At 43.1% G+C, this 542,654-nt stretch overlaps 3 protein-coding genes across 7 annotated transcripts; 2 read left to right on the forward strand and 1 right to left on the reverse strand.

The window, feature by feature from the left end:
• Window positions 1–14,857: 14,857 nt before the first annotated feature.
• On the reverse strand, window positions 14,858–354,110 carry LOC132823623 (transcription initiation factor TFIID subunit 4-like). Of its 4 annotated transcripts, none has more exons than XM_060837554.1 (16): window positions 352,678–354,110; window positions 330,081–330,235; window positions 306,081–306,212; window positions 298,765–298,971; window positions 298,602–298,646; window positions 295,887–296,009; window positions 290,987–291,076; window positions 284,065–284,316; window positions 281,799–281,892; window positions 269,336–269,444; window positions 258,535–258,704; window positions 234,931–235,061; window positions 187,925–188,050; window positions 182,400–182,456; window positions 115,972–116,088; window positions 14,858–15,068 (listed from the first exon to the last, which is right to left on the reverse strand). In XM_060837554.1, the coding sequence occupies exons 1-16, from the start codon at window positions 354,104–354,106 to the stop codon at window positions 14,901–14,903; spliced, it is 3,405 nt and encodes a 1,134-aa protein (XP_060693537.1). In that variant the 5' UTR covers window positions 354,107–354,110; the 3' UTR covers window positions 14,858–14,900. The 4 variants fall into 4 exon arrangements, with proteins under 4 accessions (XP_060693537.1, XP_060693536.1, XP_060693535.1 ...); XM_060837553.1 differs by having other exon boundaries at window positions 115,951–116,088; XM_060837552.1 differs by having other exon boundaries at window positions 115,939–116,088.
• Window positions 354,111–388,732: 34,622 nt separating this feature from the next.
• On the forward strand, window positions 388,733–482,983 carry LOC132823852 (protein LSM14 homolog A-like). Of its 2 annotated transcripts, none has more exons than XM_060837916.1 (10): window positions 388,733–389,019; window positions 441,128–441,291; window positions 447,012–447,144; window positions 457,324–457,446; window positions 459,374–459,541; window positions 460,891–460,971; window positions 465,288–465,458; window positions 473,687–473,864; window positions 474,482–474,728; window positions 476,341–482,983. In XM_060837916.1, exons 1-10 carry the CDS (start codon window positions 388,899–388,901, stop codon window positions 476,362–476,364), a joined length of 1,410 nt encoding a protein of 469 aa, XP_060693899.1. In that variant the 5' UTR covers window positions 388,733–388,898; the 3' UTR covers window positions 476,365–482,983. The 2 variants fall into 2 exon arrangements, with proteins under 2 accessions (XP_060693899.1, XP_060693900.1); XM_060837917.1 differs by having other exon boundaries at window positions 474,497–474,728.
• A 10,732-nt stretch (window positions 482,984–493,715) lies between these two features.
• LOC132823853 (protein SSXT-like) lies at window positions 493,716–533,138 on the forward strand. The gene is made up of 9 exons (XM_060837919.1): window positions 493,716–493,879; window positions 497,231–497,307; window positions 507,745–507,829; window positions 509,801–509,918; window positions 513,930–514,142; window positions 523,617–523,718; window positions 525,136–525,252; window positions 527,566–527,693; window positions 531,039–533,138. The coding sequence occupies exons 1-9, from the start codon at window positions 493,811–493,813 to the stop codon at window positions 531,063–531,065; spliced, it is 936 nt and encodes a 311-aa protein (XP_060693902.1). The 5' UTR covers window positions 493,716–493,810; the 3' UTR covers window positions 531,066–533,138.
• Window positions 533,139–542,654: the final 9,516 nt, after the last annotated feature.

A 542,654-nucleotide genomic window follows, 5' to 3' on the forward strand; every position in this document is an offset into this window, starting at 1 on the left:
TCCCATAGGATCCTAGGGTAAATGCCATCAGGCCCAGGAGACCTATCTATTTTCATCCTCTCCAATATTCCCAGAACCTCTTCCCTGCATATTTCCAGGCCATCCATTCTAAAGTTTGCCATCATAATTTATTTTCTCAGTGTTTATTATCTTTCTTGTTGTCCTTTACTAGATTCTGAATTTATCCCAGTCTTCAGGGTGATCACTGAATGCCCTCCTTAACTTCCTTGGTTAGCAATGGTCGGTTTATCCCTCTCTTGGAATCTTTCCTCCTTACTGGGATGTATTTTTGTTAGAATCATGAATTACCTCCTTAACCATCTGCCACTGTTTCCTGACTGTGCTTCCTGTTAAACTATCTGCCCAATTCATGTTAGCTAACTCTATCCCCATTTCATTGTAACCCCTTAAGAAACTAAGACCTATAAACAAAGAGGCGGGACATACCACCCGCACTTCACCAGAGACTATCACTGATGATGTTACCTCATCATGATGACGAAACCTCTGAAAATAAACCTTCCAGCTCAGTGAGCTAACTTACTTATTTATCATCAACCTGAGCTACAAATCTTCTAAAAAAAATTGTAACCCCCTTTATTTAAGTTAAACACACTCATTTCTGACCCAAATTACTCACTCTCGAATTAAATATTAAATTCTTTCATATTATGATCCTTACTTCCTGTGGGATCTTTTACTCAGAGGTCACTGACTAAACCTGCCTCATTACCCATTACCTGATCCAAGATAACCTGATTCCTGTTTGGTCACATGACATATTGTTCCAGGAAACGATCCTTAATACACTCTATTAATTTGCTATACTAGGTATCGTTTCCAATTTGATTAACCCAATCAACATGAAGGTTAAAGTCACCCATAATTATTACTCTATTGTTTTTACATGCTCCTCTTATCTGATGCTCGATAGCCTTTGCCCCACGGGTTACTGCCTGAGGATCTGTAAACTCCTTTCCCTCACTGATTTTTATTTCCATTAAGCTGACTCAACACTATCCAAGCCTCGATCGACTCTCATGACTGTCCTTATCCCATTTCTTATTAACAGCACTGTCCCACCTCCTTTTCCATCCCTCCTGTCTTTCCAAAAGGCCAACTATCCTTAAGTGTAAAGTTCCCCGTTTCGATCTCCTTGTAATCATGTCTCAATAATGGCTCCTAGGTCGTATCAATTTACCTCAGTTTGCTGTGTCTGTTTGTCTACCTTATTTCAAATGCTTTGTGCATTCAGATACAAAACTTTTTGGCTTACTTTCTGCCATTTTTAACCACCCTAACTTTTCTTTAAACTGTGGCTCTATTTGTCTCTGATCCTCGATGAACCTACCTCCTGGTTTTGCTTTTTAATGCTCTTCCTTTTACTGCCTTGTTTCTCTTTCCCCTTGTCACTCTGATTTAGTTCCCAAACCCCTGCCATTCTCGTTTAAACGTTAGTAAAAACTGCCCCTCGGACATCAGCCCTGGCCCTGGCCCTGGTCCTGGCCCTGGCCCTGGTCCTGGCCCTGGCCCTGGCAAGGTGTAGCCTGTTCAGTTTATTCTGGTCCTACCTCCTCCAAGGAATCTGAAACCCTTCCCTTCACACCACCTCTTCAGCCCCATGTTCACCTGGTATGTCCTGTTATTCCTGCTCTAACGAGGACAAGGGACTGGCAGTAATCCTGAGATCACTATATTCAAAGTCCTACTTTTCAACTTCCTCCTTAACTCTTTATGTTCTGCTTTTAGGACTCATCCCTTTTTTGAATTTATGTCATTGCTAACACTGGGTACCATGACCATGGGCTGGTCAGCCTCTCCCTCCAGAACATCTCTTAGCTGCTCTGAGACGTTCTTGACCCGAGCACCAAGGAGGTAACATGTCATTCTGGAGTCTTGTTTGTGGCCAGAAAAACGCCTGTCTATTGCCTTTACAATTAAATCTCCAATAACTATTGCATTTCCACACCTTTTCTTCCTCTCCTGTGGTACAGTACATGTGGCTGCTCCTATTCCCCGAGAGGTCATCCCCCCCCTCCCCCCCCAGCAATATCCAGAGCCCAACAAGTCCACACTGACCCTCTGAAGAGGCAACCCACCCAGACCCATTCCCCTAACACTATGGGCAATTTAGCATGGCCAATTCATATTTTTGGCTGTGGGAGGAAACTGGAGCACCCGGAGGAAACCCGCACAGACACAGGGAGAATGTGCAAACTCCACACAGAGTGTTGCCTGAGGTGGGAATTGAACCTGGGTCCCTGGCGCTGGGAGGCAGAAATGCTAACCACTGTGCCGTCCACTTACCCTTTTTTATATTCAGTCTTTAAAGGGCTCTTAAAATCAAATAATATTGATTCTTCCCCTGACCTCACCCACCATAAACCACAAAAAGAGACTTCCAAAAATATAATCTCCCGAACCTCTGAGTGTCCATATCCTCCTTTAATTTGCTCTTCAAAACCTACTTCCTGACCAGGATTCTAGTCATTTGTTTTAAAAACTCGCTGTGTGACTTGATGTCAAATTTTTAGTCATTTCCATGAAGTGCTTTGGGGTGTTTTGCGACATTAAAGTTGCTATATGAATGCAAGTTCTCTGGTTCAACAAAATGACATCCATGATTTTACAAGCTATCCATCACAATCAATCAGCAACTGACTGAAAATGCTCTCAATTGGCACGGCCATAAACAAATCAAATACTCTGTGTATATAAAGCACAACATTTAGGAACATAGGAGCAGGATTAGAGCTATCAGCCTCTTGAACTTGCTCTGCCATTCTAGATTACAGCTATACTCCATCACCAAATTCCTACACTAATCCCATTACTGTTGATGTCATTGGTAAATCTATCAATGACTGTCTTCAACTCCCTGAAAGACCTAACTTCCAAAGGTCTCTGGGGTGGAAGATTCCGAAGATTGACCACCTTCTGATTGAAGACATTTCTCTGAAGTCTTTTCTTCTGAAATTCTGAAATCTTTTGATTTGACCCGACAGCTGGAGGAAACATCTTTTCTGAAACTACACTGTCCACCCTTTCAGGAATTCTAAACCACATTCAACCAAGCAGCCCGAGCAATACCAGCACCAATAGGAAGCAGGGGGCCAACTCTCCACTGATTGGAGTCATATCGGACACATGGGAAGATGGTTGTAGTTGTTGGAAGTCAGTCATCTCAGCTCTAGGACATCTCTGCAGGAGTTCCTCAGAGTATTGTCTTAGACCCAACCATCTTCAGCTGCTTCATCAATGACCTTCCCTCCATCAGAAGGTCAGAAGTGGGGATGTTCACTGATGACTGCACAATGTTCAGCACCATTCCCAACTCCTCAGATCCTGAAACAGTCCATGTTCAAATACAGCAAGACGTGGACAATATCCAGGCTTGGGCTGACAGCACCAAGTAATATTCATGCCACAGAAGAGCCCAACAATGACCATCTCCACCAAGAAGGAATCTAACCATCACTTCCTTCCCATTCAAAGGCACTATCATCACTGAATTCCCCACTATCAGCATCCTGGGTTACCATTGACCTGAAAGTGAACTGGACTCCCCACATAAACACAGTGACTTTAAGAGCAGGTCAGAGGCTAGGAATCCAGCAGTGAGTAACTCCCTTCCCCATTCCCCAAAACCAGACCACCATCTACAAGGCACAAGTCAGGAGTGTGGTGGAACACTCCCCACTTGCCTGGATGGGTGCAGCTCCAACAACACTCAAGAAGCTTGACACCATCCAGGACAAAGCAGCTCATTTGATTGGCATCACATCCACAAACATCCACTCCCTCTACCACCAATACTCAGTAACAGCAATTAGATTAGATTACTTACAGTGTGGAAACAGACCCTTCGGCCTAACAAGTCCACACCGACCCGCCGAAGCACAACCCACCCATACCCCTACCTTTACCCCTTCACCTAACACTATGGGCAATTTAGCATGGCCACTTCACCTAACCTGCACATTTTTGGATTGTGGGAGGAAACCGGAGCACCCGGAGGAAACCCACACAGACACGGGGAGAATGTGCAAACTCCACACAGACAGTCGCCTGAGTCAGGAATTGAACCCGAGTCTCTGGTGCTATGAGACAGCAGTGCTAACCACTGTGCCACTGTGCCGCCCACACTGTGTGGGCGCCAAGTGTGTACTATCTACAAAATACACTTCAGGAATTCACCAAAGATCCTCAGACAGCATCATCCAAACCCACAACCACTTCCATCTCAAATGACAAAGGCAGCAGGTACATGAGAACACCACCCCCTGCAAGTTCCCCTCCAAGCCACTCATCACCCTGACTTGGAAATATATCGCCATTCCTTCAGTGTCGCTGAGTCAGAATCCAGGAATCCCCTCCCTGAGGAGATTGTGGGTCTACCTACAGCACATAGACTGCAGCGGTTCAAGAAGGCAGCTCACTCCCACCTTCTCAAGGGCATTTATGGATGGGCAATAAACCTGGCCCAGCCAGTAAAACCTAAGTATATCCCTCCCCCAGAGCCATCAGTAAAAATGAATAAATATACCTTTCTATGAGATTGTCTCATTCTCTGCAACTCCAGAGAATCCAAACCCAGTTTCTTCAATTTCTGTTCAAAGGACCGGTATGAATATGATAAACCTCCACCATACTCCCTTGATGGGGTAAACTCTCCTGTTTAATTTAAAACCAGCAACACAGAAAAGATTTATCCCGTGCGGTAATCTGTGAACATTAGAAAGGCCAAGAACTGTTTAAAGTAAAAATTAACAACTTTATTTCTTAAAGTATTACAGAGAATAATTAACTAACAACTATTTACAACTCCTTCCTCTCACTTATCTTTTACCTTCCCCTTCGACAATGCACCCATTGATCGAAATGACTGTATTCAATTCTTTCAAACTCAACATAAGTCTGACCTGGTTCCCTCTCTGTGTTTCTGAACCGCTGTCTATATGCTTCTAGTACCAACTCATAAGCATTTAAAATAGCCTGTTTGACCACTTCATAATCTCTTGACCCCTCATCTGACAGCACAGCAAATACCTCACTAGCTCTGCCGACCAGTTTAGTCTGAATTAGCATTACCCATAAACCCTCAGACCACTCCATCTGCCGAGCCAATTTTTCAAATGAAATAAAGAAGGTTTCAACATCTTTCCCTTCAAAATGTGGCAGGGCTTTGACATATTTGTATATATCTTTTAATCTCCATCCTGTTAACTTGACTTTGCTTACTAAGTTGCAACCTCTCAAGTTCAAATTCTCTCTCCTTTTGCTCAGCTGAAAACCTTCTCTCTCTTCCTTTTTCCTCCCTCTCTTTCTCTCTATTTGCTCAGCTAAGAACCTTATCTCTCTCTCTTACTGATCGATAAAGGTACCTTTAAGAGAGCTATTTTTCAGGCAGTCTTTACATGCTGCTGGCCTGGCAGTTCTCCTCCCAACTGTTCAATTTTCTCTGGTCTTATACATCCAAAGCATCAGATTGTGTGTCATTGGCTTTTAAGATTGTCAATATACTAAATTCAAACTTGATTGGAATTTGTTTTTTTTGATATAATTTAAACTGATTGGCTTAATTCAAATCTGTTTTGTCTCCAGGCGACCAGCGACATTAAACTGTTCGACCAAAAGGTTACATTATATCTTTTTTTCAGAACACGTGGTGCTGTGAGGTAGATCTGTTGCTTTTAACTCTCTTAAAGGTACAGTACACCCAGATCTTCATAACAGTTGGTCAGACAGCTGGTTAGCGATGCAGAGTAATATGCTTCAATTCCTGCAGCGGCTGTAGATCCTATCTTCTCAAACACTCAGGTTAAACCACCACCAGTCATGTCTTTCTCTAATGACAAAGCAACCCAATGGTCTGGTACAGGTATGGTGACTACTTTTTAACTCCTTCTCTGGAAAGTACACCCTTCCTTAAGTAAAGGGAGCAGAACTGCGCACAATACTCCAGGTGTGATCTATATAACTGAAATGTAACTTCTTTACTTCTGTACTTTTGATACAGAAGACAAGCCTGTTTGCTCACTGAACTGCTTCTTGCACCTGCAAGCTGGCTTTCTATGACCAATAAACAAAGGCATTGAAACCAATGTCAATCTAATTCATTGTGATTTTGATTAGGGGACACCTCTGATCTGCCACGTTAAAGTTCACCTTTTCTCATTGAATAATTTCTCTGTGTCTGGGTGCAATTCTTTATTCTAAAAGGCTAGTGGAATCTTGGCTTGTATCTGAAAGAGGGTGCAGTACAACACAAAGGAAATGGAAAGACTTTGGAAAAGGTGAACAAAAATGAAAAGCTCATGTGACTGGGAGGAGGGCCTGTCTGTGGTATAGGTCAAATCCCAATAATTTATACTCACTGCATTTTCCGGTTTTCAAGAATGCTATTTTTCCATAATCATCATTTCTTTTACATTCTCAGTTTTTTGTCTGTAAGTTCAGTAATCAAGACTACTGATCCCACAGCATTTAATTTTTTCTTGAAAACCCTAGAAATATCTGATGAGGTTTGTTTCTTATAATCCTAGATTTTAATTGAAAGGTTCAGGGACGACTTCATAATCATCGAGCACAACGAGGAAGGTTACCTCAGACCACAACGGGATCTTGGTCAGATGGGCCATTGGAATGAGGAGTGGCAGATGAAGTTTAATTTAGATAAATGTGAGGTGCTGCACTTTGGAAAAGCAAATCTTAGCAGGACTTACACACTTAATGGTAAGGTCCTAGGGAGTGCTGCTGAACAAAGAGACCTGGGAGTATAGGTTCATAGCTCCTTGAAAGTGGAGTTGCAGGTAGATAGGATAGTGAAGAAGAAGTTTGGTATGATTTCCTTTATTGGTCAGAGTACTGAGTATAGGAGTTGGGAGGTCATGTTGCGGCTGAACAGGACATTGGTTAGGCCACTGTTAGAATATTGTATGCAATTCTGGTCTCCTTCCTATCAGAAGGGATATTGTGAAACTTGAAAAGGTTCAGAAAAGATTTACAAGGATGTTGCCAGGGCTGGAGGATTTGAGCTATAGGGAGAGGCTGAATAGGCTGGGGCTGTTTTTCCGTGAGTCTGAGGGGTGACCTTATAGAGGTTTATAAAATCATGAGGGGCATGAATAGGATAAATAGGCAAAATCTATTCCCTGGTCTGGGGGAGTCCAGAACTAGAGGGCATAGGTTTAGGGTGAGGGGGGAAAAATTTAACAGGGTCCTAACGGGCAACTTTTTCACGCAGACGGTGGTGTGTGATTGGAATGAGCTGCCAGAGGAAGTGGTGGAGGCTGGTACAATTACAGCATTTAAAAGCCATCTGGATGGGTTTATGTAGAGGAAGGGTTTAGAGGGATAGGATTCCTGATGAAGGGCTTTTGCCCAAAACATCGATTTTGCTGCTCCTTGGATGCTGCCTGAACTGCTTGTGCTCTTCCAGCACCACTAATCCAGTATCTGGTTGGCATGGACGAGTTGGACCGAAGGGTCTGTTTCTGTGCTGTACATCACTATGACTCTATTGATTTTGTTTTAAACAGTTCATAGTCTGCAGATTGTTTTTCTGACAAACTGGCATGCACATTCATAGCTCGACCTTCTAAAACACTTTGTAACATTAAGGTCCAAACATCTTTTGGTTATTTCATCTGCCCAGCTACATTTTCAAATAAAGTGACATATCTTTTGATTCCTTCTTTCGCATATTTTGGTATTAGCCAGAGATTTTTACTTAATTAGAATCATTCACCAAGGCAATACCTCTTCTCTAGTTCTTTCTCTCGGCAAGTCACGTTGTTTAACGTACCTCCTTGCAGTTCAAACTTTTAAAAATGACTTCTCATTAATCTCTCCTTTTCTCTCTACTCTCTTTCCAAGTCAGTTATTTATTTCCAATTATTTTTTCTTTCCTTTTCCTCCCTTTTCATTCTTTTTCCTATTCTTTTCATTTCTCATTCTCTCCATATCATTTCTGATTTTAGCCGTCACATCTCAATGTCAGGTTTCCATCCTTCTAATAGTAAATAACTTTAACCATTTCATTGTTACAAGAGCTTGCTTTTATTTCTATCTTCAATTTAACTCAGTTTAGACTTGAAAAGTTCAAATAATCCATCATTGTCATTTACTTCTAAAAAAACTCTAGTAACATTCAAAACCATTTTGAAAATTCAATCTGTATAGTGACCTTCAACTCAGCAGTCCTGTCATGCCCAGAAACTACACATCCTTTTCCTAAAAGATCCCTCTTAATTTCAATGAATTCAAAGTCCCAGACAAGAGCACACACTTGACATTATAGCAATTTACAGCATTTATGACAAATCAGATCCCAGAATGAAACTGGGCTGGATGGATCAAATGCTTTTGTTTTTGTTTAGTTAGTTAACATGTTGTTGGTCACAGACATATTCATGTGAGGCTGCAAACTTTCTTCTACAAAAGAAGAAATATAAAAACATAGCAAGCTTTATCAATGTTGAAAACAGCATGGTCTAAAAATCATGCAGCAAAACAAAGTTTCAACACATTTCCCAACACTATCTGTTACAGAGACACAGGGCCATCTTTAGATTCCACCTCACTGATTCCTGATGCTGTGGACTGTAAAGACAATTCAATGCACCCTTTCCAAATCTATCAACACAAACCCTTCCACAAATCTGCGAACCCAAACCTTTGTAATTCTAATAACCTGCAGATTTTCAAACCAATGTCTCTAGGTTTAGACATCTCACAAAGTAAGCCTTCTGCTAACTCCTCCTAGGAAAGAACTAAAAAAAGGTTTTGAAATTCAATATTGGGGCCTTCTAAACTGAACGGAAAAAACTTGTCTCTAAACTGAACTAAAAGCTTGCTCATCTTGGATTGTTCTGAATTGAAACCAATGCTAATGGCTTTATGTTTACCCCACTTGCTGTAAACACTATTAACACACAGGGGTTTGCAGCCACCTGCTCTCTGACACAGATTGAATTAGATAACTGCTTCAGAAAGATCTCGGACACTTTTTAAAGAAACCCTTTCCCAAGAGGAACCCATTTGGCACTATTCTGAAATCTAAACTCCAAAAATGACATTGTTATGGATATGTATTATATGACTTATAGAAAATCAAAATAATAGATTCCCTCAAGACAGGCAACATCTTCTTGGCAGCTACACCATCAAATCCTGTCAGAATTTTATGTTTCCATAAGATGACCTCACCTACACACTAATACGTATAGGTCCAATCAGTGACGATAGACAATAACACCTCCTCCAAGACAATGCTCAACCCTGGCACCCTGCACCCTTGTGTACTCAGCCCCTTCCTGTACTCCCTGTACACTCATGACTGTTTGGCAACTTTCATCTGAACTCCATCTACAAGTTCGCTGACAACACCACCACTGTAGGCTGGATATCAAACAATGATGTGACAGAATACAGGAAAGAGATAGAGTGTTTGGGTGGCATGGGATAAAGATAACAATTTCTCCCTCAATGTCAGCAAAAAACTAAAGAGCTGATCATCGACTTCAGGAAGCAAGGAAGAGGGCACTACCCTGTCCACATCAATAGAGCTGAGGTGGAGATGGTTGGGAGCATCACGGTCCTAAGAGTGATGATCACCAACAATCTGTCCTTGACCATCCATGTTGATACAACACCTTTACTTCCTCAGGAGGCTAAGGAAATTTGACAAATCCGTAACAATTTTTATAGCTGCACTATAGAAAGCATTCTATCTGGGTGCATTATGGTTTGGTACAGCAACTGCTCGGCAGAAAGAAACTACAAAAGGTTGTGAACACAGCCCAGACCATCACGGAAGCCAACCTTCCATCCATTGACTCCATCTATACTTCTCAATACCTTGGAAAGGCAGCCAACATAATCCTCCCATCCCAGTTACAAACTCTTCCATCAGGCAGAAGATACAAAAGCGTAATCACACGTTCAAGAACAGCTTCTTTCCTGCTTTTATTAGATTGCTGAATAGATCTGTCAGATTTCAAATCTAAAGTTGATCTTGCCTTTTGTACATCTTCTTTGCAGCTGTAACTTTGTACTCCTTGCTCTGTCCAATCACTTGTATGATATGATCTGCCTGTACTGCACACAAAACAAAACCTTTCACTGTACCTTGGTACATGTGACAATAGGAGAAAGTGAGGACTGCAGATGCTGGAGATCAGAGCTGAAAATGTGTTGCTGGAAAAGCGCAGCAGGTCAGGCAGCATCCAAGGAGCAGGAGAGTCGATGTTTTGGGCGTGAGCCCTTCTTCAGGAATGTCGACATGTGACAGTAATAAACCCTATCAAAGTAATTCAGCCTGTTCAACCTTCCTTCATAAGACAACTCATTTTTCATATGAGGAATTAACCTAACAAACTTTCATTAGCTCCGAGTATATCCCTCCTTCGGTAAGGAGACCAACACAATACAAAGTATACTAGGTGTCTTCTTATCAATAGTTTAGATCAGAGTGGTGCTGGAAAAGCACAGCAGGTCAGGCAGCATCCAAGGAGCAGGAAAATCGACATTTCGGACAAGAGCCCTTCTTCAGGATGAAGGGCTTTTGCCCGAAACATCGATTTTCCTGCTCCTCAGATGCTGCCTGACCTGCTGTGCTTTTCCAGCACCACTCCGATCTAAACTCTGGTTTCCAGCATCTGCAAGTCCTCACTTTTGCCTAGTCTTTTTCTCAGTAGCCCGCACAGTTGCAGAAAGACCTCCCTACTTTATACTTCTTGTTCCTTGCTTTAAAGGTTCATTATGTAAGAGCCACTTGAAGAAAAAGCTATTTAAATTTGACAATAGCACAAGACATATCACAAGGGGTGAAGTTTAGAAAAATATTGTTCTTCTCCCACAGGAAGGATTATGGTCAGGGAGGGGAGTAGGTCAATGATGATGAGACTGATTGATGTTTGGATGGGGGATTGAACATTGAAGAAACATTGACAATGCTGTTTGTTTCCTTTGTCCTACAGGAAAGAAATCATATGACACAGGTGGTGGCCATTCGGCCCATTGTACTTTTAGCAAACCTATCTAATTGGGTGTACTTCTCTGCATGACACCTGTAAATATGGAGGGTAGAATGAGATTTTATAAAACCAGTCTTTCAGCGCGAGTAAGAGAAAGAAATACACATGCAATGTTTAATAAACCTGTTTTATTTCTTTACAAAATAAGTACAAACTTTGCAAGTATGCTTTTGCACATGGACTGCACAGTGTTATCGTATGTACAGGGTCCAATACCAAAATAACAGAATTCTAATTAACACAAAAGTCTTTGTAAACACTATGTACAAATGACTGACTTTTTAAAACCAGCTCTTCTGTTTCCTACATGATTGTTTTGCTTGCTCATTTGAGTAAACACCTTAAATAATATTTTGTCTAGAATGCAGATGAAGTGCAAATATACCTGCTCGTTCTTTGAGAACCGTAAAAAATTACTAAAACTATTTCAAACTGACTTACAAATTGTTTTATTTGTGCTTTTTTCCTCCCTCCACATTTGCCAATATTTCACACAGTTAAAAACGTAATGGGTCAGAGTGCTCGAGTGCAGTTATACAACTCCGGGTAGGGGAAGTGGTTGAGATAAATTCCGCTAGCCTGATAGAGGTTACCGTGTACTCCAAACAGAGTTTAGAGCAATACAGAAAGGGACACCATTGATTGAAAGACCTTGCTCTCTCTCACTCTCTGGTTCCAGTGAAGCGTTTGCAGACACACACACACACACTATGCAAATCTAACAAAATGGCAGCATTCTTCACCTTTATGTGAAACACAGGCCTGAAGTTTTGAAAACTCACATCCATTCTGCTCACCAGCTGTGAAAGTAGTAATACTGGGGAAGGGGAGAAGAAATTAATGCTGGCAATTAAAGTAGTGAATTAATACTGGGGGAAATGGGCAAACTGAAATCAGTACTGGGGAAACTGATACTGGGAAAGGAGGATTTATTAACAGGGAAAGGAATTAACACTGCAGATCGGGAAATTAATACTGGTAAAATATATTAATATTTGGGAAAAAGGAAACTAGTGCAGGGAGAAGAGGGCATTAATACCAGGAAAAGGAGGAGAAAGCCATAATAATGAAAGAATAATAGGAAAGAAAATTAATTAATATTAGGGGAAAAAAGGGGAACCAATAGCAAGGAGGAAGTCTTAATTAGTTCTGGGAAGGAGGGGTTTGAATTAATTTTGGGTTAACTGCTGAGTGATTACTCATGAAGAATTAAGATGGGGGTTGGGTGAGTTTGGACTGAGGTGAAAACTAACTATTGCCTTTATCTGTTGCTAATTTCCTTCTGAAGATTTGATTTGGCATAATCACATTCCCAGACAGATGTCCTCTCAGGGCCAACAGTGAAATCCTCTGAGCTCAGATGATCGGGTGCAGGAACAGCAAAATCTGCCCAGAGAGTGCAGACAGGAGGCTCAGAGATCCCCCTGGAGGGGCATTAGTCAAGCAGAATTTCAAACTGTGGGCATCAGGCCTGCATATGCTATCTGCCCAGGAATCAGCAAATAATTATCACTAGTCCAAAACGAATGCAAAGACATCTAATTTAACTCTGACAGCTGGAATAGAAATCTAGCTAAGAATGAGTAACTCTGTGCACACTGGGATTGACACCTGGAGCTTCTAGTGCAGGATGGCAATGGTACAGGGCAGGCACGATCAGCTGTATGACTTCTTCCTGTGCAGTAACTTTTCCATAGTTTTCAAACTGGGATCTGCAGATTCCAATGGTCTGCAGAAATATTTCAGTGGATCAACAATTTAATGACTAATTGGGTTGGGCTTCTAATAGACATGTTTTATTGCAGAGATACAGGGAAATCTGACAATAACATGCCACAGCACAATTCATCTCAAACAGGACTAACTGTATCACAGTTCATAATTGCATTTGTGGAAGAAGTCTCAGTTGCCCTTTCATCATGGGAATGGTACAGATTGTAATGAGTTTTGGAGTAGACAATGGGCAAGTCAAGTGAAAATGACCATGTGCAGGTGTCTATATGATTGCTATGGGCCTGGAGTGGACAACATAGAGTGTCTCACCTCAGACTGCAGTGTGCATCGAGCCGTGCTGATATTAGGGATTAGAGTGGTGCTGGAAAAGCACAGCAGTTCAGGCAGCATCTGAGGAGCAGGAAAATCAGGGAGAGAGAGGAGGAAAACTTCTTCAAGTCAGGCATCCTTGCAAGAGGATTCGCAGTAGGGTTAAAATCAACGAGATAAAAACAATGACTGCAGATGCTGGAAACCTCTCTCTCCCCGATTTTCCTGCTCCTCGGATGCTGACTGAACTGCTGTGCTTTTCCAGCACCACTCTAATCCAGAATCTGGTTTCCAGCATCTGCAGTCATTGTTTTTACCGTGCTGATATTAGCAAGGAGATAGAGACGCAGCAGCTCATCAATGATGGTGTGTGTGTGTGTGTGTGTGTGTGTGTGTGTGTGTGTGTGTGTGTGTGTGTGTGTGTGTGTGTGTGTGTGTGTGTGTGTGTGTGTTTCAGGGTGAGAGCGTGTGTGGGTGTGTGGGTGAGAGTGTGTCAGGGTGAGAGCACGTGTGGGTGTGTGGGTGTATGTTTGATGAGAAGTTGGAGAATGCAGACATTTCACTGCGAATAAAACTTGCTTTTTAAGCAGAACTCACTGCTGAAGATGTTATAATTAGAATTAACAAGGTTTTAAAAGGTACATCATCTTTACACATAGCACTTCCATATGATACAGGGGTGTCTTTATCCATGATTGTTGAGCCACTTCAGGAAAACTGTTCAGGAACCATTGTTGTATGTTGGCAATGTCTTTAATCAATCACTCACTGACATCACCTTTAACTCAATTGCATCAGCTGTCAACCTGGCAGCAACATTTTTGAGAGAGAGAGAGAAAGGCAACTGGATCACTAATGTACTCCATTATTGTAGTAATTCCCCACTCACCTTAATTTAAATTCAGGAAAACTTTTACAATTAGTTTAAACTAAATGATCCCACACACTGATTAGTACAAACAAAAAAAACACTGATGAGACCAGCAACGCCCACTTTAATCTCTCCATAAGGAACTTTTGTTGGACAATATGTCCTCACAGTTAAAATCTCTCCAGCAATTTCACCAGGTCCTTGTGTGCAACCATTTAATTTTAGGTTTGCAAAGAAAATTTAAATAAAGTTATAAAATGAAAACAATATATATTTCCCTTAAACATATAGTTTTCAATACTGCTAAAGGCTTTTGAATGCAGGAGCAGCTATTGAGACTAACTCCTGAAATGGGTTATAACATAATAATACCTAAGGAAAAGACAAGCTAAAGCACTGGAACAAGACACTACAATAGACGGTTGCATAATTGCAGCCTCCTCTTTTCCCGCTAAAAACACGGACATGCAGATGGTTGGTGGGGAGGTGGAAAGAGACAAAATAGAAGTTTAAAAACTGCTACAACAGGTACAGTCTGTGAGTAACTGGAGAGGAAGAGGTCAGTTAACAGTTTGGTCAGGGGTCCTTTCACTTTTCTGGCACAAACTCAGAAGGTGTATTCCTGTCTCAGGTACTGACAGACCTGCAGTGTGTGGGTTGCAGCATTTGTCATTATGGATTTACTAGAATTCACAGTTTTTGTTTTAAATCTCCACTGACAAATAGACAAAAAAAAACTATGTGGGGATTTGCAAAGAAATTAAATACTGGATGCAAACACTCGGCTAGAGGTATCTAAAGGTTATCAGAAGATGAGGTCTGAGGCAACAGTAAACAAGTGTAAATACAAAATGATTTGTTTGAGGAAAAGGCACAAGGCGGCGATCACTGAATACTGATGGCCTGTTCATGTAGGTCTGAGGGACTGGCTCCTTGTCCCTCACTGTCTACTTCAGCAGTGCTCGGTACAGTACTAGTGAGTGCCTGGTGTCTCGTTCCTGTTCCATGTAGAAGATGAAGTCCCTGAGGTTTACCCGAGTTACCCTCTGTCGTGTGTACTGGCGAGACAAAGCTGATCTGGCTCCTGCCTGGGGGCCTGCTGTAGGACCTGCACCCTGCAAGAACAAGAAACATAGGTCACAGTGGGAACCAAAGACAAGCTTCCTGGTTAATCATCGCTTTGTAGTCATTCTATTATGCCTGTGTCTGGTATCCTTGCCCTGGGACCAGTAAACCTCTGGCGAGCTGCCCAAGTTACATTCATGATGCATGATACAAGAGTGTTAGTGGGCTCTTCAACAATAAAGCTGAAAATGTGTTGCTGGAAAAGCGCAGCAGGTCAGGCAGCATCCAAAGAGCAGGAAAATCAACGTTTCGGGCATGAGCCGTTCTTCAGGAATGAGGAACAATAAAGCCAGCATATTTGAATCCAGTTCTAAACACACCCAATATAATCTGGTGGGGGTTACTGAATATTGATCTGGAGCACAAATCACACCGATACCTCTCTAACCTCCTTCCTGGAATGCAAACATGAACAATCTTATCTTTAGAACTAAATTTTTTGATTAAGGAAAGCTTTTTTTAGAAAATGTTAAAAAAGATCAGTCTCAGTAATGTCACAAAATGGATGCAAAACTGTCGATCTAAGCTTCTATTGGATAGCTGATATAGTATGTTACCACCTGTGAAAATGTTAGGGCAGCTTTAGTTCTGGGAATTCTGGGATGATGCTTGCTGTAGGTCAAGTCAGTCAAGAGAATATTAACAGCCATTTAGCCAAGGCCAAGGGTCGAACAATTGTCATGGAGATTATGGGGCAAAGCACCCTGCGCTGAGTTCAGCAAATGTGGTGCAAGATCTCACTCACCCTTTACTTCCTCATCTCTGTTAGCCACGTTCCAGTCTAGCAGCAAAGACTCTGTCTTTAATACCTGGTGCTGCGATACCAGCTCTGAGCTTCTCTTTCGATGGCAATATTAATTATAAGTGGAGTTCAAATCTCACAAAATCTCGTTGAGGAAATGCGCCTTACAATTTGAAGTCAGCATCATCAACAAAAATTCCAAGGAGAAGAGTTGAAAGGCACAAAACTAACTGGACTACAAATACCTTTAACAGGAACCAGCTCTGGACCCCTGCCTGAATTATCCTATCTCAGACTCCAGCTTCTCACAGTGTTATTGATTTTTCATCCTACCCAAAGTAGGAAAACTCTTAATTGTACACTGCTAAGAAGGTATTAGCTTTGTCACAGTGCTCACACTTACATTACAAAGATATTGGTTGAAATTGCCTACCAAAGCCCTGGGGACAAAAGCCAGGCTGATACTCCATTGCTGAGGGAGTGCTGCACTGTTAGCAGATGCCATCTGCTGAATGAAACATTAAAATGAGGCCTGATCTGAACTGGATGGTTACACGGTTTTCCAGTGGCATTGTTCGAAGAACAGGAGGCTCCTCGTGTTTCGGCCGGCATTTAACCTTCAAATGATTACTGTTTGTCAGAACTGGCTGTGTGTGCATTGGTTGTTGTGTTCTCTATATTACAATAATCGCATTTCATAAATATTGCAGTAGCTCCAAGTACTTTGAAATGATTTAAACACAAGTTTTTTTCTTCTTTTTCAAGCAATCACAAAACTTTAGACACCATCTTTTGAGGACTATGAGAAGTAGGAAGGTCATTTAGATTTGTTCTAAAACAAAGGTAAATTTATACACATTAAAGGAACACAGAAACAAAAGGTGGTTAAAACGCTAATGAAAAGGTCTTTGAAGTAATTACCCCAAATATTGCAATTCTCTGATTTGTTAGATTGACGAGGTCATGGATGGAACATCAAACCATTGTGTTATGAGGGTTCTCAGCCCAGATACAAAGTGAGAGGTAAAAAAAACAGAGGCAGTTTTATTTCCCCAAGAGAAAGCTACAGGAGAGGGGCGTCAGCAGACTCAAGGTTAAGATACACATTGGTAGTTAGATGCTATTTTGCTTAATTGAAGTAAGCTGACCCAGTGAAGTGTAGAACACTATACAAAGAAAAATGTTTGAATGAAGAAACCATAATTATTATTCTTGTGCTTGCTTGCTTAGTTAAATGAAACAGCTGCAAGATTCAATGTTGATCTCATTAAACCAAATGCTTTCTTCAAATATTGCTCTAAAAAAAACGATGAATACATGAACACGTGTGGAAGACAACATCTCGTTCACTGATGAACAGGGCCAAAATGCTACATACACAGCTGAACCAGGTTATGTGGCCCCAACTGATCTCTGTCAGTGACCACCCATGCTCTTCTAACTCTGACTCTGGGGTATGTCATGGGTTGTTGAATATTCACTCGATGGGTCAGACTGATACAGGAAGGACCAGAACCTCTGCACTTGAGATATCCAAGGTAAGAAAAAACACGAGGCGGGAATAAATGGTGCCTTTACAATGTCAACCAGATTTTTAAAAAAATGCTTGGGGAATAGGAGAGAAAATGGGGATTCTCATTGTTGGGGGTGGGCTGTTTATGTAAGGAGGGGGCTTTCAGACAGAAATGCAGAAAAAATCCCCCAACATGAGGAAAAAGACATTCTCTCAGTTTAACGACTGCAAACCAGAATGTATTCAGCTCTTCAGTAGCCTCAACAACTGACAGAAGAAACGATCCAAAACTATATAGATTGTTTTTGTTTACTCAAATAAATCCCAAGTTATCAGTACATACTTGTTTTTCCTATGGTCTGCAAATCACATATGGAAAACTACACCTTTAATAAAGTAACTGCACCTTAAGGAACTCAAACAGAGGCCAACATTGTCTGTAGCCATAGTAACAAATTAGTGAGCAGCACACAGCAAGGGAAAAAAATACAAGAACAAAGCCTTCAGGTAATGTACCACACAGCTACCCACACTTCAGGCTCTGGTGTCTCATCTCAATTTCCATCTCTCTCCCTGTTTGGATTTTCTTTCTCCCCCAAATAGGTTTATGCATGTGTGTGTGTACGTGCGTATGTATTTTTCAGCTACATTCAGGGATATGCATCCTATTCTGCTGTCAGGACTGCTTATATTAAACAAAGCCAGCCTTGTTTGTGGGCTGTTTGCCTCCAGGCATCCTCCTCCAGCCAAGAGGGAGGAACAGCTTGGTGCTGGCCTTGGCTGCAGCTGCTGTTCCTTATCCTGTGATCAGATGCCAGGAAGCGATCAGGCAAGGGCGTGTCAAATGACGGTGGTTTTGCAAAACAATTTTGTTTTGCCCAGGGTGGAACCACCTTACATCTTCCTTATGCTCTCAGCTACCAACTATGTAGGATAAGTACACCAGCAGAAAGACAAGTGGGCTAGAGTGCAGTTCCCAAGCCAGCATTCCTCATCCATAGAGTTCCTGGGATGCAGGATTTCTGCACAGCAAAAGAAATACCATTTGGGAAGAAGGAAGAAAAGTATATGACATTTTACTGGTTGGGTCAGCATTTATTGCTCCTCCGAATTACCCTGGAGAAGATGGTGGTGAGTTAGCTCCTTGAACCACTGCAGTCTTTGGAGTGTGGATACATGCATAAGACATAGGAGCAGAATTAGGCCATTTGGCCCATCGAGTCTGCTTTAGCAATTTTCTCATAGGATCCCTACAGTGCAGAAGAAGGCCATTCGGCCCATTGTGACTGCACAGCTCCTCAAAGAGCACCCCATCCAAACCCAGTCCCCCCACCCCGCAACACCTAACCTGCACATCTTTGGACTTCAATCCCATTGTCCTGCATGAACCCTGTAACCTCTGATCCCTACAATGCTGTGAGGGAGGGAGCTCCAGGATGGTAACCCAATAACAGAAATGGAACTGAAATATATTTCCACGTCAGGATGCTGAATGGTTTGGAGGGGAACTTGCAGGGGCTGGTGTTCCCATGAATCTGCTGCTCTTGTCCTTCTGGGTGGAAGTGGTAACAGATTCGGATGGTGCTGTTGAAGGGGCTTGTTGAGTTACTGCTGCCGCTGTGCATTCGCAACAGAGGGAGTGAATGCTGAAGGTGTTGGAGAGGGTATCAATTAGGGACTGGTGTGTTTGATGTGTCAAGCTCCTTGGGTGTTGTTGGAGCTGCACTCATCCAGGCAAGGGGGGAGTATTCCATCACACTCCTGACTTGTGCCTTGTAGATGGTGGACAGGCTTTGGGGAGTCAGGAGGGGAGTTACTTGCTGCTGTATTCCCAGCCTCTGACCTGCTCCTGTAGCCACTGCATTTATGTGGCTCATCCAGTTCAGTTTCTGGTCAAAGGGAACCCCCAGGCTGCTATTATTAGAATAAGGATTACATCATTGGGAGAAACAGCCCTTTAGATTATTTAAGGAAGTATCAGGTAATACTGAAGGAAATAATCTGTGTATTATAAAGAGTAGTAGGCCTGTGTAAATGCTAGAGAATAGCACCCCCTGTACACAGGATAGGGAACAGCAGAATCTGGATATAAAGTATAGTAGTTATCAGCAAAAACTTGTATTTCTAAGAGATATTTTAACATAATAAAATATCCCCAGTCATTTTTGTAGGATCATGAGAAAATAAAGTATCATACTGAATCACGTAAAGAAATATAAGGTCAGATGAGGTAGACTAAGGAATGTGTTGAAGGAGGAAGGCGAGGTGGAGAGGGCAGGGAAATGGTGGAACAATTAAAATCAGGGTGTTCGAAGGGCCAGATTGAGAGGTGCATGGCTAAATTGGAGGGTTGTGGGATTGGAGGAGATTACAGAGACAGCAAACGTATATCAGAGATTGACAGGCTTCTTGATACATTCACTTATGAGGATAGCCGAGAAAAATAGTATTGAAGTGAATGATCAGACAGGATCTAGAATGGCAAAGCTGGCTTCGGGAGTTGACTGGCTGATTCCTATGATACCAACCAACTGCAACAGGACATAGACACACTGTTGGAATTAACTGATAAGTATCAGATAGAATATAAATTAACTGTGAAGAAAAGTATTTTGGCAAAAAGGATAGGAAGGGATAATTGTTCTGACACGTGTAGAGAAAATGGTTAGTTTTATGAGCCCAGCTGATGTTATTATCAAAAAATGTCAGATCCCAGATGTAAACCTGGCTTGACAAATCATATTTTGAATTGTTTTGGATTTAACAAAGTAGTGAGTGTGGTGCTGGAAAAGCACAGCAGGTCAGGCAGCATCTGAGAAGCAGGAGAATCGATGTTTCAGGCATCAGCCCTTCATCCTGATATTTTGTGGGGTGATTTTGTACTTGCAGGGTTACATTGTACTTTGCTCAAAAACTGCATACATTCATGTAGAACTCTGAGCTCAAAAACTGTATGAATTTATATAAAACTCCGTTATCTCACTTTTTAGATTAGAATCAATCTAAACATCATGGCATAGACAAGAAACACAGGGGGCCAACACCTTCAACATATTGTCTAGCTATCACCATTGTTACAGCTAACCTGAGAATGCAACTGTTTTTAAAAAAGGTTTTGTGATTTACACACGAAAGAAGTGAAACCATCACTGTATTCTAACAGATGAAAGGCTTAACAGACAATCAATTTTTCAATGTATAATTTCAGTTACATCACACTGTAGATTTTTGCTATAAATTCTGTGTTACGACCAAGCCCTCCATTATCACCTGATGAAGGAGCATCGCTCCGAAAGCTAATGTGCTTCCAATTAAACCTGTTGGACTATAACCTGGTGTTGTGTGATTTTTAACTTTGTACACCCCAGTCCAACACCGGCATCTCCAAATCAAGAATTTTACCATTAGCCCAGTACTCTGTATTCCTGTTACTTCTTCCAAAGTGAACTACCTCACACTTTTCTGCATTAAACTCCATTTGCCACTTCTCAGCCCAGCTCTGCATCTTATCTATGTCCCTCTGTAAGCCACAACATCCTTCGGCACTATCTACAACTCTGCCTACCACAGTATCATCTGTAAATGTACTAAACCATCATTCTACACCCACCTCCAGATCATTCATAAAAATGACAAACAGCAGTTTGCGGTACACCACTGGTAACTGAGCTCCAGGATGAGCATTTCCCATCAACCACCACCTTGTCTTCTTTCAGCTAGCCAATTTCTGCTCCAAAGCGTGAAACCACCTTCAATCCTGAAACATCTTATTTTGTGCAATAGCTTATCATGTGGAACCTTATCAAACACCTTACTGAAGTCCATATACACCACATCAACCACTTTACCTTCATCCACCTGTTTTGTCACCTTCTCAAAGGACTCAATAAGATTAGTGAGGCATGACCAACCTTCACAAAACCATGTTGACTATCCCTAATCAAATTATTCCTTTCCAGATGATTATAAATCCCTTCTCTTACACCTTTTCCAACACCTTACCCACAACTAAAGTAAAGCTCACTGACCTATAATTACCAGCGTTGTCTAGACTCTCCTCCTTTAACAAGGGAACAACATTTGCTCTCCTCCAGTCTTCTGACACTATTCCTATCAACAATGATGACTTAAAGATCGAAGCCAAAGGCTCTGCAATCTCCTCCCTGGCTTCCCAGAGAATCCGAGGATAAATCCCATCTGTTTTCAGATCTTCCAAAATTGCTAAAACCTCCTCTTTGTCAACCTCAATCCCATCTAATCTAGAAATCTGTATCTCTCTATTCTCACGAACATTGTCCTTTTCCAATGTGAATACTGAGGAAAAGTATTCATTAAGCGCTTCCCCATGTCCTCCGATTCCACATACAACTTTCCACTACTGTCTTTGTTTGGCCCTAATCTTACTCTAGTCATTCTTATATTCCTGATATACCTATAGAAGGCCCAAAGGTTTCCCTTGATCCTATTCATTGTCCCCTCCTGGCTCTTCTTAGCCCCCTCTTTAGACCTTTTCTTGCTAACTTATAACTCTCAAGGCCCCTAACTGAGCCTTCACTCCTCATCCTCACATGAGCCTTCCTCTTCCTCTTGACAACAGCTTCAATTCCTTGAGTAAACCATGGCTCCCTCTCTCAACAACTACCCCTCTGCCTGATAGGTTTATATTTATCAAGGACTCGCAGTAGCTGTTCCTTGAATAAGCCCCACATTTCAATTGTGCCCATCTCCTGCAGTTTCCTTCCCCATCCTAAGCATCCTAAATCTTGCCTAATCGCATCATAATTGCCTTATGGAAATAGTTAAACCTATTTCCCTGAAGTATATACCTAACCCTGCCCATTGTGATTGTAAACATAACAAAATTATGGGCCCTATCACCAAAGTGCTCACCTACCTCCAAATCTAACACCTGGTCAGGTTCATTCCCCAGTATCAAATCCAATGTGACCTCGCCCGTTGTTGGCCTGTCTACATACTGCGTCAGAAAACCCTCCTGCACACATTGAACAAAAACTGATCCATCTAAACTACTTGAACTATAGTATCCCCAGTCAATACTGGGGAAGTTAAAGTCCCCTATAACAACCACCCTGTCACTCTTGCTCCTACTGAGGATCATCTTTACTATCCTTTCCTCTACATCCCTGGAACAATTCGGGGGCCTATAGAAAACTCCCAACAGGGTGCCCTCTCCTTTCCTGTTTCTAACCTCAGCCCATACTACCTCAGTGGATGAGTCCTCACATGTTCTCTCAGCTGCTGTAATACTACCCTTGATTAACAATGCCTGTCCTCTTTGCTACCATCTTTGTTCTTGCTGAAACATCTAAAGCCCAGAATCTGCAACACAAATTCCAAGGTTAAATAATAAAGATATAATCCCATTAATCCCAAAGCATTCCTTTATAAATCGAAACAAAACAAAGCAGGATAAGTGTTGCTGTGCTGGTAGTGTTACTGCTCGACCAATGTTCTAGGGATATGGTGAAACTTGGACTGAACAAAGAGCTGGACCCAATGGTAACCATGTCAATTGTTGCTGAGTCACTGATGCCCCTCAGACAGGGAAAACTAACATCCTTATCTGGTCTGCCCTACATAGACCCATAGTAATGTGGTTGACTCTTAATGCCATAATTTAAAGTTGTGGGCTAAGTGTTGGCAAGTGGGAATAGTTTAGATCTAGAGTAGTTTACTCAGTGCAAACTCCATGAGCTGAAATGCCTCTTTTGTGCTGTCTTTATTATGTAAACAGCTTTTGGATAGTACTGAAAACATTATCCAAACCATACCCACGTCAAAATACCTTATCTACCATCTCAGAAGTTTGAAGTCACTTGTGATTTTAAGCTTTCGACTGGGACTGCAAATAGCTTCTTCTGGAGCTATAATACACCTGCTTGATGTAGTCATTTAAGTAACCTCTTCAGGGTTTTGTCCCAACACTTCTGGTGTGGATCTAATATTAAGTCTTCACTCTAAGCCAAACTAGGTCACTATATATACTTCCCTTCTCAGGAACACTGGTCTACACAGACACCCTATTCTAAAGACTTCACAGGACTACCCACTCAAGGTAAAAACTGAAATCTGGAAGTCTCTCTCTACTCGAAGGGTGTTTATACTTAAGAAATTTCAAGCTTCAGAAAACTCTAATAAATCTAGAGGCCCCATTAATTAACTGGATGAGTTGCAAAACAATCTGAAATAATCAAAAGTCCACTGGGGTGGTGCACACAAACCCATTCACTCCAAAACCAAACAAAAGCTGTTTTAAAATAAATCACCAAAGGCTACAGAAATAGATAAACTGTATTATTAACTTTAGACATTTAAAACCCTTCAGTTATAAATTCAAAAACCATAAAGCCAAACACACAATAAATAACATTAAAACAAATATATACAAATCACACAGTTTACACCACACTCCATCCCCCCAATAAGAATGGAAATGCATGTTAGAGGCATTTTTAATATTTATCAAGTCATCTCACCAGTAATTCTATGACATACAACTCTAATACATTTTTACATTAATTATACACTGATTCACACAGCAATCACTTTTACATGTCACAAAATCTCTGGCATGTATGCTGTTGACAAAAGTTAAAAATCACATAACACCAGATTATAGTCCAACAGGTTTAATTGGAAGCACACTAGCTTTCAGAGCAACGCTGCTTCATCAGGTGATAGTGGAGGGCTCGATCGTAACACAGAATTAAAGCAAACATTTGCAGTGTGATGTAACTGAAATTATACATTGAAAAATTGATTGTCTGTTAAGCCTTTCATCTGTTAGAATACAGTGATAGTTTCACTTCTTTCATGTGTAAATCACAAAACACATTTTAAAGTTGCATTCTCGGGTTAGCTACTAACAATGGTGATAGCTAGACAATATGTTGAAGGTGTTAGCCCCCTGTGTTCTCTGTCTATGACCTGATGTTTAGATTGATTCTAATCTAATAAATGAGATAAGTGTTTTACATAAATTCCTGCAGTTTTTGAGCTCAGAGTTCTACATGAATGTATACAGTTTTTGAGCAAATTGCAATGTAGCAAACTGCCCGGTTCTCAGGATAACTCCATACAACCCTGTCACGGTGGACGCTGCAAGACCTGTCAGACTGTGGACATAAATACCACTATTACGCGTGGGAACACCTCCCACCTTGTACATGGCAGGTACTCATGTGACTCAGCCAACGTTGTCTATCTTATACGTTGCAGGCAAGGATGCCCGGAGGCATGGTACATTGGGGAAACCGAGCAAAGGCTACGGCAACAGATGAATGGGCACCGCACAACAATCAACAGACAGGAGGGCTCCCTCCCAGTTGGGGAACACTTCAGTGGTCCAGGACATTCAGCCTCGGACCTTCGGGTGACCATCCTCCAAGGTGGACTTCGGGACAGGCAGCAGAGGAAGGTGGCCGAGCAGAGGCTGATAGCTAAGTTCGGTACCCATAGGGAGGGCCTCAACCAGGACTTTGGGTTCATGTCACATTAAAGGTGACCACCATTGCACTACACACACACAGAGATACTCCTACATACAGACCCGCACAGATACCCACACACAGCCTTATAGACACACACACTCCCACGCTCACACATGCACCCCCTCGCAGACTTAAGGCACTCTGCACCCACTACACACACACACACACACACTTTCTCACACTCACAAAACCCCACCCCAGACATACACACACACAGACAGACAAAGACCCACATGCACACATATATTTTGTGGGGTGAATTTGTATTGCAGAGTTACATTGCAATTTGCTCAAAAACTGTATACATTCAATAACTGCAGGAATTTACGTAAAACTCTGTTATCTCACTTATTAGATTGGAATCAATCTAAACATCAGGTCATAGACAGAGAACACAGGGGGCTAACACCTCCAACATATTGTCTCGCTATCACCATTGTTAGCAGCTAACCCGAGAATGCAACTTTAAAAAGAAGGGTTTTGTGATTTACACATGAAAGAAGTGAAACTATCACTGTATTCTAACAGATGAAAGGCTTAACAGACAATCAATTTTTCAATGTATAATTTCAGTTACATCACACTGCAAATTTTTGCTATAAATTCTGTGTTAGGATTGAGCCCTCCACTATCACCTGATGAAGCAGCGTTGCTCCGAAAGCTAGTGTGCTTCCAATTAAACCTGTTGGACTATAACCTGGTGTTGTGTGATTTTTAACTTTGTACACCCCAGTCCAATACCAGCATCTCCAAAAGTTGATAAAAGTGTTTGTGATGACATTGTCTTTACCAAATCCATGAAGAATTGCTGAATTATAAGGTTGAAGAATTATCTCCATGGAGATAATTGTAAGTTTTTGTCTCAAATTATTTTCAAAAAAGCAAACAATTATGAACCATATAAATACTTGTTCCATCTACATTACTGGTGATTTCAAAATGGTGCAGAGTCAGCACTAGGCTCAATGTCTCTTTCTCAATGGTTGAGTACTTTTGTTGATATGCAGTTTCATTGAAAAATAACTGGCAGTCAACCAATCCTCATCTTGTTATCTTCCAATAAAACCCACCCCACACCGATGTTGTTGACATCAACAGCTAGTTTGAGAGGTTTTGCATAATTTGGCACAGATAAAGCTAATAGTATGCTGGCCTTCAAAACAAGAGGAATTGAGTGTAGGAGTGAAGAGGTCCTTCTGCAGCTGTACAGGGCCCTGGTGAGACCGCACCTGGAGTACTGTGTGCAGTTTTGGTTTCCAAATTTGAGGAAGGAAATTGTTGCTATTGAGGGAGTGCAGCGTAGGTTCACGAGATTAATTCCTGGAAATGGTGGGTCTATCATATGTTGATAGATTGGAATGACTGGGCTTGTATACACTTGAGTTTAGAAGGCTGAGAGGGGATCTGATTGAGACGTACAAGATTATTAAAGGATTAGACAGTCTGGCAGCAGGAAACATGTTTCCACTGATGGGTGAGTCCCAAACCAGAGGACACAGCTTAAAAATAAGGGGTAGGCCATTTAGGACAGAGATGAGGAGAAACTTCTTCACCCAGAGAGTGGTGGCTGTGTGGAATGCTCTGCCCCAGAGGGCAGTGGAGGCCAAGTCTCTGGATATTTTCATGAAAGAGATGGATAGAGCTTTTAAAAATAGTGGAATCAAGATTATAGAGATAAGGCAGGAACAGGATACTGATTGTGGATGATCAGCCATGATCATAATGAATGGTGGTGCTGGCCCGAAGGGCCGAATGGCCTACTCCTGCACCTATTGCCAATTGTAAATGTGCCATTATCATCAGCTTTAAAATTTTCAAAGGCAATTTCACATCCTTCAGTCCATTCAAATTTTCTGCTTTTTTAAAATTTCTTATGAATGCAATGATAGTGCTAAGTTTCAGAACAAAGTTGCAATCGAATCCACTCATGGCAATATAATATAAAACTTCAAGTTTTATCTTGGACACAATGGCCTGAGTAAGAAAAACATCTTGAATACAGAGCTGGAGTAGTGCTGACTGTATAATCACTGTGGATTGTCATAAAAAAACCCATTTGGTCCACTAATGTCTTCTAAGGAGAGACTCTGCCATCATTATCTGATCTGGCTACAGGTGACTCCAGGCCCAGAGCAGACTCTTGACTGTCCTCTGGGCAATTGGGAATAGACAATAAATGCTGGTGTAACCAGTGATGGCTACATCCCATGAATAAATGGTGTTTGCAGGTGTCCTCATCAAATATATAACTAAATTAGCTTTCTGTAGTCAATCCAAAGAGGTTAGTCAAATGCTGTAAATGGTCTTCTCAGGTTTGACTATCACCAACCAAGCTGTCAATGTAAACAGTCTCACTGGGGCGTCGGAGGCTGGGGCTCACCTTATAGAGGCTTCTAAAATCAGGAGGGGCATAGGTAGGGTACATAGACGGGGTCTTTTCCCTGGGGTGAGGCAGTCCAGAACTAGAGAGCATAGGTTTAAGGTGAGAGGGGAAAGATATAAAAGAGACCTACTTTCACACAGAGGGTGGTGTGTGTATGGAATGAGCTGCCAGGGGAAGTGGTGGAGGTTGGTACAATTACAACATTTAAAAGGCATCTGGATGGGTATTTGAATAGAAAGGGTTTAGAGGGATATGGGCCAAGTGCTGGCTAATGGAACTAGCTTAGGTTAGGAGATCTGGTTTGCATGGACGAGGTGGACTGAAAGGTCTGTTTCCATGCTGTACATCTCTATGACTCTATGATTAGTTTATTGCATAAGTGTTGAAATGTTGCTGGTATGTTTTCCATTCCAAACAGCATGACTTTGCACTGATAAAGTTAATCTAGTATTATAAAAACCAAGATTTCTCTAGCTCTCTTGATTAAAGAAACTCACCAATACCTCTTTAGCAATCAACTTTTATTACAAATCAAGTGTGTCCCATTTGTTCGACCCAATTCTCCAGTCTCAGTATAAGATATATTCCCACTTTCACTACCTCATTGACCTTAAAAAAATCAACACAAAATCTTTGTGACCCATCTAGTTTTGGCATCATCACAATCAGCAAGCTCCAGTTACTTTGATACTGTTCAAAAATTCATTGTCCATCATGAACTTAATCTCTTCCTGAACTCATGTAAACTGAGTCTGTAAAGGTGTTGCTTCACATTTCTCAAATCACCATCATCACCAGCAAAACTGTTTCTCCTGGCCCATTCCCACAATTTCATTTATAATTCTGTATTAGCATTCAGGCATTGACAGTTTTCTGGAAGATTTATCTTTTAAGCACCTCTGTATTTTCCAATTTGATTACTGAAAGTTAACTTTTGAAATTTCCAGTTCGGATTAATTCTCCCACAGTCCTAAGTACAGTGAAAAGTTATGTTTTGCGTGCAGTCGATGATGGTATATCATACCATACGAAGTGCAGAGGTAATAGAACAGAACGAAGAATACAATGTTACGGCTGCAGAGAAGGTTCACAGAGATGGGGATCAACATTAACGTTTGACAGACTTATTCAGAAGTCTATTTCTCTTCCTAATTTCTTCACTACTGTAAATACACGTTTCTCGCAACTATCATCCCTACTGTAATATCTTTTAAAACATGTTAACATGACATAATTGTTGACACACTCGTTATCCAGAGTACTCACTACATAAATCACATCATTGGGGTTCTTCTTAATTTGATAAAGTCTAGTGAGCCTTCCTTTAATGGTTTCCCTGAATCAGTAATAACTGTGTCTACTGCAACAACATTTGAACTTTGGCTTTTCTGTCTGCTCTAGCTTTTATTGTTTGTTAAGTTTTTTTTCAATTTTTGTTAACTAAAGTTTCTCTCTGAAATTTGACACATAGACTGGAAGCAATCGTTCTAAGCTTTGGTTTATTAACTTCTCTTTAATTAATTTAATTGGACCTCTTGCCTCATGCCCAGATATTCCATCAAAAGGACTAAACGCGATGCACTCATTAGGAGTGTCCCTAATGGCAAATGTTACAATGGCCCTTATCCTAATCATTAGGACATTTTTGGCAATAAGCCCTAATCATAGCCTTCAAAGTTTGATACCACTTTACCAATGCAACTTGAGTTTGTGGGTGATACGCATAAAAATGTAAATTGTTTAATTCCCAAACTAGACATAATTTCTTTAAATATTTGCAACATATAATTTGAGCCTTGATCCGATTTTATGTCTTTGGGTAATTCATACCATGTAAAAGATTGAGCTAATGTTCTCATCACCACTTTTGCAGTAATTTTCCCTGAAGATACCACTTCAGTAAATCTAATGGAAAAATCCATAATCATTAAAAGATACCGGTTCTCTTTCCTGGTTTTAGGTAGGAGTATCATATAATCTATTCAGATCTGCTAAATGATTTTGCAAAAGTTTGTATTGAAATTAAAAGTGCAGCTTTACTGAAAGGTTGGGATTTCTCCACTATCTGACATGTAAGGCATGGAGTCACATATTGGTCACATCAGGCCTATTTCCTTCCTCTATGGACATCACTGACTCAGATGGGCTTTTACAACAATTAACAATGGTTATCATGAGAGTATTATTTTTTAAAATTCCATACTTTAGTGAATTAATTAAAATTCTATTCAAAGCCATGTTCTGAGAGTATCAGCCTGGGCTCTGGAATACCAGTCCAATGACACTACAAGCACACCACTCCCCATCTGTGTTAGAGTCCTCATGTTTATCACCAGGCTTTACATTTCTTCTTTACAGTTTAAAAAATTTGGTCATGAGTACTGCTGGGTGGCTCAATATTTTCTTTGCCCATTCTTAATTGCCCTTGAGAAGTGGTAGTGAGTTGCATTACCGAATTGCTGCAGCACCTGTAGGGAAGGTACAATTCTGAACACCGTTGTCATGTGTGGACTTTGATTGTGTGCACAGTGGCAGGAAACATTATAAGGAACATAGGGAAGCAGTTCTGGAATTTTGACCTAGTGAGAGTGATGGAATGGTACAATTCCAAGTTAGTGGTGAGTGGCTTGGAGGGGTTCTTGCAGGGGATGGTGTTACCATGTATCTGCTGCCATTGTCCGGTTTCTAAATGGTAGAAGTCATGAGTTTTAAAGGTGCCATTGAAAAACCTTTGGTGATTTATTGCGATACCATATATGAGCTATGCTCTGACTGGGATGTATGAAAAGCAAGCTTGTGCAGTATTGCTCTGAAAGCTATCAACATTTTTCAAGAAAAACAGTTAGGGAAAGTGAGACAATAGAAACCAGGAGGCAGTCTTCTGAATTAATATATTTGATGGTCCTGTTATAAATCCAAAATCTCAAGCTCAGGTACTCATCTAAACTGCACCCACACCCACAGCAGCTAACCAGGATGACAAGCTGCACAGCTCCTGCTCATGTCTGACAAGTCATACAAGCAGGGACCACAGCCCAAGTGTGGCCACTCTCAGTCCCCTTCTCCAAACAGGGAGGAGGGTCAAAGATTACCTAGACAAACCAGGAAGGTCTCAGTTACCATCTATCATGACTTGCATTCTTGAGGAGATACTGGATTGGAGAAGCTGTCGTCTTTCAGATGGAAATTCCTGTTCTTGCCAGTATTTCAGGACTCTGTTACACAGATTGTGGGACTAGTGATCCTTGCTGATATCTCAGCTGACAATCCTTCTCCAAACATCAAATACAGTTTAACTAGACCTTCATCTTGTTGTTGTGCAGGAGGTAATGTTTGGACCTTTAAATGGTGAGCTTGAAGCTTGACTGAAAACTCATCTAACCAAAGTGAGAAAATGGTTAAAAGAGAATCAGGGAAGATACAGAGAATCTATTTGCTTTGATTGCTAAATCAAAGCAAAGTAACAATAATCTTAAAATTAGACATAGGTAATTCAAAGTTGCTGGCTGAAGAGGTTATTCCACGCAAAGAACAGCGGAAATTTGGAATTCTGCACTCAAAATGTTGTGGATGCTGAGGGAAAATGGAGCTTTCGGGACTGTGATTAATCAATACTTATTGGTTAGAGGGCAACAAAACATAGCAATGTCTAGGAAGTGGAGCTGAGGTACAGCTCGGGCCATGATGTAATTCAATGTCAAGGTAGGTGTGACAGATGATTGGCCTTCTCTTGTGAATAGATTTCTGAGGAAATTTGGAGTAAATTCAATCTGTTAAAAGGGGCTGGATCTCTATTTGTCGAGAAGTGGGATCAAGTGTTCAAGATATTAATAGCATTGTATTATTTTTTGAGGAGTGGCAGTGAATTGACAAGTTGAATATGGGGTGTGGAGCAGGAGATGTAATAACCTAAAGAACTCTCGCTGGAATACTTAGAACAGTCTTGTAGTCACTGAAGACTTTAAACAGAGAAGGAGTTGCCTTCACTTCAAAATGGTTCATTTTTTTGTTAAATGGTTTCAGAGTTTTGAAATATGTCATAGAGCATTAAACAAGCTTAAGACATTCTTCAGACCTGTTTTGAAACATTAGTGCATCAGGAATATGTTGCACCAGTGAGAGAACCAAGCCAACCTTCCCCATGGTAGTAAATACAAAGATCACCACAAAGTTGGAGCAATGGTCAAATTTACAATAAAAAAATCACCATTGCCTTAAGATAAATACCACGGCAGCAAAGCACATGCTGCCAATAGGGCATCAGAGCCCAGTGATCCTGCCTCCCCTGGTATATATGCAACCAGCAGTCATTATTTTCCACTCCTTAAGTGTTAAGACCTGGCTGAACATGAACCTGATGGACAGCAAGAATCTAAATGTATTCTGCTCTGGGGAACTAATCCTTACCTCAGGTCCGTGCAGAATGAGTTGAGCTTATGAAGGATAACAGTTGGAGCTCTTACATTTGGAATCAGTACCCCTGTGGGGTACTGTGGGAGAGGGAAAAGAGTTCCTGTTCTTATTACCTGTGTGTGAGTCTGCACATGTGTGTGTACGTTTTGGACATTCGTACACTGCATCATTTATATGGTGTAAAGGCTTGCATGCATTTGCATCTAATAAATGGGTGTCAAGAATATAATATTGTATATATGTGTGAGCTTTGTATTCATTTATGGAATTTGGCAGCACTATTAGTGCAATTAGTGCCCAGACCTAATTGCCCTAAAAGCTGATGATGGGATGCCTTCTTGAACTGCTGCAGTCTGTGTGGTGTAGGTAGACCTACAGTAATGTCAAAGAGGAAGTTCCAGGATTCTGAACCAGCAACTGTGAAAGAACTTTAATATATTTCCAAGATAGGATGATGTTTAACTTGAAGAGACAGTTACAAGTGGTGGTATTCCCATGTAGCTATTTCCTTTGACTTCTAAGTGGGAAATGTCATTGGTTTGGAAGGTGTTGTCTAAGGAGCCTCAGTGAGTTACCACAATGCATCTTGTACATGGCTCACAACGCTGCCATCTTGAGTTAGCGATAAGGGAATGAAGAAACATCAAGCAGTGCACTTTCATAGCTAACTGACTGCGAAATTGCAAACCTCTCTAGAGGTTGGTCAATAAAATTATAAACAGTGCAGTTTCACAGCTGAATAAGAATTGAAAGAACTGTGGATTCCATAAATCAGAAACAAAAACAGAAGTCGCTGGAAGAGCTCAGCAGGTCTGGCAGCATCTGTAAAGAGAAATCAAAGTTAAGGTTTCAGGTCCAGTGACTTTTCCTGAGAACTGAAATGTTCACTCTGATTTCTCTTCACACATGCTGCCAGACCTGCTGAGCTTTTCCAGCAACTTCTGTTTTAGTTTCACAGCTGACCTTGGAGACCTAATGTCAGAATTACACACTGCAGCTGGGATTGATGATTTCAGAGGGTGGTGCACGTATGGAACGAGCTGCCAGAGGAAGTGGAGGGAGCTGGTACAATTACATTTAAAAGGTATCTGGATAGGTATATGAATTGGAAGTGTTTAGAGGGCCAAATGTTGACAAACAGGACTACATCAGTTTACGATATCTGCTCAGTGTGGACACGTTGGACCGAAGAGTCTGCTTCTATAATGTATAACACTACGATTTAAAGGGGCAATCAAGTGGCTGTTTATTCTGGATGGTGTCACACTTCTTGAATGTTGTTGGAGCTGCACCCATCTCGCCAAGTGGGGAGTATTCCAGCACTCTCCTGACTTGTGCCTAGATGGTGGGACAGGCTTTAAGGATAAGGGTGAGTTACTCAACACTCAACACTCATTTTCTGGCCATCTCTGCAGCCACAGAAATTGTCTGGTCTGGTTAAGTCTCTAGTTACGAGTAAACCTTAGTTGACGTGGGGGATCTGACGTTCAGTATACCATTGAATAACAAGGAAAGATGGCTGGATTCTCTTTGTTAGAGACGGATTGCCTGGCAATTATATGATGCAAATGTGACATTCCTCTTAGCCTAATGCTTAAGTTTTGCTCTGGTCTTGTTGCATGCAGGCCCTGACTGCGTCAGCATCTGAGCAGTATCAAGGAGGCACGCTTTTTGTAATGTGTAGCAATTATTCCTATGCTTGTGCCATACTTTCATACTTTATTTCATTAATGTCTATAACTGTTATCATTTAAAATTAACTGTTTCATTTGCATCATCTTTAAAATTTGGTCCATTCGAGAAACCAAATAGCTATCTCTTGACTTGCTCATGTCCATTTTTGGAGATAGTGACTGGGGGTAAGGGGGCTCTAATGGACAGGAAGTTGACATTTAATCATCTCAGACAGAGCCAGGTGCCTCAATCCCAAGCTGTTGCCACTGCTTAGGGAGTCAGTTAAAGTGGACAGTGTCAGCTAATTTAAGAGGGAATGGATGGCTTTTTGGTGAAGGATATGGGCTGTGTTTTTGTCCTCTGAGATTGGCAGATGTATAGTGCAATCATTTCCTGCTCCATATATTCCTGTGTTTCTACAAGGTAACAACATGCAAGATAGAAGTACAACTGGATAAATACATTAAGGTCTGAGGAAGGTCTCCGGACCTGAAACATTAACTTTGATTTCTCTTCACAGATCTGCCAGACCTGCTGAGCTTTTCCAGCAACCTCTGTTTTTTTGTTTCTGAATAGATACAACCTCTTCTGAACATGTTTCTGGTACGCTTCCAGTTGGTGGGAAACTGTCTAAGCACCAGTATAACAAGTGTCCCACAGCCAGCAGCAGTGAGCTGGAACATCTGCTGTAGCTAAAACCCAGAAGTTTCACAAATATAGTGTGTTGCATTTGTCATACTGGAAGATGTTAAAATATTGTTTCCATTTAGTTTACATTAAAATATTTTACTCGACAATTACTATTCATTCATGTATTTATTTTGTGCTTCTACACATTTATTTTCCTTCCTCTATCTTGTTTGAAGGCCCTCTCCCTTCACAACACTAACATGTCTTCCTCCCTGGTCCAAAGGAACAGAAGACAATCTACTCCCAGGCCACAGTTTACAATGCCCTCTAGTGACTCTACACTAATTGTGTCCAAATCTTGGAAGGATATCCATGTCTGGAAAGATTTACACGAGATATTCCACAGTGGTATCAGGAATGATGACGATTCACTTATCTGGAGAAAATAGGGAAGTAGGGATTCTTCACCCAGGATCTACTTGGGTGTAATGCAATAGTTAAAGTGAACAAAAGTATATTGGAGGTCTTTAAGCACTCCTACCTCTTTGACCAGGTTTTTAGCAACCCATCCTCATAGGTTCTTATTTGACTCCTTGTCAAATATCTTATAGCTTTTCTGTGGAAGTTTTACTCCATTAAAGGTGTTTTATAAATACTATATTTTTATTGACTTTTAGATGGACAGATTATAAAATTTGAAGCAGTCACCGAGGGATATAGATTCCCTGGTGGTGGCTTCAAACAACAGCTTCAATCATTTTGATGCTCAGTGAGAGAAAAGTCTGGTTCATCTTTTCAATGTCCGACAGAAGGATTTGTCAACGCTGAAGTGACTGGCGGAACTGATGGAATGTTAGAGCCAGATGTTGTCAGTAATGCATTAACTACGTGTAATGAAGTCCCCAAGGCTGATCTTTAGGAAACTCCAAGGATGAGTACTGCAGCACCCTGATATCTACTCAGTAGTTCACTGCTAGTTTACTGAACTAATAACTCAGAAATCACGAGTTCAAATTCTACCATCACAATTTCAGGATTAGAATTCATTTGACAAAAAATATGCAAAATTAGAAGCTGTTTCTAGTAAAAGTGATCATGAAGCTGTCAGATTAGTCATAAAATCTTAACTGGTTTATTCATGTCTCTTTGTGAAAGCAGCCAACAATAGACAATAGACAATAGGTGCAGGAGTAGGCCATTCTGCCCTTCGAGCCTGCACCACCATTCATTATGATCATGGCTGATCATCCTCAATCAGTATCCTGTTCCTGCCTTATCCCCATAATCCTTGATTCCACTATCCTTAAGAGCTCTATCCAACTCTTTCTTGAAAGTATCCAGTGACTGGGCCTCCACAGCCTTCTGGGTAGAGCATTCCACACAGCCACCACTCTCTGGGTGAAGAGGTTTCTCCTCATCTCTGCTCTAAATGGTCTACCCCTTATTTCTAAACTGTGTCCTCTGGTTCGGGACTCACCCATCAGCTGAAACATGTTTCCTGCCTCCAGAGTGTCCAATCCTTTAATAATCTTATAAGTCACAATCAGATCCCCTCTCAGTCTTCTAAACTCAAGGGTATACAAGCCCAATCGCTCCAATCTTTCAGCATAAGATAGTCCCACCATTCCGGGAATTGACCTCGTGAACCTACGCTGCACTCCCTCAATAGCCACTCATCCACTGATTTAATCAATAAGCACATCAACCTGGACCCAATATACCGGCCACTGCAGCGGACAGCTGGAACTGACAACCGGAAGCGGCAGGTACAAACCACTACAAATGCCGGAGGAAACATCACAGAAGCGCTTCACAGGAGGCTCCCAAGCACTGAGGATGTCACCTAGACAGGAGACGAAACGTCTGCAACACAAATTCCCAGCTCGGCAAACAGAATCACAACAGCAAATAAATATAAACAAAAGTAAATCGACTAACAGATTTGGTCACATAGTTTCAAAGTATTAGTAATTAATTACACCCGGAGATTTTTGAGACATTTGTGAAGTTATTCCTTTGGAAGGGAGAACAGGGTATTATTTAAATGGACATAAACTGCAGAAAGCTGCAGCATAATGGGATTTGGGAGGATTTGTGCATGAAACATAGAAAGCTGGCACACAGAGGGTGTAGCAGGTAATCTGGAAGACTAATGAATGTTAGCCCTTATTTCAAGAGCCCTCAATAACAGTCATTGAGTCAAAGAGTAATACAGCATGGAAACAGGCCCTTCAGCCCAAACTGGTCCATGCTGACCATGCTGCTCACTCAGCTCGCTCCAATTGCCCGTATTTGCTTGTTGATTAAATCTGTGGATGAGTGCCATGCCTCTAGGAATTCCCTGGCTGTTCTCTGTTTGGCTTGTCCTATAATAGTAGTGTTGTCCCAGTCGAACTCATGTTGCTTGTCATCTGCGTGTGTGGCTACTAAGGATATCTGGTCGTGTCGTTTCGTGGCTAGTTGGTGTTCATGGATACGGATCGTTAGCTGTCTTCCAGTTTGTCCTATGTAGTGTTTTGTGCAGTCCTTGCATGGGAGTTTGTACACTACGTTAGCTTTGCTCATGCTGGGTATCAGGTCCTTTGTCCTGGTGAGTTGTTGTCTGAGAGTGGCTGTTGGTTTGTGTGCTGTTATGAGTCCTAGTGGTCGTAGTAGTCTGGCTGTCAGTTCAGAAATGTTCTCTAAACCCTTCCCATCCATGTACCTATCCAAATATTTTTAAAATGCTGCTATTGTACTGCCTCAACTACTTTCTCTGGAAGCCCTTCCATACAGGCACTACTCTCTGTGCGAAGAAATTGCCCCTCAGGTCCTTCCTAAATCTTTCCCCTGTCAACCTAAATCTATGCCCTCTCATTTTCAATTCCCCATCCCTGGGAAAAAGACTGTATGCATTCATCCTGTCTATGCCCCTCATGATTTTATACATCTTTATAAGGTCACCCCTCATTCTCCTATGTTTCAAGGAATAGAGTCCTATCCTGGCCAACCTCTCCCTATAACTCTGGCCTACTAGTCCTGGCAACATCCTCGTAAATTTTCTTTGCCCTTTTTCCAGTTTAACTATATCTTTTGTATAACAGGGTGACCTAAACTGTACCCAATAATCCAAGTGCGGCCTCACCAACGACTTACACACCTGTAACATAACATCCCAACTGCTTCGACTGATGAAGGCCAGCATATTAAATGCCTTCTTCACCATCCTGTCGACCTGTCACACTGCTTTCAAAGAATTATGTACTTGTTCTCCTAGATCCCTCAATTCCACAACACTCCTCAGGACTTTATCATTACTGTACAAATCCTAGGAAGAAAGTGAGGACTGCAGATGCTGGAGATCAGAGTCGAGAGTGTGGTGCTGGAAAAGCACAGCAAATCAGGCAGCATCTGAGGAGCAGGAGAATCGATGTTTCAGGCATAAGCCCTTCATCAGCAATCCCAAAATGCCGATTCTCCTGCTCCTCGGATGCTGTCTGACCTGCTGTGCTCTTCCAGCAACACACTCACGTCTGTACAAGTCCTACCTTGGTTTGACTTTCCAAAGTGCAACACTGACCTGTAAGTGTAGAACTTTCAGAGTAGGGAGGTCTCACAATAATGCTCCAAGGTGCTGGGGAGGCCACATCTGGAGCACTGTGAGCAGTTTTGGTCTCTTATTTAAGGAAAGATTAGATTAGATTAGATTACTTACAGTGTAGAAAAGATATCACTTCATTGGAGGCGGTTCAGAGAAGGTTCACTAAAACGATCTCTGGTATAGAGGGATTGTCTTATGAGCAAAAGTTAAACAGGTTGGGATTCCACTCATTGGAATTTAGATGAATGAGAGGTGATCTTATTGAAATGTACAGGATTCTTAAAGGGCCTGATAGGGTAAATGCTGAGAGGACCAGTTTTAGCTTAAAGGGGCACCGACTTAAGATTAAGATAAGGAGGAATTTCGTCTCTCATAAGGTTGAAAGTCTTTGGAACTCCTTGTCACAGAGAGCTGAGGGGTCAGAGTCTTGCTGTATACCTATGGCTGAGATAGCTAGATTCTTGACCTGGAGCGTTGCTCCGAAAGCTAGTGCTTCCAATTAAACCTGTTGGACTATAACCTGGTGTTGTGTGATTTTTAGCTAGATTCTTGACCAGTTGGGAAATCAAAGGTTATGGGGAAAGGGCAGGAATGTGGATGTGATAACTGTTAGATCAGCCATGATCCTTTTGAGTGATCGAACAGACTCATGGGGTCAAAAGGCCTAACCTTTTTCCTATTTCTTGTGGTCTTATTATGGTCTTAAACCAGACAAATCAATATATAAATACATAATTTTCCAGTTCCCTTCAGCTCTAAAGAAGTCTTGGACTGAAAACATTGCTCTATTTCTCTCTCCATAGATGCTGCCAGAACTACTGAGTTTCTCCCATATGCTCTGTTTTTATTTCAGATCTCCAGTATCCCCAGTATTTTGCTATTACATAATTGCCTTTCTTTGCCGGCTGCAGTTGGAGCTACTGTTTTGTCTGTTGGGACAAGCTTTCTCTAAAATCCAAAGTAAACCTCAGGCCTCAGTACTTTTGAAAAGCTTGGGGAACAATCGATAATGGGAACCAACTTCCCAACTGAAAGGGTCAAGAGTTCTCAGAGTTCAAGAGCTCTGTTGCACTAACTAGTTACAAAAACTTTAGCCAGTGATAACTGCACAGTTCTCTTGCTGAGGGCTATGGATACGAGCATATACAAATACTTATATAACCTCTAACAAAGAAAAATTGCCCTAACACAGTTTATACATGTAATTATGAAACAGACTAGGATAAACCTCATGTATGAAGGGACAGAATTCCTTGAGAGCACACGCCAGCAAGTGTAGGTCTGGAAAAGAAACCAGAGAAAGAAATGCCAGTGATAGAACATGGAATATAGAACAGTACAGTACAGGAAAGGGCCCTTTGGCCCATGATGTTATGCCGAACATGATGCCAAATTAAACCAATCCCTTCTGCCTGCCCTTGGTCCATATTCCTTCCTTCCTTGTATATTCATGTGCTTTATCTACAAGTCCCTTAAATGCTTTGATTGTATCTGCCTCCACCACCACCCCCTGCAGTGCGTTCCACACTCATCACTCTCTGTGTAAAAAACTTATCCCTCACAGCCCCATTGAATTTTCCCCCTCTCACCTTAAACGCACGCCCCCTGGTATCAGACACTTCAACTCTGGGAAAAACATTCTGTTAACTCTATCTATGTATCTCATAATTTTATAATTTGGAGATGCCGGTGTTGGACTGGGGTATACCAAGTTAAAATTCACACCAGGTTATAGTGTACAACCAGGTAAAAACAATGACAGCAGATGCTGGAAACCAGAGGGTAGATTAGAGTGGTGCTGGAAGAGCACAGCAGGTCAGGCAGCATCCAAGGAGCAGGAAAATCGATGTTTCGGGCAAAAGCCCTTAATCGGGAATAAAGGCAGTGAGCCTGAAGGGTGGAGAGATAAGCTAGAGGAGGGTGGGGGTGGGGAGAAAGTAGCATAGAGTACAATAGGTGAGTGTGGGAGGGGATGAAGGTGATAGGTCAGAGGGGAGGGTGGAGTGGATAGGTGGAAAAGAAGATAGACAGGTAGGACAAGTCATGGGGACAGTGCTGAGCTGGAAGGTTGGAGCTGGGGTGAGGTGGGGGAAGGGGAAATGAGGAAACTGCTGAAGTCCACATTGATGCCCTGGGGTTGAAGTGTTCTGAGGAGGAAGATGAGGCGTTCTTCCTCCAGGCGTCTGGTGGTGAGGGAGCGGCGGTGAAGGAGGCCCAGGACCTCCATGTCCTCAGCAGAGTGGGAGGGGGAGTTGAAATGTTGGGCCACAGGGTGGTGTGGTTGATTGGTGCAGGTGTCCCAGAGATTTTCCCTAAAGCGCTCTGCTCGGAGGCGTCCAGTCCCCCCAATGTAGAGGAGACCGCATCGGGAGCAACGGAACCAATAAATGATATTGGTGGATGTGCAGGTAAAGGCTCCTTTAGGGCCTTGGATGGAGGTGAGGGAGGAGGTGTGGGCACAGGTTTTACAATTCCTGCAGTGGCAGGGGAAGGTGCCAGGATGGGAGGGTGGGTTGTAGCGGGGCGTGGACCTGACCAGGTAGTCACGGAGGGAACGGTCTTTGCGGAAGGCGGAAAGGGGTTGGGAGGGAAACATATCCCTGGTGGTGGGGTCCGTTTGGAGGTGGCGGAAATGTTGGTGGATGATTTGGTTTATGCGAAGGTTGGTAGGGTGGAAGGTGAGCACCAGGGGCGTTCTGTCCTTGTTACGGTTGGAGGGATGGGGTCTGAAGGCGGAGGTGCGGGATGTGGACAAGATGCGTGGAGGGCATCTTTAACCATGTGGGAAGGGAAATTGCGGTCTCTAAAGAAGGAGGCCATCTGGTATGTTCTGTAGTGGAACTGGTCCTCCTGGGAGCAGATACGTCGGAGACGGAGGAATTGGGAATACAGGATGGCATTTTCTCAGGAGGTGGGAAGAGTTGTAATCCAGGTAGCTGTGGGAGTTGGTGGGTTTGTAAAAAATGTAGGTGTCAAGTCGGTCGTCATTAATGGAGATGGAGAGGTCCAAGAAGGGGAGGGAGGTGTCAGAGGTGGTCCAGGTAAATTTAAGGTCAGGGTGGAATGTGTTGGTGAAGTTGATGAATTGCTCAACCTCCTCGCGGGAGCACGAGGTGGCGCCAATGCAGTCATCAATGTAGCGGAGGAAGAGGTGGGGAGTGGTGCCGGTGTCATTACGGAAGATGGACTGTTCTATGTAGCCAACAAAGAGACAGGCATAGCTGGGGCCCATACAGGTGCCCGTGGCTACCCCTTTGGTCTGGAGGAAGTGGGAGGATTCGAAGGAGAAATTGTTTAGGGTGAGGACCAGTTCGGCCAGACGAATGAGTGTGTCAGTGGAAGGGTACTGTTGGGGATGTCGGGAGAGGAAGAAACGGAGGGCTTGGAGGCCATTGTCATGGCGGATGGAGGTGTAGAGGGATTGGATATCCATGGTGAAAATGAGGCGTTGGGGGCCGGGGAAACGGAAGTCTGAGAGAAGGTGGAGGGCGTGGGTGGTGTCTCGAACGTATGTGGGGAGTTCCTGGACTAGGGGGGATAGGACAGTGTCGGGGTAGGTAGAAATGAGTTCAGTGGGGCAGGAGCATGCTGAGACAATGGGTCGGCCAGGGTGGTCAGGTTTGTGGAACTTGGTGGTAGAACCGGGCAGTGCGGGGTTCCCGGACTATGAGGTTGAAAACTGCAGGTGGGAGATCTCCTGAGGTGATGAGGTTCTGTATGGTCTGGAAGATGATGGTTTGGTGATGGGGGGGTGGGGTCATGGTCGAGCGGACGGTAGTAAAAGGCGTCCTCGAGTTGGCGTTTGGGTTCAGCGGTGTAGAGGTCAGTGCGCCAGACTACCACTGTGCCCCCTTTATCAGCTGGCTTAATGGTGAGGTCGGGATTGATGGTGAAGTCAGGATTGGAGCAGAGGGATTGGAGTGCTGCGCATTGTGAGGGTGAGAGGTTGGAGTGGGGGATGGGGGTAGACAGGTTGAGGCAATGAATGTCCCGGCAGCAGTTGGAAATGAAGAGGTCGAGAGCGGGTAATAGGTCAGCGCGGGGTGTCCAGGGGATGCAGTGTGTTGGAGGTGGGCGAAGGGGTCCTCGGAAGGTGGGCGGGAATCCTGATTGTGAAAGTAAGCTCGGAGGCGGAGGCGATGGAAGAATTGTTCGATGTCACGGCGTGTATTAAATTCATTGATGTGTGGACGGAGGGGGATGAAGGTGAGTCCTTTGCTGAGGACTGATCGTTCATCCTCAGTGAGGGGGAGGTCAGGGGGAAAAATCGGCAGGGCTGGGAGCTGGGATCTGGTGTGGGTGTGGAGCTGGGAGTGGGGGCGGAGCCGGTAACTGGAGTGGGTGTGATGGTGGGCGGAATGGGGGTGAAGTCATGAGCAGGGGTAGTGTGCCCCTCAGGGTTCTGGGGGGTGGGGATAGTGACAGTGGGGTCTGTGGGGGGCGTGTCAGCAGAATGCAGGTGAGTGGCATTGGTGTGGTGGCAAACATGGCAGACAACCACCTGATGAGGGAGCGGCGCTCTGAAAGCTAGTGTACTTCCAATTAAACCTGTTGGACCATAACCTGGTGTTGCATAATTTTATAGACTTCTATCAAGTCTCCCCTCAGTCTCCACCCTCGAGAGAAAAAACCTGAGTTTTTCTAGCCTCTTCTTATAGCTCATACCCTCTAATCCAGGCAGCATCCTGGTAAACCTCTTCTGTACCGTCTCCAAAGCCAACACATCCTTCTTGTAATCTGGCAATCAGAAGTGAATGCATTACTTTAAGCGTGGCCTAACCAAAGTCTTAGAAAACTGCAACATGATATCCTGACTCTTGTACTCAATTCCCTGACCACTAAAGGCAAGCGTGCCATATGCCTTCTTTACCATCCTATCTGCTTGTGTGGCCTCTTTCAGGGAGCTATGGACTTGAATCCTAAGATCCCTCTGTACATCAATGCTACTTAAAGTCCTGGATTGAATGTATACTTTTCCGTAACATTTGATCTCCCAAAGTGCAGCACTTCACACGTACCCGGATTAAACTTCACCTACCATTTCTCCACTCATATCTGCAACTGATCTACATCCTGCTGTATCCTTTGAAAACCTTTTACACTATCCACAACTCCACCAATCTTTGTACTATCCGCAAATTTACTAACCCATCCATCGAATTTTCATCCAAGTTATTTATATATATCACAAACAGCAGAGGTCCCAGTATGGATCCCTATGGAACACCACCAGTCACAGACATCCAGCCAAAAATACACCCTTCCACCACTACCCTCTTTTAGGGACAAGCCAATTCTGAATCCATGTGACCAAGTCACCATGGATCCCATGCATCTTAATTTTCTGGATGAGCCTATCATGACAGACCTTGGCAAAGCCTAACTAAAATACATGTACATGACATCCACCACTCTACCTTCATCGAACACGTCTTCGAAAAATTCAGTCAAGTTATAAGACATAACCTGACCTGCACAAAGTCATGCTGACTATCACTAATTAGGCCATGCTTTTCCAAATAGGTGTAAGTCCTTTCTCTAAGAATTCTCTCCAATATCTTCTCAACCACTGATATGAGACTCATTGGTCTACAATTTCCTGGATTATTCCTATTTCTCTTCTTGAACACAGGAACGACATTAGCTACTCGCCAGTCCCTCTTGAACTCTTCAGTGGCTAGTGAGGACACAAAAGTTTGAGGTCCCAGCAATCTCCTCTCTTGCTTTTCTCAATAACCTGGGGTAGGTACCACCAGGGACTTATCCACCTTAATGCTCTTCAAGAGATCCAACATCACTTCTTTCTTGATCTCAAAATGCCCTAGCATATTAGCAAGCTCCGCACTAATCTCAGTATCCTCCATATCCTTTTCCTTGGTGAATACCAATGCAATCATTTAGGATCTCACCCACATCCCTGTCTTCAAGCACAAGTTCCCTCCTTGATCTTTCTCCCTAGTTATCCTCTTGTTTTTAATGAATCTATAGAATGCCTTGGATTCTCTTTAACCCGACTTGCCAAGGTCATTTCATAGCCCCTTCCTGTTCTCCTAATTCCCTGCTTGAGTACTTTCCTGCTTTCTTCTTATTTCATTCTGATCTCCAAGGAAGGACCAATTCCACCTTCCAAGAACACCTGCCAAATGTGTGCTGGGAGATGTGGCTCTAGGATTGGGCTCATTAACCACACAAGGACCCACTAAAGTCCTGACCAGTGACACGGAATTTCCTAGGTGGACAATCATACACGTTCGCGTTCAATTAACTAGTCCGACAATGACAGATCAAACAGAGTTTAAAGCAAACCACAGAAAGGACTGTTGGTTAAATCTGGTCAAAGAGTAGGTTTTAAAGAGAACATTAAAAGGAGGAGAAATTTTATAACAGAGCATCGTGACAGCTGAAGGCATGGCTATCATTGTTAAAGTGATTTAAGTCAGCATGAGAAAGAGGCCAGAAAGAGAGAAATATAGGCCTTCAGGGGTCCTAAAGTTAGGGAGGACAACAACCATGCAGTGGGGGTGAAACAAAGATAAGAAATTTGAACTTGAGACATTGTCAGACCAGAAGCCAATGTTGATAAACATTGTTATCAAACCAGCTGATGAAGGTGGTACTGTTAGTCTGGCACGCTGATCTTTAGCCTGTGGACCCTCAACACCAGCTCTCAGACACTTCTTCCTGGACCATCAAGCCATTGTTGCCAGGACTGTCACTGACCTCATTACCTCCAGAGATCTTCTGCCCACTGCTTCCAACCGAGTAGTCTCCCAATCCCCAACAGCCCGCTTCTACCTCCTTCCCAAAATTCACAAACCGGACTGCCCCGGTAGGCCCACAGTATCAGCCTGTTCCTGCCCCACTGAGCTCATTTCCTCCTATCTTGACTTCATCCTCTCTCCATTTGTCCAGATCCTGCACACCTTCATGTCCGATTCTTCTGATGCTCTCCATAACTGTATCCTGTTCACCAAGGATGTCCAATCCCTCTATACCTTCACGCCCACCAGGACAGACTGAAAGCTCTCGGCTTCCTCCTTGACCAGAGGCCTGAACATTCCCCATCCACTGTCTTCTCTGCCTGGCTGAACGTGTTCTCTCACTGAACAATTTCTCCTTTGATTCATCTCACTTCTGCCAAGTCAAAGGAGTGGCTATGGGCACCTGTCTGGGTCCCAGATATGCCTGCCTCTTTATGGGGTATGTGGAATGATCATCAGACCCTCCCACAATTCTTTCTTTGGTACTTTGATGACTGCTTTCGTGCCATTTCACACTCCCGCCTGGACCTCGAAAACTTCATTCATTTTGCGTCCAATTTCCACCTTTATAATTTTCACCTTGTCCATGTCCAATATTTTCCTTCCTTTCTTTGACATCTCTATCTCCATTTTGGGGAATAAACTGTCTGCTGCCATCGACTACAGAGCCACTGTCTCCCATAGCGACCCTCAGTACAGCTCGTCACACCCCACGTCATGCAAGGACTCCATCCCATTCTACCAGTTCCTTCACCTACATTACATCTGTTTGGATGATGTCACTGCTGACATGGCTTGCTTCTTCCATGACCATGGTTTCCCACCCACTGTGGTTGACAGGGCCTCAACCGCATCTGACCTATCAGTCGTGCTTCCACCCTTGCCCCTTTCCATCACTCACAACAGCATGATCGGGTCCCCCTTGGTCTTCTTATCTCATTAACACCTTGGTACAAACATGATTTCAAGAATAAAAGGATGACTAGGGTAGGTATCGGTCCAGTCAAGGATAGTAGTGGGAAGTTGTGTGTGGAGGCGGAGGAGATTGGAGAGACATTAAATCAGTACTTTTCATCAGTATTCACTCAGGAACAGGACACTGTTGCTGATGTGAATATGGAATCACAAATAATTAGAATGGATGCCCTGGAAATATGCAGGGAAGAGGTTTTGGGAATATTGGAAAGGATGAATATAGATAAGTCTCCTGGGCCTGCTAGGGAGGAGATAGCAGAGCCATTGGCCTGGATTTTTATGTCGTCGTTGTCAACGGGAATAGTACCAGAGGACTGGAGGATAGCGAATGTGGTCCCATTGTTCAAGAAAGGGAGTAGGGATAGCCCTAGTAACTATAGGCCAGTGAGTCTGACTTCAGTGGTGGGCAAAGTCTTAGAGAGAATGGTAAGGGATAAGATTTATGAACATCTGGGTAGGAATAACGTGATCAGGGATAGCCAGCATGGTTTTGTGAAGGGCAGGTCGTGCCTCACAAACCTTATTGAGTTCTTTGAGAAGGTGACCAAGGAAGTGGATGAGGGTAAAGCAGTAGATGTTGTGTATATGGATTTTAGTAAGGCGTTCGATAAGGTTCCCCATGGTAGGCTAATGCTAAAACTTCGGAGGTATGGCATTGAGGATACATTAGAGGTTTGGATTAGGAATTGGCTGGCTGGAAGGAGACAGAGGGTAGTAGTTGATGGATTATGTTCATCTTGGAGCGCAGTTACTAGCGGTGTACCACAAGGATCTGTTTTGGGACCATTGCTTTTTGTTATCTTTATAAATGATCTAGAGGAAGGACTTGAAAGCTGGGTAAGCAAGTTTGCGGATGACACAAAAGTCGGTGGAGTTGTGGATAGTGAGGAAGGAAGTGGTAGGTTACAGCGGGATATAGATAAGTTGCAGAGCTGGGCGGAAATGTGGCAAATGGAATTCAATGTAGCTAAGTGCGAAGTCGTTCACTTTGGTAGGAATAACAAGATGATGGATTACTGGGCTAATGGTAGGCTACTTGGTAGTGTGGATGAGCAGAGGGATCTTGGTGTCCATGTACACAGATCTCTGAAAGTTGCCACCCAGGTAAATAGTGCTGTGAGGAAGGCATATGGTGTACTGGGCTTTATTGGCAGAGGAATTGAGTTCCGGAGTCCTGAGGTCATGTTGCAGTTGTATAAGACTCTGGTGAGGCCTCATCTGGAGTATTGTGTGCAGTTTTGGTCGCCATACTATAGGAAGGATGTGGAAGCTTTAGAACGAGTGCAGAGGAGGTTTACCAGGATGTTGCCTGGAATGGTAGGAAAATCTTATGAGGAAAGGCTGAGGCACTTGGGGCTGTTCTCATTGGAGAAGAGAAGGTTTAGGGGAGATCTGATAGAAGTGTATAAGATGATTAGGGGTTTAGATAGGGTAGATACTAAGAACCTTTTACCGCTAATGGAGTCAGGTGTTACTAGGGGACATAGCTTTAAATTAAGGGGTGGTAGGTATAGGACAGATGTTAGGGGTAGATTCTTCACACAGCGGGTTGTGAGTTCATGGAATGCCCTGCCCGTATCAGTGGTGAACTCTCCTTCTTTATGGTCATTTAAGCGGGCATTGGATAGGCATTTGGAAGTTATTGGGCTAGTATAGGTTAGGTAGGATTCGGTCGGCGCAACATCGAGGGCCGAAGGGCCTGTACTGCGCTGTATCCTTCTATGTTCTATGTTCTATGTTCTATGATTAAAAGAGCTGAACTCCAGAGGTGAGGTGATAGCAACTGTTCTTGACATGAAGGCCACATTTGACTGAGTCTGGCATCAAGAAGCCTAAGAAAATCTGAAGTTCGTAGCAATTGGGAAAATCTCTGTTGGTTGGAATCATACCCACACAAACAGAAAATGGTTATGGTTGCGAAAGATTAATCATTTTAGTCCAAGGACATTGCTGCACAAATTCCTTAGGTAGACAAGCAGGTGGCTGGGAGAACACAGCAAGCTAGGCAGCATCAGGAGGTGGAGAAGTCAACGTTTCGGGTGTAGCCCTTCTTCAGGACTGGGGGTGGGTGTAAGGAGAGCTAAGATAGAAAGGGCGGGGGGTGGGGGGCTTGAGGTAGGGATAGGTAAACACAAGTAGAAAGTCCGACCTGGTTGCTCAATGGGAGGAATGAATCTGGTTGGTAGCTGGAAGGGAAGGTTGGATCAGAATTCCTTAGGGTAGTGCCCTCAGCCCAACCATCTTCAGGTGCTCCATCAATGTTCTTCCCTCCCTATTGAGGTGAGATGTAGGATGTTCCCTGATGATTACACAGTGTTGACAATACCTCAGACAGTGAAGCATTGCATGTCCACATGCAGCAGACCCTCAATAACATCACGGCTTGGGCTAATAAATGTGAAGTTTATACCAGCACCGCACAAAAGCCTAGGCAATGATCATCTCCAACAAGAGAGAATCTAACCATTGCATCTTGACATTCAATGGTATTATCATTGCTGAATTATTAACATCTTTGGTGTTACCATTGACAAGAAACTGAGCTAGACTAGCCATATGACTAGGGAATTGGGAATTCTGTAGCAAGTAATCTATCACCCATTTCCCCAAGGCCTATCCACATCTACAAGGCACAAATCAAGAAAGTTACAAAATATTCCCCACTTGCCTGAATGAGTTGGGAACAAGAGTCTAGATTAGAGTGGTGCTGGAAAAGCACAGCAGTTCAGGTAGCATCCAAGGAGCAGTAAAATCAACATTCCGGGCAAAAGCCCTTCATCAGGCTTTTGCCTGAAACGTGGATTTTACTGCTCCCCGGATGCTGCCTGAACTGCTGTGCTTTTCCAGCACCACTCTAATCTAGACTCTGGTTTCCAGTATCTACAGTCATTGTTTTTACCTGAGTTGGGAACAAGTCTGGATACACAACCAGGATAAAACAGCCTGCTTGATTGGCACCCCATCCACAATCTTGTGCTACCTATGGGCAGCAGCAGCAGTGTGCGTCAATTACAAGGTGCAGTATTGCAACTCACACACACTCCTTCAACAGCATCTTCCAAACCCACAACCTCTGTTAGTGATGTATGGAAATGCCTCCTTGCTGCACACATCATATAAACTTGGAATTACATTGCTGTTTCTTCACTGTCACGCAGTCAAAATCTTGGAACTCCTTTCCCAATGGAAGATAGCTCATCACAAGCTCTTCTGGCCAATTAGAGACAACTAGGGCACTAAATGCTGGCCTTGCCTGTAATGCTCGAATCAGAGAACAAATAAAAAAAGGCTAATAGGGAACAAAGGGGAATGGAGGTACCTATGGCGGGCGGCACGGTGGCATAGTGGGCGGCACGGTGGCACAGTGGTTAGCACTGCTGCCTCACAGCGCCTGTAGATCCGGGTTCAATTCTCGACTCAGGCGACTGACTGTGTGGAGTTTGCACGTTCTCCCCGTGTCTGCGTGGGTTTCCTCCGGGTGCTCCGGTTTCCTCCCACAGTCCAAAGATGTGCGGGTCAGGTGAATCGGCCATGCTAAATTGCCCATAGTGTTAGGTAAGGGGTCAATGTAGGGGTATGGGTGGGTTGCGCTTCGGCGGGTCGGTGTGGACTTGTTGGGCCGAAGGGCCTGTTTCCACACTGTAAGTCTAATCTAATCTATCCTGGGATGCCTGTATACTGCATTATATCAAAGCCACTGCTGATGTCTAAACTGGCTTCAAAATGCCTCAAGTTGAAATCTGGCACTTCACCAAGAAGTTTGCAAGCCCAGGATCTGTATACACAGGACTCACACCACACAGCTGATTACAAGCAAGAAGAATATTGGGTTAGTATTTGCATTAATATTGAAATAAAATAACACAGGAAATTACCATGACAGTGACCCAAAATCAACCTTTACAACCTGAAGTTTTTGTGAAACTAGAGTGCTTTTAACAAGCTCCACCCTGATCACAGCATAGCCTCTGGGTAACAAGTTAGAACGAGGCGGCTGCCACAGTCGGCACCCTGGAACAGAATATCAAGCATAAGAGGAGTAAAGTCAGCAGCCTAAGTCCAAAGTGCTAGAGTAGAGGCAGAATATCAGGATAAGGCATATAAACAGAGACAATATTATAATGCTGAGTCTGACAGTGAAGGTAATGGGTATAAGAGAGACAATGTTATAACAGTGAACATGATAGTGAGATATTGAGCATAACAGAAAAAGTACTAAAAACAGAGATCCTGCAAATGGAGATGGGTCTAAAGCACAAACAGAGCTCTAGCTGACAGCCTGCTAATGAACGCTGGGTATGTGGTAACAGAAACAATTCTGTGACATGGTAATGAGTGTTGATTTTAAGGAATTGTGTGCAAGCTGGATAAAAATGCAACTCAAGCACTGCAAGGACAGATAAACAGGCTGCGATCCACCCTGGGGTGACGAGGGGGAAGCCAGGATCATGAGCCAGATTTAGCAGGCAAGTGGTTGCACCAGCCTCCCATAACTTTAGCCCCTTCTTGTCTTCAAATACCTCAGCACTTCAGGATGACCTTTACCAACTGACTGTGTGGGGGAGGGGAAAATTAGCTTGGGGACAAAATCAGCCTTTTCAAAGAGCTTTAATTTTCCAACTAATCAAATGAACTGCCTTCACCCTACCTAAAACATATACAATCCCGGCTCCAATTTAATTTGAGTTCTCGGGAAAGAAATTCATTTTCTTATTTTGTTTGTGTGTTTTTTGAAACAGAATGAAAAGGGATCATTACATCTCTTGGAGGTTTTAGGTTAAACTTCAGTTGGACAATTCCTCTCTTTAGTTACCCTCTTTCTCATTTCCACCCACCCAGTTTCCACTGCCCTATTTTATACAGTTTCAGATTAAACTTTGAGATACCAAAGAGTTAACAGAAATCAAGTGGGGATGCTGGGGGCCGCAATGCTGCAGAACACAGCAGTGTTCGTGCGAAGGCAACTCATTTCCCGAAACACTGCAGACATACTGCCCCAGGCAATCCAAAACCTTTAGAGACTAAAATGGCTTGCAGGAGTTCGAAGTAATAAGGTGTTTTTTTCCCCTGCTTTTCTCCTGCCGAAAGAAGGAAGGCTTGTATAGCTGGAGATTTGCAGTGCAAGAAACCCCAGATATTATGTGGTTTATTTTAAGCTGCATTTGAGCTGTTTTGTTTTAAATGGAGCTTTGTGTGTTTATTAAGCGAAATTCTGTAATAGTATGATATCCTGATTGTTCTGGCATCAGTTTTAGTGGAAATTAACTTGTTTCGCAAGATTAACTCTCTCCCCTTAATGAGAAGTCTTGTAAAAGAGAGATGTTGTGAAATTCTCATCTGCTTCTAACAAACATTCAGAATAATAGGTACCTAGGAGGGAAGTCTGAGGTCATGAACACCAGCAAAGTATTCAGTTGCTGATTAATACTTTGCAAAATATCCTCTTCCCCCTGCAGCCACAAACTGCCTCTTAGCTATCTGCTAGTGCAATTTACATGGAAACAGACCTGATTTTTTTTAAGTGTTTGATCAGTTGCAATTGCATTCTGCATGTTCTGCAAGTGAGTTGTTGCACTGTGTGATGGGTTATGTCATAGGCTACATAACTAATCAAACTACTGTTTACATTTGTGATAAATATAATGATTCAACAACTGAGCTCTGTCAGTCTAAGGCAATCAGGAACACTTGCCTTTCAGTTAGAAGGGTGTGCATTCAAGTCTGAGATTTCAGGATATATAAGAACATAATAATTAGGAGCAGGAGGAGGCCATTCAGCCCTTTGAGCCTGCTCTACCATGCAATACGATCATGGCTGACTTCATCTCAGCCTTAATTCCACTTTCCTGCCCACTCCCCATAATCCTTTAACCCATTACTAATCCAAAATTTGTCTATCTCCTCCTTAAATTTAATCAATGTCCCAGCATCCATCATAATCTGGGTGGTGAATTTCACAGATTCAAATCATTTCTCCTCAACTCTATTTTAAATTTGCTAACCCTCATCCTAAAACTATGACTGTCATTCTAAATTACCCCACATAAGGAAACATCCTCTCTGTGTCCATTTTGCCAATTCCCTTTGGCCGCTTATTTACCTCAATTAGATCTCTTATTCATATTAACTCTATTAGCCTCATCTGCTCAATTTCTCCTCAAAAGACAAGTCCCTGATCTCTGGAATAAATCTAGAGAATCTCTCCTGAACTGCCTCCATTTCAAAAACATCCTTCCTCAATAAGAGCACCAACACTGTACACAGTACTCTAAGTGTGGTCTCATGAATGCCTTGTACAGTTGCAGCAACACTTCCCTACTTGATACACAATTCCTTGAGCATAAATGTCAAAATTACGTTTGCTTTGTTTATGACCTGTTGGACCCGTACATTAGTTTTCTGTGATTCATACATGAAGACACCCAGATCCGTCTGAACCAAAGCTCTCTGAAGTTTCCCTCCGTTTTGATAATAGGCTGCCTTTCTATTCTTCAGACCAAAATGGATAACCTCACATTCATCTGCATTAAACTACATCTACCAAGTGTTGGCCCATTCACCTCACCTGACCATATCCCTAATTATTATATTCATTCCATCCCTTTCCCTAGTAGCTGAGGCTGAACTCAACTATTTGTGACATTGGTGCCATACCTGACCCTGAGATGATCTTTCAACTCCGTACTTACACCATCGTTGAGGGTCTACTTCCTTTTCTTTATAATTGCACAACATTGTCCTGCCTGAGCCAATCTGCAGCTGAAACTCACCCAGGGCTTTGTTACTTCTGGACTTGACTATTTAAACACAACCCTGACTGGTCTCCCATGGTCAATTCCCTGTAAAAGTGAACTTCAGCAGCCTATGTCCCAACTAGTGCAGTCCCATCAAATCTCACCTTTGCACTCACCAACACTTTGAGGCCACACCTTGATAGGAAAATGATCTTGTTTTCCAACTGCTCAACTGCTGTGTCACTCCCTACCTCTGAACTGTTTTGTGTCTCTCCAGCCCTTCATGATATCTGCATGCCTTGGTTCTTCATGCCTCTTTTTAATCACTACAACGTTGGTGATTTGCCATGTCTTTATTTGCCTATGCCTGAAACTCTGGAATTTCCTGCATCTCTAGTTCTCTCTCCTCCTTCAAACACTTCTTGAAACCGGCTCCATTACTAAAAACAACTGACCATCAGCCTTAACACCTCCTTATGTGGCTAAGTGTCAAACTTTATTTAATAGGGCTCTACTGAAGCTCCTTGGGACATTAATATCATGGTGATGGAGAATCATGTAGGGGACTGGATAGTGGTTTAGAAGAAGCAAGGGAAGGGTGTAGGGAGGAATCTTATATTTACGAAGTAGCTTGCTGCAATTTCAAAAAACAGGAAGAACTTCTTTGGTGTGCAGTGACCATGATTATGGAGGTCAATAGTTAGTTATGATATAGTTGATAGAGAATGCTGGAGAAACTCAGAAAATCAGACAGTATCTGCTGAAAGAGAAACAGAGATAACGTTTGGAGTCCAGTATGATTTCTTCGGAACTTTCAGTGCAAAAGTCAAGGACAAAGCATTTGCAATCATTCCCAGTCAAAATGCCAAAGCGATGATTTACTTTGGCCTTGCTGAGGTTTGTGGTATCACTGGTGCTCATCTTTGCCCAATGTGACATCAAATATGGATATAGTATAGACAATATGCTCTGACAACATCCTGGCTGTGGCCCAGGATAAGCTAAATGCAGCCAAAGTCTACCTATATAGCTACAACACTGGCATCACAATGATTTGATTTGATTTATTGCTGTCACATGTACCTAAGTACAGTGAAATGTTTTGTTTTGCAAGCAGTACAGGCAGATCATAGCAAACAAAGACATATAGATCAGAGGATGCTTACACTGTCCAAACATGTTCTGACAACAAAGTAGCCAGAAATCCAATCAACTAATTATCACCCCACAGATCTACTCTTAATCATAAGAAAGGAATGGAAGGTGTTGTTGATAGTGCAATCAAATGGCCTGTAATTAGTCAAGAGTAACCTGTTCATCACTGCAGTCTGGGTTCCACCAAGGGCAACTGACTCATTACTATCTCATTACAGCCTTGGTGCAATTTTTTCTTATTCCTTCATGGAATGTTGGCATTATTGGCTGGACCAGCATTTACTGCTCATCCTAATCTCCCTTGAGAAATTCGTTACGAATTTACTTCCTGAACTAGTGCAGTCCATGCACAGTGCTGGGAGGGTGGGAGTTCCAGGATTTTGACTCCACGATGATGAGAGAGGATCAATATATTTCAAAGGTAGGATGTTATGTAGCTTATGTTATGTGGAGGGCGGCACGGTGGCACAGTGGTGTGGGTGGCACGGTGGCACAGTGGTGGGCGGCACGGTGGCACAGTGGTTAGCACTGCTGCCTCACAGCGCCTGAGACCCATGTTCAATTCCCGACTCAGGCGACTGACTGTGTGGAGTTTGCACGTTCTCCCCGTGTCTGCGTGGGTTTCCTCCGGGTGCTCCGGTTTCCTCCCACAGTCACAAAGATGTGCGGGTCAGGTGAATTGGCCATGCTAAATTGCCCATAGTGTTAGGTAAGGGGTAAATGTAGGGGTATGGGTGGGTTGCGCTTCGGCGGGTCGGTGTGGACTTGTTGGGCCGAAGGGCCTGTTTCCACACTGTAAGTAATCTAATCTAATCTTAGGAGAGAAATTTCAGGTGAAGGTGTTCCTATTGATGTGCTGTCTTGGACTTTTTAGATGGTAGAGGTTACAGAGGTTTGAAAGGTGTTGCTGAAGGAATGTGGTCAAAAAAGTTGAATTCAAAGCAGTATTGGTGCAATATCATGAAGTGCCATCAGGAGTTGAGGAGCACGGGTTGGAACCATATCGATTCCAAACGAAGAAGGTTCTGACTGCTGACGGTCAGCACCAAGACATTGCCAATTGAATTCCTCAGGTAAGTGCCTTAGCAACAATCACCCAATCATCTTCAGTTCCTTCAAAGACTTTTTCCCCAACAAAATGACAGCAGTGGGGTCATCAGCTGATAACCATACTGTTCAGTACCATTCACAACTCCTCAGATGTTAAAGCAGTTAGCGTCAATATGTAGAAAGACATATATGTTATTCAGGCTTTGTAAGTGGCAAGTAACATTTGCGCCACTCAAATGCCAAGCAATGATCACCTCCAACAAGAGACAATCTAAGGGTCAGTCCTTGTCATTCAACACTTTACCTGAAATGGATCTGTGGTGAGAAAAGGATATCAGAAGCTGGAAATTCTGTGATAAATAATTCGCCTTATAACTCCCCAAAGCCTGTCCACTGCCCATCTTCAACAAGACACAAAACAGCAATGTGATGGAACGCTCTCCAACATCTTCAAACCCTTGATCTCCATCATATAGAAAAGCAAAGGCAGCAGATATATGAGAACACAACCACACGAAACCCACCGACTCCCACAGCTACCTGGACTACACCTCCTCTCATCCTGCCTCCTGTAAAAGTGCTATCCCTTATTCCCAAATCCTCCAACTCCGCTGCATCTGCTCCCAGGATGATCAATTCCACCACAGAACACACCAAATGGCCTCCTTCTTCAAAGACCACAATTTCCCCTCCCATGTGGTTGATGATGCCCTCCAGCACATATCATCCACTTCCCGCACCTCCGCCCTCAACCCCTACTTCTCCAACTGTAAAAAGGACAGAACGCCTGCCCCCCGGTCCTCACCTTCCACCCCACCAACCTTCGTATACATCGCGCCACCCTCCGCCATTTCCACCACCTACAAAACAGAGATACATTTCCCTCCCCTATCTGCTTTCCATAAAGACAATTCCATCCATAACTCTCTTGTCTGCTCCATGGCCCCCACCAACCCATCATGCCCTTCCGGCACCTTCCCCTGCCACACAGGAATTGCAAAACCTATGCCTACATCTCCCCCCCTCACCTCCGTCCACGGCCCCAAAGGAGCTTTCTACATCCATCAGAGTTTTACCTGCACTTGCACACGTGTCATTTACTATATCTGTTGTTCCTGGTGCAGTATCCTTTACACTGGGGACACAGGATACCTACTTCCAGAGTGCTTCAGAGAACATCTCTGGGACACGTGCACCAACCAATCCCACCGCCCCGTGGCCAAACACTTCAACTCCCTCTCCCACTCCACCAAGGACATGCAGGCCCTCGGCCTCCCCCATCACCACTCCCTTACCACCCGACACCTGGAGGAAGAACGCCTCCTCTGCTGCCTTGGGACCCACCATCCACATGGGATCAATCTGGACTTCACCAGTTTCCTTACTTTCCCCTCCTCCCACCTTATTTCAGATCCAACCTTCCAACTCAGCACTGCACTCATGAACTGCCTTACTTGTCCACCTTCCTTCCCACCTTTATCTGACCTATCACCATTACCCCCACCTCCATCTACATATTATACTCTCAGCTACCTTGGCCCCAGCCCCACCTGTCTCCCATTTATCTCTCAACCCCCTCGGGTCACAAGCCCCACTCCTAATGAAAGCTCTTGCCCGACACGTCGATTCTCCTGCTCTTCGGATGCTGCCTGACCTGCTGTGCTTTTCCAGCGCCACACTCTCAATTTTGACCTCCAGCACCTGCAATCCTCACTTTCTCCCACATGAAAGCCACCCCCTCCCCAAAAAGCCACACACTGTCCTGACTGGAAAGTATATTACTGTATACAGAGGGAATAGGTTTAGGGTGAGAGGGGAAAGATATAAAAGAGACCTATGAGGCAATTTTTTCACACGGAGGGTGGTACGTGTAAGGAATGAGCTGCCAAAGGAAGTGGTAGAGGCTGGTACAATTGCAACATTTAAGAGGCATTTGGACGGGTATATGAATAGGAAGGGTTTGGAGGGATATGGGCCGGGTGCTGGCAGGTGGGACTAGATTGGGTTGGGATATCTGGTCGGCATGGACAGGTTGGACTGAAGGGTCTGTTTCCATGCTGTACATCTCTATGACTCTATAATTGCATAGCTTGACTCAGGACATGTCCTGAACAGAGGGACTCTAGGTCACTTGCAGCAAAACTCCAAAACAAAGCCAAGCCTCAGCAAAATGGTTAAAAGTTTCTTCAGGATCTGGGCTGAACAGCCAGTGTGGTTGTTGCCAGTGTGAAGTCCTAATTAAATACCCGGAAGTTTTTCAGGAAGGTCGAGGGACTATCGCAGGGGTCGAGGCCACCTTGCATGTCGACCAGGAAGCAATCGCATGATTCTGTAAGGCACACCCAGTGCCATTTGCCTTACGGGCAAAAGTAGAGGCAGGAATCAGGAGGCTGGAAAACAAAGGAATCATTAAACCAGTCTAGAGTGTGGAATGGGCAGCACCGGTCATACCCATTGTGAAGCCCGGCGGGTCGATTTGCCTTGTGGGGATTTTAAACAAATGGTAAACTGCTTTCTACAGCTGATTAATACCCAAAACAAAACGACCAGTTCTCCCTCATATCAATTGAAAATGACAATGAAGGACAACAATTCAACTGGGATAACATTACCATACTGGGACAGGCCAAACAAAGACAAGCTCAAGAATCCCTGGAGGCCTGGTATTCATTCATTGGTTCCATTAACAAACATGTTGAAATAGACCCCATCTACAGACTACTTCTGTACAAAACCAGAAGTAGAACCACCAAACACAACAGACAGAACCATCTGAATTCAGGGCCGATCACAATGACAGTGTTTCATCCGGTGGCTACACAGCACTGAAACTGTCACCCAGGAGGAGATGAAACGTGGGCAAGAAAATCAACCAGCTCAGTGAACTGACGAACAACGTCCGCCACAACCCGAGCTACGGATCTTCACTAAAATCAAACACTAAGTGTGTATAACTACAAGCTGAAACACTATCTGGGAGGCCAAGTAGTGAACGTGGACACATTGAGCCAACTTCAGTTGGCAGATACACCTCCGGTCGTACCACCACTGGAAGAGTCCATAATGGTTTTAGATTTTCTGGACACACTTCCAGGCACGGCTGACAATAACAGACTTTGAATGCAGAATGATCCAGTCCTGGCAAAACTGAAACAGCTGATGGTGATGGGGAAGCCAAAGGGCCATCACAACCAGAATTGAAATCTTTTAGACCCAGAGAGACCAGATCACTGTAGAGGACGTCATATTGTTATAGGGAGCAAGAATGATTGTCCTGAGTAAAGGTCGCTGCCAGACCCTGGCTGAACCCCACCAGGGTCATCCAGGGGTTTCCAAAATGAAGGTGGTGGTGAGAAGTTATGTCTGGTGGCCGGGATTGGATGAAGACATTGCTGCATTGGTGGGGCAGTGCCTGGAGTACCATCAGCAGCTCCCCCACGTTCACAGGAACAGTCAGGTAAACCCTGGACTGGGTCACACGTTGGTAAAAACAATGACTGAAGATGCTGGAAACCAGATCCTGGATCAGTGGTGTTGGAAGAGCACAGCAGTTCAGGCAGCATCCAAAGGGCAGCAAAATCGACGTTTCAGGCAAAAGCCCTTCATCAGGAATAACATTGGCCATGCAGATTCGTTCATGGGCTCAGTGTTTGGAGTTCATTCGTCAAACACAGGGCCGATGAATAGAAAATCTGCATCTTTTGCAATACATGGACTTCTGGAAGTGTTGGTCACAGATAACAGGTATTATCTGTCAGCAGAGAATCTGAGTCCTAAGGTCAAATGATATTTGAGATATCTGGCGTGGCAGAAAGAGAGTCAAAACGTTGAAGGCAGGCTTAAAGAAGCAGCCTAGAGCTTCACTAGATATCAAAGTGTCCCAGTTCCTATTGGATTATAGGACCACCACTCCTGCAACTACAGGGATCGTTCCAGCTGAGTTCACTCATGGGGAGAAGTCTCCACAACAGGTTAAATCCAATCTTCCCAGACCTTGGGGGTGGGGGGGATGAAATGGAATCAGGAATGACAATGTCAGACTCCACTAACTAAGAGAGACACTTTACTTCAGGGAATGAAGTCTGGTGTAGGAATCAGGGGAATGGCCCTGCATGGGCAAGAAGCATGGTTGATGTGAGGTCAGGTTCAGGTCCAGTGACGTATGATACTGAAAATGTGTTGCTGGTAAAGTGCAGCAGGTCAGGCAGCATTCAAGGTACAGGAAATTCGACGTTTCGGGCATAAGCCCTTCTTCTTATGCTGTCTGACCTGCTGCGCTTTTCCAGCAACACATTTTCAGCTCTGATCTCCAGCATCTGCAGACCTCACTTTCTCCCAGTGACGTGTGATGTTCAGGTAGATGCAATGGTCCTGAACAATGACACGGACAATATGAAAGGTGCAAACTCGCAAACAGTGTGGAAGCAAAACATGTCTGGCTCCTCGACAACCTTTCTGATTGTTCCAATATCTGTAGGCTTTCCCTCTCCATCAAGTGTTGAAGATTCCAAGGTGGACACGGTGAATGTCACTGCCTTGATACCTTTGCCGCCTGAAGAAGGGGATGAATTTCTTCGAAGACACTCCAGGTGCAAGAGGTGAGCTACTGTGTGTTACACACCACCTGTATCTGAGGCAGAGTTGGAGGAACCTGACCCAGTGCTACAAAAAAAAGAACTGGCCTATGTCCTTAGACTCAGAGGGGGAAGGATGTAGTGATTGTAATGAGGTCAGCCAGGTAGACCTCATAAAATATGAGTTCCCTAATTGTGGCTGTTAATCTGATCCAATCAGGGAGCCCTGGCTGACGCATAAGAACAGGGGTATCACACAGCATTGCCCTTTGATGTGAAGGGCATTGCTTGTCACAGGCCACCCGGGTGTTTTCCTATCTTCCTGGTGGTGGAAATTAAATAAGATTTGTGCACTTTGTGTCTCTCACTGTGTCTCACAACTACACACACACACCATGGGTGCTAGGGAAAAAATAAGCACTACCGCAGTTCGGTGGTAGTGTTGGGGTAAAGAAAAAAAATAAAATGTTGAGTCTCCCTTTGATGTGAAGGGCACTACTTGTCACAGGCCACTCGGGTGTTTTCCTATTGGAAGAAAAAAAAGAAAAAAAAACTAGGGATTGAGCAGTGTCAAAAAAAAACAAAAAAGAACAGGAGTATCAGACATCCTGTTCACTCTGAGAGCTGACTCAGAGGGAGCTGGGTCTGTGTCAAGAACTCTCGATGTGTAAGTAAAAGGCGACTTAGTGATGGGATACTGGCTTCTGTGGAGTCATTTCACTGACACTACATGGACTGCAACTGTAAAAGGAGCAGTGCATTCCAGTTAGCTTCTCAATTAGAGATAGACAACAAACAAATTCTTGTTGGTAATGTTCACAGGCCATGAATGAATAAACAAAAAGAGAGAATTTTAGCTATGAGGAATGATTCAGTAGGCTGCAGTCCGACTCTATGGAACAAAGGAGGTTTACAGAAAATTAGTTTGCGATCTACAAAAGAAGGTCCGACATCCCTTATCACATACTCAGGGACACAGACTCACAGGAATGAATTGTAATTTTTAAATATCAGATGAGTTGAGTACTGTAATCCTTCAATGATGTTATCAAGCGATCTCGGTGGAAAAATCTGGAGCAGGACAACAAAACTTCTCGTGATGTTTTATAAATCTGGCTCTAAATCATTTTGAGACAGAAGGGATAAAGTCAGTCTCCTGGGTGACCAAGTTGTGTAATGTGCTGGAATATTATTCTGGCAGATATCTGTGGGTTTTGGGCGCCACTCCAATTATGACAGATGGGTTTATGGTGTGCTCATCATTGCTCCCTCACTGAAGGCTGTTCAGGGTCACAAAACAAACAAAGTTAGGCTACTCCAACCCAAATCCCACTGGATACAGGTTCACAAGCTCAAACAGCATCAACACTCGAGGAGCAAGAACAGGAATTGAACATATGGTCTTTAGAGTCTGTTCTGATATTTTTCATGATCATAGCTGACCGTGTGCAGATATGATGGACCAAATAGCCTCTTTCTGTTCTGTAACAATTCTGATTCTGCAATCTTTGATTTTAACTCTATTTTCCTGTCAATTTCCAATTTCCTATCATTCCTTAAGATGCCAAAAATCTGTCTACCCCAACCTTAAATGTATTCAATGATGGTGCATTGAAAATGATTGGGATAGAGAATTCCACAGATTTACAACCCTCTGAATGAAGCAACTTCTCCTCATCTCAGTCCTAAATTATCATTTATCCCGTGAATGTGCCCTCACATTTTAGATTTCTGAGCCACTGGAAACATCTCTCCACATCTAATCTATCAGCCCCTTCAGAATCTCATTTGTCTCACGGGGGTCACATCTCACTCTTGGGGTGACAAGGAACATTCATGCTGCACACATGACAAGTGGTTACCATCTCCAACAAGAGAGAATCAACCCATCACCCTTGATCTTCAAAGACAGTACCTCACTGTCAACATCCTCAGGGTTACCACTGACAAAACTTAACTGCACTAGCCACATAAATGCTGTGGCTACATGAGCAGGTCAATGGCTAGGAATCCTGGACTCCCTGTCATGAGTGTTTGATGGGGATAGTTTAAAGACAGCTTTAATCTGTATCTAATCGCTATGCTGTTGCTGGATGTAGAATGTTTGATGGGGACAGAGTGAAGGTATCTTTATTCTACATCCTGAGCTATCCCTTCCTTGAGTTTGTTGACAAGCCAATACAGAAGAAGCTTAATTCTGCACCTGACTGTGCTGTACAAGACAATGCATGATGAGGAATTAATGTGTGGAACGTGAATTGCTTTATTCTTCAGCAATAACATGCCACCTTGACATCTTCAAAAGTTATTTTAAAAAAAAATACAACTTACTGAAAACAAAGGGTTAGGTGAACAATGGAATGGAGATACAGACTGTGGTTTTATGCTGTTATTTTTTATTTTCAAGAGAACAGAAGATGTTTTATCTTTAAATAATTTATGATATACTTGAGTGACAGTCCTGAAGTCAGAGTCCTGACTTAGAACAACTGCCATTCTGAACTAGAATTGACTGTTTTATGTGATTTCTCCCCAGTATCAGTTCCATCTGTCTCACTCTCATGCAGAGAGAAAAGACCCTACATGGCCCTAGTCCATGACACTATTGTTTAGAATGGAAGACTTGCCTTAAGCACCATTCATGGCTACAAGGCATCTCTAAGAGTACACAGAAAGCTCTCATAAACAGTAACATGAAATAGCCAGCTAATCTAAAAGGGATCTAAGGGGCAACTTTTTCACATAGAGGGTAGTACATGTATGGAATGACCTGCCAGAGGAAGTGGTGGAGGCTGGTACAATTATAGCATTTAAAAGGCATCTGGATGGGCACATGTATATGAAGGGTTTAGAGAGATATAGGCAAAGTGCTGGCAAATGGGGCTAGATTAGATTAGGATATCTGGTCAGCATGGACGAGTTGGGCCGAAGGGTCTGTTTCCGTGCTGTAAATCTCTATGACTCTAAGTGATTTACATTGGCCAGGTTACCCTTGTTCTTCAAAACTGTGCCAAGCTCTCTTTTACACCTGCCTGAGGGTTGCAGGTAGGATCTTCATTTTATTAACTTCTCCACAAGACACACTTCCTCAATGCACTGGAGTACCAGCCTCAAAGTTATGCGCTTGAATCCTAGAGTGGAACCTGTAACCAGTACCTTCTGACTCAGGCAAGTAAACTACCAACTGAGCCACAACCAGCACATCAAGAAGGTTTGGTTGTACAATGCTATATACTATTGCACTCAAAATTGGGAGAACATGAGTTCAAATCCGACTGAGATCTGGAAAATGAATTGTTTAGAAATCAGTCGGTGAAAACTGTTACCAGTAAAATTGGCCACAAAGTATTAGATCATTATATCTGGGAATGTGACTGGATCATTAATTTTCTTTTACTCACTCACGGGTTGTAGGGAATGGTAGCTGGTGAGCATTTTTACCTTGTTGAATTGCTGCAGTCCATGTACTGTAGATTCACTCATGTCATTAGGAAAGGATTTCCAGGAAATCAGTGACACTGAAAGAAGGGTGAAATATTTCCAAGTCAGGAAGGTGAGTGGTTTGGAGGGGAACTTGCTGGTGGTGGTGTTCCCATGTATCTGCTGCCCTTGTCTTTCAGGCTGCAGGTTTGAAATGTGGGAGCATTGGTTGCCAAAGATGTTCATGTCATGGATGGTACACACTGTTCCCACTGTGCATCAGTAGTGAAAAGAGTGACTGTCAAAGGTATTGGATATGGTGCTAATCATCTGGCCTGTTTTGCCTGGATGGTGTTGAGCTTCTTGAGTGTTGTTGGAGCTGCACCTATCCAGGCAAGTGGAGAGTATTCCATCACACTGCTGACTTGTGCCTTGGTGGGCAGGCTTTGGGAAGTCAGAAGGCGAGTTACTCACCAGAGTTCTCAGTCTCTGACTTCGTCTTGCTGCCACAGTACTTAGATGGTTAGTCCTGTTCAGCTATTGATGAATGGTGACTGTGCACCCACTACCTGCCAGAAAGGTGATAGTAGGGAATTCAGCAATGGGGTTGCCATTTAATGTCAAGGTGTGATAGTTAGATTCTCTCTTGATGGAAATGGTGATTGCCTGACAGTGGTAGGCCACAAATTTTACTTGTCACTTATCAGCCCAAATCTGGATGCTGTCCAGTTCTTGTTACCTTTGGAAATGGGCTGCTTTAGTATCTGAGAAGTCAAAAATGGTGATGAACATTGTGTAATCATTAATGAACATCTTACCTGACCTTATTGTAGATGGAAGAAGGAGTAAGGATGGTTGAGTCTAGGACATTAACCTAAGGAACTCCTTGGGTAGAGAAGTCCTGGAGCTGAGATGACTGACCTCCAACATTCCTGAAGAAGGGCTTATGCCCGAAATGTTGATTCTCCTGTTCCTTGGATGCTGCCTGACTTGCTGCGCTTTTCCAGCAACACATTTTCAGCTCTGATCTCCAGCATCTGCAGACCTCACTTTCTCCTCGAAGATTTTGACCTCCAACAGCCACAACCATCTTCCTTTGGGCTAGGTTTGCACACTTGGACAGAAACAACTTATTGAAACAGTCATTGAAGTGCATTTTGGTTGCATGAGACGTCTAAAAGGATCCTTCCAGTCAGCGTTTTTAACAAATCATTCTTGGCGTTACGAAACGCTGTCCAAGACTTAGGTGGCTGATCCCTAGACAACTAGCATAGCATATAGAGCAGCATGGAAGTCATAAAGGTGAGTGCAAATGCAGTGTTGGAGAGTGGTGTGCTCAAAGCAGACTGATGTGTGGCCCACTTGCAGTTTAGGAATGTAAAAGGCTCCAATCCTCTTGGAGAAAGGTCTAAACAGACCCTTCCTCTAATTCTTGTGCCGTTTGGCTACAGGAGATACTCTGTGCCATAGTTCTTAAGGGCAGCCTAGCATGTCACACTGGCAAAGCTGCTAAATCTGTGATGGGTTTTGTGTTGTGTTCTGGTTGCATGGCTTAGCTGTGATTTGGCCACATGTTTCATCTCCTTTTTAATATTCATACTAAAATGGGTCAAAAGATAACAGATAAATGTCTAATTGCATTTATTGCGATCAGAATGAAAATGGAAAATTCAGGAATTACACAGCAGGGCTGTCAGCATCTGACAGAAACAACAGGGGTTAATGGCTGTGATGGTACCTTAAATATTAATAACTTTATCTTTGAATAAAGAAGAGATTTGATAGAGTGATACAACACAGCAACACAAAAGGAAAAAACAACATGCCTTCAGCATGGATTAAGAAATACTGCCACTAGCAAAGAAACTTAATAAAAGCTCCAGGAAACTCAACCTTTTCATGTGTCTCCACTCTTCATGACCCTTTAGGATCACAGTTGCCAAGTTCAAAGAATTGTGAGAGTCACTTTATTCATACTTCTGTTCTAACTCCCTTACTTCTTGCTGAGGGGCAATTCAGAGGGCAGCCTGTGGTGCCCTTCTCAGGAGCCATTATATTTATATAGTGAGGCTTGCTCTGTAACTCTGAAGAATATTGTGACCTTGTTCTGCTAGTTGTCATCTGACAGCTCGACATTCTCACGGTTCGCAGCAGAGGTCACCAGATCAGAAGTGGTGACAGCATCTCATGTTTCTCTTCCAGCCATTGCTCTGTCTGTACTGTCTCAGGATCGAAAGGTTGCAGATTCAAGTCTCAATCCAGTGTCATTCCCAGTGCAGGCAAAGCTGCACTTTCAGAGATACCATCTTTCAGATAAGACGTTAAACTGAGTCCTCTCAGATGAATGCAAATGCCTACATGGCACAAGAGGCACTAAGGTATTCCCAGTATTTATGTCCAATACTTATCCTTCAATCAGCATCACTAAATAAAACCTGGTCTAGTCAGTTTTACCTTATTGGTTGTGGAACTATGTGTGTGCAAACTGTGACAATCAGTCTTTGCTCAGATTTTTCAGTTTTACATTCAGCCAGTGGGATGCAGTTTCCCTCCATTACACCAACTTACTTCAAAAATACTGATGTGGGTTGGTACATCCAGTGGTTACATGAGACATTGGACAGTACTGAATTTTCAAATGCCTGCAGACCTGGCACTTCAAGCATGTACTACTGCAGGTAAAACAAGTGATAACAGGGGTGCTTTTCAGGAATGCAAAAACAGACAGGCACATCCATACTCTTCTTCAGTTTCCAAAAATAAGGATAAACTTGAAATTACAGTCATTGGAATCAGAGAGTCATACTTCACTTCAACTGATTCGTGCCAACCATGCTCCCAAACTAAACCAGTCCCACTTGCTTGCGTTTGGCCCATTTCCCTCCAAACCTTTCGTACCCATGTACTTATCCAAAAGTCTTTTAAATTTTGTAACCATACCCGCATCTGCCACTTCCTCTGGAAGTTCATTCCATATATGAACCACTGTCTACATAAAAAAGTTGCCCCTCATGTCCTTTTTAAATCTTTCTCCTCTCATCTTAAAAAAAAAGCTTCTAGTTTTGAACTCCCCTATCCTAGGAAAAGACCCTTGCTATTCACCTGATCTATGTCCCTCATGGATTTTATAAACCTCTATAAGGTCACCCCTCAACCTCCTATGCTCCAGTGAAAAAAGTTCCACCCTATCCAGTGTATCTTTATAACTCAAACCCTCCATTCCTGGCAACATCCTGGTAAATCTTTTCTTAATCCTCTCCAATTTAATAATATCCCTTCTATAGCAGGGCGACCAGAACTGTACACGTTAGTCTAGAAGAAGCCTCACCAAAGTCCCATATAACCTCAACATGACATCCCTACTTCTACACTCAAACATCTGAGCAATGAAGGCATGGCAGCCAAACTGAACACAGCAAACTCCCACAATTATTTCTGATATAAATGAATAATGCATCATTCCACACAATGTTGGTGGAAAGATAAACATTAGCAGGGCATCCGAGGGAACACCCCTGCTAATCTTTAAAATAATACTATACGATCTTTTAAACTCACTTTAGAGTTGCAAACAAAGCCTTAGGTTAACATCTTTTTTGAAAATTTAGACAGACACACGAACAGGTAGGTAATCAAGGGACATGGACCATCTGCAGGCAGGTGGGACTAGTTTGGAATGCATCATGGTCAGCACTGACATACTGGGCTAATGGGCCTGTCTCTGTGTTGTACTGTTCTATGAAAGACAGCTCCTCCAACAAGGCAAAACTCTCTCAGTACTTCTGGATAATTTAAGATGGAGGACAGGAAAAAGTTGTAGCTGTAAGGACTACTCTTTTTTTTGAGGTATTTTAGGTGTTGGAGCTGATTTCCTCAAATTCCAGGAGCAGTAATTACCTTTTTATAAGCTGTTGTGTTGTTTTGGAACTTTGGGGAAAAAAAGATCAAAACAACAACACTTTAAAAAGGAGGAAGAGACAAAGGCAGGGACCACATGGTCAGTAAGAGAGAGAAGGAAACCTACATTGTGATCCTGACACAGCACTGAATCTGCACAGCTACTGCCTTTGCTGTTTGGGTTCAAGTATCTCTGGACATTGGAGTGCATCTAAGAAAAATTAACAAAGCGAAATTCACAGCTAACCTTGGAGGAACCTGTGTGGGAGTGATCACAGTACAGGAGCAGATAAATGCATAGTTTTTAAGTGTAACCTTGCAGTCTTTTTTTAACAGTGAATAGAATGGGTTCTTTTTGGTTATATGTTATATTAAGATCTGTCTCTTGATTAAAATTTAAAAATATAAAACATAGATAATAAATTAACCTGGAGCAGTGTTTTTTCTGTAGATTGTTAAGGTGCCAAGGTGGCCTTTAGTACAGTTATGTGCTCTTCCTGTCAAATGTAGGAGATTAGGGAGCGTTTTCATGTTTTGATGATCATGTCTGCAGTAAGTGTGTTCAGTTATTAATCCAATCAGATTGCATGGATTGGTTGGAGTGGCAGTTAGAGGCAATGAGGAATTACAGGACCTAGGGGGTGTTATAGGAAGGGAGAAAAGCTGCAGATACAGTCAGATAGATGGGTTACCACCAGGAAAGGTAGGAGGGAGAGGCACGTAGTGCAGGAGTCTCCTGTGGTTATTCCATCTCAAACAAGTATGCTGTTTGGAAAATGTCAGGGTGATGGGCTCTCAGGGGAATGTAGCATGAACAGCCAAGTTTCTGGTACTGAGACTAGCTCAAATGTAATGAGAGGTATACCAGGTTCCAAGCGATCGATTGTGATAGGGCACAGAGATATGATTCTATGGCCAGCAGTGAGACATCAGAATGGTGTATTGCCTCCCTGATGCCAGGATCAAGGATATCTCAGAAAGAGTGCAGAATATTCTCAAAGGGGAGAGGGACAGGAGGAGGATGGTGTCCACATTGGAGCTAACGACATAGGAAGGGAAGAGGATGAGATTCTGAAGGGAGAATATAGGAAGTTAGGCAGGAATTTAAAAAGGAGGTCCTCAAGGGTAGTAATATCTGGATTACTCCCAGTGCCACAAGGTAGTGAGGGTAGGAATAGGAGGATAGAGCAGATTATTGCATGGCTGAGGAGCTGGTACAGGGGAGAAGGGTTCACATTTTTGGAATCTCTTCTGCGGAGAAGTGACCTGTATAAGAAGGATGGATTGCACCTGAATTGGAAAAGGACTAATATCCTGGCAGGGAGATCTGCTGGAGCTGTTTGGGAGGATTGAAACTAGTAAGGTGGGGGGGGGGGGGGGGGGCAGGAAGATAGTGAGAAAAGAGATCAGTCTGATACTGGTACAGTTAAGCAAAACAGCAACTCCTGATGAAGGGCTTATGCCCGAAACGTCGAATTTCCTATTCCTTGGATGCTGCCTGACCTGCTGTGCTTTAACCAGCAACACATTTTCAGCAACTCAAACAGTCAAACCAAAGAATGAGGTAAATTAAATTGCATTTATTTCAATGCAAGAGGTCTAACAGGGAAGGCAGGTGAACTCAGGGCATGGCTAGGATCATGGGACTTGGATATCACAGCAATTACACGGATGGACAGGACTGGCAGTCTAATGTTCCAGGACACAAATGCTATAGGAAGGATAGAAAGGGAGGCAAAAGAGGAGGGGTGTTTTTATAACATTACGGCTGTACACAGGGATGATATTCCTGGGAATACATCCAAGAATGTTATCTGGATGGAACTGAGAAATAAGAAAGGGACGATTACCTTATTGGGATTCCACTACAGAACCTCCCCACCCCACCCCTGCCCCTACCCCCAATAGTCAGCTGAAAATTGAGAAACTAATTTCTAAGACCTCAGTTATCTATAAGAATAATAGGGTAGTTATGGCAGGGAATTTAACTTTCCAAACATTGACTGGGAAGGCCATAGTATTAAGAGTTTAGATGGAGAGGAATTTGTTAAGTGTGCACAAGCAAACTTTCTGATTCAGTATGTGGATGTACCTACTAGAGATGGTGCAAACCTTGACCTACTCTGGGGTGGCACAGTGGCTCAGTGGTTAGTACTGCTGCCTTACAGCACCAAGGTCCCAGGTTTGATTCCAGCCTTGGGCGACTGTCTGTATGCAGTTTGCACATTGTCCCCGTATCTGCATGGGTTTCCTCCCACAGTCCAAAGATGTGCAGGGCAGGTGAACTGGCCATGCTAAATTGCCCATAGCGTTAGGTACATTAGTCAGAGAGTAATGGGTCTGGGTGGGTTACTCTTCAGAGGGTCAGTGTGGACTTGTTGGGCTGAAGGGCCTGTTTCCACACTGTAGAGAATCTAATCTAAAATAAGGCAGGGCAGGTGACTAAGTGTCAATGGGGAGCACTTTGGGGCCAGCGACCACATTCTGTTAGCTTTAAAATAGTGATGGAAAAGGATAGGCTAGATCTAAAAGTTAAATTTCTAAATTGGAGGAAGGCCAATTTTGACAGTATCAGGCAAGAACTTTCAAAAATTAATTGGTGCAGATGTTCGCAGGTATAAGGAGAGCTGGAAAATGGGAAGCCTTTAAAAATGAGATAACAAGAGTCCAGAGACGGTATGTTCCTGTTAGGGTGAAACGCAAGGCTGATAGGTGTAGGGAATCCTGCATGACCTGAGAAATGGAGATTTTGGTTAAGATAAAGAGGAAGCATATGTCAGAGATAGACAGCAGAGATTGAGTGAATCGTTAGAAGGGTAAATAGGCAGGAGGAATATACTTAAAAGGGAAATCAGGAGGGCAAAAAGGGGCATGAGACTGCTTTGGTAAATAGAGTTAAGGAGAATCCAAAGAGATTTTATAAATACATTAAGGACAAAAGGGTAACTCCGGAGAGAGTAGGACCTCTCAAAGATCAGCAAGGCAGCCTATGTATAGAACCACAGGAAATGGAGATACTAAATGAGTATTTTGCATCAGTGTTTACTGTGGAGAACGACATGGAAGATGCAGCATGTTGGGAAATAGATGATGACATCTTGACAAATGTCCCTATTACAGAGGAGAAAGTGCTGGCCTTCCTCCAATTTAGAAATTTAACTTTTAGATCTGGCCTATCCTTTTCCATCACTATTTTGAAGCTAATAGAATGTGGTCACTGGCCCCAAAGTGCTCCCCCATTGACACTTAGTCACCTGCCCTGCCTAAAAATGCATAAATTCCCAAGGCCTGATTAGGTGTACACCAGAACTCTGTAGGAAGCTAGGGAAGTGATTGCTGAGTCCATTGCTGAGATATTTGTATGATCGGTAGCCGCAGGTGAGGTGTTGGAAGACTGGAGGTTGGCTAATGTGGTGCCACTATTTAAGAAAGGTGGTAAGGAAAAGCCAGGGACTGTAGGCGGTGAGCCTGATATCGGTGGTGGGCAAGTTGTTGGAGGCAATCCTGAACAACATGCATTTGGAAAGGCAAGGACTGAATAGGGATAGTTAGCATGGCTTTGTGCATGGGAGGTCATGTCTCACCAACTTGATTGGCTTTTTGAAAAAGCAACAAAGAGGATTGATGAGGCCAGAGCAGTGGAGATACTCCAAATGGACTTCAGTAAGGTGTTTGACAAGGTTCCTCACAGTAGACTGATTAGCAAGGTTAGATCACATGGAATATAGGGAGAACTAGCCATTTGGATACAGAATTGGCTCAAAGGTAGAAGACACAGGGTGGTGGTGGAGGGTTGTTTTACAGACTGGAGGCCTGTGACCAGTGGAGTGCCACAAGGATTGGTGCTGGGTCCACTGCTTTTCATCATTTATATAAATGATTTGGATGTGAGTATAAGAGGTATAGTTAGTAAGTTTGCAGATGACGCCAAAATTGGAGGTGTTGTGGACAGTGAAGAATGTTACCTCAGAGTACAACAGGATCTTGATCAGATGGGCCAATGGGCTGAGGATTGGCAGATGGAGTTTAATTTAGATAAATATGAGGTGCTGCCTTGCGGAAAGGCAATTCAGTGCAGGACTTAGTGTTACTAAATAAAAAGACCTTGGAGTGCAGGTTCACAGTTCCTTGAAAATGGAATCTTAGCTAGATAGGATTGTGAAGAAGGCGTTTGGTATGCTTTCTCGGCCAGAGCACTGAGTACAGGAGTTGGTAGGTCATGTTGCGATTGTATAGGGCATTGGCTAGGCCACTTTTGGAATACTGCATGCAATTCTGGTCTCCTTCCTATCAGAAGGATGTTGTGAAACTTGAAAGGGTTCAGAAAAGATTTGCAAGGATGTGACCAGGGTTAGAGGATTTGAGCTATAAGGAGAATAGGCTGGGGCTGTTTTCCCTGGAGTGTCGGAGGCTGAGGGGTAACTTTATCGAGGTTTATAAAATCATGAAAGACATGGATAGGGTAAACAGACAATATATTTTCCCTGGGGTGTGGGAGTCCGGAACTAGAGGGCAAAGGTTTAGGGACAGAGAGGAAAATTTCAAAAGGGGCAACATTTTCACTCAAAAGGGTGATGTGTATATAGAATGAGTTGCCAGAGAAAGTGGTGGAGGCTGGTACAATTACAACATTTAAAAGGCACCTGGATGGGTGCATGAATAGGAAGGAATATGGGCCAAGTGCTGGCAAATGAGACTAGATTAATTTAGACTATCTGGTCAGCATGGATAAGTTGGACCACAGGGTCTGATTCCGGGCTGTACAGCTCTATGACTCTACTGCACTGGAATTGTTAGTCTAAATCAGGGGTGGGCAATTAATTCTTCCAAGGGGCCACATGAGAAACTTGAATTGTGTGGAGGGCCGAACCAACAATAAGTTGAACATAATTCTGCTCAGTATTAATTTTCTCCTGTTGTAAAAAGTACTAAATTATATAGTTTTGCACTGAAACTTATAATCAAAAGAATAAGGATATTCTGTTGCATAAAAGATATGAAATTGTGGAGTAGGTCAAAAAAGAATAAATAAGCAGTAAAATCAATAATTTCAGTATTTCATTTTATTTTTAACAGGTTAATCTCACAAACCAATAATGAACAGTTATTTCATTATTGTTCAGTATTACAAACAACAAACAACTCTATACAAAAAGCAATAAGTGCTTTTGATGTTTTTCAGTTCATTTGACTTGTTTAGTGAGAAAAGTCCAGTCTGTTTTGGGTTTGAACAAGTGCACTGAAATCTGGTTGAATGTCTGAGGTGGATATGCGAAGGACAGCTGAGATGGTGATCATCAGTGATAGAGGATCAGGATTTGGATTTGTTGAACATCATCACTGTTCGCATATATAGGTAGATCCAAAAAGGACTAGAATCTTCTGAGCATGCCTCCTCATGTGTGGAAAGTTCTCCTCTTTGAGGGAAAAGTAAAAATCAAGCAGTGAGACTGACCTAAAGTACTCTGCCAGAAGTGTGTCAGACTGCAGGTCAATGAGTTCAAGCTGAACATCGCTAGGTGCATTCTCCACATGTAAATGTAAATGGGGAAAAAATCATGTGCATTTCATTCTCAACTGTTTTAAAGTCTTGAAATTGTCTTGAAAATTCACCATGCAGTGCTTCTAACATAGATGAGTACCTGTGGAGGTGATCAGCTGAAGGTGCGGCTTCCTTCAGTGTTGGCAAGTGGGTGAGAATGTTGTCCTCCATTTGGCTTGAGAGAAGCTGCAACTTTCTCATAAAAGCCTTCACCAAGTTGTACATTTCATGCACAAAAAGGCCCTTGCACTACAGTTTCACATTTAGTTCATTCATAAGTGCAGTCACATCAACAGCAAAACCAAGGTCTGCAATCCAGTCTGCATCTGCGAGCTGTGGAATGCCATTCCCTTTCTTCACACAGAAATCTTGAATCTCTTCTCTCAGGTCCCATACACCTTGCAGCATCTTGCCCAGGCTGAGCCACCTGACAGCTGTGTGGTAGCCTATGTCACGATGTTCATTCTCATTTTCCTCCAAAAGTGCAACAAACTGCCTGTGATTCAAAGCTCTTGCCCTGATGAAGTTAACTATTTTAGTTACAACATCAACCACATGGTTAATTTTTAACATGACTTACACAACACTTCCTGATGTATAATACAAGGCAAAAATACCAATTTCTGTTCAGGGTCAATTTCTGTCACTTTATTCTGCATTCTCTTTAAGAGTCCAACATTTTTTCCCGTTAGATTTGGACAATCATCCGTTGTCACATCCGCCAGTTTGTCCCATTTTAGTCCCAACGTGTTCAAATATGCATTTACCTCCGGGAACAAATCATTACCAGTTGTTGTTCCTTTCATTGACTGCATGGCTGCCAGCTCCTCCGTGATTTTAAAGACCATAGTTATCCCACGTATGAAGATGAGTAGCTGGGCTGTGTCACATACGTCGCAGCTCTCATCCAAAGCCAAGGGAAAAAAGTCAAAGTTGACCGCTCTGTGCTGCAGCTGAAGCTCCAGATTTCTCGCCATGTCCCCAATCCTTCTCATTACAGTGCATTGGGAGAGGGGCACATTCTCAAATGCCTCCTTTTTCTCCGGGCATATTAGTTCTGCAGAGTCCAACAAGCACTCCTTAATAAACTCTCCATCAGAAAACAGTTTACTGTTTCTGGCGATTTTGTGGGATATGACATGACTTGTCTTGGCGTGAGCTGACATTTTGAGGGCTAGCCAACAAGCATTATGTTTAGCTGTTCACGCATGCACACATGCACATACACGCGCATGTGCGTCCATACGTAAATAGAAAAAGCATGCTTTTCAAAACAAAAGCAACACAGTTGTATTGCACGCATGGCGTAAATACTTTTTCCTTTATGCTCTAATTTCAGATTGACCTCATGCGGGCCGGACAGGAACGACCAAAGGGCCGGATATGGCCCACAGGCCGTAAAATGCCCAGATCTGGTCTAGATCATGGGCTCAAGTCTATGAAGCGCAATTCAAACTATGAATCTTCTGACTCAGAGACAGAATATCATCATTGTGCAAAGGCTGACACTCCATCTGGTGATAAACAAGTAGTAAATATGGGTTAAAGACTTAATTCCTACTTGACTGATTCCAATCTTTAAACAGATTCAACACACTCCTCCCTCTCTGCAATATATCAGCTACTTTCCTTACTGTGTAGCTATCAGCTTCTCTTTCAAAGTCGTCAATAGCACTGATCTCCACTTCGGACAACTTTTTCACGGAATTAATAATCTCTGTAGTGAGGAGTTAAATCAGATCCTTTTCTCCACTTTTCCGTCGACTCAGTGCCCTATTGTAATTGTGTAATTAATTCAACTAAACTTATGGTTAATTTTACCTCCACCCCTTCTGTTGCTCCAATGTAGCAATCAACAAAAATCTGTGCTAGAGTTTTGGGTGCAAACTGCCTGTACATGTTGATTTCCTTCTCTGGGTACTGGGATAAGTGCATTATTCTCAAAGCTGCTTTACACAAGAAGATAAGAACTCGGAGCAGGAGTAGACCATCTGTCCTTCGAGCCTGCTCCACCATTTGAATAAGATCATGGCTGATCTAATCATAAACTCAGCTCCACTAACGCGCCCTCTCACCATAATTGTTAATTCCTTTACTGTGCAAAAATTATCTTAGCTTTAAAAATATTCACTGAGGAAGCCTCAACTACTTCACTGGGCAGGGAATTCCACACATTCACAACCCTCTAGGTGAAGAAATTCCTTCTCAATTCAGTCCTAAATCTGCTCCCCCTAATTTTGATGCTATGCCCTCTTGTCCTAGTTTCACCTGCCAGTGGAAACATCCTCTGTACTTCTACCTTATCTATTCCCTTCATAATTTTATATGTTTCTATAAGATCCCCCCTATTTTTCTGAATTCCAATGAGTATAGTCCCAGTCTACTCAGCCTCTCCTCATAAACCAACCCTCTCAACACCAGAATCAACCCAGTGACCCTCCTCTGCACCCCCTCCAATGCCAGTGCATCCTTTCTCAAGTAAGGACACCAAAACTGTACACAGTACTGCAGGTGCAGCCTCACCAGCATTCTATATAGCTGCAACATAACTTCCCTGCTTTTAAACTCAATCCTTTTAGCAATAGATGACAAAATTCCTTTTGCTTTTCTAATTACCTGTTGCACATGCAGTCCAGCCCTCTGTGATTTATGCACAAGGACATCCAGGTCTCTCTGCATAGCAGCATGCTGCAATTTCTTACCATTCAAATTATCATCCTTTTAACTGTTATTCCTATTGAAATGGATGACCTTACATTTATTAATTTTATCACACATGCCTCACCATTCTCTGTGAAGGGAACAGTTTACTGCCTTCTTGAATTGCATGTAGAATGGAATGATAGGGCTGAAATGACATTGTGAAGTTGGAAATCCAGGATATTGACCCAGTGATGATGATAGATATCCAAATCAGAGTGGGGTGTAACAGGTAGTTTTCAGCGGTAAAGGCTGTGGGGATGGGAGTCAAGGCACACAGAAATTTGTGGCTTATGGTGGTAACGAATTCCTCAAAGACACAGACCACTGTAAGAAAACGTAAAATTTAGATTTGGGGTGAAGTTAAGGGATACATGTTTGCCATGTTGGCACTGATTGAAGTCTGAACAAATACTGTGCTGAATGATTATTCCACCCCAATTCTATAGGGAAAGTCGACCAAGCTGGTGATTATTTCTGATATGCAGGAACATGTTTGAGTGTCATACAGATGTTTAACCTCATTATCTAAGCTACCACAAGTACCATGAGCCAGCAGGTTACTGGGGGGAAGACAATTCCAGATTTACTCTTACCCATGACTCTCAGATACTTCTTTCAATGGCCCCACCACTGAATACCAAGTAATTGTTTCCAGGACTGTCACACATCCATCGCCTCTGGAGATTTCCCCATACTCCAACAGCTTCTAACCTTATTGTTTCCCTAATCCCAAACCTCTTTCCCAAAATCAACCATCAGTTCATTCCTGGTAAATACATAGTCTCAGCCTGTTCTTGCCTAATGAACATATTTCTTCCTACTTTGACTATTTTCTTTCCTTTGTCTAGTCTTTTCCCATTTAAGCCTGTGATTATTAAAATGGCCTTTATCATTTCTACAGTTTCCAGCTTCCAGCTCTCTCTTTATGGATATAGAATCTCTCAACACCTCCATGCCTTTTCATGTCTGAAGGCTTTCCACTCCTTCCTTCAGTCACAAAGCCATTCCAACTTCACCCCCAACTGTCTTTACAAATAACATTAAAAACCACGCAATATAATTTGCATATATGAGGGAATTTTCCTGTTATCCAAATACTGCCCAAAATCAATACCACTAAAAATAGACTAATATCCACTCTGTATATTTAATCTTGCTTTGTGTAAATTGTTCACATATTTCACAACATATAAGTCACTTCACTTAAAAGTTAATTTTGTAACATAGATTGAAACAATAGTTAGGACAAAATGTAACTTTTTTACACTTTTAGATTCCTCCCACTATAATATTCAGATCAAGCCCTGCATTAATTCTATTAATACTATTTTTAAAAAAATTACCAAGAAAAAAAATCAAAAACAAAAGACACTAACCATTAAAATGAAGGAAACAGTTCCCCCAAAACTACTATGAGGATGCCTTGATGCCACTGCGTAGGATAATCATGTTTTGGTAAAACCAGGAATTGCTTTGTCTCTTTCTCAGTCCTCAACTAGCTCTACTCAGACCTTAGTAGGACACAAACTGTCCTTCAGATCAAAATGGTTAGCTGTTCCCTTCCTATTCATAAAGGGGAAACTCGGTTACTGTTAACCATCTGCACCTCCACCCTAAATATATGAAACAGGGCAAGCCTGAGATCACGTTTTTACATTGTAGGAAGCATGCAGCACTATATACTAATACTGCAATTGCAAAATACATGCAGGTTCACCAACAGAGCAACAGAATTATTTTCTTTGCTTTTGTTATGGGGGAGGGGGTCAGAGAGGGCTTCTGTGGGTGGGAAAGAGAAAAGAGAAATAATTTTGATGCAGACATATGGCCATTAAATAAATTTCTCAAAAGGAGAGACAGAAATAAAAGTGTTAGGGAACGAGGATACAGATCCATCAGAGTTGACGCTTTATTGGTGAACTGGCCATTCCTCAAACAGTGACCAATTATAAGTGGCAGCATCTGCCCAAAGTAAGGCCTTTAGGAAAGACAGAAGGGCAGGTTAGGCATATTTCACATTCATCAGACACAACAATTAAATAGACTAGCATTCCCTGAAAGACTAAGACACAGCTTGCTATTTTTTGACGCATGTCTTGAGTAAAAATCTATTGATCTCAAAGAATGTCCCTTGGCAATTATGAAATATTAAATCCAAGTCACACACTTTTTAAAAAAATGCAGTTTAATTTTTTTATATATTCATTGCATTTTTCATTTGATCAATTTTTAGCAAGTAGGCAATATATTCTGAAAAGCAATGTTTTTTTGAAAAAAGATAACCATTATTTAGGGCCACTGTCATAACATTAATTATTTTAAAAGTGGCATGGTTTTAATCAAAGCATCTTCGACAGATCTTTGTTTGACAAACACCTAAATACGTTTTGAAATACAAAAGACTCGTATTCAGACAGGGTTGCAATACATCTCAGAAACATCCCAAAATCTTTAATGTATAATGAATTACTTTAAGTTGCAGTCAATAATATGTAGATAAATGTCTGAGCCACACGACACATAGTTGGAACCCACATTGTAGCAACAATGAGGTGATTAGGAAATCTGTTGCCTGTGACTCTGACTGAAGAAGAAATTGTTGGCTAGGAGCTTAGGTAAATATTTAAATCTTGAACTATCAGAACAGCCCTTGATTACAAGTTTGTCTGACATAGAATAAAATGCTCAGATGTGCAGCACTCCCTCAGTGCTGCTCTTACATATCAGCACTCAGATTTCTTGATGAGGACTTGAACTTTCTGATTCAGATATGAGAGTTCTACCAAACAAGCCCAGATGGCACAACTGGTTCAAGACACATTGTGGTCCCTATCAAACTAACCCTTCAGCCCACCAAGCCTGCACTGGCACATGATGCCTTTCCAATGAAAAACTTCTTGCCTCTACACTATCTGTATCCCTCTATTCCTCGCTTATTCATGTACCTGTCAAGATGCCTCTTAAACACTGATATTGTATCTACCTCTACAACCTCCTCTGGCAGCACATTCCAAGCACTTAACAGCTTCTGTGTAAAATACCTTTAAATTTATACCCTTTTACCTTAAACTTATGCCCCCTAGTAATTGACATATCTACCTTGAGAAAATGGCTCTGAGCATCCATTCTATCAATGCCCATCAATTTAGGTAGGTAAGGAGACTTTTCTTGAATGTGGTGAGATATTGTGTTCTCTAGTGCAATCTTCTCAAGATCTACAACCTTCAGGACTCAGTATTCCTCCAATGCCAGCCTCATGTGCATCCTCATGTTTCACCACAAAGCCCTCAGCTAGCAAGGCTGCAATTTCTGGAAATGCACTGTTAACCCAACTGACCTTCTCTTTACAGCATCTCTTTAAAATCTGTTGCTTTGATGAAACTTTTTGTCACGTTTTTAATCATTCATAGGATGAGGGTGTCACTGACTGGGCCAGCAGTTATTTTCCCATCCCTAGTTTCCCTTGAGTGCGTAGGAAATGACAGGAGGAGTAGGCCATTCAGCCTCTCAGACGTGCCCTATCATTCCATAAGATCATTGAGGATGTTTGTCCATAGCATCTTTTTCATAGCCTTTCACTCCTTGATACTTCAAAAATCCATCTGCCTCCTCGTTAAATACTTTCAGTAATCTAGTCTCCACATCTCTCTGCGGTAGGGAATTCCAAGCATTCATGAATCTTTGAGAGTTGAAATGTCATTGTAATTCAGTTTTAAATCAATGTACCCTCATTTTATAACAATGTGAAACAACTTCTCAACATCTACTCCATCAAGGTCCCTCAGAATCTGCGTCTCAATAACATCACCCCTCATTCTTCTAAACTGTAATGAATAAAGGCCTAACCTATTTAGCTATTCTTGGTAAGTTGACCCCTTCATCCCAGAAATCAGCCTCACAAGTCTCTTTTGAATTGCCTTCAATTCCAGTATATCCTTTCCTAAACACAGTGACAAAACCTCTACACAGTACTCAGGTAGGGCTTCACCAACACCATATACAGTGCAAACAAGATTTCTCTACAGTTAAATTCCAAGCACCAAGCAATGAAAACTAAAATTCTATTTGCTTTTTTAATAACTTACTGCACCTGCAGGTTAACATTTTGTTTTTCATACAAGAACAGCCCGATCCCTTAGTGCTGCAGTTTTTTGCAGACTTTTTCTCATTTAAATAATAAGCCAGTTTTTTTCATTCCTCCTATGAAAGTGCACGTTCTCTTACTTTCCTACATTAAACTCCATCTGCCGTGCTTTTGCCCACTCATTCAACCTCTCTCTATCCCCTTGTAGATTCCTTATATCCTCATTACAACATGCCCTCCCATCTATTTTTGTATCATCATCAAATTTGGATACATTACACTTTGACCCTACTCCAAGACATGAATGGTAGCTGACAGCAAATTGAGAAAATGGTGGTAAGCTGTCTTATTGAAATGCTGCAGTTCACGTGTTGTAGGTAGACTCACAATGTAGTTATGGAGGAAGTTCTAAGATTTTAACCCAGTGACACAGACTAATGCACCAAACAACTATGGACAATTTAGCATAGCCAATTCACCTAACCTGCACATCTTTGTGACGGTGGGGAGGAAACCAGAGCACCCAGAGAAAACCCACACAGATACAGGGAGAACGTGCGAACTCCATACAGTCACCCAAGGCTGGAATTGAACCTGGGACCCTGGTGCTGTGAGGCAGCAGTGCTAACCACTGAGCCACTGTACCACCCCTATATATTTCCAAGTCAGGATGCTAAGTGGTTTGGAGGGGAACTTGCATGCAGGTGATGGTGATGCTCCCATGTATCCTTCTAGATTATCAAGAATGGACTGAAGGGGAGATAGTTGGTTGGATTGGATTTGTCCTGCTTTTGAGCACAGGATATATCTGGGGCAATTTTCCAAATTGTCGGGTAGATGCCAGTGTTGTAGCTGTACTGGAACAGTACAATTGGCCAGTGCAATGGTACATTCTGGAGCACACGTCTTCATTACTATTGCCAGAATGTTGTCAGGCTCCATAGCCTTTACAGATTTCAATGCCTCCAGGCATTTATTAACATCAAACGGAGTGAACTGAAGCTGAGACTGGTTTGTGTGACGCTGGGGATCTTTGGAAAATGCCAAGATGGATCAGCCATTTGGCATTTCTGGTTGATGATTGTTGTGAATGCTTCAGCCGTATCTTTGAACTGATATACTGGGCTCCCCCATCCTTGAGAATGGGAATATTTGTGGATCCTCCTTCTCCTCATTTGTCAACCATTCACAACTGTGGCAGGACTGCAGAACTTCAGTCTGATCTGTTGCTTGTTGAATTGCTTAGCCCTGTTGATACAGTTTGGCATACAAGTTTTATAGCTTCACCGGGTTGACACCATATTCTGCGATTTGCCTGCAATTGCTCCTGGCATGCCCTCCTGCACTCTTCATTGAATCAGAATTGATCTCTAATTTGTTGGAGATCGTAATGGTGGAGTGAGGGATATGCCATGAGGTCACTGATTGTGTTATGATACAATGTTGTTGCTGCTGATAGTCTACAGTGACTCATGGGTACGCAATCTGGAGAGTGGTTCATGGGTACCTAATCTGGAGTTGTTAAGTCTATTCCAAACCTGTTCCATTTAGCACAATGATACTGCCAGACAACACCATGGAGGGTGTTCTCAGTGAGAGACAAGATGTTGTCTCCACATGGACTAGATGTCACTCTTACTGATATTGCCGTGGATAGTAGCAGTTGCATAGACAGATTGTTAACGATGAGTTAAGTATTTTTCTCCCTCTTGTTGGTTCCCTCACTGTCTATTGTAGACCCAGTCTTGCAGCTATATCCTTTAGGACCCAACCAGCTTGATCAATAGTGCAGCTGCCAAGCCATTCTTGCTGATAGATTTTGAAGACCCCTACATGGAGTACAATCTCTTACTTGGCACCATCACCTCCTCAAGTGGTGTTTGACACAGAGGAGCACTGACACATCAGGTGAGGTGGAGTGATACATAATAATTAGTCTTCCAAAACAGCCTTTTAATTGGATTGTATTACTGCAGTGCCCTATCATGGTTCAATCGTGCTGATTTTAAAGACTCAGTCAGACACTTGGTGGTCTTCTTGCCACAAGCAAGCTGTATCTTTGTGTAGCAGTTCCCTCAGTATAGTATTTTCTTGACAAAATTAGGGATATAAAGGGCCAAAAGGTTGAAAGAACCTGGGCACTTCCCTCTGTCTTTCCAGCCCTGGAGAGCTGGCGTTGCTCTGACATGTTCCATTTTATCTGAGTCTGTGTATATTCCTGTGGGGGAAAACATTGATCCAAGATGTCGGTGTGCCCAACTTCAACTTGAAAACCTCTTACTATTAAACAAACAGACTTCACGATGAGCAACCAGCATCAGCAAATGGAAGTTTCTCTCTTTTCTTTATTATTCATTCATGGGGCATGGGTGTCACTCGGTAGGTCAGAATTTATTGCCCATCTCTAACTCACATGGAGAAGGCAGTGGCCTGTCTGGTTAATGTAACTTCATCAGCTACACATATACTGCCTGGCATTTTCTGTTATCCTACCTATTTATTGTTGAAATATATTTTGGCTAATTGTCTGAATAGAATCCCTGAACAGCATCCTCAATGCTATGAATTGCTGAGGCTCTTTGGCTAAATGGACAGACCAATACTGCTGATTTGTGCTGAGTTTACTTGACACAAGCAACGTAAAGTTCAGATCCTCAAAGGTCAGGATTTAATATGGATATCATTCAGAAATTAAATTCAACCAGCTTGGGTCAAAGCAAATGGACCCAAGACCACCAGACCATAGGAAGTTGGAACAGGAGCAGGCTGTTCAGCCCCTCAAGCCTGTTCTACCATTCAATGAGAAACTGTGATGCCAAGGCATACAAGGTTATGGATTAAAGAGTGTGGTGCTGGAAAAGCACAGCCGGTCAGGCAGCATCCGCGGAGCAGGGGAATTGCTGTTTCGAGCGTAATCCCTTCATCAGAAAGGCTTTGGGCCATACAAGGTTATGGGCCAAGTGTTAGAAAATGGGATTAGAACACTTGTGCTTGTTTTTGATCAGTGCAGACTTGATGGGCCAAAGAGCCTTTCTCTGTGCTGTGAATCTCTCAGACTCTCTTCCATAGTTTTATTTATTCATTCATCTATGTCAATTGTCACAGTAATTTACATGGTTCACAGGAAGGAATATTTGACTCCAAACCCACAGGAGTGCAGTTGAATCTTAACTGCCTTCGGGGCAATTAGGATGGTCTACCTGGCAATGCCCATATCCTATGAGTTTGTTTTAAAATTTCCCTTGGAAAAGTAATGTTGAGCCAAGCTCTTGAACAGCTGCAGTTCATGTAGTGTAGTTGCAGCCACACAGCTGTAAAAGAGAGTTCCAGGATTTTACCCAGTGATAATAAAGGAATGGCGATATGGCCCTAAGTTAAGATAGTGTAAGATTTTGAAGGGAGCATTACAGTCATGGTCTTCCTTTGTGCACATTACCTTCATTTTTCAAAGTGCTGGAGGTTGCAGGTTGAGAAAGGTCTGGGGCGTTAATGCATCTTGGAGATGGAGCTCACTGTACACGGGTGGTGGAAGGAATGATTGTTGAAGGTGCTAGCTGGTTGCTAAGTAAGTGGGTTTCTGTGCTGGATGTTGAGCTTCTTGAACTTTGTTGAAGCTGCATTCATTCAGGGAAATGGTGAGCACTCCATTATACCCCTGACCAGTGCCCTGTGAATGGTGGACATGTTTTCAGCAGATGAGAAAATTCTCAACATCTGACCTATTCTTGTCATCACAATATTTATGTGATTGGTCCAATTAGGTCTCTGGTCAATGGCACTTCACAGGATATTGACTGCAGGACACTTGAGAATGGTTGAATATTGAGGGAAAGTATTTAACGTCTTGCTGGTTGGAGATGGACAATTTCCTGACACTTGTGTGGCAGAAAAGATTCTTATCAGCCCAAGCCTGAGTGCTGTTCAGATCTTACTGTATGTGAACTGTTTAATAGTGTGAGGAGTGGAATCAGTGATTATCCCTATTTCTGATAGTATTTTGGAAAGACGATCACTGAGGAAATAGCTGAAGCTGACTGGTCTTTCAGAAAATGTAAGTTCAAATCCTTCCATGGAAATTTGAGAACTGAGTTCCGTTTCAAAACATATGGAAGTAAAATTCTATTATTAGTACAGGGTGACTGCCATATCTGCGGAATCGTTTCCCACAGCGCAAACATATTATGGGGAACATTCCTGAATATGGACCAGGGAGCTGCCGGGGAGGTAAATTTCCCATTGAAATGAATGGGTTCACTCACATCCGTGGTTTGCGGGCTTCCGGGGTAGGTCTTGGAACGTATCCTCTGTGGGTACAGTGGGGGTGGGGGACTACTGTAACTTCTTTTAAGTACAGTAACTGTCAAGCTGGTTGATTGTCATAAAAACCCAACCAGTTCACTAACACTTTTGGGGAAAGAAGCTTGCTATCCTTACCTAATGTGGTCTACATATGACTCCAGTCGCAAACCAATGTGGTTGGCACTTAACTGCCCTCTGAGTTTTTTGAATGTTTATTTATTTTGTGGGACATTGGCATTGCTGCCTGGGCCCAGCATTTATTGTCCATACCGAGTTGCCCCTTGAGAAGGTGGGGGTGAGCTGCCTTCTTGAACCGCTGCAGTCTGTGTGCTGTGGGTAGACCCACAATGCCATTAGGGAGTGAATTCCATGATTTTGACCCAGTCATAGTAAAGGAACGGTGATATATTTCTAAGTCTGGATGGTGAGTGGCTTGGAGGGAATGTGTGGGTGGTGGTGTTTCCATAGATCTGCTGCCCTTGTCCTTCTAGATGGAAGTGGTTTTGTTTGGAAGGAGCTGTCTGAGGATCTTTCGTGAATTTCTGCAGCGCATCTCATAGATAGAACTGCTGCTACTGAACGTCAGTGGTGGAAGGAGTGGATGATTGTGAATATGGTGCCAATCAAGCGGACTGCTTTGTCCTAGATGGTGTCAAGCATCTTAAGTGTTGTTGGAGCCGCACTCATCCAGGCTAGTGGGGAGTATTCCATCACATTCCTGACTTGTGCCTTGTAGATGGTGGACAGACTTTGGGGAGTCAGGTGGTGAGTTCCTCGCTGCAGTATACCTAGCTTCTGTCCTGCTCTTGTAGTCAACTGTGTTAATGTGGTGAGTCCAGTTGAGTTTGTGGTCAAGGTAATCCCAAGGATATTAATAATGGGGATGCAGTGATGGTAACGCCATTGAACGCCAATGGCCGGTGTTAGATTGTCTCTTATTGATGATGGTCATAGCCTGGCATTTGTGCAGCGTGAATGTTACTTGCCACTTGTCAGCTCAAGCCTGGATATTGTCCAGATCTTGTTGCATTTGAACATGGACTGCTTCAGTATCTGAGGAGTTATGAATAATGCTGAACATTGTACAACCCTCAGTGAACATCTCCACTTCTGACCTCCTGATGTAGATGAAGCAGCTGAAGGTGATTCAGCCTCGGACACTATCCTGAGGAGCTCCTGCAGAGATGTCCTGGAGCTGAGATGGCTGACCTCCAACAACTACAACTATCTTCCTATTTGACAAGGATGACTCCAACCACTGTAGAGTTTGTCCCCTGATATCCAATGATTCCAGTTTTGCCAGGGCTCCTTGATGGCACACATGGTCAAATGCTGCCTTAATGTCAAGGGCTGTTCCTCTCCCCTCCCCTCTGGAATTCAGCTCCTTTGTCCATGTTTGAACCCAAGACTGTAATGAGGTCAGGAGGTGAGTGGCCCTGGCGGAACCCAAATTTGGTTATCACTGAGCAGGTTATTGTTGAGCAGGTGCTGCTTAATAGCACTGTTACTGACACCTTCTATCATTTTACTGATGATCAAGAGTAGAATGATTGGGCAGTAATTAGCTGGGGTGGATTTGTCCTGCCTTTTATATACAGGACATACTACCCTCAGAATAACTAGGGACTGACAACAAAACTCAAACTTTCCAGAGACAGACGCGTCCTGATGATAAATTTAAATTAAAATGAGGAAGGCAATCAGGTCAATAATGAATGTGGCGGCTGTTTTAATGTAACATCATGACCCACCTTTAGTCGAGAAAGCCTGGGTTCAAGTCCCACCTGCACAAGACATGTTTCTGAACAGGTTGATATATATAAATTAAATAACCCATGTGTGCATTAGGTCTAGACACTGAATCATTCGCTATGACTCTACAACTGTGGTTGTTCGATTTGCACATTTCTCCAGCAATAGTCTGTCCATAAACTGGGAATATCACCCACTGCTTCAAAATTTTTATTCTCTTTTTACCTCTGTACTGCTCAAACAACATCTGATGAAATTAGCCAGGAGTCAATCATCATTTTTTTTCTAGATCAGAATTACTTTAGAACTTTACAATCATAAAGATATTGAACCAAAAGACTTGGTCGTATCTCAAACAGGAAATGCTTTCTGAAATAGTCACAAATGTGAGGTTGAAAGTGGTTGTGGTCATGCTTTAGCTACTTCTCAGAAGATCCTTGACCCCCTACCCCCAGGCCTGTGTGCCAGACAGTCAATACACTTCACATAAATAATCCAGGCAGCAAAACGTAAAATGTATGGAAAATGCAAAATACGTAAAATAATTACAAAATAAAACATAAAAGAGTCACATCCAGAGACCTCTGGATGCCAATCATGGCACATGTAAATCTTATTATGTTAAATTTCTAAAGTATCAATTCATTTATTAAATGGTAAATAACTGGATTTAGGTCTAAAATCAAAATACTGATTCAATCAGTACCATTGACTGAGTTGGAAATTCTACTTTGACTCAAGACATTCCCCACAATTTTTCATTTTGGGTCTAAATCGACTGAATGTTTGTGCTGTTTTCGATACCCCTCTCCTCTACTCTGTCTCCTGACTTGCTTTATCTATCTAAATCCACTACTTAGGCGACCAATCAGCTCCTGTGGGTCCTATGACTTATTGAATACTGGTTTGGAACTGTGCATTGCAGGGTAGGTAGTAGGGATAGGCATAACCTTCATCGAGAGTGTGGTGCTGAAAAAGCACAGCAGGTCAGGCAGTATCCAAGATGCAGGAGAATCAGTTTCAGGCATAAGCCCATCATCAGGAATGAGGTTTATGGGCTGAGGAGAAGCTGAGAGATAAATGAGAGGGTGGGTGGGATTGGGGTGAAGGTAGCTAAGAATGCCATAGGCAGATGAAACTGGGGGAGGAGGTGATAGGTTGGAGAAGAGGGTGGTGTGGATAGATGAGAAAGGTGATGGACAGGTCAGGAGGCTTGGGACTGGGATAATGTGAGGGGAGGAGAAATTAGGAAACTAGCGAAATCCACATTGATCCCGTTTGGTTGCAGGGTCCCAAGGTGGATATGAGGCGTTCTTCCCCTAGGTGTTGGGTGGTAAGGGTTTTTGGTTGAGGAGGCCCAGGATCTGTATGTCCTTGGTGGAGTGGGAGGGGGAGTTGAAGTGTTCAGCCACGGGGCGGTGGGGTTGGTGGGTGCAGGTGTCTAAGAGATATTCTCTGAAACGATCACAGGTGGGCATCCTGTCTCCCCGATGTAGAGGAGACCACACCAGGTGCAACGGATACAGTAGATGACATTGGGGGAGGTACAGGTAAATTTCTGTCAGATGTGGAAGGGCCCCTTGGGGCCTTGGACGGAGGTGAGGAGAGTGGTGAGGGCATAGGTTTTACACTTCCTGCGGTGGCAGGGAAAGGTACCAAGAATGGGGTGTGGGCTGTTGGGGGGCGTGGATCTGACAAGGGAGCCACGGAGGGAATGGTCTCTCTGGAAAGCTGTTAGGGTGGGGAGGGAAAAGCATATCTGGTGGTGGGGTCTGTTTGTAGGTGGTGGAAGTGGCGAGAATGATGCGATGTATGCAGATGTTTGTGGAGTGGAAGGTGAGGATTGGTGGGGGGGGTTCAGTCCTTGTTGTGTTGAGAGGGTGGGGTTCAAGGGCAGAGGTGCAGGAAGTGGAGGAGATGTGCCGGAGCGTTCGTCCGCTGCATCAATGACTGCATTGGCGCTACCTTGTGCTCCCCCGAGGTGTTTGAACAGTTCATCAACTTCACTAACCTCTTTCACACTAACCTCAAATTCACCTGGACCATCTCGGCCATGTCCTCCCATTCCTGGACCTCACCATCTCCATCTCCGGTGACCAACTAACTACGAACATCTCTACAAACCTACCGACTCCAACAGCTACCTGGAATACACCTCCTTCACCCTATCTCCTGTAAAACCACCATCCCTTATTCCTAAGACCTCCACCTCCACTGCATCTCTTCCCAGGATGACAATTCCACCTTAGAAAATCCCAGATGGCGTCCTTCTTCCAAGGTTGCAATTTACCTTCTCACATGGTTGACGGTGCCCTCCAGCGCATCTCTTCCACTTCCCGCACCTCCGCCTTTGAACCCCTGCCCTCCCAAAGCACCCAGGACAGAACCCCCTCCGGTCCTCGCCTTCCACTCCACCAACCTCTGCATACATTGCATCATCCTCCACCACTTCCACCACCTACAAACAGACCCCACCACCAGATATATTTTTCCTTCCCCACTCTATCAGCTTTCCAGAGAGATCATTCCCTTCATGTTTTCTTCGTCAGATCCACATCCCACCCCCCCCCCCCCTCAATCCTGGTCAATATTTATCTCTTTCACTAAGCATGCAAAACAGATTATTTGCACATTATTATTATTTGTGGAACCTTGTGCACCGGTTTTCTGCTGTGTTTCCTACAACAGGGACTACAGATGATAAGTAATTCATAGGTTGTGAAGTGTTTTCAGGTGTGAAGCTGTGAAAAGCACGGGATAAAATAGAATTTTTCGGTGCTTGTCCCTATTGTTTCTGTTACGTTTATCAATGTTTTTGTTTGAAAGTTTAATGAAACCTCAGGTGCAGATGGATTTATTCATTTCATCTTCTAAACATCCATAAAATTCCGTAGCAGCCACATAAAGAACATTATGGAACATGACACCCCTTACCCAACTAAACGCTTTGTAACCTAGAACATCTGGGCTAAAAATAAATGGATTAGAATTTCCAATTAAGAGATATTGGTTAATGAAAACAGGGTAGTGAAACAAATTGATAGCTCTACCAAAGAGTGCGCACTGGATCAAGGGGCCAAACGGCCTCCTTCTTTCTGCATTGTTCCATAATTCTCTTATTCCCAGCCATGTCAACATGATATGTAGATGGTATTCACACCAGGCCAGCAGGTTGCTTTTCCTTCAAATTGCTGAAAATTGCTGATTGGAAAAGTTTTAAAGTAAAAAATGTAATCTTTTAAAATGTATTTTCTTCTCCCTTTCAGAAAGTGCTTCTTCTCTTTAAGTCAAGTCTTCAGGAATCAGAAACATGTGGGTATTGTTCCAACAGGGTGTCCTTCAATGTACATTATACAATGGAGCCAATGCACTAGCACTTTCTGAAAGGGTCCCTTGGTAACAATCAGGAGCAACAACTCTGGCTGCATTTCCCCTCCCAAACTGCAAGGTGCAGGGATAGAGCAAAGATGCTTTCCATTTTGCAGTCTCAAACTGAGAGTAGTTAACCCAACAGAACCCAGGGACAAAATCCAGAACCTTAAGGACTGTATGGCTCAAACCACAACGGGCACTTATTTAGGAATCAGGAATGCTCCTAAAACAGAGAAGTTAAACAATGTGCCTTTCATTACCAGAGGCTCTGTAGACAGTAAACTATTTTTTGAAACACGGTCACTCTAACCAAACTCAGCAGCTAAGTTGTGCAGAAACATTCAACAAATGCCAATAAGATGAGTATCCTTTATTTGATGCCAGGTAGATCTTTGATTCAATGCCCCATCTGAAAAATAGATCCTCCAACAATTCCACACTCTGTCAGTGGTAAATGAGATGTGCTTAGTTCCTGGAGTAGGTTTTAATGAGAATTAAAACCACAAGATTCCAAGTCAGAGTGTAACACAGTTGAATTTTACAGATGTGTGCAGTTTAGAACGTGCAAAAATCTTTATCCTAGTATAGCATTTCCAGTGTCAATGGAAAACCATTAAATGCACAAAAAACAAAGATTCATAAACTTGGATCAAATGCAATTTGCTCTTATACAACTGAAGGACAATGTGTAGTTTTCCTGCCTCTGAGCTGGGAAATTCAGGGTTCAGTCTTACCCAAGGACCTAAGGGCTAAGCAGGTTATGTATCAATCTATAAAATCCTTCCAACCCAGCTGGTAAGGAGGCAAAGATTCTTGATTAGCCATGTAATGGAAAGGAAATTGGTGTCCTCACTATTACTATTCACAGCTCCAGGCTACAACATGCACTTATGAGGAGAGGCAATGGAGTAGTGGTAAAGTCATTAGACTAGCAAATCCAGAACCTATTAGAGCATAGAGCCGTACAGCACAGTACAGGCCCTTCGGCCCACAATGTTGTGCTGAGCATTTATCTTAATCTAAGATTACCCTAACCTACACACCCCTCAATTTACTGCCGTCCATGGGCTTGTCCAGCAGTTGCTCAAATGTCCCTATGTCCCTGACTCTACTCCCACCACTGGCAGTGTATTCCACACACCCAGCACTCTCTGGGTAAAAAAACCTACCTCTGACATCTCCCATAAACCTTCCTCCAATCATTTTAAAATTATGACCCCTACTGACAGCCATTTCTGCCCTGGGGAAAAGTCTCTGGCTATCTACCCTATCTTTGCGTCTCATTACTATGTACACCTCGATCAAGTCACCTCCCTTCTTCCTCCTCTCCAGTGTGAAAAGCCCTAACTCACTCAACCTCTCTTCATAAGACAAGTCCTCCAATCCAGCCAGCATCCTGGTAAATCCCCTCTGCACCCTCTCTAAGGCATCTACATCCTTCCTATAATGAGGTGGCCAGAACCGGACACAATATTTCAAGTGTGGTCTAGCCAGGGTTTTATAGAGCTGCAGCATAACCTCGCAACTCTTAAACTCAATCTCCCAGTTAATGAAAGCCAAAACACCATACGCCTTCTAAACAACCCTAACAACCTGAGTGGCAACTTCGAGGGATCGATGTATGTGGACCCCAAGATCTGGCTGTTCCTCCACACTGCCCAATACTGATCCAAAGCTGGATATAGAAGACAGTAATGACAAACATCTTGTCAAAGGAATGGGTTTTAAGAAAAGCCTTAAATGAAGAGAAAGATATGGAGGGCGGACTCAAGGTGAATTATGGTATATCTGCCAATCATCCAGATCCCAGAAAAGCATCACGAGTTCACAGAGTGTATTGAGGACTCTTTCAAAGTGACCAGGAAACTGGCTATTTTGGACCTGGTAATGTGTAATTAGTTAGGCGTAATTAATGATTCCATGGTAAATGATCCTCTCGGGAAAAGTGAACATCACATGCTGGAATTTTGCACCAGGTTTTACCATGCCCTGTAATTATATCATATTCCAAGAATCCTGTCTTTAATCCTGTATTCAGCATTCAGATTTGACCTTTCAGAATGAATCACCGCATTTATCCTGGTTGAACTCCATCTGCCACTTCTCAGCCCAGCTCTGCATCCAGTCTATGTCTAGTTGTAGCCCTTGACACTATGTACAACACCACTGACCTTTGTGTTATCAGCAAACTTATTAACCAAACCTTCCATTTCTGCATCCAAGTAATTTACAAAAACTAGAAGGAGCAGAGACCCAAGAACAGATCCCTGTGGGACACCACTGGTCACTGCCCTCAGGACGAATACTTTCCATCCACTACCACTCATTATCTTTCTTTGGCCAGACAATTCTGTATCCAGACAGCCAAATTTCCCTGGGAGAAAGTTAGGACAGCTGGAGATCAGAGCTGGAGGGTGTGGTGCTGGAAAAGCACAGCCAGTCAGGTAGCATCCGAGAAGTAGGAGAATCGACATTTCAAGCATAAGCTCTTCATCAAGAATGAGGGGGTGGCCCAAGGGGGCTGACAGATAAATGGGAAGGGGGTGGGGCTGGAGGGGGAAGGAATATTTGTGAGGCATGACCTGCCCCTCACAAAGTCATGCTGATTATCTCTACTCAAACTATGTTTTTCAAAATAGTCATAAATCCTTACTCGCAGAATCCTTTCCAGTACCTTGCTTACCACAGATGTAAGACTGACTGGTCTGTAATTCCCAGGGATTTCCCTAATCCCTTTCCTGAACAGAGGAACAACATTTGCCTCCCTCCAATCAGCCGGTACTACTCAGGTGGAGAGTGAGCATGCAAAGATCATCACCAGAGGTGCAGCAATCTCATTCCTCGTTTCCAATTGTAACCTTGGACATATCTGGTCCAACCCTGGGGACTTATCTATCGTGATGCTTCCCAGAATTTCCAGCACATCCATTCTTTTAACATCAATCTGTTCAAGCCTATTAACCTGGTCCACAGTGTTCTCACTATCAACAAGGTCCCTCTCGCTAGTGAATACTGAAGCATTACCAGATTATGGTAGGCCTTCCCTACCTCTTCAGACACTGGGCACAAGTTCCCTCCATTATCCCTGATTGGCCTTACCTTCTCTCTTATTCCTCATGTACGTGTAGAATGCCTTTGGGTTTTCCATAATCCTTGCTGCCAAGGCTTTTTCGTGCCCCCCTCCTCGCTCTCCTCAGAGTTCTTTCCTTCCCAGATAACCTTTTGTTCTGGCTAATGTTCTGGGCATGTGGGCTCAAATCCCATCAGGTGGTGAAATGTGAATTTTAATAATATAAAATGGAAAATCAAAAGCTAATCTAATAGTGACCACATAACAATAGTTAGTTGTCATAAAAACCCACCAACGCCACTAATGTCCTTTAGGGAAAGAAATCCCCTCACCTGGTTAGACCTGCATGTGACTCCATACCCACAGCAATGTGGGTGACTCTTAATTGCCCTCTGGACAATTATGGACAGGCAACAAATGTGGCTGAGCCAGTGATGCCAACAGACCATTAACAAATTTTAGAAAATGTTGTTACAGCAACTCAGACATTTTGGGAGGCCAGTTGGCTGGACAGCTGATGTCAGTCAGACTGTTACCAACAGCATGGGGTTTGATCTCTTTGGGGTAGATTTAGGACCTTGTGCTATCCCCGATGACAGTCCCAACAATTAGGGTATTGGACTTGTCTTTGGGCAGAAAATTAACAAGATGATTTAAGGGCAGCTAGAATCCCTTCTTAAAATTGTGTCTCTCACAAAGATATAGCAGCAATTGCAGGTTTATTAAAAGCTTTATTTGCCTGTTGCTAAATTATTGCAAAGACAAGATTTTTAAAAAACTGCATGCAAAGAAGGGGAAATCTCATTCTTTCAAACTAATTGTGTTTTTGCTCCGAATAACTAGTGTACTTCCTGTATGTCTGGTTAGGGACCATTCCTGTGAATTCCCAGACAAGAATGGAAAAAGAAAAAGCACGACCAGTGCAAAGAGGTAAAGAAAAGGAATGGGTTTCGTTCAGTTCATTAGCTGAGATTACAAGTTTAACTTACAAAACCAGGGGTCAAGAATTCTCATTAACAAGGAGGCTGTGCACAGCTGCAGGGTCTGGATCAAGAGGAGACCCAATCTTGCGGCTAACTATATATTTCAAACCTGTCTTTGATGTTCTTACCCACCCCCTCCCATCCCCCACCCTTTCTTTTCTTTTGGCAAAAGAGTTGATTTTAATTGTAGCTACATGCTGCACTAGACTTCTGCCTGAAAGCCAGCCTCCACATCTGCAGTGTGAGAGGCTCCAGTGATATTGGGTGCAGTCCATAGCCCTAGGCACATTTTAATGGCTCCCCTTTCCATTCAAGCCTCAGATTGCTTGCCATGTGACTCCCTGTTCAGTTTAGCTGCAGGAAAGGACATTTTTCTCACTATTCAGACGATCCAGACTCTTTAACAAGGTAAGCTGCAAGACAAGGAGTGGGAGCTGTCGCTGTTTCAAAAATCACTCTTCGTTATCAATTAATCCTGACCCTTTGATTCATAACACTTGAGATAATTTACCATATATAGTCAAAACTGCATTTATACAGGGAGTCAGCTTCTTACTCATATATCAGTACTTCACATGTGACATCAATAATTTGCATTTATCTAGTGACTTGAATATAGAAATAAATCCTGATAGTTTTTCAGAAGCACGGTCAGGCAAAAGTGAATACTGATCCAAAGCTGGATATAGAAGACAGTAATGACAAACATCTTGTCAAAGGAATGGGTTTTAAGAAAAGCCTTAAATAAAGAAAAAGATATGGAGGGCGGACTCTAGGTGGATTATGGTATATCTGCCAATCATCCAGATCCCAGAAAGGCATCATGAGTTCACAGAGTGTATTGAGGACTCTTTCAAAGTGACCAGGAAACTGGCTATTTTGGACCTGGTAATGTGTAATTAGTTAGGCGTAATTAATGATCCCATGGTAAATGATCCTCTCGGAAAAAGTGAACATCACATGCTGGAATTTTGCACCAGGTTTTACCATGCCCTGTAATAATATATTCCAAAATTTCAAGAAATGGATTGTATCCTCTATCAGCTTGTTGAAAGTGATTGGAAAAGTAAATACCGTTCCCTTTCAAGATTTTGCTGGAAAATCAGGTGAGTTTCTGTGATTTCTGCACAAACGATTATCTCGTGGCTGAACATGCTGAAAAGTGACTGTGCTTGCGACATCCTCCCTTGAATAGAGACACTGGAGGCAAATCCACTTGCAGAATTAACGGCCCCATTATCTGTGCAAAGTATTTACTGAACCTCAAAATCAACAGCCCCATCAAAGAGTCTGCAAGTTTGACTCTCAACAAAGAGGGTTGCAGAGAAACCAGGTGTGAACAGCCACCATTGTCTCCACTGTGTCGGTGTTTTTTGAAGATTTTAGAGATTTTCATATATTTTATGATACATCTCTTGGAATAGGTCTGACTTGACTAAGGACTCCTCTCAAATGTATGGACACTACCACTGTGCCACAAGAGCCCCTAATAAACCCCATTCTGGAGCAATGACTTTCAACTTGGAATCATGTGTTTGTTTACTCAGAGGGGTAAAAACATATTTTCATTGTATGAACTGTGTGTTAACTTGTTCTGCATATTTGTAGAGTATGTTTTGCTTTATAATAAAACTATTATTTTGTGTTTGAGGAAACTTGGTTAATAGAACACTTCAGTCTAAGCCTAAAATAGAGAAAGCAAATGATTGGCCATAAAGGGGGCTTGGTAAAACAATTAAATTAATGTTGTGACCAGCAGAGTAGTAGCACTAAAAGGAGACAGTGCATTCCTCCAATCTTGGTCAACAACCTCATTTGGAAACACAGACACTTCCAATTTCCATTCATCGAAAGAATCACGACCCAGGCCCAAAACATATGCATCTTAAAGAACTGAAATTTGGACATGACTTTTAATTCTAGATTTTCTGCTGATAACCTAAGTGCATGTTTTGTTTTTAGAATTCTTATTTACTTTTGTGTCTTGGGCATCCGAGTGCAAGAGGGATTGAGCGTGTTCCACTGTATTTCTAAATCGAGGTGTTGTGTGAATAAACTTCTTCTAATTTAGACTTAATCCTGTTTATGTTTATTACTGAAAATCACAACGCTCAAAAACTTTAAAACAGTCTCTCCAAAAGCAAATCTGGCTTCAGCCAAAGGGGATGTGAGGAGAAAAAGAGAACCTTGGCCTCCCATCTCTCCTTCTCCATCTGTAACAGACACAGGGTATGAAACTTGAGTTTGAAACTGGTGCCTTACACTTAAATAAAGGCAATTATAAAGGCATGAAGACAGGATTGGCTATGGTAAACTGAGATGAAAGTTAAAAGGTAAGCAAGTAAATCAGCCTTGGCAGGCATTTAAGGTGACAGTTCATAACTCTCAACAATGATCTAGGCCATTGAAAAAGAAAGTCTGTCTATGAGAAGGATGAATAACCCATCACCAACTAAGTAAGTTAAAAATGAAGGAAAAAGCACACAATGCTGCGAAGATTAGCATTAGGCCAGAAAAGAACATGTTAGAACCATCAAAGGATAAAAAACAGAAACTATCAAAAAACGTAAGCATATATTACAAGACTGTAAGAGCAACCCTGCATTTAGAAAGCAGGAGAGAAGCTAAAGTAAATACTGGTCTCTAGAAGGAAGAGGTTAAGAAATTAACAATCAAATGCCTAAGACTTTTAAGTATTTTGTGTCTGTCTTCACAACAAAAGACAAATAAAAATAAACCATATTTAAGAAAGTAAGGTGACAGAAAGGGGGCAAACTAAAAGCTAGTTAGTCTAACATTTGTTATTGCAAGGATGCTAGAATTCAAGAAAGTAGGAGCTGGACCTTTAGAAAACCATAACACAAGGCAGCAGAGAAATCATAGCTTTATGAAAAGAAAATTGTATTGACAAATTTAGTAGAGTTCTTCGAGGATGTAACATGGAGATGGATAAAGGGGAACCAGTAGATGCAATCTGTATGAATTTCAAATAAGATGCCACGTGACAGGTTGCTGAACAAGACATAAGCTCATGGTATTCATTTATTAGCTGGACAGAGGGTTTGCTAACGAACAGGAAACAGATCCAGGTAAATGGATAGCTTTCAGGTAGGCAGCTATAACTAGCAGGGTCCCATAGGAATCAATGTCAGGTTGTTAAGTGTTCACATGTCTATATTAATAGGTTAAATGAAGGGACTGAGTACTGTAGGAGAAAGTGAGGATTGCAGATGCTGGAGATCAGAGTCAAAAAGTGTGGGGCTGGGAAAACATAGCCGGTCAGGCAGCATCCAAGGAGCAGGAGAATCAAGGTTTTGGGCAGAAGCCCTTCATCAGGAATGAGGCTTGTGGGTCGGGGGGGATGAGATAAATGGGAGGGGGGTGGGGCTGGGGGTAGGTAGCTGGGAATGTGATAGGTAGATGGAGGTGTGGGGCTGGGAAAACACAGCCGGTCAGGCAGCATCTGAGGAGCAGGACAGTTGATGTTTCGAGCATAACCTCAATGAAGAGCTAATGAAGGACTCGCCCAAAATGTCAATTCGCCTGCTCCTCGGATGCTGCCTGACTGGCCGGGCTTTTCCAGCACTACACTTTTGGACTGGGTACTGTAGGCAAGTTTGCTCAAGATACAAAAGCAACTAGAAAAGCAAGACGCGAGGAAGACACAAAGTTTGCAAGGGATTACAGTGAGTAGGTTAAAATCTGGCAAATGGTTGTATAATGTTGTATAATTCATATAAATGATTTGGATACGAATATAGACGGTATGGTTAGTAAGTTTGCAGATGACACCAAAATAGGTCCAATGGACAGTGAATAAGATTATCTCAGAGTACAACAGGACCTTGATCAGATGGTCCAATTGGTCAAAGATGGGAAGATGGAGTTTAATTTATATAAATGTGAGTTGTTGCATTTTGGTAAGACAAAACAGGGCAGGACTTATACAGATAATGGTAGGGTCCTGGAGAGTTTTGCAGAACAAAGAGGTGAAGATCCATAGTTCCATGGAAGTGGAGTCGCAGGTAGACAGGATGATGAAGAAGATGTTTGGTACACTTGCCTTCAATGGTCAGAACATGAAGTATAGGAGTTGGGACTCGTGCTGCAGCTGTACAGGACACTGGTGAGGCCACCTTCAGAATATTACATTTGATTCTGGTTGCCCTTCTGTAGGAAGGATGTTGTTAAACTTGAGAGGATGCAGAAAAGATGTACAATGATGTTCCTGGGTTAGAGGGTTTGAGCTATAGTGAGAGGCTGAAAAGGCTGGGGCTTTTTCCCCTGGAATGCTGGAGGCTGACCTTTGAAGTTTATAAAATGATGTGGGTCATGGATAGGGCAAATAGCCACGGTCTTTTTCCTAGGACGGTGGAGGCCAGGTATAGAGGACAAAGCTTTAAGGCGAGAGGGGTAAGATTTAAAAAAGACATAAGGGGTTGGTGTGTGTATGAAATGACCTGCTAAAAGTGATGGAGGAAGGTACAATTACAACTTTTAAAAGGCATCTGGATGGACATATGAATAGAAAGGTGGAGGGATATGGACCATATGCTGGTGAATGGGACGAGATCAGACTAGGAAATCTGGTCGGCATGCATGAGTTGGACCAAAGGGTCTGTTTCCATGCTGTATGACTCGATGTGGGAAAATATGAGGTTGTTCACTTTAGTAAGACAAATAGAAAAGCAGAAAATTCTTAAATGGATAAACACAGTAGAATGCTGAGGTTTAGAGGAATCTGGAAATCCCTGTACTGGAACACATGTTGGTAAATGGAGTTCCTGGATGCAGTCGGAGAGGTCACGGGGTCTCCAGCGAGCAGTGGAGCCTGTCGGGATATGAGTATACAGTTTAAATTTCTTTTAGTTCTGTTTTTTCTTCAGTTCCTGGACGCAGTCGGAGAGGTCATAAGGTCACATATTTGGGCAGTTGCTTTACTCGAAACACTACTCAGATAGTGTCTCCCACCCATCCTCCTCCTTTAATCAAAAAAAAAGTTCTGTGCATTGGTTGGTAAGGTGACAAGTGTTTTCTTTTGCGATTCTTTTTCCGGCAGTCTATTTGGGAACTTGGAATAGCGGAAATGGAGGTCAGGGCAGTTGAATGTTTCCCCTGCAGTACCTGAGAGGTAAGGGTCACCTCTAGTGATCCTGCTGACTTCACCTGTGGGAAGTGCACCAACTCCAGCTGCTCGAGAACCACGTTAGGGAACTGGAGCTGAAACAGGATGAACTTCGAATCATTCAGGAGGGGGCTATTGAAAGGAGTTACAAGGAGGTAGTTACTCCACAGCCATGTGAAGGTAGATGGGTTACTGTCAGAGGTAGGAAAGGGAACCAGCAGGCAGTGCAGGGATCTCCTGTGGGAGAAAACAAGTATAGAGTTTTGGATACTGTTGGGGGGACGACTTACTGGGGCACATAGGTTTCTGACGCAGTGTCTGTCCCTGTTGTTCAGAGGAAAAGGGGGAAGAGGAGCAGAGCTTTAGTCATTGGGGACTCCATAATTAGGGGGACAGATAGGAGGATTTGTGGGAACAAGAGGGACTCACGATTGGTGTGTTGCCTCCCAAGTATCAGGGTTCGTGATGTCTCTGATTGTGTTCTGGGATCCTTGAGGGGGTGGGGGAGCAGCACCAAGTCGTGGTGCACATAGGTACCAATGACATAGGTAGGAAGAAAGGTAGGGATCAAAGGCAGAAATTCAGGGAGCTGGGTGAAAGCTTAGAATGAGAACAAACAGAGTTATTATCTCTGGTTTGTTGCCCGTGCCACATGGTAGTGAAGCAAGGAACAGGGAGAGAGTGGAGCGGAACACGTGGTTGCAGGGATGGATTCTTGGATATTTGGAGCTCTTTCTGGGGAAGGTGGGACCTCTACAAACAGGATGGTCTTCATCTGAACCACAGAGGTACCAATATAATGGGGTGGGGGTGGAATTTGGTAATGCTCTTCAGGGAGGTTTAACCTAAATGCAGCATGTTGAACAATGAGAGAAAGTTTTACAGTTGAACAGCGCAATGGATAAAGCAGTCAGCATCAACAATCAAGTAGAGGGTGTATGTAGACTACAGTGAAGGAATTTCTTCTCTCAGACGGTGGTGAATTTGTGGAATCTCTTATTGCAACGGTTGGACAGATTTTTAATCAGGGAGGCAATCAAAGGTTCAGGGGAAAGGGCAGGAAAGTGGAGTTGAGGATTATCAGATCAGCCATGATCTCACTGAATGGCGGAGTAGACTTGATGGGCTATATGTTCTGCTTCTGTTCTTGTGTCTTGCGAGGTTCTTATATCATTAGAAGGTCACTGAGGCAGGGAACAAGGACCAGAGTCAGCTATATCTTGCTCTTTTTCGCAAAATGTTTACTTTGATCAACTCCACCGTCAGAAAAAAATAGTGCAGTTTGGAATGTCATCAAACTAGGTCTTGGGCTAAAATTACAATCACATAAGCCAAGGAACTTTACGGACTCTAGTTTTTAACAGAAGAAAATTGATTCACAAATATTCACAATGCTGATTTTCAGCCCTTTACAAGAATTAAGATTTCACTCCTTGTTTACGTGTACATATGGAGTCATGGAGATATCAGCACGGAAGCAGACCCTTCCGTCCAACCTGTCCATGCCAACCAGACATCCCAACCCAATCTAGTCCCACCTGCCAGCACCTGGCCCATAACCCTCCAAACCCTTCCTATTCATATACCCATCCAGGTGCCTTTTAAATGTGGAAATTGTACCAGCTTCCACCACTTCCTTTGGCAGCTCATTCCGTACACGTACCACCCTCTGTGTGAAAACATTGCCCCTGAGGTCCTATTACATTTTTATACCTTTCCCCTCTCACCCTAAACCTATGCCCTCTAGTTCTGGACTCCCCCACCCCAGGGAAAAGACCTTGTCTATTTACTCTATCCATGCTCCTCATGATTTTATAAACCTTGAAAAGGTCACCCCTCAGCCTCCAATGCTCCAGGGAAAACAGCCCTATCCTATTCAACTTCTCCCTATAGCTCAAATCCTCCAACCCTGGCAATATCCTTGTAAATCTTTTCTGAACCCTTTCAAGTTTCACAACATCTTTCCGATAGGAAGGAGACCAGAATTGCACGCACTATTCCAACAATGGCCTAACAAGAGTCCTGTACAGCCGCAACATGACCTCCCAACTCCTGTACTCAATATTCTGACCAATGAAGAAAAGCATACTAAATGCCTTCTTCACTATCCTATCTACCTGCAACTCCGCTTTCAAGGAGCTATGAACCTATACTCCAAGGTCTCTTTGTTCAGCAACACTCCCTAGGACGTTACCATTAAGTGTATAATTCTTTCTAAGATTTGCTTTGCCAAACTGCAGCACCTCGCATTTATCTAAATTAAACTCCATCTGCCAGTTCTCAGCCCATTGGCCCATCTGGTCCAGATCCTGTTGTAATCTGAGGTAACCTTCTTCGCTGTCCATTACAGCTCCAATTTTGGTGTCATCTGCAAACTTACTAACTATAACTCTTATGCTCACATCCAAATCATTTATATAAATGACGAAAAATAGTGGACCCAGCACCGATCCTCCACTGGTCATAGGACTCCACTACCACCCTCTGTCTTCGAGCCAGTTCTGTACCCAAATGATTAGTTCTGCCTGTATTCTATGAGTTCTAACCTTGCTAATCAGTCTCCCATGGGGAACCTTGTCAAAAGCCTCACTGAAGTCCTCTGCCCTCATCAATCCTCTTTGTTACTTTTTCAAAAAATTCAGTCAAGTTTGTGAGACATAATTTCCCACATCAAAGCCATGTTGACTATCCCTAATCAGTTCTTGCCTTTCCAAATACATGTACATCCTGTCTCTCAGGATTCCCTCCAACAACTTGCCCACCGCCGATGTCAGGCTCACTGGTCTATAGTTCCCTGGCTTGTCTTTACCGCCCTTCGTAAACAGTGGCACCACATTAGCCACCCTCCAGTCTTCCGGCACTTCATCTGTGACTATCGATGAGACAAATATCTCAGCAAGGGGCCCAGCAATCACTTTCCTAGCTTCCCACAGAGTTCTAGGATACACCTGATCAGGTCCTGGGGATTTATCCACTTTTATGTGTTTCAAAACATGTATGTTCCTCTCTGTAAGTTGGACATTTTTCAAGATATCACCATCTATTTCCCTACATTCTATATCTTCCATTTTTCTTTTCCACAGTAAACATTGATGCAAAATACTTGCTTAATATCTCCCCCATCGCCTGTGGCTCCACAAAAGACCGCACTGCTGACCTTTGAGGGGCCCTTTTCTCTCCTTAGTTATCCTTTTGTTCTTAATGTATTTGTAAAAACCCTTTGGATTCTCCATAACCCTATTTGTCAAAGTTATCTTGTATCCCCATTTTGCCCTCCTGATTTCCCTTTTAAGTATACTCATACTGCCTTTATATGCTTCTAAGGATTCACTCGATCTATCCTGTCTATACCTGACATATGCTTCTTCTTAGTCTTAACCAAAATCTCCATTTCTCTGGTCATCCAACATTCCCTGTACCTACCAGCCTTTCCTTTCACCCTAACAGGAATATACTTTCGCTGGACTCTCGTTATCTCAATCCTGAAGGCTTCTCATTTTGCAGCCATCCCTTAACCCGCGAACATCTGCCTCCAATCAGCTTTTGAAAGTTCTTGCCTAATACCGTCAAAATTAGCCTTTCTCCAATTTAGAACTTCAACTTTTAGATCCAGTCTATCCTTTCCCATCACTATTTTAAATCTAATAGAATTTTGGTCGCTGGCCCCAAAGTGCTCCCCCACTGACACCTCAGTCACCTGCCCGGCCTCATTTCCCAAGAGTAGGTCAAGTTTTGCACCTTCTCCAGTAGGTACATCCACATACTGAATCAGAAAGTTTTCTAGTACACACTTAACAAATTCCTCTCCATCTAAACCCTTAACACTGTGGCAGTCCTAGTCTATGTTTGGAAAGTTAAAATCCCCTACCATAACCACCCTATTATTCTTACAGATAGCTGAGATCTCAATACAAATGTGTTTCTCAATTTCTCTCTGACTATTAGGGGGTCTATAATAATCCCAATATGGTGATCATTCCTTTCTGGTTTCTCAGTTCCACCCAAATAACTTCCCTGGATGTATTTCCGGGGAATTTCTTCCCTCAGTACAATTGTCCTTTATCAAAAACGCCACTCCCCCTCCTCTATTGCCTCCCTTTCTGTCCTTCCTGTAACATTTGTATCCTGAAACATAAAGCTGTCAGTCCTGCCCATCCCTGAGCCACATTACACATTAGAGATTTGTCAACTTGAAGAGCATGGAACTGTTATGGTTGTATCACTAAGCCTCAAAACCTAGGTGACACAGTCATGAACAGGAAGGAGATGGCCACCTATATGACCACACTTCGCAACCCTCTGAGTAATTTCTACTTATGTTGGAACGAGGTGTCATTCCTGTACTTTAAAATTGTGCCCCCTGGTTTTAGACTCAACCATTTTATCTGTCTATTCCTTTAAATGTTTTGTAGATTTCAATAACATCACCTCTCGTTTTTTGAAACTCTACAGAACACAGGCCAGTTTGTCCAATCTCTCTTCATACGAAGGTCCTGGGAATAAGTATGATGAACCTTCACTGCATTCCCTTCACTGCAGTAATATCTATGCTCATAGTGGGATGAAGCCCTTAAATGAACAGTGATTGTCCCTAAGGATCTCAGTTGGCACACTCAGTGCCACCTCACCATTGGTACAAGTACATCAGGGACAAGTAGGCTGCAGGCAGGTTGCCCACTGGGTTTAACAATATCCTGAACTCTCAAGCATGTCAATAAATCCCAGCCACAGAACCATTACAGCACAAGAGAAGCCAATTCTAATGAAATGAACCAGAAGCTAGCCCAAATACTCTGGAAGATAGATTCATATAAAACATAAATTAGATAGCTTCCAAGGGGATTTAACTACATCGTAGCTTTGACACAATCTCAGAGGTAACAGTGGTGCAGAAAAGCATAGCTTCTGCAATGACCGCAGGAACTAAAATTAAAGTTAAAAAGGTACTTTAAAAAACAAGCAAATGATAAATGTAGCACCAGTTATAGAAACATAATCAAGCAATTATAGAGACAAAGTAGAACAGAGAAGAAAGACTTAAGGGAACTGTAAAAAAGACAGACAGGGAGCAAGATTTTAGTTTAGTTAAAGGGACAAAGAAATTAAATCTTATTGAGGATACACAAATCTTTGCTAGTGGGAGGACAAGTTGATGAAACAGCAATAAAAATAATTCAGGATTCTCGACTTTATAAAAGGACATGTACAGTACAAAAGCAAAGAGGCAATTGCTAAACCCATATAAATCATAAGTCAGGGCACAACACTGTGTCTGGTTACAGGTCCTCAATTTTTAGGAAGGTCCCCAAACAGATCCACAAGGATCAGAAAATAACTGTGTATAATACAGATCATTCACTCACTCACTTTAAATCGCTCATCCAAGAGAAAACCTTCAGTTTACAAATTATTTTTAAATGATTCAGAATTTTCACCTTCATTAGCCTTTGAAACTGAAAATTCAGAATCAAAAAGTGTGGCATTGGAAAAGCACAGTAGGTCAGGCAGCATCTGAGGAGCAGGAAAGTTGATGTTTCAGGCATAAGCTCTTCATCAGGAATGGTGGGGGGGGAGTTGCGCAGAGAGATAAATAGGGGGATGTGAGTGCAGCTGGGGGGAAGGTAGCTGGGAAGGTCATAGGTAGATACATTTGGTGATGGTGATAGGCCAGAGGGGAGGGTAGAGTGGATAGGTGGGAAGGAAGGTGGACAGGTAGGACAGACAAGAGGGCGGTGCTGAGTGGAGGGTTGGATCTGGGATAAAGTGGGGGGGAGGGGAAATGAGGAAACTGGTGAAATCGATTTCGACGCCATGTGGTTGGAGTGTCCCAAGGAAGAAATTTGAGGTGTTCTTCCTCCAGACGTCAGGTGGGTTTGATTTGGCAGTGTAGGAGCCCCAGGACTTGCATGTCCTTGGAGGAGTGGGAGTGGGAGTGGGAGTTGAAGTGGTTGGCTACAGGGCGGGTGGGGTTGGTTGGTACCTGTGAACCAGAGATGTTCCCTGAAACATTCCAACCTGTCTTCCCAATGTAGAGGAGATCACATTGAGAGCAATGGACAAAGTAGGTGAGGTGTTTGGATGTGCAGGAACATCTCTGCTGGTTGTGGAAGGATCCTTTGGGGTCTTGGACAGAGGTGAGGAGGGAAGTATGGGTGCAGGTTTTACACCTCTTGGGGCAGCAAGGGAAGGTGGAGGGTGAGTTGGTGGGGAATGTGGACCTAACAAGGTCCAGGAAGGAAGGGAGGTGTCCAAGATGGTCCAGGTAAACTTGAGGTCAGGGTGGAAGGTGTTTATGAAGTAGATGAACTGTTCAACCTCTACGTGGGAGCATGATGTGGTGCTGACACAGTCATCAATATAGCGGAGGAAAATATAACTGATAATTCATCCAAGTATAGATAATCCTTTGATATCACTCATAAATATACATTTCATGAAGTGGAATTTGTGTTCCTTTGCCCTAGTCTTACAATGCAGCTTATAATTTTTCAAAGTGACTCTTTTATTTTCATGATTGCTTCCTCCTCGAATAGATCACTGTTAGCTCATTTGCTTCCAGATCAAAAACAGAGAATTGCTGAATGATTAAAGCACAGGAGCCAGCCAATTGGTCCAACATGTATGTGTCATCTTATGAAGAAACACCTTCAATCTCAGTCCCCTGCTTTTTGCCCACAACCTTGCATATTTTTTCCCTTCAGATAATTATCCAATTCCCTTCTAAATGAATGTCTCTCCATCACACTCTCAGGCAGTGCATGGCAGATCCAAACCGCTGCATTTCTTATGCTGCGGGCACACCCAAATCTCTGACAGAAGGAATTCCAGGATTTTGACCCAGCGACAGTGAAGGTATGGTGATATGTTTTTCTAAGTCAGGATGGTGACAGGCTTGGAGGGCAATTTGCAGGTGGTAGTGTTCCTGCTGCCCTTGTCCTTCTAGATGGGAGTGGTCATAGGTTTGGAAGTTTCTGTACCTTCTCACTGTATAAAGGTTTTCCTCATGTTGCCACTGCTTCTTTTGCCAATGGTCTTAGATCAGTGTCCTCAGGACCACGTCTTTATACTAATGGAATGTTTGTCCCAAATCAACTCTGCCCAGATCCCACGTAACTTGTTATGTATGTATAATCTCCACCTAATCTTCCCTCCTCCAAGGGGAACAGCTCCAGCTTTTCCTAATCCATCACTGTAACGGAAACTCATCATTCCTGGAACAATTCTTTTAAACTTTTTTTTAACCTACTCAGAGTCTTTCACACTCTTCTTCAACGTGGTATCCAGCATTGGACATAAGACTGCAGTTGAGGCCAAAGCAGTGTCTATGAAGGTTTGTCATAACTTTCTTGCTGTTCAACTTTAAGACCACAAAACTACAAGATATAGGAGCAGGATTAGGCCATTTGACCCATTGAGTCTGGGCTGATATGTTTCTCAACTCCATTCTCCTGTCTTTTTCCCATAACCCTTGATTCCCTTACTAATTAAGAACCTATCTCCCTCTGTCTTAAATACTCAATGATTTGCCCTCCACAGCCTTCTGCGACAAGGAGTTCCACTGAATCACCACCCTCCTTATCTCAATTCTAAAGGATTGTCCCTTCACTCTGACCTTGTACCCTCAGGTCCTAGATTCTCCTATTAATGTAAACTTCTTCTCCAGGTCTTCTCTATCACTCCAAGTTCCTGATTAGAAAACTTAGAATCCAGACCTTTAACTGCTTTCTTAGCTGTCCAGGTCCATCAACGGCACCAACTGGACTCATTTTAAAAAGCTCCCATCTCTTCTTGTGATGCAAACTCCTGACATCAGTAAACAGCCCAGAGGTCTGTCATATGGAGCCCTGTGCCTTATTGCCCTGAACCAGGATTCACCAAAGTCTAATGAATGTTCTGTAAAGTGTAGATACAATCTGCCCTGAATTGTATTTTAATGTTTGGTTTGTATCATTCAATATTTCATTGGAATTACTGATTGATACTGAGCATTAATTCAGCAAAGGACTACTTGAAGGAGATAACAGAACGTGATGAGTGGGGAAAGTCCAAAGCATGTTGCATACATGGATTTTGGAATGTTTTTGAGAAAGTACCACATGGAAAAGTTTAAGAGACATGGAATTAATAGCAAAATAACAAATTAAGTTCACAACTAGTTTGAAGGAGTTAAGATCAGTTTCTGGAAGTAGGTAGTGTGTTTCATAGAGTTTTGTCTGAGGACACTTGTATTCCTGGTGTCTATCAATGATGTGGATATGGATTATGGTAGTGGTATTGAAGTCTGAAGAGGACACCAAAATAGGAGAGTATAGTTAATTAACTAGATCTCAGGAAGTTACAAACAACTAGGTGGAATGGGCTAAAAAGTGGCAGAAAAATTCAATCTAAGTAGTACATGGCATATTTCAATGAGGAACTAAAAGCAGTAACTGTAGTCTGAATGTGTGCAGACGGGATGGAGAGATTTAGGCCAACAGGTTCAAATGAGACTAAAGTCAGTTTCTCAGGTTGAAAAGGCTAGAAAAAAATTAATGTATGTTTAGGTTTCATCAGCACATGGATGGAAACAAAAGCCAGCTTTAATGAGGAGATTATAATGTCTTTGCAGTACAGTGCACAGTTATAGCAACAAAAAATATAGGTAGGATATTGAAGTTTTAAATGGAGTAAAGTCAACCCATACTGACTTGCATTCTGCCTGATATGAGCCAGTACAACTATGAATGAAGACTTTTTTTTGTCGGAGACACACTTCACAGGGTGGTAGATTAGATATGTTGACTATAACTAGTATCAAAATTCCAGCCTCTTCTTTTATAAATCTCAGCGCTTAAGATTACAATTGACTAATCCAAGTAGACATTTCTATATTTCTTGATTGCAGAAAATGATAGTCCAAAATTCTTAGTTCATTACATTCATAAAAATCAAATGAAGTGATAATCTATGGTTTCACTGCTGAAGATCACACTGCAGGGCGACTGCTGTATCTGCGGAGTCAGTTTCCGCAGTTTCAGTTACCCGCGGTTTGCTGATGCCCGAACATATTACAGGGAACGTTCCAGAACCAGGGACCAGGCAGCTGCCGGGAAGTACATTTCCACTGAAATGAATGGGTTCGCTCCTATCCGCGGTTTCGGGTTTCCACGGTGGGTCTTGGAAAGTATCCCTTGCGGGGACGGGAGATTGCTGTATATTTAAGCCAAGTGTCCAGCAGTGTGATCACATGTCAAAGGGCTTGTTGCCTGTTGGTACACCTTTCACTGGGTGTACATTAACTTCATTGTAGAAATGAAAACTTATTGCCCAAACTGACTCCACTGCAGTCTCATGCAGACCCTCGTGGGCAAGGGCCAACAGTAGAAAACTGTCCTTGCTTGGCACAAAGTCGCACTCTTATTGTGTGGAGCTGTGAGCATAAAAATAAGGACATGACACATTTGTGTTACGGGTTAGTAGCAGTGGGCTTATCTTAGCCATGTTGCTGAGGATGAATCAAGAGAGTTGTACTTCACAGCCTAATTGTGCAGCACGGAAACTGGGCATCTATATATACCCTTACACAGCTTTGAAGATCTCAATTAAGTAGCAAGAGGAAAAACAGGAAGAAGTCTGAGTAAAGTAGAAAATGTAGGAAACATGTAACATATACAAATATGTAACATTTAGTGGAAATTAATTTTTCAGAGTGTTCAGTTTTATTATTTATTTTAAATCAAACAACACTAAGATTTTTATGTTATTTTGCAAATTCATGAAGTATTTCAGTTAGCTATGATGCATTCAAATTTAACCACTTGAACATCATTTTTATATAGAACATTTTTGGCAAGATGATACTCATGATGGATCATCTGATGACATGTGACATACACACTATCATCATGGTCACTAATGTATGGTAACAAAATGTAATCACATCTTTATTATAAAATGATGTGAGAATGCGACTCATATTTTAGGTTCAAACTATCTGGTTGTGTCAACATTTCAGTAGGAGTGATAAATTAATGATTTTTAGTCTGTGGTCACATGTGGGTCAGACCAGATCAGGATGACAGATTTCCTTCCTTAAAGAACAGTAGTGACCCAGATGGATTTTTTAAACAATCAACAACAGTTTCATGCCATATCACTTGCCCTTCACTCCTCCCTAGAACATCTTGACACTAAGAACAACTACATAAGAATCCTACTCATTGACTGCAGTTCAACCTTCAACACTCTTATTCCCTCGAGACTGATTACTAAATTTAGTGATCTCAGACTAAGCCCCACTCTCTGCAACTGGATCCTTAGTTTCCTGACCCACATGCCATACTCAGCGAAGATTGGGGACAATATTTCATCCTCACTAACATTCAACACTAGAGCCTCCCAGGAGTACATACTCAGCCTTCTACTGTACTCACTACTTCCTCACAAATTAGAAATATGGAAAGATTCTTGGGGAGGTACTCCAAGTCTTAGGTTGTATACAGGCATGAAAATCACAAAATCACCTTGTCTTTTGAGATGGTAGAGGCTGAGGGTTTCAGAGTCATAGAATCATAGAGCATGGAAACAGACTCTTCAGTCCAATGCATCCGCACCAACTGTACATCCCAATTTGACCTAGTCCCATTTGCCAGCGTTTGGCCCATATCTCTCTAAAACTTTCCTAATTATATACTCATCCAGATGCCTTTTAAATGTTGTAATTGTATCAGCCTCCACCATTTCCTCTGGCAACTCATTCCATACATGCACCACCTTCTGTGTGAAAAAGTTGCCCCTTACGTCTCTTTTAAATCTTTCCCCTCTCACCTTAAACCTATGTCCTCCAGCACCACCACCGTAAGAGAAAGACCTATTCGCCCTATCCATGTTCCTCATGATTTTATAAACCTCAAAGGTCACCCCTGAGCCTCTAACATTCCAGGGAAAACAGCCCCAGCCTATTCAGCCTCTCCCAATAGCTCAAACCCTCCAACCCTGGCAGCATTATTGTACATCTTTTCTGCATCCTCTCAAGTTTAACAACAACTTTCCTATAAAAAGGTGACTACAACTGTATGCAGTATTCTCAAAGTGTCCTAAACAATGTCCTGTACAGCCACAATATGAAGTCCCAACTTTTATACTCCATGTTCTGAACAATAAAGGCAAGTGTGCCAAATATCTTCACCACTCTCTCTACCTGCAACTCAACTTTCATGGAACTATGCACCTCCAACCCTAGGACTCTTTGTTCTGCAACACTCCCCAGGGTCCTACCATTAACTGTACAGGTCCTGCCTTGGTTTGCCTTACCAAAATCCATCATCTCACATTTATCTAAATTATATTCCATCTGTTGCTCCTTGGCCCATTCGCCATCTGATCAAAGTCCCTTTGTAGTCTGAGATAATTTCCACTACACCTCCAATTTTAGTGTAATCTGCAAACTTACTAACCGTACCTTCTATATTCACATCTAAATCATTTATATAAATGACGAAAAACAATGGACCCAGCACTGATCCTTGTGGAACACTGCTGATCACCTATTCTTTAACAGAACCCTATAGATGGTACACACTGCAACCATGTTCAGCCATCAATTAGAGGATGTGAATGTTGAAGGTTTTAGATGGGGTGCCAATCAAGCGGACTATTTTATCCCTCATTCTGTCTTTGGAGAGTCAGGAGACAAGTCCCCAGATTCACCCGGCTTTCGGTCTCGAGTCCATTTGCCAGTCAATTTGTACGCAAGTCAAAGCACAATGCAGGACAAAATAAAATAGCCAATCATAAATATGGGAAAAGTTTTTATGTCAGATTGTTAAAATTACAGCCATATATGGGATTATATTCATAAGCCGGATGTTCCTAAACTGGGGACTCCCGGTACAAGGTTACTGTGTGAAACCCCATCTCAGGTGTCAGGTTTAGTTTTCATCTCCTTGTTTAAGAAGTCGTGCAAATGTATTGGAGATTGTTCGGAGAAGGGTTACCCGGAATGCAAGGGCTGTCTTGTGATCAAGGATAGACATACTGGGCTGCTCATTTTGACTGGAGTTTAGAACAACAGGTGGTGGTTTGTTTGAAGGTATTAAGATTCTGAATAGTCTTGGCAAGGTCAATGTGGGAATGATGTCTACTTTTGTGATTGACTCCAGAACTAAGGGGCATGGTTTTAAAATTAGATGTTCAAAGTTTGGGAGAAGATTTGTAGCTCGGGTGCTCGTTGTTGTGGTTCTGTTCGCCGAGCTGGGAGTTTTTGTCGCAAACGTTTCGTCCCCTTTCTAGGTGACTTCACAGGAGGCTCCCAAGCACTGAGGATGTCACCTAGAAAGGGGACGAAACATTTGCAACAAAAACTCCCAGCTCGGCGAACAGAACCACAACAAATTAGGGGTGTTCTTTTAGAATAGAGAGATTTTTTTTCACTCTCAGAGTACAATGCAACTTTGGAGCTCTCTGGAGGAGATGGGATCATTGAATATTTTCAAGGCAGATAGAAGTAAGGGAATCAAAGGTTATCAGGAGTAGATGGGAATGAATTCAAAGCATAAACTGATCAGCCAAAATCTTAGTGAATGGCAGAGCAGGCTCAAGCAGCTGAAGGTCTTGCTTCAGCTCCCAATTCAGGTGCTGATCTATAGTTGGCCCAATTCAGTTTCTAGTAAATGGTAATTTTCAGGGTGATGGTTGTGGGAATTCAATTACTGTCCAATGTCAAGGAGAGCTGTGAGACTTCATGATACTGCTGATGGTTATTTCATAGTACTTGCATGGCACTGATGTTACTGACACTTACTGTTAAATGCTAATTTTATCCATGCTTTACTGCATGGACTACTTCATTTTCTGAGGAGTTGAAAATGGAACAAAACTCTACAATATTAGTAAACATCCTCACTTCTGGCCTTATATTGGAAGGAATGTCATTGATGAAATATTTCAGGATGGTTGAGTCTTGGAACTCACCCTGCAGAACTGCAGTAGGTGGTGCCCCAGGATTGAAATGATTAACCTCCATTAACACAACCACTTTCAGTTTCATGAGATATAACTCCAGCTAGCAGCGAGCTTACTCCGATTCCTAGCAACTGCAATTTTACACGTATCCTTAATGCTACAATTAGTTAACTGTGCTTGATGTCAAGGAACTTGCTCTCATCTCACCTCAAGTCCACCTTTTTGTCCCTGGTTGGACCAAGGCTGTATTATGGTCTCAGGCCAGATTCCGAAATGAATACTGATAACCTGCTTATCAGCTAAACTCTCCGTTTATTCAATCACCTTGAATTTTTAAATGCTGAAATGAAGCACAAATGCAGAGAGGAAAGGTACCACATGTTCTTCAATATTGAAAAACAAAGCAGATTTCTGTCATGACAAAAAAAAACCCAAAACTTTAAGAAACAAAATATCTTTCCCATCTATCACTACAGCAACCAGTGGCTTGTTCTCACAAGCACATGTAAATAATTACAGCAGCTGGGGAAAAAGAATCACAGTTTAACTGTGCCTTCCCTCCCAACTTAAATGACAATGTTTATTAGAACCAGGACTGCACACACCCAGAAAAATGTGAATACAGTTTTTGTGCTGAGAGCAAATTAGTTTCTCTCATCCCACCGCACTCCCCTTCCCTGCCCCCAAACACCACTCCCTCCATCCCTCCAGGTCCCTGTTCTGAATGCTTCCCATTGCCAGTTGTGTAACTTATACACCTTCAGGAGCTCTATAGGCCTTTGTGTGCCTCTGGATTTAAAATCAAGCTCAGGAGAGACTTGCTGGCCCTGAACAGCTATCAGTTTCAGCCCCTGCAGCAGTATGGGTCACAGGACTAGCTGCAGCATTCAATCACCTTTGTAGTTCAGCCCCCAAATGAAGGATATATCTTATCATCAAAAGGTAGCAATCAATGACTTTAAATTTCAGCTGAGGTCACTCCAGCAGGCCGATGCCACAAAAAAGGTCATTATCCTTTTAAATTAAGCTTGGCACAGATCTGAGAACTGTCTTTGTTTCAGAATAATTTGGAAAGCTAGAGATTTGCTGTCAGTGGGAATGAATCAGCTGTGGGAGCTAATCAAGCTGCCATCATCTTCTCCTCCTGGCTGGTGCCTGGGGCTCATTTCTGAGGAGATGAAAACTGTGACAAGCCCTTCAGTTTGGCTGAAAGCAGGCGAGAGAGTGGAGTCCAGTAACAGCCACAGGCCTCCGAGGTATTCTGTGACTCCTCTATGTAAAAGAAGTCACATTCAGTTTGCTCTTGAGAAACAAAGCTGACAGCCAGAGGCACAGGCAAGATGTGAAATGATGAAACATAGGGTGAAAATGTAATGAAAAAGGTTGAAATTACATTCCTTTTTTTCCCAGCCTCCTACAAGTAAGGGTTTTCCATCTGGCATAGAATACAGGGCAAAAAATACCAAAATCTCTCATAATCCAGCTTGTGCTCAGCACGAGAGATGTAAAACAGCTTTTATACATGATAAAGTTAAAAATCGTGATGAAGGGCTTATGTCCAAAATATCAAGTCTCCTGCTCCTCAGACGCTGCCTGACTGGCTGTGCTTTTCCAGCCCCACACTCTCAAAAATTAAAAATTGCACAACATCAGGTTATCATCCAACAAGTTCATTTGGAAGCACTAGCTTTCAGAGCGCTGCTCCTTCACCAGGTGGTTGTGGCGAATAAGACCACAAGACACAGGTTTTATAACAAAGGATTACAGTGTCATACAACTGAAATGATATATTGAACAAACCTGGATTGTTGTTAAGTCTTTCATCTTTTAGAATGGGGGTTGCAGGTTTCTGTTCATTAATATGTAAATCCCAGAACTTCTTTTAAGTCTACTTCTTGAGTTAACTTAAGGTTTCATAGCAAAAGGTGACATCTCAGCTCAAGGGCAGCATTGTGGCTCAGTGGTTAGCACTGCTACCTCACAGCACCAGGGACCTGGGTTCAATTCCTGCCTTGGGTGATTGTCTATGTGGAGTTTGCACATTCTCCCTGTATCTGTGTAGGTTTCCTCCCACAATCCAAAGATGTGTAGGTTAGGTGAATTGGTCATGAGTCTGGGTGGGTCACTCTTTGGAGGGTTGGTGTGGACTTGTTGGGCCAAGTCGTCTGTTTCCTTACTGTAGGGAATTGAATCTAAAAAAAAGTGCATTAAAGGTGAACTTAGAGCCTGGCTGTAACCCAATCTTTAGTCAGACTGGTTCTATCTCCAAGTGGGAATTTACAAAATATTACATGGATTGACTGCCTGCAGATTGTGCATTTTTTGAGCAAAATAGAATGTATCGGCAAATATAATTCTGCAAATACAAATTCAACCCATCGACTTATATGTGTGTGTGCATGGGAGAGAGTGAGTATGTGCGTGTGAGTATGAGTGCATGTGAGAGTGTGTGAAAGCTTAGTAAAGTGTGTGTGATGGAGTATAAGCCTGTGAGAGGGTGTGTGGGAGGTGTAAGTGTGTGTTTATGACAGAGAGCATGTCGTGTGTGTGTGTGTGTGTGTGTGTGTGTGTGTGTGTGTGTGTAGGTAGTGTGGTGCGGTCACCTTTAGAATGACATGAACCCAAGGTCCTGGTTGAGGCCATCCTTATTGGTACTGAACTTTGCTTTCAACCTCCGCTCAACCACTTTGCGTTGTTGCCTATCCTGAAGTCCGCCTTGGAGGATGGTCACCTGAAGGTCTGAGGTCCTGATGGTGAAGTGCTCCCTGACTGGGCAGGAACACTCCCATCTGTTGATTATTGTGTACAGTCCATTCATTCATTGTTGCACCATGTCTCAGGGCATCCTTGCCTGTAGCGTATGAGACAATGTTGACCAAGTACCAGCCCCCGTGTACTCGGTGGGGGGTGTCCCCACATGTAATGGTGGTATTCCGTGTCGACATTCTGACACGTCTTGCAGGGTTGACATGACAGGGTTGTATGGTGTTGTCTTGAAAGCCAGGCAGTTCACTGCAAGCAATACTCTGCTTGAGGTTTGGCGGCTGTTCAAAGGCGAGAAGTGGAGGTGTAGGGAAAGTCTTGGCGAGGTGCTTATCCTCATCGATAAGGTGTTGCAGACTGTGAAAAACATGGCGCAGTTTTTAGGCTCCCGGGAAGTACTGGACAATGAAGGGTACCCTATTGGTTGCCCTCGTGTCTGTCTCTTGAGGAGGTCATTACGGTTTCTCGCTGTGGCACGATGGAACTGGTGATCGATGAGTTGAGCATCGTACCCTGTTCTTATGAGGGCATTCTTGAGCACCAAATTCCTTATGGTTTGAACTTCTCACTAATTGGGCCAGACAGTCCCCAAATGGCAATGTGAAGATTCTGAAGTGGCTTATGGGTTGGCAAGATTGGCAACTTCTTTTATATCAGTACATAAGAAATAGGAACAGAATGAACCATACAACCCCTCAAACCTGCTTCACCATTCAATATAATCATGGTTTCTGACTTGGTTGCTGGTAAAATATGAATTCAATTAATAGGAACCTGGATTTAAAACTGGTCTCAGTGTTGGTGACCATGGAATCATTGCTGGCTCTTGTATGTAACCCATTGAGTTCACTAATTTATTTTGTGAAGTAATTCTGTCATCCATTTGGTCTGGTCTACATGTGACTCCATACCCAAAGAAATGTTACTGATCTTAACTGCCATCTGTATGGCAGAGCAAACTATTCAACTGTATCAAACTGCTAAACGAAGTCAGTAATTGATTAAACTAGTCAGCCAGGAACACTTTTCCTAACAGGACCATGGGTGTACTAACACCAAATGGACTGCAGCTGTTCAAGAAGGAGGTTCACTACCACTTTTTCAAAAGCAATTAGATCTGGACAATAAGGCTGGCCAGATGAGGAGGCCACATCCTGTGAATGAAAGAAAAACCTTCTCTTTTCTGGTCCTCATATCTGTTGGTTTTCCCCAGGTAGATAAATCCATATGTCCTTAACTTGCACATTAACCTTTTGTGTGAAACCTTATCACATGCTTTTTGAAAATCCCAGTGTAGTACACTATTTCTGCTCTATCTACCCTTCTAGTTACATCCTGAAAATACTTAAACATGTTTTTCAAACATAATTTTCCTTTTGTAAAAACGTCAATGTGGTTTAATTATATGCTGGATTCCATTGGTGCATTCCCTAGGAAGTTTTAATAATAGACTCTACAAAGACCAATAACAAAAACAGAAATTGCTAGAAAAACCCAGCAGGTCTGCCAGCATCGTACAGAGAAATCAGAGTTAACCTTTCAGGTCCATCGACCCTTTTTCACAACTTGTTTCTGATTTCCAGCATCTGCAGTTCTTTTGGGTTTTATTTCCCCCCACAAAGACCAATGTCACATTAACTGATCTGTAGCCCCCTCATTTCTCTCTTCCTTCTTTCTTAAATAGTAATGTTGCATGTAAGATCTGTTGGGATGTATATCTATACGCCTAGCTCCGTCCTAACAGATCATAAGACTGTAAGAAATAGTGTGCCAAATTCCAAATGGTTGGGATCAATCCAGAATCTTATGAATTTTGTAGGGAAGCAAACAGCATGACCTTCAAGCCATTAGGTGAGAAGACAGAAAGAGAGAAGTCAAGTTTGAAGATTGAGGTTTCTGGAACATGTTGATGAAAGGGTTGTGGAACCTTTACATCTGCCTGAAGTGCTGCACCCATTTAGGTGTTTACATAGATACTGCAGGACTCTGTGTAGGGGCTGACCTAATAACAAACATTGATTCCACTCATACCGTACTTCATTCAACCACAGAAATGGAAACATAGAGATTTCCAATCCCATTGGCAACTTGAAGGTTTCAGAAAATTATAAAAGTTACGTCAAATTTAAATGTGATACCAAAACAATAGTCAACTCTTCAGCAACATCAGAGAAAAAAACACAGATATCATGGCAGCACGACCCTTGGGGGGGAGGGCATCAATATTGACATTGATATTAATAACAAACCACAATCATCTTCTTAAGAACGTGTCAAGATTCAGAATGGTTGCAATAATTTATGATGCTAATTGCAAAGAATGTCAAATCTATGAAAGTTTGCAAAAAAACTACCAATAGATGGAGCTATAGAGTTCAATGCAGCTAAATGTGAGGTGATGCACTTTGGGAAGAATAACAGGAAGGCAGAGTACTGGGTCAATGGAAAGATTCTTGGTAGTGTGGATGTGCAGAGGGGTCTTGGTGTCCATGTACATAGATCTCTGAAAGTTGCCACCCAGGTTGATAGTGCTGTTAAGAAGGCACACAGTGTGTTAGGTTTCAGTTGTAGAGAGATTGAGTTCCGAAGCCGCAATATCATGCTGCAGCTATACAAAATGCTAGAGCGGCCACACTTGGAATATTGTGTACAGTTCTGGTCACCATATTTTGGGAAGGATGTGGAAACATTGGGAAAGGTGCAGTGGAGATTTACCAGGAGGTTGCCTGGTCTGGGGGGAAGGTCTTATGAGGAAAGGCTGAGAGACTTGGGTCTGTTCTCATTGGAAAGAAGGCAGCTAAGAGGGGATTTGATAGAGACATACAAGATGATCAGAGGATTAGATAGGGTAAACAGTGAAAGTCTTTTTCCTAGGATGCTGACGTCAGCTTGTATGAGGGGGCATAACTACAAATTGAGGGGTAATAGATTTAAGACAGACATCAGAGGCAGGTTCTTTACTCAGAGAGTGGTAAGGGCGTGGAATGCCCTGCCTGCTAATGTAGTTAACTCAGCCACATTAGGGAGATTTAAACAATCCTTAGATAAGTATGTGGATGATTTTGGGATAATGTAGGGGTTCAAGCTGAGAATAGTTCACAGGTCGGCGCAACATTGAAGGCCGAATGGCCTGTTCTGCGCTTTATTGTTCTATGTTCTATAAAGCTGTTGCCTATCTGTAAATGGGGTGCGGTGTTTTTTAATGTGAGCTACCTGTCTGGTTACCTCGCCAGCTGCCATTCCCACCTCAGTCGCTTGCAGTCCTGGGGAATCCCGTTTGCGTTTCTTACGTGGGCCGATGGCAGCAAGTGCTGTCAAGTTTGCATCTCGTTGTCTCATCTGTGCCAGCTCCTGCTGCTGCATCTATCGGAGTAAAACACTTCAGGTTAGAAGACGCTCTGTTTTCTCACATTATTATAGACTAAACGCATTGAAGGCTGATCAACAAAAAATAAACGCTGAAGGAGGATTATTTTTAAAAACGTAAAATTTGTCAAGGTTACTGTTCAAAGAGAATTGGGTGTACTTGTTCAAGAAACACTAAACATTAGCATGGAATGAATGAGACAGTTGCATTGTGATGAAGGGGTGAGTAAACTGGGTCTGTATTTTCTGCAGTTTCAAAGGAGAAGAGTTAATCTCATTGGAACATTGAAGGTTATGAAGGACTTTTCAGGACATATGCTAAGATGTTGTCTCTCCTGGCTGGGCAACAAGGGGAAAATATAATAAGGAGGCACGTTTTCAGGTAAAGGGGACAATTATTTTGGACTGAGTTGAGGAAAGATTTCATCTGTTGCAACCAAGGCTGGATGGGTGCACTAGTGCCATTACGCCATGGGTCACAACAAAAAATATAAACACTTGGCCCAGATTCCAATATTCCAATTAAAAACCTTTTCTGTTTGAACAAAATAATCAAACAAAAGTCTTTTTTTTAAATAAACACAATTATTGGTTTGTAAACAAAACAAAATCCATTCAATGAAGATGCAATAATTAACATGCTCTGTCAGTAATACAGATTCTTTACTCAGCGAGTCGTGAGTTCATGGAATGCCCTGCCAGTAACAGTGGTGGACTCTCCCTCTTTATGGGCATTTAAACGGGCATTGGATAAGCATATGGAGGATAGTGGGCTAGTGTAGGTTAGGAGGGCTTGGATCGGCGCAACATCGAGGGCCGAAGGGCCTGTACTGCGCTGTATTTTTCTATGTTCTATGTTCTACAGTTATCCCTCTTTCTACCCCCAAAACACACTCATACAGAGACACACATACTCTCCAGAAAAAGAGAAAAAAAGGACAGATTTCCCTGCAGTGACTGATCAAAGAATTATTTTTCTAGAAAGCCAATGGGTTATTCTGGTTGGCAAGCAGATAAAGCATTCAGCGAACAAAAATCAATCTTACATACCAGCTTACATTTACCTCGTGTCTTTTGACACACAGCCTGCATTTTAATTTACACCAAGGGCCATTCAGTTCTAACCCTGTGTTTATTGACCTATATTAGCTCCCAGTTAAGCAACACGTTGATTTTAGAGCTGTTCTTATGATTTCCAAATTCCACAATTGTCTCACCCTTCCCAATCTCTGTAACTTCCGATATTCCCACAATCTTCTTACATCTCTACCAATTCCAATTCCTGTCTTGAAAACTCTCAATCTTAAGTATTCCATTAACAGTACGTCACAACTCCAGAGTTCTGAAGAAGAGTCACATCAAACTCAAAACATTAACTCGGTTTGTCTCTCCACACATGCTGGCAGACTTGCTGAGTTTCTCCAGCACTATCTGTTTGTTAATTCAGACCTCTGAATTCATAGTATTTTGCTTTCGATATAAATGCAATTATTTGTTGTGAATGTGACAGGCAATTTTGCAGAAATGAAAATGAAGTACACAGAAGGGTTAACCAGTATCTGAAGAGAAATAGTTACTTGAGAATAAGTGTCCGTAGATGGTTGGATATGTAGCAGGCAGGAGGAATTTAGGTGGACTGTTTGAGAGCGTACATCCAAGGCAGCTCACTGTTCTTTTTTTAGATTAGGTTCTGCACATCTTTGAATTGTGGGTTCTGCCACCAAAAAGTTGGAACAGACCAAACAGATGCGTAGAAACCACAAGAAAAGGAAAAGAAGAAAATATAATTGGGTATGTAGTATGGACGGGAGGCTGTGGGGAGACTTGTAAACAAGTACTCTGAGCTCTATGCAACTGTCAGAAGGAAGTCAGGGAAAAAAAAGCACAAAACGAAATGGCTAGGACACAAGCTTGGGTGTAGGATTTATGGATCCGGTGAAGCCAACCAGGAAATTAATGAGAGGATTATATCTTGGAGGGTGAGCAGCATGGTAAGTGTTTTAATAGCAGTAGGGTGAAATAAAGACCACGATGGAAGTGGTCATGAATAACATCCAAAGTCAAGAGGTGTTATAACAGAGAAAATAAAATGAACTCACTCTCACTAGCAGGAAGAGACAGTCTGAAAGTAATTGCCAAAAATCCAGGGGGAGATTTACTTTTAAATAGAGTAAGTTACAATGATCTGGAAACTAATGCCTGACAGGGTGATGGAGACAAAAAAAACCCTGCAGATGCTGGAATCCAAAGTAGACAGGCTGGAGTTTGGAAGAACACAGCAAACCAGGTAGCATCAGGAGGGGGAAAAGTCAACGTTTCGGCTGTAACCCTTCTTCACGACTGGGGGTGGGTTTAGGAGGAGCTGCAGATAAAGGGGGTGGTGGGGACAGGGTGGTGAAGTGGGGATAGGTGAAGGCAGGTAGAGAGTACAACTTGGTTGGTCAGTGGGGGGAATGAATCCTGTTGGTGGCAGGGAGGGGCTGGGAAGGGAGCCGGGGGATGGGAAAGGAAGCTATTTGAAATTGGAGAATTCAATGTTGAGTCATCCAGGCTGTAGGCTGCCCAGTCGGATGAGGTGTTGTTCCTCCAATTTCCACTGAGCATCGCAACCAGGAGTGCAGTGGCTGACCGGTCCTCCCAGTTACTGCCCATTTAAATTTCTCTTCCCACTCTCTTTCCAACATGCCCATCCTTGGCCTCCTCCATTGCCACACCAAACCAAACCGCCCCTCCCCCTCCCTTCCACTCCTCCCAGCCACCAACCGGATTAATTCCTCCCATTTCACCTATCCTCACTTCACCTCTATCTGCATGTCCTCTTAGACCCACCCCCAGTCCTGAAGAAGGGTTACACCCAAAACGTTGACTTTTCCCCCTCCTGTTGCTGCCTGGCTTGCTGTGTTCTTCCAGCCTCCTGCCTGAAAGGGTGATGGAAGCAAACTTAATAGGCACTTCCAAAAATAAAGTGAATAACTACTTGAAAAGGAGAAATTTTGACAACAATGAGAAAATAACAAGGGGAGTAGACAAACTGGATAACTCTATGTGATGGGCTGAATTGCCTTCGGCGCAAACAACTTACTAGGGTAGGGAATATGGACAACTTAAGAATTCAGAAAAAAGAAAACTAAAGAATGCAAGATTCTGGTCAACATTTATTCAGGGTACAGTTATTATGTACTCTGGAGCTGCCTCCCTACATACTGTTCTACCCTGCCACCTGTCTGAAAGCCTGGGTCAGCAAAGGCATTTATCACATTTTCTGTTCAAACAAACACTCCAATACTAGCACAAATGCTTCCATAATATCAGAAAAAGCCCTTCAGCCATTATCTCTAAAATCACAATCATCTTCTTAGCTAGGTCTTGCAATTACATTAGGCAAAAGTGAGGACTGCAGATGCTGGCAACCGGAGTTTAGATTAGAGTGATGCTGGAAAAGCACAGCAGGTCAGGCAGCATCCAAGGAGCAGGAAAATCGATGTTTCGGGCAAAAGCCTTTCATCAGGAATGGAGGCAGGGAGCCTCCATGGTGGAGAGATAAGTTTGGGGGAGGGGAGGGGGATGGTGTGGCTGGGGACAAGGTAGCAAAGAGTACAATAGGTGAATGGGGGTGGGGATGGAGGTGATAGGTCAGAAGAGAGGGTGGAGCAGATAGGTGGGAAAGGAGTTTGGAAGGTAGGACAGGTCATGGGGACAGTGCTGAGCTTGAAGGTTGGAATTGGGGTGAGGTGGGGGGAGGGGAAATGAGGAAACTGGTGAAGTCCACATTGATGCCCTGGGGTTGAAGTGTTCTGAGGCGGAAGATGAAGCGTTCTTCTTCCAGGCATCGGGTGGTGAGGGAGCAGCGGTGGAGCAGGCCCAGGGCCTGCATGTCCTCGGCTGAGTGGGAGGGGGAGGTGAAATGTTGGGCCACGGGGCGGTGTGGTTGATTGGTGCGGGTGTCCCGGCGATGTTCTCTAAAGCTCTCTGTGAGAAGGCGTTCAGTCTCCCCAATGTAGAGGAGGCTGCATCGGGAACAATGGATACAATAAATGATTTTGGTTGATGTGCAGGTGAAACTCTGATGGATGTAAAAGGCTCCTTTGGGGCCTTGGGTGGAGGTGAGGGGAGAGGTGTGAGTGCAGGCTTTGCAATTCCTGTGGTGGCAGGGGAGGGTGCCAGGATTGGAGAGTGGGTTGTTGGGGAGTGTGGACCTGACCAGGTAGTCACGGAGGGAATGGTCTTCCTGGACGAGGGGGGATAGGACAGTATTGAGGTAGGTGGAGATGAGTTTAGTGGGGCAGGAGCAGGCTGAGACAATGGGTTGATCAGGGTGGTCAGGCTTGTGGATCTTGGGAAGGAGGTAGAATCGGGTGGTGCGGGTTCCCGAACTACAAAGTTGGAAGCTGTGGGTGGGAGATCTCCTGAGGTGATGAGGTTCTGTATGGTCTGGGAGATGATGGTTTGGTGATGGGGGGGTGGGGTCATGGTCAGGGGAGGGGCGGTAGGAGGAGGTGTGTACGAGTTGGCGTCTGACTTCAGCGGGGTAGAGGTCAGTTACATTGTTGAATGGGGCTATGCTTTCACATTTACTGGAATCTCAGTTTTTACAAGTTTAGGCCTATTGGCTTCTGGCTGCTCCAAATGCAAATGAAGAACTTTTTTTGTTGAGATTTAGATTACGAGTGTAAATAACTTTCTTATTGCCCTGCAAGCTAGATTGGTTTGGAATAGCAAGCGGCTCACCACTTGTTCCAAATGATGAACACACATTAAAATGAGCTATCACAAGGCATCATTTCCGGAAACCAAAAGGGTAATTTAGTACAATGTCCCACAGAGGGTTTGGTTGTCGGCTGGACAGGGGAACATAATATGGTGGACCTTCTTAAAAACAGGCAACGAGTAACTCTTACTGGTCAGTATGTGAGACATTCCATTACATACTGCCCTCAGTGACCATTTGGAAAAATATGATAAAGTGCAACTTGCTAAGATCAGAGATTAGAGATTTGATTCTTCACATTCCACAACTTCCAAATAGTGTGGAGAGAGCAGAAAGGCAGGCTAAGGAGAGCAGGAGGGTGAGCTAGCTTGATGGGGTGGAGCAGGACAGGAGGGACAAAGGAGGGAGTATAGAGATAGTCTATAATTAGCCTCATTTTTCAAGGCTTGGGAAAGGAGATTAGACTACATAGTGTGTATGCTGCTCAGTATGTTGCTTAGTTCTTATGCACTAACTCACTGCCTCAGACCACACAGTGAGATTGCAGACTTGGCTATGAACTGCCTGCCAGCAACAATTTGGACAGGGAGGGAATAACTAAAACAAAATGATGATTCTAGAACATAGAACATAGAACAGTACAGCACAGAACAGGCCCTTCAGCCCACGATGTTGTGCCGACCATTGATCCTCATGTATGCACCCTCAAATGTCTGTGACCATATGCATGTCCAGCAGTCTCTTAAATGTCCCCAATGACCTCGCCTCCACAACTGCTGCTGGCAACACATTCCATGCTCTCACACTCTCTTTGTAAAGAACCCGCCTCTGACATCCCCTCCATACTTTCCTCCAACCAGCTTAAAACTATGACCCCTCGTGTTAGCCATTTCTGCCCTGGGAAATAGTTTCACCATGTTCCCACCCTGGCAACAATACCAAACAATACCACTCATAACAATATCACTAACAGTACAACATGTGGATTAGGAGATTTCCACTTCCTGCTTTCTTGCACTCCCAGCATTTGCTAATGGGACCAGACACAGTGGTGTATGAAAGGATCACATTCAGAACTGCTGTGCAGACATCATGCAGTGCATCTTCTCTTATCCGCCAGACTAACTGAGTCAGAGTGTCAGTCAGAGCTATGGCCCACTTAGATATTTACATCCAGCTGCTTGCTTTGTAAATGTCACTTGCCTATATTGGAATCTTTGAAAAGAACCAAATCAATCATGACTGCAGCGTGTTTCTTCACAGTCCTTCACTGCAAACTCAAATGGCAATGGATCAGTGTCCTGTTATTACCTTCACTCACAATAACACAGATAATACTGCCAGGTCATAAAGTATACTAATTAACAGCTAAAACTATTACATAAAAATCATGTTCATACTTGGTGATTTGCTTTCTGCAAATCCTGACCAGATTCTGAAGGCCTGGTACAGTCACAGTGCATGAACCTGGTTGAGTGAATGACCCAGCTTTGGTTCTGTACTGTTCTACTCTGAGAACTGGGAATTGCATTAATCATTTAATTAATCACATCACTCCTTACCAAGCTGGAAAAAAATCTCAAAAATTCTGTCCAAGTTTCAGAGATCAATGTCATACATTTTCCTCTCTTCATATTCTTCCATTATGACCCTCTTTTCAGAATCACATATGTCTTTTGACCCCATTTACACTAATAGCCACTACTACAGTATTTTCAGTGTTACTGGTCAGTAAAAGCAAAGAAAGAACATATGGTTTTATATTTGGACATAAACACATTGGAATATCTAGATTAAAGCATGCACTTTGTTATAAGGCCATAAGACATAGGAGTGGAAGTAAGGCCATTCGGCCCATCGAGTCCACTCCGCCATTCAATCATGGCTGATGGGCATTTCAACTCCACTTGCCCGCATTCTCCCCATAGCCCTTATGAATCAGGACAGACCCCCCCCCCGCCCCAAAAACATTTTAAGAAGATTGCCTAGACCCTAACTTTTCTTATTTTAAAGACGACGTGTAGTGGATATTCCAGGTGTGATGCAGCTGGTCAACCCACTTGGCTTTCAGTAAAACAGAATTTATTTAAACACTACAGTTGAGACACAAACAAAAGAAAGTGGAATTTAGAATATCTCAACTCCTGGAAAATTTCACAGACCCATTACAGTAACTTAGCTAATTAACTGTTCCAATATGGTAATATCCCATTTACCCTGGGCAAAAAGGTAAATTCAAACATAGATTCCACAGGCAGGAGGGAACAACTTCCAGAGAGAGATTTCAGAGAATGTCAGAGGAATCCTTTACCAAAGTTTGCAACTCCCCTGAACATCAGCATCTTGTGACTGTTACAGCCAAAACAAACTAGAAACAACTGAACTGGGACAACTGGCCACTCCCCTTCCATTTTTAAACTTGACTCTTCAGCACCTCTGCCTATAGGACCTGTCTTCAAAAAAACCAAGGACAAATAACCTTTTAAAATGGCAGCACTGTCACACCTGTGTGTGAGCCCTGCTTCACACAAGAACAGCATTTACAGAAGGTCAACTAGCATCTCAAGAAAATGTGTCTTGCTCTTCCTGCTGACCTATTAAAATGTTCTCCATCCAATAATTTAATGCCTCCCTTCTTATTTTAGTCTTCCTTTGTATAGGTAAGCAGCCAATCTGTACCTCATTCTCTACCAGTACTACTCCTGGATTAAGCCACCATCAAGGTTTACTCCATTGCTTCAAGGAAAACAATAATTCACCCACTTGGCAATTCCCCTGTGGGGAAAGACAGGACCCTATTCAGGACCATTCACAACTCATCAGGCATAGTAGCTCAGTGGTTAGTACAGCCGCCCCAGAGTGTCAGCGAGCCAGGTTCAATTCAGCCCGAGGTGACTGTTTGGAGTTTGCATGTTCTCCCATAGTCTGTGGTGGTTTCTGCTGGGTGCTGCTGATGTTGCACAAATCCACAGTAGTCATCAACAGACAACACTGAATAATCGGCAATTATCCTGCATTGCAGGGTGCTGGATGCAGGATGGACATTACCAGAACACTCAGGTAGTTTTGAGCTCTTCTTCATAATCATATCACTGTACCTTCAACCTCCACCTGCACATGGGAACAGGGCCTCAGTATCACCTGAGAAACAGCATACCACCTCTGACAACTCAGCACTCCTTCAGTAACTGGAGTTAGCCTGGATTATGTAATCTTCCAGCTTTTAACTCAGAGCTAAGTGTGTTTCTAAATGGAAATCAAAGAAGAAAATCCCAGTTACCCTTAGTATCTGTTTTGAGAGATCATGCAAAGAGGCAGTTTCCAAACTCCATCATTTATGCACCAAATTACAGTGATATAGAATGTGCTATCTCAAAGGGAGATGGACATCGGCTTAATGCCAACTTTCAAAAGGCAATTAGGTAAATGCTTGGAGAGGAAAGCAATTTAAGGCTGTGAAGGAGCAAGGGGAAAGCTGGACTAATTGTAAACAGAGGTAGCAGAGTCATGATGGGCTGATTGACTTCTACTGATAGAATAGGAGCAAGTGAGGACTGCCAATGCTGGAGATCAGAGTCAAAAAGTGCAGTGCTAGAAAAGCATAGCCAATCAGGCAGCATCCGAGGAGCAGGGGAATCGACGTTTTGAGCATAAGATCTTCATCAGGATATTCTACTGACAGAACATTAATCAATGAAATTCAAAATATATTCCATCATGCTTTACAGTATGGTGTTTGTTTGAGAATGGGACTGAGAAGGAACAAGATCTGGTTTATGGAATAGCATATGAAGAAATGGGAGAAAAGATAGTTAGAGCCGATATGTAAACTCAATAAAAATAAAATATTTCAAATTTAACTGTTGATAACAAATACAAACAGGTCAGGGAATTAACTCCCAGTCCACTTCACTCTCTTTCTTTTAAGAACAGCTTGAAATGGTGGTGTTTAGAACCGGCCTTCTCCCATGCCCTTTAAGATGCAGGTATCAATGGTGACTGAGGCTTTCTTCATTTACAAAGGTCAAGGAGCAGTGGCGAGCCTGTGAGCAGTCATTTAAAATTCGATTGATCCCTATTTGTAGTCAGGCCAAACAGCGTAAAAGACATTTCAGCTATGTTGTAATTGCAAAGGCTGCAAGGCAACAGTAAATATAAGTGCACACATCTAAGATGTGTAGATGTTTGCACTTAGATTCCAGGCATCTTCAGTACCGTCATTTTTCTGCTGGTGAAGAGAGACCACAATCAGTAAAGCATCGTAGATGCAAATGGGAGTGGGATAGCTAATAGATGAGCATTGGCAAAGCAAAATAGAATTCCACGTTTGAGTGAAACAAAATTATGATTTGAATTTTTATAAAATGTTTTGCACTGTGGGGAGGGCGACAAGAGGTTCAAATATTGTTATCCAAAACTGAATGCCTTTTCCTTCCCTTTACAGCAACATTATTCACTTCTGAAGGTGTTGGCCCTTGCCTGGACATTCTTCCTCAGTGAGTGGTTTATCCCATTACACAGCACAGTGGGATATTCAGTCCATCAGGTTTGCACTGCTCTGTCAGAGTAATACAGTTAGCCCCCATATTCCTGCGACTTTCTCTCCTTCAAATATTTATCAAATTCCCTTTTGAAAGTTGTGATTGAATCTGCTACATTAACGACCTTATGAGGCAATGAATTCCACATCCCAACAATTGATTGTCAATAAAGGTATTCACATTCACTGTACCTTTTTCTAAATATTTTAAAGCTATGTCCATTGGTATTCAGACATTGGAAAAAATTACTCCATATCGGTATTTACCTTTACAAAAATACCATGTTTTTCACACCTCTCTCAAATTTCCTCTTAACCTTCATTGCTCCAAGGAAATCTACTTCCATTTCTATAGCTTTGGGACTATGTTGAATCATTCAAACTCAACTATGTTGAAGGTGCTACATATATTAAAGAAATTAATTGGTACAGATTTAGATTTAGATTTTATTGACACGTACTCAAGTGCAGGCAGACAAGAGTACAGTAAAAAGTAGATAATGTGGCCACACATGGCACCACCTTAGGTACCAAATGACCTAGATACATAAAAAAGCTGAAGTACAAAGCAGTAAGAGAAACGAGAGGTAAAAATGCTAAGCATTATTTCATAAAATAATTGAAAAATAAAGAAATAGGTTGTAGTTTACATTGAACTCTCACATAGTTTAAACTAGAAAAATAAAAGAATAAGCTAAAAGTTCAGCTGCCAATATCTAGTTTTGGACTCCCTTACCCCTTATTCCACTTATCTCGCTCTCCAGGAGACTTCAGTTGTCTGTTCTTGAAGTTGCGAACACAGATACTGGCATTGCTGCTGTAACTGCCACCTCTCTATTTTCCCCAGACAGGATCTACTCGCATGCCGAGCCGAGACACGGCCATGAACTGCGGAGAGGCTGACCGACACACCGCTGAGAAACCAGCCTGAGAGCCGGAAAGATACCAGGCTTAGGACCCGCCACGAGTTGCTGAGAGAGCAGGCCCAGGACCCACCACAAGCTGTTGGGTGACTGGGCTGAGAGAGGCCCCACTGCCAAGAGACCAGGCCTGGGAATCACTGAGAGACTAAAGGGGGACAAAAGAGAAAGAAACAGAAGGAGTAGAGGTACTTCAGGTGAAGCATCCAACTCCACCGCCATCTTGAACAGAAGTAGAAGACAGGAGAAACTAGGTGTTAGTGAGATATTATATAGATATATGGAAACACTTGAAGGTGACAACTCTGAACATTGAACAGGAGTACAATCCTATAATTATACCTCTTCCATTCTGTTTATTACTAACCAAGATTCCAGACTTTGTAAAACACATACAAAATGATTTAGAGAGATGTGTCCCCATGGGACTACAGCAAAGCTTACCTCAACCTTTAGGGATAAGCGCAATATTTAGGCACTACATATTCCAGTTAACAAATGCTTACTATTGCTTGCAGCACTGGGACGGTCTTTTTTTGGAAGAGAGCACCACATAGCTTGGATACGGGCTACAGTTACTAGAGTAGCCAGTCACTCTGAATACAGTGGGTGGATTAATGCCTAATGGGAGTGAGATGGAAACTCAGCCAGTCATACATGTTAGATGACACAGAAGAGACCTTTTGGCCCATCATGTCTATGCTATCCTATCAACACTAATCTCACCTTCCAGCATTTGGCCCATAGCCTTGAAATATTATGACATTTCAAGTGTTCACCAATGTATTTTTTTAAAGGTTGTGATGTTTCCTAGCTCTACTGCCTTCACAAACAGTGTATCCCAGATTCTCACCACCCTCTGGAGTAAGATTGCTTGAAATCCCTTTTATTCATCCTGCCCTTTGTCTTAAATAATGCCCCCTTGTAACTGACCCTTCAATCACGGGGAACAGCTCCTTCCTATCCATTCTGTCCATGTCCATATTTCCTTCTTTATCATTTATATATTGGAAACAATAAGGGGCACAGCATTGATCCCTGAGGTACACATTGTACACAGGCTTCAGTCACACAAACGGCCTCTGGTACCACCACAAAGGCAATTATGGATCCTATAAGCTTAAGTCGCCATTTTAATAAAAAAAACTTTAACCCTGAATTACATCGAGGAGACAAAACCCATCTACCCGCCCCTCGGAGTTAGATTCAATACTAGAGTTCAGGTGTAAGGAGGTAACATAGACTCATAGAAATGTACAGTGTGGAAAGAGACCCTTCACTCCAGCTTGTCCATGCTGACCTGATATCTTAAATTAATTTAATTCCATTAGCCAGCATTTGATCTATATCCCTCTAAATCCTTCTTATTCATATACCCATCCAAATGCCTTTTAATTATTATAATTGTACCAACCTCCTCCACTTCCTCTGACAGTTCAATCCATACACATACCACCCTCTGTGTGAAAACGTTGCCCCTTACATCTGTTTTAAATCTTTCTCCTCTCGCATTAAACCTATGACCTCTAGTTTTAGACTCCCCTACCCCGGGGAAAAGACCTTGACTATTTACCTTTGCCATGCTTCTTGTGACTTTATAAACTTCTATCGGGTCACCCCTCAGCTTCCAGGGAAATAGACCCAGCCTATTCAGCCCATCCCTATAGCTCAAACCTTCTAACCCAGGCAACATCTTTGTTAATCTTTTGTAAACCCTTTCAGATTTCACAATATCATTTCTATAGCAGAGAGGCCTGAATTGCACTCAGTATTCCAAATGTGGCCTCACCAATATCCTGTGTGGCTGCAATATGACCTCCCAATTCCTATACTCAATGCACCGACCAATAAAGGAAAGCATATTGAACACCTTCTTCACAATCCTGTCTTCCTGTGACTCCCCTTTCAAGGAACTATTAACCTGCACTCCAAGGTCACGTTGTTCAGCAACACTCCCTAGGGCCTTATCATTAAGTGTATAAGTCCTGCTTTGATTTGTCTTTCCAAAGTGCAGGATCTTGCATTTATCTAAATTAAACTCCATCTGCCACTCCTCAACCCATTGGCCCATCTGATCAAGATCCCATTGTACTCTGAGGTAACCTTCTTCGGTATCCACTACACCACCAATTTTGGTGTCATCTGCAAACTGACTAACCATACCTCCTACGTTCACGTCCAAATTATTTATATAACATGCTTACACACTGTAACCCAAACTCTACCCATCAATCAGAAAAAACAAAATGCAAATGACTGACTGTTGTTTATAATATGAATATAAATTATTCACAGAATACTTCTTTCTAGACTTACATGTAGTTCTCCAGCTATTTATTCTACCAGTCTATACATTCCCCCCCAATAACAGGATTTTGTTCACTCCTTTCAAGGAAAAAATCCCATTCCCTCAACTCTTGATAAGTTAGCACTGAAATATTCACTGAAAAGTGACTTTGGCTATCTCTCCTCTATTCATTTGCCCACTGGGATGATAAACCAGAACACAGGGCAAACACACAAAGCAACAAAACTGGGATTTTATTCCAGGAGTTAATACAAACTGCAGGGGAAATGTCTATTTTTAAAATAATCCCTCGTCATTTTATTTTCTATCCTCTCTTAACCACTCATCACTCCCTAGCTAGCAGATAACAAGATGCCAATGGACTCTCTTGATCTTTGAATAGCTTGTGAAGAATTCCAACTCAATCTAATTTTCAACCCTTAGGATAGAGGGTAGGGAACACCGCCTGAGCAATGACTGCATCATTCACAACCCCATGCACAGTTAGAGAGTCATAACTCCCCAACTCAAAATACTGGGCAATCTTTGGTTCTCAGTCAGAAGATTCTGCTGTATTTTAGGGGATTATCACTCAATCCAGACTGACATTCAGTTCTGTAAAGGGCATCTTTCTAATGAGACATTAAACCGAGATCCTGTCAGTCCCTTTCGGGAGAATGTAAAGTTGCACTATTTGAAGAAGTGCCAGGATAAACACTGCTGTGTCCAGAACAATATTTATCCCTCAAACAGCACATAAAACAGGTTTACTCACTACCTCATTACAGTTTGTAACTTGCTTATTTTGTCAGTCTCAAAATCACAATGCAAGAGTGCACAGAACACATCACCCATTATGGAGCCATTGGGAACGAGAAATCAATTACATTCAATAGAAGAAGATTAGATGAAGATTTAAATTTTCACAAGTTCATGAAAGTGAAAATCCTTAATGACAAAGCAATGCAGAAAAACTGAAACAAGCAAATTGCTCCCTACGTAAATGGGGTTGAACCTCAGAGCACAGAAATTAAATTTTAAAATAGAATTAAAGTAATAAATTTAGGGGAACATTATAAAACAAAAAGGAGAAATTGGAAAGGCATGAAAATGTTCAGTATACTCATCACTGTTGGTAGTCCTTCAGTTCAAGGAGGACATCTACACACAGTCATTGGCTTTTGTTGTAGGTCTTTGTGTAATTCACCAGGCTGATTCTCTACAAAGCTGCCTGACCTGCTCCACATTTTATAGACTCTAACTTTCCAGCATCTGCAGGCCTCACTGTCTTCAAGATAGACACTAGTCTTTGTACTCTCATGGAAGTTGTAGTAGGGACATTTCTGATGGAAGATCTTTTGTGCCTCTAACATGTCACTGATACAGAGTCCAGGTTTCACTGCAGCATATGAGAGTGGAACGTCAATTGCTATGTGCACCAGGAGAAAGTGTTTTCCATGCAGATGATATTTAATGCTGATACCTAAGAACAATTGATCTTTGATAAGGTGAACAGATAGATCTTAAACAGTTAAAGGTCTATCACATTTCTTGACCCCAATTCAGATTTTGAAAATATCTGAATGAAAGGTAACTTCCCTTCAAGACAGTTGCAGTCAGATCACCATGAAGCAAATGCTGGATTGTGATTAAGTTTCTTAGGCAGCCAAAACCTTTGGAGTATAATGCACACAGTCTTTGGATTTACTGAGTCAAATGTTTTGGTCACGTTCACGAATGCAATGGAGGGCTGTGCAATTCTTCTCAAAACTTTTCTTGGAGTTGTTTGGCAATAAAGACTATGTTGGAAGTTTCATTGCATTTTTGCTTCCCAATCGTCTGACTGCTTATTGCAGCCCTCCCATGAATGGTGATTCACTCATGGATTCTACTACAGGATACTGGGGGCAAATCTGGAGAGTATCAGGCGCCACATGGATTCCTAGTTAAGGAGTTTTCTAAAACATTGCTTCTAACATCGATGAATAGTCTTGTTATTTTTAAGAAAAATGCCAGTCTGTAATTAAAGGTGTTTTTTTAATCCAATTGACTTGGACTTAAAAGCTTTGCATGTCATGATGGTCAGCGTGTGTCTCAGGCACTCTCTTCCAACCACATGTCCTTTATCTTTCACATTTGTCTTTGTGTTAGCTTTGAGCATTGGAATGCAACCTGATCAACTTATGTCCTTGGGTAGTTCTTCTAACAATGAAGGCTTCTCATTTATTTTCTAGTAGGTCATAGATTTCATTGAATCAATAAAACATGAGATCTTGTGGCACAGTGGTAGCATCCCACCTATGTGCCTGAAGCTCCGAGCTCAAGTCCCAGCTCGTGAATGGATGGTCCTGAAAGGTATATCTTAACACAGCCAAACTGGTTGATTATCAATCAGTAAACCCTTCTAATATGCCCATAACAAGAAATAAGAGTAGGAGAGGTTTTTGGTCAAAGAGAACAATGTTGTAGCTGTAGCACAACAGCCTCCTTACATTAAAATACTCAGCATCTTGCTATGAGCAAGTGTCAACTTCACTCCAAGTAGCCACCACATACATTGAACCAGTCCTGATGATGATGATGATGTGAAAACCTAATGGTCGGGGCACAGGAGTCTTGTACAGCTGATTTTATTCAATTCCACATGATTTCAGTTGGATATAAAAAGCACTTCCAGCTTGGTCACTTGTGTTGGGAATTCCTCAGTTTGGTCAAGCTACTTTGCAGCTCTTCTTCCTTTATTTTTACTCACTCGTGGGATTTGGGTGTCACTGGCTGGGCCAGCTTTTATTGCCCGTCCCTACCTGCCCCTTGAAAAGATGGTGGTGAGCTGCCTTCTTGAACCGCTACAGTCCATGTCCTGTAGGTACACCCACAATGTCATTCAGAAGGGATTTCCAAGATTTTGACCCAGCAACACTGAACACACGGCCATGCACTTCCAAGTCAGGACGGTGAACAGCTTGGAGGGGAACATGTAGGGAGTAGTGTTCTCATGTATTTGCTGCCCTTATCCTTTGAGATGGAAATAGTTGTTTAGTGTGAAAGATGCTGTCTAAGGATCTTTGGTGAGTTTCTGCAGTGCACCTTGTAGATAGTACACACTGCTGCGACTGAGCATCAGGGGTGCAGGGAGGGGATGTTTGTGGATGCGGTGCCAATCAAGTGGACTGCTTTGTTCTGGATAGTGTCAAGTTTCTTGAGTGTTGTTCGAGCTGCGCCCATCCAAGCAAACTAAACATCTTGTAGATGATGGGCAGACTTTTGTGCTTTGATATGTTCTATTGTTAGGTGGATGTCCATCACTGATCAAAAATAGCAACAATCTACTGGACTCAATATCCTAAATTAATTTGAGTGGTTCAGACATTGTCGGTTTGAACAGTGAAAATACCAATGTTTAAGTCCAGGACACTTCTGGTGGCTTTGTACTTGTCCCTCTGACAGAAAAAGATATTTGTCATAATAAGCTCACACCTTGTTTGCAGAGTTCCAAAGAAGAATACTTGGACTTGAAATGTTAACCTCTGTTTCTCCCTCCATAGATGCTGCCAGATCTGCACAGTTACTGTAGCACTTCCTGTTTTTTTGTCAGTTGGAGATGTTATTTGCACTAGCTTTATCAATCCTGTTTTTTCCAATATTTCCATTGTAGATATCGGAGTGAGAGCCAGTCTAGCATTAAAGTATCCCAGAGGATGCATGCGCAGAGTCAGCCATGGTGATGGAGGAGCGTTGTCTCCCTCTGCTCTGGGATTGTTAACAGTTCAGCCGGATGATGAGGCCCTCTGGATCTGGAGATTGGGCCTAGAGGCTTCAGAAACATGATGGGAATCAACCCATCTTTCACCTGCTGATTGGAGGCGGCAGCAGCAGCAGCAGAGGCTACTCCTCCTGTTGATCAGTGATGGCTGCAGCAACAACAAAAGGGTCCCCTCCTTGTTTTTTAAATTCTAGTTTTGTATTTTTCACTTTAAGATGGCACCATGGAATGGCGACTTTGTCCCCTTTTCACTGTACTCCTGCATCCCTGTACTTGAGTACAGTGACAATAAAATCCAATCCCAAACCTAATTCTAAGGATGACTCTTATTTATTTTGGAATAGCAGTGAGGAATTCAACAAGGTCAGCATAGAACATTTTCCTCACATCCTCATCAAGACCAACCATTGAGGGAAATGCATTAATGAGAGGCACATATGTACTTGTGATGGTGGAATATTGGTGATGGCTAAACAGCTGTTCTCTCATTTATATAAGTGGTTAGCCTGGTAGTACATTCAACATCCTACTCCAGTCGGTGAGACCAACTCTGCAGACAACAAGAGTTGTTGTCCTTCTGCTACTGCTCTGTAGAAAGACATGTACAGTGCCACGTTGTGACTTTTCTTGCTGCTGAGAAGAACATCATCTCAGACGTTGCCAGGGCATGAATGTTCATCTTTCCTTCTATTTTTGTTTGTGAATAGAATGGAATTAAGTCATACGAGTCAAAAGAGGTTACAGTACACAGCAGTCAGTCACATCGTACAAACTTTCTGTGCTGCTGCTGTTGGATAGGGATCAGTACTTTAACCTCGGTGTTATAAGTGAAAAGTTTATTTAATTAAAACTTTTGACTAAACAGTACACTGCACGGTGATGAAGCAATGTAGCACGCCCTAGGATCACAGAATCAGCTGCATTCACCACCAAGGGCAACATTCCTGCAAATGATTCACAGCCTCAGACATATGAACAAGGGTTAGCTGTCTCAACTTGGTGCCGAATATAATCAGGCCATGGGCAATATCCAGTGTACTGGGAATCATCAGTTGGTCACAGGGCTGATTGACCAGACTTCAGGGCTCAATACCAAATGAGATCAGCCTCATGTTCAGCAATGTTGCTGGTCACAATGAATTAAGGGAGGCACTGAGAATTTCAAAGCACAACCAAACTATGCAGAAGATCAGAAAGCTGATAGACGTTCTTAAATGTGTCAAAACCTTTGTCCACTTGCTGACATGCCTTTGAAACAAAAAGTTTCCTTCAATTTATTGGGTCTCCTCTTGCACTGAATGATGCAGGCAGAGATAAATACAGGTGCAGATGTTATGGTGAATGAATTATGCCACACAAACACACATGTACAGACTGAATGTCACGTATGAAAAGAAAGCAGACATGTATACATGAGAGAGGACTGAAAATGTGTGACAAAGTGCAAGCTAAACAAGAAACTAATGACATAATGCACAGACACAAGGGTCACAGATCAGCATTGCTGTGAGATTCAAAGGCCATTACTGCTGCCATTACTAGTGGCCCACTAAGGGACTAAGAGAACAGGGGAGCTTATAATGCTCAATTTCTGGGCCTAAAAATATCTACTAAAGTATAGCAATGGTCTCACTCAGAGCATGAGGCTACATGCCATTTCCAGTTAAGTATGTATTAAAGTGAGAGCAGATGCAAAATACTTGAAGAGTAGCAATGGCCTTGTGTACTGAACTTGTCAAGATTTTACTTTTGATTTAAACAATAATTATTTCTTGGTCCACAATGACGGTGACAGCTGGCCTGCACTGACAGCAAATAAAGTGCCAAACCAAACAGGCAAAGCTGTTGCTGAGCAAACTGAATTCTCTAGTTACCAGTTGAAGGCTGAGTTAACACGTCAGAAGTCACACGACACCAGGTTATAGTCCAACAGGTTTATTTCAAATCACAAGCTTTCAGAGCACTGCTCCTTCATCAGGCGAAGTCCTGCACATCATCTGTTAACATGTGTTTACTCATGATATGAACACTACACTCTCAGTCAAGTACTGGGAAAACAGTGTGAAGAGTTTTTGGATATCTTGAATGATATGATGAGGTTTTAAATAAAAACAACTTCTTTCTTTTAATGTTCTCAAAGTTCATGCTCTCAAACATGAACTTATGGGTGGCACAGTGGTTAGCACTGCTGCCTCACAGCGCCTGAGACCCGGGTTCAATTCCCGACTCAGGTGACTGACTGTGTGGAGTTTGCACGTTCTCCCCGTGTCTGCGTGGGTTTCCTCCGGGTGCTCCGGTTTCCTCCCACAGTCACAAAGATGTGTGGGTCAGGTGAATTGGCCATGCTAAATTGCCCGTAGTGTTAGGTAAGGGGTAACGGTAGGGGTATGGGTGGGTTGCGCTTCGGCGGGTCGGTGTGGACTTGTTGGGCCGAAGGGCCTGTTTCCACACTGTAAGTAATCTAATCAATCAAACCATTTGAAATAATGATGTGGAGGTGCCGGTATTGGACTGAGTTGAACAAGGTCAAAAATCACACGACACCAGGTTATAGTCCAATAGGTTTATTTAAAAACACTAGCTTTTAGAGCATTCCCTCCAGCCTCCTTCACCCTCCACAGTCGTGATGAAGGGTTAAGTCCAAAACATTGACATTCTTGCTCCTCAGACACTGCCTGACCTGCTGTGCTTTTTCCAGTGCTACACTTTACCTACTCTGACTTCTCCAGCATCTGCAGTCCTCACTATCTCCTTCGTTCGGCATTAGCCAAATGTTATCAGGCATTGCTGTCTGCTGGGCCACGAGAAAGTAGATTCAGGTGTTTTTTTTATACTGTAAATCTTTCTGCCATTGGTCCTCAGCTGTTACTATGCAGCATGATGACTTTAATTACATTGGGTGGAGTCAGGGAAGGGGTAAGACTGGTGGCTGAAGAGGTCATTGAATCAAAACAGACTTGAGTTGAAATAATCCTCCTCTAGTAGCTTGCCTGTTGCAATGACCTTTGCTCAAGACTGGGAACCAAGAATAGTGAGTTGGTTGAAGAATAACTGTGATGATCTGCGTTGTCACTATCTTTCCAAGGGCAATAAGAATTGGCCTAACCAGCAACACCTAGATCCATGAATGAGTTAAAAAATACTTAAAGCTTAAGATCTTGCATGCATTATTTGGTTGCTGTAACTGTAAATTATTTAATGTGCTATCAGTTACTTTATTTATTGTCATGTGTGTGTCTGATGTGCTTCTGAAATACATAAATGGTGCTAAAGAAATGAAAGCAATTTAAAAGGAAAACAATTTTGTTAAAATATACTTGTAAACATCAGCAGATAATTCACAGCTTCTCTGTTTGTGGGTGCAGTCTCCTTCACTCATGAGTATACGAACACTAACTATGACCGGTGTCGAATCGTACACAAGAGATAGCATGCAGCAAAGAACTGGAAGAGTAGCTGAACCAAATGGTCTTGTTCTCTTTTCTAAATGTGCATGGTAAAGAAATTAAACTGAAGCAACAGCTCCTCAGAACATACCAAAGCATGATCCAGGCATGAAATTACTTTGAAGTGGTGCTGCTGTTTCTTTTGCAGACATGTGCAGCAGCCAATTTACAGAATATGTCACTGAACCAGTAATTGAGAGACTTGAACTAATAACCAGACAATGTATTCAAATTCCAAGTTGGCAGTTTGACAACAGCACGAAAATATCTTGAGCCAAAAAGTGGCCAAATAGTTTTCAGATTGTCATAAAAACCAAACCAGTTCACTAACATTCTTTTGGGAAGGAAACCTGCCATCCTTTGCCAGTTTGGAGCTATAGACCTATGTTTATACCAACTTGGTTGGTCTAACAGGTCACTGAAGTGGCCCATAAGCAGCTCATTTGTATCAAAACAACAACACGTGGTTGAAGTAAAACACCCAGCACTCTCCTCTCAGGCCACGTGATGTGCACAAGACACCTGGTTGAGTGAGCAACGTTTTCTTTAGAATGACAAGCTCACACACACGTGAAGATTACTGACAAAATTAATGAAAATCGTTCAATGCACCAAAAACACTTTAAAAAAATCATTCTGGGTGGGCAATGCCTTGAATTTTGTTATCTGTTCATTGGATGCGGTTGTTGCTGACAGTATTTACTCACCACTGCTATGTAACTGAGTGGCTTGTGAAGACATTGAAGAAGCAGTTAACAGTCATGCTCATTGTTTAGCATAATTTTTGAAGGTATCTATTTACAATACCACCACATTCTCAAGGATAATTAAGGCTGGGAAATATATGCAGGCTGAACTAAAGACATTCATAATGCCTGAGTGATAAAAAAAATGAATCGAGTGTTCTCTTCAGTGCTGTGTTACATATCAGCCTAGAATTTGTGCACCCACTTCCCAAAGAAATGGGTAAATTTTGACACTTAGGAAAGGCCCAAACACATTATGCAGGAATTCAGCAAGATAGATGGAAGGAAATGAGATATGTCAGGTAATACACTTCAAAGTTATGGCTTTTAGGTTTAAAACATAAGCCATATAAGATTAGGCCACATTTGGAGTATTGTGCACAGTTCAAATCCCCACAAGACAGGAAGGATGTGGAGACTTTGGACAGGTTGCAAAAGAGCTTTACTAGGACGTTGCCTGGACTGGAATGGATTAGCTATAAGGTGAAGTTGCACAAGATTAGAATATTTTTGCTAGAGCATCAGAAGCTGAAGGGTAACCTGGAAGTGGGGTATAAAATAGAGGCATGGAGAGAATGGATAGTTGGAGTCTAATATCAGAAATTAGAGGGTGTAGGTTTAAGGTGAGAGGGGTAATGTTTAAGGGAAATGTGCAAAGATGTTTACACGGAGGGTGGTAGGTGTCTGAAATGCGCTGCCAGGAGAGGTGGTAGAAGTAAATTCAATAGCAAAGCTTAAGAGGCATTTAGAACAGACACATGAACAAGTAGAGAAAAGAGAGATTTGGACCAGGTACAGGAAGATGGGATTAGTTTAGAATAGCATCGTGGTCAGCAGAGACATTGTGGTCCTCTTTCTATGCTATACTGTTCTACGTTCTATAACACAAAGGCTTTCTGACTTGAATATAGGGCGGCACTGTGGCTCAGTGGTTAGCACTGCTGCCTCACAGCACCAGGGACCTGGGTTCGATTCCAACCTCTGGTGACTGTCTGTGTGTAATTTGCACATTCTCCCCCTGTCTGTGTGGGTTTCCTCCAAAGATGTGCAGGTGAGGTGAATTGGCCACGCTAAATTACCCATAGTGTTAGGTGCATTAGTCAGGGGAATGAGTCTGGGTGGGTTACCTTTCGCAGGGTCGGCGTGGACTTGTTGGACCGAAGGGCCTGTTTCCACACTATAGGGAATCTAAGCTAATTCCTGGAAAAAGACATGGAGTTTTTTTTTTTGTTTGCTCTTATGAATGTAAAAGCATGCAGAAAATTTGAGAAAGATATAGCCCATGATTTACAAAGCCCCAGGTTACTGGATGATTTGTGCCACATCATCATTAATCTTACAAAAATGGAAGCCACAATTTTTAAGTCAGTTTCAAAAAATTGCTACATTTGTGTATTTCGTACCAATCAAACTGACCACAGCGAGTTAGTGACAGTACTCGACAGAGAGTTAGGGTCAGTACTCGACAGCGAGTTAGTGACAGTACTCGACAGCGAGTTAGTGTCAGTACTCGACAGCGAGTTAGTGACAGTACTCGACAGCGACTTAGTGACAGTACTCGACAGAGAGTTAGTGTCAGTACTCGACAGCGAGTTAGTCTCAGTACTCGACAGCGACTTAGTGACAGTACTCGACAGAGAGTTAGTGTCAGTACTCGACAGCGAGTTAGTGTCAGTACTCGACAGCGAGTTAGTGACAGTACTCGACAGCGAGTTAGTGACAGTACTCGACAGCGAGTTAGTGACAGTACTCGACAGAGAGTTAGTGTCAGTACTCGACAGAGAGTCAGTGTCAGTACTTGACAGAGAGTTAGTGTCAGTACTCGACAGCGAGTTAGTGACAGTACTCGACAGCGAGTTAGTGTCAGTACTCGACAGCGACTTAGTGACAGTACTCGACAGAGAGTTAGTGTCAGTACTCGACAGCGAGTTAGTGACAGTACTCGACAGTGAGTTAGTGACAGTACTCGACAGAGAATTAGTGACAGTACTCGACAGCGAGTTAGTGACAGTACTCGACAGAGAGTTAGTGACAGTACTCGACAGAGAGTCAGTGTCAGTACTTGACAGAGAGTTAGTGTCAGTACTCGACAGCGAGTTAGTGACAGTACTCGACAGCGAGTTAGTGTCAGTACTCGACAGCGAGTTAGTGACAGTACTCGACAGCGAGTTAGTGACAGTACTCGAAAGCGGGTTAGCGACAGTACTCGAAAGCGGGTTAGTGACAGTACTCGACAGCGAGTTAGTGTCAGTACTCGACAGCGAGTTAGTGACAGTACTCGACAGAGAGTCAGTGACAGTACTCGACAGCGAGTTAGTGACAGTACTCGACAGCGAGTTAGTGACAGTACTCGACAGCGAGTTAGTGTCAGTACTCGACAGAGAGTTAGTGTCAGTACTCGAAAGCGAGTTAGTGTCAGTACTCGACAGCGAGTTAGTGTCAGTACTCGACAGCAAGTTAGTGTCAGTACTCGACAGAGAGTTAGTGACAGTACTCGACAGCGAGTTAGTGACAGTACTCGACAGAGAATTAGTGACAGTACTCGACAGCGAGTTAGTGACAGTACTCGACAGAGAGTTAGTGACAGTACTCGACAGAGAGTTAGTGACAGTACTCGACAGAGAGTCAGTGTCAGTACTCGACAGAGAGTCAGTGTCAGTACTCGACAGCGAGTTAGTGACAGTACTCGACAGCGAGTTAGTGTCAGTACTCGAAAGCGAGTTAGTGACAGTACTCGACAGCGAGTTAGTGTCAGTACTCGACAGCGAGTTAGTGACAGTACTCGACAGAGAGTCAGTGACAGTACTCGACAGAGTCAGTGTCAGTACTCGACAGCGAGTTAGTGACAGTACTCGACAGAGAGTCAGTGTCAGTACTCGACAGAGAGTCAGTGTCAGTACTCGACAGCGAGTTAGTGACAGTACTCGACAGCGAGTTAGTGTCAGTACTCGACAGCAAGTTAGTGTCAGTACTCGACAGAGAGTTAGTGACAGTACTCGACAGCGAGTTAGTGACAGTACTCGACAGAGAGTCAGTGACAGTACTCGACAGAGTCAGTGACAGTACTCGACAGAGAGTTAGTGACAGTACTCGACAGAGAGTCAGTGTCAGTACTCGACAGCGAGTTAGTGACAGTACTCGACAGCGAGTTAGTGTCAGTACTCGAAAGCGAGTTAGTGACAGTACTCGACAGCGAGTTAGTGTCAGTACTCGACAGCGAGTTAGTGACAGTACTCGACAGAGAGTCAGTGACAGTACTCGACAGAGTCAGTGTCAGTACTCGACAGCGAGTTAGTGACAGTACTCGACAGAGAGTCAGTGTCAGTACTCGACAGAGAGTCAGTGTCAGTACTCGAAAGCGAGTTAGTGTCAGTACTCGACAGCGAGTTAGTGTCAGTACTCGACAGCAAGTTAGTGTCAGTACTCGACAGAGAGTTAGTGACAGTACTCGACAGCGAGTCAGTGACAGTACTCGACAGAGAGTCAGTGACAGTACTCGACAGAGTCAGTGACAGTACTCGACAGAGAGTTAGTGACAGTACTCGACAGAGAGTCAGTGTCAGTACTCGACAGAGAGTCAGTGTCAGTACTCGACAGCGAGTTAGTGACAGTACTCGACAGCGAGTTAGTGTCAGTACTCGAAAGCGAGTTAGTGACAGTACTCGACAGCGAGTTAGTGTCAGTACTCGACAGCGAGTTAGTGACAGTACTCGACAGAGAGTCAGTGACAGTACTCGACAGAGTCAGTGTCAGTACTCGACAGCGAGTTAGTGACAGTACTCGACAGCGAGTTAGTGTCAGTACTCGACAGAGAGTTAGTGTCAGTACTCGAAAGCGAGTTAGTGTCAGTACTCGACAGCGAGTTAGTGTCAGTACTCGACAGCGAGTTAGTGTCAGTACTCGACAGCGAGTTAGTGACAGTACTCGAAAGCGAGTTAGTGTCAGTACTCGACAGCGAGTTAGTGTCAGTACTCGACAGCGAGTTAGTGTCAGTACTCGACAGCGAGTTAGCGACAGTACTCGACAGAGAGTTAGCGACAGTACTCGACAGCAAGTTAGCGACAGTACTCGACAGAGAGTTAGTGTCAGTACTCGACAGCGAGTTAGTGACAGTACTCGACAGAGAGTCAGTGACAGTACTCAACAGAGAGTCAGTGACAGTACTCGACAGCGAGTCAGTGACAGTACTCGACAGCGAGTTAGTGTCAGTACTCGACAGAGAGTTAGTGTCAGTACTCGAAAGCGAGTTAGTGTCAGTACTCGACAGAGAGTTAGTGACAGTACTCGACAGCGAGTTAGTGTCAGTACTCAACAGAGAGTTAGTGTCAGTACTCGACAGCGAGTTAGTGTCAGTACTCGACAGAGAGTTAGTGTCAGTACTCGACAGCGAGTTAGTGTCAGTACTCGACAGAGAGTTAGTGACAGTACTCGACAGCGAGTTAGTGTCAGTACTCGACAGAGAGTTAGTGTCAGTACTCGAAAGCGAGTTAGTGTCAGTACTCGACAGCTAGTTAGTGTCAGTACTCGACAGCAGAGGGGCTTTTGTGTAAAGAGATTTGTGTTCCTGTGATGCCAGTCAACTTCTCCAGCCCAGAAAGGGTACAACTGAAATAATGCAGTCTCATTTCTGGCAGCAAATTGTTAAAAAAAATCAAAATTTAAATGTAAATTTAATGTAAACATATATTTTCTGGGTCTGTTTTTCTGCTCTTCTCAATTCAAATCCCTTTTCCTCTAGCCATGTTTTGACTTGAATTCATTCTGTTTCCAATCTATCGTCTCTCTATTCCTTTCCCAATCCTTAAATCACATTAGATAATGGATACACTGTTGGCTCTGTTGTTCACTGAGTTCTCAGGTAGTTGGCCATTAGCTCCAGCAATTTGCAGCAGACACATTTTCAGCAATAGGCTGCGAAGAAAAGTCTGACCAATAAGTGCCACACTCAAATGCCATTTGCGGCACAGAAGCACACCTTCAGGACTTTGTCTCCTCATTTCCTGAAGGTGTTAACTTGGGGAGTGACAGGCAATGGTCTCAGTATCTTGCCCAAATATGCACAGCTGACACTAATGTTTTCTAAGTTAACAGAACTGCCAGAGGAATTGCAGGATAGAAATTGGGAGCAGACAGCTGAGCTGTCTTCAGCCTGCAGTGTAGAAAACTATATGACAGTTAATCCTTATAGAAAATAACAGCAAGAGACGGACTTACAGACACCAACACAATCCTAGACTCCCTCATTTTATTGTTCTCTGAACTGCAATAAACCTAGAAAATCTACAATCCTTTAATTCTTTTACCAGACCAGCTATCCAAGTAAATAAAAATTCCACTCGTCCTATGGCAGTAGGTTCAGTAAATTTGATCATTTGTGACTGAAACCAGAGAAACAGTCATGCAAGCTGTCTAGGTGTCATAAACACCCAACCGATTGACTGAGGCCCTGAGGGAAGGAAACCTGTCCCTGTGAAGCTGGGGTCATGCCTAATTTTGGATATCAGTCTAAAGGAACATATTTTAATTAGTCTTGTGGGATATAAGTGTCACTGCAAGGCTAGCATTTGCTTGTCACTAAGTGTCCCTCAGAAGGTGGTGGAGGTGAGCCACCTTCTTGTATTGCTGCTATCCACTGGGGTTTCAGGATTTGGATCCTGCAATGGTAAAGAAATAACAATATATATCCAGGATCATGAGTGGCTTAGTCAAGAACTTGCAGGAGGTACTGCTCCCATCTGTCTGCTGCCTTTATCCTTCAGGTTGTGGGTTTTGACAGGTGCCAGTGAAGAATCCTTGACGAGTTGCTGCATTGTATCTTTCAGATGGCACACACTGCTGCCACTCTGCAATGGTGGTGGAGGATGTGAATGTCTAAAACGTGGTCAATGGGGTGTAGATCAAACAACTGCTTTGTCCTGGACAGTCTCACATTTCAGAGTGTTGTTGGAGCTGCACTTATGCAGACAAGTGGAGAATATTCCACCAGACTTCTGATTGTGCTTTGTAGGTGATTGGCAGGCTTTGAGGAGAGACAAGATGACTTATTTGCCATGGGACTCTCATGCCAGGCCTGTTCTTGTAGTCACAATATATGCAATATGAATTAGGGGCAGTAAGAAGCTATTTGGCCTCTCTCAATGCTCAATCATTTAATGTTATCATGGTTATTCTGATTGTGGCTTCAACTGATCTTTCCTGTTGACATCTGATAACATTCAGCTCTTTTACTAGACAAGAATCTACCTAATTCTGCCTTCAAATTATTCAATAATCCTGTCTTCACCACGAACTGGGAAGAGTTCCAAAAACTCTCAGCTCTCAGACAAAACGTTCCCCTCCTCTCCATCTTAAATGGGAGATCCCTTGTTTCTAAACCGAGTTCCCTAACTCCAGTCTCTCCCAACAGGGTGAAATGTTCTTTCAACATCCAGCTTGTCAATTTCCCTCAGATTACTGTATATTTCAATCAGGTAGGAATACAGAAGCGTACTACACCATTCAACCTGTTGAGCCTAGTCAGTCATCCAATTAAATCATGATTTATTGTACGATATCTCTGTATCCCTGTGTCATTGGTCCCAAGAAATCTTTCAATTTCTGCCTTGAACACTTTCAATGACTAAGCTTCTACACTCCCTGGGATAGAAAACTCCAAAAGGTACCACTCACTGCATGAAGAAATTCCTCCAGATCTCAGCCTTAAATTGCCTGCTTGTTATTCTAAGGCTATGTCCCTGGTTCTATACTCAACACCGTGAGGAAACAAGCTTTCAGTATTCATCATGTCAGGCCCTGTTAGAATTATACACTTTCAATAAGATCACCTCCCCTTCTTCTACACTCCAACGGATACTGTACTAGCTTTTCCAGAAGTCAGATGACACCAGGTAACAGTCACAAGGTTTTGTAGCGCTTCTCCTTCGTGAGGAGAAGTGGTGTCGTGTGACTTCTGACTTTGCCCTTCCCAGTCCAACACCTGCACCTCCACATCATGGCTAGCTTTTTCAACCATTCCTCCTAAAATAACCCTCACAATCCAGGTGCTAGCTAAATGAAATGTCTCTGAACAGCTTCTAACACATCTATATCCTTATTAAATAAGAGTCCAAAACCATGCACAGTAGTCCAGATGTAGTCTTGTCAATATTCTGTGCAGCTGTATCAAAACATCCCTAATTTTATTCCATTCCCCTTGGACTAAATAATAATTTAGGGTGTAGATTTGCTCGCTGAACTGTAGGTTTGATATCCAGACATTTCATTACCTGGCTAGGTAATGAAACATCTGGATATCAAACCTACAGCTCAGCGAGCAAACCTACACCCTAAACCTCAACCTGGGCTACAAACCTTGCATTAAATAACAATAGGAAAAAGTGAGGACTGCAGATGCTGGAGATCAGAACTGAAAATGTGTTGCTGGAAAAGCGCAGCAGGTCAGGCAGCATCCAAGAAGGGCTGAAGAAGGGCTCATGCCCGAAACGTTGATTTTCCTGAAGAAGGGCTCATGCCTGCTATGTCAATTCTCTGTTCCTTGGATGCTGCCTGACCTGCTGCGCTTTTCTAGCAACACGTTTTCAGCTCAGATTAAATAACAATATACAATTTGCCTTCCAAGTTGCTTTACGTACTTTATAAGACACTTGTGGTTCACAGACTATTATAAATCCAGATCTCCCTGTACTACAGAGTTCTGCATTCTATCCTCATTTAAATAATATAAAATAATTTTTTTTTCTATTCTTCCTATCAGAGTTGCTCCAGTTACCAAACTTTGCCCAATTAATTATCCGACAGTGAAATCGCAATCATTCAAATTTGGATAAATTTGTCACCCACTCCTGCCAGCAGAATATGAAATCCAACTGAAGGACCACCATGTTAAGGTGAAGTTGCATCATTAGCCAAACTAACGCAGGCTTGTCATATTAACATGCTAATCAGGACATTGGTTAGGCCACTTTTGGAATATTGTGTGCAATTCTGGTCTCCTTCCTATTGGAAAGATGTTATGAAACGTGAAAGGGCTCAGAAAAGATTTACAAGGATGTTGCCAGGGTTGTAGGGTTTGAGCTATAGGGAGGTGTTGAATAGGGGAGGGCAGTTTTCCCTGGAGCGTCAGTGGCTGAGGGGTGACCTTATAGAGTTTTATAAAATCATAAGGGGCATGGATAGGGTAAATAGGCAAAGTCTTTTCCCTGGGGTCAGGGAGTCCAGAACTAGAGGGCATAGGTTTAGGGCTAGAGGGGAGTGATAAAAAAGGGACCTAAGGAGCAACTTTTTCATACAGAGAGTGGTACGTGTGTGTGGAATGGGCTGCCAGAGGATGTGGTGGAGGCTGGTACAATTGCAACATTTAAAAGGCACCTGGATGGGTATATGAATAGGAAGGGTTTGGAGGGATATGGGCCGGGTGCTGGCAGGTGGGACTAGATTGGGTTGGGATATCTGGTCAGCATGGATGAGTTGGACCGAAGGGTCTATTTCTGTGCTGTACATCTCTATGGCTCTAATCAGTCGGAGTGCAGTCAAGCCACACTCGAATGCAAAATCACAGCAAGCCTGCAAGCCTGCTGTGACAGTTGCAAACAGACATCTTTAACATAGATGAAACAGGACTGTTGAACCATCCTTGACCAAATCACTCTTTAATGTTTAAAGATTGACTGTGTTATTGTAGGAAGCAAAGCAAGGAACTCATCCATAACAGCATGCTAAGCAAAAAAATCTTCCAAAGCTAACTCCCAAGGATTTTCCTTTACTGTACGAGGTCAGGCCATTGTGCGGTGTGAACAATTTTTAAAAAAAGCCATTTTTCATATATGTACTGCAACAGCCTTCATTTTTTTTGACACAGAGTACAATTGGAGGCAAGTGTGGTTACACAGGCACTCAAAACCATGCTTGACATAAATTTGTGGGGATGTCCTAAGGTTTGACTTATTGCGATATCTATATCTATTTATATGTGTTTAAAGGCTCCTTGTAGTCTCTTTACAGCTTGTCTTCCTGTTCTTTGTGGCATCAGCAAATGTACCAGCTACATCTTTGATTTCTTCATCTAAGTAATTGATATAAATTGTAAAATTTATTGTTTGTGCAAAGATTTGTAGCTTGACTGCTGGTTGCCATAATTGTGGGTATGTTTGCAGAGCTGGGAAGTTGATTTGCGGACGTTTTGCCCCTGTCTAAGTGACATCGTTGGTGTTTTAGAGCCTCCTTTGAAGAAGGAGAAAGTGAGGACTGCAGATGCTGGAGATCAGAGTTGAAGAGTGTGCCGAATAGACATTTTGGGCCCCATTCCTGATGAAGGGCTTATGCTTGAAACGTCGATTCTCCTGCCCCTCGGGTACTGCCTGACTCGCTGGGCTTTTCCAGCACCACACTCTTCGACAGCGTCCCGTGAAATACTGCTGTACTGTATCTTCTGAAATTTATCTGGTTCCGTTCCAGCTGCTTCCAGTTGCCAGTTCTGGAAACGAACAACCGGAACTGACAACCGGAAGCAACAGAAATGGAACCAAATATATCCAGAAGACACAGTACAGCAGAGCTTCACAGGAGGCTCCAAAGCACTGAAGGTGTCACCTAGACTGGGGACAGAATGCCTGCAAATCAACTTCCCAGCTCAGCGAACATCCCCATAACTATGTAAAATGTAATGCTCCAGCATTAATCCCTGTGGAAGGAAATTCGACACTTGAGCCATTTAAACATAGTCTATTTCCTGTTAAATTAGCTATCCTTATGTTACTTGTTGGGAATTGCATATATTTGCAGATTTTGAGAATTGGAATATTGTTTGGATATTGAAGGGGTGCAAATTATTTATCATGTGGTTGCTTGGAAACACAAAGTCAAAAGGTTAAAGGAGACTATGGGCTATCTGCTGCTTTTTTAAAAAGTCATTTTGGAAAGTAGTGTCCAACAAGGTTTTTAGAGAAAGAGGTAAGGATGGAACTTATTGCTGTAGTTGCTGAACAAACAGAACTGTACAACCCGAACAGATCTGTAGGAGCATTGCCTAGCAATCGTCTCTGGACTGAGATATTAGATGGCTTCTTACTACACAAGAAAATGGAGTTAGTTGCTGGAGACATTTTGCAAGGACAAGTAGGGCTCTGTCTTTCTCAATCAGTAAGCTTGGAGCTGAATGTATCACTCTATCTATCCCTTTCAGTGAAGTAGGGAAATAAACTTTATAAAGTGGCAGACATCAGGACTCTTAACTGTTTCTCAGCTGAATCTGAAATCTAGTCTTTCGATTTGCCATCATTCTGCTACTGGCAATAACTGGATCTCAACAACAGGTATTCAACGTAACTATAAGAAGTCAACCTTTTTTTGGCCTTCTGAATTAGCCCTTGACCTACAGATGTAATTCCTTTAATTGAAGTTGCCCCCATACATTATAGCACTGCAGAGCCATATCTTTGCCCCATCTGTATATGAACACGTGTGTGCTTAGGATTAAGAGAGATAACCATTAGCTTGGACAGCCACTGAATTGATAACCAGTTTGCCACTTGTTTGAATGGGATTTGATGCAAGTTAGGGGATGGGCCACATTGCAGTGTGTTGGAAAAGTAAAGTGCAAAGGTATAAAAACACAGATAAGGTTTCAACAGCAGATAGGCTGAGCCAAGGGAAGACAGATCATGTCATTGATACGGAAGTGAACAATGAATGCAATGATTTGGAGATGCCGGTATTGGACTGGGCTGTACAAAGCTACAAATCACACAACGCCAGGTTATAGTCTAACAGGTTTAATTGGAAGCACACTGGTTTTCACAGTGTAGCTCCTTCATCAGGTAGTTGTGGAGGACACAATTGTAAGACACAGAATTTATAGCAAAAGTTCACAGAGTGATGTAACTGAAATTATACAGCGAAAAATACCTTAATTGTTTGTTAAGCTGATCAGGTGTACCTGAGAACTCTGTGGGAAGCTAGAGAAGTGATTGCTGGGCCTCTTGCTGAGATATTTGTATCATCGATAGTCACAGGTGAGGTGCTGGAAGACTGGAGGCTGGCAAACGTGGTGCCACTGTTTAAGGAGGGCAGTAAAGACAAGCCAGGGAACTATAGACCAGTGAGCCTGACATCGGCGGTGGGCAAGTTTTTGGAGGGAATCCTGAGGGACAGGATGTACATGTATTTGGAAAGGCAAGGATGGATTTGGGATAGTCAACATGGTTTTGTGCGTGGGAAATTATGTCTCACAAACTTGATTGAGTTTTTTTAAGAAGTAACAAAGAAGATTGATGAGGGCAGAGCAGTAGATGTGATCTATATGGACTTCAGTAAGGCGTTCGACAAGGTTCCCCATGGGAGACTGATTAACAAGGTTAGATCTCATGGAATACAGGGAGAACTAGCCATTTGGATACAGACCTGGCTCAAAGGTAGAAGATAGAGGGTGGTGGTAGAGGTTTTTCAAACTGAACACCAGTGGAGTGCCACAAGGATCGGTGCTGGGCCCTCTACTTTTTGTCATTTATATAAATGATTTGGATGCGAGCATAAGAGGTACAGTTAGTAAGTTTGCAGATGACTCCAAAATTGGAGGTGTAGCGGACAGTAAAGAAGCTTACCTCAGATTACAACAGGATCTGGACCAGATGGGCCAACGGGCTGAGGAGTGGCAGATGGAGCTTAAGTCAGATAAATGCGAGGTGCTGCATTTTGGGAAAGCAAATCTTAGCAGGACTTATACACTTAATGGTAAGGTGCTAGGGAGTGTTGCTGAACAAAGAGACCTTGGAGTGCAGGTTCGTAGCTCCTTGAAAGTGGAGTCGCGGGTAGATAGGATAGTGAAGGAGGCGTTTGGTATGCTTTCCTTTATTGGTCAGAGTATTGAGTACAGGAGTTGGGAGAGTAAAAAGTGAGGTCTGCAGATGCTGGAGATCAGAGCTGAAAATGTGTTGCTGGTTAAAGCACCGCAGGTCAGGCAGCATCCAAGGAACAGGAAATTCGACGTTTCAGGCACAAGCCCTCAATGATTCCTAATGAAGGGCATGTGCCCGAAACGTTGAATTTCCTGTTCCTTGGATGCTGCCTGACCTGCGGTGCTTTAACCAGCAACACATTTTCAGCTACAGGAGTTGGAAGGTCATGTTGCGGCTGAACAGGACATTGGTTAGGCCACTGTTGGAATATTGCGTGCAATTCTGGTCTCCTTCTTATCGGAAAGATGTTGTGAAACTTGAAAGGATTCAGAAAAGATTTACAAGGATGTTGCCAGGGTTGGAGGATTTGAGCTACAGGGAGAGGCTGAACAGGGTGGGGCTGCTTTTCCTGTAGCGTTGGAGGCTGAGGGGTGACCTTATAGAGGTTTACAAAATTATGAGGGGCATGGATAGGATAAATAGACAAAGTCTTTTCCTTGGGATCAGGGAGTTCTGAACTAGAGGGCGTAGGTTTAGGGTGAGAGGGGAAAGATATAAAAGAGACCTAAGGGGCAACCTTTTCACGTAGAGGGTGGTACGTGTATGGAATGAGCTGCCAGAGGAAGTGGTGGAGGTTGGTACAATTGCAACATTTAAGAGGCATTTGGATGTGTACATGAATAGGAAGGGATTGGAGGGATATGGGCCAGGTGCTGGCAGGTGGGACTAGATTGGGTTGGGATATCTGGTTAGCATGGACGGGTTGGACCAAAGGGTCTGTTTCCGTGCTGTCCATCTCTATGACTCTAAGTCTCTCATCTGTTAGAATGACCATGATATTTTCACTTCTTTCATATGTAAATCACAAAATACTTTTTAAAATTACATTCTCAGGTTAACTAAACAATTGGTGTCAGCTCAGATAAGATGTTGAAGGTGTTAGCCCCCTGTGTTCCCTGTCTGTACCATAATGTTTAGACTGATTCTAATCTAAAGACTGAGATAACAGAGTCATACATGGATTCATGCAGTTTTTGAGATAAGCACAATGTAACTCTGCAAGTACAAATTCACCCCACAAACGTATATGTGTGCGTGTTCATGTGTGCGTGTGTGTGCATGCATGTGTACGTGCGTGTGTATGTGCATGCGTGTGCGTGCATGCTTGCTTGTGCGTGCATGTGTGCGTGTGCGTACATGTGTGCATGCATGTGTGCCTGTCGGCACGTGTGCAAGTGTGCCCATATGTGCGTGCGTGTGTGTGTGTGTGTGTGTGTGCGTGCGTGTGTGTCTGGGGTGGGGGTTTGTCCAGTATTTCCCTGGAGCTGAAAAATTACGTCATGTTCTTTGTTACCTGCAACACATCATCAATGAGGATGAGCAGCTCGCCAAGACCTTCCCCACACCTCCACTGCTCGCCTTTAAACAACCGCCAAACCTCAAAAAAATCATTGTTTGCAGCAAACTGCCCAGCTTTCAGGACAACACCATACAACCCTGTCACGGTAGGTGCTGCAAGACGTGTCAAAGTGTGGACATAGTTACCAGCGTTACGTGTGGGGAGACACCTCCCACAACCACCTGATGAAGGACCGGCGCTCCGTAAGCGCGTGCTTCCAATTAAACCTGTTGGATTATAACCTGGCAATGTACGCAATGGGAAGCTGAGTCCAGGCTCAAATAAGTCACCAAGGCTGCAAACAGACTGGGTCAGCTGAGAAGGTGACCATGAAAGATGTCAAAATCAAAGCAGGCCATGCAACATCCGAGTAGCAGGAGAATCAATGTTTCAGACATAAGCCTTTCCTGAACTCTCGACTCTCATCTTCAGCATCTGCAGTCCTCACTTACTCCTAGTAACAGTCATTGCCCAAGAATGAACAAAAAGGCAAGCAGATCACCTGCCTGTTGTTTAGTTAATAGAGTCAGGAGACAGTAGATGAAAAGCCAACCGAGATGGAGCTTTGTCTAAGTGGAATACGGTAATCCTCACCTTCAAATCTATCGCATACAATTTACATCTTTCAAGATGCAAAACTACATATTCACACTCAGAAAGGAAGTTCTCAATGATTTATTCATCTCAAAAAAGAATTGCTAGTTAGATGAGAAGAAATGACTTCACAAGCCGTGTCTTTCTCAGGGCATTAAAGCAAGTCTCTTATTTTTGTACAGCCCCGGGCTCTCTGTGTGCCAGTCCTCTTAATTAACAAGGTGAATCATGCAGCAGACCCCTAATTAGTGAACATGACAACCTAAATGGAAACATGGAGACAGACCTGGCACTGGCACAATACTCACTTGTCGGAGGGGGTGGAGCAGGGCAGAAGTAGAGTTGGGGGGGGGGGCAACAGTAGAGAGAGCAAGTGCAAAGGTGGAAGAGAGAGAGAGAGAGAGAAAGCAAGAGAGTGTGAAGGAGAGAGAGAGAGCGGGGGGAGAGGAGAACAGACCGAGAGGATTGGGAGAAAAAGAGGGCACGTAAGGGTGGGAAAGAATGTGAATGGGCGGGAAAGACAGCATGGGGAGGGAGTGAGAAAGAGACAAAGAGAGAGAGTAGGAGGGAAACAAAGAGTGTGAGTGAGAGACAGACCGCGGAGGGAGAGAGAGAGTACAGGGGTGACAGCGTATAGGACAGAAAGAAAGCAAGAGGGAGGGAACACATGGCAGGGAGAGAAAAAGCCTGGGATAAAGCAGAGAAAGCATGGGAGGGAGAAAAAGAGCGCTGGAGGGACAGAATGAGTGCGGGAAGGTGACAGATTGGTAGAGAGAGAAAGCAGGAGAAAGAGAACACATGAGAGGGAGAGAGAAAGCCTGGGAAAGAGATACAGAGCATTGGAGGGAGAGGAAAAGACAAGGGGTGGGGGAGAGGAGGTGAGGGGTGCATGGGAGGGAGAGAGAGTGAGCTGAAAATGTGTTGCTGGAAAAGCGCAGGAGGTCAGGCAGCATCCAAGGAGCAGGAGAATCGACGTTTCAGGCATGAGCCCTTCTTTAGGAATGAGGAAAGTGTGTCCAGCAGGCTAAGATAAAAAGTAGGGAGGAGGGACTTGGGAGAGGGGCGAAACGTTTCAGAGAACACCTCTGGGACACCCGGACCAACCAAACTACCCCGTGGCTCAACACTTCAACTCCCCCTTCCACTCCACCGAGGACATGCAGGTCCTTGGACTCCTCCATCGCCAGACCAGAGCAATACGACGGCTGGAGGAGGAGCGCCTCATCTTCCGCCTGGGAACCCTCCAACCACTAGGGATGAACTCAGATTTCTCCAGTTTCCTCATTTCCCCTCCCCCCATCTTGTCTCAGTCAAATCCCTTGAACTCAGCACCGCCCTCCTAACCTGCAATCTTCTTCCTGACCTCTCCGCCCCCAACCCCACTCCGGCCTATCACCCTCACCTTCATCTCCTTCTACCTATCGCATTTCCAACACCCCTCTCCCAATTCCCTCCTCTCTACCTTTTATCTTAGCCTGCTGGACACATTTTCCTCATTCCTGAAGAAGGGGTCATGCCCAAAATGTCGATTCTCCTGCTCCTTGGATGCTGCCAGACCTGTTGAGCTTTTCCAGCAACACATTTTCAGCTCTGATCTCCAGCATCTGCAGTCCTCACTTTCTCCAGGGAGAGAGTGTGAGCACAGGAAGAAGGGAGGAATCATAGGAAGGAGGAAGAGTGAGCTGTAAGAAGAGAGGGAAAGCAAGAGACAGAGAGAGAGAGAGAAAAAGCAGGAGGGTAAGACTAAGACAGGAGGAAGGTGAGAACAGAAGGAACAGAGCAGGAGAGAAAGAGATGGACAGCAAGCACAAGAGCAACTGTGTATGAGCAGAAGGGGGAGAGGAAATAGAGCAGAGGGTGCAGAGAGAAGGAACACAGGAGAGGGAAATGGAGGAAGAGAGACAAAATGATGCAGGCTTTTGGAGGGAGAGAAGACAACTTGGAGAGAGGGGTCATTTGTGTGAGAGCCACATCTGTAAGGAAGAGGAAATGGACATCTTAGAGAAAGAGAGGATCTTGTGAAAGAGGGGGACATCTTGGGGGGTGTGACAGAGTCTAAGGAAGAGTGGGATCTGGGAGTTGGGAGGGCATCTGTTGGGGAAGAGGCACATCTGGGGAAAGAAGCTGTCTAGGAGTCAGGGCTGTCTGAGAGAGAGAGAGAGAGAGAGAGAGAGGTTCTATGGAAGAAGGAGGTGTGGGGAGGGAGCGTTGTGGGGTCTATCGGGTGAGGGTGGTCTGGGTAAAGACAGGGCTCTGGGAGACAGACTCTGTGGGAAAGGAGAATGAGCACAGCAGGGAGCAAGTTAAGAGGGGAAACATGAAATGCATTGGTCTCCAGCCTGCAGCAATTTACTGCTTTAATAACTGGGTGTGTTTCCAGCATCAGCTGCAACAGCAGCAGGTCCAGCTGAGCTTTGCTTTCTGCTGAGATTGGCTGGAAATGGATAGCTACTAAAAGCTTCACCTTAGTAATTTGTCACAAATACAATTTACAGAACATGGCCACAGCCCTCCAATTTATAACGATAATGTCACATGACAAGGAATGTTCAGATTTCAACCTGGCAGAAGCTACATTCAGCAGAAATCTCTGGTAGAGGATTCCAAGATCACAGCCCACTGAGGAAAAAGACTTTTCTTCATCTCCAAACTAAGTGGCCTTTGTTTTAAATTGTGCCCTGGCTCTCTCCTTCCCAAACAGTGGAAACACCTTATTTGTACCTACTTTGTATTTTGTAGGCTTCAATGAAATCACCCTTCATTCTTCAAAATTCTAGAGAACATAGGCCCAGTTTTCCCACTCTCTCTTCATGGGACATTCCCACCATCCTGGGAACAAGTCTGGTAAACCTTCATTGTTCTAGCTCCTTAGCAATAATATCTTTCCTGAGATAAGGAGACTAAAATTGCACAGAGTACTCCTGATACAGTCTCACCAATGTTTTATACAATTGAAGTAAGACTTCATTACTCCTATACTGAAAATGTGTTGCTGGAAAAGCGCAGCAGGTCAGGCAGCATCCAAGGAACAGGAGATTCGACATTTCGGGCATAAGCCCTTCTTCATTCCTGAAGAAGGGCTTATGCCTGAAATGTCGAATCTCCTGTTCCTTGGATGCTGCCTGACCTGCTGCGCTTTTCCAGCAACACATTTTCAGCTCTGATCTCCAGCATCTGCAGACCTCATTTTCTCTCCTTCATTACTCTTGTACTCAAGTTCTCTTGCAATAAAGGTTAACATTCCATTAGTCTTCCTAATCTGACCTCAAACTGTGATGATCCTTGAGCCCAGAATGTTCAAGGTTTCAAACAGCTGAGTGATCACTTCAATAGGACACTAAAGAGGGTGCTGCATTGGCTAAGCACTCAAGCTATATATGGCCTAGTTTGGGTAAGGATGATAGGTTACCTTCCCTGAGGGACATGAGTTAACCAGCTGTGTTTTAAAAATAATCCAACAGTTTCATGGTCATCTCCACTCAAACTATCATTTTATTCCTAACATTTAAAAAAAAACTGAATTCAAATGTGTCAACTGCTGTGAATTTGAGCTCTTATTCTGTGCATTATTAGTTCAGCACTCATTAAGTCGGACAGTCTAGTAACATAACTGACAATACGTAATATCGAAGGTCATATCTTGGACTGAGAGGATTGAGTGGGGAGAAAATAAGAGTTTTCTCCATTGAAAGAGAGATCTCAACTTTATACAGGTGAGAGGGGAAAGATACAAAAGAGTCCTAAAGGGCAACTTTTTCATGCAGAGGGTGGTATATGTATGGAATGAGCTGCCAGAGAAAGTGATGGAGGCTGGTACAATTGCAACATTTAAGAGGCATCTGGATAGCTATATGAATAGGAAGGGTTTGCAGGGATATGGGCCAGGGGCTGGCAGGTGGGACTAGATTGGGTTGGCATGGACAAGTTGGACCAAAGGGTCTTTTCCATGCTGTACATCTCTATGACTCTATGATTTTGTTTTTCAAATATACCTTGCATATCCGGCATTATTCTTCGATTGCAGTCAATACTGCATTCATAAAGTGCACACTGACCTGTGTCAGCACAGCCCCACAAATAACCATGAGATGAACGGTGTCCTGCATTACACAGACTGTTGCCTAACCATCAGGCTCACATATGAAGAATAGCCACTTGAATGAATTACTGAATAGAAGCCGTGGCCTGAAGAACTTCAGGTCAGCATGAGCTAAAGCTTCAACAACAAACATAGTGGCACAGTGGTTAGCACTGCTGCCTCACAGCACCAGGGACCCAGGTTCAATTCCAGCCTTGGGCGACTGTCTGTGTGTAGTTTGCACATTATCCAAGTGTCTGCGTGGGTTTCCTCCAGGTGCACTGGGTTCCTCCCACAATCCAAAGATGTACTGGCCATGATAAATTGCCCATGAAGCTAGGTGCATTAGTCAGAGGGAAATGGGTCTGAGTGGGTTACTCTTCAGAGGGTCAGTGTGGACTGGTTGGGCTGAAGGGCCTGTTTCCACACTGCAGGGAATCTAATAAAAAAAAATTTTTAGATATAGCATCTTTAATCAAATGAAATATCCCAAATTGATGACTAGGGGCTGTATTAGGCAAAAAAAAGATACTGAGTCAAACATGATATTAGACTAGATATGTAAAAAGTTTGCCAGAAGTGCATTTTAAGCAATGTCTTAAAAGGAGACAGTCATAGAGGAATAAAAAGGTTTGGAGAAGGGCCTGAAGACCTGGGAAGCTGCAGGCACAGTGCAGATGAGAAAACTGGGGAGATACAAAGGAGGAAAAGATCCTACTCAACATACCATGGACAAAAATCTTGGCAAGATGTCCTGCGCATTCTGAGACAAAGAGGGTTTATACCCGAATATCATCCCTTACAACAAACTCCCTCACAGCTCAACAGAAGAGGCTAGTGCAATATTTCCAATCATTTTGAAAAGTGTGTCTTGGCTTTAGTCACAACCTGTATATAGTTAGGCAAAAAAAATTGTAGGAAAGTGATTTCCATGTAAACTAATTTACAAGGCATGTAACTTTAAGGTGACTATAACTTCGTGCTATGAAATACCAAATCCTCTTAACCTGCTCCAGCTGTTACCTCATTAAATGTGTTACATGATTTTCTTTTAGATAACCTGTGTGCAAATATATTCAGAGAGAAATTATGAATTGTGAGATCACAAGTTAATTTCAACTTCCATGTCTTTAAAATCTTCTCCAAATTACATCATCCTTCTTCTGCCCTCCCCACTTCTAACAGGGCAACCCAGATAACTAAACTGACAGTTCAAAATTTCACAATAATTCCAGGCAACAACACAGACAATCAAACATTAAGAAAACAAATCTCCAACAGACAGAGGAATAAAAGTAACAGTGGTCAAGATATAAAATATAAATGCTACAGGCAGGTCTGAAGATGCGGCTGCCTCAAGATGGTGAGGTTTTGATAATATTCAGTAAATAGGATTTACTATTAAATATTTGAAAGCTATAACTATTGTCCAGTCATTGGAATTCCTTCAACTTGCAACAACATTGAATATGTCGGATGACCCCATCTACCACCATCCTTCCACTGCCCCAACCCCATGCAGTAACTCTCTCATACTGACATTGATAAGACGCCTCTTTTATCTCACACTGTGGTGTGTTCCAAATATTCATCATTCTGACTGCTGTTTCGTTGGTATTCTTTCTGTATCCACTTCTCATCACTTTGATTCATGTTCCAGCTCAAGCCTTGCTGAGTGATTCTGAAGCAATATTCTGAGTGTACCTTTCTTATATAATTTATTATTTTATATACTTCTATGAAGTTCCCATCAACACTTTACCCAAAATCTCTGAATTTACCCCTGAAATCATCGCCTATATTGACGTCTTTTGTTTCAGTCTTCAAAGCTACACACAGGACTCAAAGGCATGTATTCCAATAGCACACGGAATATCCCAGCAGAATTCCTGTTAATTTAACTGTTCTGCCCAATCCAGAATATCACATGCCTCCACAGATCTGAGTACCTGAAACGCCCATTCAGTAGAGAGGATGCTGGCAGGAACACATCACCAGACACAACAATAAGACTGAAAATCACACTAATCTAAATGGAAGGGGTCCTCTATGTGCAAGGCAAAGTTCACCTCTCAGCCAATATCCTCTAACAGATTAGATGGTCAGATCCATTTCACTTACAGTTTGCAGAACCCTTGCTGTGTATAAATTGGTTGCATAGCAATAGTGACATACACCAATTATATTTCATTGACTCTAGGCATGTCCTAGGCACATGAAAGACACCATTTAAATACAAAAACAATGTATTTTCAGCATAGTTATAATTCAATAATTCACCGGCTTTATTAATTGCTATCCCATTCGAATGATGAGGTCTAAGTCTACTATTAGACTTCGAACTTAGAAGCATAATGGATTTAAGTTTGCTCGCTTAGCTGGAAGGTTCGTTTTCAGATGTTTCGTCACCGTACCTGCATGTCCTTGGCAGAGTGGGAGAGGAAGTTGAAATGTTCAGCCACAGGGTGGTGGGGTTGATTGGTGTGGGTGTTCCGGAGATGTTCTCTAAAACGCTTTGCAATTAGGGGCAGCCGGTACTGTGGGGAACCTTATCAAATGCCTTGCTGAATTCCACATACACCACATCCACTGCCTGACCTCTGTCAACCTGTCTCGTTACCTCCTCAAAGAGCTCAACAAGGGTTGTGAGGCATGACCTGCCCTCACAACCCACACTCCCATCCTGGCGCCCTCCCCTGCCACTGTAGGAATTGCAAATCCTGCACCTACACCTCCCCCCTCACCTCCATCCAAGGCCCCAAAGGAGCCTTCCACATCCATCAATGTTTCACCTGCACATCCACCAATATCATTTATTGTATCCGTGTTCCCGATACGGTCTCCTCTACATTGGGCAGACTGGACGCCTCCTAGCAAAACGCTTCAGGGAATATCTCCGGGACACCCGCACCAATCAACCCCACCACCCCGTGGCCCAACATTTCAACTCCCCCTCCCACTCTGTCGAGGACATGCAGGTTCTGGGTCCTCTCCACTGCTGCTCCCTCACCACCTGACGCCTGGAGGAAGAACGCCTCTTCTTCCACCTTGGAATCCTTCAACCCCAGGGCATCAATGTGGACTTCACCAGTTTCCTCATTTCCACTTCCCCCACCTTACCCCAGTTCCAACCTTCCAGCTCAGTACCGTGCTCATGACTTGTCCTACCTGTCAATCTTCCTTCCCATCTATATGCTCCACTATCCTCTCCGATCTGTCACCTTTATGCCTTCCTCCATCCACCTATTATACTCTCAGCTTACCTTCTCCCCAGCCCCACCCTCCTCCCATTTATCTCTCTAACCCTGAGGCTTCCAACCTCAGGCTCCTGCCTGAAACATCGATTTTCCTGTTCCTCAGATGGTGCCTGGTCTGCTGCGCTTTTCCAGCACCACTCTAATCTTGATTCTGGTTTCTAGCATCTGTAGTCCTCACTTTCGCCTCGTGTCATCCTTGCCTCCTCATCCTTAAGTAAGCTTTCTTCTTCCTTTTGACTAGATGCTCCACATCACATGTCACCCAAGGTTCTTTCAACCTACCATTCCTTCCTTGCCTCAGTGGGACAAACCTGCTCAGTACTATCAGCAAGTGCTCCCTAAACAACTTCCATATTTCTGTTGTGCATTTCCCTGAGAACATCTGTTCCCTGTTTAGACACCCCAGTTCCTGCCTAATAGCATTGTAATTCCCCAAAGTTTGTGAGAAGATTTGTAGCTCGGGTGTTCGTTGTTGTGGTTCTGTTCGCCGAGCTGGGAATTTGTGTTGCAGACGTTTTGTCCCCTTTCTAGGTGACATCCTCAGTGCTTCGGAGCCTCCTGTGAAGCGCTTCTGTGATGTTTCCTCCGGCATTTATAATGGTTTGGCAACACAAATTCCCAGCATGGCGAACAGAACCACAACAACGAGCACCCGAGCTACAAATCTTCTCACAAACTTTGAACACCTATGGACGAGAGACGCTAAGACAGGCCAGGAAATGGGAATCCTGTGCCAACCGTCTAAGCTCCACATATGAACAACTCCGGTTCCTGCACGAATGCCGAAAGAATCGAATCCTTCCACCATGTGTCAGATACAAACCACCAGTCAACAATCCACAAGCCAGGGACACAGCCCGACAGAACGGACTCAGGATGATCCAGGTAATGAATACAGACACACACAACAGACTTCACAAATACAGACAAGAAATTGCGCGCCAAAAATCGTTAATTTCAAAAACCACCAATCAGGAATGGACCCAGACCATAGAACAGGCCGTCACCATAGGACAGAACAGGACCACACACCGCATAAAAACGGCACTAAAAGAAAAAATGGCCAAACTAACACACAACGAAAAGGACACCACAACACACACCTGGGTTAGAAACCTCTCCCACAGACACGGAAGGAACAATACTGGCCAAGTGACTCAACTACAACCACAGGGATGCCAAGACAGCAGACTTCCTAGCAGCACTAGAATGCACACGCAGGAACAATGGACTGACAGAAGAGATACAACAAACAGTGAGACAAAGTATCGTACCTCTGATAACAAGGAAAAGACAAACACACAACCTTAACACCAAGGAGAGGGAAGCACTAAAAACACTAAGAAATGATAAGAACCTAATCATACTACCTGCAGACAAAGGCAGAATGACAGTCATCCTGGACAAAGCAGACTACATCCAAAAAGCACAACAACTACTTGCAGATACCAACACCTCTCAAAAAGAGGGAGTTTGACCCTACCCATAGGATAAGCAACACACTGAGGAACTTGCAAAAAAAGGATAGATAACCAGGTTTGACCTACAAAGAATGAAACCTGAAAGCAATAACACCCCCAGATTCTATGGACCACCTAAAGTGCACAAACCAGACATCCCACTCAGACCCATAGTATCACTACCAGGGACACCATCACACAAACTGGCTAAAGAGCTACAGCAGAAACTGAAACACCTGATCAGCGGATCCAGACACTCTATACAGTCAACACAGGAATTCTTGGACATCACCAGAAATATACATATAGACAAGGAAGAAACCATGGTTTCATTCAATATAACGGGACTGTTCACCTCTATCGACAAACCCTAGCCAGAGAAACAATAGTCAACCTGCTGGACATACAGAACAGACAACAAGATGGGGAACCTATCAACAAAGACGGTATACTCAAACTACTGGACCTGTGCCTCACAACACACTTCACATTCAACAACCAAATATATGAACAGATCAACGGCACACCCATGGACTCACCCATCTCTGGACTCATAGCAGAAGCGGTAATGCAAAGACTAGAACAAACAGTCTTATCGCAAATTCAACCCAAACTCTGGGTCAGATATGTGGACGACACCTTTGTAATCATTAAAAACACAGAAATAGAAAACAAACATCAGATCATCAACGCCACACTCACAGGAATCAGATTCACTAGAGAGGAAGAAAAGGACAACCAACTCCCATTCCTAGACGTGATGATACAGAGAACACCGAACGGAGAATTCACCACAAAGGTATACAGGAAAGCCACACACACAGACCAAGTCCTGAACTACGAAAGCAACCATCCCAATACATACAAAAGAAGTTGCATCAAGACACTGTTCAAAAGAGCCACAACACACTGCAGCACACCAGAACTGCAAAAAGAGGAAGAAGAACACCTATACAATGTATTCACCAAAAACGAATACCCCCGCAATTTCATCAATAGATGCCTAAGAGAAAGACAACAGAATGAGGACATGCCACAACCCAAAGGACTAGCCACACTACCATACATCATGAACATTTCTGAACTGAAAGCCAGACTACTGCGACCACTAGGACTCATAACAGCACACAAACCGACTGCCACTCTCAGACAACAACTCACCAGGACAAAAGACCCGATACCCAGCATGAGCAAAACCAACGTAGCGTACAAAATCCCATGCAAGGACTGCACAAAACACTACATAGGACAAAAAGGAAGACAGCTAATGATCCGTATCCATGAACACCAACTAGCCACAAAACGACACGACCAGTTATCCTTAGTAGCCACACACGCAGATGGCAAGCAACATGAGTTCGACTGGGACAACACTACTATTATAAGACAAGCCAAACAGAGAACAGCCAGGGAATTCCTAGAGGCATGGCACTCATTCCCAGATTCTATCAACAAACACATTGACCTGGACCCAATATACTGGTTACTGCAACGGACAGCTGGAACTGACAACCACTATAATTGCCGGAGGAAACATTACAGAAGCACAAAAGGCTCCCAAGCACTGAGGATGTCACCGAGACAGGGGACGAAATGTCTGCAACACAAATTCCCAGCTCGGCGAACAGAACCACAACAATTGTAATTCCCCCTTCCTCAATTAAACACTTTCCCATACTGTTTGCTCCTGTCCCTCTCCATGAGTATAGTAAACGTCAAGGTGTTATGATTACAATCAATGAAATGCACTCTCATGACAGCTGGCATGGTTCGTTGCCAAGCACCAAATCCAATATGGCCTCCCCTCTAGTCGGCCTATCTACATATTGGGTTAGAAACCCTTCCTAGACACACCTGACAAAAACTGCTCCATCCAATCTATTTGAACTAAGGAGGTTCCAATCAATATTAGGAACGTTAAAGTCACCCATGACAACAACCCTGTTCCTTCTCCACGTTTCCAAAATCTGCCTCCCAATCTGATCCTCCGTGAATCTATTCGTAATGGGGGTTTGTAGAAAACTCACAATAAAGTGACTACTCTTTCCTATTTCTGACTTCCACCCATACTGACTCTGTAGACAAACGCTTCTCAACGATCTCCTTTTCTGCAGCTGTGATACTATCCCTGATTAGCAATGCCACTCCTCCACTGCTTTTACCTTACCCCCACCTCACCATTCCTTATGAAATATCTAAACCCTGTGATAGTCAAGTCTCCATAATGACCACAACATCACAGTTCCAAGTACTGATCCATGCTCTGAGTTCCTCACCCTTATTTCTGATACTTCTTGCATTAAAATAGACACATTTCAACCCATTACACTGACTGCACCTTTGCCCTATCCATCGCCTATCCCTCCTCACAGATTCTCTGCATGCTGTTTCTGGCTGTTCACTATCTTCTCCTCAGATCTGTAGTTCCGGTTCCCACATTCCTGCCAATTAAACCCTCCAGAAGAGCTCAATCAAACCTCCCAACCAGGATATCGATGCCTCTCCTGTCCTTCTTATACAGGTCTCACCTTCCCCAGAAAGTACCCAAAGATCCACATATCTGAAGCCCTCCCTCCTCCACCAGCCCTGAAGCCGCATGTTCATCTGCACTCGCTCTCTGTTCCTAGCCTCACTGGGACATGACAACGATAGCAATCCTGAGATTACTACACTGCCCGTCCTGCCTCCAGCTTCCAACCTAACTCCCTATATTCTCTTTTAAGGTCTTCTTCCCTTTCCTTATCTATGTCATTGGTACCAATGTGTTCCACGACATCTGGCTGCTCTCTCTCCCCCTTAAGAACCCTGTAGACTTGATCTGAGACATCTCTGACCCTGGCACCCGGGAGGCAACATGCCATTGGGAGTGTTATTGAGTGAAGGCGTTTTGTTTGTAAGTACCTTATATTGCTGATCAATGGCAATATGGAGCCCCAAGATATTGAGCATGGGGAATATGTTGATTGCAAGGCCATTCAACATCAAGAGTAGGTGATTAGATCTTCCTTTAATGGAGTAGGTCATTGCCTGGTATTTTTGTGACACTAATATTACTTGCTATATAATCAGGCAAATCTGAATGTGTCCAGATCTGAGTGGAATGCAATGGAACAAAATGCTATTTAATTATCAGCAAACAACCTCACTTTTCTGATCTTTTGATGGAGAGCAAATCATTGAGTAGCTGAGAATTGATATGCTAAGGATACTGTCCTGAGTATCTCTTGCAACAGTGTCCTAGAACTAAGATGATTAGCCTGAAAAGCCTACAACCACCTCTGTATTCAATTCTGAGATTCAGTGATGCCATGACCAGACACTGGAGATTTCCCCAGCCCTTCATCCCCTCATATTCATACATTTTGATTTTACCATAGGTTGCTGAACTCACACTTAGTCAAATGCTGCCTTGAAGTCAAGGTTAATCATGTTACCTCAGCTCTGAAATTCTGTTTGATTATTAATGTTTGAAGCAAAACTGTAATGAGGTCTGGAGCAGTGATCATGAACAGTTTGTCTAAAACAGTGATTGAGAGAGGACTGATGGGGTGGTCATTGGCCAGATTGGATTTGTTCTGCTTTTACACATGAAGCACCTCTGAGATATTTAATACAGTATCTGGTAAGTTTTAATACAAATGCAAGCTTTCTTTTTAAACATATATCCAATGCTGATTAAATAACAGCTTTTATTTTCCAAAGGATTCTGTGAGGGAAATAAAATAGTATTTGGACAAACTAATTTTTAAGAAAGCACATACAGACCACTGAAATAGACTTGGAGCTGTTCTTTCTCAGACCATCCTTTAAATGATCTATGTTGATTGTTGTTAACACTGCTAAGTCAATACAAGAATCCTTGGCATGCTTACTGAAGCAGCAGCAATTCAATTCTCTATCCAGTTCACAACCACACCGAAAACAACAAATGCTGGAGATCACATCGGGTCAGGCAGCGTCCACAGAAAGAGAGCAAGCTAATGTTTCAAGTTTAGATGACTTTTCATCAGATGATGAAGATGTCTGATGAAGAGTCATCTACACTCAAAATGTCAGCTTGCTCTCTCTCAGTGTGGATGCTGCCTGACCTGCTGCGATCTTCAGCATTTTTGTTTTCAATTCAGATTCCACCATCTGCAATAATTTGCTCTCATAATCACACAGGACTCTTTACAGGGTGGAGGTGGAAAGGATTTTTTTTTGTGGGATATTCTAGAACTAGGAGTTACTGTTTAAAAATAAAGGATGGTGCATTTAAGACTGAAATCACAGAGAGTCCTGAACTTTTGGAACTCTTCCTGAAAAGACAGCGGAAGCAGAGTCAAAAACAGACATTGCTAAAATTCAGCACATCTGGCATCATCGGCGAAAGGAGAAAGCAGGGTTAACGTTTTGGGTTCAGTGACCTAAGGATGGTTTCTGAAGAAGGGTCACTGAACCAGAAAGATTAACTCTGCTTTCTCCCCACAGATGCTGCTGAGTTTTCTCAGCAATTTGTTTTTTGATTTCCCGCACCATAAGTTCTTTGGCTTTGTTTTGTTTTGTGGAAGCTGAGTGTCTGAAGGAAGAGGTAGACAGGATTTTGTTAAGCAAGGAGGTGAAACGTTTACTAGAGTTAAGTGGAATTGCAGAGTATCTGAATCAGCAATAAACTTACTGAATGGCATGAACGGCTTATGCCCAAAATGTCAACTCTCCTGCTCCTGGGATGCTGCCTGTCCCATTGCTCTTTTTCCAGCACCACACTTTTCAACTTTTGCTGAACGAGCGAGCAAGGTAAAGGGACAGAGTGGCCTACTCCTGCTCTTAACTCGTGTGTTCACAGGGGAGGTGGTAGTGTAATGACTAACAGTAACCACAGGCCAATATTCTGCGAAATAGGATTGAATTCCACCATGGCATATAGCACAACTTGAGTTTTAAAAATTTGCAATAAAGAGCTGACATAATAACAACCATGAAAACAACCATTGTCAATTGTCATAAAAATGTGTCTGCTCATTAATGCCCTTCAGGGAGAGAAATTTGCACTTTGCGTTACTTGGTCTGACCTGCATCTGACTCCAGACCCACAGCAATGTTATTAACTCTTAATTGCCCTCTGGGTAATTAGGAACAGTCAATAAATGCTGGCCCAGCCAGTGACACCCACATTCCATGATCAATTTTTTAAAAACATCACTCAGCTAAGATGATCAGTGTAGGCAAAAATTTTTATATACTTGTGTTGAATCTGTGATGTTTTGACAAATGAAAAATATAATATTTTTTTGAAATTTGGAGCTATGCATTGAGCAAGATTCAGCAGTTCCGGTTGTTGTAGAGTGAATTTTGCGGAAAGACTAATTGGATGGTAAACTGCAATGAAAAAAAATGTCAGACAAATTAAAATCAAAAATTTCAACATAACATATGCTTAAATCCATGACCTTTTTTTCAAACTTGCAGTAAAATGATCAGGCCTCTTACCCAAAAATTAATATGCAACTGTCACAGTCAGTGCTTCTGCTATTTCTTTGAATTTTCATACTGGTGTTTTCTCAACACTAAAAGGCATAATACTCAAATAGGGCTCTGTTCCAAACTCTATGCTCATTTCTGATTGTCAGGATATGAGAGACAGCTTCACACATTAAAGCTTAAGCATGACAGCCACCTGATTCATTCTCAGAAAAGTTCTCGCAAAAGACTGAACAAACCTGAAGTTCTCAAATATGAAACAAATCAACTTAGTAGTGACTGTAAAGATGAGAAGACACAAATATTTGCAATGATTTGAAAATAAACACAATGTGACATGTGACCGGTAGATGACAAATGGGACCGGTTCTCCAGGAGATGCTGGAGATCAGAGTCGAGAGTGTGGTGCTGGAAAAGCACAGCAGATCAAGCAGCATCCGAGGAACAGGAGAATTGATGTTTTGAGTAAATGCTCTTAATCAAAAACGCTAATTCTCCTGCTCCTTGGGTGCTGCCTGACCTGCTGTGCTTTTTCCAGCACCACACTCTCAACTCAATTCTCTAGGTACAGTCTGATTAAGCCTGAAATAGATCAGATTCGTGTTCAGCTGGAGAACCAAAGGTTCTGGAGAAAATGTGGAAAAACACGTACATGAGGAATATTCGATCACCCATGATCCTACTGAATGGTGCAGCAGACTTGAGGAGTTGAATGGTCTACTCCTGTTCCTATTTCTTAAGGTCTTAAGAGACAACAATTGATCAAATCCCTATGTCCATTCCTTCCTCCTTCCATTACTACCAAAAAGCTCTTAATCAAGGCTTTTGTTAATTTGAATTGACTGTTCATTCATACTGAATTGTATGTTTGACCTAAATCCTTTCATTTCCAACAGCTCAAACTGGAAAACCTTAGACGAGTCACTTTTGACGCCCATCACTACCTACTTAGCAATGACACCAATTCAAGAAAGTTCACCAGCTACATGTTTGGGTTGAGGCACACTGACAACATTTACTTGAGCTCTTAACAGAACTTCAGGCTGATCAATTGCTGAGAATACCCGGGGCTCAGTACAGAATATGCTGGAGGATAGATCCTGCAAATTGATGCAGGAAGGCTAGTGATGGGAGATAAGGAAATAGCTGAAGAACTTAATAAATACTTTGCATCAGTCTTCACAGTGGAAGACATGAGTAATATCCCAACAATTAAGGAGAGTCAGGGGGCAGAGTTGAGTATGGTGGCTATTACAAAGGAAAAAGTGCTAGAAAAACTAAAAGGTCTAAAAATTAATATATCTCCTGGCCCCAATAGGCTACATCCTAGAGTTTTGAGGGAGGTGGCTGAGGAAATAGCTTGGCTGTGATATTTCAAATATCACTGGAGTCAGAGAAAGTCCCAGATGATTGGAAAATTGCTGTTGTAATCCCCTTATTCAAGAAAGGATCAAGACAAAAGATGGAAAATTATTTGCCGATTAGCCTAACCTCGGTTGTTGGTAGAACCCGAGAATCTATTGTTAAGGATGAGATTTCTAAATTCTTTGAAGAGGTAACAAGTGGATTTGACCAGTGAAACCCAGTGAATGTTATCTATCTAGACTTCCAAAAGGTATTTGATAAGTGCCTCACGGGACGCTGCTGAGTAAGGTCAGGGCCCAGGGTGTTTGAGGTGAGGTACTGGTATGGATTGAGGATTGGCTGTCTGACAGAAGGCAGAGAGTTGGATAAAAGGTTCTTTTTCAGAATGGCAGCTGGTGACAAGTGCTGTCCCGCAGGGTTCAGTTTTGGGGCTGATTAATGATCTGGATAAGGGGACTGGGGACATTCTGGTGAAGTTTGCCAATGATACAAAGTTAGACGGACAGGCAGGTAGTACTGAGGAGGTGGGGAGGCTGCAGAAAGGTTTGGAGAGTTTAGGAGAGTGGTCCAGCAAATAGCTGATGACATTCAATGTGAGCAAATGCGAGGTCTTGTACTTTGGAAAAAAAAAATACAAGCATGGACTATTTTCTAAACAGCAAGAAAATTCATAAAGCCAAAGTTCAAAGTGATCTGGGAATGCTAGTCCAGGATTCTCTGCAGATTAATTTGCAGGGTGAGTCCGTGATTAAGAAAGCAAATGTAATATGTTGTCATTTATCTCAAGAGGTTTGGAATATAAACGCAGGGATGTGCTTCTGATACTTTATAAAACTCTGGTTAGGCCCATTTAGAATATAGTGTCCAGTTTTGGGCCCCACACCTCAGGAAGGACATACTGGCACTGGAGCGTGTCCAGCAGAGATTCACACGGATGATCCCTGGAATGGTAGGCCGAATATACGATGAATGTCTGAGGGTCCTGACATTGTATTCGTTAAGAGTTTAGAAGGTTGAGGGGAGATCTAATAGAAACTTACATGATAATGCATGGCTTAGAAAGGGTGGATGCTGGGAAGTTGTTTCTGTTAGGCGGGGAGACTAGGACCGCTGGGCACAGCTTTAAAATTAGAGGGGGTCAACTTTGAACAGAAATGAGGAGCTATTTCTCCAGCCAGAGAGTGGTGGGCCTGTGGAATTCATTGCCACGAAGCACAGTGGAGGCCGGAACATTAAATGTCTTCAAGGCAGAGATTAATAAATTCTTGATCTCACAAGGAATTAAGGGCTATAGGGAGAGTGCGGGTAAGTGGAGTTGAAATGCCCATCATCATGATTAAATTGCGACATAGGCTCGATAGGCTAAACGGTCTTATGGTATTAAATCCCTGGAACCTGATCAGGTGTACCCTAGAACTATGTGAGAAGCTAGAGAAGTGGTTTCTGGGTCCCTTGCTGAGATATGTGTATCATTGATAGCCACAGGTGAGATGCCAGAAGCCAGGACATTGGCTTATGTGATGCCACTATTTAAGAAAGGTGGCAAGGAAAAGCCAAGGAAGTACAGACTGGTGAACCTGACATCAGTGATGGGCAAGTTGGAGGGGATCCTGAGGGACAGAATTTAATGTATTTGAATAGTCAACATGGTTTTGTGCATTGGAACTCCTGTTGCACCAGCTTATTTGAGTTTTTTAAGAAATAGATTGATGAAGGCAGAATGGTGGAGATGATCAATATGGACTTCAGTAACGTGTTTGACAAGATTCGTCATGGTAGACTGGTTAGCCTGGTTAGATCATGGAATACAATCAAAAATCACATAACACTATGTTATAGCCCGATAGGTTTATTTGAAACCATATGCTTTCGGAACCTTGCTCCTTCTTCAAGTAGCTAGTCTCCAAAAGCGAGGCTGCAAAAGCTTGCGGTTTCAAATAAACTTGTTGGACTACAATCCAGTATTGTATAATTTTTGACTTTGTTCACCCAGTCCGATACTGGCACCTCCGCATCATAAAATCCAGAGAGAACTAGCCATTTGGATACAGAACTGGCTTGAAGGTAGAAAACAGAGGGTGGAGGTGGGGGGATTGCTTCTCAGATGGAGGCCTATGGCTACTGGAGTGCCACATGGATCAGTGCTGGATCCACTACTTTTCATCATTTATATAAATGATTTGGATGTGAACATAAGAGGTACAGTTAGTAAGTTTGCAGATGACATCAAAATCGGAGGCGTAGTGGACAGCAAAAAAGGTTACCTCAGAGTACAATGGGATAATGATCAGATAGGCCAATAAACCGAGGAGTAGCAGATGAAGTTTATTTTAGAGAAATGTGAGGTGCTACACTATGGAAAGGCAAATTAGGGCAGAATTTATACACTTCATGGTAAGGTCCAGGGGAGTGTTGCTGAACAGAGACCTTGGAGTGCAGGTTCATAATTCCTTGCAGGTAGAGTTGTAAGTAGACAGGATAGTGAAGAAGGCATTTGGTATGCTTCCCTTTATTGGTAAGAGCATTGAATAAAGGAGTTGGGAGGTCATGTTGCAGATATATGGAAGGGTGACCAGAATTGTATGCAATATTCCAAAAGTGGCTGCCAAACACCTTCTTCGTCACTGAATCTACTTGCAACTCCACTTTCAAGGAACTATGCACCTGTACCCCATGGTCCATACAGCTGCAATATGACCTTCCAACTCTTGCAGCTCTACTTTCAATGAACCATGAACCTGCACTCCAAGGTCTCTTTGCTCAGCAACACACCCCAGGGCCCCAACATTACTTGTATAAGTCCTGTCTTGATTTGCCTTTCCAAAATACAGCACCTCATATTCATCTAAATTAAATTCCATCTGCCACTCCTCGGTCCATTGGCCCATCTGATCAAGATCCTGGTATATTCCTAGATATCCTCCTTCGCTGTACACTACACCTCCAATTTTGATGTCATCTGCAAACGAACTAACTGTACTCCTAGGTTCACATCCAAGTCATTGATATAAATGACAAAAAGCAGTGGACCCAGCACCAATCCTTGTGGCGCTCCACTTTGTCCTGCCCTGCTTTGCCGCACCAAAATGCAACATCTCACATTTATCTTATGATATTTGAGGTCATCCTCTCAAAAGCATCTTCCCCTTATTTTTATTCACTCATGGGACAAAGGCATCATTGCCTGGGCCAGTATTTATTGGCCCCCGTCCCTAGTTGCCCCTTGAGAAGGTGGGGGTGAGTTGCCTTCTTGAACCGCTGCAGTCCATGTACTGTATGTAGACCCAGAATGCCCTTAGGGAGGGAATTCCAAGATTCTGACCCAGCCACAGTAAAGGAAAACGATATATTTTCAAATCAGGATGGGGAGCGGCTTGCAGGGCTTGTGATTTTCCCATGTACATTCTTTGTCATTCTAAGCGAAAGTGGTTGTTGGGGTTTGGAAGGTGCTCTCTAAGGATCTTTAATGAATTTCTGCTGTACATCTCATAGATAGTACACACTGCTGCCATTGAGTGCTGCTGGTGGAGGGAGTGAGTGCCTGTGCACGTGGTACAAATCAAGTGGGCTGCTTTGACCTGGATGGTGTCAAGCTTCTTGAGTGTTGTTGGAGCTGCGCCCGTCTAGGCAAGTGAGAAGTATTCTATCACACTCCTAATTTGTGCTTTGTAGATGGTGGACAGGCTTTGGGTGTTATGAGGTGAGTTATTCATCACAAATCTCTGATCTGCTCTCGTAGCCACTGTGTTTATACGGTGAATCCATTTGAGTTCCTGATCAACAGGAATCCCAGGATGTTGACAGTGGGGGATTCACTGAAGGAAACGTCACTGAATGGCATGGGGCAGTGGTTACCCTGTCTCTAGATGGAGATGGTCATTGTCTGATATTTGTGTGACATAAATTTAACTTGCTACTTGTCAGCCCAAACTTGGATACTATCCAGGACTTGCTGCACTTGAAGATAGACTGCTTCAGTGTCTGAGGAGTTACAAATGATGCTGAACGTTGTACAATCATTGGGGAACATCCATAATTCTGACTCTATGATGGAGAGAAGGTCATTGATGAAGCAGCTGAAGATGGCTGGTCCTAGGATACTCCCCTAACATCCAGATGCAGAAATGTCCTGAAGTTGAGATGACTGACTTCTAATACCACAACCATCTTTCTATATTCCACGTATGACGCCAGCCAGAGAGGAGATATGCCCCTGATCCCCATTGACACTAGTTTTGCTAGGGCTCCTTCGTGCCACACTTGGTTGAATATGGCCTTGATGTCAATGGCTGTCTCTCTAACCTCACTTCCGGAACTCAGTTCTTTGGTCCATGTTTGAACCAAGGCTGTAACGAGGTTGGGAGACGAGTGACCGAGGTGAAGCCCAAACTAGGCATCATTGAGCAGGTGCAGCTTGATGGCACTGTTGATGACATCTTCCATCACTGTACTGATAATCAAGAGTAGACTAATGGGGTGATAATTAGCCGGGTTGGATTTGTCCTGCTTTTTATGTACAGGACACATATGCGCAATTTTCCACATCGTTGGGCAGATGCTAACGTTGTAACTGTACTGGAATGGTTTCATGCAGAGACCAGAGAGCAAAGAAAGAGAAAGCACTTCAAAATAAAAACAATTGCTGCTGGGTTACTCCAATAAGGTCATTCTTCTTAAGATGTGATAAATCACTAATGTTCTGATCAGCTATGATTTAAATGAATCATCAATGTGCACAATATGGCTATACAACAGGGGGCTTCACTCCAGCAGGACATACTCCAATTTGATCTATAGACTATATTTTAAAACGTCGTATTGCACTAAAGGCAATATCATTCTATCATGTTGGACGGTGCATTAATAGTTCTTTCACTACAGTACAACAGGAAGGGAAATTTTTCTCACTTTTCATTAAAGGAGAGTTAGAATATCTTCCAGTGTGACACACAGAATTCCTATGGGGTCTGCAGTAGAGCATTTTCTTTGCATTGAATTTCATTTTGGAATTTTCATCCAGTTCTTTTCATTTCACAGATACACACAATACTTTCCTGGAGAGAGAAAGAGAGAGAGAGAGAGAGAGAGAGCAGGCGGGATTGCCTATTGTGGATCTTTCCTAATGTAGATGCATTGTCAGTTGACAGGGAAACCAATGTTTTAGCAACATGGGAGCAGCTCTGAAGTGGGGTACAATGCAGTTTTTTTCTTATATTCATTGATGTATATGGGAATTGTTGGCTGGCCAGCATTTATTGTCCATTCCTACTTGTCCATTCCTACTTGTCCTTGAGAAGGTGGTGAGCTGCTTTCTTGAACCGCTGTACTCCAGTTATTGAAGTTACATCCATAATGCTGTTCGGCAATAAGTTCTAAGAATTTAACCCAATGAAACTGAAAGCAGGGTGATACATGTCCAAGTCAGAATGGCAGTGGCTTGGAGGAGAACTTGCAAGTAGTAACATTCCCATAAATCTGCTGTGCTTGTCCATTTGGCTGGCAGTAATTATGGGTTTGGAAGCTGTCACCAGTGGATTCAATATTAATTGTGTAAAAGATGCTGTAACAGGGGTCTACATCTTCCCCAATGAGATTTAGGGAAAGCTAATGGGGCTAAAGGCAAATAAGTCCCCTGGGTCTAATGGGATTCATCCTAGAATATTTAAACAAGTAGCTCGAGAGAGAGTAGGTGCAATGGGAATAGTCTTCTAAAAATTCTTAGATTTTTGAGAAGTCCCAGAAGACTGGAAAACTGCCAACTTAACGCCTTGATTCAAAATAGGAAGAATACAAAGAAAAAGGTAACTACAGGCCATTTTCCTAATAATAGACCACTGTTATCTGGAAAATGTATAAAGGATGCAATAGTAGAAATTAGATTATACAATAAAATGAAGCATTGTCGGCACAACATCATGAGGAGAAATAACACCTCACGAATTTATTAGAGTTCTTTGAGGAGGTAACAAGCAGGGTAGATATAGGGAACCAGAAGATGTAATATATTTGGATTTCCAAAAGGGATTCAGTAAGGTACTGCACATAAGGCTGCTTAAAATCAATAGTGTTGGGGTAGCATGAATAGTGGATTGGCTAACTAATAGAAAACAGAAAGTTGGGATAAGGGAGGACATTTTTGAGGAAGGTATTCTGTTACTGGAAGAGTGCCACAATTATTTACAATGTACGTTAATGACTTGTATGAGGAAAGGAAATGTACTATTGACAGGTTTATGGATGACACTAAATTAAGTAGGAAGGGATCCAACACTGAGGAGAAAGTGAGGTCTGCAGATGCCGGAGATCAGAGCTGAAAATATGTTGCTGGAAAGGTGCAGCAGGTCAGGCAGTATCCAAGCAGCAGGAGATTTGACGTTTCGGCCATAAGCCCTTCTTCAGTATTCCTGAAGAAGGGCTTATGCCCAAAACGTTGAATCTCTTGATCCTTGGATGCTGCCTGACCTGCTGCGATTTTCCAGCAACACATTTTCAGCAGGGATCCAACACTGCATCGTTATGCAGCCAAACATGAGTTCAACACTTTATACAAAGTGATCAGCCTTGCAGGTGAATGCTGCAGCAAGTGGTGGTCATGGTGAGGGCAGGGTCAGTAATTCTCCTTGATTCACTGTAGTTTGCAGGGTAAAGGTGCTCCCAAACATGCTGTTAGGATGCTTCAGAGTTGTGATGCAACAACAATGAAGGTTTTGCAGTACGTTGCATTGAGACCAACGCTGAATGGCCTGTTCAGTTTGATTAGCTTGCTCAGCTATTTTAGATTGCAGTTTAGAATGCACAACATTGTTATGATCCTGGAATCAAACATATGACTGATGCCCTTTAGGGAACGAAACTGCCAGCCTTACCTGGTCTGGCCTACATGTGACTCCAGACCCATAGCAATGTTGTTGACTCTTAACTTCCCTCTGGGCAATTAGGGATGGGCACTAAATGCTGGCCTAATCAGTGACGCCCTCATCCTGTGACTGAATAAAAAAAGTTCCCTCCCAAAACAACATTCATGAACCAGATTGGATTTTACAACAATGATGGCCACCAAGGCTAGCCTTTTATTTCAGATTTATAAAAGAATTGAATTTAAGTTGCCTAGAGGCTGTGATGAAGTTTGAACTCACATCTTCGGATCACAGGCCCTTGGATTAATAGCTAATGCTAAATTCCTAGTCAGTTTCCATTAGAAGGCAGATTTGAAACCGTGCTGTGTGCATCCAAGGAAGCCCACATCAGACATATCCAGGTACAATTTCTGTTAGGCAGTCATAGCATACATACAGTGTCCTCAGTGCCACCGTTATGGCAAGAGTGGGGGTATAGCTCCAAGAGTCTCTGCTCCTGATGACTGTGGAGTTACCCTGGCCAGAATAGTTTCAGATCTGACAAGGGATGTGAGTCAAGCATCAAACCACAGTATGTAACAGCAAGCTCACCTCAGCTGCATAACATGGCTGAACAAAATAATATGTCGAGAGTGTGGTGCTGGAAAACACAGCAGCTCAGACAGCATTCAAGAAGCAGGAGAATCAATGTTTCAAACATAAGTTCTTCATCAGGAATATTAGCTTTTAGGCACTTTCTCCTGAAAAAAACTAACATGCATACTAATGGAATGTTGGCTTATAGACCTGGTCTCCAAGGGAGATTATACGACTGCTGTACAGAGTTCTGCATGCTCTCAGTTTTGAGCATTTTTGCACGGTGGGTGGCAGCATAAATTCACCAGAATGACAACGGACAAATCACTTGGCTCTTGTTCTTCTCATGACAGAAGACTAGGGGTTGATTTAGACAAGGTTTTTTAGATGATTAAGAGATTTAACCAGGGTGAGCTATAAATGCTATTGCTATAATCAGTTCTGAAGAAGGATCACTGGATTCTGAAACATTAATTCTGTTTTCTTTCTACAGATGCTGCCTGACCTGCTGTTTACCCAGCAATTTCTGATTTACAGCATCCACAGTTCTTCGGGTTTTTTTGTTTAATAAAAGTTATGGTTTTGTCAGTGACACCTAATTGCATAAATATGTAGAGGAAATAGAGTTAGAAGAGACCAGAACAAAGAAAGAATGTTAAAATGTGATGTCAGGAAATAGTTCTTCAGCCAGTTATTTTCTAACACAGAACTGTGGGCGGCACGGTGGCACAGTGGTTAGCACTGCTGTCTCACAGCGCCTGAGACCTGGGTTCAATTCCCGACTCAGGCGACTGACTGTGTGGAGTTTGCACGTTCTCCCCGTGTCTGCGTGGGTTTCCTCCAGGTGTTCCGGTTTCCTCCCACAGTCCAAAGATGTGCAGGTCAGGTGAATTGGCCATGCTAAATTGCCCGTAGTGTTAGGTAGGGGTATGGGTTGGTTGCGCTTCGGCGGGTCGGTGTGGACTTGTTGGGCCGAAGGGCCTGTTTCCACACTGTAAGTAATCTAATCTAAAAAAAAACCCTGCTCAAGCTGCAAGTCAACTAGCATTTAAAAAGTGAGTTACTAGATTGTTCGGCAAGAATATTAAAAATTATGAAAAAGGGATAAATAGAGGTGCATTTCAATCATAACATAACTGAAAGGCAGGCCAAGCGCAAGTGACTGAATGGTCTCCTCCTGTTCTTTCAAACAACCAGTTATAGACTCATGCAACACGGAAACAAACCCTTTGGTCCAACCAGTCCATGCCGACCATAATCCCGAACTAAACTAGTCCCACCTGCGTGCACTTGGCCGAAATCACTCCAAATATTCCTTATTCATTGTAACTGTACCCACATCCACCACTTCCTCTGGAAGTTCATTCCACACACGAACCACTCACTGCGTAAAAAAGTTGCCCCGTGTCTTTTTTACATTTTTCTTCTCTCACCTTAAAAATATGGCTCCTAGTCCTGAAATCCCTCATTCTAGAGAAAAGATACCTATCATTCACTTTATCTAGACCTACCATGATGTTATAAACCTCTGTAAAGTCAACCCTCAATCTCCTACACTCCAGTGAAAAAAGTCTCAGCTTATTCAGTCTATTTTTATAACTCAAAGCCTCCATTCCTACCGACATCCAGGTAAATATTTTTTGAACCCTCTCCAATTTAATAATATCCTTCCTAAAACAGGAAAACCAGAACTGGACACATTACTCCAGAAGAGAACTCACTAATATCCCGTACAACCACAAAATGACAAATCAGCTCCTCTACTCAAAGGTCTAAGCAATGAAGGGAAGCATGCGAAACGCCTTCTGAACCACCCTGTTCATATGTGATGCAAACTTCAAAGAATTATGGACCTGAGTCCCTAGGTCTCTATGTTCTAAAACACTACCCAAGGCCCTACTTTTAATTATATAAGTTCTGCCCTTGTTTGTTTTATTAAAACAGTTGTGCTTGCTAAGGGCCACATTTGAAGAACGATCATTGAAGGCTGCCCAATACTTGTGCAACTGTAAACCCAGAGACAGGCTTGCAAGGCAATGCAGCAAATTAATTTTGAGCCATCACTCAGGAAAGAAAAGACCGTCCTCTTTAATGGGAGTCATGATTTGGAAATGCTACTGTTGGACTTGGGGAGCACAAAGTTAAAAATCACACAACACCAGTCCAAGACCAGGTACTTCCACATAAACCTGTTGGACTATAACCTGGTGTTGTGAGATTTTTAACTTTGTACATCCTCTTTAAGACATTGAAGACTATTGTTCAAACTCTTGAACAAAGTAGAAGTTTCAGACTGAGTCTCAGCACCAACAGCAGCGGTCACTGCAGGAGCCAGCTCTACCACATTTCACTGGTTCCCCAGTTTTTTGTCAAAGAAATGTTTCTCATATCAGGTTGCCTAAAAAAATTTGGAAAATCTTTGTGGATTTTAGTCCCACAATCCCTCTTCAGCTACAACCATCTGTGATAAATTTATTGTGGTCAAGATCATTTTCAGACTAAGTATTACTCAATATTTAGCATGTAACTATGGTAGTTGAATCAATCAGGATTTAAAATGGAATTAACGAACAATTGATACAAGTTTGGAGTGGGAGGGGAGGGATTCAGCTGTCACTGCCCACAGTGGTCCAAACAACATTGCTTGGACTAGAAAGAAGGTTCTGCAGAAAGATTTGCAGCTAAATTAACAAGCAAAACTTCCAAGGTTGGCTGGAGAGCAAAATGCTGTAGAGAGAGCTTTAAACTAAATGGAAGGGAGGGGTTAGGGAATAAAGGCTTACTTATGGTACCATTAAAAGGCAAGTATTTAAATAACAGTGTCTAGGATTGACTGGAAGGGACAGAGTGTTTGAACATCGAAAAATAACAGCAAATCAGGTCAAAAGGGGGAAAAGAAATGGTAAAACGGCAAAATTAAAAGCTCTTTATTTAAATGCACATAGTATTCAGAACTAAATAAATCAATTAAGGACGCAACTAGAAATTAATGAGGATGAACTTATAGCCAAAATGGTGGCAAAATGGTGACAAGAAAATCATAGCTGAGAACTAAATATTCAAGAGCATGTGATTTCTTAAAAGGATGAGCAAGAAGGAAAAGGTGATGGTATCGTGGTTGGGCATGCTCACTGAGATAGGATGTTGATTTGCAGATGTTTCGTTCCCTGTCTAGGTGACACCTTCAGTGCTTTGGAGCCTCTTGTGAAGCTCTGCTGTACTATGTCTTCTGGAATTTATTAGGTTCCGTTTCTGCTGCTTCCAGTTGCCAGTTCCAGTTGTTCATTGTAGTGGCCAGTACATGGGGTCCAGGTTAATGTGCTTGTTGATGGAGTCTGTGGTTGAGTGTCATGCTTCTAGAAATTCTCTGGCTGCCCGATGTTTAGCAAATGGAAGCAGCAGAAACATAGCCAAATAAATTTCAAAAGACACTGTACAGCAGCACTTCACAGGGGGCTCCAAAGCTCTGAAGATGCCACCGAGACAGGGAACAAGACATCTACAAATCAACTTCCCGACTCGGTGAACATAACCATAACCACAACAACCAGCATCTGAGCGACAAATCTTTACACAAACCTGGAACACCTACGGGTGATGGTATAGCACTGTTGGTATGGGATGAAATAAGTACAATTGCAAAGACTGATCTTGGACTGGAAAATGTGGAAAGCATGTGGGTGGAAGAAAGAAAGAAACAGGGAAAAAACACACTGGTGAGAGTTATCTACAGGGTCCCCTACTGTACAGCTTTATAGTGAGACAGAATCAGGAGGCCATGCAAACATGTAAAAAAGAAACCATGCTAACATGAGTGGCTTTAATCTTAAGTTAGACTGGGAAAGTCAAATTGGCAGCGGTAGTCACAAGGAAGAAAATAACCAAGGATCAGGCTATTTTTGATCTGGTCTTGTGTAATGAGACAGGTTTAAGAAATGATTCCAGAGTGAAAGATCCCCCTGGGGAACAATGACCATAAGATCGTAGAATGTAGCATTCAGTATGGGGAAAATCATGAGCTACAACTGTGCAAAACTTAAATAAGGGTAATTATAAAAGAACAAGTGCAGACTTAGTTGGAACTTGGAATGGCTTTTAGCAGCAAAAATGATTGAGAAAGAATGACAGACATTTTAGAAAATACTTCATGAGGCACAACAAGGATAAATCCAATTGGAAAAAGAAGATTCTATGAATGAAATAAGCAAACAGGAATAATACCAGAAGACTGGAGGATAGCGAATGTGGTCCCATTGTTCAAGAAGGGGAGTAGGGACAGCCCGAGTAACTATAGGCCAGTGAGTCTCACTTCTGTTGTGGGCAAAGTCTTAGAGAGAATTGTAAGGGATAAGATTTATGAACATCTGGATAGGAATAATGTGATCAAGGATAGTCAGCATGGTTTTGTGAAGGGCAGGTCGTGCCTCACAAACCTTATTGAGTTCTTTGAGAAGGTGACTAAGGAGGTGGATGAGGGTAAAGCAGTAGATGTGGTGTATATGGATTTTAGCAAGGCGTTCGATAAGGTACCCCATGGTAGGCTAATGCAAAAACTACGGAGGTATGGCATTGAGGGTACATTAGAGGTTTGGATTAGGAATTGGCTGGCTGGAAGGAGACAGAGGGTAGTAGTTGATGGACTAGGTTCATCTTGGAGTGCAGTTACTAGCGGTGTACCACAGGGATCTGCTTTGGGACCGTTGCTGTTTGTCATCTTTATAAATGATCTAGAGGAGGGGCTTGAAAGCTGGGTGAGCAAGTTTGCGGATGACACAAAGGTCGGTGGAGTTGTGGACAGTGAAGAAGGATGTGGCAGGTTACAGTGGGATATAGATAGGTTGCAGAGCTGGGCAGAAAGGTGGCAGATGGAATTCAATGTAGCTAAGTGTGAAGTCATTCACTTTGGTAGGAGTAACAAGAAGATGCATTACTGGGCTAATGGTAGGCTACTTGGTAGTGTGGATGAGCAGAGGGATCTTGGTGTCCATGTACACAGATCTCTGAAAGTTGCCACCCAGGTAAATAGTGCTGTGAGGAAGGCAAATGGTGTACTGAGCTTTATTGGTAGAGGAATTGAGTTCCGGAGTCCTGAGGTCATGTTGCAGTTGTATAAGACTCTGGTGCGGCCTCATCTGGAGTATTGTGTGCAGTTTTGGTCGCCATACTATAGGAAGGATGTGGAGGCATTGGAACGAGTGCAGAGGAGGTTTAACAGGATGTTGCCTGGCATGGTAGGAAGATCGTATGAGGAAAGGCTGAGGCACTTGGGCCTGTTCTCATTGGAGAAAAGAAGGTTTAGGGGAGATTTGATAGAGGTGTATAAGATGATTAGGGGTTTAGATAGGGTAGACACTGAGAACCTTTTACCGCTAATGGAGTCAGCTGTTACTAGGGGACACAGCTTTAAATTAAGGGGTGGTAGGTATAGGACAGATGTTAGGGGTAGATTCTTTACACAGCGGGTTGTGAGTTCATGGAATGCCCTGCCAGTAGCAGTGGTGAACTCTCCCTCTTTATGGTCATTTAAGCAGGCATTGGATAGGCATATGGAAGTTATTGGGCTAGTGTAGGTTAGGTAGGATTTGGTCGGCGCAACATCGAGGGCCGAAGGGCCTGTACTGCGCTGTATTTTTCTATGTTCTATGTTCAAACCATGGTTAACTAGTGAAGTTAAGGATAGCAGTAAATTGGAAGAAAAAATACAATGTGACAAAAATTAATTTCAAACCAGGGATTTGGGAAAATTTTGAAAACCAAAAGATGACCTAAAATATGGAGAAAATAACTTATCTGGTAAATGTGCAAATGATATATGTATGGACAGCCTAAATATAGACAGTAAATCCATACGAAAGGAAAAATGAGGCCAATATGAACATAAACCTGCTAAAGCATGAGTTTGTGGAAAAAATAAACAGGAAATGAGGAAATAGCATAGGAGCTGAATAAATACTTTCCATGGTCTTCAAAGTAGAAGAGAATAATGGATTTCTTATGAAAGAAGGTTCAATAGATTGGGCCTGTACACATTGGTGTATAGAAAAATGATGTGTGAATATTCAAGGCTGACAAAGAGATTTTTAAACAGTAGTCAATGGGTATTGGGAGAAAGCAGGAAAGTGGAGTTCAGGATTACCAGATCAGCTGCAAACTCATTAAAAAGCTGAGCCACCATAATCAGCCAAATTACCTGCTTCTGCTCCCATGTCACATGGAGTGTGTTCCATGGGTTTCACTGACAGCTATGAAGCAATGACATAAATCCTGATTAGGATGATATGTCACTTAGAGGGTGGTTTGCTGATGGTGTCCCCGTGCATTGGCTGTCCTTATTCTCATTGATAGTACAGGCTATACATTTGGAATAACGGGTAAGTACTCAAACTGACAGGATGGAACTGGTAGTGTCCTGCAGGGACCTGTGTCACAATATTCATTAACGACTTCGATAATGGCATGAAGTGTCAAACATTTAAATTTGCTGATGACACAACATTGGGCAGCATAGTAGACAGTGTTGGCCACAGCATAAAATTACAACAACATATTGATAAACTAGGTGATTAGGTAAAGCTGCGGCAGATGGATCTTAATATAAACAAGTGCAAGCTTATCCATTTCAGACTGAAAAGATTTAGATCAGGGTGTATTTTGTTTAGAAGGCACTTAGTAAAATGTAGTGGTTATCCATTGAGATTTGGGTGCATGGCTCTTTAACATGCCGCAACAGATGCAGAAGAAGGTCAATGGAATGCTGGCTTTCATATCTAAAGGGCTGTAATATAAGGATGCAGACAAAATGCTGCAGTTAGACAAAACCCGAGTCAGAGTCAGAAGGGTGTGGCGCTAGAAAAGCATAACCGGTCAGGAAACATCCGAGGAGTAGGAGTCGACGTTTTGAGCATAAGCACTTCATCAGGAATGTGGGGGTGGAGGGCCCAAGGGAGCTGAGAGATAAATGGGAATAGGGTGTGGCTGGGGTGAAGGTAGCTAGGAATGCACTAGATAGATGCAGGTGGTAGGGTGATGGTGATAGGTCGGACTGGAGGGTGGAGCAGATAGATGGGAAGGAAGATGGACAGATAAGACAGTTCAAGAGGGCAGTGCCAAGTTGGAGGATTTGATCTGAGATAAGATGTGAGGAGAGGAGATAGGAAACTGCTGAAATTGACATTGATCTTGTGTGGCAGGAGGGTCCTAAGGCGGAAGATGATGTGTTCTTCCTCCAGGAGTCGGGTGGCTAGAATTTGATGGTGGAGGAGGTCCAGGACTTGCATGTTCTTGGCAGAGTGGGAGTGGGAGTTGAAGCAGTCAGCCACAGGGTGTGTGTCACAGAGATGTTCCCCGAAATGTTCTACAAATTAGCATCCCGTCTCCCCAATGTAGAGAAGACCACATCGAGAGCAGCGGACACAGTAGATAAGGTGTTTAGAGGTGCAGGAAAATCTCAGCCAGCTGTGGAAGGATCCTTTGGGACCTGGGACAGAGGAGAGGAGGGAGGTGTGGGTGCAGGTTTTACACCTCTTGTGCTGGCAAATGAAGGTGCTGGGAATGGAGGGTGGGTTGGATACAGGCGAAGACTTAACAAAGAAGTCGCAGAGAGAATTATCTCTTTGGAATACAGATAGAGGTGGGAGGGAAATATACCTCTGGTGGTGAGGTCTGATTATAGGTGGTGGAAATGGCAGAAGATGATGTGTTGTATCCGGAGCTTGGTGGGGTGGAAGATGAGGACCATGGAGTTTCTGTCCTTATTGCAATTGGAGGGGTAGGGGTTCAAGGGTGAAGGTGTGGGAAGTGGAGGAGATACGCTGGAGGGCATTGTTGACCATGTGCGAGGGGAAATTGCAGTCCTTGAAGCAGGAAGCCATCTTGGATGTTCTGGAGCGAAATTGGTCTTCCAGAGAGCAAATGTGCTGCAGGCAGAGGAACCCGAGTCAGTCCCTACTTAATATTACTATGAGCAGATCTGGGCACTACACCTTAGGAAGTACGATTTGTCCTTGGAGGGATTTTGCCGCTGGTTTACAAGGATGACACCTGGACTTCAGGGGTTAAGTTATGAGGAGAGGTTAGACAAATTAGGCCTTTATTCTCAAGAATTTAGAAGGGCTGATCTAATCAAGGTACTTAGGATAACAAGGAAAGACTGGGTAGATAAAGATCAATTTTTCCACTGGATGAAGATTCTAGAATCAGGAGGCACAGTCTAAGAATTAGAGTCAGCCATTCAGGAGAGATGTTAGAAAGCATTTCAATGTTCAAAGAGTAGTGGAGGTTTTGAACTCTTTTCCTCAAATGGCAGTCGATGTTAATTCAATTGTTACATTTAAATCTGAGATACTAATTTTTTTATTATGCAACTGCATCAAGGGATATGAGTCTAAGGTATGCATATGGAATGAGGCCACAGGTCAGCCATGATCTTATTGAATGATGGAGAAAGTCCGAGGGGCTGAATGGCCTATTCCTGTTCCTATGTTCCCAACAGTTTGGCAATCAACATCAAACAGTGGAAGTAGCAATCCAAACCCAAATCCCATTCCAAGGCTCAGCTGTAAGTAATTCATATAAAAACGTCACCATGGACCAAAACTTAAGAACAACATTCTCATTCCAAAATGTCTAAAAGGATACAAAGCAAAATGAAATATTTCTTCTTCAAAATTAGTAATTCCAGAATAAAATAATCTGGGAATAATCATGTTTGCATTACACCATAAGGTTACCAGTGTGAATGTTTTAACCTTCTATGAATGACTTCAAACATGACTGGAACTAGCTTGAGATAAGTCATTATTTGTTGGTGATGGTTGGGGGAGGGTTTTGCCAAAGGGAAGAAAAACGAAGACAACTTTTTACAAGTCTGATTGTTATTAGTGTGACACTAGCACTTGAACGTGAAAAATTAATCAGTAAAGCCTAGAAAGATCAAGCATAGCAATCTCAAGTTTTCCTTACCTCCTTTGCTTTCTGCTTTAGCCTCGCATGTTCAGGGTCCTCTTGCCTGGAGCGACTCTAAGCAGTTAAGGAAAGAGAGAGAAAAAAAAGCATAGGCTTTAACAGCTGGTTTTAAAACAATTTATGCATCACAGTGAGCAAAACCTAGCAAAAACAAGCAAAGAAAAAATCCAAGGCATCAAGGGCACTGGGACACACACAAATGCAAATTAAAGCTTACATTTCTCCAAGTACATCAAAATAGCAGTGGAGAAAAATAATAACTTCTTCATTCTTTCATTTACCACCTAAATTTTAGTATTTTACAAATATGAAAGCCAGGAATATAATCGAACAAGTATGCTGTTAGACAGGGTTGTGTTGAGCACATAAACCTAACTTTCAAAGTACAATATTGAGTGCAGTGAGAGTGGGCCGTGCACAGAATGGCAGCAGCTTCTTGATGGTCAAACAGCAGTAGTGGATACTTCAAGATGGTGGTGCCAGTAAGGTGACATGTCAGTGGAGAATAGCTGGAGCAAGATTCCTGACACGGTGGTGGCCTGGCCTGGCAGTGGAGCCAGGAACTCTCTGAGTTCCCTGAGTTAGAAGGGAAAATGTCTGCTCCAGGCACCCCCAAGTGACCTACTTGGGCTACAGAGTTGAGCAGACCAGGTTACACCCATCGAAAGATAAAGTGAGGGTGATCAAAAGTACCTTGGCTCCCAGAACTTAGGCCTTTCCTTGGGCTGGTGAACTATTATGAAAAGTTAACTCATAACCTGGCCTCCATCCTGGTACCTGTGCATCAACTCTTAAAACAAAGTGGTCAAGTAGCCAAGTCATAACTGTCGTGGAAATTAAGAAACAGATATCTTCCTCTAAGGTATTGGCAAACTATGATCCCAAACGAGATCTAGTAATGACATGTGATGCCACCCTGTACGATATCGGGATAGCATTAGCTCACTGGTGGCCCAACGGAGAGGTATGCCCAATAGCATATGCATCTAGGACTTTGGCTAATGCGGAGCAGAAATACACCCAGAGAGTGAAGGAAAGTTTGGCGATCATACTTGGAGTCATAAAATCATTTATGGATGCTAATTTGAAATAATAACAGATCACATACCCCTGTTAGGTGTACTTAAAACGTCGGTAATGGTTTTAAAGTTTTTGGACACACTTCTAGTCACAGCTGACAATATCAGACTTTGGACACAGAACAATCCAGTCTTGACAAAGCTGACAGAGCTGGTGATGATGGGGGGAACCAAAGGGCTATCAGAACCAGAATTGACATTCTTTTGGACCCAGAGAGACTAGATTGTAGAATAAGGACATCATATTATTATGGGGAGAAAGTGATTTCCTAAGCAAAGATCGCCACCAGCTGAACTCCATTGAAGGCTTCCAAAATAAAGATTTTGGTGAAAGGTTATGTCTGATGGCCAGGAGTGGATGCAGAAATAGTTGCATCAGTGGGGTAGTGCCCAGAATGTCAACAAGGACAGAAATTACCACCAGCAGCTCCCCCACATTCCTGGGAATGGGCAGGGAAACTCTGGACTCGGTTACACATTGACTCAGCAGGTCCTTTCATGGGCTGAATATTCTTGGTCATTATGGACGCCCACTCAAAATGTCTGGATATGTATATCGTTCAACTGTCAAACATGGGGATGACAACAAAACTGCATGCATTTTTTGCAATACAAGGACTCCCAGAAATGTTGGTTGCAGATAACAGACTATCGTTTACCAGCAGAGAATTTGAATATTTCCTAAAGTCAAATCGTATAAAGACAAATCCATACCATCCATAATCCAATCTACTGGCAGAAAGAGCAGTCCAAACTTTGAAGGCAAGCTTAAGGAAACAACCAGGCGAATGTGAGGACTGCAGATGCTGGAGATTAGAGTCAAGATTAGAGTGGTGCTGGAAAAGCACAGCAGGTCAGGCAGCATCCGAGGAGCAGGAAAATCGATGTTTTGGGCAGGAGCCCTTTATCTGGGGTGGGGAGGGTGAGATGGCATCAGGAACGCCAATGTCAGGCACAAAATTCTACTAATTAAGACAGAGAAATTATTTCAGGGGACAAAGTTTGGTGTAGCAGCCACAGGAATGGCCCTGCACAGGTAAGAGACACAAGGTCAGGTCCAGGGACATTTAAAGTGTTAGGTACGGTGCTGAACAAGCACACAGACCATATGAAAGCTGCAAACTCGCAAACAGGCTCCTTGATTGTCTTTCCAACTGTTCCAGAACCTGTGGGTTCTCCATTCCCATCAAACGGTGAAGATACCTCAGAATCTGAGATGGATAAGGTAAATGTCACCACCTCAATGCCTTTGCCACCAGAAAAGGAGAATGAATGTCTTCCAAGACAATCCAAGCGAAAGAGGTGAGTTACTGTATGTTACACGCTGCTCATATCTGAAGCAGAAGTTGGAGGTTCCTGGCCCAGTGCTAAAACACCTCAGGAGGAGCTACAACAAAAAGAACTGGCCTATATCCTCGGACTCAGAATGGGAGGGATGTATTGACTGTAGCAAATTCAGCCAGGTGCACCTCATAGAATGTAAATTCCCTGATTGGGACTGTTAATCTGGCTGACAGATTGGTTAATCTGGCAGACAGCTATCAAGAGGAATGTCAGACATCCTGGTCACTCTGACAGCTGTCTCTGAGGGAGCTGGATCAGTGTCAAGGACTTTCCACGTGTAAATAAAGGATGATTTGGTGATGCGATACTGGCCTTTGTGGAGTTATTTCAGACTCTCTTTCAGTTGTATCTTTTTACTCTTTTTATTCTAAAACTTTCAAAATGGCATCAGATTGTGGCAACAGTTGAACTTTTCACTGTATTCTATTGTATTATTCGCTGCAAAATGCAAGTGACAATAAATCATTCAAATCGTTCAAACATTAAACATGAAAAAGTACTTAAAATACTCAGGTCTGGCAGCATTTGCAGAGAGAAAAACATTACATATATTCACTCTGTTTCCTTCTCCACAGATACTGCCAGAAATGTTGAGCATGTCAGTTTCTGGTTTATTTTAGATTTCTAGTATCCTCAATATTTTGTTTTCATTCCAAAATTTAATTTGTTGCTTCCCTCTGCCCTTGTCAGGATCCTGAATTCACAGATTACTTACAACATAGAAGTTCTGAGAGAGAGCACAGGGTTCTAACACACCAAATAACCTTTTGTTGATGCAAAAATACAGGTATCAAGAACTAGACATAACTACAGTTTCTCTGCTGTTCCCTCCATTGGACTGTACTTGTTAATTCAGGTGGATATGAAGTTTCAAACCTACCTGTGTTACCAAACATTTTTTGAAAGATTAAGGATATGTCATAGAATCACCATACTTTAAATAACTTATGATCACTTCAATTGGTTAAAAACCACACCAGACCAGTTATGGCCAGACGCACATTGCTTTATTATTAATATTTCTGTAATGATCAAGGAAAATATAGTAAGCTTATTGCTCACAAGAACGGAATTAATTTTATGCAAAATAACATCAGAAGAGCTGGAAAGGCCAGCCAGGTGAGTTTGCAGTCCTCACATCGAAGTTCTCCAAAGGATTGGTCAACAATGCTCAAGAATGTAACCCTGGTTTGTACTTTTAGTTTCCTTTTCCAAATTTATACTTGTAGGCGTGGGCAAAAGGTTTAGCAGTTAGGGTATGTACCTCAACAACTCATCACACAGAAATTTAACAAAAGCTTGCTTGTTGTGTTTTCAATCGAATCATGCCCCTCACAATGGATCACAAGAGACAATTCTCCATTCCTGACATCACTGTGGAGAGTACCCTCAACACATAGATTCTTCTGGTTAAGACAATGGCTCACGAAGGGCAGCTAAGGATGAGCAATGCATGCTAGCTTTGCCAGTTACGTCAACATCCCGAGAATAAGCATAAAAAGCTGAGTGATGGGAGATGGTGAAGGAGGTGACTAAGAAAGGTCACCCTTTCTGGGACACAGTGGAAAGGTGAGGGAAGGGGGGGTTTCGTGACATTTCTGACAGGAGTCATACAGAGTTGCTTCCGTCTTACAAGCATTAAATTGGGGTAAGCTTGTGCCTTCCATGATTTGATGTCAGTCAAAGAATTGTACAGCAGAGTGCCACTCTGACAATGGTCACGACAGAAACAGGGAGTCAGACATAGATCTAAACATGGAAGTTGATCTGCACTTAAAGATAAGAGTGGTGCTGGAGGAGCTCCTACCCGAAACGTCGATTTTCCTGCTTTACTGATGCTGCCTGACCAGCGGTGCTTTTCCAGCACCCCTCTAATCTCGACCCTGATCTCCAGCATCTGCAGTCCTCACTTTCACCTGCACTTAAAAATGTTATCAACAAGGATCTGTGCAAGGAACAGAGAGTCAAATGATGAATCTTTCCAACAATGGTAATAAGCAGGTCACAGAGAGGAAGTTACCGCTAAAGATAGACCAGAACCAAAGGGAGAATTTGTATGATACCAGGTTATAGTCCAACAGGTTTATCTGGAAGCATCAGCTTTCGGAGCGTCGCTCCTTTGTCAGGTGAAGTGACTTTACCTGACCAAGGAGCAGAATTCTGAAAGCTTGTGATTTCAAATAAACCTGTTGGATATAACCTCTTGTCGTGTGATTTCTGAATTTGTCCAATACTGGCACCTCTACATCAGAAACAAAGGGCAGTGCCTCATGGCAGGATCACAGAAGACAAACAGTGGATGTCATAGAGTCATAGAGATGTACAGCACGGAAACAGACCCTTTAGTCCAACTCGTCCATGCCAACCGTGCAAGAGGAACTGTGTTAAATTCTGCAAAGAAACTCTGGATGACTCAAGAGCAGTGCGCCAGTGCTTTCGGCACAAAACCAGGAGTCAGAGACATTCAGTTTTGGGCAAAGTGGGAATTGGAGGAGGACAGGCACAAATATCCAAATGTGCAATGGCTCCTGCCCACTTAACCAGACATGTGTATGAACTTAAAATTTAAAAAAAGCTCACTTAGAGTGACATACCAACTATATTTTCTGAAGCTGAATTTATGATAGACAAGATGTTGCTCATTCCACTACTGCACTCCAGTGGTTAATCAGTGATCTGTGAAGTGAAAATTGAAACTACGGTCCAGTAATCAACAACATGCCACCCTGCCTTTCTGAGCCAAATTCTAAACCAGAACCTCGTAGCCATGCTCATGAACAGAACCTCGTAGCCATGCTCATGAACAGAACCTCGTAGCCATGCTCATGAACAGAACCTCGTAGCCATGCTCATGAACAGAACCTCGTAGCCATGCTCATGAACAGAACCTCGTAGCCATGCTCATGAACAGAACCTCGTAGCCATGCTCATGAACAGAACCTCGTAGCCATGCTCATGAACTCTGCTTCTTTTCATGTACTTTGCTTTGGAAGGAAGGGGACTGAGAGGAAAGGGGGGCAGTTTGTGTTTTAGCTCCATTCTCTCAAAATCTATGAATACTCATGTTTAAACTTGGTTTCATCACTGATCAGTCCATACCTTTGCTGCTTTTAATAGAATTTCTCTCTCCTGATCATCCTTCCGTTGTTTTTCCAGTCGCTCCAGATGTTCAAAGAATTTCAGTTGCATCCGAACATCTGTTGCTTGTTCGTACCATTCATGGTCCTAGAGATCATTTAGAGAAGAAAGATACATAAGAAAATGCCTCATGCACTTTCAATACATGTTTTATTGCTGGCAACATTCATCCACTCCAACTTAATTACAAGCAGTGAAGATCAAGCAATGTGTGAAATATGGCTATTCCATGTTCAACATTCTCAGCCCTAACCCCCACTTGATACCTGCAAGCAGCAATCATTTGGATCAACAATAACTTGTATTTACATTTTTTAAAATCAAGACAAGGGAAACAGACGCTAACAGAGAAAGTCAAAGGCTTTTATTCTAACTTGGAGCTCGGTTCAGGAAACTAATATTATAAGGTTTCCAAAGAAGATACAGGAGAAGATACTCTCTCCAACTGTAAGATAAAGGATTGGCAATGATCAACGCTTATAGGTAGAGTGAAGGAGAACTTAACGAAGTACATAGGCATTCCATACACGCACAACCTCTGCATGAAAAAGGTGCCCCATTGTCCCTTTTAAATTTTTCCCCTCTCACCCTAACCCTCTAATTCTGGACTCCCCCATCCCAGGGAAAAACTTTGTCTATTTATTCTATACTCGCTCTTTTGATTTTAGAAACCTTCTATAATGTCACCACTCAGTCTCTGACGTTCCAGGGAAAACAGCCCCAGACTATTCAGCCTCTCCCTATAGCTCAAATCTCCCAAACCTGGCAACATCCTTGTACATCTTTTCTGAACCCTCTCAAGTTTCACAGCAACTTTCCCGACAGGAGGGAGACCAGAATTGCACACAAGATTCCAAGTGGCCCAACCAATGTACTGTACAACCGCAACATGACCTCCCAACTCCTATACTCAATGCACTGATCAATAAAGGAAAGCATACCAAACGCCTTCTTCACGATCCTATCTACCAGAGATTCACTTTCAAGGAACAATGAACCTGCAGTCCAAGGTCTCTTTGTTCAGCAATACTCCCCAGGACCTTACCATTAAGTGGGTAAGTCCTGCTCTGATTTGCCTTCCAGATATGCAATACCTCACATTTATCTAAATTAAACTCCATCTGCCATTCCTCAGCCCATTGGCCCATCTGATCAAGATCCCGTTGTACTCTGATTAAAATAGAAAATACTTTCACCAAGGACATTTGGGATCTTTGCAGTGTGGGAAATGTATTGTAGAAATTTTTCTTTGTTAGCTGAATTATTACATTGTATCTGGAACAGAGAAATAGAATATTCATTTCCAGCTGGAGTTCATTTTCTACATGAGTCTCTTCCTACGATATTTCATTCAACTATAATACTGCCTGATGTTTGAGGTGCCTTGTGCTTATGCACTTTCCTCATAAAGGCAGTCATACTTCAAATGCTTACAGTGGGAGTGGGTTCCACATTCTGTTGCTCTTTGAGTTGAAATTTCACCTGAATTTCATAAGGATGATCTTATCTTTACGATCACAGCTGCAAATGTGTTGCTGGTCAAAGCACAGCAGGTTAGGCAGCATCTCAGGAATAGAGAATTCGACGTTTCGAGCATAAGCCCTTCATCAGGAATAAGAGAGAGAGAGCCAAGCCGGCTGAGATAAAAGGTAGGGAGGAGGGACTAGGGGGAGGGGCGATGGAGGTGGGATAGGTGGAAGGAGGTCAAGGTGAGGGTGATAGGCCGGAGTGGGGTGGGGGCGGAGAGGTCAGGAAGAGGATTGCAGGTTAGGAGGGCGGTGCTGAGTTGAGGGAACCGACTGAGACAAGGTGGGGGGAGGGGAAATGAGGAAGCTGGAGAAATCTGAATTCATACCTTGTGGTTGGAGGGTTCCCAGGCGGAAGATGAGGCGCTCCTCCTCCAGCCGTCGTGTAGTTGTGTTCTGCCGGTGGAGGAGTCCAAGGACCTGCATGTCCTCGGTGGAGTGGGAGGGGGAGTTAAAGTGTTGAGCCACGGGGTGATTGGGTTGGTTGGTTCGGGCGGCCCAGAGGTGTTCTCTGAAGCGTTCCGCAAGTAAGCGGCCTGTCTCACCAATATAGAGGAGGCCACTATGGACATCCAGTCCCTGTACACCTCCATCCCCCATCACGAAGGACTCAAAGCCCTCCGCTTCTTCCTTTCCCGCCGCACTAACCAGTACCCTTCCACTGACACCCTCCTTCGACTGACTGAACTGGTCCTCACCCTGAATAACTTCTCTTTTCAATCCTCCCACTTCCTCCAAACTAAAGGAGTTGCCATGGGCACCCGCATGGGCCCCAGCTATGCCTGCCTCTTCGTAGGATATGTGGAACAGTCCATCTTCCGCAACTACACTGGCACCACCCCCCACCTTTTCCTCCGCTACATCGATGACTGTATCGGCGCTGCCTCGTGCTCCCACGAGGAGGTTGAACAGTTCATCAACTTTACTAACACCTTCCATCCCGACCTGAAATTCACCTGGACTGTCTCAGACTCCTCCCTCCCCTTCCTAGACCTTTCCATTTCTATCTCGGGCGACCGACTCAACACAGACATCTATTATAAACCGACTGACTCCCATAGCTACCTGGACTACACCTCCTCCCACCCTGCCCCCTGTAAAAACGCCATCCCATATTCCCAATTCCTTCGACTCCGCCGCATCTGCTCCCAGGAGGACCAATTCCAACACCGCACAACCCAGATGGCCTCCTTCTTCAAGGACCGCAGATTCCCCCCAGACGTGATCGACGATGCCCTCCACCGCATCTCCTCCACTTCCCGCTCCTCCGCCCTTGAGCCCCGCTCCTCCAACCGCCACCAAGACAGAACCCCACTGGTTCTCACCTACCACCCCACCAACCTGCGCATACAACGTATTATCCGCCGCCATTTCCGCCACCTCCAAACGGACCCCACCACCAAGGATATATTTCCCTCCCCTCCCCTATCAGCGTTCCGCAAGGACCACTCCCTTCGTGACTCCCTTGTCAGATCCACACCCCCCACCAACCCAACCTCCACCCCCGGCACCTTCCCCTGCAACCGCAGGAAATGTAAAACTTGCGCCCACACCTCCACACTCACTTCCCTCCAAGGCCCCAAGGGATCCTTCCATATCCGCCACAAGTTCACCTGTACCTCCACACACATCATCTATTGCATCCGCTGCACCCGATGTGGCCTCCTCTATATTGGTGAGACAGGCCGCTTACTTGCGGAACGCTTCAGAGAACACCTCTGGGCCGCCCGAACCAACCAACCCAATCACCCCGTGGCTCAACACTTTAACTCCCCCTCCCACTCCACCGAGGACATGCAGGTCCTTGGACTCCTCCACCGGCAGAACACAACTACACGACGGCTGGAGGAGGAGCGCCTCATCTTCCGCCTGGGAACCCTCCAACCACAAGGTATGAATTCAGATTTCTCCAGCTTCCTCATTTCCCCTCCCCCCACCTTGTCTCAGTCGGTTCCCTCAACTCAGCACCGCCCTCCTAACCTGCAATCCTCTTCCTGACCTCTCCGCCCCCACCCCACTCCGGCCTATCACCCTCACCTTGACCTCCTTCCACCTATCCCACCTCCATCGCCCCTCCCCCTAGTCCCTCCTCCCTACCTTTTATCTCAGCCGGCTTGGCTCTCTCTCTCTTATTCCTGATGAAGGGCTTATGCTCGAAACGTCGAATTCTCTATTCCTGAGATGCTGCCTAACCTGCTGTGCTTTGACCAGCAACACATTTGCAGCTGTGATCTCCAGCATCTGCAGACCTCATTTTTTACATTTTTTACTTATCTTTACGATGACCAGTTCTGATTTTCCCTACAGGTGGAAGTATCTTCTCCACATCTTCCCTATCAAATTATTTCAGTGTGCTAAAAAATAAACCAGCTGTTTTATCATTATGCATCAGCTCCCAGGTTGAGTCACCAACCTGCACTGAGTTAGCTATGTCTACTGGGACAGAAGAGATAGTAAAGTTGTATTCAGCCACCCTGGGCTATGGAAGACCAATTAGAAAGGTTTTCTATTCTTGAATCACTATCTATCACGTGCTATAAAGCTCACAGGTAGATGGAGGGGAGTGTTACAGTTTTGGACTTACATACATACAAGCATATGACTCAGGAGCAGGAATAGGTCATTCAGCCCCTCAAGCCTGCTTCGCCATTAATGAAGAGCATAGATGATCTGATTATAACCTCAAGTCCACCTTTCTGACTACCTCTGAAACCTTTCAACCTCTTGCTGAACAAGAATCCATCAAACTCTGCCTTAAAAATATTCAAGGATTCTGCTTTCAGCACCTTAAAAGCAGAAAGATTCAAAGATTCTCAAACCATTGAGGGAAAAAAATATTAGCCTCTTCTGTTTTTAGTTGTCAAACAGGAGGCTGGAAGAACACAGCAAGTCTGACAGCATCAGGAAGGTGAAAAAGTCAACGTTTTGGGACTTTATGTGGTTGACCCCTGATTTTTAAACAAGGACCTCTCTTTCCAGATTCGATCATAAAAGAAACATCTGCTCTACATCTACGCTATCAAGACCCCACTGGATCTGACATGTTTCAATCCAGTCAACCTTTTACTCTTTGAGACTCCAGTCGTTATAGGCCCAGCCTGTTCAACCTTTCATAATAAGACAACCCATCCATTCCATGTATCAGTCTGGTAATCCTTCACTGAACTGCCTCTAATGTCTTTCTAAAATAAGATGATCAATACTGTGCACAGCACCCCTGATGTGGTCTCCTCAGTGCCGTGTATAATTGAAGCATTAACTCCCTAGTTTTCAACTCAGTTTGCCTCACAACAAATAATAACATTAGCGAGTTTTGAGAAGATTTGTAGCTCAGGTTGAGATTCTGGATGTAGGTTTGCTCGCTGAGCTAGAAATTTGTTTTCAGTTGCTTCATCACCATACTAGGTAACATCATCAGCGAGCCTCTGGGGAAGCGCTGGTGTTATGTCCCGCTTTCTGTGTGTTTAGGTTGTCTGTCAACAAACACATCGACTTGGACCCCATCTGCCACCTTCTGAGAAAAAGAACAGGAAATGACATCAGCAATACAGGAAATGACATCACCAATCCAAGGAAACCTAAACACATAGATAGAAAGGGGGACATAACACCAGAACCTCACAGGAGCATCACTGTTGTTGTTACCTAGAATGGTGATGAAACGTCTGAAAACAAACCTTCCACCTCAGTGAACAAACCTACATCCAAATAATATTTTATTAGCTTTACAAACTATTTGCTGTACTAACCTCTTGCAATTCATGCTGTAAAGTCTGTGTCTTTTTATTTTTGTGCTTTGTAAAACTGCAGACTGAAATGAGAAAGAACTGTTTTGAAACCCATGGATTTACAAGGATGGCTGCATGTTTTGAAAATAAGGAATTTGATAGCACTTCTGAACCCTGTCAGTGTAGCTGTGTGCTCCAGCAATGTGCAAATGAACTGGAGCCAAGGGCTTGTTTATGAGTGAAGCTGATTGGTATGAACTCATGGCCAGTTATAAATGACGACGGTCCTCTGCCTGCCAACACCTATGTGATTGGTTGTCAGGTGGCTGAATAGTTTAGGCTATGAACAAGACTGTGAGAAGCTAGTCAGATCAGAGTAAATACCAGGTCTGCAGTAGCCAAAACACTCCCCTCTCAGTACTCTTTGTAAGTCACTTTAAACCTGAAGAAAAGCAGTATATTTTGCCTTCAGCAGATGCTGCAACTCATGACTCTGAATTGAACAAGTCAGAGACTTTTCATTAGTAAACCAGTCACCCTGTATCTGCTGCAAACCAGCAGAAGAATTTGGAAAAATGAAGGATGAAAAGAAAACTTCAGATCAGCAAGAACCAACTCAACTGATCTTAGGAACAAAGATTACAGAACTGTATTTCCAATTCTTCCTCCACCATTTGTTTCTTTTTCTCCTGTCTGTTTGTCAGTCTGTATATTAAACAAGTAGTTTATAGGAGGTGTAGAATTTTAATTTGTCCAATTTATGCAATTTAATTGTTTCTTTGTAACTAGAGCCTAATTACGTGTAATAAAATATGATTCTTATTAAGTATAGAAACGTAATGCATGCTTTCTATAAATTGGGATCGGAAAAATCAGTTAGTTTGGGGACTTTGCAAATTTTCTTTCCAACTTTATCTTCTGCAACGACTCTGAGAATAGAGGGGCTTGATTTAGTGTGAACTGCACTGAACTGTAACAATGACAAAGGACACCTAGATCCCTCAGAACACTCACCATTTAGATTGTTTGCTTATTTTTCAGTCAAAATGGACAATTCTACTTCCCACATTATGCTCCTTTTGACTTATCGTTGCCCATACACTAAGCATACCTACATCTTTTTGTAACCTTCTTGCATCTTCTTTACAACTTACTTTCCATCTACCTTTGTGTTCCTAGCAAAGTTGACAATCATACCTTCCTTTGTTTCATCGATGTCATTTTCATAAATCAAGAACAACTGAGGTTTCACAGCTTTAAAATTAGATAAATTGGCAAGCTGGATGAAATGTATCCCAGGCTGTTGAGCAAGGGAATGGACAAGATATCATGGGTCTGTCAGTAACTTTGGAATTCTCATTGGCTACAGGTGAGGTGCCTGAGGACTGGAGGGATATTAACATTGTCTCATTATTAAAACAGGGAGGAAGAGATAGATCCAACAAATTACAGGCCAGTCAGTCTAACCTTAGTGGTGGGATATTATTCCAAAGAACTCTCAGGAATAGATATATCGTTACTTGGACAGAAAGAGATTAATCAGGAATAGTCTGCATGCATATGTTAAGAAAATGTTTTGACAAATTTGATTGAGTTTTGTGAGGAAGTAAACAAGGGCATTAATGAGGGTAATGCATTTGATGTAGTTTACACAGACTTTAGCAGGGTTTTTGATGCAGTCCCTCATGGCAGACTGGTCAAGGAAGAATGATCCCATGGGATCCAACGAAAGTGACACCTTGGATCCAAAATTGGCTGCAAAGCAGGAAGCAGAAAGTGATGGTAGAGGGGTGTTTCCAGTGGGATTCCATACGGCTCAGCACTGAGGCCCCTGCTGTTTGTGGGGAAATGATTAAGAAGTTCATGGTAACACAAAAATTGGTCAGGTGGTAAATCGTGAGAAGGACAGCTATAAATGGTAAGAGGATACCAACAGACTGGTCAGCTGGGCAGAGCGGTGGCAAATGGAATTCAACCTGAAAAAGTGTAAGGGAATGCATTTGGGGAAGGGTTACAATACAGGATGGGAGATAGAGTGCTTGGTGGAAAGATAAGAATCTCTCCCTCAATGTCAGCAAAACGAAGGAGCTGGTCATTGACTTCAGAAAGCAAGGTGGAGGGTACACCTCTATCTACCTCAATGGTGCTGAGGTGGAAATGGTTGATAGCATCAAGTTCTGAGGATTAATGCTCACCAACAATCTGTCCTGGTCCTGGACCTGCCATGGTCATAAAAACACAGCAAAACCTCTACTTCCTCAGCAGGCTAAGGAAATACAGCATGTCTATAAAGACTCTTATGAATTTTTATAGATGCACCACAGAAAGCATTCTATCCAAATGAGGAAAGGCTGAGTGACTTGAGGCTGTTTTCATTTGAAAGAAGGTTGAGACGTGACTTAATAGAGACATACAAGATGATCAGAGGATTAGATACGTTGGACAGTGAGAGCCTTTTTCCTTGGATGGTAATGGTTAGCCCAAGGGGACATAACTTTAAAATGAGGAGTAATAGAATTAGGACAGACGTCAGAGGTAGGTTCTTTACTCAGAGAGTACTAAGGATGTGGAATGCCCTGCCTGCGACAGCAGTAGACCGGCCAACTTTAAGGGCATTTAAATGGTCACTGGATAAACATATGGATGAGAATGAAGTAGTGTAGGTTAAATGGGCTTCAGATTGGTTTCATAGGTTGGCGCAACATTGAGGGCCGAAGGGCCTGGGCTTGCGCTGTAATGTTCTATGTTCTATGTATCACGGTTTAGTATAGCAACTGCTTTGTCCAGGACCATAACAAACTACAGAGAGTTGTGAAAACAGCCCAGACCATCACACAAGCCAACCTTCCATCCACTGACTCCACCTATACTTCTCGCTGCCTGGGAAAGTCAGCCAATATAATCAAAGACCCCTCGCACTTCAGTTATAATCTCTTCCAACCTCTTTTGTTGGGCAAAAGATCCAACAGATTAAACACTCATACTAAGAGATTCAAGAAAAGTTCTCCCCCAGCTGTTATTCAATTCCTGAACGAACCTCTCAAATTTTAAATTTAATGTCGATCTCGCTCTTTGTACATCTTCTCTGCAACCATAACACTGTATTCCTCACTCTGTTTTATTACCCTAATGCACTATGTATGGTATGATCTGCCTGTCTTACATGCAAAACAAAACCTATGTAAATGTGACAATAATAAATCAAATCAAATCAAGCAAGGAATTATATTCTAAATGATCAGATCCTAGAAAGTACTTAATATCTGAGAGAGCTCAGTGTGCATATTAACTGATCCCTGAAGGTAGCAGGACAGGTACGTAAGGTGGTTAAGAATGTATTATGGGATTCTTACCTTTATTAGCTGAGGTAGTGAATACAAAAGCAGGGAGGTTATGCTGGTATTGGGTAAAGTGTTGATTGGGCTATAGGTGGAGTGGCCTGTGCAATCCTGGGAAGGACGTATTGCACTAGACAGGGACAGAAGTTTACGAAGATTTCATCTGGACTGGACAGTCTGAGCTATGAGGAAATCTTGGATAAGCTGTGATTAATTTCCATGGAGTAATGAAAATTAAGAGATGATCTGATTGAGGGCACAGATAGGGCTAACAGGAAGGCTCTTTTTCCTTTAGAAAAGGGGTCAATAACCATCAAGCATAGATTTAAGACATAAGGTGGAAAGCTCAGAGGATTGCTGAGTTGAGCTTTTTTCATCCTCACTGCCTGAAAAGGTAGTTCAGGGAGAAACACTCCTCGCAATTGAGCAGTATTGAAATATTCAATTGCTTCATCACAGCTTCAGGGCTGAAAGCCAAGAGGGGGAAAATGGAATCAGTATAGTTAGATCTTTGTGCACACACAATGGGTTGAATGGCCTACTCCTGTGTGGTGTGTTATGAAGATGTGGATGTACTGTACCTTGAAGAGTTAAAAGCTACCTGACAGCAGCAAGTGTTCTGAATAAGATACAATGTAACATGTGGTCCAGCAGCTAGGGTAGCTGGTTGCCTGGAGACAAAAACAAATTTGAATTAGGCCAATCAGTTTAAATTATACCCCAAAAAAGTACCAAACTCCAATCAACCTTGAATTTAGTATATTGACAATGTTAAAAGTCAATGACACATTCCAATGCTTTCGGGGTAAAAGACCAGGAAAAAAAATTGAACAGTTGGGGGAGAATTATCAAAAGACCAACAGATATAGGCTGCCAGTCAAAAGTCTCTGAGAGGTACCTATCTAAAGATAGACTTTGCACAGGGAAAAACATCAACACACACCTGGAGAGCAAATCTACAAAGGAAGACATAAAAAGAAGATTCAACCGCTGGCTGGTTTTAAAATATCAATTTTTCAATAAATCTTATTCAGGAGTTTTAATAGGACTAGTATTATAGAGGGGGAAGGTAAAAGATAGATTAAAGGAAGGAGTTATAAATAGTTGTTAGTTAATTATTCTCTGTTATACTTTAAGAAATAAGGTTGTTCATTTTTACTTTAAATAGTTCTTGGCCTCTCAAATTTTCACAGATTACTGCATGGGATAAATCTTTTCTGTGTTTCTGGTTGAAATTAAGCAGGAGGGCTTGGATGCAGCATAAGAGATACAGTTAGTAAGTTTGCACATGACACCAAAATTGGACATGTAGTGGACAGCGAAGAAGGTTACCTCAGATTACAACAGGATGTTGATCAGATGGACCAATGGGCTGAGGAGTGGCAGGTGGAGTTTAATTTAGATAAATGTAAGGTGCTGCATTTTGGGAAAGCAAATCTTAGCAGGATTTATATACTTAATGTAAGGAAGTGTTGCTGAACAAAGAGATCTTGGAGTGCAGGTTCATAGCTCCTCGAAAGTAGAGTCGCAGGTAGATAGGTAGTGAAGGCATTTGGTATGCTTCCTTTACTGGTCAGAGTACTGAGTACAGGAGTTGGGAGGTCATGTTGCAGCTGTACACAAGATTGGTTAGGCCATTTTTGGAATATTGGGTGCAATTCTGGTCTCCTTTCTATCAGAAGTATGTTGTGAAAGTTGAAAGTGTTCGGAAATGATCTACAAGGATGTTGCCAGGGTTGGAGGATTTGAGCTTTAGGGAGAGGATAAATAGCCTGGAGCTGTTTTCCCTGGAATGTTGGAGGATGAGGGGGATTTTATAGAGGTTTATAAAATTATGAGGGACATGGATAGGATAAATAGACAAAGTCTTTTCCCTGGGTGGGGGAGTCCAGAACCAGAGGGCATAGGTTTAAGGTGAGAGGGGAAAGGTATAAAGAGACCTAATGGGTAACTTTTTCACGCAGAGGGTGGTGTGTGTATGGAATGAGCTGCCAGAGGAAGTGGTGGAGGCTGGTACAATTGCAACATTTAAAAGGCATCTGGATGGGTAGATGAATAGGAAGTGAGTTTTGAGAAGATTTGTAGCTCAGGTTGAGGTTCTGGATGTCGATTTGCTCGCTGAGTTGGAAGGTTCATTTTTAGATGTTTTGTCACCATACTAGTAACATCTTCAGTGAGTCTACGGATGAAACAATGCTGATGATTCCTGCTTTCTATTTATATGTTTGGGTTTCTTTGGGTTGTTGATGTCATTACCTGTTCTTTTTCTCAGGGGACGGTAAATCGGGTCTAAGTCAATGTGTTTGTTGATAGAGTTCTGGTTGGAATGCTATGCTTCTAGGAATTCTCATGCGTGTCTTTGTTTGGCTTGTCTTCGAATGGATGTGTTGCCCCAGTCGAAGTGGTGTCCTTCCTTATCTGTATGTAAGGATACTAGTGAGAGAGGGTCATGTCGTTTTGTGGCTAGTTGATGTTCATGTATCCTGGTGGCTAGGTTTTTGCTTCTTTGTCACAGTCCTTGCACGGTATTCTGCCTTATTTTAATAAAATGTGCCTTACTCTAATCCAAAACCTTTTTTGCAGACCATCTCTTTCCATTTCCATAGAGAATTTAAACCATACGGTGTTGTGTCTGCTATCACTAAATGCACTGTCATCTCAAAACACCTGTCTAGCTTCCTTCCCCACTATTAGGTCCAGCACTGCACTGTCCCGTGTTGGATCTTCCACCTGTTGATATAAAAAACACTTCTGAATACATTTTAAGAAATCTGACCCCTCTAAGCACTTCACACTATGACAATCCCAATTAAAGTTTGGCATGTTAAAATCCCTTAATATAACTACCCAATTAATGTTGTTATATACCTTGATGAATTTTCTACACATCATCATTATTTCTCTCCATAGATGCTGCCAGATCTGTGGAGATTTTCCAATAATTTCTGATTTTGATTGTTTCGGATTTCCACAATTCTTTCGGGTTTTTGATTAAATTAGATTTCCTACACTGTGGAAACAGGCCCTTCTGTTTACAAGTTTTGAAAAGATTTGTAGCTCAGGTTCAGGTTCTGGATGTAGGTTTGCTTGCTGATCTGGAAGGTTCATTTTCAGATGTTTTATCACCATACTAGGTAACATCTTTAATGAGGCTCTGAATGGAGCAATACTGATGATTCCTCCTTTCTACTTATATATTTGGGTCATTTCCTGCTTTTTTTCTCAGGGGGTCGTAAATCAGGTCCAAGTCAATGTGTTTGTTGATAGAGTTCTGGCTGGAATGCCATGGTTCTAGGAATTCTCATGCGTGGCTTGTACTAGGATGGATGTGTTGTCCCAGTTGAAATGGTGTCCTTCCTTATCTGTATGTAAGGATACTAGTGAGACAGGGTCATGTCGTTTTGTGGCTAGTTGATGTTCATGTATTCTGGTGGCTAGGTTTTTGCTTCTTTGTCAAATGTAGTATTTGTTATAATCCTTGCACGGTATTTTGTAAATGACATTAGTTTTGCTTGTTGTCTGTATAGGGTCTTTCAAGTTCATTAGCTGCTGTTTTAGTGTATTGGTGCATTTGTGGGCTATAATGATGCCAAGGGGTCTGAGTAGTCTGTCAGTCATTTTCGAGATATCTTTAATGTAGGGGAGAGTGGCTAGGATTTCTGAACATGTTTTGTTTGCTTGTTTGGGTTGCTGCTGAGAAATCTGCGGACTGTGGTCATTGGGTAGGCGAAAGCAAGGACTGCAGATGCTGGAAACCAGAGTTTAGATTAGAGTGGTGCTGGAAAAGCACAGCAGGTCAGGCAGCATCCGAGGGACAGGAAAATATGTTTTGGGTAAAAGCCCGTCATCAGGAATGGAGACTCCAGGGTGGAGAGATAAATGGGGGTGGGGGGGTGGGGCTGGGGAGAAGGTAGCAAAGAGTACAATGGGTGAATGGGGGTGGGAATGGAGGTGATAGGTCAGAGGGGAGGGTGGAGTGGATAGGTGGGAAGGGAGATTGGCAGGTAGGGCAGATCATGAGGACAGCGCTGAGCTGGAAGGTTGGAATTGGGGCGAGGTGGGGGGAGGGGAAATGAGGAACTGGTGAAGTTCACATTGATACCCTGGGGTTGAAGTGTTCCGAGGCGGAAGATGAGACGTTCTTCCTCCAGGCGTCGGGTGGTGAATGAGCAACAATGGAGAAGGCCTAGGACCTCCATGTCCTCGGCAGAGTGGGAGGGGGAGTTGAAATGTTGGACCACGGGGCGGTGGGGTTGATTGGTGCGGGTGTCCCGGAGATATTCCCTGAAGCACTCTGCTAGGTGGTGTCCAGTCTCCCCAATGTAGAGGACACCGCATCAGGAGCAACGGATACAATAAATTGTATTGAGCACCCATTCTTTTGAATACACTGTATAGGTGATGTTTCTCTGCTCTGCGTAGTACCTCTGTGCTGCAGTGTGTAGTGGCTCATTGGAATAATGTTAAAAGAATCCAGCAAACTATCAGACAGGTAGTCGCACCAACATTAAGCAGGAAAAAGGAAGGAAACACACTCAATACACAAGATAGGAAGGCACGAGAAGAGAAAATGCTGGAAAATCTCAGCAGGTCTGGCAGCATCTGTAAGGAGAGAAAAGAGCTGACGTTTCGAGTCTAACTGACCCTTTTTGTCTCCATTTCCGGCAATAGTCTATCCACTAATATCCATTATAAGCACTCTGACTCCCACAACTATCTGGACTACAGCTCTTCTCACCCTACGTCCTGTGAGGACTCTATCTCTTTCTCTCAGCTCCTTCGCCTCTGCTGTATTTGTTCCGATGAGGCCACTTTCCAAAGTGGTGCTCTTAATATGTACGCCTTCTTCTCCAACCGTGGCTTCCCACCTACAAAAAAAGCTTTGCAAAGGGTCAGTTAGACTCGAAACGTCAGCTCTTTTCTCTCTTTACAGATGTTGCCAGACCTGCTGAGATTTTCCAGAATTTTCTCTTTTGGTTTCAGATTCCAGCATCCGCAGTAATTTGCTTTTATAAAGGAAAGCAGTAGAAAGACTAAAAAAAAGATAAAAACATTGTTATCCTACCTGCAGACAAAGGATGCTTGACAGTCATTCTAAATCGAAGAGACGACATTGAGAAAGCGAACACACTACTTGCAGATACCAACAGGTGGCGATAGACCCGGCCCCACAACTAGAGAACCAAATCACAGCCCTACTCAAAAAACTTGAGAAATCTGGAGAAATAAATAAGACCGACTTCCAAAAAAATGAAACCAGACGGATCCAACACACCACGCTTCTACGGATTACCCAAAATTCACAACCCAGGAGCTCCCCTCAGACTCATAGTCTCGCTACCTGGAACACCAACTTACAGACTGGCCAAGGAGCTACACCAAAGACTAAAACACTTAGTAGAAGACTCACCCCACTCCATCCACTCCACCCAATAGTTCTTGAAGACCATCAAAGTTGCTAAGATAGAAGAGGATGAAATAATGGTCTCCTTTGATGTAACAGCCCTGTTTACATCAATCAAAATTAACCTGACCAAGAAAACACTGACTACACAATTAGAAGGCCCAAAGACACATACACCAAACACCAACTTCATCAGCTACATTGGACAAACAGGCAGAAAACTAGCCACGAGGATACATGACCCTCTCTCACTAGTATCCTTACATACAGATAAGGAAGGACACCACTTTGACTGGGACAACACATCCATCCTAGAACAAGCCAAACTGAGACATGCATGAGAATTCGTAGAAGCATGGCATTCCAACCGGAACTCTATCAACAAACACATTGATTTGGACCCCATTTACCACCCCCTGAGAAAAAGAACAGGAAATGACATCTCCACAGGAAATGACAACACCACAGGAAATGACATCACCAACTCAAAGAAACCAAAACATATAAATAGAAAGTAGGAATCATCAGCAGTGTTTCATCCGGAGGCTCACTGAAGATGTTACCGAGTATGGTGACGAAACATCTGAAAATGAACCTTCCAGCTCAGCAAGCAAACCTACATCCATGAATAGGAAGGCTTTGGAGGGATATGTGCCGGGTGTTGGCAAGTGGGGCTATATTGGGTTGGGATATCTGGTCAGCATAGACGAGTTGGACTGAAGGGTCGGTTTCCATGCTGTACATCTCTCTGGTTTCTATTATTCTATGATATCTGGTCTGTTGGACCAAAGTGTCCATTTTCGTGCTGTATATCTGTAGGTCTCTAGTTACAGCAGTAATGTATTCCTCAATCAAAAGCACCACCACCTCCAACTTCTTGCCTCCTTTCCTATTCTTCCTATAGCACCTAAAACCCAGAACATTGAGCTGCCAGTTGTGTCCATCTCACAGCTAAGTTTCTGTAATAGCTACCATGTCCCAATCCCATGTTCTTAAACATGCCCTGAGTTCATCAGCCTTACCTGTAAGACCCCTTGCATTGAAATAAATATGATTTAGTTCTTCAGAGTTACTACATACTCTGATCTCTCTTGTCTTTCGTTTTTAATTGACGTGCTGTCTTCACATTCAAAGCTTCCCCATCAATCCTTTTGTTTACATTGCTACTTAAAATTCCTCCACTCCCTCTCACTATCAGTATAAAGTCTCCCTTAATGGAATAAGCAAAGCCCCCTGTTAAGGTATCAGTCTCTTTAGAATTCGGGTTAGACCCATCCATTTTGAACAGGTCTTTTCTATTCCAAACAATACACTAGCTCTTCAGCCGTTAATTTATCTCCTTTATCCTTTTATTCCTTCTCTCGTTTGAGTTTGGCATTTGGCGTAAACCAGAAATTACTCCTTTTAAGGCCCTTTTTTTTGTAAATATATTTATTAGCAATTCTTTTTAACCTTACAAACATATAAAATTATTGAAAAAAAAATCACAAATATCAGTATAATAAAAAGAAAAAAAACACAAATTACAATACAGCTACTATCTACTAACTACTAACCTACTCTATAATACAAAGCAAACCCTAACATTGTGCAAAGCAACACCAAAAAAAAGCAAAAAAAAACAAAAAAGACCCACAAAATACAGAACAGCTATGCTCAGCACAAGGCTCCCAAACAAGGGAACAGGAGCATTGTATACATACCCGTATTAACTCGGGAGACCCCCTCCAGGGCCAGGGCTTAACAAATCTAATCATCCTGGTTAAGATAACTGATAAATATATATCCAAATAACTCGCGTAGGGCTGCCCTGTCTTATAAAAATGGTCTGTTGTGTGGTGCACCATGTTTGTGAAAAAGTCCAAGGGAATGTGCTCCATAATTAATGTCTGCCGTCCCAGCAAGCCCGGCGGGTTCTCAGACACCCAGTTCATCAGAATATTCTTCCATGCACAGTATGCAAGAATATTAAATAGTTTCTTCCCATGCCCATCTAAAGATGGTAAATTCGGTAGACCTAGGAGGAGAGATATCGGGTCTACTTTGACTTCAGTCCTCAATCCCCTCCCTATCTCTCCCGCCACAGCGCTCCAATAAACACCGAGCCTGTGGCATGTCCAGAAGCAATGGGTAAGAGTACCGACACTTATTTTACATTTGGGGCACACTGAAGGTGCCCCTTTTTTAAACTTGGCCAGACGGTCTGGTGCCAGATGAGCCCTGTGCAGAACTTTTAACTGCGTAGCACACGTCCTGTTACAGATTGAGATCTTTCAAGTATTCTCCCATATGTTCTCCCATGTTTCAGAAGAGATCTCCACTCCCAGCTCTTGCTCCCAGACCTCTCATAACCGGTTAATATCCTGCCAAGCCCTGCCACCCAACAGGCAATAGAGGGCACTAACCGAAAGGGTGCTTGTGGAGCGTAGCAACAAACTCTCTGGATCGGGCTTGTAGGGCTTAGTGAGAAATGTAGTCGTCTTCTGGATGAAATCCCTAACCTGAAAAAAATGGAAAAGGTCTCTGCTAGGCAACCCGTATTTGCAGCTCAGTTACTCAAAAGACATCATAACCTCCCCCCCAAACAAGTCTCCCAAACTAGAAACTCCTCTCGCTGCCCATAGTTTGAACCCTGAGTCCATCATCTCTGGTCGGAACCCTGGCATGCCAACTATAGGTGTAAGTGGCGAAGTCTTGGATAAACAACCCTCACTCTGACGTATTGCCCTCCATGCCTTGACTGTACTAATGACAATAGGGTTCCGGCAATGGTCCATAACTGTCCTCATCTTATCTATGAACAACAGGTTAATAAGAGGGCACTTTGCCTGGGAGGCCTCAATATTCAGCCATATTGGATTGTTACCTACCCAATCACAGACCAAGGACAGCAGGGAACTCAATTGATACCTCCTGGTGCCTGGGAAATAAACTCCTCCCCTCCTTGAGGCAACTGCAATTTAGTAAGTTTGATGAGGGGCTTCCCACAATGCCAGACAAAGGAACCAAACCACCCCATAAGCTTCCGCAGCGTTGACCTGGGAAACATTATAGGGAGCATACGCATGGGATAAAGAAAACTAGAACATTCATCTTAATGAGAGATATTCGGCCCAGCCGTGAAATTGGAAGAGCCTCCCATCTCTGGAGATCTCGCCTAATATTGTTGAGCAAGTGAGCAACGTTATTCCAAAATAACAGATCAAACTTGGGGATAATAAAAATGCCTAGGTACCGGAACCCTGCCCGTGACCCTTAAAAGGGAACTTAGGGCCACCTTCAACTTCTGGCACATCCTTAAGGTTCCCCAAAGGCACAGCCTCCAATTTTGCAAAGTTCACCTTATTTCCTGAAATAGCCCCAAATGAATTGACACATTGTATCAAATGGGGTGCGGAGGTCATCGGGTTCGATAAAAACAGAAGGACATCATCCGCATTCAGTGTAATCTTGTGTGCCCTCGATCCCACTTCCGGAGCGGTTATGTGGACGTTCTGACGAATGGCCGCTGCCAGCGGCTCTATCACCAACATAAATAACAACGGTGAGAGGGGGCAGCCTTGCCGACTACCCCTACCAATCCTAAAATTCCCAGAGTTCACCCCGTTGGTGATGACTGCGGCCAGGGGGTGGTGATATAAAACCTCCACCCACCTCGCAAAGACTCCACCCAACCCAAACTATTGTAAGACATAAAAAAAGATACGGCCATTCCACTCGGTCAAATGCTTTCTCTGCATCTAAGGAAATCACCAACCCCTGAATCGATCGTTGCTGACAAACTTGGACCACATTCAGTAACCTTCTAATATTATTACAGGATCTATGGCCACTTATAAAGCCTGTCTGGTCCTCTTTAATAATATGGGGCAACACCCTTTCCAATCTCAGCGTCACGATCTTGGACAGACTCTTGAAATCTGAATTTAATAGAGAGATGGGCTTGTATGAAGCACAATCCTCAGGAACCTTCCCCTTCTTAAGAACTGAGGAAATATTAGCTTCTCTCAAAGATGGTGGTAGGCGTTCATGCATATAGGAGCGATTGTACATCTCCAACATCGACCCTGACAGAATCCTTATAAACTCCTTATAAAACTCACTCGGGAGACTATCAGGGCCAGGCGCTTTCCCACTCTGAAGTTGCCTAGCTGCCTCCTGTATTTCCTGAACTGTCAAGGGGGCATTAAGGAGACAGGCCTGTTCCAAAGTTACCCCTGGGAGGTCCAGGTTCTTAAAAAAGGTCTCCATTTTAGCCCTCCTGTCCTCACAACCTTCAAACTGATACAATTCAGAGTAAAAGCTCCAAAAAGCCTCATAAGCCTCATTAAACTTTTTAGCATCGTATGCAAGGACCCCGGCGCTGTCTCTGATTGCAGTAATGGATTGGGGAGCACGCTTTTTTCTAGTCAGGTATGCTAAATACTTCCCTGGCCTATCCCCATATTCGAACAGCCTCTGTCCAGCAAAAGCAAGTTCTTTCTTTGCGTTTTGTGTCAGTATTGAATTCAAGGCAGCCCGAAGGGCCGTGATCCACTGTAGCTTAGTCACCGAAGACCGTGCAAAATGTGCTGCCTCTGTGGCTTTCAACCACGTCTCAAGTAGACGCTGCTGTTCCTACTTCTGTCATTTCTGGCTAGCCGAATGGGAAATAGCTAATACCCTAGCAAAGGCCTGAGCAGTCTCCCATAGCATGGACGGACTACTAGACGTGCCTGAGTTGATAATCAAGAATTCCTGAAACTCCTTCAAAAAGTATTCCACAAGTTGGGGGCCCACAATGCATCCTGTCCACTATCGGATCCATAAGACAATTAAAATCCCCCCCCCCGCCATAATAATGTGCCGTGTTCCAAAAGCACTCAACTTAGAGAAAGCACTCATCAAAAATTTGAGGGGATGCGCTGGAGGACAGTAGACATTTAAAATGCCATATTCCTCCCCATGTATCACAAACCGTCCCTGCTCATCTTTTCACTTGCTCTAATAATGTGAACAGAGGATTTTTCTGGATAAATATCGCCACTCCCCTACTTTTAGTAGTAAAGGATGAAAAGAATACCTGGTCATAACCTCCCCTGTTGTAATTTCAGGTGTTCCCCATCATCAAGATGGGTTTCCTGCAACAAAGCGATATCAACCCTTGCCCTCTTAAGGCTAGAAAGCACTTTTTTTTCCTTTTAATAGGCGAATGACTTCTCTTAATGTTCCAGGTGCACCATTTAATAAGACACTTAACCATATCCCCTTTCAGACACCCTTGAACCTCCTCGGAGGGAGAACCCTGCTTACAAAGTGCCAAGCATAAGTAAATAAAGACTCATAGAATCGAAAAACTATAAATACAAAAACTACTCTATCATAACTATAAACAACTATTACTACCAAAAAACTACAAAGAAAACCAACTATAGAACCTTGAATGGAAGACTTTCCCCCTGCCCATAGGGGGCACTCCCCCTACCCATCCCCTCCTTCACAGCTCCTTCAAACCCGGACTGTGCCCCAGCCTTAGGCCAGAAAAAAACAAGGAGTTGAGCCTTAAGTCAACAGAAAAAAAGACAAAGACAAGATGAGCATGCCACCCATCCCTGGCTTCATGACACCCCGACTTGTGACTAAAAGAGAAGCAGAACAAATAAAAAAAAGAGAGAGAGACAACAAAGAACATCCACAAAATTTCCCATCAGAAAATCCAGTTATTAAAAAAAATAGGAACTACTTATTCCAAAGTCTTTTCCCCCCTTTCCAAAAAGGAAATTATCAGGGAGAAAGAAAGGAATTAAAAAAAAGGAAGGGAAAATAGAAAAGAGAACAAACATTAACCATATTCTTCAGGCCAATCTGTCTATTTTAAAGTATCTACGAAGTTTTTAGCCTTATCCGCCGAGTCAAATGTATAAACCGAGTCCTCGTGGCTGAAATGAAGTACTGCGGGGTAGCTCATGGAGTACTGGATGCCCGGGTTCCTCAGCCTCTTTTTAACTTCATCGAAGGACTTCCTCTTTCAAATTACAGCTGCTGAAAAATCCTGGAAAAATATGATTTTTGGCTTCTTGTACAGCAGCGCCTGCTGCAGGGATCTGGAAGCTTCTATGACTTTTTGCTTGTCCTTATATGAATGGAAATGCACTAGGACCGGGCGGGGAAGATGTGAAGGACCAAAAACTTCGGCAGCCAGTTTTCAAAAAAGCTGACTGGCTGCTCACCTTCCTCACCTTCAGGGAGCCCCACAATTCGGAGATTTATCCTCCGACCTCGATTTTCGAGGTTGTCGATATGGTTTCGCAAGGCCTGCACCTCTCACTCCAGCACCTGGATCCGACTGGATGAGGACTCCATCGCAGCTTCCAAGGCCTTAGTTTGATCCTCCACCTCCTCCAGCCTCTCCCCGAGGCCCTGGATCTCCTGCTTATGCTTCTGCAGCATGGATGTGATAGGTTGGACCTGGGCACGAATCTCCCCACGGATCTCCTCAATCGCAGCCCCAACTTTGAAGATAAGTCTCTCCATCGCTGCAGCCAATTCCTGTAAGTCTGTCAGGTCCCCGGGGGGTTCAGGAGAGGCTGCTGCTGCTGCTGTCTCTGGTGTTGTAGGTGCTGCAGGGGAGTGTCCTCCCTACTGCTGTTTGTTTGCTCCTTTTCCCTTTGGCATCCTTCCCACTCCCAAATATTAACAAATATGTGTTCTGTAAGGTTTGAAACTAATAATTCCACCACATAAGTTGGCCAGGGATGGCAAAAAACACCAGTAGGCCTTGGCTGTTAGGCAGAGCTGTTCACAACAGTTCTACAGAATCACCGCCATCTTGCCGAGTCCAAGGTTCTGTTTTTTAATCTTCTACCTGACCTCTTAAATCCACTCTGTACTGCTTAAACCTTTGCCCTAAAAATCTTGCCAACCTTAAAATACTCATTAACTCTAACTTACTGCTTCCTAGTTAAAAATCACACAACACCAGGTTATAGTCCAACAGGTTTAACTGGAAGCACACTAGCTTTCGGAGCAACGCTCCTTCATCAGGTGATAGTGGAAGGCTGATCGTAACAGAATTTATAGCAAAAATTTACAGTGTGATGTAACTGAAATTATACGTTGAAAAATTGATTGTCTGTTAAGCCTTTCATCTAATAGAATACAGTGATAGTTTCACTACTTTCATGTGTAAATCACAAAACCTTTTTTTTAAAGTTGCATTCTCGGGTTAGCTGTTAACAATGGTGATAGCTAGACAATATGTTGAAGGTGTTAGCCCTCTGTGTTAGATTAGATTAGATTACTTACAGTGTGGAAACAGGCCCTTCGACCCAACAAGTCCACACCGACCCGCCGAAGCGCAACCCACCCATACCCCTACATTTAGCCCTTACCTAACACTATGGGCAATTTAGCATGGCCAATTCACCTGACCCGCACATCTTTGGACTGTGGGAGGAAACCGGAGCACCTGGAGGAAACCCACGCAGACACAGGCAGAACGTGCAAACTCCACAGTCAGTCGCCTGAGTCGGGAATTGAACCCGGGTCTCAGGCGCTGTGAGGCAGCAGTGCTAACCATGTCTATGACCTGATGTTTAGATTGATTCTAATCTAAAAAGTGAGATAACAGAGTTTTACATAAATTCATGCAGTTTTTGAGCTCAGAGTTCTACATGAATGTATACAGTTTTGAGCAAAGTACAATGTAACTCTGCAAGTACAAATTCACCCCACAAAATGTATGTGTGCATGTGGGTCTTTGTCTGTCTGTGTGTGTGTGTCTGTCTGGGGTGGGAGTGTGTGTGTCTAAGGGTGTGTGTGGGTGTCTGTGTGCGCGTCACCATTGTTAATAGCTAACCCGAGAATGCAACTTTAAAAAAAAGGTTTTGTGATTTACACATGAAAGAAGTGAAACTATCACTGTATTCTAACAGATGGAAGGCTTAACAGACAATCAATTTTTCAATGTATAATTTCAGTTACATCACACTGTAAATTTTTGCTATAAATTCTGTGTTACGATCAGCTAACTATCCACTATCACCTGATGAAGGAGTGTCGCTCCGAAAGCTAGTGTGCTTCCAATTAAACCTGTTGGACTATAACCTGGTGTTGTGAGATTTTTAACTTTGTACACTCCAGTCCAACACCGGTATCTCCAAATCATTTCTGCTTCCTGTTAGCAATCTTCTACACAAAGCATTATGTGTCTATATCTAGGTATTTCACACATTGATATGGGTGGGGTGTTTCCTTCATGAATGGGGTTCATATTGAATCCAAATTTAGGAAATAGAGCCATTTAAAACTATTTCCAAAACGCAAAGGGTGTGCTGCCCTTCTTAGCAGGAGGATTTGAGCACAGCAGTACTGATGTTTGCTACAACATTCAGCCCATTGTGTCTGCACTGGTCAACAAACAGCTGACTTTTTCCAAGTAGTAGGCAGTGACTAATAAGGGACCACAGTGTTCAGTGTTTAGACCCCAATATCACAATATATATTAATGATTTAGATATGGAAACGAGTTTGCAAGAAACACGTTGGAAGATAAACTATGAGGAGGACACAGAGATATTTCTGCATGATTTGGACAAGCGAATGAGGGTAAATGAATGACAAATGAAGTACAATGCGGTTAATTTGAGGTTATCCACTTTGGCATCAAATACATTAAGGCAGATTATTATCTGAATGGTAACAGATTGGGAAGGGATGAAGTGCAATGAAACCTGGGAGTCTTTGTAAACAAAACATTAAAAGTGAGTACACAGGTGTAGCCAGCAGTGAAGACGACAAATGATATGTTAGCATTTATAGCAAGAGGATTGGAGTACAGGAGCAGGAATGTATTGCAGGAGAAAGATGTCCTGGTAATGGAGGGAGTGTGGCAGCACTAACATATGAAGAGAGGCTGGATCAATTAGGACTATATTGCTGGAGTTGAGAACAATTAGTTGGGGGATCTCATAGAAACCTATAAAATTCTAACAGGACTACATGGAGAAAACAAAGGAAGGATATTCCCAATAAGTGGAGAATCCTGAACCAGTCTAAGGATATGGGCAAGGCCATTATGGATTTTTGAGATGGAGAAATTTCTTCACTCAGACAGGGGTGAGCCTGTGACATTCTCTGCCACAAAATGATTTGAAGCCTTTTGTTGAATGTTTTCAAGATGAAGTTAGATATAGTTCTTAGGAGTGAAGGGGTCAAATCAGTAGGAGGAAAATGCAGGAGCAAGTTACTGTGTTAGATGATCAACTATGATCTTACTGAAGGTCAGATCAGACTCAAATGGCCAAGCAAATTTTTCTATGATTCTATTTCTTATTTACCAAAGGTAACCTTGAACCTTCTTGTCTTATCCTCATCTCCTCACACATCAGAGCATTGTTTTGGATTAACTTTCTTTATGCCAAACAGTATTTTAAATATCTCCATAAGTTCCTCTCTACACTCTTTGCAAAGGATGGAATACCATAGCACCAAGAAGGAGCCTCTGAACAGCAATCAGCAATTCTTTGCAAAAGAATGCTGAACTGAATGACAGCATTCCCAATTCAATCAATTAACCTGTTGCACAGTGAAAACTGCAATTCAATTATGCAATTTAATGTCACACCAGGATAGTGATGAGGCCATCACTATTTCTCTTTCATTATTCTCATTTTTGGTTTGGAACTGAGAGTTGCAGTTGAGCATTCAACTTTGAATAATAACTTGGATTAACAAAAGATTGATTATTGCTTTTGGGAACTAACCTGGTAAGATAATGCAGTTTAATTACTGCTCTCACAACACTGTAGAAGATTTGGCACCAAAATATTGTTATGCTTCGGGACTGGCAGCTGGTTGGATGTTGAATCAGAAGAATAGTCCAGGGTCAGCCAACTACAGAGAGTGTTGGAAAAGAAAGCAAAAGAAAGACATGAACTGGCTCTGACTGAGTTTTGGGTGTGAGCCAGGCTTCATTTTGAAAGCATTTGATTGGGCTGCATGTTTTTGGGGTTTTTTTGTCTTTTTCTCTCTCTCACACTCGTTATACTCTAATTATTGACCTGTTGATGGTTCTGAATATAGAACTTCACGCTGGAAGAAATAAGTAAAAGTTTCCAGAAGTCTGCAGAAGCAGTTTCCATTGACATGTCACTTCAGAATTCAAGCAAAATACACAGTCCTGCATGCTTGTAATACAACCCACTGTCCAAACTTTTGTGAGGGCCAGTTGAAACGGTTATTCAACTGGTAAATTACAATTCTTTCATTTTTTAAAAATTGATCCCTTAACCACACCTGTCTACCTGTTCATCAGTGATTTTGACTTGATTTATTATTGTCACATGTACCAAGATATTTCTGCAAGCTCGCCAGACAAATCACATCTTACACAAGTACTTCCAGGTAACAGAACAGAATACAGAATAAAGTGTGACAGCTGCAGAAAAAGACCAATTCTAATAGATGATAGGTCCGTTCATATGAATCTGTTAGTACATGTTTTCAAACTTTTGTATCTTCTACCCAATGGATGAGGATTGAAGAGATTATAACCGGCTGGGAGGAGTCTTTGATTATGTTGGCTGTTTTCCCAAGGCAGTGGATAGTGTAGTCAGAGTCAGGAAGGAAGTCTAGTTTTTGTGATGAACTGGGCTACACTCATAACTCTCCGTAATTTCTTGCACTCTTGGGCACAGCAGTTGCCCTACCAGGCTGTGAAGCGTCCAGATAGGATGCCTTTTATGATGCATCTGTAAAAATTGGTAAGAGATACTGTGTGAAGATTGGGCTTCGATTGTAAATTTTAACTAAATTGCCCGGTACTTATCTGTATTCTGCTAAAGGTACATTCTTAACAACAATTCTTAATGTTATTTTTTGTTTAGTTAAGTTGTCCAAGATTGTTGTTGTAAAGTCTGGTTAGGAACAATTGAGTAATTTTGAGGGTCACTCAAGATTTTAATATCACTATTCTATGAATCCAGTGATAATGAGGTTTAGTTTGACCTGCAATCACCGCATCAGAACAACAGCACATTCAACCACTTACAATGACTTAAAATAACCACTTATAACATCAATAATGCAATCAACAATACTTTGAAAAAATCCCATTGTGTAAATAAATCAAACTAGCTGAATCATAAAGGAGGAGATGCACCAGATTAATCTACATAGGAAACACAGGAAATAGGAACAGATGAAAGTCGTTTGGCCCCTCAAGTTTAGCACTGTATTTAAATAGATAATGGCTGATGATTTTTTTCAATGCCTCTTTCCCACACTATTCTGCTTTCTTGATATCGGTCTTGAATACATTCAATGACTGAGGCTTCACAGCTTTTTACAGTAAAGAATTCCAAGATTCACTACCCTCCAAGTGAACAGATTCCTCCTTATCCCAGCCCAAAATGGCCTGCCCTTATTCTGACACTGGGTCTCCTGGTTCTCGCCAACCTAGCCAGAGGAAAGTGCATCAAACCTGTTGAGTCTTATAAGAATTTGAAAGATTTGATTAATCTTTCTTCTAAACTCCAGGGAACACAGGTTTCATCTCCTCAATCTCTCTTCACAGGACAATGCCACAATCCCAGGAATCAATCTACTCAACCTTCATTGTACTCCCTCAAAGTTAAGAATATTCCTCAGTTAAAACGGACATAAACTGTGCATAATACTCTTGAGTGCAGTCTCACCATGGTTCCATACAATTGCAACCAAACATAGCGTCATAAAGGTTCACAGTATAGAAACAGGCCCTTCGGCCCAACTTGCCTATGCTGTCCAGTTTTCACAATTAAACTAATCCCATTTCTCAAAACACATTTGCGTATCCACAGGCAACAGCTAAATGATTCTAGTCACTATACTGCAACAACCTGTTTTACTTTAGAGTTACACTTGTGATGAAAGAATTAGAAAGATTATACTAAACTATGACTGCAATAGTATCAGCTGGTGGGTCAACAGTGTTTTATTTCAATATAATAGCCTGCAATTTAATTGCAATTTTAATAATTCAAAAATCTTGAAGACAAAAGTCAGTTTGCGAGATCAGAGTTATTTTTGCAGAAATATACTAACTTCATTAAAACAATTATGTCGACCAGTGATAAAATGTTTCTCAAACATATTTTGGGGGTTCAGCATCTCAAACTGGTTTAAATCAAGCTGAGGTACATTATAAAAATGAAGCCTCCAGCAAAGAGTATAACCTGCAGAGAGGGATGAGGTGAAGTAGGGGAGGGAGAATTTGTTTTTCTTTTCTATCTTGTTTGCCCAAATACTTTCACATATCATTAGGGTCAGGAGCAAACCAAGGACCAAGAGCTGGAAGATTATTAAGAGATTAACTGAGAAGCACCAAGGACAAATAAGTCAGAGAATAAGAGGAGACTAACATTAAGGTAAAGGGAGTATCTTTAAGATTGAGTAATTAGAAAAATTATGAAGTAAAAACTAAGTAAGTTCAAGTTTAAGTCATGGCAAGTGAGGTCAGCTGAGTGGCATGTGTGAACTGTCATGTGTGTGTGAAGTCATGGACCTTACTAGCATCCTAGATAGCCATGTGTGCAGGAAGTGCTCCCAATAGCAGAAACTTGGGCTGTGTTCTGGAGTTTCAGAGGTAGCTAGATACACTGTGAGACATGTGTGAAGCTGACAGTTATGTAGGTAGCATATTGAGAGGGGGACACACAACAGCTGAAGGCACTACAGGAAAGAATGGAGTCAAAGAGAATCAGGCAGGTAATGCAGGACTCCCCTGTAGTCCCACTCCCAAATTTGTTTCTAATTTTGGAAGCTGATCAGGTTCTGATTTCTCAAGAGAATGCAGTCAGAGCTAAACTTCTGCTCTCACAGAAGGCTGACTGTATGTGACAGAGGAAGAAGAAAGCAAGTGATTGTGATAGGGGATTCATTAATTGGGGAAATAGCCAGGCATTTGTGGCTGCAGACGTGACTCCAGAATGGTGCGTTGTCTCCCTTGTGCCAGGGTCAGGGATGTCACTGACATTACATAGCATTCTGAAGGCAGAGGTCGACAAGGCAGAGGTCATGGTATATACTAGTTAGAGATATCCTGCAGATGTCAAAAGCCAAGGTAGACAAGCTTGAGGGTGGAAGAATACAGCAAGCCAGGCAATATCAGGAGGTGGAGAATTCAACGTTTTGGGTGTAACCCTTCTTCAGGACTGGTGGGGGAACGGTGAGGTAGGGATAGGTGAACACAGGTAGAGAGTATGGCCTGGTTGGTTGATGGGAGAAATGAATCTGGTTGGTAGCTGGAAGGAAGGGTTGATCAGAGGAATGGCAGGGAGAGAGGAGGGTTGGGATGGGAGTCGGGGAAGGGGAGGGAGGTCCTTTGAAATTGGAGAACTCAATGTTCAGTCCTCCAGGTTACAGGCTGCCCAGGCAGAAGATGAGGTGTTGTTCTCCAATTTGCATTCTGATTCGCTGTGACAATGGAGGCGGCCAAGGACAGTCATGTTGCAAAGGGAGTGGGAAGGCAAATTAAAACGAACGGTGACTGGGAGGTCAGGTTGGCCCTGTGGGCTCAGCTGAGATGCTCGGCGAAACCTGCCCTGAGTTTACATTTGGTCTCCCTGATGTAGAGAAGACCACATCAGGAGCACCGGATACAGTAAACTAGGTTGGAGGAGAGGCAGGTGAACCTCTCTCACTGAAAGGAGTGTTTGGAGCCCTGAGTGGAGGTGATGGGGGGGTGGTGTGCCAGCAGGTTTTACATCATGTACAGTTGCAGGGAAAGTACCTGGGATTTCAGTGGGTTGATGGTATAGAGTAAAAAATGAGGTCTGCAGATGCTGGAGATCACAGCTGAAAATGTGTTGCTGGTTAAAGCACAGCAGGTTAGGCAGCATCTCAGGAATAGGGAATTCGACGTTTCGAGCATATGCCCTTCATCATGGTATAGAGTGGCATGAACCAAGGATTAGCAAAGGAAATGGTGTTTCTGGAAGGCAGACCGAGAGGGGAAGGGAATATGTTCTTTGTGGTGGGGTCCAGTTGGAGTTGGTGGAAGTGTTTGATGATGATGTGTTGGATGTGGAGACTGCTGGGATGGTAGATGAGGACAAGGAGGCCCTGTCTTTATTGCATTTGGGGTGGAGGGGGGCAGAGTTTAGAACAGTGGAGCGGGGAATGGAGGTGGCGTGATGGAGGACTGTCTGGAATACAGATGGGGCAAAAGCATGTTGCTCAAAATAGGTGCATATCTGGGATACCTGGAAGTGGAATGTCTCCTTGCCCAAGTACATGCAGCAGAGGCAGAGGAATTGGGAGAACAGGATGGATGTCTTGCAGGATACTGAGTAGGAGGTGTTGTAGTCCAGGTAGTTATGGGAGTCTGTAGGTTCTGTAGAGTCGATGGGGCAGGAGCATGTGGAGATGATGGATTGGCCAGGGTAGTTGAGCTTATGGATCTTAGGGAGCAGGTAGAACCAGACAGTGCAGGGCTGGGGGACTATAAGATTGGAGGGAAGATTACTGTAGAAGATGAGGGCACGGACAGTGCGAATGATTTTGGTTTGATGGGTGACGGGGAGGGTTGTGGTCGGGGGGGGGTAGGATGTGGAGTCGGAGACCTCGCATTCGGCCACTGTGATATAGAGGTCTGCTCTAGAGACTTCCACTGCCCCGACTTTGTCAGTGGGTTTGATGGTGAAAGGGTGGTTGGTGCAGAGAGAGTGGAGTGCTGCATGTACAGAGGGGGTGAGGTTGGATGGGTGAGTGGAGTGGAGAAATTGAAGTGGCCGATGTAACGACAGCAGTCAGCAATGAAGAGGTCTAGGGTGAGTACAAGGGCTGTGGGGGATGAGCAGGTGGAGGAGGAAGGTTGGATGCGGGAGAAGGAGTCCTCAGAGAGAGGAATCCGTTGAGGTATACATTAGTACCAGTGATAAATGTAGAACTAGGGATAAGGTCTTATATTAAAAACTTAGGAAACTAGTTAGAAGACTAAGGAGAAAAATCTTAAAGGTTATAATCTCTGAATTACTTCTGTTGTCATGTCCTAGGGAGTACAGAAATGGGAGAACAGAGCAGATGAATATGTGGCTTAAGAGCTGGTGCAGGATGGAGAGTTTCTAGACCACTGGAACTGTTTTTGGAAAAGGTGGAACCTGTATAAGTGAGATGAACAAGACTGGGAACCAACATCTTTCTGAGTGGGTTTGCTTGTGTTTTTGGGAGAAATTTAAACCAGTTCAGCAGGGAGAAGGGATACAGAGCGTCAGTACTTAGGACATAGCGTACTTTAGTACCTGAACCAAGGCAGAGGACATTTCAAGGAAGTAAGGCCAGGCTGGATGGCCTCTACTTTAATGCTGGGAGTATTAAAGGTAAGGCAAATGAGTTAAGGGTGTGGATTGACAGGTGGAATTGCAATGTCATTGCCATCATAGAGACATGATTGAGGGAAGGGGCATTTCAGCATTTCAGGGTATAGCATCTTCAGGCAAGGTTGAAAAGACATGGTGGTGTCACATTGTTAATTAAAGACTCAGTTACTGCAGTAAAGAGAGATCATACCTTGGACAGGTCTTCCAAGTTAGGCTTTGTAGGTAGAACTGAGGAACAAAAGGGGGACAGTCGTATTGCTGGAAGTGTATTATAGACCCCCAGTCAGCAAGCGATAAAAGAGTAGAACACAGAGTGGCACGGTGGCTCAGTGGTTAGCACTGCTGCCTCACAGTGCTAGGGACCCATTTTCAATTCCAGCCTCGGGCAACTGTATGTGTGGAGTTTGCACATTCTCCCTGTGTCAGCGTGGGTTTCCTCCCACATCCAAAGATGTGCAGATCTGGTGAATTGGCTATGCTAAATTGCCCATAGTGTTAGGTGCATTAGTCAGAAGTAAATGTTAACTTGGGGAATGGGTCTGGGTAGGTTAACCTTCAGGGGTCAGTGTGGACGTGTTGGGCATAAGGGCCTGTGGATGTAGGTTTGCTCGCTGAGCTGGAAGGTTCATTTTTGGACGTTTTGTCACCATACTAGATAACATCTTCAGTGAGCCTTCAGACGAAGCTGATGATTCCTGCTTTCTATTCATGTGTTTGGGTCTCTTTGTGACATCACCGAGCCACAAAACAACATGACCCTGTCTCACTAGTATCCTTACATACAGATAAGGAAGGATACCATTTCAACTGGGACAACACATCCATCCTAGTACAAGCCACGCATGAGAATTCCTAGAACCATGGCATTCCAACCAGAACTCTATCAACAAGCACATTAACTTAGACCCGAATTACGACCCCTGAGAAAAAGAACAGGAAATGACATCACCAACCCAAAGGAACCCAAATATATAAATAGAAAGGAGGAATCATCAGCATTGCTTCATCCAGAGCCTCACTAAAGATGTTACCTAGTATGGTGATAAAACATCTGAAAATGAACCTTCCTGATCAGCAAGCAAACTACATCCAGAACCTGAACCTGAGCTACAAATCATTTCAAAACTCGTTAACAGAAGGGCCTGTTTCCACAGTGTAGGGAATCTAATTTAATCAAAAACCGAAAGAATTGTGGAAATCCGAAACAATCAAAATCAGAAATTATTGGAAAATCTCCACAGGTCTGGCAGCATCTGTGGAGAGAAATAAAGATGATGTGTAGAAAATTCATCAAGGTATTCAAAAACATTAATTGGGTAATTATATTGAGGGATTTTAACATGCCAAACTTTAATTGGGATTGTCATAGTGTGAAGTGCTTAGAGGGGTCAGATTTCTTAAAATGTATTCAGAAGTGTTTTTTATATCAACAGGTGGAAGATCCAACACGGGACAGTGCAGTGCTGGACCTAATAGTGGGGAAGGAAGCTAGACAGGTGTTTTGAGGTGGCAGTGCATTTATTGATAGCAAACACAACACCGTATGGTTTAAATTCTTTATGGAAATGGAAAGAGATGGTCTGCAAAAAAGGTTTTGGATTAGAGTAAGGCACATTTTATTAAAATAAGGCAGAATCTGGCCAAACTAGACTGGGAGTAAATACTTTTGAGCAAATCTACTGCAGAAAGGGCTGGCGCAGGTGTTCAAAATGAAATTGGAGAGAGTACAGGTCCAACTTGTTACTTTTACGGTGAAATGTATGAGCAACAAGCACAAAGAACCTTAGATGTCTGGGAATATTAAGGGCTGGATGAGAAGGAAGAGAGGTTTTTAACATGTACAAAGGGAACAAAGCAACCAAGGTCCTAGTGGAGGATATAAACTGCAGGGGGAGAAGGAGTGCAAAGAAAGGGCATGAGAAAACACCGGCGGGTAAGATTAGGGACAATCCCAAGATATTCTAAAAGTATATGAAAGGGAAGAGGTTAATCCAGAAAACAACAGGACCCATTAGGGACCAAGGGGCAATCTGTGTGTGTGGAGCCAGAGGGTATTCACAGAATCCCTGCAGAGTGGAAGCAGGCCATCTGGCCCATCAAGTCCACACTGACCCGCCCGAACTGCATCCCATCCAGAGTCACCCCCCTTACCTATCCCTGAAATCCTTCATTTCCCATGACTAATCCACTTAGCCTGAACATCCCTGGAATTTATGGGCAATTTAGCATGGCCAATCCATCTAACCTATAAATTTTTGGACTGTGGGAGGAAATTAGAGCACCCAAAGGAAACCACACAGACATGGGGAGAATACACAAACTTCACACAGTCACCCAAGGGTGGATGCGAACCTAGGACCCATGCCCTGTCAGACAGCAGTGTGAACCGCTGAACCTAACCTCTGTGCCACTCACAGCATTGGTGGGGTGTTAAATGAACACTTCATATCTCTCTTTACTTTGGAGGACAAGGCCGTAGGTTCAGAATTTAGAGTCACAGAGATGTTCAGCACAGAAACAAATACTTCGGTCCAACTCATCCATGCCAACCAGATAACCCAACCCAATCTAGTCCCACCTGCCAGCACTCAGCCCACATCCCTCCAAACCCTTCCTATTCATATACTCATCCAGATGCCTTTTAAATGTTGCAATTGTACCAGCCTCCACAACATCCTCTAGCAGCTCATTCCATACACGCACCACTCTCCCTGTGAAAAAGTTGCCCTTTAGATCTCTTTTACATCTTTCCCCTCTCACCCTAAACCTATGCCCTCTAGTTCTGGACTCCCCTACTCCTTGTCTATTTATCCCATTAATGCATCTCATGATTAGATAAACCTCGATAATGTCATCCCTCAACCTCCGACGCTCCAGGGAAAAAAGTCCTCGCCTATTCAACCTCCCCCTATAGGTCATATCCTCCAACCCTGGCAACATCCTTGTAAATCTTTTCTGAACCTTTTCAACTTTCACAACATCCTTCTGATAGGAAGGAAACCAGAACTGCACACAATATTCCAACAGTGGCCTAACCAATGTCCTGTACAGCCGAAACATGACCTCCCAACTCCTGTACTCAGTACTCCGACCAGTAAAGGAAAGCATACCAAAGGCCTTCTTCACTATCCTATCTACCTGTGACTCTACTTTCAAGGAGCTTAGAACATGTACTCCAAGGTCCCTTTGTTCAGCAGCAGTCCCTAGGACCTTACGGTTAAGTAAATAAGTCCTGCTAAGATTTGCTTTCCCAAAATGCAGCACCTCGCATTTATCTGAATTAAATTCCATCTGCCATTTCTCAGCCCATTGGCCCATCTGGTCCAGATCCTGTTGTAATCCGAAGTTATCTTTTACCTCCAACTTTGGTGTCATCTGCAAACTTACTAACTGTACCTCTTATTCTCACATCCAAATCATTTAGAAATGACAAAAAGTAGTGGGCCCAGCATTTGGGAAGAAGGAATGTGGTTTATGAATAGATTGACAGGGAACAAAGTGGCTTTGGAGGTTTTGGCAGGTTTGAAGTGAGACAAGTCCTCAGGTCTGGATGAGTTGCATTCCAAGTTGCTGTGGGAGACAAATGAAGAAATTGCAGGGGCCTGATCCAAATGTTTAATTCCTGTCTGGCCGCAAGGGGAGGTGCCAGAGGACTGGAGGGCACCTCAAAGAAGGTGATAGACAGAAACCAGGGAATTACAGACCAGTGAGTCTCACATCAGTGATTGGGAAATTACTGGAGAAAATTCTGAAGAAGACAATTAATCTCCATTTGGAAAGGAAAGGTTTGATCAGGGATTGTCAGCATAGCTTTTTTGGAGGGAGGTCAAATTTGGTTAAATTTCTCGAAGAGCTAACCAGGTGTGTAGATGAGGATAATGCTAATATTCATGTAAATTACATCAAAAGCAAAGTCTTTAGCAAGGTCCCACGTAGGGGATTCTCTTAAAGAAGGTTAAAGTTCATGGAATCCAGGGTAACACAGCAAGTTGGATCAAAAATAGGCTTGGAGAAAGGAGAGGTTGGTGACAGACTTGATCCCGGTATTCTGTAGTGTACTACAGGCATCAGTATCGAGCCCCTTACTGTTCGTGATACATATGAACAACATTGACGTAGAGAGGGGGAAACAATAAGTAAGTTTGTAAAAGACACAAAGACTGTCTGGATGTTTGACTGTGAGAAACAACATCTTGGTTAGAGAAGGATACTGATGGATTGGGCAGATGGAATTTAATCCTGATAGATGAGATGTGATGCACCTTATAAGAAATAACAAAGACAAGAGAGTATTCAATGAAAGCAAGACTCTAGGAAGCTCAGAAGAACAGAGGGATCTTGGGCTGCTTGTCCACAGATCCCAAAAAGCAACAGGACAAATTAATATGGTGATTAAGAAGGTATATGCCTTTGAAGGTCGTGGCATAGAGAGCAGGAAGTTTATGCTGGAGCTGTAGTGGACTTTGGTTAAGCCACAGTTGGAGTACTGTGTCTAGTTCTGCTCATTCGATAAAGGAGGATGTGAGTGCACTGGAGGGGGTGCAAAGGAGGTTCACCAGGATGTCACCATCTCTCTGTGGAGAGAGGTTGGAAAGGCTCAAGCTGCTTTCCTCAGAGCAGAGAAGGCTGACTGAGGGGCATTGACAGGGTGGATAAAAAGCAGATGCTTCCCGTAGTTGAAGGGTCAATTACAAGAGACACCTTTTTAAGATGAAAGGCAAGAGATTTAGAGGGGATTTGAGGAAAATAATTTTCACCCAGAGGGTGGTGGAAATTTGGAATGCACTCCCTGGGAGGGTAGTTGAGGCAGAAAATCACACAGCCTTTAAAAAAAAAGTTTTTGATATGTCATAACATCCAAAACTACAGGCTTAGTGCTGGAAAGTGAGACTTGTGCAGACTTTACGTCAGTCCATACTTGATGGGCCATAGGGCCTGTTCTGTACTGTATGATGCTACGATTCTTTACTCATGAAATAAATCCTCTTGTAATAAAGTCTCACTCTACTATTTATTTCCCCCAGTGCTCAGCAGATTTTTCCCACCAAACCTGTGGAAACGAGGAACTCAGGCCTATTAACACAAAAAGCAGTGTGTGAATCCTTTTCCAAGAGCCAATAGGTGCGCTCTGGGCAGAATGGACTTCTGTACTGTAAGTTTTCATGATTCTACAATCTTTTGAAAGTTAATAATAAATCTGCTTCCACTGCCGGTGCAGGTACTGAAGCTCACAAGAAGCCTCAACACAAGGTGCTAAGATGCTTGTCTGTCTCCTTCTGTAGGAGAAACTTGTAACTGCATCACCTTAAATAAGACAGGGTGAGAATTATTAAAAGGTGATAACTATGTGCCAAGTGTCTATTCTTTTTTCAGAACTCCGATATGCCAATCACGACATCAAGGATCAAAAGGCAAGGTCGGGGAACTGCATCTTATATCAATGAACAGCACTTCGGCACAGGTTATAGAAGAGAATGAGACAAATGGTTTCCTTCCCCAAGGGGCAGTGGGAGGGAATCAGTTGTGTTGGAAATACACAGTGTGAAAGGGCAATGGAAACAGATTCAACAGTAACATCAGAAGAATTAGATAAGTATTTGAAAGGTTATAGAGGAAGAGCAGGGGTAGGGACGATTCTGTTAACTTGAAGAGCCAGCACAACAGCATGGATTTCTAAAGGGGAAATCATGGTTTAACTAGGGAGGTTTTTAAAGAGTTGATGGAAAGAGAGAATTGCTTATGACACAGTGTACATGGATTTCCAAAAGGCATTTGATACAATGGCTTGCAACAGAGGAAAATGACAAGTTATGGAATAAAACAGATAGTACAACATGAATACAAAAATAGCCAGGTGATAGAAAACAGAAATGTGAACGGATTATTTTTGGGGTGGAGCAAGGTTTGTAGTGGAGCTTCACAGATGTTGATATTGGGACACTTGTTTTTCCCGATATATATTAATGATGTAGATCTTGGTAGATCAGGACCAATCTTCAAGTGTGCAGACAGCATGAGACTTGGAAGAACTGCAAACTGTGAAGAAGTCAATGTGGAATTCCAAAAGGACATTGACAATCTGATGAAGTGGGTGAGTAGACAACAGATAAGATGCAGAGAAGTATGAGGTGATGCACTTTAGACGGAAAAATGTTTAACAGACAATATAAAATAGAGGATATAATTCTAAATGGGGTACAGGAGCAGAGGGACAGAGATCATTGATGGTGACAGAATAGGTGGAGAGAACAGTTAATAAATCACACTGTGTTCTCAGCTTTATCAATAGGGGCTTAGAATACAATAGCAAGGTGATGACTGAATTTGTACAAAATTTTTGCTAGGGCTCAACTAGAGTATTGTGCACAGTGTGCGCAACACATTACAACAAAGATATAAATGCATTGGAGAGAGTGCAGAAATGATTTAAAAGAATGATTGTAAGCATGAGAAACTTCGGTTACGAGGATAGACTAAAGTAGTTGGGACCATTCTTTCTGGACAGAAGATAGGTAAAAGGGGATCTGAATTGGGTTTTCAAAACCATGAGTGGCCTGGACAAAGTAGATAGGATGAAACTGTTTCTGCTTCTAAAACAAACAAGGACAAGTGGGCTTCAATTTAAACTGATTTGTGAATGAAGCAAAGGTGATGTGAGAAAAAAGACATTTTCTCTCAGCACTTTGTTAGGGTAATATAATGCACAGACTGGAAATATGGTGGAGTCAGATTCAATTGAAGAATTCAAGAGGGCATTGGATGCTATTTTAGATCATAACAAATGTGAGTGCAGGGATATAAGGAAAAGGCAGGAGATTGGCACTAGGTACTAGAGCCGATGCAGACGTGATGTGCAAAATGACTTTCTTCTGCACCATAATAATTGTGATTCTTTGCAGCAATCTAACAAATACCTCCTTGAATGTACACTTACCCATTCTAGTGTATGGAGACCAAAACCGTACATAGATGTGGTCTCCACAAAATTCTGTACAATGGCAATAAGACTTTCTTACTCTTGTACACTAATCCTCTTACTTATAAAGATGAATATATTAATTGCTTCACCGTTGGTGGCAATGCCTTTAGCCAGCTACACCCTCTGTAAATCTCAGTCTCTCTTTCCTCCTTTAAAATCACAGCTTATAACCTAGCTCTTGGATTAATTTATCAGCCATTAAGCTAAATGTCTCCTTCTGTGACTCTCCTTTTTCTTTATAATGCTGCTGTGAATTGTCTTGGGATATTTTGTTACTTTAAGAGTCCGAACAGAAGTTGTGCTGTTTTACAACACACTTCTTTCAATCAAGTACTACCCTCAGATCACTGAGATAAAGATCAATGAATGGATCTCCTTTCCTGTCATTTTCATTTCTCAATGCAATCTACTGTAATACTTTTTAAATCAAACTTCCTAATCCACCTTGCTTCTCTCACAGTCTGTCTTGCTGTCACACGGTAATTGCAGTCTTGTGTGACCTCATGTTGTAGAAAATCGTGCAATAGAAATAATGGGGCCCATGGAAAAAACAGGGTTGGGGGCAAACCACCAGAAATATCTAAATATGCAAACAAAAATAGTAGTTAGCCTAACACAAATGATAACACAGTCTAAGTAAATGTTGAAATCATGTTTTAATGCAATAATACAATAAATTTAACACTAAAGGGTTTAAGTTTGCCGAGTTACAGTACTGTATTAAGACAGGGCTGAGGGTCATCATCAACATCATTATTACTCTCAGGTGCAGGGTTACAACAAAAGAAAAAATTTAGTCGAGAAGTGGATGGTTGAGGTTCATTGGCCTCAGACAGTTCCTTGAAGGTTGGTTTTAAAAAGACAGTTAGTTTTTGCTGCTTTGCCATCTTTCTTGTTTCATGTAGTTGTTGTGAGGGTGCCAGATAAGACTATGTGCAAACTGCTATCCTGCTGAATCTGTATTCTAGTCATTGTCTTCTATGAGCTGCAACTGCTTGTCTTCTATCCCGAGGGAAGTTGAGAAGAGAGAAGTGGAAAGTTCTCATGGTGGTGCATCCTGGACTACTTCATCTCCACCTCGAGTTTCAATTTCCCCCCCAGCAACAAGTCGTTGTAGATCAGTCTCCACTACTTCAAATCCAATTTGCTTTGCAAAAACGACACAACAATCTTTGGTTGCTGGAAGCTCCTCTGATGGTTCAGTGTCTGTAAAGCCATGACGAAAATCCGGGAGAAGCTTCCTCCAAACTGCATGCAAGCAGTCCTTACTGACATCACCCCAGGCCTCCACAATGATGTCAATAGCATTCTTAATGTTACAGCTCTTCCAAAATTGAAGAACACTGTCCTCATTATCCCCCTCAGTAGCTGTAATCAACTTCCTGAATGTGCAACTTAAATAATAAGCCTTAAAAGCTAATATTGCACCCTGGTCCGTGGATTGAATGAGAGAGGTTGGTTTTGGAGATAGAAACAGCATTTTTGATGTTTTCGGAAAGCTCACCAATGGTGCATTGTTCAGAATAAGGAGAATCTTGAAATCCAAATCTTTTCACCTGCAATAATTTCTAAAAACATCCTCGAAATCATCAATAAGGTCAGAAAAAAATTTGTCCCATCATCCAACCTCTTTTGCAAGACCAGAAGTAAACACCAACAGTGGACCTAAGGTAAGCACGGATGGAATCGCATAACACCAAATGGGAATTCATGTTTTTAAAAAAATCATTCCCCAATTCACCAATTGTGTTATAGCCAAAACGCATTTATAGGAGAATGACCTGTACTTACATGACCAGGTTTATATTCAATATTTTGCACTTACATACAGTACACTCAACTCAGTGTGGTACTCCCTATGACAGTCATTCTTCTCCAGAGGATGTGTTGCACAATATAAAAGAGTATTTAAAATAGCCTCTGTGTATTTGATTCCATAATGCAGTGTTCCAGGTAAACATCTCAAATGAACTCCATGAATTCTCCTCCTGTCTACTTTCCCTAATTTGATTTCTTTGGTCTTCATGAAGATTACAGTCTCCACAATTGTTGCATTATTATTCTTCTAATTTCTCAATCTGTCCAACAGTATAAACATTTAGAAAATCAGTGCTTTCCAATTTAGTTACTTACTCACTGCTTTACACTGACTCTATTTTCCTGCTCTTCAAAGCAAAGTTCCTTCCTAGCTCCTCTCATGCTTTTTGATGTAGGACTAATCCACTCTTGACTCCTATACAATTTCATTTGAACTTTCAAAAGCTCAAGTACTTAATTAGATCCCAATCTTGGTCACTATGAAACTATTTGTCAGTACAATTACAGTAAATCCTCAGTACCTGTGAAATCATGAATTCATCAAGCACGCCAAAAAAAAAGTACCAACAAAAATCAACATCCGCAGACAAAAATCACATATCCATGACTTTTAACCTATTTTTATTGAGCTCCACACTCACGAATTTCATCATTCACGAAGTTTTCAGAAATGGAACACATCACCATGAAATACATACTGTATTTCATGGTGATGGCGATGGTCTAGTGGTATTATCACTGGACTGGTAATCCAAAGATCCGGTAATGTTCTGGGGATTCTGGTCCAAATGCCACTATGGCAGATGGTGCAACTTGAATTTGCCAAAAAAAACTTGAATTAAGAGTCAAATGATGGCCATGAATCCACTACTGGTTATCTGGAAAATCGCACCTGGTTCACAAACTTGTTTCAGGGAAGGACTCTGCCACCCTTACCTGTTCTGGGTTGCTGCAGCACATGTGGTAGATGGTACCCACTGATGCCATTACCAGTGGTAGAGGGAATAAATACTTAAGGTAGTTGTCAGGGTATCAATAGGTCTCATGTATGATATCAAATCTCTCAAATGCAATTGAAACAGTTATTACCCAGACAACGGGAGAATCCTGGTCAGAGCACTGAGTGTAGAAGTTGGGAGGTCATGTTGTGAGGGTACAGGGCATTGGCTAGGCCACGTTTGGTATGTTGCGTGCAATTCTGGTCCCCTTCCTATCGGAAGGATGTTGTGAAACTTGAAAGGGTTTAGAAAATACTTCCAAGGATTGCTCCTTTTGTGTAATGAAAAAGCAGTGGGGCAAGAGTTTCTCACTTCACAATTTCTAGTCATAGAGTTATATAGATAGACAGCGTGGAAACAGACACTTCGATCCAACTTATCCATGCCAACTGGAGATGGTAAGCCAATCTAGCCCTGCTTGCCAGCACTTGGCCCATATCCCTATTCATATTCCCATCCAAATGCCTTTTAAATGTTGTAATTGTACCAGCCTCCACCACTTCCTCTGGCAACCATTCCATACATGCATCACCGTCTGCATAGAAAAGTTGCCCCTTAGATCTCCTTTTATATCTTTCCCCTCTCACCCTAAACCTATGCCCTCTAAGTTCTGAACTCCCACACACCAGAGAAAAGACCTTGTCTATTTGTTCTACCCATAGCCCTCATGATTTTATAAACCTCTAAAAGGTAATCCCGCAGCGACCAACACTTCAGGGAAAACAACCCCAGCCTATTCAACCTCTCCATCTAATTTAAATCTTCTGATCCTGGCAAAATCCTTGGAAATATGTCCTAAACTCTTTCAAGTTTCACAACATCCTTCTGACAGGAAGGAGACCAGAATTGCATGCAATATACCAAACTTGGCCTAACCAATGCCCTGTCCCCCCATAACATGACCTCCCAACTTCTATACTCAATGCTCTGACCAATAAAGGAATATAACAAACATTCTTCACTATCCTATCTACCTGTGACTCCACTTTTAAGGAACTATGAACCCACACTCCAAGGTCTCTTTGTTCAGCAACACTCCCCAGGACCTTACCATTAAATGTATAAGTCCTGCGAAGATTTGCTTTCCCAAAATACAGCAACTCGTATTTATCTAAATTAAACTCCATCTGCCACTCCTCAATCCCACAGGCCCATCTGATCAATATCCCGTTGTAATCTGAGGTAATCTTCTTCACTGTCCACTACACCTCCAATTTTGGTGTCATCTACAAACTTACTAACTGTACCTCTTATGTTTACATCCAAATCATTTGTATAAATGACGAAAAGTAGTGGACCCAGTGCAATCCTTGTAGCACACCACTCATCACAACCCTCCACCACCACACCTGTCTTCTACCTTCAAGCCAGTTCTGTATCCAAATGGCTAGTTCTTCCTGTATTCCATGAAATCTAACTTTGCTAACCAACCTCCCATGAAGAATCCTATCGAATGCCTGACAGGAGTCCATATAGATCACGTCTACCACTCTGTCCTCATCAATCCTCTTTGTTACTTGTCAAAAAACTCAATCAAGTTTGAGAGACATGATTTCCCATTGACGAAGCCATGTTGACTATAAACATGTATATATCCTGTCCATCAGGATTCCCTCCAACAACTTGCTCACCACCGACGTCAGGCTCAATGGTCCACAGTTCCCTGACTTTCCCTTACCAACTTCCTGAAATTGTGGCACCACGTTAGCTAATCTCCAGTCTTCTGGCACCTCACCTGTGACTATCGATGATACAAATATCTCAGCAAGGGACCCAGCAATCACTTCCCTAGCTTCCCACAGAGTTCTAGGGTACACCAGATCGGGTCCTGGAGACTTATCCACTTTTATGCATTTCAAGACATCCAGCACCACCACCTCCTCTGTAACATGCACATTTTTCAAGATGTCACCATCTACTTCCCCACATTCTATATCTTCTATGTTCTTTTCCACAGTGAACACTGATGCAAAATTCTTGTTTAGTATCTCCCCCATCTCCTTGCAGCTCCACACATAGGCTGCCTTGCTAATCTCTGAGGGACCCTATTCTCTCACTAATTATCCCTTTGCCCTGAATGTATTTATAAAATCCCTTTGGATTCTCCTTAACCCTAATTGCCAAAGCTATCTCATGTACCCTTTTGGCCCTCGTGATTTTCCTCTTAAGTATACTCCTACTGCCTTTATACTCTTCTAAGGATTCACTAGATCTATCCTGTCTATACCTCACATAAGCTTCCTTCTTTTGCTCAACAAAAACCTCCATTTTTCTAGTCATCCAGCATTCCCTATACCTACCAGCCTTTCCTTTCACCCTAACAGGAATAGACTGCCTCTGGACTCTTGCTATCTCATTTCTGAAGGCTTCCCATTTTTCAACCGCCCTTTTACCTGTGAACATCTGCTCCCAATCAGCTTTCAAAAGTTCTTGCCTAATACGGTCAAAATTAGCTGCCCTCCAGTTGAGAACTTCAACTTTTAGATCTGGACTATCCTTTTCCATCACTATTTTAAAAATAATAGAATTATGGTCGCTGGCCCCAAAGTGCTCCCTCACTGACACCTCAGTCACTGGCCCTGCCTTATTTCTAAAGAGTAGATACATCCACATACTAACTCAGAAAAGTTTCTTGTGCACACTTAACACATTCCTCTCCATTTAAACCCTTAACACTATAGCAGTCTTAGTCGATGCTTGGAAAGTTAAAACCCCTACCATAACCACCCTATTATTCTTACAGGTAACTGAAATCTCCTTAGAAATTTGTTTCTTGATTTCCTGCTGACTGTTGATTGGTGGTGGTGGTGGTGGTGGTGGTTGGGGGGTGGGGGGTGGGGGGGGGAGGGGGGGGGTGGAGAACGATCTATAGTGTATTCCCAATAAGGTGATCATCCCTTTCTTATTTCTCAGTTCCACCCAAATAACTTCCCTGGACGTATTCCCAGGAATATTCTCCCTAAGTACAGCTGTAATGTTATCCCTTAGCAAGAACGGCACTCCCCCTCCTCTCTGGCACCCCTTTGTATCCCTCCTGAAGTATTTGTATCCTGGAACATTAAGCTGCCAGCCCTGTCCATCTCTGAGCCATATTTCTGTAATTGCTAATGATATCCCAGTCCCATGCTCCGAACCATGCCCTGCGCTCATGTGCCCTCCCTGTTCGGCCTCTTGCATTGAAGTGAATGCAGTTTAGTTTACAAATCCTATGTTATTCTCTGCTGTGTTCCTGCCTGCCCAGACTGTTTGATTCACTCCTTTTCTCAAATGGTACCAGTATCAGATTGATCTCTTTCCTCACTAGTTTCTTGGGTCACACACTGCCAGTCTCGATCCCAGGAACCTAGCTGTTCATGTTACATTCCCCTGAGAGTCCATCACCCGCTATATCTTCCAAAACAGCATACTTGTTTGAGATGACAATAGCAACAGAAGACTCATGCGCTATCTGCTTACCCCCTCCTACCTTTCCTGGAGTTTATCCACCTACCTGACTGTATCGACGGATTTTCTCCCTTCCTATAACTGCCATCATCAAACCTCTTAATTCTTATAAATTCCTCACAGCCTCTAACTGCTGCTGCAGCCGATCCATGGGATCTGATAAGATTCACAACCAAAAACACTTGTTGCAGACATAACCATCAGTAACACGGAAAGTCTCCATAAATTCCCACCTCTGACAGGAAGACATATCCCTCTACTAAAGGTCATCTTTGCTCCTTCACAACCTACAGACCCAGAAAATAGCACCACCCATTTGCTCTAAAAACAGTACTCTAAGCTAATTTAGTTCTTATGGTTCATATTTTAAAAATTTAAATCAAGGGACAGATCTGAATAAAATATATCTCTAACCTGTCTTTTTATACCCCAGCATATATAGGATTGATCTACTCAAATTTACAATCAATGGTAACCCCTGAATGCTGATGGTGGAACATTCAATGATGCAAAACCACATGACATGGGACAATGGTTACAGATTCTCTTTTTGCAGATGATCAATGTATGGTACTTACCTGGTGCAAATGACTCTTGCCACTTTTCTGAAAAAATGGGAATGATATTGAACACTGCGCAATCATTGGTAAAAAGAGTCAAAGTACGGTACTGGAAAAGCACAGCTGGTCAGGCAGCAACCGGGGAGCAGGAGAGTAAATGTTTCAGGCATATGCCCTTCATCAGGAATGAGCTGACGCCAGTGTTAGAACCACAACTATTCACATTATACATTAACAATCCAAATGAAGGAACTGAGGGCATTGTTACTCAGACTGCAGATCACAGATTTAGATGGAGGGACAGGTTAGTGTTGAGGAAGTGGGGAGGCTGCAAAAGGACTTGGACAGGCTAGGAGAGTGGCCAAAACGTGGCAGATGGAATATGGTGCAGGAAAGTGTGAGATTACAAACTTTGATAGAAAATAGTCTGTGTGTCTTCTTCCTAAGGGGAAAAGGCTTTGAAAATCTGAAGTACAAAGGGACACTCAAATCCGAGTGCACAAGTCTAATAAGGTTAACATGAAGGTTCAGTTGACAGTTATGAAGGCAAATACAGAGCATTCATTTTGAGAGGGCTAGAATACAAGAACAGGGATGTGTTGCTGACGCTTTGTAAGGCTCTGGTCAGACTGCATTTGGATATATGATGAGCCATTTTTGGCCTCATAAATAAGGAAGGATGTGCTAATATTGAAGAGGGTCCATACAAAATTTACAAGAATGACCCTGGGTATGAAAGGATTGTCGTATGAGAAGCAGTTGAGGACTCTTGGACTGTACTCAATGGAGTTTAGAAGAATGAGGGGGTGATCTCATTGAAACTTATAGAACACAAAGTGGCCTGGATAGAGGTCATGGAGAAGATGTTTCCACTGATAGGAGTCTAGGTCGTGAGGTCACAGCCTCAGAATGAAGGCTAAGCCCTTTAGAACTGAAATTGGGAGAAATTTTTTCAGCTAAACGGTGGTGAATCTGGGGAGCTTATTGATACGGAGGGCTGTGGAGACCAAGTCCTGCATACACCTAAGAAAGAGATTAATAAGTTCTTGATTAATAAGGGAATCAAAGGTAATGGGGAGAAGGCAAGAAACTTATCAGCCATAATCAAATAATGGAACAGATTCCAAGGGCTGAACGTATAATTTTTCTCCTATATCTTATGAACAAGGTGAACAAGAAAAGAACGTTTCTCTTGTTGGCCAACTGACAATTAGGCAACACTGTTTATAATTAACCATTGTCCTTTTCAGAGAGAGAGGAGAGCTTTTTCTATCAGAGTTAAGACTTTGGAACATTCCATCTTAGAAGACATTGGAATCAGGATCAATGATTATTTTTAAGGTGGAGATGGAGAAATTCTTTTTCGGCAAGGAAATCAAAGGTTATGGCAGGGTGGGAGTGGGGTGCGATGTAGAAGTCATCAGATAAACAGATCAGCCATGAGCTATTGAGTAGTGAAACAGGCTTGAGGTGCCAAATGAGAGTGTGGTGCTGGAAAAGCACAACAGGTCAGGCAGCATCAGAGGAGCAGGAGAATCGACATTTCAGGCATAAGCCCTTCATCAGGAATGAGGTTTGTGGGACAGGGGCTGAGGGATAAAGGGGTTGAGGGTGTGGCTAGATGGAAGGTAGCTGAGAACGCAATAGGTAAATGGTGGCAGATGGGAAGGTGATAGGAGGGTGGAGCGGATAGATTGGAAAGACGATGGACAGGTCAAGAGGGCTGTGCCAAGTTGGAGGCTTTGACTGGGACAAAAGGAAGGACGAGAAATGAGGAAACTGATGAAATCTATATTGACCCCTTGTGGTTGCAGGGTCTCAAGGTGGCAGATGAGGCATCCTTCCTCCAGACGTCGGGTGGTAAGGGTTTGACGATGGAGATGGTCCAGCACCTGCATGTCCTTGGTGGAGTGGGGGTTGAAATGTTCAGCCACAGGGGCTGTGGGGTTGGTTGGTGTGGGTGTCCCAGAGATTTTCCCTGAAACGATCGGCAAGTAGGCGTCCTGTCACGGGCTCTTGCCCAAAACGTTGATTCTCTGGCTGCTCAGGATGCTGCCTGACCTGTGCTTTTCTAGCACCAGACTCTTGACTCTGATCTCCAACATCGGCAGTCTTCACTTTCTCTTAGTTGAAGTGCCAAACAACCAACTTCTGCTGTTAATTTGTATCTATGTTCAAGTTGGTGTGCAAGATAATGAAAGCCCATATGATCAAACGGTTTCCACATTGATCAGTTCAAAAAAGTCACTAGACAAGACATTGAGAGTGAATTGCAGTTGGGTGAGGCTAGACAACCTGGTGATAAGGGTCTTCTCACTCACCTGCAAGAGGCCATATGGAAAATCTTGTACATACAACCATGGAGCACAACACTGAGGTGGATAGTGTTGCATACTGCACATCGCAAATGACAGATTATGTAACAAAAGCTGGAATACATTCTTCAAAAGAGGTGGTGGTTGACTCTGAAGAGTCCGATCAATGCCTACCTCTTCAGCAGTGGATGATAAGGTCAGAGAGATGCTCTGGGATTTTGCACTGCATCATCATACCACCAAAAACATATTTGACTGCATCAATGACATAGTGGGCTGTCACTTGCTTATCCAAAGACAGGATACAAAACAGTAAAGTATTCTAAAATTTTCCCAGAGATTAGTTTCACAGCAAAGCTCTGGCCTTTTATAAGGCTGACCACTGTATAGTGAGAACAAGTTGAACAAAGACTTTTTTTAAACACCTTCACAGTATTTGGCATTTGAATTGTTGTTTTGACATTTTTTAAAAAAGTCATGTGCACGGGTGATGCAGAAAAGGCCAGTTAAGGTTTGAAATCTCACCACATCAACTGGTAGAAACCTACTTCAACTAATAAACCTGCAAGTGAAAGCTCATCTCAGTAATAGTGACCATGTCATAAAATCCATCTGGTTCACTTCGATCCATTACAAAATGAAATGTGTTAACTGCTTGGGGATTTATATGCATACCAGGTACTAAAGTGATGCATCCATGTGAAACAGGGCCTCCTCAGATATCACAAGCTCACTGAAAATTTGAGGGCAGATCCCTTGGAATTTGAATCTCGGGATTTTATCATACATTGTTGAGTGCCTGGAGTCACATGAAGGCCATACTGAGTTTAGACAAATTCCCACCCTGTGGGAAGCCAAAGAATCAGACGATTTTTTTTGCACAGCAATGAGACTTACATTTTATTTTAATGTAAATTCCCCCAACTCCCATGGGGAAATTCAAATACATCTCTCCACCTTCGGGCCTCTAGACTACTTTCCCAGAAGCATCGTCACTGAGCTACAACTTGCCCTGCAAATCCCACATCAAGTCACACCCAACTTTTCTATGCCATCTAAATCAGACCAATACCATTTCACAACCTAAAGTTGTGGTGGGGGTTGGTGGAAGGGGACACTGTCAAAGAACATCTCCAGTTCAAGTGATGCTGGCTAAGGAATAAAGATTGGCCAGGGTACCAGGCAAAATATCTCTGCTCCTCTTCAAATCACATAACAGGATCTTTCATCCAAAAAGGCACATAGGACCTTGGTGTGAATTTAATCCAAAGTGCAGTGAATCACCCCCACATTACTTGGGCTGATGTTCCCAATGCAACGTGCCCAACTCTTGCAAACTACTTTCTCACAGCTCAAAGTGTGGCCCACTGATCCATGACGAACATCCTCAAACTATGAATGGATGATTTCAAAACAATGACAAACAGCACAGCAGCAGCTGAACATCTTATGCACCAGTATAAGTTAAGTCAAGCAGAGAAGAACTCTCCTCAGGCACAGGGACGCCTGCTCCACATACCTTGTGCGTTTCCATTCTGTGTTGTGCTATTGATGTCAGTTTTCCGATGACCATTTTTAACCGTTCCTGCGTTGCGACTGAAATCATGTTTACTATGTCAATGGGAACGTCCGTGATTCCAAACCTTTTAGCTGCAAAACATTTTGTTTGAAATATATTCTCAAATTTTTTTTTTGAAAAACATGGAATATTTTTCCAACCAAATTGAAAAGGTCCAAGACAACAAATCTCCAACCAAAAGGTTTCCCCTCATCAATTGACCCTTCCCTTCCACCTTGCCAGACACAATCTCAGTCCTGTATTTCAGCCATGCTCATCATTTACACAGAAGTAAGGAAGCACATCACCAGCTATACACACTCCTTAGCCACAGTGACACAATATACAGTATGACAAGAAACAATACTGCCAGGGCAGAATGGAAACAAAGGAAAGATACTGAACTGAAATGCAATGCAGCCAATTCATAGAATTCTGCAACACAGCACAGGTTAATCGGCTGTGCTGACAGCTATGCTCTACACCAATAACTTCCTATCACTTACTTTACATCACCATATCAGCATATGTTGCTATTCTTTCCTACCACATGCATGTATCTAGCTTCTCTGAAAGGAATTCCTGTAAATCACCTCAACCATTCCATGTAGCAAATTCCAAAGTTGCACTGTTCAGAGTACTAAGCTGCACATTTAATTGGAAAAAAATTTGTAGACCCACTTTTAAACTAAGCATTAAATTGAATTTGTCTTCAATACAGGTTTGCCTCTGGGTTAGTAAATGGTGAGCAGAAGCAAGACTTTTTATCAGCAGGACAAATGAGGTGATAATAATATTTACATATGCAGAAATAGTGAGGATTACTGCACTCTCAGGTGTAGGAAGACCACCCAGATTGGGGATGTCAGACGGCCTAGATTCTAGAATGACCATGGATATCTGTATTATCCAATATTTGGCTGTGAAAAGACTTCAAACAGAAGGAGCCCACAGGGATCAGTCAGTCGCATTTTTATGGTGGGACTAAGCCATAGCCTTGGGATTTTGGGGTTGTTTACTGGGCCAAAATTTGTCACCCATTTATAACTGTTCCGAAGATGATGAGCTTGAACTGCCACAGCCCGAGTTGTGCAGAGACACCCAGAGTGTTGCAGGATTTTCACCCAGCAAGAATGAAGGAATTGCGATACAGTTCAAAACCAGGATGGCCTGTGGATAGACATACATGCCAGTCGTGGTGCTCCTTTGCATTTACTGCCTCTGTCCTTCTAGGTCATAGAGACTGCAGTGCATCTTGAAGATGGTTCATACTGCTGTTACTGGTACATCAGCGAAGAGGAGAATCATATTAAAGGCGGCAGATGGGATGCCAATCAAGCAGGTTGCTCTGTTCTAGGTGGAGTCAAGCTCCTTGAATGTCATAGAACATAGAAGGATACAGCGCAGTACAGGCCCTTCGGCCCTCGATGTTGCGCCGACCGAATCCTACCTAACCTATACTAGCCCAATAACTTCCAAATGCCTATCCAATGCCTGCTTAAATGACCATAAACATTGGAACTGCACTCATCCAATCAAGTGGGGAGGATTCTATATCTGGACATGAGCCTTACAGATGGTGGACAGTTCTTAGGGAGTCAAGTGGTGAGTTACTTGCTGCAGGATTCCTTGACTCTGACCTGCTCTTATATCCACAGTATTTACATTCCAGACAGTTATAGATCATTGGTACCCCCAAACTGCTAATAATGGGGGATTCAGTGATGGCCATGTCATTAAACGGCAACAGGTAATGGTTAGATTCTCTCTTATTGGAGATGGTCATTACCTGGCAGCTGTGTCACTTGCCATTCCAAAGTCTAAGCCTGAATATGATCCAGGTCTTGCTGCATATACACACAGATTGCTTCAGTATCTGAAGTGTCATAAATGGTGCTGAAAATGGTGTAATCATCAGTAAACAGCCTTTTCCTCCAGTGTAAGGACAGGAATAAATCTTGATGAAGCAGCTGAAGGTGATTGGATCTAGGAAACTATCCTGAGGAATTTCTGTAGTATTATTGAGTATTATGGAAAGGGAAAAAGACTCAACTCAAAGGGTATCCAAAAGTCCGGGCTAGTATGGTATAATTCTGGATTAGTGGTGCTGGAAAAGCACAGCAGTTCAGGCAGCATCCAAGAAGCAGCGAAATCCACGTTTTGGGCAAAAGCCCTTCATCAGGTTACCTAGTATGGTATAATGTTCCATTTCTGTGTATTCTGGAAATCCATCTATCAACGCACTTTTGCAATGAAGTTAAAATGTTTGCATAACAATCCCAATGTAGACATGCAAGTGGAATTCATCAATAACAACAGGTTCACCATTTATATATGCCCTGTCAGCATGAGGACCTTATTTTACAGTCGTTCAGTTTTTCCTCAACACAGTGCCCCCTGACCAACATAGAAAATCTCCTTGACAGATCTATGCAATGCACAGACAAAATCAATATACTGCAATGATGGAGTGGCTTTAACATATTAACATCCCCGTAGCTTGACAGAGTATTACCAAACCATAAGCAGGTTAAAAACAAATGCCAGAGAAACTCTGCAGGTCTGGCAGCACCTGTGAAAAGTTAACATTTCATGTGTGACATGACTCTTCTCTGTAACTATGCAGCTAGCCTTCCTGAGCTTCTCCATTCTTTTCTTTGTTATTTCACAATCTAGTATCCACAGGATTGTGCTTTCACAAGGAGGTATGAGCACAGACAACCACAAGGGGAGAAAGATTGAGGGATTTGGGGAGGGATTACCTAAACGTAGGGCCGAGAGGGCTGAAGGCAGAACTCTTAACAGTGATGTAATTAAAAACAAGATGCAAAAGCCCAGATTTTGTTAATGTGAAGGGCACATTAACAGTTGGGATCAGTTGAATCCTTTGAAGAGTATAGGCATAGAGGAGTACAATTAGGAGATAAATCAGGAGGACAAAAAGGAGGCATGAGATAGCTTTGGCAAATAAGGTAATGAAGAATCCAAAGAGATTCTACAAGTATATTAAGAGTAAAAGAGTAACTAGGGAGACAATAGGGCCTCTTGAGAATAAACAAGGCCATCTATTTGTGGAAGCACAGGAGGTGGAGAAGATCCTAAACAAATAATTCACATCAATACTTACTGTGAAGACAGACATGTAAACTAAGGAACTCAGGAAAATAAATAGCTTTGTTTGGAAAAGAGGCCACATTACAGAAATGGGGGTGCTCAAGGCCTTAAAACACAGAGGTAGATAAATCCTCAGGATCTGATCAAGTGTCTCCCCAAGACATTGTGGGAAGCTAGACAAAGAATTGCTGGACCCTTAGTGGAGAACTTTGTATCATCGACAGCCACAGGAAAGGTGCCAGAAGATTGGAACGTGGTTGATATTGTGCCATTATTTCTCTCGGCGGAGCAGGTAACGGCTGTCTGGTGGTGTTTTTTTTAAGTCGCGATATAGTCCAGTTATTTTTTTTAACGGCTAAATTTAAAGTTTTTTTAAGCGCCTAGTGGACCCGGAAGCTGGTGTCGCGCTAGCTTACCTGGGAAGGTATTTTCTTCTTATAAAAGTGCGCAGGCGAGGAACCCGAGGCACTACAGGGGTAGAGCCTCCCACCCATCCTCCTCCTCTAACCTAATAATAAGACCTGTTGTGGTAAGCAGGTAAGTGCTGCATTTTGCTTGTTTGTTTCTTTAGGTCTAGTTTTTAAAGTTTACCTTTTAGAGGGATGGCAGCGAAGGCAGTGCAATGTTCCTCTTGCAACATGTATGAGGTGAGGGAAGCCATTAGCGTCCCTGCTGATTACACTTGCAAGAAGTGCACCCATCTCTAGCTCCTCCAAGACCGTGTTAGGGAACTGGAGCTGGAGTTGGATGAACTACGGATCATTCAGGAGGCAGAGGTGGTCATAGATCAGAGCTTTAGGGAAGTAGTTACTCCAAAAGTTATAGAGAGATGGGTGACAGTGAGGGGGAGTGGGAGGAAGCAGCCAGTGCAGGGACCCCCTGCGGTCATTCCCCTCAAGAACAAGTATACCGTTTTGGATACTTGTGGGGGGGGATGACTTACCAGGGGTAAGCAACGAGGTTCAGGCCGCTGGCATGGAGCCTGTCCCCGTTGCTCAGAAGGGAAGGGTGGAGAAAGGTAATCGATAGTTATTGGGGACTCAATAGTGAGGGGCACAGATAGGCGGTTTTGCGGGGGCGACAGAGACTCACGATTGGTATGTTGCCTCCCAGGTGCAAGGGTACGTGATGTCGCTGATCGTGTTTTCCGGATCCTTAAGGGGGAGGGGGAGCAGCCCCAGATCGTGGTCCACGTTGGCACCAACGACATAGGTAGGAAGAGGGGTGAGGATGTTAGGCAGGCTTTCAGGTAGCTAGGTTGGAGACTAAGAGCTAGAACGAACAGAGTTGTTGTCTCTGGTTTGTTACCCGTGCCACATGATAGAGAGTCGAGGAATAGGGAGAGAGAACAGTTAAATGCGTGGCTACAAGGATGGTGCAGGAGGGAGGGATTCAGGTTTCTGGACAACTGGGGTTCGGTTCTTTCTGGGGAAGGTGGGACCTCTATAAACAGGATGGTCTACACCTGAACCTGAGGGGCACCAGTATCCTTGGGGGGAGGTTTGCTAGTGCTCTTTGGGAGGGTTTAAACTAACTCTGCAGGAGCATGGGAACCTAGACTGTAGCTTTAGGGTACAGGACCTTGAGTGTAGGGAGGTTAGGAACAAGGCATTGATCTCGAAGGAGGGTGCCTGTAAACAGGAAGGTGGCTTGAAGTGTGTATACTTCAATGCCAAAAGTATAAGAAATAAGGTAGGTGAACTTGCAGCGTGGGTTGGTACCTGGGACTTCGATGTTGTGGCCATTACAGAGACGTGGGTAGAACAGGGACAGGAATGGCTGTTGCAGGTTCCAGGGTTTAAATGTTTTATCAGGGTCAGAGATGGGGGTAAAAGAGGGGGAGGTGTGGCATTGCTTGTCAAGGATAGTATTACAGCGGTGGAAAGGACGATGGAGGAAGACTTGCCATCTCAGGTAGTTTGGGCTGAGGTTAGAAATAGGAAAGGTGAGGTCACCCTGTTAGGAGTTTTCTACAGGCCTCCTAATAGTCCGAGAGAAGTAGAGGAAAGTATTGCGAGGATGATTCAGGAGAAGAGTGAAAGTAACAGGGTGGTTGTTATGGGGGCTTTAACTTCCCAGATATTGACTGGGAAAGCTATAGCTCGAGTTCGTTAGATGGGTCGGTGTTTGTCCAATGTGTGCGGGAGGGTTTCCTGACACAATATGTAGACAGGCCAACAAGAGGTGAGGCTATACTGGATTTGGTTCTAGGTAATGAACCAGGCCAGGTGTTAGACTTGGAGGTAGGTGAGGACTTCGGGGACAGTGACCACAACTCGGTGACTTATCCCTCTCCATCACTAGAGTAAAAGTGTGCACTGCAGGGCAAGAGTTATAGCTGGGGGCGGGGAAATTATGATGCGGTGAGGCATGACTTAGGATGCGTGGATTGGAAAAATAGGCTTCAAGGGAAGAACACAAATGATATGTGGAGATTGTTCAAGGAGCAGCTAATGGGTATCCTTGATAAGTATGTACCAGTCAAGCAGGGAGTAAAGGGTCTTGTGAGGGAGCTGTGGTTTAATAAGGAATTGGAATCCCTTGTGAAAGGGAAGAGGGCGGCCTATGTAAAGATGAGGCGTGAAGGTTCAGTTGGGGCGATTGAGAGTTATAAGGTAGTCAGGAAGGATCTAAAGAGAGAGCTAAGAGCAGCGAGAAGGGGACATGAAAAGTCCTTAGTTGGTAGGATTAGGGAAAACCCAAAGGCTTTCTATAGGTATGTCAGGAATAAAAGGATGACTAGGGTAGGTATCGGTCCAGTCAAGGATAATAGTGGGAAGCTGTGCGTGGAGGCGGAGGAGATTGGAGAGACACTAAACCAATACTTTTCGTCAGTATTCACTCAGGAACAGGACACTGTTGCTGATGTGAATATTGAGTCACAAGTGATTAGAATGGATGGCCTTGAGGTATGTAGGGAAGAGGTCTGGGGAATACCGGAAAGGATGAAAATAGATAAGTCCCCTGGGCCTGATGGCATTTATCCTAGGATCCTCTGGGAAGCTAGGGAAGAGATAGCGGAGCCATTGGTCTTGATTTTTATGTCATCGTTGTCTACGGGAATAGTGCCAGAAGACTGGAGGATAGCGAATGTGGTCCCCTTGTTCAAGAAGGGGAGTAGGGATAGCCCTAGTAACTATAGGCCAGTGAGTCTCACTTCTGTTGTGGGCAAAGTCTTAGAGAGAATTGTAAGGGATAAGATTTATGAACATCTGGATAGGAATAATGTGATCAAGGATAGTCAGCATGGTTTTGTGAAGGGCAGGTCGTGCCTCACAAACCTTATTGAGCTCTTTGAGAAGGTGACCAAGGAATTGGACGAGGGTAAAGCAGTAGATGTGGTGTATATGGATTTTAGCAAGGCGTTCGATAAGGTACCCCATGGTAGGCTAATGCAAAAACTACGGAGGTATGGCATTGAGGATGCATTAGAGGTTTGGATTAGGAATTGGCTGGCTGGAAGGAGACAGAGGGTAGTAGTTGATAGTATAGGTTCATCATGGAGTGCAGTTACTAGCGGTGTTCCACAAGGATCTGTTTTGGGACCAATACTGGACCATTTTGGGTCCAGTATTCCCCAGACCTCTTCCCTACATACCTCAAGGCCATCCATTCTAATCACTTGTGACTCAATATTCACATCAGCAACAGTGTCCTGTTCCTGAGTGAATACTGACGAAAAGTATTGGTTTAGTGTCTCTCCAATCTCCTCCGCCTCCACGCACAACTTCCCACTACTATCCTTGACTGGACCGATACCTACCCTAGTCATCCTTTTATTCCTGACATACCTGACATACCACTGACCTAGAGAAGGGGCTTGAAGGCTGGGTGAGCAAGTTTGCGGATGAAACGAAAGTCAGTGGAGAGGTGGACAGCGAAGAAGGATGTGGCAGGTTACAGCAGGATATAGATAAGTTGCAGAGCTGGGCAGAAAGGTGGCAAATGGAGTTCAATGTAGCTAAGTGTGAAGTCATTCGCTTTGGTAGGAGTAACAAGAAGATGGATTACTGGGCTAATGGTAGGCTACTTGGTAGTGTGGATGAGCAGAGGGATCTTGGTGTCCATGTACACAGATCTCTGAAAGTTGCCACCCAGGTAAATAGTGCTGTGAAGACGACATATGGTGTACTGGGCTTTATTGGTAGAGGAATTGAGTTCCGGAGTCCTGAGGTCATGTTGCAGTTGTATAAGACTCTGGTGCGGCCTCATCTGGAGTATTGTGTGCAGTTTTGGTCGCCATACTATAGGAAGGATGTGGAGGCATTGGAACGAGTGCAGAGGAGGTTTACCAGGATGGCATGGTAGGAAGATCGTATGAGGAAAGGCTGAGGCACTTGGGGCTGTTCTCATTGGAGAAAAGAAGGTTTAGGGGAGATTTGATGGAGGTGTACAAGATGATTAGGGGTTTAGATAGGGTTGACAGTGAGAACCATTTTCTGCTAATGGAGTCAGCTGTTACTAGGGGACACAGCTTTAAATTAAGGAGTGGTAGGTATAGGACAGATGTTAGGGGTAGATTCTTTACTCAGTGGGTTGTGAGTTCATGGAATGCCCTGCCAGTAGCAGTGGTGGACTCTCCCTCTTTATGGCCATTTAAACGGGCATTGGATCAGCATATGGAGGTTATTGGGCGAGTATAGGTTAGGTAGGCTTCGGTCGGCGCAACATCGAGGGCCGAAGGGCCTGTACTGCGCTGTATTTTTCTATGTTCTAAAAGGCTGGAAGGAGAAACCAGGGAACAATAGGAAGGTGAACCTGATGACAGTGTTCGGTGAGTTGGTGGAGGGTTTCTGGGAGAGACAATCTACATGCATTTTGAAAGGCAATGACTGATTAGGGATAGTCAGTATGGCTTTGGCTCAAGCACTGACATGATTGAGCTGTTTGAAATGGTGGGGTCTAGATTAGAGCGGTGCTGGAAAAGCACAGCAGGTCAGGCAGAATCCGAGGAGCAGGAAAATTGACATTTTGGGCAAAAGCCCTTCATTAGCCCTTCCTAATGAAGCGTTTTTGCCTAAAACATCGATTTTCCTGCTTCTCGGATGCTGTCTGACCTGCTGTGCTTTTCCAGCACCACTCTAACCTAGACTCTGGTTTCCAGCATCCACGTCCTTGTTTTGACCCTGTTTGAAATGGTGACCAAGAAGATAACTTTAAGATAAAATAAAAGAAAATAAAATACAATCTTAAGATCATTTTAAGGTGAGAGGAGAAAGATTTAAAAAGGGACCAGGGGGGCAATTCTTCCACATGAGAAGTGGTTTGTATGTGGAATAACCTTCACAGAAAGTGGTAGATGCAGACATATTTACAATATTTAAAAGCCATTTGGATAGGTACATGAATAGGAAAGGTTCAGAGGGATATGTGCCAAACGCAGGAGAGTGGAACTAGTTTAGTTTGGGAAACTTGGTCGGCATAGGCTAATTGGACCAAAGGATCGGTTTCCATGCCATGTCACTTTATAACTCTAAGACAGATGAAGGCAGAGCTGCAGATGTTGTCAATATGTACTTTAGGAAGGCCTTCAACTAGGTTCCATATGGTTAGACCACATGGGATCCAGGAAGAGTTAACCAATTGGATACAAAATTGGCTTAGCTTTAGGAGACAGAAGGTAGTAGTAGTGGATTGTTGCTCGGACTGGAGATATGATCAGTGGTGTGTCACAAGGATCGGTGTTGGATTAACTATCATCTACATAAATGATTTGGATGAGAATACGGGAGGCATGATTAATAAGTTTGCAGACAACACCAAAATTGGTGCTGTAGTGGACAGCGAAGGTTATCTAAGAGCACTACAGGATCTTGGTCAACTGGGCCAGTGGGCCAAAGAATGGCAGATAGAGTTTTATGTAGATTAATGAAAGGTTGCATTTTGGTAAGACAAACCAGTGCAGGGCTTACACAATTAATGATGGGGTTCTGGAGAGTGTTGTTGAACAGAGACACCTAGAGGTACAAGTACATAGTTCCTTGAGAGTTCCATCACAGGTAGACAGGGTGGTGGAGGCAGCATTTGGCATGCTTGTCTTCATCAGTCAGAGCAGTGAGTACAGGAGTTGGGACGTGTTATAGCTGTGTGTGATATTGGTAACGTCACAGTTGGAGTACTGTTTTGGTACAATTTTGGTCACCCTGCAAAACTGTTATTAAACTGGAAAGGACGCAAAAAAGATATACAAGATTGCTACTGAGACTGGAGAGTTTGAGTTATAAGGACAGGCTGGGGCTTTTTCTCTGGAGTGTAAGAGGGCAAGGGGTGACCCTATAGAGATTATAAAATCATGAGGAACATAGAAAAGATGAATGGCAAAGATCTTTTTCCCAGAGTAGGACAGTCCACAACTCAAGGGTATAGGTTTAAGTTGACAGGGGGAAGATTTAAAGAGGACCTGAGGGGCAACTTTTATCCACAGAGGTTAGTGGGTACGTGAATCAAGCTGTCAGAGAGGAGTACAATTATAATATTTAAAAGAAATTTGGACAGGTACATAAACAGGAAAAGTTTGGACCGAATGCAGGCAATTGGGATGAGTGCAGTTTAGGAAAGGTGGGGGGCATGGACAAGTTGGATCGAACGGTCTGTTATGATTCTGTATGGCTCTACAACTGTATCTAGGTTGGAGGAAGTTACAAACACAAATATTGGGAAAGTCACGGTCATAACAGAGGTTTGGAACAAGGATGAGAATCTGAAAATTGCCAGATTGGGAGCTAATGCAACTCAGACAGAACAGGGGTAATATGTGAATGGAACTTATATCTAAGTTAGTATATGGGGCAGTAGAGTTTCAGATGCACTTTCACTTATGCAAAATGGAGAATGCAAGACCTGCAAGATGGACATTTCAATGGTCAACTCAGCAGGTCTTGTAGCATCTATGGAGAGAGAAACAGTTAGTATTTTGAGTCCAGTATGACTCTTCTGGTTCCAACCTGATTCTGAAGGGTCACATTGGACTTGAAATATTAATTGTTTCATTCTTCATTGATGCTACCAAACCTAATCAGTTTCTCCTAATGCTTTCTTACTTTAAATTTCCAGCATTTTGCATTTATTTGAATAGTCATTCTACACATAACAAAGTCACAGATAATGATTTCAGAAAATGCAGTGAAGAAAGGGAACAGAATTATAGAATCCCTATAGTGCAGAAAGATGCCATTCAGCTCACTGAGTCTGCATTAACCCTCCAAACAGCATCCCACTCAGAGCTAGACCCCTGTAACCTTCATTCACCATGGCTAATCTTCCCCAGCCTGCACACCCCTGGACATTATGGGCAATTTAGCGTGGCCAATCCACCTAACCTGCACATCTTTGGACTGTGGGAGGAAACCGGGGCACTGAGAGGGGACCCATGCAGACACTGGGAGAATGTGCAAACTCCACATGGAGAGTCAGTCAAGGCTGGAATCGAACCTGGATTCCTGGTGCTTTGGGGCAGCAGTATTAATCACTGTGCCATCATGCCACCAGAGTCTGACCCTGTTACAGAGATTTGAAGAGATTGTGTTAAAAACAACATGAAGATCGGAAACGCTTCAGTTCAACCTTAGAAAGGGGAGAAGAATGGAGTTAGTGGCTTGGGGTACAGTTTGTGCAGGGACTAAAGATAACTACAATCTTGCCAATTTTTAATTGAAAGAAATGTTTACTAATCCACCACTGGATATTGGACAAGCACTCTAACTAACCCTAACATTTCAGGTAATAGGTGGTGTGCAAACGCTGAATATCTGCAGTATTCATGTTAAATCTGACACTGATGGATTTGTATTGCAATAACAAAATAAAGTTCCCCAGGAAAAAGAGGGACAGGGTCCTCATTCTAACCTGCGCCATTAGACGGAGAAATGACAAGGCTGACAACCAAACACAAGGCTGACAATGAACATAGTTTCCATGACCATGGGGTTCAAACACCTTAATTAGATCAAAATAAAATTAAAATGCATTTGTACCGCAGGTAAAGTGTGCCATAAGTGAGAGGAACATTACATTTGAAGGTAAAATGATGTTTTATCTGGCAAATTCTCGCTGTTTTTCTAGCAAGTCATTTGAAGATTAAAATACATACCCTAAGGAAAATTGGATTTATTTGAAGAGTACACTGATTATTGCTCAACTTTTACATTAAACCTTTTTCTAGGTGAATTTATTGTTTAGCAATGTTAGTGCTGGAAAACAGAATAACTATTTCAGCCATGCACTCATTGAACATTGTTAGGATAGGTACATTTGCTGGAATTCAGAAGGATGAGGGGGCTCACACAGGAACATATAAAATTTGAACAGGAGTAGACAGGGTAGATGCAGGAAGGATATTCCTGATGACTGGAAAGTCCGTAACTAGAGGGCACAGTTAAAGGATTGGGGCAGATCATTTACAATTGACACTAGGAGAAAGCTGTTCATCCAGAGAGTGGTGAGTCTGTGAAATTCTCTACCACAGAGAGCAATTGAGGCCAAAACATTTTATGGTTTCAAGGAGAAAATAGATAAAACACTTGGGGCTAAAGGAATCAAAAGATTTGAGGTACAAGCAGGAACAGACTACAGTGTCAGATGATCAGCCATGATCGCAAGTGAATGGCAGAGCATAGCTGAGGGGTCGAATAGCCTACTCCTGCTCCGATTTTCAATGTTTATAACATGGGTTAGATATGAAAAAACAACTCTGTACACTGACTCCATCAATCAGAACAGGTGCAAGATGGGTATTAAGAACAGACTCTTCCTCCACACCCTTTGTTTCAAATCTAGGTCCCAAAAGTAACTTGGACATAACACCGTCTGGAATTAAGAATCTACTGATGACCATGCAATCACTGCTGATAGTCAGAAAAATTCATCTTTCTCAATAATGTCCTCCAGGGAAGGAAATCCATCAGGAGGTGAGGATTGCAGATGCTGGAGATCAGAATCGAGAGTGTGGTGCTGGAAAAGCACAGCAGGTCAGGCAGCATCCTAAAAGTAGGAGAATTGACATTTCAGGCATAAAACTCTTCATCAGGAAATCTGTCATCCTTACTTGTGCTGGCCTACACGAGATTTCAGACCCACAGCAATGTGTTGACTCTCAACTGCCATCTGAAACAGCCTAGAAAGCAACTCAGTTCAAGGGCTGCTAGGGATGGGCAATAAATGCCGGCCAACCAGAGACAAGTGAATAAAAACACAAAGGGGTTGGAGATCTGAAATGAACAGCAGATTCAGGACTGAAGCTGGAAAGGAGAAAGATATTGAATCATCTTAGCACTGGAGTAGTCTGACAATGTACAGGTTGAAATCATGGAACGGTTAACACAAAGAAGGAAATCATTTAGCGCAATATGCCCACTGCAGTAGAACAGCTCAGTACTCCCCTCGTGCACTGTAATTTTACCTTCATATAATTATCCATTCCTTTTTGAAAGCTAGATTTATGGATGCTTGTACAACATTTTCCAGCGATGCATTTCAGATTTTAACTACACACGATGTAAAAAGGTTTTTACTCCTAGCTCTTTAGCCATTGATTTTAAATTGGTATCTTCTGCATCTTGGTCTTCCAGAGGGTTGCTCTCATCTACATTGTCTAGACCACAAACGTGTGCAAAACATTTCTGAAATTTCCTCTCATGTTTAATTTCTCTAAAAAACAACCACCAGAACTTTTCCAATCTATCCACAGAAGTCTAGATGGCATGGTGGTTAGCACTACTGCCTCACATCACCAGGGACATGGATTCAATTCCAATCTTAAGTAAATGTACGTGGAGTTTGCACATTCTCTCAGTGTTGGTGTGGGTTTCCTCCGGGTGCTCCGGTTTCCTCCCACAATCCAAAGATGTGCAGATTAGGTGGATTGGTAATACTAAATTGCTCATAATGTTCAGGGATCTGTAGCTTAGCCATGGGAAATGCAGAGTTACAGGAAAAGGGTAGGGGGATAGGTCTGGGTGGGATGACCTTCAGAGGGTCATTGTGGACTTGCTGCACCAAATAGCCTGTTTTCACAGTATAGGGATTCTATTTTAAGTCCCTTACCACTGGAACCATTCTTGGCACATCTTTCTGCATTCACTCTAATGCTACACTGTAGCTGCAGTGTTGCTCTTTGTAGTAGTTACTTGATATTCAGAAGGCATTTGTGAAAGTGTGGAGTCAAAGATTACTGGGGAAAATAGAAGCTCACGGTGTAGCATGTTACATATTGACATTCTCTCTCTATAAGAATCTCAGGGAGTCCCTCTCCCACTGCAACTCCCAGGTCATTTCCTCTTCCCTCAATCTCTTCAACCATGTCATGAAACAAACTCGGTACCACAGCCACATTTGCTTCCTCAGTGCCTGCCTCCGTAACCAACTCATCCCACATTGATCAATTATTAGCTTGCTAAAACAGGAAGCAGAGTAGGAATAAAGGTGCCTTTCTCAAACTGACAGGACGTCACGAACGTTGTGCCACAGGATCAGTGCTGGCTCTTAATATTTTTACAGCTTGTATGGATGAAGGGATCAAAGATATTATAGCTAAATTTGCCAAAAGGTACAAAAGTGAGTTTTACAGTTTACATAAGGTGCTGTATAGGATGAGCTGAAGGACAACAATTGTAGATGTCATTTGACAGTTGCATGATCTTGAATGAGTCCTGTGAGCATTCCTGTACATGCTGCAGACAGCACAATCAAAAATGTGTTTTCTGTACTAGTAAGCAGCTTGTTTTCTGTATCTGCTTTTCTGTGCTGGCTGTTTTGTTACACTATGAGTCACAGACTGACACGCTCCGAGAGTTGGACTTCACCTCGGACCAGGATCGTGGACGAGCCAAGCCTCCAGATCAGCCATCAATCGAGGGGTCTCTGACCGGCAGAAGGGCGTGAGACTTGTTACTTTCTTTTTCCTTTCTTTTCCATTTATTATTACTATTATCATTATTATTATTACTGAATATATATTCTTGTTTAAGAAAACTGTCGTTGAGTCTTGTCTTAACTACATTTAACCAAATCCAAAAACAACAGATTGGTTACACCTTGTGTTCCAAGACAGGTGCCGACAAAGGGATACAGACAGATTAAGTAAATGGGCAAAGATCTGGTAAATGGCTTCTCATTTCATAAGCACATGGATGATGATGGAATAGTGCAGGGGGACGAACTAAGATTGGCTCAACATCGAGGGCCGAAGTGCCTGTTCTGTGCTGTATTGTTTTATGTTCTCAGTATAAAGCGGAAAACTGTCTTTTTTTAAAAAAAAGCAGATTACCTAAACACTGAGCGTTTGCAGAAAGATCTGGGTGCCTGAGTATACGCATCACAAAAGGCTAGCATTGTTGTCAACAATCACACTAACAAGTAGGATTGTCCACCTCAGAAGTTGTGTGTCACTGGTCTTGTGTTCTGGGGGTCCTTGTGTGGCTGATGAGCCAGACACGAGAACTGCATCTTTGACCACACTTGGAAAGTTGCTCTAGAAGGTGGAAGTGGTCTTTGGCTTTGAGAACGTTGGCATTTCTTCCTCCCATTCCCTTTCTATATTCCTCTTGCCAATGGGAAACAGTTGTTCCCATTCACAGAGGAGGTTCCTCCAAATTCATCTCTACTGAGCGAGGGTATCCCATGTAGTAACATTTGTTACATTTCCTGAGGGAAGCCTTCAGGGTGTCTTTGAAAGACTTTTCGCCCACCTCTTGTTTGAGTGCCTTCTTCAGATAGGCGAAGATGATTTGCTTTGGCATTCGGAACTCAGGCATCCTAAGCATGTGGCTGGCCAGAGTAGCTGGTTTCAGATGATCCTGGTTTCAATGCTAGTGCTGTTGGCTGCTTCAAGGCCACTGGTGTGCACATCTGTCTTCCCAGCTGATGCAAAGGATCAGAATCAAATAGCATTTGTAGGACTGATCAAGACCATAAAGCCGGAAGACCATAAGATACAGGAGTAGAGTTAGACCATTCAGCCCTATCTGCTCTGTTGTTCAAACATGGCTGATTTGCTTTTCAACCCCATTCTTCTGCCTCTTCCCTAAAACTGTTAATCCCCTTAGCAATCAGAATCTTAAACACAATCAATGGCTTTGCCATTACACCTTATGGAGCAAGAAGGTCCACAAGTTTACTCTGCTGTGGCTGAAGAAATTCCTCTGCATCTCAATTCTAAAGGGTTGTCCCTTCACTCTGAGGCTGTGCCCTTAGGTCTTAATCTCTCCTTCTACTGGAAACATCTTCTCCACATCTACTCTAACCAAGCTTCTCTGTATCCTGTAAATTTCAATCAGATCTCACCTCAATCTTCTAAGACGCATCGAGTATCGACCTAGAATCCTCAACCATTCCTAGAATGACAAGCTCTTTACCCCCAGGACCATTCTCGTAACCTATGGACCCCTTCCAGGATCAAAAACATCCTCTCAGATACAGGGCCTAAAATTGCTCACAATATTCCAATTGCAGTCTGACCAGAGCCTTAGTACATCTCTCCTCTTGTATTCTAGCACTCTCAAAACAAATGCTAACATTACACTTGGCTTCATCACTGCCAACTGAACCTGCATGCTAGCCTTAAGAGAAACCTGAACCAGGACAAAGTCCCTTTGTGTTTCAGATTTCTAAAGTCATTCCCCACTTTTGAATTTTAATGGAGAGATCATTCACTGTTCCACCCTCATGTTGGAAGATGACATAGCACTAACCAGTGATACACACTTAGAAATGGACAAGAATCTAAAGATTATCCAGCAGTTTTGCAATAGTACAGGTCTGACTATTAGTAATAAGAAAACAAAGGGTTTCTACCTTTCATATAAAAGTAAGATCTTTATATATAATCATAGAACCCCGAGAGTGTGCAAACAGGCCCTTCGGCCCAACAAATTCACACTGGCCCTCCAATCAGAAATCCATTCAGACCCATTCTTCCCTACCCTATATTCCCCCCCCTCCCCCTGACTAATGCACCTAACCTACACATTCATGAACACTATGGGCAATTTGGACTGTGGGAGGAAACCGGAGCACCTGAAGAAAACCAACGCATACAGGGAGAACGTGCAAACTCGACACAGACAGTCGTTCGAGGTTGGAATTAAACCTGGGTCCCTAGCGTTGTGAGGCAGCAGTACTGAGCCACAGTACCGCTCCACTGAGCCAGCACTGCTGGGTGAAAGAGAGAGCCAATAAATTTCCCCAGGCGAGACATAGGGATACCTGGGTGCCCGTATAGATCCATGGGCAGCATTTGAGGGAGCAGAACTACAGATAAGGGCAAAGAATCTTAATTCGGAGTTGAAAAATGTATGGCTGGAAAAGAGCAGCAGGTCAGGCAGCATCCAAGGAGCAGGAGAATCGAGGTTTCAGGCATAAGTCCTTCTTCAGGAATGAGGACGGTGTGCAAGCAGGGTAAGATAAAAGGTAGGGAGGGGGGACTTGGGGGAGGGGTGTTGGGAATGCGATAGGTGGAAGGAGGCTAAGGTGAGGGTGATAGGCCGGTGATAGGGGGTGGGGGCGGAGAGGTCGGGAAGAAGATTGCAGGTCAAGAAGGCAGTGCTGAGACTGAGGGTTGGGACTGAGATAAGGTGGGGGAGGAGGGGAAATGAGAAAGCTGGAGAAATCTGCATTCATCCCTTGTGGTTGGAGGGTTCCTAGGCGGAAGATGAGACGCTCTTCCTTCAGGCGTCGTGTTGCACAGTCTGGCGATGGAGGTGTGTCCTTGGCAGAGTGGGAGGGGGAATCTTTATTCAGCAACCCTATGCCTGATGCAAAAGATCGACCATATTAAGACTCTTAGGACACTGAAGGTGTACTATCATCTGGCTTTAGCAGAAGCATCACTGAATATCGTACAAAAATTGGATTGTTTTATACAGGGTTTCATTAAGGGGATTTTACATTTGCCACACTATATATAAAATGGTATTTTAAAGATGGAGGTCGAGGTATCCCAAAGTTAGAAGTGCAGATTCTGGCAGCCGTTATTAAGAAATACAAAGCCCTGAATGTCTCTACAGACAAAGTTATCCAAGCCTCCTTTCGTTATTGTAAAGGGATTAATGTTGAGGCCATCAGGATATTCCTGATGAAGGGCTTATGCTCGAAACGTCGAATTCTCTATTCCTGAGATGCTGCCTGGCCTGCTGTGCTTTGACCAGCAACACATTTGCAGCTGTGATCTCCAGCATCTGCAGACCTCATTTTTTACATCAGGATACTAGTTGAAAATGCGTTGCTGGTTAAAGCACAGCAGGTCAGGCAGCATCCAAGGAATAGGAAATTCGACGTTTCGGGCATAAGCCCTTCATCGCCATCAGGATACTATCCTGGTTGAGGGTTCTTCAGGAAATTAGGTCATTTGAAGATCGGAAGATGCAATCTGGTGGCAGAATAGGTCACGAAAGGGAGCTGGAAGTAGTCAGCATAGAAATAGTAGCTATAAGAACTGGACAGAATTGGAACTGTTGAAGTGGATTAACCTCCAAAGACAGGGGCGTGATGATAAAAGTTTTAATGATGATAAAATATCAAATTCGTGGATAAAGGCATCATATAACATCAAGACCTCTAAACTAATTAACACTCAATTGTTGTGCTGTAAATGTAGCTACCAAGACAACTTTGACATATGGAAGACCTCTTTTCAATGAGGAATGCTGACAGAGTAAAGCTCCATACGAGATATGACCTCACATTTCTGATCTGCGTTCCTTGGTCAAAAACACTAGAATTAAGTAACATGATGTTTATGGAGAAGCTTCACCTGTATGTGGAGAAACATGACTGGATAACTTACATAGAACCCTAGATAACAGACTGAGAGGGAAGATTGCGGAAACCAGATCTAACATTCAAGAAAGGTTAGAAAATTGTCGTTGACATCACGATCCATTTTGAAAAGGAGGACAATTCAATACAGAAAGCCTGGACCGAGAGCATTGAAAAGTACAAACATCTTAAGGAAGAAATCATTCATCTAACAAATGGAACGGAGCTTTCTTTCTTTGAATGTGTCATGGGGGCTGAGGACAAATGCACTCAGGCAATCAGTTAATGATTCAAAAATGAGTCGACAGTGTAGTGCTGGAAAAGCACATTGGGTCAGGCAGCATCTGAGGAGCAGGAGAGTCGATGTTTCCAGCAAAAGCCCTTCAAAAATGAGTCCTTAGTCCAAGATGTATCAAGACTGACAATCTCTCTCTCTAGAAATGCTGCAGATTTTGTGACGACCAGAAGACTTTCTCTGCAGCAGAACACAAGGTATTATTTTATGATTGGATATTTTAAAAAGTTAATACTTTATTAGTTCCTTATTATTTGAGTATATAACTAAGGGCAGCACTGTGGCTCAATGGTCAGCATTGTTGCCTCACAGCACCAGGGACCCAGGTTCGATTCCAGCCTCAGGTTTGTCTGTGTGGAGTTTGCACATTCTCCACATGTCTGTGTGGGTTTCCTCCAGGTGCTCCGGTTTCCTCCCACAATCCAAAGATGTGCAGGCTCGATAGATTGGCCATGCTAAATTGCCCGTAGTGCTCAGGGGTGTGTGGGTTAAGTGCGTTTATCAGGAGGAAATGCAGAGCAATAGGGATGGGGAATGTGTCTGGGTGGGTTACTTTTCAGCAGATAGGTGTGGACTTGTTAGGCCAAAGAGCTTTTTCTATACTGTAGGGATTCTATGAATATATTAACATTTGAAGATTAGCTTTAGATATTTGATAATTTTTAGTATATTTTAAAATTTGTTCATTTAGTTAATAAAATTCAATTTTAGATAGGACAAGGAAGGGTGGCAAGTAATGTGGGGTGATAATTATTAAATTTTACAAAAAACTCATCAAATAATGTCAATGCTTTGGGTCTTTTAATTGACCAGACAGTGCCACTCAGCTCTACTGTTCCACCTATTCCTGCTTGGTGATCTGCTTTAATCCAGTTATGTCCTTACCAGTCTCTATACCATTGAGCTGTGGGCACCTTTACAGAGGTGACTTAAACATTGATGAGTGAGGTTAAAACCTAGAAAAGCCTCAACTCTTCCTACCAAAGTACATGACCCCTCACCTTCTCACATTATATGCTATCTGCCCACTTCTTTGCCCACTCTCCCAGCCTAAGTCCGTCTGCAGCTTCCCCAACTCTTCAACATTAGTTGTCCCTCCAGCTGTCTCTCTATCATCTGAAAACTTAGGAACAACGCCCTCAGTTCCTTTGTCCAGATCGTTAATGTACAGGTAGGCAACCCTTTATCCAAAATTCGAAAAGCTCCAAAGTCCGAAGGTTTTTTGTGAAGTTTATTTTTCTCATTAACAAGGTTGTTTGGCGTACAAACAGTTAATCCAAGTTGACACCCACTCTGTGTGTGTCACTCAGATGCGACCGAGGAGGGGGCAGGGTTGCCCAACACTGGCAGGCCTCAATTCTGTCTAAAAGCCCATTTTACTCCGAGTCTGCTTCCCCAGTAAGATTTTTTTTTAATTTCACCAAATTGTCACTTATTCTGAATTCCGAAATCCAGCTTGTCCCAAGCATTTCAGATAAAGTATTGTGCACCTGTATAACGTGAACAATTGTGGTTACAACACTGACCCCAATGCAACTCCACTAGTCACTGACTGCCATCCTGAAAAAGACCCCTTTATGCCCACTCTCTGCTTTCTGCCAGCCAGCCAATCCTTCAGCCATGTCAATATCTTGTCTTTAACACTATGAGCTCTTATCTTATTCAGCGGCATCCTGAGGGACACCTTGTTAAAGGCCTTCTGGAAATGCAGGATCTTGAGATGACATCTGCACATGGTCCACATTTTGAAGCCCATAAAAGAGAGTCAGAAGGATGACTGCTTTATACAGAACGACTTTGGATCGTCACGGATGTCACAGTCATCAAAGACTCTCACTCGTAGATGTCTGAAGGACGTGATGTTGCATCTCCGTATCAGTGTCAGCCAAGATGACAGGTAACTTCACAGGTAAGGGAAAACGTTTGACTTTGGGATGATTTCTCTATTGATCTTAGTGGAGGATGCACTGGAACTTAACCTAGGAAGGATGACGGATGTGAGTTTTCTTGAGATTGAGGCTGAGACAAATTCTTCGGTGTGCTTCCACAACAACGCCTGAAGAACATCTTCAGAGACAGCAGAGGTGACACTGTCATCTGCATGAAGTTCCACAAATGAGATCAGTGTCATTTCTTTCTTGGATGTTAACTGGTTGAGGTGGAGAAGATTCCTGTCCATCCTATAGACAATGTCTATACCACTGGGAAGCTTGTCCTTGACAAGATGAAGAATGGTGGCAATGAGAAAAGGGTGGGGGCAATGACACATCTAGGGTGCTCTAAGAGTTGGGTGACAATTTGTTCTTGACAGCAAATCCAATTCCATACACCGTGTGTGTTCCCTCAAATGACCTTTGCCTGCTCAAGTCTCCCGAAGGGCAGCAGTATCAATTTGAAGTGATTGAGTTCACTGGCAACGAGGGCAGTTCTTCATTCTAGACAATTGCTTTTCACACTGTCCATGACGGTTCATCCTTTCCAGGTTCCAAGATAGTGTTTGACTTTGGTTTTCAAACTGACAAACAATAAGAAACTATATTTTCTTACTTCTTCCAGTGTGGCCAACTATTGTCCACCAACAGCTCACTTCATATCCAGGTGGACACTGTTTCTTGTATTCTATGGACTTCAGCTTTGTGGCGAGATGAATCTACTGCACTCCATTCCAATACTTTTTGAAGTTCATGTCTAGACATTATATTTGTCAATTCTCTCTGCTAATTAATCTAAAGTCAGAAGGAAGTTAGTTAAACATGAGCAGGTCAAGTGACCACTTCTTATTCACTCAAGAGATGTGGGCCTTGCAGGCTGAGGCAGCGTTTATTTCCCATCTTTAGTTGCCTCTTGTGAAGCTGGTGGTGAGCTGCATTCTTGAACTGCTGCAGTCCATATGGTGGTAGAGAGAGTGGATGTTTGTAGATGTGATGCCAATCAAGCGGCTGCCTTGTCCTGGATGGTGTGAAGCTTCTCGAATGTTGTTGGAGCTGCACCCACCCAGGCAAATGGGGAGTATACCATCACACTCCTGACTTGTGCCTTGCTGATGTTGGGTAGACTTTGGGGAGTTATGAAGTGTGTTACTCACTGCAAGGTTCCTAGGCTCCAACTTCTTCCTGTAACTGCAGTATTTACGTGTTGGTTCCAGGTCAGCTTCTGGTCAACAGTAACTCCAGGATGTAGATAGTGCGGGATTCAGTGATGGTGATGCTACTGAATGTCAAGGGGTGATACGTAAATTCTCTCTTGTTGGAAATGGTCATTGTTTGGCATTTGTGTAGCAATAACATCACTTACCACTTTTCAGCTCAAGTTTGTCCACATCTTACTGCATTTGGACATGGACGGTTTCAGTATCTGAGCTGTCTGTTTCAGTACTGAAGGTGTCTCAATGTCAGAACTGGGAATGTTTGCCAATAAGATGGTGAGAAGGTAATTGATGAAGCAGCTGAAGATGGTCGGGCCTAGGACACTACTCTGCAGGAGTTCCTCAATGATGTCCAGGGGCAGAGGGAATTGAACACCAACAAGCACAACCAGGTATGACTCCAACCAGGACAGACTTTGCCCCCATCCCCAATTCAAATTTTGCTCGAGCTCCTCAATAACAGATGATCAAATGCAGCCTTGATGTCAAGAGCTGTCGCTCTCTTCTCTGGAATGGGGCTCGTGGGTCCATATATGAACCAAGGCTGTAATGAGGTCAGGAGCTGAGTGGCCCTGGTGGAACCCAAACTGGGTGTCACTGGGCAGGTGCTGCTTGAGAACATTGTTGATGATATCTTACTTCAATTAACTGATGATCAAAAGTAGAATGATGAGAAAGTAAATGGGTGGATTGGATTTGTCCCGCTCTTTTTTGTCCAGGACAAACCTGGGCAATTTTCCACATTGTCAGGTAGATGCCAGTGTTTTAACTGTACTGGAACAACTTGGGTCGAGCACATCAGATTCTGGAGCACAAGTCTTCAGTATTATTGCCAAAATGTTGTCAGGGCTCATAACCCTTGAGTATCCAGCACGACGAGCCATTTCTAGGTATCATGTGGACTAAATCAAATCGGCTGAAGACTGACATCTGTCATGCTGGGGACAACTGGAAGAGACAGAGACGAATCATCCACTTAGCACCTCTGGCGGAAGATTGCTCTGCATTTTTCAGCTTTATCTGTTGCACTGCTATGCTGGGCTCTTCCATCATGGAAGATAGGGAAATTTGGGAAGCCACCTCCTCCAGTCAGTTGTTCAATTATCCACCACCATTCATGACTGGATGTGGCAGGACTGCACAGCCAATCTGTCCCATTAGTTGTGGAGTCACTTAACTCTACCACATGATACTTATGATATGACACACAAGTAATCTTGTTGTGTAGCTTCACCAGGTTGACACCTCATTTTCAGGAATGCCCAGTGCTGCTCCTTTCCTGTCCTCCTGCATTGAACTAGGGTTGATCCCCTGGTTTGATGGTAATGGCAAAGTGGGGATATTTGCTGGGCCACGAGGTTGCAGGTTGCATTGGAGTATGATTCTATCGCTGATGACCTACAGTGCCTCATGAGTACCCAGTGTCGAGACCTGTCCAAAGTCTATTCCTTTAGCACAATAGCACGTAAAACAATGCAAACTACCTAAAGCTCAGCGAGCAAACCTACACCCTAAACCTCAACCTAAGCTACAAACCTTCACAAACCTTGCAAAAATGCAAAGTATTCTTAATGTGAAGGCAAGACTCATCTCTACCAGAAGTGTGCAATGGTCACTCTTACCAATACGGTCATGGAGAGATGCATCTGTACCCAGCACATTGGTAAGGATGACGTCCTGTATGTTGTTCCCTCAGCACCTGCTACAGATCCAATCCAGCAGCTATGTCTTTAGGACTGATCAGCTCGGTCAGTGGTGGTGCTGCTGAGCCACCCTTGTTTATTAATGGGGTTCAAGATTATTGTTTCTGAGAACTTTATCAAAACAAGGCTGAAGTTATACTCTGTACTTGTTGAGTTTATCCTTAGACTCTTTTTCAAAACAGATGTAAGATCAGTAATCCTCCAGCCTCTGATTCCAACCATATATCTGAGGAGAATTGGAATATTATATTCAGTGCCAACATAATTTCCACATGTACTTCCCACAATATCCATGGATGTATCTCACTGAAACCAAGTGATTTGTTTACTTGAAGTGCAGCTAGTTCTACATTATCAAAAAAAGCAGAGGAAGACTACTTATCTCGAGATCAATCAAGACAAAAGGATGACTCTTGCCAGACAGTTTTGTGATGTTAACCTTAACCTGACAGAAGGACTAAACATCTCAATTTCTTTTAAGGTGTAACTTTGGGGTGGTTGGATATAAACATCAATTTAATTTAGCTCAAACCTAACTAAGAGAATGGTTGCCTTACCTGTTTCTAGGACACGCCTGTGCAGAGCACCGCTAGCCAAAAAGGTTTCATCTTTACAGGAGCGAATGTGCATTCCTACTAAATTGGAGTTGGTTGCCAGAATATTGGCACTCTCCTCACTCAGATTAACTCCAGCCATTGAGGTAACATCATTGATGTCATCATCGTCTCTGCAACAATGGAGAAAACCATGAAACCAACCATAGAACCTCTGACTTTCCATCACTGTTTAGTAGAATAGCACTGAGACATATTTAATAAGAACCAAAGGTCACATGACCCCTCACATTGCAAAGCTTCCTCTCACCCAAACTTTGCCCTATCCCTCGATTCCTCAGTGGTCAAAAATCTATTAATTTCAGCCTTGAATATCTTCACTGACTGAACATCCAAAGCCCTCTGGAATACAGAATTGCAAAGATTCACTACTCAGTGCAGAAGGTTCTTATTCCATTTCAAAGTGACTTATTTTGAGACATTGCCCAAAGCTCCTCCTGTAGCTGCACAGTAATTTGGGGTGGGTCACATATAAGCAACATTCCTTTAAGGTACGAGCATGCTGGACAATCTGAAAGGCAAGATCATAAAATCTCTAAAATGCAGAAAAAGGCCATTTGGCCCATCGAGTCTGCACCAACGGTCTAAAGATTCACCCAGACACATCTCCTCCACCTCACATTTAGCATGCACATTTTTGACTGCGGGAGGACACCGGAGCATCCGGTGGAACTGGGACAGTCAGGAGCATGTGCAAACTCCACAGACAGTCACCCAAGGCTGGAATCGAACCCAGATATCTGGCACTGTGAGGCAGCAGTACTAAGCACCAAGTAAATATTGATTGTGATCGCAAATTAGATTAAGTAATCTAATCTACAGTGTGGAAACAGGCCCTTCGGCGCAACAAGTCCAGACCGACCCCCCTGAGGAGCAACCCACCCAGACCCATTCCCCTACATTTACCTCTTCTCGTAACACTACGGGCAATTTAGCATGGCCAATTCACCTAACCTGCACATTTTTTGGGTTGTGGGAGTAAACCCACGCAGACAGGGAGAATGTGCAAACTCCATACAGAGAGTCACTTGAGGCAGGAATTGAACCCGGGTCTCTGGCGCTGTGAGACAGCAGTGCTAACCACTGTGCCACCGTACTGCCTCGACACAAGAAGCAAGAAGAACTCCTGAAATCTAACCTGTCAATTCCTGAGAATTTTAGACATTTCACAGTGATAACCTGTCAATTTCCTAAACTTTAGAAAATATTGCCCCATTCTAATCTTTCTCTCAAATCAGGCATGAGACCAAACAACATGCTGTGATACAAGATCCAGAAAACTGCAAATTCAAGCATGTTTGAACAAGCACTCAATGCAGTCAGTCTACGGAAGCATTCTCTCAGTGTCTGCGAGTATGACTACGTGCCATGGCCTTACATCACTTTCACTCATTTTTCCTGATGGAGATGCCGGTGTTGGACTGGGGTGTACAAAGTTAAAAATCACACAACACCAGGTTAGAGTGCAACAGGTTTATTTGGAAGCACTAGTTTTCAAAGTGCTGCTCCTTCATCAGGGGGTTGTGGAGCAGAATGGGGGCAAAGTACTAACTTGGATTGAAAGTTGGTTGGCTGACAGGAAACAAAGTGTAGTGATAAACGGCTCCATTTCGGAATGGCAGGCAGTGACCTGTGGGGTACCGCAGGGATCAGTGCTGGGACCGCAGCTTTTTACAATATATGTTAATGATATAGAAGATGGTATTAGCAATAACATTAGCAAATTTGCTGATGATTCTAAGCTGGGTGGCAGGGTGAAATGTGATGAGGATGTTAGGAGATTACAGGGTGACCTGGACAAGTTAGGTGAGTGGGCAGATGCATGGCAGATGCAGTTTAATGTGGATAAATGTATGGTTATCCATTTTGGTGGCAAGAACAGGAAGGCAGATTACTACCTCAATGGAATCAATTTAGGTAAAGGAGCAGTACAGAGAGATCTGGGTGTTCTTGTACACCAGTCAATGAAGGCAAGCATGCAGGTACAGCAGGTAGTGAAGAAGGCTAATAGCATGCTGGCCTTCATAACAAGAGGGATTGAGTATAGAACCAAAGAGATTCTTCTGCAGCTGTACAGGGCCCTGGTGAGACCACACCTGGAGTACTGTGTGCAGTTCTGGTCTCCAAATTTGAGGAAAGACATTCTGGCTATTGAGGGAGTGCAGCGTAGGTTCACAAGGTCAATTCCTGGAATGGAGGGACTACCTTACGCTGAAAGACTGGAGCGACTGGGCTTATATACCCTTGGGTTTAGAAAACTGAGCGGGGATCTGATTGAGACATAAGATTATGAAAGGATTGGACACTCTGGAGGCAGGAGACATGTTTCCGCTGATGGGTGAGTGCCAAACCAGAGCGCACAGCTTAAAAATACAGGGTAGGCCATTTAGGACAGAGATGAGAAGAAACTTATTCACCCAGAGAGTGGTGGCTGTGTGGAATGCTCTGCCCCAGAGGGCAGTGGAGGCCCAGTCTCTAAATTCATTTAAGAAAGAGTTGGATAGAGCTCTCAAGGATAGTGGAAGCAAGGGTTATGGAGATAAGACAGGAACAGGATACTGATTAAGGATGATCAGCCATGATCATATTGAATGGTGGTGCAGGCTCGAAGGGCAGCAGTGTCATGGAACGTAACATTACACAAATTTAGCTCGAGTCTTTCATCTTTTCAAATGATCATGTTAGCTTCAGTTCCTTCATATGTAAATCCCAGAGCATTTTTAAAATTCCAGAAAAGGCAGGAGAACATCACTAAGCCATTGCGTTCATTCAGAGAGCAAGAGCAAGAGCAAACATGTGGTCAGACAGCCTCCTTTCACACCATAGCCCTAGAAGCATAGGTGTAAGCTTTAAATACCTCCAGAAAAGACAGTATTCTGTCACCAAGTTTCCATTTATTAACACATGAAGAGTCCATGACACTGTTTCAAGCTCCCTCGGAGCCAGTTCTCAGAGTGAACAGAGTCTCTGACACTCCTGTGCTTACCTGTCAGTCAGGGCCTCCTGATTGGTTCAGATTAACAACCCAACAAGAGATTCAGGATGAGGAGAAAGTGAGGACTGCAGATACTGGAGATTAGAGTCGGGAGTGCGGCGCTGGAAAAGCACAGCGGGTCAGGCAGCATTCATGGAGCAGAAGAATAATAGGGTGGTTATGATAGAGGCTTTTAACTTTCCAACAGAAACTGGGACTGCCATAGTGTTAAGGGTTTAGATGGAGAGAAATTTGTTAAGTGTGTACAAGAAAATTTTCTGATTCACTATGTGGATGTACCTATTAGAGGAGGCGCAAAACTTAGAGTCATAGAGATGTACAGCATGGAAACAGACCCTACAGTCCAACCCATCCATGCTGACTAGATATCCCAACCCAATCTAGTCCCACCTGCCAGCATCCAACCCATATCCCTCCATACCCTCCTTATTCATAAAGTCATCCAAATGAATCTTAAGTATTGCAATTGCACCAGCCTTCACCACGTCCTCTGGCAGCTCATTCCATACACGTACCACCCTCTGTGTGAAAAAGTTGCCCCTTAGGTCTCTTGTATATCTTTCCCCTCTCACCCTATACCTATACCCTCTAGTTCTGGACTCCCCAATCCCAGGGAAAAGACTTTGTCTATTTATCCTATCCATGCCCCTCATAATTTTGTAAACCTCTATAAGGTCACCCCTCAGCCTCCGACGCTACAGGGAAAACGGCCCCAGCCTGTTTAGCCTCTCTCTATAGCTCAAATCTTCCAACCCTGGCAACATCCTTGTAAATTTTATCTGAATCCTTTCAAGTTTCACAACATCTTTCCGATAGAAAAGAAACCAGAATTGCAAGCAATAGTCCAACAGTGGCCGAACCAATGTCCTGTACAGCCACAAAATGACCTCCCAACTCCTGTATGCAATACTCTGACCAATAAAGGAACTCTTGGGGATTAAGTCAGGGCAGGTGACTGAGGTGTCAGTGGGGGAGCACTTTGGAACCAGAGATCATAATTCTATTAGTTTTAAAATAGTGATGGAAAAACATCGACCAGATCGAAAAGTTGAAGTTCTAATTTGGAAAAAAGCCAATTCTGATGGTATTAGGCAAGAACTTTGAAAAACTGACTGGGGACAGATGTTCATAGGAAAAGGGATGGCTGGAAAATGGAAGCCTTCAGAAATTAGATAACAAGAGTCCAGAGACAGTATATTCCTGTTAGGGTGAAAGGTACTCTATAGGGCAACAGGCAGACAACTAGCAAGCTACATCCACGAACACCAACAAGCCACTAAAAGCCATGACCAGCTGTCCCTAGTAGCCACACACACAGATGATTAGGACCACAAATTCAACTGGAACAACACAACGAATGTAGGAAAAGCTAAATATTGGACAGCCAGAGAATTAAGACAAGCGGTTAAGACAAGCGGTTAAGACAAGCGGTTAAGACAAGCGGTTAAGACAAGCGGTTAAGACAAGCGGTTAAGACAAGCGGTTAAGACAAGCGGTTAAGACAAGCGGTTAAGACAAGCGGTTAAGACAAGCGGTTAAGACAAGCCAGGGAACTATAGATCGGTGAGCCAGACCTCGGCGGTGGGCAAGTTGTTGGAGGGAATCCTGAGGGACAGGATGCACATGTATTTGGAAAGGCAAGGACTGATTCGGGATAGGCAACATGGCTTTGTGTGTGGGAGATCATGTCTCACAAACTTGATTGAGTTTTTTGATGAAGTAACAAAGAAGGCTGATGAGGGCAGAGCAGTAGATGTGATCTATATGGACTTCAGTAAGACGCTTGACAAGGTTCCCCATGGGAGACTGATTAGCAAGGTTAGATCTCACGGAATACAGGGAGAACTAGCCATTTGGATACACAATTTGCTCAAAGGTAGAAGACAGAGGGTGGTGGTGGAGGGTTGTTTTTCAGACTGGAGGCCTGTGACCAGTGGGGTGCCACAAGGATCGGTGCTGGGTCCTCTACTTTTTGTCCTTTACATAAATGATTTGGATGCGAGCATAAGAGGTACAGTTAATAAGTTTGCAGATGACACCAAAATTGAAGGTGTAGTGGACAGCGAAGAGGATTACCTCAGATTACACCATGATCTGGACCAGATGGGCCAATGGGCTGAGAAGTGCCAGAAGGAGTTGAATTCAGATAAATGTGAGGTGCTGCATTTTGGGAAAGCAAATCTTACCAGGACTTATACACTTAATAGTGAGGTATTAAGGAGTGTTGCTGAACAAAGAGACCTTGGAGTGCAGGTTCATAGCTCCTTGAAAGTGGAGTTGCAGGCAGATAGGATAGTGAAGGCGGCGTTTGGTATGCTTTCGTTTATTGGTCAGAGTATTGAGTGCAGGAGTTGGGAGGTCATGTTGTGGCTGTACAGGACATTTGTTAGGCCACTGTTGGAATATTGCGTGCAATTCTGGTCTCCTTCCTATCGGAAAGATGTTGTGAAACTTGAAAGGGTTCAGAAAAGATTTACAAGGATGTTGCCAGGGTTTGAGGATCTGAGCTTTCGGGAGAAGCTGAACAGGCTGGGGCTGTTTTCCCTGGAGCATTGGAGGCTGAGGGGTGACCTTATCGAGGTTTACAAAATTATGAGGGGTATGGATAGGATAAATAGGCAAAGTCTTTTCCTTGGGGTCGGGGAGTCCAGAACTGGAGGGCATAGGTTTAGGGTGAGTGGGGAAAGATATAAAAGAGATCTTAGGGGCAACCTTTTCACACAGAGAGTGGTACGTGTATGGAATGAGCTGCCAGAGGATGTGGTTGAGGCTGGTACAATTGCAATATTTAAGAGGCATTTGGATGACTTTATGAATAAGGAAGGTATGGAGGGATATGGGTTGAGTGCTGGCAGGTGGGACTAGATTGGGTTGGGATATATGGTCGGCATGGACGGGTTGGACCAAAGGGTCTGTTTCCATGCTGTACATCTCTATGACTCTATGAAGGGATGGCAATCCACATGTCCAAATTTGCCAAAGATGCAAAGATGAGTGACACTGTTAAAAGTTTAGAGAGATATTGACAGTTTAGTCCAAGGGCAAAATTGTGGCAAACAATTTCTATGGATGGGAAAACGTAAGGTCATCCATTTTGGATCCAATACTTTCAGAATAGGGGCAACATCAGAGCAGAAGTTGGAGTCAGCCTTCTGGGTTTACTCCGAAACGGGTAACAGAGGAAGTCCAAAAGGACCATCAAAATGTCATGGAAAGGGACAGAAAATAACTGAAAAGACAAATGGAATACTGTGCTTTACATCTAGAGGGCTGGAATGCAAGGCATTAAAAACACGCACTGGAGTTTTACAAAGTGCCTGGTTACAGGACACTTGGAGAATTATGAGCATTACTAGGGAAGTATATAATGGCTGTGGGGAAAGTACAGCACAGGGTTGAATGATACCTGCAATCCAAGGGTTAAATTGTCAGAAGATGTGATAATGAAGATCATATCCCTGGAATTACAAGAGGAGATTTGGTCGAAGGGGGAGCATGTAAACCAGACAAAGACAAAATATATTTCTATTGATTTAGGAGCTGAAGAATTGTTTAAAAATTAGAACCAGATCTTTGAGGCATATAATTAGGAAACACTTCTACAAAGGGTCAAAGTAATTTGGAAATTTCTTTCACAAACACCAACAGACGCCAGATCAATTATTAAGTTTGAATCTGTGACCATTAGATATTTGTTATTTGTAGGCATTGAGCAATATGGGAAAGAATATATGGAATATATCACAGATTGGCTATTATCTTATGGAAAGGCAAAGAGGTTCAGAGGATGAAGCAGAATCCTTCAATTCCTATTCCCTTAAATTATCGATATTAAAATCTATCAAACCTCACCTCTTTCAAGCAGGTCGCATCAAGAAAAGTACACTTGCTGTGAAAATATCCTGCAGTAATACATTTTGGCCTTTCAAATCTGGGTCACACGTAGAGTGCATTTTAAGCCACATATCACTATTCTGAAGTGAATTAAATAAAGACTACTTTCCATCCAAACTGATCCTCAAGGTTACCTGAAGCATAATATATTTGATGAGGTACTTTTAAACGGCAGCCACTGACTGGCAGAATAGTGGAGAAGTGAAAGCCTGTTTTTTTTATTTAATGACATTAAGAACTAGCTGTTTTACAGCATCTTTAAAAAGATAAGACATCCCAAGTCACTTCAAAGGAATATTATTTTACCAAAAATTGACAAACACAAAAGCTTTGGCAGATACTAAGAGTTGTTTTGCATGATATGTATTAATGGCCAAGGTTCAGGGCACAATTTAAAAATGTTCATGTGCCAAAACTTGGAATTATAGCCAACAGTGAGAACGGGGACTTAAAGACAGCAATGCATGGACGTGAGGCCAATCAAATGTAATACAGAGAAGAGAAAAGTGATGTTTTTGGATCTAAGACTGAAATAACATAAAGGCTTAAGTTTAAAAGAGGATGAGGAGTAAACACATGTGCATAAATCAAGGAAGGTAGCAGGGAAGGCTGGGAAAGTGGTTTTTAAAAGCCACGCACAATCTTGGTCTTTACAGGTAGAGAAAGGGTACGAAGAAAAGACTTTGAGGTTAATGCAATAAAATCGTTCAGCCTCAACGATAGTGCCCAATTCTCAGATGCACTTAAAAGATTCATGTTGAAGTCTTCAGACTTTGGCTTATAGAGACAGACTGGTGAAGCTGTGCTCTTTAGAGACGGTTAAGGGGAGATTTGATATAGATGATCAAAATCATGAGGGTCTAGTGATTAAAATCTGATTGAAGATTTGTAGCTCGGGTATCCGTTGTTGTGGTTCTGCTCGCCGAGCTGGAAGTTTTTGCTGCAAACGTTTCGTTTCCTGGCTAGGGAACATCATCAGTGCTATTGGAGCCTCGTGTGAAGCGCTGCTTTGATGTTTCTTCCGGTATTTATATTGGTTTGTTCTTGTTGAATTTGTTGAATTTCCCAGTCAAATCATGTTGAATTTGACTGGGAAAACACCACTATCATAGGACAAGCCAGACAGAGAACAGCCAGAGAATTCCTAGAAGCATGGCATTCATCCCCAAACTCCATCAACAAACACATTGACCTGGACACCATATACAAACCACTACAGCTGAAACTGACACCCGGAAACGGCAAGAACGTCCATCAACAGACACATCGACCTGGACCCCACATACAAATCACTGCAGCTAAAACTGACACCCGGAAGCGGCAAGAACAAACCAATATAAATACCGGAAGAAACATCAAAGCAGCGCTTCACACGAGGCTCCAACAGCACTGATGATGTTCCCTAGCCAGGGAACGAAACGTTTGCAGCAAAAACTTCCAGCTCGGCGAGCAGAACCACAACAGGGTGTAGTGAGTTTTGAGAAGATTTGTAGCTCAGGTTGAGGATCTGGATCTCTGAACTGAAAACGAGCCTTCCGGCTCAGTGAGCAAACCTACATCCAGAATCATGAGGGTCTACACAAAGTAGATAGCATAAAGTGCCACTCTGTCATCAACATGTGCTTTGCCCAGTGAGGGAGAGCTTGATGGGGAGTTCAGAAAGAGCTCTCCTGAAATGTTGAAGATCCCAGCAGGTCAGACGGCATCCATGGAGAGAGAGCGCAAGCTAACACTGAGTCTAGGTGACTCTTCATCAGAACTGAAGTGTGGAGAGGACAGTATTTATGCTGTAGCTTGGGAAGGGGGAGAGGTAGTGTAGGGTACCAGTGAAGAACAGATGTTGATACTTCAGATTAAGTGATTGGAATATGAGAATGGCAGAACAATAGCGTGTCTCCTGCCTGACTTGAAAATGCAAGGCAGACATGATAAACTAAAAAAAAATGAAGAAATGTTCACAATTTAAACGTGTTGAACTCAATTTAAGTCCAGAAGCCTGTAGAATGCCTAGTCTGAAGATGGGCTTTGTTTCTCTAGTTTGCACTGTGTTTCACTTGAACACTGCAGCATACTGAGGTCAGACATGTGGACGTGTGAGCAGAATGCGATGTTAAAATTACCAGCTATGGAAGGGTTGGGGTCCTGCTTTAAACTCGGCACTTCACCATGCAATTGGCAAACTGTTATCAGAAAGACAATCTTCCACCATAACTCTCTTAAGTTTCTGTACTTAATATTGAGTTCAACGCCTTCACATTGCGAGCATTTCTTCCTTTTCTTTCAGTTTGTTATCATGTCCTCCATTCCTGATGAAGGGCTTATGCAATTTCCTGTTGCTTGGATGCTGCCTGACCTGCTGCGCTTTAACCAGCAACACATTTTCAGCTCCATTCCCCCCATCCCACTTGTTGTGACAAGTCTTGCAGGAGACACACTATTGTTCTATCATTCTCACATTCCGATCACTTAATTTGAAATATCAACATCTTTTCTCCCACGACCTCTAGCTCCTGCCCCCACTCCCAAACTATTGCATAAATGCTGTCCTCTCCACACTTGACTGATAAAGAATCGTCTAAACTCAAAACGTTTGCTTTCTCCCTCTCCATGGATGCTGTCTGACCTGCTGTGATCTCCAGCATTTGTTGCTTTCAGTACAGATTTCAGCATCTGCAGTAATTTGTTCCTACATTTAGAACGAGCTTTACTCTTTATCATCTCCCTCCTGGGACTGTTAGAGGAGGACAGTGGAAAGGGAGCTTTGTCGCCTCCTTTATCATCTTACCTCTTCGTTAGGTCTGCCATCTCAAAACCAGCTGACATGTAATTGTGGGATTTGATGCAACTCGTCTAGCAACATAGGGTGATGGACAGAAAGGAGGGGCAGAGTGGAAGACTGTCTTTATGATCACAAGCACTTTGCCAATTACATGGTAACTGCTCTCAATAATCTCCCTGAAAGAATCACCTCTGTTGCAGAGAAGTAAAATGAACACAGACACAACCCCACTTTCTACCCCTCTGAGTTTAATGCCTCCCCCAAGCATGGAGCCCTTTCTTTCTCCCCCCCCAACCCCTGTGTTAATGCAACTTAACAGAGCATACTGTAGCTGCCAGGAACTGGGGGAGAAAAAAAATTACCAATACCTTTACAGCAATATAACATTAAGGACAACTTAATAACAAAAACATTAATAGCTTTGGGTTTTTTTGTTGAATTTCGCCACTGCAGCAGCAGTCAATTTGCCTTGGAGCCACTAACAAATTCTGCACACATGCTGTGTACGGCCAGGACCAGTCAGCATACAGAGGATTAATCCAGGTTACTGGCTCGTTGCCCTCAGGCCCAACTCTCAGACACTGTTTTGGCTGTAGGAGAGGTTAAAGGTTCAAATGCAAATTATGTCCAGACTGTGTTTCTTTGACAGAAACAGTGCAACTGCAGCAGGTTACCATTGTTTTAATTTCTTAATTTAAGAAAATAAACATTCCAATTATTAAAAAATCTACAGTGGCACATTCACTGCCATTCATCTTCAATGTAAAAATACATCAAAAACTGAAACAGCAATTAAAGAGAGAAGCTTTAAAAAATCCAGCGAAAGAAGCTACCCTTGTGACAGATTAATTACCAAACTTAAAGATTTATTGATATATCAGTCAAAGCCTGGAGCACATTTCCCCAATTGAGTACATTAATATATCAAGAAAGCTTCTTCAGATTAGTTTATACCTTGCATGAACTTGTTCTGATTGAACATTTGTTGAGCAAGTTCACTGGATGCTGCCCTCTTGTGTGCAACTGTAACACTTTCCTCCCAGCTTTGGGTTTTAAATGAAAAATCAGCCTCCTACCTAAAAGAGCCACTTGCAGGGTCACTGAGCTTGTTTTTCTGATTGGCAGAGACCTGGAGCAACGATCCTGCAAGACCTTTGCTTCCTTGGTGTAGTGATGTCTTCCCCACTAAGGAATGAAATCAAGATTTGTGTTGATTCAGCACCATATCACATCATTCTCACCTCACAAAGATCTTCAAGCCAGGGAGTACAGTGGAACTGATCAGCTATCATGAAAGCAAAAATTAGTTGCGCACAGCTTCACCTGAACAGCTACAATACACCCAGTTTTTCTCAGACCAAAGGTAACTGCAGGGCCACATATGGAATATTGGCTGGGCGAAGGGTGGCAACGAAATGGGAGAATGCTGACAGTTGTCGTGGTTCAGAATAGTTGGGGGTTGGGGCGTGGTGTACACGGCAATATCGACTACTGGGGTCTATTGGCTATGGTAGGGTGGGTCAGAGTTGCCAGGTGTACACTGTTGGAGTGAGGAAAATGAGAGAGACTGTTCATATGATACTGGAAGACAACTGCTCTTCTACAAATTGTGCCACAGAACATTTAAAGTCAGTCTAACTCTATGTACACAACAGATGGTTCAAAAACATTGATAATCAACCACTTCTATAACATCGTAATGAAACATCCAGCTTGACTTGGTGCTGATTTGAGATTGACCCACAGCCCCCTCACATCATGACAAAAACACCAACTGATGGTTTAGATCCAGACAGGAAGAGTGACACAAACAATATAATGCACAGATATCTTTGTGGCAACCTTAAATACAGGTGAGGTGCCAGAGGACTGGAGGGTTGCTCATGTACAAGGAGGGTAGTAGGGATATTCCGAGTAACTACAGACCAGTGAGCCTGACGTCGGTGGTGGGGAAGTTGCTGGAGAAGGTACTGAGGGATAGGATCTATTTATATTTAGAAAAGAATGAGCTTATCAGTGACAGGCAACATGGTTTTGTGTGGGAGAGATCATGCCTTACCAACTTAATAGAGTTCTTCGAGGAAGTGACCAAGTTGATCAATGAAGGAAGGGCTGTTGATGTCACATACATGAACTTTAGTAAGGCATTTGATAAGGTTCCCTACGGTAAACTAATAGAGAAAGTGAAGTCACATGGTGTGCAGGGTGTTCTAGCTAGGTGGATAAAGAACTGGTTGAACAGCAGGAGACAGACAGTAGTAGTTGAAGGGAGTTTCTCGAAATGGAGAAAGGTGACCAGTGGTGTTCCACAGGGGTCAGTGTTGGGGTCACTGTTGTTTGTAATATACATAAATGATCTGGAAGAGGGCACTGTTGGTATGATCAGCAAGTTTGCAGATGACACGAAGATTGGAGTAGCAGAAAGCATAAGGGCCTGTCAGAAAATACAGGAGGATATAGATAGACTGGAGAGTTGGGCAGAAAAGTAGCAGATGGATTTCAATCCAGACAAATGTGAGGTGATGCATTTAGGCAAGTCTAATTATACAGCAAATTATACAATGAATGGAAGAGCCTTGGGAAAAGTTGATGGGCAGAGAGATCTGGGAGTGCAGGTCCATTGTACCCTGAAGGTTGCTGCACAGGTGGATAGATTGGTCAAGGAGGCATATAGTATGCTTGCCTTCATTGGACGGGGTATTGAGTATAAGAGCTGGCAAGTCATGTTAACATTGTATAAAACATCGGTTCGGCCGCATTTAGAATACTGTGTACAGTTCTGGTCGCTACATTACCAAAAGGATGTGGATGTTTTGGAGAGGGTGTAGAGAAGGTTGCCTGGTATGGAAGGTGCTCGCTATGAAGAGAGGTTGAGTAGGTTAGGTTTATTTTCATTACAAAAAAGGAGACTGAGAGGGGACCTGATTGAGGTTTATAAAATCATGAAGGGTATAGACAGAGTGGATAGAGACAAGCTTTTTCCCAGGGTGAAGGATTCAATAACGAGAGGTCACGCTTTCAAGGTGAGATGTGGAAAGTTTAAGGGAGATACACGCGGCAAGTACTTCACACAAAGGGTGGTGGACGTCTGGAACGCGTTGCCAACAGAGGTGGTAGAGGCAGGCATGGTAGATTCATTTAAGATTTGTCTGAATAAAAGCATGACTAAGTGGGGAGCAGAGGGACACAGATGCTTGGCAACTGACCGACAGGTTTGGACAGTACATTTGGATCGGCTCAGGCATGGAGGGCTGAAGGGCCTGTTCCTGTGCTGTAAATTTTCTTTGTTCTTTGTGCCCCTCATTGTTTCAGGTATGACACTTAGCATCATACAGCACAGAAACAGACCATTCAAGTCCAATACATCAGTGCCAAGCAGACATCTCACTCTGAGCTAGTCCCATTTGCAGCATTTGGCCCATATCCCTCTAAACCCTTCCTATTCATATACCAACTCTTTGCCTTTTCAATGTTGTAATTGTACCCGCCTCCACCACTTCCTCTGGCAGCTCATTCCATACATCCATCATCATCTGCGTGGAAAAAGTTGTCCTGCAGTTCCTTTTAAATCTTTCCCCTCTCACCTTAAACCTATGCTCTCTAGTTCTGGATTCCCCCAACCTAGGAAACAAATCTTGGCAATTCACCCTATCCATGCCCCTCGATTTTATAAACCTCTGTAAGGTCACCTCTCAGTCTTTGATTCCCCAGGGAAAAATGTCCCATCCTATTCAGCATCTCCCCATAACTCTAACCCTCCAGTCCTGGCAATATCCTTATAAATCTTTTCTGCACCCTGTCAAGCTTAACATCTTTCCTGTTGCAGGGAGACCAGAATTGTATAAATGTACCATATATAGCTACAACATGACATCCCAACTCCTAGACTCAATGTCCTGATCAATGAAGGTGAGCATGCCAAACACCTTCGTCACCACACTGTCTACCTGCAACTCCACTTTTACGGAACTATGCACCTGCACACCATGTCTCTTTGACCATCAATACTCCCCGGGACCCTACCATTAATTGTATAAATCCTGCCCTACTCCTGTTCAACCCAAAACGTTAGCTCTAATTTCTCTCCACAGATGCTGCCACACCTGCTGAACTTTTCAGTAGTTTCTGTTTTTATTTCTGATTTACAGCAGCTGCAGTTCTTTCGCATTTTAAGTCTGCCATGGTTGGTGATACCAAAAAGCAACACCTCACATTCATCTAGACCACTGTCTCCCCTTGTCCTATTCTGACAGTCCGTTTCCACACGAATCCCTCTGTGCACACCCACCACATTAAACTTGGCCTCCAACTGTCCTCCTTGACTCGACATTGCAACTTACTAATGTTTACACTACTCCTCCATGCTTCCCAAGATGGCCATTGACATGGTCACTGCCAATAAGCTCCTCTGGCCCCCCAAAAACCAATCATCTGTCTGATGCTGTCCACATACCTCCTTAATACTTTGATCACCCCACGTCACCGTCCTTGTCCCCACCTCAACACATCACATCACTCTGCTGCAGCTCCTGTCTTGATTCTCCAACATCCTTACACTCCCCCATTAACTTCTTCATGTTAGTTTTCTTGCTTGTCATCCACCTTTGCTTGTCAAAGAATGGGTTTCCAAGCATGACTGGAACATCTCTCTCACTGTCTAATCTTACCTTCCTGCAATATCAAGCTGTAAGGGATCACAAGGATGTAAACCTGCAGACTTAAACTTTACACTAGAAACAGGTGGTTCCTCAGAAATTATGAACTGTTATGAAGTCAGGAACCAAGACTATTTCATTATCTGAAATTATTTCTTTTTTAGTTCCATCACAGGCCTTTAAACGGATTTTAAAAATCTTCCAGAAATGACGACAATAGTTTCTTGCCCCAGTCAGCTTGCATGCAGCTCTCAGGTTATTTCTCAGATTCTGAAGACTATGACCAGTGATGGATTTAAAGATTCTAAAAGGGGAATATACCCTGATACATAGATTACTGACTGTCCCAAGTTACCTCTAACATGTTTTTGAATACATATCGAATGCATTATAAGCACAACACCTACAACCCAGGGGTTTTATAACATTGACTGACAGATTTGTCTAATTGGCACGACTTGGAATCTCTGCAGAACCTGCAAGGATGAATTTGAAGTCCGCAGTTGGCCTAATAGCTGTGGCACAAACATTTCTACCGTGCTTACCATTTTCCCCAAGTCAGACACTACACAGTGAATTCACAGGCCACTACAGCTGTGCTAGGGGAATAAATGGAACAAACACCCTAAGCACATTTTTCCTGCTCTCGTCACACGGTTCAGTCCCACCATCTGCCTTTACAGTCTTTCTACAAATTATGGCTACATAGCATTTTAACACAGAAACAGGTCTTTTAACCCAAAAGATCAATGCAAGTCTTTGAGGATGTGACTAGAAACGTTGATGAGGGTCGAGCTATGGATGTGGTGTATATGGACTTCAGCAAGGCATTTGATAAGATTCCCCATGGTAGGCTCATTAAGAAGTCAGGAGGAATGGGATACTGGGAAATTTAGCTGCCTGGATACAGAATTGACTGGTCGGCAGAAGACAGCAAGTGGTAGTGGAAGGAAAGTTTTCTGCCTGGAAGTCTGTGGTGAGTGGTGTTCCACAGGGCTCTGTTCTTGGGCCTCTACTCTATGTAATTTTTATGAATGACTTGGATGAGGGGATTGAAGGATGAGTCAGCAAGTTTGCAGACGACACAAAGGTTGGAGGTGTCGTTGACAGTATACAGGGCTGTTGTAGGCTGCAGCGGGACATTGACAGGATGCAGAGATGGGCGTAGAGGTGGCAGATGGAGTTAAACCTGGATAAATGCGAGGTGATGCATTTTGGAAGGTCAAACTTGAAATTTGAATACAGGATTAATGACAAGATTCTTGGCAGTGTGGAGGAACAGCGGGATCTTGGTGTGCAGGTACATAGATCCCTTAAAATGGCCACCCAAGTGGACAGGGTTGTTAAGAAAGCATATGGTGTTTTGCCTTTCATTAACACGGGGATTGAGTTGAAGAGTCCTGAGATCTTGTTGCAGCTCTATAAAACTTTGGTTAGACCGCACTTGTAATACTGTGTCCAGTTCTGGCCGCCCTATTATAGGAAAGATGTGGATGCTTTGGAGAGGGTTCAGAGGAGGTTTACCAGGATGCTGCCTGGACAGGAGGGTTTATCTTATGAAGAGAGGTTGACTGAGCTCAGACGTTTTTCATTGGAGAAAAGGAGGAGGAGAGGGGACCTAATTGAGGTATACAAGATAATGAGAGGCATAGATAGAGTCGATAGCCAGAGACTATTTCCCAGGGCAGAAATGGCTAACATGAGGGGTCATAGTTTTAAGCTGGTTGGAGGAAAGTATAGAGGGGATGTCAGAGGCGGGTTCTTTACACAGATAGTTGAGAGAGCATGGAATGCGTTGCCAGCAGCAGTTGTGGAAGCGAGGTCACTGGGGACATTTAAGAGACTGCTGGGCATGCATATGGTCACAGAAATTTGAGGGTGCATTCATGAGGATCAGTGGTCGGCACAACACCGTGGGCTGAAGGGCCTGTTCTGTGCTGGACTGCTCTATGTTCTAAGTCCACATATGTCCCCTCCCAACTGAAGACATCTAATCCTATCAACATATCCTGTTATTTTTTCTCTCCCTGTTGTATTTCGATCGAGTTTCCTTAAATACTTTAATACTTTTCATCATGGCAGCATGTTCCACATCCTCACAACTCTCTGAATGAAGACATCTCTCTTGAACTCCTTAATAAATTTGACTGACTTTGACCCCTATTTCAGGTTTCCCCAACAAGTCAAATATCTTGTCTCAAGCTAATGAAATCCTTTTAGTGCATTAAAAATTAATCCACTGTCTTACAAATGACATGAATCAGTTCTAAAGTGTCATTATCAGACTGTGCTGTGTTAATTGATCACCTTTGTGATAGCAGAAGAGATATTGCAGTTGGGTTGAGCACCCCTGGCTACAGAAGAGTAATCATACAGGGTTTCTGCTCTTGAATCACTCTCTCCAATTGCACTTTGAAGTGTAGATACTGATCTGGATCAATTCATGATAAAATTCAGCAGTAAGCCACCTACTGAGCTGGAGTCAACACTGACTGTCCAAACAAAGACAATAAGAGTGATACAATTAATCACCTGTAAAGACTTATCTTCCTGACCCCACATGAGCAGCTCTGAATTCCCCCAGGATTTAACTTTAGCTCCTTCCTATTTAGGAACAAAAGTACACTATTCAATTCACTGAACTGGCCAACACCAGTCAACATGACCATGACCAATTCTCTGACACCACGATGCTCTCTACTCCTTTAGCTTCTAGAAATCCATTTTTTTTTCCATCTTACCTATAATTAACTTTGCTTCCATGGTCTTCTGTAGTAGAGAATTCCACAGGTTCACCACCCTCTAAGCAAACATACATTTCAGTCTAAAATGGGTGACCAAGCATCCTGAGACCATGATCACCCAGGCTCACCCCAGCCAGGGTCAACATCATCCCTGCACCCACTTTGTCCAGCCCTGTCAGAATTTTATACATTCCAATTAAATTTCACTCATTCTTTTAAACTCCAGCAAATACAACCCAATTTCTCCTCACCCAATATATATCTACCATTCCTGAATAAGTCTGGTGAACCTTCACTGTGGCAAGTGCATCTTTTCTTAGTAAAGGTGACCAGAGCTGCACACCAATACCCAGATGTGGTCTCAAGGCCCTGTACAGGTGTAGGAAAACTTCCTGGCTTCCATACTCAAACTCTCTGGCAATGAAAGCCAACATATCATTTGCTTCCTCATCACTTGCTGCACTTACATGCATGCTCTAAATGACTAGTGTGCAGCCTCATCTCTTTGCACATCAGCCTTCCACAATTTATCACCACTTAACTAATACTCTGCCATTCTGCTGTTTTTACCAAAGTGAACCACTTCACATTTATCCACACTGTATTGCATCCATCACTACTTACCCTCTCACAACTTGTCTACATTTCCTAATTTCACATCAACATACTAACCTTGGTGATATCCTTTGAAAAATACAGCATATGCATGCCAATGATGATCATTTCTACCCTAACACCTCCTCTTTTGATCTTAGCGCTCTCTAAATCATCAGGCTGCTTATTTCACATCCATCAGTACGTGAAAAAATTTCATCTGATTAAATGTTGAGAATACCAAAGTCAGAAAGCTTGCAGATCTGGCATAAAACTCCATTCCCCTTTCCGAAATACTCAGAAGTTGATTCAAGTTGTAATCAATCTTGGTGCCCTACGTGACCTTGAAATCAACTTCGCATTTTCGTACAATTACTAAGACCACCTATTCCCATCAAAGCTGGATCTGGTTCTGCCAATGACTTAATTGAAGTGGATGAAATGTTAGGGCTCACATGATCGCTAGACTTAGATTCACTATGTTACGCGAACATAAAGTCATAGAGATGCACCGCATGGAAACAGACCCTTCGGTCCAACCCATCCATGCCGACCAGATATCCCAACCCCCAATCTAGTCCCACCTGCCAGCACCCAACCCATATCCCTCTAAATTCTTCCTTTTCAAATACCCATCCAAATGCCTTTTAAATGTTGCAATTGTACCATCCTCCACCATTTCCTCTGGCAGCTCGTTCCATACACGTACCACCCTCTGCATGAAAATGCTGCCCCTTAGGTCTCTTTTGTATCTTTCCCCTCTCACCTTAAACCTATGCCCTCTAGTTCTGGACTCCCCGACCCCAGGGAAAAGACTTTGTCTACTTATCCTAACCATGCCCCTCAATTTTGTAACCTCTATAAGTCACCCCTCAGCCTCTGAGGCTCCAGGGAAAACAGCCCCAGCCTGTTCAGCCTCTCCCTATAGCTCAAATCCTCCAACCCTGGCAACATCCTTATAAATCTTTTCTGAACCTTTTCAAATTTCACAACATCCTTCCAATAGGAAGGAGACCAGAATTGCACACAATATTCCAACAGTGGCCTAACCAATGTCCTGTACAGCCACAACATGACCTCCCAACTCCTGTACTCAATACTCTGACCAATAAAAGGAAGCATACCAAATACCATCTTTACTATCCTATCGACTTGCAACTCCACTTTCAAGGAGTTATGAACCTGCACTCCAAGGTCCCTCTGTTCAGCAACACTCCCTCAGACCTTACCATTAAATGCATAAGTCCTGCTAAGATTTGCTTTGCCAAAATGCAGCAGCTCACATTTATCTAAATTAAACACCATCTGCTGCCACTCAGTCCATTGGCCCATTTGATCAATTGATGTAATCTGAGGTAGTCTTCTTCGCTGTCCTCCAATTTTGGTGTCATCTACAAACTTACTAACTATACCTCTTATGCACACATCCAAATCAATTATATAAATGACAAAAACTCTGAGATATATATCCTATTTCTTCTAAGTTTAGCTTCTAGTTTTTGAGTTAGTTACCAGTGGGTTTCGGTGTTTAAGTTAATGACAAACTTGGAATTATTTGTGTAGCCATGGTGTTTATCTTTGAAAACATTCAAGGCCTGTTTTTACAGTGAATGGGTTTGTTTGCACTACTAACTGTTACAGTTTGTACTTCTGTTAATTTCAGATTGTTTTGCCAGAAGTCCCGAGAAAATTAATAATGGCTCAGAAACAAAAACTGAATAAAATTAATGCAAGCAAAACATTGATAATGAGCAAATTACAGGAATGAAAGAATGACAAATCCCTGGGATCCAAAAGCTTCCATCCGAGGGTATTAGAGGAAGTAGGACGAGAAGTATGCCCTAACCATAATATTTCAGCATTCCTCAGACATTGATCATCACTTCACTTTTTAAGCAGATGAAAGACAAAAACCAGGGAATTACAGACCAATTAACCTAACATATGTGGAAATTGATAGAGCCTTTTCAAGGATAAGATTTTTTTAAAATATTCGTTCACAGGATGTTGACATGACTGGCCAGGCCAGTATTTACTGGCTATAGGGTATTTGAGAGTCAACCACATTTCTGGAGCCACAAGTAGGCCAGCTGGGTAAGGATGGTACTTTTCCTTCCCTAAACGACATGAGTGAATCAGGTGGAATTCTCCAACAATTGGCAACAGTTTCATGGTCACTATTTGACTCTGAATCCCAGAATTTTTCTTAATCATTGAATTCAAGTTCCATCATCTGCCATAGCAGATTTAAACTCAGGTCACTAACACATTACTGGAGTCTCTGGATTAACAATCTAGTGATAATAACACAAGGCCATCACCTCCCATATCAGATTACTGAACACCTTCACAATTTTCAGTTAACTAGGGACAGCCAGCATAGATTCATGATAAGTAGAGCATACCGATAAACCTCACAATTTTTTTTGAAGAGGTGATGAACGTAGTGGAAAGTCTATGGATGTTATTTATATGGACTTCCAGAAGGCACATGGCAAAATCGCAAATAAGAGATTGTTAACTCAGGTAGAAGCCCATGGCATTGAGGGCAGTTTACTACATGGTTATGGAATTGTTTGAGTGACAGACAACAGAAGTAGGGAGCATTGGGTAGGTACTCAAATTGGCACGATGCAACCAGTAGTGTCCCGTGAGGATCTGTGTTAATGCCTCAATTATTCACATTACTCATTAATGAATTGGATAATGGAATAGAAAATCAGATATCAAAATTTGCCGATAATTCAAAGTTTATGCAGCGCTGTGGACAGCAGATGATAGCATAAATTACAAAGGGATAATATTGATAGACTAGACGAATGGGCGAAGTTGTGGCAGATGGAATTCAATGTAGGCAAGTGTGAGGTGATCCATTTTGTAATGAAAAAGTATAGATTAGGTTTTTTTTGATGGTATAAAGTTAAATAGAGTAGTTCAGGTTCATAGATCTTTAAAATGTCACAATCAGGTGCAGAAAGTAATCAAGAAAGCTAATGGAATGCTGATCTTTGTGTCAAGAGGACTGGAGTGTAAAAATGGAGAAGTTATGCTGCAGTTATACAAAACCTCCACATGGAGTGCTGTGAGCAGGTCTGAACATCACACCTTGAGGAGGATATTTTGGCCTTGGAGAGAGTACAATGTAAGGTTTACAAGAATGATACATGAAATTTCAGGGGTTAAGGTATAGAGTCATAGGTGATCGAATTGAATTCTTCAATATATTAACAGGAAAGACAGGGGAGAGAAAAATAAACTATTTCTACTGATTGGGGATTCTAGAAACAGGGACCATAGTTTGAGAATTAAGGACAGACCGTTCAGAAGAGATGTTATGAAGCACTTCAACACACACAGGATGACAGATGTTTGACTTTTCTTCCACAAATAACAGTGGATGACAGATTAGTTGTTAATTTTAAATTTGATATATACTTTTTTGCTGTTAAGCAAAGGTGTTAAGGAACATGGGCCAAAGAAATATTTAAGGAGTTAGGCCACAGATAGCCATGATCTCATTAAGGGGTATAACAGGCTCGATGGGCTGATTGCCTCCTCCTGTTCTTATTTTCCTACGTTTCCAATGCCATGTTAATCCAGCACTGTAAATGATGTTGCTTCAAGGTTCAAGAGAACCTTTTGAAACTTGGTTTTACTCAGTTTATTGCAAGCTTAAAGGAACCAGCAATAACTTGAGAGGGAGACGTGTGTTTTCTGTTTTAGTTCAAGTTTAAGGCAGTCCTGTGAAGTCTTGGAATTGGATGGCTACATAGGAGTGATCTTGAGAGGAGAAGAACATATAGCAAATTTGGTTACCTTTGAGTGAAGAGTTCGTGATAGCCCCAGATCAGAAATGTTGAAATTAAAACCTTTACAGGATTACTTAAAGGGGGTAGAGTGAAGCTTGGGTGTGAGGTAGATCCAGGAAGAAGCCATCACAGTCCAGTCTAAAAGCTTAAGTCTCAAATGACTTAAAACCTACCAAGATGCCAGATACAATACTCATACCCGAGTGTTCGTATGAGCATTGTTTAGTGTATTCTACCAGTGGTGTTTTTGAGTAGTATATAAAAGCTGTTTTATTTCTTTTCAATTTATAAAGGACGTTCTGCAAGTTTAAAAATCTCTGAAGTTCTACTAAAACCTAATCAACCAAACTAATTTCTTTTATTAACAAACTTCTGCTTCATTGTTAAAGCAAAATTTGCAGCATTGCAACATTTTGTTTCAGCAAGAGACTACTTTATTAAGACTAAAAACAAACAAAGACTGTTCTATCAAGCCAAGTTCCTGTTTGGGATCTGATTCGTGTAGTAATAACATCTGCTAGAAGTATTACATGCAGAAAAACTCAAAAAAAATCCAGAACATAAAAGTTTATTTGTAGGATGACCAATTTCAATGGGGTAAAAAAAAGATCTGGTGCTGGTTAACTGAAACAAAAAAAATTAGCAGGCAAAAGTTCAATTGTGGCTGAAAATGTGTTGCTGGTTAGAGCGCAGCAGGTCAGGCAGCTTCCAGGGAACAGGAAATTCGACGTTTCGGGCATAAGCCCTTCATCAGGAATGAGGAAAATGTGTCCAGCAGGCTAAGATAAAAGGTAGGGAGGAGGAACTTGGGGGAGGGGCGATGGAGATGTGATAAGTGGAAGGAGGTCAAGGTGAGGGTGATAGGCTGGAGTGGGGTGGGGGCGGAGAGGTCCGGAAGATGATTGCAGGTTAAGAGGGCGGTGCTGAGTTCGAGGGAATCGACTGAGACAAGGTGGGGGGAGGGGAAATGAGGAAACTGGAGAAATCTGAGTTCATCCTATAAATAGATCGAGGGCGGGTAAGAGGCCAGCACGGGGTGTCCAGGAGGATGGGGTGTCTATAAATAGATCGAGGGCGGGTAAGAGGCCAGCATGGGGTGTCCAGGTGGATGTTCAATTGTACAATGGGTTGCCTTGGAAAGGTGAGAGAGATTGGGCATAGTCAAGGTTAATTCAAACAAAGGGAAAACTAGGGAAATCAAAGCCAGAGCACTCTGAATGACAACAGCTATACAGTAAGATGAACAGGAAAAGGTCCATTTGACACGTCATACAATGTTGATAATACAAGGGAGAACAGGGATGAAAGGGAAGAGGGACAGTGAGAAAGGAAAAGATGGTGCAAAGAGAGGAGAGTAGAAACTGGGAACTAATAAAGGGGAATTCCACAGTTGAATATATCTATCAAAATAATCAAGTTAGTTAGACAAGGGGTGAGGCAAACAGGGATCCAAAAAAAGTGATTTTTTTTTAAAAAGATCACTGAATTCAAAACATGAACTTTGTTTCTCTCCCCACAGATACTGTCAGATCTGCTGAGTTGCTCCAGTAGTTGCTGCTTTTGTTTGTTCATTGCCAACAAATGCTATCAGACCTGTTGACTATTTCCAGATTGTCCATTATTTTAGCAATCAATGTTTTGCTTTGCTATGGAGATTGGTCATCAAACAGAGCTGAAATTGACAAAATGTTGGTGTGATGTTACCATTTATCAATTACAGGTTATTGCTCATCATACCTGGTGTGATAGATGGGGTAATAACCACCGGTAATCTCACTTGAGCTCCTAGACCAGATTGCCTTTTCATTGTCTGTATTGGGGGCTGTATGATCTGTTAAGAGAACAGGCGTAATGAGATTTTGTACACAAGAATATCATTCTTCACAATACTCTTGATCCTGAACATGCGAGGGCTTCACAGCCCATGTGCGTCTGTATTCCACTTGGTTACATAGCACACAATGTAAAAGTAGACCTTGCAGAGGTTTCTGCAGCCTTTTATATGCATACCGTCGTGGACCTTCATATCTGGCCTGACACAAGGGGACACTATTCTGGAGACTGAATGTTTCTCTTATACTTCTTAGGCATATAGCAATTCCAAGTGTGATGCACATCATCAGAAAAGCAAGCATCATCGTCACCACATAAAGCATGTTGAAGCTCTACATATCACAGTTAAAATGCATAGCTTTCCAGTGGAGCAAAGTTCTCCTCTTCCTCCCAATGTAAATTTCTGGGAAGCCTGCAGGGTAATATTCAGCCAAGAGCAAAGTTTCACATTTTCCTGTTGCAGAAAATTTAAACACCAGATTGATTCTCTCTGTGCTCATCATGAATCTAACAGCTCAACTTAGCACCCAGCAGATTTATGCACATCGTGTTGCCTGCCCACTCCACTGCCAGAGGATCCCTCACCTCTCTTGGCCTTCATGAAACAAGAGCATCCTGCCTCCCATGAAAACACCTCCCACCCCCACATCCATCCCCAAGAAACAGGAACAACTGCATCGCCCACAATCCCCTTCACCACTCTCCAGGGAAACAGGGATACTCAGCCACGCATGGCATTCACTACAGATTGAAGTCAAAAAGGTTTACTGCCCCCAGTCATTTTGGGAACTGTCTACATTGCAGAGCCTGGCAGCTCAAGGGATCAAGAGGAACAAACAAAACTGGAAGCATAAGATCACTGAAGTAGTTGAGTTAATGACTGCCATTCAAGCAGGACAATAAAGATGTTTGAGTTTATAGTAAATTGTTTCTGACTTGGTTTCAAATTCAAATGCTACACAAACTTCTTCTCAAAGCTTTCACATTGCAAGCAGACTTGAAAGTTTGCCACAAAAAGAACCACAGGCATTGCCAGGGGTACAACCTGATCCATTTATCACTTTCAAATTTACTCTTTAAGACAACAGGTTTCCCTTCAGAGACTCTCAATCAATTAAGCACCAAGATTTGAACGATGCCCTGCAACACTGCACTAAACCCAAGCTGAAGCACTGTGTTCAAAGTCATTTGCATAATTCGCACTTGAAATGAGAAAAAAACCCATAAAATTCAGCAGTGACTATAAGAATATTTACCATAGATTGGTAAATTCTACTTGGTCCCAAACGTCTGCCCATGAAAAACATGCATCAACTATTTAACAACTTCCTTGAAAAGAAGCCTGAGAATGATGTTATAAATGCTCGTCCCCATCAAGAACAAGAATCATGTCCTGTTCTGAAGAGATATACTAGACTTGATACATGAACTCGGTTTCTGTCTCCACAGATACTGCCAGATCTGCTGAGTTTTATCAGCATTCTCCGTTTTTATATCATTTCTTGTGCCTGGATTATACTCCATTGAGAGAGTTATTCAGAGTAATAGTGAAGAAAAAAGGAAATTCTCCTTTAATCCCATACACAGGATAGATGACATCCTGCTGAGTGAAGAACATTGATCCTTCTTTGAAAAAAACATAATCGAAAGTATGTTAATACACACCATTCCTACACACATACTCCACAGTTCAAGATAACACCTGAACATGCTTTGTTGCATTATCTAAATGTTTGACTGCATTTTAGACGAATGTCAAATTGGGATGATTTGAACATTTAGAAATACATTTTATATCCTTTCCTGCTTTTGAACCTTTATTCACCGGCTGTAAAACCAATTGGTTTCTTATTTCAAATTGCAGTACGTATGGCCCGGACTTTTCCTTGCTGTATTTCCTTACCTTCCACATATTTTGGCAGGTTTTACAAAGCAGTGAGTCTGAAAGTCTATATCCAAAGGTGGAGAAAATCTGCAGGAAATGTAAACGTGCCTTCATCCTTCCAGATACCGGTGAACCTCGAGTAGATTGCCAATGTTATGCACTTCTACTTTAATCTCAAGCAATTAGGTTTTACCTTTCAAAAACTTTCGTCCCACCTTACCAAACTATTCAAGACTCTCATATTCCATTGTTATCAGATACAAGGCACCTAAAGTCACCACGCACCAGATGTGTGCTGCGCCCTTGCTGAGCCAAGTTGATGTGTGCCTGTGTCACAATATTTGTTCCCGAGACTGTGTTATCAGTGATGGGTTGTTGTGTTCGTACAGATGATCCAGCCATAACTGTGCTGACAGTTCCTGTCGATGGCACAGTCGATGTGGCCTGGGCTGAGGCCACTCCTTGTGATTTCTGATTTTCTTGCAGGATGCACTGCTGATTCCGAACCAGGGACTGCCTCAAGGCTGGTAAACTTTTCTGCGTGAAAGAAACAGAAAGGCTATGTAAATGCTTCTTTTTACGCAAGATTATCATCAGTTCCTAAATCATTCACAAGAACTTTTGATATATGCAAAGAACATAGGCTCCACAAATATTCCATTTTCTCATATCTTCTGTTGATTTGAACAGGTGCTGACAATCTGTGCCCCAGGTTAAGTCTCTAGCATAAACTGATGTGCAAATTCCCAATACATTCTGACCAACAGCTAGAAATAGGGTCCTCAATTATTAACGACTTACAAAGTGAGAGTGAAAATAGTCTTTCCCATCTCATTCATACATCCAGTGGAACATCAGTAGATTGTTAAGGTGAGAGAAATACACTCAAATGATTCTGTCTTCTCCAGAGATGAGTTTCAATGAGTTGGTCACATCTAAAGTGCAGGCAGAGTCATTGGATGACTACCAGGAAAGGCAAAGGAAGTAGACAGAGATTACAGGAATTCCCTGTGGCCTTTCCCCTCAAAAACAAGTATACCATTTGGATATTGTGTAGGAGGATGACCATTCTGGGGAAAGCAGCAATGGCCAGGTCAGTGGCACAACAACTAGCTCTGGGGCACAGCAGGAAAGAGCAAAGGTAAACAGGACCTTAGTGATAGGAGACTCAATAGTTAGAGGGATAGACAGGAGATTCTGTGGCTGTAAACAGTACCCAGGATAGTGTGTTGCCTCCCGGGTGCCAGCATTGAGGCTATCTCGGAGTGGCTGCAGAATGTTATCGGGGGTAGGGTGAGCAGCCAGAAGTTGTTACGCACGTTGGCACAAATGACACAGGTAGAAATAGGGATGAGGGTCTGCAGAGCGATTATGGAGAGCTGGGAAGAAAGTCAAAAAACAAGAGCTCGTTGGTGATAATCTCTGGATTACTTTCAGTGCCATGTGCTAGTGAGGCTAAAAACAGGAGGATATGGAAGATGAATGTATGGCTGAAGAATTGGTGCAGGGCCTGGGATTCAGATTTTTAGATCAATTTCTGGGGCAGAGGTGACCTGTACAGAAGGGATGGGTTGCACCTGAACTGGAAGGGGACCAATATCTTGGTGGCTAGGTTTGTTAGTGCTGCAAAAGAGGGTTTAAAGTAGATTGGCAGGGGGATGGGATGCTCAACAGCAGGGAAGCAAGTGTAAGGTTTGAAGGAGATACAGTAATCAGAAATACTAAGTTGAAGAAACAGGTCAGGCTGGAACACGACAGAGAGCAAGGAAAGCCTGTCGGATTAAATGGCATCTATTTCAATGCAAGGCGGCTGACAGGTAAGTGTTGAAAATGTGTTGCTGGTTAAAGCACAGCAGGTCAGACAGCATCCAAGGAATAGGAAATTCGACGTTTCGGGCATAAGCCCTTCATCAGGCTGACAGGTAAGGCTGATGAACTCAGGGCATGGATAGGTACCTGGGACTGGGACATTACCGCAATTACAGAAACATGGCTAAAGGAAGGACAGAACTGGCAGCTTAATGTGCCAGGGTACACGTGTTTTAGGCAAGACAGAGTAGTTGAAAGGAGGGATGGGGAGTTGTATTTTTGACTAGGGCGAGTACCACAGCAGTAATCAGAGAAGAAATAACTGAAGGATCATCCAGTGAAGTTTTGTGGGTGGAGCTAAGAAATAAGAAGGGGTTAGTGACATTATTGGGGTTGGACTACGGGCCCCAAGTAGTCAACAGGAATTAGAGGAACAACTATGCATGGAGATTGGGGAGAGTTGCAGGACAAAAAGGGTGGTCATAGATGGGGATTTTAATTTTCCTAACATAGACTGGGACTGAGGGCTTAGATGGGGTGGAATTTGTTAAGTGTGCTCAGGAAAGTTTCCTCAAGCAGTACATAGAGGGTCCTACTCGGGAAGGGGCAAAACCCAACCCACTCTTAGGAAATAGGGGAGGACAGATGATGGAGGTGACAGTGGGGCAGCACTTTAGGACCAGTGACCATAGTATTATTAGTTTTAAAACAGTTATGGAGAGGGACAAAACTGGTTCACAGCTTCAAGTTCAAAACTGGGACAAGGCAAATTTGTACAGAATTGGACAGGACATGCAGAGATTGATTGGAGGTTGGAGTAGTTTGTTTGCAGGCAAAGGGATGTCTGGCAAGTGGGAGGCCTTTACAAGTGAGATAACTAGAGATCAAGGTTCATATGTTCCTGTGAGGGAGACGGGCAAGACTAGCAGGAATAGGGAACCCTGAAATGACAAGAGATATTGAAACTTTGACCAGAAAGAAATGAGGTGGCGTGGCTCAGGTACAGGCAGCTGGGCTCGAGGGAATCCCTGGAGGTATTCAGGGAATGCAGGAGTTTACTGAAGAAGGAAATCAGGAGGGTGAAAAAGGGACACATGATAGCCTTGGCTGAGAAGATTAGGGTGAATCCAAAGAGGTAGTTTAAGTATATTAAAGGCAAAAGAATAATTACAGAGAGAACAGGACACCTCAAGGACCAAAGTGGACACGTGTAGAACAACATGAGATGGGCAAAGTTCTCAATGAGTATTTCTCCTCTTGTGTTTAACATGGAATAAGACATGAAGACTTGGGAGCTTGGGGAAGTTAGTGGTGATATCTTGGGGACCGTCCATACCACAGTAGAGGTGGTATTGGATGTATTCAAAAGTATGAAGGTGAATAAATCCCTGGTCCTGACCAGATAAATTCAAGAACACAGGCTAGACAAGAAATTACAGGGACCCTGGCTGATAGTTTTGCATCATTAGCCACAGGTGAGGTCCCAGAACACTGGAGGATAGCAAATGTTGTGCCATTATTCAAGAAGGGCTGCAAAGAAAAACCTGGAAACTGTGGACCAGTAAGCGCAACATCTGTGTTAGGTAAGTTACTAGAGAAGATTCTAAGGGATAAGATATACATGCATTTTGAAAGAGAGGATTTGATTAGGAGTAGTCAGCATGGCTTTGTGAATGGGAGATCATGCCTCACATATTTGTTAGAGTTCTTTGAAGAAGTGACCAGGAAGGTCAACAGGTGGTAGATGTAGTCTACATGGATTTCATTTAAGGTTTCACATGGTAGGCTGCTCTGGAAGGTTAGATCGCTTGGAATCCAGGGCAAGCTGACAAACTGGATATAAAATTGGCTTGATGGTAGGAAGCAGATGGTAACAGTAGAAGGATGCTTGTCAGACTGGAGGCCTGTGACTTGTTGAGTGCCTCAGGAGTTGGTGCTGGACCCATTACTGCTTGTAATCTATATCAATGATTTGAATAAGAACATACAAGGCATGATTACTGAGTTTGCAGATGACATTAAAATATGAAGAATCGTGGACAGTGAAGGTGGTTATCAGAAATTGCAGCAGGACCTTGATCAGCTGGGGAAGTCGGCTGAAAAATAGCAAATGGAGTTTAACACAGATAAGTGCAAGGCCTTGCATTTCGGAAAGTCAAATCAAGGTAGGAGTTTCTTTGTGAATGGTAGGGCCTTAAATGGAGGGCGGCACGGTGGCACAGTGGTTAGCACTGCTGCCTCACAGCGCCAGGGACCTGGGTTCAATTCCCGCCTCAGGCGACTGACTGTGTGGAGTTTGCACATTCTCCCCGTGTCTGCGTGGGTTTCCTCCGGGTGCTCCGGTTTCCTCCCACAGTCCAAAGATGTGCGGGTCAGGTGAATTGGCCATGCTAAATTGCCCGTAGTGTAAGGTAAGGGGTATGTGTAGGGGTATGGGTGGGTTGCGCTTCGGCGGGTCGGTGTGGACTTGTTGGGCCGAAGGGCCTGTTTCCACACTGTAAGTAATCTAGTGTGGTGGAGCAGAGGGATCTTGGAGTCCAGGTGCACCGTTCTCTGAAAGTGGAGTTCACAGGTAGACAGGGCAGTGAAGGAGGCTTTTGGCATACTGGCCTTCATCAGTCTGGGCACTGAGCAGAGAAGTTGGGGCGTTATGTTGCAGTTATACAGGTCGTTGGTGAAACCGCACTTGGAGTAGTGTATTCAGTTTTGGTCACCTTCCTATAGAAAGGATGTTATTAAACTGGAAAGACAGCAAAAGACATCTACAAGGATGTTGCCTGGACTCAATGTCCTAGTTATAGGTAGAGGTTGGACAAACTAGGACGTTTATCTTCAGAGCGTAGGAGACGGAGGAGGGACCTTATAGAGCTATATAAGATCACGAGATGCATGAAGATGGTGAATGCACTCAGCCTTTTTCCCAGGGTTGGGGAATCGAGGACTACATGACATCAGTATAAGGTTAACGTGGAGAGAAGGGAACCTGAGGTGCAATTTTTTTTTAAACACCGGGTGGTACACATATGGAATGAGCTGTCAGCAGAAGTGGTTGAGGTGGATACATTAACATTTAAAAGGCATTTAGACAAATACACGGATAGGAAAGGATTAGAAGGATTACGACCAAGTGCAGGAAAATGGGGTTAGCATGCACGGATATTTTGGTTGGCACAGACAGCTTGGGCCAGAGTGCCTGTCTCCATGCCGTGGGACTCTATGGCTCTAAATGTTAACACATTCACTTCTCAATAGCCATAAGCTACAGAATCACTAGGGGTTTCCACCTTCTTCCTTGAGAAGCATTGAATCAAACCAGCATACCCACAGCTCTCAAATGACAATCAACTGAATGAACACAGCAAAGAGGGAAACTAGGAATTTGCTTTTCCAGCTTATTTTATGCTGCAGAATGACCAATTTCTTCCACATTTCCTTATCCCTCTGCAGGTCTCTACCAACTCCACGATAAAACAAGAGCTCACAATAAACAAGTGTAAATTATCTGCAAATGAAAGTGAAGTTCAAAACTCAACTTGCACAATCCCTTTTCTGCACTTGGAGTCATGGAGACGTACAGCACGGAAACAGATCCATCGGTCCAATTCGCCCATGCCAATCAGATACTGTAAATTAATCTCGTCACCACTTGGTCCATATCCCTTTCAACCCTTCCCATTCATGTACACATCCTGATGTCTTGTAAATGTTGCAATTGTACCAGTCTCCACCATTTCCTCTGGCAGCTCATTCCATACACACACCATCCGCTGTGTGAAAACGTTGTCCCTTATGTCCCTCTTAAATCTTTCCTCTCTCACCTTCTAGGTCTGGATTCTCCCAACCCAAGGAAAAGACTGTCTATTTACCCTATTCATGCCCCTCATGATTTTATAAACCTCTATAAGGTCACCCCTCAGCCTCTGACACTCCAGCCTGTTCAGCCTCCTTATAGCTCGAATCCTCCAAACCTAGCAATCTCCTTGTACATCTTTTCTGAACCTTTTCAAGTTTCACAACATCCTTCCTATAGCAGGGAGACCAGAATTACACACAATATTCCAATAACCAACATCCTGTAAGGCCACAACATGACCACCCAACTCCCATACTCAATGCTCTGACCAATAATGGAAAGCAAACCAAAGAATACCAAACGCCTTCTTCACTATCCTATCTAACTGCGACTCTACTTCCAAGGAACTATAAACCGGCACTCCAAGGTCGCTTTGTTCAGCAACACTCCCTAGGACCTTACCATTAAGTGTACAAGTCCTGCTAAGATTTGTCTTTCCAAAATGCAGTACTTCACATTTATCTAAATTAAACACCATTTGCCACTCCTCAGCCCATTGGTCAATCGGATCAAGATCCCATTCTACTTTGAAGTAACCTTCTTTGTTGTCCACTACACCTCCAATTTTGATGTCATCTGCAAACTTACTAACTATACCTCCTATATTCACATCCAAATTATTTATATAAATGACAAAAGGCAGTGGACCTAGCACTGATCCTAGTGGCATACCATTGGTCACAGGCCTCCAGTCTGAAAAGAAACCCTCCACCACCACCACCGCCTGTTGTTTACCTTCGAGCCAATTTTGTATTCAAATGGCTAGTCCTCCCTGTATTCCATGTGATCTAACCTTGTTACCATGAGGAACCTTGTCAAATGCCTTACTGAAGTTCGTATAGACCATCTCCACTGCTCTGCCCTCATCAATCCTCTTTGTTACTTCTTCAAAAAACTCAACCAAGTTAGTGACAAATAATTTCCCAAATACATGCAACCCTGTCCCTCAGGATTCCCCAACTTAACCGCCACTGATGTCAGGCTCACTGGTCTATAGTTCCCTGGCTTGTCCTTACCACCTTTCTGAAACAGTGGCACCACATTAGCCAACCTCCAGTCTTCAGGAACCTCATCTGTGACTATCAATGATTCAAGTATCTCAGCAACATTTAATTTTAGCCAAAGTCATGACAGCAGGACAAATAATTGGAACATCACTGCCTCCTTCGATCCAGGAACAGGCTGAGATGGAGGTCTCAGAGCAGCTGCAAAGTGAAATTCACATGTTGTCTTTAACCACACTAATTTGATAACTTGATTTTACTGTGACTAACATGGGAAATCAAAATCTCATTCAGGATAGTCTTCTACGAATTGGGTTAAATACATTATTAAATTCATCTTCACTCCCTTTGTAACCCATGCTGTACCTGCCCTGGGAGTAACTGATCAGAAAGGAGAGAGAGCTTTACTCTGCATCCAGCAGGGTTTTCTTACTATGAAAGAAGCTGCAGAGTGTCCAATTCTTACAGGACCTGAAGATGTACATAAAGTGCACAGAGATCGCCGTTAAAAATATACATCCTGTTTGTATTCGTACCACACCTTGAGAAAAGGCACCAGGTATGGCTGTGGAGATGAGTTAAGTTCTGACTGAAGTCTGTTAGTGAACTCTTCTGGTTCAATCTTAGAGTCCTTAAAAGAGAAAAACAGACAGCTAGTTAGGATTTTCCCAGTGTGGAGCAACATTGTTAATATTAGGCGATTTTGACCATTTTTCCTACAGTGGGATGCTGTCTCAGTAAAAATGTCAGTACACAAAATGATACAGCTCAATTGATTTGAATTGTATTTAATGTTACAAGTAGCAAGGCACAGTGAAAAGCTTTGTCTTGCGAGTAATACAGGCAGATCAGAGTTAAATAGCATAGATAGTAAATAATAGGTAAACAGTGGTAAAAACAAAAACACAGGTATAGGTGAATGTTAAGAGTTTGAGAGTCCATTCAGTATTCTAACAACAGTAGGGTACAAACTGTTTTGAAACCGGCTGGTGCGTGTTCAAGCTTCTGTACCTTCTGCCCGATGGTAGAGGTTGCCAAGGTGGGACGGATCTTTGAGAATGCTGGCGGCCTTTCCTTGACAGCAGCTGGTAGATGATTCTATCGATGGGAGGTTGGCCTTTGTGATTGTCTGGGCCGAGTTCACCACCCTCTGTAACCGTCTCTGATCTTGAATGGTACAATTACCATACCAGGTAGTGATACATCCAGACAGAATGCTCTCGATGGCGCACCTATAAAAGCTGGCAAGGGTATTTGCCGTCATGTCAAATTTCCTCAGCTGCCTGAGGAAGAGGAGACGTTGTTGGGCCTTTGTAACCAGTGCATCTACCTGAAGAGTCCAAGAAAGCTTGTTGTGGATGACCACTCCCAGGAGCTCGACATTCTCCACACGTTCCACCTCTGTGCTGTTAATGTGTGGGGGAGACAGGAGTAACATCCCACTGAAAGTCAATAATGAGTTCCTTGGTTTTGCCAGCATTGAGAGCCAGGTTGGTTTCAGTGCACCATTTTTCCAGGTCTACCACCTCCTATCTGTAGTCGGCTTTGTCACCATCTGAGATTCGACTGACTATGATGGTGTCATCAGCGAACTTGTAAATGGTATTAGTCTGGCATTTGGCAACGCAGTCATGGGTACACATTGAGTACAGTAAAGGGGGGGGGGGGGGGGGCTCCAGTATTGAGTGCTAGTGAAGATGAAATATTGTCCCCAGTTTTCACTGATTGTGGTCTGAGTCAGGAATCTGAGGATCCATTTGCAGAGAGTGGGGATTAGTCCGAGATTGCGAAGTTTAGTAATCAGTCTCGAGGGGATAATAGGGTTGAAGGCTGAACTGTAGGCAATGAGTAGGATTCTTACGTTGCTGTTCTTGGTGTAAAGGTGTTCGAGGGAGGAGGGAAGGGCAAGTGATATGACATCTGACATAGATCTGTTGGTCCGATAGGCAAATTGCAGTGGGTCAAGAGTAGTGGGGAGGCTAGAGTTGATTAGACAATAGACAATAGGTGCAGGAGTAGGCCATTCTGCCCTTCAAGCCTGCATTACCATTCAATATGATCATGGCTGATCATCCTTAATCAGTATCCTGTTTCTGCCTTATCTCCATAACCCTTGAGAGCTCTGTCCAACTCTTTCTTAAATGAATCCAGAGACTGGGCCTCCACTGCCCTCTGGGCCAGAGCATTCCACACAGCCACCACTCTCTGGGTGAAGATGTTTCTCCTCATCTCTGTCCTCAATGGTCTACCCTGTATTTTTAAGCAGTGACCAGCCTTTCAAAGCACTTCATAACCACCGAACTTCAGGCCACTGGGCGGTAGTCATTGAGACATGCTGCATGAGCCTTCTTAGGCACAGGGATGGTGTTGGCCTCTTGGAACAGATAGGGACAGTGGCCTGCTGCAGGGAGGGGCTCAATACTTAATATTTCCTGCCTTGACTCCCTTATGCTCATTCTTTAAGTGGAACTATTCACTCTTATCCTTGCTCTGCCCCCATTTCCTTCTATATCCTTCAAGTATTTAATGAGAATGTCTTTTCTGTTTCAATTTGCACTTGTTGCAATACATTCCACATTCTTCCCGGCACAGCACAGCTAATAGGACTGAGTCGAGAGTGTGATGCTGGAAAAGTACAGCAGGTCAGGCAGCATCCAAGGAGCAGGGAAGTCGATATTTCGGACATAAGCCCTTCATCAGGAATGCTGTGGGGGGTGGTGCTGAGAGATAAATTGGAGGGTGGGGCTGGGGGGGTAGGTAATTGGGAAGGCAATCAGGAGATGCAGGTGGGAGTGAAGATGGAGGAGGGTGAAGGTGATAGGTCAGAGAGGAGAGTGGAGCGATAGGTGGGAAAGAAGAAAGACAAGGTACGACAAATCGAGAGGGTGGTGACGAGTTGGAAGGTTGGATCTGGGATGAGGTGGGGGTAGGGGAGATGAGGAAACTGGTGAGATCAATGTCGATGACATGTGGTTAGAGGGTCTCAAGGCAGAAGATGAGGTGTTCTTTCTCCAGGCATCAGGTGGCTAGGATTTGGCAGTGGAGGCGGCCCATGACATGCATGTCCTTGGTGGAGTTGAAGTGGTCAGCCACAGGACAGTGGGATTGTTTGGTGGATATGTCCCAGAGATGTTCCCTGAAATGTTCCACGAGTTAGCATCCTGTCTCCCCAACATAGAGGAGGCAACGTCGAGAGCAACAGACACAGTAGATGAGGTGTTTGAATGTGCAGGAAACTCTCTGCTGAATTTGGAAGGATCCTTTTGGGGCCTTAGATGGAGGTGAGGGGGAGGTGTGGGCGCAGATTTTACTCCTCTTGCTGCAACAAGAGAAGGTGCCAGGAATAGAGGGTGGGTTGGTGGGGGTGTGGACCTAACAAGGGAATTGTGGAGGGAATGGTCTCTGCAAAATGTTGATAGAGTTGGGGAGGGAAATATATTTCTGGTGGTGGGGTCTGATTGTGGTGGAAATGGTGGAGGATGATGAGCTCATAGAAATGAGGTTCACAAAGCAAGTGGAAATCACAGTATTATCCCATATCCCACCAAGTGTCCTCAACCAGCAACCACAAAGGACTGTAAATGTGAGGGGCCAACAGCAGCTTTCAAGTTCAGCAGAATTTTGTCACAAAGATATCAAAGATGATGAAACTAAAAGGGAATATTAAGTTGTGGCAAAGATCAGCCACAATTGAACAGATTGGCAGACAGACTTGAAGGGCTGAATGGCTAACTCCTTTTGCAACATTTCTGTTCCTTGTACCAAACATGAGTATGCTTCCCCTCTCTAATGGATTTTGTTTTGTCCAGTTGACTAAATCTTTCACTCTTTATTCTCTTACATTTTCATTGTTTTGTATAACTTCACAGATCCCTTCAACCATTTCTGTTTCAGGGAGTAGAATCACTCATTTGAAGTTTATTCTTTCTTCCCTGATTACATTCCAGGTGACAGAGTTGTATAGTGGTAACATCACTGGATGCGTAACCCAGAATTCCAGGCTAATGGCAGACTGCAAAATTTGAATTCAAATAATGACAAATGTGGAATTAAAAGCTAATAGCAATTATGTAACCAATAGCTGGTTTACTAATGTCTTAAGACAAGGAAATTCCTTGTCTTATCTGTGATCCTGAGCAATATGGTTGAGTCTTAACTGCCTCTGAAATGACCAAGTCAGCCGGTCATTGCAGAAGCAGTTAAGGATGGACAGTAAGGCCAGTGACAGCACCAGCCCATCAAACAATCTAAAATTAAACTTGACTGCATTTCCAAGTTTCTTGTTCAAGGAGTCTCCAAAACTGCACACAACAGTCTGATGTAAAACAACCCTTCCCGAGTGCCCCATTACCCACCCTTCTCAATCCACAAACGTTTTGAAGGTCTACGCTTAGAGTACCCAATTTTCTTTTCCCTCATTGAAAGCTAGATTAAATTAGGATTCAGTCATTTCCATCCAAATGTATTACTTTACTTTATCTACATTTGAATGTCTTTGCCTCATATTTATTCATTTCCCTGAATTTTTCAACTAAACCAAATCTTCATCCCCAATTCAACAACTGCAACAGATGTCACATTGATCCGTCCCCATCGATGGTTTTATACTTCTGTAACAACAAACTAAGAGCATCTCTCTGGACGTCATCACCAACTCCACCTTCTAAGAAATCATTACTGATTCACACACTCTGCTTTCTATTCATTCACAGGGGAGGCAGTGGGCCTACTGGTATTATCACGAGACTATGAACCCAGAAACTCAGCTAATATTCTGGGGACCCAGTTTTGAATCTCACCACAACAGATGGCGGAATTTGAATTTAATTAAAATAAGATTTGGAATGAAGAATCTACTCCTGTCAGAAAATCCAATCTGGCTCACTAATGTCCTTCAGAGAAGGATATCTGCCATCAGCAGCTGATCTGGCTTCCATGTGACTCCAGACCCACAGCATTGTGGTTGGCTCTAAATTGCCCTTTGAAATGGTTTAACAAGGCACACAGTTCAAGAGCAGCTAGGGACAGGCAATTGATGCTAGCCAGCCAGCGATTCCCATGTCACGAGTCAAATAGAAAAAAATAAGCCTTTCAAATAAGGTGATCAAATTGTTTTTGGAACTCATGTACTTCTGCAGAAGACAAACTGAAGAACGCCACAATACTTGAACCATTCACTAACACCTGCGTGCATGAATTGGAGGATTTCATGCAAACACTGTCAGGATTGTGTTCTCAGTTAACACTATTTTTGCTCAGACATGCAGACACTTTCTCCCTCATGTCACACAAACAGATTCTTAGCCTTTTCCAATCTGGGACACAGTTCACAGTCCAGGAAATTCACTTCACTTTTAGGTTAAACTGGCATTGGGCTAGATAGTTCACAAAGATTCTAATTACTATTATAAAACCACTTATAACCAAGCTTTGCCACTTGCCAGCAGGTCTTGAACAAGACTCTTCACATTCCAGGAGGTGTCTGCAGGCTGTCCGCTGTGCGATGCTAGTTTTATCAAGGTTGCGAGAAAGTTCTTGCATTTCTTCACATTTTCCTGCATTTCCTAGATTTACAAGAGAGTTAGGGTATTAATCACAGGTATTTATTGGCCTGCTTCCTATTCTATCCTCTGCCTTCTTCCCTCATTTCCTGGAGTCCAGTGTGTGAATATTCTACATTTATAAGAAGTAAGGAAGCAATGCCATCATGCACTTTATAATGAGTTGTTCTGCTCACGAATGCAGCTTGTGAGGTTCTCCTCATCCAACTCCTGTTGTCCACCCATCATGATGCAAATCCAAACTTTCATTGTCTGATCCTAGATACAGACTAACTAGTAAGAAGTGTTAATTAAATCAATAATGAGAACTGATATAGGGTTGGAAGGTGTAGGAATAAAATTAATGGTAGAACTCTAGATAATTGTAGAACAGAGGGACCTAGGAGTGCAGGTACATAATTCTTTGAAGTTTGCGTCACATATAGAAAGGGTGGTTAAAAAGGCATTTGGCATGCTTGTTTTCATCGCTCATCCCTTTGAGTATAGGGGTTGGGACGTCATGTTGAGGCTGTACAGGACATTGGTGAGGTCTCTTCTGGAAGACTGTGTCCAGTTCTAGTCACCCAGTTACAGGGAGAATATTATTAAGCTGGAGAGGGTTCAGAAGAGATTTATCAGGATGTTGCTGGTTATGGAAGGTATGAGCTATAAAGAACTTTTTTCACTCAAATGCAGGAGGTTGACAGGCAATCTGTCCATTTATAAAATAATGAGAAGTACAGATAGAGTTAATGGCAGTTGTCTTTTCCCTAGCATGGAAGGCTTCAAGACTTGGGGGCATATTTTTCAGGTCAGAGGAGAGAGATTTAAAGACGACATAGACTTTTTTTCATATAGAGGGTGGCTCACATGTGGAATGAACATCCTAAGATAGTGGTGGATGTGGCTACAATTATAATATTTAAGAGACATTTGAATAGATACTTAAACAGGAAAGACTTGGAGGGATTTGGGCCAGGAGTGGGTAGGTTGGATTGTTTAGTTTGGGAGTATGTCTGGCATGGACTGGTTGAAGTAAAGGGTCTGTTTTCATGTCTCTATAACCGTGTAGTTAGAGGTGAGAACCCACAAAGGAAAAAGACTGACGGCCTGAAGGTGGATAAATAACCTGGACCAGATGGACTAAACCCCAGATACTGAAGAAGATAGTCGAAGAAATTGTGGAGGTATTGGTGGTGATCTTTCAAGAATCACTGGACTCAGAGGACTGGAAAATTGCGACTGTACACCCCTGTTTAAGAAGGGAGGGAGGCAGATGATGGGACGTTGTAGGCTGGTTAGCCTGACTTCGGTCGCTAATGAAGTTTTTGAATTCGTGATGAAGGATGAAATGGCAGAATGTATAACAAAATAGCCCTGAGTCAGCACTGCTTTATCAAGGGGAGGTCATTACTGCCAAATTTGTTAGGATCCTTTGAGTGGTAACAAAGTTAGACAAAGGAGAGCCTTTAACAAGATGCCACACAGGAAGTCACTAAATAAACTAAAAGCTCATGGTTTTAAGGAAAGGTACTAGCATGAACAGAGGATTGGCTGACTGGCATAATGCGGGGGGCGGAAAAAAGGGGGCTTTTCAGGATAGCAGTCAGTGACTAGTGGAGTTCTACAGGGATCAGTATTGGGACAACTATTCACATTATACATTAGCAATCTGAATAAACGAGCAAAGGGCATTGATGCTAAGTTTTCAGATAACAAAAAATAGGTGAAGAGAAAGGTAGTACTGAGGAAGCAAGGAAGCTGCAGAAGGTCTTGGACATGCTAGGACAGTGGGCAAACAGTTAGCAGATAGAATACAATGTGGGAAAGTGAGAGGTGATGCACGTTAGTGAGAAGAATAAAAAGCGTAAGCTATTTTCTAAATAGGGAATTGCTTTGGAAATCAAAACCCAAAGCTACTTAGGAATCCTGGCTCGGGGCTCTCTTAAGATTAACATGCAAGTTCAAAAGTTTGAAAATAAAAGTTAGTCTTTACGAGCTAAAGTCTCCAAGATCAAAATGTATCCCTAAAGTTTCCTTTTCCTGAATGGTTTTCCCTCCTGCTCCTGAAGGGATCTTCTCTCAAAAGCGCTCAAGTGACTAGGCACTGGCAAATATTTAGTACCTCGCTTAACTTTGGAATTTGTGTGCTTGCACACACTGCACATTAATGGTGGCACAAATTCTAGTGTGAAAGGCACCATGAACTACTCAACTGCATGGGGCAACAGTGTCAAACCTGATTCTTTTGTAGGCTCAAGTTGAGTGAGAATGATGACATTGATGTGACCTGCTGTAAACTCCTGCTACGATGGCCAAATTTAGCTACCATAATACTGATCGGTGGTCGAGTTTCGACCCCTCATGATTTCCAAGTGGTACTGCAGCTGCTGAATGAACTGTTAAGAATCAGCCTTGGGCATTATAAAGAGGAGTTAATGCTAACCAGCAATGTGTTATTTCATGGACACTGTACACAGCAGGACAGGACTAGAGGACATTGTTCAGGCAATCACAGGAAAGCAAATTTGAGAGTTTTAAGCACTATCAGATCAGATCAGTTCACTGTCATAACCCAAGCCTTCTGAAGAGTGACATTTGCTGAGGCTAGGTTACCTGTCCAGCTCTTCCCAGAGGTGCAGAATGCGATGCCATGGACACCTAGATTAAGGGAGGAGGAGAAAGAAAACAAACACCATTAAAGATATTCACTACCTCACCCTACTTCATTTCAGGAAAATTGTTCAGTCAATGACAAAAAAAAGTGTTTCTCAATGACCTTTGTAACTGTGGGTGTTCCTGGAAGTAGAGAACTGGTTGTGACTTGAGGTTGGACTTGCAATTGAGTTTTAGTTGCAGATTGGGACTGAGATGAAGCAGGGGTCTGGGGTTGAGCTTGGGCTTGAGATGTGATGACATGATGGCTGGGCACTCCAGAGAAGGTTGTAGGGCACACAGTCTGTGGAGTGCTGGTATGCCCAGATTCCTGCAACAGACAACAAAACAGCAATTTCAAATTGCACAAACAGGCAGAAACAATTCTTACCAAGAACTGAAACAGAAATAGAAAATACTAGAAGCACTTATTAAGTTTGAAAACATCGATGGAGATTTCGGTTTGACGAGTTTGTGCAATTAAAACTGATCAGGACAGAATACGATCATCCGTGCAGCTAGCTAACTAGTTAAAGAGGACTAAATGTTGGTGTGAAACTGACTGGGGAGTCTTGACCGCACAGTCACAGTCCTAGAATATGATGTTGGCTATTTATGACTGAGGTGAGATGAACATTCTTCATTTTTTTTACATTTCAAGAGAATTAAAAGAGATGGAGAGAGTGCAGGAAAGAAGAGCTGATCAGCCATGATAGTATTGAAGAAAGCAGATGTGAAGGACACAATTGCCTACTCAACTTCCTGTACTCCAATTTCTCTTCATTTTCAGGATTAGGCATCATTGGTAATTATCACCTATACCTTGCAGTAAGAGCTGGACACAAGTGGTCATCTAACCCAGTTAATTCAGAAATCAGGTAAGCATCAACCACATTGGTGTGGTACAATGTTACAGACAATATACCTAGGAGAGCTAATTTCCCAAAGGATATTAATAAAGGATTTTAAACAATTTTACACATTCATAGTCATTTTGACTGATGTTTATTTTTCTTTCTTCCAGATTTTTAAAATCAAACTAATATTCCTATAACCGCTTCATGTCTGAAATTAAGCTTCTTGATTCATCGTCAATTACAAGAACCACTCCACAAAATCCAATCACCAAAAGTAAACATTTGTTGAACAGTTTTTAAGTTAAATCCTCAAAACTTTGACGCGCCAGATCTTCATTATTTCAAATTCTCCTTGATTCTGACTTCATTTCAAAGTATTGCTTTTAGGTGAAAGGGTTGGAAGTAAATGATAACAGGAACAAGGGTGAGTTAGAACTCAGCTTCTGGTTTGAAGGCATATATTCTTATATTTAAGATTATTTCTATTTTTATATTTTCACCATAAATTCTATGCCACAATTTTAATGGAAACTTCCTGTGAAAACTTGTCACACTACAGTTACACCATCCGACCAAGCATCTCAAACTTGGGAAGGGGATATATTTACATAATTGCCATCTTCAGAAAAAGTTTTCATTTATAATCAACCATTTGAATTCAAAATGCACAGTTAACAAAGTGCTTGCACACATGAACATTAACATGTTGTCTCGATTCAAATAACTCATTAAAAATGGAGACAGGTCCTCTCATTTTGTTGAAAAGAACTGAGGACGAGAGACGAAAACTGAAATTGCTGGAGAAACTCAGTCAGTCTGGCAGCATCAATGGAGACAAAGCAGAGTTAAGGAAACATGATTTCAGTAAGGCGTTTGATAAGATTCCCCGCAGGAGGTTTGGGATTGAGTGTGATTTAGCGGTTTGGATCAGAAATTGGCTAGCTGAAATAAGACAGGGGGTGGTGGTTGATGGGTAATCTCAACCGAGAGTACAGTGGGGTACTGCAAGGATCTGTTTTAGGGCCACTGCTGCTTGTCATCTTTAATAAATGACCTGGATGAGGGCGTAGAAGGATGGGTTAGTAAATTTGCTGATGACATTAAGGTCGGTGAAGTTGTGGATCGTGCTGAAGGATGTTGCAGGTTACAGTGGGACATAGATAAGCTGGAAAGCTGGGCTGAGAGATGGCAAATGCGGAAAAGTGGGAGGTGAGTCACTTTGGAAGGAATGCAGAGAACTGGGCTAATGGTAAGATTCTTGGTAATGTGGATGAGCAGAGAGATTTCAGTGTCCATCCACATACATCCCTTAAACGTGCCACCCAGGTTGATAGAGTTGTTAAGACGACATACGGTGTGTTAGCTTTTATTGGTTGAGGGATTGAGTTTGATAGCCACGAGGTTATGCTGCAGCTGGACAAATCTCTGGCACGGCTGCACTTGGAGTATTGCATACAGTTCTGGTCACCGCATTATACCAAAGATGTGGAAGTGCTCGAAAGGGTTCAAAGGAGATTTACTAGGATGTTGCCTGGTATGGAGAGAAGGTCTTACAAGGAAAGGCTGAAGGACTTGAGGCTGTTTGCATTCGAGAGAGCAAGTTTGAGGTGTGGTTTAATTGAGACAGGAAGCTAATCAGAGTTAGATAGGTTAGTCAGTGAGAACCTTTGCTCTCAGATGGTGATGGCAAGTATGAGGGGACAGAGCGTTAAATTGAGGGGTGATAGATATAGGACAGATGTCAGGTAGTTTCTTTACTCAGTAGTAAGTGCGTTCCACACACCATCTGCAATAGTAGTAGACTCGCCGGCTTTAAAGGCATTTAAATGGTCATTGGATAAACATATGGATGAAAATGGAATAGTTTAAGTTAGATGGGCTTCAGATTGGTTCCACAGGTCAGCACAGCATCGAAGGCCAAAGAACCTGTACTGCACCATAATGTTCTATGTTTTAACTTCAATTTTGCACCTGGGGCAGGTACACAGTGTGGTTAGCATGTTCCAGGATTTTGAACCGGTGACAATGAGCATGTGGTGATATTAGTCCAAGTTAAATAGCACTTGCCACTGAGGGAAACATGCAGGTGATGTCTCCAGGTGTCGGCTGTTCATTCTTTTTGATGGCAGAAATTGCAGGTTTCAAAGGTGCTACTGAAGGAAGCTTAGCAAGTTATTGCAATGCATCTTGTAGATGACGCACATTTTAGCCACAGTGTCCTGGTGGTAGGGTACGTTTATATTTATGGTGATGGTTGGTGTAAAGTGGGCTGCTTTGTCCTGGAAAGTGCCAAATTTCTTCAGTAAAAACAAACTTGTGGAGAAATCCAGCAGGTCTGGCAGCATCTAACAGATAGAAACAGAGTAATTTGATCAAGTCTAGTAAGGCACATTTAAGGAACAAAAAGTAGTTGGAAAATTATGGTTTTAATGTGACTGACAAAGGGGAAGGACAACTTCATAGGTTCGTAGAGGATACCAAAAATGGTCTTCAAGTGTACAATGAAGGAGGTTATCTCACGGTATAATGGCACCTTGTTCAGATGGGCTGAGGAATGGTAATTTGAGTTCAATTTAGATAAATGTGAAGTGTTGCATTTTGGTAGAGCAAATCAGGGCAGGACTAATATTGATGGTACCATCCAAAGGAATGTTGCTGAACAAAGAGACCTTGGGGTGCAGGTTCATAGGTCCTTGAAAATGAAGTCACAGGTAAAAAGGTGAGTGAATAAGGCATTTGGTATAATTGCCTTCATTGGTCAGTGCATTGGTCAAAAGAGTTGGGAGGTTATGGGCTACATAAAAGATTCCTGAAGAAGGGCTCATGCCCAAAATGTCGATTCTCCTGCTCTTTGGATGCTGCCTGACCTGCTGCGCTTTTCCAGCAACACATTTTCAACTATGTAAAACATTGGTCCGGCTTCCTTTGGAATACTGTGTATAGTTCTGGTCTCTGCTACAGGAAAGATGTTGTTAAACTTGAAAGGGTGCAGAAAAGACTTACAAGGATGTTGCCTTTGCCAAACAGCAAAGGATGTTGGGTACATTGGCCAAGTAAAACTTCGAAGTTACAAAACCCACATACCAGACAGTGTAAACACAACACCCAGGTGCTCATGACAATGGCATAATGTAAAGGCAACAGTTAGCTTGGACAGACGAAGCCTCAACAATTTATGTGCCAAACAAAGGAGAACCCAGACAGAAAGGCACTGGGTCCTGTAGAAGACAAAGAAATAAACAGTAGCATGCCATCCAAATAACTGACAATGTTTCAAACTATTAGGGCAGCACGGTGGCTCAATGGTTAGCACTGCTGCCTCACAGAGCCAGGGACCTGGGTTCAATTCCAGCCTCGGGCGACTGTCTGTGTGGAGTTTGCACATTCGCCCCGTGTCTGTGTGGGTTTCCTCTGGGTGCTCCGGTTTCCTCCCACAGTCCAAAGATGTGTCGGTCATGTGAATTGGTCTTGCTAAATTGCCCATAGTGTTAGGTGCATTAGTCAGGGGGAATGGGTCTGGATGGGTTGCTCTTCGGAGGGTCAGTGTGAACTGGTTGGGCCGAAGGGCCTGTTTCCACACTGTGGGGAATCTAATCTAATCTAAAGTCTCCCTGATTGGTTGGAACTGTACAAAGTTCCATAAAACTCATTTTAAAATGTATAAAACAAGTTCACTCGCACGTCATTTTCTGAACCTTTTTGGACATTCTGAGGAGACCAGCATAGCCAAAAGCAGAGACCCATTGACCATCTGCAAAAAAGAAGGCAAGCAGCTGTGCACAGAGACAGAGAGAGTAGCTGTGCAAATCTACACATCAGGACGTAGTGTAAATTTAAGGAGCTGAAAAGGATTAGACATAGCATTGTATCATAGTAAATGCTATTGTACCTTGTTTCCTAATAAAATTGAGACTGTTTTGGATTATTACCGGCTTGCATTCGTAATGATTGGACTACTTCGGTATTGTGGGACACTTGGACAAACTCATTAATAACATTTTGGTTGTATTTGACCAATTTGTTTTAAGGAGATACTGGACACCAGAGGGTCTAAGTTATAGGGAGAGGCTGGGCTTATTTTCCTGGAGCATTGGAGGCTGATGGGTGACCTTAGAGAAGTTTACAAAATCACGAAGGGCACAGATAGGCTGAATAGCCAAGGTCTTTTTCCCAGTGTAGGGGCGTCCAAAACTAGAGGGCATAGGTTTAAGGCGAGAGGGGAAAGACTTAAAAGGAAACCAAGGGACAACTTATTCACGCAACGGGTGGTGTGTGGATGGAGCTGCCAGAGAAAGTGGTACATGGGCTGGTACAATTATAACATTTAAAAGACATCTGGATGGGTATCATGAATAGGAAGAGTTGAGAGAGATATGGTCCAAATGCTGGCAAATGGGACGGGCTTAATGTGGCATGGACAAGTTGGACTGAAGGGTCTATTTCCATGCTGTACATCTCTATGATTCTAAGCAAGTGGAACAAAGAGTGAGCAAACCAAGAACAAAAGATAATCTAAATGAAAATAGTGATAAATGAGGCATAGGTATGGAAAATAGATGTAAATATTAGCTGCCTGCTGAGAGCAAGAGAACTGAGGGAGGATTGGGATGGAAGAAAACTGGAGTACAGAAGTCATACTCAAGTTAATTCCTTGATGGATTTCTAGAGGCCACAATATTGATGCATTGAAGCTGATAGGTTTGAGGTGCTATTTCGCCAACTTGCACTATTCTTCATTGGAACACTGGAGCAGGCCAAAGATCAAGACGTCAGTATGAAGCATAATGGTTTATTTAAATGGCAAGCAATTGGAACGACAGGATCATTCCTAAGAATAGGGTATTTCTCAAAGCAGTCACTCAGCCTCTCATTGGCCTCATCAATGTATAGGCGATGACATTAAGAAAAGAAAATGAGTACACAAGATTGAAATTGTACAATTCAAATGCTGCTTCATCTTCCTCTGTCATTTGGATAAAATCCATAATTTTCCAACTCATCACTCCAAAGAGTCAAAATGTCAGTTTTGAAATGTCAGAGTCTGTTTCCGAATGCTGCCAGAGTTTCTCCAACACTCTGTTTTTATTTCTGAATACCAGCATCCACAGTCTTTTACTTTTATTCAGGTGTCTCAAGTACTGTTGGAACTTCTCTCATGATAACAAGTGGAAAGCATTTCACTAAACTCTGTTCTGCGCCAGCAGATCGTAGACTGAACTTGGGCAGTCATGTAGTAAGTCAATTCTGACAATTCCAAGACTCTGATCTGCTCTGGTTACATTTCTGGTTAATGGTCATCTCCACAGGGTGTTGGTGGTGAAGAATTCATCAATGATAATGTCACTTATTGCCAATAGGAGATGGCTCAATTCTGTATTGTTGGAGATAGTCATTGCCTAGCACTTACAAGGCAAGTAGCATCAGCCTAGGCCTGAACATTTACATCATATGAACAGCTTCAGAATCAGAGAATCTCAGAATCCCTACAGTGTAGAGTGAGGTCATTCAACTGAGTCCTGCACTGACCAACCAAAGAGCATTCCACTGAGACCCAGACCTCCATCCTCTCGCCATAATCCTGCTTTTACCTTGACTAATCCACTTGGCTAGCAGATCCCGAGATACTAGGGAGCAATTTAACAATGAGTCAAGAACAGCCAGGTCAGGCAGCACCTGAGGAGCAGGAGAAACAATGTTTCGGCAAGAGCCCTTCATCAGGAATCTTGCCCAAAACATCGATTCTCCTGCTCCTCACATGCTACCTAACCTGCTGCACTTTTCCAGTGCCACACTCTCGACTCCGATCTCCAGCATCTACAGTCCTCTCTTTCACCCAGCAATTTAACATGGCCAACCCATCTAACCACATCTTCAGACTGGGGGAAGGAAACCAGAGCACCCAGCAAAAACCCAGACAACCACCCAAAACTAGATTTCAACCTTGGTCCCATGCTGCCCTGTCTGAGTCAGGGCATCTAGGACCAAGGAGAAAGTGAGGACTGCAGATGCTGGAGATCAGAGCTGAAAATCTGTTGCTGGAAAAGCGCAACAGGTCAGGCAGCATCCAAGGAGGAGAATCGACGTTTCGGGATTCCTGAAGAAGGGTTCATGCCCGAAACGTCGATTCTCCTGCTCCTTGGATGCTGCCTGACCTGCTGCGCTTTTCCAGCAACACATCTAGGACCAAGGCAGATAGTTAAGACTGAGATACAGATCCACCATGGGCCAACTGACATGTTCACCCTGCTATTCTATCCTGCAAACTGAAAACAAGAACAGCCAGCGTGCAAACTGAACCTGAATCATTTTGTCTGCTGGTTGTGACAATGCACTTAGCATGACTAGAACTTTCCTGGTGTTGCAATTAGCAGCTTATTCACACACGACCCACCATTTTCAGAAAGCTGAAAAACAGTTTCTTCCCAACAATAAATATTATATTTTCAAACACAATGCCACTATCAGATGCAATAATATGACATTATGAACAACATTTGTCACAGCATGCACCATATTGATTTCAGTAGTGAGGAAAAACATTCACTGCAAGAGTATCCATAATGCAGGATGTCATCACACTTACCAAAGTGGGAGCTGCTGTAGGGGCAGGTTGTGAAGCAGCAACCGACAATGTGTTCACTGACGTGGCAGCAGGTTGAACTACTTTGGCTTGCAGTGGATGTCCTGGTCTGATTGAGGAGATGGTCATGGCCGGCTGAAACCACAGATGCCAGTTAATAAAACAAAACACATGATCTCAAACATTGGTCCACACAAGGTACCAGTTACCATGTGTAGATTTCTCTGCTGCACTGAACAACAATCTCCAACAATATCTCAATCTCGAACTCTCCACAATCTTGAATTCCATGTCTCTCCATCCTGGTTTCTTAATTACATTTTTAAATTCACCCATATCCTCGCTGACGATGTTGGTCTGGGCCATTTGGTCTAGCACATTATGCTTCAAGTGGTGGCCATGTCAAAAATCAGCATATCAATGAAACTCAGCCAGAGATTCCCATTCCAAGACAGAGGGAGGGGAAGGAGTTTTCAGAATGCTAAGAAAACAAAGTGACAATTTCTTGCTTGACTGGGCTTACTGAAAAACTACACAACAGGCCAACAACTTTTTGGTAAATTCTGTCACATGTAACCAATCTAAATCACCAATCATTGGCAAACAACATCAACTCCTGATTTAGTTCATCTCCTTTTTTGTTTCAACCTCAATGCCCTGCCCAGTGGGACTCTCCACCTTGGCTTCACAATTAAACCCTTTCAGCTTCTGACACCAGATTACACAAAACACTGTTGTCCACCTGAGTAGTCCGAAATTGAAATCCCTCTTTCACCTACAAGCTATCAAGCTCCATCTTGGATTTACTATGTTCTCCTAACTGACCTAGCGACAATCAAAAATTAATTAAATTTCAATTTGTACTCTCTCGATATCTCAAATCTGCAGTTGTGTCCAACAGATCATTATGGTTAAAATTCACCTGACAAGCTCCATGACCAGTGTTCCAAGGGCAGGAAAAACATTAACAGAACACCTCTCCTTGACCAAACAATTCAAAGCATCTGTGCAAAACAAAAAAACTTGCAAAAACTGGAGCTTACCAGTGTCCCAAGGCCTGACACAGAAACTTTCTGTTGTAATTTATTAGTTTCAACTTGCATCACAGATTCAAAAACAATTAAGATTTTAAAAAACTACATTCAAAACTAATTAAATAAGGATGGAGGGTCAGATGATGTGTTGTTTCTGCATGATGTGGGACTGGTGGACCCCATTGTGGTGTGCTGTTTGCTGGAAGAACTCCTGCTCAGAGTTGGAGTCGGAGCTTCAAACATTGCGACATACCAGGGAGGCAAGAGTTACCTGGATGCTGTGTTTCAGAAGACAGTCATACCACGTCAGCTAACTAACTTGAATTGGCCAGTGGTCAGGGAAAGGAAGATGTGGCTGAAAGTGAGACAGATAGAGGGATTCAGAAGGGAGAGTTACAGGAGCCTCAGCCCCTGTCCTTATCCAACAGGTTCAAGAGTTTTACTCCCTGTGTTGATGGGAATGAGGACTGCATGGAGGATGAGCCAACTGACTGCAGCACTGTGGTGCAGAGAGCCAGTCAAGTTTGGTATAGGGGGAGATGTCATAACTGGGATAGTATAGTTAGAGGCATAGACACTGTTATCTGTGAATAGGACTGAGAGTCCCAAAGGTTCTATTGCTTGTTTAGTGCTGGGGTTCGGATTAGGGTTGTAGAGTGGGAAGGTCAAGATCCAGTGGTCGTGGGGAATGTAGGTACCAATGACATACATAAAACTAGGGCACAGGTTCTGCCAAGCAAGTATGAAGAGCTAGGAACTAAAGTAATAAGGAGATGCAAAAAGGTAATAATCTCTGGATTACTATCTGAGCAATGAGCTAATTGGCACAGGGTCAATAACAGACAAATATGTGGTTCAAAAACTGGTGTGGAAGAAATGGGTTTGAATTCATGGGACAATGGCAACAGTTCTGGGGAAGAAGGGACCTATTCCGATAAGATGGCCTTCATCTGAACTGTGCTGGGACCAGAGTTCGAATGAATCGCATAACTATGGCTGTAGACATGGCTTTAAACTAAATTGGGAGGGTGGGGTGTGATTTCAGTTAGAAAAATTGGGGGAAAATTAGAAAACCCAAATTAAGGGAAGAAGTAAGAGTGCAAAACTCAGGTGAGGTTATTAAAATATCCAGCACAGACAGATAGGATAGAGTGCATGGAAAGGGTTATCAAGCACACGAGAGAAATAAATTAATGGGGAAAAGGACAGTTAATACAGGACTGAAGGTGTTATATTTGAATGCACACAGTATAAGAAGGTAAATGAGCTTGTGGCGCAGATCAAAATTGATAGGTATGACGTGGTGAGCATCACAGAGACATGGTTACAAGGGGATCAGGATTGGGAGCTACATCCTATCGAAAAGTTAGGCAGATGAAGAGAGGAGGTGGGGAATGCCTTATTAGTAAAAAATGAAATTAAATCAACAGTAAAAAACAAAGTAGGGTCAGATGGTGTAGAATGTGTGTGTGGACAGAAATGAGGAACCACAAAAGGTTAAAGAAACAGCTGGAATTGTGTACAGGCCTTCAAACAGTAGTCAGGAGGTGGGGCACAAGATATACCAGAAGATAGAAAAGATGTGTAGGAAAGGCAAAGTTAGTGATCATGGGGATTTCAATGTGCAGGTGGGCTGGGAAAATCAGGTTGGTAATGGATTGCAAGAAAAGGAATTTGTGGCAAGTCTACGAGATTGCTTTTTTGGAGCAGCTTGTGGAGGGGCCTGTGAGGGAGCAGGCAATACTGGATTTACTCACATCAAGTTTTCGACTCAATACTAGATTTAGAGACAGACTTGATCAGGAACTTTAAGTGAAGAAACCCTTAGAAGGGAGTGATCATAATATGTTTGAATTTACTCTGCAATTTGACAGGGAGAAGATAGAATCAGGCGTAATGGTATCACAACTGAATAAAGGCAACTTACAGAGGCATGAAAGAAGAGCTGAGTAGCACTGACTGGGAGAGCAGCCTAGCAGTAGAACAGCAATGGCAGGAATTTCTGGGAATATTCAGGAGACACAGCAGAGATTCATCCTCGGAAAAGGAAGCATGGTTCAGGGAGGATTAGGCAATCATGGCTGACAGGGAAGTCAGGGATAGCATAAAAGCAAAAGAGAACGCACACTAGTGGGCGGCACGGTGGCACAGTGGTTAGCACTGCTGCCTCACAGCGCCTGTAGACCCGGGTTCAATTCCCGACTCAGGCGACTGACTGTGTGCAGTTTGCACGTTCTCCCCGTGTCTGCGTGGGTTTCCTCTGGGTGCTCCGGTTTCCTCCCACAGTCACAAAGATGTGCGGGTCAGGTGAATTGGCCAAGCTAAATTGCCCGTAGTGTTAGGTAAGGGGTGAATGTAGGGGTATGGGTGGGTTGCGCTTCGACGGGTCGGTGTGGACTTGTTGGGCCGAAGGGCCTGTTTCCACACTGTAAGTCTAATCTAATCTAATCTAATCTAATAATGTGGTGAACGGCAATGGGAAACCAGAGGATTGGGAAGCTTACAAAGACCAACAGAGGGCAACAAAAAAAGGAGGGAGAAATTAAATAGGAGAGTAAACTAACAGGAATATAAAGGAAGTCTGTAAGAATTTCTTTAGATATATGAAGGGCAAAAGAGAAGCAAAAGTGGATACTGAGCTGCTGGAAAATGACACTGGAGAGTGTGGTGGGGAACAAAGAAATGGTTGAGGAACTCAATAATTACTTTGCATCAGTCTTCACATAGGAAGACATGAGTAACATCCCAAAAATTCAACAGAGTGAGGGGGCAGAGCTGAATATGGTAGCAGAGCCGAGTATAGTGGCTATCAAGGAGAAGGTGCAAGAAAAATTGAATGGCCTGATGCTGGATAAATCACCTGGACCAGATGGGAGATAACTAAAGAGATAGTGGAGACATTAGTGATGGTCTTTCAGGAATCGTTAGAATCAGGGAGGGTCCCAGAGGACTGGAAATTGCTAATGTGACACCCCTGTTTAAAAAGGGAGGAAGGCAAAAGACAGAAAATTACGTAAGACCGATTCGCCTAACTTCAGTAGAGGTTAGAGAATCCATTGTGTAGGATGAGATTTCTGAACACATGCAAGTGTATGGTAAAGTAGGGCAAAGTCAGCATGGTTTCATCAAGGGGACGGCATGTCTGACAAATCTGCTAGTATTCTTTGTGGTAAGAGCTGATTAGACCAAGGAGAGCCAATGAATATTATCTACCTAGACTGCCAGTCGGCTTTTGACAAGGTGCCGTACAGGAGACGACTGAGTAAGATAAAGGCCCATGGTGGTAGAGGCAAAGTACTAGCATGGATAGAAACTTGACGATCTGACAGAAAGCAGAGAGTGGGGTTAAAAGGGTCCTTCTCAAGACAACAGCCGGTGACAAATGATGTTCCACAAGAGTTAGTGCTGGGACTACAATTTTTCATTTTACCATTAACGATCTAGATGAAGGAACTGAAGGCATTCTGGTTAAGTTTGCCGACAACACAAAGATAAGCAGAGGGACAGGTAGCATTGAGTAAGCAGGGAGACTGCAGAAGGATTTGGACAAGGTAGGAGAGTGGGCAAAAAAGTAGCAGATAGAGAACAATATGGGAAAGTATGAGGTCAAACACTTTGGTATAAAGGAGGAAGCATGGATTATTTCCTAAATGGAGAGAAAATTCATGAGGCTGAAGTGCAAAGAGACTTGAGAGTTCTTGTCTAGGATTCTCCCAAGATAAACTTGGAGGTTGAATCAGTAGTTAGGAAGGCAAATGCAGCAATGACATTTATTTTGAGAAAACTTGAATATAAAAGCAGGGATGTATTCCCGAGGCTCTGGTCAGACCACATTAGGAATATTGTGCACAGTTTTGGGCTGTATATCTCAGGAAGGATGTACTGGTCCTGGAACACGTTCAGAGGATGTTCACAAGAGTGGTCCCAGATATCGAAAACCTTAATGCTTGAGGATTCTGGGTTTATACTCAAATCGAGTTTAGAAGGCTAAAAGAGATCTAATTGAAACATAGAAAGCAGGAGACAACAGCTTCGCTTCACTTGGAGGTTGCCACTGATGATGTTACCTAGCCAGGTAATGAAACATCTGATATCAAACCTACAGCTCAGTGAGCAAACCTACACCCTAAACCCCTGAAACATAGAGAATACTGAGTAGCCTGGAAAGACTAGATGTTGGGAAGATGTTTCCATTGGTAGGAGAGACTAGGACCCAAGGGCATAGCCTGAAAGGGAAGACCTTTTGGAACGGAGGTAAGGAGAAACTTCTTCAACCAGAGAGTGGTGAATCTATGGAACTCTTTGCCATAGAAGGCTGTGAAGAGCAGGTCATTGAGTATATCGGAGACTGAGATAGATGGGTCCTTGAGGATCAAGGTGATAAAGGGTTTTGGGGAGAAAGCAGGAGAACGGGGTTGAGAAACTTATCAGCCACGATTAAATGGCAAAGCAGACTCGATGGGCTGAATGGCCTAAATTCTGCTTCTGTCTCTTATGGTCTTATAGGTGAATATATTATTACCAAGTCTATGCTTTCACAAAAACAAGTGGGAAAGCAAGTGGCGAGGATGCTACAGTCTACACAGGCACATAGATAGGTTTACTGAGTGAGAAAAAACTTTGCAGATTGAAAAAAAATATTGGAACACATAAGCTTATGCATTTTGATATGCAGACTAGAAAAAAATATTATCTGGATAGAGAAAGAGAGAGAGATTGCGGGAAACTGCAGCCCAGAGCAATTTGGAGTTCTCATCTATGAATCACAACAGGTCCTCAGACATGTTAAGGTGCTATTAAGAAAGGCAAGTGAATGAAGGAACCACACAAGGTACAAGTCCGACCAACCACATCTGGAATACTGTGGACAATTTTCAACCGAAAAACTTCTAGGTAGTGGAGGTAGCCCAGAGAAGGTTTATCAGTGTGGTCCATCTTTTGAGGAGAAAATAACTTGGTTGGGCTTGTATTCATTGGGGTTTCAATGAAATAACAGGACAACTTATTGAAACATTTAAGATTCTTCAGGGACTTGACACGGTGTATATGAAGTGGTTATATTCCATTATGGGAATGTCTAGTACCAGAAGGCAAAATCTCAGACTAAGAGGTTACCCATTTTAAGAGATGAAAAGAATTTGCTTCTCTCAGAAGGTAGGGAATCTGTGGAATTCTTTACCACAGAGGACTTTCATTGTTAAGTTCTTCGAGATTTAAGGCTGAGGTCGACAAAGTTTTCAAGAGTGAGAATCAAAGGTTATGGGAAAAGCAAAGTGGAGTTGAGGATTGTCAAATCAATAATATCATGGAAAAGCATAGCAGATTTGAACTGCCAGTGACCAACTCCTGCAGCTAGTATTCTTTTTGTCTTGCATGCATCAGGACAAAATCACGAGTACCAAATCTTAAAGGGAACAACAATTTATTATGCTTGAGAAGACATTGCTAACTGGTTGTGAAGTAGGCTGAAAGTGACAGTCAGTACTCTCTTTTCATACAACATGAATTATTGTTCCCTTTAACAGTGCAATCAATGCAGTCTTTTTCTGATGCCTTCTCCAGTTGTAGCTTACAACATACACAAACACTGAAGTCTAACAAAACCTTCCCAGTTGTATGTTTTACAACAGCCACAATGTACAAATACATATCCTACTCACAGTAGCTAGCAGTGCAACATGTTAAAAAAAACACTTTTCCCAGCTACAAAATCAAAACTCAGTTTTTTTCCCCCATCATACAAATTTTCTGAAGATGATAAGGATAGATTGCCTCCAACCAACAAGCACTATACAGTCATTCAAAAAAAAACCAAAGCAAGTAGGTTGCTCTGGTAACCATCTCAAGATCAATTCTCTCATCTAGAGGCAGATTTTACACCTTAGGCACTAGAATCAAACAGAAAAGGCAACTGAAGAGGGAGCTCCTTAACCACATGTCAATCAGCTTTGCAGGAACAACAACTGACAACTGAAGAAAGCTGATCTGTTCTGAAAGGTTCTTAAGATTTTCAAAATCTTGCGCCAAATGGTCTTTCATCACCTGGGTTCAAAGCACAAAGCCTGGGGATGGATACAAGCCCAACTCCAACAGCGAAATCAAAATGAAAATGCTGTTGATGAAGAGACAGAAGCAATGAGGGCTCAAAAACTTTTATCAATGATACTGACCAGCTCATAAATTGAAAACCAAAAGTTTTCCACCACAAGTGGTAAAAGGTGGGGATCTAAGGCAGAAATTCAGCAAGCTAGGATGGAAGTGGAGAGCTACAACAGAGTTATCTCTGGTTTGTTGCCCATGCCATGTGGTAGTGAAGGAAAAAGCAGAGAGAATGGAGCTCAGAGTAAGAGGTCACCCATTTTCACAGATGAAAAGGATATTGCTGCATGGGATGGTGCAGGAGGGAGGTTTTGGATCCTTGGAGCTCTTTCTGGGGAAGATGGAACCTCTACAAAAAGGATAGTCTTTATCTGAACCAGAAGGGTACCAATACTCTGGGCTGGGGGGCGGGGGGGTCACATTTGCCAATGCTCTTCGGGATGGGGGTTTAAACTAATGCAGCAGGGGGATGGAAACCTGAATGGTAGTTCCAGTGGACACCAAGTTGAGGATAGTGAGGCCAGGAATAGATTTACAAGGTCATGAGAGAGCATCGGTGATCAGGACGTTGGTTTGAAATGTGTGTACTTCAATGCAAGGAGTACCTGGAATAAGATGGGTGAATTCGCAGCATGGGTTGGCACCTGGGATTTTGATGTTGTGGCCATTTCAGAGACATGGCTCGAGCAGCGACAGGAATGGTTTTTGCAGGTTCCGGGACTTAGATCTTTCAGCAAGAACAGAGGAGATGGTAAAAGAGGCAGGGTGTGGTATTATTAATCAAGGGTAGTATTACAGCAGCTGAGAGTATGTTTGAGGGCTTATCCACTGAGGTAGTTTCAGCTGAGGTTAGAAACAGGAAAGGAGGTCACACTGTTGGGACTTTTCTATAGGCCTCCGAATTGTTCCACGGATGTAGTGGAAAGGATAGCAAAGATGATTCTCACTAGGAGTGAGGGTAACAGGGTAGTTGTTATGGGGGCCTTTAAGTTCCACAGTATTGACTGGGGATACTATAGTTCAAGTAGTTTAGATGGGTCAGTGTTTGTTCAATGTGTGCAGGAGGGTTTTCTGACGCAGTATGTAGACAGGCCAACAACGGGCGAGGTCACATTGGATTTGATACTGGGGAATGAACCTGATCAGGTGTTAGATTTGGAGGTAGGTGAGCACTTTGGTGATAGGGCCCACAATTCATTTATGTTGACAATAGCAATGGGCAGGGATTGATATATACCGCAGGGAAAGAGGTATAACTGGGCGAAAGGCAATTATGATGCAATCAGGCAAGATTTAGGATGCATAGGATGGGGAAGGAAACTGCAGGGGATGGGTACACTTGAAATGTGGGGCTTATTCAAGGAACAGCTACTGCGAATCCTTGATAAATATATACCTATCAGGCAGAGAGGTAGTTGTCAAGAGGGAAAGCCATGGTTTACTCAAGGAATTGAAGCTCTGGTCAAGTGGAAGAGAAAGGCGTGAAGGCTCAGTTAGGGGGCTTGAGAGTTATAAGTTAGCCAGAAAAGATCTAAAGAGAGGGCTAAGAAGAGCCAGGAGGGGTCATGAGAAGTTGTCGGCGGATAGGATCAAGGAAAACCCTAAAGTTTTCTATAGCTATGTCAGGAATAAAAGAATGACTAGAGTAAGATTAGGGCCAACCAAAGATAGTAGTGGGAAGTTGTGTGTGGAATCTGGGGACGTAGGGGAAGCGCTTAATGAATACATTTCATCAGTATTCACATTGGAAAAGGGCAATGTTAGCGAGAATACAGAGATACAGGCTACAAGATTAGATGGGATTGAGGTTGACAACAAGGAGGTTTTAGCAAATCTGGAAGATCTGAAAATAGCTAAGACCCCAGGGCCAGATGGGGTTTACCCTCGGATTCTCTGGGAAGCCAGGGAGGAGATTGCAGTGTCTTTGGCTTCGATCTTTATGTCATCATTGTCGACAGGAATAGTGCCAGAAGACTGGAGGAGAGCAAATGTTTTTCCCTTGTTAAAGGAGGAGAGTCTGGACAACCTTTGTAATTTAGGGCAGTCAGCCTTACTTTGGTTGTGGGTAAGGTGTTGGAAAAGGTTGTAAGAGATAGGATTTATAATCATCTGGAAAGGAATCATTTGATTCAGGATTGTCGACACAGATTTGTGAAGGCTAAGTCATGCCTCACTAATCTTCTTGAGTTTTTCGAGAAGGTGACAAAACAGGTGGTGAGGTAAGGCGGTTAACATGGTGTATGTGGACTTCAGCAAGATATTTGATAGGGTTCACACGTTAGGTTACCACATAAAGTACGGAGTTTCGGGATTGAAGGTGATTTAGTGGCTTGGATCAGAAATTGGCTAGCTGAAAGACGACAGAGGGTGGTGGTTGATGGGAAATGTTCATCCTGGAGTTCAGTTACCAGTGGTATGCTGCTAGGATCTGTTTTGTGGCCACTGGTATTTGTCATTTTTATAAATGATCTGGAGGTGGGCGTAGGAGGATGGGTTAGTAAATTTACAGATGACATGAAGGTAGGCAGAGTTGTGGATAGTGGTGAAGGATGTTGTGGGTTCCAGAGGGACATAGATAAGATGCAGAGCTGGACTGAAAAGTTTCAAATGGAGTTTAATGCAGAAAAGTGTGAGGTAGTTCACTTCGGAAGAAGAAATAGGAATGCAGAGTACTTGACTAATAGTAAAATTCTTGGCAGTGTAGATGAACAGTGAGATCTCAGTGTCCAGGTGCACAAATCCCTGAAAGTTGCCACCCAGGTTGATAGGGTTGTTAAGAAGGCATATGGTGTGTTGGTGTTTATTGGTAGGGGGATTGAGTTTCTGAGCCACGAAGTCATGCTTCAGCTGCACAAGATGCAGGTAAGGCTGCACCTAGAAAATTGCATACAGTGCTGGTCACCGCATTATAGGAAGGAAGTAGAAGCTTTGGAAAGGGTTCAGAAGAGATTTAATAGGATGTTGCCTGGTATGGAGGGAAGGTCTTATGAGGAAAGGCTGAGAGAACTGAGACTATCTTCGCTGGAGAGAAGAAGGTTGAGAGGTGACTTAATCGAGACACAAGATAATCAGAGGGTTAGATAGGGTGGACAGTGAGAGCCTTTTTCCTCATGGTGAAGGCTAACATGAGGGGACATAACTTTAGCTTGAGGGGTGATAGATTTAGGACAGATATCAGGGGTAGTTTCTTTACTCAAAGTAGTAGGGGCGTAGAACAGCCTGCCTGCAACAGTAGTAGACTCACCAACATTAACGGCATTTAAATGGGCACTGGACATACATATGAATAATAATGGAATGGTATAGGTTAGATGGGCATCAGATTAATTTCGCAGGTCAGCGCAACATCAAGGGCCAAAGGGCCTATACAATGCTGTAATTCTAAGTGTTATGCTGGATCTCAATACAAAGCAAACCAAAAGTTGTATTGCTGAACCAAGTGAGTTGTGTTGGTCCAGTGATGTTCCTTAATGGAAATCCATTTTGGATTTCTCAACTTCCTCCAAATGCCTGCAGGACGCACGCTATGGCTTGTCTTTCAGCTATAAATCTGTGTGAGTACAATGAAATCTCTTCAAAATATTAAATAGATCAAGTTTTTGGTGCTACCTTGTCAAGATCTTGTCTATTTACCCTACCCATGCCCCTCATGGTTTTTATAAACCTCTTATAAATAACCCTATTGCAAACTGTCCTTGTAAATCAACTCTGTAAGGCCCAGTATCATTCTCATTAATCGCCACTGCATCCATTCCAAGACCAATACACCCTTCTTAAGGTCTATGAGAAACTGCTGGCTGTTCTCAAGCTTGTGGCACAGGATCTTGTCCAACATTTGAAATCAGTTAAATATTTCGCTCAAAAGACAACATTGCTCAGAACTCCCTCAATTCAGAACTGGATTATCAGATTAGATTATGGGCTCAAATCTCTGAATTGCGGGGGGGGGCTATCGTTATTTTACTAGGCTAGTAACTAGAGTTCGTGACTATTGATCCAGAGAGATTGCTTCAAATCACACCACAGTAATTCGACATTGTCTAACGAAGTCTGGAGTAAAAAGTTAGCAGTCATTACATAATGAGTAAAACCATCCAGGTTTGCAGACCTTCTGGGGTCTGGCCTATATGTGACTCCAGAACCACAGTGATGTGGCACACTCAAAACTGTCCCACTGAAATGACAGAGGACATTCAATTGCACGGAACCACTTGATTAGCATCACATCCACAATATTTAGTAACTCCCTCCACCACCAACACTCAGTAGCAACAGCGTGTGCCATCTCGGAGATGCACTGCAGAAATTCACCAAAGATCCTCACTTAGCACCTTCCAAACCCAAGGCCACTTCCATATAAATGGACAAGGGCAGTAGATAAATGAGAACACCACGACCGTGAAGTTCCCCTCCAATCAACTCTCAATCCTGACTTGGAGATGTAATTGCAATTCCCCCTGGAACTTAAAGGATTCATTAGATACAATCAACAAAACTAGCTTCATTTACAAAATACCATGCAAGAACTGTTAAAAACCAAGATATACGAACATCAGCTAGCCACCAAAATACATGACCCACGATCACTAGTTCATACATACTGACAAAGGAGGACACCACTTTGACTGGGACAGCGCACACATCCTAGGACAGGCAAAACAAATGAGAATTCTTAGATGCATGGCATTCTAACCAGAACTCCATCAATAAATACATCAATCTAGGTCCTATCTATCTTCCCTTGAAAAAAAACTGAAATGACATCACATACCTTAAGAAACCAAGACCTATAGAGAGAGGCAGGATATACCATCAGCACTTCAACAGAGACTCTCACTGATGTTACCTGGTCATGGTGATGAAACATCTGAAAACAAACTTTCTAGCTCAGCGAGCTAACTTACATTCTTACTGTATTTATATGGCTAGTTCAGTTTCTCGTCAATGATAACACCCAGGTTGTTGACTGTGGGAGATTCAGTGATGGTAACACCACTGTATGTCAAGGGGAGATGGCTAAATTCTCTCTTGTTGGAAATGATCATTGGTGGCGTTTACGTAACATGAATGTTACTTTAACTTGTCAGCCTAAGCTTCAATATTGCTCACGTCTTGTCACATTTGAACATGGACCTCCTCAGTATCTGAGGAGTCACAAATGGTGCTGAATATTGCGCTATCAGTGAACACCCCCACTTCTGACCTTATGACGGAGGAAAGATCATTGATGAAGCAGCGGAAGATGGTTGGGCCTCGGACACAACCCCGAGGGACCCCTGCAGAGATGCCTTGGAGCTGAGATGACTGACCAACAACTAGAACCACGGTCCTATGCAGTAAAGAGTTTGGTAGAAGAGAATTCACCCCAACTCCCATTGACTCTGGTTTGGAGAGGACTCATTGATGTCACATTTGGTCAAATGCAGTCTGGATTTCAACAGCTGTCCCTCTCCCCTCCCCTCTGGCATTCAACACTTTTGTCCATGTCTGAACCAAGGGTGTAATGAGGTCAGGGGCTGAGTGGTCTGGCAGAACCCAAACTGGGTATCAGTTAATAGGTCATTGCCAAGCAGCTGCTGTTGGGAAGAACTGTTGATGACACTTTCCCTCAACTTACTGATGATCGAGAATCGATGATGGGACAGTAATTGGCTGGGTTGAATTTGGCCTGCTTTTTATATACAGGACATAACTGATTGTTCCACAGTGTCAGGTAGGTACCGGCATTGCAGCCGGATGTGAATAGCTTGACTAAGGCAGCAGCAAGTTTTTGAATAAGTACAGTTTATATTTGAGGCAGTAAAGCTTTTGATCAAAAAAATGCTAATCATCCCCTTACAGGGCCCTTGTGAACAAAGTAATTGCTGCATATTTCTACATCATAATGTTACCCATATTTCCAAAGTTCCAAGTCTTCAGTCCTATTGCCAGGATTTTGTCAGGAGCCATAACCTTTACAGTCTCCAGTGCCTCCAACTGTTTCTTGGTGTCACGTGATGTGAATCAAATTGTTTGAAGACTGCCATCTGTAATGTTGGGGACCTCTGAAGGAGGCTGAGATGGATGATCCACTTGATACTTGTTGCTAAAGGTCGTTGGGAATGTTTCAACCTTCTCTTTTGCCCTGATGTGCTGGGCCCTTCCATCGTTGAAAATGGGGATATTTGTAGTGCCTTCTCCTTCAGACAGCAGGTTAATTGTCCACCACTATTCATGACTGGATGTGACAAGACTGTTGAGTTTAGATCTGATCCATTGATTGTGTGATTGCTTACCTCTATCACTTGTTTATGCTATTTGGCATGCAAGCTGTTCTGTTTTTAGCTTCACCAGTTAACACCGCAATTTTAGTTATGCCTGATGCTGCTCCTGGCATGCCCTCTGCACCCTCCATTGAACCTGGGTTGGCCCCTGTATGTTTGTATGATTGTAATTTCTGGCCAATCTCCCAATACTTTCCTGCAGATAAGGAAAACTAATGCTTATCAAAGAGCATTTTTGAATAAGTACAGTTTATATTTGAGGCAGTAAAGCTTTTGATCAAAAAAATGCTAATCATCCCCTTACGGGGCCCTTGTAATTGCTGCATATTTCTACATCATAATGTTACCCATATTTCCAAAGTTCCAAGTGGCTGTGAAGTGCTTTGGGACATGGAGTTTTTTGTTTAAAAATGCATTCTTTCAGGGTATAAGGGCATTATGGGCAACGCAACATTTGTAGCCCATCTTCAGATGGTAGTGTGAGCCAAATTGTTGCATAGCTGCACCCACAATGCTCTAAGGAAGGGCGTTCCAAGATTTTCAGATTTACAAGGATGTTATCAGGGTTGGAGAATTGAGCTATAGGGAAAGGCTGAAGAGACTGGGGCTGTTTTCCTTGGAACATTGAAGGCTGCAGGGTAAGCTTATAAAAGTTTATAGAAGCATGAGCAGCATGCATAGGAAGGGTTTGGAGGGATATGGTAGGGCCAGGCGCTGGCAGGTGGGATTAGATTGGGTTGGGACATCTGGTTGGCATGGACAGGTTGGATCGAAGGGACAGAACACAAATGCAGGTCTCAACTCGGATGTGAGAGGGCTGGAAAGAAATTTGCAGGTGATGGTTGTCCCAAGACAGAGTCATTTTCCTGTACTTGCCCTGTCATCTTGGATGATGCCCATGTCATTCGAAGCGGCAGAGAAATGCCAGATTTTGAAGGTACAGGTTATTCTGCTATCACGCACATTTCGTTAATGCAAATTCGCTGTAACACGATTGACGAAGTATTTCTAAAGCGCTAACTTTTAAAGCGCATATTGGTGATAACGCAATTCCGACCCTATTCATTTAAATGTTGCTGCCATTACATGATTTTCTTATAATACGGGATTGCATGAGATTGGAACTATCATGTTATAACAGAACCGGCTGTAATGTACTGTCAAAGGAGCCTGCTGCAGTGCATCTTGTATATATCATACACTGGTGCCAAAGGGAGCACTGCCATACATGCTGGGGGAGTGAATGGTGAAGGTGCCAATAAATGGGGTGCCAATGAATCATGATGATATCAAGTTTCTCAGGTGTTGATGGAGTTGGGTTCAAAATGCCCTTTTTAATAGAAGTGTATTAGAAAAGCTGGCCTATGTAACATAGATGCTCAAGACTTCAAGTGAACCACTAACTCCTTTACTCAAACAGGTCTGATTCGCCTTGGAATACGAGCAGCACTAACAACAGTTTTGTGGTCTCAGCTCATTCCAGGCATGGCGAGACACTTTTAAAGCACCACCAGCAGGAACTGAGCAACACTGCAATGATGTAACACACATTAAGATGAGCTGTGGCACCGTAAATTGGAACGGGAACTAAGTAGGAAACATGCCTCTGAGAAACAGAATTTAAAGAGAACTGCAGAACAGAATTATGAATTTATCTCTACTACATCTGTTTAAAAAAATAAGGATTGGACAATGTTACTTTTTAGCTGGAATGTGAACTCAACAGATGTTGATAAAACACCTTGAAACTAATGAAATATTCTCAAGTGTTTCAGAAAAGTTTAATCAAACATCTGACATCAAACCACCCAACACCACCAAGAAGCCAGATAGCCAAAAGCTTGATCAAACAGGTTTTAAGGAACATCTTCAAGGAGGAAAGACAGGGAGCAAGGTGGATATGCTTAGGCAAGGAATTTCAGAGCGTAAGACCGTTCTGACAATCCAAGGTAATGTTCAAAGTGCAGCATATCATTCCAGTGATCTGGTCACCTTGACCCTCAATTGTTATTACCAAATGTCGGTGTAGGATTCAGCTAAAAGCAAATTGACAGTCACTTTTGTCGACAAAACCGTGATTACTTTCTTCACTGATTCTTGAAGGTTGAATCTCTTGGCTCATCTCAAGATATGATTAGATTTAGATTAGATTAGATTCCATACAGTGTGGAAACAGGCCCTTCAGCCCAACAAGTCCTCACCGACCGTCTGAAGAGCAACCCACCCAGACCCATTCCCCTACATTCCCTCTGACTAGTGCATCTAACACTACAGGCAATTTTGCATGGTCAATTCATCTAACCTGTACATCTTTGGACTGTGGGAGGCAACCAGAACACCCAGAGGAAAGACACGGGGAGAATATGCAAACTCCACACAGGCAGTTGCCTGAGGCGGGAACTGAACCTGGATTCCTGGCACTGTGAGGCAGCAGTGCTCACCGCTGAGTCACCTTGCCACCCTGCCATATTATTATTTCAAGTCAATTGCATATGCTAAAGGGTCATCATTCTGTGGATAAAGGCATTGCCAAACTTGCTGCTGAGCAGTACAAACACTGAAGTTGGTACTGTATGTTGAACAAGACAATGGTTTGCGCAGCTGGGACCAGTTCAGCCCAACATTGAGGTGCTCCTGGTGGGGCTCAGGAGCCTCATCTGACCCCTCAGTCTCTGCTGAATTTACTGCACATGATGATTATGGGCTGGGAATAGGCTGAGAAGGTGCAGCATTCAATCCATCTCAGTTTTCTCTGAATCCAAAGCCTATAAAATAATAGCAATGGCAAGATGGGTGTTGCATTACTGCTGGATACTGAGGTGAATCAGACTAAATACATCTGTAAGAATTGCTTGCAGCTCCAGGAAATGAGCAGATCGAATTGAAGCTGCAGACGTTGCACCACATTGGACAGGAGAAAATTAGCGAGACACACTAATCCAGGAAGTGGCCACACTTCTCATATTAGGTAATTCAAATCTTCACCTGTGATCAGGGGCAGGGGGTCTGAATGGTGAGACAGGTCTGAGGACACTAGAGGGTGGGGTGGGAGGGTTATGAGGAGCCATAGCCCATACAACTGTCCAATATTTACAACATCTTCCAAGTGATGTGAACGAGAGTGGGGTCTGCAGAAAGGATGTACACATTCACTACAGCACTGTGGAATAAGTCAGCGTTCAAGTCAAGGAGGAAACAGGAATATATTTGAGTCAGGGCCAGTAAATTTGGGGGAGGGAATGTGGTGGTTTGTGGAACTGATGGATTCTACTGTCTGCAGCTGTGAGCGGGAGGCCCAAATGTTGTGTTTGCCTGCCTGGTGCAGGGGTGAAGGACATCTTCACGGAGAGGGGGGATCTTGGCAAAGGAGGGAAGGAATCCCATTAACTTCATTCACATTGATATCAGTAATATTTATCAGACCAGAAAGAAGGTTCTGCTGAAAGAATTTTAACAACTTTGAGCTGAATTAAAAAACAGAACCTTTAAAGTTTAATCTCCAGGTTACTTCTTGAACCTTGGACAAACTGGCAAAGGGTAAATTAAAAGCATGGAGTTTAAGAGTGTGACTCAAAGTTTGGTGTGGGAGGAATGGGTTTCAGTTCATGAGATACTGGCATCAGTACAGTGATAGAAGGAACTATTCCAGTGAGAGGGCTTCACTTAAACCATTCTGGGATCAATGTACTGCCAAATAGAATAACAAAGACTTAGAGGACTTTGAATGAAATAGAGAAAAAAAAGAGTTCTGAAGAGGACATACATAGGCGTACAAAACAAAGGATACGGCAACATTGCAAGGCAGCTATTTTGGTAATGATACCCAGAGTGGGACAGTGTGCACAAACATTTTAAAAATGAATAAATAGAATCAAAAGAAAAAAGTATAGCAAAATTTATCAGCTCTTTACATAAGTGCACATATTCAGAATGAATTAAATGACAGCCAAGATGGAGACACACCTCATAGGAATTGATAGGAAGAGTGACGGGAGTAACAAATTTAAAATATTATATATGAATGCACGAAGCATTAGAAATAAGGTGTATGAGGTTGAGGCTCATTTGGAAATTGGCAGTTACGACGTTGTGGCTGAGACGTGGCTTCAAGTGGACAGGGTCTGGGAAATGAATATTCAAGGCTATTTGTGCTATCGTAAGAACAGACTGACCGGCAGAGGGGGTGGGGTGGTCCTGTTGGTAAGGAATGACATTCAGACCCTTGCGCGGGGGGTGGGGGGCAGTACCTAGAATCAGGGGATGTAGAGTCAGTATGGATAGAGCTGAGAAATTCTAAGGGTAGAAAGACCCTAATGGGAGTTATCTACAGGCCCCCAAACAGTAGCTTGGATGTAGTGTGTAAGTTGAACAAGGAGCCGAAATTGACCTGTCGCAACAGTTGTTATGGGGGATTTCAACATGCAGGCAGACTGGGAGAATCAGGATGGTATTGGACCCCAAGAAAGGGAGTTTGTGGAAGTGCCTCTGAGATGGATTCTTAGAGCAGCTTGTGCTGGAGCCTACCAGGGAGAAAGCAATTCTGGTTCTGGTGTTGTGCAACGAATGGATTTGATCAGGTACCTCGAAGTAAAGGAGCCATTAGGAGGTAGTGACCACAATAAAATAAGCTTTAATCTGCAGTCTCAAAGGGAGAGGGTAGAATCGAAAGTGACAATATTTCAGTTGAATAAGGGGAATTATGGAGCTATGAGGGAGGAGCTGGCCAAAGTTCAATGGTGCAATACCTTAGCAGGGATGACAGTGGAGCAACAATAGCAGGTATTTCTGGATATAATGCAGAAGATACAGGATCAGTTCATTCCAAAAAGGAAGAACGATCCTAAGGGGATGCGGGATGGCCATGGCTGACGAGGGGAGTTAAGGACCATATAAAGACAAAAGGGAAAAAGTGTAACATAGCAAAGATGAGTGGGAAATCGGAGGACTGGTTAAGACTAAAATTAGGCCCTTAAAGACAGAAACAGGTGAATTTATTTCGAGGAACAAACAAATGGCAGAAGAGTTGAATTGGTACTTTAGATCTGTCTTCACTGGGAAGACACAAGCAATCTCCCAGATGTAATAGCAGCTGAAGGACCTGAATTGAAGGGAATTTATATTTGCCAGGAAATGGTGTTGGAGAGACTGTTAGGTGTGAAGGCTGGTAAGTCCCCAGGACCTGATGGTCTACATCCCAGGGTACTGAAGGAGGTGGCTCTAGAAATCGTGGATGCATTGGTGATCATTTTCCAATCTTCTATAGATTCAGGATCAGTTCCTGCAGATTGGAGATTGGCTAATGTTGTCCCACTTTTTAAGAAAGCAGGGAATGATAGACCAGTTAGTCTGACCTCAGTGGTGGGGAAAATGCTGGAGTAAATTATAAAGGAAGAAATTATGACACATCTGGATAGCAGTAACAGGATAGGTCAGAGTCAGCATGGATTTATGAAGGGGAAATCATGCTGGACACTTCTGCTGGAATTTTTTGAGGATGTAACTCTGAAGATGGACAAGGGAGATCCAGTGGATGTAGTATACCTGGACTTTCAGAAAGCCTTTGATAAAGTCCCACACAGGAGGTTAGTGAGCAAAATTAGGGCGCATGGTATTAGGGACAAAATACTGACATGGATTGAAAATTGTTTGGCTGACAGAAAACAAAGAGTAGTGATAAACGGCTCCCTTTCGGAATGGGAGGCAGTGACCAGTGGGGTACCGCAGGGATCAGTGCTGGGACCACAGCTCTTTACAATGTACATTAATGATATACATGAAGGTATTAAAAATAATATTAGCAAATTTGTTGATTACACAAAGCTGGTGGCATGGTGAAATGTGAGGAGGATGTTAGGAGAATACAGGGTGACCTGGACAGGCTAGGTGAGTGGACGGATGCATGGCAGATGTAGTTTGATGTGAATAAATGTATGGTTATCCACTTTGGTGGCAAGAACAGGAAGGCAGATTACTACCTAAATGGAGTAAAAAATCAGGTCTGCAGATACTGGAGATCACAGCTGAAAATGTGTTGCTGGTTAAAGCACAGCAGGTTAGGCAGCATCTCAGGACGTCGAATTCCCTATTCCTGAGATGCTGCCTAACCTGCTGTGCTTTAACCAGCAACACATTTTCAGCTACTACCTAAATGGAGTCAAGTTAGGTAAAGGGGCAGTACAACGAGATCTAGGTGTTCTTGTACATCAGTCAATGAAAGCAAGCATGCAGGTACAGCAGGTAGTGAAGAAAGCTAATAGCATGCTGGCCTTCATAACAAGAGGAATTGAGTATAAAAGCAAAGAGGTCCTTCTGCAGCTGTACAGGGCCCTGGTGAAACTGCACTTGAAATATTGTGTGCAGTTTTGGTCTCCAAATTTGAGGAAAGACATTCTGGCTTTTGAGGGAGTGCAGCGTAGGTTCACGAGGTCAATTCCCGGAATGGTGGGACTATCTTATGCTGAAAGATTGGAGCGACTGGGCTTGTATACCCTTGAGTTTAGAAGGCTGAGGGGGGATCTGATTGAGACATTTCAGATTATTAAAGGATTGGACATTCTGGAAGCAGGAAGCATGTTTCCGCTGATGGGTGAGTCCCGAACCAGAGGACACAGCTTAAAAATAAGGGATAGGCCACTTAGAACAGAGTTGAGGAGAAACTTCTTCACCCAGAGAATGGTGGGTGTATGGAATGCTCTGCCCCAGAAGGCTGTGGAGGCCAAGTCTCTGGATACTTTCAAGAAAGAGTTGGCTAGAGCTCTTAAAGTTAGTGGAATCAAGGGTTATGGGGATAAGGCAGGAACAGGATACTGATTGAGGATGATCAGCCATGATCATAATGAATGGTGGTGCTGGCTCGAAGGGCAGAATGCCTACTCCTGCACCTATTGTCTATTGTTTATTAATAGGAGAGCGAGTTTGCGAATAAGCATTCATAAATATGTGACTTCTTGAAAGCACAGGCAGGAAGGGAAAGGTCGTGCTCTAACTTTGTTAGTACCAGATGGAGCAAGTACAACATCAAGGAATAGTCTTGGATCAGAAACGGTAGAATTCATATGGATGGGGTTTAGAAACAACACTGGTGGAATAAGTACCCCCCAACAGTAACTATATTTTAGGGTAGATTCCTGAAGAAGGGCTCATGCCCGAAACGTCGATTCTCCTGCTCCTTGGACGCTGCCTGACCTGCTGTGCTTTTCTAGCAACACATTGTCAGCTCTGATCTCCAGCATCTGCAGTCCTCACTTTCTCCTACAGAACATATCATGAAATAATGAAGGCATGCTAAAAAAGACGACAGTTATTAATCAAGGGTGATGCAATCATCATTTATATTGGGAATATTAAATTGACAGAGGTAGCCACAAGGAGGAATGTATTGGAACAAACTGAAAACACTAAATATGCTGGAGATCACGGCAGGTCAGTCATGTTTCCATGGAAACAGAGTAAGCCAACATTTCGAGTCTATATGACTGTAGATCAGGGCTGCATCACAGCTGTATTAGAATGTACTGAAGGTATTATGGGTCATTTCTGGAACAATATCTTCTGGATCCAATGAGGGATCAGGCTATTTTATTTGGTTGTGCAATGAGGTAAGTTTAGTCATGAGTAAAAGATTCCTTTGGAAACAGCGACCATAGCATGGCAAACATGCCTATTTGAGAATGAAAACATTAGGTTTGAAAGAGCTGTGCTGAACTGAAACAAGTGCAATTCCAAAACAACAAGCTGAGTTGGCTCGAGTGAACCCTGAGAAAGCAGTTCAGCTGAAAAGGTGGTTGCTGAACAGTGGTAGGTATTTAAAGGAATAGTTCATGACTCATATCAAAGATAAATCCCAGTGAAAAAGGAGAAAAAGAAAGCAGAGAAAGGGGATAAATCAACCACAGCTGACAGGGTGGATGCCAAGAGAACGTTTCTACTTGTGAAAGAGACGAGAGCGAGGAGATAGCAAACTAAATGGTCTCCCATTTACGACCAAAACAAAAAGCATAATTTCTCTTAAGACAGTCGAGAGTCTTTAGAGCTTTGTTCCCCAAAGATATGGAGGGGTAGGTCAATGAAATACTTTTAAGCCAGAAGTGGACAGACTTTTGACTTTGAAGAAAATCAAATCAAATGTCATCTAGACTAACTGTGGAGCAAGTTGGAGAGGCCAACTGAATGGCCTCTAATTCATATGTTCATATGACATTTTGTTGTCCAAGTTACTGCCACCAAATGCCCTTAGCTTCATCATCCACATGGACGTGCTCAAACTGAGAATCCTGGTTGCAAGTGGTAAAAATGTTTTTTTTTGATGAAGAGGGTCTTTGTAAAGTGCCCAATTCCCTGCAGAGAAAGCCATTCAAAGTGAGTCCCCTACCCAGTTTATCTATTTCCTTTGCTGAAGTCTTTGTTAAAAAGTGTGGTGCTGGTAAAACACAGCCAGTCGGGCAGCAGCCGAGGAGCAGGAACCCTAAGTATCCAGTTTACATTACAGAACGATAAAAGTCATTTATTTGAACTTTCATTTGATCTTCATTTGAAAAACAAACTATGGCTTCTCTACCTGATACATCTACACTTCAAACAATGCACAGTTGAGATCAATGAGTAACAGACTACAACCAAACCAGGAACATTGTGATTCTTTTTCTTCTCTTCCTTATGCTACAATCCCAAAGATTGGAGGTAGGAAAGAGGGGAATGAAATGGAGATTAGGGTGTTTGTACTGATCAAAGATATGTTTTGCCTATGGGCAAATTGTAAGTTTTCCTACCTGATGGATGATATTTCTGACTGGCCCAATGGATATATCTGTTGAAAATAAAGAACTGAATTGTTTTTGAGATATCTTTTCAGTAAATTCTGACAATCAGATTTCCCACAAATGTAAATGTGAGAGATGTTCAGAGCCAAATGAAAGTGTTTTAGTGAACCTTTCAAAGCTAATCACAAAACCGTCAAACCTATTCTGACCATAAGCTGTTCGCACTATCCAAGTCTTTTTGAAGTTGTTGCTTCCTTGCCCCCTTGGATACATTCTTCCATGTCACACTAATCCCTGTTTGCAAACTATCATTCCCTTCTCTACTTCCAAGCTTCGACCCAGGTACTCAAATAATTACCAATTTTGGATTGATCTCTTTCTTGATTTTTATTCCCTTTTTCTCCTCTTTTGAAGTGGGAAGTGCAGAGCATCAGAATCAACAACTAATTTTGGATTAACTCATACCCACCACCACAGTCAAAGCTTGAAAGTTCACACCAGGAAGACTTGCATTTATATAGCAGCTTTCGTGGAATAGAAGGTCATAAAGTGCTTTACAACCAAATAAAATCACTATGGTCATTGCGGGAAACATGAGAGCCAAGTTTTCTAAGTTCCCAGGAGCAAAGATAACTCATCAGATATTCTTTTTCAGTCATGTAGGTGAGGAATAGGTATTGGCCAGGGGATTGGAGAGAATGACCCTCATCTTTGGAATATTGCACTGGGATCTGCTCCATCCGACTGACAGATCATAAGACCTCACCTTTGGCAGCTTTGCACTAGCAGGGTCAACCTACACTTGCTGCTCCAGTTCCTGGATTGGAGTTTGAATCCATGCTTTCTGATTCAAAGGTGGGAGGGCCAGCCCTAAGTCATGACTGACTCTTAGATTCCAAAAACCAATAATTCATGAAGATATATAAACATGGTCAAAGTACTCAAACACTATCATCATCTTTGAAGAGATGGCTTTCACAAATTTTGAACCTGAACATCATCTGCCACCCATATTAACTTCTCAGAAGCAAACCTTAAGTGCAAAACCAGAACAGGAAGAAGCTTTGATGATTCATTTATCCCCTGGTCATGATGGAGGTGATACAACACTGGGCGAGGTGTGCACTGAATAACTCTTAAGAGAAGGGATCAGAAAGAATAGATGGAACCAAAAGCATGGGAGGGATGAGGGGTAAAGGGATTGCAGTGATAAGTGAAGAGAAAGTCTGGGATCAGAGGGTATGCATGGTGTCAGTCTCCAAATCTGCCATCGGATTAAGGCAGCTCGATTCAGCAAAGCGACGTCCGGGAGCCTGCGTATAATCAGCGTATTTTTCCCTTCATCCGCATTTTTAATATATTACTGCCCCATACAATAAAGACTTATCATTAAGCCCAAAACAAGCTTCTACCAGTGACCTTTTTAAATCAGTTAAAGTCAGAAGCAAATTAATTTTCATCTTGATTCCCTTTTTGAGAAGGGCAGGTTTTGGCACAAGATTTGAAGAACCAGCTCACCCAGTTCTTTGCAACTGTATGCTGAGAGCAGAAATTTAAATTAGCAAACCACAAATGAAAACTCACTACCCCATTGTCGTCCTATTCAGTTTCCAAACAACACCAATGTACCATCACTTTCCTAGCTTTATATCAAAGCAACATCAAATCCAAAACAAGGCTTTGCATAAGATTTGAGAAATTAGGAGTGCTTAAACACAAAGACACAGGCAAAATAGTAAATGTGAAATCAGGAATGTTTGCACTTCATGGAAGTAACCAGTAGGTGCCTGTAAGCACCACACATTCGCTCTAACCACCTGACCACACGAGAATTCAGTCAGTTCATACCTGACTTGACGTTAGGCAAATTGTGGCAACACTTGTTGGAGCAGAAGGCCTGGGAGAGATGCTTCCTGGGCGTTGTGCCTGGGCTTGAACCTGAGCCAATGCTTGCTGAGGAACCATGACAAGTTGGCCGCTGTCTGTCCGGACCAAAATCATCCCTAGAAAGGAAGTTCGGAAATGATTCCGGTTTGCTACAACCTAGTTTAATTTTGAACAAAAGCACGTTAAAAACTATTAGGACACAAATTTCTCGGCAAAAGTTCAAAGGCAGAATTTATCAACCACCATTCTGGAAGTCAATTAATGAACTGGAGCTGTTGATTAACCTGTGATCAATCACTTGTCAATTCAGTTCCAATCAAAGCATCCAAGACCCAAAGTCAATGAACAGGAATTTATTTTTCATCCCTCAAAACAAAGGAAACATGCGTCATGTAGACGAGGTCGACCAACAGGTGGGAAACTTCAGCCAGCAACTTGTTTTCAAATATTTGGGGGGGAACGGCAAGAGTGGCAGCAGATGTGGGGAGAGGTGAAGAGATGGATGAGTGACAGGAATGGAAATAGATGGGGAGAGCAGGTGATGGGAATGATGGGAGGAGGGAAATCAGCTTGGAGCAAAGACACCTATGAAATTGAGAGAGTTAACATTTACATTGGCTTGCAGTAATCTGCTTATGGGATTGAAGATTTGCACTGTGCTGCATTAACAAACTGGAATTTAAGCAGAGTGAGGATCTGCGCATGCACCTTTGGGATGACCAGGCTGCAGTTGACATCTCATCCAAACAACACTTTACTCTTAGTACAGCACTGGGAATTTCTGTCTAGTCTTGATGCTCAAATCTCTCAAGTGGGAACTAAATCCACGACCATCTGACTTAGATGCTATCTGACACATTCATCAAAAAAACTGGCACCCCGTTAGTTCATTCAACCAGTTTCCAACATACTAAGTCTGTAGGTTTTGGCATCCCAAACAAATTTCACTTTTGAGGGAACATGTGTAACACAATAGCCAAAGTGTAGATTCCTGCATTTGACATTCCTGGGTTGAAGTCAACATCTGTCTCAAATCTTAAAGTAAATTTCATACAATTTTAATAATATTAGCATTCAAATATAAAAGTTGACGACTGCATACATATGAGAATAATACATTCAAAACAAACATGGACTGTAACTAACTCCTGCACTCGTCACAACTAAAATCCTCACAATGCTCCATGTTAACCATAAGGGGGAGCTGTCCACAATGTCATGATAGAGGAGCCAGTGTTGGGGTGGACAAAGTTAAAAAGCACACAAAATGACACTAATTTTTTATCATCAATTCTGTATCTTAGGGTCCTGCTACACAACTACCTGATGAAGCAGCGTTGCTCCAAAAACTAATGCTACCAAATAAACCTGTTGGACTATAACCTCTTGTGAGATTTTTACAATTTCATGGGCAGGTACGCTGGCCACAATGAAAACAGAAAAGCAACGTACAAATTGAACTCCTCACATTGGTCTCAAGTATGATAGGATAGTCCTGCAACATAATACAATACAAATCATGGGCATCAGAATGGTGACAGGACAGAAGGTGATCATTCAACCCATCACTTCTGTATCAGCTCTCTGCAAATGCAACTCACTGTTTCCACATTACAACAAAGCTTTGAAAGTACTTCATTTCCTGTAAACCAACCAGCAAAATGTAATTGCTAGTATATCCTCACGCTGATGTTTTACACTGCTACATATAACCTCAGATCTACGAAAGCACGATTAACCCTTACGAAGTATCTTTGCATCACCATCCAGTTAAAGGAAGTGCAAAAGCCTTGGCTCACAAGAATGATCCTTACAAAGGAATTCAAGTTCCACTAGGTGTCCTATTAGTGTAAAACTAAATCAGACCACAAATCAATTTGCCAAGATTTTCCAATTTGCATACATTCCTATCTATTTTCCACATTACCGGAAAGAAACAAACAGAAAACTTACCAAGACTGGAAGTATGGCAAAGACACCACCTCATGCCCAGGGTTTGTACCAAGTTAATCAGTAACGAACCAGAAATGTCAATTCTCTCAAATTCACAACTTCCACCACAGAAAAAATTCAGAAAAAAAACATGAAGGAGACAAACACATCTCAGCAACCCACCACTAGCTCTGAAGAATGCGATGAAGTGATACAGTAGAATCCATCCAGACAACAGCATTGGTGAGAAACTGGGGAACAGGCAACACACCAAAGGAGCAGCTACATTGGTCAATTAGTTAAAAGTCTATGTAGGGTCTGGGAATTGAAAGTCTTCCAAATATCACAAACAGAACAAATTTTTCCAGATTATTTACTAAATAAAAATGATGATCTGATCTGAGTCAATTCAGTGTCAAACACATTGTTCAGCCTGCCATATGATTAATGCCAAACACAGTTACAAGATTACATAAGAGTTAAAAGGATGATCACTCATTTTCTAGGTTGCATGATATTCATAGATGTTATGAATTCATTAGACAAATCAGATTTCTCAAGCCGAAGTACTGACAAATAGTTGGCTTCTATGAGCACTCCCCCTATAGGGGCACATGGCCATTCACATCAACTCATTTTCCAGAGGATTATTTCTGGGGGTTCTGTTTAGGGTTCAGTTGACTTCTCTCAGGCTTTCAAGTTCGAGAACTCTAAACAGTTCACCACGCCTCAAGTGAGGGGAGAGGTTGAGAAGCAAAGTTCTTCATAGTAACCTCAGCTGGTGCAAGAAATGAACCCACAGGGCTGTCGTTATTCTGCATCACCAACCAGCCATCCAGCCAACTGAGCTACTGAAACCCTTTTTTTAAGCAGGTGGACCACATGAAGATTGCAGTCACCCGGGTAACAAATCATTCAAGTCTAACAAGAACAGAAACAATGGAGGACAGGGCAGCGTGCAATGTTCCCAAATTTGCTGACAATACAAAAATGGGTAGGAGGACATATTGTGATGAGGCCATTTGGAATATAAAAGCAGCGTTGTGCTACTGAGACTTTATAAAGCTCTGGAGTACTGTGTCCAGTTTTGGTCCCCACACATCAGGAAGGACATACTGGCACTGGAACGTGTCCAGCAGAGATTCACACGGATGATCCCTGGAATGGTTGGTCTAACATACCAGGAACGGCTGAGGATCCTGGGATTGCATTCATTGGAGTATAGAAGATTAAGGGGAGACTTAATAGAAACTTACAAGATAATACATGGCTTGGAAAGGGTGGGCGCGAGGAAATTTTTTCCGTTAGGCGAGGAGACTAGGACCCGTGGACACAGCCTCAAAATTAGAGGGGGTCAATTCAGAACAGAAATGCGAAGACATTTCTTCAGCCAGAGAGTGGTGGGCCTGTGGAATTCACTGCCGCAGAGTGCAGTGGAGGCCAGGACGCTAAATGTCTTCAAGGCAGAGATTGATAGATTCTTGATGTCTCGAGGAATTAAGGGCTACGGGGAGAATGCAGGTAAGTGGAGTTGAAATGCCCATCAACCATGATTGAATGGCAGAGTGGACTCGATGGGCCGAATGGCCTTACTTCCACTCCTATGTCTTATGTGATTTACTGGAAGTTTCAGAAGACTTTTGACAAAATTTCACCTGCGAGATTAGCATGTAAATTTACAGCATGTGGGACTGGGGGTAATGCATTGAGATAGATAGAAAACTGGTTAGCAGATAGGAAAGCAAGTAGAAATAAAGAGGTCTTTTTACATATGCCAGGCAGTGACGAACAAGGTACCACAGAAATCAATGCCGGATCCCAGTTATTCACAACATATATTAATGACTTAGAGTAGGAAAGTAAACTTTATCTCACAAAATTTGCAGACAACACAAAGCTGGATGGGAGGTTGAGCTGTGAGGTGGATGCAGAGATGCTTCAGTGCAATGTGGACAAGCTGAGTGATTGGACAGATGCAGTATCATATAGATAAAGGAATTGTTATCCACTTTGATCGCAAAAATATGTAGATAACTATTGCAATGGTGATAGACAGGCAAAGAGGAAGTGCAATGACACCTAGGTTCCCTCAGAACACCAGTCACTGAAAGTAAGCACGCAGGTGTGGTCAGCAGTGAAGGTGGCAAATGGTTTGTTGGCCATCATAGCAAGAAGATTTGAGTACAGCAGTTGGGATGACTTACTGCAATTATGCAGGGATTTATTAAGACCGCACCTGGAGTGTTGTGTGCAGTTTTCATCTCTTTATCTGTGAAAGTATATTCTTTCGCGAAGGAGTGCAGCCAAAGTTTACCAGCTGGATTTCTAGGATGGCAGGACTGACGTATGAGATCTTGTTGAATTGGTTAATAGACAATAGGTGCAGGAGCTGGCCATTCTGCCCTTCGAGCCTGCACCACCATTCAATATGATCATGGCTGATCATCCTTAATCAGTATCCTGTTCCTGCCTTATCTCCATAACCCTTGATTCCACTATCCTTGAGAGCTCTACCAACTCTTTCTTAAATGAATCCAGATACTGGTCCTCCAATGCCCTCTGGAGCAGAGCATTCCACACAGCCACCACTCTCTGGGTGAAGAAGTTTCTCCTCATCTCTGTCCTAAATGGTCTACCCCGTATTTTTAAGCTGTGTCCTCTGGTTCGGCACTCACCCATCAGCGGAAACATGTTTCCTGCCTCCAGAGTGTCCAATCCTTTAATCATCTTATATGTCTCAATCAGATCCCCGCTCAGTCTTCTAAACTCAAGGGTATATAAGCCCAGTCGCTCCAGACTTTCAGTGTAAGGTAATCTCATCATTCCAGGAATTGACCTCGTGAACATACGCTACACTCCCTCATTAGCCAGAATGTCTTTCCTCAAATTTGGAGAACAGAACTGCACACAATACTCCAGGTGTGGGCCTCACCAGATTATATTAATTGGAATTGGAATTGAGAAGAATCACGGAGGATCGCACAGAATCCCATGAAATTCTAACAGAACTAGACAAGTTAGAAACAAGAAGAATGTCCCCAATGACTAGGAAGTCCAGAGCCAGGGATCAGAAAGGAGAAATTGCTTCACAGAGTGGTGAGCCTGTGAAATTTGCTACCACAGAAATCAGTCAATGCCAAAACAAGGTATTATTTCAACAAGGAGTTGTATATAGCACTTGGAACGAAACGGGTCAATGGATGAGAGGGATAAATGGGAACAAGCTATTAAGTTGAACCATCAGCCATGACAATAGTAAATGGTGGAGCAGGCTTGATGGCTTCATTAGAGTTAAGAAGAATGAGGAGTGATCTTAACAAAACATACAAGATATTTGAGGGACTTGACAGGGTAGATGTTGAGATGTTTCCATGAGTAGGGGAATCTCAAACGAGGAGATGTTCTTGCAAAACTGGGATATAAAGAAATTCTGCCAATTGGAAATGAATGTTTGGAATTCTCTAGCCCAGAGTGTAGTGGAGGTATAATCACAAAGTATTTGAAGAGGAATTTGACGGATTTTTGAAATGTTGAAGAATTGAGGACTATCAGGAACTGGCATAACAGAGTTTAGATCAGGAATCGATCAGCCACCGAACAAAATGGCAGGGCGGGTTTGAAGGGCCAAATCGAACATAGAACAGTTCAGCGCAGAACAGGCACCGGCCCATGAAGTTGTGCTGAGGATTATTCCTATTCTAAAACAAAATAACCTAACCTACGCATCCCTCAACTCCCTGTTGTCCATGTGCATGTCCAGCGGTTGCTGAAATGTCCCTCATGACTCTACTGCCCCAGTACGACTGGCAATGCATTCTATGCGTTCACAACTCTCTGCGTAAAGAACCTACCTCTGACGTCTCCTCTATACCTTCCTCCTTACACCCTAAAACTATGATTCCTCGTGCAAGTCAAGCCTGCCCTGGGGAAAAGTCTCTGGTTCGCAACTCTATCCATGCTTCTCATTACCTTGTATACCTCAGTCAGGTCTCCTCTCTTCCTTCTTCTCTCCAAAGAAGAAAGTCTGAGCTTAGTCCACCTCTCTTGGCAAGACAAGCCCTCCAATCCAGGCAACATCCTGGTAAACCTTCTTTGCACGTTCTCCAAAGCCTCCGTATCTTTCCGATAATAGGGCAACCAGAACTGGACACAATATTCTAAGTGTGGTCTCACCAGGGTCTTGTAGAGCTGCAGCAAAACCTCACAGCTCTTAAACTCGATCCCCTGTTAATGAAAACAAAAACATTATGTTTTCTTAACAACCCTATCCACTTGGGTGGCAACTTTGAGGGATCTATGCACTCGAACACCAAAATCCCTCTGTTCCTGCACACTGCCAAGAATCCTGTCTTTAATCCTATATTCAGCATTCAAGTTTGATCTTCTAAAATATATCACTTCCCATTTGTCCAGGTTGAACTCAATCACCATTTCTCAGCCCAGCTCTGCATCTGTCTATGTTGTGCTGCAGCCTGTAATAGCCCTCAATACTATCAGCAGTACCTCCAACCTTTGTTTCATCGGCAAATTTACTACCCCACCCTTCAACCTCCTCATCCAAGAACTCAAGAAGTATCGTGAGGCATGTCCTGCCCCTCACAAAGCCATGCTGACTGCCTTTAATCACACTATGCTTCACCAAATAGTCATAAATCCTATCCCTCAGAATTCTTTCCAAAGTCTTGCTGACCACAGACGTGAAACTGACTGGTCTGTAATTGCCAGAGATTTCTTTATTCCCCTTCATGAAAAGAGAAACAACATTCGCCTCCCTCCAATCCTCTGGTACAACTCCTGTGGAGAGTGAGGAAGCAAGGATCTTCACCAGCAACTTCTTTCCTCACTTCCCAGAGCAGCCTGGGATAAATCTGGTCTGGCCCTGGGGACTTATTAATCTTAATGTTTGCCAAAATTTCCAGCACATTAACTTCATCAGTCTTGATCTGTTCAAGCCTGTTTCCCAGTTCATCAAAAGTTCTCATTCACAACAAGGTTCCTTTCCTTAGTGAAAACCAAAGCAAAAAACTCATTTAGGGCTTCCCCTATCTGATAAGACTCCACACAAGTTCCCTCCACTATCCCTGATCAGCTCTACATTACCCCGATCATTCTCTTATTCCTCATGTATGAGGAAAATGTCTTTGGTTCTCCCTAATCCTTCAAGCCTTTTTTGTGCCCCCTCCTGGTTCTCCTCAGTCCATTTCTGAGCTCCTTTCTCGTAAGACTGTAATCCTCTAAAGCTGTGCTAGATCCTTGATTCCTCCACCTGATGTAAGCTGCCTTCTTCCTTTTGATGAGAAGCTCCTCTGTTCTCATCATCCAAGCTTCCTTCATGTTACCCCTCCTTTCCTGTCTGAAGGGAACAAATTTGTGCGTCATTACCAACAACAGTCTTCACATGTCTGTTGTGCCCGTTCTGTGGAACAATTGCTCCCAATCAGTACTTCCCAACTCCTGTCTGATAGCGTCATAACTTTCTTTTCCCCAATTAAATATCTTGCCACGGTAACTAGTCCTTTCCCTCTCCAAGGATATGGTAAATGTGAGGCAGCTGTGATCACTGTCACCAAAGTGCTCTCCCACCGTGAGATCGGACACCTGTCCTGGCTCGTTGCCGAGCTCCAAATCCAAAATGGCCTCTCCCCTTGTCGGCCTGTCCACACATCGAGTAAGGAAACCTTCCTGAACACACCTGACAAAAACGGCTCCATCCAAACCATCTGCATTAAGGAGGTTCCAGTCAATATTGGGAAAGTTGAAGTCACCCATAACAACAACCCTGCTACATCTGTAAAATCTGCCTGCTGATGAGTTCTTCAATCTCCCAACTGCAATTAGGTGGTCTGTAGAAAACCCTCAATGAGGTGGTTGTTCCCTTGCTGCTCCTAACTTCTACCCATACTGACTTATTAGACAAACCTTCATCAACAACCTTAGTTTCTGTAGCTGTGATGCACTCACTGATTAGCAATGATACACCCCCTCCTCTTTTACCACCCTCCTTGTTCTTTTTAAACATTCTAAACCCTGGAACATCTCGCAACCATTCCTGCCCCTGTGAAACCCACGTCTCTGTTATGGCCACAACATCACAGTCCCAAGTACTGATCCATGCTCTAGGTTCATCACTCTTATTTCTCACACTCCTTCCATTAAAGCAGACGCACTTTGACCAATCCCTTTGTTACATCACATGAAAAACTTCCCCGATTGATTTACTGCATCCTGTCACTGCCCCATCTACAACTACCGCATTCCACTCCCCCCCACCCACCCCCATCACGTTTGCAGTTCTGCCACCCCTCGGCTCCTACTGCTGTTTTTATGCAGTAAGTTGTTCATGGCAGGACTGCACAGCTTAGATCTGGTCCATTGCTTGCTGTTTCTGCTGTTGGTACACAAGTAGTCCTGGGTTTTAGCTTCACCTGGTTAATACATTTTTTTAGTCTGGTGCTATTCTGTTTCTTGACCCAGGGTCATTCATTCAGCTTGATAAAATAATAGAGTTGGGGATTTGGCAGGCTATGAAATTTGATTAGAGGAGAAAGTGAGGTCTGCAGATGCTGGAGATCAGAGCTGAAAATGTGTTGCTGGAAAAGCGCAGGTCAGGCAGCATCCAAGGAACAGGAAATTCGACGTTTCGGGCATAAGCCCTTCATCAGGAATGGAAGCCCTCCATTCCGGATGAAGGGCTTCTGCCCGAAACGTCGAATTTCCTGTTCCTTGGATGCTGCCTGACCTGCTGCACTTTTCCAGCAACACATTTTCAGCTATGAAATTTGATTATCTCTGAATACAAGTCTGCTCCTGCTGCTGATTCATTCTGGGCTGACTTCCCAATAAGAGAGATATAAGAGATCCTTAGCCACCATTTGAAGACTTTCCTCCAAATATTACAACTAAGAATCATCCCTTCACCAAAACCACCTGGACAGAAAAAGTGATCATTGCTCTCTGTTAGCCTGGTGTTAACTGCTCAAGAATAGGTAAGACAAAGTGAGAGGAAATGCTATTAAAAAAAGTTGAAATGCCTGTACAATAATGGACATAATGTCCGCAAAAAAAAGGGAACCAAAAAGCAATGGTGCACTGGAAGTAACCAGACATGGCAGGAATTACTGAGACCTGTGTAAGAAAAATCAGGACTGGGAATTAAACACCGCAGGTTATTACATATTTTGAAAAGAGATAGGGCAACTGAGAGGTTGATGATTTGAAGTGATTAGGGAGAACAAAGTACATAGATTTTTTTATACAACAAAGAAGAGAACACATACAGATCATAAGATACTGAAGGATTAATTACAATGGCAAGTATAATCTGAGTGTCATCTGATAATGGAAGTGAGGTAGCTCAGAACTATGCAAAGTGGGAAATGATGGAATAAACATCAAATATCAATTGTGGAGAATTTCAGCACTAACAATAATGAAACCTGAAAACAGATCAGACCTACAAACTAATGGATTGCAGATCATCTCAATTGTGAAAATACTTCAAATCAGTTGATGTGGAGAGAAGCTTTCAAATTTGGTTCAGCTTTGAGACCATCACCAAACTTTTAACATGCCCAGCGTAAGGGAGGTCATGACACAATTGAACAATATAACTGTCAGCTCCATGCACAATCATGCTGATCCTTTATGGGACTGCTCAGGGATGAGAGGATCCAACAAAACTAAAGAAACCGTTTACAACTTGGACAAACTCAAACAAGGGGTCAACCATAGTGACTCGCAATATGAGTTCTTCGATTGTGATCTGGAGTCGCAATCCATCTGCCCCTGCCTAATTCCATTCCAAGGATGCCAATCCTAAGTATAGTGCAAGGAACATTTAATTATGCAGTGGAGACCATGAACCTGGGATTTTTGCAGCTGAGTCCAACTTAACAATGTGACACCAAGGCAAACCTATTTTCACAGATGTAGATTAGATTACTTACAGTGTGGAAACAGGCCCTTCGGCCCAACAAGTCCACACAGACCCGCCGAAGCGCAACCCACACATACCCCTACATTTACCTCTTACCTAACACTACGGGCAATTTAGCATGGCCAATTCACCTGACCCGCACATCTTTGGACTGTGGGAGGAAACCGGAGCACCCGGAGGAAACCCACGCAGACACGGGAAGAACGTGCAAACTCCACACAGTCAATCGCCTGAGGTGGGAATTGAACCCAGGTCTCAGGCGCTGTGAGGCAGCAGTGCTAACCACTGTGCCGCCCACAAATGTAATGCCACACTTTCTGCTTTTTACTTACTGTTCACAGCTGCTGCACCACAATGAAAGTCCTCATTACCAGGTGGCAAGATGACATTTTTACAGAATGCTCTCGTTATCAACGTCAGGCAAGAAACCTATTTAATTGTCACGTTAGGCATTCTCAAACTGTGTCAAATAAAATGCATAACTACGCAGTAGTTATCTCTTCCAAAAGTTTCAATGGACAAGGGAACTTGTTCAGCAAGATTCCAGGTTTGATTCCATATTCATTCTCTCAATCAGAAAAGTATTTGGGATATAATTGGAATCAATGTTCCAGGATTAGGGAGGAGAAAGTCATGATTCACTACTTCTAAATTGTAAACTTGTGCAATAATAAACTTTTAGGGAATGGGTCATACTGAGCTGAATATGCTGGCAAATTATTGGGTGGATTCTTATTGCCATACCTTATTTAGTTACGTAATAACTCACACTATCACATTTGCCTTTGATACTACCATGACAGACGTAGCTCCATTACTGTTAAATGTTTGTGATATTGACCTCAATCTCATCTTTTCAGCGCTTGCTCTATTGTCTCCATAAGAGCATAAGGCACTGGAGAAAGTCTGTAGTAAACTGCATATGCTGGAAACCAAATGTTGGCTCGAATCCTTGAATTGGTGACCAGTTTCACTCAACACCCAAGGATACTTGGTTGCATTGCTATCTTGTATTGTGCTTCTGTCTGAAAAATCTAGTGTTTTAACCAGTTCCTTCCAAGCAAGGATGCATTTTAATCCTTCGTTGCATCAATGGGTGACTTTGCCCACCATCCATCATTGTCGATTCTAATTTTACCCAAAATGGGAATTTCCTCTCCTCCATAAATTAACTTTGTGATTTATTCAACTGATGTTGACCAAAGTTTTGACAGTACAGCAATTAAGGAATTACGAAGACTGTATCAAGCCTCCCATTGCACTAGGGCTCTATGCATTGTCAGACAACAATGTCCTGTGAAATTCTAATTGACATCTCATTCCGCAAATTATACTGTGTGTATCTCAACTGACCAGTCACTGACCTGACCCAGAAGGTTTGAAATGCAACGTTGTACAGTAACCCAGGCAAGATCAGCTTTACAGAAGCTTAAGTAGATAAAATGATCACATCCTCAGAAAATTCCAGGGGTTTCACAGCTAATGAACTGTCTTCTCAGGCAACATGACAACCCATTTGTGCACAACAGAACAACATGATTACATGTTCAATTATAGGAAAGGGCTTAAATATACCCACTTGACTCAGATAAAGTGGCTTTGACTAAGTCAACCTGACACTTTGTACTGTTTACATCTGAAATTTGCCTTAATTTCTAACATGAATCCAAACCTCAAAATATTTTTTTTATATCCACAGGATGTAAACAGAAAATCAATAGCTCCTTCAAGTAATCCAAATGCTGCTCCTACAAGTTTGAGAAGCAATAAATAGACAATAAATAAAAACTTGCTACTATAAGTTCAATATCATTCGTGAAGTTGTTTTTTCTAAGCCTCACCTTCACTGAACTGAGTTGCAAATTGATGTTAACATTAAACAACATGCAGCTGTTACAACTTTGGAGTCACAGATAGATATACAAGTCCTTTTATGCAGGCACTATATTTCCACGATGCTGTTTACATGCAACAGATGGCGGGGAGTGTACAAAGAAATAATCTCATCAAATTCAAGTGACCTCACAACATTTTCATGCAGTTTATAACTGTCACTGAAACTGTGAAATGGATGACAGGATGCGAACTCCGGTTCTCAGATGAAGGCAGCTTGATGGGACATTTTCAGTTCTTGTCATCAGTCAGAATTATGCTGACACACCACCCAGTTATTATTAAAATGAGTTAGATGCTGCCTCATGAAAGGCAGCAATTCAAGGCAAAAGAACTGAAGCCTAAAAAACACCTCAATTGAGTCATAATTTCTGGGAAAAACATAAGAGGTTACAGTTCAGGGAACTATTTGGTCCACCAGATCTGAGATACCTCTTTGCTGGAGTAACCCGAATTCAATCTCTCCACTCTGTTTCCTCATAACCCAAAATATTCCATTTCACCAGGTGGCTGAACAACTTCAGATTAGAAAGTATTGCATGCTCCAACAACTTCTCTTCACCATTGATGATTTGCAATATAAAGCCTTTACCAGTGACATCCCAAAAGGTAGTTTTACCTTTCCCAACCCTCACTATCAGAACTCTATTTAAACATCCTCAGACTTCCCTGTTCCAAGGGAAATTGTGACAGTGACAACGCAACTATGGAATCACATTTTAGTTCCATTCATGTCAAAATAGTTAATGCATTCAGTAAACAAGAAAATAATCTGGCTGGAAACAGCAGGCCGCACAGGTGTCACCCTCTCCACTGCCACAGCTCAAATCAGGAATGGAAACCAACTTGGTCGGCCCGTCTCCATCAATGATGTATTCACCAAAGTCAAAGAACAGGACAGGAATAGGCCCTTTGGCCCACCAAGATTGCACTGACACATGACACCTTTCTAAAATTAAAAACCATTTGCCTCTACACAGTCCAGATCCTTCTATTCCCAGTTTATTCATGTATCTGTCAAAACGCCTCTTAAATGTTGCTATTGCATCTGCTTCGAACACCACCTCTGGCAGCGCATTCCAAGACACTTACCACCCTCTTAAAAAAATTTGCATCTCATCTCCTTTAAACTTTCCCCTTTTTACTTCAAACCTATGTCCCCTTGTAACTGACATTTCTACCTTGGGGAAGAAACCTCCAACTACCCATTCTATCCACACCACTCCATTTTGTAAACCTCTATCAGAATGCCTCTCAGACTCCAACATTCAAGTTAAAACAAACAGTTGGTTCAATCTCTCCTCATAGCCGATTCCTTCCAAACCAGGCAACATCTTGGTAAAGCTAAAAAATTAATCCTCATTACCCTGATCACCCACTGTAGATTATCTTATGTGTTATAAAAGAGACAAAGGGGTTAACTGAAATACAGTTTAGTGGTCACATTCTCACCGGACTCAGAAGTCACTGGGATCAATCTTAATCCAGAAATGTGGGCAGAAAACTTAGGACAATCTCAATGCAGTTTTGTTCGAGGTATCACCTTTCAGTTGAGGTATTCAATCAGGGTCTTTCCATGTATACTGTAAAGTATTCCTGGCAATACTTAGAAGGGGAGTTCTGCAACAACTCAGTCAGTATTCATTTCTCAACTAATGTCATTATATGGCCATTTGTCAGAATATACTGTGCACAGCTCACAAGAGTAAATACCTATTAAAATAGCTTCAGGTGCTTTGGGTCTGCCCAAGGTTGTGAAAGGCACCACACAAATGCAAGTTTTCTTCTGAAACTGTTGAAACTTTTCTAAACTCTGATGGAATATTCTAGTTTCACACAGAAGATAAAGGGAAGTATGTGTCTGTCTGTGTGCGTGTGCCGCTCAAAGCAGGTCGGTGTGGAAGATACTAGAACGAGGGATCACCAATTTAGGACAGAGCTGAGAATTTTTACCTTGGAGGACCATGAATCTTTGGAATGTTTTTCTGCAAACTGATAACATATACACAAAGCTTCTGCTTCAAAGCAGAGGATAGATAGTAGGTCAGCAAGGGGTAAAAGGGAGCTTAAGTCATCAGATTAATGGAGAAACAAGTTCAAGGGGCTGAACGAGTGGTCTACTTCCGCTCCTAATTTGTACAATTTATAAGTAAGCATAATGTGCAGTTATGTAGTATCCTTGAAATGACACCAAAGTTTTATGAGCAACATAATACTGCACACCAATTAATGAATATAGTGACCAGCAGCTGCAATACATTACATGTACAATCATGGAAAATCTTGAGGGTACTGCATACACCCTCCTATTGGGGGCGGCATGATGGCTTTGTGGTTCATACTGCTGCCTCACAACATTAGGGACCTGGGTTCAAATTCATCCTTGGGTGACTGTCTGTGTGGATTCCCGACAGATGCTCCAGTTCATCCCACAAACAGGTTAGGTAAACGTGCAGGTTAGGTCAATTGGCCATGCAAAATGCATGGTATCCAGGGATGAGCAGGCTAAGTGGGTTAGCCCTGGGAAATTCAGGGCTCAGTTACAGGGACAGAGTGGAATGTTCTTCAAAGGCTTGGTGCAGACTCAATGGGCCAAATGATCTCTTTCCGCAATGTGGGGATTAGATAACCTAGACAAGGACAATACTGCAAAAGGCAGCCAGAGCAACATAATGCACAATGCCCATCTCTGACTTACAAACCATCAGTTTGGACAGATCCAACAGCCAGTCCACGAGATTTTCAATTCAACCCACGTGACTTCTTTCTCACCAGTTGGCAGGTATCAAGAGCAATAAATAGAAAGAACAGCCAAAAGTGGAAAAGAACCTCCTGAACATAGAATCAGAGATGTACAGCATGGAAGCAGACCCTTCAGTCCAACTCAACCAGATATCCAAAACTGATCTAGTCTCATTTGCGAGCATTGAGCCCCATACTCCTCTAAACCCTTCCTAATTGTGTACCCATGAGGTGTTCAAGGGTTAATTTGTTCTGCTGACATATAAGAAATTGGATACCTCAGGGAGGGTGCGTTTTTCTGTCTTGTAAGCAGAAAGTGACAATCTAAACATATTCTGTAAATGCTGCAGTTTAAGGAATTACCTAATTACGCACTAGATACTTTCCAAAAACAATCACTTCACATTGTTTTTGAGTGGCATGTGACTATGGGGAGTGGCATGACTGACTATGATGTAAAACTCTGTATAAAGGGAGGACAGTTCTCTTGTTCAGGAAGCCTCGCTTGACATGCTTCGCAAGCATGGTGAAGTCTGTTAAGTGATCCTCCAAAAGCTTGTACTTGCTGAAATAAATTGTGGCCATTCACAGAAGTTGAGATATTGCAATTACATCAAGCATGTAAGAATCTCAAGGGAGTCTAACATCCATCCAGATGCCTTTTAAATGTTGTAATTGTACCCTCCTCCACTACTGCCTCTTGCAGCTTATTCCATACACGCAACACCTGCTGCATGAAAACATTACCCCTCAGGTCCTTTTTAAATCTTTCCTCTCTCACTTTAAACCTAAGCCCTCTAAGTTTTGGACTGCCCCAAACTGGGGAAAAGATCTTGACTGTTCACCCGATCCATGCCCCTCATGATTTTATAAACTTCTGTAAGGTCACCCTTCAGCATATGACGCTCCAGGGAAAATAGCCCCATCCTATTCAGCCTATAGATCAAACCCTCCAACACTAGCAACATCTTGGTAAATCTTTTCTGAACCCTTTCAATTTTCACAACGTCTTTCCTATAATATGGAGACCAGAACTGAATTCAGTATTCCAAAGCAGCCTAACTAGAGTCCTGTACAGTTGCAACATGACATCCCAACTTCTGCACTCAATGCACTAAAGAAAGTAATTACCTCTTGTACTTTATACACAAACTAAATACAAATTCCTCCAGTAAGGTCACTGTAGACTGGGGAGCCACAAAGGTATTTTAATACCTGTTCCAAAGAACGCTCACTATCTCAGATCCACACTGGTACTGGAAATCTCCACAAAGACCTCCATAATAGGGGAATTAAAGCACCATGGGGTTGTCCAGATAACAGAACATGTGAGAGAAAGGATCCACAAGCAGAAGGTAAAATTACAAAATGTCCAGTTGTGAGTATACGGTTTAAATGTCATTTCGTTCAAATTTTTCTACAGTTTCTGAATGCAGTCGGAGAGGTCACGAGGCCACATAGTTGGGCAGTTGTTTTATCTGAAACACTGCTTGGGGAGTGGATCCCACCCATTCTCCTCCTCTAACCAAAAAAATGTTCTGCCCGTCAGCTGGTAAGATGACAAGTGCTGTCTTTTGGGTTTCTTTTTTTCCCAGCAGTCTATTTGGGAACTTGGAATAGCTGAAATGGAGGTTAGGGCAGTTGAATGTTTCCCCTGCAGTACCTGGGAGGTAAGGGTCACCTCTAGTGTCCCTGCTGACTTCACCTGTGGGAAGTGCACCAACTCCAGCTCCTCAAAAACCACGTTAGGGAACTGGAGCTGCAGCAGGATGAACTTTGAATCATTCAGGAGGGGCCTATTGAGAGGGGTTACAAGGAGGTAATTACTCCACAGCCATGTGAAGAAGGTCGATGGGCTACTGTGAGGTATGAAAGGGAACCAGCAGGCAGTGCAGGGATCGCTTGCGGTGGCTCGCTCAACAAGTAAAGCATTTTGGATACTGTTAAGGGGGGGGATGACTTACCAGGGTAAGCAATGGAGCACAGGTCTCTGGCGCAGTGTCTGTCCCTATTGCTCAGAGGGGAAGGGGGAAGAGGAGCAGAACTTCAGTCATTGGGCACACCATAGTTGGGGGGGGGGGGCAGATAGGTGATTTTGTGGGAACAAGAGTTTTGCAGACTGGAGGACTGTGACCAGTGGAGTGCCACAAGGATCAGTGCTCGGTTCTCTACTTTTTGTCATTTACAAAAATGATTTGGATGCGAGCATAAGAGGAACAGTTATTAAGATTGCAAATGATACCAAAATTTGAGGTGTAGTGGACAGTGAAGAAGGTTAGAGCTGAAAATGTGTTGCTGGAAAAGCGCAGCACGTCAGGCAGCATCCAAAGAGCAGGAGAATCGACGTTTCGGGCATGAGCCTTCTTCCTGAAGAAGGGCTCATGCCCGAAACGTCGATTCTCCTGCTCTTTGGATGCTGCCTGACCTGCTGCGCTTTTCCAGCAACACATTTTCAGCTCTGATCTCCAGCATCTGCAGTCCTCACTTTCTCCAGTGAAGAAGGTTACCTCAGATTACAACAGGATCTGGACCAGATGGGCCAATGGGCTGAGAAGTGGCAGATGGAGTTTAATTCAGATAAATGAGAGGTGCTGCATTTTGGGAAAGCAAATCTCAGCAGGACTTATACACTTAATGGGAAGGTACTAGGGAGTGTTGCTGAACAAAGAGACCTTGGAGTGCAGATTCACAGCTTCTTGAAAGTGGAGTTGCAGGTAGATAGGATAGTGAAGGAGGCATTTGGTATGCTTTCCTTTATAGGTCAGAGTATTGAGTACAGAGGTTGGGAGATCATGTTGCGGCTGTACAGGACATTGGTTAGGCCACTGTTGGAATATTGCATGCAATTCTGGTCTCCTTCCTATCAGAAAGATGTTGTGAAATTTGAAAGGGTTCAGAAAAGATTTACAAGGATGTTGCCAGGGTTGGAGGATTTGAGCTATAGGGAAGAGGCTGAACAGGCTGGGGCTGTTTTCCCTGGAGGGTCAGGAGGCTGAGAGGTGACCTTAGAGAGGTTTACAAAAGTATGAGGGGCATGGATAGGATTAATAGACAAAGTCTTTTCCCTGGGAGTCCAGAACTAGAGGGCATAAGTTTAGAGTGAGAGGGGAAAGATATAAAAGAGACCTAAGGGGCAACTTTTTCACACAGAGGGTGGTGTGTGTATGGAATGAGCTGCCAGAGGAAATGGTGGAGGCTGGTACAATTGCAACATTTAAGAGGCATTTGGATGACTATCTGAATAGGAATGGTTTGAAGGGATATGGGCCGGGTGCTGGCAGGTGGGACTAGATTGGGTTGGGATATCTGATCGGCATGGACAGGTTGGACCGAAGGGCCTGTTTCCATGCTGTACATCTCTATGACTCTATGAGAGAGACTCAATTGGTATGTTCCGTCCCAGGTGCCAGGGTTCATGATGTCTTTGCCTGTGTTTTGGGGATCCTTGTTGGGGAGGGGGAGCAGCCCCAAGTCATGGTCCACATAGGAACCAATGACATAGGTAGGATGAAAGGTGGGGATCGAAGGCAGAAATTCAGGGAGCGTGGGTGGAAACTCAGAGCGAGAACAAACAGAGTTGTTATGTCTGGTATGTTGCCTGTGCCATGTGCTTGTGAAGCAAGGAACAGGGAGAGAGCAGAGCTGAACAGGTGACTGTAGGGATGGTGCAGGAGGGAGGGTTTTGAATTCTTGGATAATTGGAGCTCTTTCTGGGGAAGGTGAGACCTCTACAAACAGGATGGTCTTCATCTGAACCAGAAGGGTGCCAATATGTTTGGTGGGGATGGGGGTGGGGGATTTGCTAATGATTTTCGGGCACGGTTCAACTTATGCAGCAGGGAAATGGGAACCTGAATTGTAGTTCCAGTGTAAAGGAGGTTGAGGGTAGTGAGGTCAGGGAGAGGTTTACAAGGAACGAGAGGGTACTGGCAATCAGGGTGTTGGTTTGAAGTGTGTCTACTTCAATGCCAGGAGCATCTGGAATAAGGTGGGTGAACTTGCAGCATGGGTTAGTACCTGGGATTTCGATGTTGTGGCTATTTCAGAGACATGGCCACAGGGGGACAGGAATAGTTGTTGCAGATTGCAGGTTATAGATGTTTCAGCAAAAACAGAGAAGATGGTAAAAGAGGCGGGGATGTGGCATTGTTAATCAAGGGTAGTATTACAGCATAGATCATAGAAATGCACAGCATGGAAACAGACCCCCCTGTCCATGCTGACCACATATCCCAACCCAATCTAGTCCCACCTGCCAGCACCTGGTCCATATCCCTCTAAACCCTTCCTATTCATATACCCATCCAAATGCATTTTCAATGTTGCAATTGTACCAGCCTCCTCCACTTCCTCTGGCAGCTCGAGGACTCATCCACTGAGGTAGTTTCGGCTGGGGTTAGAATCACGAAAGGAAAAGTCTCCCTGTTGGGAGTTTTCTATAGCCCTTCAAATCATTCCAGGGATGTTGAGGAAAGGGTAACAAAGATGATTCTCGATAGGAGCGAGAGTAACAGGCTAGTTGTTATGGGGGATATAAACTTTCCCAGTATTGACGAGGAATACTATAGTTCAAGTAGTTAGATGCGTCAGTGTTTGTTCAATGTGTGCAGGAAGGTTTTCTGACAAACTATGGAGACAGGCCATATTGGATTAGGTACTGGGCAATGAACCCGGCTAGGTGTTAGATTTGGAGGTAGGTGAGTATATTGGCAATAGTTACCAGAATTTGGTTCTGTTTACAATAGCAACAGGCAGGAAAAGGCATATCACGCAGGGAAAGAGGTATAACTGGGGGAAAAAGCAATTATGATGCGATTTTTCAAAATTTAGGATGCATAGGATGGGGAAGGAAACTGCAGGAGATGGACACTCTTGAAATGTGGAGCTTATTCAAGTAACAGCTACTGCGAGTCCTTGATAAGTATATACCTATCAGGGAGAGAGGTAGTTGTTGAGAGAGCACGCCATGGTTTACTCAAGAAATTGAAGCTCTTGTCAAGAGGAAGAGGAAGGCTTATGTCAGGATGAGGAGTGAATGCTCAGTTAGGGGGCTTGAGAGTTAGAAGTTATCAAGAAAAGATCTAACGGGAGGGCTAAGAAGAGCCAGGAGGGGACATGAGAAGTTGTTGGTGGATAGGATCAAGGAAAACCCTCAGGCCTTCTATTGGTATATCAGGAATAAAACATTGACTAGAGTAAGTTTAGGGCCAAACAAAGACAGTAGTGGAAGTTGTGGGTGGAATCGGAGGACAATACGTTTCATCAGTATTCACATTGAAAGAGGGCAATGCTAATGAGAATAGAGAGATACAGGCTCCTAGATTAAATGGGATTGCAGTTGACAATAAGGAGGTTTTAGCAATTTTGGAAGATCTGAAAATAGGTAAAGCCTGTGGGCCAGATGGGATTTATCCTCAGATTCTCTGGGAAGCCAGGGAGGAGATTGCAGAGCCTTTTGCTTCGATCTTTATGTCATCATTGTCGACAGGAGTAGTGCCAGAAGACTGGAGGAGAGCAAATGTTGTTCCCTCGTTAAAGGAGGAGAGTCTGGATAACCCTGGTAATTTTAGGCCAATGAGCTTTACTTTAGTTGTGGGTAAAGTGTTGGCAAAGGTTATAATAGATAGAACTTTTAATCATCTGGAAAGGAATCATTTGATTACGGGTAGTCAACACGGTTTCATGAAGGGTCGGTCATGCCTCACTAACCTTACTGAGTTCTTTGAGAAGGTGACAAAACAGTTGGACGAAGGGAAGCGGTTGATGTGGTGTATATGGATTTCAGTAAAGTGGTTGATCAGGTTCCACATAGTAGGCTATTGCACAAAATAAGGAGTTTTGCGATTGAGGGTGATTTAGCAGTTTGGATCAGAAATTGGCCAGCTTAAAAGGAGGTGGTGATTGATGTGAAATGTTCATTCTGGAGCTCAGTTACCAGTGGTGTGCTACAAGGATCTGTTTTGGGGCTACTGCTGTTTGTCATTTTTATAAATGATCTGCAAGTGGACGTAGAAGGATGGTTCAGTAAATTTGCAGATGATACTGAGATAAGCAGACTTGTGGATAGTGCCGAAGGATGTTGTGGGTTACAGTGAGACATAGATAAGGCGCAGAGCCAGGCTGAGAAGTAGCAAATGGAGTTTAATGCAGAAAAGTGAGAGTTAGTTCACTTCGGAAGAAGTAACAGGAATGCAGAGCACTGGGCTAATGGTAAGATTCTTGGCAGTGTTGATAAACTGCGTCCAGGTGCATAAATCCCTCAAAATTGCCACCCAGGTCGAAAGGGTTGTTAAGGCAACATATGGTGTAATGGTGTTTATTGGTAGGGAAATTGAGTTTCGGAGTCACGAGATCATGCTTCAGCTGTACAAGACACTGGTAAGGCCGCATTTAGAGCATTGCATACAGTTCTGGTCACCGCAGTACAGAATGGATGTGGAAGCTTTGGAAAGGGTTCAGAGGAGATTTACTAGGATGTTGCCTGGTATGGAAGGAAGGTCTTTTGAAGAAAGGCTGAGGGAACTGAAGCTATTTTTGCTGGAGAGACGAAGATTGAGAGGTGACTTAACCAAGACGTATAAGATAATCAGAGGATTAGATAGGATGGACAGTGAGAGCCTTTTTCCTCGGACCAAGGCTAACACAAGGGGACATAGCTTTACATTGAGGGGTGATATATTTCGGACGGATATTGGGGTAGCTTCTTTACTCAGAGTCGTAGGGAGATGAAATGGCCTGCCTGCAACAGGAGTAGACTCGCCGATGTTAGGAGCATGTAAATGGACATTGGACACACGTATGGATAATCATGGAACGGTGTTGGTTAGATAGGCATCAGATTGTTGCGCCAACCTGCGAAACTATCGAGGGCCAAAGGGTTTGCACTGCGCTGTAACGTTCTATGAAGATGGAACATGAGATAATCCAAAGTGGAGCTGAAGGGAGTGAAGAGTGTGTCAGAGCAGCCCATGGAGGAAATCTCTCCACACATAAGAAGGCACATGGGAATATCCAAGAGATGGTTCTAGTTGTTTTTAACGGAGTAGCTGGGACTCTCTGGTGATGTGAAAACCAGCCCAAAGAGGACCATCATCCACTCTTCAGAGACCTGGTGGAATCAATACCAAACAGGATGTTCAATGTTTGAATCACTTTGACCATAGGGCAGAGAAAGCCAGCACATCCAACACCAAACTACTGTCATATCACTTTACTCACCTTCCAGCGGTATACCCGCAATTCAGGTTTGAGTCACAACACACGTTCAGTGCTCTGCCAGCACATCAAACTGGATTGTTGTTGCAGTGTCATGGATGCATCAGGCAAGTCACCAGCTCAGATAGAAGAGTGCTCCTGCTGGAGGTCACCAATTTTCAGGCCCTTTAAAGATCATGATAAAAGCCAGGCCATATTGTACGGTACATTCATTTGGGACAGGGTAGGTTCGGGTAAGTGTTGTGAAGCCTCAGTTCTATTTATCTTTATGTCCAATATCACCAACAGCCAGAATAAAACAGGATTTCATAGTGTGTGGGCACTAAACAATATTTTCCATTCAAAACGTACTTCTTGAACATTTTACTGAAACCCTGCATGTACACAGATTTGCTTAGAATAAGTGTTCTCCAAAAACAATTTGCCAACTAGTCATGATTAATCATACACAATAAATTATCCAATGCAAAAGTTTTGATGTAAACTCACAGATTACAAACACATCTATTTAGACATTAGCTACTCCTCCACAACCAAGCACACACACTAGCAAAAAACTCTGAACAAATTTCAACAAAAGATCCACAAACAAATTTAAATTTAAATCCACAGCACGCTTTTTCCTAAGTCAAATAAATTATATAGATGCATTTATGTACAAATATGAACATTGAAGTCAATTGACCAAACTTTTTATACATTTAACCACAATTAGCCATATATGTGACTAGTAGCTAACATAGCGGAAAACTAACAAAATCGTGAGTTGCTCAGGCACGTTGTGACATTCTCTCTCTCTCTCAATGCAGTCACTAATCCTGTACTTTTAACAGTACTCACCTGGTGGGATGGTGAAACCAGAAGCAAGCTGCACTGTTGGTTGTTGTGGTGAACGGATGATAAGCTGAGGGGTTACAATGCGTTGGGGTGCCCCTAACCCAGTACGAGGAGACTGTGACTGAGCAGCTGATACTTGGATGATGCCAGGGGCAGACGAAATGACTTTTGTGATTCCGACATGAGGTTGTGCAATTATATTGACTGCAGGTTTTGCAACTGCATTGATGCTGACTGGCACAGTGGTTACAGGGAGAGAGCTGGTAACCGTGTATTGCAACTGATTGCTCGGAGTGTTGGTCACTGTGATCGGAGCAGCTGTGTTATTTAATAAACTAAGAGAAACAGGCTGAGACTGAGTGTGCAGAACAAGCTTTGTCTGTGAACTGGAGTCTGTATTGGTGGCTGTGAGACTGCAAATTGGACCACAGACAGCAACAGTCTGTTTAGCCAATTGTGTCACTACTGCACCCTGATGGATGCCTGTCTTTTCTCCAAATTGCACCAATCCAGGTAGATTCACATGGTTGTGGGGGACAAATCCATTCTGTGATAGTGCAGTGCCCAAAACATTGCTGGCAATCACAGTATGCACTGGCGGTCTTGTGAGTGCAATAGTGGGGGTGCTAGTACTCAGGATGCTGTCTTGAGACACAGAGACGAATTGAGAACCGTTTTGAGATGAGCTGCATGGTGTGTTGATGCTACTGACATTGGAGCCAAAAGCCCCAGACTTGGGGAGATGGCTACAAGTCCCAGAGATAGTTCCAGCGTTGAAGTGCAAAGTAGTAGTCACAGCAGGGGAGCTGCAGACTGCGACCACCCCATTGACAGCCTGAGGTGGGGTTCCGGGAGGTGCTGGGGGCAGGTGGTTCGACACCCGAGGCTCTCCTGTTGTTAGGAGGGGCAGGGGAAGGACGCTCCCCCCAGGTTCAGTGGTACCCAGAGGGGGTGCAGGGCTGCTGGTGCTGGGGGATGGGGAAGGAGGAGCTGGAAGCGGTGGCCGGTAGGAGTGAGGGGGGCGGCCGGTCCCCGGGGTCGCTGCACCCGAAGCCCGGGCTCCGGCCGCTGAGGTGCCCGAGGACGGGGGGCCGTTGGCGGGAGGTGGCGGGAGCTCGCAGGCGGAGGCTGCACGCTGACTGAGACCAGCTCCAGCGGCTGCCTCCTGTCCGAAGCCAGGGCCAGGAGAAGGGGCCGCAGGGGGAGCCGCCGCCGCCGCCGGTTTCTCCCCGAGCGGCGATGGCGCCATCCCGCCGGCTCGCCGCTGTCCCTCCCGAGGGACGCTGTCTCCCGCCAGAGTTGGCCTCCTCCCTCCAGGCAGCACTGCCCGGCCTGCCAGCTGCGATTCCAGCGATCCCACCAGATCGCTGACCGCCTTCTCGTCCACCTCTGACAGGAACAGCTCCTCCAGCGGGTCCGGGCCCGCCGCCATCTTCCTCCGGGGCCCGGCCGCGCATGCGCCACGCTCAATGTCCCCTCCCCCTTCAGCCGCCGCGCGGAGCAGGGCGGGAAAGTCTCTCGTCAGGATTCACAGAGAGTGTCACTGGCTGGGAGTAATAGGACGGAGGGTGGGAGTAACAAGGCACAGGCTGGAGTAATAGGACAGCGGGTGGGAGTAACAAGCCACAGGATGGGAGTAATAGGACAGAGGGTGAGAGTAACAAGGCACAGGCTGGGAGTAATAGGACAGAGGGTGGGAGTAACAAGGCACAGGATGGGAGTAATAGGACAGAGGGCAAGAGTAACAAGGCACAGGATAGGAGTAACACGGCACAGGATGGGAGTAATAGGACAGAGGGTTGGAGTAACTTGACACAGGATGGGAGTAATAGGAGAGACGGTGGCAGTAACAAGTCACAGGATGGGAGTAATAGGACAAAGAGTGGGGTGTAATTGGGCAGAGGGTGGGAGTAATAAGGCACAGAATGGGAGAAATTGGACAGATGGTCGAAACGTCGAATTCTCTATTCCTGAGATGCTGCCTGGCCTACTGTGCTTTGACCAGCAACACATTTGCAGATGGTGGGAGTAACAAAACACAGGATGGAAGTAATAGGACAGACGGTGGCAGTAACAAGGCACAGGATGGGAGAAATAGGACAGAGGGTGGGAGTAACAAGGCACAGGTTGGGAGAAATAGGACAGAGGGTGGGAGTAACAAGGCACAGGATGGGAGTAATAGGATAAAGAGTGGGGTGTAATAAGGCACAGGATGGGAGTATAGGACAAAGAGTGGGGTGTAATAGGGCAGAGGGTGGGAGTAATAAGGCACAGAATGAGAGTAATAGGACAGAGGGTGAGAATAATAAGGCACAGGATGGGATAATAGGACATAGAGTAGAATGTAATACGGCACAGGATGGGAGTAATAGGCAAAGTGGGGTGTAATAGGGCAGAGGGTGGGAGTAATAAGGCACAGAATGGGAGTAATAGGACAAAGAGTGGGGTGTAATAGGACAGAGGGTGGAAGTAACAAGGCACAGGATGGGTGTAATAGGACATAGAGTGGGGCATCATTGGGCAAAGGATGCGAGTAATAGGACAAAGAGTAGATGTAATAAGGCACAAGATGGGAGTAATAGGACAAAGTGTGGAGTGTAATAGGGCAGAGGGTGGGAGTAATAAGGCACAGGATTGGAGTAATAGGACAGAGGGTGGGAGAATTAGGGCACGGTAAGAGTAATAGGACAAAAACTTTGTGCCTTATGTGTGCAGGAGGATTTCCTGACACAGTATGTAGATAGACCAACAAGGGGCGAGGCCACATTGGATTTGGTACTGGATAATGAACCCGGTCAGGTGTTAGATTTGGAAGTAGGTGAGCACTTTGAAGATAGTGACCACAATTTGGTTATGTTTACTTTAGCGATGGAAGGGGATAGGTGGTGAATAATCGGGCGAGGTTTGGGAGTAATAGGTCACAGTATGGGGAGTAACAGGCCACATGGTGGGAGTAATATCGCAGAGAGTGAGAGTAATAGGGGAGAGGTTAGGGAGTGAAACAGCAGAGGGTGGGAGTTTTAGGGCAATGAGTGGGAAGTAATAGAGCAGAGTGTAGGGTGTAATAGGGCAGAGGTTGGGGGTAATGGGACTGAAGGTGGGTTGTAATAGGGTACAGGATAGGGGTAATAGAACAGAGATTGGGAGTAATGGGGCAAAGTTTGGGAGCAAAAGGGCAGAGGGTTGGAGTAATAGGGCACAGTGGGAGTAATAATCTGCAAGGTTGGAGCAATAGGACTAAGGGTGGGAGTAACAGGATAGCGAGTGCAAGTAATAGGGCAGTGGGTGAAAAGTAATAGGGCAGAGGGTGGGGGTAATGGGACAGAGAGTAGTGAGTAGTCATGAGGTGGGGACTAATAGACCTCATGGTGTGAGTAATACAGCAGTCGTTGGGAGTAATGGGGCAGAGGGTGGTGTGTAATGGGGCAGAGTGTGAGGAGTAATAGGACAGAGGATGGCAGTGCTAGGACAGAGGGTGCAGAATAATAGAATATAAGATGGAGTAATTGGGTAGATGGTGAGGAGAAATAGGGCAGAGTGTGGGGGTAATGGGACTGAGGGTCAACCTAATAGGGCAGAGGGTGGGGAAAGATAGAATATAAGATGGCAGGCAAGAAGATGGTTTAAAGTGCGTCTACTTCAATGCCAAGAGCATCCGGAATAAGGTGGGTGAACTTGCAGCATTGGTTGGTGCCTGGGATTTCGATGTTGTGGCCATTTTAGAGACATGGGTAGAACAGGGACAGGAATGGTTATGGCAGGTTCTGGAATTTAGATGTTTCAATAAGAATAGAGAAAATGGTTAAAGTGGGGGTGGTGTGGTACTGTTAGTAAAAGACAGTATAATGGTTGCAGAAAGAACATTTGAGCACTCATCTACTGCGGTAGTATGAGTTGAGATTAGAAACAGGAAAGGAGAGGTTACCCCATTGGGAGTATTCTATCGGTCTTTAAATAGTTCCAGAGATGTCGAGACTAGGATAGTAAAGATGATCCTCATTAGAAGCGAGAGTGACAGGGTATGTGTAATGGGGACCTTTAACTTTCCAAATATTGACTGGCAATACTATAGTTCAAGTACTTTAGATGGGTCAGTTTTTGTCCTATGTGTGCAGGAGGGTTTCCTGACACAGTGTGTAAATAGGCCAACAAGGGGCAAGGCCACATTGGATTTGGTATTGGATAATGAACCCGGCCAGGTGTTAGATTTGGAGGTGGGTGAGCACTTTGAAGATAGTGACCACAATTTGGATATGTCTACTTTAGTGATGGAAAGGGATAGGTATATACCGCAGGGCAAGAGTTACAGCTCGGGGAAAGGCAATTACGATGCAATTAGGCAAGATTTAGGAAGAATAGGATGGAGAAGGAAACTGCAGGGGATGGGCACAATTGAAAGGTGAAGCTTATTCAAGGACCAGCTACTGCTGATAAGTACATATTGGTCAGGCAGGGAGGAGGTTGTCGAGAGTGGGAGCCGTGGTTTATGAATCTCTTTTCAAGAGGAAGAAGAAGGCTTAGGTTAGGATGAGATGTGATGACTCAGTTAGGGCTGTTGAGAGTTACAAGTTAGCCAGGAAAGACCTAAAGAGAGAACTAAGAAGAGCCAGGAGGGGACATAAAGTCTTTGCCAAATAGGATCAAGGAAAACCTTAAGGCTTTCTATAGCTATATCAGGAATAAAAGAATGACTAGAGTAAGATTAGGGCCAATGAAGCATAGTAGTGGGAAGTTGTGCATGGAGTCAGAGGAGATAGTGGAAGTGCTAAATGGATACTTTTCATCAGTATTCACATTCGAGAAAGAAAATGTGGTCGAGGAAAATACTGAGATACGGGCTACTAGACTAGATGGGATTGAGGTGCATAAGGAGGAGATGTTAGCAATTCTGGAAAGTTTAAAAATAGATAAATCCTCTGGGCCAGATGGGATTTATCTTAGGATTCTCTGGGAAGCCGGGGAGGAGGTTGTCGAGCCTTTGGCTTAGATCTTTATGTCATCATTGTCTACAGGAAGAGCGCCAGAAGAGTGGAGGTTTGCAAATGTTATTCCCTTGTTCAAGAAGGGAAGTAGACAACCCTGGATATAATAGACCTGTGAGCCTTACTTCAATTGTAGGTAAAGTGTTTGAAAAGATTAGAAGAGGATTTATAATCATCTAGAAAGGAATAAATTGATTAGGCATAGTCAGCACAGTTTTGTGAAGGATAGGTCATGCCTCACAAACCTTATTGAGTTCCTTGAGAAGGTGACAAAACAGGTGGATGAGGGTAAAGTGGTTGATGCGGTGTATGTGGATTTCAGTGAGGCATTTGATTAGGTTCCCCACAGTAGGCTATTGCACAAAATACAGAGGCGTGAGATTGAGGGTGATTTAGCTGTTTGGATCAAACATTGGATAGTTGAAAGAAGACAGAGGGTGGTGGTGGATGGGAAATATTCATCCTGACGTTCAGTTACTACTGGGGTACCACAAGGATCTGTTTTGTGTCCATTTTTCATAAATGACCTGGATGAGGGCGTAGAAGGATGCATAAGTAAATTTGCAAATGACACTAAGGTCAGTAGAGTTGTGGATAGCGACGAAGGATGTTGCAGGTTACAGACCGACATAGATAAGCTGCAGAGCTGGGCCAAGAAGTGGCAAATGGAGTTTAATCCAGAAAAGTGTGAGGTGTATCACTTTGGAAGGAGTAACAGGAATGCAGAATACTGGGCTAATGGTAAGATTCTTGGGAGTATAGATGAGCAGAGAGGACACGGTGTCCAGATACATTCATCCTTGAGAGTTGCCACCCAGGTTGATAGGGTTGTAAAGAAGGCATACGGTGTGTTAGCTTTCATTGGTAGAGGAATGGAGTTTTGGAACCATGAGATCAGGCTACAGCTGTATAAAACTCTAGTGCGGGCACATTTGGAGTATTGTGTACAGTTCTGGTCATTGCATTATAGGAAGGATGTGGAAACTTTGGAAAGGGTTCAAGGGAGATTTACTAGGATGTTGCCTGGTATGGAGGGAAGGTCTTATGAGGAAAGGCTGAGGGACTTGGGGCTGTTTCGTTAGAAGAAGAAGGTTGGGACATATCAGATAATCAGAGGGTTAGATAGGTTGAACAGTGAGAGCTTTTTCCTCAGATGTTGATGGCTATGAGGTGACATAGTTTGAAATTGAGGGGTGATGAATATAGGACAGTTGTCAGAGGTAGTTTCTTTACTCCGAGAGTAGTAAGGGCTTGGAACACACTGCCTGCCGACTTTAAGGGCATTTAAGTGGTCATTGGATAAACATAGGGATGAAAATGGAATAGTGTGGGTTGGATGGGCTTCGGATTGGTTCCACAGGTCAGCGCAACATCAAGGGCCGAAGGGCCTGTACTGTAATGTTCTATGGAGTAATAATGCAAATGGTAGGGAGAAATAGGACAGAGGATGGGGGTAATAGGTAAGAGTGGGAGTAATAAGACTGAGGGTAGGAATAATAAGAAAAGAGTGGGAGCAATAGAAAAGACAACGTAATAGAATAGATGGGAGGAGTAATGGGGAGAGTGGTAGTAATAGAACAGAAAATGGGAGTAATAGGGAGAGTGTGAGAGGAATGGGACATAGACTACGAAGTAATAGGAAGAGGGAATGAGTACTAGGACAGATGGTGGGATGTAGTAGAACAGAAGGTTTGAGTAACAGGGCAGAGGGTCAGGAGAGTGTGGGAGTAACAGGATAGAAAGTGGGAAGTGAAAGGACAGAGGATGGAGATTTATGGGGAAAGGGTATGTATAATAGGGTATTGAGTGGGAGTAATATGAAAGGGGTTTAATTCGGAAAGGGTGGGAGTGATATGGAAAATGTGGGATTACTAAGCAGAGGATAGGGACTAATAGGGAAAGGATGTAAATAATAGGGAGAAGGTCGGAATAATACGGCAGAGGGTGGGGAGTAATCGGAAAAGGCTGTGAGTAATAGGGAGAGGAGGGGGATTAATACGGAAAAGAGTAAGAGTATTTGGGAGAGGATAAGATTAATAGGGCACAGGTCATGAGTAGTAAGGCAAAGGCTGTGATTAGCAGGACAGGGTGTGAGAGTTCAGGCAGAGAGGTGGAAGATTAAGGGTGCAGGTGGAAATAATAATGAGGGTGAGGAGTAATAGGGAGAAGCTAAGGATAAGGTGGGGACAATAGAACAGGAGGTGGGCATAGAGTCATAGAGATGTACAGCATGGAAACAGACCCTTCGGTCCATGCCAACCAGATATCCCAACCAAATCTAGTCCCACCTGCCAGCACCCGGCCCATATCCCTCCAAACCCTTCCTATTCATATACCCATCCAAATGCCTTTTAAATGTTGCAATTGTACCAGCCTCCATACCAATTGCCTTCTTCACTATCTTATCTACCTGTGACTCCACTTTCAAGGAGCTATGAACCTGCACTCCAATGTCTCTTTGTTTAGCAACACTCCCTAGGATCTTACTATTAAGTATGTAAGTCCTGCTAAAATTTACTTTCCCAAAAATGCAGCACCTCGCATTTATCTGAATTAAACTCCATCTGTCACTTCTCAGCCCATTGGCCCATCCGGTCAACATCCTGTTCTAACCTTCTTTGCTGTCCACTACACTCCAATTTTGGTGTCATCTGCAAACTTACTAACTGTACCTTTTATGCTCGCATCCAAATCATTTATATAAATGACAAAAAGTAGTGGACCCAACACCGATCCTTGTGGCACTCCACTGGTCACAGACCTCCAGTCTGAAAAACAACCCTCCACCACCACCCTCTGTCTTCTACCTTCGAGCCAGTTCTGTATCCAAATGGCTGGTTCTCCCTGTATTCTGTGAGATCTAACCTTGTTAATCAGTCTCCCATGGAGAACCTTGTCGAACGCCTTACTGAAATCCATCTAGATCATATCTACTGCTCTGCCCTCATCAATCCTCTTTGTTACTTTTAGATTAGTTAGTGAAAATAGGCCCTTCGGCCCAACAAGTCCACACCGACCCGCCAAAGCGCAACCCACCCAGACCCATTCCCCCCTTACCTAACACTTCAGAATTTCACATAGCCAATTCACCTCACCCGCACGTTTTTGGACTGTGGGAGGAAACCCACGCAGACACAGGGAGAATGTGCAAACTCCACACAGACAGTCGCCTGAGGCGGGAATTGAACCCAAGTCTCTGGCACTGTGAGGCAGCAGTGCTAACCGCTGTGCCACCATGCTCTCCACTTTGTGAGGCATGATTTATCACGCACAAAGCCATGTTGACTATCCCTAATCAGTCCTTGCCTTTCCAAATACATGTACATCCTGTCCCTCAGGATTCCCTCCAACAACCTGCCCACCACCAAGGTCAGGCTCACTGGTCTAGTTCACTGGCTTGTCCTTACCGCCCTTCTTCAAGAGTGGCACCATGTTAGCCAACCTCCAGTCTTCCGACACCTACCTGTGACTATTGATGATACAAATATCTCAGCAAGAGGCCCAGCAATCACTTCTCTAGCTTCCCACAGAGTTCTCAGGTACACCTGATCAGGTCCTCGGGATTTATTACCGTTTCAAGACATCCAGCACTTCCTCCTCTGTAATGTCAATATTTTGCAAGATGTCACCATCTATTTCCTCACAGTCTATATCTTCCATATCCTTTTCCACAGTAAATACTCATTTAGTATCTCCCCCATTTTCAGTAATAGGATGGAGAATAATGGTGTAGAAGGTAACAGGACATGCTAAATTATGGTACTTGTGAGGAATTGGGTCGAGATTAATTGAACAGTGACACAGTAATAAGGACAGAGGAACTTGTAGGAAGTGACTAATAGGGACCATGAGTATGGGGGCAGGGAATAACAGAATCAAGTCAAATAAGTGCATGGAGGAATGGATCAGTGAGTAATAGAGAAAGGATGTGTTTGGAAATTATAGAGGTAAAAAGTATTAGGAATAAAAGTAAAGTTACCATAGTCCCAGTGCACCATTAGGTAAAAACAAGGACTGCAGATGCTGGAAACTAGAGTCTAGATTAGAGTGGTGCTGGAAAAGCACAGCAAGTCAGGCAGCATCCGAGGAGCAGGAAAATCGACATTTTGGGCAAAAGCCCTTCACCCAAAGCACCATTAGTCTGCTGTCCCATGACAGAATGACGATTGGAGGTGAGTTTGACCTGAGGGTCACCCTGCTTCAGGCGAGGTTGAGAAGGGCAGCCTTCGTGGTGACCTCAGCCATTATGGGAACAGGGCAGGAAAATGGACAAGAGGAATGCCAGATCACCTGTGATCCTTTTGAAAGGTGGAACAGGATTCGAGGGGTGGAACAGCCTATTCTATTTCCTATTTCTTGCGGTTTTATGGGAATTGACCCCCCTGGTAATCGGAACAGGGACTAATTGGAATGTTGAAACTGGGAATAATTAGACCAGTGGGAAACATGACAGAGAGTAATGAGGAAGGGAGGCACAGGGAGTAATAGTGACAGAGAGTGATAGTGACTCAGAATAGGGACAGTATGACAGAGAAACTAGTGAGGAATGATAAAATAAATAATATAATTTGAGAAAGCTTTTGGAAGACACTAAAAAGGATAAGTTTAAATTAGAGGCATTGCTTGACCAGGAGCTGACTTGTGTTGGGGGGATTGCTGAACTCTGGCTTGGCAAGGAGCTCGGAGGGGTGGGCAATTCATCCCCCTGAGCTTTCTTTACTGTTCCGTAACATCATGGCTCACCTGATTGTGGCCTCCATTCCACATTCATACCTACTACCAATAACTCTTGTCCCTTGTTAACCAATGCCATATAGGAAAACATTTCCACTATTATATTCCATTCTCCTTACAATAAACCATGGCACTCAATTAGCCTTCTGAATCCCTTGCAGTGGACATATATCTCCATTCTAAAGTTGTGATTCATGTACCAGGCTGCTCAGATCCCTCAGTATCACTGAATTCTGCAGTCTATCTTCATTTAAATAATAATCTGTTTTTCCATTCTTCCTGCCGAAGTGAACAAAGTTTTTATTTTCCTATAAGGTATCATTAGCCAAATTTCTGCACACTCGCATAACCTCACCTTACCATTTTGCTGCCTCCTTATGTCCCGTTTTACTTTAATGCCTATCTTTGTGTCATCCAAATGAAACCTGAAGCTGAAACCATCAGGAGATTCCCAACTGCTGCTTGGCAAGGTGAATAGTTCTTGATTTTGTAATAAGCAAATGATAAGCTTCATTATATGTCAGGCCACCAATTCTGTAGAGATAACATCTTCGTGAATAGATGTCTGAAGAATTATAACTGTTTGTAAACCTCAGCATTGCAAATCATTACACAAATTGTCTCATTTGTGTAAGCTGTTTACGTTCTTCTGCCTTCACAATGAAACATTACAATCAAAACAATTCCCCTCATTTGTCTTCCAGTTAGTGATGAGAGACACAGAAGTTGTGAAGCTGGGAGATTGTTTACACCATTGTGGTGTATATATGTGGTGTATTAACTAGCTTGTATAGCCTCGTTTACAGAATCTTAAGGGGTGATCTTTGTCCAATTCAGAATTTTAAATGGATTTGACAGGATGGACAATACCTCCTCTGATGGAGGAGTCCAAAAGAATGATTTGTATTAATATTAGCACTGGCTCAATGAAACAAAATCAGACATAACTTTTTTTTACACTCTGATGAGAAAGGATATCTGGAACTGTGAGACCCAAAATCTACCAACTGACACTTGTCAGGCTGAAATTTATTTTGTCAGCTAACACCAAAAATCTGCTTCTTTGTCCAAACGTTTGATGATCTGCTCTCTCCTTTTTTGGGATTGATACTTTTATAATGCTCCCAGTGAAGTGCCTTGGAATCTTTTAAAATGTTGAAGACACTAAATAAATCAAAACTAAGTACACTTCTTTTAATGTTGTTGAAGAGGAGAGTGGATTGTATTTCCCCTTCGCCACCTACTGTGGGCCTATTGTAGCAGCTGCTTCCTTTCTGGTTTGGCCATCTCAATCAGTAATGGCACTACCAAGCTACTCCTGAAGTCCATCTTTATTTATCTTAATACCTGAGGAAAAGTCAGACCAGCTAGTCTTGGATCTGCTGGAGTTTGGCAGAGTAAGAGGTGACTTGAATGAAACGTATACAATCCTGAGGAAGCTTGATGGGGTGAATTATCCAGGTTGTTTTGCCTTGTGAGAGAATTTAGAACTAGGGGGATCACCATTTAAAAATATGAAAAGACAGTTTTCCTCAGAGTGAGGTGTAAAATTTTGGAATTCTCTTCAGAAGATCATAGAAGCAAAGTCCTTAAGTATTTATAAGGCAGAACTGGATAGAATTGGGTGAGTAAAAGAGGTGAAATATTATCCCAGATGGCGGCAATGTGGATTGTGGTAACATTCACCATCCTATTAAATGGCAGAGTAGGCTCCACATATCAAATAGCCGACTGCATTTTTATATTCACGGTGAACAAATACTTTGGATCTGTCTTCACGAAGGAAGACACAGATAACCTTCCAGAATCCCAATTTAAATCCCTGCTGAATGTCTTTCTCCTCTGTGAATACAGATGAGAGGTTTCTTTTGAGATCTCATTGATGTCCACTGTCTCCACACACAGGTTACCACTTTGATCTTCCCTGGTAATTCTCTTACTCTTAATATACTCATTAAACGCCTTGGGGCTTTTCTTAATTTCCATTGCCAAAGATATTTTGTGGCCCCTCTTTGACATCCTAATTTCCTTTTTAAGTAGCTTCCTACACTCTCTTTATTTTTAAAATGCCCCCCCCCCACCATGTTTTTAATGCACTGTTCCTGACATGTTTCCACATTTTCTTCACAAAACTCTCATCCAATGTTCCTTGGACTTGCCGCCCTTGCGCTCCACTCATAGGAACACGCCGGCCCTGAATTCTCACTATACTACTTTTAAAAGACTCTCACTTTCCATAGATAAGTGCACTATGTGCCTCGTAATCACTTTATCCACCTGTCCTGAAATCTGAAGGAAACAGTGTAAATGCACACCGAGGTCTCTCCAATCCATGATGCTTCCAGAGTCCTACCGCTCATCATGTAATCCCTTGCCTGGTTTGTCCTGGTCAAGTGCATTACCTCACTTTACTTGGGATTGAGTTCCACTTGCCACTGATCAGTCCATCTGACCAGCCTGTCTAAATCCTCTTCTAAACTTGGGCTATCCTTCTGATTATTCCCCACACCACCAATATTTGTAACATCTCCAAACTTACTAATCAATCCTCCTACCCATAAGTCTAAATCGTTTATATAAACCACAAACAGCAAGGGCCCCAATATTGATATTTGTGGGACCCCATTTGACACAGAATTCCAGTCAGAAAAAAACCCTTCAATCATCACCAAGTACTTCCCACCATTCAGCCAATCGTGGATCCAACTTGCCAAGTTTGCTTGGATCCCACACCTTTACGATCAGTTTGCCATGATCAAGAACTAGTGACATTCAAGTCCAAATGCATCAAAAGCATTGCTCTCATCTTCAAACCTGATCGTCTTTGTACCCTTGCCATCTTCACTGTATCCTCCCAAGTGGTATTCAACATGGAAGAGTACTGACTCATCATTTGAGTGGAGTAAGGTGGAGGGTGAGGGCAGGTAGAGGGACCAAGTTGTAATGAGCAGGAGGCGAGAGAAAGAAAGCCTCATCTTCTGCCTTGGACCCTCCAACCACACAGGATCAATGTGGATTTCACCAGTTTCCCTATTTCCCCCCCTCCCCATTTTATCTCAGTCTCAACCTTCAAACTTGGCACTGCCCCTCTTGAATGGTCCTATCTGTCCATCTTTCTTCCCACCTATCTACTCCACACTCTTCTTCAACTTATCACTTTTCCCCCCACCTTCATCTACCTATCGCATTCCCAGCTATCTTCCCTGCCCCCCCCCCCCCAAACCCACCCCTTGCTCCCGTTTATCTCTCGGACCCTTTAGCCCTCAAGCCTCATTCCTGATGATGGCCTTATGCCCAAAACATCAATTCTCCTGCTCCTCGGATGCTGTTTGACTAGCTGTGCCTTTCTTACACCACACACTTCATCTTCTTTGCATGTGTTTGGCCTGAGACCTTGTGGACTCTGGAGTCAACATTGAGGACTCCCAGGGCCATTATCTCCCAACTGTACATTACTGCACCATCACCTTTGGTAGATTTGGCCTGTTGGTGGGACAGGACATATACTCAGTGATGGTGTCTGGGACTCCGTTTCTGAGATATATTCCTTGCGAATGACTATTTCAGACTTTGCTTGACTGGTCTGTGGTACAGCTATTCCAATTTGGCATAAAGGTGCCAAATGTAAATAAGGAGAACTTTTCCGGGTCAACAGCGCTATGGATGTCATTGTAGTTTTTGGCACCCAGATCAATGTCAGATAGACTGCTTAGTTTATTTCCTTCTATTTGACCTTGTAGTGTTTAGTTACAATTGAGTGGCTTGCTCCAACATTCAGTAGGTCAATTAGACCAGTGGAACATAGAACAATACAGCACAGAACAGGCCCTTCGGCCCACGATGTTGTGCCGAACATTTGTCCTAGCTTAAGCACCTGAAAGACGGCAGATATTGCTTCCCAAGATAATTAATGAACCAAACATATTTTTATGATAAACAACAATAGTTTAGAATATAGAACAATACAGCGCAGAACAGGCCCTTTGGCCCTCGATGTTGCACTGAGCTGTGAACTATTCTCAGCTCCTTCCTCTATACTATCCCAAAATCATCCTCATGCTTATCTAAGCATTGTTTAAATCTCCCTAATGTGGCTGAGTTGACTACATTAGCAGGTAGGGCATTCCTCACCCTTACCACTCTCTGAGTAAAGAACCTTCCTCTATCACCTCTCAATTTGTAGTTATGTCCCCTTCTACAAGCTGACGTCATCATCCAAGGAAAAAGACTCTCACTATCCACCCTATCTAATCCTCTGATCATTTTGTATGTCTCTATTAAACCCCCTCTTAGCCTTCTTCTTTCCCAAGTGTCTCAGCCTTTCCTCGTAAGTCTGACTTCAGTGGTGGGCAAAGTCTTAGAGAGAATGGTAAGGGATAAGATTTATGAACATCTGGATAGGAATAACGTGATCAAGGATAGTCAGCATGGTTTTGTGAAGGGCAGGTCGTGCCTCACAAACCTTATTGAGTTCTTTGAGAAGGTGACTAAGGAAGTGGACGAGGGTAAAGCAGTAGATGTTGTGTATATGGATTTTAGTAAGGCGTTCGATAAGGTTCCCCATGGTAGGCTAATGCTAAAACTACGGAGGTATGGCATTGAGGATACATTAGAGGTTTGGATTAGGAATTGGCTGGCTGGAAGGAGACAGAGGGTAGTAGTTGATGGACTATGTTCATCTTGGAGTGCAGTTACTAGCGGTGTACCACAAGGATCTGTTTTGGGACCATTGCTTTTTGTTATCTTTATAAATGATCTAGAGGAAGGGCTTGAAAGCTGGGTAAGCAAGTTTGCGGATGACACAAAAGTCGGTGGAGTTGTGGATAGTGAGGAAGGAAGTGGTAGGTTACAGCGGGATATAGATAAGTTGCAGAGCTGGGCAGAAATGTGGCAAATGGAATTCAATGTAGCTAAGTGTGAAGTCATTCACTTTGGTAGGAGTAACAAGAAGATGGATTACTGGGCTAATGGTAGGCTACTTGGTAGTGTGGATGAGCAGAGGGATCTTGGTGTCCATGTACACAGATTTCTGAAAGTTGCCACCCAGGTAAATAGTGCTGTGAGGAAGGCATGTGGTGTACTGGGCTTTATTGGTAGAGGAATTGAGTTCCGGAGTCCTGAGGTCATGTTGCAACTGTATAAGACTCTGGTGCGGCCTCATCTGGAGTATTGTGTGCAGTTTTGGTCACCATACTATAGGAAGGATGTGGAGGCATTGGAACGAGTGCAGAGGAGGTTTACCAGGATGTTGCCTGGAATGGTAGGAAGATCGTATGAGGAAAGGCTGAGGCACTTGGGGCTGTTCTCATTGGAGAAGAGAAGGTTTAGGGGAGATTTGATAGAGGTGTATAAGATGATTAGGGGTTTAGATAGGGTCGACACTGAGAACCTTTTACCGCTAATGGAGTCAGGTGTTACTAGGGGACACAGCTTTAAATTAAGGGGTGGTAGGTATAGGACAGATGTTAGGGGTAGATTCTTTACACAGCGGGTTGTGAGTTCATGGAATGCCCTGCCAGTAGCAGTGGTGAACTCTCCTTCTTTATGGTCATTTAAGCGGGCATTGGATAGGCATTTGGAAGTTATTGGGCTAGTGTAGGTTAGGTAGGATTCGGTCGGCGCAACATCGAGGGCCGAAGGGCCTGTACTGCGCTGTATCTTTCTATGTTCTATGTTCTATGTAAGACCTTCCCTCCAGATCAGGCAACATCCTGGTAAATCTCCTCTGCACCATTTCCAATGCTTCCACATTCTTCCCGAAATATGGCGACCAGAACTGTACACAGTATTCCAAGCATGGCCATACTAGCGTTTTGTATAGTTGCAGCATGATATTGCGGCTCTGGAACTCAATCCCTCTATGAATGAAACCTAACACACTGTATGGCTTCTTAATAGCACTATCCACCTAGGTGGCAACTTTCAGGGATTTATGTGCATGGACAACAGGATCACTCTGCACATCCACAATACAAAGAATCTTTCCATTGACCCAGTACTCTGTCTTTCTGTTATTCTTCCCAAAGTGCAGCACCTCACATTTAGCTGCATTGAACTCCATTTGCCACCTTTCAGCCCAATTCTGCAGTTTATCCAAGTCCCCCTGCAACCTGTAGCATTCTTCCACACTCTGTCCACTACTGCACCAACTTTATTTTGATGAGTACCATCAGACCAGCTTTTAATTCCAAGTTCATTAATGAATTCCTATCACACCATGTGTTGTGCTGAAGTTTACACCTGTATCCCCAGAGTATGAGCCTGGGTCTCTCAATTAAAAAGTGAGGTCTGCAGATGCTGGAGATCAGAGCTGAAAATGTGTTGCTGGTTAAAGCACAGCAGGTCAGGCAGCATCCAAGGAACAGGAAATTTGACGTTTCAGGCCAGAGCCCTTCATCAGGAATGAGGAGGGGGTGCCAGGCAGGCTAAGATAAAAGGTAGGGAGGAGGGACTTGGGGGAGGGGCGATGGAGATGTGATAGGTGGAAGGAGGTCAAGGTGAGGGTGATAAGCCGGAGTGGGGTGGGGGCGGAGAGGTCAGGAAGAGGATTGCAGGTTAGGAGGGCGGTGCTGAGTTCAAGGGAATCGACTGAGACAAGGTGGGGGGAGGGGAAATGAGGAAACTGGAGAAATCCGAGTTCATCCCTTGTGGTTGGAGGGTTCCCAGCTGGAATATGAGGCGCTCTTCCTCCAACCATCATGTTGTTATGTTCTGGCGATGGAGGAGTCCAAGGACCTGCATGTCTTCGGTGGAGTGGGAGGGAGAGTTAAAGTGTTGGGCCACGGGGTGGTTGGGTTGGTTGGTCGGGGCGTCCCAGAGGTGTTCCCTGAAGCGTTCCGCAAGTAGGCGGCCCGTCTCCCCAATATAGAGGAGGCCACATCGGGTGCAGCGGCCGCAATAGGTGATGTGTGTGGAGGTGCAGGTGAATTTGTGGCGGATATGGAAGGATCCCTTGGGGCCTTGGAGAGAAGTAAGGGAGGAGGTGTGGGCGCAAGTTTTGCATTTCCTGCGGTTGCAGGGGAAGGTGCCGGGAGTGGAGGTTGGGTTGGTGGGGGGTGTGGACCTGACGAGGGAGTCATGAAGGGAGTGGTCTTTGCGGAACGCTGATAGGGAAGGGGAGGGAAATATATCCCTGGTGGTGGGGTCCGTTTGGAGTTGGCGGAAATGACGGCGGATGATATGCTGTATACGGAGGTTGGTGGGGTGGTAGGTGAGAACCAGTGGGGTTCTGTCTTGATGGCGGTTGGAGGGGCGGGGCTCAAGGGCGGAGGAGCGGGAAGTGGAGGAGATGCGGTGGAGGGCATCGTCGATCACGTCTGGGGGGAATCTGCGGTCCTTGAAAAAGGAGGCCATCTGGGCTGTGCGGTGTTGGAACTGGTCCTCCTGGGAGCAGATGCGGCGGAGACGAAGGAATTGGGAATATGGGATGGAGTTTTTACAGGGGGCAGGGTGGGAGGTGGTGTAGTCCAGGTAGCTGTGGGAGTCAGTCGGTTTATAGAAGATGTCTGTGTTGAGTCGGTCGCCTGAGATAGAAATGGAAAGGTCTAGGAAGGGGAGGGAGGAGTCTGAGATAGTCCAGGTGAATTTGAGGTCGGGATGGAAGGTGTTGGTAAAGTTGACGAACTGTTCAACCTCCTCATGGGAGCACGAGGCAGCGCCGATACAGTCATCGATGTAGCGGAGGAAAAGGTGGGGGATGGTGCCAGTGTAGTTGCAGAAGATGGACTGTTCCACATATAATTGGTAATTGGGTCTCTCAATTACCAGCTTAGGGACAATGCCAAAATGTTGTTCCCTTTAAGCTTAATTTTATAATTTGCTCTTAACTCTGTACTTTAACTCTCCAAAATCACTCTCGGTTTCATTATTTTTAGGAGTTTTAAAAGAGAGAATTCAAAGGAAACTAAAGAAACAACTTCACTCCAACTTCATCCTTTAATGTCTGGCAGAACCTCAATGATTGATTGAATGATTTATTGTCACATGTACCAATGTACGGTGAAAAGTTTGTTTATGAGCAGTACAGGAAGATCATAATAAGCAAGGACATGCAGATCATAGGGTGAAAAATATCTAGACAGAGGCATATAAGTTACATCGCACAGGATAGGTTAGGGTTAGCAGGCTATTATACAAAATGCGGAGGAATGGGATTGTGGGAGACATAGCAGTTTGGATTAGTAATCAGATTGCTGAAAGAAAACAGAGGATTGTAAGTTGATGGAACATGTTCATCTTGGTGTCCAGTTACTAGCGGCGTACAGCAAGGGTCGGTTTTGGGTCCACTGCTATTCGTCATTTTTATAAATGATGAGGGTGTAGAAGGGTGGGTTAGTAAATTTTCGGATGACACTAAGGTCAGTGGAGTTGTGGATAGTGACAAAGGATGTCATAGGTTGCAGAGAGACATAGACAGGATGCAGAGCTGGGCTGAGAGGTGGCAAATGGAGTTTAATGTGGACAAGTGTGAGGTGATAACATTGACCGGAGTAATCGGAATGCAAAGTACTGGGCTAATGGTAAGATTCTTGGGAGTGCAGATGAGCAAAGAGATCTCAGTGTCCATGTACACAGATCCCTGAAAGTTGCCCCCCAGATTGACAGGGTTGTTAAGAAGGCATACAGTGTTTTGGCCTTTATTAATAGAGGGATTGAGTTCCGGAACCAGGAGGTTATGCTGCAGCTGTACACAGCTCTGGTACGGCCACACTTGGAGTATTGTGTACAGTTCTGGTCACCGCATTATAAGAAGGATGTGGAAGCTTTGGAAAGGGTGCAGAGGAGATTTACTGGGATGTTGCCTGGTATGGAGGGAATGTCTTAGGAGGAAAGGCTGAGGGTCTTGAGGCTGTTCTCGTTCGAGAGAAGAAGGTTGAGAGGTGACTTGATAGAGACATACAAGATAATCAGAGGGTTAGATAGGGTGGAGAGGTGGAGCCTTTTTCCAAGTGTGGGGACGGCAAACACGATGGGACACAACTTTAAAATGAGGGGAGATAGGTATAAGACAGATGGTAGTTTTTTTACTCAGAGAGTGGTAAGGGTATGGAATGCTTTGCCTGCAATGGGAGTAGATTCGCCAACTTTAAGTACATTTAAGTTGTCATTGGACAGGCATATGGACGTGCATGGAATAGTGTAGCTGGGATGGGATTCAGATTAGTATGACAGGACGGTGCAACATCGAGGGCCGAAGGGCCTGTACTGCGCCGTAATGTTCTATGTTTTATGATGTGTGCGAGGCAGGATCAACATTAGCAAATCAGCATTATTTGAAGTTTAAAAAGTCCATTCATCAGTCTGATAATGCTCTGGAAGAAGCTATTCTGGAATCTTCTAGTGCATGTGTTCAAACTTCTGTATCTTTTGCCTGATGGAAGACATTGTAGGAGAGCATTACCAGGGTGCGATGGGTCTTTGATGATGTTGGCAGCCTTTCCGTGGCCACGGGCCATGTAAATGAAGTCCATGGATGGAAGGGTAGCTTCTGTGATGGTCTGGGCTGTGTACGCAACCTGTAGTTACGGTCCTGGGCACAGCAAATGCCATACCAGGCCGTGACGCACTGTTACGTATGCTGGCTAAGGTGCATCTGTAAAAGTCAGTGAGGACATGCCAAATAAGCCAGTAGAGGAGTTGTTGTGCCTTCTTAACTGTTGCATCTACGTGGGTTATCATGACACCTAGTCACCTGATTTCTTCTTAAATCTTTGCTTCTATCTTCCTAACACCCTTGAGCCAAGACTGAGGACTTGACTTGTGTTAGTTATTTGATTGGACGTTTTGTGTCTAAAGTCTTTTATCATTTGATGGCACATAGTGAGTTTGGGTTCAAGACTGACTAATTGAGGAGAAGGCAAAATCAAAAACTGTCCTCAGGGCTTTGATCTAAAAGTAGTGTTATTTATTATCCATTAATACTAAATGCTGCTTTCCGTGATAATCATGGATATACCAGTCTCAGAGGAATGTAGGAACAAAGGTAGGCCATTCAGGCCAGCAAGCCTGCCAGCCACTCAACACAATCATGCTTATTGAGCACTTTGATACCTTTTACCCATCCCATTCTGATAGTGGGAATGAGAATTTCTATCAATTATAACCTTAAAAATATTCAAAGACGAAGCTTCCTCAGCCCTCCGGGGTAGAGAATTCCAAAAGGTCACAACCCTCTAGTTAAAACTGTTCGTCCTAATCTCAGACCTAAGCGTCCTTATTTTAAAATTGTCCTCCCCAGTTCTAAATTCCTGCTTCTACCTTGTCTATTGCTCTAAGTGGTTGGAAGTTTCAATGAAATCACCTCCCATTCTTTGAAACTCTTGAGAATACAGGCCCAGTTTGCCTAAATGTTTTCATTAGACAGCCCCACCATGCAAGGAACAAGAGTGGTGAACCTTCAGTTGCACTCCCTCAATAGCACCAATATATTTTGTAAGATAAGTAGACGGAAACTGCACACAATATGCCAGCTGCTATCTAACCTAGCTCCTATATATTGAAAGCAAGACTTCACTACTCCCGTATCCAATTTTTCTTGTATTGAAAGTGAATGACTCTTCCTAATTTGTTGCTGTACCTAAATGTGAGCCTTCAGTGACTTATTGACAAGGATGCTCATGTCTCTTTGTACACCTAAACTTTCCAAGTTCTTACCATTTAAAACCATAACGCCATAACATGTAGTAGCAGCACTAGACCATTCACTGTATCGCTTGTTCTGCTACTCAACAAGATCAACTGAGATATCTTGACTGCATAACCCTTGATTCCCTCACCGATTAAAATCTGTCTCTCTCATCTGTTACAAACTGAACTACCCAGCCTCGACCCTTCTCTGTGATAAAAAATTCACATGTTTATTGTTCTCTGACAGAAAAAAATCTTTCTCATCTCTGTCTTAAATAGGTGACCTCTTACTTTGAGATTATGTCCTCTGGTCCGAGCTGCTCCCAAAAGGGGAAACAACTTCTCTGGATTGATTCTCCTAACTCCATATTAATCTGATATGCTTTAATATGGTCTCCTCAGACCAGAAGTCAAAGGAGCAGGAGTAGACCATTCAGCTCAACAAGTCTGCCCTGCTATTTAATAAGTTCATGGTTGATCTGATTTGGATGTGAATGAAGAAGACGTAGTTAGTAAGTTTGTAAATAACACCAAAACTAGTGGTGTAGGTGACACAACTGGGCCTCGATCACAGGGGGGGGCCACCGGTGGCCATCATCGAGATGTAGCAGGACAGGCATTCCCCAAAATGGTGTGGTCCCAGTCCTTGAAACAGGTGAAAATATTGACATTGACACATGGCGGCATGTGTGTGTGGAAGCGATGCCCATGGGAGAAAGTTTAAGGATTATCTATCTCTGTGGTGTTTGCACTTTCTCCCCGTATCTGTGTGGGTATCCTCTGGGTGCTCCAGTTTCCTCCCACAGTCCAAAGATGTGCAGGTTAGGGTGAATTGGCCATGCTAAATTGCCCATAGTGTTAGGTGCATTAGTCAAAGGGAAACGGATCTGGATGGGTTACTCTTCAGAGGGTTGGTGGGGACTGGTTGAGCCGAAGGGCCTGTTTCCACACTGCAGGAGAATCTAATCTAATCTTATTCAGCTGCTAGTGGTGTTATTGGAAAAGACCAAAGAATAGCATGTGACAGGCAATTGTTCTCATTGCCAACAGGAGTTGAGGGTCAGCAATTGTTTCAAACTCCCATAATTTCTCACAGAAGGGCGCTGTCATTGTCTTCATGTGTGCCTGCATCAGCAGTTTCAATTCCTCGCCCTGTGGAGGGAAGTGAGAGTTAACATTTCGGGTCGAGTGACCCTTCCTCAGAACTGTTATTAGATGTTGTCTAAAGTTCTGGTATGTACTATATGTGACTTTCAGATCATTTAAGTAAAGTCTGCAGTGCATGCCTGCATTTTCAATGTGAGCTCCTTGTAGGTGAAGCAACGCAGCTGCACTCTATTGTTGGGAAACTCATCATGTTAAATTGGGGCAGTGGTAGCAAAAGATTATTGATCTGTGCATCTCCTAAATCTCTATTAATCTGAGCTTCACTTTCCAACAGGGTAGACCAATGGCATTTAGCAAAATGAACTCCTTGCTTTTTTTTCTCTTAGGCGCAGAGTTACTAAGGCTACTTCCAGACATTCTACCATTCCAGTACCATGCATTAATTTTCCTTGATGTTAATCTACCTTGTGAATTTAGTAATGTTGACCAGCCAGCATCCAGTGTTGACCAACTGTCCCTATTGTATTTTAAAAAAATGTTCTGCCTCACTCAGAATTAACAATTATTGCTGGTCCCAGCCTTGAGGTAGTTAAAGAACAAAGAACAAAGAAAATTTACAGCTCAGGAACAGGTCCTTTGGCCCTCCAAGCCTGGGCCAATCCAAATCCACTGTCTAAACCAGTTGCCCAATTCCTAAGCATCTGTATCCCTCTGCTCCCCACCTTCAAGCATCTGTCCAGACGCACCTTAAGTGAATCTACCGTGCCTGCCTCTACCACCTCTGCTGGCAACGTGTTCCAGATGCCCACCACCCTCTGTGTGTGAAGTACTTGCCGTGTGTATCCCCCTTAAACTTTCCACATCTCACCTTGAAAGCGTGACCTCTCGTTATTGAATCCTTCACCCTGGGAAAAAGCTTGTCTCTATCCACCCTGTCTATACTCTTCATGATTTTGTAAACGTCAATCAGGTCCCCTGACAATCTCCTTTTTTCTAATGAAAACAAACCTAACCTACTCAACCTCTCTTCATAGCTAGCACCTTCCAGACCAGGCAACATCCTCGTAAACCTTCTCTGCACCCTCTCCAAAGCGTCCACATCCTTTTGGTAATGTGGTAACCAGAACTGTATACAGTAGTCTAAATGCAGCCAAACCAGTGTCTTGTACAATGTTACCATGACTTGCCAGCTCTTATACTCAAGACCCCGTCCAATGAAGGCAAGCACGCTATATGCCTTCTTGACCACTCTATCCACCTGTGCAGCAACCTTCAGGGTTCAATGGACCTGCACTCCCAGATCTCTCTGTCCATCAACATTTCCCATGGCTCTTCTGTTCCCTGTATAATTCACTCTAGAATTAATCTTGCCTAAATGCATCACCTCACATTTGTCTGGATTGAAATCCATCTGCCACTTTTCTCCAGTCTATCCATATCCTCCTGTTCTTTGACAGTCCCTTTTGCTCTCTGCTACTCCACCAATCCTCGTGTTAGCTGCAAACTTGCTGATCATGCCAACAGTGCCCTCTTCTAGGTCACTATCTTCAAATAGCTGTAACCAATCCACATTTCCGAACTGTTGCCTAATTTTGATATAATTGGCCATCGTACTTGAGCTGCTGCAGTCTGTGTGGTGTAGGTTCACTCAATGCTGATAGGGCATGAGTTCTAGGACTTTAAACAGTGATGACTAAAGAATGGTGATATCTTCCTAACGAGGAAATATATGTGACTAGGGAGGGATCTTCAAGTGTGATAGGCCTACAGCCAAACCATTTTCTAGGTGCTGACGTCGTGGATTTGAAAGGTATAATCAAAGAAACATTAACAATTTGTTACATATTTAACATATGACAATAATCCCAGTTAGATGCAGCTGCAGTTAGAATGACAGTCATATCCAGTGTGGACTCGATGGGCTGAATGGCCTGTTTTCCACACTGTAGGGATTCTAACACCCGAGCTCCCAGGACCCACGGCCAGGACTGAGTGGCCGTGTCCAGCCAGAATCCTAGGCCCCACAGCCAGGACCGATCGGCTGTGTCCAGCCAGAATCCTAGGCCCCACATCCTGGACCGAGCGGCTGTGTCCAGCCGAGATCCCAGGCCCCACAGCCTGGACCAAGCAGCCGTATCCAGCTGAGATCCCAGGCCCACAAACTGTACCAAGCGGCCATGTCCAGCCAGAATCCTAGGCCCCACAGCCTGGACCGAGCGGCCGTGTCCAGCCGGGATCCCAGGCCCCATGGCCATTGAACCATATCGGTGGCATGGAGAGGGGAGACCTGCATGGGCAACTGCCGATCTTCCATACAACCTTACCCAGGCCTGCGCCCTGGAGAGGACACTCCAGCGTCGCCTCACCACGACAGCACGACACAGAAAGCAGCAGTCCACTGGTTATAAGCCTGCACTCAATTGGTGTAGAACAAGGTGCCAAGGATTGCTTTCAATTGAGGGAGAGGCCATCGTGCCTCACTGGACAGCCTCTGCCCACCTCAAGTGGGGCAGCCCCCAGCCAATTAGGTACTGTCCCGCCACAGTCTGCCCATTCCGCTGGGTGCGTGGGGCTTAGGGATACAAGTAGCCTGAACTGCAGACTGTACTCACTGTGCCGAGCACAACAAGAAGACAAAGAAGGAAGCCAGCACTCAGACAAGGAAGCTGGAGCATACGGACCATGACCACTGGTATATCAGATGACCTTCGGGAGATAAGCGACACACGTGTGACAATAGTGATTAACAATGAATTGCTGAGACTCCAGTGGACATCGCAATGCTCCAAGAGACATGCCTCGCAGAATTGGGAACCCTACGTGAGAGAGACTATATCTTCTTCTGACAGGAGATAGGCCCAGACAGGACCAGAGAGCATGTGTTGGCTTTGCCGAGAAGAAGTCGCTGCTGAAAATAGTAAAGCCTAGGGAGAATGGGATGGAGTAGATTTTCTCACTTTGACTCCACACAATCCAACGGGCCAGTCAACCTTGTCAGCGTTTATGCCCCAGCCCTCCACTCTACACGAGATGCAAAGCAGAAGTTCTACGAACGGCTCTCAGTGATAATACAGGAGATTCCTAGTCAGGAACAGTTGTTGCTACTTGGCAATTTCAACGCCAGAGTGGGTGCCGACCACATCTCCTGACCGAGATGCCTGGGACGGTATGGGATTGGCAGTGTGCGTAACAACGGACAACGACTACGCGAGGTTTGTGTCACCAACATCTCCTCCCAGACCAAAACTCAACACAAAGTGTCTTGGCAACATTCCTGCTCCAAACACTGGCACCAGATAGACCTGATAATGACTACACACCACCACCTGAGAAATGTGCTCGCGTCTCGCTCCTATCAGAGTGCCGACTGCAAGCCGGATCACTCTCTGGTTTGCTGCAAGATCAGACTTTGGCCAAAGAAGATGCACTAAGCCAAACTTCCAGGCTAACATTGATGCCAGTAGGACCCAATGCCCAGACTAAGCAGTGGAGTCCATCAAGTCACTGGAAGATACGAATCTTGCAGACCCACTAGAAGGAGATGCTGTCTCAGGGTTATGACCCACAGCACTGAACTCAAGGCTTTTGGAAAGAAACAGGGCAAGATCCAGGACTGGCTTGAAGCAAGTGCAAGTCAGCTCACCGCTATCATCGAGGCAAAGAGTATTGCACTACTAGAGTACAAATGCCACACCACCCAGGCAACACTGCAATTACGAAGGACAGCAAGAGGATGCTGAAGTATGCCTTTGGAATATCAACTGATGATGTCTACCTCCACACCAGATAGGACAGGAGACTGCTCAGTCTGTCCCAGCTGAGGGCAAAAACCAAGATTCACGAAGTACTCATCAGGGACATGTTGTTTGCAGATGACATGGCACTGGCAACACGCTTAGAAGAGCAACTGCAACGCCAACGCCTCATGGACAGCTTCTCAAGAGCCTGCCAGGATTTCAGTCTGAAGAAGACCAATGTGTTGGGTAAAGGCATTGAACAAGCACCTGCCATTACTATCAACAACTACAAGCTGGAGGTAGTCCATGAATTTACATACCTTGGCTCCACCATCACGGTCAGTCTCTCCCTAGACTCTGAGATCAACAGACAGATCGGACGAGCAGCCTCAATATTCGTCAGGCTGACAAAGAGAGTCTGGGAGAACAGAAAGCTGAACGACGCACACCAAGGTTGCAGTCTACAGGGCCTGCACCCTCAACAGAGCCTCTACCCCAGACAAGATTGACACCTCAACGCCTTCCACCTTCGCAGCCTGAGACACATACTGGACGTCAAGTGGACTAACTGAGTCACCAACAATGGAGTCCTGTCCCAAACCCAGATACCCAGCCTCTTCACCCTGCTCCAATTACACCGTCTCCACTGGCTGGGCCATGTACACTGCATGTCAGACGGGAGGATCCCGAAAGTCCTGCTCTACGGAAAGTTAGCCTCTGACAAGAGCACAAGGGTGGCCCCATCTACATTTCAAAGATGTCTGCAGGAGAGACATGAAGTCACTGAACATGAACATCAAGAGGTGGAAGGACATTGCAAGCGATTGTTCATGCTGGAGGCTGGAATTATGCAGAGGTCTGAAAAGGGGATAAGAGAAACTCCCCAATTCAGGTGAAATTAACAAGACAGACCTTCAAAGAATCAAACCTGAGGGATCCAACACAGTCCATTTCTATGGATTACCAACAGTACACAAATCAGGACCCCTTCAGGCCCATAGTCTCACTTCCCGGCACACTAACATACAGATGAGCAAAGGAACTCCAACGCAAACTGAAATGGATATAAGTTTGCTCGCTGAGCTGTAAGGTTCGTTTTCAAACATTTCATCACTATACGAGGTAACCTTATCAATGAGCCTCCTGTGAAGCACTGGTGTTAGTAGTCCGCTAAAGCAATTATCCCAACACCCAGAAACGAAACTGCATGAGAACATTATTTTACTGAGCCACCACACACTGCAGCACAGAGGAACTACGAAGAGCAGGGGAAAATCACCTGTACAGCGTACTCAAAAAGAACGGGTACCCAATGAACACAGTCCACCGATTTCTCAGCAACAAACACAAACAAGCAGACAAAAAAAGTCCAAAAACCCTAGCCACTCACCCTGACATCAAAGACATCTCGGAGATTACTGCCCGACTACTCAGACCCCTTGGCATCATGGTAGTCCACAAACCCACCACCACACTAAAACAGCAGCTAATGAACTTGAAAGACCCTGTACAGACAACAAGCAAAATGTCATTCACAAAATACCATGCAAGAACTGTAACAAACACTACATTGGAAAACAGACAGAAAACTAGCCACCAGGATACGTGAACATCAATTAGCACAAAAAGACATGACCCATTCTCACTGGTATCCTTCCATACAGATGAGGAAGGACACCACTTTGTCTGGGACATCCCATCCATCCTAGGACAAGCCAAACAGAGACACGCACAAGAATTCCGAGAAGCATGGCATTCCAAACAGAACTCTATCATCAAACACGAGTTAGACCCCATCTACCACCCCCTGAGAAAAAGAACAGGAAATGACATCACTACAGGAGAAGACATCGCCAACCCAAGAAAACTTAAACACATAAATAGAAGGTGGATCATTAACACCAGTACTTCACCAGAGTCTCACTGATGAAGTTACGTAGTATGGTGACGAAACATCTGAAAATGAACCTTCCAGTTCAGCGAGCAAACTAACATCCAGAATCTCAAATCTTCTGAAACCTCACTCGCAAACTGAAATACCTCATAGAAGACTCTTGGCATCATCAAAGACACCAAGGTAGAGGACAATGAGGTCATGGTTTCCTTCAGTGTGATGGCCCTATTCATATCAATAAACATCACCTTGGCCAAAGATACCCTAGCTGCACTACTAAACAAACCAAGGACACAAACTTCAGACAGCACCAACTCAATCAGAAAGGACAGAATCCTAAAACTAATATACCTGTGTCTCACAACTCACTTCACCTTTAACGACAAGAGCTACAAACACATCAGTGGGACACCCATGTGATCATCAATATCAGGATTCTGGGCAGAAGAAGTCATGCAGAAGATGGAATAAGCAGCCCTCCCCACGATCCGGTCCAATCTTTGGATCAGCTCTGTGGATGACACCTTTGTCATCGTGAAACAGAAAAATTAGAAGAAACACACACAAACAACGTCCTTACTGGTATGAAGTTCGCCGAAGAGGAAGAGAACAACAATATACTCCCCTTCCTAGATGTCACAGAATGAAAACCCAATAGAGAGCTGCATACCAGCGTCTACAGCAAAGTGACACATACTGACCAGATACTTAACTACAGGAGCAATCATCCCAACACCCACAAACGGAGCTGCATCAGGACATTATTTAAATGAGCCACATCACATTGCAGCCCCCAGGAGCTATGAGCAGCAGAAGAAACATACCTATACAATGTATTCAGGAACAACGGGTACCTGATACGCACAGTCCATCGATTCTTACACAACAAAGCCAAACATAGATATTACAATGCAGTACAGGCCCTTTGGCTCTCTATGATGCATCCATCGTGGAACCAATCTAACCGACACTATTCCATTCTCGTCCGTTTGCGAATCCAATGACCATTTAAATGCCATTAAAGCCGGTGAGTTTACTCCTGTTGCAGGCAGTGCGTTCCACTCCCCTCCTACTCTCTGAGTAAAGAAACTACCTTTGACATCTGACCTATATCTATCATCCAAGCGAATGTAACTACTGCAGGTGCTGGAGATGAGAGTCAAGATTAGTGTTGCTGGAAAAGGACAGCAGGTCAGGCAGCATCTGAGCAGCAGGAAAATCGACATTTCAGGCCTGATGAAGGGCCAAAACGTCAATTTTTCTGCTTCTCAGATGCAGCCTGACCTGCTGTGCTTTTCCAGCACCACTCTAATCTTGACTCTATATCTATCACCCCTCAATTTAAAGCTATGACCCCTCGTGCTAGCCATTGCCATCCGAGGAAAAAGGCTCTCACTGTCCAACCTATTCAACTCTGATTATCTGATATGTCTCAATTCAGTAGTCTCTCAGCCTCCTTCTCTCGAACAAAAACAGCCTCAAGTCCCTTAGCCTTTTCTTGTAAGACCTTCCCTCCATAGCAAGGAACATCTGAGTAAATCTCCTCTGAATCCTTTCCAAAGCTTCCACAACATTCCTGTAATGTGGTGACCAGAACTGCACACAATACTCTAAATGTGGCTGCAGCAGAGTTTTGTACAGTTGCAGCATGATCTCGTGGTCCGAAACTCAATTCCTCTACCAATAAAAGTTAACACACAGTACACCTTCTTAATAACCCTATCAACCTGGGTGGCAACTTTCAGGGATCTGTGTACATGGCCACAGAGATCTCTCTGCTCATCTACACTACCAAGAATCTGACTATTGGCCCAGTACTCTGCATTTCTGTTGCTCCTTCCAAAGTGAATCACTTCACGTTTTTCCGCATTAAACTCCTTTTGCCATCTCTCGGCCTAGCTCTATAGCTTATCTATGTCTCTCTGTAACCTACAATACTTTTCATCACTATCCACAACTCTACCGACCTTAGTGTTATCTGCAAATTTACAATCCCATCCTTCTATGTCCTCCTCCAGGTCATTTATATAAATGACAAACAACAGTGGATCCAAAACAGATCCTTGCAGTACCCCACTAGTAACTAAACTCCAGGATAAATATTTCCCATCAACCACCACCCTCTGGATCAGAAATTGGCTAGCTGAAAGAAGACAAACAGCTAAATCACCGTCAATGCCTCTGTATTTTGTGCAATAGCCTACCGTGGGGAAGCTTACCAAATGCCTTATTGAAATCCATATACACCACACCAACCACTTTACCCTCACCCACCTATTTGGTCACTTTTTCAAAGAACTCAGTAAGGTTTGTGAGGCAGAACCTACCCTTCACAAAACCATGTTGATTATCCCAGTCAACTTATTTCTTTCAGATAATTATAAATCTTATTTCTTGTAACGTTTTCCAACACTTTACCCATAACTGAAGTAAGGCTCACTCGTCTGTAATTATCTCTACTTCCCTTCTTGAACAAGGGAACAACATTTACTATGCTCCAGTCTTCTGGCACTCTTCCTGTAGACAATGATGACATAAAGATCAAAGACAAAGGCTCTGGAATCTCCTCCCTGGCTTCCCAGAGAATCCTGGGATAAGTCCCGTCCGGCTCAGGGACCTCTCTATTGTTACACTTTCCAGACGTGCTAACACCACCTCCTTATGCACCTCAATCCCATCTAGTCTAGTAGCCTGTATCTCAGTATTCTCCTCGACAACATTGTCTTTTTCTAGTGTGAATACTGAGGAAAAGTATCCATTTAGTGCTTCCAGTATCTCCTCTGACTGCATGCACAACTTGCCACTACTATGCTTGATTGGCCCCAATCTTACTGTAGAAAATGTGTTGCTGGTTAAAGCACAGCAGGTTAGGCAGCATCCAAGGAATAGGAAATTCGACATTTCGGGCATAAGCCCTTCATCAGGAATGGCTTCTGCCCAAAACGTCGAATTTCCTATTCCTTGGATGCTGCCTAACCTGCTGTGCTTTAACCAGCAACACATTTTCAGCTGTGATCTCCAGCATCTGCAGACCTCATTTTTTACTCCAATCTTACTGTAGTCATTCTTTTGTTCTTGATATAGCTATAGAAAGCCTTAAGGTTTTCCTTGATCCTATCCACTAATGACTTCTCATGTCCCCTTCTGGCTCTTCTTAGCTCTCTCTTTAGGTCTTTCCTGGCTAACCTGCAACTCTCATGCGCCCTAACTGAGCCTTCACATCTCATCCTAACATAAGCCTCCTTCTTCCTCTCCACAAGAGATTCAACTTCCTTAGTAAGCCACGGCTCCCATGCTCAACAACTTCCTCCCTGCCTGACTAGTATGTACTTATTAAGGACCCCCTTGAATAAGCTCCATATTTCAATTGTGCCCAATCCCTGCAGCTTCCTTCCCCATCCTATGCATCCTAAATCTTGTCTCATTGCATTGTAATTGCCTTTCCCCCAGCTATAACTCTTGCCCAGCAGTATATACCTATCCCTTTCAGTCAATAAAGTAAACATAACTGAATTATGATCATGATCACCAAAGTGCTCACCTATTTCCAAATCTAACACCTGGCCAGTTCATTACCCAGTACAAAATCTAACACCTGGCCAGTTCATTACCCAGTACGAAATCTGATGTGGCCTTGCTCTTTGTTGGCCTGTCGACATACTATGTCAGAAAACCCTCCTACACATATTGGACAAGAACTGACCCATCTAACATACTTGAACTGTAGTATTCCCAGTCAATATTTGGAAAGTTGAAGTCCTCCATAATAACTACTCTGTCACTCTCCTATTAAGGATCATCTTTGCTCCCCTAACCTTCTAAAAGGGTAACCTCCTTTCATGTTTCTAATCTCAGCCCATACTATCTCAGTAGAGGAGTCCTCAAATATTCTTTCTGCAACCATAATACTGTCCTTGACTAACAGTGCCACACTACCCCCTCTTTTACGATTTTCTCTATTCTTAATGAAACATCTAAAGCCCGGAACCTGCAACAGCCATTCCTATCCCTGCTCTACCCATGTCTCGAAATGGCTACAACATCGAAATCCCAGGTACCAACCCACACTGCAGGTTTACTCACCTTTTTTCGGATGCTCCTGGTGTTGAAGTAGACACACTTCAAACCAACTTCTTGCCTGCCAGTGCCTTCTTGTGATCTTGAAATTTTAGTTCTGATTTCAGTATTCCCATCCTCCCGTATACTCAAACTACAGTGTTGGTTCCCATTCCCCTGACTGAATTAGTCTAAACCCACCCAAAGAGCATCCACAAATTTCCTCCCCCAGGATGTTGGTACCTGTTTTGCTGAGGTGAAGACCATCCTGTTTGTAGAGGTCCTACCTAGCCCAGAAAAAGCTCCAATTATCCAAGAGTCCAAAACCCTCCCTCCTGCACCATCCCTGCAGCCAACTGTTCAGCTCCACTCTCTCCTTATTTCACAATTGACTTGCACATGGCATAATCATCAAACCAGAGATAACAACTGTTTGTTCTAGCTCTAAGCTTCCACCCCTGAATTTCTGCTTTAAATCCCCATCTCTTCTCCTACCTATGTCATTGGTGCTTATGTGGATCACGACTTGGGGCTGCTCCCCCTCTCCCTCAAGGATCCCAAAAACACGATCAGAGACATCTCAAACCCTGGGAGGCAACACACCAAGCGTGAGTCTCTTTCATACCCGCAGAACCTCCTATCTGTCCCCTAACTAAGAGTCCTCAATGACTAATGTTCTGCTCCTCTTCGCCCTTCCCTTCTGAGCAACAAGGACAGACTCTGTGCCAGAGACCTGTCCTAAACAAGGTGATACAACATGCCCAGAGACTCGAGCTACATGACCATACATTAAAGACATTTCAGAGATGATGACCAGACTAGTCCTAGGCATCATGGTGGCCCACAAACCTACCAGCACACTGAAACAGCTCTTGATGAATCTAAAGGACCCTGTACCAACAATCAGCAGAACGAACATCATATACAAAAGACTCTGCAAGGACTGAAACAAACATTACATCAGACAGACTGGTCGGAAACTAGCCCTCAGGATACATGAGCACCAACCAGCCACCAAAAGGCATGACCAGCTATCACTAGTATCCTTACACACAGACAAGGGACACCAATTTGACTGGGACAATACATCCATCCTGGGACAGGCTAAACAAAAACAGGCACAGGAATTCCTAGAGGCGTGGCATTCAAACTGAAACTCTATCAACAAACACATCGATTTGGACCCCATTTGCCAACCAGAAGTGATATCACCCACCACAACAGACCCAGCGTATAACTAGAAAGTTAGACAGTATACCAGCACTTCAACGGAGGCTCACTGATGATGTAACCTAGCATGGTGACAAAATGTCTGAGAACAAATATTCCAGCTCAGTGAGCAAACTTACAACCTGAACCACAACCTGAGCTGGAAATCTTCAAAAAACTCGCAGCAATTTTCCCCTGATAGGAAAGTCTCGGACCAGCAGCCACAGTTTCACCATTGAGCCAATTTAAGATTGACAATAGACAATAGGTGCAGGAGTAGGCCATTCTGCCCTTCGAGCCTGCACCTCCATTCAATATGATCATGGCTGATCAACCTCAATCAGTATCCTGTTCCTACCTTATCTCCATAACCCTTGATTCCACTATCCTTAAGAGCTCTATCCAACTCTTTCTTAAACGAATCCAGAGACTGGGCCTCCACTGCCCTCTGGGACAGAGCATTCCACACAGCCACCACTCTCTGGGTGAAGAAGTTTCTCCTCATCTCTGTCCTAAATGGTCTACCCCTTATTTTTAACCTGTATCCTCTGGTTCGGCACTCACCCATCAGCAGAAACATGTTTCCTGCCTGCAGAGTGTCCAATCCTTTAATAAGAGGTAGAATTTCTTCTCTGAGGGTTGTTGAGTTTTTGGAACTCTTTTCCACTGAGAAGTTGAGGGGCAGAGTCCTGGTGTCTATTTACAGCAGAAATAGATTATTGATCAGCCAACAAACCAAAGGTGGTGGAGAAATTCAGGAAAGTGAATGTGAGTAGTGTCAGATCAGCCATGATCCTGTTGAATGGCGAGGCAGGCTTAAGGGGCCAAATAGCTTATTCCTATTCCTATTTCTTATGATCTTATGGTTAATACATTGACTATCTATATGGCCACCTTATATAACATTTTGGGATGTATTATTTCCAGTACTGGGAGTTTATCAGCTTTCACCTCCATTAATTTCTCCTCTACAGTCTTCTTATTAATGTTCAATCATTTCCAACCCTCATACTCCCTAGCCATTTGGATCTCTTGCTCTTGGAGATGTCTTGTATCTTCTTCAGTTTAAACAGATGCAAGGCAGTCTTTTAGCTTCTCTGCCATTTCGCTATTTCCCCATGATAAATTCTCCTGACTGTCTGTAAGGACCCGTGTTCATTTTAGCCAAATATTTCATTTTCATATACGTTTTATATAGAAATTTTACAGGCTTTCTTTTGTTAGAATACATTCATATTCTGTTCTTTCCTTATCAATTTCTTCATCCTTCTTTAGTGGAGTATAAGAATATTCCCAATCTTCTGATTTATTCCCCTTTCTTTTAATCTTATACAATTCTGAACTTCATTTGTTAGCCATAGTTGACAGATCATTTTTGACATGTTAAAAGAATGTATAATTGCTGCAAGGCATACTATCCATTGCCTATGGACAATCATGTCGTTAATTGGCAAGTTGTTGGATGGAATCCTGAGGGACAGGATGTACATGTATTTGAAAAGGCAAGGACTGGTTAGGGATAGTCAACATGGCTTTGTGCATGGGAATTCATGTCTCACAAACTTGATTGAGTTTTTTGAGAAAGTAACAAAGAGGATTGGTGAGGGCAGAGTGGTAGATGTGATCTATATGGACTTGAGTAAGGCATTCGACAAGGTTCCCCATGGGAGACTGATTAGCAACGTTAGATCTCACAGAATACAGGGAGAACTAGCCATTTGGATACAGAACTGGCTCAAAGGTAGAAGACAGAGGGTGGTGGTGGAGGGTTGTTTTTCAGACTGGAGGCCTGTGACCAGTGGAGTGCCACAAGGATCGGTGCTGGGTCCTCTATTTTTTGTCATTTACATAAATGATTTGGATACGAGCATAAGAGGTACAGTTAGTAAGTTTGCAGATGATACCAAAATTGGAGGTGTAATGGACAGCAAAGAGGGTTACTTCAGATTACAACAGGATCTTGACCAGATGGGCCAATAGGCTGAGAAGTGGCAGATGGGGTTTAATTCAGACAAATGCGAGGTGCTGCATTTTGGGAAAGCAAATCTTAGCAGGACTTATACACTGAATGGTAAGGTCCTCGGGAGTGTTGCTGAACAAAGAGACCTTGGATTGCAGGTTCATAGCTCCTTGAAAGTGGAGTCGCAGGTAGGTAGGATAGTGAAGAATGTGTTTGGTAAGCTTTCTTTTGTTGGTCAGAGCACTAAGTATTGGGGTTGGGAGGTCATGTTGCGGCTGTACAGGACATTGGTTAGGCCACTGTTGGAATATTGCAATTCTGGTCTCCTTCCTATGGGAAAGATGTTGTGAAACTTGAAAGGGTTCAGAAAAGATTTACAAGGATGTTGCCAAGGTTGGAGGATTTGAGCTATATGGAGAGGTTGAATAGGCTAGGGCTTTTTTCCATGAATCATCGGAGGCTGAGGGGTGACCTTATGGAGGTTACTATGGAGAGAGTTATTGACAAGGTCTTTTCCCAGGGGTGGGGAAGTCCAAAACTCAAGGGTAGAGGTGTAGGGTGAGAAAGGAAAGATATAAAAGGTACCTAAAAGGCAACTTTTTCACGTAGAGGGTAGTGCATGTATGGAATGGGCTGCCTATGGAAGTGGTGGAGGTGAGGACATTTGCAACACTTAAAAGGCATCTGCATGTGTAAATGAATAGGAAGGGGTCGGACTAGATTGAGTTGGGATATCTGGTCAGCATGGACCATGGTCTGTTTCCGTGCTAGGAGAAAGTGAGGACTGCAGATGCTGGAGATCAGAGCTGAAAATGTGTTGCTGGAAAAACGCAGCAGATCAGGCAGCATCCAAGGAGCAGGAGAATCGACATTGTGGGCATGAGCCCTTCTGCCCGAAATGTCGATTCTCCTGCTTCTTGGATGCTGCCTGATCTGCTGCGTATTTTTCAGCAACACGTTTTCAGCTTTGTTTCTGTGCTGTACATCTCTCTGACTCTGTGTCTTTTAATGTATTTTCCCAATCTTCTACCATCAATCTCTGCCCCATGTCTTCATATTTTCTCGTTAAAATTGAATATCCTTGCCTCAAATTATACTTCCTCACTTTTAAACATAAAGTTTGATTTTATTGTGGTCATTCATCCCTAGAGCATTTTTTTGAGCAAGATTGAACTAGTTCTGACTAAGTTATAATCGATCAGGCCTAATCTAACATTTTTTTGTGTGCGCATTCGTAGATATGGTGTAGCATAATCGACATTTTGTTTATACTCAATGATGCCCATATCCACTATATCATCGCAAGGTTGTTCCAGGGTCTTTAAGCCCTTAAGTAAATTCAGAACTTGTTATTTGGCTATTATTTCAATAGAAATGCAAATATTATGGTTCATAATGACAACTTTCAGTTTTATTAAACGTTTGGGCATCAAAATTTCTTTTGGTAAAATGCCAACTAGAAATAAAACTAAATCGTTGATTTGAAAGGGCAGTTCATCAGGTAAATTGTAAAAGCATCGCATCTAACTTTTTATTCAGTCTTCCCTCACAACTTTTATTCCAGATTTCTTCAACGATTTGGAAAAGTTAACTTGTCGAGCAGTGTTTTTGAGTTAATGTTGCTGAGTTATGAAGTTACAGGTTTCCCAGAGAGATGCTTGTTTTATATCTTTTAAGATTTCATTCTGCATAGCCTGCTGCTGGTGTTGTGCAGAGAGAGAAGGGAAAGGCTGGCTGAGTGGGGGAAGGGTCTGGTCACCGGAATATGAAGGCAGCCATGTTGGCTGCTGCCTGAGCGAACGTCACGGAACAGGGGGGAGAGAGAAAGGGAAAGGCCGGAGCGGGACGGCAGAGGCAATCCACCTTCATCCGCTGCCCCAACTCGCTCGGAGAGTGGTGGGCACTGCACAACTACCATCATGAGTGGGGGTACTCCTTACATCGGTAGTAAGATCAGCCTGATCTCCAAGGCAGAGATCCGATATGAGGGGATTTTGTACACCATCGACACCGAGAACTCGACCGTCGCTTTAGCCAAAGGTAAATGGCGTAGAGCGGGAGGCGCCGGGCCTAGCAACACGGCCCCGTCTCATCTGAATAACTCTGGTTTATAATAATCCCTCACATTTCGACATCTTATCGCGAAATTTTTGTAAAAATTTAAATCTCGAGCAGTTTATCCTTTGTAAAAAAAACTAAAATGGCGGGATTTGTCAACAAGAGCTTCAGTTCCCTCAAGTGTATTTAATTGTATTTCAACCTGAGTTTTAAATTGGCTGTTTCCTTAATGTCTTGGGGAGGGAGGTGTGGAATGTGAATTTTATCTATATATTCTAATTGGATGTGGTAAAGAAAGTGAGTGGTCGTTGGTTTTAAAGACAACCTGCTAACCATAAATACAAATGACGAACATTTCGTTTTAATATTTATTTATATAACTCATCAATTTTAAAATGAATGGCTTCTAAATCAATCCGATGTATTCGTCAAATCAGATGCGCTCTTGTTCTCTGCAGTTCATTGTCCCAAGGAGCCTCCGTTGTTGTGGCTCTCATCCCCAGTTTAGTGTTTGTAATGTTTGTGTTGCAGTCTTCAACCAAAGTGTAATTCGGACGATTCAATGCGCAAACTTTTAAAATGTTGCTTGCAGTAACTTGCATTTATCTAGTTATAATAAAGCAAGATATCCTAATTGCTATTTTGAAGTTGCAAATCTTCACCATACAGGATTTCATGTTTTGAGTTTATTTTTGTCTAGTTATTAGAAGGTAACGTGTTATCAATCCCCCCCCCCACCTTTTTCTTGAAAAAAATACCAAAAGGAATTAGATTTTAATTAATCTGTGAAGATGTTGGATTGATTTGAGATGGTAATTTTCTGAGGAAGTGTTTTAGCTAGAAGTATAAAAATGCACTTCAAATGGCATTGATCTGTCTGATTACTTGAATTAAATATGCATCTGTCTTTCTGTTGAGAGGGGTTAGTTCAATAGTGACAGGCTTCCATTAGACTAGAAAATCTAAAACACTTTTCATTCTGGAACATCTCATAAGCTTTGACTTTTGTCTGTTTTGCCTACAATGATTTTGTCAAAACGTGTGCTCTTTAATAAGACTTTGACTATCTAACGTTGCGTTTTTAAGAATTGGAATTTATCTATAATTGGAGTCAGCACCACAACAGAATTAATCTGGAACACTTTCATAAATTTGTGGAATATAAAAAGAGTGATCCTGTCTGTGGCAGCTCTTTGTTCAAACAGTTTAATAGGTTTCATTTTTCTGTTCATTCACTGTAGCCCTGCAGATTTTGTCCATCTAGTTTTCTTTTTAAAGCCATGATGGAATCTGCTTTCTCCATCTTTTCTGGTATTGCATTCCAGATTACACCCTGAATACAACAAAAATAATTCACAGCACTGTTGGTCTTTTGCTAATCTCCTTAAATTTGTCCCCTCCAGTTTTCAACCCTTCTGCTCATGAGAACAATTCCTTTGTACATTGAGTAGATGCATTTTGACTTGGAGTAATTCAATCAAATCTCTTCTTGATCATCACTTCACAAAAAGGGAGAACTGCCCCAGTTTCACCAATTTAAATTTGTAACTGGTCCCTGGAATGAGAAGCTTTGTAGATCTATCTGCATGGATTCCAAATTCTTCCTAAAGTCTGTACTCAGAAAGAAAACATTAATCTCGTTCAACTAGTGTATTGTGTACTATCAGTTGAATGAAACAGCCTTGCTTCTGTACGCTGTATGCTTCTATTTACTGATGTCTGAAAGTGAGACCTGAAGTTGTCCAGGATTTGAATTGATAACATGAGAATCCTTGCTGTTGACTGAAATGTCTGGAGACCAGAATATGGAAAAGGCAGAAGACAAAAGAAATGATAATATGGCAGAAAAGAGAACCTGCCCAAAACAGGGAAATAAAAGTCATCCATGAACCCAAGGCTGACAATACTCTTCCATACTGGCTGCAGAAGGTACTGCTACTTGGAAAGTGACCTGTTCAACCATGATGGAATAGTGACATATGCCCTGAGCATGCAGGTCATTTTGCTATAATGCAATAGTTGTTCCTCTTCAACTTCGCGCTGTGGAAAACTTAGCGAGTTCTGAGAAGACTTAGAAACCTGCGAGAAACAATCGTGCTGTACAAGACCAGTCGAAAGTTTGTGTTGACCAAACAACATCCACAATTCGTCAATCATGTTAGAGCTAATTCGCACTGTGATGAAATGACGTTATAACAGAACGTCCACTGTGTCTCGAAATGCACACGTGCCATCATGCCTTGAATCCTACATCTTTTTAAAAACTCTTTTTCAGTGACAATACGTGGAATTATCGTGTAGAAATTGTCTATGCTGGCTAATATTCAAATGTCATGCAGGTTTAGAAAGAGGATAGAAAGATTGAGGATAGTACTGTAAAAGAGTACAGAATCATACAGTGAAAGCAAGTCATTTGGACCATCAAGTCCACGCCAACTTTCTGAAGACCATTCCATCCAGACCCACCCCTTAGCGTATCCCTGTAACCCAGCATTTCCTATGGCTAATCCACCCAGCCGACATATCCCTGGACACTGTGGACAATTTAGCATGGTCAATCCACTTAACCTACACGTCTTTAGACTGTGGGAGGACATCGGTACATTTGGAGAAAACACCCAGGGAAAAAGTGCAAACTCCACACAGTCACCCGAAGATGAAATTAAACCCAGATCCCTGGCGCTGTGAGGCAGCAGTGCTAACCACTGAGCCAACGTGCCACCCATTTTCTTCCGTTTTATTGTCTTGCCCCAACATCATGTATTAACATTCTTTTCTCCCTTGTACTTGCCCAAATAAATGTGTATTAAGGAAACGTGTACCTGCCTTGGAATTGAAGGGCAGAGATTGACGAATTTGATTTGTGACATCAGGTATTTGTCCAATGATTAGAAACTGAGCAAATGGAGGACATTTTCTGGTGTTATTAGTTGTTCTGATTTGAACATATATAAGATTAGCAAGGAGTTTAATGAGCTAGCAGTTGAGGCTTTCTCCCCTGCCTGAGGAATCTGGAATGCTGGCAGGACTGAGGAATACAAAGACAATCATTGAAAACTGAAATCAGAAACGATCAGTCTAAGATTGAGAGTCTTTGGACTTCTGTGTCTGAGAGTTGCGTAGGTTCCATGATTAAAAATCTCTCCATAATAAATACATTCATTGTATCAGGAAATTTAGATGTAGAATTTCTACAGTGTGGAAACAGGCCCATTAGCCCAACAAGTCCACACCGACTCTCCGATGAGTAACCCATCCAGATCCATTCCTCTACATTTATCCCAAACTAATACACCTAACTTAGATATTTCTGAACATTGGCCAATTGACTAACCTTCACATCTTTGGACTGTGGGAGGAAACCAGAGCATCTGGAGGAAACCCGCGCAGACACAGGGAGAATGTCCATGCACAGTCACCTGAGGCGGGAATCAAACCCAGGTCCCTGGTGCTGTGAGGCTGCAGTGCTAACAACTGAGCCACTGTGCTGCCACAGTGATTGAGAGACGTGGAATTGAACAGGAAAGTGGAGTTGTGACTCATCTTCTGCCTCGAGCATATTAAATATTGTACTAGATTTGCAGAACTGTATAGGGTGAATAAGAGCACAACAAACTAGTTTCATGTTTCCTCCCTGTTCCACATGTTCACTACAGTGTGGGAAAAGAAGTTTCTCCTGAATCCTCGAGTGGATTTATTACTGTCTTAGATTTATAACACCTAAAAGGTGAGAACATCTTGTCTCTAACCGATCAAATCCAAGCTCTGTGTTAAATTAAGGTTTCCTGTAGTCACCTGATTTTTTTGACCAAACTTGCCAATATTGTGACACCTTTGGGGAGCACCTTGTCCCAAAGCCTGAAAGACAACGAAGCTTCCCCAGCAGCAAATAGTATTGTTGCCACTGGGCAATATTTTGTATGAATCACAGGAAGGAAACGATGCATTCTTAAGTGATCAGATGAGTCTGACCTTGTGCTGGCAATGTGAGCACATGTAAACAAGGTCTGAACTTTCATTGATATTAGAAAGGTTCCTGGTAACTTGTCCACAATCATTGGATTAAAAACACTTCTGTTATTTCACTTTTTACTTCAAGAATTGTCAGACAAGCTATTTTGTTTGTTCACTTAATTAACACTATTGTAAAGTTCATTCAGTCTTTGGCCTTTGAGCATTAGTTTGAGAGAATCATTTCTGATCAGTTGTTTTTGAGATTAGAAAGGCAAAAGGAGAAATCTGAACTGATGAATGCCCTGAGCTTTTTGATTGAAGTAAAGATAATCTATGTCTGTTCTGACTGCCTTTGAGAATTCAGTGGTCAGCAATATTTACTTGGTGACAGTGGGATGGATTAGGGATAAAATCTATTTTTTTTCTGATGTATCATGTATTAAAGACATGACAGTCTTTAACATTCACTAACATTCACTTCATCACATTGGGCTTGGACACAGCATCTGGAGTTCTGTGTAGCATTTTAGGCTCCTTAACTTAGATGTGGAAGCAGTGAGTAAGGTCACGATTGGACCACAGGAGCTTAGGACAGCTAGATGGGAGGGTGAACTGAGAAAAATGCAGAGATACTTCAGTGTGATTTGGACAACTTGAATGGGCAGATACACAACAGATCACGTAATGTGGATAAATATGAGCTGACCTACTTTGGTACCAAAAAGCAGGAATGCAGATGAATATCTGAATGGCAATTAAATTGGAAAAGGGGGAGGTGCAACAAGACCAAGGTGGTGCTGTACACCACTCACTGAGTGTAAGCATGCAGGTGCATCGAGTGGTGAAGAAGGCAAATGATAAAGTGAGATGATTTGAGTACAGGAGCAAAGATATTGTGCTGCAGTTGTGCAAGGCCTTGGTAAGACCATACTTGGAGTATTGTGTGCAAGTTTGGTCTCATGATCTAAGTAAGGAAGGATGTTCTGGCTATGGAGGGAGTGTACCAGATGTTAGCAAACTGATTCCTGGGAATGCAGGACTGACACATGATGAGAGAATGAATTTGTTAGGACTAATTCCTCAGAGTTTAGAAAATGTGGAATAATTTCATAGGTTTCTCTGAGATTCCATCAGGACTACATGGTAAATGCAGGAAGGATGTTCCGCATGACTGAGCCCAGAACCTGGGTCAAAGTCTCAAGATACAGGATAGGCCATTTAAGACTGAAGTGAGAGATGTCTTCACCCAGAAAGTGGTGACCTTGTGAAATTCTCGACCGCAGAATACTGTTGAGGCGAAAACGTGATATTGCTTTTGGGGCTGAAGGGACCAAATGAATGGGGAGAAAATAGGAACAGGGTACTGAGTTAGATTATCAGCCATAATCATATTGAATGGCAGAGCAGTTTTAAATGGCCTACTCCTGATCATGTATTATATTCTGATAGAAATGTAGAAAACAAGAAATAGAAGTAGGCCACTTGGCCCTTTGAACCTGCTTCATATTCAACAAAATAATGGCTGATCTGATTGGGTATAATTTCATATTTGTGCCTAATCCACCTTCCACTCCTGTCAATGGTGGTGAATTCCGAAGATGCGTAACCCTTAGAAATTCCTCTTTATCTCTCTTTACTCTTCCATTTGAAACTGTCATCCGATCTTCAGATTTCCCCGTGAAGCGGAGCATCCTTTTGGCATCTGCCCTGTAATACCCCAACCTCTCTCAGGATAGAGTCATTAGTACAATACAAAGCAGAAACAGGCCCTTCAGCCCAAACTAGTCCATGCTAACCAGGTGCTTATGCAGCTAGTTCCAATTGCCCTCATTTTGGTCCCTCTAAACCCTTCCCATCCATGTACCTATCCGAATGGCTTTTATAAGTTGCTACTGTACCTGCCTCAATCACTTTCTTGTGCAGTCCATTCCATATATGCACCACTCTGCGTGAAGAAGTTGCCCCTCAGGCCCTTCTTAAATCTTTACCTTCTCACCTTAAAACTGTGCCATCTAGTTTTCAATTCCCTGTCCTTGGGGAAAAAAAGACTATGTGCATTCATCCTATCTATACCCCTGACGATTTTATACGTCTCAATAAGGTCACCTTTCATATTCTTTGTTCCAAGGAGCAGAGTCCAATCCTGCCCAACGTTTCCCTTTAACTCGGGCCAACTAGTTCTGGCAACCTCCTCATAAATTTTCTTTGCACTCTTTCCTGTTTAACTATGTCTTTCCTATAACAGGGTGACCTGAACTGTACACAACACTCCAAGTGCAGCATCACCAATGACTTAGACACATACAACATAACATTCCAACTGCTATATTCAGTGCCTCGACTGATGAAGGCCAGCATGTTAAATGCCTTCTTCACCACCCTGTCAACCTGTCACACCACTTTCAAAAAATTATGTACTTGTTCTCCTAGATCCCTCTGTTCCACAACACTCCTCAGGACCTTACCATTTACTGTGTAAGTCCTACTTTGATTTGACTTTCTGAAGTGCAGCACCTCACACTTAGCTGCTTTGCATTACATTTGCCAATCCTCAGCCCATTTTCCCCATCTGACTAAGATCCCTTTGCAAATTTTGTTAACCTTCCTCACTACCAATGACACCTCTTCATTTTGTATTGTCCACAAACTTAATAATCGTGCCATGAACATTCGCATCCAGATCATTTATGTAAATAGCAAATAACAAAGGTACCAGCACCAACCCTTTGGCACACCAGTAGTCACAAGCCTCCAGTCTGAGAAGCAACTATAAACCATCACCCTCTGCTTCCTACAATCAAACCAATTTTCAATCCAGTTTGCTAGCTTTCCCTGAATCCCATGTGAACTAACCTTCATGGCTAGCCTACCATGCAGTACCTTGTCAAATGCCTTATTAAAGTCCATACAGACAACATCCACGACACTACCCTTATCTATCCACTTGATTACCTCTTTGAAAGATTCGAAAAAAATTGTCAGACATGACTTCCCGTGCACAAATCCATGCTGACTATCCCTAATCAAACCTTGACGATCCAAATGTTGGTTGATCCTGTCCCTCAGTGTCCTCTCCAACAACTTGACTACCACTGATTTAAGGCTCTTTGCTACCTTTCTTAAACAATGGGGCATCATTAGCCAACCCCCAGTCTTCCTGAAACTTCACCAGTGGCTAGAAATGAGGCAGAAATCTCTGCAAGTTCTTCCCTAAATTCCTACAATGTCCAAAGATGAACTTGATCAGGCTTAGGGGATTTATCCACATTAATGTGCTTTAAGGCTGCAAACGCCTCTTTGGTAATATGTATGTGATCCAAAACGTGCACACTTGATTCCCGTAGTTCCTTAGCATCCATGATTCTCTGCTCAGTAAACACTAAGGAGAAATATTCATTTAAAACTCCCCCATCTCCTGTGGCTCCACACAGATTGCCAAACTTATTTTTAAGGGACCTATTCTGTCCCTACTGTGTATGAATAAGATCATCTCATACTCGTCGAAACTCCAGATGAATATAGGCCCAACCCGCTCAGCCTTTCTTCATAAGACAGCCCTTTTATCCCAGGAATCAATCAATCAAGTGAGCCTTCACAGATGTGACCCCAATGCACTTTAAAGGTGATGTAAACTGTTCAGTGTTCCAGCTATCCTCTCACCATTGCTGATTATAGTTATAACAAGAAATCCTTGCTTTTATACTCCCCTCATCTTTGCAATAAAGGCCAACATTGCATTTACTTCACTAGTTTCACTTGCTGTACTTGCCCATTCATTATTTCTGTATGAGGATCCTGATAGCAGTATTACAGTGTTATGAAGTCTCTCTCCATTTAAATAATCTATTTTCTTCCCTCCAACCTCACTTTCCCACATTATACTCCACCTGCCAAAGTGATTGGATTCCAGCATCTGTAGTTTTTTTGTTTCTGGACAAAGTACACAGGTAGGAGAACACAGCAAGCCAGGCAGCATGAGGAGGTTGAGAAGTCCATGTTTAGGGTGCAACTCTTCTTCAGGTCTGGGGTTGGGTGTAAGGGGAGCTGCAGATAAAGCAGATGGTGGGGGCAGGGTGGTCAAGTGGGGAAAGGTGATGACAGGTAGAGGTTAGTCAATGGGAAAATTAAATCTGGTTGGTGGCAGGGAGGGGGAGGAGCTGGGAAGAGAGGTTATTTAAAATCTGAGAACTCAATGTTGAGTCCTCCGGCCTGGAGGTGGACAGTGAGGTGTTGTTCCTCCAACTTGCAGTTGGGTTCATTGCGGCAATGGAGGAGGCCAACGATGGTCACGTTGGAAAGAGAATGGGAAGGGGAATTCAAATGGATGGTGACTGGAGGGTCTGGTCAGCCCCTGTGGTATGCATCAGGTGCTCCCAGTGTAGTCTTCTCTACATTGGGGAGACTAAACATAAATTTAGGGGACGGTTCGCCAAGCATCTCTGCTGGGCCCCCATAGGCCGATTGGACCTCCCAGCAACTGCCCATTTTAATCCCCCTTCTCACTCCCTTTCTGACATGACCATCCTTCGGTATATCATGAGTCTTTGAGTTAGCCCTTGGATTGGTCCAGTTGCAGTTGGCTAGACACCTGTGAGCGCGCAACAGCCAGCAACAGAGAGGGACTTGACAGTATTAATGCTGAGAGAATGTTTTCCCCTCCATTGGAGAGACTGGGCCCAGAGGACAGTCTCAGAATGAAGAGGTGCCACTTCCAAGACTGTGAGATGAGGAATTTCTTCTGAGAGTTGTGTCTTCAGAACACTTTGAGAATGATCATGGCTGATCTACATCAATGATGGGGCAGGCTTGAGGGGCCAAATGGCTTATTCTTCTTCCCATTTCTCATGATTAAAAAAGAAACAACTGGAGACTTGACTTAAAGAATTCTAATGTAAGAAAAGACTGAGGTCTACATATCACTTATTGTATTGAAGAGTGACTAATACTCTGCAGACAGCATCATTTCATCATTGCTAAAAGGAAAAACTGAACTTCATCTTGTGGTCTTGGACTTTTGATCCATGGAACTATTTGCCCTTCTCTATTTCCCCACCCAAGATATTTGTGCCGAACCATCTATCTTTCGTCTTAGTTGAGAATTAGTGTACAAGTAATGGGATTTGAGTGAGGTATAGTTCAAGCTGCAGAGTAAATTAGTAACTCCATTTTGGTTTGGCTAGTTGTTGAAGTTTGTTTACAACAAACATTTGTTTTTATAGTTAATGACAAAGCCTAGTATGAATGTGTTTTGCTCTGAGCAGCAGTCAGTCAGGCAAATTGGTCACTGTTGAGTTTAGTTACACCTTGTGGAATAGTGGGGCTTGATTATCAGCACTGTTTTCCAAATTGTTGTAAAATATTGTCATACAGAACAGAAACAGCCCCGTTGATCCAATTCATCCATGCCATTTAGATATCCCAATCTGACCTAGTTCCATTTGCCAGCATTTGGGCGGCACGGTGGCACAATGGTTAGCACTGCTGCCTCACAGCGCCTGAGACCCGGGTTCAGTTCCCGACTCAGGCAACTGACTGTGTGGAGTTTGCACGTTCTCCCCGTGTCTGCGTGGGTTTCCTCCAGGTGCTCCGGTTTCCTCCCACAGTCCAAAGATGTGCGGGTCAGGTGAATTGGCCATGCTAAATTGCCCGTACGTTAGGTAAGGGGTAAATGTAGGGGTATGGGTGAGTTTTGCTTCGGGTCGGTGTGGACTTGTTGGGCTGAAGGGCCTGTTTCCACACTGTAAGTAATCTAATCTAATTTGGCTCTTATCCCTCTGAAAACCTTTTCTATTCATATATCCATCCAGTTGCCTTTTAAATGTTGTAATTGTACCAGCCTCCACCACTTCTTCTGGCAGCTCAACTCATACGTGCACCACCCTCTGTGACAAAGTTAACCCTCGGGTCCGTCCTAAATCTTTCCACCCTCACTTGAAATCTATGCTCTCTAGCTTTGAACCCCTCCCTGCGGGAAAAGAACTTGGCTATTAACCTTATCCGTGCCTCTCATGGTTTTATGAACCTCTGTAAGGTTCTGACCTCAGGCTCAGATGCTCCAGGGAAAATAAACCCAGCCTATTCAGCCTGTCCCTGTAGCTCAAATCCTCCAACCCTGGCAACGTTCTTGTAAATCTTTTCTTCACCCTTTCAAGTTTCACAACGGCCTTCCTATAGAAGGGTGACCAAAATTGAATGCATCCACTAGTTTTCATTCTGCATCTGAATTGTTCCATCCTCAGTGTAATAAACTTTTCAAACGAAGTCCAGAAATTATGCTACAATGTCACTATCTTGATGAAGAGTCACTGGAGCTGAAATCTTAACTCTGCTTTGTGTCCAAAGCTGCTGCCAGACTTGTTGAGTTTCTCCAGCATTTTGTTTTTGTAACATCTGGACAATATCCAGACTGAAAGTGACAAGTAACATTTGCGTTACACAAATGCCAGACAATCTAGTCACTGTGGTTCAGTGGTGTCACCCAACGCTGAATCCCTCATGATCAAAATCCTGGGATTAGCATGAACCAGAAACTCAACTGGACTCGGCATGGATAAAGGACAAGACTGGTAGCTCAACATGCCAGGATTTATAAGTTTCATTGGGGGCAGGGAAGAGTGGAGTGGGCATTGTATAATTGATGAAGGAAACCATCACTGCAGTAATGAGGGTGGATATCTGAGAAAGGTCTTCAAAATGAGGTCTTTTGGGTAGACCTTAGAAATAAAAAAGGGGCAATTGCCTTTCTGGTATTATTCGACAGGCCTCCCAACTGTAGTGCGAAATAGGCAGATATACGCAATCACAGAAAAAGTAAGAGAAACGAGGTTATAGTTAGAATATTACAACGCAGTACAGGACTTTCGGCCCTCAATGTTGCGGAACCAATCCGAAGCCCAAGTTACCAACACTATTCCATTCTCGTCCATATGCCGATCCAGTGACCACTTAAATTCTCTTGAAGCCGGTGAGTCTACTACTGTTGCAGGCCGTGCGTTCCACGCCCCTACTACTCTGAGTAAAGAAACTACCTTCCTGACATCTGTCCTATATCTGTCACCCCTCAATTTAAAACTATGTTCCCTTGTATTAGCTTTCACCCTCCGAGGAAAAAGGCTCTCACTATCTACCATGTTTAACACTGATCATCTAATATGTCTCAATTAAATCACCCCTCAGCTTTTCCTCATAAGATCTTCCTTCCATACCAGGCAACATTCTAGTAAATCTCCTCTGAACCCTTTCCAAAGTTTCCACGTCCTTCCGATAATGCAGTGACCAGAGCAGTATGCAATACTCCAAATGTTGTAGGGGACTTAAGTTTGCTGATATTAACTGAGACTGCCTCAATCTGAAAAGATTAGATGGGGTGAAATTTTTCAAGTGTGTCCAAAAGAGCTTTTGCTGTCAGTATTTAGGTAATCTGACTAGAGATGGGCTAGTGCTCGGCCTAATCCTGGAGAATTATGCAAAGGAATAAGGATAGTGTAGAAGTTAAAAGTGAAATTGTCCTTCCCACAATTTAGACAATCATTAGACAGGATCCAGTAAAAATAGACTGGGAGCAGCTACTCGCAGGTGAGTCTACATTAGGAAAGTGGGTGTCTATTAAAATTGAGAATTCATAGCAAGGGTGCTCCTGTGAGCATGAAGGACAAAGGCAGCAAGTCCAGGCAACCCTGGATATCAAGGGATATTCAGAGTTTGATAAAGAAGAACGATATGCCACATAGAGCACAGTAATAATAGGAGAGGACTTTCAAAAGTATAGAGAATGCAAGTGGTTATTTAAAAAGGAAATTAGGACAAGAACAGGCTACAGTATATCTTTGGCAGTTGGGTTTAAGAAAAACCACGACGTATTTATTAATATATTGAGAGTAACAGAGTTAGCAAGCAAAGAGTGAGACCTATTAGAAACCAAAGTTAAAGTTCACAGAATACCAGGTTATAATCCAACAGGTTTATTTGGAAGCACGAGCTTTTGGAGAGCTGCTCCATCAGGTGGTTATGGAACATTAGATCATAAGACACAGAATTTATAGCAAAAGTTTAGTGTAATGCAACTGAAATTATATATTGAAAAAAAACCTGGATTGTTTGTTAAGTTGCTCATCTTTTAGAATGACCGTGGAACTGCCAACATTCTCTACTTCTGAAGGGTCTGTCCTGTTTTTACAGTGCTGTACGTGGCACATGGTTTTTCTTCGTTATTGGGCTCCCAATATCCCTTGACATCCAGGGTTGCTTGGACTTACTGCCTTTGCCCTTCTTGCTCACAAGGATGTATTGGCTACGAATTCTCAATTTTAATAGACTCCCACCCTCATCATTATTAGAAACCAAAGGGGCAAACTGCGCATGGAGCCAGTGGAGGTTTTAAATGAATGTTTTTCATGTATTCACAGAGGAGAAATATTGTAGTTGGGGTGGTAAGATTCGAGAACACCTTAAGGTTGGTGAGTAGGTGTTAGATGTTTTCGCAGGTGTACAGATGCATAAATCCCCAGGGCCTAATGAGATGTATTACAGGCTGCTCTGCAGAGCAAGGGAAGAGACTGGAGGGCCCTGGTAATATTTTGCAGGCCCCAGTCACCAGATGATAGAATATGGAAGATATAGACTGTAGGGAAATAGATGGTGACATCTTGCAAAATGTCCATATTACAGAGGAGGAAGTGCTGGATGTCTTGAAACGGTTAAAGGTGGATAAATCCCCAGGACCTGATCAGGTGTACCCGAACACTCTGTGGGAAGCTAGAGAAGTGTTTGCTGGGCCTCTTGCTGAGATATATGTATCATCGATAGTCACAGGTGAGGTGCTAGAAGTCTGGAGGTTGGCAAACGTGGTCTCACTGTTTAAGAAAGGCGGTAAAGACAAGCCAGGGAACTATAGACCAGTGAGCCTGACCTCGGTGTTGGGCAAGTTGGAGGGAATCCTGAGGGACAGGATGTACATGTATTGGAAAGGCAAGGACTGATTGGGGCAGTCAACATGGCTTTGTGCGTGGGAAATCATGTCTCACAAACTTGATTGAGGTTTTTGAGGATGTAACAGAGGATTGAGGGCAGAGCAGTAGATATGACCTGTATGGACTTCAGTAAGGCATTCGACAAGGTTCCCCATGGGAGACTGATTAGCAAGGTTAGATATCATGGAATACTGGAGAACTAGCCATTTGGTTACATAACTGGCTCAAAGGTAGAAAACAGAGGGTGATAGAGGAGGGTTGTTTTTCAGATTTGGAGGCCTGTGACCAGTGGAGTGCCACAAGGATCAGTGCTGGGTCCTCTATTTTTTGTCATTTACATAAATGATTTGGATGCGAGCATAAGAGGTACAATTAGTAAGTTTGCGGATGACACCAAAATTGGAGGTGCAGTGGACAGCGAAGAGGGTTACCTCAGATTACAACAGGATCTTGACCAGATGGGCCAATGGGCTGAGAAGTGGCAGATAGAGTTTAATTCAGACAAATGCGAGGTGCTGCATTTTGGGAAAGCAAATCTTAGTAGTTTAAAGTCTGGTTGAAGATTTGTAGCTCGGGTGTCTGTTGTGGTTCTGTTCGCCGAGCTGGAAGTTTTTGCTGCAAACGTTTCGTTCCCTGGCTAGGGAACATCATCAGTGCTATTGGAGCCTCCTGTGAAGCGCTGCTTTGATGTTTCTTCCGGTATTTATATATACTATAAATACCGGAAGAAACATCAAAGCAGCGCTTCACAGGAGGCTCCAATAGCACTGATGATGTTCCCTAGCCAGGGAACGAAACGTTTGCAGCAAAAACTTCCAGCTCGGCGAACAGAACCACAACAAATCTTAGTAGGAATTATACACTTAATGGTAAGATCCTAGGGAGTGTTGCTGAACAAAGAGACCTTGGAGTGTAGGTTCATAGCTCCTTGAAAGTGGAATCGCAGGTAGATAGGATAGTGAAGAAGGCATTTGGTATGCTTTCCTTTATTGGTCAGAGCATTGAGTATTGGGGTTGGGAGGTCATGTTGCAGCTGTACAGGACATTGGTTTGGCCACTGTTGGAATATTGCATGCAATTCTGGTCTCCTTCCTATCGGAAAGATGTTGTGAAACTTGAAAGGGTTCAGAAAAGATTTACAAGGATATTGCCATGGTTGGAGGATTTGAGCTACAGGGAGAGGCTGGACAGGCTGGGGGTGTTTTCCCTGGAGCATCGGAGGCTGAGGGGTGACCTTATCGAGGTTTACAAAATCATGAGGGGCATGGATCGGATAAATAGACAAAATCTTTTCTCTGGGATGGGGGAATCCAGAACTAGAGGACATAGGTTTTGGGTGAGAGGGGAAAGATATAAAAGAGGGGCAAGGCTTTTACGCAAAGGGTGGTACGTGTATGGAATGAGCTGTCAGAGGATGTGGTGGAGGCTGGTACAATTGCAACATTTAAGAGGCATTTGGATGGGTATATGAATAGGAAGGGATTGGAGGGATGTGGGCCGGGTGCTGGCAGGTGGGACTAGATTAGGTTGGGATATCTGGTCGGCATGGACAAGTTGGACCGATGGTTATGATTCTGTGCTGTACATCTCTATGACTCTCTGACCAACCCTCCAAAGAGTAAGCCACCCAGACTAATTTTCCTACATTCCCCCCTGACTAATGCACTTAACACTATGGACAATTCACCTAACCTGGTCATCTTTTGGACTGTAGGAGGAAACCGGAGCACCCAGAGAAAACCCACGCTAACATGTGGAGAATGTGCAAACTCCACCCAGACAGTTGCCCGAAGCAGGAATTGAACCAATATCCCTGGCACTGTGAGGCAGCAGTGCTAACCACTGATCCACCATGCTGCCCCATTGTGGGATGTGAGGATCAGCATGAAAAACCATGGTTTGATTGAATGACAGAGCAGGCTGAAGTGACTATATGGCCATACTACTGTTTCTGAAGTCCTTGCAATTCATTGCATATTTTATGTCTTCAAGAAGCTGTGTTTGATTACTTGATAAGTTTGTCTCCGCCCCCCCCCCCCCTGCAAAAGAAGTGATTTGTCTGCTTTCTTTCTGCATCTTTGGTGGATCATGATATGCTGTGCGATGGATTTGATTGGAAGGAGAAGACAGAAAATTTTTATATTAAATTCTGGTTAATCAAATTAAAAGCAGTGCTTGTTTCCTGAAGAGTTACCAAGTTTTGCAGATGAAAAATCCACTTCTCCATATGTTTCTTGAAATTAATAATGTTTCTCTGATATTCAAATCCCTGATTTTTATGCATATTATGAGGTAGCACAGCAAATACATTTTGCACAGATACATTAATGAGGACTTGCACAAGTTCTTCAGATATGTTGGTTGAAAAGTAAATCTTATCCTGGAATAGAAGGAGCTGCCTCCTTGATGAATGTCGTGAAATGTTCAATTTTCTATAAATCAGACTTTATGTTTACTCCTGAAAGATAATGTTTGTGAAGTTAATTAGGATTCCAAAATTCCAAAGTATGTGTGCTGACTTAGTCAGGGTTGTGTTCCTCAAAAATGCAAAAGTGTAATTTCCCTTGGGAATCCATGTTAAAGATCCCGAGAACAAGTTTTAACTATACAAGTCAATGTAAAAGTTGAAATAGTGTGCTGTTATATATGCAACACCTTATTTCTCCCTGAAATAACTTGCAAAAGCAACTGAGGAAATCTTCAGCTAAGAAAACAGGCTTATTGGTTGCAGAGAAGCCTTTACAGAAATTTACTATAGTAGTAAAGATTAAGCCATTTGCTGTGACATAACGAATGTTCTTAACCTTGTTAACTGACTTCACACAATGCATATATTTCACCTTGTTAACTGACTTCACATACTGAATGCCTCTTCATCTTGTCAAATGGCCCAGCATAATGAATGCTTTTCTACCTTGTTAACCAACTACCTTTGCCTCCAGCATCTCATTGTTTACTGCAAGTTTTTATCTGATCCAAGTCATTCTCGCTGAACCTTTTGTTTCACAAAAACTCAAAAACTTAACTTTTCCCCTCCCTAGTCATACCTTATACACTTTCACACAGCCAGGAGCATGACATGGATACTTAGGTTGAATGCCTCAACTCGTCCTTATTGTCATTTATCATTTTAGTGCCATGCACATTTTTCCCAATCATTGAATTGCTTGATAAATAATAGCTAGGTTTCCACCTTTTACTTACCATCTTAGAAATTTTTTTCTCCCATAAAAAAAATGTCAGTTTCACTGGCTAGGCTAGCATTTAATTCCCAATTCTAGTTGCTGTTGAGATAGTATGTATAAGCTGCTTTCTGAAATTAATGGTGTCCATTTAGTGGATGAAGTCAGAAGTCATGTGACATCTGGTTATACTCCAATAGATTCATTTGAAATCACAAGCTTTTGGAGTATTGTTCTGTCGTAAGGTGAAAAGTCTTTACCTGATGAAGGAGCAGCACTCTAAAAGCTTGATTAGGTATAACCAGATGCTATTAGAGAGGGAATTTCAGGATTCATGGAACCAGTGAAGGAAAGATGATGTTTTTCCAAGTTGGACTGGTGCATGGTTTGAAGGGGATCCAGCGAATGGTGGTGTTCTCATGTATCTGCTGCTCGTGTCCTTCTGGATCATGGTTATACTTTTGGAAATTGATGCTGAAAGAGCCTTAATGAATTTCAATGAGCTTCATGTGGATGATGCACACTGCTGCAATTGGGTGGTGGAGCAAGTGGATGCTTGTGGATGTGGTGGGAATAGAGTGTGCTGCATTATTCTGGGTGGTGTCAAGTTTCTTGAGTGTTGTTGAAACTGCAGTCATCCAGGCCGGTGGGGTATGTTCCGTCACTCTCCTAATTTGTGCTTTGCAAATGGTGGACTTTGGGGAGTCAGGTGAATGATTCACCATAGGATTCCTAATCTCTGACCTGGTTTTTTAGCCGCAGTGGTTATATTGACTGTCCAGATCAATTTTAGGCCAATGGTCATCCCCAGTTTATTGATTGTGGTCGTTATAGTGATTGAAATGCCACTGATTGTCGAGGAGTCAGTGGTTAGATTCTCTTGATGGAAATGATCAATATAAAACTTTTGTGTAGTGTAAATGTTGCTTGACAGTTGTCTGCCCAAACCCGAATATCAGTCTTGCTGAATTTGAACATGGACTGCTTCAGTATCTGAGGAGTCGCAAATTATGTTGAACATTGTGCAGTCACTGTCAAACATCCCCACTTCTGACCTTATGATGGAGGGAAGGTCACTGAAGCAACTGAAGAAGAACCCTTGCAGCAGTGTCGTAGAGTTATGTTGTTTGACCTCCATCAACCACAACCAGCTTCGTTTTGGGCAATAATTCTAACCAATGGAGAGTTTCACCCATTTCCAATTGACTGTAGTTTTGCTAGGGCTCCTCGACGCCACATATGGTCAAAAGCAGCTTTAATATTAAGGAAGTCACATCCACCTCCTCTCAAATCCAGTTGCTTTGTCCAGGTTTGAATTAAAACTCATCACAGGTCAGGAACTCAATGGCCCTGGCAGAACACAAACAGGTTGTCACTGAGTAGGTTATTGCTAAGTAAGTAGTGCTTGATAGCACTGTCGACAGTAGTTGTATCGCTTTACTGATGATTGAAAGGAGACTGGGGGACTAATTAGACTTTCCTGGAAAAAGCAGATTTTTCCATTGCCGGATATTTGCCAATGTTTAAGCTGTACTGCTACAGCTTTACGGGAGGCAGCAAGTTCTGAAACACAAGTCTTCAGTAGTGTTGCTGGAATGCCATCAGGGCTCATTGCATTCAATATTCAATGCCTTCAGTTGTTCCTTAATATCATTATAGAGTCAATTTCATAACTGAAGACAGGCATCTGTAATACTGATGACCTTTCGAAAGAGGTCAAGATAAATCATCCAGTCACACTTCTGAATGAATATTTGTTATAAATGTTTCAGCCTTACTTTTTGCACTAGTGTGCTAGGCTTTCGCATCATCGAGGATAGGCATATTTGTGGATCTTCCTCATTTGTTCACCGTTATTTACAACTGGATGTAACAGGACTACAGAGCTTCTTTTGAATTGTGGGTTTGCTTAACCTTGTCTATCACTTGCTGTTTCGTCTGTTTGTGGTATCACCAGTTTGACACTTCAGTTTTCAGTGTGCCTGATACTGTTTTTGCCATATCCTCCTCTGGTTTTGATTTGAACCAAGGCTGATTATTTGGTTAGATGGAGAGTAGAGTAAGGGATATACTGGCCAGATTGTATTAGAATACAGTTTACTAGCTGATCATGGCCATAGTCCGTTATGGGTGCCCCATCCTGAGTTGCCTGACCTGTTTGAGATCTATCCCTTTTTAGTGTTGTTTGCCAGCAAAACCATGCTATGAAGATGTATTCTCAGTGTGAAGATGGGATTTTGTGTACTCAAGGAGTGTACAGTGAGCGGTCCCATCAAAATCATATAGACCAAAACATTTGCAACAGCAGGTTTTTCCTTGTTAAGTTTTTATCTTAGCCTGCTGGACACACTTTCCTCATTCCTGAAGAAGGGCTCATGCCCGAAACGTCAACTCTCCTGCTCCTTGGATGCTGCCTGACCTGCTGCGCTTTTCCAGCAACACATTTTCATCTCTGATCTCAAGCACTAGATACAACAGCTGAATGTTCTTATACCTGGGTAACTGGTAGTAGTTGACTGTGCTCAGTCTGACCATTAACCATGTCGTAAAGGTTCATGATTTCTGTTGATTTACTTTTAATGGTGGTTGTGTTGGTGCATGCTGACTCAATGGGCCGAAGACCCTCTTCTGTCCTGTATGAATCTATAAGGTCACCTCTCAGCCTCTGATACTCCAGGGAGAAAAGCCTTAACCTATTCAGCCTCTCCCTATAGCTCACATCCTACAATCCTGGCAATATCCTTGTAAATCTTTCTTGAACCCTGTCAAGTTTCACAACATCTGTAATGTGAATTCAAGAACTGCAAACAATACTGCACTCTAGCTGTGACCTAATCATGTTTTATTTGCTCACTGATATCGTTCAGATTGTTTTGTTGTGAAATTGCTTTTGGCATTTACTTAGAACTGCTTTTTGATGGAACAATAAATGGTTGACATTAACTGTTGCCTCTCTCCCAAAAGACTGTAGTGATTGCGTCCGTGTAGCACATGAATATACTGTGCATTATATTCATCATGTGCTTGCGCTCCAGCACACAGTATTGACTGTTAAACAAAAATTATGTTACATCTTGTAATTTTCTCACTTTTGCTTGCAAGCAATTTTTCCCTTTTGGATTTACCTTCCTATCTCCAAACTAAGCTCTGAGCCAATTTCATGTGTAGCCTGAGATTAGATCCATCCTTCTCCTTCATCCGCCTCCTCTTTCAAAATTAACTGGAAATTTCCAGTACACTGTAGTTACCAATGTGTTCCCACCTCCAGAACCAAAGATAGATTTTGCTTCGAGACTTGATTGACAGTGCACTACTAGGAAACTCAGCATAATGGGTGGGGGGAATGGGAATCTAGTAAAGTCTGAAGAGCATGCTGACTGTGTCGGAGCTTTATCCCGAGTGACAGGGAAGGGGGGACTGGGGGTGGGAAGGGGCATTGGAAATGCAATAGGTGGAAGGAGGTCAAGGTGAGGGTGATAGACCGGAATAGTGGGGGGAAGAGGTCAGGAAGAATGTTGCAGGTTAGGAAGGCGGTCCTGAGTTCGATGGATTTGACTGAGACAAGATGCTGCCTGACCTGCTGCGCTTTTCCAGCAACACATTTTCTGCTCTGATCTCCAACATCTGCAGTCCTCACTTTGTTCTTGAGATTAGAGAGGCTGATCAAAACATTTTGTATTGCAAAGAACTTGAATAAATCTTGGTAATTCCTATTTAGCAAAAAAACATAGAACAATACAGCATAGAACAGGCCCTTTGGCCCACGATGTTGTGCCGAACTTTTGTCCTATCCATGTACCTATCCAATTGCCGCTTAAAGGTCACCAATGATTCTGACTTTGCCACTCCAGTTTCCGAGACTTTTCTCTGTTCAAATGTGAGAAACGCATTTACATTTTCTAACTCTCGTAAGTTTTAAGATTTTGATCAATCCTGGGTTGCAAATGATTTACCATGTGACTTTTTTTTAACAATGCATGAATCATTAGAACTGGGGATTGTCTGTTGTTGTCTGGCCTTAATTACTAGAAAACACACTTCCTTTTGGAAAGGATCTAGTGCTGAAAGTTGCCCAGAAACCAGTCTGGACCCTTGGTTTTTCTTTTCCAGTAGAATTGAGTCTCTCGAACAAGTTATTTGAAGAAACCTAATGCAAGTCTCTCTTGTTTTGGATAACAGTAATAAAATGAAGCACATTGACTATTTCAGTGTGAAAGCAGCAACTGCCAGAGAAACTTAACAGGTCTGACAGCATCTGTGGAGAAAAGCAAGAGTTAACATTGTGTCCAGTATGACTCTTTAAAACTGTTTATCTTTTAACATTTTCTCTTTATTTAAGAGAGCACTCAAGCATCTTAGATACTTTAGCTTTTGACGTTTTCTAATTGGATAAGGCATTTGCACTTGAACGGCTCATGGAGTAGTGAGGCTTGATTTTCAGCACAGCCCTCCTATCTGAGTCATTCGCATGAGAAATGAATAGGTGTATTTCTTGCAATTTTTATCCTCAAGTCATGAGTACAGAGTAGGCTATTGAGTCAGAGTCACAGTGCAGAAACAGACTGTTCAGTCCAACTCGTCCATGCCAACCAGATATCCTAAATTAATAGCCCCATTTGCCAGCACATGGCCCTTATGCCTCTAAACCCTTCCTATTCGTATACCCATCCAGATGCCTTTCAAGTGCTGTAATTGTAACAGCCTCTATCACTTCCTCCGGCAGTTCATTCACCCTCTGTGTGAAAATGTCCATTCGATGCCTTTTTTAATGTTGCATTTCTCTCCCTAAACCAGGGAAAAGACATTGTCTATTTACCTTATCCATGACCCTCATGATTTTATAAACCTCTATAAGGTCACCCCTCACCCTCATCCTATTCAGCCTCTCCCGATAGCTCAAATCCTCCAAACCTGGCAACATCCTTGTAAATCTTTTCTGAACCCTTTCAAGTTTCACAACATCTTTCCTCTAGTCGGGAGATCACAATTACACGCAATATTCCAAAAGTGGTATAACAATGTCCTGTACAACAACACATGACCACCCAACTTTTATCCTCAGTATTCTCACCAATAAAAGCTGCCTTCACCTGTCTACCTGAGACTTCAATTTCAAGGAACTATGAACCTGCACTCCAAGGTCTCTTTGTTCAGCAACACTGCCCAGGATCTTCCCATTTAGTCTATAAGTCCTGCCCTGATTTGCTTTTCCAAAATGCAGCAGATAACATTTATCTAAATTAAACTCCATCTGCCACTTCTCAGCCCATTGGCCCATCTGATCAAGATCCTGTTGTAATCTGAGGTGTCCTCCTTCACTGTCCATTACACCTCCAATTTTGGTGTCATCTGCAAAATTATGAACTACACCTCCTACGTTCAGATCCAAATCGTTTGTATAAATGACAAAAGGCAGTGTCCCTGGCACTGATCCTCGTGGCACTCCACTGGTCACAGGTCTCCAGTGTGAAAAACAACCCTCAACCACCACTCTCTGTCTTCTATCTTCAAGCCCGTTCTGTATCCAAATGGCTACTTCTCCCTGTATTCCATGAGATCTAACCTTGCTCACCAGTCTACCATGAAAAACCTTGTCGAATGTCTTGCTAAAGTTCACACAGATCATGTCCATTGCTCTGTCCTCATCTATCTTCTTTGTTACTACATCAGAAAACTCAATCAAGTTAGTGAAACAAGATTTCCCATGCACAAAGCCATGTTGACTATCGCTAATCAGTCCTTGCCTTACCATATACAGGTAAATCCTCAGGATTCCCTGCAACAACTTGCCCACCACCAAGGTCTGGTTCAGTGGTCTATAGTTCCCTGGTTTTTCCTTACCACCTTTCTTAAATAGTGGCACTATGTGAGCCAATTTGCTGTCTTCTGGCACCTCACCTGTGATGATCGATGATCAAAATATCTCAGCAGGGATCCAGCAATCGCTTCCTTGGCTTTCCAAAAATTTCTAGGCTATACCTGATTAGATCCTGGGAATTTATCCACCTTTATGCATTTTAAGATATCCATCACCACCAACTATGTAATATGGACATTTTCCAAGCTGTCACCATCAATTTCTCCACATTCTGTATATTCCATGTCCTCCTCCACAGCAAACCCTGATGCAAAATACTTGTTTAGTATCTCCCATTTCCTGCAGTTCCACACATAGGTGACCTTGCTGATCTTTAAACATTGAGTAGAGGAAGGTAATGTTGCGGCTGTACAGGACATTGGTTAGGTCACTTTTGGAATGTTGTGTGCAATTCTGGTCTCCCTCCTGTCGGAAGGATGTTATGAAACTTGACAGGGATGTTGCCAGGGTTAGAGGGTTTGAACTATGGGGTGAGGTTAAATAAGCTGGGACCTTTTTCCTAGGAGTGTTAGAGGCTGAGGAGAGACCTTAGAGGTTTATAAAATCATGAGTGGCATGGATCAGATAAATAGACCATGTCTTTTCCCTGTGTTGGGGGAGTCCAGAACTAGAGGGCATAGATTTAGAGTGAGAGGGGAAAGATTAAAATGGGACCTAAGGAGCAACTTTTTCACGCAGAGAGATGGTGCGTGTGTGGAACGAGTTGGCAGAGGAAGTGGTGGAGGGTGGTAGAATTACAACATTTAAAAGGCAGCTGAATGGGTATATGAATAGGAAAGGTTTAGATGGATATGGGCCATGTGCTGGCAAATAGGACAAGATTGAAATAGGACATCTGGTTGGCATGCACGAGTTGAACCGATAGGTCTGTTTCCATGCTGTATATCTCTACGAATCTATTCTCTCCCTAGTTATCCTTTTGTCCTTAATGTATTTATAAAATCCCTTTTTGATTCTCCTTAACCCTGTTTGTCAAAGCTATCTCATGTCCCCCTTTTGCCCTTCTGATTTCCCTCTTCAGCATACTCTTATTGCCTTTATACTCTTCTCAGGATTCACTCGATCTCTGCTGTCTATACCTGACATATGCTTCCTTCATTTTCTTAACCAGAACCTCAATTTCTCTTGTCATCCAGCATTCCCTACACCGGCCAGCCTTATCTTTCACCCTAACAGGAACATAGTGTCTCTGAAGGCTTCTCATTTTCCATCTGTCCTTTTCCTTATGAACATCTGCCCTGAATCAGCTTTTGAAGGTTCTTGCCTCATGTCATCAACATTGGCCTTCCTCCAACTTGAAACTTCAACTTTTAGATCTGGTCTACTCTTTTCCATCACTATTTTAAAACGAATAGAGTTATGGACACTGGCCCCAAAGTGTTCCCCCACTGACACTTCAGTCACTTGCCCTGCCTTATTTCCCAAGACTAGGTCAAGTTTTGCACCTTTTCTAATCCGTACATACACATATTGAAATTGAACAAGATGGGTGGGCACTATTTTGTTTGGATAATTGATTATTCGGTTAATTGATTCAATGCCTTTCTTCTGGGACTCAGAGCTTTCTGAAGTTTCCTTTTTCCTTGCTCTGCCTGCCTTGCTCCCTCTCTCTGCTCAGAAACAAACGAGCATTGCTGAAACTTCCTGCCCCTCCCGCCCCCCCAAAAAAATCAATTAATGGGATTGACACAGCAAGCACTTGCTAAGTCCGCTCCCCATTCAGGAGCCTAGGCAGCAGCACACCACATGTGAGCCCTCATCTGAACGCACACACACCCCACCCCCAAAAAACCCTGCCCCGTCTGCCCCCAATCCCATCCAACACCACCCCCTGTCCGTGGCATGTGCTCCCTGTCCCCCACCCCTTCTCCAAGCCAGCTGGACTGGACACCAACAGTAAGACTGCTGTTACCTTTGGAGAGGGTTGAGTGTCAAAGTAGCGTGCACGCGCAACCACAACAGACATACAGCCGCACACCACTTCTTGCAGCAACCTTTTGGCAGGTCCCGCCTTTGCCCTGTACAGGACAATGTTGGAGACATTATCTGGGGAAGAGGGTTTTATGGAGCACCCCTGTGTAGAATTCCAGGGAAAGGGGGTGGGTGGGGGGGGGTGGTGGTGTTGGGCAGGCAGGCAGGCAGTCATTTGGTGGAAGTGTATGGGTTCCCATCGATGTCAAGGACTGTTTTCGGCAGCATTTCAGTAAGCTGAGTTCATTTTTAATCGTTGTAAACAAAAGACGCGATCAGTGTTGAAACACCACCTTGATGTAATGTTTGTATTGGGACCTTATGATCATCTTTGGATAATTGATATTCAGATAATTGTGGTTCCTCTAACATTTAAATTCCTCTGCACCTAAACTTTTAACACTATGGCAGTCCCAGTCTATGTTTGGAAACTTAAAATCCCCTACCATAACCTTTTTTATTCTTGAAGGTAACGGAGATATTCTTAGAAATTTGTTTCTCAATTTCCTACAGACTACTGGGGAATATATAATGCAATTCCAAGAAAGTGATCATCCCGTTCTTATTTCTCAGTTCCACCCAAATTATGTCCCTGGACATGTTCCCAGAAATATCCTTGCGAAGTACATCCCCGATAACGTTACCCCTTATCAAAAAACCCCACACCCTCCTCTCTTGCCCACTTTGTAATTATTCCTATAGCGTTTCTTTCCTGGAACGTTAAGCTGCCAATCCTGTCTATCCCTGAGCCACACTTCTGTGATTGCTGTGATATCCCAGTCCCGTGTTCCTAACAATGCCCCGAGTTCATCTGCCTTTCCTGTTAGGCTTCTTGCACTGAAATAAATGCATCATAATTTGTCAGTCCAATGTCATTCTCCGCTTTGTTCTTGCGTGCCCTGACTGTTTGACTTGCTCCTTTTCCCAACTGTACCAGTCTCAGACTGATCCCTGTTCTCACTATCTCCCTGGTTTGCACCCCACCTACCCATACCCCTTAATAGTTTAAATCCTCTCTGCCAGTATATTTGTTTTCTTCCAATTCAGGTGCAATCCATCCTCCTTGTACAGGTGACTTCTATCTCCAAAGAGATTCCAATGAGCTAAAAATGTGAACCCTTCTTCCCTGCACCAGCTCCTCAGCCACATATTCATCTGTTCTATCCTCTTATTTCAACCCACAGTATCTCATAGCACCGGGAGTAATCCAGTTATTACTACCCTTGAGGACCTGTTTTTTTTTGTCAATTGCTGCCTTACTTCCTATATTCTCCCTTTAGAATCTCATCTTTTTTCCTTCCTATGTCGTTAGTTCCAAAGTGTACCATGACCTCCAGCTGGTTCCTCTCCCTTTTGACAATATTCAGCACTCTGCCAGAGTTATCCTTGATCCTGGCACCAGGGAGGCAACACGCCATTCTGATTTTTTGCTGTCGGCTACAGAAACATCTGTCTGGGCCTTTTGTCTTGAGAGTCCCGTATCACAATCAGTCGCTCAGAACAACACACCTCGCGTTACATTCGAGCCAATCACCATATCAGAAATATAGCCCTTCGTGCTACGTTCCACTGAGAGCCTATCATCCCCTATATTTTCCAAAACAGGATATCTGCCTGAGATGGGGATAGACACAGGAGACTCCTGCACTATCTCCCTCCCTGAAAGTGGAGTCGCAGACAGATAGGATAGTGAAGATGTCGTTTGGTATGCTTTCCTTTATTGGTCAGAGTATTGAGTACAGGAGTTGGGAGGTCAAGTTTCGGCTGTGCAGGACACTGTTGGAATATTGCGTACAATTCTGGTCGTCTTATCGGAAAGATGTTGTGAAATTTGAAAGGGTTCAGAAAAGATTTACAAGGATGTTGCCAGGGTTGGAGGATTTGAGCTATAGGGAGAGGCTGAACAGGCTGGGACTGTTTTCCCTGGAGCGTCGGAGGCTGAGGGGTGACCTTATAGAGGTTTACAAAATTATGAGGGGCATGGATAGGGTAAATAGGCAAATTCTTTTCCCTGGGTTGGGGAGTCCAGAACTAGAGGAGCATAGGTTTATGGTGAGAGGGGAAAGATATAAAAGAGACCTGAGGGGCAACTTTTTCACACTGAGGGTGATATGTGTATGGAATGAGCTGCCAGATGAAGTGATGGAGGTTGGTACAATTGCAACATTTAAAAGGCATTTGGATGAATATATGAATAGGAAGGGTTTGTAGGGATATGGGCTGGGTGCTGGCAGGTGGGACTAGATTGGGTTGGGATATCTGGTCGGCATGGACGGGTTGGACCGAAGGGTCTGTTTCCATGCTGTGCATCTCTATGACTCTACCTGATTGTGTATCTGCGATGTATCTCGCTCCCTGCAACTGCCGTCTATCAAATCCTCTCGCTCTTGTAAATTCCTCATTGTATGCATTACTTCTCACTGCCATTCCAACCAATCTGATTGCATTCACAACCAAACACACTTTATAAGCATCAGTAACATGGAAACTCTCCCTAATCTTCCACATCTGACAGGAAGAGCATATCACTGTACTAAAGGCCACCTTTGCACCTTAAGATTCTACAGACCCAGAAAATAGCAGTCTTCCTGCTCTAAAAACACTTCTCTAGGCTAACTTTAGTACCTACATTCTATATTTTTAAAACTTAATTGAGACAGATCTGAATAACAAAATATAATCACAAAAGAACCCACTCTTCTCAATATTGCAGATTTGCAAAGAAAATGAATGCAAGGTTACACTTAAGCAGCTAAGTGCATAGTTTTTACATGCTGTGAGCTCTCTCACACCAGGTCCTCCAAGGTCAGCTGTGAATTTCACTGTTTAAGTGTTAACATCTAACTTTTTTTTCGATACACTCTGATGTCCAGAGACACTTGAACACGAACACAAACTCAAACAGCAAGAGCAGGACCTGTGCAGATTGATTGCTATGTCAGATAGCATTGTAGGTGTCTTTCTCCTTTGATTGACTGATCATGTGGTGTCTGCCTTTGTCTCTCTTCCTCCTTTTTTAAAGTGCTGTTGTTCTGATTTTTTTTCCCGCAAAGTTCCAAACAAATGCAACATCTTATAAAACAGTAATTACTGCTCCTGAAGTTTGAGGAAATCAGCTCCAACACCTAAAATACCTCAAAGGAATGAGCAGTTCTTGCAGCCATAATTTTTTTCCTGTCCTCCATCTTCTACACTAGTTCTTCATAGAGCAATCTATTCTGTTCCTTTTTCCTGCTGTATGTCTATAATTGTGCACTTACACTTTTTTTTGTAACAACAGATGTTTATTGTTATTCTGAAATCATGCATTGACTCGTATGTGTCCACCAACCTTGCAGGCAGAATCCTTGGTTAGTAGTATGGAGGAACCTCGATTATCTGAATACCAATTATCCAAAAATTGAATTATCCGAAGGAGATTTCGAGGTCCCGACAGAAACGCTGCCTCAAAGACGTGTGTCCAACACTGATCGCTTCTTCTGTTTTCAACTTTATATCTGTCATAAAGAAAACTTTAGAAGCTATTATTAAGAAAAAAATAGCAGGACATTTGGATAATTTCAAGGCAGTCAGGTAGTTTTGCTGGGACTACTTTTCCTTGGAGCATCAGAGGCTGACTTAGAGGTTTATAAGTTCATGAGAAGCATAGATAGGGTGAATACTCAATGTCTGTTCCAAGGATGGGGGAGACCAAAACTAGAGGGCATAGGTTTAAGGGGGGAGGGAAATGATTTAAAAAGGATTTTACAGCTAACTTTTCATGCAGAGAATGGTGTGTGTATGGAACAAGTCTGTTTCGGTGCTGTATGATCCTATGCAGAGCAGGTAAGGGATGTTTGGCAGTGGCTGCTTGTAGGCTTGGTGACGTTTGTTTAACTGTTTAAATTTGAAAGTTTTTTTTTAAAAAAGCGCGGACCGGACCCGGAAGTTGGTGTAGCGCAAGCTTATCTGGGTAGGTTTGTTTTCCCTATAAAAGTGCGTAGGAGAGGAACCCAAGGCATGACAGAGGTAGTACCTCCCACCCGCCCTCCTCCCCTAACCTAATAATAAGAACCGTTGTGGTAAGCAGGTAAGTTCTGCATTTTGTTTGTTCTATTCTTTAGACTTTTTTTTAAAAGGTTACTTTTAGAGAGATGGCAGTGAAGGCAGTGAATTGTTCCTCTTGCAACATGTATGAGGTGAGGGATGCCATGGTCGTCCCTGCTGATTACACTTGCAGGAAGTGCACCCATCTCCAGCTCCTCCAAGACTATGTTAGGGAACTGGAGCTGGAGTTGGATGAACTTAGGACCATTCGGGAGGCAGAGGGGGTCATAGATCGGAGCTTTAGGGAAGTAGTAACTGCAAAGATTGCAGACAGATGGGTGACAGTGAGGGGGACTGGGAGGAAGCTGCCAGTGCAGGGACCCCGTGCGGCCGTTCCCCTCAAGAACAAGTATACTGTTTTGGATACTTGTGGCGGGGGGGGACTTACCAGGGGTAGCAATGGGGTTCAGGCCTCTGGCACGGAGCCTGTCGCTGTTGCTCAGAAGGGAAGGGTGGAGAAGAGCAGAGCAATAGTTATTGCGGACTCAATAGTTTGGGGCACAGGCGGTTTTGTAGGGGCGAGGGAGACTCACGCTTGGTATGTTGCCTCTCGGGTGCAAGAGTATGTGACGTCTCTGATCGTGTTTTCCGGGTCCTTGAGGGGGAGCAGCCCGAAGTCGTGGTCCACATTGGCACCAACGACATAGATAGAAAGAGGGCTGAGGATGTTAGGCAGGCTTTCAGGGAGCTAGATTGGAGGCTCAGAGCTAGAACGAACAGAGTTGTTGTCTCTGGTTTGTTACCCGTGCCACGTGATAGAGAGTCAAGGAATAGGGAGAGAGAACAGTTAAATGCGTGGCTACAGGGATGGTGCAGGAGGGAGGGATTCTGGTATCTGGATAACTGGGGTTCTTTCTGGGGAAGGTGGGACCTCTATAAACAGGATGGTCTACACCTGAACCTGAGGGGCACCAGTATCCTTGGGGGTAGGTTTGCTAGTGCTCTTTGGGGGGGTTTAAACTAACTCTGCAGGGGCATGGGAACCTAGACTGTAGCTTTAGGGTGCAGGACCTGGAGAGTAGGGAGGTTAGGAACGTGGCATCAATCTCGAAGGAGGGTGCCTGTAAACAGTAAAGTGTGTGTACTTCAGTGCGAGAAGTATACGAAATAAGGTAGGTGAACTTGCAGTGTGGGTTGGTACCTGGGATTTCGATGTTGTGGCTATTATGGAGACATGGGTAGAACAGGGACAGGATTGGCTATTGCAGGTTCCAGGGTTTAAATGTTTTAGTAGGGTCAGAGGTGGGGGTAAAAGAGGGGGAGGTGTGGCATTGCTTGTCAAAGATAGTATTACAGTGGTGGAAAGGACGATGGATGAAGACTCGCCATCTGAGGTAGTTTGGGCTGAGGTTAGAAATAAGGAAAGGTGAGGTCACCCTGTTAGGAGTTTTCTACAGGCCTCCTAATAGTCCTAGAGACCTAGAAGAAAGGATTGCGAGGATGATTCAGGAGAAGAGTAAAAGTAATAGGGTGGTTGTTATGGGGGACTTTAACTTTCCAGATATTGACTGGGAAAGCTATAGCTCGAGTTCGTTAGATGGGTCGGTGTTTGTCCAATGTGTGCAGGAGGGTTTCCTGACACAATATGTAGACAGGCCAACAAGAGGTGAGGCTATACTGGATTTGGTTCTGGGTAATGAACCAGACCAGATGTTAGAATTGGAGGTAGGTGAGCACTTTGGGGACAGTGACTACAATTCGTTGACTTTTACTCTAGTGATGGAGAAGGATGTGTGCACTACAGGGCAAGAGTTATAGCTGGGGGCGGGGAAATAATGATGCGGTGAGGCATGACTTAGGATGTGTGGCTTGGAAAAGTAGGCTTCAAGGGAAGGGCGCAATCGATATGTGGAGCTTGTTCAAAGAGCAACTATTGAGTGTCCTTGATAAGTATGTACCTGTCAGGCAGGGAGTAAAGGGTCATGTGAGGGAGCCGTGGTTTAATAAGGAATTGGAATCCCTTGTTAAAGGGAAGATGGGGGCCTATGTAAAGATGAAGTGTGAAGGTTCAATTGGGGCGATTGAGAGTTATAAGGTAGCCAGTTAGGATCTGAAGAGAGAGCTAAGGGCAGCAAGGAGGTGACATGAAAAGTCTTTAGTTGGTGGGATTAGGGAAAACCCAAAGGCTTTCTATAGGTATGTCAGGAATAAAAGAATGACTAGGGTAGGAATAGGTCCAGTCAAGGATAGTAGTGGCAAGTTGCGTGTGGAGGCTGAAGAGATTGGAGAGACACTGAATGAATACTTTTCGTCAGTATTCACTCAGGAACAGGACATTGTTGCCGATGTGAATATTGAGCCACAATTAATTAGAATGGATGGCTTTGAGGTATGTAGGGAAGAGGTGTTGGAAATTCTGGAAAGGGTGAAAATAGGTAAGTCCCCTGGCCCTGATGGCATTTATCCTAGGATTCTCTGGGAAGCAAGGGAGGAGATTGCAGAGCCATTGGCCTTGATTTTTATGTCCTCGTCCACAGGAATAGTGCCAGAAGACTGGAGGATAGCAAATGTGGTTCCCTTGTTCAAGAAGGGGAGTAGGGACAGCCCTAGTAACTATAGGCCAGTGAGTCTCGCATCTGTTGTGGGCAAAGTCTGAGAGAGAATTGTAAGGGATAGGATTTATGAACATCTGGATAGGAATAATATGATCAAGGATAGTCAGCATGGTTTTGTGAAGGGCAGGTCATGCCTCACAAACCTTATTGAATTCTTTGAGAAGGTGACTAAGGAGGTGGACGAGGGTAAAGCGGTAGATGTGATGTATATGGGTTTTAGTAAGGCGTTTGATAAGGTTCCCCAAAGTAGGCTACTGCAAAAAATAGAGGTATGGCATTGAGGGTGAGTTGGAGGTTTGGATTAGGAATTGGCTGGCTGGAAGAAGACAGAGGGTAGTAGTTGATGGTAAAGGTTCATCTTGGAGTGCAGTTACTAGTGGTGTTTTGCAAGGATCTGTTTTGGGACCATTGCTGTTTGTTATTTTTATAAATGACCTGGAGGAGGGGCTAGAAGGTTGGGTGAGCAAGTTTGCGGTTGATACGAAAGTCGGTGGAGTTGTTGACAGTGAGGAAGGATGTGGCAGGTTACAGCGGGATATAGATAAGCTGCAAAGCTGGGCAGAAAGGTGGCAAATGGAGTTCAATGTAGGTAAGTGTGAAGTGATTCACTTTGGTAAGAGTAACAAGAAGATTAGGTACTGGGCTAATGGTCGGATACTTGGTAGTATGGATGAGCAGAGGGATCTTGGTGTCCATGTACACAGATCTCTGAAAATTGCCACCCAGGTAAATAATGCTGTGAAGAAGGCATATGGTGTCCTGGCTTTTATTGGTAGAAGAATTAGTTCTGGAGTCCTGAGGTCATGTTGTAGTTGTATAAGACTCTAGTGCAGCCTTATCTGGAGTATTGTGTGCAGTTTTGGTCACCATACTATAGGAAGGATGTGGAGGCACTGGAACGGGTGTAGAGGAAGTTATCAGGATGTTGCCTGGTATAGTAGGAAGATCGTATGAGGAAAGGCTGAGGCACTTGGGGCTGTTTTCATTGGAGAAAAGAAGGTTTAGGGATGACTTGATAGAGGTGTACAAGATGATTAGGGGTTTAGATAGGGTTGACCATGAGAACCTTTTTCCACATATGGAATCCGCTATTACGAGGGGGCATAGCTTTAAATTAAGGGGTGGTAGGTATAGGACAGATGTTAGGGATAGATTCTTTACTCAGCGAGTCGTGAGTTCATGGAATGCCCTGCCAGTAACAGTGGTGGACTCTCCCTCTTTATGGGCATTTAAATGGGCATTGGATAGGCATATGGAGGATAGTGGGCTAGTGTAGGTTAGGTGGGCTTAGATTGGCGCAACATCGAGGGCCAAAAATACTGTGCTGTATTTTTCTATGTTCTATAGCTTCTAATAGTAGCTGTTCTGTAGGATAGAGGCTAATTCAGAAGGTAATGAGAGCATGTGAAAAAGGCTGTACATTAATCACGTGTGATGGAGATTGGGAAAATGAAATTGGCATAGATAGCCACAAGGGAAAAGCCATAGGGTGTATTTCAAACAGTTTCCTAGAACAATATCTTATGGGTGCAATGAGTGATCAGGCTATTTTGGATTTGGAAATATGTTATGAGGCAGGTTTAGTAAGTGATCTCCAAGTAAAGAATCTCTTTGGGAACACTGACCATGACATGCTGGAATTTGGCATTCAGTTTGAGAGTGAGAAACTTGACAGAAACAACTGTGCTAAACTTAAAATAAGTGCAACTATATGGGATTGACGGCTGAGTTGGCTGGGAAGGACTGGGAAAGGGGTTTAGCAACAAAGAAGGTTGATGAGCAAGACATTTAAGAAAATAGTTAATGACTCACATCAAAAGGTATAGTCTACTAAGGAACAAGGGTTCTAGGAAAGGGATAAACTGACCATGATTAACCATGGAAGATTAGGATGATATCAAATTGAAAGAGAAAACATAAAATGGGCGAATTATTAATACTAAATCAGAAGATTGAGAGTTTTAAAAGCCAGCAAAAGATTACCCAAAAAGGAATAAAATAAACTGAGTGCAAACTGCCAAGTAAAATACAAACCGGCAGTAAGAATTTTTTCAATTACATTTTTTAAAAAAAATGACATGAATATACCCTCCTCTGAGAATGAGGCTAGCACCATAATAGTTGAGAGCCAGAGAAGACAGAAGAGTTGAATAAATACTTTACCAGCCGTCATGATAGGCAGCACTATCATAAATGCTGAAAAATTAAGAGTCTAAAATAATGGGAGTTGGGGGGAACAGTGGGGAATAAATGTAATAACTATTGCTGGACAAAATCTACTTGGGAACCTAATGAGGCTAAAAGCTGATAAGTTCCATGTATCTAATGGGTTTTTAAATTTTTTTTTCTTTATTTGTTAATTCGTGGGATGTGGGCGTTGCTGGCTGGGCCAGCATTTATTGCCCATCCCTAGTTCCCCTTGAGAAGGTGGTAGTGAGCTGCCACCTTGAATCGCTGCAGTCCACCTGCTGTGGGTTGACCCACAATGCCACTAGGGAGGGAATTCCAGGATTTTGACCCAGCAACAGTGAAGGAATGATGATATATTTCCAAGTCAGGATGGTGAGTGGCTTCAAGGGGAACTTGAATGTGGTGGTGTTCCCATATATCTGCTGCCCTTGTCCTTCTGGATGGAAGTGGTTGAGGGTTTGGAAGGTGCTGCCTGAGGATCTTTCGTGAATTTCTGCAGTGCATCTTGGAGATTGTACACACTGCTGCTACTGAATGTTGGTTGTGAAAGAAGTGGATGTTTGTGGATGTATATTGAGAGTATTCTATCACACACTTGACTTGTACCTTGAAGATGATGGACAGGCTTTGAAGAGTCAGGAGGTGAGTTACTCGCCACAGTATTCCTAGCTTTGACCTATTCTTGTAGCCACTTGGTGCATTCAGTTGAGTTTCTGGTCAGTGAAAACCCCCACTATGATAGGGGAATTCAGTGATGGTAACACCAGTGAATGTCATGGGGCGGCAGTTAGATTTCCTCTTATTGATGACAGTCATAACTTGCCATTGGTTGGCGCGATGTTACTTGCCACATGTCAGCCCAACCCTGGATATTATCCAGATCTTGTTGCATTTAAACATGGACTGCTTCAGTATCTGAGGAGTCATGAATGATGCTGAACATTGTGCAATCATCAGTGAACATCATCACTTCTGACCAAATGATCGAGGGAAGATCATTGATGACGCAGCTGAAGATGTATGCCCCCCCACAACCCGCCGCCGCTGTCCTCACTGTACCATCGATTCTTGAGAGCAGTTCTTGCTGTCTCAACCTGCCCTAGTTTTGTAAACCTGATTTCTTTTCAAACTCTTGAACACCAGCATTAGGTTTCTGATGAGTGCAAACTAACCGACATTATTTCATTTTCTAATGGGGGATCTATGTGTCATTGGCAAGGCCAATGTTTATTGCCTGATCCTAATCTGTCTCCAGGATGGGTGGTGAGGTGCCTACTTGGCCAACTATAGTTGGTTTGGTGTCGGATCACTTGCAGTGCTTTTGACGACTAAGATAGGTGAGGAGAGGAATTCCAGGTTTTTGCTCAGTGCTCCTAAGGGGCAACTTTTTCTCACACAAGATGACACAAGTATGTAATGAACTGCCAGAGGAAGTGGTAAAGGCAAACACAGCTATAACATTTAAAAGACATTTGGATAGGTACGTGGATAAGAAAAGTTTGGAGGGACATGGGCCAAATGCAGGCAAATAGGACTAGTTCAGTTGAGGAAGTCTGGTTGACATGGACAAGTTGGGCCAAAAGGCCTTTTCTCTGCTGTATGACGCTAAACGTCAAAATCTTTGGACAGTTGTGATGTTTCCTAAGTTGAATGTCCAAACGGTATTGATTCTTATACAGAGGGATAGTGGTTCAATTTAATGTCTTGAGCAACAGATTTTTCAGCCCTTTCCCAGGCAAATTATGAATAAGTAAAATTGTTTCAAATATTATAGCATCTGAATGGGCTTTGAGATGTTAATGGAAATACAGTTTGGCTTGAGACCCCTTGGGATCATGTAAAAATTTTCAAACGTGTTACTTGTAATATGCATGACTTCGAAGTTTGATCATTTGTGTGGAGATAAATGAATATTTCATCTTTGTCGCTGTCATTATTGCTGGAAATGGAATTTCTTTTGTGGGAGCAGTGGGATCTTCATTGCCAACTTGGCCAATAATGTAAGAGCCTTCTGTTACACATTTTCTTTTCGGAAATGTTGGTATCATTTTCAAAATTTTCGAAGCTTCTTCCTCAATCGAGGATTCCCCAGCACCATGGTTAGCAGAATCCTCCGGGTCCGGTCCATCTCCTGCACTTCAACCCTCACCTCCTCTCTTCCATCCCACTGTCAGCTTGTCCTCCCCTCCCCTCCCCTCATTTGAAGCAAAACGCTCAGAGACACATAATAGTTTTACCTCCTTCATCTTTATTCCAGGCCCTGGAGGGAGAGAGAACGATCGCCCATGCGCACAGAGACATGGGTTCACGGTCTTCTCTGGAGTAGCAGTTTCTTAATTCATTTCTTGTCATGTTACAGAGAGGAGCATGCAGATAAGGCAATGCACATATTGATTGGGTGACTATTACGATCAGCAAGCATCAACAGTAAAGTTTAAGCCATCTACTGTTAACACAATGAATGTTCCTAACCTTAACTGGCTTTACATAATGAATACTTTTCACCTTGTTAAACTGACCTTACATATTGAATTCTTCTAATATTGTTAAATGGCTCTACATATTGGCTGCTTTTCCACCTTGTCAATCCATTATCCTTGCCTCCAGCACCCCATTGTTAACTGCAAGTTCTTATCTGATCTGAGTCATGTTCAGCTGAACCTCTTGTTTCACAAAACTCAACTCTTTCCCTGCCTGCTTATACTCTATATGCATTCTCACTACAACAGCAGGAGAGCCCCCCTTGTCCTCACCTACTGTCTCACCAACCTCCACATTCAGAGAATTATTTGTTGCCCTTGGGATGTCAACGCCTAACACACATTTTATGTGAAACAGCGCTTTACCTGCACTTTACTCAAATTAGTCTACTGCATTTGCTGCTCAGAATATGGTCTCCTCTACAATGAGGAAATGAAATGTAGACTGGGTGACTGCTCTGCAAGACGCCTACATACTGTCCACCAAAAAACCCCTGAGCTTCCAGTTGCTTGCCACTTCAACACATCACCTTGTTCCTCCATCTTGGGCTTGTTACATTGCTGCAGTGAAGTTCCGTACAAGCTGGAAGAACAGCACCTCATTTTGCGCTTGGGGTCGCTGCAACTTTCTGGGCTCCATATCAAGTTCAACAATTTCAGGGCTTGAGGCACCTCGTATCCTTACTCCTATTCCCCCCCACACTAGGCCATCTTATCTCACAATCTGCCATTATATGCTTCACTTTGTTAGCCACTAATAGTCCCCATTAGCAGCCATTCATTCTCCTTGGCTGTTATCCACTCCTTTATCTGTCCAACTGTTCTTGTCTTTGAGCTCTACCTCTACCTATTGTTTACTCCTTATCCCCTTTGCCCCACTCTATCTTCTGCATAAAAAAACTAATTTACCGTAGCTACCATCAATTCTAAGAATGGTCACTGGAACCCAAAACAAACTTTTGATTTCCCTCCACAGCTGCTACCAGACCTTTGGTTTTCCAGCAATTTCTGTTCTGGTTTCTGAATAAAAATTGGCAAGTGATGTTTTATACAGTTCTGGTTGCCACACCACCATAAAGATGTGGAAACTTTAGAGAGGGTGAAGAAAAGGTTGATGAGGATGCAGCCTGGTTTGGAAGTTATTGGCTGTGAGAAGAGATTGAACAAACTTGATTTATTTTCACTTGGAACATCAGAGGCTGAGGGGCGACCTGGTCGAGGTTTACAAAATAATAAGAGGCCTGGGCAGAATGGACAGATGGAGCTTTGTCAGCGTGGAAATATCAATTACTTGGAGATCTTGGTTTAAGATAAAAGGGGGAGGTTTAAAGAAGTGCAAGGCAAGCTTTTTTTACACTGAGGTGGTAATTGCCTGGAATGCACTATCAAACAATGTGGTAAAATCCAACACAATACCAGTGTTTCAATGCATCTTGATAGATAATGGAATAGGCAGGGATATGGACCCCTTGGAGGCAAAAAAAGTAGTTTAGAAAAGGTGATGTGTTGGCATCAGCTTGGTGGCTGAAGGGCCTTTTCCTGTGCTGTACTGTTCTTTGCTCTTGTGGCACCATTCTTATGTGAGGGAATTGTGTTATCAACTAGTAGAGTTGTATGTTGATAAATCATAGTTTTACTTTCTTGTGGCTCAACTTACTTGTAACAAACAGTAGTTCTTGTAAAATAATTTCTGTTAATTCACTTCCATCTGGCAATTATATGGGAAATTTTCATTGTTTGAGTAAATTACTATCCCTTGTGGCAATCGCAGAAATAGTTGCACTTGACAATCAGCGTGTTTTCCTGGGTGGGTTGTAACACTTGTGACATTTTAAAACCGATTTATATAAGCTGCTTATTTTTGTAAAACAAAAACATCAATCTAGTATACATTGGGTTAGATGTGTAGTAACGCTCCATCAAACAACAACTTGTATTTATAAAGCACCTTTTCAAAGAAGTAAGCTTCATGGAATACTCCCATGTAAAGTTTCATAAGTGCTGGGTAATTTGTTAATCCATTAGTTGACTTGGTCTGGGTGTGAATTCAAGCTTCATTCCATCACTTGAACTATGAGATCTTGGCTGAGGACCATTGTGGGGTTGAGGGGCAGTTGTATGCAGAACGTGTTGCCTTTCAAATTGACTGTTAAACTATCCTGTTTAGCTTTTAATTTTAGACATTGGATCCAGTGATTCCATTTGAAAATTCTCACTTGTTCTGTTCAACATAACTCTCTTAACCAACACTACTCAAAACTAATAGTGACAGTGAAACAACGCTACACAATCAATACAGTAGTTCTCAACAGATGTGAGCATAGTTATAGGTCATGGAATAAAATGATTAGGAATATTGTGGAATCAAAAATTGGCTGAATGGTAGAAACCAGAAAGTAGTGGTCAATGATATTTTTCAAGCAGGTGGAAAATTTATAGTAGAGCTTCCTAGAGTTTCGTATTAGGACATTACTTTTCCTGGTGTGTGTGTGTATATCATCTGGATCTTGGTTAAAAGGGAATGATTTCAAAGTTTGCAAGTGACATTTAACTTGGAAGAATTGTAACCTGTGAGGAGTACTGTAAAAAGCTCCAGAGGAAGATAAACGAGTGGGTGGAATGGGCAAACACATGGCAGGTGAAGTTCAATGCAGAGAAGTGTGAGGTGATGCATCTTTGTAGGTAGGACACTGAAAAGCAATATAAGATTTTGAATAGATTCTTAAGGGGTGCAAGGGCAGAGGTACCTTGGTGTATATGTGCACAGATCCTTTGATTTGGCAGGAAAAGTGGAGAGAGAACTCAATAAAGTATATGGTGTCCTGGTTTTATTAATAACGACTGTAATACACAAACAAGGAGGCAATGTTGAACAAGTATAAGACACTCAGGTTGTAAGTTTTCTCACTGAGCTGGTAGATTTGTTCTCAGACGTTTCGTCACCATGCTAGGTAACATCATCATTGAGCCTTCGATGAAGCGCCGATGTTCTCTCCTTGTTATTTAGCTGTCTTGGTCTGTTCTGATGGGTGATATTACTTTTGGTTCTTTATCTGAGAGGTTGATAAATGGTGTCCAAATTGATAAGTTTGTTAATGGAGTTCCAGTTTGAATGCCAGGCCTCTAGGAATTGCTGTGCGTGTCTTTGTTTAGCCTGTCCCAGTGTTATCCCGTTCCTGCCTCAGTCGAAGCAAAATGCTCAGACACAATATAGTTTTATCTCCTTCATCTTTATTCTGGACCCTGGAGGAAGAGAGAACAATCGCCCCGTGTGCACAGAGATGTGAGTTCAGCAGTTTCTTAATGAATTATATTGTAATTTGCAGGAAAGAGCATCCACATAAGGCAACATACAGATTGATTGGGTAACCATTACAATCAGCGAGTGTCAATAGTAAACATTAAGCCATTACTGACACACAAAGAATCTTAACATTGTTCACTGGCTTCACATAATGAATATTTTTCATCTTGTCAACTGTCTTTACATACTGAATGCTTCTTCATCTTGTTAAATGGCTTTACATAATGCTTTTTCACCTCGTCAACCCACTACCCTTGCCTTCAGCACCCCATTGTTAACTGCAAGTTCTTATCTGATCAGAGTCATACAAGCTGAATGTTTTTTTTCAGAAAAACTCAAAACTTAACTCTTTCCCTACCTGCTCTTACCCTATATTGTCCCAGTTGAACTGGTGTCCTTCGTCTGTGTATGTAGATACTAGTGATAGTTGGTTATATCTTTTGGTGGCTAGTTTGTGTTCATGTATCCTGACATGGTTCCAAGAATGAGCACCTTCAGTTTTGAGGATAGAATGAAGACACTAAGGCTGATTTCTCTTGGGGAGAAGGAGGCTTACGAATAGCTTCAGTAGAGATTTTCAAACTGTTCAGTGGTTTGCATAGAGTAAATGGGAGAGTCAAGAATATGAGGGCTCAGATTTAAAGTGATTTGCAAGAAAATGCAGTATGATGTGAGAAGAAAGCTGTTTTCACACAGCAAATAGTTATGGTATGCAATGTACAGGAGGTGTGGTAAAGGCAGGTTCAATTGGGGCATTCAGAAGGGCATTAGGAATTATTTAGATAAAAATCATGTGCAAACATATGGGATTGGTAGTAAATAATGATGCTCATTTGAAGAGATGGTGTAGGTACGATGGGCCAAATAGCCTCCTTATGTACCATAAAACAGAGTCATACATCATGGAAACGGATCCTTTGATCCAGCTGGTCCAAACTGAACGTAATCCTCAACTGAACTAGACCCACCTGCCTGCTCATGGCCCATACCCCTCCAAACCTTTACTATTCATATATCTATCTAAATGGCTTTAAAATGTAACTGTGCCCGCATCCACCACTTCCTGAGGAAATCCATTCCACACGTGAACCACCCTCTGAGTAAAACAAAAAAAAACTAACCCTCTTAATTTTAAATCTCTTTCCTCTCATCATAAAAATATGTCCCCTAGGGAAAAGACACCTACCATTAACCCTGTCCATACCCTCATCATTTTATAAACCTCTATAAGGTCACCTCTCGACCTCTGAGACTCTACTGAAAAACATCCCAGCCTATCCAGCATTGCTTTATAGCTCAAACCTTCCATACCTGGCAACATTCTGGTATATCCCATCTGAACTCTCTCCAGCTTAATTATATTCTCCCTATAATAGGGCAACCAGAACTGGCAGCATCCAAGGAGTAGGAGCAAGGAGTAGGTTTCACCAAATTCCTGCGCAACCTCAACATGACTTCTCAACTCCTATATTCAAAAGTCTGAGCAATGAAGGAATTCCATTGTCATAAATTTTTTTCTGTGCCCACTGCCAAGCTTTCAGCGTGTTCCTACTCCTTGGATGCTGCCTGACCTGCTGCGCTTTTCCAGCAACGCATTTTTCAGCTCTGATCTGCAGTCCTCACTTTCTCCAACTAGAACTGGACAGTATTCCAGAAGAGGTTTCACCAATTTCCTAAGCAACCTCAACATGACTTCTCAACTCCTATGTTCAAAGGACTGAGTAATGAAGGAATTTCATTGTCATAACATTTTTTCTGTGCCCACTGCCAAGCCTTCAGCTTGTTCCTAAAGTGTAGTGCCTGGAAATGAAGTTAGTTGAAGGCAAATCAGTGATTCAGAAAAGTTCACTAAACTTCCTTGTTTTTGTGCATCTTGCCTCTATTTATAAAGCCCAGAATCCTGTTTGAATTTTTAACCACTTTCTCAACTATCCTTCCAGCTTCAATTACTTAAACATATAGAACCGCACGTATTTGAAAATGAGGTATTGCTTGACCAGAGAGCCATTGTTATGTTAGTGAATACAAGCATCATAGGAGCATGGTGAATTGGAACATGGGTAGTAGAGTTTTGGTGACTGAAAGTTTATGAAAGATTAAATGTGGGAGTTGGAAGAAAAGCATTGAAATGATCAGGCTGACACCTAACAAATGAGCAACTAACTCTGCATGGACTCAGATTTGAATCTGAAATCTTCCACCTTTTGAGGCTGTGGTACTGTCTGTTTAAGCTGACCTGTTTGCTTTTGTATTTGCATACTTTCATTTGACAAGAAAATAACTTGAGCAAATATCTGCCAAGCATACAATAAGTCAAAGAACTGCGGATACTGGAGATTTGAAACAAAAATAGAAATTGCTGGCAAAACTCAGTATGTCTTGCAGTGTCAGTATCAATGTAGTAAACCTCTTTGAACCACCATTGTCGTCTTTAAATATGGTTAAATTAATTTCCTGTGTAACTGAAGCATAATATCCTTTTATGTCCTCTCAATAAAGGGTAGAGTCCTGTGATCTTTAGATTATTTGCTGTAACTGCATACTCACCTTTTGTGACGTTAGGTTCTTTTCCCGAGGTTTTGCACACGAGCTGCAATTCGCATACACCAATTTCTGCAAACAGGTAAAGTTTGTTTGCAAGCTAGATGACCTCTTTTCACCCACCTCGCAGGCGTGAAAATCAAGTCAAAAGAGGCACTGAACAAAGAAACCTTTTATACAGGTCATTTGATCATGCTCACAGATACTTGGGCCACTCCTCCATAGTCACATGCCACTCAAGACAATCCTCCAGTCACTCCCTCACGGTCACCTGTTACTCCAGGTACAATGCTAGGATGAGATCATCCTCCGAGATAGTGTAAATATAAATGCCCTCATCCTGGGGAATTGTTATGCAGACGATTTCCTGACTCAGTGATTCCCCAAGACAATGCAGGTGTGATATACTTAGCTTTGGAGGATGGCTAGAAAGCATTTCTGAATTGAAGAGATTGAATGATCGTTTAATTTGATAATAGGGGAGTAGTAACAAATAACTGTCTAATTGGAGTGGATATCATTCACATTGTTGCCTGAATGTTGTGCCCACCCACTTCCAGACTGTTCACTCAGTGTAGTTTCACTCTTTAATATTTCATTAATGTCCAGTGAGATATTCCCATTTAATTTTTTTGAACATTACAGTGACACCTGCACCAATTCTGTTGTCATTCCCATCTAAGTAATACTCTACTCTTCTTTCTGCTGTAGTGAACAGTTTTGTATTTTCCAGCATTGTATTGCATCTGCCAACTTTTTACCTACCTGACTGCAACCTCCTGAGCCTTTTTCATGTTATAATCTTCATGTCATCTTTAGCTAGCATATCTTCACTGCCGTCACATAGGTCACAAATTCGCACAGTGCAGAAAAGACCCTTCAGCCCATTGAGTCTGCACTAATGTTAATACCACTAAATATTCAGTAATCCTGATTTCTTGCACTTATCCTTGAATGTTATGATATTTGAAGTACTCATCTAAATTTTTTTATCCCAAGGTTGTGAGGTTTCCAGCTTCTGCTATCTTCCCAGGCAGTGCATTCCACATTCCTAGCACCTGATGGGTGAGAAAAAGTTTTTTTCCCAAATCTCCTGTCCCTTACCCTAAAACTATACTGTCTTTGATTGACCCCTCCACCCAAGGGAACACCTGCTTTGTGTTCATCCTGTCCATGCCCCTCATATCTTGTCACCATGTCATCTCTGCTCTACGGAAAACAATCCAAACCTATCTCGTCTCTCCTTTATAGTTCGGTTTTTCCATCCCAGGTGGACCTTCTCTGAACCCCCTCTAGTGCTATCACATCCTTCCTGTAGGGAGGTGACCAGAACTGCACACGCAGTCCTCCAGTTGTGAACTGACCAATGCTCTGTACAACTCCAACATTATCTCCTTTTATACTCCTGTGCCAGCAAGTGATGAAAGCAGGTGTCACATATGTCTCCTTAACTATTCTATTCACATGATACGCTGACTTCAGAGACTTGCGAATAACTACCCGAAGCTCCCTCTGTTGCTCTAAGCTACCTAGTGTCCTGCCATTCACTAAATACACCCTCATCTTGTTACTTCTTCCAAAGTGTATTACCTCATGTTGATCAGGATTAAACACCATCTACCACTGGTCTGCCCATCCAACCAACCCACCTGTTTCTTCCTGTAACCCACAACCACCATCTTGATTATTAACCACTCCACCAATCTTGGTGTCATCTACAAATATGCTTAACATTACTCCAAAATTTTCATCTATATTATTCATATACATAACAAACAATAAGGGTCTTGGTGCTGCTCCTTGTGGAACACCATTGATGCCAGTCTCCAGTCATTCAAACAGCTGCCCTTTGTCCGAGACTAAGCAAGTTCCTGATCTATCTGGCTAGGCTTCTCTCAGTTCCTTTCTCAATCAGTTTTGCATGTGGGATCATTGATATAAATTGAAGAATGTTGACACCTCAGCAGACCCATGCAAGATTCCACTGGCAAGTTCTGACCAGTCAATGATCCATTAATGCATGCTTGCTTCTGCCATCCAGCCCAACCTTTTATCCATGTTAATATATGACTCTCTTCTCTTGGAGCTTTTTATTTTGCAATACCTTTTAGCACATTACCAAATATCATCTGGACAGAATGCCACAATGGTTCAGTGACACGATCCATTGCTTCAGTCAGAAGGTTGTGGGGTTAATGTCCCAGTATGGAAGTGGATGCAAGCTGAGATGGATATAAGGAATGTATTAAAAATATACCACAAGTCTAAGGCTAAGTGAATCAGTTGTTTGAGGAAAGGATCTTTTGAAGGTACGTTCAACATTAAGGAACTAAAATCAATTAAAGATTGAGAACACTTGCCAATAGGAAACCCCTAAATTAGAAAGATAATTCAAATTGAAGAAATTCTTGAATTTAATGCAAATTAATTATAAAAATGTACTAGGTTTTACAAACTCTTATAATTGTAAAACCTAGTACATTTTTACAATTAATTTGCATTAAATCCAAGAATTTCTTGAATTTGAATTATCTTTCTAATTTAGTGGCTTCCCGTTGGCAAGTTTCTGAATCTTTAATTGATTTTAGTTCCTTGACGTTGAACTTGCCTTCAAAAGATTTTTTCCTCAATGATTCACTCAGTCTTCGACTTTTAGTATATTTTTAATACATTCCTTGCATCCACTTCCATAGTGGGACATTAACCCCAGTGAGAATGTATATAGGGTATAAGCAGGCAGGGAAGGAGTTAAGTTCTGAGTTTTGTGAAACAGGAGGTTCAGCTCAGCATGACTCAGATCAGATAAGAACTTGCAGTTAGCATATGGTGCTGCGGGCAAGAGTAATGGGTTAATAAGCTGGAAAAGCAGTCATTATGTTGAACCATTTAACAATATTAGAAGAATTCAGTGCGTACGGTTGGTTTAACAAGGTGAAAAGTATTCATTATATGAAGCCAGTTAAGTTAAAGAACATTCATTGTGTTAACAGCAGGTGGCTTAAACTTAACTGTTGATGCTTGCTGATTGTAATGGTCACCCAATCAACATGTATGTTGCCTTATCTGCATGCTCCTCCCTGTAACATGACGATATAATTAATTAAGAAACTGCTACTCCAGAGAAGATCGTGAACTCCTGTTTCTGTGCGCATGGGCGATTGTTCTCTCACCCTACAGGACAACCCCTCTTCCCCCCCCCTCCGCCCCCCCCACCCAAAATAAGGATGATGGAGGTAAAACTATTCTGTCTCTGTGTGGTTTGCTTCAACTGGGCAGGGGGAATGGAACCTTCTGACTGAAGCAATGGATCATGTCACTGAACCATTCTGAATATAATAAGCAACGTTTATTACCAATACATTTCTTTCCATGTGTGGGGCCTTTACTTATCACCTCCAAGTTGTGGAATATTGGCACTGAGATTAGTGTTATTCTCCTTGTGCTCAGCATAATGCAAAGGGATGCTTTTGTGTGAGATCCTATTCCAGCATCCAAGTGTCAGTAATGGAACATCGTTAAACCACTAAAACCTCCACAAAGTTGGTCGTTTCAAAATTAGTTTTTACTCCAGGTCGACAATGAATTGTATGAGGCACTGAGAACAGTGAGGCATAGTGTTGCTGAAGACATTCAGTAATGTACCACACAGAAGCTTAATGTGCAATTTAGAGCTCCTGGAACAATATTTTACTTAGGCTGCAGATTAGTTAGTAAATGGGGTAAATAGAGGGCATAAATGGGGCAATTTCCCATTAACACTTTGTGACTTGGAGTGCAACGACGCATAGAAAAATGTAACCAGTTACTGTCATGATATTTTCAGCTGCGGCCCATTATGGTGTGAATTACTATCTGAGCGAGAACTAGGTCCAAGTGCATAGTGTTGATTTCTATCCTCCACTGTGCTACAGGAACTGTATCTTTGGTTTCAGTTGAATAAGAAGATCATGGGTTCTGGCCTCACCTTAAAGACTCAAACACAAAACCTATGCTGTACTATGGGGGAGAAACCCATCATCCAGAATGCTTGCAACACTGTTCCAAACAGGAATTCAGCTGGTATGCCAGCACTGCAGTGAAGATATTTGACATTGTCAGAACTGAGGCTCTGTCTGTCCTCTCAGTTGGGTGTAAAATGTTTCAAGACAGTGCCATAAGCGGGGGGAGAGCTTTTATTGTTCTAATTCAACAATAAACCAAATTAAAACTTTTAGTCAATTGTTTGTTTTATTGTTTAGAACCTTGCTTTGCTTTAATTGTGTTTTTTTCCTATCCTGTAAGTGACTACAAGTTACTAGCTAGCTATGTGGTGCTTAAAGATGTCTTTGACATTGCAAAAAGTACGTTTATAAGTGCAATTCTTTCTATAGAACATTGGTATGGAGTTATCCTGAACTATGAGCCTCTTCACTTTAATTGTAATTAGATCACTAACACAACATTTTACATCCACAGTTTCTATTCTGATATAGCTTTGGCAATACAGCAACCTTACGCATGTTCTAAGTTATTCAAAGAGAGATGAAGGGAATGAGAAAGAGTCAAGCTTGAAGTAAAAAAAAGTGTCAATCTGTTTAATTTCTAACAGTGCCACCTACTGCCTGCCTTTTGAACGTAAAATGGTTGAATCGGAGTTCCTGGATAAAGTATTGCTGACCATTTCTTCTTTCCTGGGTTGTGAATGCCTCTGACAAGACCACCATTTGTTTTCGAGAAAGGTGGTGGTGAGCCGCCATCTTGAGCCTTTGCAATGCTTAGGAGTGTTAGGGATATCCAGAGTGCTGTTAGGAAAGTGTTCCAGAACGATGTTCCTGTGGTAATGAAGGAATAGTGAGTACAGTTCAAGTCAGAATGGTGAGAATATTGAAGGGGAGTTTTAAGCTAGTGATATCCTGTATCTCTGCTGCCCTTGGTCTTTTTGAATAGTAGAGGCCACAGGTTTCAAAGTACCAAAGAAAGGAGCCTTGGTGTTCATACACACCAATAGCAGTGGAAGAACTGTACATTGAAAATGGGCAGCTTTTGTCCTGGATGGTGTCAAGCTTTTTGAATTGTTGGAGCTGTACCCATCCAGGGCAAGTGGGGAGTATTCCATCACACTGCTGACTTGTGCCTTGTAAATGGTGGGCAGACTTCGGGGAGGCAGGAGAAGAATTGCTTGTCGAGTTCAGTCTCTAACCGCAGCCACAATCATTATAATTATGACTTAGTCATTTAAGTTTCTGGCCTATGCCCTGTTATTAATAGTAGTGCCGTGCCATTGAATGTCTAAGTGCAATGGTTAGATTCTCTTGTTGGCGATGATGATTGCCTACATATTGAGGGATGAATGTTACTTGTCACTTATTGGCCTAAGCCTGAATGTTGTTTGTGTCTCAATGCCTTCTGGCATAGACACTTTGAGTATTTAAGTTCTAAACGGTGTTGAATGCCTAAATTGTCAGCACCTCACCTTTGGCCTTATGATACAGGGGTAGTCATTGAAACATCTCACAATGTTGGGTTTCAAACACTACGCTGAGAAGAGTTTTGCCTTTTGTTAGTTTGTTTTCTGGAAGTTTCATACACGAGATGCAATTTGCACACACCAACTTATGCAAACAGTTAAATTGTATTAAAGCCTGTACAAACTAGGTGGTGCCTTTGACACTCTTTGCAGGTGTGCAAAGTCGAGTCAAAGAGGCCCTGAGCAAAGGAAATACATTCCCTTTGTACAGGTCAGTTCGTAATGCTCATAGGTACTCTGGCCGCTGTTTTCCCCCCCCCCCCCCCCCCCCCCCCCCCCCATAACCACATGCTACCATGGTAGGATGAGATCATCCTTGGAGATAATGTACATTAAATGCCCTCATCCTGGGGAGTCGTTATGCAAACAATTTCCTGACTCTGTGATTCCCCAAGATAGTGTACATGTGGTATGCTTCTGTAATGGAGGATGATCATGCAAACTAATTTGATTGGCTGGGGGTGGCTATGAAAGCATTTCTGAATGGAAGGGACTGAATGAGTGTTTAATTTGATAATAGCAGTAGAATAGTAATAAATGGCTGCCCAAATGAAGTGTGAATTACAATGGATAGTCATCCACATTCCTATATGTGAAATAGAATGTTTCCCTCACCCACTTCCAGAATGTTCAGTTTCTTGGAGAAAAACAGTACAGTTTAACCCTACATTACATTAATGTCTAGTGAGATAGTACAATTTAATCTTGTAACGTTACAATCTCACCCTCCATTTGATTTTCAATTTTGCAAGGCACCTTGATGCCATACACGGTTAAGTGCTATCGCCTCATGTCTGAAATTTGGCTCAAATGCCTGCACATTTGGACCAAGCTGGAATGAATTCAAGAGCTGCTTGACCCTGGTGAAACTTCAACTGAGCATCAGTGAGTAGGTTTCCATTGGGATCCACAGTCACTCTTGAAGACTTGTGTCACCTCCTTACTGACTCTGTCACTGTATTGTCACCTCTGGGGTGTCTGCCTTACTGTTGGAAGAGGATGATACAGGGTTGCTGAGAGAGACTGAGACATTAGCTGATGATTTGATTTTATGAAAATGATTCTCTTAGTTGCTTGAATACTTTTTGTCAAGCAGCTCTCCCAAATTTGGTCCCCACTCCCAGGTGTTATCAGGGAAGGCATTATAGAGTTTACCTGGAAAGCTGTGGTGTGGTCATTCTGTTGCTGAGGTTGATGTCTGGTGGTTTGTCCAATTTTTTTTGTTGTTTTCAACTTTGATTCAACCAAATGCTGGACTATTTAAGGGTTGTTAGATTTGTCTATATTACTGTATCCTTAACCATAGGCCATCAAATTCTTGCTCTAAAACAAATCCAGAGAATGCTGGAGAAACTCAACAGGTCTGGCAGCATCTATGGGGAGAGAAATAGGTTAACATTTTGTGTCCAGTATGCATCTTCAGAAAATGAGCTATCCTTTGAAGAAATGTTTCATCATTTCCATCCTAAAATGTCTACCCAGTGTCCTCAGGTACTAGACTGTACAACTAGGGAACAATTCTTCTTGCACTTAACCTGTCCAACCAGTTAAGAGTTTTACATGTTTCACAGTCACCATGACTAATGGCTCGTTTTATTTAATTCCAGATTTATGAATCAATTGAATTTAAATGACCACCACTGCCATGGTGTTATTTGAACCTATGTCCCCACAGTTTAACTTTGTCCTGATTACTAACCTAGTAATATGATAACCAGATCACCTTTCTCCTCTTTGTTTTAAAAAAAAACACGAAATGATTGCAGCGTAGAAAGAGGCCATTCTGGACATCGCACCTACAAGAGCAATTCAGCTCTTACCTCTCCATTGATCTTGCCTAATTTTGTTTTCTTCAGCTGCCTATCTAATTCCTATGTTCTTGATAATTTTGGTATGGTTTCTTTTATTGGTCAGAGTATTTAGTACAGGAGTTGGGAGGTCATGTTGTGGCTGTACAGGACATTGGTTAGGCCACTTTTAGAATATTGTGTGCAGTTCAGAAAAGCTTTACAAGGATGTTGCCAAGAGAATTTGAGCTATAGGGAGAGGTAGAATAGGCTGGGGCTGTTTTCCCTGGAGCGTCGGAGGCTGAGGGGTGATCTTACAGAGGTTTAAAAAATCATGAGGGGCATGGATAGGACAAATAGAGAAAGTATTTTCCCTGGGGTGGGGGAGTCCAGACCTAGAGGGCACAGGTTTAGGGTGAGAGGGGGAAGATATAAATGAGACCTAAGGGGCAGCGTTTTCATGTAGAGTGTTGTGCTTGTATCCACTAAGTTGCCAGAGGAAATGGTGGAGGCTGGTACAATTGCAACATTTAAGAGGCATCTGGATCGGTGTATAAATAGCTGCAAATGTGTTGCTGGTCAAAGCACAGCAGGCCAGGCAGCATCTCAGGAATAGAGAATTCGACGTTTCGAGCATAAGCCCTTCATCAGGAATAAGAGAGAGAGAGCCAAGCAGGCTAAGATAAAAGGTAGGGAGGAGGGACTAGTCCCTCCTCCCTACCTTTTATCTTAGCCTGCTTGGCTCTCTCTCTCTTATTCCTGATGAAGGGCTTATGCTCGAAACGTCGAATTCTCTATTCCTGAGATGCTGCCTGGCCTGCTGTGCTTTGACCAGCAACACATTTGCAGCTGTGATCTCCAGCATCTGCAGACCTCATTTTTTACTCGGTGTATAAATAGGAAGAGTTTAGAGGGATACGGGCTGGATGCTGGCAGTTTGGACTCGATTGGGTTTTGATATCGGGTCAGCGTGGACGAGTTGAACCAAGGGATCTGATTCCATGTTGTACATCTCTATGACTGCAAGCGCATTTCAGACGTTGCTGTCAAAAAAAAAGTCACTTGAGTAGGTTTTGGTGTTCTCTGAAACGTTCCGCAGGGGAAGGTCCCCGTCCGGAAAGACCACTCCTTCCACGACTCCCTCGTTAGGTCCACACCCCCCACCAACCCAACCTCCACTCCCGGCACCTTCCCCTGCAACCGCAAGAAATGCAAAACTTACGCCCACACCTCACTTCCCTCCAAGGCCCAAGGGATCCTTCCATATCCCTCACAAATTCACCTGCACCTCCACACACATCATTTACTGCATCCGCTGCACCCGATGTGGCCTCCTCTACATTGGGGAGACAGGCCGCCTACTTGCGGAATGTTTCAGAGAACACCTCTGGGACACCCGCACCAACCAACCCAACCACCCCGTGGCTGAACACTTTAACTCCCCCTCCCACTCCGCCAAGGACTTGCAGGTCCTTGGCCTCCTCCATCGCCAGACCATGGCAACATGACGCCTGGAGGAAGAGCACCTCATCTTCCGCCTGGGAACCCTCCAACTACAAGGGATGAATACAGATTTCTCCAGCTTCCTTATTTCCCCTCCCCCCACCTTGTCTCAGTCCCAACCTTCGGACTCAGCGCCACCTTCTTGACCTCAATCTTCTTCCCGACCTCTCTGCCCCACCCCCTCTCCAGCCTATCACCCTCACCTTAACCTCCTTCCACCTATCGCATTCCCAACGCCCCTCCCCCAAGTCCCTCCCTACCTTTTATCTTAGCCTGCTTGGCACACCCTCCTCATTCCTGAACAAGGGCTTATGGTAGACATTGGTCGAGACCCTACATGAATTTAAACTCCTATCTCAAATCTGCCAACATTAATGCAAAAGAAAGAGTTCATTAGAACAGAAGTTCACAGGCCTGAAACATCAATTCTGTTTCTTCACAAATATTGTAAGGCCTGCTGAGTATTTCCGTTATTTTCTGTTTTTTTTCCCTCTTTTCTTTTTTTTAAGGAGAACAACCCCAACTTTCCCTGTCTTTCCACGTAAATGAAATCCTCATCCCTGGATCTATTTTAAATAAACTTTTCTGCAGCCTCTGTAGTTGGCTTCAAAGTATTGCTAAATTTCAGAGATGAATGTAGTCTACTTGAGGTCAAACCTGTCAAGTAAGATGCTGAAAATCTCAAAGAGAACACAAAATGCTGGAAGGCCTCACCAGGTATGGCAACATTTGGAGAGAGTAAATGAATTAATAGAGTCATAAAATGTACAGCATGGAAACAGACCCTTCGGTCCAACCTGTCCATGCCGACCAGCTATCCCAACCCAATCTAGTCCTACCTGCCAGCACCTGGCTCATATCCCTCCAAACCCTTCCTATTAATATACCCATCCAGGTGTCTCTTAAATGTTGCAATTGTACCAGCCTCCACCACTTCCTCTGGCAGCTCATTCCATACACGTACCACCCTCTGCGTGAAAAAGTTGCCCCTCAGGTCTCTTTTTTTATCTTTCCCCTCTCACCCTAAACCTATGCTGTCTAGTTCTGGACTCCCCGACCCCAGGGAAAAGACTTTGCCTGTTTATCCTATCTCTGCGCCTCATAGTTTTGTAAACCTCTGTACGGTCATCCCTCAGCCTCCGACGCTCCAGGAAAAGCAGCCCCAGTTTGTTCAGCCTCTCCCTGTAGATCAAATCCTCCAACCCTGGCAACATCCTTGTAAATCTTTTCTGAACCCTTTCAAATTTCACAACATCTTTCCAATAGGAAGGAGACCAGAATTGCACGCAATGTTCCAAAAGTTTTGCATCCAATATTACTGTACCTCAGAACCGAAACATGCTGAAAAATGATTGATTGAGAGGGTGTCCTGAACATAAGCAAGGGAATGATAATGGTGCTAAACAAAGAATAAAGATATAAAATAGATGTGAATAAAGTTGTGAAAAGGAGGAAATGAGCTGGTCTGACCTGTATGTGACTCTGGATCTGCAGGTTGACTCTTAATTGGGCCTCTGGGAAATTATGGATGGTCAGTCAGTGTTCGCATAGCCACTGCTATCCATAGCCCATGAACAAATATAAAACAAATCTTTATGCAGTTCTTTCCAGACCACAACCACTCACTGCAATATTTTTGTTCTATCTCTATTGCCACTTTAAATCTGTTGCGTCTTGTTGTTCTTGTCACCAGTGGAAACAATGTTTTCCCCATTGACTTTGTCCAGATCCTCATGAATTTCAATACCTCTGGCAATTCTCCTCTTGGCCTTTAGTTTTCCAAAAAAAAGTCCTAACTTCTTGTCCTCAACCAATTTGATTTTTCATCTCTGGAGCTGTCCTCTAAATCTCTTCATCATTTCACAACTTTCCAAAATTGTGGTGCCCAGAGCTGGACTCTGTACTCCAGCTGAGACAGAACAAGTGTCTTACTCAAATGTAAGTTCATCATACCTCATCATTCTTGAGTTTGAAACATTAGTTCTGCTTTTCTCCACAGATGCTGCTGAACCTAGTGAGAATGTAGTGTTTTCTGTTATTAGTTCAGATGTCCAGCATCTCCTGTACTTTTGACTTTGCGTAATTTGAAAATAAACTATTCGAGAGACAATTTGTTTTAGCTTTGTACTGTCAATAATGTGAGAAGTTCCACCATAATGGGTGTGCCATTGTCTTCTCTTGCAGTTCGCTCTTTCGGAACAGAGGATAGGCCTACGGACAGGCCAATACCACCTCGCGATGAAGTATTCGAGTACATCATATTCCGGGGCAGTGATATCAAAGATCTCACTGTGTGTGAGCCACCAAAGCCTCAGTGTTCTCTGCCTCAGGATCCTGCTATTGTTCAGGTGAGTTAAGGTGACCAGTGGGGAAGATGGCTGCTGCTGTGTTGGAGATTGAGATCACTGATCTCTGGTAAGCTGGTGAGTGACTTACTATTGCTTGGGATTTCTGTTCCCAGTGGCTGTCTAGTTTCCCCCACTGAAAAAAAACTTTGCAGTTTACGGAGTACAGGAATGGACTGGCTGTGATGCTGTTTTGATCAAATCAACCAATCAGCTACTTTTATTAAAGTAAAACAAAGAACTGAGAGAATGTTGGAAATCTGAAACAAAAACAGAAATTGTTGGCAAAATTCAGCAAGTTTGGCAGCATTATGAAGAAAAAGTAGAGTTAACATTTTGGATCCAGTGGCCAGCTTCTTTTGTTTGCCCAAATGAGAATAGTGATGCCTGCAATCGATGCTCGTAATGTACCCAGCAAAGATTTGATTGCTTGAAGGTAAGGATGAATTGGTTGTTCTAGTTTTTGCCTTTGCAGTGAGAGTCAAGTGGCAAGTGATGGCTGTTCCAACGTAGCTTGTATCACAGGCACGCCCTTCTCTCTCCTTGTCACGACAGGCACGTTAACCTCCCCCATTGGGCCCTGTAAGCAATCTTTCGTCAATGTCTGCACTGTGTTTTGCAGACAGGAATGATGAAGGACTTTTACCCGAAACATCGATTTTTCCTGCTTCTCAGATGCTGCCTGACATGCTGTGCTTTTCCAGCACCACTCTAACCTTAACTCTGATCTCCAGCATCGGCAGCACCCACTTCGGCTTTCATACAATTAGGTGTCTTGATTTGTGGAGGCATAAGTTTGGAAATTCACCCTCAAGAATTAAGGTGGGCAAAAAATGCTTAAAATGTTTCAGCAAACATTGTGAAAAACTGGTCTGATATACTTGCGATCAGATATATTACGTACTGTCAAGCTAATCTGCATTCCTCTGAGATTAAATCTAGTCATTTCCATTCTCTGTAGTTTCATTTAATGGGGATGTTATGCATCACTGCGGAATGTTATTTGCACAGATCAGGAGCTCATCAGTGCCATCTTGAGGCACCATTGGATGCAGCATCAGTGCAGTTCAGGGGTAAACATGGTCAAATCTTGTTAAATCTTGTGAATTTCTTAAATGTAATAACTATTTTTGAAGTTTGTACCCTTTAATGATGTCCCTTAATCTTGTTAAATGCTGTGGACGTTCCCTTTAAATACAATTGCATCTCAAGTATGCTATATGAAATTGCACAGATCTTTACCTCGGATATGGAAATTAAGTCTCCCAAGTTCATTAACTGATTTGGACTTTGGACTTTCTAACAGCATAAATGTTGAGATGTTTGCACTTATTAACTAACCACTTTACTTAATATCTATTATGTCATCCCCTCAGACTGTGTATATGTAGAGTTTCAGACTGTACCTTCACTGTTCTTTCTAATGGTTATGTGTGGTGACTGATATTGGCTGAGATTGTGGCAGATTTACTAACTTAGAAGTAAAAAATAGTTCATTTGGCCCATTGTTTAGATAGTCACAAATAAATCCAAATGGGAATTCAGAACATACTTCTCCCAGTGCTAAGAATGTGGAGCTCACTACTGTGAAGAATATTTAATGTGAACCGTAGAGATATATTTAAGTGGAAGCTAAAAAGGCTTCTGAGGGAGAAATGAATGGCTGGTTATAATGGGAGGTTTACATGAGAAATTTAAAGGAGGCAAGTTGAAAGAAGTGTAAACATTAGCCGAGATTGGTTGGACTTAATGACCTGTTTCTATGCTCTGTAGCCAATCTACTCAGTCCATGTGTCAGCTTGAATACAACACTGATTTCATTTTAATGCCATTTTCCATCTTAGTCCATAAGACCATAAGACATAGGAGTGGACCCCCTCTAATTCTAAGGCTGTGTCCACGGGTCCTAGTCTCCTCGCCTAATGGAAACAATTTCCTAGCGTCCACCCTTTCCAAGCCATGTATTATCTTGTACGTCTCTATTAAGTCTCCCCATAATCTTCTAAACTCCAATGAATACAATCCCAGGATCCTCAGCCGTTCCTGGTATGTTAGACCAACCATTCCAGGGATCGTCCGTGTGAATCTCCGCTGGACACGTTCCAGTGCCAGTATGTCCTTCCTGAGGTGTGGGGACCAAAACTGGACACAGTACTCCAAATGGGGCCTAACCAGAGCTTTATAAAGTCTTCAGTAGCACAACGGTGCTTTTATATTCCAACCCTCTTGAGATAAGTGACAACATTGTATTCGCTTTCTTAATCACAGACTCAACCTGCATGTTTACCTTTAGACAATCCTCGACTAGCACTCCCAGATCCCTTTGTACTTTGGCTTTACTAATTTTCTCACCGTTTAGAAAGTAGTCTATGCTTTTATTCTTTTTGCCAAAGTGCAAGACCTCACATTTGCTCACGTTGAATTCCATCAACCATTTCCTGGACCACTCTCCCAAACTGTCTAGATCCTTCTGCAGCCTCCCCACTTCCTCAGTATTACCTGCCTGTCCACCTAACTTCGTATCATCTGCAAACTTCGCTAGAATGCCCCCAGTCCCTTCATCCAAATCATTAATATATAATGTGAACAGCTGTGGCCCCAACACTGAACCCTGCGGGACACCGCTCGTCACCGGCTGCCATTCCGAAAAAGAACCTTTTATCCCAACTCTCTGCCTTCTGTCAGACAGCCAATCCTCAATCCATCCCAGCAGCTCACTTCAAACACCATGGGCCCTCACCTTGCTCAGCAGCCTCCCATATGGCACCTTATCAAAGGCCTTTTGAAAGTCTAGATAGACCACATCCACTAGGTTTCCCTAGTCTAACCTACTTGTCACCTCTTCAAAGAATTCCAACAGGTTTGTCAGGCATGACCTCCCCTTACTAAGTCCATTGCTCTATGTCCAGGTTATTCTTTAACTCTCCCACTGAAGGTCTCTGTCTTTTTAAATAGTTTGCCTTAACTAATGAACAAACTAAACAAAAAAAAGACCTGGTACAGAGAGAGTGACGCAAGCAAGAGACTGAGGGGGGCTTGTTGGAGGAGAACATGTAACTCTAGCATTCCCCAGAATCTGTTGCCCTTCTTCTACATTGTAGTGGTCATGGGTTTGAAAAGTGCTGTAAAAGGAACTGTGTTGACTCTTTGCAGTGCATCTTGTGGATGCTACACAATACTGTTATTGAGCATTAGTATTGATAGAGTGAATGATTATTGATTTGTACCAGTCGAGTCGGATGCTTTTGGCTGGCTCGTGTCAAGCTTCTTGAGTTGTTTGTTGGAGGATTTTCTTCTCTGTCATACCTTCAGTTGGTGAGTTCCGGCACCCATCACTCTCTAATCGCTCTCCAAATTACTGTGTCCCTTAGTTATTGACTATTCGACATCTGTTTATCTGAAGGAGACCAGAAGCCTATCTTCATTCAGTTTTGGACATAAATGAAATGAAAAATAACAAACGCATTATTCCTAACTCAAGAAGATGCTTTTCATGTGTTCCCAGGTCATTATCCAGCTAAGTGCTCCCACCTTAATTACATTCATACTTATTTCAGTAACATCCCTTTGCCAAAGGAAACGGGCCTTTCTTATAGACTTAACTTAGATATCTTCCTATTTTATACAGCTCTTTGTTCTGGGTAAAAAAAAATGAGCCTACACAATTTTTCTTCATAGCTAAAGCTCTATGTGGCAGCATTCTCTCAAATTTCCCTTCTATTCTGACCAGTGTGATCATATCTTTCTTGTAAGGCATGCAGTACTTGGTGGGGAGTTGTTTTTGAGACTGAAGGCCTGTAAGCAGTGGAGTGCCACAAGGATCGGTGCTGGGTCCTGTACTTCTTGTCATTTACATAAATGACTTGGATATGAATATAGTAAGTAAGTTTGCAGGTGACACCAAAATTGGAGGTGTAGTGGACAGCGAAGAAGGTTACTTCACATCACAACAACATCTTGATCAGATGGTCCAGTGGGCTGAGGAGGGGCAGATGGAGTTTAATTTAGATAAATGCAAGGTGCTGCATTTTGGGAAAGCAAATCTTAGCAGGACTTATACACTTAATGGTAAGGTCCTAGGGAGTGTTGCTGAACAAAGAGACCTGGGAGTGCAGGTTCATAGTTCCTTTAAAGTAGAGTCACAGGTAAATAGGATAGTGAAGAAGGCGTTTAGTATGCTTTTCTTTTATTGGTCAGAGCATTGAGTACAGGAGTTGGGAGGTCATGTTGCATCTGTACAGGACATTGGTTTGGCCACTTTTGGATGGTTTGCATGCAGTTCTGGTCTCTTTGCTATTGGAAAGATGTTGTGAAATTTGTAAATCTTTTTTGAACCTTTTCAAGGATGTTGCTAGGGTTGCAGGATTTGAGCTATAGGGAAGGCTGTTTTTCCTGGAGCATCGAAGGCTGAGGGATGACCTCATAGAGGTTAATTAAATCATGAGGGACATGGATAGGATACATAGACATGGTCTTTTCCCTGGGGTGGGTGAGTCCAAAACTCAAGGGCATAAGTTTAAGGTGAGAGGGGAAACATATAAAAGGGACCTAAGGGACAACTTTTTCACACAGAGCACGGTGCATGTATGGAATGACTTGCCAGAGGAAGTGATGGAGGCTGGTACAATTGCAATATTTAAAAGGTATATGAATAGGAATGGTTAGAGGTATATGGGCCAAGTGCTGTCAAGTGGGAATAGATTAGGTTGGGATATCTGGTCGGCATGGACAGTTTCCGTGCTGTACATCTCTATGACTCTATAACTGAGGCCGAATGAATGTTTTTTTTATATCAGAAACTTATATTTCACTCCCCTGACAAATGCTGCCAGACATGCTGAGTTTTTCCCAGCACTTCTGTGTTAATTTCACCTCTTATCATCTGTGTTTTTGTTATAATGTTTTATACAGTTTTAATAAAACCATCTTACACTTTGTCTCTTTTATTTACTGATGTCATGAGTAATCTTGAATGTCAACTTCTCCAACCTTCAGGGATCTAAGAACATGAGCTCCAGAGCTCCTCTGTTCCTCTGAACTGCTCTAATTCTGAACATTTCATGTGCATTCCCTTGTCTTGTTTATCCTCAAATGAACTAATCTACACTTCTTCAGATTGACTTAACATTGTCACTTTCCTATGCATCTCACAAGTCATTAATACCTTTTTGCAGTCTGTATTTTGTATTGTTTTCAAGCTTCTTGATCACCTCCCTTACTTTTAAGCCAGTCATTGCTTTTACCACGCTCACACAAGACCTAGCATTGAATTTTGTGTCACAGACGTAACAGTCACAAATCACTCTTTGTCTATTACATTTGCCTTCTAACACTGAACGTTTGGAATCAACTTTGTGCTCCCTGTTAGATCCTGTGAGCATTGACTTTGTGACCAGTTTGCAACGTAGGATGCTGTCAGAAACCTTGCGAAAATCGTTATAGACCTCATTAAATGTAAGGTCCTCTTTGCTTCCCCAAGAGATTCATTTGTTATTCAGACACAACCATTCCTTGACAGATTTGTGCTAAATGTCCTTGTTAATCTACACTTGTCTAAATGACTTTTTTTTTTGCTCTTCAGAACAAAAGCTTCCTCACTGAGAAAACTACTTGGCCGTGAAATAATTGAACGTGGCGGAGGAGAGTGGAATGTGCCAGCTGCAAAATGATTCTTCAGCACTCCATGGCTGTAATACTACATTTTTGTTTCTTTGCCTTCACAGTCTTCACTTGGCTCATCCTCAAGCTCTTCTTTCCAATCTGTGGGTTCCTATCCACCGTTCAGCAGAATGCCAGCATATAGCCAGTTTGGGCCAAGCCCGCTAGTGACGCAGCAATACAATGCAGTTGGTGTTGGTAAGTTTTATTTTGTAGCAAGTTAGTAAATGCAAGTGTCATCCACATTAGAAATGGTTCCACCCACTGCTGCTGCTTCCTCCAGCATGGCACAAGGGAAATTCTGCATTTTCAAGGCCATTTTCCTTTTTCAAACCTTAGGTCAGATGTATCTGCTCAGTTAGATGTACAAGATCTATTGGGTAAAAAATGAGGTCTGCAGATGCTGGAGATCACAGCTGAAAATGTGTTGCTGGTTAAAGCACAGCAGGTTAGGCAGCATCCAAGGAACAGGAAATTCGACGTTTCGGGCCAGAGCCCTTCATCAGGAATTCCTGATGAAGGGCTCTGGCCCGAAACGTCAAATTTCCTGTTCCTTATTCTCAGCAAGGGGCCTAGCAATCATTTTCCTAGTTTCCCACAAAGTTCTAGGTTACACCTGATCAAGTCCTGGGGAATTTATTCACCTCTGTGCGTTTGTCGATGTCCAGCACCACACCACTGGAATGTGGGCATTTTTCAAGATGTTGCTGTTTATTTCTGCACGTTCTGTATCTTCCATTTTCTTGCCCACAGTAAACATTGATGAAAAATACTCATTCAGTATCTTCCCCATCTCCTGCAGTTCCACACATAGGCTGCCTTCTGATTTTTGAGGGGTCCTATTCTCTCCCGAGTTACCCTTTTGTCCTTAATGTATTTGTAGAATCTCTTTGGATTCTCCTTAGCCCTTTTTGCCAAAGCTATCTCATGTCCCCTTTTTGCTTTCCGGCTATCTCTCTCAAGTTTACTCCAACTGCCTTTATATTGTTCTAGAGAATCACTCGATTTCTGCTGACTGTACCTGACGTATGCTTCCTCCTTACTGTTGACCAAAACCTCAATTTCTATAGTCACCCAGCATTCCCTCCGCCTTCCAGCCTTGCATTTCACCCTAACAGGAACATTCTAGACTATCATTGTCTCATTTTTGAAGGCTTACCATTTTCCAGCTGTCCTTTTATCTCCGAATATCCACTCTCAATCAACTTTTTAAAGTTCTTGGCTAACACCATCAAAATTGGCCTTCCTCCAATTTAGGAAATTAACTTTTAGATTCAGTATATCCTTTAGCATCACTATTTTAAAACAACAGAATTATGGTCACTGGACCCAAGATGCTCCCCCACTAATACCTCAGTCACCTGCCCTGCCTTATTTCCCAAGAGTAGGTCAAGTTTTTTTTACCTTACCTTGTAGGTATATCCATTTACTGAATCAAATTTTCTTGTACACGCTTAACAAACTCCTCCTCATCAAGCCCTTAACACCATAGCAATCCCAGTCTATGTTTGGAAAGTTAAAATCCCCTACCATAACCACCCTTTTATTCTTCAGGTAACTGAGATCTCCTTAGCAATTTGTTTCTCAATTTCCTGCTGACTCTTGTTTTGCGGGGGGTCTATAATACAACCCAATAAGGTGATCATCCCTATCTTATTTCTCAGTTCCACCCAAATAACTTCCCTGGGTGTATTCCCAGGAATATCTTCCCTAAATAGAGCCATATTGTTATCCCTAATCAAAATCCCCAGTCCCCCTTCTCTCTCCCCCTCCTTTCGATCCTTCCTATAGCATCTATACTGAAACATAAATCTGCCAGCCCATCCGTGAGCCATGCCTCCGTCATTGCTATGATATCTCAATCCCACATTTCTAACCATGTCCTGAGTTCATCTGCCTTCCCTGTTAGCCTCACATTGAAATTAATGAAGTTTAATTTATCACACCTAATTTGTTCTCTACTTCGTTCCTACCTGCCTTGTCTGTTTGACTTACTCATTTACCCAACTATACCAGGCTCAGACTGACCTTCTTTGTGACTATCTCCCTGGGTCCCCTCCCTTCCCCCTACTAGTTTAATTCCTCCCAAGCAGTTCTAGTAAATCTCCTCGCCTGTATATTAGTCCCCTTCCAATTCAGGCTTATGCCCGAAACGTCGAATTTCCTATTCCTTGGATGCTGCCTAACCTGCTGTGCTTTAACCAGCAACACATTTTCAGCTACAAGATCTATTGACATTATTTGAAGAGCAGGCATGTTCTGCTGTTATCTCTTGGTTGGCATCGCCAAAAGCAGATCATGTATTTTGTTTTTGTCAGGGAGCTATTGTGTACAGATTGACTGAAATGACCCTTCTTGAAAAAAATAATTTATTGGTGGTAACATTTTAAGTTTGCTCAGCATGCTATAAGTGGTATATGAATGCCAATGCCATCATTTTTACCAGCAACATTGTAACTGATGCCATTGAACAGGTCCAAGCATATGTTGTGTGAAATTTTGCTTTAGACTCATTGAGGGTGGTACAGTGGTTAGTACTGCTGCATCACAGCGCCAGAGACCCGGGTTCAGTCCCACCTCAGGCAACTGTCTGTGTGGAGTTTGCACATTCTCCCCATGTCTGCGTGGGTTTCCTCTGGGTGCTCCGGTTTCCTCCCACAGTCCAAAAGATGTGCAGGTTAGGTGAATTGGCCATGCTAAATTGTCCGTAGTGTTAGGTGAATAGGTAAATGTAGGGGAATGGGTCTGGGTGGGTTGCTTTCGGAGGGTCGGTGTGAACTTGTTGGGCCGAGGGGCCTGTTTCCACACTAAGTAATCTAAATGTAAGTAATCGAAGAGTCCTAGAGATGTACAGCACGGAAACGGACTCTTCGGTCGAACTGTTCACGCCAACCAGATATCCCCACCCAATCTATTCCCACCTGCCAGCACCCGGCCTGTATCCCTCCAAACCCTTCCTATTCATATACCCATCCAAAAGCTTCTTAAATGTTGCAATTGTACCAGCCTCAACCACGTCCTCTGGCAGCTCATTCCATACACGTACCACCCTCTGCGTGAAAAAGTTGCCTCTTAAATCTCTTTTATATCTTTCCCCTCTCACCCTTAACCTATGCCCTCTAGTTCTGGACTCCCCAACCCCAGGGAAAAGAATTTGCCTTTTTATCCTATCCATACCCCTCATAATTTTGTAAACCTCTATAAGGTCACCCCTGAGCCTCTGATGCTCCAGGGAAAACAGCCCCAGCCTGTTCGGCTTCTGCTGAAAGCTCAGATCCTCCAATCCTGGCAACATCCTTGTAAATCTTTTCTGAACCCTTTCAAGTTTCACAACATCTTTCCGATACGAAGAAAATCAGAATTGCACGCAATATTCCAACAGTGGCCTAACCAATGTCCTGTACAGCTGCAACATGACCTCCCAACTCCTGTACTCAGTACTCTGACCAATGAAGGAAAGCATACCAAACACCTTCTTCACTATCCTAACTACCTGCGACTCCACTTTCAAGGAGCTATGAACCTGCACTCCAAGGTCTCTTTGTTCAGCAACACTCTCTAGGACCTTCCCATTAAGTGTATAAGTCCTGCTAAGATTTGCTTTCCCAAAATGCAGCACCTCACATTTATCTGAATTAAACTCCATCTGCCACTTCTCAGCTCATTGGCCCATCCTGTTGTAATCTGAGGTAACCCTCTTCGCTGTCCACTACACCTCCAATTTTGGTGTCATCTGCAAACTTACTAACTGTACCTCTTTTGCTCGCATCCAAATCATTTCTGTAAATGACAAAAAGTAGAGGACCCAGCACCGATTCTTGTGGCACTCCACTGGTCACAGGCCTCCAGTCTGAAAAACAACCCTCCACCACCACCCTCTGTCTTCTACCTTTCAGCCAGTTCTGTATCCAAATGGCTAGTTCTCCCTGTATTCCTTGAGATCTAACCTTGCTAATCTGTCTCCCATGGGAAACCTTGTCGAACGCCTTACTGAAGTCCATATAGATCACATCTACTGCTCTGCCTTCATCGATCCTCTTTGTTACTTCTTCAAAAATACTCAATCAATTTTGTGAGACATGATTTCCCACGCACAAAGCCATGTTGAGTATCCCAAATCAGTCCTTGCCTTTCCAAAAATATGTACATCCTGTCCCTCAGGAATCCCTCCAACAACTTGCCCACCACCGAGGTCAGGCTCACCGGTCTATAGTTCCCAGGCTTGTCTTTACTGCCCTTCTTAAACAGTGGCACCACGTTTGCCAACTCCAGTCTTCCGGCACCTCACCTGTGACTATCGATGTTAGAAATATCTCAGCAAGAGGCCCAGCAATCACTTCTCTAGCGTCCCATAGCGTTCTCTGGTACACCTGATCTCGTCCTGGGGATTTATCTACCTTTAACCGTTTCAAGACATTCAGCACTTCCTCTTCTGTAATCTGGACATTTTGCGAGATGTCACCATCTGTTTCCATGCAGTCTATATCTTCCAAATCCTTTTCCACAGTAAGTACTGATGCAAAATATTCGTTTAGTATCTCCCCCATTTTCTGTGGCTCCACACTAAGGCTGCCTTGCTGATCTTTGAGGGGCCCTATTCTCCACCTAGTCACCCTTTTGTCCTTAATATATTTGTTAAAACCCTTTGGATTCTCCTTAATTCTATTTACCAAAGCTATCTCATGTCCCCATCTTGCCCTCCCGATTTCCCTCTTAACTATACTCCTACTTTCTTTATACTCTTCTAAGGATTCATTGGATCTATCCTGTCTATACCTGACATATGCTTCCTTCTTTTTCTTAACCAAACCCTCCATTTCTTTAGTCATCCAGCATTCCCTATGCCTACCAGCCTTCCCTTTCACCCTAATAGGAATATACTTTCTCTGGATTCTTGTTATCTCATTTCTGAAGTCTTCCCATTTTCCAGCCATCCCTTGACCTGCGAACATCTGTCTTCAATCAGCTTTCGCAAGTTCTGGCCTAATACCGTCAAAATTGGCCTTTCTTCAATTTAGAAGTTCAACTTTTAGATCTGGTCTATCCTTTTCCATCACTATTTTAAAACGAATAGAATTATGGTCGCTGGCCCCAAAGTGCTCCCTCACTGACACCTCAGTCACCTGCCCTGCCTTATTTCCCAAGAGTAGGTCAAGTTTTGCACCTTCTCTAGTAGGTACATCCACATACTGAATCAGAAAATTGTCTTGTACTCACTTAAGAAATATCTCTCCATCTAAACCTTTAACACTATGGCAGTCCCAGTCGATATTTGGAAAGTTAAAATCCCCTATCATAACTACCCTATTATTAGAGATAGCTGAGATCTCCTTACAAGTTTATTTCTCAATTTCCCTCTGACTATTAGGGAGCCTATAATACAATCCCAATAAGGTGATCATCCTTTTCTTATTTCTCAGTTCCACCCAAATAACTTCCCTGGATATATTTCCGGGAATATCCTCCCTCAGCACAGCTGTAATGCTATCCATTATCAAGAACACCACTCCCCCTCCTCTCTTGCCTCCCTTCCTATCCTTCCTGTAGCATTTGTATCCTGGAACATTAGGCCTCCGGCCCTGCCCATCCCAGAGCCATGCTTCTATAATTGCTATGATATCCCAGTCCCATGTTCCTAACCATGCCCTGAGTTCATCTGCCTTCCCTGTTCGGCCCCTTGCATTGAAATAAATGCAGTTTAATTTATTAGTTATAACCTTGTCCCTGACTGCTTGACTCACTTCTGTTCTCAGCTGTACCCGTCTCAGGTCAATCTCTTTCCTCACTATCTCCCTGGGGTTTTTCTGTATATTAGATTAGATTAGATTAGACTAGACTTACAGTTTGGAAACAGGCCCTTCGGCCCAACAAGTCCACACCAACCCACCGAAGCGCAACCCACTCATACCCCTACATTTACCCCTTACCTAGCACTATGGACAATTTAGCAGGGCCAATTCACCTGACCCGCACATCTTTGGACTGTGGGAGGAAACCGGAGCACCCGGAGGAAATCCACGCAGACACTGGGAGAACGTGCAAACTCCACACAGTCAGTTGCCTGAGTTGGGAATTGAACCCGGGTCTCAGGCGCTGTGAGGCAGCAGTGCTAACCGCTGTGCCACCATGCCGCCCACAAATTTCTTTATTGTTACAATAAAGAAATGGTCATAGTTATCTCCCTCTGGACAATAATTTCATTTACATTATTGAAGTTGCGTAATGAATTGAGCTGAGATTTATCAGCACTTGTTGAGAATGCGGTTTGGAAAACGAGATACGTTGATTTCAATATGTTAACTGTTGAAGATTTGTGGTTTTCCCTTAGTATAGGAAATCTTTTTGTTCTTTCCCTTATTGTTCTGTAGGATGCAGCAAGGTCAGTACTTGCTGCTCAGCTAGAATTACTCTTGAACTGAATGCCTTGCTCGGCAATTGTGCAGTGTATTTAAGTGTCAACCACGTGGAAACCTGACCAGTAAGGATGACCAGTTTCCAGCCCTGAAGAAAATTAATGAGTTAGTTGGGTTTTTACAATGTGATCATTTCATGGCACCATTAATGCAATTAACTTTTGTTTCCACATTTTTATTCGTTGAATATAAAGTTCACCAGCTGTCACAGTGAGATTCAAACAGTATGCCCAATGAGCCTTGCCCTGTTGATTAGTAAATGAGTAATATTGCCCCCATTCCACCATTTTTCTCAAATACATTTCCATGCAAACGAAACAAATTAATTAAAGACCAGATAATTAACTGAAAGAGTTAATATATTTTTATGGCTTAGTACCATCTCTGTAATGCATGTGATGCACGTTCATCCAACACATGCTAATTATCACCAGCATTGTCCAGGAAGTAGTCCCAGTCTTCTAGAGTTTAACTGTTCTTCATTTTTTGAACTGCTGTAAAATAGCCTTATTGTCACCCACTATTGATGCTGTCCAGGGATTCTTCAGCCCTTGGCTTCAGTTGCAAACTTTGAACATTAATTCAGCAATTATAGCAATGAAATGGTCTTCATCCTAATTTGGCATCATTGGTGGCCCCCAATTTATAAACTTATGTATCTTTATACTTAAAAACAAAATTCCACGTTAATAATATTTATTTTAAAGATCCGATATGTAAATATTTACTCATACTTCTGGCTATTTTGTGCTGTATTGTGTTCCAACTTATATCCAAATTTACTTTGGACTGTTCTCTGGAATGGAACCTGGAGATTACTTGTGTGTGAGTAGTTATCACAGGAGTTGTCATATGAAATTGCAATGCCATCTGCTCTGCAACTTCCTGAAGTGTAATCTGGTATTTTTAAGGTAGATCATCTCAAGTCTCAAGTGGAATTTGTGATGATCTGAAGGATCCTAGGTGGAAAATCCCAACTGGACTTGACTGTGATGTCTTCACATGGGTGGCACGTTGGCACAGTGGTTAGCACTGTTGCCCCACAGCAGGGACCTGGATTCAATTCCTGCCTCGGGCAACTGTCTGTGTGGAGTTTGCACGTTCTCCCTGTGTCTGCGTGCATTTCCTCCGGGTGCTCCAGTTTCCTCCTACAGTCCAAAGCTGTGCAGATTAGGTGAATTGGCCATGCTAAATTGCCCATAGTGTTAGGTGGATTAGTCAGGGGTAAATAAAGGTCGATGTGGACTTTTTGGGCCAAAGGGCCTGTTTCCACACTGTAGGTATCTAAACATTTGAATAGCAGACCGAATTCACTATTTCAGCCCTGGCTTAAACATTTGTTTGTGTTTCAATAATGAATTTCAGTGTGTTCCCCTATGTAGCAGCCATCTGACCACCTTGGCGATACTTTGTTAAATATTCCCCAAATAGGACTGGAGTTTCAGAGGCAGTCATTTTGACTCAGGTTATTTGGCTCATCAAACCCATGCCGCCTACCTGGAAAGAAATCCAGTCAGTCCCATTCCTTTTAGGACTACTCATCTCTGCTTCCACCACCTTCTTGAGGCAGTGTCTCTCAAGGTCGTTACAACACTAATTTTTTTTTCAAACAGAATCTATATATTCTCTCTGCATCTGAGCAAAGGATCTTGTAGGTTCTTTCATACTGTGTCATCAAGTAATGAGAACAGTTTTTTCTGTGTAATAACATCTCAAATGTCCCACAAATTCCTTTGCCCCAAGGTGCTGCAAAACTCAAAACTTTGCTAATTGTTGCCAGCAGACAGATTTCATGGCAGCGACCTGCTGTCAAATTAAGAATCTGAATTAAAATGTAAATCAGGAAGATGTAAGAATAATCCAATGCCCTATCTCATCTGCGCAATGAATAAACTGTATTGAAAAGCAGAAAATTGTGTGTTGGCAGTCTGAAATATAAACTGGCAATGCTGGAAATAAGTTTTTAGCAGCCTCCATGGAGAGAACGTAATGATTGCTGAATTTTGGATTCTGATAATTTTAGATCCTAATCTAATTATTAATACCAGTGTTATTTCTAATTTTGTTTTTGTATTTTTGTAGCCCATGATATTTGTGCAAATTGATTTAAAATAAATAATAATTAAATGTTCGAATGTCCAAATGATAATGATGGTAACTGGAGAATTTCAAATATATTGTTCGTGGGTCTTTCATTTTTTTGTCGAAATAATCAAGATGGTGGTGCCATCGGTCCTCTGTTATGTAAAAGTGAATCTGTTTTGAAATGACAGGATGTATTAACCTAACAATTTTGTTTCCATTTCTCTTTGCTGTTTCACTGATGTGGCAACCCTTGAAGTTTAATTAAGATTAGATTACTTACAGTGTGGAAACAGGCCCTTCGACCCAACAAGTCCACACCGACCCATTCCCCTCTTCATCTAACACTACGGGCAAGTTAGCATGGCCAATTCACCTAACCTGCACATTTTTTTGGATTGTGGGAGGAAACCGGAGGACCTGGAGAAAACCCACGCAAACACTGGGAGAATGGTCAAACTCCACACACAGGCGGGAATTGAATCCAGGTCTCTGGCGCTGTGAGGCAGCAGTGCTAACCGCTGTGAGGCAGCAGTGCTTGCCACTGTGCCACTGTGCCGCCCATTAAGTAGTTGTTGTTTGTATTGAAACCAAGATGGTGAATACCTACCAAGCCCCTTCACCTTTGAGGCCATCACAGTTAAAAACAAACCATTTCTCATCCATTTACAGGTGTAAATCGACTTTGTAGAAACACCTGGCTAAGCTATTTGTTCCTCACCTCCCCCAGGCCACAAGAGAGACATTACTGCTTTGGCTGAAATTGACTAACTTTGGAATTGAAGCTATGATGCCTCACTTGTGTGGACCAATGAGGCTGCCCTAATTGTAGGGTTCAGCAAATGCACAGGTACCAATTGTAGCAATCTTCCACTCATTTGAGAAATAATTTCTATATTTGGATAAATACATGAATTGGAAAGGTTTGGAGGGATATGGGCCAGGAGTCGGCAAGTGGGGCTGGGTTAGTTTGGGATTAGGTTTGGCATGGACTGGTTAGACTGAAGAATCTGTTTCCATGCTGTATGATTCCATGAACAAGGCTGTTGCAGACACCTCAACTTAGTTGCATGAGGATACAACTATCTTTGATCTCCAGTTTTTAACCCACCTTTTGAAGGTGAATAGTTGTGCAGCAGTTGCCGATTTCTCTTTGGAAATGACCAGTGGGATGGATTCTACGTTGAACAGGGACAAAATAACTTGGTTATATAATTGAAAAACCACCTTCTACAGTAATCTATCAAGGAGGATGATATGATTATTATCTTTAATTCATGCGGAAAACAGCATTTGCATTTTGGTGCATCTCTTCAGAATTTGTGTCTCTCCTGAAATTCCGCAATATTTAGAAAGTTGTTGTTATGGAAGGAAATGAAACACCCTAACCTAAAATCTTTATTTGCAAATAAAGCAGCCTTTTCAGAGGAGTTTGAGACTTGTCAATTTGATGTAGACGAATGATCGCAGTTTGTTAGACTTTGCCTGTGTAACAGCAAGCAAGAAATGGACTTTGGTTTGTGAAATTCAACAATCCCCAAATCTTGTCAAGCCCTGTTTGTGATTTTTCCTGCTAATAATCTAAGTATGATCTTCAGATTGTGTGAGAGATGTTTCAGTTCAAAGATTCAAAACGTGGAATGATATCATTGTCTAGTAGGTGAGGGTTCACATTCCTTGAATCTGGATTTTACTTCTGCAGACAAGTTTTACAGCTTAACAAATAAATCTTAAGAAAGCTTGTCTGTCAAATGGAGGAGTGGTGTTTTGCTTTTTATTGACTGTATTAATAGATTCTAATGTGGCAGTGATGATGGGATCTTTGTAATGTTTTGTCTTTTTTTTAATTCTTCCCTTTGTTTTTGTTATTGGTCACAAACAGGAGGTCCCTCATCATCTTTCAACAGCAACAAAACCAGCTTCGCATCACTTACACAGACCAGCTCACTGGCTTCAACCGTCAAACCTGATACAGGTTCACTGAAATTGCAGTTAGCTTTTCAGGGTAAAGTCTTTAACATATTGAAATTAAAAAGAAAGTAACTGTGAACTTATGTGATGAAAGTACCCATTGAAAAGTTGAGAAAGAGCATCTATTAAAGTTGTTGTATATTTCTAACTCTGTATATTTCCAATTCTATATAATCTCCCCTGCAGGCACTGAAGTGAACATTATAAAAATGCACCAGGACCCCCTGAAGTGATCAGCATACTTTGACCACATTTTGTGCCTGTATGCTTTTTCATGCTGGGCTTTCAAGAGCTGAGCATTCATAACTATTTTGCTCAATGTGGTTCTTGCACACAACAGAGTGGTTGATGTCTTCAGCCACTTCTTTCCATAGTGATCTTGGTGTTGACCCTGATGTCATCTACACCTGTTACTGGGATGATTGGATTGAAATTGGTAATGGGAATCCTGCTTTGACTTATTTTTCTTCTGCCCAACCAAAAGACTCCAAGTGTTAACTGAATATCCCGATTGGAAATGGCTAACAAAATACAAATGCAGGAGCAGATTTAAGAGCTTTTAGGTTTGCAAAGCCTAAGTTAAGTTTGAAACCAGTACACTTAACTATCTAACACATTCCACGAAGCATCCTTGTCAATTTTTTAATGTTCAGCAAGTTAATTTCTTGCAAATGGTTAAGATGGATTGTCTCGATTGCAAATACAATCGAGTTTCCACAACTGTAGTTAACTGCACTGTCATTTTATTTGTGAGATTTATAAACTTCTACAGCTTTTAATTTTGTCAGGAATTTCATAAGACCAACTGAACAATGGGACATGAACAATTTGAACAAATCTTAGTATTGTATCAAGTCCCAAACTGTGCGTCATGACTTATCCCTTCTAAAACAGAACTTATGCAGAAAGTTATGGTTGTTTTATTGCAACGCTGAAAGGGTACAGGTGTGTGATCTCGTAAAAGAATTAGGATTTAAGACTACAATAAGTGAGTCAAAGAGATGTTTGATTTTGTTGGCTATGAGAGGCTGTAGAAATGGAAACATCCTGCAATGAATAATGGTTGATCTGAGGCAATGTTCCTGGCTTCAAGCTTACTGTCTTGTACTTTTGAAATAAAAATGCCATTCTTTAGTATGTTGACTTTGGAGGGTTCTGAATTAGGTTGGCAGTTGGAATAAAGCGGAATCTAATTCTCTGTGTATCATCCACCTTTTAAATCTACGGCCTTAAAAAAAAATCCACTTTCAATAAATCCTGTTTTGCAATCTACCGTCTCAGCCCAAGCCTCCCTTTGCGATCAAGTTCTATAATAGCCAATTTTTCCTCATATCTGAACTTCTCCATACTTGGCCTCTGACCACTGCAGGCATTGAAACTATGCTCATTAAAGCTACAAATGACATCTTATGTGGCTGTGATCCTAATAACCAATCTCTCCTCTTCCTCCCCTACTTATCTGCAGATTTTTAATGCAATTGGTCTCATCACCACCTTCCATATCACTTGTCATTTTCCCACATCCACGTTTTAATATTGTAACCACCTGACCCCAAAACCTTTTCAGATGACAGTTTTTGAATTGTTCCCTTCAGTTAACCATGCTCAAAGTAGTACTGTATAGTGAATATATTTTATGCAGTGGGAAAGGAGAAATGGGAGTTCTTGGGCAGAGAAACGAGAAACTCTTCCAGGCAGTTCCTATGTTTCCTATTCACTGCTCATGGACATTGGTTGCAGCTTGGGAACTGGTGTCTGCTCCTCAGGTCTGTGGTCAAGTGGGGAAGCCTTAAAGGTGAATGAAACTTGGTGTATTTATAGATTTAAAACTTGTCATTCTGGAACCTTACAGACACAGCCTCTTGTGAGCTATCGTCTATTTTGGCTACAAATGTTTGCAATGTACCATTTGTGCGTGTCTGGTTCTCTATAATGCAGGCTTTTGGTGCATTCTTTTATAGGCCGATCAAGCCCAAAACTGGATTCAATGAGGAAAAGTCCAACAATGGAACAAGCAGTGCAGACAAATACTTCTCAGGGCCCTGTGGGCAGGAGAAGTCCTGTACTAGCCAGACCTCTGCCATCAGTTCACCATCACAAACCAACAGATTCTCATGATGCAAGAAAAGGTAAGAAATAAGTTCATGTCCAACAGATAGTTGCAGTCTAAACCAAACAAGCTAGTCCCGATTCTTCTTCATTCCCTGTGTTTATATGCGTGTGCTACATCTGTTTGGAATGAGCATAAATTTAGTAAACTGCTGCTTTATAACTACTTTTACAGTGGTGATTATGTGGAGGTTCATCTGCTATGAAATGAATGAAGTCATACACTTTCACTAATCACCAGAATTAATAAATGCGTTGGTTTCTTTTTGTTTCAATTTGCTCATGGAATATGGGTGTCACTGGCTGAGCCAACGTTTTATTGCGTATCTCTTGTTGCCACTCACACTGACTGGCTTGCTGGGGCCATTTCAGATGGCAGTCACAAGTCAAACACATTGTGATGCATCTGGAGGTACATGTGGACCAGGCTGAGTAAGGATGACCTTGAAGGACTTGAGTGAACCTAAAAGTTTTTATGATAAATTATAATGGTTGTATGTTTTGTGTAGTGGCTAGTTCTAAGTTTCAGGTATCATTGTTCAAAGTTTATCATCTGTCATGGTGAGAGTCAAGTCCTTGTCCCCTCAGCATTAGCATGGGTCCCTGGATAATAAATCCAGTAACAATATGACTGTATTACCACTTCCCTCCCCCGTATTTGTTTTGAGTTGATGCTTTTGTTTTTGGTCAGTGATAAATCTTCAGTCAACTATGCTAAGTCATTGTTCTCAATTTACTGTAGCTTGCATTTATGTTATGAATTTTCTCCTCCTTCCCATAGGCTAACACACACTTTAATTTCAACAATTTAAGAAGCACTCAAGGATCAGTTTGAAGAAAGCAGATTGAAGTTACTGATGTTGAACAGATATAATTACAATTGTGAAGGATTGTTTTGGCTTCTATATGTAATATTGGAGGTTTTGTGTGTCGGTGACAATGGCATATGATGCTCTCAAAAGGGTCAGAGATACCATCTTGAGTTGCTTTGAATCTTTGACATATAAATGTGAACCTATTGAATCTTCATTTGGTATCTGGTGTTGAGAATGCTCCAGGATTGAAGTTGATATTTGTTAGATTAATATATTGACCTTCTTTTGATTTCTGTATAATAATTAAATGAGAATTTATAGCTTTAGATGCTGAAGATATAAATTGGTTTAATCTTGATATAAAATAAACCTGAGGTGTTCTGCTCAGTGGTTTTGAGAGTCTGTGAACCAGCAGTTCTTTTGCTATTAACCCTCTTGTATTAGATTTTGAGGTTTAAATATATAATTGCTTTGGTCCCTAAAAAGACTTAGAAAATGACATTGACCCTAGTTGGAGGCAAAATTATTTATTACAGTTTTTTGTTTTGTTTTAGTTTTTGAATCTCAGAAAGTTCTACGGCCAGAAAGTGATCACTTCAAGAATGAAAATCGGGAACCAAACAGGAGGCCATCAGGTATGTGTCTTTGTTACCATCCAATAATCTTTCTTTGTTCTCTGACCTAATTCTGTTGGGTATCTCTGAGAGTGAGAATGTTGGTCCTGCTGAGTTTGGAGAGACCAATAACGCTGGGCAGTACATGGGAATGTCCTGGTACCTGCCCTGAACTTCCTGGGTGTGGTCTCAGGGGAGATGGCCCTGATTGCTCTTTACTTGTACATGTACTATAACAGCTAAAATCTTGCTTCAATACAATGTTGTATTTAGCATAAGACTGCATTTGCTGACACCTCGGAGTATGTATGGTAACTACAAAATCTGAAATAAATTGAAATAAAACGTGATACGAACTTAAATGCTTACAAATGACTTAAGAAACGAAAAAATATTTCGGTGAAGAGAAAACAATTATTACATTATGTATAATTTTAATCGGGTTTATATTGTGTATGATCATTTAAAACAAATCGGAGGTGAGCATGCACAGTCTTAATTTATCATTGGATGGTGTCAGCAGATGCACATTTTTTAGTCTAAACTAGATTTCCAGGTCAGCTGTTAGACAGATTGATAATCGAACAATCAATACTTTGGTCTATGTCATCTTTGAAAGTTTTAATGTGTCCTATTGAGATTTAAATCTGATGGTATTTTGTATTTTAAGTAACTCCTTTATTCAAAAAATGTTGGATTACACACATGTCTATGAGTAAAGCTTAAACTTCTTCAAGAAAGGTGAGATGTTAATCTAAAAATTGACAAAAGAAATGGGCTTTAAAGAAGTTTTTAAAGGTGTGTTGAGATTTGGGAGTGTTTTAGTCTAGCTACAGCTGTTTCAGTTAGAAACAACCTTCACAAGTGTACAACCTTGTATGGTAAAAGCGATTTCTCATTCATGTCTGTAAAGTGTTGATGGTTACTCAGGATATCAATGCCAATAATCCCTTTCCAAGTTTGGCTGGTTCCAATCTTCCCCCACCTGGTGGTGTCCAAAATGCATTTTTTCCCTTAGCCTTCGTGATCTATTTAACTTTCATCACAGTCAGAGTCTGTGAACCCACGTTTTGAATTCCAAGTGATCACATGAGGTTGACTTTTTTTTTGTTAGATGTGTTTTTTTTAAAAGCATGTCATTTGTCCAGAAAAATTGCATAAATGTAATCATTACTTAACAATAAAACTGACTGGAAATTGCTGTTTTCAGGTAGTAATGTGGAGCTAGTTGACAGGTTTAAACAAGGTACAATGAAGTGCCAAGAACAAGATACATTTAGAAAAGCCAAAACCAGCAATGACTCTTTGGAGTTAGAGAAACATGGCAAGTAATTGCCATGTTTCTCTAACTCCAAAGAGTCATTGCTGGTTTTGGCTTTTCTAAATGTATCTTGTTCTTGGCACTTCATTGGAAAAGAGTGGTTTTAATTTTAACTCATAAAAACATTAAAGATTAATGTTCTTTCTATTTAATTTTAATAAGTTGCTCAAAAAAAAATAGAGGGAGAGCTGGCCATTATTTCCTGAACTTAAATGAGACATTTCACAAACATATACTCCAGCTTTTGTTGTTGCAAATATTTACTTTATGACTTCTCAAAATATAAACAACTTTTTAGTATTTTAATTTCAAGTATCTCCTTTCCTGGATACTTGATGAGAATTGATTGCTCAAGAATCTGATGCTGATATATGATTTTGTCAAGAATTGTTGTGGCTTATAGCTAATTCCCATTCTGACCACCTCCAGTATTAGCAAGTGGGTATTTCTAACAGGGCCACTGCAAGCATCAGGGGTTTATCACTTTTTGTCTTTGATTTCAGTAGTTGCTGTAAAATGTGTTTCCCTTGTCCATGTCACTGACTGGGAATTGACTTTTAAGTCCTTGAGTGATTCCATGTTTTGACACCAAGTTTCAAGTATTTTTAATTTACCTTTGAGAGATATAGGGATCAGCAATAAATACTGGCCCAGCCAATGATGTTCCCATTAACAAACTTTTAACAAGACCTTTGTGACAGGTAGAACTTCAACCTGGAACTACTAGCCCCAAGGTAGGGATCAATGTTACCTGTAAGCTGTGCACATGCGCAGCTGCTCTGATGTTCCGCACACAGCAATCACCAACAGCACACTAATTGCGACAATGACTTCCAGTTCCACAAGTTGTTGCTGTGTACTAACCCGAGAGACGCACACAGCTGTTAAGAAAATTAGAGGAAACGTTGGTAAAGATGCTACCATTGTTCCACAAGATCCTTTATTTTATAATGTGAATTCCAGCAGTTGCCATGGTGGCTTTTGCACCCTTGCCCTGAGTGCTTTAGCCTAGAACTCTGGATTGCAAGATGAGTGACATCCACCACTGCACTGTCTGGGTGTATGATTAGTTGAACTACTTAACAAAGTTTGGGTAAATGTATTCTTTCAATCTCTATTCATCTTTCTTTTGAAACCTGTGGCTGTTTCATCATTGTATTATGTATAAAACTGAGAGATCACTACCTCAGAATTTCATAACCCTTTGTTGTATTAACTGTGAAGACCTTTTTTTTTCACCTACTGTGCTTCCCCGGATAACACATTCCATTTAGTGCAAGTGTACCTGTGCAGTTGCAAGAAAAAAATTCTTATCACTTAATTTTGAAACTGTATTTGAAGGCATGCTACCGTTGGCAGACACTGTGAGCACACAATCCTGATTGGACTGATTTGACAATTTGCCTGTTGTTTGTGGACAAAGTGAGCTTCGGGATGACCTTCAAGATTTCAGTTTAATCTTTGTTTTGTGCTGTGATTAATTTTGATCTGCCTATGTAGGGATTGTGTGAGGTGAGATAGTCGATGAGTAACATTGCCCTTTGGATCACGTGTCCATCCACAGGTACATGTTGACTTGGTATATTTATTTACACGGTGCTGAATGTACTCCTGTGGACAGAATACACTTGAACTGAAATAATGGGCTGCTGGATGTATCTTCATAAACCACATCTTTATTGTAATCTTCAAAGATTTAACAGTGGGCACTTCCTTTCTACACTGTCCTGTTAAAGAGTCAACGAGTCATACGGCAAAGAAACAGGCCATTCTCCCACCATTTCTATGTCGACCAACAAACACCAGACCCCACTAATCCCATTTACCTGCACTTTGTCCGTAGCTAACTGTGAGTCAGCATTTTAAGTGCTCATTCTGATGCTGTTTAAATGTTGTGAGATTACATGCCTTCACCACCCCCTCAGGCAGCGCCTTCCATTATTTCACCCTCTGGGTGAAAAAATTCTTTCTCTGATATCCTTTAAACCACATACTCCTCACCTGAAACTTAATGCCACCTGGTCTGAGAAGTCTGGTATTGGGAAGAGATTCTCATGATCTACTCTTGTCTATGACTCTCATAATTATGTCCACCTCAATCAGAATCCACCCCCAAGCTGCCTCTGCTCCAAGGAAACAAACCCAGCCTGTCCAAATCTCTCTTCATTAAACTTTTAGACTCATTTAACATCCTAGTGAATCTTGTCTGCATCCTCTCCAGTGCAGTCACCAATGTGGAGACCACTATTCCGTCTCTGGCCTTACCAATGTTTAAAAAGCTGTAACAAGATTTCCTTGCTCCTGTATTCTACACCCTAGCTAATGAAAGCAAGCATCCCATGTGCTGCCTTCACCATCCTTTTCACTTGTGTTAACCCCTTCAGGGATCTTTGGATTTGTATACCAGCTCCCTTTGTTCTTCAGTACTCCCTAAGGACCTACCATACATTGTGTGTGTCCTTCCCTGAATAGACCTCCCAAAATCCCATTGCTCTGCTCATTTTATCAGCTGATCAATATAGTCTGCAGACTAATTTTTTTATCATCTGCAAACTAATGAATTAAAATGTTCTCCTTTCACATCCAAGTCCTTAATGTACATTACAAACAGTAAGTGTCCCCGCTTGATCACAGCCCTCCACCATCACCTTTTGTAAGACAAGTGTGAACTGGTTTGCCAACTTGCCTTATATCATGTACACTTTTACCTTTGGACCAGCCTCACATGTGGGACCTTGTTCAAGGTCTTCCTGATGTCCATATAAAACATATCAATTAGACTACCCTGGCCTGTGATTACCTGGTCTATCCCTGCTGTCCTCCTTGAACAAAGCAATCACATTATCTGTCCTCCTGTCATCTGGTGACTGAGACCAGCAAAGTATTAGATATATCCACTAGGGCCCCACAGTTTCCTCCCATGCATCCCATAGCAGCCAATGAAATATGTCATCAGGTCCTGGGGATTTCTGAACTGGCTTCTTGATGCACTAACATTTCTTCTATTTGTTATCAGGGGGTCAGGCTGTCAGGCGAGGCCGTGGTGGGAGCCGAGGGAGGGGAAGATTCACTGTAAGAAGAGACGGCCCAATGAAGTTCGAGAAAGACTTCGACTTTGAGAGTGCGAATGCACAGTTCAACAAAGAGGAGATTGATAGAGAGTTCCAGAATAAGCTGAAATTGAAAGGTAATGTTTTCTTTTTTGGGTTCTTATGTTTCACTGAGGCTGCAGTTTCCATACAGCATTGTTCACAGCTGAGGCTCTTGGTATCTTTACTGCATATATCTGTTGTTATTAGTGCCCAATGACTTTGACTTGTCTTTATCATTCTGACTCCCATATACTAGCCAGATGGGAAAACCAGACAAAGTGACAAACATATTCAAAGGTTATGATGCCCAAGCATCCAAGGCTACGAGCCAGCTGTTGGAAAATGAAATTAGAATCATCAACAAAGCACAAGTCAGGAATGTGATAGAAATTCCCCACTTGCCTAGATGGATGCAGCTCCAACAATACTCTAGCTTGACACCAACCATGGCAAAACAGCCCACTTGATTGACACCACATCTACAAACAATAAATTCCTTCCACTACAGCAGCTCAATCGCAGTGGTGTGTACTATCTACAAGATGCACTGCAAAGATTTCCTGAAGATTTTTACAAACCCACACCCACTGCCATCTTGAAGGAGAAGATCAGCAGATAGATAGCAATCACCTCACCTGCAAGTTTCCTGTAAGCTACTCCCTGTTCTGATTTGTAAGTGTATTGCCATTCTTTTGTTGTGACTGGGTCAATGCCAGGACTCCTGCATTAACACTGAGCAGCATGAAAGGAGAGTTCTATTGCAGTGTGACAATTAGGCTGATTCTTGTCTGCTGTGGTATCTTAATGAGACATTAAAGAAACCTTTTTCTCTTCTTGACTTGGCCCACATGCAGTAAAATATATTTACTGCTTGTTTTTTCCAGAACTGGGTTTTCTCTATTGCAAGTGACTGCAGATCACAATGTGGTACTCTGGGATGTCTTGATATTGTGAAAAACTTAGACAAGGTGATATGTTTTAAGGAGTTTCTTGAAAGAGGAAAGTGAGGTGGAGAGCACTAAGGAAAGAGATATTGAAACGGTGATGGTGAGCTACTGCCTTGAAATGCTGCAGTGGGGAAGGTGTTCCAGAGCTTGGACAAAAGCAATTGTAGACCCAGACATCAGTGGTGATGCAATCCAGCTCGGAGCAAGGATATCTGTGAATTGTGGGTGTGGAGAAGGTGAGAGACAGGGAGGACTGAGGCTGTGGAGGATTAGAATTTTAAAATCAAGGTATTACTTGACTGAGGTTATGTAAGTCTGCAAGCATAGATTGTTAGGTCAGTGGAACTTGATGTGAGTTAAGACAGGTAGTTGAGTTTTAGATGATCTCGTGTTTATGAATAGTCGCATGTGGGAGATCAATCAGGAATGTGTTTGAATGGTTGGGTCTACACAGAAGGTAGCAGCAAGAGCAGGTAATTGAGCCCTTTGAACCTGCTTTGCCATCCAGTATAATTGTGGCTAATGGTCAAGCTCAAAGCCTTAACACCCCCTCTCACTTGATCTCTTTAGCCAAAAGTTATATCTACCACCTTGAAAACACAATGTTTTGGCCTCAACCACTTTCTGTCATAGTGAATTCCATGGGCTCATCACTCTATGGGTGAAGTAATTTCTCCTCATTTTAGTTTACCCCTTATCCTTAAACTATTGATACCTGGATTTGGACTTCCCCAACATCAGGAACATCTTCCCTACATCAAACCTGTCTCATCCTATTAAAATTTTATAGGCTTCAATGAGATCCTCCTCATTCTTTTAAACTCCAGTGAATATAATCCTTGCTGACCCAATTCCTCCTTCTGTCAGTCCTGCCATCCCGGGAATCAATTGGATAAATCTTCGCTGCACTCCCTCTACAGCAAGAACATCCTTCCTCAGAAAAGGAGACGACAACTGCACACAGTATTCTAGGTGTGGCCTCACCAGTGCCCTGTATAATTGCAGCAAGACACCCTTGTTCCTTTCACCATGCCAGCCAACAGTTCGTCATTTTTACTGTCTGCTGCACCTACATGCTTACTTTTAGCGGCTAGTGCACAAGGACTCTCGGATTTCCCTATCTTCATTTACAACCATTCAAATAATCTGCCTTCCTATTTTTGCTACCAAAGTGGACAAATGCACATTTATCCATATTATCCTGTATTTGCCATGCATTTGTCACACTCTCAGCCTGTCCAAATCACACTATAACATCATTGCATTCTCCTAACAGCTGAACCTTCCATTCAACTTTGAAATGTCTGTAGATTTTAGCTTAGTCTTGAGAGATGAACATGGGGGTAGGGGGGATTCACCAACAGGTGAAGTCTTGGAAGCAGTAACAGTTACCCTTCACGATGATGCATATATGACTTCAGGAGCTTATCTCTCCTTCAAGTATGATATAATTATTGCAAACAGATTGACTTAATCTTGGACTGTTGCCAGGGAGAAGGATAGTGTCAATAATTGTGGAATGGAGTTTGGACCATGGACTGTAAACACGAGCATCAATCTTCACATTACTTATGAGGAATTTCTGCTTCAGCAGTATTGTATGTTAGTTTAGCAGTCTGATAATTGAGCAACAGTGGAGGAGTTGCATGGTATTGAGGTCAAGTTGAGTATCATCAGTGGATGTGAGAAGCCGACCACTTTGTCTTTAAATGATACTGCTGAGGGGCAGAATGTGGTTGCAAAGCAGACGAGTGCCAAAGATCTATCCATGGCAGATACCAGAAGTAATAGTGATGAGAGCAAGAGGTGAAACTATTGTAATTGATTTTCTGCATGACCTGGAGAAATGTTGGAGGAGACTAATGTGGGATCAACAGGATCAGAAGTTACAGGTAGTTAAAAAGGACAAGGAGCAAAAGTTTAGGTTTTGTTAAATGACCAGGTAATCTGTCATTCATGTCTGTTGCGAAGAAATATATCGAGTAGGATATCATGGGGAACACCTCTGCTCCAACTTAGTGTCCCCCAGGAACACCTGATATGACCTTGATTTAATATTTCATCCTGAAGCTGGCAGCTCTGACAGTGTATTACTCCTCACTAGTGCACCACAATGTGTGTGCACAAGTCTGTCAAGTGGAATCAATGACGTTTTTGGCATTGAGGATCAGACCACTGAGCCTTGGCCCACAGTATTGTATATTCTGCTATAGACTGATCAGGACGAGGCAAGTTGTTTTGGGGGATTGATTAAATAATTTGATGCAAGGGCTTTACTGAGTGTTGTTATTTGTTGATTGGAGAAACTCCATTGTGGTATATGAACTTTAGAATATGTGTCAATGCTGATATCCAAATAACTACAAACTACTTGGAATGTTCACAAAACATTTGTTCTGTCTGGTCAGTACTGTTGTTCCCTTCTGCTTGAATCACTCAGTCTAATCCTTCTTGCTCCTGTTTCTCTTTAACATTCCTTTTATGCACACAGTATCATTTTATTTTTAGTGATTTACAAAGATTGCTCCAGGAATGAGTAACTTTAATTCTGAAGATTGATTGAAGAAGTTGGGACTGTTCTCCTTGGAGAGAAGAGGGATGAGAGGAGATTTGATGGAGGTTTTGAAAATCATGAGTCAGCTGGATAAAATAGGGAGAAGCTGTTCCCAATTGTAAAAGAAACAAGAATAAGAGGGCATTGATTTTAAAGTGATGTGCAAAAGAAGCAAGGGAGATGTGAGAAGAAGGTTTTTTTCACACAATGAGTAATTAGTGTATGTAACACACTTCCTGGAAATGTGGTGGGCACATGTTCAGTTGAGGCATTCAAAAGGGACATTGGATAGTTATTCCAATAGAAATGGTGTACAGGGATTTGGCAAAAGACGGATTGGCATGAAGTAATAGAACCAGTGCAGACATGATGGGTTGAAAGGCCTCCTTCTGTGCCGTAACAACAATTTTGTAATTTTGTTTCAGAAATCTTTGTGGCAGAGAATTCTGCATTCTAACCACTTGTCCCATATTGTTCAGTTAGCCTTGTGCTTACTCCAGCAAACATAATTCCAAAACGTAATCTGTATGTGTATTTTAACTGCCGTTTGCAAATGTTGCAGTGACACAGATGCAAATATCCTTATTGCAAATGGGAAAGCTCCTCAGTGTCCTTCACTCAACTCTTAGCAGTTGAAATGTTAAAGCTATGTCCTGTTTACTTTCTCAGTTGGATGGAATAGATCATAGTCACAGATGTACAGCATGGAAACAGACCCTTCGAGCCAATTTGTCCATGCCAACCAGATAACCTAAGTAATCCATTTGCCAGCACATGGCCCATAGCCATCTAAATCTCTCCTAATCATATACCCATCCAGATGTCTTTTTAATGTTGTAATTGTAACAGCCTCCACCACTTCCTCTGGCAGCTCATTCCATACACGTACCACCCTTTGCGTGAAAAAATTGCCCTTTACATCCCTTTCAAATCTTTCCCTTCTCACCTTAAACCTATGCCATCTCGTTTTGAATTCCCCCACCCCGGGAAAGAGACTTTGTCCATTTACCCTATTCATGCCCCTGATCATTTTATAAACTCATAAGGTCACCCCTCAGTGTCTGACACTCCAGGGAAAATAGCCACAGCCCATTCGGCATCTCTCAATACCACAAATCTTCCAACCCTGGCAACATGCTTATAAATCTTGTCTGAACAAGTTTCACAACATCCTTCCTATAGCAGGGAGACCAGAATTGGACACAACATTCCAAAAGTGGCCAAACCAATGTCCTATACAGTCGCAACATGACCTCCCAACCCCTTTTCTCAATGCTCTGACCAATAAAGGCAAGCACACCAATGACCTTCACTATCCTATCTAACTGCGACTCCTCTTTTGAGGAACTATGAACCTGCATTCCAAGGTCTCTTTGTTCAGCTTCACACCCCAAGACCTTACCATTAAATGTACAAGTCCTGACCTGATTTGCCTTTCTAAAATGCAGCACCTCACATTTATCTAAATTAAACTCTATTTGCTACTCCCTTGCCCATTGACCCATCTGATTAAGGACGCGTTGTACTCTGAGGTAACCTTCGCTGCCCACAACACCTCCAGTTTTGGTGTCATTAGTAATCATACCTCCTATATTCACATCCAAATCATTTATATAAATGACAGAGAGTAGTGAAGCCAGCACCAAACCTTGTGGCTGGTCACAGGCCTCCAGTCTGAAAAGCAACTCTTTACCACCACCACCCTTCTAGTCAGTTCTGTATCCAAATAGCGAGTTCTGCCTCTCTTCCTTGTGATCTAACTTTGCTAACTAGTCTACTATGACAAACCTTGTTGAACTCCTTCCTGAAGTCCATATAGATCATGTCCATTGTTCTGCCCTCATCAGTCCTCTTTGTTACTTCAAACAAAATTAATCAAGTTATCGAGACACAATTTCCCACACACACAGCCTCCTTAACTAACCTGAATCAGTCCTTACCTTTCCAAATACAAGTAAATCCGGCCCCTTGGATTCCCTCCAACAACTTGCCAACCACTGATGTCAGGCTCACCGGTCTATAGTTCCCTGGCTTTTCCATACCACCTTTCTTAAATAGTGGCACCACGTTAGCCAACCTCCAGTCTTCCAGCACCTCGCCCATGGCTATCAGTGATCCAAATATTCTCAGCAAGGGTAAAAAGTGAGGTCTGCAGATGCTGGAGATCACAGCTGAAAATGTGTTGCTGGTTAAAGCACAGCAGGTTAGGCAGCATCCAAGGAACAGGAAATTCGACGTTTCGGGCCAGAGCCCTTCATCAGGAATTCCTGATGAAGGGCTCTGGCCCGAAACGTCAAATTTCCTGTTCCTTATTCTCAGCAAGGGGCCTAGCAATCATTTTCCTAGTTTCCCACAAAGTTCTAGGTTACACCTGATCAAGTCCTGGGGAATTTATTCACCTCTGTGCGTTTGTCGATGTCCAGCACCACACCACTGGAATGTGGGCATTTTTCAAGATGTTGCTGTTTATTTCTGCACGTTCTGTATCTTCCATTTTCTTGCCCACAGTAAACATTGATGAAAAATACTCATTCAGTATCTTCCCCATCTCCTGCAGTTCCACACATAGGCTGCCTTCTGATTTTTGAGGGGTCCTATTCTCTCCCGAGTTACCCTTTTGTCCTTAATGTATTTGTAGAATCTCTTTGGATTCTCCTTAGCCCTTTTTGCCAAAGCTATCTCATGTCCCCTTTTTGCTTTCCGGCTATCTCTCTCAAGTTTACTCCAACTGCCTTTATATTGTTCTAGAGAATCACTCGATTTCTGCTGACTGTACCTGACGTATGCTTCCTCCTTACTGTTGACCAAAACCTCAATTTCTATAGTCACCCAGCATTCCCTCCGCCTTCCAGCCTTGCATTTCACCCTAACAGGAACATTCTAGACTATCATTGTCTCATTTTTGAAGGCTTACCATTTTCCAGCTGTCCTTTTATCTCCGAATATCCACTCTCAATCAACTTTTTAAAGTTCTTGGCTAACACCATCAAAATTGGCCTTCCTCCAATTTAGGAAATTAACTTTTAGATTCAGTATATCCTTTAGCATCACTATTTTAAAACAACAGAATTATGGTCACTGGACCCAAGATGCTCCCCCACTAATACCTCAGTCACCTGCCCTGCCTTATTTCCCAAGAGTAGGTCAAGTTTTTTTTACCTTACCTTGTAGGTATATCCATTTACTGAATCAAATTTTCTTGTACACGCTTAACAAACTCCTCCTCATCAAGCCCTTAACACCATAGCAATCCCAGTCTATGTTTGGAAAGTTAAAATCCCCTACCATAACCACCCTTTTATTCTTCAGGTAACTGAGATCTCCTTAGCAATTTGTTTCTCAATTTCCTGCTGACTCTTGTTTTGCGGGGGGTCTATAATACAACCCAATAAGGTGATCATCCCTATCTTATTTCTCAGTTCCACCCAAATAACTTCCCTGGGTGTATTCCCAGGAATATCTTCCCTAAATAGAGCCATATTGTTATCCCTAATCAAAATCCCCAGTCCCCCTTCTCTCTCCCCCTCCTTTCGATCCTTCCTATAGCATCTATACTGAAACATAAATCTGCCAGCCCATCCGTGAGCCATGCCTCCGTCATTGCTATGATATCTCAATCCCACATTTCTAACCATGTCCTGAGTTCATCTGCCTTCCCTGTTAGCCTCACATTGAAATTAATGAAGTTTAATTTATCACACCTAATTTGTTCTCTACTTCGTTCCTACCTGCCTTGTCTGTTTGACTTACTCATTTACCCAACTATACCAGGCTCAGACTGACCTTCTTTGTGACTATCTCCCTGGGTCCCCTCCCTTCCCCCTACTAGTTTAATTCCTCCCAAGCAGTTCTAGTAAATCTCCTCGCCTGTATATTAGTCCCCTTCCAATTCAGGTGCAATCCGTCCTTCTTATCCAGGTCACTTCTACCAGAGATTCCAATGAACCAGAAAAGTGAATCCTTCTCCCCTGCACCAGCTCCTCTGCCACACATTCATCTGCTTTATCCTCCTATTCCCGCCCTCACCCAGTGGTTGTGACACTGGGAATAATCCAGATATGACAACCCGTAAGGACCTACTTTGTAAATTCCTTCCTAACTTCCTACACTCTGTCCTCAGAATATCATACTTTTTTCTTCCTACGTCGTTAGTTCAATGTGTACAATGACCTCCTGCTGGTCCCTCTCCTTTGAAAATATTCTGCACTTTCTCTGAGATATCCTTGATCCTGGCATCAGGGAGGCAATACACCATTCTGATGTCTCGCTGTTGGCCACAGAATCGTCTGTCTGTGTCTCTGACGAGTGAGTCCCCTATCACAATTGATTGCCTGGAACCTGAGTATCCCTCATTACATTAGAGCCAGTCTCGATACCAGAATCTTGCTTTTTGTGCTGCATCCCCCTCGGAGTTCATTACCCTCTACATTTTCCAAAACAGCATACTTGTTTGAGATGGAAATAACCACAGGAGATTCCTGCACTATCTGCGTCCCTCTCCTACCTTTGCTGGAGGTCACCCATCTCCCCGACTGGCTCTTCAATTTATCTCCCTCCCTGCACCTGCCATCCACCAAACCCCTAGCTCCTGTAAAGTCTTTATTGCTTCTAACTACCATTCCAACTGATCTACGTGGTCTGACAGGATTCACAACTAAACACACTTCATGCAGACATAATCATCACTAACATGGAAACTCTCCCTAATGTTTAATAGTCACTCGATTTGTGTATCAATGGCTTTTTTAGAATTTAATTATCTACTTTGCATTTATGCTGTTAATTGCTCAAGAAATTTTGAAGTCCTCTTGTTTCTTGTCAGATGATAAACAGCCTGATAAAACAGAGAAGGCTGTAAATGGTGAAGATAAAGGTGACTCAGGGATTGAAACACAAAACAGTGAAGGAAATGCTGACGAAGATGATACTTCAGGACCGAAATGTTATTACGACAAAACCAAATCCTTTTTTGATAACATTTCCTGTGATAATGAAACCAGGTATTTATTATTGCCACAAATGGCAAACGTACATCTGTGCCAACTAAGCATTGTGATTTTCACAGTTGCAGTTCCCTCTCCTGTAAATTTGAAAATTGCAAACTCAATGCAAGTGATATTACTGGAGAGGATACTGGTGGGGGAAAAAATTGCCTTGACATGAGAGGGATTTACACTCTGCATCTGCAATGCTAAGGTTAATAATGCCCTTCCATTAGAATTATCTATCTGCTTGACTACAGCAGAGCACAGATGGTGTCTGCATTAATTTGCGGTCCAGGCTGTGTCTCTTTGTTGGAGCTGAGAAGCCTTTAGAGGAGAAATAGTTTGAGAAGGTGGCTTACCGTCACATTTTCATGTGCAACCGGGCTGGACAATAAGGGCAAGCCTTTGCAATGATGCCAATACCATGAGAATTGAGTTTTTTAAACTCTATTTTGCATTTGAATAAAAGACCATCAAATCAAAGAATATGGTTCCATAATATTAAAATACATTCAGGTATAGATGTGGTCTAATTAAGTGGTTCAGCAGACTTGGACTGAATGCCCTTTTTCTGTCATTAGTATTACTGTTGATTTACATTTGGTGTGTATGCACTGTAATTCTCTCGTTAGCTATTTTTCTTCCAGAGATCGGAGACCCACTTGGGCTGAGGAGAGGCGGATAAATGCAGAAACATTTGGAATACCACTGCGTCCGACACGTGGCCGCGGGGGCTTCAGAGGACGAGGAGGTTATGGATATCGGGGAGCACGGGGCCGTGGAGGAAGAGGGAACTATGGGCCTCCCCGTGGTGGCTATCGTGGAGGATTCAGAGGAGGGCGTGGAGGAGGCAGAGAGTTCTCAGACTTTGAATACAGGGTAACCTGATCCTTTCCTTTGAAATTACACACTTTTTAAAAAGAAAATCTAAACCACAGTTTGGAACAAGTAGATGTGTACAAATTGGAGATGGTGTGGAAGTTTTGCTTGCTTTGCTGAACTCCTGACTTCTTAGCTTTTACTATAAGTGGGAAAGTGGAGGAGTCCAAAACTAAGAGACAGAAATAAAACCAAAGGGAATTCAGAGCCAAACGTCTTTATCCAGGCAGATAAAATTCTGGACAAATAGAACTAGTCAGTTGAGGAGAAGAGCATAGGTTCATTTAAGGGCAAGGTAGATCATTAGATTCAGGAGAATGGAAGGGGAGGATAACGTTGGTAAGCTCATATGGACCATGGTACCTAGCATGAACCTAACAAGACTACAGTTAGATGTGAAAGGCGATTGTCTCTCGGTCTACATTGTCAATGTTTCCTTATGTGTGGTACTCGAATGAGAGGTTCTAGTTTAGGATAAGGGATAACAGATTTAAAGCAGTGATGAGGAGACATTACTTCTCTCAATAGTACATGAATCAATGGAATTCACTACTCCAGAGTGTGGTGGGTGTTGGGATATGGAGTGAATTTAAGGAGGAGATAGAAAGATTTCTAATCAGTGAGATGTTGAAGCATTATGGAGAGTGGGCAGGAAAGTGGTGTTGAGGCCAAGGTGAAATCAGCTATGTTCCTATTAAATGGTAGAACAGGCTCAAGGAGTTAAATAGTCCACTCATTCTCATGGTCCAGCAAGCGCTCAGAACAAGGGCAATTAGGAAATGGTAACAAAAGCTAGTGTTCCTGGCAGTGCCCATATGTCAAGAAGCATTCAATGCACATAGTTGGGATGTCATGTTGAGGTTGTACAGGACATTGGTGAGGCCTCTTCTGGAATACGGTGTCCAGTTCTTGTCACCCTATTACAAGGATGATATTATTAAACTGGAGAGGGTTCAGAAGAGAGTTACCCAGGATGTTGCCAGGTTTGGAAGGTTTGAGTTAGAAAGATGAACTGGATAGGCTGGACATGTTTAACTGGCATTTAGGAGGTTGAGAGGGGTGACCTGATAGAAGCTTAGAAAATAATGAGGGGTAGAGATAGGGACAGTTGTCGTGTCTTCCCCCTTGGATGTGGGATTTCAAGATGACTGGGCATATTTTTAAGATGAAAAGACAAAGATTTTATTAAGACATATGGGGGAAATTTTAGGATCTGCTTCTGTGCTGTGTGACTCTGACTAGCAATTGAAATTAAAATGAGAAGCACTGGAAATTCTAAGCAACTCTGGCAGCAGCTGTGAAGAGACAGTTAAAATTTCAGATCTTGTAAAAGATCACAGACCTGGAGATTAACACTCTCTACTGATGCTGCTTGACCTTCTCAGATGTATATCATGGATGGTCCTGAAATTGTGAATGATACTGTTGAAATGCAAGATTGTTTTCAGAAGCTTTCATTACTTTGATTCCTGTCTTAATTGTTTTAACTTTGCTTGATGGCACAGCATTATTTTAGTCAACAATAAAACCTAAACAGCTGCAAATGGGTAAGTCAGTTAAAATTTGTCTTAAGCCCCAACTTAAAGATGTGTTTCATTTTTTCTCTTCACAGAAGGACAATAAAGTTGCTGCATAGTATGCAAGCTGGATTTCCCAGAAAAAGGACTTTAGATCTACGCAGTCCCGAGAATTTGTTTAGTTTCAAACTTATTTTTGACAGCAAAAGTGAAGAAATTAATTTGCTGTACACCTGTCACCAGCACTGGTATTTATGTGCTTGACATCAAAAGGGGGAACACGCAATATCTTGTTGTGCAGAAGGTTCGTCTTTACAATGTTGAGCATTAAATATTCGTCTTTGAAATAGCAGAAGGAAATTTCTAAATGTATAGATACGACTAGTATGTTGGAGCTTTCCAGTATTTTTGCATTGATAACGAGAGTGATTTCTTATTACTGAAAATGTTTGATAAAAATGCTGTCAGTTGCAAGAAATACTGTATGCAGCTGACCGTCTACTGTGATTGCAGTCTGACTGATACTTTACAGGAAACTACATTGAAAGCTATTCAGATTTATTTTTTCCATGGAATGATAAAACTTAGCTTTAATCTGCGTAGGACAAAACGTAATACTTAATGCGCGCTGGACTTTTTTTATTGAGAAAAAATGGGAACAGAACATCTTTCATGACACAAGACCCCCAGAGGTGCGCCTCCTGAGTTACAAAACTTTCTGGTGTCTGTCAACTGTTCTTCATTGTTTTATGAAACAGAATTTTTTCATTTCGAACAAAACAAGTTAAATTTGTAGCCTTTTTAAATTGAGTAAATTTAGCTCTGAAATATACAAAGCAAAAAGGGATCCAAAGAGAGAGAATTTTTGAATTTATATAGCCATGTGAAACTAACTTTGAACTTCTCCATTGATATGTAATATATAGTGTATAGTTCATACCTTCATAAGGTCTTACCCATAAAATAGAGCTTAATCATATGAAATTAATTTTTTTGTCACTGTCATTTTTCATTTTCCATCTGTTCTTTCTACACTTATCACAATAATAAAGTAACTATACACTAAATATTATTGAAAAACTACATAATGTCAGTGAGTTTGAGGATGTAATTCAGCCACTTAGGTCTTTGCTCTATTGTTTCATAATATCCAAGTTGCTTGATCTGAATTACACTCTTATTACTTGCTGTGGATCTGATCTATTTACTTGAAATAAATTACTTTGGACGGGTTGGGGGGCAGGTTTGGGGGGAGGACGGTGGCACATTTGGATATTTGGCTTGAACTGATAACCCCAGGTAAACACAGGAGAACTAACTCCAGGCCTGTCTTATGAAGACAATGCCCCTCCCTCTGAGTATAATGCTTTGGAATAGTGTTAGAAAGGTTTGTGTTTTGCAGAGAGTGGGGTGGAAGCAATATGATTTTTGAGGGTCTCAGATGTGAGGGAATACCCTTCTCTTTACAGGCTACAGAACTCCCATCAGAGAAAAGTCAGCTAAAACATAACCCATCTAAGACTGCACTATAACCATTTTAGATTTGGTGAGGTACAACCTTGATCAAGTGTCATTGACTTGCCATCAGAACAACACTTGCAAACAAACCGCAGCAAATTACATTTAGCAGCAGCTCATTGAGTTCACTTTTCCGATTCTGACAAGCCATTTTCTTTTCAAGGATTAGTTCCAAATACAGTTGTGGGATTTGAGTAGGTGCAAACTACTTTGACCAGTGATTGCTTGGTAAAATGCTGTGACAATCCAAGCAGAGGCAGCCGATTGGTGATTATACATGACAGTTGTCAATATCTCTTCATTGGTTGAGTCTCCCTTGCTGTGTTCTAAATTAAACAAAACGCTTCATATGTTATGAAGATATAACATTTCAGCACTTTTTCTCCCACTTCGAATGTTAACCACGTGCTGCTGTTGACTTGAACTAGAGAATTACAGCATAGTATATTTTGTTTTCCCCACTGATTTAACATGAGTTTTTTTTGCAATAATGAGAAATAAAAGGTTGTCAGAAAATTCAGCTGCTTGGTGTTATATTTCAAGGGACTGAATCTCTGTAGGCAGAATCAAATGAAAGTTTGAACAGCTTTGGGGCTGAGTCAGAGAGTCACAGTCTGACAGCTGGAAACAGACCCTTTGGTTAAACCAGTCCACTCTAACCATGTTCCCAAACTAAATTAGTCTCACCTACCTGCACTTGGCCCATATCCCTCCAAACACTTCTATTCATAAATTCATCAAAATATTTTTTAAATGCTGTAACTGTGTACCTGCATCCACCACTTTCTGTCTGTTCATTCCACGTGAACCAATTTCTGTGTAAAAACAAAAAGTTGCCTCTCGTCCTTTTTAATTTTTTCTCCTCTCACCTTAAAAATATGAACTCCCCTACCCTCGGGAGTAGAGCTTCGACATTCACCTTATCTATGCCCCTCATGAATTAGGGTAAGGAATATATGAAGTCTTGAATTCATCTGTAATGAAAGGCTCTGATTAGGGAGTGGCAATGAAAGTGCATCTGGTTGGAGCATGATGTGCCCTGCCTCCAAAGTCTCACTGTTCAGTTATTCTCACTGGATTGAATCACTGAAGATGGTACTTAGGTGTGAGGTGGGCGAGAATTCCTGATTACCCACTCTGCTGGGTTTGACATGCTCGTGCCTATCAGGTGAAGAGTTGAAACTTTCACACCACAACATTTACATGTGTAATTAGACCAATGAGCTGCGCCTGGTAGACAAGAAGAGGGTGTTCTGGTCATGGAAAATGATCACGTTTCTACAGTTCGTCTGGGAGACCTCCTGCTAATATTATGTTGTTCTGATTTATGAAGTGAGGTTTGACATTGGTTGTCTGATGTTTGTGATAAAGGGATGGAATATTTGGCCCTATATTGTCCCCATTTCCCTCCCCCCCCCCTCTGATTTGTGAGTCTTGCCAAATATAAAGTACCGATATACATTACATATTTTTTTCCCAAATGTGTAAAAACCAAATATGTATGTGGGTATATGTGATGATAATAAATAAAATCAAACTAGTGCAGACAGCATTTGCTGATTTCCATGCCTTCGAAACCAGTAACACCAATCCAGTGTGAACACATTTTGGGAGAATTAGATGATACAGTGAGTTGCGCTTTTTCAATTTTTCAAGGTTTGGGTACAAAACCAAATCCCAAGCTTATGACTGGAATAACAGACTGCTGTTTGGGAACACTGCATTTGAAAATCTAAGTTTAGGTGATACCTCCTCATTCCTGGAGGTGATGTTCTCATTGCCCCAGTGGTAGTCTCAATTGAGATGCTGGATGTGAAAATGGATAAAGAGCACGTTGATATATAGGTGACCAATGTAAGACTAAAGATCACGTAGAGGGTGCACTTAGATAGCATTGAACTGAATGTTTAGGAATTCTCAGAATAATAGCTTGGTTGATCAAAACTTTAAAAATTTTGCTGAAGAATGACACAAAATCAATTTTGTTATTCTTAAAATAGAAAATTCAATATTTAAATACGTTTTCATTTCATTGCATTTCATTCAGTTAAAACAAACTTCAGCTGGGACTCCCGTTGTAACTGTGTTGGACCTTGATCATTGACTTATCTTTGGAGTGTTTAGTTTGGTTTTTCAGTTTTCTTTTGCTTGATCCCATTTCCCCTCTGCTTCCAAAGCTCAAATTACTTGTAGATAGAGTATTTTTAAATCTTATTTATGGTGGTGATAAAGTGATATAGTGATGCTCTTTGCTCCTAGCATTTTGACTTTGATTTTCTTAGGTTTGTAATTGTTCTTCATTCTTTTTCTCAGCTCTGAACAAGGAAGTAGGTCTGCAACATATTTAATCTGGGATCAAGTTTGGCATTATTTCAGTGTGTATTTGGTTCATTATGTGCTTTCACTTAGATTGTAAAATGTGCTCACAAATGTAATGTAGACAGGCAGGATGCCAGAAGAACACAGAGAGCCAGCTAGCATCAGGAAGTAGAGAAGTCAATGTTTCTGGTATAACCCTTCTTCTGGACTGGGAGTGAGTGTAGGGGGTGGTGGGGACAGGAGATGGTCAAGTGGGGATAGCCCCTGCCACCCCCTTTACCTGCAGCCCCCACATCCACTCTCAGCCGTGAAGAAGGGTTACACCTGAAACGTCAACTTCCCCACTTCCTGATGCTGCCTGCCTTGCTGTGTTCTTTCAGCCTCCTACCTGTCTACTTTGGATTCTAGCAAAGCAGTTTTTTTGTCACATTTTTTGATTTTGTTGTGAGATTTTTAAAACTGGAAGCTATTAACCAAATGCCCAAACAGTGATCACATTCTGATACTCTATTGAAGTTCTGTATCCTGTGATGATTCATTCATGAAAATTGGGTTTAAATTTTTTACCATATTAAGACTTTTGTAAGTCGCAGAATGGATTAATTTATTGTTGGATGGTGTCTACAACACACAGGTACAGGCATGAGAAATTAATTTTAAGAATACTCAGAATTTGGATGTGAAATTCTGGATAAGACCATAAGACATAGGAGTGGAAGTAAGGCCATTCGGCCCATCGAGTCCACTCCGCCATACAATCATGGCTGATGGGCATTTCAACTCCACTTACCCGCATTCTCCCTGTAGCCCTTAATTCTTGGATATTTCTTCACTTTTAGAATTCTAAGAAACTTTTTAATATTCACATCTGCTGTTTGGATTCAGTTACAAGTATATTACCCTATTTCTTTTTCCTGGTGTAATACTTTTGAGGTATTTTGTCTCTTGTCCAAATAAAATTTTAAGCGTAACTTTAAAAGGCTTTTATAGTGCAAGAGGTTTTACTTGTACATTCATTGGCTAGAGTCTGTAGGGTTAGCCATGTAGATTTTCACGTTTGAATTGGAAATTAAGCTAAAATGTATTTTAAACTAAACTGTGCAGCTCAATATAAATCTGTTGTTGAGGGCAAATATATTTCATTGTCATTGGCAAGTAAATTCCATTGAAATATGTTGTAACACTCATAGTTCAAGGAAAAACTGAACATGAGTCTCTCACATCCACCTCCCCCAACCACCTATTCACAGTAGAAGCAAACAAATCCTAAATCACGTAAGTTTTAAAAACTAGCAAATAGGCTTGAAGACAATTCAGCAAGGGGAGACTGATTAATGAAATATCCTGTGGAACATGACTCTGGAAGGTCTGGAGGGGTTGCTGGGAGACTGGCAGTTTCCTTCGATGCAAAGCGAGCCACTATTGATGGAGGTGATCGTCAATGCAAAAAGATGGTCAATGAGTTTGCTTTAATATTGATTTTTTAAAATTATTTTTATTGTTTTAACTTTAGGGAAAAATGCATGTGGAGTTTGCATTGAAGGTGAACAATTAAGGATTGTTTGGGTGCAGGATCTTCACTGAAATGTGTTAACTTTACAAAGTTTTAATTTTGAGTTTCAATGAAGAAGCCCCAGATCAGTGTAAAAATCCCATGACAGCAGCAATGACAGATAGCATTCAAATACATGGAATGGAAAGTATGAAAGTAGTTACACATTGTCTAATTTTTACGGTGCTTTTTTTTTTCCTGGAATGGTCCCCACAAGCCTTACTGATCTCAAGATGGAAAATCAACCCACAATGTATATAAGAATCTGAGTGCTAAAAAGCCTTCTCACATTGGTGCACGTTTGTGGGTTGAAGTTAGGATTGAGTAAATGAATCTCGTTCAAGTGGCAAGTAAAGTAGAGTTAAAATTGTGTTTTATTTTTAAAAACCGACTTGAATTTTTAAAATATCTATATATTATAGCCGTCTGTTCAATTTTTTTTTGAAGTGCTACTGGACGCTGAGACGCTTAAGCACTACTAATGGAAAAAGACTACTATACCTGTGGCTGAATTTTATAATTCCTCCATTATCAATGCTTTGGGCTTCCTTTCTGATGACCTTTAGTTGTTACTTGTAACTAGACCAACATCTTTTGGGAGAAGAGTGGCAGAAGAGAGTTTCTCATTTGCTTGGCCATCAGTTTTTAGTAACTTCTATTCTGATTGGGTATTGAAGTTCCATCAGAGAAGACAAAGCGCGCTTGAAGTTCTGAGTCAAATAGGGCTTCTAGCTACACTTCTATTGCACAGGTAGTGAATCATTTAGCCAAAAATTAACATGCTATTCTGTGCTCTCAGTGGCCCCTGGGAGGAAGATCCATTTGAGAAATGGAAACTAGATACTGGAATTTTTTTGAGGAGACAGGGAAGAAGAAATTTTGATAGATTTGGAGGTGTTTGTAAATTTCATGCAGTGGTTATAGAGAGGTACCAAACCAATTTTTTAAACAATTATGTATAAGTTCAAATCTAAGGCATGATCAAGTAGTAATATTTAATTTCATGTATTGTTCTGCCACAACAGAGGTTACAGTGTTGTGTTTTGGTAGCAAGGTTGCAAATTTTTGTGTATGCACTTGCTTATGAAACATGAGTACCGTTTCAGATCCATCTCATTTACCCTGCAACCACCCCACTTCCAAGCTCCACTCCTGGCCAGGCCCAGTTGTGATAGAAATAAATCTGGATGCTTGGATTTTTCAGGTTTTTTTTTTAGAAATGGAAATTAGTGAACAAATTTTGACCGAAAAGCATTGATGAAAGCTCATAAGGATTTTTGGTGAATTGTACCTGTGTATCTATGTATGTATTTCAAACATCTTATTAATAAAAAGAAACTGAACAATAAGTTGAATGTGTGGATTTTCTAGCAGAATTCCTTATCCAGAATGCTATATTGGAATGTCAATACTTAGGAAGTGTGATCATATTTCCATTGGAGACTTGGAGATGTTCAGCATGGAACCAGACCCTTTGCTCCAACCTCTCCATGCCAACAAAATATCTGAAATAAATCTAGTCCCGTTTGCTAGCATTTGGCCCATATCCCTATGCAGACGCCTTTGAAACGTTGTAACGTCCACCACTTCTCTGGCAGCTCATTCCACATAGGCTACACCCTCTAGTTTTGGGCTCCCCCACCTTGTGGGTAAAACACTTTGTCTATTTACTCTATCCATTTCCCTCATGATTTTACAAACCTCTACAAAGTCAACCCTCAGCCTCTGATGCTCCAGAAAAAACAGCCACAGCCTATTAAACTCCCTGTAGTTGAAACCTGCCAATCCTGACACAATTCTTGTGAAATCTTTTATGAATCCTTTCAAGTTTCAAACATCCTAAGGCAGAGAGAACAGAATTGAATGCTGTCTTCTAATACTGGCTTCCCAACCTTTATACTCAATGCACTGATGAAGAAAGACAAGCATAGCAAACATCTTCACTATCCAATCTACCGTCACTCTACATTCAAGGAATTATCAACCTGAATTCCAAGACACTTGCCAGGGTCTTACCATTGAGTGCTGCCCTGATTTGCCTTTCTCAAATGCAGCACTCCACATTTTATCTAAATTCCATCTGCTACTCCTTGGTCCATTTGTTTAAGATCCCATTGTACTATGAGGTAACCACCTTTGCTGTCCACACAGTTCTTGATCTCATCGTAGAATTAGGTAGCACAGAAAAGAGACTAATTGAGCTTGTCGCCTTACCCATAGCCTTGCAAGCATTTCTTTCCCAAAGTATCCAGATCCATTTTGAAAGTTGCAATGAATCTGGTATCACCACTTCCTTAGTGGGCAGCACATTTGAGATCATAACTTGCAGCAAGTGGCTTTGACCCCATCTCCATCTTTCTCCCAATTCCCTTATATTTATTTTCATATTCTTAGGAGTGAGTTACAGAGCCTTACCATATTTTAGGTCATGAGGTTTTGAATGATTTTATTTGTTCAGCTAGTAAAGTCAGCCTCCAAATTGGAGCCTGATGCTAGTTTTCCTAATGAAGGAGTTGCTTCCTATTTTAGACATCAAAAAAAAGGCAGGCTTTATGCTACACCTCTTCATAATTCTTCACTGAACTGCTGTGTGTAGGTGAACACAACAGCTTTATTTGCTCATAGTAAGACCACAAATTACAAATGAGTGACCAGAAACTCAACCTAACCTTAAAACCCCTTCAGCAACTTCAAAAGAATTGCAAAATTAGTAAATATTTTGAATGAGCCAAGTCCTGTGCTCTGAAAACCGGTAGTCTTGGTGACTGACAAGGGCTCAGCATTGGAATGGAATGAGCATAGAACAGATGGTGCAGAAGAGGCCTTTGGCCCATTGAGTCTGCATTAAGAAAAAGCTAAATCTATATTAATACGACTTCCAAATCTGGCATCTGGCCTTTGTGATCTGCTTGTATTGCTTGCAAGACAAAGCTTTTCACTGTGCCTTGGTACACGTGACAATTCAATTCTACGACATTAAGCATTCATCCAAGTAAGTTTTGAAAAGGTTGAAGTTTCTCACCTTAAGTACCATCCCAAGAGTAGTTGAGGGAAATCCCAAATTTGAGAATTTAAGCAAATTATATATTGCAACTGGAGATCTATTCTCAATGATCAACATTAATTTCCTGTGTTTATTTTTCAACAACAAAAATTAGGAACATGAGGTGGCTATTTGGCCCATTTGAAACTGATTGACCATACAATATGATCATGACTGACGATCCAATTCAGTACTCTTTCTTCCCATCTCCCTTTACCCCCAAGAACTGCTCTGAGGATACATTCAATGTTTTGGGCTCAACCATTTTCTGTGGCAGAGAATTCCACAGGCTTACCACTCTGAGTAAAGAAATTTCTCCTCATCTTAATCCTAAATAGCCTTCCCATATCCTTCAACTGTGACCCCTGGTTCTGGACTTCACAGTTATAGAGTCATAGTGATGTAAAGCATGGAACCAAATTCTTTGGTCTAATTCATCCATGCTGATATCCTAGATGTAGTCCCATTTGCTAGCATTTGACCCATATCTCACTAAACCTTTGCTATTCATGTACCCATCCAAATGCCTTTTAAATGTTGTAATTGTACACCTTCCTCCACTTCCTCTGGTAGCTCATTCCAAACACACCACGCTCTGCGTGAAAACATTGCCTCTTAGGTACCTTTCAAGGTGGATTTGGATCCACCTTGCCAGCTATTGAGGATCCCTTTAGCTTTCAGGTTTTGAGTTTAGATCCGAGTGATGCTGGAAAAGCACAGCAGTTCAGGCAGCATCCGAGGAGCAGGAAAATTGACGTTTTGGGCAAAAGCCCTTCATCAGGACTAAAGGCAGAGTGCCTGCAGGGTGAAGAGGCTGCAGGGCGCCTCGGTTGCTGCCTGAATTGCTGTGCTTTCTCAGTACCACTCTAATCTAGAATCTGGTTTCCAGCATCTGCAGTCATTGTTTTTACCTAGGTTTTTGAGTTTCCCAGGTGGGCCCTGTTTAAGCCCTTGCTGAAATCCATATAAACTACATCAATGGCTCTACTCTCATCCACACACTTGATCATTCCCTCAAAAAATTCAATGAGATTTGTCAGGTCTGACCTCCCTCATACCTGAAGCATGAAGATGAATTATTAAGAATTTTCACCATATGATTCCCTACCACAGACAAGACTTGCTGGTCAGAAATTCTAATAGGATGGAGCAGGATACAGGGAGGACATTCCCAATGGCAGGGATTCTAGAGTCAGGGTGTCAGGCTAAGGATACGGAGTAAGCCATTTAGGACTTTGAGAGCTATATTCCGAGTGTAGTGAGCCTGGAAATCAGTTCCATTCCCTGTACAGCATATACGATCTTCAATTGTCTTTGAGTTGTGTCCTGCAGTGGTCACTTCTAAGGATGCCTGTGATGACTTGTGTTTCTTAGAGATGATCTTCAATCTGAATTGATATAGTCAAGATTTCTTGGGATCAGAATTGGTATCTGACACAGTTAAGCATAGCATGCATTTCACAGTAGTGATTACAGATCGAATATAGAACAGGAAGTAGCCCTTCATCCCACTGTGTCTGTGCTGACTATGATGCCATTCTAAACTAATCTTATCTGCCTGCACACTGTCTGTATTCCACTTTTCATTGCCTGTTCAGGTGTGTCCAAATGTCTCTTAAATGTTGCAATCAGATCTGTTTCTACCACCTTCCCTGGCAGAGTATTCTGAGCACCTGCCTCTACTCTCTGCATAAAAACTTGCCTTGCACATCTTTAAACTTTCCTTCCCCTTGCCTTAAAACTATGGTCCCTAGAATTTGATATTTCTTCCCTTATAAAGAGACTTTGACAATGCATCCTATCCCACGCCTCTTATAATGTCCTTGACGCATACGTACCTGTCAGGCAGGGAGGAAGTAGTTGTGTGAGGGAACCATGCAGTGGGCAGTAAAGAAGTTGGAGCTCTTGTCAAGAGAAAGAAGGCTTATGTAAAGATGAGACATGGAGGGTCAGTTAGAAAGCTTGAGTGTTACAAGTTAGCCAGAAAGGACCTTAAGAGAGAGCTAAGAAGAGCCAGGAGGGGATATGAGAAGTTAGTGACGGATAGGATCAAAGAAAACACTGAAGTTTTCTATAGGTATGTCATTCTGGGAAGCCAGGGAGGAGATTGCAGAGCCTTTGGCTTTGATCTTTATGTCGTCATTATCTGTAGGAATAGTGCCAGAAGACTGGAGGATAGCAAATGTTGTTCCCATGTTAAAGAAGGGGAGTAGAGATAACCCTGGCAATTATAGACCAGTGAGCCTTACTTTGTTTGTGGGTAAAGTGTTGGAAAAGGTTTGAAGAGTTAGGATTTATAATCATCTGGAGAGGAATAAGTAGATTAGGGATAGTCTGCATGGTTTTGTGAAGGGTAGGTCATGCTTCAAACCTTATTGAGATCGTGACTAAACAGGTGGATGAGGGTAAAGCAATTGATGTGTTATATATAGATTTCAGTAAAGCATTTGATAAGATTCCCCATGGTAGGCTATTGTACAAAATACAGAGGCTTGGGATTGAGGGTGATTTAGCTGTTTGGATCGGAAGTTGGCTAGCTGAAAGAAGACAGAGGGTGGTGGTTGATGGGAAAAGTTCATTCTGGAGTTCAGTTCCTAGTGGTGTACCATGAGGATCTGTTTTTGGTCCACTGTTGTTTGTCATTTTTATACAGAGGAACGTCAATTATCCAAACAAAATGGGCAGGCACTATTTCATTCGGATAATTGATTATTTGGTTAATTGATTCAATGCCTCTCCTCTGTGGCTTGGAGTTTTCTTAAGATTCTTTTTTCCTCACTCTACCTGCCTTGCGCCCTCTCCCTGCCTCAGGGTTTGTTTCTGAGCAAAGACACTCGTATGTAAGGGACCTGCCACATTGCTGAAGCCTCCCACCCACCCCCATCCCCCACCCCTAATCAGTTCCGTGGGATTGACACAGCGAGCACTTGCTAAGTAGCAGCACACCATGCACGAGCCCCCACTCCCCTCCAACATTCTGCCCGTCTGCCCCTTCCAACCCTCCCCTGTCCAACCCTGCCCCAGTCCGTGTGGGGAGAGAGAGGGCTGGAGGTCAGTCATTTGGAGACGGAGCCTGGGCTCCCATCAATGTCCAGGACTGTTCTCAGCAGAATTTCAGTAAGCTAAGTTCATTTTTAATCATTGTAAACAAAAGACATGATCAGTATTGAAACACCTCCTTGATGTAACGTTTCTGTTGGGACTTTGAGATCTTCTTTGGATAATCCGAAATTTGGATAAATGAAGTTCCTCTGTAATTGACCTGGATGACGGCATAGAAGGATGGGTTAGTCAAGTTGTGGATAGTGCTGAAGGATATTGCAGGTTACAGGGGGACAAAGATTAACTGCAGAATTGGGCTGAGAGGTGGCAAATGGAGTTTCATGTGGAGAAGTGTGAGGTGATTCACTCTGAAAAGAGTAACAAGAATATAGAGCGGATGTAAGTTTGCTTGCTGAGCTAGGAGATTCGCTTTCAGACGTTTTATCACTATACTTGGTAATATCATCAGTGATCCTCCAGGTGAACCACTGGTGTTCGTGACCCGCTTTCTCGAAACCTAAACATGTAAATAGAAAGCAGGTCACAAATACCAGTGCTTCACTGGACGCTCACTGATGATGTTACCCAGTAAGGTGATGAAACATCTGAAAACGAACCTTCCAGCTCAGCGAGCAAACTTACATCCAGAACCTCAACCTGAGCTACAAATTGTCTCAGAACCCACTAAGGAATACAGAATACTGGGCTATGGGTAAGCTTTTTGGTATTGTGGATGTGCTGAGGGATCTGAGTGTCCATGTGCATCGATCCTGAAAGCGGCCACCCAGGTTGATCGAGTTGTTAAGAAGGTGTGTGGTGTGTTAGCTTTTATTGGTCAAGGGATTGAGTTTCAGAGCCATGAAATCATGCTGTAGATGTACAAAACTCTGGTGCAGCCTAGTTTGTGGTATCGCATACAGTTCTGGTCGCCACATGATGGGCAGGATGTGGAAGCATTGGAAAGGGTGCAGAGGAGATTTACTAGGATGTTGCCTGGTATGGAGGGAAGGGTTCTATGAGGAAAGGCTGAGGGACTTGAGGCTGTTTTCATTGGAGAGAAAAAGGTTAAGAGGTGACTTAAAAGAAATATACAGGATGATCAGAAGATTAGCTAGGGTGGGCAGTGAGAGCCTTTTCCCTCTGATGTTGATGGCTAGCAGGAGGGGACATGGCGGTAAACTGAGGGGTGATAGATATAGCACAGATGTCAGAGGTAGGTTCTTTCCTCAGAGTAGTAAGGGTGTGGAACAGTTGTAGACTCACCAACGTTAAGGGCATTTAAATGGTCATTGGATAAATACATGGATGAAAATGTAAAGTGTCAGTTAGATGGGCTTCAGATCGCCTTCACAGGTCAGAGCAACATCGAGTGCCGAAGGGCCTGTACTGCACTGTATTGTTCTATGTTCAATCAGGAACCCCTCAGCCTCCAACACTCTGGCGAAAACAATCAAAGTTTGTCCAACCTCTCCTTAAAGCCAATACACTCCAATCCAATTAACGTCCTGGTAAACTTCTTTTGCACCCTCTCCAAAGTCTCCACATCCTTCCTATAGTGTAGTGGCCAGAACAGCACACAATACTCCAAATGTGGCTGAACTGTAATTCTAGCCTGAGTACCATACTCCTGTGCGCTCAAACACTAAAGGAAACTAACTGCTCACTCTGGGTTTTTTGAATTCATTCACTAATGAGGGTGTCACTGGCTTGACCAGCATTTACTGCCCATCCCTAATTGCCCAGTGTGGAGCTTAGAGTCAACCATATTACTGTGGGTCTGGAGTCATATGTAGGCCAGACCAGGTAAGAATAGCAGTTTCCTTTCCTAAAGGACATTTAGTGAACCAGGTGGGTCTTTTCGATAATGGACTCCTGGTCATTATCAGACCCTTAATTCCAGATGTTTATTGGCATCGCGTAGCAAAATTCACACTGGGGTCCCCAGAACATTGGACTGTTAATCCAGAAATCCAAACTAGCGATAATACTACCAGCCTGTGCTCACACAGGCACCTTCCACACCTTCAGGATGAAGTTCACTACCTCGAAGCTCATGGCCATTATGGACAGTCCCAGCAGTGACAGACTGGAAGGCCACACCACCATCATTGCTCGAGAACTCGGGTGCTATGCTTCAGACATCACCGCCTGACTGAAACCTGGTGGGGATAGGGGATAGGAGTGGGGCAGGGGAAGGGCAACTCAGAGAGCAAGGTGGGGGCTACACCATTAGAAAGGCAAAGCTGAAGTAGAGGCCCACATCCATGGAATCAGCATCACCATCAAAGCTGAACAGGTGAACCAACTCAGAGACTCCCCCCTGCAGAATAAGTGAACACCTCATGACACTCAGTCTCCCCCTTGCTGTGATCCAGTATGTCCTGGTATTCAATGCATATGCACCAAAGATTGATGCAGCAGCTGGGGACAAGGAGGAATTCTACTCTCGCCTTAACCAATCTGTCTCAGATGGTATCCCCACTGAGGCACTAAAGTATAAAGGCAAACAGCTCCTGCTGCAGCAACAAACCCTTGTCTGCTTTATCTGGAAGGAGGAGAGCTTGAAGATGCCACAGTCATGAGCATTTTCAAAACAAGGGAACAATTCTGACTGTGGTAACTGCAAGGGAATCTCCCTACTGCCAATCCCTGGAAAGGTTATCACCAAAGTCCTCCTCAGCCATCTCCTCCCTGTGACTGAGGAACTCCTCCCAGAATCGCAATGTGGCTTTTGACCATGGAGTTGCAAACAGACATGATTTTCACCATGCGACAGCTGCAGCAGAAATGCAGAAAAAAGAACCTAACCCTGTAAAGTACCTTTTTTCAACCATACAAAAGTCTTTGACACCATCAACCAGGAAGCATTATGGAGCGTCCTTCTCTACTTAGGTTGCACAATGAAATTTGTCCCCATCCTTCACCTGCTCCACAATGACGTGGAAGCTGTGGTAATGATAAATGGCTCCACCACTGATTCATTCCACGTTCGGATCAGTATCAAGCAGGGCTGCATCACTGCCCCAACATTGTTAGAATATAAGAACTAGGAGCAGGAGCAGGCCATCTGGCCCTTTCAATAAGATCATGGCTGATTTATTTGTGGACTCAGATCCACTTACCCGCGCTCTCAACGAATCCCTTAATTCCATTATTGTTTAAAAAAATCTACCTTAGCTTTAAAAACATTTGCTGAAATAGAGCAACTACTCCACTGGGCAGGGAATTCCATAGATTTACAACCCTCTGGGTGAAGAGGTTCTTTCTCAATTCAGTCCTAAATCTGTTCCCTCTAATCTTCAGGCTATGCCCTCTTGTCCTAGCTTCATATTTCTATCTTATCCATTCCCTTCATTATTTTATATGTTTCTATAAGATCCCTCCTCATTCTTCTTGGACTGTAAGACCAGTAGGTTTTGGCAGACTGAAGGGCATATTTTATTGAATTGATGGTCTTTCCAGCACAATTGATGCATGTTCTGGTGAGGTTCCCAGACACAGAAGACCAAATGGTCTGCTTCTGCTGCTACTTATTGTGTAGTTTTGACTTCCACCCCTCCTGCTCTGTGCACAGTGATTGTGACCTCTTGTACTAACCCTAACCTGCTATACACTCCTCCAGGTCTCCTTCACAGTGACCCCACACTGCTTCAATCTTTTTTTCTTGTTTCTGTCGTAGTTGAATCTTAAGCCAACAATTTTCTTTACACATCAGCTGGCTGAAAATGTTCCTGGGTAAAAACAATGACTGAAGATGCTGGAAACCAGATTCTGGATCAGTGGTGCTGGAAGAGCACAGCAGTTCAGGCAGCATCCAAAGTGCAGTGAAATCAAACGAGATATCGCTGCTCCTTGGATGCTGCCTGAACTGCTGCGCCCTTCCAGCACCACTAACCCTGAAAATGTTTCTGTCCCATAAACTGTGGCCGAAACAGATTCCTGCTTCGTTGAACATTTCTGTAATGGGGGACAAGCCTGAGCACAGTATTTGATGGGTACACTCAGGAGTTTGTTGGTGGAAAGTTGGGAATGCCAGCCTCCCGCAGTCACTCTGTTCCCCATCACAACTGAAAATGTGTTGCTGGTCAAAGCACAGCAGGCCAGGCAGCATCTCAGGAATAGGGAATTCTCTATCCCTTGGATGCTGCCTAACCTGCTGTGCTTTGACCAGCAACACATTTTCAGCTGTGATCTCCAGCATCTGCAGACCTCATTTTTTACTCCCCATCACAACCCCTAGGGAGACAGGACCCTCACCCGCACCACACATGGAGACCCTCCCCAACCTTGGAGAGACACCCACACACCCCCAACCCTGAGGGGATACATCACCCAAACCAGCCCCAACACCTCAGGGAGGCAGGACCCCAGCAGCTGCTGCCTCACAACGCTAGAGACCCGGGTTCGATCCCACCCTCGGGCGACTATCCGTGAGCGGTTTGTATGTTCTCTCAACCCCCAACCCGTGCGAGGGGGTTTCTCCAAGTGCTCAGGTCTCCCCATTCCCCCAAACAGCCCGAAGCTGCAGTTTAGGGGAGGGTCCGCCGTTAGAAACGCAGCGATGCGGGAGGGTGGGGCGGGTTATGTCCCGTTACCAAGCTGCAGGGATTCGGTGTTAACGGGGGGAGGCGCTGGAGAGCAGCCCCCGGGAGGGAGAGTCAGAGGCGGGGAGACACCCACCCACAGGGGGAAGGAGGGAGTGTGTGTGTGAGAGAGAGAGAGAGAGAGAGACAGAGGGAGGGAGGGAGTGTGTGTGTGTGTGTGTGTGTGAGAGAGAGAAAAACAGGGGGAAGGAGGGAGTGTGTGAGAGAGAGAGAAAAACAGGGGGAAGGAGGGAGTGTGAGAGAGAGAGAGAGACAGAGGAAGGGAGTGAGAGAGAGAGAGACAGAGGGAGGGAGTGTGTGTGTGTGTGTGAGAGAGAAAAACAGGGGGAAGGAGGGAGTGTGTGAGAGAGAGAGAAAAACAGGGGGAAGGAGGGAGTGTGAGAGAGAGAGAAAAACAGGGGGAAGGAGGGAGTGTGTGAGAGAGAGAGAAAAACAGGGGGAAGGAGGGAGTGTGTGAGAGAGAGAGAAAAACAGGGGGAAGGAGGGAGTGTGAGAGAGAGAGAGAGACAGAGGAAGGGAGTGAGAGAGAGAGAGACAGAGGGAGGGAGTGTGTGTGTGTGTGTGAGAGAGAAAAACAGGGGGAAGGAGGGAGTGTGTGAGAGAGAGAGAAAAACAGGGGGAAGGAGGGAGTGTGAGAGAGAGAGAAAAACAGGGGGAAGGAGGGAGTGTGTGAGAGAGAGAGAAAAACAGGGGGAAGGAGGGAGTGTGTGAGAGAGAGAGAAAAACAGGGGGAAGGAGGGAGTGTGTGAGAGAGAGAGAAAAACAGGGGGAAGGAGGGAGTGTGTGAGAGAGAGAGAAAAACAGGGGGAAGGAGGGAGTGTGTGAGAGAGACAGACAGAGGGAAGGAGGGAGGGAGGGAGGGAGTGTGTGTGTGTGTGTGAGAGAGAAAAACAGGGGGAAGGAGGGAGTGTGAGAGAGAGAGACAGAGGAAGGGAGTGAGAGAGAGAGAGACAGACAGAGGGAAGGAGGGAGTGTGTGTGTGTGTGAGAGAGAGAAAAACAGGGGGAAGGAGGGAGTGTGTGAGAGAGAGAGAAAAACAGGGGGAAGGAGGGAGTGTGAGAGAGAGACAGAGGAAGGGAGTGAGAGAGAGAGAGACAGAGGGAGGGAGTGTGTGTGTGTGAGAGAGAGAAAAACAGGGGGAAGGAGGGAGTGTGTGAGAGAGAGAGAAAAACAGGGGGAAGGAGGGAGTGTGAGAGAGAGACAGACAGAGGGAAGGAGGGAGCGTGTCAGAGACAAGGGGGAGGAGTGTGTGTGTGTGTGTGTGTGAGAGAGAGAGAGAGACAGACAGACAGAGGGAGGGAGTGTGAGAGAGAGAGAGACAGGGAAGGAGGGAGGGAGTGTGTCAGAGACAAGGGGAGGAGTGAGGGTGAGAGAGAGAGAGAGACAGGTGGAAGGAGGGAGGGAGGGAGTGTGTCAGAGACCGGGGGAAGGAGGGAGTGTGAGGGGGAGTGTGTGAGGCCCCGGGGGCCGGGCCCTCCTCCCGCGGGATGTCGGTGGTCTTCGTGCCGCAGAGACTGCGGGGCAAGTGCGAGATTAACCAGGCGACCATCCAGAAGGTGGGCCCGGGCTCTGGGGCCGGGGGCCGGGAACCGGGCGGGCTCTGGGCCCCGGGATCCGGGCCCCAAGGGGCGGGCGGGAGGCCTCGTGAAGCCGCGGCTCCGGTTGTTGTGCCGATCCCGGGCGTGTCCCTGAAGCCGCGGAGAGGGTGGCCGGGCCGGGCCGGGCTGGGCTGGGCTGGGCTGGACCGGGCCGGGTTCCTGCTGGTTTTCATGTTGTTTTGGGTGTTGTTAATGTTTGTATTTTGGGGGCGGTTTGATCCCCTCACCCGCCCGCACTCACTCTGTCCCGCTCCACTGGCGGCGACTCAAAATATTTACCCGGTTCTTGCGCCCGCCCTCTCGGCAGCAGGTCAGTCAGTGGGCCAGCACAGGGGAGTCGGACTGAAGGGCCTGTTTCTGTGCTGTCTGACTCTGTCTGGATTCTCCTGCTATTCCATCATTTTCACTGGGATGTACAAGCTTCTCCAGTCTGGCTGAAAAATTTAAGCTGCTTTTCAAACAAATTGAAATTTTGGGGAGTGTACAATCTGACCTCTTCCACCAGGCTGAATGCAGTGTGTTATTTTAATATAGCTGCTCAGATCTCTGTAACTTGTGAATTGTCTAAACAAGCTGCTCAGTCATTTTAAAGGTGCTGTGCTGAATGCCCCACCTGATCTTAAGCGATGGGAGTAGGTGAAACCATGCAGTTCCTGAGCTTGTTCTGTCATGGAATAAATTCATGTCTGATCTAAATTGCTTAATTTCCCATGCCATTCCAATGTTCCTTGATGTCAAGAGTGCCTTAAAAAGTATCAACTATCATCAGTACTTCTCTGTATCCACACTTCTCTGGGGTCGAGGGTTCCAAAGATTCATCACCTTTTGTGTTTTGAGCCCTTTGAGAATTTTCTTCTCATTTTCTATCTGAAACCTTTTATCGAATTGAGATCATAACCCTAATGTCTATATTATCCATTCAGGGGAAACAGCCTCTCACTTAACCTCACTATTAGCTCCCTTTCTTCCCCAGGGACCCCTCTCCCCAACTATAGCATAAATGCTGACCCCTTCACACCATGTCAGCTCTGATGAAGAATCAGCTAGACCCCACATTAGCTTGTTCCCTCTCCACAGATGCTGCCTGACCCACTGTGATCTCCAGTACTTTTTGTTTTCAGAACTAGCCAATCTGACTCCCCTGTCCCTGCCCCCCACCAGAATTTTGTATTTCATTAAGAATCTCAAGCCAGCTGGGGACTGTGATAAATACCAGCCTTGTTGACAACACGCACATCCTGCAAATGAATAAAAATACTGCAGAATGGGAAAGAGTGGATTATATCTGAGACCTTACAGGTTAGAATGGATACTGCACACAGCCTGATCAGCTCTAAGGGCTTATGCTCGAAACGTCAAATTCTCTATTCCTGAGATGCTGCCTGGCCTGCTGTGCTTTGACCAGCAACACATTTGCAGCTGATCAGCTCTACCCCAACTGTACAGCACAAAGAGACCAGTCAATCCTATGTGCTTGTGCTACCTGATCCTTTGACCTCCTGCCTTTTCCAGGGTTTTGACTTGCAACAGTGAAACTTGAACTCATAATTCAGGCAGACACTACCAGTACAGTTCTGAAAGAGTGCAACACTGTCAGAGGTGCTGCCTTTCACATCAGACATAAACTTGAAGCCTTGTTTCTCCCTTCAGGTGAATACAAAAGATCCCATGGCCATCGGTTAGAAGAAGCATAGGGGTTTAATTCTAGTTTCTACTGTAACTCAGGAAAAGGCCATTCAGGTAAAACTAAGGACTATCCAGCTCTTCATATGGAAGTTTAAACAAAAATTTTGTGGTCAACATTCCTTCTGGAGCTGTTGCCAAAATCCATATGAACTGGATAGCCATCATCTCAGTTTTTAGGTCTTACTATGTCCAAATTGACTGTCATATTTTCTCACAAAGAAATAGTGGCTACAACTGAAAAGGAATTCATTGTAAGATTTTCATTCATAAAAACAATACTGATTAAAAGAAGCTGATCCAATTGTGTGATGCATCTTAAAACTGTCTCAGCCTCCTGTACTGCAGTGTGGAACGGATGCCTGACTTGTTTGTTCCCTAGCTCAGAAATGCAGAGAAATATTATCGTATGTTTTATTGTTCTTCATGACTGACCGAGACTCACCTAGTTTGCAGGCTTCCTGATTGAAGCTGTCCTGATGGAGTTAGCGGTGGTTTGAGATTGCCCCATTTGTATTCTTTATCGTGTAAAAATTTGATTACTTTTCTTACACTTCATGTGCTAGATATCAAGCCCTGCTATTCCCGATGTTTCACAGAAGTTAAAGATTTTTAAAAGTGTGCCAAATTCCCCAATTTACCTACTTTTGATCCAGCTTGACAAAGCATAGACTGGGCTTCAGTGCTTAACAAAAATTGTAGGTTGTTACAGGTTGTAGCTATAGGTGAGAAATTATGAAATGTTGGCATAAAACTCTCCTAATTAAAACTCTGATCCCCATATAAACATCACCCCCCAACTTATTTTATGATTTTTATACTGGTTCTCCGTTGATCTTCAGGTGGTTTCCCTGGTTTATCGGAGGCACAGGCTGCCTGGTTGACCTCAAAGCAGCCTCTGGCTTATCAATGACTCGGGCAACTGACTGTGGAGTTTGCACGTTCTCCCTGTGTCTGCGTGAGTTTCCTCCGGGTGCTCCGGTTTCCTCCCACAGTCTCAAAAATGTGCGGGTCAGGTGAATTGGCCATGCTAAATTGCCCGTAGTGTTAGGTAAGGGGTAAGTGTAGGGGTATGGGTGGGTTTCGCTTCGGCGGGTCAGTGTGGACTTGTTGGGCCGAAGGGCCTGTTTCCACACTGTAAGTAATCTAATGAGAAGTCACAGTTGACAGTACTGCTGAAGAGAAGCTAGTGGTAGTACCCCTAACTCTCGGCCAGGAAGCCTGAGTTAAACTCCCACCTGCTCCAGAGCTGTGTCATTAACACACCTGAACAGATTGATTAAAAATATCTAAACTGGTTTTCTTCAGGCTTTGCATGCAGAGAACAGAGAGAGGTCCTGAACTGGTACAGATATGATTTCTCTTTATCTTGTTCACAGCTCCAAACTGTTCAGTTCTCTGAGAACCAGTCACATCGATGCTGACTTCAGATTGCCTGCAACCACACATAGACAAACAGATGTGTGAACTCTAATGAGCACCAGCTTGGGACAGTTCTCCAGCCATCCATGATTTTAAAACTGGTCTTTCTCATTTCAGTCTGCTATGAAAAATACAGAAAAATAAAAAGAGACCAAATTTTAAACTTTGAAGGTGTCACTAACTAATAATATTGTCTGGTTTCAGTTACTTGATGAAAACAACCAATTAATTCAGTGCATTGTGGAGTATCAGAACAATGGAAAGGCTGCAGAGTGCACTCAGTAAGTCTTTTATTTTCTGGTTTAATAGCAAGGAAGGGAGAAAAAATTGAGTCGTGTGGACTGGGCTGGGTGAAAATTTAATTGGATAAGTCTGAAATATTTATTTACGATAAGTATAAAGCACAAGTTGCAACAAAGTAGTAAGACAGAGTGTACTAATATTAATATGCACTTGGGTGAAAAATCTTGGTGATGGAATATTAAAGTTGCCGTGGGTTCTCCGATCGTTTGTGATGCTTGGTTTTGGTTAATTGTGGGACGCCCTTTGGTCAGAGTGTAAGAAGAAAATTTTCCTACCCTGTTTTAAATATCATTATTTACTCTTTTGGATTTTGAAGTTACCAATTTCAGATGATTTCTTGTGAGGTGTGGCTCTTCCCATACACCTCCACAATTTTTAACAAAGTGTGTAAATTAAGGTCTCGAGGTACATTCTATTTATTTGTGTCTTTAGTCAATTCACACAGTAAAACTCATTATTTTGAATCAAATAAACCAAGTCGTAAATTAAGCCACAGAAATAGTCTTTTTTTAGAATCAGAGCTATTTGGAAGTGTTGTGTTTATTGCCAGTTCTTTTTCTAAAAAAAACTGTTCCATTAGTTCCATTGCCCTGCTGTTTCCCCACAGCCCTGCATATTTATCTTGCACACTATTTCACCTCCCTTGGATATCGCACTGGAAATCAAGCCCTGCTACTCCCAGAATTGTCACAACAGTCAAACTATGTACTGTAAAGCCCCCAATTTACCACTCAAATAAAGCCAGACTACAGACCAAGATTTTGAACAGGGCAAATGCTGGAGATCAGAGTCTAGATTAGAGTCTCAGATGCTGCCTGACCTGTTATGCTTTTCCAGCACTACTCTAATCTCGACTTTTGTATTTAACAAACCACTATTTGTTACGAATAAAAAGTTCTCACCACAGATAAACAACTGTGACCTGTAAACTGCTTTCTAAAACCTCCTGACATACATACATACATGAGAAAACAATTGGTATTATGGGTGAAGGGAAATAAAGAACTGCGGAAGCAGTTCAGTGATGCCAGTGCACAGAGTTCACTGAGATGATCATTTGCTTGCCAGGATGTTCTGTTCTTCAATCTGCTTCAGGTTTTTCTACTTTGCAGGAGGCATAGGTAATTGATTAACTGCAAAGTCTCTTAGCTAGTGGTTAAAGGCAATAGCTTACAGCAATTGTTGAGGGAAAAATAAACTGTCTTAGCTACTTAGCTGGGGAGGAAGCCACACCATCTGGCTTTGCGGCAGTCTGAGCGTTACTCAGCTATCGTACACACCCACAAGCTGTTCAGCTGCTCAGGCTCCAATCAGATCGTAGTTGTCAGGCTAATGGCTTTTGTCATCCACAGCTGCTCACAAAACCCGAACAACAGTGTGTTACAGACCAAACCTCGGTGTCTATCTGTCCATTCCAGTGCTGACCCAACTACAAATAGCCCCTCCCACTGCTGCTTAAACAAAGCAGTGATGTAAATACAAGTTATAATGAGGTTCAGTAAGTTGCAGCAATTCCTTCCATTGTCCGTGGTTTTAAAACAGTCTTTTTCCCATTTCAGTCCACAATCAAAATACTGACAAATAAAGAAATACATCTCAGATCCACACATCTTTACACCACCTTGAAAGCTGTAATTAAATCAGCTTTGCCATCCTTTCATATAGCGAATTCCAGATCACAACCTTGTGTTTAAAAAAAAATTAACAACATTTTTTATACTAATTACCTTAAATCTCCAGTTACTGACAGTCCAGTCACTGAAAAGAACTGTCAGTACAGTTTTGAATATGAATACCTCCTGTTAAATCTCCACTTGACCTGCATTAGTCTGAGACGAGCAATCCCACTTGCTGAAAACCCTCTAGAAAATTAACATCTCTTATCACTGGTACCCTTAATAAATCTCTTCTGTATCCTCCAAACCTTGACATCAAAAGATAAAATCTGATCTTTCAATGAAGGAATTCAAGCCCAAATCATTGATTTATTTAAAATGCATATACATTTGGATATTTTACAAATCTTTGCCTCAGATCCACACATCCTTCAGCAAACATCAAAGATCACATAGTAGGAGCAAATTGCTACAGATACTGGAATCTGTACTGGAAACAACAAATGCTGGAGATCACAGCAGGTCAGATAGCATCAATAGAGCAAGCTAATATATCAAGTCTAGATGACTCTTCATCAGAGATTTGAAATGTTAGCATGCTTTCTCTCCATAGATGCTGCCTGACTCACTGTGATCTCCAGAATTTGTTGTCTTCTGCACTGAAGATCACACAATCCTTATACCTCTGGGACTTAGAGTTAGAATCTCCTTTAAACCAAAAGGATTCATGTTTCTTACTTGAGGGTTGTCATATGATTAATGTGGCTTGTCTGAACACAAAAGAGAACCAGCAGGTTTCTTTAAAACTAGCAATCAGGTTGAGAAAGGCTGGACAATGGCAATTTAATCTGAGATGGATGGACAGGCATTACTTGAAGAAATAGTTACAGGTTAGCCCAGATTTATTGATTGATGATTGTTGCTGTACAGGCAAATTGTACCATACAGAGTGCATCAGGGTAGCAGAGCAGAGTACAGAATACAGGGTTACAGCCGCAGAGAAGGTGCAGAGAGAAAGAGCATTAATATTTGAGAGGTCTGTTCAAAAATCTGATGACAGTGGGGAAGAAGCTGTTCTTGAATGTATTTGTACATGCATTCAAACTTTTATGTCTTCTGTCTGAGTGTGGAAGGGAGTGTGACTAGGGTCATTGATTATGTCGGTTGCTTTCCCAAGGCAGATTTCTGGGTTCCAGAATGGAAATGCTTCTAATTCATCAGTTTATGTTAGTTGTCCACCCACATTTGCAATAAGAATGAACAACATTGGCTTTAAGACAGCAGTTGTATAATGTTATGCCTTGCAACCAGTGAAGTGTTCTCAAGGCGTAGTCCCTGTTATAATGTTGGAAATGCACCAACTGATTTCTATGCAGCAAATTCCCTCAAACAGCAATGTGATAATTACCAGATAATCTATTTTAGTGCTGTTGGTTAAGAAATAAATATTGGTCAGGACACCAGGCAGAATCTCCCAGCGAGGCAAAAGTAAGTGCTGGAGATCAGAGTCAAGAGTGCGGTGCTGGAAAAGCACAGCAGGTCAGGCAGCATCCGAGGAGCAGGAAAATCAATGTTTTGGGCCGGATCCCTTCATCAGGAATGAGGCTGGGAGCCTTTGGAGTGGAGAGATAAATGGGCGGGGGTTGGGCCTGGGGTGGGAGGTAGCTGAGAGTGCAATAGGTGGATGGAGATTGGGATAATGGTGATCGGTCGGAGGGGAGGGTGGAGTGGATAGGTGGGAAGGGAGATTGGCAGGTAGGACAGGTCATGAGGGCGGTGCCGAGTTGGAAGGTTGGATCTGGGATAAGGTACAGTCAGCGGAAATGAGGAAACTGGCGAAATCCACATTGATGCCATGGAGTTAGAGGGTCCTGAGGTGCAAGTTGAGGCGTTTTTCCTCCAGACATGAGGTGGTTAGGGTTTGGTGAAGGAGGAGGCCCAGGACCTGCATGTCCTTGGCAAAGTGGGAGGGGGTGATGAAGTGTTCAGCCACAGGGCGGTGGGGTTGGTTGGTGTGGGTGTCCCACAGCTGCTCTTTGAAATGCTGGCAGCTGAATCTTTCTTACATCTGTCTGAGACGGCAATACAGTCTCCATTTAACATAGAGTTGATAGACAGCTCGTTTCACAATACTCGACTCCCTCAGTGCTGCTATGGAATATTAAGCAAGATTATAGGATCAGGTCTCCAGAGTCGGGCTTGGACAGGTGACCTTGTAACTCAGAGAAGAAAGTACTACCCTTGGAACCACTCTGACACTACTCTTGTCATCTTTATTGTCCTTCACCTTCCACTCTCCTGACAAATCCACATTAGTTTCCAGTTACTCACCTCTTGTTCTGATGGAACGTACCCATTCAGTGAGACACACTTCATTGTCTTCCTGCTGACCTCATACTTTCCGTTTCAAAGTCTCTGCTATTTCATCTGCCAACCTGCAGCTGCTCTCTTTGGTCCACTGAGCTCCTTATTTTCCAATCCAGAGCCAGTGAGACAAACATTCCCCTTTCATCTGTTTCTTTATGCTCATTCTTAAAAAAATTCACCCAGGAAATAAAGGTCCAGGACAGCAGTTCTTACCTGTTTCGAACTGCCCTGGAGAAGGTGATGCTGAGTTGTTGTCTTGAATTTTGGGCAGCCCCTGGAGGGCAGGCTTACCCTGAGGACTGCTCAGGAAGTAATTCCAGGACGTTTGGTCTAGCAGCAGTGAAGGAATGACAATGTAGTTCCAAGTCAGGATGCTGGGTACTTGGAGGGAGCTTTCAGGTGCTGCCCTTTGATCTTTTCAGTAGTAGAGGATATTTTTGATGGAGCTTGGTGAGTTGCTGCAGTGCATCTTGTAGATGCTGTACACTATCAAAGGTGAAGGTGGCAGATGGGGTGCCAATCACATAGAATACTTCAGTGGCAAATGCCCGAGACAGTGTAAAACGTTTTGTGTTGTTGGCTGCATCCATTCAGGCAAATGGGGCATTTTCCATCTCACTCCTGAGTTGTGCTGTGTCAAAATGTATTCATGGTGGGGGCAGGAGATGAGTTAATCGACAGAATTCCAGCCTATGACCAACGCTAGATCAGGGATAATCCAGGAAATCACAGGCCTGTGAGCCTCACATGTGTGGTTCAGAAATTATTGGAAAAGATGCTCATGGACAAGTTCTCTGCACCTTTAGAAGCAAATGGACTTCTTAGTGACATACAGCATGGTTTGTGTGGGAAAGGTTGTGCCTCACTAACTTGATCGAGTTTTTTTAAGGAGGTGATGAAGATGATTGATGAGGGCAAAGTGGTTGATGTTGTCTACAATGACTTCAGTAAAACCTTTGACAAGGTCCCTCATGACAGATTGGTCGAAAAAGGTGAAGTCACATGGTATCAGGGGTGAGCTGGCAAGATGGATACAGAACTGGCTTAGTCATAACAGAGAGAGGGAGCAGTGGAAGGATGCTTTTCGGAATGGAAGTTGTGACTAGTGGTGTTCCACAGGGATCTGTACTGTTTGTGATGTACATAAATTAGTACGTATGCAGACGATACAGAAGTTGCTGGAGTAATAGATAGTGAGGATTGTCAGGAGATGCAGCAGGATATAGATTAGGTGGAGGCATGGGCAGAAAAATGGCAGGTGGAATTTATTCCGGACAAACGTGAAGTGAAGCATTTGGAAGGTGAAGTGCAGGTGGAATTTCTGCAGTGAATGGCCGAACCCTGAGGAGTACTGATATGCCGAGGGATCCGGGTCTGCAGGTCCATAGATCACTGAAGGTGTCTGTGCAGGTAGATAAGGTAGTAAAAAAAAAGGCTTATGACAAGCTTGCCTTTATTAGAAGGGGCATTGAGTGTAAGGATAGACAACTTATGCTGCAGCTTTATGGAACTTTAGTTGGGCCGCACTTGGAATACTGTGTACAGTTCTGGTTGCCATAGTACCAAAAAGATATGGATCCTTTGGAGAGGGTACAGAGAATGTTTACCAGGATGTTGCCTGGTCTGGGGGATCTTAGCTCTGAAGAAAGGTTGGATAGACTGGGTTTGTTTTCACTGGAACGCAGGAGGTTGAGGGGCGACCTGATAGAAGTTTATAAGATTGTGCATGGGGTTTTCTCCCAGGATGGAGGATCAATTACTAGGGGGCGCAGATTCAAGGTGCAAAAGGGGAGTTTAAAAGAGATGTGTGAAGTAAGTTTTTCACACAAAAGGTGCTGAGTGCCTGGAGCGTACTGCCAGACCAGGTGGTGATGGAAGCAGACACAGCACTCAAGAAACACCTGAACCAATACATGAATAGGACAGATGTGGATCCTGTCAGTGAAGACAGTTTTAGAATGGAAGAGCAAAATGTGGGGGTGCAGGTACGGAGGGCCGAAGGGCCTGTTCCTGTGTTCTCTTGTTCTTTGTAAGCTAGTATTTAATTCCAGATTTTTACTCTGTTCAAATTTTACCATCCGCTGTGGTGGGATTCAAGACCATGTTCCTAAATTTTACCTGGGGTTTTGGATTAACAGTTCAGTGATATTACTGTTATGCCACCACCACCACCACCAAGAGCGCTCTGGCCAAAGGCAGGGGTAATAGGAAAAAAGCAGGAAAGTGGAGTTGAGTATTATCAGATCAGCCATGCTCTCGTTGAATGGCAGAGCAGACTCAGTGAGCTGAATGGATTACTTCTGTTCCTAAAGTCTTGTATCTTCTGTCACTGTGGCTGTAGTATATTATATTTCCTTAGCCTTTGTACAGCCGCTGTTTATGCTCAGGCAGAGCCAGTTTCACATGGACTGTGAATACAGGTCAGAATAAAACAATATCCACAACAATGGCATCTCTCTCTGTCCCAGGCCATTGTCCTGACAGCACCCCAATAACGTCAGCCTGACTGCTCCTTGCTTAATGTCATTGGTAATTATAGGTTAGCATGAAAATTGGTCCCATGGCACCTTTTCTCTAGATGTAGCCCTACGCTCTGCCAGACCTGGGGAGTGATCAGTGAGGACAGTGTTGAGAGGAACTTGCTTTGTGATGTTGATGTCTCATGGACAATACAAGCTTTGTTCCAGACATGTCTGGACTTGACTGTAACATGATGCCAGCACATACGAGTGGTATCATTGTTTGTGTTTAATGCTGCACAGCAAGTTTCACTCTTCATTCTTGCCTGGCAAGTTTATTAATTAAGTTTCCTCCAATAGCCTTCCTCTTCATGCTGCTAAAATTGGGATTTCACAGGCTCACATTTTGCTTCTACCTTCCTCGATCATAGTCACTTGGGGGGGGAGGGAGGAGGAGGAGGAGGAGGAGGAGGAGGACCCTTGCTGTCCTACCCCCAGCTGCTTGCAGAATGGTTCCAGTCGCCATGACATGTTCACTGCCGTTTGTAATGGACCGAGGAGCCAACCCCTGCGGCTGTAATCCAGTCCCAGACCCACAAGAGCACTTTACATCATTATCTGATTGAGAACATAATATTGCTGAACCTAATTTGCATTTATGTCCTGTCTTTGTAAAATAGTAACACTCCTTAGGAGACTTCATAGGTGTATCATCAAACCATATTTTAGAAACTAAAACAGAACGTGCCGGAAAAGCTCAGCAGGTCTGGCAACATCTCTGCAGAGAAATCAAAGTTAACGTTTCGGGTCCAGTGATTTTTCCTTTGAACTGATGGTAGGTAGGAAAATATTGGCTCATATGCAGAAGATAGGGTGGGATGAGGAGGTAAGGAGTAAACAATAGGTAGGCATTAAGCCCAGAGAGAGGAGAGCACTTGGACAAAGGTGTCGATAATGATCTGGTTGGGAGGGTGATTAGCTGTGAATGAGACTCTTATAGGCACACTTCAGGCTCACTGCCTTTATTCCTGATGAAGGGCTTTTGCCCGAAACGTCGATTTCGCTGCACTTTGGATGCTGCCTGAACTGCTATGCTCTTCCAGCACCACTGATCCAGAATCTGGTTTCCAGCATCTGCAGTCATTGTTTTTCCCTAGGTCGTGTATAATGGCAGTTTGTGATAACAAGGCCTGAAGTGTCTGGTAGGGAGCTAGGGCATGGCAGAGTTCAGGCCCTAAAATTATTGAACTTGATATTGAGTCCAGAAGGCTGCAGGGTTCCCAAGAGGAAAATGAGGTGTTGTTCTTCCTGCTTGCTCTGAGCTTCACTGGAACACTGCAGCAAGCCTGAGACAGAGATATTGGCCAAGGAACAAAATAGGGTGTTAAAGTAGCAGGCAACTGGAAGCTCAGGGTTTTTTTATGTGGGCAAAATGTAGATGTTCTGCAAAGCGGTCCCCTAGTTTATGCTTCGTTTCCCCAGTGTAGGGGAGGCCACGTTGATCCACTGCTACACATTGTGAGAAGTGCAGGTAAAGTGCTGCTTCACCTGGAAGACGTGTTAGGCTCTTGGAAACTGAGGAGGGAAATGGGTAGGTATTACATCTTCGGAGGTTGCAGGGAAGGTGCCGTGGGAGGGTGTTGGGAATGAAGGAAGAGTGGACCAGGGTGTCCCAGAGGTTACGGTCCCTGCAGAAGGCAGACAAGGGAGTATGTGTCTGGGGGTGGCATCTCGCTGGAGGTGGCAGAAATGGCAGCTGATGATGTTCAGATTGTGAATGCTGGTGGGATGGTAGGTAAGGACAAGGGGAACCCTATCACTGTTGTGGGATGGAAGAGAGTGAGTGAGGGCGGAAGTGTGGAAGATGGTTTGGGCCCGGTTGAGAGCCCTGTCAAACAGTAGTTCTGGGAATCCTCGGTTGAGGATGAAGGTGGACATTTTGATGGCTCCCTTGTCAAAATTGGCCTCACCGGAATATATGCTATGGAGATGGAGGAACCAGGAGAACAGAATGGAGTCTTTACAGAAAACAGGGTGTGAGGATGTATAGTCCAAACAGCTTGGGAAGAGATGGGTTTTTATATTGGATATTAATGGCCAGTCTATCCACTGAAATGGGCAGATTGAGATTAAACTGAGCCAAGGAGACATTAAGGAAGCTTAGTATGTTTCAAGCAAGGCCCTAAAGGAGGAGAGAGAGAGAGACAGATCGAGAGGTTTGGCAATAGAATACTGGAGCTTAGAGCCTAAGCAATTGACAGCACAGCCACCAGTGTTTAACTGATTAAAATCACAGATCCACTAGAAATCAGAATTGGAAGAACTCGAGAGACCTTGGAGGATTGTAGGACTTGAGAAAGCAAAACTTTGGAGGGATTTAAACAGTAGGACCACAATTTTAAAACTGAGTAATATTATTGAGTCATTATTCCCATATTGAGGTAGCTTGCCTCCATTTGAGTGACTGTAGGTTCAAATATTATGATCCCAGTTGATGCTATTACTGGGCAAGTCAGATCCCAGGCTGAAATCTGCCTTGGTAGATGATATTTTGTTTCTTGTATTTTTTAAATTAGGTGGTCTGTCAAGAAACATAGGTCCTGATGTTGGGGATTTTGATTTAACATTGAAACAAAAGCTTATTATGCTCAGAAAAGCAAACTAGTCAGATATAAACACATGTAAATATTTTGTAACACAATAATAGCACAATCCTATTAATTCAAACAGCATCCCATTGCAATACTCAAACGCTTATCTATCCCACACAGGATTTGATTTAACTGTGGCAGCAATTCCTGGTTATGAGAATCTGACAGACTGATTTGTCATATAACTGTGATTCAACTTTTCTCAGCTGCGCACAAGAACTTGAGGGTTTTAACCAAAGAATTTTTAGGTTTGGAACTTTTAAGCAAAACTCCTTACACCAAGGTAGCCTTTTTAAATAATTCAAAATGCTTTTTCTGTTTCTCGGGAGCAATGCATACAACTTCCGCTAAGAACCTGTCAGAATTGCCCCAAATCTATTTTTTCATGCTTTGCATGTTTCCCTAACCCAAAAAAAATCTCTGAAACTTCTACCTAAAAGCTTACTGCAGTACACTGCTTACCAAACAGTGTAAATAATACACATTGCTGTCCAGGAAATCTTTGTCTTGAAAGAAATTACCATGGCTTAGGCAACCGATCAGCTATGATCTCATTTGAAAGCTGGAACAGGCTTGAGGTGCCGATATTCTTACATTTTGCAAAAACGTTCTTTCAAGTAAATCGTTAAACCCCTTCAGATGCATAGAAAATCCATATGCTACTCGTTTAAATTCAACTGTCAAAATAAATAATAATAAAATATATCATGTCAATCACAATATGTCAAAGTATGATCTATATGTTCAAACTATGCAAAGTTTAGGATATTGAAGGTGATTCCATTGAGAATGCATTTCTGAAACTGCCAAAAATGTTTCAGTGCTGAATGGGATCCCATTGGCAACACCATCTATTTGGGAAGGGGTGTTGGTGTCAATAATGAACTCATTCGCACACGTTGTTAAATTCATTAGTTCAGTGAATACAGATTGTCACTTCCTTTGAACTTAAACAATTTTGAGAAGAAGTCACTGTCTTCACCAAGATTCCAATTCTCCAGGTAAATAATAAACATCATAATAATAATGAATGAAATGTGCATTCCTTTAATATCCCAGTGGTTGTCTCCTAGGATTGTACTGTCGGCAATGCCTGGGGAATTGATCACAAATTCTTGGAGCTTTAGTAGCTGTGCTGAGACAAGAAGACAGGTTGAAACTAACTGAGAGGTGTTGACGCTGACCCCTGTTAAGGAGCATGTCAAAGGCACAGACAATTGGGTTGACGATGAATATAGAACTGTCCCCTAAAATGAGTTGGTGTCTTGAGGGAAAATGGAAAGTGACAACTCAATAATCTTTTGTCATTGTATGTTGTTCAGATATCAGCAGATCTTGCACAGAAACCTCATCTATCTGGCTACAATAGCAGACTCCAGCCAGAATGTGCCCAGTGCCCAACCTGTGGTAAGTGACAGTGAACACCTCAGTAATCGAGAGAAATGTAGGGTTTACTGCAGACCTGGGGAATGGGTGTAGGCATCGCTACTCTGACGTATGCGCTGTCCCACGTGTCCCCCAAACAGGGCTGTGTACTGTCTTATGTCACCCTCTGACCAGGCCTATGCACTGTCCTGTGTAACATAACCCCCTCCCCCCACCAGCCAGGCCTGCGTGCTGTCCCGCGTGCCCCTACCCTGGCCAGTCCTGCGCACTGTCCTGCTTATCCCCCTGACCAGGCCAATATGCTATCATGTGAGTCATTCCCCCCGACTACTAGCCAGGCCTGCGCACTGTCCCGTGTGTACCCCCCACCAGGCTGTTGCGTGCTGTCCCACATGTGTCCCCCAGCCCGGCCAGGCCTGCATGCTGTCCCATGTCCCCACCTCGGCCAGGCCTGCATGCAGTCCTGTGTATTCCCTGATAGTGTTCTCAACCTGACTGCTCCTCATGTGGCTTATATAAAAGGTCTCTATTCCAAACAGCGATGAGTTGAGAATATTTACCTATCCTCAGCTGTACGCTATTCAGTCTTGATGGTTCCATCTGGAAATAACATTGGCATCCCCATTCCCATTTATTGCAGCCACAGTCCATGATAGAATGGAGTGCACATGAGCTATGAATTGGATTAATTGGTGGGCAGAAAGCGCTTGGACTGAGGAAAGGGAATAAAGTGTGGGTAGAGATTTGTGATAGGCCTGGGTTTGCACAAGCTGAGAGAAGTTCAGTCTTTCTGGATTGAGTGCTGTGTCAGATCAGATGTGTCAGGGCCTGATATTGATAACTCACAGTCGATATTTGGAATATGCCAGCAATTTCCCTTTACCTGAATTCTGAGCCCAGTTTGAACTTGAAGGTGTAAAGTCAAGTTCTGTGAAGAGCAGTTGTCAGTTCAACCTTACGTATCAGCAGCATTGAGGCAGTATGAAACGCTACTTGTCTGTTGCTGGGTGTGAGAGCATATAGGAGGAAGGTGCAATTATTTACCAACAGCATCTACTGGCAGATCATCAGCAAGGCATGTATCAAGAAACTATTCCAGGATTAGTGTCTGTCTGCTGTTTGACAGAGCTCTTCAATAAGTCCTATGTTCCCCGGTCTGTCCCTGTGGACCAGAAAATTCCTCTTTTTTTTTAAGGTATTTATCTGATTCCTTGTTTAAAGTTGCGACTGAAACTGCTCCCACTGCAATTTCTGTCAATGCATTTGAGATCACAATGGCTCACTGCAGAAAGAAAGTACTCCTCCTTGGTTTGCCAGTGACCTGCAGCAAATCTGTCAGAAAATAACTTTATGATTTGGATGGCACCCTGAATTCACAAAACAACATTATTCTATCTCTCTCCCCCCCCCCCCTTCAAGAGACAAGTGTCTTCCTTTCTCTAGAGTTCTCACTTTTTCTTTTTCATGTTGGTCCTGCTGGTGTGGAGTTGTGTGTTTGTCTATTAGGATTTTTCCAGAGGCTAATGACTGTATCACAGTCTCTTGAATGATCTTGGGGACGTCAGATAGAGAGTTCACTCTCTGGCAGAGGAAGCGTGCTGGTGATTGCCACTTTCCTCTCTCTCTCTCTCTTCCCCCCTCACTGTTACTGAGTGGAGGATGTTATTAATTTTGGTTAGAATTTTCATCTTCAATGCAATTTAAAAATGTAGCAAACTAGGTTGAAGGAGAGTCCATGATTTCCGACATCAGACACCTAACCTTTCTTTGTCACTGAGTTGTTGTTTTGGTTCTGCGATGTGTTCAGTGGTCGCAGTGACATCTGTAGGACTGGCAGACCGTGTGACCCATCTGATTCGAGGAATCTGCTTCTCACGATCAGAATGACAATGTCTTCAGAATGTCTGCCTGACTGCCTTTCTGGGAAATTATGATTAAAGCCACTGTTGAGATTTTACTACTTTAACCATCCAACTGCTTTCTCTTCTTCAGGCACTCAGTCAGCCAATGGCAATGGGACCAGGAGGAATGGAACCTGTGGGGAGAACTGCAGACTCCGTGGGGAGTGGAACCCCTCCTCCTGGGGCAGGAAACACTCATCAAATAGCAGGTAAAGGACAAGTCGCTTTGTTCTCTGATTACTCTGTCATTATTTGAATATGCTGAGTTTTGGTAATAGATGAGGTTGGTATTTTCTAGCTGTTTGGATAGCTGCCATGTCAGGGAAAACTGGATAAGAATTAGTTTCTTTCCCTAATCGATTGCCACATTTCCAACATCGAGGACAAAGTGAGGGCTGCATATGCTGGAGATCAGAGTCAAGAGTGTGGTGCTGGAAAAGCACAGCAGGTCAGGCAGCATCCGAGGAGCAGAAGTGGCAGAGGAGGATGCAATGTATGTTGTATCATCCTCCGCCACCTACAAGTAGATCCCACCACCAGTTACATTGTTCCCTCCCCATCCCTATCAGTTTTCCGGAGAGACCATTCCCTCCATGACTCCCTCATCAAATCCACTCCCCCACCTCACCAACCAGCCTACACCATTCCCGTCACCTTCTCCTGTCACAGCAGAAAATGCAAAACCTGCGCCCATACCTCCCCCCTCACCTCCGTCCAAGACCCCAAAGTATCCTTCTACATCTGACCGAAGTTTACCTGTACCTCCACCAATGTCATCTATTGTATCCGTTGCATCCAATGTTGTCTCCTCTACATCAGGAAGACAGGATGTCAACTTGCGGATCGTTTCAGAGAACCTCTCTGGGACACCTGCACCAACCAATCCTACTGTCCCGTGGTCGAACACTTCAACTCCCCCTCCCACTCAGCAAAGGGCATGCAGGTCCTGGGCCGCCTCCATCGCCAAACCCTTACCACCTGACATGGAGGAAGAACGCCTCATATTCCAACTCGGGACATTGCAACCACATGGGATTAATGTGGATTTCACCAGTTTTCTCATTTCCCTTCCCCCAACATTATCTCAGTCTCAAGCCTCCAAATTTACACCGCCTACTTGACCTGCCCATCATCTTTCCCATCTATCTGCACCACCATCCTCTCTGACTTATCACCTTCTCCCACACCTTCATCGACCTGTTGCATTCTCAGCTACCTTCACCCCCCAACTCCACCCCCCTCCCATTTATCTCTCAGCCCCCAGCCCACAAGCCTATTCCTGATGAAGAGCTTATGCTCAAAATGTCAATTCTCCTGCTCCTCAGATGCTGCCTGACCTGCTGTGCTTTTCCAGCGCCACAATATCAATCCATATTTCCCACGTTGCAACAATAACTAAATATCTGTGAGAAGCTAAAGAAGTGATTGTTGGGCCCCTTGCTGAGTTATTTGTATTGTCGATAGTCACAGGTGAGGTGTCGGAAGACTAGAGGTTAGCTAACGTAGTGCCACTATTTAAGAAAGGTGGTAAGGAAGAGCCAGGGAACTATAGACTGATGAACCTGACATTGGTGGTGGGCAAGTTGTTGAAGGGAATCCTGAGGGACAGGATGTACATGTATTTGGAAAGGCAAGGACTGATTAGAGATAGTCAACATGACTTTGTGCGTTGGAATTCATGTCTTAAAAACTTGATTGAGATTTTTGAAGAAGTAACAAAGAGGATTGATGAGGGCAGAGCGGTAGACGTGATCGATATGGACTTCAGTAAGGCATTTGACAAGGTTCCTCATGGTAGACTGGTTAGCAAGGTTAAATCTCATGGAACACAAGGATAACTAGCCATTTGGTTACCGAACTGGCTAGAAGGTAGAAAGTTTAAAAATCACACAACACCAGGTTGGAGTCCACCAGATTAATTTGGAAGGACACCATGCAACAATCACCAAATAGAGATGCTCCCTCTCAGTGGGGGAACACTTCAGCGGTCTGGGACATTTGACCTCGGACCTTCAGGTGACCATCTCCCAAGGTGGACATTGGGACAGGCAACAACGCAAAGTGGCCAAGCAGAGGCTGATAGCCACGTACGGTACCCATGGGGATGGTCTCAACCGGGACCTTGGTTTCATGTCAAACTACACATGACCCCACTACACTGGAGAGTCTCGCACATACGCACACCTTCTCACCTGCTTATACTCCATTACGCTTAATGCACACACACATGTGTCTCTCTCTCTCTTTTCCCCCATCACATGAATGCACATACATAAGTAAGTCTCTGGGGTGAATTTGCATTTGCAGAATACATTCTATTTTGTTCAAAAAGCACACAATCTACAGGCAGCCAATCTATGTGACATTTTATCACTTCCTACTTTGGAAATATAATCAGTCTGACTCAAGATTGGAATACAGACAGACTCTAACCTCACACCTTTAATGCACTGCCTGAGCTGAAATGTCACTTTTTTTTTTAGAAAACCTTAAGTTATCTCAAGAATGTGACTTGAAAGAAGTTTTGGGATTTATATATTAATGAACTGAAATCTGCAACCCATTTAAAAGATGAAAGACTTAAAAAAGCAATCTAGGCTTGCTCATTATATTGTATCAGTTGCATGGCACTGTGATCTTTTGCTATAAATTCTGTGTCTTATGATCCTGCTCCACAGCTACCTGATGAAGGAGTGGTGCTCTGAAAGCTACTGCTTCCAAATAACCTGGTGTTGTGTGATTTTTCACTTTCTCCACCCCAGTCCAACACTGACCCTTCCACCTAAAGGAAGAAGACAGAAACTGGTGTGGGAGGGTAGCTTTTCAGACTGGAGACCTGTGACCAGTGGAGTGTCACAAGGATCGGTGCTGGGTCCACTGCTTTTTGTCATTTACATAAATGATTTAGGTGTGAGCATAGGAGGTACAGTTCGTAACTTTTCAGATGACACTAAAATTGGAGGTGTAGTGGACGGCGAAGGAGGTTACCTCAGATTACAACAGGCTCTTGATCAGATCGGCCAAGAGGCTGAGGAGTGGCAGATGGAGTTTAATTTAGATAAATGTGAGCTGCTGGATTTTGGAAAAGCAAATCAGAACAGGATTTACACACTTAAAGGTAAGGTCCTCGGGAATGTTGCTGAACAAAGAGACCTTGAGGTGCAGGTTCATAGCTCCTTGAAAATGGAGTCAGAGGTAGATAGGATAGTGAAGAGGGCGTTTGGTATGCTTTCCTTTATTGGTCAGAGCATTGAGTACAGGACATTGGTTCGGCCACTGTTGGAATATTGTGTGCAATTCTGGTCTCCTTCCTATCGGAAAGATGTGAAACTTGAAAGGGTTCAGAAAAGATTTACAAGGTTGTTGTTGGGACTGGAGTGTTTGTACTTTAGGGAGAGGCTGAACAGGCTGGGGCTGTTTTCCCTGGAGTGTCAGAGGCTGAGGGGTGACCTTATAGAGGTTTATAAAATCATGAGGGGTATGGATAGTTTAAACAGAACAGGTCTTTTCCCTGGGGTGGGGGAGTCCAGACAGCATAGGTTTGGGGTGAGAGGGGCAAGATTTAAAAAGGAGAGGAAGGGTGAGGCAAGGTTTGGGGGTAGTTGGGGGTGGGGAAGGGTGGAGGCCAGTGTACCGTTGGATGTAGGGAAACTGTGTGGGATTGAGGGTGGGGGGGCAGTTGAGATGGGAAAAGGGTGAGGGGGCAGTTGCGGGTGGGCATAGGGTGAGGGGGCAGTGTGGCATGGGGGTGGGGGAAAGGTGGGGCAGTGTAGGGTAGGGGAAGGGTGAGGGGGCGGTGTGGGGTGGGTGACAGTGTGGGGTTGGGGCTGTGACTTTGGGGGGAGGTGTGGGTAGGTGACAGTGTGGGGTTGGGAGCTGTGGTTGGGGGTGGGGGGGGAAGGTGGGGTGGGGGTGTTGTGGTGGGTAGCTCTCAGCTGTCTCCTTCTCCTTCTGCAGCTAAACCCTTCCGCCACTCCATGGCGATTCCAGGAACATGTGGTTCTCTATCCCTTTATGCATCACCTTTGCCACTTCCTCCATCCCCAGAGCCTTGAAACTGACAGCTGGATAGAAGGTTTTAATCTCAATCTGCTGCTTGTTGTGGTGTGTTTGATGAGTTGAGGGTTCAGAAGGTGTGTCTCTGGGGGGCAGCAGTCATTGCACCACGGTCGAAAAACACTCTTGTTTGTCTTTTGTCAACGTTTGTCTCTCCTCAACAGGTGTCGGAGCATCATTTCCCCAGGGCCAGCCTCATTGCCAACCTGTTACCTCAAACCCCTCAATAGGCTTGCCTGTCAGCAGTCACAGCAACGTGGGAAGTTTCAACCAATCGATGGCTCCGCCACAGAGCCTGCCAGCCCAGGAGCAGATAGGAATGAGTCTTGGACAGCCTCTGGGCACTCACCTACAGCCTGTGGCCCAGCAGAACCCAGGTACGGCACATGACAGTCAAACAACCTGCCTGTCTCAGTAAGGTGCAGCTTGTTCACTGTTCCCCTTCCCCTAACCTGACATACAGCATCCATTCTCTCTCAATGTCTCTCTCTCTCTCTGCCTCTGCCTGTCTCTGTGTCAATCTCTATCTCTGTCTCTGTCTCTCTCTCCAACGCCCTGCCCCAAACACCACCAACATTTTCCACACAATCTATTCTGGGGATTGTCCCCTCCCGGTCACACATGGCTTTATTATAGAGGTGCACTTTATTTTATCTATATATTCATTCTCTGGGTGTGGGTGCTGCTGGCAAGGCTGGCATTTATTGTCTATTTATTTTATTCATGGGATGTGGACATCACTGGCTGGGCCAGCATCCATTACCTACCTGTAGTTGCCCGTTGAGAAGGTGGGGATGAGCTGCCTTCTTGAACCGCTGCAGTCCGTGTGCTGTAGGTTGACCCACAATGCCTTAAGGAGGGAAATCTAAGACTTTGACCTAGTGACCCTGAAGGAAAGGCAATATATTTCCAAGTCAGGTTGGTGAGTGGCTTGGAGATGGTGGTTTTCCCATGTATCTGCAACTCTTATCCTTAGAGATGGAAGTGGTTATGTGTTTGGAAGGTGCTGTTGAAGGATCTTTGGTGAATTTCTGCAGTGTATCTTGTAGATAGTATACATTGCTGCGACTGGTTACTGTTGTTGGGAGTCTCTGCACCTTTGTGGATGGGGTGCCAATTGAGTGGGCTGCTTTTCCTAGATGGTATCAAGCTTCATGAGTTTTCCTGATTGAACTTGAGAAGACTTTGTTAGTATTGAGTATCTATGTACAGTATTGGACTGGAGTCCCCTACAGCTCAAACCATGTAAATACTGCAGATTGCCTTCCCTTATGTATATTAGTGAACCAGTAGGCAGAGAGTCGGTGTTGACTTGGATAGGAGCAGTTACACCGCTGAAGCCAAACGCCAGCTCGCGGACGCCTCCTCTTATCGCCCCCTTGACCACGACCCCACCTCCCACCACCAAACCATCATCTCCCAGACCATCCAGGACCTCATCACCTCAGGGGATCTCCCATCCACCGCCTCCAACCTCATAGTCCCACAACCCCGCACCGCCCGTTTCTACCTCCTGCCCAAAATCCACAAACCTGCCTGCCCCGGCCGACCCATTGTCTCAGCCTGCTCCTGCCCCACCGAACTCATCTCCCAATACCTCGACACGGTCCTGTCCCCTTTAGTCCAAGAACTCCCCACCTACGTTCGGGACACCACCCACGCCCTCCACCTCCTCCAGGATTTTCGCTTCCCCGGTCCCCAACGCCTTATTTTCACTATGGACATCCAGTCCCTGTACACCTCCATCCCCCATCACGAAGGACTCAAAGCCCTCCGCTTCTTCCTTTCCCGCCGCACTAACCAGTACCCTTCCACTGACACCCTCCTTCGACTGACTGAACTGGTCCTCACCCTGAATAACTTCTCTTTTCAATCCTCCCACTTCCTCCAAACTAAAGGAGTTGCCATGGGCACCCGCATGGGCCCCAGCTATGCCTGCCTCTTCGTAGGATATGTGGAACAGTCCATCTTCCGCAACTACACTGGCACCACCCCCCACCTTTTCCTCCGCTACATCGATGACTGTATCGGCGCTGCCTCGTGCTCCCACGAGGAGGTTGAACAGTTCATCAACTTTACTAACACCTTCCATCCCGACCTGAAATTCACCTGGACTGTCTCAGACTCCTCCCTCCCCTTCCTAGACCTTTCCATTTCTATCTCGGGCGACCGACTCAACACAGACATCTATTATAAACCGACTGACTCCCACAGCTACCTGGACTACACCTCCTCCCACCCTGCCCCCTGTAAAAACGCCATCCCATATTCCCAATTCCTTCGTCTCCGCCGCATCTGCTCCCAGGAGGACCAATTCCAACACCGCACAACCCAGATGGCCTCCTTCTTCAAGGACCGCAGATTCCCCCCAGACGTGATCGACGATGCCCTCCACCGCATCTCCTCCACTTCCCGCTCCTCCGCCCTTGAGCCCCGCTCCTCCAACCGCCACCAAGACAGAACCCCACTGGTTCTCACCTACCACCCCACCAACCTGCGCATACAACGTATTATCCGCCGCCATTTCCGCCACCTCCAAACGGACCCCACCACCAAGGATATATTTCCCTCCCCTCCCCTATCAGCGTTCCGCAAGGACCACTCCCTTCGTGACTCCCTTGTCAGATCCACACCCCCCACCAACCCAACCTCCACCCCCGGCACCTTCCCCTGCAACCGCAGGAAATGTAAAACTTGCGCCCACACCTCCACACTCACTTCCCTCCAAGGCCCCAAGGGATCCTTCCATATCCGCCACAAGTTCACCTGTACCTCCACACACATCATCTATTGCATCCGCTGCACCCGATGTGGCCTCCTCTATATTGGTGAGACAGGCCGCTTACTTGCGGAACGCTTCAGAGAACACCTCTGGGCCGCCCGAACCAACCAACCCAATCACCCCGTGGCTCAACACTTTAACTCCCCCTCCCACTCCACCGAGGACATGCAGGTCCTTGGACTCCTCCACCGGCAGAACACAACTACACGACGGCTGGAGGAGGAGCGCCTCATCTTCCGCCTGGGAACCCTCCAACCACAAGGTATGAATTCAGATTTCTCCAGCTTCCTCATTTCCCCTCCCCCCACCTTGTCTCAGTCGGTTCCCTCAACTCAGCACCGCCCTCCTAACCTGCAATCCTCTTCCTGACCTCTCCGCCCCCACCCCACTCCGGCCTATCACCCTCACCTTGACCTCCTTCCACCTATCCCACCTCCATCGCCCCTCCCCCTAGTCCCTCCTCCCTACCTTTTATCTCAGCCGGCTTGGCTCTCTCTCTCTTATTCCTGATGAAGGGCTTATGCTCGAAACGTCGAATTCTCTATTCCTGAGATGCTGCCTAACCTGCTGTGCTTTGACCAGCAACACATTTGCAGCTGTGATCTCCAGCATCTGCAGACCTCATTTTTTACTAGGAGCAGTTTAACCCCAGTTATCCCTGAATAACATTAACCAACAAAAGTCTTTCTTGATCTTGCACCCTTTTCAATGAGAGAATTCCAGATTTTGTGCTTCTGACTTCAATCCAGAACAATTTTATTGTTATTTTGCAGATCTCACCACTTATTCTGGATTTATCCACCAAAGGAAATGGTTTCTCTACATCTACCTTTGGACATTTTAAACCCTCAATTATATCAGTTCCTAAATTCAAAGGAATGCCAACAAGCCATTCAATTATACCTTTGTCAATCTGCACTACAGTCTCTGCAAGGCCTGTAACTCTTTTCTGAGGTACGGTTTAGGGAACCGAATGAGGTTTCGCACAGCTGAGAATCGGAAAGGACAGGAAAGTGAATGTAAGGAGTGTTGGATCAACGATGATCCTATAGAACGGTCAAGCAGGCTCAAGGGGCCGAATGGCCTATTCTTCCTGTTTTTAATGGGCTTATCCCTTCCTTCTCTCTATATACCACCCCTTGATAAAAAGTGAGGACTTTTTCAATAGCCAGGGAAGTGCACCTCAGTGAGGGTCAGGGCAGGATGCGGTCTTTCTCTTTTAAAAACTTGGTGAGAATTGGGATGGGACAGTAAGGTTTAAAAGCTTGGAATCAGGTCCAGAGGTTCAGGACATCCCTGTTAGTGCTGCACAGGTCTGTAACCAGCTCAGCTCTGCCATCTTCAGTAATAGAATGATATTGCAGGTGCAGGGCAGACCTGGAAATAAGGACTCTTATTTTAACTTTTTAAATTATAATTATGGAAATAAAGTTGAGGGTAAATTAGAACACACTATTAGAGTACAGACAGTCTCTGGATTGCAAACATGTTCATTTTTGGAGTTTTGGAGTTCATTCGCAACTCAAATAGTACGCAAGTCTGAACAATGCAGGACATTGGAAGGCAGCTGTTCATACATACAGAAAGTGCTCATATGTCGGACCTTTAAAATTATAACCATGAGCAGGATCACATTCGTCAGTACCAGGATTTGTAAGCAGGACTTTTGTAAATCAGATCCACAGATATTTCAATATCTCACCAAGTTGATAGAGTCATCGAGATGTACGGCATGGAAACTGACCCTTCGGTCCAACCCGCCCATGCCGACCAGATATCCCCACCCAATCTAGTCCCACCTGCCAGCACCCGGCCCATATCCCTCCAAACCCTTCCTATTCATATACCCATCCAAATGCCTCTTAAATGTTGCAATTGTACCAGCCTCCACCACTTCCTCTGGCAGCTCATTCCATACACGTACCACCCTCTGTGTGAAAAACTTGCCCCTTATGTCTCTTTTATATCTATCCCCTCTCACCCTTAACCTATGCCCTCTACTTCTGGACTCCCCGACCTCAGGAAAAAGACTTTGTCTATTTACCCTATCCATGCCCCTCATAATTTTGAAAACCTCTATACGGTCACCCCTCAGCCTCTAACGCTCCAGGGAAAACAGCCCCAGCCTGTTCAGCCTCTCCCTGTAGCTCAAATCCTCCAGCCCTGGCAACATCCTTGTAAATCTTTTCTGAACCCTTTCAAGTTTCACAACATCTTTCCGATAGGAAGGAGACCAGAATTGTACGCAATATTCCAACAGTGGCCTAACCAATGTCCTGTTCAGCCGCAACATGACCTCCCAACTCCTGTACTCAGTACTCTGACCAATAAAGGAAAGCATACCAAACGTCGTCTTCACTATTCTATCTACCTGTGACTCCACTTTCAAGGAGCTATGAACCTGCACTCTAAGGTCTCTTTGTTCAGCAACACTCTCTAGGACCTTCCCATTAAGTGTATAAGTCCTGCTAAGATTTGCTTTCCCAAAATGCAGCATCTTGCATTTATCTGAATTCAAGTCCATCTGCCAGTTCTCAGCCCACTGGCCCATCTGGTCCAGATCCTGTTGTAATCTGAGGTAACCCTCTTCGCTGTCCACTACACCTCCAATTTTGGTGTCATCTGCAAACTTACTTACTGTACCTCTTTTGGTCACATCCAAATCATTTATGTAAAGGACAAAAAGTAGAGGACCCAGCACCGATCCTTGTGGCACTCCACTGGTCACAGACCTCCAATGTGAAAAACAACCCTCCACCACCACTCTCTGTCTTCTACCTTTGAGCCAGTTCTGTATCCAAATGGCTAGTTCTCTCTGTATTCCATGAGATCTAACCTTGCTAATCAGTCTCCCATGGGGAACCTTGTCGAACGCCCGATTGAAGTCCATATAGATCACATTTACTGCTCTGCCCTCATCAATCTTCTTTGTTACTTCAAAAAACTCAATCAAGTTTGTGAGACATAATTTCCCACGAACAAAGCCATGTTGACTGTCCCTAATCAGTCCTTGCCTTTCCAAATACATGTAGATCCTGTCCCTCAGGATTCCATCCAACAACTTGCCCACCACCGAGGTCAGGCTCACTGGTCTATAGTTCCCTGGCTTTGTCCTTACCGCCCTTCTTAAACAGTGGGACCACGTTTATCAACCTCCAGTCTTCCGGCACCTCACCTGTGACTACCAATGATACAAATATCTCAGCAAGAGGCCCAGCAATCACTTTTCTAGCTTCCCACAGAGTTCTCGGGTACACCTGAGCAGGTCCTAGGGAGTTTATCCCCCTTTAACCGTTTCAAGACATCCAGCACTTCCTAATCTGGACATTTTGCAAGATATCACCATCTATTTCCCTACAGTCTATATCTTCCATATCCTTTTCCACAGTAAATACTGATGCAAAATATTCATTTAGTATCTTCCCCCATTTTCTGTGGCTCCACACAAATGCTGTCTTGCTGATCTTTGAGGGGCCCTATTCTCTCCCTAGTTACCCTTTTGTCCTTAATGTTTTTGTAAAAACCCTTTGGATTCTCCTTAACTTTATTTGCCAAAGCTATCTCATGTCCCCTTTTGCCCTCCTGATTTCCCTCTTAACTATACTCCTACTTCCTTTATACTCGTCTAAGGATTCAATTGATCTATCCTGTCTATACCTGACATATGCTTCCTTCTTTTCCTTAACCAAATCCTCCATTTCTTCAGTCATCCAGCATTCCCTCTACCTACCAGCCTTCCCTTTCACCCTTTCAGGAATATACTTTCTCTGGATTCTTGTTATCTCATTTCTGAAGACTTCCTATTTTCCAGCCGCCCCTTTACCTGTGAACATCTGCCTCCAATCAGCTTTCAAAGGTTCTGGCCTAATACTGTCAAAATTGGCTTTTCTCCAATTTAGAACTTCAACTTTTAGATCTGGTCTATCCTTTTCCATCACTATTTAAAAACGAATAGAATTATGGTCACTGGCCCCAAAGTGCTCCCCCACTGTCACCTCAGTCACCTGCCCTGCTTTACTTCCCAAGAGTAGGTCAAGTTTTGCACCTTCTCTAGTAGGTACAGCCACACACAGAATCAGAAAATTGTGTTGTACGCACTTAAGAAATTTCTCTCCATCTAAACCTTTAACACTGTGGCAGTCCCAGTCGCTGTTTGGAAAGTTAAAATCCCCTACCCTAACTACCCTATTATTCTTATACATAGCTGAGATCTCCTTACAAGTTTATTTCTCAATTTCCCTCTGACTATTGGGGGTGTATAATACAATCCCAATAAAGTGATCAACCCTTTCTTATTTCTCAGTTCCACCCAAATAACTTCCCTGGATGTATTTCCGGGAATATCCTCCCTCAGCACAGCTGTAATGCTATCCTTTATAAAAGATGCCACTCCACCTCCTCTTGCCTCCCTTCCTGTAGCATTTGTGTCCTGGAACATTAAGCCTCCAGTCCTGCCCATCCCAGAGCCATGTTTCTGTAACTGCTATGATATCCCAGTCCCATGTTCCTAACCGTGCCCTGAGTTCATCTGTTTTCCCTGTTAGGCCCCTTGCATTGAAATAAAAGCAGTTTAATTTATTAGTCCTACCTTGTCCCTGCCTGCCCTGACTGTTTGACTCACTTCTGTTCTCAGCTGTACCAGTCTCAGATCGATCTTTTTCCTCCCTGTCTCCCTGGGTCCAACCCCCCCCACCTTACTAGTTTAAATCTTCCCAAGCAGTTCTAGCAAATCTCCCTGCCAGTATATTAGTCCCCTTCCAATTTAGGTGCAATCCGTCCTTCTTGTACAGGTCATTTCTACCCCAAATGAGGTTTCAATGATCCCAGAATGTGAATCCTTCTCCCATACACCAGCTCCTCAACCATGCATTCATCTGCTCTATCCTCCTATTCCTGCCCTCACTAGCTCGTAGCACTGGGAGTAATCCAAATATTACTACTCTTGAGGTCCTCTTTTAAATTTCTGCCTAACTCTCTGTAATCTCCCTTCAGAATTTCAACATTTTCCCTTCCTATGTCATTGGTTCAAGTGTGGACAATGACCTCTTGCTGGCCCCTCTCCCCCGTGAGAACATTCTGCACCCTCTCTGAGACATCCTTGATCCTGGCACCAGGAAAACAACACACCATTTTGATTTTTCTCTGCTGGCCACGGAAATGTCTGTCTGTACCTCTGACTACAGAATCCCCTAACACAATTGATTCCATGGAAGCCGGTGTACCCCTCGTTGCATTAGAGCCTATCTCAATACCAGAAACTTGGCTGTTTGTGCTACGTTCCCCTGAGAATCCATCACCCCCTACATTTTCCAAAACAGCATACCTGTTTGAAATGGGTATATCCACAAAAGACTCCTACACTAACTGCCTATCTCTCTTACCCTTCCTGGAGTTAACCCATCTATGTGACTGTATCTGAGACTTCCCCTCCCTTCCTATAACTGCCACCAATCATATACTGTTGCTGTTGCATATTCCTCATCCATTCGATTTGATAAGATTCGCATCCCACACCATTTATGGCAGATATAATCCGCAGTAACCCTTAAACTCTCTTTAAACTCCCACATCTGACAAGAAGTGCATATCACTGCAAAGGCCATTTTTGCTCCTTCACAATCTACAGACCCAGAAAATAACACCATCTTATTCCTCTACAAACACTGCCTCAGGTTAAATTAATAGCTATGGCTTATATTTTAAGTTTAATCAAGGGACTTATCTCCAAAAACATATAATCAAGAAAGAACCCACTGTACTCACTAATACAGCCTTTCTCTTGGACAGACTTAAAACAACAATTAACTTATCTGATTCTGTGCTGTGAACGTCACCCAACCGTTCCTCCAAGATTAGTTGTGAATTTCACTGTTTGTTAATTTTCCCAGATGCACTCCGATGTCCAGCGATACGTGAATTCAAACAGCAAAGGCGGTAACTGTGCAGGTCATCTCTCTCTCTCTCTCTGTGTCTCTCTCTCTCTCTCTGTGTCTCTCTCTCTCTCTCTCTCTGTGTGTCTCTCTCTGTCTCTCTGTGTCTCTCTCTCTCTCTCTCTCTCTCTGTGTGTCTCTCTCTCTCTGTGTGTGTGTCTCTCTCTCTCTCTCTCTCTCTCTCTCTCTGTGTGTCTCTCTCTCTCTCTCTCTCTCTCTCTCCTGCACTGTCCTCACCATGTGCTTCCTTTGTCTGCTCTTCTCCCTTTTAAAACTGCTGTTTTGACTGTTTTTTTCAAGTTCCAAAATAATGCAACAGCATATAAAGCAGTAATTGCTGCTCCTGGAATTCGAGGAAATCACCTCTTACACCTAAAGTACCTCAAAAAAGGGAGCAGCTCTTGCAGCCAGAAATTTTTCCTGTCCTCCATCTTGAATTACCCAGAATCCATAGTTTATTATAAAAGAGCAGACTTGAGCAGGTGACCTATATCATTATACAAAGTGCCCATTTTTAATGTGAGCCTCATAGTCAATATTGACTGTTTATTACAAAGTATCCACAGGATTTTTGGCTTAACTGGCCGAGTCCGCTAGCCTCTTGCAATCTGTAGGTGTTCTCCTTTCGCCATTGTACATATCAAGCCTCCCTTCAAACTCAGTGATGCACCCTGCTTCATCCACTCCAAATGGTGCAAAGTTCCACCTTCTGCTTCCCTTTGTGCATAATACATTTGATCGGTTGGAATTTTTTTAGTATTTATGACCATGTTATTGTGAATTCAGCCACAAAATGAAAGCAGTTTCTTACCCTATCAAATTGCTTCACAATGTTAAATACAGGATGAGGTCCCTCAAGCCTTAACATTCATCTAGATCGAGGCTGGTTTGCATCAGAATTCCATTTACCCAACAAGGCTCAGTTTCCTTTTATTTTCCTTGCTCAATATCTGTCTTTATCAATCTCGGTCTTGAAGCCTTGACCCTAAACATCCTTTTTGGGGGAGAAAGGTTCACATTTTCATCACCGTGTGTGTGACAAGTGCTTCCTGATTACACTTCTGAATTGTCCAGTGCTATTGCTCATGATGATGAGGAATGAACTTGTCACTGATGTGTATTTGTCTCTCACCAATCAGCTTCTGCACAGCCACAAGCAGCTCAGGGGGAATATTTCAACAACCAGTTTAACCAGACGCAGGTTCCACCAGAGGGAATGAACCTACAACTTTATTCAGAAGGTACTGAATTTCTGTGTCAGGGAACCTTGCTGAATTGCAGGGAATGAGAGCTCTTGGCGAGACACGCCAGCTTTGGATTTTCAATGGCTGTGGACTGGAGGAGGACAGTCAGTATTGGGAATGTTTCCACTGCACCAGCAATGGCTAAGAGGCTTTTAAAAGTACAAATATCCTTCATAGAGTGAATGAGGAAAGACGATCCCCTCTAACAAGGAAATCTGTAATGAGGGGCTATTAATTTAAAATCAAAAATTGTGTGAGGGAATTGGATAAATTGCTTTGCACAGAGCATAGTTTGTTTTGCACAAGGAATGACTAAGGCAGAGATCGTAGCATCTTTTAACAATTTAATTTCCAGTAAAGGTGTAAAGTAAATTTAAGTAATATTTACAGCAGAGGGTGATTCCCAACTCGACATCTACAGCTTAGTCAGGCTCATTTGAGCATCAGTTTTTCTGCTGATCCGAACTTGAATTGATTCTTTTGGGCTGTGTTGTCTTCATCGAAGTGAAGAATGTCCATGTTTGGGAATGGAACACTAGCCACTTCAGGCCCTCGATATCCGTATTGGGCATTCTCAGAGCAGGTACAACACAGGGTTAGATAGCGCAAAATTCCCTCTACTCTTCTTTTTTTTCTTTTAAATGCAAAGTAAAACTCTCTCTACACTGTCCTCATTGCATGCTCCTATGTGTTACTACATGGGGTTAGATGCAGAGTAGAATTCCCTCTATACTGTCCCCATCAAATACTGTCAGGAGAGGTGCAAAGCAGTGTTGGATACAAGAGTAAGAATGAGGATTAAAACAACAATCGTCTGATTGTGGGCGGCAATGTTTTCAAGAATCTTGGTGGTGTTGCACGGTGTTCAGTCAAATTCCCAAGTTTCCACTCTCTCCAATGGCAAGGGGAAGGGCAGCTGAGAAGGACAATACTGCTCTTGGCTTTTGCCTCACCAGGGTTCAGGTGGAGAGAATGTTCCCTAGTCCCTGTGAGAACAGGATGAACTGAGGAAGCTGGTGGAGCCATTGCTCCAGGCATTGACTCCATCGGTGCTGTTGACATCTCCAAGACCAGTATATTGATGTGAACAAGACGATTTTATTGGGGTACTCTGGGTGACAAGCTTTGTGGGTGATGATATGGGCCCAGAGAGGGAACTTCTTACTGGACATAAATCCCCACCTGTCCTGATGAGATGTGAACTCACATGTGATGCAGTCACATATCTGACACAGCACCACGTGTGTTGGATGATGAATGGTTGCCGTCAGGATGATGGCCATCTCCCTTTGGCCTGTATCCCAGTGAGGATCAGTGTCTCTGACCATGGGAGTTAAATCTCATGTTAAACTGAAATAAGTTTGTGTGATGAGTCATCAGAGAAGTAACATTAGGTTTGGTTTATTTGTCTCAGGTACATGGTATGGACCTCAGCAGGGGCAGTTCCCACAGAACTCCAGCTCTCACCAGCAGAACTTCTACCAGCAATATCCCACACAGCAGCCGCTGACAAGCACGCCTCAGGAATTTAGTGAGTTCTTGAAGTTTCTCTCGGAGAAAGACCTGTTGTGTCTTACCATGAGGCCTGTGTCTAGGTATTTCAACAATATGGCGAATATACCTTGGGTGCTGAGTCAGTGATTAAACCAGAAAATGTTTAACAGATGATATTCCGATATTGAATTAGCAGCAAAAAACTTAGAGGCTTACAAGGGTTTTATTGGAAATCCATAACTTAACACAAGTAACCTTCCAACTTGCCCTGTGGAGAAGCCCACTCCCGGGGGAAGAATCCAGTGCTATGTTTTAAATCAACCTGTAATGATACATCTGGGACTTCAACCCAACCTTCTGAGGAACGGACACTACCACTTGTTAAAGATCCCTCTGAAGAATTCCGTTTGTTTAATTCATCTGTTGAATTGCATTTCTCTGATTCATTCATTCATTAGACTGGGGCATTTAATAGTGCAATGTAATTGAATAAAAACCAACAGTTTTTGGACATTGGTTTTCAGGAACTCCTGTTTTGATACTTTTAATCAACCTGTGAGACATGGCATACCTCTGGAACAGATGGGACTGAACAGGGTCTCCTGGCCCAGATATAGGGACGCTACCATGGCACCAGAATGGCTCAGAAATACTTGCAATGTGCAGTGGCCAAGAATAAAATGTAGCACATGAATACAAAGTTTGATGACCCTTGTGCTTCCAATCAACTCAGTGGCTGTTCTGGTTGACCCATGCAGCCCTGCTTTGGCACAGTGATGGTGTCCTTACCCTTGGACTCAGAAACCCATGTTCAAGTCCCACCTGCTTCAGGCGTGTGGAGATATATCTCTGAACAGGTTACTAAAATCTCTGGCTTACCCATTGGGTCACCCCTGTGGCACAGTAGTCTGTCCTTTGCACTGGACCGGGAAGTTTGAGGTCAAGTCCCGCCTGTCTCAGAGGTGTTAAATCCCACCTCTGAACAGTTTGATCGAGGGGAAAAAGACGATTCTAGTTAATCCTTAAAGAGACCTGCATTTTGAGGGGAACTAGTGCTTTAATACTGGCTCAGTGACTCAGTACACCAACAGGAAAGCTTCACTTAGTTAGAATCTGTTTATCTATGGAATTCCTGTCTCTGAATCTCCTCCTGTCTGTGCTATAATGCATTTACATATTATGTGTTAACATGGTTTTTTGTTGATCTGGCACAGTTTACATCCCTTCTCACTGCTCTTCGAGATTGCCCTGAAGCTGAAGTGCAGCGGGTATCCTGCAGTTAGACTGCTGTAAAATTGCATTCGGAATTTTAGGTATCACAGGGAATAAAGCGCTTTGTTTAGATTTCCTCACTGAAATTTGCTGTCTATCTACTTCTGTGAATAGATTGTTATAGCTTGGTCAAACCAGTTTAATGAACTTCAAGTCCAATGATCTAAAGTTGGAGGACTGAACACCATTATTGAACATTTATATTTTTGCTGATAAATCTTTGGCTGCAGAATGCCTCCAGATTTCCCTTTTTAATTTAAGTGGTGTCCCTGTCACATTTCACTCACTGGTGGCCTTGCAATATTTTCTCACTACTTGGTTCAGCTAAGCTTTCTGAATCTTTTCCAACTGCCCCCTCTCTCCAGTCTCGATCCACAGCCCACCCTCCTTACCTGTCCTATTGGGTTATACCCTACTCAACTTTATTCTCATTAGACTTTCTTCAAGAACATTGCTGGTCTTTTGTTTCGGTTAGCAGTTTGAGTGGCCTTCATCTGGACTGTAACATTTGACAATTGGATAGACTGTATCGGCTGGAGTGGCTCTGGTAGTCTCTTTGGTGAACACCTTGTAGTTTTGCCATTGCACCCCTCCATAGGAAGATGAGCTTTCACTTCTGTCATGCCTTTGACACTCTCAGGACCTCCAATACACTTGAAGACGATGTATGTTTTGAGTGAAATGCTATTATAATACATTCAACATGTCAGCCAATTTCCACTCAGCAATGTCCTGCAAATGCAATGTGAAAATGTTTGGGAGATCTCCTCTTAGTGATGTTGGTTGAGAGATAAATATTAGGCAGAACATCACGGAGAAGTTCCTGCTGTTCCTTGATCATGGCACCTCATGGAGTCATCTGAGAGGGGAGTTTAATGTCTCATCTGAAAGATGTACCCTTACGAAGTGCTCTTGGTGGCGTGTTGAAGTGTTCCAGTACAGGGTGAATTGATTGACACTCAGTCTGATTGACAGAAGAATTAACGTTAGCAATTGTGCAATTCCCTCACCCCAGCCTCTCCCTGGTGCTGAAGCAGGATCTTTTTGTCAATTAATTATCTCTCTTCTTTTTTGACAGATTCTGCACAGAATTCTCAAGGACAGTTCAGAAACTTTCAGCAGGATCCAGGGCAACAGTACGTTGCCTATAGACCTCAGCAACCTGCTCCCAACCCAGCACAACAACAGGCATTCCAGTATAGTCAGGTACGGCAAGAGGCTATCCTGCAGTTTACCATGATTCTATAAGCTACAGCTGGCAGAAGCAAGAGATGTTATAGATTAAAACAAAACCCTGTTCCTTGTCTCATGATTCCTACCGCAGGTGACGTAGTGGCTCAGTGGTCTGCACTGCTGCCTCACAGCACCAGAGACCTGGGTTCGATTCCACCCATGGATGACTGTCTGTGAGGAGCTTGCGCATTCTCTGTGTATCTGCGTGGGTTTCCTCTGGGTGCACTGGTTTCCTCCCACAGCCCAAAGCTGTGTAGATTAGGTGGATTAGCCATGGGAAATTGCCACTGGTGTCCAGGGATTTATAGGCTAGGTGGGATAGCCATGATATATACAGGGATCAGATAAGATGCTCGGTTTGGGTAAGATGCTTTTTAGTCAGTGCAGACTCAGTGGGCCAAATAGCCTCTTTCTGCAATGTCGAGATTGTATGGATTCTATGACCTCTTCAACAATCATCTGTGAACTGGATGACCCACATTGATTTTGCTGGCACATAATTACTTAACTTTGAATTAGTGACTATCTGATATTTATGGCTGCTGGTCTGCTGTTGCTCAAAAGTGGAAAGGTCTTCTCTGTCTGGCCTATCAAAAGTCTTTGTAATCTGCTCAGGAAATCCCATCCTAATGACTCTAGGAGTGGATCCACACCACATCGATTGTATTAGTTCAGGAAAGTGGCTCATTACCACCATATCCAGGGTAATTAGGGATGGACAATAAACGTGTAAAATAATTCTGAACAAAGTTGCTTGCTCAGTCTTCCCTTTTTCTTGAGGAAAGAACCACTGACTCAGCCTTTTCCTGATATGTGTAATCGCTCCAATCTCGAGCGCCGCTGTATTCTTTGTAGGTTCCATTGGCTGTTCACAGTAAGAACATAGAATAGTACGGCACACGATGCTGTGCCAAACATGATGCCAAATTAAACTAATCTCTTCTGCCTGCCCTTGGTCCATATCTCTCCAGACCTTGCCTATTCATGTGCTTATCTAAAAGTCCCTTAAACGCCCTGATTGTATCTACCTTCATCATCACCCCAAGCAATGCGTTCCAGACTCCTACCACTCTCTGTGTAAAAAAAAACTTGCCCCTCATATCTCTATTGAACTTCCCCCTCTCACCTTAAATGTATGCCCTCTAGTGTTAGACATTGCAATTCTGGGAAAAAGATTCTGACCATCAACCCTGTCTAAGCATCTCATCATTTTATAGACCTCTGTCACGTCTCCTCTCAGCCTCTGATACTCCAGAGAAAACAACCGTGAGTTTGTTTTCTTATAGCCCATACCCTCTAATCCAGGCAGCATCCTGGTAAACCTCTTCTGCACCCTCTCCAAAACCTCCACACCCTTCTTGTAATGTAGTGACCTGAACTGAACGCAATACTCAAGTGTGGCCTAACCAAAGTCTTGTAAAGCTGCAAAATGACATCCTACTTAATTCTCCGACCAATAAAGGCAAGCATGCCATACACCAGTTTTACCACCCAATCTATTTGCGTTGCCACATTCAGGGAGCTATGGACTGAACCCCAAGATCCCTCTGTATATCAGCCTGTTCATGGTCCTGCCATTAACTTTAAACTTTACCTCAACATTTGATCTCCAAAAGTACAGCACCTCACACATAGCAGGTTAAACTCCATCTGCCATTTCTCCACCCACGTCTGCAACAGATCTATATCCCATTGTATCCTTGGACAACCTTCTACGCTATCCACAACTTCACCTGCAAGTACTCAGGTATTTTTGATCTAATTCATGTGTAACATAATCTTGCTGCTCTTCTATTCTCTTCTAAAATGAATTTTGATTTGTGTTCACTTTTCAGGGCCCTACTAACCAGTCACCACTGCTATTGATTTGTGTATCAAACTGCCTGATCTTTCTGAAGTCTGTTTTAACCTAAATTCCAGATCAATATATTTCTATGTAATAACCAGTTTACATTATCTAATAATCTATACATCTCTCTTGTTTAAGGTCCTATACAAACCTTAATATTTCTACCTTTCATTACTCCGTTGGGAAACCTCTGTCTATTGAACAACTTCTTCAAGTCTTCCTTTCTCAACCCACTTTGGGTCACCTGTCTTTTTTCTGGTCCTGGACTAGCAATCCAGAGCTGAAGAGTTTAGATCCCACCTTAACACATTGTGAAAACTGTGGTGATTTATGAAATGATACAAAATTAGATAAGGTTGGGAGTTGCTGTATTGTTAATAACCTGTCTGGTTCACCAGTGCTCTTTACAGGGATGAAAACTGCAAGCCTTGTCTGCTCCGGCTGATACAAGACTTCAGTCCTCCACCTTGTTAACTCCGCGTACCTTCCTGAAACTTCAAGAGCGAAAGATTTCTACCTTAGTACTGGAAGCCAGCTGGTTGTTAGTCCGTGTGGAAAGGCCATTTCCATACAATGTAGGAGCAGAAGTAGACCATTCAGGTTTCATTTTCTGGCGCAACCTAGTCCTGGAGTCACTGTTTCGACATAAGAGGTCAGAGATGAGAAGTTCTTTTCTGTCAGAAGCTGATATATGCAGGGTAATTTGGTATCTTACATGGCAGAAGTAGATAGATTGTTGATAAAGGAGTGAAAGGTCACTGGGGTTATGTGCGAATGTGGAGTGATCAGATCTACCCTGACCTCAGTGATTGGCAGAGCAGCCTGGAGAGGCTAATTGGCCGACTCCTGCTCTGGTTTGTATGTTCCTATGTGCCAATGTTCAGTATCCCTGCTCATGTGATCTGTGAAACCTGGCCAATCGATGATCTGACTGCCTTCAATTCTCACAAATTGATTTTATGGTCTTGTGTAGAAGATTTGTATGGGTGGTACAGTAATAGACTCAGAGTCTTGTAGCACAGAAACAGACCTTTCAGTCCAATCAGTCCATGCCGACCATGTTCCCAAACCAAACCAGTCCCATCTGCCTGAATTTGACCCGTATCCCTCCAAACCTTTCCTATTCATGTACTTATCCAAATGTCTTTTAAACATTTAGCCTCTTAGCCAATTAGCCTCTCCAGGCTGCTCTGCCAATCACTGAGGTCAGGGTAAATCTGATCACTCCACATTCCCACCTAACCCCAGTGACCTTTCACTCCTTTATCAACAATCTGTCTACTTCTGCTTGTGATTGACTGATACATTGACCCGTACTGTCTAGCCTTGTGCATGAAGATTGACCTTTTGGACAGGGTTTCTGTCACAGGTTTATGCAGAATATTGGAGCAGAAACTTAGTTATTCACCACACAAAACCCTTCTGAAGTGTCTTTAATGCTTAACATATCTCTTTTTGTCCTTTTACAGGGAGCTCAGTATGGGGGCTTTCAGTAACACTTGGAGATGTGAATGTTGAAACTGCCAATGGACTGCTTCATACTGTGGACATTTGTGTTCTGCACATAGAAGTTTTGCAAACAGAATTCACTTTATGACTTTACTGAATTGTTTTGAAAATATTTCTAACTGCTATCAGTCGTGATCCACCCAGGCCAAGCAGTTAACACTAATTTTCATGCACCAATACAGATCTGTTATTGTTTGGGAGCTTATGGACAGCCCTGAAACCTCGACCCACCTCTCCTGAAGACCCTGGACCCTTACTGGAATTTAGTTCCATATATCCCTCCTTCTCTCTCATCCTCCTTGCTGTCCCTCCAAGGTGAGAAGTCCCACTTTATATTTGATTTGATTTGTCCTTTGGTACCAACATCATCCATGGCCTACCCCTTGCGGCTACTCTTTGTGACTGGACATCGCTTAGTGCCTGAAGTTGCTGGTTCCAGTTCTCCAACTGTTGTCGCTCAGAGAACCAGCAACCTTTCAGAATGGAAGCGCTTGATACTGTCCATTATGCCCATGCAGACTTTATCATTTAATAAGCCAGTCAGTGCCACTCTACTGCCCTTTTCCCTTGCACCCCTGAAATTTTCCACTTTGATTCTATTTTTTGTTATTCCTTTACAGGATATGGTGTCACTGGCCGAGCTAGCATTTTGTCCATCTTTCATTGCATGGTCTTGCTCAGCCATTTCAAAGGGTAGTGAAATGCTGTGGGTCTGGAGTCACATGTAGACCAAAGCAGGGTAAGGACAGCAGATTTCCTTCCCTAACCAGCATTAGTGAACCAGATGGGTTTTTACAATAGTGACAGCAGTTACATGGTCACTGTTAGACTTGCTTTTACTTGCAGACGACTTATTAATTGGAAATAAACCCCCATCCTCAGAGCACTAGCCTCGGCTTCTCTACTACTCAGGTGATAGTGGTGTAATGATGGTGGACTAATCTAGTAATCAGGAGGCCCCAGCTATGCACATCCTGCTGCGATAGCTGGTAGACTATTCATCTAGAGACCCAAGTAATCTTCTGACGATCTGGGTTAAATCCTGCTATGGCAAATGGTAGAATTTGAGTTCAAAAATAATCTAGAGAAATGACTATAATGGTATCCATGAAACCATTGCCAGTTATCAGAGGCAAAACCCATCTGGCGCACTCATGTCCTGTCGGGAAATAAATCTGCCGTCTTTCCCTGGTCTGGCCTACATGTGACTCCAGACCCACAGCAATGTGGTTGACTCTTAACTACCCAGCCAGTGATGTCCACTTCTCATGAATGAATAAAGAAAAGAAAATTTAAATTCAGTTAATATTCTTCAAATATTGTCCAATTACTTGTAAAGGTTTCCTTTTAATATAATTTTGCCAGCCATTGAGGCAACATGATCCAGATCAAAACAACTTGGAGTATTCGTTCAAAATGGTTCTCCTCCCTTTTTGATTTTTGAACATCTTTGTGAAATCTCCCCTTTATCTTCTCACCTGATGGAGAATAATGATAGCTTCTCCAAACACTCCATGTTAGTAAATGTGCTGAGGTGGGGGGGGGAGTTCGAAGATGTGACAGGGATGGACAGGCTGTCCAGCATCTCCAGAGATATTAATAAGCAAGTCAAGCACATCTCTGTGTCCATGACAATGGGATGGTAAACACACATAAGGTTCTTGACTGCGGAACACGGCCGTGTCGAAACAATAAGCAGGTGACGCTGATGACATCCCAACCACAGTTCCCTTGACACTTTCTGATTGGGAAAGCAGTGATTGGACTAACTGAGTTGGCTCTGACATAATCCATTGCTTTGGTAAGTGGGACCAGCATCTTAGCAGTTGAATAGCAAATTTCTTTTTTCTTAACACACCAGTTTTAATTCTGAAAAAGGATACTGTGTGGGAATTTGAGGGGCTGTTAACATGACAGGATTTAGGTACGATCCTTGTGTACATTAGAGGTGGTGGATTTGAAGTTGAACTTACATATGTAGGAACCTTTTGGAATCAGAAAGGGTGACTAGTTAAGCATCTGTTCAACTTTCTGACAATTAAAAGTTTTTTTTTCCTATATTGGCGTGAAAATTCTACTTGCAGCCAACCGTTTGCGCATTTGTATAGTGCTCCCTCGGGATTGCAACAAGACGAAAACTGGCATTTAGCCGAGTGAGGAGCGTTGACGACAACCTTGGTCAAAGAGAGAAGGAGTAAGGAGTGTCTCAAAAAAGGAGTGGTTTTGGGAGGGAATACTCGAGCTAGTTTGCATCACATTTGAGGTGCAGTCACCACAGTGGAGTGATTTAAGCCAGAAGTAAATAAGTGGGCAGTACTGGGGGTCGAGGACCAGACAGCGTAGTATCAGAATTCAGAGGCAATTTAAGACTGAGATGAGGAGTAACTTCTCCCTGAGGATTGGGAGTTTTTGGAACTCCTTGCCTCAGAGCCAAGGGGGCAGTGTCCTTGTGTTTATTTAAAGGTGAGATAGAGAGATTTGTGATGAATTGTGGAATCAAGGAGAAAGGTCTGGAAAGTGAACATGAGGAATGTCGGATCAGCCCTGTTTGGTGTGGGGTGTCGGGGGGCGGGGGGGGCGGGGGGCGGGGGTGGAGTTCAGGGAACATCTCTGGGACACATGCACTAAACACCCCCAAAGCCCTGTGGCCAAACACTTTAACTCCCCCTCCCATTCTGTCAAGAACAAGCAAATCCTGGGCCTCCTCCACTGCTAAAATCTTGCCACCCGACGGCTGGAGGAAGAATGCCTCATCTTCAGCCTTGGGACCCTCCAACCACACGGGATCCATGTGGATTTCACCAATTTCCTCACTCCTTCCCCCCACCTTATCCCAGTCCCTGCTTTTGTGATCCCAGGGATGATGGATGAATGGATCATAAGAGCAGCAATTTTTATGGAGTGTGTGAAATGACAGGGACCCTGCTGAAAAGATTAATGGCACCTGCATCTCCAGATCCATCTTCTAAGGTGCCTTTATGTCATTTATCCAAGCCTTTTGCCCATATTGTTGTGGTCTCAGAATGATTATTTGGTCAATATAACACGGGTGATATGTTGAAAAATCTTAGCACAAAATTTGTTCCACAGAATTTATTGTTCTCAGCTGTAGCAGAACACAGGGATGGTTATAGAGTGTTGTCTTTCACACCTGTATCCCCCTGACTTGGACTAGAAAGAAATAATCAGCCAGGCTTGGGGCAATTGGCATGAACTTATGATAGGATGCTGTTGTGATGTTTCCTTCCATGCTCCCACTTTATATCTTTGCAGGTATTGAATAACCTGATTCAGGCTGGGTGAGATAAATGAAGAATTGACCTTTGTAGAGAAACTATAGAACCCTGGATGCTCCAGAACGTTCACAATCAATGGAATGGTTTGGAAGTTCTATTCACTTTACAAAATGGGTTGTACATTTCTCTCACTTGAGCAGTTTGAAATTCACATTCTTAGGTAGACTGGGCACTTAAGATATCGTAAAAGTTTGAATAACAATTGAAACTAACTGTTTCACTCAGCTACAAAACAGTAATAGTATGAGCATTGTCTACCGCCAACAAAATGTTCTGCTTATCACAACTTACTAAGGTGATATATGAATTTTGATACTCGGGTGCCTGATGTGTGCGTACATCCCAAACACTTGTGGATCGTATCAATCAGCATGTCCCCTCAGCAGATTACATCAAGCTAGTGTTTTAACCCATTTGAGAAAGTGCACTGATGATCAAGCCTACTTTTCCCAGCATCATCACAAGGATTTAATCAAAGTACATCACGTCCCCATTTTACCCAAGTTCAGGTTCAGAGACAGGTTAGAATGGGGAGGAGAACAAGGATGTCACGACAGTTTCTGGTGAAATGATCAAGTGATGGCAAAAGGCCAGAGGGAGGGGTCCAGGTGGAGGATGAGTATTGAAAATAGGTGAAAGGGTCTCTATGGCTAGGAAAGGGCACCTGTCTGAAGAACTGGACACAGAGGTGAAGACAATGGAAGAAGAGTTTATCATGTGTCTGAAATTCATTGAGCTGGGAATGAAAAAAGACTAAACTGCTGCAGTACCTGCCACATGCAGATGAAACCAAGCTAATATGAAGTCCCCAGAAGACAATTCTTATATTAGACAGAGAGAGATATGACCTGTGGTGGTTTAACCAGAGGGTTATCATATCTCAGATGAGGGGAAAGTTTGAGAAGGAGTGTCCTTCACATTAGCCTTAGTGATGGGAATTTAACCCATCCTGTTAGTGTTACTGTGCCTTGTAAAATAGCCATGCAGCCAACTGAGCTAACCAACCCGTATAGGGTAGGGGAATGGGTCTGGGTGGTTACTCTTCAGAGGGTTGGTGTGGACTTGGGCCAAATGGCCTGTTTCCACATGTAGGTAATCTAATCTAAGTCTGAAATGATGATGTTGTGATGGCAGCACCCTGACCTGAGCCAGAGGATTCTGGTTTCAAGTCTACACATGGGAATGCTGCACACTTAGGGCTACTAGCTTTGGATTACATGTTAAACTGAGACACTGCCTATCCTTTCAGTTGAATGTTAATGGCACTATTTTGAAAAGCAGGAGATTACAACAGAATTGTTATGATGTTAAAGGGGGCCATTATTCCCATTAGGTCTGCACATGTGTTTTCAAATGGGCATTGTCACAACTCTAGTGGGAGGGATACACTGGTAATCAAGACCCACTATTCCATGAGCTCCACAAAAACTGTAAATACCCATTTTAAAAAGAAAAATCAGCAAAACAGTCAAATTGTTTCTTTTTCTAGCCATCTAAAGCAAAAGGAGCTTCTCTCTGGTTCTTCAGTACGCTCAAAAATAGCTTGCTCATTATAAACAAACTTGTTATCTAGACAAGTAACAAAATTACATTCTGTAAACAAACCTACTTATTACAGCAAAACTGACTGTCAGCTAAGCTGCAATGCAGAATGAAACTACAACCTCTTAATTCCAAACAAACATCCATACACAGGAAAACACAGCTCTGCGGAGATAGTGTGGATTGTAAAGAGAAAGGAAGAACTGTAGGTCAAGCATATGGATTCAGAAAACAGACTGGGTAGACTTCTCTCAGTTCCTTCGATTCCCTGTTGATGAGATCAAGTTGCTGACAGTTCAGAACAATCAAAGGTCTTCGGATCAGATTTTTGGTTCTGAGGGGAAACCATAAGGAGTAGTGATAGGTTTTCAAACTGCTTCACTGAGGTTAAAAACAATGACTGCAGATGCTGGAAACCAGATTCTGGATTAGTGTTGCTGGAAGAGCACAGCAGTTCAGGCAGCATCCAAGGAGCAGCGAAATCGGACAAAAGCCCTGCTTCACTGAGTTCCAGAGCTTTTAACTGCTTTTGTTTTAATATTAGATCCCTATTGGCAGAAAGCTGCTATCTCTCATCCCAGGTCTGGGAGAACACACAACTTGACCCCAGAGGCTGTTGCTAGGCATTGCAGAGCACGGATCCTCCAGTTTTCCTAAGACTGGTTATCCAGTAATTAAGTGCCATAAAATTCGGTTAATCTCTCCCGTTGGACTCCTTATTTTTCCAAAATTTCCTGCTTTCAAGTAAAGATCAGACAATCCATAGCTCCTTTTGACATCATAATAAAACAAAACTGTGGAAATCTGAAACTAAAATTACTGGGGAAGCCCAGCAGCATCTGTGGAATTGTTCAAACAGTCCCATATCCCAATTTTTTAAAATTAGATTAGATTACTTACAGTGTGGAAACAGGCCCTTCAGCCCAACAAGTCCACGCCAACCTGCAACCCACCCATACCCCTATATTTACCCCTTACCTAATACTACGGGCAATTTAGCATAGCCAATTCACCTGACCCGCATATCTTTGGACTGTGGGAGGAAACCGGAGCACCCGGAGGAAACCCACGCAGACACGGGGAGAACGTGCAAACTCCACACAGTCAGTCGCCTGAGTCGGGAATTGAACCCGGGTCTCAGGCACTGTGAGGCAGCAGTGCTAACCACTGTGCCACCGTGCCGCTCTTCATATATTCCAAACAGCATTGTGACATTCTCCACCCTTTTCCTATTTCCCTGCACATTATATAAATAAGTCCTCTAAAGCCCTCTTGAATGTCTACTACACATCAAAACAGCTCTGTGTCTTTCTTGATCCCTTTAGGAGAAGGAACAGTTTATCCATGTCTACTGCATTCAGACCTCTGATGACCTTAGACCTTGGAAAAGTTAATCAAATCTGCTCTTGGTTTTCTTCTCTGCAAGGAAACTATCCCAACCACTCCAATCTATCTCAATAACTGTTGTTTATCATCATAATTACAACATTTCAAAGGTATCTGGATGGCTGTATGAGTAGGAAGGGTTTAGAGGAATATGAGCCAAAATGCTGGCAAAGGGGCTAGATTTATTTTAGGATACCTGGTTATCATGGACAAGTTGGACCAAGGATCTGTTTCCATGCTGTACAACTCCATGGCTCTATGACAATATACAGCTAGGATACCACAAAGGACTCTCCTCAGTCTCTCCCCTAGCCTGAGATCCCTCAGGTTAAACCACCACCAGTTGTCTCTCAAATGAGAAAGATCTGCTAAGACTATGGTGACTAATGGGTTCACATTGTTCCTGAACTGTAACACCCAGAATCATACTTGATACTCCAAATAGATATCTTATACAAGTTCAGCACCATTTGCCCACTCCTGTACTCTGTCAGTATTAAAGTATTACTGTATGGTTTATTAGCTATGCTCTCCACCTGTCTTGCCACCTTTAATGATTTATGCAGATCCACATCAATGTGTCTCTGCTCCTGCACATCCTTTTGAAGAGAACCCTTTTTAAAATACTGTCTGTCCACTTTTTGTGGGTATATCATCTCACGTTCTCTACATTGAACTTCATCTACCACTCTCCATCCACTCCACCAACTTGTGAATGTCCTTCTACAGTCCTATATAACAATGTTCCAAACTTGCAAATTAATCCTGCAGTCCAAGACCTAAAGAATTAATACAAATCAGGGAAAGCAATGGTTGTAATACTGAATCCATGACAAATGTTCCTCCAACTGGAAGAGGGCTGTATTAAAGCAGGAGCATAGCTTTTATAACTCAGTCAGAGTTCTACAGTGGTCATGGTTGCCTCTGGGTGTCAGACACCAAAGTTTGAAGTGAACCCACCCCATTTTGTCCTAAACTTTATGATACAATTATCACTGTCCCCTAATTGATTGATTGATGTGCCCCACCTCATTCCCAATGACTAGGTCTAGTCGTGCCTTTTTCCTTGTTGGAGTGGACACAGGTTGTTATAGGGAGGTCTCCTGAACACAGTCTAGGAACACTTATTCCTCAGTGCACCGTACACAGCCCACTCTACATTAAAGTAATGGAATCACAGAAGTGTTATCGTACAGAAGGAGGCCATTCTGCTCATTGTGTCTGTATTAGTTCTCCAAAGTAGCTTAATGACTTACTGCTGTTTCACTGCCTTTATCTTTACACACCATTTCTCTCCAGATAACCATCCAATGCCCCTCTTGAATACCTCAACTGAACCTGCCTCCACCACATTTCCAGGCACTGATTGAGATCCTAACTGCTCACCGTGTGAAAAGATTTTTCTTACTTTGCATTTACTTCAGTTACACATCACTTTAAATCTGTGCTCTCTGGTTCTCAATCTGTTGATGAGCTTTTTCCCTATCCTGTCCAGCCCGCTCATGATTGTAACAATATCTATCAAATCTTGTCTCCAAGGAACTCAGTCCCTGTCTGTCTTCATAACTGAAGTTTCTCATTTCTGAAACCATTTTTGTAAATCGCTTCTGCACTCTTTCTAATGCATTCACATCTTTCCTAAAATGTGGCAGCCACAATTGTACCACAGTCCAGCTGAGGTCCAACAAGTGTCTTATACAAGTTCAGCTTCACTTCCTTGCTCCTGAGTTTTATGCCCCTTTTAATAAAGTTGAGAACACTTTTATTTACTGCTCTCTCCACCTGTCCTACCACTTTAATGATCTGTACACATATATACCCAGTGTCATAACGTGTGGTATTGGAAAAGCACAGTTGGTCAGGCAGTATCCAAAGAGCTGGAGAGTCGACGTTTTGAGCATAAGCTCTTCATCAGGAATGTTGGAGGCCCTCAGTAGGCTGATGGATAAATGGGAGGGGAGCTGGGGCAAAGATAGCTTGGAATGCAATAGGTTGATGACGGGGGGTGGGGGGGGTGATGGTGATAGGTCAGAGTGGTGCGTGGAGCAGATAGATGGGAAGGAAGATGGACAGGTAGGACATTTTAAGAGGCCAATGCCGGGTTGAATCTGGGATAAGGTCAGGGGAGGGGAGATGAGGAAACTGCTGAAATCGACATTGATCCTGTATGGTTGGAGAGCCCCATGGCAGAAGATGAAGCGTTCTTCCCCTAGGCATCAGGTGGCTAGAATGTGGTAGTGGAGAAGGTCCAGGACTTGCATGTTCTTGGTTTCCTCATCTCCCCTCCCTCAACCTTTTCCCAGATCCAACCCTCCAACTCGGCACTTCTGAACTGTCCTACCTGTCCATCTTCCCACCTATTTGATCCACTATCACCATCACCCCCATCTTTATCTACCTATCACATTCTCAGCTAACTTTCCCTAGCCCCACCCCCTCCCATATATCCCTCAGCTCCCGTGCCCCCAAAAAAATCCTGAACAAGAGCTTATGCTTGAAACATTGACTCTCCTGCTCCTCAGATGCTGCCTGCCCAGCTGTGCTTTTCCAGCACCACAATCTCCAGCATCTGCAGTACTCACTTTCTCCAACATGTATACCTAGGTCCCTCTACTCCTGCACATCCTTTAGAATTGTACTCTCTATTTTATATTGCTTTTCAATGTTCTTGTACCCAAAGTGCATCACCTCATGCTTCTCCTGCATTAAACCTCATCTCCCCCCCATCCCATTCCACCAACCTGTCAGTGTCCTTTAGGAGTTCAAAATCACACAACACCAGGTTATTGTCCAACAGGTTTATTTGGAAGTACTAGCTTTCGGAGCGCTGCTCCTTCATCAGGTAACTGTGCAACAGGATCATAAGACACGGAATTTATAACAAAAGATTACACTGTCATGCAACTGAAACAATATATTGAACAAACCTAGATTGCTGTTAAGTCTTTCATCCTTTAGAATGGGTAGCAGGTTTTGGTTCATTAATATCCCTGAACTTCTTTCAAGTCACATTCTCGAGATAGCTTAAGGTTTTCTAAAAAAAAATGACATCTCAACTCAGACAATGCATTAAAGGTGTGAGAATAGAGTCTGTATCCCAATCTTGAGTCAGACTGGTTCTATTTCCAAAGTAGGAATTGATAAAATGTTACATGGAATGACTGCCTGTAGGTTATGTGCTTTTTATCACACAATCTGCAGGCAGTCAATCCAGGTAACATTTTATCACTTCCTACTTTGGAAATAGAACCAGTCTGACTCAAGATTGGGATACAGACAGACTCTATCCTCACACCTTTAATGCATTGTCTGAGTTGAGATGTCACTTTTTTTTAGAAAACCTTAAGTTATCTCGAGAATGTGACTTGAAAGAAGTTCAGGGATATTAATGAACCGAAACCTGCTATCCATTCTAAAGGATAAAAGACTTAACAGCAATCTAGGTTAATCTAGGCAATCTATGCAAGTCATGTTAAAATGTTAGAGCTGAGAATGTATAAACTGGTAGGTGCCTATTTCCAAGTGAACATCCTAAAATCTTCATACATGAATTGAGGTGCATTGTCTGATACTATTCCAGGAATTCAAAAGTCATAAAGCTCCTTTTCACAGTCTGAGCTCTGGTTTGGCCAGAGTTTGATTAAGAAATGTCATTTCAAACCATTTTGAATAATAATCAGAATCCACTGTTCACATCCAGTTTGTGAAAAACATGCTTGTCATCAATTTTGACAAATTATTGTCAATGGTTGAAACAGAATTTCCAGTCAACTCCAGTTTAACTCAATGAGAGCCACCACAGTGGGAACAGTTACTTGTACTCAGCACCATTGTATCAATTGTCATGACAGTGTGATTGAAAGCGAGTTACATTATCTAACTGTGATTAGATTTTTCCCATTTATTATGAGCCTCGCACATACAGATGTCAGTAAAGGTGCAGTACTGGAAAAAAGGGGCTGCAAAGTAGTCATTAGATATAAAGAACAAGCTGCTTCAGGGACAGTGTCAATACTGACACTCAGCCAGGCCAGTATGGCCTTTTGCCCGAAACGTCGATTTTCCTGCTCCTCAGATGCTGCCTGACCTGCTGAGCTTTTCTGTCACCATTCTAATCTTGACTCTGATCTCCAGCATCTGCAGTCCTCATTTTCACTCAGTATGTCAATGTGCAGGCAGCAGTGTTGACTAAGATCACCGGATAAAGAAAAAGGCACTATCAAAAATAAAGTCACTTTGCATCCAACTAAGGTTAGTATTTACATTATTAAGGGTGTAAAAGGTCCTGTCTGAGGAGCTTTGGTGAATATCTGCAGTGCATCTTGGAGATAAAGTTAAAAATCACTCAAAACCAGGTTATAGTCTGACAGGTTTACTTGGAAGTACGACTTTCAGAGCATTGCTCCTTCATCAAGTCATAGCAGATAACCTTCACTGCGTGGTGGTAATATGTTGGAAAGTCATGATTTGGAGATGCCAGTGTTGGACTAGGGTGTACAAAGTTAAAAATCACACACCACCAGGCTATAGTCCAACAGGTTTATTTGGAAACCCACAGAGAGGAGTCACTGAAAAAACTACACAGTGATATCAACGAGTTAAATCCCACCATCAAACTCACCATGGACTACTCTCTTACTATCTGTCTCATTCTTGGACACATGCATCTCCATCAAGGATGGGCACCTCAGCACCTCACTCTCAGCAAACCCACAGACAACCTCACAATGCTACACTTCTCCAGCTTCCACCCAAAACATGTTAAAATAGCCAATCGCTATGGACAAGCCCTATGCATACACAGGATCTGTTCAGATGAGGAGGAATATGACGGGCACTTGGAAGTACTCAAGGATGCCTTCATAAGAACAGGGTACAATGTTCAACTCAGCGACCGCCAGTTCTAACGTGCCACAGTGAGGAACCGTAACGACCTCCTCAGGAGACAGACACGAGCTGCAACCAACAGGGTATGCTTTGTTATCCAGTACTTCCCAGGATCTGAAAAAGTATGCTATGTTCTTCATAGCCTGCAACACATTATCAGTGAGGATCAGCACCTCGCCAAGACCTTCCCCATACCTCCACTTCTCGCCTTTAAACAACAATCATTGTTCGTAGCAAACTGCCCAGCTTTCAGGACAACTCCATACAACCCTGTCATGGGAGACGCTGTAAGACATGTCAGAGTGTGGACATGGGCACCACCATTACCACCACCTTCAAGGCAGACTTCAGGACAGGCAACAACAAAATGTGGCCGAGCAGAGGCTGGTAGCTAAGTTCGGTAGCCATGGGGATGGCCTCAACCAGGACCTTGCGTTCATGTCACACTACAGGTGACCCCACTGT

Source organism: Hemiscyllium ocellatum, chromosome 17 (assembly GCF_020745735.1).
Source record: "Hemiscyllium ocellatum isolate sHemOce1 chromosome 17, sHemOce1.pat.X.cur, whole genome shotgun sequence".
Classification (NCBI taxonomy): domain Eukaryota; kingdom Metazoa; phylum Chordata; class Chondrichthyes; order Orectolobiformes; family Hemiscylliidae; genus Hemiscyllium; species Hemiscyllium ocellatum.

Coding starts and splice junctions, on each gene's coding strand:
- LOC132823623 (XM_060837552.1), bottom strand. CDS start 354,106: ATGGCGGCGGGCCCGGACCCGCTGGAGGAGCTGTTCCTGTCAGAGGTG. Junction 284,317..290,986: donor ACCTGGTGCCTTTTCTCAAG/GTGTGGTACGAA, acceptor TCTTTCACGCAG/AAAAGTTTACCAGCCTTGAG. Junction 188,051..234,930: donor ACAGAATGGAAACGCACAAG/GTATGTGGAGCA, acceptor AATGATCTCTAG/GACCATGAATGGTACGAACA.
- LOC132823852 (XM_060837916.1), top strand. CDS start 388,899: ATGAGTGGGGGTACTCCTTACATCGGTAGTAAGATCAGCCTGATCTCC. Junction 447,145..457,323: donor ATACAATGCAGTTGGTGTTG/GTAAGTTTTATT, acceptor GGTCACAAACAG/GAGGTCCCTCATCATCTTTC. Junction 457,447..459,373: donor ATTGCAGTTAGCTTTTCAGG/GTAAAGTCTTTA, acceptor ATTCTTTTATAG/GCCGATCAAGCCCAAAACTG.
- LOC132823853 (XM_060837919.1), top strand. CDS start 493,811: ATGTCGGTGGTCTTCGTGCCGCAGAGACTGCGGGGCAAGTGCGAGATT. Junction 497,308..507,744: donor AAGGCTGCAGAGTGCACTCA/GTAAGTCTTTTA, acceptor TATGTTGTTCAG/ATATCAGCAGATCTTGCACA. Junction 514,143..523,616: donor TGTGGCCCAGCAGAACCCAG/GTACGGCACATG, acceptor CTCACCAATCAG/CTTCTGCACAGCCACAAGCA.